This window comes from Balaenoptera physalus (genome assembly GCF_965194825.1).
Source record: "Balaenoptera physalus genome assembly, chromosome: 10".
NCBI lineage: Eukaryota > Metazoa > Chordata > Mammalia > Artiodactyla > Balaenopteridae > Balaenoptera > Balaenoptera physalus.
In genome coordinates this window covers 95,611,496-96,188,211 of record NC_138889.1, presented here as the reverse complement: position 1 = coordinate 96,188,211, position 576,716 = coordinate 95,611,496, and the positions used below count along the sequence as shown (strand labels likewise).

General features: G+C 37.7%; 2 long non-coding RNA genes and 1 pseudogene across 6 annotated transcripts in view; all 3 read left to right on the top strand.

Moving 5' to 3' along the window:
• Window positions 1–939, top strand: part of LOC309636911 — a 267,301-nt gene extending 266,362 nt beyond the window's left edge. The window contains exon 3 of the long non-coding RNA XR_014250309.1: window positions 652–939. This is a non-coding gene — a long non-coding RNA (uncharacterized lncRNA). The remainder of the gene's footprint in view (window positions 1–651) is intronic.
• A 102,837-nt stretch (window positions 940–103,776) lies between these two features.
• On the top strand, window positions 103,777–514,161 carry LOC309636891. 4 transcript variants are annotated; one of them, XR_014250277.1, is made up of 5 exons: window positions 103,777–105,756; window positions 213,152–213,257; window positions 249,814–249,914; window positions 257,554–257,710; window positions 512,968–514,161. It is a non-coding gene; the product is annotated as an uncharacterized lncRNA (long non-coding RNA). The 4 variants fall into 4 exon arrangements; XR_014250280.1 differs by lacking the exons at window positions 257,554–257,710; window positions 512,968–514,161 and adding an exon at window positions 412,992–413,008; XR_014250278.1 differs by lacking the exons at window positions 103,777–105,756; window positions 213,152–213,257 and adding an exon at window positions 236,515–239,409.
• A 14,154-nt stretch (window positions 514,162–528,315) lies between these two features.
• LOC309636886 (small ribosomal subunit protein uS17 pseudogene) lies at window positions 528,316–530,941 on the top strand (annotated as a pseudogene). The gene has a single exon. The product of its transcript is annotated as a small ribosomal subunit protein uS17 pseudogene (transcript).
• The last annotated feature ends 45,775 nt before the right edge of the window (window positions 530,942–576,716 follow it).

Here is a 576,716-nt window from a genome sequence, read left to right as displayed (position 1 = left end):
AAGGAAGGACACTACATAATGATCCAGGGATCAATCCAAGAAGAAGATATAACAATTATAAATATATATGCACCCAACATAGGAGCACCTCAATACATAAGGCAACTGCTAACAGCTATAAAAGAGGAAATCGACAGTAACACAATAATAGTGGGGGACTTTAACACTTCACTTACACCAATGGACAGATCATCCAAAATGAAAATAAATAAGGAAACAGAAGCTTTAAATGACACAATAGACCAGATAGATTTAATTGATATATATAGGACATTCCATCCAAAAACAGCAGATTACACATTCTTCTCAAGTGCGCACGGAACATTCTCCAGGATAGATCACATCTTGGGTCACAAATCAAGCCTCAGTAAATTTAAGAAAATTGAAATCATACCAAGCATCTTTTCTGACCACAACGCTATGAGATTAGAAATGAATTACAGGGAAAAAAACGTAAAAAAGACAAACACATGGAGGCTAAAAATACGTTACTAAATAACCAAGAGATCACTGAAGAAATCAAAGAGGAAATAAAAAAATACCTAGAGACAAATGACAATGAATATATGACGACCCAAAACCTATGGGATGCAGCAAAAGCAGTTGTAAGAGGGAAGTTTATAGCTATACAAGCCTACCTAAAGAAACAAGAAAAATCTCAAGTAAACAATCTAACCTTACACCTAAAGAAACTAGAGAAAAAAGAACAAACAAAACCCAAAGTTAGCAGAAGGAAAGAAATCATAAAGATCAGAGCAGAAATAAATGCAAAAGAAACAAAGAAAACGATAGCAAAGATCAATAAAACTAAAAGCTGATTCTTTGAGAAGATAAACAAAATTGATAAGCCATTAGCCAGACTCATCAAGAAAAAGAGGGAGAGGACTCAAATCAATAAAATCAGAAATGAAAAAGGAGAAGTTACAACAGACACTGCAGAAATACAAAACATCCTAAGAGACTACTATAAGCAACTTTATGCCAATAAAATGGACAACCTGGAAGAAATGGACAAATTCTTAGAAAGGTATAACCTTCCAAGACTGAATCAGGAAGAAACAGAAAATATGAACAGACCAATCACAAGTAATGAAATTGAAACTGTGATTAAAAATCTTCCAACAAACAAAAGTCCAGGCCCAGATGGCTTCACAGGTGAATTCTATCAAACATTTAGAGAAGAGCTAACACCCATCCTTCTCAAACTCTTCCAAAAAATTGCAGAGGAAGGAACACTCCCAAACTCATTCTATGAGGCCACCATCACCCTGATACCAAAACCATACAAAGACACTGCAAAAAAAGAAAATTACAGACCAATATCACTGATGAATATAGATGCAAAAATCCTCAACAAAATACTAGCAAACAGAATCCAACAACACATTAAAAGGATCATACACCACGATCAAGTGGGATTTATCCCAGGGATGCAAGGATTCTTCAATATACGCAAATCAATCAATGTGATACACCATATTAACAAATTGAAGAATAAAAACCATATGATCATCTCAATAGATGCAGAAAAAGCTTTTGACAAAATTCAACACCCATTTCTGATAAAAACTCTCCAGAAAGTGGGCATAGAGGGAACCTACCTCAACATAATAAAGGCCATATATGACAAACCCACAGCAAACATCATTCTCAATGGTGAAAAACTGAAAGCATTTCCTCTAAGATCAGGAACGAGACAAGGATGTCCACTCTCACCACTATTATTCAACATAGTTCTGGAAGTCCTAGCCACGGCAATCAGAGAAGAAAAAGAAATGAAAGGAATACAAATTGGAAAAGAGGAAGTAAAACTGTCACTGTTTGCGGATGACATGATACTATACATAGAGAATCCTAAAACTGCCACCAGAAAACTGCTAGAGCTAATTAATGAATATGGTAAAGTTGCAGGATACAAAATTAATGCACAGAAATCTCTTGCATTCCTATACACTAATGATGAAAAATCTGAAAGAGAAATTATGGAAACACTTCCATTTACCATTGCAACAAAAAGAATAAAATACCTAGGAATAAACCTACCTAGGGAGACAAAAGACCTGTATGCAGAAAACTATAAGACACTGATGAAAGAAATTAAAGATGATACCAACAGATGGAGAGATATACCATGTTCTTGGATTGGAAGAATCAACATTGTGAAAATGAGTATACTACCCAAAGCAATCTACAGATTCAATGCAATCCCTATCAAATTACCAATGGCATTTTTTACGGAGCTAGAACAAATCATCTTAAAATTTGTATGGAGACACAAAAGACCCCGAATAGCCAAAGCAGTCTTGAGGCAAAAAAATGGAGCTGGAGGAATCAGGCTCCCTGACTTCAGACTATACTACAAAGCTACAGTAATCAAGACAATATGGTACTGGCACAAAAACAGAAACATAGATCAATGGAACAAGATAGAAAGCCCAGAGATTAACCCACGCACCTATGGTCAACTAATCTATGACAAAGGAGGCAAAGATATACAATGGAGAAAAGACAGTCTCTTCAATAAGTGGTGCTGGGAAAACTGGACAGCTACATGTAAAAGAATGAAATTAGAATACTCCCTAACACCATACACAAAAATAAACTCAAAATGGATTAGAGACCTAAATGTAAGACTGGACACTATAAAACTCTTAGAGGAAAACATAGGAAGAACACTCTTTGACATAAATCACAGCAAGATCTTTTTTGATCCACCTCCTAGAGTAATGGAAATAAAAACAAAAATAAACAAGTGGGACCTAATGAAACTTCAAAGCTTTTGCACAGCAAAGGAAACCATAAACAAGACGAACAGACAACCCTCAGAATGGGAGAAAATATTTGCAAATGAATCAACGGACAAAGGATTAATCTCCAAAATATATAAACAGCTCATTCAGCTCAATATCAAAGAAACAAACACCCCAATCCAAAAATGGGCAGAAGACCTGAATAGACATTTCTCCAAAGAAGACATACAGACGGCCACGAAGCACATGAAAAGATGCTCCACATCACTAATTATTAGAGAAATGCAAATCAAAACTACAATGAGGTATCACCTCACTCCTGTTAGAATGGGCATCATCAGAAAATCTACAAACAACAAATGCTGGAGAGGGTGTGGAGAAAAGGGAACCCTCTTGCACTGTTGGTGGGAATGTAAATTGATACAGCCACTCTGGAGAACAATATGGAGGTTCCTTAAAAAACTAAAAATAGAATTACCATATGACCCAGCAATCCCACTACTGGGCATATACCCAGAGAAAACCATAATTCCAAAAGACACATGCACCCGAATGTTCATTGCAGCACTATTTACAATAGCCAGGTCATGGAAGCAACCTAAATGCCCATCAACAGACGAATGGATAAAGAAGAAGTGGCACATATATACAATGGAATATTACTCAGCCATAAAAAGGAACGAAATTGAGTCATTTGTTGAGACGTGGATGGATCTAGAGACTGTCATACAGAGTGAAGTAAGTCAGAAAGAGAAAAACAAATATCATATATTAATGCATGTATGTGGAACCTAGAAAAATGGTACAGATGAGCCAGTTTGCAGGGCAGAAGTTGAGACACAGATGTAGAGAATGGACATATGGACACCAAGGGGGTAAAACTACGGTGAGGTGGGGATGGTGGTGTGCTGAATTGGGCGATTGGGATTGACATGTATACACTGATGTGTATAAAATTGATGCCTAATAAGAACCTGCAGTATAAAAAAACAAGCAAAACAACTAATACTAAACTTTCATTGGGTTATTTGTATGGAAATATGTTAATATAAATGTTTCAGACATTACATGAAATTTCTAAAAATCTTAAAAAAAAAAAGAAAGATATATGTTTGATCTCATCAAAATAAAAATGTAAAAATCTCTGCTTATCACAAGACACCATTAAAAAATGGCAAGCCACTGTCTGGAGAAAATATTTGCAATGCATGTTTCTGACAAATGGTTTGTATCTAGAAGACAAACAAATGAAAACCAAAAGTCAGTTCCTCAAGAAAAAGTCAAACAACCCAATAAAAGTAGAATGGACATTTCACAGAAGATATACAAATGGTCAAGAAGCAAATATATTCAATATTTTAAGATATCACTTTTTGCCTAGTATAATGGCTAAAACTAAGAAGACAGACAATATGAAATGTTTGTGAAGATATAGAGCAACTGATATTTTTTAAAATTAATTAATGTATTTAAAATTTATTTTTTATTGAGGTAAAATTGGTTTATAACATTATGTGAGTTTCATGTGTACAACATTATACTTTTACTTCCGTATGCACTACAGAGTGCCCACCACCTGGTTTCCATCCATCACCATACTGCTGAAAGGAGCTCTTCTACCAGAAACACAAAGGCAAAAGTACACAAAATTCTAAATAAGGCAATAAGTAGAATCAGAAAATTGCAACTGGATTTTTTTTTTTTTTACATTTCTGGTAGGACTATAAAATAGTATAACCTCTGTGGAAAACAATTTGGCAATTTCTTAAAAAGCTCAACATCCACCTACCCTATTGCATAGCAATTTCATTTCTAAATATTTAATGAAAAGAAATGAAGACATACGCCCACAAAAGGACATGTACAAAATTTTCATAGCAGTGGTTTTTTTCATAATAGGTCAACCTGGAAAGTATCCAAATAGCCGTCAACAAATTGTGGTATATTCCAGTAATGTAATACTAATCAGCAATAAAAAGAAGAACAAACTATTAGTAACGCAGGCAACAAGATGGATAAATATCGAAAATATTATGCTGAGCAAAAGAATCCAGTCAAGGAAAGAATACATACTGTGCATTTACATTTATATAAAGGTCTTTAACAGACAGAAATAAACTGTGATGATAGATGTTAACTGCAGTGATTTCCTAGGGCAGTGATGGATTGCCTGAAAGGAACGTAAAGGAACTTTCCGGGTGATGGAAATGCTCTATGTCCTGATTGGGGTGATGTTTACTCCAGCATATGCATCCGTCAAAACTCATCAAAGTGTTAACTTAATGGGTGCATTTTATTGTTTGTAAATTGTACTTTAAAGGTAGAGAAAATGGAATGCAGAGGAGTATGTGTAATTACACAATTATTCGGGCAATCCCTTAAGAAAATAACATTCAGTTTGTTCAGAATGGTCTGAGATAGTCTTTAGCTCCAAGGGCACAAAGTTCCTATAATCCACACTTCTGTATCCTTGAAGGAGGTACAGAGAGAAGGGTTCATAGCTAGGACCAATCGGGCTCCTGCTCCTGCTCATGGGGTCATGGTGATATTGGGGCTCAAGGCAGGCCACCCCAAAATATGCCACAATAGAATATTGATTATTTTGGATTAAAGTTACTTAAGATGGCCAGTGCAAGAGGGACACTCTGACCCTCCTTTCTGTCTCCCTGAAAGCAGGAAATAAATCTCCCATGGGAAAGGTGCACTCCTACATCTGAAGGTAGAACTCCCTTATCAACAGAGTTAGGGAATTGGGGCAATAAGGCTATGTAAACAAACCTTGTTACTTTAATTTACTACACTAAGCCCAAACTCTGTTTAGATTCTCCACTAATTGAGCACCCCAAACCTAAGTTTCTTTGTCTTGTCAATTCCTCACAAATGTATTATTTCTCTGTCTAAAAAGTATAAAAGCTGCCTGCTTTGGCTACTTCTTATGTCCTATTTCTATGCAGCATCTGTGTGCACAAATTAAAATTTGTTTCTTTTTCTCCTGTTAATCTATCCTGTGTCAATTTCATTATTAGTTCAGCCACAAGGACTCAAGTGGGGTTGAGGGGAAGATTTGCCTCTCCCGGCGGACAGTGATTTCCACCTCCTCCTGCCCCTCCTCCTCCTCCTCCTCCTCTGTTCTCCCATCCCACTTCTCCCTCCCTCGTCTTTCCCCTTTCTCTTTTGCCCCCTCCTGTTCTTCTAACCTTCCTCCCTTTTATATTTTAACAATTTTAGAAAACACGAATATACACATGAAAAGCAGCAGGGGAAAAAACTCACTTATACTTCACCATTTATAATCCAGAAATTTCCATTATTCAGTTAATTTCTCTTCTACTTCAGTTAATTTTTCTCCTATTTAAGATGATGCTGATTGTATAGTTTTGAAGCCTGCTGCTCTCTATTAACTTTTAAGCATATATTTACTAAAACTCGCTCTAAAGATTATTTCATTAATAGTACATTCCTTTATATAGCAAATAGTAACTTAGCTATTCATTTTGTGAATATGGATATTAGATAGTGTCAATTTAAAACATTTTTATAAACAACTCTGTGATGACCATCTTTGCGTATAAATCTTTTGCATTTATTTTAAAATTTTAATCAAAGTTATGCATAAATATATTTTGAAGAATCAGGTAGTTGTACAAGGCATATTAAAAAAAACAAAACAAAACAAAAAAAACACTGTTCTATACCCCTCTCCCTCATCACCACAAGTTTTCTCTCCCTAGAGGCAACCACTTTCTATTATTGTAGCTATTCCTTTTGATATTTACTTCTGTATTTCTAATTAATGTGCTTATTTTGGCACATGTTAATTTTCAAATTTCAGCATGGTCTGTTGAAGTTACACTATGGAAAATGAAATTGAATTATCTTTTATACCACTTCTTACAATGCACCACACATTTACCCATCTGTGCACCATCTTAATAGAGTTGTGAAGGTCCATAATCCATGATATATTACTTTGTCTCTCTTTGAAAAGGTGGTTGTGTCTAAGAGAAGGATTTGAACATCCCTTGTGCTTCTGATGAAATACTATCATCGTAAAATCTTGATACGCCTCAGTCTCATGTTGGCTTTTGACGCAGATGGACATATTTAAAGCTGTTATGTATTGGCAGACAAATTTGCTTTCTATGGTCTTGTATGACCTCAGGTTTTCTAATTGAGTTTCTGCAAAAAAGGCGCTATGGGGGTTTCTCACTGTCTAGGCTTCGTGTTGATAATAATACACATCATGCAGGCTTCAATCAGAGAAGCAGAACCATGAGCAGAAATATATATAAACCTTGGTCTCTTGGGTCTCTAGCTTGCCAACTGCAGACCTAGGGACTTTTCAACCTCCATAATCACTTGAGCCTATTCCTTATAATACATCTCTTTATTTGCTAGAAAGAATAGTTACATATTTATGATAAAGAATATAGCCAGATGTTTCTTTCCTTTGGAGCACCCTGTTCATCTTTATGAGACACTCTAACTCCATCATTTGCTCCAAGACCACATGCTGGTGTTGGCAGCCACACGCATGCTCAGGGTCAACACATGGAGAATCGTTTTCAGTTTCTCATAATGATGTGTAGGTGGCTTCACTGTCCCACTTCACTATCTTTCTTCTAAGCTTTACATTTACAAAACCCAAAAGATCTGTGGGCCCATAATAGTAAGCCTTGCTGCCTCAGAAATGACAAGGTTAATAAAACACTTTTGGAAATTCTCTTGAAACTCCTTTAACACATGATAAAATGCCACTGCACTTTGCCAATTAAAACTTTTTTAGAGACCCTAATTTCAAGCTAACCTTTGTTGAGAACTTATTATATGTCAGCTATGACTTATTATATGTCAGCTATGCAAGGCACTTGTATATATAATATCATCTAGCCTTCAAAACACATGAGAGATAGGTGGCATTAATCCCATTTAAAAATGAATTAATTGAGTCCTGCCATGGCTAAAATCCATCCCTAAGGCCTACATCTAATAAGTGTTTATCACCAGGATTTAAACTGAGTCTACCCGATTTTGCTTCATGGGATATGAGTACATCTTTTGTCCATGTGAATAAACTGATAAACCTTTTAATAATTTAATAAATGAGGAATTTAATTCATTATGTAATTTTTCAAAATTGCTTTTTAAGATCATTAATTTAGTCAATTCCAGCTAGCAAGGACTTTTAAAGGATTATATGTATCTATTTTTTGTTTATGAACCAGAAGAGAATATACATTTACATCAAGAGTTTCAATAAATCCAAATTTTCTTTCTAATGTCTTGGCCAGTGTTGGAACTGAAAAAGAGGCTCCTGTTGAAAGTTTCATAACGTTTAATTTTCCTATGTTTATACCCAGATGCATGACTTTAATTGAGCAATTGCAGTTATTTTTGTTGTCATTTATAGAGAGGAGCCTTGCCCTTACAACCCAAAGGATGTCAAAACATTCATTATCTGGATCTTTCAATAACGCCTCTTCTTCATGGTGGCCACCATCAGGACCACCAAGAAGATTCCATCTCTGGATGGGGCTGAGTACAAATGAAGCAGAGACTTGAGGGAGGCAGTGTAGGGTAGAGGCTAAGATCTTGGGTTCTGGAGTTGGACAGATCTCAGCTCCTAACCCAGCTCTGCTACTAATTAGCTGTATAACTCTCATATTGCTTAATTTTGCTAAGTATTGTGTTCATCTGTAAAAAAAGATTAATGATAGTAGCTGCCAAACAGATTTGTTGTGGGAATTAAATGAGATAGTGCAAAGAGAAATTCTTAGTACAAAGGCTGATGAATAGTAAACATTTAAAAAAATGTTAGCTAGTGCTGTGACATTATCATCATCATTGTCATCATCACATTTGGAACAAGTAGCAGGAAAACTCTTGAAGGAAATGGGAGATCCCTGTGCCTCTGACGTGGCTGCAGATTATGAAACAGCCCTGGACGGTCAGTCCATGTAGACCCATTCTCGGGAAGCACCCAGAGGTATAGAGAGAGACACTTTGGACAGGGTGATTTTGAAGATCATGGCGTACTATAGTTGTTTTATCCTTGGTCTTTAAGTAAATATGTCATGCTATTAAATATGAAGGGGGTAAGTATGGAAGGAATTCATTCATTTATACAAAATCCATTTATTGAGTGCCTATTCTGGATCTGACATGCATTGTTTTAGGAACTGGGGCACAGCCTTGAATTAAAAAGATAAAACCTGACTCCATGGAATTTGCATACATAGGAGGAGACAGACAATATATCAAAAAAGATAAAATGTATGGTGTGCCAAATGCCAAAAAATGTTAGGAAGAAAAATGAAAAAGCATAGAAGAGCAACAGGTAATTCTGGGTGGGTGTTGCAATTTAAAATAGGAAGGTCAGAGAAGTTCTCACAGAGAAGGTGACATTTTAATCAAAGAACTGAAGGAGGTGGGGGATGCAGGAAAGAACATTCTGGGCAGAGGAAAGGGCAAGTGCAAAGTTTTGAAATTGGACCTGACTGTTGTGCTTAGCGAAAAGCAAGAAGGGGCTATTGTGTTAGAGTGGAGTGAGCTAGTGACAGAACCTCTGGATCTCGGACAGGATCCAAGAGGTGGGTTGGGAGGGGGAAAAATTATTTAAAGCCTTCTGAGCCATTTAAGGACTTTGGCTTTTACTCTGAGTGAGAGTGAAGACCATTAGTAGGTTTTGAATAGAAGAATAACATAATTTGACTTACTTTTAAAAGGTATCACTTTACTTGTACTGAGAATAGAATATAGGGAAACAAAGCCAAAAATAGATGTGTTAAGCTAATGCAGGTAAGCAGGTGAGTTGCTTGGATCAGGGTGGGTAATGATGGATGTGGAAAAAGTGATAAGCTTCTGGATACTTTAAAGGGTAAACCATCAATATTTGTTGCTGGGTTGGATTTGGAGTGTAAGAGAAAGTGATGAAAGTAGGGTGATTCCAAGGTTTTTGCTGTGAGCTACTGAGGGTGTGTTGCCATTTACTGTGAGGGGAATATGAAGAGAACTAGATTAAGAGTGGAAGATCACATGTTTGCAGATATAGATAGTAGGCATAGAGAAATGGTATAAAATTTTAATATACATATTAAATTTCAGATGCCATCTAAATAAAGATGTTGAGTAGGCAGTAGGCTCACTGAGTCTGGAGCTCAGGAATTAGTAGATCAAGACTGGAGAAATACATTTGTGAATGTATTGAAATGGCATTTAAAACTATGAGATTAGGTAAGATCACCAATGGAGTGAATGCAGATAGAAAAGATAAGAAGCTCAGTAGATGAGACCTAAAACACTCCAAAATTTAGAGTGAAGATTGATGAGGAGGAATCAGTAAAGAATTCTGGGAGTCAGAGGGGTAGGGGGAAAACCAAGGGAGTTTGGGATCCTCGATGTCAAGTGAAAAATGTGTTTTAAGGACCAGGAACTGTCCATTAGATTTAACATGAAAGTCATTGGTGATCTTGATACTAAATGAATAGGAAGCTGATATGATTTGGAAATTAAGCTGAACTTGCCCCTGTTCATTAATAGAACTCCAGGTGGAAACATTGAACTAAAGTTTTGGATGCAGACAGAAATAGGACATGGCATCTGAAGATGCACCAGCCATACTGGGTAAAGTAATGAGAAAGTTGCCCAGGGGAGCTCACTGAAGAACAGGAGCTAAGAGAACTGCAGAGCTCATGTTGCATCCATATCACATCCTGGTGAGGCAATGACAGCTAAAAATAAGCTCACTTCCCACTTGGCTGATACTGAGGAATTTTTAAAAATTAACTATTCATTTTTTAAATTTCAAGGTATGGCCTATATGTGTAATTCTATATAGGATGCTTTTGAGTCTCATTTAAGGTCTTTAAGTGTCCCTTATGTCTTCTCAGAGCACTTCCTTTTAGTACTCAAAGCATCAAACCACCATCTTGGTAATTATGGTTTTTTTTTTAACATCATTATTGGAGTATAATTGTTTTACAGTGTTCTATTGGTTTCTGCTGTATAACAAAGTGAATCAGCTATATGTGTAAATATATCCTCATATCCACTTCTTCTTGCGCCTCCCTCCCACCCTCCCTATCCCACCCCTCTAGGTGGTCATAAAGCATTGAGCTGATCTCCCTGTGCTATGCAGCTGCTTCCCACTAGCTATCTATTTTACATTTGGTAGTGTATATATGTCAGTGCCACTCTCTCACTTCATCCCAGCTTATACTTCCCCCTCCCTGTGTCCTCAAGTCCATTCTCTCTGTCTGCGTCTTTATTCCTGTCCTGACCCTAGGTTCATGAGAACCATTTCTTTTTTTTGATTCCATATATATGTGTTAGCATACAGTATTCGTTTTTCTCTTTCTGACTTATTTCAACATGTACGACAGATTCTAGGTCCATCCACCTCAATACAAAAAACTCAATTTTGTTTCATTATATGGCTAGGTAATATTCCATTGTATATATGTGCCACATCTTCTTGATCCATTCATCTGTCGATGGACACTTAGGTTGCTTCCATGTCCTGGCTATTGTAAATAGTGCTGCACTGAACATTGTGGTACATGCTTCTTTTTGAATTATGTTTTTCTCAGCGTATATGCCCAGTAGTAGGATTGATGTGTCATATGGTAGCTCTATTTTTAGTTCTCTAAGGAACTTCCATACTGTTCTCCATAGTGGCTGTATCAATTTACATTCCCACCAACAGTGCAAGAGGGTTCCCTTTTCTCCACACCCTCACAAGCATTTATTTTTCGCAGATTTTTTGATGATGGCCATTCTGACCCGTGTGAGGAGATACCTCACTGTGGTTTTGATTTGCATTTCTGTAATGATTACTGATGCTGAGCATCCTTTCATGTGTTTGTTGGCAATCCTTATGTCTTCTTTGGAGAAGTGTCTATTTATGTCTTCTGCCCATTTTTGGATTGGGATGTTTGCTTTTTTGATATTGAGCTGCATGAGTTGCTTGTATATTTTGGAGATTAATCCTTTGTCAGTTGCTTCGTTTGCAAATATTTTCTCCCATTCTGAGGGTTCTCTTTTCGTCTTGGTTGTGGTTTCCTGCTGTGCAAAAGCTTTTAAATTTCATTATGTCCCATTTGTTTATTTTTGTTTTTATTTCCATTTCTCAAGGAGGTGGGTCCAAAAGGGTCTTGCTGTGATTTATGTCATAGAGTGTTCTGCCTATGTTTTCCTCTAAGAATTTTATAGTGTCTGGCCTTACATTTAGGTCTTTAATCCATTTTGAGATTATTTTTGTGTATGGTGTTAGGGAGTGTTCTAATTTCATTCTTTTACATGTAGCTGTCCAGTTTTCCTAGTACCTTTAATTGAAGAGGCTGTCTTTTCTCCATTGTATATTCTTGCCTCCTTTATCAAAGATAAGATGACCATATGTGCATGGGTTTATCTCTGGGCTTTCTATCCTGTTCCATTGATCTATATTTCTGTTTTTGTGCCAGTACCATACTGTCTTGATTATTGTAGCTTTGTAGTATAGCCTGAAGTCAGGGAGCCTGATTCTTCCAGCTCCGTTTTTCTTTCTCAAGATTGCTTTGGCTATTCGGGGTCTTTTGTGTCTCCATACAAATTGTGAAATTTTTTTTTCTAGTTCTGTGAAAAATGCCACTGGTGTTTGATAGGGATTGCACTGAATCTGTAGATTGCTTTGGGTAGTATAGTCGTTTTCACAATGTTGATTCTTCCAATCCAAGAACATGGTATATCTCTCCATCTGTCTGTAGCATCTTTAATTTCTTTCATCAGTGTCTTATAGTTTTCTGCATACAGTTCTTTTGTCTCTTTAGGGAGGTTTATTCCTAGGTATTTTATTCTTTTTGTTGCAATGGTAAATGGGAGTGTTTCCTTAATTTCTGTTTCAGATTTTTCGTCATTAGTGTATAGGAATGCAAGAGATTCCTGTGCATTAATTTTGTATCCTGCTACTTTACCAAATTCATTGATTAGCTCTAGTAGTTTTCTGGTAGCATCTTTAGGATTCTCTATGTATAGTATCATGTCATCTGCAAACAGTGACAGTTTGACTTCTGCTTTTCCGATTTAGATTCCTTTTATTTCTTTGTCTTCTCTGATTGCTGTGGCTAAAACTTCGAAAACTATGTTGAATAGTAGTGGTGAGATTGGGCAACCTTGTCTTGTTCCTGATCTTAGTGGAAATGGTTTCAGTTTTTCACCACTGAGAATGATATTGGCTGTGGGTTTGTCATATATGGTCTTTATTATGTTGAAGTAAGTTCCCTCTGTGCCCCCTTTATGGAGAGTTTTTATTGTAAATATGTATTGAATTTTGTCAAAAGCTTTTTCTGCATCTATTGAGGTTATCATATGGTTTTTATCCTTTAGTTTGTTAATATGGTGTGTCACATTGATTGATTCGCATATATCGATGAATCCTTGCCTTCCTGGGATAAACCCCACTGGATCATGGTGTATGATACTTTTAATGTGCCGTTGGATTCTGTTAGCTAGCATTTTGTTGAGGATTTTTACATCTATGTTCATCAGTGATATTGACCTGTAGTTTTCTTTTTTTATGACATCTTTGTCTGGTTTTGGTATCAGGGTGATGGTGGCCTTGTAGAATGAGTTTGGGAGTGTTCTTCCCTGTGCTATATTTTGGAAGAGTTTGAGAAGGGCAGGTGTTAACTCTTCTCTAAATGTTTGATAGAATTTGCCTGTGAAGCCGTCTGATCCTGGGCTTTTGTTTGTTGGAAGATTTTTAATCACAGTTTCAATTTCAGTGCTTGTGATTGGTCTGTTCATATTTTCTGTTTCTTTCTCGTTTAGTCTTGGAAGGTTGTGGTTTACTAAGAATTTGTCCATTTCTTCCAGGTTGTCCATTATATTGGCATATAGATGCTTGTAGTAATCTCTCATGATCCTTTGTATTTGTGCAGTGTCAGTTGTTACTACTCCTTTTTCATTTCTAATTCTGTTGATTTGAGTCTTTTATTTTCTTGATGAGTCTGGCTAATGGTTTATCAATTTTGTTTATCTTCTCAGAGAATCAGCTTTTAGTTTTTTTGAACTTTGTTGTTGTTTCCTTCATTTCTTTTTCACTTATTTCTGATCTGATCTTTATGATTTCCTTCCTTCTGCTAACTTTGGGGTTTGTTTTGTTCTTCTTTCTCTAATTGCTTTAGGTGTAAGGTTAGGTTGTTTATTTGAGATTTTTCGTGTTTTGAGGTAGGATTGTATTGCTATAAACTTCCCTCTTAGAACTGCTTTTGCTTCATCCCATAGGTTTGTGGTTGTCCTGTAATTATTTTCATTTGTTTCTAGGTATTTTTTGATTTCTTCAGTAATCTGTTGGTTATTTAGTAGCATATCATTTAACCTCCATGTGTTTGTATTTTTTACAGTTTTTTCCTGTAATTGATATATAGTCTCATACTGTTGTAGTCAAAAAAGATACTTGATATGATTTCAATTTTCTTAAATTTACCAAGGCTTGATTTGTGACCCAAGATATGATCTATCCTGGAGAATGTTCCATGAGCACTTGAGAAGAAAGTGTATTCTATTGTTTTTGGATGGAATGTCCTATAAATATCAATTAAGTCCACCTTGTTTAATGTGTCATTTAAAACTTGTATTTCCTTATTTATTTTCATTTTAGATGATCTGTCCATTGGTGAAAGAGGTTTTAAAGTCCCCTATGATTATTGTGTTACTGTCGATTTCCCGTTTTATGGCTGTTAGCATTTGCCTTATGTATTGAGGTGCTCCTACGTTGGGTGCATAAATACTTAACAATTGTTATGTCTTCTTGGATTGACCCCTTGATCATTATGTAGTGTCCTTCTTTGTCTCTTGTAATAGTCTTTATATTAAAGTCTGTTTTGTCTGATATGAGAATTGCTACTCCAGCTTTCTTTTGATTTCCGTTTTCATGGAATATCTTTTTCCATCCCCTCATTTTCAGTCTGTATTTGTCCCTAAGTCTGAAGTTGGTCTCTTGTATACAACATGTATATGGGTCTTGTTTTTGTATCCATTCAGCCAGTCTATGTCTTTTAGTTGGAGCATTTAATCCATTTACATTTAAGGTGATTAGAGATATGTATGTTCCTATTACCATTTTCTTAATTGTTTTGGGTTTGTTATTGTAGGTCTTTTCCTTCTCTTCTGTTTCCTGCCTAGAGAAGTTCCTTTAGCATTTGTTGTAAAGCTGCTTTGGTGGTGCTGAATTCTCTTAGCTTTTACTTGTCTGTAAAGGTTTTAATTTCTCTGTTGAATCTGAATGAGATCCTTGCTGGGTAGAGTAATCTTTGTTGTAGGTTTTTCCCTTTCATCACTTTCTATATGTCCTGCCACCCCCTTCTGGCTTGCAGAGTTTCTGCTGAAAGGTCAGCTGTTAACCTTATGGGGGTTCCCTTGTATGTTATTTGTTGCTTTTTCCTTGCTGCTTTTAATATTTTTTCTTTGTATTTAATTTTTGATAGTTTGGTTAATATGTGTCTTGGCATGTTTCTCCTTGGATTTATCCTGTATGGGTCTCTCTGTGCTTCCTGGACTTGATTGACTGTTTCCTTTCCCATATTAGGGAAGTTTTCAACTATAATCTCTTCAAATATTTTCTCAGTCCCTTTCTTTTTCTCTTCTTCTGGGACCCCTGTAATTCGAATATTGGTATGTTTAATGTTTTTTCAGAGGTCTCTGAGACTGTCCTCAATTCTTTTCATTCTTTTTTCTTTATTCTGCTCTGTGGTAGTTAGGTCCACTCTTTTATCTTCCAGGTTATAATAACTGCCTCAGTTTTTCTGCTATTGATTCCTTCTAGAGAATTTTTTATTTCTTTTATTGTGTTGTTCATCATTGTTTGTTTGGTCTTTTGTTTTTCTAGGTCCTTGTTAAATGTTTCTTGTATTTTCTCCATTCTATTTCCAAGATTCTGGATCATCTTTACTATCATTACGCTGAATTCTTTTTCAGGTAGACTGTCTATTTCCTCTTCATTTGTTTGGTCTGGTGGATTTTTACTCTGCTCCTTCATCTGCTGCATATTTCTCTGTGTTCTCATTTTGCTTAACTTACTGTGTTTGGGGTCTCCTTTTTGCAGACTGCAGGTTCTTAGTTCCTCTTGTTTTGGTGTCTGCCGCTAGTGGGTGAGGTTGCTTCAGTGGGTTGTGTAGGCTTCCTGGTGGAGGGGACTGTTGCCAGTGTTCTGATGGTTGGGGCTGGATCTTGTCATTCTTTTGGGCTTGGTCATGTCTGGTGGTGTGTTTTGGAGTGTCTGTGAACTTAGTATGATTTTAGGCAGCCTCTCTGCTAATGGGTGGGGTTGTGTTCCTGTCTTGCTAGTTGTTTGGCATGGGGCATCCAGCACTGGAGCTTGTTGGCCATTGGGTGGAGCTGGGTCTTAGCGTTGAGACAGAGATCTCTGCGAGAGCTCTCGCCTATTGATATTATGTGGGGCTGGGACCTCTCTGGTGGTCCAATGTCCTGGACTTGGCTCTCCCACCTTGGAGGCTCAGGCCGGACATCCAGCTGTAGTCCCAAGACCCTGCCAGCCACACCATCGGAAGAAAAGGTAGATAAAAAAGGAAAAAGAAACTAAAACTGAACAGATAGAACCCCAAACCAAATGGTAAAAGCAAAACTAAACAGACAAAAATCACACAAATAAACACACACACACTCAAGAAAAGAAAACAAACAAAAAACGAATAGTCAGAACACTAGGACAAATGTTAAAAGCAAACCTAAACAGAAAAAATCGCTGAAAGAAAGATACACATACACACTCACAAAAAGAGAAAAAAGGAAAAAAATATATATAAAAATAATAAAATTTAAAAAAGAAAAAAAATTTTAAAAAGAGCAACCAAACCAATAAACAAATCCACCAATGATAGCAAGCACTAAAAAGTAGACTAAGATAAACATAAAAACCAGAAACAAATCAGACTCAGAAAGGAAACCCCAAGTCTCCAGTTGCTCCCAAAGTCCACTTCCTCAATTTTGTGAACGTTTGTTGTCTATTCAGGTATTCCACAGATGCAGGGTACATCAAGTTGATTGTGGGTGTTTAATCTGCTGCTCCTGAGGCTGCATGGAGAAACTTCCTTTTCTCTTCTTTGTTTGCACAGCTCCTGGGGTTCAGCTTTGGTTTTCGCCCTGCCTCTGCATGTAGGCTGCCCTCAGGCATCTGTTCCCACCCAGACAGGGGGTGGTTAAAGCAGAGGCTGATTAGGGTGCTCTTGCTCACTCAGGCCGGGGAGAGGGAGGGTACAGTAGTCATGATTGGAATGCAAGGTGAGCCTGTGGCGGCAGAGGCTGACATGACAACAGCCTGAAGCACACTGTGTGTTCTCCCGGGGAAGTTGTCCCTGCATCTTGGGGCCCTGGCAGTGGCGGGCTGCACAGGCTCCCAGTGTGGGTGGGTTGTATGGGTTGTGGGTATGACCTGTGCTTGCACACAGGATTCTTGGTGGCAGCAGCAGCAGCCTTAGCGTCTCATGCCCATCTCTGGGGTCCGTGCTGATAGCCGCAGCTCGCACCTGTCTCTGGAGCTCGTTTAGGCAGTGCTCTGAATCCCCTCTCCTTGTGCACCCCAAAACAATGGTCTCTTGCCTCTTAGGCAGTTCCAGACTTTTTCCCAGACTCCCTCCCGGCTAGCTGTGGCGCTCTAGCCCCCTTCAGGCTGTCTTCATGCAGCCAACCCCAGTCCTCTCCCTGGGGTTTGACCTCCAAAGCCCGAGCCTCAGCTCCCAGCCCCCACCTACCCCTGCGGGTGAGCAGACAAGCACCTCAGGTTAGTGAGTGCTGGTCGGCACCGATCTTCTGTGCTGGAATCTCTCCACTTTGCCCTCTGCACCCCTGTTGCTGCGTTCTCCTCCATGGCTCTAAAAGCTTCCCCCTGCTACCCCACCATCCCTGCCCGTGAAGGGGCTTCCTAGTGTGTGGAAACCTTTCCTCCTTCACAGCTCCCTCCCACTGGTGCAGGTCCCGTCCCTATTCTTTTGCCTCTGTTTTTTCTTTTGCCCTACCCAGGTACGTGGGGATTTTCTTGCCTTTTGGGAAGTCTGAGGTCTTCTGCCAGCTTTCAGTAGGTGTTCTACAGAGTTGTTCCACAAGTAGATGTATTTTTGATGTATTTGTGGGGAGGAAGGTGATCTCTATGTCTTACTCCTCTGCCATCTTGAAGGTCTCCTGGTAATTATGTTTATTAAATGAATTAGTGAGTGGGGAAAACTGTAGTCATTCATTTTTCCTCAGGGGCAGTCTTAAACTTCAGTTTATTCTGCTTATTCATTCAGCTCTACAGCTTGGGATATTTCAACAAAGCTGATTTGATCTTATAATTCTTCCTGTGATACTGTCTAAATTGCTGGGAGATGCCTATAGAAAAGAAGGGTCAGCCCTCTTACTGTCTGGATTATCCCTGAGATACAGCTTCTTCTATTTCCTATTATAGCAAATGTCTGTGCTTTGTAATTACCTAAGGCCATTAAAATATCTCTTCTTAGCCTACCCCAGGGTCCCTGGCAATTTGCAGCTATGATGTATGGCTTTTATTATTAGTGAAGCTAGAGATAGAAGTTCACCTTGGTGTTCTCTGGAAGTGGGTTATCTCTGGGGGTGTTGCTGGGATCAGACACCAAGGCAGAAGCATTTAATTATATTATTAGCAAAAGGATGGGAAGTCCAAAGTATTAGTGGAGCTGCAAAAAGCTTCTGATTATAACATTCAGGCTGGTCAGAAGTTTCCTAAACAACACTGTGTCCTTTTCTGTTCCTTCAGTCAATACAATTATATCTCAATAAAAAATAAAATAAAATAATTAAAAATACATATTTTGCACCTACTGTGAGCAATATTACCTTGCTACCTACAAAGGTGTCACTACACACTTTTTCCTAATGATGCATCTACTGTTCATTCACTCTTCTGAAGCAATGTATCAACCAAGTAAGAATAATATCACAAGGTGTTTTTGCAAGCCCAGTCTTATAAGTTTGAAGATGAAGGTGTGAGGTTTTTCTCTGCTGGTACTAGCAGTGTGACTCTAAATTAGATATTTATTCTTTCAGAGACTCAGGTTACTTATAAAATGGAAACAACATTTACCTCCTATGATGTAGACTAACAGTGTTTTGGACTCAACAGACATTTTAATAAATGGTATGATTCCCCCATAAAATTTTTATTTATTCTCAATCCTACCTGAAGTATCAGACTCAGTTGCAAGTCATAAGCAATATTTTCAATAAAATAGAATTCTCTTTTCAAAGATTTGTCTTACAAGCAATCATATTAAAAAGTATGTATCATGAGCACCTGACGAGTGTGACACTTTCTCTGTATGTAACAGAGAATCCACTTAGCAGACAAGGTTGTTGACTGCAGTCCTTTCAAGTATGAGTTTGAAGCTTTCCCCTTTGACCCCACCTTGTCCCATAGGACCTCTCTTAGAATACTCTTTAGTCTTAAAATTGTCCTTGGAGCACTGCAGGAAGGGACACCTTCAGGGTACATCCAGGTAGTAGCAGAGTTATTTCTTGCCTTGCTCTTATTCTCAGTGAGGGATTGGTGTGGACAGAGGGGAGGTCTTGTCCGTGTGATGTCTGGACACAGGTGCAGTCCTATCGGGTTGGCCATCAAGGACACTAAGTAGTGCAGAGGAACTCACAATAAACCCTCTCTTGTCCACCCACCAACATACTCATATCAGATTTTCCCCTCTTGGATGACTTTTCCAGCTCTGGTATCCTAGAATTTTTTTTTTTTAATGCCTGCCTCTTTCAAACTCTTTCAGCTCCAATCTATACTTCCTTTATTCCTCCACACCAAAAACTCTCCCTGATATTCTCTCAGTCTGTTATACAAACACATTCTCTCTTCCCCTTTCACAGTTGCCTTTAATGGCCAACCAAGAAGGGTCTGAGATCGAATCATTTCCAAGCTCAAACTATCTACCCTGGAATAAATGTTTCCCCTTAACTCCAGGGTCAGTTTTGAAATAAATAAAATGGTTACCTAACTACCTTCCTGTTTTCTGAGAGAAGGGATTATTTTCATCCTTTCCTGGAGAAGATGGCCTTCTTTAACAGAATGTATCTAATGACTTTCTGTAATGTATCATAGACAAGTATAACTTTGTAGTTTTTATGTCAGAAAATAGGTGGAACTTTCATATCCTGATGTATTTACTGTGATATAGTAGCAACAGCAGGGAAAAAAAAAAACTTCTGTAAAATAGAATAGCCATTGTGTATTATTTCTCCCTCCTCCATTTTCTGTAGCAAAGTGTTTGATTTAACATATTTTTTAGCCTCATTCTTATCTGAAGAATAAGACAGTTAAGGATATTGTTTCCATATTAGGTGGATAATTTCTGGAAGAAATATATTTCCCCACTGGGAAATACCACTCTGTCTTCAGATTTCTGAAACAAACGTAAATTAATGTAAGTGAGAAAATGGTCCATTGTCTTGACTTGGTGGTTTATAAGTCAAAGACTCATACCTGAATTCTTTTTTGTTCCTTCACAGCTTTATTCAGGTATTCATGTACCATACAGTTCCTTGGCTTTTTAGTGTATTCACAGAATTATGCAGACACCACTACAATCAATTTTAGAATATTTTCATCACCCGCCAAAAAAATCCTCTTATCCATTAGTGTCATTTCTCTTTTCTTCCCTTTCCCAAAATCTAGGCAACCACTAATCTACTTTCTGTCTTTATAGATTTGCCTATTTTGGACATTTCATATAAATGGAATCATACAATACGTGATGACTACCTTTATTCTCTTTGAATACTGTTTTCAAGGTTTATCCATGTTGTAACATGTACTTATGCTTCATTTTTTTATTGCTAAATAATATATTATTGTGTGGATAGACCATATTTTACTTATCCATTCGTCAGTTTAGGAACACTGGTTTGTTTCTAATTTTTGGCTATGGTGAATAATGCTGCTGTGGACATTTCTGTACAAGTTTTAGTGTGGACATACGTTTTCATTTAAGTTAGATATATACTTAGGAGTTGAATTGATGGATCATGTGGCAACTCTTATGTTTAATCTTTTGAGGAACTGCTAGACTTTTCCAAAGTGGCTGCACCATTTCACAGTGCCAATACCAGTGTATGAGTGTTCAAATTTCTCTATATCCTCATTAACACTTGTTACCATTTATCTTTTTGATTATAGCCATCCGAGTGGGATTGAATTGATATGTCTTTTTATTTACATTTCCCCAACAGCTAATGATGCTGAACATCTTTTCATGTGTTTATTGACTATTTATGTATCTTCTTTACAGAAATGTTCATTTAGATATTTTGCTCATTTTAAAATTAGGTTTTTTGTCTTTTATTGTTGAATTATAAGAGTTCCTTATATATTCTATATACAGATTCCTTAGCAGATATATGATTTGCAAATATTTTCTCCCATTTTCTGGGTTATCTTTTTACTTTATATTTTTACTTTTATGCATTTATTGGAGGTGTCCTTTGAAGCACAAAAGTTTATTTATTTTTTAAAATATTTATTTATTTATTTATTTATTTATGGCTGTGTTGGGTCTTCGTTTCTGTGCGAGGGCTTTCTCCAGTTGCGGCAAGCGGGGGCCACTCTTCATCGCGGTGCACGGGCCTCTCACTATCGCGGCCTCTCCTGTTGCGGAGCACAGGCTCCAGACGCGCAGGCTTAGCAGTTGTGGCTCACAGGCCCAGTTGCTCCGCGGCATGTGGGATCTTCCCAGACCAGGGCTCGAACCTGTGTCCCCTGCATTGGCAGACAGATTCTCAACCACTGCGCCACCAGGGAAGCACCAAAAGTTAATTTTGATAGAGTCCAATCTACTTATTTTTTCTTTCACACTTGTATTTTTAGTATCATCTCTATGAAGACCAAGGTCATGAAGATTTACTCCTATAATTATTTCCTTCTAAGAGTTTTATAGTTTTAGCTCTTACTGGTAGGTCTCTCATCTGTATTGAGTTAATTATTGTGAAAGTTGAGGTCTAGCTTTATTCTTTTTCATATGGGTAAATAGTTGTCCCAGCACCATTTCTTGCAAAGACTTTCTTTACCATTGAATTGTCTTGATACCTTTGTCAAAAATCAGTTGAGGATCATTGTAATGGTTTATTTCTGGACTCTCAGTTCTACTCCAATGATGTAATTATCTACCCTTATGCTAGTATCACATTGTCTTGATTACTGTAGACTTCCAACAAGTTTTGAAATTGGGACTTGTGAGACCCAATATTTTTTTTTCAGAATTATTATGAGTACTCTGGTCTTTTGCATGTCTATAGAATTGAGGGTCAGTTTGTCAATTTCTGAAAAATGTCAGCTGAGATTTGGTAGATTGAATTGAATTGGTAGATTGATATGAGGAGTACTGCCATCTTAACATTAAGACTTTGGATTCATGAATGTAGATGTCTTCCTATTTACTTAAGTCTTTAATTTCTTTCAGCAGTATTTTGGAGTTTTCATAATATAAATTTTGTACTTCTTTTGTTACGTTTATTCCTAAGTATATGATTCTTTTTGATGTTATTATAAATGGAATTGTTTCCTTAATTTCATTTGGGATTATTCATTGCTAGTGTATACCATTGATTTTTATGTATTGATCTTGTACCCTGCCACCTTGCTGCATTTTTAAATTAGTTCTAATAGATTTTTAGTAGATTTCTTAGGATTCTCTATATGCAAAACCATGCTGTTTGCAAGTACAGATAGCTTAACTTCTTTCTTTCCAATCTGGATGCCTTTTATGTCATTGTCTTTCCTGATTGTCCTAATTAGAACCTCCAGTACCATGTTGAATAGAAATGGTAAGAACAGACATCCTTGTCTTGGTCCTGATCTTAGGGAGAAATTATTCAGTATTTCACTATCAAATGTGATGCTAGTTGTGGCTTTTTCATAAATGCCTTTTATTCAACTGTAGAAGTGTTCTCTATTCCTAGATTACTAACGTTTTTATCATGAATAGGTGTAGAATTTGGCAAATGCTTTTTCTGCATTTATTGAGATGATTACATGCATTTTGTTCTATATTCTATTAATACAGTTTATCACATTAGTTGATTTTCAGATGTTAAAACAACCTTGTATTCTGGTATAAATCCCAGTTGGTCACTTTGCAGTCATTTTTATATGTTCCTGGACTTAGTTTGCTTATATTTTGTTGAGGACTGCTTAAAGTTATCAGAAAAAATATAGGGAGGAAACAGTTCATCTTTCAATATTTTTCTCATCTTTTCCACAGGAAGAAAGATAGATGCACACACACACACACACACACACACACACACCCAATGTACTAGCAAAACACATCCTTGGTGTTTTTATTCAATTTGATGAAAATAATAATTTCTTCTTCTCTGTTCTATGGTTTTGGTCCCATTATCTGTAGAGTATATTTATGATATCACATTCTTCTTTCAGGGCATAATGGTGTGAAGTAAGTGAGTAGAATTGGTACCAGGAGCCAGAAATTGACAGAGAATGAAATGCTGAATGCCCAAGCAAACTTTCAAAAAAAGGGAATAAGATTAACTATATGGGTAGGTATCTTAAATGATTCCTACTTCCATAGGGCTTTACATTTATAAACCTTAGTACTTATTTGACCCAATGATACAGGATCATGGGAAAGAGTGGAAGAAGGGTGCTGGAGCATTGTGAAGTGGGAACAGGGCTGAGAGTAGAGGGTGGGTTTAGTTTTGAATCTCATTTTTTCCATCATTATGTCTTAGTCTTCTTGATGTTACAGCATTGGGCTCAGCAACTCCCTGCTATGTTAGAGAATCAAACAGCCACATTGAAAATTTTAGTAAAAATCCGTTATAATAAATCATCCCTATCCTATTATCAGGCTTTTCTAGCCATAAAATAAAATTGCTATAATAACTTTCCAAGCAAAGCCTGAAGTCCTGAATACCTGTGACTCTTTCTTCTTCAATAACTATAGGTAAGGTTCACATGTTTTGATTAACACTATCTAATTGAATCCTCCACAACATGATGAAGTTTCTTATGAGATGAGATGTCATTATCCCCATTTTATAGATGGTGAAACTGAAGTATAGTATGCACTTTGCAATCATCCAGCTAATATGGCAGAGGCTGAACCTGTCTGACTCCAGAGGTAGTGTTCTTACGTAACATTATGCTGTCAGAGATTTGATTCCTTTGTGCCTGGGAAGCAGTATATGAAAAATAGCTGCTACCTAGATTAGTCAAATAAGTTAATTGCATCATGGAGATCTGAGAAGATTGTGGTGATTTGTCTTCTCAAACCAAGCCACATTTCATCTTGAATACCCTAATCAAAGAGAAGATGGTAACTACAATCTCTTTTTTATAATATCCTACATGGAAATAAGTCTCTTATTTCTTTCATCCTCCAGTGGAATTTATTTATACTCCACTTTTGGTCCATAATATGCCATGGTGAGGGGAGAAAAACCAATTCCTATCTCGGCTCTCACAAAATCCAGCACTGACGACTGCAAGTTGATGTATGAACACTGGCAATGGAGGGGGAGGGGTAGAAAATACAATTCACAATCTATATGATTTGTTCTGGTGTGGACACAGCCTGATAACTAAAGTTCAGACGTCCACACATTCAAGTTTAATATTTGTCATGCCATCACATGGTCACTTCACTGTAAGAAACTGTTTATTCACTGTTTATTACCACAGCTTCTAAAACCATATCACATATTAGTATCCTCTGGCACATGTTCTGAGTCTGATATTGGCTGCTGTGTTTGTATTTGCAGTGACTCAGGTTTGCCCTTCTCCCCCTTTCAAAAGTGACCCAAAATTAAGCAGCAAAATGTGCTTCTAATATGAGTTGGAAGTAGATATTAAAAAACTGGTAATGTTTAGCTGTTTAAAAATTAAGTGAGGTTAGGGATGATTATAAAGAAGGTCACAGAGTGTAGTGGAATTAACTTGGGACCTGAAGCCAGGAGCTGCAGGATGCCCAGTATCACAGCCAGACTTGGTTCTGAGAAGTGACAAAATGTGGGGGTGAGCCAAAGAGAGGGGGGCATGATCCAATGGCATAGAAGAGCTGTGCTGATTGTAGGACTTGCCCCCAAAGTGGGTATCCAAAAGTTCAAATAAGACTTTAAAATGAAGTATGGAAAACTCACACTTACTAAAAATTAATGATATTTAATCCTAGTGAGTATTCATGGAAATGTACACTCATATATTGCTGACATGAGTAAAAATTAATACTTTCCTGGAGCGTAATTTGGCAGTATTGTTCAAGAGTTGCTTATTTTTCACTATATTTTCATTGGCATGTCCATATATCATTTTATTCACTAAAATATTATTTCTAATGACTAGATTATATTCTGTTATATAGATGCACCATAGTTTCTTAAAATCACATATCCCATTATTGTACTGTTGGGTTGTTTCCAATTTTCTACTGTCATAAATGGATCTGTTAATAAGAGATGGTAAAACATATTTTGTAATCTTTGTGAAATATATGCATACATGTGAAAAAAATAAAATGAAATAAAACAACCACAGTTAACCTTTGACAGGTGACATATAGGGACAATTATAATTTTTTTGTCCTAATTTTTTTAGTTTTTCAATTTTACAAAAATGAGCGTATAATATTTGTAAATAATTTAAAAAATTGTTAAAATGCATTTTGTGTCTTAGAAACTTTCAAGTATGTCATATAGTACAGTTAGCTATAATTACAGTGCTGTGCCTTAGATCCGCGGGACTTATTCATCTTTTAACTGAAGGTTTGTAACCTTTTACCAACCTCTGCCTACTTTCCCCATCTCCTAGCCTTTGGCAGCCACTTTTCTACTCTCTGTTTCTATGAGTTTTTAACCTTTTGTTTGTTTGTTCTGTGAATTTTTAACTTTTTTTTTATATTCCACATATTAAGTGATACCATGTAATATTTGTCTTTCTCTATGTAGCTTGTTTCATTTAGCATAATGCTCTTAAGTTCTATCCATGTTGTTGTAAATGGCGGGATTTCCTTTCTCATGGCTAAATGATGTTCCATTGTATATATATAGTACATCTTCTTAATCTGTTCATCCATTAACAGACACATAGGTTGTTTCCATATCTTAGCTATTATGAATAATGCTGCAATAAATATGGGAATGCAGATATCTTTCAGATATCCTGTTTTCATTTCCTTTGAATATATATGCAGAAATAAGATTGCTGGATCATGTGGTAGTTCTATTTAAATTTTTAAGGAATCTCCATACTGCTTTCCATAGTGGCTTAACCAATTTACATTCTCACCAACAGTGCACAAGGGTTCCCTTTTCTTCATATCCTCTCCACTTGTTATCTCTTGTCTTTCATTTAAATCTTGAATGTTCTCACCACACACACAAAGAAATGATAATTATGTGACATGATGAAGGTGTTAGCTAACACTGTGGAGGTAATCATATTGTAATATATAAAAATATATCATCATGTTGTACACCTTAACTTTACATAATTTGATATGTCAATTATATTTAAATTTTAAAAATTAAATATTACATTTAAAAATACATCTGTATAAAGAATAATAAAGCTATTGAAGACTTCTAGAGCTGCATCAAAAGGATTCAGGAACCAAGTTGAAGAGGCTCCTACTGGCTAAATTTAAGATAACTTAAGCATTAGTAAGAATCACAGAAATAGACTGTACAAATCAAATACATTCAAATCCATGAATTCATAATGATACTGTAAATTAAAATCTCATTGATGTTCTTTGGATGATCCTAGGAGCCAAATAATTATTTTGAAAACTGATAGATTTGAGAAAATAATTAAGCAGCTATCCTCATTTTTCTTTAGGAACTATACAAGAGAATAACCAATAGGTACTGAATAGTGATTTTTATTCAGCATTCTAGCTAATAAATGAAGAAGGAATTGTATTAGAATACTACCATTTTGCAACCTCAGATGAAATAATAGATGTAGACAATGATCCTCGATGGCTTCTAACATTACAAAAAGGAAGACAGCCTGTAATATGTGTCTTCTGATGGACGTTCACTTGGCCTGTGAATTATTCTTGACAAAATATCGACCCTAATTTTGGTTGAGTCTCTAGATTCAATGATCAATTTGGAAGGAAATTAGAGGAGAAAAAGGAACATGTTAAATGATACCACGTTGATTTATAGCACCCATAACCTAGGTTCTTCACAAAGAAAAAAGAAGAGATAGAGGGGAAACTATAAGTTAAAAGTAATTTAAAGGACATAGCAATCATTCATAGTTTATGTGAATCCTGATTTGAACAAATAATTGTAGATTTACTCTTCGGGACAATTGGTTAACTTTGAACATGGACTGGATGTTCAATTACATTAAGAAATAATTTTAAATTTTTATTAGGCATGACAATAGTATTATAATTCATTTTTAAGGAAAAGTCTTTACATTTATACGTACATCCTGAAATATTGCTTTATTAAATAATATGATGTCTGGGATTTGTTTCACAGTAACCCAGTGGGGGTGAGAGAAATGATGGGGAATATTGATGAGATAAGATTGGTCAGAAGATGATAATTGTTTAACCTAGAAGTTAGCTACGTTAAGATTTATTATATGAGTCTTCTACTTTTGTGTGTGCTTGACTTTTTTATAATAATTTTTTAATAATCCGACTTGATTAGTGGTTACGTTATATAAAGTGAGGAGGGAAGGGTGAACTCTGGTTATGGGGCTCAGAATCAAAAGTCAGCAGACTATAGAAATATTCAAAGTTATGTGTGTTGGTGCACTGGGATGTGAGCAACTGCACTTCTGTACTTTAACTGGCTTTGAGAATTAGCCTCTTAGCACCCCAGAACTCAGAAGAAACTGACCTCAGACACACCCCTTGGAAAGATGATTGATCCTGATATAAAATGTGTCCTGGCATAGAATGTCATATTCTTGACTGGGACAGCCTGGGTCTCAGTGTCTGTTGCTATTCGTAAAACTCTGGTTGGCTATGGGATCTTAGGACTGAGCCACTTAATTTCCTGACTTCCAATTCTCCCACTTTCCACTCTCCTCCTTTGCCTTAGAGGTAGAAATTCCTGGAACCCCTTTCAGGGAAGTGCTATTAGTCCTCTCAAGGGGTGGGCTCACACCCAGGAAATCAAATCATGTTAGGGATTAAACTAATTGAAAACAAGTCTCTGAGGTCTTGGCAAATTAACAACTCCTTGGCTGGCACAGGTTGCCTCTCTTTGTACAACAGGTTGTCCCTCTGAAACTGTGTGCTAATTGAGCTTATAGAAATCTAATGATGTGTTAATAGTTCTCTTTGGAAGAAATTTAGAAGTTAACCATTTTTAACACAATGAATCACCTCACCCTCCTTTCATTTCTTTGTAAATCTGGATGTGGGATATGGTATCTCAAAAGTGTATAGATAGAGTCGGCTTTTTGAGAACAATATCTCAACAGTATCAACTCACCTCCACCTTGACTTTTCCAGGTAGTGTTATAAAGAGCAAACTACAAGCATCATCCTAGCTTTCAAGGAAAGTCTGGGGAGAATAAGCGATATAGTGAATGATAGTGGGTGCTTTTGAGCCAGAAAGACTTGAGTCTGAATTCCTTTCCTTATCAGCTAGGTAAATTGAGGAGCTAATTCCCTTCTAATCTGAAACAACTGGATCTCAGTGTCCTCATCTGTAAAGAGGTCTAATAATATCCTTGGAAAATTATGAGGATTAATAACAATATCCTAAATAGTTGGTTCTTGATAAGTGGTAGACTTCAGGGTCTTATGGTGTTTGTGAGTTTTAGCAAAGTAAATTAATAATGTAATTGTTCATGTAATTTTGATTGTTAAATTAATTGTTAATGTAATGATAAATTTTTGTTATTAATTGTTAGATCTGAGGGAACTGAGAGCTCATGTGGTTCATTTCTCTGTTTGCTTTGAAGCTGACGCCCAAGTGACAAAGTTACTCAAGCAAAGTCATATAACTAATTCAGATTTAGACTCAACCAGCATTTATTGACCCAGACACTATTCTGATACATTCATATAACAATGCCAAGAGTAAAAATAAACATTTATGACTAAGAACCAAGTACTAGATTTTATGCTTTACTGGTATTACTGTCCATACCAGAACACTTGGGAATATATTTTGTTATTATTTCCATTTTACATATTAGGAAAGTAGAAGTTATGAGAATAGTCATTTTATTCAATATCATGATGCACTAAGAGGCCAAAACCTGGGACTCTACCAGTCTACCCTCTGAGCTCATGTTCCTTGGGGGCTACCTCTAAACCTTTCTTCTTAAATGCTCCTCAAATTTTCTACATGTGTGGGAGTACTGAAAATATAGTATGCATAGTGAAGCAAAAAGCCTTGCAGGCCCTGGACTCATGCTACTTGATTCAAATATCATTTAGTTTATCCTTTCAGTAGCTGTGTGACTCTCAGTAAATTAGCTCACCTCTCTGTGTCTAGGTTTGGGAATAATCATAATATCTTCTATTCTGAGAATTGAATGAGTTAGCACACAAAAGCCACCTTGAAAGAGTACCAGGTGGTGGGAGATACTCTATAAATGGGACACAGCTATAAATAGTAACAGATGAGGAATCTGAAGCTCAGAGGTGGATGGCAGAGCTATTTGAATTCAGATCATCCAATTCCAAGTCTGGCTTTCTAGCCACTGTAGCAAACTGCTTTTCTAATAGCTTAACCCAACTTTAAATACAGATCTGCTTTCTTATCTATGAGGGAGTCTTAGGTCATTTTGCCTAGGAATGTCCTAATCCAGTTTGAAAACTCTTCTTGCTGTTTATATTTTGAATGTCCCTTCCAGATGGTCTGACCTCTGAAATAATTCCTTTCCTCACCTAGTCTTGTTCGTCAGAGAATGTGCCCTGTTCTACTTGCCTTTTTCTTAAAACTGAATCTGGGAAGCTTCTAAACAACTTTATTGAGGTATAATTTCGATACCATAAAATCTATCTTTCACCTGGTTTAATTATATAATTCAATGGATTTAGTATATTTATAGAGTTGTACAACCGTCCTCACAATTTAAGTAGAACATTTCCATCAACCTAAAATGAAACCTCTTGCCCACTTACAGTCACTCCCCATTTCCATCCCCAGACCTAGACAACCATTATTTCTGTCTCTATAGATTTTCCTTTTCTGGACATTTTATATACATGGATCATGAAATATGTGTTTTTCTATGTCTTGCTTTTTTCATTGAGCATGGTGTATTTGAAGTCCATCATGTTTTAGTGTGTATCAATATTTCTGTTGCTTTTTATTGCCAAATAGTATTCCATTGAATGGATATACATTTGTTTGTTTACTCACCAATTGATGGACATTTGGATTATTTTCACTTTTGGACTATTGTGAATCTTTGTGTAGACATATCTTTTTATTTCTCCTGGGTAGATATTTAGGAGTGGAATTCTTGTGTCACATGGTAACTGTGTATTTAAATTTTAAAGAAACTGCCAAGGAGTTTTCCAAAGTGGTGGCACCATTTTACATTCTCAACAGCAATATATGATGGTATTAATTTCTCTATACCATTGCTGACTCTAGTATTGTCTGATATTCACTTCAGTGGATAATGGTGAGGTGGGCATTTCTACAAAGGCTCTGATCTAAACTAGAATATAGATGGGTCTTAGCATCTTTATTTTTTCAATTTAACCTTTTTCCTGCTTAGGACACTTAGGAGGGTTCAAGAGCCACCTGGACCAGTCAATCACACTTTTAAGCAGGATTCCAATAATGTGCTTGTGCCCAAACATACATGTTTCCATGGTAAATGCTTTTCCAGTTGGAGGACAGTGTTTTTCCTTTTTTGCTTTTATAAAATATTTAAATTCTTCAGTAAATTCAAGTAAAACATTAATTTTAGCTTATGGAGATTATTTTCATAGTTCTTGATAGCTGACTTAGATATTCACTAATAAAGAGCCTTGAAATTAATGGAAGAAAGAAAGTCTGAGATTGTTCAACACTCATTTGTAAGAACTGAGGAGAGGAATAGGATGTTTGGACCAGCTGGTGGCTCTTCTGGCAGGAAATGAGTCACACTTTGAGAGTCATTTCATCTTTCTCTAACAGCTTTACCAAAAGACAGTAAAATTTTTAACATTTTTTTCCAGCAAGAATTGCAAATTGAATGACCCAGTTTCCCTCTGTATATTGTGTGCACACATACCACACAAACCTGGCCTCCTCACCTATCGGGAATCTCAAAACCCTACTGTCAACTCATCAAAGCTGCTCAATGCTCGGTGCCGTGGAGCACAGAAGAGAAATAAAAGTTGTAGCCTTACCCTTAAATCATGAACAATTTAGGTGGGAAGACACAAGTTAGGGCAGTAAATCACAATGCTTTAAAATCAATTGCCAAACTGAATATATTCTAGGAACACAAGGGTAGACCCTAGGATGTGATGGTTAGAACCATGAGGGACAGCTTCATGGTCTAAATTGGAGATAATACAGAATATAAAAATTTCTAGAATTCCTACTAATGTAGAATTGGAAAGAACCTAAGATATCCTGATATCTGGCTGAGCAGACATCATATTTTCTGTCATAGGTTTAAAAATTGCAAATCTCTCAACAATGGTACGAAAGGAAATTTGGATACTGGAAGTTGGTGGGTATTATTGTCTTTATCTCTGTAATCTCTATTATCTTTATGTCTGTCTTTTAAAAAAATTTATTTTATATTGGAGTATAGTTGATCAACAATGTTGTGTTAGTTTCAGGTGTACAGCAAAGTGATTCAGTCATACATATACATGTATCTATTCTTTTTCAAGTTCTTTTCCCATTTAGGTTATTACAGAATATTGAGCAGAGTTCCCTGTGCTATACATTAGGTCCTTGCTGGTTATCTACTTTAAATATAGCAATGTGTATATGTCAATCCAAAACTCCCAATCTATCACTTCCCCCCAACTGTTCCCCCTGGTAACCATAAGTTCCTTCTCTAAGTCTGTGAGTCTGTTTCTGTTTTATAAATAAGTTAATTTGTATCATTTTTTTAGACTCCACACATAAATGATTTCATATGATGTTTGTCTTTCTCTGTCTGACTTAACTTCACTTAGTATGATTATCTCCAGGTCCATCCATGTTGCTGCAAATGGCATTATTTTATTCTTTTTAATGGCTGAGTAATATTCTATTGTATATATGGTACCAGTGTCTTAGGTGGTGTCTTAGGTAAGAGAAATAGAAGGGAGGGAGGAGTCTCAGTCCAGGACACCTTAAGTTATGAGTTGCTTCTCTCTATGACTGAACATTGTTCCTTAAATGGGTAGTTCCGCATACTTCTCTAATTACTTTTAATCACTTCTAATTACTTTTAACCCAGTCTCTACTTCATTTAAACCAAAGGCATGTTTTGTTTGGGAACTAAGACAGAGGTTGAAAAAATTCTGACAGTTACATCAATTAATAACAAAACTAACCAAACAACAAACAAATATAAAAATTCAACTTTTTACTCCCGTAACTTGAATCCCTTGCATGTTCAAAAATTTACAGACATATTATTTTTATTTGCTTTTTTAAAAAAGGCATGATTACTGGCTGGTTTCAGATAGTTATACCTGAAAGTATGTTTTAGGAGAGAAAGAAAAAGTTCTCCAGTAGTTAAATTTAACATGTTCTATGCGATCATTTTGTTTTCAATATAAAGTTATTTAAGATACACTTATTTTTCTCCTGGGGTTCTTAGGTCAAAGCATACACTTTAAAATTTTATCTACAGAAATGTCATAAGCCCATCATAAAATTAGAGGCAGGCGTTTATTAATTTCATAAAATAACAAAAAGTTTGTATTCTTTTAGACACTGGTAATAACTAGATCATATATAGAACCTTAACTAAATTTGAAGATGAGAAAACTGTATCTTAGAGAAGTAAATTCTCCCAAGATTACACAGCTAGTTAGAGGCAGAACCTAGATTCAAAATGAGATCTGTCTGCTCCAAACTGTAATATTTTGTCTCATTTATTCCAAAGTTAAAATACCCTCATAATCTAAAAATCTGGCTATGCTCGCATATGTTATCACATAAGAAAAATATAAAATTAGCAATAAGCATTTTCTAAATATTGTTTATAACATATTCTCATAGAAAGCCCATCATTTATAGTTGATTTGCACTTTTTTAGGTTTAGCTTTATCTAAATTATTATTGTTCAAAATAAATCAAAGCAAGGAATCATATAAAAATATTAAAATTGGTTATTTATAGCCAGCAGGCTTATGGGTTTTAAAAAACTTCCCTTTTTTCTATTACCCAAATTTCTGCATTTGTTGTGTTTTTTAAAATAACTGCTGTTGAGGGCCTGATCCAAGATGGCGGAGTAGAAGGACGTGCTCTCACTCCCTCTTGTGAGAACACCAGAATCACAACTAGCTGCTGGACAATCATCAACAGAAAGACACTGGAACTCACCAAAAAAGATACCCCACATCCAAAGACAAAGGAGAAGACACAATGAGATGGTAGGAGGGGCGCAATCACAGTAAAATCAAATCCCATCACTGCTGGGTGGGTGACTCACAGACTGGAGAACACTTATACCACAGAAGTCCACCCACTGTACTGAAGGTTGTGAGCCCCACGTCAGGCTTCCCAACCTGCGGGTCCGGCAATGGGAGGAGGAATTCCTAGAGAATCAGACTTTGAAGGCTAGTGGGATTTGATTGCAGGACTTGGACAGGACTGGGGGAAACAGAGACTCCACTCTTGGAGGCACACACAAAGCAGTGTGCGCATCAGGACCCAGGGGAAGGAGCAGAGACCCCAGGAGAGACTGAAACAGACCTACCTGCTAGTGTTGGAGGGTCTCCTGCAAAGGTGGAGGGTGACTGTGGCTCACCGTGGGGAAAAAGACACTGGCAGCAGAAGTTCTGAGAAGTACTCCTTGGTGTGAGCCCTCCCAGAGTCTGCCATTAGCCCCACCAAGGAGCCCGGGTAGGCTCCAGTGTTGGGTTGCCTCAGGCCAAACAACCAATAGGGAGGGAAGCCAGCCCCACCCATCAGCAGTCAAGTGGATTAAAGTTTTACTAAGCTCTGCCCACCAGAGCAACAATCAGCTCTACCCACCACCAGTCCCTCCCATCAGGAAACTTGCACAAGGCTCTTAGATAGCCTCATCCACCAGAGGGCAGACAGCTGAAGCAAGAAGAACGGCAGTCCTGGTGCCTGTGAAACAAAAACCACATTCACAGAAAGATAGACAAGATGAAAAGGCAGAGGGGTATGTACCAGATGAAGGAACAAGATAAAACCCCAGAAAAACAACTAAGTGAAGTGGAGATAGGCAACCTTCCAGAAAAAGAATTCAGAATAATGATAGTGAAGATGATCCAGGACCTCGGAAAAAGAATGGAGGCAAAGATCGAGAAGATGCAAGAAATGTTCAACAAAGACCTAGAAGAATTAAAGAACAAACAAACAGAGATGAACAATACAATAACTGAAATAAAAACTACACTAGAAGGAATCAATAGCAGAATAACTGAGGCAGAAGAACGGATAAGTGACCTGGAAGACAGAATGGTGGAATTCCCTGCAGCAGAACAGAATAAAGAAAAAAGAATGAAAAGAAATGAAGACAGTGTAAGAGACCTCTGGGACAACATTAAACGCAACAACATTTGCATTGTAGGGGTCCCAGAAGGAGAAGAGAGAGAGAAAGGACCTGAGAAAATATTTGAAGAGATTAGAGTCGAAAACTTCCCTAACATGGGAAAGGAAATAGCCACCCAAGTGCAGGAAGCGCAGTGAGTCACATACAGGATAAACCCAAGGAGAAACATGCCGAGACACATAGTAATCAAATTGGCAAAAATTTAAGACAAAGAAAAATTATTGAAAGCAGCAAGGGAAAAACGACAAATAACATACAAGGGAACTCCCATAAGGTTAACAGCTGATTTCTCAGCAGAAACTCTACAAGCCAGAGGGGCGTGACATGATATACGTAAAGTGATGAACGGGAAGAAACTACAACCAAGATTACTCTACCCGGCAAGGATATCATTCAGATTCGATGGAGAAATCAAAAGCTTTACAGACAAGCAAAAGTTAAGAGAATTCAGCACCACTAAACGAGCTCTACAACAAATGCTAAAGGAACTTCTTGAACTGGGAAACACAAGAGAAGAAAAGGACTTACAAAAACAAACCCAAAACAGTTAAGAAAATGGTCATAGGAACATACATATCGATAATTACCTTAAACGTGAATGGATTAAATGCTCCAACCAAAAGACACAGGCTTTCTGAATGGATACAAAAACAAGACCCATATATATGCTGTCTACAAGAGACCCACTTCAGACCTAGGGACACATACAGACTGAAAGTGAGGGGATGGAAAAAGACATTCCATGCAAATGGAAATCAAAAGAAAGCTGGAGTAGCAATACTCATATCAGATAAAATAGATTTTAAAATAAAGAATGTTACAAGAGACAAGAAAGGACACTACATAATGATCAAGGGATCAATCCAAGAAGAAGATATAACAACTATAAATATATAGGCACCCAAAATAGCAGCACCTCAGTACATAAAGCAACTGCTAACAGCTATAAAAGAGGAAATTGACAGTAACACAATAATAGTGGGGGACTTTAACACCTCACTTACACCAATGGACAGATCATCCCAAATGCAAATAAATAAGGAAACAGAAGCTTTAAATGACACAATAGACCAGTTAGATTTAATAGATATTTATAGGACATTCCATCCAAAAACAGCAGATTACACTTTCTTCTCAAGTGCGTATGGAACATTCTCCAGGATAGATCACATCTTGGGTCACAAATCAAGCCTCAGTCAATTTAAGAAAATTGAAATCATATCAAGCATCTTTTCTGACAACAACACTATGAGATTAGAAATGAATTACAGGGAAAAAAACATAAAAAACACAAACACATGGAGGCTAAACAATACATTACTCAATAACGAAGAGATCACTGAAGAAATCAAAGAGGAAATAAAAAAATACCTAGAGAGAAATGACAATGAAAACACAATGATCCAGAACCTATGGGATGCAGCAAAAGCAATTCTAAGAGGGAAGTTTATAGCTATACAAGCCTACCTCAAGAAACAAGAAAAATCTCAAATAAACAATCTAACCTTACACCAAAAGGAACTAGAGAAAGAAGAGCAAACAAAACCCAAAGTTAGAAGAAGGAAAGAAATCATAAAGATCAGAGCAGAAATAAATGCAAAAGAAACAAAGAAAACAATAGCAAAGATCAATAAAACTAAAAGCTGGTTCTTTGAGAAGATAAACAAAATTGATAAACCATTAGCCAGACTCATCAAGAAAAAGAGGGAGAGGACTCAAATCAATAAAATTAGAAATGAAAAAGGAGAAGTTACAACAGACACCGCAGAAATACAAAGCATCCTAAGAGACTACTACAGGCAACTCTATGCCAATAAAATGGACAACCTGGAAGAAATGGACAAATTCTTAGAAAGGTATAACCTTCCAAAACTGAACCAGGAAGAAATAGAAAATATGAACAGACCAATCACAAGTAATGAAATTGAAACTGTGATTAAAAATCTTCCAACAAACAAAAGTCCAGGACCAGATGGCTTCACAGGTGAATTCTGTGAAACATTTAGAGAAGAGCTAACACCCATCCTCCTCAAACTCTTCCAAAAAATTGCAGAGGAAGGAACACTTCCAAACACATTCTATGAGGCCACCATCACCCTTATACCAAAACCAGACAGAGATACTACAAAAAAAGAAAATTACAGGCCAATATCACTAATGAATATAGATGCAAAAATCCTTAACAAAATACAAGCAAACAGAATCCAACAACACATTAAAAGGATCATACACCATGATCATGTGGGATTTATCCCAGGGATGCAAGGATTCTTCAATATATGCAAATCAATCAATGTGATACAGTATATTAACAAATTGAAAAATAAAAACCATATGATCATCTCAATAGATGCAGAAAAAGCTTTTGACAAAATTCACCCATTTATGATAAAAACTCTCCAGAAAGTGGGTATAGAGGGAACCTACCTCAACATAATTAAGGCCATGTACAACAAACCCACAGCCAACATCATTCTCAGTGGTGAAAAACTGAAAGCATTTCCTCTAAGATCAGGAACGAGACAAGGATGTCCACTCTCACCACTATTTTTCAACATAGTTTTGGAAGTCCTAGCCACAGCAATCAGAGAAGAAAAAGAAATAGAAGGAATACAAATTGGAAAAGAAGAAGTAAAACTGTCACTGTTTGCAGATGACATGATACTATACATAGAGAATCCTAAAGATGCCACCAGAAAACTAGTAGAGCTAATCAATGAATTTGGTAAAGTTGCAGGATACAAAATGAATGCACAGAAATCTCTTGCATTCCTATACAGTAATGATGAAAAATCTGAAAGAGAAATTAAGGAAACACTCCCATTTACCATTGCAACAAAAAGAATAAAATACCTAGGAATAAACCTACCTAAAGAGACAAAAGACCTGTGTGCAGAAAACTATAAGACACTGATGAAAGATATTAAAGATGATACCAACAGATGGAGAGATATACCATGTTCTTGGATTGGAAGAATCAATATTGTGAAAATGACTATACTACCCAAAGCAATCTACAGATTCAATGCAATCCCTATCAAATTACCAATGGCATTTTTTACGGAACTAGAACAAAAAATCTTAAAATTTATATTGAGACACAAAAGACCCCGAATAGCCAAAGCAGCCTTGAGAGGGAAAAACGGAGCTGGAGGAATCAGACTCCCTGACCTCAGACTATACTACAAAGCTATGGTAATCAAGACAATATGGTACTGGCACGAAAACAGAAACATAGATCAATGGAACAAGATAGAAAGCCCAGAGATAAACCTACGCATCTATGGTCAAGTAATCTATGATAAAGGAGGCAAGGATATACAATGGAGAAAAGACAGTGTCTTCAGTAAGTGGTGTTGGGAAAACAGGACAGCTACATGTAAAAGAATGAAATTAGGACACTCCCTAACACCAGACACAAAAATAAACTCAAAATGGATTAGAGACCTAAATTTGAGACCTGACACTATAAAACTCTTAGAGGAAAACATAGGAAGAACACTCTTTGACATGAATCACAGCAAGATCTTTTTTGATCCACCTCCTAGAGTTATGGAAATAAAAACAAAAATAAACAAATGTGACCTAATGAAACTTCAAAGCTTTTGCACAGCAAAGGAAACCATAAACAAGACGAAAAGACAACCCTCAGAATGGGAGAAAATATTTGCAAACGAATCAACGGACAAAGGATTAATCTCCAAACTATATAAACAACTTATGCAGCTCCATATTAAAAGAAGCAACCCAATCAAAAAATGGGCAGAAGACCTATCTAGACATTTCTCCAAAGAAGACATACAGATGGCCAAGAAGCACATGAAAAGATGCTCAACATCACTAATTATTAGAGAAAGGCAAATCAAAAGTACAATGAGGTATCACCTCACACCAGTTAGAATGGGCATCATCAGAAAATCTGCAAACAGCTAATGCTGGAGAGGGTGTGGAGAAAAGAGAACCCTCTTGCACTGTTGGTGGGAATGTAAATTGATACAGCCACTATGGAGAACAGTATGGAGGTTCCTTAATAAACTAAAAATAGAATTACCATATGATCCAGCAATCCCACTACTGGGCATATAGCCTGAGAAAACCATAATTCAAAAAGACACATACACCCCAATATTCATTGCAGCACTATTTATAATAGCCAGGTCATGGAAGCAACCTAAAATGCCCATCGACAGACGAATGGATAAAGAAGATGTGGTACATATATACAATGGAATATTACTCAGCCATAAAAAGGAATGAAATTGGGTCATTTGTTGAGACATGGCTGGATTTAGAGACTGTCATACAGAGTGAATAAGTCAGAAAGAGAATAACAAATATCGTATATTAACGCATGTATGTGGAACCGAGAAAAATGGTTTGCAGGGCAGAAGTTGATACACAGATGTAGAGAACAAACATATGGACACCAAGGGGGGAAAGCGGTGGGGGGGTGGGGGTGGTGGTGTGCTGAATTGGGTGATTGGGATTGACATGTATACACTGATGTGTATAAAATTGATGACTAATAAACACCTGCTGTATAAAAAAATAAATAAAATAAAATTCAAAACTTAAAAAAAAGTACTGTCAAATACTCAAAGTTTGGCAAAATGAAAATAGGAAAGAAACATGCTACTGCAAATAACAGCAAATTCTTACTAGTCCCAGAGGAAATGTTTTCCATATAACATTTCTACAGAGGTTATATTGGGACTTGCCAGTATTCACTGCTACTTACTTTTCATGAACATGCCATATCAGGGTGGCCTGCCCTTGGAAATGTACCAGAAGTTGAATATAAATGCCCAGGGGCTGTTCTTGGTGCAATAGCTTGTTCAGTTAATGCAACATTTCTTCCCATAAATATATTTATAACCCTGGTCTGTCAACATCAGTATAGTCTCAATGATACGTCAGTTTTTAGAGAAAATCAAAACATAACTAAAAATTAAAAAAATAAAATAAAATAAAATAACTGCTGTTATTTAGTTGCCTATTATAAGCTAGTATATTATGTATCTTTTCACTGCTACTCCATTATTGCCTGGCACAGACTTGGTACCCAGTGAACACATGTTGACAAAATGAATGGATGAAAATAATGAATGAACTCTGCTTTCTTACATAAATTGTTTTTTTTTTAAGTCATCTTTTAACATGAAGACACTATCATTATCTTTTAACGTGAAGCAACTACAGGTCAGAATGATTAAGTTAACTGTCTGAAATCAAACTGCTAGTAAGTAAAGAGCTGACATTTAAAACCATTCTGTCCCATTATTGTGATGATGGAGATTTTTATTTTTACATTTAGAAACTCAGTATTTCCGAAAGTTTGACATGAACTCTTCAGGAAGTTTTGTAATACTGATTGGAGCCAAGTTGTGAGGGTGTTTGATAAACTCGGATGAGTAGGTCGCATTTTACTCCAGTGGATGCCCAGAGCCAGGCCTCTTTCACATCCTACCATGGGAACAACACCTCAGTTGGAAGGAGCGGGGGGTTCTGGAAACTTTGTCTCCTGTGAAACTGGGAAATGTGTACCTGGATGAGTCCTAAATTTTCTGTTTACTTTCCTAGCTATGAAAATGTATCCACTTTTAAAAATTTTAAAAAGGAAGAAGAAAATAACTAAGTTTTTCCCTTCTCCAAACCAGCATGTTTCTGTATCAGTGAAAGGCTGACAGAACCAGCAGACCTCCAACTAAATGACTGTGTTGTGTTCTGGGCTCTCACTGGCTTTTTCACTAAGGCGTAAGAACAAGCCCCAGATGGTTCCTCTAAAACTAACCTCTGTGCTCCAGGCCTTGGCCAGTCCATCTGGCCTTTCATGCCTATTAATAGGTTTTTCACCGGAGCCCAAGAAGTCAGAAATGGAAACGTGCTTGTTTCACTGGTTCTTGTATTGCCAAGAGATAAATCATTGAAGACCATTGGGAAGATTTAAACCAAACAGTGTCTTTTCCCAAATATAGAAGCAGTTCCTGGCTCTTTAGACTTGTGCTAACTCCTTCATCTTGCAGGGCTAAGCAGAACTCTGAAAGAGATTTGTTAGGCCATATTTTAAGCTCTTTCATTCTCATTCTGCATCCAAGCTTCTCTTATTTTACTCTGCTATTTCCTCCTTTCACAACCTTATTTTCACTGTGACAATGTTAAATCTTGTGAGTTATTTTCTCTTCAGTGGACAGATGTTACAGGAAATAAATATTATAATATTCATGATAATAGTTTACATTTATCTAGTACCACCAATCCTGCAAAGATATGTATAAAGTATCTCTATTTTATAGATGATTATACTATGTCTAAGAAAGAGTAACTAACTTGCCCACTTAGCACACAGCCATGTTAATGGCAGATCCAGAATATGAACCTTCTTCCATTATCAAACCCATGCTTATTTAAAACTATACCAAATCCTCTGTTACTAAAATTCATAGTCATGGCTGTTGCTCTAGCCATGGACATGATGCTTACTATTTTGTTACTCTTTTGAAGCTGATTATGGTTTGCAGCAAAGAGAATCACATGGTGTCCTGGAAAGAGCAGGGTAAGGGGACATTGTGGGTGTGTGTATTTTGACCCTTTAATATTCCCATTAAAATGCCAGTAGGATAAAAACTATAAGAATAAAACAAACAAAACAATGACAACAACAACAAAAAACTAGTGTCAACATGGAAGTCACAGAAGGATCACGTTGAAAGCAAGAACAAACAAATAGAAGCCAGCCAACCAGAGAACACATGTTCCAGCCAAATAAAATGATTTGGAAATTTGCCATATTTTTCATGCTCTAAAACATATTATATCACATAAGAATTATCTATTTCTTGAAGGTTTGGGCCTTTCCTCATAGTGTTAGGTAAAGAGTTTTGTACTATAACTCAGCAGTCTCTAAACTTTTTTGTCATACATTTATAGTAAAGAATTTTGGTACATTTATCCCAACATATGAATGTACAGTATATGAATTTTGGATTGAGTCCTCACCTGCGTTGACCTGCTAGTGATAAGAGCACTCCCATTGAATGTATATTAAACATTAGTAAACATACTTTGGTCTCTGTTATTTTACATACTAATAAATGTAATAGTAGTTCTAACATTTTCTTCTCACATCCTATTGATTTACCTTTTACTAACACTGCCCTTAGGCTTAGGCAATCTGATTTTTTCCTCCCTAATTATCATATCCCTGCCTGACCATCACTTAGTTGCTTGCCAGATCAAAGATGTTGAATAGCCATCCTCTGAGGGTCCTGATGCATACAGAGGGTGTGATGTAGGGAAATGGTTTATGGGGAGTGACATTAACGTCTTCCTAATACCTAGGGCTTCCTCACTGCCTTCCAAGGACCAGTTTTTAAAGCCTTTTTCTTTTTCTTTGAGTTTGTTAAGACTAAACAGAAACCACTGATTTTAAAACTAGTCATCTAGTCTACTAGTTTGTCTCAGGAATTTGTTGTAAATGATGCAATGAATAAACACAATAAAGAAAAGCATGATTTTTTTTGTAGTTTCATGTAGCAGACCATAAAAAATATATATACTTGGCTGGCAGTAAAATCTATCAAAGTTTTTCAACAGCCCCATATTTTTTACATTCCTTCGCTGCCACCAGCAGCTGCCTCTACATATGTTCCTTGATTTTATGGGTGCATTACAACAGCATCAAAGCTGTTGTAACATTGCAGGCACGTTTTTATGGGGAGTGATTTCAGCACCATGCCATCCAGCTGGCCCACCCCAGCCTTCTGTCGCTGGAATGGAATGGCAAAGGCATTTAATGGAAGGGATAAAGTGTAAGATAGGGAGTGGGTGGCCCAAGATGAATACTGCCTTTCCTCTGTGCTAAGGGAAGGAGCTCGGAGTTTATTTTCTTTAGCAGCTCATCAGGGTAACCAGCTTCCTTAGGGATGGCCAGGAGGATAAAGCATTGGAGCATCCTCATTTCTGTGAGGAAATAGTCATGAAGAAGCAATTTATGACCTCCATAATGACAACATGCTGTGTGTACGTGGCTGAAAGAGGGTGTTTGTGTTCCAGGATGCTGGTCAGAAGGATTTATATCGTTATTATCATCCCATGTAATAATTATGTAATGATATCATTAACGTTGACTATTTAGGCTGTATCTACAGGAGGGACACATCTCTGAGGATATTGCACCTGGGAGCTCCATTTTCCTTTTTCCTTAGATCTAGATAGCAAATGAGCAGATGGTGTGTGTGTTGCCTTGTATTCATATCCTTAAGGCCTCCAGACACCAAGCCCTTCCCCCAGACCATCTCTGCTTTCTGCACAGGACACAAACTTGAACATATCCAGCCTCTGCCTCATGATAAAGAAGTGCCAGGCACTGAGACTAGGGAGGAAGGATGGGAGGATGTATGTGAAAGAGGAGATGGAGACTTCCTTCTTGGCTTAGAGGACAATAGCTCATGTTGCCACCTTTGAGACTGAATAAAGACCCTTTTAAAAGAAGAAGCGAGGAGACTCACTTATGTTCTTGGGGAAGTTACACTTTATCCAAGAGTTTCTGGATCTGGGTTTCAGTCTGTACTGGTTCCAATGTAGTAAAAGCCAGTGTCCTCAAAGTAATCTTAGGTTTCAATTAGCCAGATGTTAACTAACCACTTTGAGCATTAACTGGACATTCATTGATTGATTTTAATTTTGAAGCATTACACATCCAGGCATATTTTTTCATTCAGCTTCTACCGTTCCAGGCTCTATGCTGGGAGCTGCCTGGCAATTTGCTGGTTTTTTGATGCTAATCATTCTTGAATACTTTTGACAGAAAAGAAACATAACGTTTGTTGGTGCTGAAAGGGAACCCAGAAATTAGCCAGTACGCCCTCACTCCATCTCACATCTTACACTGAGGCATAGAGAGAGGGAAAAGTGATTTGTTCAGGGTACAAAGCAGACTGAAAAACAGGTCAGAAGTGAAATCTTCTGATACCTTTTCCACTGTATGTTTTCTGAGTTGCTTTTAAATTTAGACTTGGAAGTCATAGTGTCCTTATCCTACTGGTTGTTACTTCTGATTTGCCTTTCATGCACTCAGACAGTAGGTGTGTTTTGGGCATATTTTTCCAGAGGCAGTGATGGATTGGCATCCAGCCCATTGCAGTCATCTTTCTGTTACATCTGTTGAGCAGGAGCACACCTCTTGAGTAGAAGACATACACCCTGTATAGAGACTCCGTGTGCTCTTTCTGCCTTTTCTTTGCACCCTCCAGAATATTTGACATTCTTCCCAGTGGTCCAAACACTATCTGGCTTCATTCCTGTGAATTCCTTTGCTGACATTTTAAACTAAAAAAAAAAAAAAAAAAAATCACAGAATCACTGGTATCCTGTTTGATCACAGTTGTGACTCTCTTGGTCTCTTTTTGAATATAAATATGTAAAAAAATCAGAATGTATATTGTCTTGGCATTATTGTTTTATTTTTCGTAAATTTTTTACTTTTGGGGGGAAACTTCTCGATTTTTCTTCATGTTTTATAAATTTATGTTTGGCATCTTTTTTTTTCACAACATCCATTCCTCTCACCACCCCAAATTAGCAGATTACACTGGTTTGCATCTTCTAAGGGGATTCCATGGAAGTGAAAGGAAAAAGAATATTAAAAAAAAAAATTAAGGACAACTCAAGAAACAGGCTCTGCTCTAGGCACATTACAAATAATATTTCTCCTCTTTACAATAAATTTTCAAATTCAGTGTTGTTTGGCATATGACAGATGAGGAAACTGAAGCTCAGAATACCTCAGTTACTCCTACAGATTTTCATGGATAAGCAGTAGCACAGCTAGGATTCCAACTCTCCCATCCAGCTTCCAAGCTCATGTTCTTTCTGTTGCATCATGTGGCCAGGCTGCACGCTGAGCACATTCACACCATTTCTCACATTTAATCCTCACAGTAACCCTCTGGGATGCATGTCTTAAGTCCGCTTTTACAGACAAGGAAACTGAGGCTGAGAGACGTTACGTAATCTGTCTAAGGTCACTCAGCAAGTAAGTAGCAGAGCTGAGGTTCAAATTCAAGTTGGTCTAACTCCAGAGTCCATGCTCGTCCTATAAAACTATCTGCCTTTTAAGTGACGTGTATTTATGGACTCTATTTGATCATCCTGCCAACTCTCAATTATTTGTTTAGGAATTAAACCATATTATTATTATTATTTTATTTCGAAGTCAGTTAGCTACTTAGATACTTGCAAGTTATTTCTCTGATCTCTGTGGGATGAATGGTGGGAAACAAATAAAGAACTGAGGAAAGATATGGAGTTGTCTAGCCAGAAGAAGTGGTAACCAAGGGAAGATGTGACTGAGGTTTCCAATTTTTTTCAAGGGTTGCCATATGGAGAAAATATTCCCTGTTGTTCTAAATGACTTAATAGATTAGAAGTATAACAAATGATGAACATAAGCTACCGGGAAAATATTTTGGCTGAGTGTAAAGAAGAGCTTTCTAGAAGTTGGAGCTGTCAAAATATGGAAAGGCCATCTTGGATGTAGCAGTGTTCAGGAGAAGCAGGGCAACCACTTGGCAAGGTTGCTGTAGCAGGGATCTAGTGACATTTAAGGTCCTTGAGATTGGATGATTTTCTGACAAGCTTTGCATTCCTGAGTATTCATCACTGGATGCTTGCCTGCTACTTCTGCAGAATCTGGGATGTGTTCCCTAACAGTTGGCACAGGTGGCTTAGGAAAATGTAGAGCCAAGAAGGGTGGATCTCTGTCTCAGTCTTCATCAACGCTGGGAGTGTCAGTGTACAACCCAAAGGAATGAAGTGCCTTGGTGCCAAGTGTCATCAATGGGCCTTGTCAAAGTCCTAGACAGAGAGAAAGGGGGTACAATTTGCAGTGCTCCTTTTCATTTGTGTTTTTCCCTGTCTTGGTGTTAAGATTATCAGAAAAGAAGAAAAAAACACTCCCTGGGTATTGTTTTGAAAGAGCACAGAGTAACTAAAACTCAAGTTTTGAGTGCGTTTATCATTTGCAGCATGATAGTTTTCTTCTTTGTTTGAATGGCAATCACAAAATTATTATATATAACAGTGATAATAGTGATAAGATTATAATGATAATTTATTGGGAGGTTACTGTATTTTAGGTATATTTATTCCTGATTTCTTACAGATGAGCAAAGTAAGGTATAAAGAGCTTCTGCATCAAGGTCACACAGCCACAAAACCCTAGGCAGAAGTAGGGTTCAAATCTAGGTCCATTTGATATCAGAGCTTGTGTTCTTATTTTATTTTTGTTGATAATAATTTCCATCACCTATGATATTTCTTTTCCTTTATGTAATGGGGTTTATTAATATTTCTCTATTGCTGGGTTATTTTTTTTTTGGATGAGATGCTAAGAAGGAATCATGGTAGGTCTCTTCTGGGTATGTTTTGCAACTGGACTGTCCATCTGTACACAGGGAAGTGGGAATAACATTGCCCTTGGTCTAGTTACACCATTTAAAAAATTTTTTTGTTTTTAAACTGAAAGGGTGACTTAGTTTGTGTTCCCTGAAAGGAGAACCTGAGACAAGTACTTGGGTGGAAGGAGTTTTTTAAGAGATGAACTTAGGAAGCAGATATGAAGGACTAAGGAAGGAAGAAAAACCCAAATAAGGGAACATTATTGAGGTCACTGCTGTAGGCAACAGGGTTCAATTCTTCTGGGACTCCTGAGCAGCCTACCAGATGTGGCCCAGAATCATCTACCTGGAAGATGGGAGACTGGAGCACTCACCCACACACTCTTATCCCCTGTTTGTTGAGAGTTGCACCCAATGGCTCTACTTGCATGATGCTTAGTGAGCTGACCGTGGAGCAGAATGTGGAAAGGAGGGACACCTGCTTGAGGTGGGAAATTGGCAGTGCAAAGGAAGCATAAGCTTTCCCAGAACTGTCCACCACACTTGCAGCTGAAATCGGAGGTGGGCTTAGGGGATATCTGTGACACAGAATTAGAATAGATGCTCTTTAAAATATCTTTCAACAGAGAATTTATAAATCCATGCAAGGTTTTTTTTTAAATTTTTATTTATTTATTTATTTATTTTTGGCTGTGTTGGGTCTTCGTTGCTGTGCGAGGGCTTTCTCTAGTCGCGGCAAGCGGGGGCCACTCTTCATCGCGGTGCGCGGGACTCTCACTATCGCGGCCTCTCCTGTTGCGGAGCACAGGCTCCAGACGCCCAGGCTCAGTAGTTGTGGCTCACGGGCGCAGTTGCTCTGCAGCACGTGGGATTTTCCCAGACCAGGGCTCGAACCCGTGCCCCCTGCATTGGCAGGCGGATTCTCAACCACTGCGCCACCAGGGAAGCCCTCCATGCAAGTTTTGATCTGGAGTTACATGCAACCACTTAATCTAACTCCATTTTTCAGTGGTAGAAGCTGAGGTCCAAAAGAGAAATCATTTATTTAAGACCGACAGTGAAGTAGTGGATAAACTGAGCCTCAAATTCGCATCCCCTGAACTCTGGCCACTGTACCGCTTGGCCCACTTCCTAGCTGATGTTAATTAATGCCTAATTAATGACTACTTCCCCTTTGTAACCTGGAAGTTCTGAAGACGGTTGTCTCCACTGGCTTAGTTGAGGCCTTTCAGAGACTACCCCAGCAGGGTTGCCTTATCCATATTTGCTAACTCCTCCTGAGACTCCAGGATGAGAGGTATCAGGATGATAATTAGGGAGAGGCAAGCGGCTCCTTCTCCAGAACTGTGCATCTCTCATATCCTCATCTCTACCCCTTGTAATCCTCTCACACTGCCATTGCCAGCTGCATTTGCATATATCTATTGTGCACAGCAAAGGCTCTGAGAGTGATGAGGAGGGATTGCCAGAACATGAAATCCAATAAGGATACTGAGATCCATCTTCTGAACTAAGGAGCATGGTAATTAAAGCAGTATTTACAAAGCAATAAAGGCAGAGCTAATTACTGGCAAATGAGATTCAGACAGTGCTGTTTCCCAGTGAAACTAGACTGGGATCAGCCTTCACTAAATCCTCCAACTGTCTCCTTTGTTAATTATGATCTTCATAATTCCCTTTTTGGCAATACTTGCCTAATTGATTGCTACTCAGTAGAGAAGAATTAATGGAAACTGAGGTAGGAGTGATAGAGAGAGCTCAGGATGACTGTTTGAGCCCTAGAATCACTAACACAGAAATAAAGACCTGGAGGAGAAGAGGGCTGTTGGTAATAACCTTAAGACAAAAATGAGGTCATTCTTCCCAATAAGCCCCAAGACTTGATCCTTTGCTAAGGTGCATAGGGATTTATATTTGCTACCTTCTTCCTATCCACAGACAGGCATGGCATGTTAGGAGCTGTCTATTCTTCATCTTCATAATTAAAAACATATCCTGTGTTAGGGGCCTTTTGCATGGTGCCGTGGCTCATCAATGTTATCTATCGCCATCACCATCCCTGTTCTCAAAATGCTTGAAGTACAAATTATTAATACAGAGCTCAGCAAACTTTTTCTGTAAAGACCCAGATAGTAAATATTTTAGGCTTTGTGAAGCCACATAGGACCTTTGTCACATAGCCTCCTTTTCCTCCATTCCCTCTTTCTCCTCCTCTTTGTTCTTCTTAACCCTTTAAAAATGTAAAAAATATTCCTAGCCCCTGGGTCATACAAAAACAGGGCATGGCTGAATGTGGCCTCCAGGCCACGGCATGCTGACCACTGTAATACATTATATACTCAAATACTCGGCCAGAAAATACCTCTATTGGTGCAGAACCAGGTAATTGAACAGTGATATTCTATCCATCTACACCTATCAAGGATTAAATTTGGGACTGAAGGTAAGATGTAGTATTAGGGGAGGATGCCAGAAAGATAGCTCTAGGACAATGATGAACAGTACTGTTTTTTGTACGATGATCTTTTCTAGGTTGAGCCTTCTTTTTTTTAAAAAGTTATATTTAAAATCAAGAAATGTGATATCTGCAACTTGTATTAAGAGTTCTTGTATTGTTTCTCCCATTGAGTCTTTTCCCCCCCATTGTTTATCATTTATGGCTAAATTTTTAGAACATACCTAATATTAATTTCAATATCTGAGGCAGTGTTGGTTTTAGTAACACGCTTTTGGGTGAGAGCAGTATAATTGAGGGACAGAGGGGCAAGGAAGTACTTTGGCATCAGAGTTCAACCACAGGCTTGGGACCAAACAACAGTTCTATGACAGTATTTCCGAAAAAAGGAATTGATATCTTGGTATTTTGCAGGATAGCCTCATATATCTCCTTTAGATTTCTCATCCCTTCCCATTAAAGGACAGACCAACTCTCCAATCCCTGTGACAAGAGCAACACTTCTCACCCTCCATACACATATTCAAATCCCGTCACCAATACTAATACCCCGGGGAAGGGGGTGAGCCGTATCTTCCATGGTTGAGAACCACTGCATTATCTAGTTCTTAGGTGCCGGGGAAGCGGTGTGAAGGGGTATCTCATAGGTCATTGGGAATATGGCTGCAGCGAGAAGACTTGGAAGTAGTGGATGCAGAGCTCTGTGCTAAGGACATATCCCCCTTCTTCAATCCCACTCTATGTTACAGTCAGAAGAGAATATTCTTGCTGCAATCCCTCCTCAGAGGAGTAGGGCCAATTTTCTTATATCTGTGCATCCTCTCATCCATATTGTCATATGCTAGGTGATCAAGGTTTGAAAAATCACATCACTGGTGGCCTGTCCATAGCTCAGTCCAGTGTGGCCCCAGAGGTGTACATGTGGGAGAACTGCCAGAATCAATGGATGGCCTTCTCAGTGTGTATAAAGAGTGAGTGGATTACAAGATATTGAAATACATGTTTTGATTTCCTATTTCTGAAAGGAGATTGTATTCTCAGAGCCAGGTGAGTCAGAGGTGGCTATGCTAGGGCATTCTAAATTCCATATGTGCTTTCGTGTCTCTCACTCGTTGGGAGAGATCAAATGTGGCCATGCACTGAGCCTTCTATTCTCCTTCAATAATGGCTCAAGTGTAAGTGCTGTGAATAATAGATGGCCCTTATGATTCAGTGCCAGCAATAGCTCTGTATTTGATAGTTTCAGCATGATGTATGGAAAGAACATGCGTTTTGGAGTTAGATAACTGTATATTTAAATCCCTTCTCTACCACTTGCTAGTAGAGGAACCCTATGAAATTTACTCAATATCTCTGAATCTTAGAGATGGTAATACTTTTATTGCAGGGTACAGGGGAAGACAATTCACTGTAAGTGAAGTGTCCAGCACAAAGCCCAGGCTATAGTAGCTGCTCAACATTCCACTGCAATTGATAACAATAAAAATAAATCAGATGACACTATGCACAAAAGCATGGCCTATGGACTATTCATTATTGAATGCTGCTAATAGTGATAAGCAAGATGGGTGTTTTGCACATTTATAGGAGTGCAAAATGAGGGCTGCTCTTTTTTCCAGGCCAGCATCCTTTTGCATGTGACTTTAAGCACAGGGCTGTGTGACACAGTGCGGCATAGTGTGCAGGAGAAACCTGTCTCTGTCCTACCTAATTCCAGGTTTGCATCTTCCCAATTCGATATCTTTTTTTTTTTTTTACATCTTTATTGGAGTACAATTTTTTTACAATGGTGTGTTAGTTTCTGCTGTATAACAAAGTGAATCAGCTACACATATACATATATCCCCATATCTCCTCCCTCTGCGTCTCCCTCCCACCCTCCCTATCCCACCCCTCTAGGTGGTCACAAAGCACCGAGTTGGTCTCCTTGTGCTATGCGGCTGCTTCCCGCTAGCTATCTGTTTTACATTAGATAGTGTATATATGTCCATGCCACTCTCTCACTTTGTCCCAGCTTACCCTTCCCCCTCCCCGTGTCCTCAAGTCCATTCTCTACATCTGCGTCTTTATTCCTATCCTGCCCCTAGGTTCTTTAGAACCATTTATTTATTTATTTATTTTAGATTCCATATATATGTGTTAGCATATGGTATTTGATTTTCTCTTTCTGACTTACTTCACTCTGTATGACAGTCTCTAGGTCCATCCACCTCACTACAAATAACTCAATTTCGTTTCTTTTTATGGCTGAGTAATATTCCATTGTCCAATTCTATATCTTTAGGGGAAGTTTTTCAATCCTAATATACCTTTCCTTCTTCTCTGTAAGATAAAGGTATCTAAATAGATCTCTCTGGGTAATTGTGAGGATTAAATGTAACAACAAATCATCGGCTGCAGCATCTAATAAATACTAGCTGCTCAGTACAAGTAGATTTTCTTTATCTTCCTGTTCAGGGTTTGTCTTTGGCAAGATTTTCAATAGACAATGTTTGTCCTTGACTTGACTTCCTTGCTTCTCTGCACTTTTCTCTTTCAATGTATTGAATGATCTGGTCTCTGAGGCACCCTACAATAGTCCATTCACTTTAAGGTGAAGGTAATTTCTTACTTTGCTGTCTCTTTCCATTTGGCACGCAGAGGGTGAACCCTGCTTCCATTACTACGAAAGAGGTATTATACAGTTTATGATCACTAAAGCAGTGACAGTATATCAGGTTCAGGTATGAGAAGTACCTTTGGTCATTTGGAGCCAATATTGGGCCCCTGGATAGGTCCGCCGCAAGGGGGGATGTTTGGACTGGTGTTGATCACATACATGGGGTGACAATAATTCAGGACCACAATAAGGCAACACACAAACCTGTACTGAGTTTGGCATAAGACAAACCCCGAACAATAAGCCAGAAGGAAATAAAGAAGCAAAAGTTTATAGGATCTTTAAATTTCATCAGGTTTATTGTAGTGTTTTACAGGTCTACAATTTTTAATCTAAAACTCTTGGGGGCAAATGTGTTTTGGAATTCAAAATTTTTCAGGTTTAGAAAGGTGCTACAGCCCATATAGTGCATATTATACACCACCCCCAGCAAGGTCTGGGGCAGCACCCCATTATCAAACACACTATTACTTTCTCAGCAGAGTGGATACATATTCACAATAGACTAAACAAAGATTAAAAATAGCCTTATGTCAGTCCAAGCCAGGTTTTTTCCACTGGATGAGATCAAGTCAGGTTATATCTTGACACCAAATGAGTCAGAAAAATACTTCTGGCTTTCAGAAGTTTTTGTGTTTTGGTATTGCTACTAGTGGAGTGTGAACCTGCATTAGAAGGTGGACAGATAGAAAATTATGGTCAAATATGAGTCAAGATGACAAAACGTCTCACATTCTGTTATCCTTGTACCAGAGTTCATCTACCTGTCCAATAAATATTTATTGAGTGACAGCAACAGCCTGCCAGGCAGTGGATATTACAGCAAACAAGATGGACAAAATCCATACTTATGTGCATCTTCTACCACAGGCCCAGGAACTTTCTCTTTCTCTTTCCTTTCTCCTTCAGGTAAAGGAGCTGTTATCCTTCATCTGCTTTCACCTTTTCTGTAAGATTATTTCTGCAAGATTTCACCTTTTTTGGGCTTATCCAGGAAGAAAAAGTAGTTTCCTCCTGTGCGAGGCTAGGGTACTTGGTACATATCTCTACTGTAGCCTGTAACACAGTGTGATCTATTCTTTTCCCATCTGACTCCCCGAATAACCTTGAGCACTTGAGAAAAGGGAGTTTTGGAGCCTGGATGCCGAATCTAGGGCCCTGCACATAGTAGGTGCTCAGCAAATGTTTGATGAACAAACATCTGTTCCTCTGGATGACTGAAACACCTTCATAACTCAATTTTATTGAATTACGCAGGAGGAAAATATAGAGAATTTAGCCACTCCCCCTTTTTCTGGCTCTGGTTGATTGGCTTCTTTTCTCTTCCGAATTATTAAGTTAGAACCAAGAATAAAGCATATTTTTAGCATCACCCACCAGCAGTGAATCACCAATAGTGATGCTAATTTTTTCTTTCCCTCCTGTCTTAGCTCTACAACATTATTACCCTTTTGCACTTTCAGATACTAAAATTGTGTTAATAATCAGGAACTGTATTAAAATGTCTAAAAGTTAAATAATACAGTAGCACATTTGGAAGTTAGTTGCACTCTTTGAGTATAATTCACCAAGAACAAACTTAGCCCCTTGCTTTTCTGGAGATTCAAAGACTATATTGTTGTTCTAGAAGATTAATTATTATTATGATACCTTGGAATATGCAATAAAATCAGTGTCATTTGGCTGACTAGGCTTTTTAAGTTACAAATTAAAAGTTAAAATGATGGAATCACTCACCAGACGCAGGGTATAAGGGCTCCTTACTTTGGAGAGAATGTCTTCTTGCTTTCCACACTTCGCTATTGTTTTGTTTGGTGTGGTTAGGAATAAGGGTCTAAGAAGGAGCTCAGATGCTGAGATTCTGGGGTCTCACTTTTTGGCATCTGACTGGCTGGGCATCTTTGGGGCCTTAACCTCTGTAAACTGGAGTTTTCTATTTATAGTGGAAGAGAAGTATGTTCCCTCTCTTTTCACTCACGGTAATACTGTGAAGTTGAATGTAGTTGTTACCTGAGAATTTCTTTTCTACTCTTGAAATGAGAGGTATATCCATTCAGATGTAGAGTGGAGAGAATTCAGGGTCTGCTCTGATGCTCATTGACTGTGCAATCTTAGGTAAAAGCTTTGAATTCTCTTTCCCAAGTTTATTTAACTTTAATAAAGGAAGAACAGTTTTTACCCTCTCTATCTTGAAGGGCTGTAAAAAGCACAACTGTTTGCAAAAGCACGTTGTAAAAATCAGTTACTAAGCAAATGGTCACTGTATTTTTTAATTATAATGATAAGGTGGGTGGTTCGCATCACTGCTGTTCATTTCATACTCATGAAACCTAGACCAGAGTCTATGTGACTGGTAGAAGTTGACTCTTTCACACATGAAGTGACTCTCTGAGTGACCTTGACAGCTGAAGACCACCTGATCCCTATGAGAATTCAGATGGACTTCAAGGCCCTAAGGTATGCATTCTGTCCTCCAGGACTCCAGTCATGCGAGTACTTGAACAAAGCCCTGGTTAGCACACTTTCTGGGACTGCTTACTGCATCATGAACTGTAAAAGAAGACACTAAGAACTGATAATTTAACCTTGCTCTTTGTGAGCTCAGATGAAATTTTTCCTAATAGAAGACAAGGGCAGGCTTGGCCTTTGTGCTCTCACGTATGCAGTCCCTCTTCCTGGAGGGTTACCTCCCCTCCTCCTAATGTGTTCATTTATATAGCTTCTATTTTTTCTTAAAATTATCAGCTGAGATATTACTATCTCAGCAAAATCTCCACTGAATCTTGATACTCTTCCTTTGCCTTCCAAGTCCATCTGTATTTCTGCTAGAGCCCTTGTCTTACTTTACTGTGATTACATGAAAGTTGACTTTTTTTTTTTTTTAAATCAGCCCTAATAGAAAGGCCTTGAAGGCAGGAACTATGTTCTCCATAGTTCTAGCATCTAGCATTGGGCCTGGAATACATTAAAAACACAGCAAATATTTGTTGAATGGCAGAATATAAGAATAAATGAGGCTGAGTATAGAGCGTAAAGGTGATAACTCATATTGATTTTTTTTTTTTCTATTTGTAAATTGCTTCAGTAAAAAGATTTGCTAGAGAAGTGCGTACTGCGAAATTGAGGGATTTTCCTGAGATTGCAATTATCTCTGCTAACCAAATCTTTCATTCACATGGATTAGGAGAGATGACTGAGGAATGAGCTTTCTCCAAGGATTGATTCACTCTTCAGTGTATTATTCCACTTACCAAAAATACAGTGTACAATCAACCCTCTTAGTGAAAGTTAGTTTAGTAGCGAAAGACACCACTTGCAAAAGAAAAGTGAGTGGAAAACTGATTCATATCGTCAAGGAGTTTATATGGTAAGGGGAATACAGTCTGTTCTTGGATAACTATATAAAATGCTGTAGTGATTCATTAAAAAGTGATGTAGTGATTCATTAAAAAGAAGGAGAATTCCTTGTCATAAGAGGTCAGGGAAGATGTTTGTAAAGGAGCTATTTTTATAGCTGGGGTTTGAAGAATGGACTAACAGAGGGATAGAAACCAACTAATAGGCAGTACACATGTGGAAGGACCTGCAAATGAACAATGCAGGTCATTTTCTGGAAATGGCAATTAGCACAACCTTTTGAATTATAAAGTTCAGAGTAGGATACTGGTGGGAACAATGCTGGAAAGATGGGTCTGGTCTAGATTACAGAAGACACAGAGTATTAAATTAAGGAATTTGGATCTTTATAGGATTATGGGACTTATCAAAGCCTTTGATAAAAGGAGTAACATTACCAGAATCATGTTTTAAGGGCCTTTGATCTATTAAAAGGGGGAAATACATACCAGTGTGGCAGACACGGGAGGCAAGGAGGTCTCTAAAGAGATCTTTACAGAAGTCTAGGTAACAGAGGATAAATGAACAAAGAGGACAAAGGACAAAGGAAAGAATGGAGAGAAATCATAGGACTTGGTGCTTTGGCTTTGAGCATGAGGCAAAGATGACTGAGGCATTTTGATTGTATGAGACAATGATTGTTGTGATTGTTCAAATCATGAGGGGAAATAAGGAAGCAAAGATAAAAATGAGGATAAAGATTATGATTTATACACAATTGATAAAAGATCAATCAAGCCCAATAAAAATTCAGTGCAATAGATTGGAGGTGACAATTAGAGTCACAGTTTTGGAATCATATGGATCCTGATTGAACTCTGTGGTGGCAGAAGAAGAATAGCACTGTGTCACAGTGCTCACTTACCTTGACCAGAAAGCCTAAAAACCAGGCTCAGTGTCTTCCCAGGCCATAAAGACTGAGGTAACCTAGATTTATGAAACGGTGATTGTGGCCATTCTACTAACCACTATCGTGACTCCTCAACTAGGCAGAACACAATTTTTAAATCCAGGATGGATCCTTAACATACTCAGAACATCTTCTCCATCCCAACACTCACCTTGGGTTTGCCGTGGAAATCTTTGACTCAGCCTCGTCCCCTTTGATCCATGAAATTTCAGCTCTTCCCTCTTGTCATTGACTGGAGCAACTTTCTGTCTCTCACACTGGCTCAAACTTACTTTAACTACCCTATGCATTACTTGCCTTGTGGTACATCGTCATTTGGGTCCTCTAGTCCTCCTGTACTGGTGTTGGGATTTTGCAGTTCCATTATTTCTCTTCTTGCACTCAACTGACTACAGCCTGTTTCTGAATGATTCTTATATATTCAATATCCATCTCCCAACTATATTGTGACAATCAGCATACAAACAAAAGCTAAAAGCAGAAGGTGACTCAATTGCTTAGGACGAGAGAGTCAATACATTTTACTTTGCATGCTAGCTCAAGTAAAACGGAAGTGGCATTTTAGAGCACTGGGTTGAGAAGTATTTCTGTACTCAGTGGAAAAGAATACCATAATTGATTAATGGGTCCCTGTATATATGAAGACAGAGAGATTACATTCATGCAGAAACATCTCATTCTCATCCTAAAGAGCTAAGGGTAGGGCTTCCCTGGTGGCGCAGTGGTTGGGAATCTGCCTGCCAATGCAGGGGACACGGGTTTGAGCCCTGGTCTGGGAAGATCCCACATGCCGCGGAGCGACTGGGCCCGTGAGCCACAACTACTGAGCCTGCGCGTCTGGAGCCTGTGCTCCACAACAAGAGAGGCCACGACAGTAAGAGGCCCGCGCACCGCGATGAAGAGTGGCCCCCACTTGCCGCAACTAGAGAAAGCCCTCGCACAGAAACGAAGACCCAACACAGCCAAAATAAATAAATAAATAAATAAAAGTGAAATTCTTTAAAAAAAAAAAAAAAAAAGAGCTAAGGGTAAAATATGAAAACAACCCAGGGAGGTCCTTTTGCAAATAGGTATGATGGTTAAATTTTATGTTCTCTTGGCTAGGCTACGGTATCCAACTGTTTGGTCAAAACTTTGTCTAGATATTGCTGTGAAGGTATTTTGTAGATGTCATTAACATCTACAATCAGTTGACTTTAATTAAAAGAGATTACTCTCAATAATGTGGGTAGGTCTCATCCAATCAGTTGAAGGCCTTAAGAGCAGAAACTGGGGTTTCTCAGAAAAGAAATTTTGTGTCAAAATTTAACATAGAAATCCTTCCTGAATTTCCAGCCTGCCAGGCTCCCTGATTGATACCATGAGGAAAACAGGCTAGAGTATGGCAAGTCTAATTCCAGTTATCCCTTTAATAAAGAAATAGTTATACCTGCCACTATTTTGGACAACACAAGAAGGTTAGCGTTTACTATCCAAGAAGCAGCTACATCCAGGGACTAAAGTTCTCCTTTGTATGTCTTGAAGCTACAGTGATACGATGTTATGGGGAAATAGGATTTACTGAGCCAGAGTGGACCCTGGTTCTGCAAGTACTTCCTGCAGTTGCCCATGCACCCTGTACTGGTAACATCAGTGATAAAGCTCAGAGGTGTTGATTAGATGAAATATGACAGATGGCAGACCTCCTTTCCCTCTACATAATGCCTTCCTAAAGACTTAAATGCAGCTTGGAGTTCTCGGCAAAGTTTGCCATTTTCTGTTACTCAATCATATTCTTTCCATGTGACCTGCAACAGCTATTCTGTCACCTATTATACCATTTCTTCCTGATAAATTAAAAACAGTTCTAATTAAATGGTATAATGAAGTCATCAATCTATGTTCTTGAGGCAGAACTGTAATGTAATTAGTTATTGATACCACAAAGCAGGGCTTAGCTAGAATGAGAGTAGGGTGGATGGGTGGCTCTAGGATTCTCACAAGGCACATGGTCATTGTTGGAGATACATACCCAATTCATCTGGTTGTTTTCCCAAAGGACGATTGTTATGTTAATATGGTCCATGAGAGCAGAATAATAATATTGTTTTTAAATGTAACACAACTGTTCTCAATACTGCCAGTGAGGTCTATAGGGACAGGATAGGTCATTTTCCTTGGGTAGTCTTAGTAATAAATAATTTCCAAGGAAAGAACAATTGATTTGAGGAATAAATAGAAATTATGGAAGTATAATGAGAACTTTTCTAGTTTGGATATCATTCTTTTCCCAAGGGAACTATGATAGAGCTACTTGATAACTGGGACTATCTCCTATTATTAATTTTGTGCATTCCATCTTTGCTTCCCACTGTAATTGCTCACAGAATGAATGCCTTGGTGTTTATAGAGTAATTGTATTAGGCAGCTTAGTTTCATCTTTCATAGAACTGTATTAAAACGAATCACCATAATAACAACTATACCTGTAAGCACTCCCTCCTGTTAACAACTCAAAAATATTAGAAAGAAAAGAAGTGGAAAATCTATTAGTATACTAAGATTGGCTTACCATGTCCCCTGGACAATACAACAAATGGCTGGTGTTTAAATGTTTGGGGTTTTTTTCGCCTAAGAATCTCAGTAACAATGTTAACATATCAACATGAATGAAATTAGTTTTTTTAACATACAACTGTAATACTGTCTGATTGATTATTTATTTGTTCAGTAACTATAAAAGTGTTTTGCACTGTAAACAACAGCCAGTTTAACCAGAAAAGGGACTTATGAAAGGTTACTTTTAACTTATGACTCTCTAGGAGGGCATGAGAACTAGATTCTTGAGCCACAAGTGCAGGGACAATTCTTAGTTCCACTAAAGGACTTTTTGCAGGGAAAATGCTTCTCCATCACTGCTTGGCCTATGATAGTCTGTAATACTTAGGTCTGGATGCCGGAAGCTCCGCCACGGCTATCCACAAGGAACCAGGTGCCTCTCTCACCACAATTGCCAGAATATTAATTGTCATATTAATTATGAGAGTATGTGTATGTCAAAGTGTATGTCTGTCACTTCCTTCAGAACCCAAGTGTGCTAAGGTACATGTGAGTGGCAGAACCATGTCACATATCTGCCCCCTAGTAGCAGGGGTGTCCGGTTATGCAAGTCCTCTGGCTCCTCCTTGGAATGGCAAGATTCGTTAAAGTTGAAAATGACCGAAATATAAGGAGGGTGTTCAGGCCTGTTGCGGAGCCACAAATGATGCATGTTTACTACACAGAGGCAGTCCAGGTGCACAATTTGTACACAGTATTAGAGGCTTACGGGCTTTTGAAATGTCTGAACTCTTTTCAAATAAAAGGGAACATTCGCTAATCTATAAATTACAGTGTTGTCAAGCTATTTATAGTCCTCCCAGACTAGTGCAAGTTTGGATTGTTATTGTAACGGATGTGTGACAGAATGACCTAATCAATAAAAAATTTCTGGTATTGCGTGATGCAAGGAACACACATAGACATTGCTTATTTTTAGTGACACTTTCTTTGTGAAGGAATTTATAAACTCTGAAGGAAAATAGCTGAATAGATTACATTGGTTTGGAAAGGATTAATTTATTAAGGAGTTTGAAATAACCTTATCTGCATGACTTAGAAAGACATCCAAGGGCAAGCCCAGGATGACCAGTTAGTGGTATTGGACATATTTTTTAGAGGGAAAAGTTTCTTGGAAAAAAACCAAAGCTTTATCCCTAGAGATGTTTCAGGGTGTACCACCAAGTCTATAGAAGAATGCATAATAGGAAATAATGCTTTTGTCACAAATTTCTCGATTTGAAAGAGGTTCAAAGTTCATTTCTATAGGATTGCTTAGAGGCAAAGAAATCAGCAAAATCAGTACTTTATTCTAATTTATGCTAATTTATTTCACCTAACCTCAACTTTATGCTAATTTTCTTCCATATACCCTCATAGGCATTTTTCCTATTTCCTGGGAAAGTTTTGAAATATTAAACAATGTTTGGGTTTTTTTCACTCCTCCTGATAATTTTGTCCCTCTGAGCTTTCTTCTTATTCAAGCAGCTAAGGCCTCCTGGGCCATTGCCTCAGGAGAAGGATGTAGCAAGCCAGAAAGAAAAAAGAATTAGCATGCCAGTTTTTTCCCTGACTTTGGTTTCCAGCCTAAAGCACTTAATAGAATTGAGAGGGCTCCAAGCCCAAACAAAATGTTTGGGAAAACATGATGAGATGGAGGAAAAATGTTCCACCTCCCCTGCTGACTCTGCACATTCCACAGTTCCATCCCTTCTATCACGGTATCCATCTTCTCTAGAATAGACTCACCTAAACTGAACTCTAGGAAGCAGCAGTATCCCCAGAAATGGTTGCTTGTTGAGTTCGACCAAAGGAGTCTTTCAAAAACCTCAGGGAGTGCCCCAGAGTGACCTAGAAGTTGAATGGTTCCTCTAAAGCCAAGCATTGCACAGAAGCAGCAAAAACTATACCTGCAGGGCTCATGTGAATGGGAATGGGGCCTATTGCTATAGCTACATGTAGACCTATGACCAAAGACAAAACAGGATGATGGACTTACCAATCCTGCCTGCATGGAGAAATGACACCGAGGAACAGAACCCTCATCTTGACCCCTGTAGCCTATACAAACCCTCTCTGGAACTCAGAAGGTTCCCCAAGGAGAAGAGAAGGGAAGCATCAAATTGGCAGAGATTTCAAGACATTATCCAGATCTTGAAAGATAATGTATGCTTCTGTGGAAGAAAAAATAGAGCTTCTTTTGTATGCCTGAACTGTGGACTGGGATACCTCCTACACAGAGAAATGGAAGAAAAAAAAAAAATGGAAGAAAAAGTTTTGTTGTTTTTTATTAGAATGGATTCAAATACAGTTATTTTGTTGAATACAAATGTATTTACTTGCTATTTATAGAATTAAGGATTCTACTTGCAGAATTAAGAATAATAAATAGTTTTCTTTATTCTTTGTACTTTACTGGGGGGGTGTGTGATTTTGTAATATTTATATGAATGGGAGCAAACTCAAAGGAAAGTTTTTTTTTTTTCTCTTTACAAGGTAATTATATTAGAAAAACTCCTAAGAGTTTTACACACAGTTGTTTTCAGCTTTATTGAGGTTTAATTGACAGGAAATTGTTCTTTATCACTAACTGCACATTGACTAACATTTTAGGATCTCTTAGTCATCTATCACCATTATTGGCCTCTTGTTTTACACTTTATTTTAACAATTCCATTACACTGCATGTAATAATTTCTTTTTGAGTGTGAACAAGGTAAAATAACAAATAAATACAACCACACATTTTCCCAGTAGAAAAGTGTAGACTTTGAAGATAACAATGTATTAAACTATTTATGTATTTTAAATAGGTTTGAGTGAAACCAGTGAACAAGGTACAACTTGCTACTCATATCACACTAATTTTTCACTGCTCTTAATTCAGGTTTTCATGTTTTTAAGATAAGCTACTAGGCTTGAAAGGAATACTTCTTTTGTTAAAATGGTGTCTTTTCATCTCAGCTCTGAAGGCTTTCTGGGACTCACTCATAATTCTGTCTTTTCTTCTTTGGAAATTTAGAGAAGTTCTACATTCTCTTTCTCTCTCTCTCTCATGTTTTTTTCTCTTCTAGATTTCAATTTCCCTACCACAAAAGCAAACAAACAAGAAACTCTTTAATTTTCTTTACATAACTTGCTAGGGGAAAAGCTACTTTTCATTTGAAAATTCTCTACTCTTATCATCCTGCCTTTCTCTTATGTCCTAATTAAACAAGAAGATTGATAAAATGAATTCCATGATGTCACTGCGTAAAATACTGAAATCTGGAAAAATGGAGCAATTTTCCATCTCTCCATGGAATTAGCTTGTTCTAATTTTTATTCTATTCTTAGTTTTATCAATAGCTTCTAAAAATATTAGTTCAGTTAATGAGTGAGTTTATATGTATGAATAAACAGCTGAGTTTCTATGAAGAACCAATTTCTTTACCAAAATTTGAGCTGCAACTCTTTATCAACTTTTACAACTTTCTTCTAACCAATCTCTTTTAGCAAGTGAAAAAAGCTTTCTGTTTCCATCTAGGTTTACCCTGATTTTAAAAACACAAACATTTTTTCATTTTTCTAATATTTATGGAAGGCCCGATATCTGCAAGCTGCTGTGTTATGTCATGTCTGAGATACAAGGATAAACAAGCTCCCTCCCCTCAAGGAGTCTGAATTCTTGTAGAAAAGATAAGATTATACTATACATATAGCAATAATAAAAGTAGCAAATGCTAAATTCCACAAGAGAGGTGCAGATAAATTGCTATGGGTACGAGAGGCTAGGGAGGTTACAGAACATAACAAGGTTTTAAAATAGATAAAAAGTGTTCCCTTCAAAATGTAAATACTGTAAAACAGTGTGTATATTTGTTCAGTATCCCTCTTGAATATATCTGACTACATTATTATTCTCTTTGCTCTAGTTTTCAAACATGGTCTTCTGATGCCTTTCTTTGATACAAAGTTTGTCTTTTCATCTGGGAAAGGCTCTGTCACATGGGTCCATGGCAAAGATGGATGGAGATATTATAGCACTTTGCCTGGGGTAGGGAAGGAGCAGGTACTACCATTTTGATGTGCTGAGGGAGTCTGATCCCTAACAGGACATAGAATTCACTAACAAAAGGAGTTATTTTATGTGTTAGGTAGTTGTTAAGCTTGATGAGGACAGGTGGGGAAATAACTTGTTATTTTGGACCACAAATCTCTTTTCCAAGTGCAACCATCTCATGAGCAAACTTTTATGATCTGGTTGTAAGATTTTCTTCCCTGCTAGATGTTCATCAAAATTTTATAGTTTCTATTTGCTTGTTGAGCTTGAGGAATTAGAACAACTTTTGGCATTTAGAGATCCATGACACAGAGGAATATTTGAAACATACAGAAAAAAAGCCTTTCCAGCAGGAGACAGATGGGATGATCTGTTCTAATGGGCCATGTGTTCTTGGCTGGCCTAAGTCTGAGTGCACCGACTTCCTCTGCCCATTAGTTTATACTGAAAAGGAATTTCTTTTTTAAAAAAAGGGACATAGGGGAGACATTAGAACTAAAACTCAAGTTTGGCTTCTCTGATTTGTGCTTGTAACAGTTAAGATTACTTCTGTTGCACATAAGCAAAACTTTACCCAAATCAGCTATATTAAGAACAGGAATTTATTTGATTATGTGATTGAGGAGGCCAGAGTGCAAATGTACTCAGATATTGATCTAGGGACTCAAAACTTACCATAAATTCTTGGAATTTTCACTGTATCTCATCAAAACTGGCCCTTGTTAGTTTCATTCACTGGCTCCACATGGTAGCTTCAGGTCTAACAGAAAAAAGGAACTCTTACACTTAGTCTTTAGGTGCATTCTAATTGGACCAATGTGGGTCACATGTCCATGTTTCTGAACCAATCATGGTGGCAAGTTAAATCCTTTTGCTGGGTGACTGGGACTGGGTGATGTGCTCTCCATCTGGAAATAAGAGTGATGCCCTACCTGAAGTTGATGGACTAAACATGGAAAGTTTAGTGGGTAGTCAGAAAAATCAATGTCCTCTACAGTGTTCTAGAGGCCTTGCTACTTTTTATCCTGGATCAGATGCTTGCTAATAGCAAGGAGGTCTAAGGACCTATTTATACACATAAACAGAATTATTAAGAACCATAAAAACATACAACCCTAAAAATAGAATATGTGGATATGTTTGTGTGTGCATGTATATGTGTACGGGGGGAAGAGAGAAATATATACATTTGATAGGAAGATTCTGAAAGGATATATGTGATTCAAGTAATAGCTTGGTAACACTAAATAGTAACTAATAGTAACTAAATACTAAAAACTAAATTTAGCAATGCTAAATACTAAATAGTAACACTAAACTATATATATATAAGAATACATATAAAAACATTATTCATGTGTAATTCATAAAATTATTTAATATTAAATAATTTTAATTTTGTTTTTTCATTTTGTTTATCTGCATTTTCTAAAGTTCATGCAATCTATTGTAATTAAAATAGTAACTAGGTATTTTAGAACTATGTATTTGAAATAAACCAAATAGTAGTGTTATTAAAATATTATTTTAAGTAATTTTTTTTCTCAATTGATTTTTATATATAAGCCAATCTAAATCTGATAATTAATCTAGATCATACCTAGGAGATGCTGAATTGAAGATATGCCATACTGAGTTGTAGTCATACCCTCTGAACTCTCTACTGGACACCCTATTGGGAGGCAGGAAAATAATCTCCCCTTTTTTCCTCTATGGATTCTTTCCAGTGACTAGACTTATATTTTGGGCTTTACTATGTATCTATATATATTTTCTCTCCTATAATAAATAGCCAAGACAAAAGCTAGAATGATGATAATAGCAATAAGAATAATAACACAGCAGCTACAATTTATTGAGCAGTCACTGTGTTCCAGGTACAGAACTAAGTGCTTTGTAGGCATTATCTAATTTGATCCATTCAACAACTCTAGCATTCTATTTACTTAAGAGATGTTTATTGAGCAAGTTTGATTTTCTAAGAAATAACCTGAAAGATGGATATCTGAATAGAAAACTGAATTTTTCAATGTGGAGAAAAGGATGGCACTATTGGTGGCAATGTAAATTGGTGCAGCCACTATGGAAAACAGTATGAAGGTTCCTCAAAAAACTAAAAGTAGAATTACCACATGGTCCAGCAATCCCACTCATGGATATATATTCAAAGAAAATGAAAACACAAATTTAAAAAGATTCATAACACCCCAATGTTCACAGCAGCATTTTTTACAGTAGCCAAGATATGGAGGCAACCTAAGTGTCCATCAACAGATGAATAGATAAAGTTGTGGTATATAAGCAGTGGAATGCTACTCAGCCATAAAAAAAGAATGGCAGTTGCGTTTTGCAACAACATGGATGGACCTGCAAGGTATTATGCTTAGTGAAATAAGTCAGAGAAAGACAAATACTCTATGTTATCATTTATATGTGGAATCTAAAAAAAATAAATGAATGAATGTAACAAAACAAAAACAGATAGATATAGAGAACAAACTAGTGGTTACCAATGGGGAGAAGGAAGGGAAGAAGGGCAAGATAGGGGTAGGGGATTAAGAGGTACAAACTACTACTTATGAAATAAATAAGCTACAAGGATACATTGTACAGCACAGGGAATATAGCCATTATTTTATAATAACTTTAAATGGAGTATAATGTATAAACGTTTTGAATCACTATGTTTTACACTTGAAATGAATGTGATACTATAAATCAACTATACCTTAATAAAAATAAAATTAATTAAACCTGAATTGTTCAAAAAGCGAAACCACTAAAAAATAGAGTGGTTCATTCTAAGAATGAGATGGTTCCTTGGAAGTATAGCAGGGTATCAGGTGCTAAGAGTGATGGAGACCTACACCCGACTCCACAAAGTCCACAAGAGAAATAAAGAGGAATTGGCATTTGCTTTGAAGAGCAAGGCCATGGTATGTTTTAGCTAAAGCCTTGATCTGAATTCTGTTTCTCTCTCTGCCATTAATTTAGAGAGGTGTGATCAGAAAATCATATTTTCTCTTTTAATTTTGGCTTCTCTCTGTATATCTTGCTGATTATGGTATTTGCTTAATATTTAAGAGTGAAAACACTGATGTTTGAGAGACTAGGGTTCAAAACACACAGATCTGCCACTGACTATCCAAGTGATCCTGGTGAAGTAACCTAACCCTTTCAAGGTTCAGTTTCCTCATTTGTAAAATTAGCTTAGTGTAATCGTTAATAACACTTGGGAAATGCCTGTAGCTATACAGAAGCAATATAATTCAGTGGTAAATTGCACAGAATGGAGTCAGATTGCTGGGTCCAAACCCTGGATCCACCTCTTACTAGCTGTGTGACTTTGAACAGTCTACTTAAAGTTTCCCTGCCTCAGTTTCTTCATCTATAAAATGAGGATGGTAATATGAACAGTTCCTATCTTATGAGTTATTTATGTAAAGTGCTTAAACAGGGCTGGATTCACAGTGAGCACTATATCCACGTTTATTCTTCATATACTAGTACTTTCTTATAGGCTAGTTGAGAGGACTAAAAGAGTGACTGTTGATTAAAAAGCACTTAGCATAATGCTTCTACACACTAAGTGCTCTGTTAACTTATATTAAGGTTAAGGAACCGTAATAGTAAACAGATTGACACAAACATTGCAGGCTAACAAGCACACTCCAGGATTCACCCTCATTTCTGTTCTCAGATTAGGTATCTGATAGCTCTCTTAAGGAAGAATTGTTTCAATGATGAGATATCTGCATAACACTTCCTTTTGTACCTTCCTTAAGTTTGGCAGTTTATTTCACGGTGTTCCTGATAATCCTATGAAGTGTTTTTTCAGCCACCTTGCCTCTCTTTCTCAGTGTTCATGGCTAGTTTTTTCTCATTTTCTTCATTTATTTTCTCTATCTTTTAGGCTCCAACTCTAAATCTTGGTGAGTCCTGTTTTATCCTGGGTCCCCTTATTTTGTCTTTCAAGTGAGTCTCCATAGATGGATTAATCCAGACCTATGACTTAAATACTCTTTAATAACTAAGATAATATTCCCGAACTCTATGTCTAATTCTGACCTGTCCCTGGAACTTCAACTGCATACATGGTACTTTCACCTGTATGTCTAATAGGCATCTCAGATTTAACATAGGCAAACTAAAACTCTTAGCTCTGAGTCTCTTCCCTCCACTCTATTCTCAGTCTTTTCAACAACTGTTCATTCTCTTGTTCCAGACAGTAAAAGGAGGGAGGAGGGATGATATTTCTGTATCTTCCCTATCACATTCAATCCATCAGCAAGTTCTGACAAACATATCATTTATTCATTCACTCAAACAATTCATTTTTCTCCATCCGCACCTATAGCATCTTCTTCCAAGCCACCATTATTTTTCCATTGAAATACTGCATCAGTGTTCCAACTCTCTAGTTTTCTTGCTTTGACTCTTATCTCTCTGTAGTCTGCGCTGTACATAGCAGACTACTCTGCTTGAAGCCTTCCATTGGAGGCCCACTGCATGGTTTGCCTGATCGGACCTCTGTTTTCTTCCATGACTTCACTTTAAACTGCTCTTTCTTTTCTCATTCTGTCCAATGTGGCTTTTTTGACCCTGGAACAAGTTAAGCTTGTAGCTTTCTCAGAGGCTTTGCTCTAGATTCACTCTGTACTCAGAATACTGTTTTCCATAATCTTCGTTCTTGACATTCGGTCTCACTTTGATGCCAGCTCCTCAAAGAGGTAATCTTGACCACCCAACCTAAAGTAGCCACACAGTTGTTTCCTAAAATATCACTATCTTTTAGTATTTTGCAGAACACTTTTTCACTATGTGATACTTTTTATCTTTTACTGGTTTATTTCTTCATTTATTTTCAATTTGATTTATACTAGAACAGTGGTTCTGGGGGTGGTTTTGTCCCCCCAGGGAATATTTAGTGATATCTATAGGCATATTTGGTTGTCATAATTAGAGACATGCTAAACATTCTATAATGGATTAGCCAGCTCTTCACAAAAATAGTAATCTGCCCCAAAATGTTCATAGTGCCTGAGGTTGAGAAGCTCTGCACCAGAAGGAAGCACTAAAAGAGCAGGGGCTTTGCCAGGATTATTCATGTTCTATGCCCGGTGCCTGGAACAAGACCAGGCATATATTGAACATTCAGTAAATATACTGAATAAATAAATATATGAACATAGGGTTTGTAAGGCCTTAATAGGATCCAGAATCCTATTATATAATCCTAAATATAATTATATATAATAATTATATAATAATTAGGATTATATAATAATCCTAATTATAGGATTATAATTAAAATGCTAATTATAGGATAATAATTAGGATTATTATGTAATCCTATTTATAATTTAGGATGATTATATAATCCTAAATATAATGTCTGATACATTATATTTAAGCAATTTTTGATCTCAAAAGCTGGATGCATATCATGATCTTAGAAAAAGCCAAATTGCTGGTATTTGTCATTGGTGGGATAAAAATTACATGACTTAGGAAATGACGGTCATCAGAATCCCTACCTCTACTGCACTTTGGCTACAAGGGTTCTCTGTGAACAATATAAATCTAGGTCAAAATGTTCTCCTTCGAAAGAGCTTCCCTCTCCTGTGAAGGCAGTTCGCATGGCAGTTATGAGTAAGCACTTAAAACCAGACTGCCTTGGCTCAAGTTCCCCTCCACCACTTCACAGCTATGTGACCTTGTATAGCTTCCTGGATTTCATGCCTCAGTTTCTCATTTTTAAAATAGAGGCTTAATTAAAATACCTTCCCCATAGAGTTATTCTGAGAATTACATGAGTTAATATACATAAAGGACTTAGAACAGAGCCTGGTACTTAAACATGACATGTGTTAAGTTTCTTCACGTGTTATAAGAAACTGGTTCTGTCTATTATTGACATCTAAGGGATCCTCTGAAAACCTTGGCTGCTCATGGGAGAGCTCCCTGATGATGGAAGCAAATGTTAGCTATGATAATCATTCATCATCAAAAATAGTGAGCTGGAATTGTGATAATACTTGTATATATGCTAACATGTATAACAACAATAACAGGATGATGGTGATAATGATGGAATTCTCAATCCAATAATCTGCCCTCAAATTCTTTTGAATTTAGGCCTCAGGTGAGCACATAGAATTCCTGCTCTCACAGGATCAACTTGGAGTCAGAGAATTGACTACACAGAAAAGTGAGCTACAAGTTGAAAGCTTTACATGTCTATCTGCTATCACATCCACGGAGCTGTGCAATATTCCCCACTCCTTTTGCCCTCTCTGGTCTCACCTTCTTTGGTTATAACTCCTCTTCTTGCTCTGCTTCTTGACAGATGGTGAAAATCAATAGGAAATAATAGGTGGGAAATGGTTGTGTTCCTTGGAGAAATTTCTGAGATAAGCAGGAGGCCATGTAGTTATTATATGACTAATAAATACTGTTTTTCCTCACTGCACTCAAATGTGGGCAGCAGTATTAAACCCAGCCTTGGTCAACTGTGGTATTGATTTCCTTTTGTGATTTCAGATTCTCTTCTCAAGTAACCTTAACTAAACACTCAAAATAGGAAAACCAATTCAAATTAGACACAGTGTGCACTGAATTTCAGACCTAGATTTTAATTAATGATTTTTGATAAAATCTTATGTTGATTTCTATCATATATTTATTTTTTACTTATTTTAATTTTTAATGCTTTTTGATTATTCTTTTTACTATAATGTGCCATTTTTTGATGTCTCATTAGTATGTGGTAAATCATCTTTCCTTTTAACAACTTTATCTAGATATAATTTATATACCATAAAAGTCACCCATTCAATGCGCAGTTTGATGTTTTCGGTGTATTTAAAAAGTCAAGCAGCCATCTCTACAATCTAATTTTAGAATATTTTGACAACTTAAAATGAAACCTTGTGCCAATTAGCAGTTGCTCTTTATCCCCTGACCAAGCCCTTGGCAACCACTAATCTACTTGCTGTCTCTATAGATTTGTTTATTTAGGACGTTTCCTATAAATGGAATCATACAATGTGTACTATTTTGTATCTGGATTCTTTCACATGGTGTATCATGAGTCAGCTTTATTAAGATCTCAGCTTTTAGACAGATTGTGGCAAAACCCTGAAATCATGACCAATCTTCCATTCATTCTGGCTCACCTGCTCCTTGAATTGCTGTTTTGAAGTCATCTTTCAGAGACCTCATCCTGGTGAATGTTGGAAAGGGCTATGATATACAAATATTTCCCCTGGCTCTCTCCTCAGGGGCTAGTGGAGATTTATATGTATTTGGGGTCATTCTAAGGAGTTATACTTGGGCCCCAAGGACTCTAGTAACCCAGTGATAGGTTCAGTAAGTATTACAAACATTTCATTGAACTTTCCCTCTCCCCATCTGTACTCTTCCACAGGACTTTCATGGGTACTGGTGAGTCTCTCAATGGCTCTGTACAGTGAAGACTATCTTCCTTGAGAATTCTGAGGTTTGTCTACAGACCCAGGGGTCTGTGTTCCTAAAGGCTTACAAGTCGACTTCAGTCTGGAGGAGAGGATACCAATCATTAAAATCTGGTTTACTGCTGAAGTACACAAGCCCATTGGCCTCTAACATTAAACTGCCTATGTAGGAGTTAACGTTGACCGTATCTGATGACCTCTCCTGTAGATTTTACTGATGTATGAACATTCCCATGTGACTTCTCTGAGCCCTCTATTTCCTCACCAAGGAGACAGACTGTGAGACAGAGTGGAAGGGATATAGGCTCAGGGAACTGTCAGACTTAGGACTGAATCCTGGCATGGCCACTTATCAACTCACTGATTCTTAGCAAGTTTTCTTACCCCCATTTTCCGCGTGGGAAAATCAGGCAATAATAAATGTCATGGGGCTGTTGTAAACATTCAGTTAAGTAATATATGTAAAGAACTTTACACCTCGTAGGCGCTGATAAGTAATTACTGTTTTTAAAAGTGGTGTGGTATAGGAGAAAGAGCTTCGGCTGAAGGAGCCAGATGACCAGTATTTGAACTGTAGCTGTCAACTTACTAGCTATATAACCATGAGCAGGATTTTTTCTCCTTATTAGCCTCTCTTTACTAATCTATAAAAGAGGAATAATACCTGTTTTGAAGAGTTGATATTAGAATTAAAGACAATATTTGCAAATTGCCCAGTTCCGTACCTGCCATTATAGAAAGTGGTCATTAATTGATAACTATGACTCTTTTTTATTGTTATCAAGGTGGCTATGGCCAGTGATGATCTCTTTAAGTCAGTGGTATAAAATGCTTGCAATAATATGCTGGCACAGGTTAGAGTGATATTAGTAATGGTACCCAAACACATTCCTTCCTTAGAGTTGGGGTGCCACTCACCTCTCTCTCCTCTCCTCTGGCATTCTGGCTGATGGACATACATAGAAGGATATCAAAGAGTTAGCAAAGTAGAAAAAAAAAAATCTAACTCCAATGCGGGACTTTCTGGTAAATGCTGGCTGAAACAAGATGATAGACTTAATGCCAAAGTGGGACTGCTTATCTTTCATTTTGAATTTACACTTAGGGATCTGCAAATTCAGGCATGCCCAGGAAAGAGTGAGAGCAAGAGCAAGAGTGAGTCAGAAATGGGGGTGAGACTATGATAGAGAAGTGTGACTGAATGTGACCATAAAGTAGCCTGAGTCCACTTACCCATTTCATTGCATGGGGGAGTGAGTATTGCCTCATCTACCCAATCAGAGCCTCAACCAGGAAAAAATGGCAGAGTAAGCCCAGCCCTGTATGCTTACTGCATGAGAGCAAGGTATAAAGCAGACTTGGCCGTAGACGAGTCCAGAAAGTGAAAAGAGGAAGGAGTTAGTGGAAACCAGCATCTTTGCCTATAGGTAAACCATATTCATTGACTGGCAGATGTGGCTTATAAGGGTTGGCCCACTTGCCCCAATTTGGAACAACTCTCAAGGGCCATCCCAGTTCCAAAGCTCCCTATGAGGTCTGCTGAAGCCATTTGCTGTGACTGCATGTTGCTTCAGCACCTCCTCTTCCCAGTCCTGCTTCTTTCACTCCCCCACAGGAATTGATCCTGAGAGCATCCTTAGTCAGTCACCTGCATACAAACATCCATCTTAGAGTCTGCTCCCAGAGAAGGGGACCTAAGGAACCTCTTTCACAGAGCTCTCCCTCGCCCATTCCCAGTGGACATGGGTTTCCCTGTCTCTGAAATCCCTTTTAGATACCCCTCTTACAATGTTCGTACATTTCTGCCTTGAAATTTCCATTCACGTTTTATCTTCCTTATTAGGCCAGTGGCTTTCCAAGGATGGGATATATGCCCAATCCATTCCTATATATTCTCCAGGTCCCAGACTTTTGCCTTGCATATAATATAACAAATATTTGAGGAAATAATTAATTAAGACCAGGTTACAATATGAATTGTCATCCCAGGGTTGTCTCAATAACTAAATTTTAAGGTGTGATTATGAAGCATCTGGAGAAAAACAACCTATTTAAGGTAAGGATGGTAGTATGTCTGCACAGATTAAAACCAGGGTTTCAAGCTTGATTACTTCCAGAGGTGAGCAGCTTATGTAAATAGGGTAAGTGTAGCAAATGGAGGAAAATAGAAGAACTGTGTATCCTGTACCCAGTAAAGAGGAGAGAGCTGCTCTCAGATGCAGCCAATTACTGCCATGAGGGATGTGGGCTCAGTGTTGCCAAATGCCTCAATTTTTTCAAGGGAAGATGGAAACCCAGACTTATGTGAAATTGTCTAATCTTTCAAACACTTGGAGGCCAAGCAAACAGCATCCCTGAATTGGATTCAGTCCTGGGGTTCTGCAAGCCTGAAACACATGGGAATGACCTCTTAGGTTTCACACACCTTTGGTTTTCTGAATTGTGTGTATCTGTCCAAAATAGTTGTATTTCATGAGAGAATGATGAACTGTATTTATTTGGAAGGTCATTTTTATCCACTGTTATGTACTTGTATTTCTCACTGAGAGGACCAGAGGAGGATGGTTATGTGCTGAGCACAGTATTTGGACTATAATTTCCAGAATGTTTTAAGAGTCTTGGAGGAAAGGTGTAATACAACTCTAAGATAATTGTGTCTTCTTAATGCTTCTTTTTTCACCTTTAAGATAATCTTGTGAAATGAGTTGGCTAACAGTCTTGCTGTTTATTGAAAAACACAGTCAGGTCATTTTGTGCCAGCATAACTGCATTTGTATTTTAAGGATGCATAAATAGAAAATTCAGACCCAAATCCAAATCCTTTCTTCTGCAGTACAGAAAAATATATCTCCTTTTTCTTCCATCTGATCACTCCTGACATCTGTGCAGTAAATATGGATTAGATAAGGGCACAAGCACTGAATTTCTTTTGTTTCTTCTCACTCATAAAATAAGATTATTAGTGTGGGTAAGAAAAGAGTTTTTCTGTGAACACACAGTTACTTAAGGGTGATATTGAAAATGAAAGAGGTGTGTGTGTGTGTGTATGTGTGTGTGTGTGCATGAATTATCCAAGCTCAGAATGTGGGGGATGAGGGGATGCAGCACTCTTTGGTACAAATGATAGGAAGTTCATTGGCCTATTTGCAAAATGCTCAGAAATTCTAGTATCTTGCTGGTGGGGAATTCAGCTCAAAGAGTTACACTTTATTTGCTAAAGAGAGAATTATTAGGTTAAAAATCTGACTTACTTAACTTGAGGCATAAGAGTGGACTAAGAAAATAAACTAAGAGACAAATGAATATCAATATTTATGACTTAATGTGCTAAAATTGTCTGTGGAAAATGCACAGAAAAGCTCCCATTTAAGGTATGCTCTTATTTGTACAAAAGGGAGAGAAGTCACACATATTATGTGGTGTTAGAGTGTGGCTAGTAAACATCACTCTTAGGTAGAGGATAGAAATCAGAGGTAAAGGACAAGTATGTCTTTTTAATCAATCATAATCACATGCCTATTTGGATTAAGATGTCTAACGTTCAATAGAGCAAAATTCAATAAACCAAGTAAATTTAATATATTATTATCCAGAGGTGTTCTTAAACTTTACATCTTGCTTTGGATTTGGTCTCAGTTGGTATTCTTTAAAAACCATTCTTTATCAGTAGTTTAAAGGCAATAATTCAACTCACAGAATTGTAAATTGTATGATAAAGCTATTGAGTTAACTCTAACTGGTGATCACGCTAAATGTCCTCACTTGTTTCATACACAATTTCACTTATTTTGAAGAAGAGATATATACACATGTATGAAATAAATCTATAAATGTTATTTTAAAATTGTCTTTTAAAAGCAGCAAGCATTTTATCTCAATGGGGGTTTTGTTGAGTTATGTCCTCCATTTTAGTAATTTGGGGAATAGGCCCAAAGATAGAACGAAATCAAGCATTTCAGAGCTGATGGAAACAGAACCGCTCAGATTTCAATGGCCTTCCGTTTACATTGGTCAACACCCCTTTTTCTTATATGGTGTTCCAAGCAGCATTGTTTACTGAATGGTATTCTTATGGAAAGAAAAGCCTATCTTTTCTCCCATGAATATTTTTCACTGAACAGGAGGAGGAGTGGGATGGGACTATGTCAGTTTCTCTCTGACAAGAGTCCTTGTACAATCCTCAGAGTTTTATAGCTATTATAAAGGCGGAAGTTGAAGCCTGTGGTTTCAGTTCTACATGTCCCTTGCATTATTCCAGACTAGCCTGTTGTCTTAAAGATGTAGCTCTGTCTAAAGACACTGACGATAAGATACACTGGCTGCAGACCAACAGAAGCCTTTCAACTTCTGAAGGGCTTGCCCATTGATGCCTAGGTTTTCTGTATTAGATGCCAACAGAAACACACTGGTAGCAATTACTGCCTTGGATCTCTGTTAGAGGTTCCTGAATTCAAGGATCTATGAAACATGACTGCTTACTTAGTCGCATCCTCATGGCTCCCTTAAACAACCTAGACATTTGTTTAGATCGTCCATGAGGAACTGTAGCTCTTAGCTCTCACCTGCTAAGAACTTGTCTGACTCATCCTAAGTAACCATGCTCCATCCTGATCACATTGCTGAAACGCCTTTGCCCAAGATCAGCACCTCTAGCATAATATTTCTCAAAGTGTCTCACCAAAGTACTCATAAATAAAGAGGAGAGTGAACATATATTTTTAGATAGGATGGGGGAAGAAAAACAGAAGAAATTGGGAGAATAACATAAAAGGTGATACTAATGATATCTGAAGTTTTATCCCAAAGCCTGATTTTTTGATAATTGTTGCAATTTATCTTATAAATTCCCATCACAATTCATCATTCCATTCTACAATATACAGTGCCAAACTATATAAAACTGTATGTAAATTTAGTATTTGATATCATTTTAATAATATATTAATATAGAATACATTAGCATGTAAAATAATATGATTCTTATTGGTTTCTTATAAAATATTTCCCCCAAATATTTGAGGAAAAATGCTTGCCCAGGATGTTGTGTTAACTTCATCCAGTGGTTTCTCCTTTTATTGAAGATTTCTCCCCAACCTCGTATCCATCACTGCCTAGAGGTATAAGGGACACGTGATGACAAACATTGTTTTATCAGGTATGCTAGCTAGTTACCCCAGTATTGCCTTAAATATTCACTCAGAGGCCTGAGAGTTTACATTTTTTCAAAATTTTTATTGGAGAATAGTTGCTTTACAATGTTGTGTTAGTTTCTACTGTACAGCAAAGTGAATCAGCTATATGTATATATATATATCCCCTATTTTTTGGATTTCCTTCCCATTTAGATCACCACAGAGGATCAAGTAGAGTTCCCTGTGCTATACAGTAGGTTCTCATTAGTCATCTATTTTATACATAGTATCAATAGTGTATATATATTAATACCAATCTCCCAGTTCATCCCACCCCCCCCCTTGGTATCCATATGTTTGTTCTCTACGTCTGTGTCTCTATTTCTGCTTTGTAAATAAAATCATCTATACCAATTTTTTCAGATTCTACATATATGCATTAATATACAATATTTGTTTTCTGAGAGTTTACATTTTTAATGCAGTTTTTAGTTTTAATGTAGCACATCCATTTCATCCCTCCTCTCTTTAAAAATGCCTATGAGGAGCAACAAAATCAAGTCACATTTTGGAGTGTTGTCAAATGTAATTTCCCCAGAATTGGCAGCCAGGTAAAAGATATAGAACAAGGACCTCAGAAAGGGTTTTTGGAAGTGAGCTACTTTATCTTTTTATAAACTTCATGGAGGTTAAAATTTCATGCAAAATAAAATAAATCTAAAAAATAATAAGATGTAGATAAATCCGTATTGATTATTTAGAGTGAAAATGCTTTATGGGAGGCAGTAAAATCTTTTAGGATCCTGAGGGAAAAATAAGGGTGTAAAAGCAGAATAAATTACTGCAGTTTAATCACTTGGTAAATATCTAAAATACTATTGCTGGATTTATGGTGTCAGAGAGCAACCTTTTATTAAATATAGAACATGTTGGTGATTCAGTTGTGATGGATTTTAGAGAAATTGTACAAGAGCCATTGCTGTCTTTACAGCTTACCTTTAGTATTTCTCTTCATTATTTTCCCCTGCATGTGAGTCCATTTTAAAATGCCCTGTGTTTGTAAAACCATAAATTCTCATTTAAAGGGAATCTGTCTGATTCTGAAACATCCATTTAAGAACCTTACTTCCCTGTGCTACTCACATTGCTGATGATTTTCATTGAAACTGTTTGTGACTTGAGTTTACTTTTCTCCATTACAGCCAGGGTTGGCCTTTTGGCTTCAACCTTATGGCTGTACTTGACTCCAAAGTGTTTTGAGGTGACGGCTATAGTTATAATATTGTAAAAGGTGACAAAAAGAATGGATCTTCAGATATTTAACATTTTCTGGCTTCCCCTAGCATTCTGATGGTAAAGCGTTGATCTGAAGAAGTAGAGAAACTAGGATAACAAGAGGGTAAGAAGGTCTCTTGTCAAAACTATGCATTTGGTAAAGTGAGACATCGGCTGCAACAACAAGGGAGGTACCACATTTCCATTATCCTTGTCACCAAAACACTTTGCCAAGGTCGCTCTTTCCTGAGCAATTCTGACATTTTGAAAACCTTTTCTTAACCTTCTTATCAAAATGTATGTGGCCTTTGTCCCATTTTTTATTATTTGACTAGGAAATGGTGACATAGATTAAACCTCACTGAATAATAAGTAATTAATCATAGTTTTAAGTATGTTTTATATTTACTACACATATTCAGGCATTTATATTAAAATACCAAATATAAGGAAGTATAAAATGTTAACAATGTAATAGAGACGGTAATATTCAGTTACAACGTAACAGCTTCATCATACTCATTTTAAAGTAATTTTCTCATTTTCAGTAAACTTTACATTTTTCTCATATATATTTCCTTTGCCAAATGACCTTCTATCAGATTGAACCACATGAGATTGCTGATATCTGAGTGCACTAGTTATGCTTCAACTGAGAAAGAGAACCTGTAGGTGACATAAATTAAGAAGTTTATTGCAAAAAAAAATTGGCTTATGTGATTGCAGGGACTGGCTAGGAAAGTTCCATATCATAGGACGGGCAAGCAGGAAAGGCAGGCTGGAACTCTCAACCGTGCTACAGCTGCTGTCCGCAGGCGAAATTTCTTTATCAGTGAAGCTGCAGCCCTCTGGTAAAGCCTTTTAACTGACTGAATGAAGCCCATCCTGAATATCTAGGATAATCTCCCTTACTTCAAGTCAACCAATTATGGACTTATACACATATACCTAATGTCTTCAAGCAACGCCCACATTAGTGTTCGGATTATGGGGTAGGGGTGGTGGCTGTCGCCTAGCCAACTTGACACATCAAAGGACCACAACATGGACCTGTTCTGACTATGAGAAAAAGCAGTGGAATGTGGTTTGATCTCATAGTTGAGCACAGCTTCCCAGAGTCTTCCTATATCTAGATGACTTACCTATTTTAGGACTTCAGAAAATTGTTCTGAAATTACCTTGGACTCATCAATGGGAAGACATTCAATACCTTCTTAGAGTTTTCCAAGCTCCCCTGAATCATATTAGAATGTCGCTCTTGTCATTGTTATTCCACGTGGAACCCCTTTTATTATTTGAAGGTCTGCCTTTATTCTTTTCTTCCAGAAATGGCTGGCTTCATTAATTGGGCTCTTATTTTTTTCTATGTCATTCACAAAAAATAATAAAACAGTATCTGTTAAATACCTTACAGAAAATCCAGAGAATTTTTTCTATAGGATTTCTTTGTCCCTCAGCCTAGGAACACAACAATAAACAAAGCGATAGTTTCAATTATTTTCTAATCTTGAACTAACCAGATATCATATTCTGTTCACATACACAGAAGAACCCAAGATTTTTTTCCTTTTTAAGTAAGCAATATGCTGCCTTGACAAGACTCACAAAAACAAACCGCAAAACAAATCCTTGTCCTAAGTTCCGAGAGTCAGTCTTCCCACAGCAGAGCTACAAGCTGTATCCTAAATGAGGCTGGGGAGTAGAGTGTTGTATGTTGCTCTTTGCATTTTGTCCCTAGAAACTCTTAAGAGCTTCCTGTGCTTTTTGTATTAAACAAGCCAAGGTAGTAGATTAGCCAAGGAGAGCTTGGTGAATGTGTCAGTATAGTCAGTGAAAAATAGCGGTCTTAAACTTCAAAATCTTAAAACAGATGTTAGAAAAATGTCAACCGTGTAAGCAATTGATTGCCGGGAGAGAGTTTTGCCTTATACACTTGAATCAGTATGTTTTCAGCATCATCGAAGTTATGAAATTTTCAGAGAGTAAATCTGCATTATTTATGGCAAAGGACACACCTGTATTATTTTTTTTTCTGCCATGTTCCGTGATAAATCAAATCCCCTTGTACTCTGAGTCAATAGAGACCTTATTGGCTTTCAATCACCAATTCTCACTGCAGCAACTAGGGGGGAAAAGTAGTATCGGTGGCTAGAAAGACAAAGAGGAGTCATTTTTTCTTTGCTTTCTTTCCTTTGGATTTTGGGGCACTTAAAACCACCATGTCATGATGGAACCCATGTGAATCTAGCTGAAGATCTTGAGCTGTGTTACTGAGGTGAAAGTTCTAGCAGCGGGGTGAAGAGATGAAGTTTATTGGACCTTTAGCATTTGCAGATCCCAATAGCTGCTTCAGAACAAGGCGTTACCCACAGGGGCAGTAGACAAATGTATGACTTGACCATCCTAGGACTCAAGATGATGTGACACTCTTTGCCATCCTACTGTTTCTGTGGTAGTCTGTGGTGAACTTTACCTTCCCTAAGATGTGGATCGTTTCTCTTCAGAAGTGAACGGAGACAGCAGGCTAAAGGAAAACTATTTTGCTTTAAGGGACGACCCAAGAACCATGGATCAGTGGCTTTCAATACTAGTAATACTATTTAATAAAACTTACTATCAAATTTATTGATTTTTTGAATCTACTATGTGCCAGCACCCTATGAGAAGCCTGCTACTATTATCTGCTTTCTCCACATAAAGAAACTAAGGCTCAAGGAGATTAAGTAATTTGCCCAAAGCTATGAGCTATTAGGTGATGTATGGAGGATTTGGACTCAGGTCTTACTCTGGCTATGTTCTCCATACTATGTTGCATGACACAAAGTGAAAGTGACTTCTCCAAACCACCCTACCTGCTCAAAAACCCTCTTTATTCCAGCTATGAGAATTATTTTAGTTCCTTTAATGTATCTTATTCTATCTTGTGCATTCTGCCATCTCTGTGTGTCTCCGGCCTTGTTGAAGTGGTGAACTTCCACCAGCTCTGAGCTTCTGAGAGGCACAGGACTTCATCTTCTACGTTAAACTCCAGGGCTTAGCAGAATTCCTAGTACCTAGTAGATACTCAGGAATGTTAGTGAAATGACATGTATTAGCAAAACCATGACTGAATCCTTCATTTATCTGATATGGGCTTTCTTCCTTGAGAATATTATATGTATATATTATATACATATTTTAATTTATTATGTACACACACATCTATATCTGTTTTCTCAGTGTTGTTTTATTCTCTGTTTGTTTTGGTCTTTTAGTGACTTTTGCTCATTGCATAAAAGGAAATTAGATGAATATACAAATTAGTTTTTTAATGATGCTGAACCACAGAGCAAAGGATTTACCAAGGACTTCTCTTGCCTTTTCCATTTCAATTCCTAGCAAAGGCTTTTGTGCTCTTATCTTGGCTGCTGTATTTTCCTCTTACCCCTGACCTTTCCCCTTTCTTGAAGCTGCCATTTCTAATCCAGCATGAAGATACAACCCTGATGAATTGGTGTGTCAAATCAGTCATCGTCACACTGTATAAACTTGGTTACCATTTATTAATCAATTCCTCTCTCCAATCAAAGGTACCTATGTTGCCACATTTGCTGCCACTTCTGGTGAGCCAGAGAAATCCTGGGCAGGGCTCTGTGGAACCTTGGAACATTTGTTCATGGTCTTTAGCCGAAACTCTCAGTGGATTAATACTGTGCCAGGAAACATCAGATAGCAATAGCTATTATATCTTATCCCTTCCTCTTAACAGACTGCCTTGTTTTACATTCTTATTGCCATTGACCTGATTAGGAATTGTTCTTGGAGTAGAAGATAATCTTCATGAAATTTCATGATAAATGAGAAAAAGTCTATAAATACACAAATAAATGAAGATGCAAATATATAACATAGATGAAACAAGTTAACTTAAAACTTTCATTGATTTAATGATACTTATGAACTGCATTAAGACTTTTTCCTGTTAATTGACAAAACACTTTCATGCAATCTGGCATTTTTTTGCAGTATTCAAGGAGTGTTCAGGTTTTAGATGTGCAATTACCATACTGAAAAGCAAGGAGCAACATCTGGAGTGAGGAAAGGGGCAATGGTGAACAGAAATAGAAGCTCATTTATTTCCAAGCTGAAAGGTGGTAAAAGGAAAAGTACAACATTCACACCTGGGTGTGCAAATCAATATCTATTGCATTCCATTCAAAATCCTGGCAGCCCCTATTATGAGGCTACTATGAGTATAAGAGAACAACTCTGCTGTAGAGTTGTTGTCTTTTGGTGACAGCTGTTTGATAGAGCACCTGCTATCTAGGGTACAGTGAGGCACTTTTAACAAGATTTAACTGTATATGTTTTGAGTCAGCTAATAAAATACAATTTCATATCATCCAATCATCATTTCTGCTGCTGACAGAATACCTTTTGCCTTGGGAAACACATTGCTAGAATCCACTGCCGACCTTGTGTTTAGGGACCAGTGATTGAATTGGGCTTGTGATACAGGTTACTATAAATTACAGATAACTAGATAAAGGTGTAAGTAATGATATTCATTTGGGACATGCATTGCTAAAGGTTGGGGGCCTCTGCTGGGAAAAAGAACTGCCAGACTGCTTGTCTGGTTTTATTAAAAAGTAGTTGTCAAGCTAAAATAACAGACACATTCTGTCATTACACTAAATTATTGAAATACTTTTAAGTTCCCTGAATATTCCAATTCTTTCTTTGCTGCTGAACATCTTCACACGCTTTCTATCTTTTGGGACCGTTCCCCATGCCCCCAGTTGGTCTTCCATAACACTCTCCCCCATATTTATGGTTACACATTTTACTTGACTAATTCCTACTCATCTTTCAATTCTCACTTCAGGTCACCACATTTAAGTGATGTAATTATTTGTTCACTTCTCTGTAGTTCCCATTAATGGGAAATATATGAACGTAGGGATAGTGTATGTCATGTATTACTGTATCCTAGCATCAAACACAGGTCTGGTACACAACAGATGTTCAGTAACTCCTTTTTGAATGCATGGATGGATGAAATCATGAATGAGTGAACAAAATAGGTAGATTAATCCTTCCAGCAGTTAAAGAATTCATTTCAAACCCTTTGCACTTAAAACTACTAAGTGTTTGTTTTAAATATTTGCTTGATATAGTCGAAGAGTCATAATTTAGAAAACTTCAGATCCCTGTTCATATTAGCAGTAATCATGATTTGTTGTTCTGACTTTAGGTTATCCCCCATGACCCCTCCTAGAGATAACTACACAGTTATAGCCACCGCACAGAATGGAATGGACTTCCACCCCAAATTTGGCTGGGATATCAAGACTGATGACACCACACACACCCCAAGAGAGTATGCAAATATTTATTACTAACATAATGAGGCTTTCTGGGGAGGCCAAGGTGGCTCCCATGAATGTCTAAAATGGCTTGAGGTTTTTATGGTGCTTAAGGGGTAGGGCAGGAGTGAGGGTTCCTGTGTATTGCCAGAGACTTGTGTGATTTGAACTTCCTGCCAGGGTCAAGTGAGAGAGCGCCCAGGCTTTCATATCAGCTTGCGCAGATATGGGGCAGAAAGGAAAGAGGAAGGATGAGGATCAAAAGCTGTCATAAGTCAAACATCAGAAAATGGAGGCAGACTCTTTATATACACACATCCTTGTATAATCCCACCCACTTGAGTGGAGGTGGGATTTGTGACTTATTTCTACCAATAGAATATGACAAAGGTAATGGATGGTCTCCTTTAAAATCACTCCAGTGATTATGTTACACTGAATAAGACTCCATCATAGTGCATTGCATAGAGGCTTGGTGAAGTGGGTGACCAGGTTGGAGAAGCCCACATGACAAAGAATTGTTGGTGGTCTCTCAGAACCACAGGTGGCCTTCACAACCTAATGGTGTCCTGCAGCCCACAGCCAACAAGAAGCCAGGTACTGAATCCTCTGGCCACAAAGAAATGAATTCTGTCAGCAACCTGAATGAGTGCAAAGATGGATTCTTCCTTAGTCAAGCCTTCAGATGAGAACACAGACCAAACCAAACCTTGATTACAGCTTTGGGACACTGAGCAGAGGACTCAGCTAAGCCATGCCCAGACTCATGACCCACAAAAACTGTGAGAGAATAAAGGTGTGTGTTGTTCTAAGCTGCTGCATCTGTGGTAATTTGCTATGTATGTAGCAACCAAATCATATGTCACACAGTTTTCTCTAGAACTGCCTTTCCAACTGATATCATACAACTATCATGAATTCTTTCTAGCTAGTTTACTTTTCAGAATCACTCAACTATTCCACCACTATGGTGGTCTGGCATATCAGGTGATTTTTTTTAGACTTTTCCAAGCCTTAAAGGCTGACCCAAAATCATACAGCAGGGTAAATGACACCTTAATAATGCCTCATAATTATTGAGAGCTTTTTATGGCCATTACTTCCCAGAATATCTTTAATCAATTACCCCATTTAATCTTCACAATAAAACTATGAGATGTGTAACATTATTTCCCCCATTGTACAGATAGGGAAATAGAGATTCACAGACTTTGAGGTACCTGTGAGAAATAACCCAGCCCAACCTCAGATCCAGAATTCAAGCCTAGAGCTGTGCTTTTAGCACAAACACCAATTTCCTTCTGTTGGAAGGCTCTGGCAAATTGTATCTCCTGGTGATACTGCAACTTTAAAATATACCTTTTTTAAAATCTTTTATTTTCCAGAACCAGTTACAATTGTAATAAATCAAGGCTTCCCACACTCAGAAGAATCCACTGCCATGAATAAAGCACAAAAAACCAAGAGTAGGACTTCTGAGTCATTACTTAGGAAAAATCTACATGTGTCCATCTGCTTACTTTTTACCCAATGACCTATTCTCATGACATTAAGAAATACAACGTCCTGTTCAAAGAAAAATGTGAAGCAGAAAAAAGCACAACACATTTTTTATAGGAATTATTAAAGGAAACCAGCTGGAACCAGAAAATCTGGATGCAGATTAATTTTTTTCAAGTTATGCCTAATGCTAACTTATGCCTGGGCTGGAAGTCTATTTGTTAGGTAGCATTAATTCAGAAGGTAATCTAGACCTCCTTTTGAGTCTCTGGGAAGCAATATATCTCTTTGTTTACCCCTTGTGTAATGAATTCAGGCTTTAATTGTACTAAATAAGGGGTGGAGAATTTAAAAATAAGAAGGTTTCAATGGTTCTGGGAACATGCATTTATTACTGTGATAAAAGAGCCATCTCTCCCAGTCTCCATTTGCTGCATTGTTTCATTGCTTTGCATCTCCAGTAAATCACAGAGGCGGGGATCTTGTCCCTTGGCTGAGAACAGTGCCTAAAATGGATGCTGTAGGTTGCCTAATAAAGCTTTCAGCTTAGGGCTTCCATTTTTGACTATCATCTAGAATGGATATATCTTCCTGTGAACTAATATCCTTTATCTGGCATTGGCTTGACTCCTACCTTGGACTCCAGGAGAATATATGTATTTTCCCCAGTATTCCTGGAAATGAGGCACATAAAAGAAAGATGCCTGTTCCATCGTAATAAAAGGTAATAGTAATAATAATGATGATGAAGATGATGATGCTAATGTAGCAGGCACTGCCTCATCCAGCCCAGGCCCTAGGGTCTCCCTCTGTTTGTTCATACATTCTCTCCTTCCAGCTCCACTCCTGCCCCCGATCTTGTCCTGTAACTCTGCCCTTAGGGCACTCCAACTACTTTGCCTGCAAGTGTATAGAGCCAGAAGGTTCTATGATTTTGCATCCCATCTTTCCTCACCATTCTGGCCACGAGTTTTATTCAGTGACTGAGTGGTACAGGAGTGTGAAAGGTGGGAAGCATGGCAAATCTGAGATATAATTTATTCTCTGGTCTTTTTCTGCAGGACTAGGTGATAGCTGGGGTTTTTTCCTGAGAGTGCACTTAGCTTGGCTCCTTCCCCTTCCCTGTCCTGCGTCTCCCACTCCCTTTCGATTTTCTCCTGGGGGCACACATCCTCTTTTCATGGTCTGCTTCTGAAGAACCCTACCTAAGACAACCACCAGCTTTCAATTAAGCACTTACTGCTGTCCAGTCACATTAAATTATTTAATTCTCACCAAAAAAACCTTTGCAGTAGATATCATTAACCCTGCACTACAGAAGAACACATTAAACAATTTTCCCAAATAGCTAATAAATATTCCAGCCCAGATTTGAACACAGATTCATGCAACTATTAAGACCTGTTCTCTGAACATGTGACATATGCCTCTCAGTAGAAAAAGTCTGATATTAAGAGTCAATAGTTTCATCATAAAATAGTAGCTGAGGAACTGATTTACCAGTCAGAACATCTGGGTTCACACCACTCTTTTTACTTGATGTGTGAATTTGGGCAAGTTGCTAAATTTTCCTAAGCATTAGTTTCTTTTTTTATAAAAACAGGGAAACTAATATCTGCCCTCTTTATTCTTATCTTTTAAAAATTAGGGTAGGATAATATGATGAAGGTAAGAATTGCTTTGGAGTTGTAAGGTAGCATTAGAGGAAAGAACATGAACTTTGGATCTGGATTTAATGGTTGATTTGACAACTAACTAGCAGTGTGGTCTTGGGCAAAATATTCACCCCTGTGAGCAATGGTTGCTTCTAAAAAATGGGGATAATCATGCCTTCTTCATAAAGGTGTTAAGATTAGTTGGGCTGGGCTGCTCTGTAAATTGCTATGAAAGTCAGCTATGTCCAAGGTCTAGCCCAGGGTAGTTCCTCGATAACTGTTAGCCAGGCCCCCTTTTTTCTTTACTTTTCTTCTTCAAGTAGGTGCCTGGACTCAGAAATAACCTAGAATTTTCACTTTTTTTTCTGTTTGCTCATAGAAGGAGCATGTCTTTGGGTGTGTGTGTGTGTGTGTGTGTGTGTGTGTGTGTGTGTATACACACAAGCGCATATTTTGATTAAGCTTTTCTTTGCTTTTATCACTTGATACACTTTCATTTTTTGCTGTCTTTTCATGTATATTTTATTCCCAATCTGTGTCAGAAATCTTATGCAAATATCTTGTTTGTTTCTATTTTCTTCCTTTATCTACCCAGCTCTGCACTTTTATGGAGCTTATTTTTCTCTTACTGACTTCTTTTAATTGTTATGTGTTTTAAATCAAGCACTATGAAAAGAAAATGTGTGTTCAGTGTGTGTATGTGTGTTCAGTGTGTGTGTGTGTTCAGTGTGTGTGTGTGTGTGGTTCCCAGTGGCAGGGGCTCTGGGACAGGCTCACGGTAGGATACTGCACATTTGAGTATCAGTCCCCAGTGACTGAGGCTTGCTCCCTGGGAAGTATCGTAAACCCTCAGAAAGAGTGATCTGAAAGACCATTTGAGTTTCCCATTTACAAATGGGAAAGTTGAGAGCAGGGGAATGGTTCATTCAATACTAGAGCCCAGGACCTATTATTTCTGATCCAAAGCTTTTTCACCACACTTTTATTTGAGAAGAGTGAGAGATATAAAGTACCTGTAGAAAGGATTTAATATATATTGACACTTGTTATTCAGAGTATACTTGTAAAATTTGTTTCTTCTGTCCTCTTGCCAGCTGTTCAGGCTTTCTGACAATACTGTTTCGGTTCAGTTAAAATCCACTCCTTTTGCAGTTCCTGACATTGCCAATTTTGTTAAAGATTAGGCAGACTCAGAAGAGAGTTAGAGTGGCTTTGAATTATAACTATGCCTATTACTGGTTGCACAAACTTAGAAGGTTATTTCATCTCCCAGTTTCTTCATCAGTAGATTCAGAATGATAATATATGTCTTAAAGAGTTGTTGAGAGGATGAGATTTTATAATATAGATAAATGGCCTAATCTAGAGCCACATGCATTAATTACTAATAAATGGGTCTTAGAACACTAAGAATATTAAGCCTTCCTCTGAGTTACAGAATATTTGGTTCTTAGTGGAAGTAAGGATGCATATAATAAATTCCAGAGTAAAATGGGTTGTTTGGGGGAAGTTTTAGTGAAAAATTGCTATGTACTTCTTTCTTAGGTAAATAAGGTAAAAGAATATCAAAACGGGCTGATTTACCTTATAACAGTGATATCAAGATAATGGAAGGCCCCCTTCTCGATCTCCCTACCTTCTGCAGGAGTACAGCTAATATTAGACAGTGGTCATGTTTTAGAAACAGACTCACAGGCATAGAAAACAAACTTATGTTTACCAAAGGGGAAAGAGGGTAGGGGAGGGATAAATTAGAAGCATGGGATTAGCAGATACAAACTACTCTATATAAAATAGATAAACAACAAGGTCCTACTATATAGCACAGGGAACAATATTCAATATCCTGTAATAAACTATAATGGGAAAGAATATGAAATAGAATATACATATATGTATAACTGAATCACTTTGGTGTATACCAGAAACTAACAACATTGTAAATCAGCTGTACTTCAGTTAAAAAAAAGAGTGTTCACATTTTGTTTCCTTTGCTCTTTTAGTCCTGGAGCTGCACGTGAGTTGGGGGGCGCCGTGAGAGGGTTATTCCTTGAAGAGTGTTACTTTCGTATATGTCACATTGAATTTGTGTGTCCCTGAGCCTCTGCACTCCAGCCAACCACATGTATCCCAATACAAAATAACTTGAGAAAAGAAACCCCCTACTTAGCGAAAATCTATTTTGTGTTTGGAATTGCTCCAGGTGCTTTTTATACACTATTTTATTTAATTCTCACCACAGTTTTGTGTTAGAATTACCTGTACTTAACAGATGAAGAAGCTGAGATCCGCAATATTTTTTGTAAGAGGACAAACGATACACATCTGTGGCTTTGCAGGCTGCATACATCCTGCCCAAATCTGCCGTTGGAGTGTTCAAGTAGCCACAGACAACATGTAAACAAATGGGTGTGGCCATGTCCCAATACAACTTTATTTTCAAAAGCAGATGGTGAGATGGATTTGGTTCATAGATTGAAGTGATTATGAGGTAAAACCACTGTTTGAAATGAGTTTTGTCTGCCTTCAGAGCATATGTACTCTGCATTAATTTGAGATTAGAAAGGAACCCAAATGTATCCTGCTAGATGGCAGTTCTCAGTTTCCAAAGTCCACAGCTTATAAACTGGCACAACAGCTAACTCAGGAGAAATTCCTTGAATTAGAGGCTTCGTGTCTGGAGAGAAATGGCTGTGTCTCTCAGGCAGGCCTTGCATGTTTGGTCCAATTTCGTGAGGACGAGCATGACACCAATGGGCCAGACGCGCTCTGTTTGGGCCTTGGCGCTCTCTAGCTTGGACCGTGAACCATGTCGACACTTTGGGTTTACATTCAGGGTTCCAGAAGGGCTTCTCTCTGAATCACTCTAAATTCACCTCCAAGCAGGTGAAGATCCTAATATTGTCCAAAGGTGAAGAAAGAACCTAAATCAGGACCAAGAGCAAGTAAAGAGGAATCTGGATGTGGCCAGTGCCTCTCAGTAAAGCTACACTCCATTGGCTTTGAAAAATAGCCCAATTATCTTCAATTTCAGTGTGCAGAAAAATGATGAAGCAATGTGACCTCATACCATAAATCCAGCACACATAAGCACTCCCTGTGTAATTAGTTGCTGCTCTAAATTGTTCTTGTCTAAGCGAAATGAACGGTCAGTTCTATCTGTCACCCAGGGGAGACATGAACAGTCACAGAGTAAGACCGTTCTTGGTGATCTCAGCCATCAAAGAATAGAAAGCTTGGGTTTCTAGTGTAATGAACGTACTATCAGAGCACCTGTAATAAAGCACAGCAGTGATGGAAAGAACCCTACCATTTATAATTCATCAACATGAATTTGCCAGCCAGAAAGGGGGGGAGAAAAGATCCTGGAATTCCAAATTGGAACACCTGCTTGCTGTTTTCAGGTAGGACCTTGGGCAATTGTAGAGGGAAGAGCTCTGGGCCTGGAGCCAGATGACTTGCTTTAAAGTTCCAGCTCTCACAATTATCATCTGGTTGGACCTGCGCAGAGTCACTTCCTGTGGCACAGATGGCTCTGTGTTCATTCAAAGTGATTCTCTGCTCTTCCTAAATACAGTTAGGCTGTGTTTCCTAGGCTCCTTATAGTCAGTTTGTCCATGTGGCTGAGTTCTAGTTAATGGAACACGGGTGGAAGGAAAGAAGGCCACTTCCAGGCCTAGACTGTAGAAACCTCCCTTCATTCTCTCTCCTTTTCCTCATGTAGGCCAAGTACAGGGGATCTTTCTAGGGACACCAAGAGGCTGACAGAGAACCCTGGCTTCCTGAGTGGAGCCAAGATCATTTCTATCTCACTACTCTGCCCACCCACCTCAGCCTCCCAACAGGACTTTAAATAAGTGGGTAAAACCACTGAGATTCCAGGATTTATCTGAGTAGTTAGTGTTAACATCTTAATTACAATGGTGATAGAACAGCTAATATCTGAGCCCTTACATTAAGATAAGCATTGAGATCCCATGAACTATCTCTTCTGGTCTTCAAAACAGCAACTTTGTAAGTTTTATTGATGTTCTTATTTCAGATTTGAAGCTGAGACATACAGAGGTAAGATACCTTGTCTGATCTCACACAGTTAATGTGTGGTAGATCAATGACTTGCTTGAAACCTTAGTTTCCTCTGCATAATAAAGATGGCAATCTCTGCCCCATTTACCAAAAATGTTATCACGTGTGTCACATGACTTAGGCGGCAGAAAGGCACTTGGAAGACTAAAAGCATCACATAAATGTCAGATGTTATTATTATCGATCTCTTGGAGCCTCAATTTTCATAACTATAACATGTTTTTTACTTAATCACTGTTTTTAACACAGTAACATGAAACATTTACATGTTCCACAGAGGCAGGTGGGGACAATCTAACATTCCTTGTCATGTGTGCAAGACAGAGTAGGGAACATGAGAGATGAGTATAAGCAGAAAGATGAAGCAGGAAGAGGTATTTATAAGGATTCTTCTCTTATCTTGTCCTCTTCTCCTCTGTTCCCTCCGACTAACTATTTCCTCTGGTCTGTAATTAGGCATGCTATTACTAACCAGTACATGACATCCTAAATATCCTTGACATTTCTCAATTGGCTGATATAATACATACAGAAGTCCAGATCTTAGGACTTAAGGAAATGGGAAAATTTGGCTTTTATGAATTTTCATTTAAAGAAAATATAGAAATTGTTATAGCACATGCTAGTTGATACTGATATGCAATTCTGATATAATTCTCAGTCCAGGCCAGATCTCAGGACATAAAGAAATGGGAAAAATCAGGTTTTACGGTTTTTCCTTGAGAAAAAAAGTAAGTCATTATACCACATACCAATTGACTCTGAAGTTTAATTCAGACTTAGAAGGGAGAAATTCATGATGGATTATTGAAGTACATTTTTAGTATGTCTATCATCTAAGTTTTAATTCAAACATCACAAGCTATAGGGCTCCAATATGTTTCTGACTTGCAGAAGTGTTTTGCTTAACTTAAAGAGTGACATTCATGGAGTGTTAAATTGGTATCAGGAAATTTCTTAGACACACGCAATCTGTATCTGCTTGGCAATGAGAAAGATCTAGAAACTTTGAGGCTGTGTTCCTGCATGACAACAACTGTTTGGAACTGAAGAGTGCTGTATATCTAGATAGGCCCTGCACTATATCTGCTTGGCCACAGTCTTCGCCACTCCCTATTGCCTTTCAACATGGTGGCCAAGTGCCAGTTCCCACTTAACCCCATCCATCTTGACTGTTTGCCTCATTTACACTGATTTTTTGCTTCTTGTACTGAATCTGCTACCTGTGCTTTAGAATATAGCTTCTCTGGGAAGACAATATTTAGTGCTAATGAAATTACACCCTCCTCTCTGTTGCTTCTGGAGCAGAGAGAATGTACTACTCATTCTGCTTATTGAGTAAGGCAAGCTTTCCAGTGTTTGTTCAGGTACTCTGCATTTTGCATGAAAATCCTCCCTTACCATCCCTTCTCTACTTGAATATCCTCTATCATTCAAACTCACCTATAGTGTCACCTCCTCCAGGAAATCTTCCATAACATTAACCACCTGAACACGCTGGGTTGGTTTTCCTTTATATGTTTTTACATAGCACTATATGCTCATTTCTGTCAAAGGACTTAGCACAATTGTTGATTTACCTGTTTACCTATCCCACTGAAACATAAACTTGGAAGACTTACCACCCCTTCTGAATATGTCATGTTCTATCCAGTCACCGTGCCTTTGCATATGCTGTTTTCTCTTCCTGGAATGCCCCCTCCCATCTACAGCAGTATCCTTAGCACAAGTAAAATCTACTCACCTTTTAGGTCTTCTCAAGCAGTGCCTTTTCAGTGAAACTTTCCATGGAATCTTTACACTGGCTTGGTTCCCCTAACCAGCACTCCCATAATGTAATTCTAGACCATAATACCTATCACAAAGTACTCTGCCTCTCACACCAGATTCTCATCTCCTCGACATGAGAAAGATCCTTGAGGGAAAGGGAGTCTTTATTCTCCATAACTTTAGCATTAAGTAGTACACCTAGCACATAATATTGATATAAAGATATTATATATACATGTATGGAAGGAAGGAAAAAAGGAAGGAATTTCTTTGTGACAAGGTAGGCTCTTATCCAAGTTCTTAGTGCTATTCTCTACCCTTGTCTCTTTCATTCCAAATCCAGTTGGGCTACTGCTAATTTCTCATTGAATACCACTGATATGATCCAGCCTGGGTTGCTTTCTCTACTGCTTAATAATTTTTTAAATGAAACTATCATGCAGTGTCTTATTTTGTCAAACAACATCTCAGTGGCTTTCCTTATTGTTTGAGTCTCCCTGTCTTGGAAAAGTCCTAGGTAAATGTCTATAGTTCTGTAGTGTAATTTAGTGTTAGTTATTCTTCCTATTCTCCAGGCTCTATCATCACCTGTGTCTTTTACCAGAATGGTCTCTGCAATCATTAAGGCTCTTTTGGAAGTAAGTGACAAAAATCCATCTTGAACAGTTTGAGAAAAAAAAAAAAAAGCATTAGATGTTTGTTTGCCCAGATATCATACAGCACAAGTACGTCATAGAGAGGACAAATTTGCAACTTAACTTAAGGGACAGTTGCACTCAAAAACTTGGGGTCATCATGACTATCTCTTACCTTAATTTCTTCATCTAACAGCTCTAGCTAATCAACTTGATTCATTGCGTCTTAAGTCCAAAGATTCTAGGAAAGAGCCAGAATTAGTAGTTTGATTATGGTTTCTCTTCCTTGGATCCACCAACTCCAGCTGGGAGAAAATCACACATTTCGTAAAGTGTCTACTTCTGCAGTTACCATGCAGGGAGTGGAGAAAGGGTCAGAAGAGCAGGGGCAGGTCAGACAAAAGGTATGTCCATTTAATTCCCTGACTAGATATTTGGGAATGACTTTACAGTCATTTATTGAATATCTCCAATGTCTAGATACAAAAAATGCAGCAATGAATAAACTAAATAAAATCACTCCTATCTTATAATGGACAGTTTTCCATTCATCGAAAAATATTTTCTGGGCACCTACTGTATACAAAGGCTGTACTAGGAACTATGGTGAGGTGAAAGTGAAAGATGCCAAGATATACATATAGTCTCAGCTCTCACAAAGCTTCCAAACTGAATGGGAAATAGGATGTTTGAACAAGCAAATGTTACACAAGACTGGTCAGTCCATTCATTTTAGCAGACATTCACTGAGAATACAGCACATGCCATTGTGTTAGGCACTGAGGATATGAAGATGGATGAGAAACTGTTGTGGTTATTAAGATGTTCATAGGCTAGAACAGGACTCTGAGATATAAACAGTTAATTCCAACCTAGGATAATTCAATATTTTTTGACGAAGCTGTATGAGAAAGGAGATATCTTTATGAAGCAAAATGTTTTAGAAGAATCCAGGAGAAACTGTACAGGTGGCAGAAAAGCCTAAATAGAAAGAATAAATCTAATCCCAATGGAAGTAGCTGGAGCAAAAATGCAGAAGCAGGAAGGAACAGAATAGATTTTATAAATGGTGACAACCAGTCAGGAATTTTAAAAGAGATGCAGGGCATAAACCTGGAAATGTAGGTGGGACCAAATTATAGCATCTGAATGAGTTCAGAGATTTTTGCTTAATGATGAGAAGTCACTGAATGTTTTTGAACATTCAGAAGTCACTGAATGTTCTGGGGCTCAGGGTGGACTGCCCCAAAATATGCCACAACAGTATATTGATTATTTCGAATTAAAGTTACTTAAAAAATGGCCAATGCAAAAGGGATGTTCCGACCCTCCCTGAAGGCAGGAAATAAATCTCTCATTGAAAGGTGTACTCCCTGCATCTGGAGGTAGAAGGACACTCTTATTGACAGAGACAGGGAATTCAGTCCGAAAAACCTGTATAAACAGACCTTGTTACTTTAATTTACTACCCCAAACACAAACTCTGTTTAGATTCATCACTAATTGAGCACCCAAAACCCAAGTTTCTTCGTCCTGTCAATTCCTCACAAGTGTATCATGTCTCTGCCTAAAAAGTATAAAAGCTGTCTGCTTTGGCCACTTCTCAGGTCCTATTTCTATGAGACCTCCATGTGCACAAATTGAAATTTGTTTCTTTTTCTTCTGTTACTCTGTCTTATGTTAATTTTATTATTAGTTCAGCCAGAAGAATTTAAGAGGGGTAGAGGGGAAAATTTCCCCCTCCCTGACAACAGGCAGTACCTTGATGAAAATACATTTTAAGTGATTAAATAAAAGATGGGCGGGCTTCCCTGGTGGCGCAGTGGTTAAGAACCTGCCTGCCAATGCAAGGGACATGGGTTCGATCCCTGGTCTGGGAAGATCCCACATGCCACGGAGCAACTAAGCCCGTGTGCCACAACTACTGAGCCTCTGCTCTAAAGCCCACGAGCCACAACTACTGAGCCCACATGCCTCAACTACTGAAGCCCACGGACCTAGAGCTCTGCTCCACAACAAGAGAAGCCCCTGCAATGAGAAGCCTGTGCACCACAACGAAGAGCAGCCCCCGCTCGCCGCAACTAAAGCCCGCGTGCAGCAACGAAGACCCAACACAGCCCAAAATAAATAAATTAATTAATTAATTTAAAAAAAAAAAAAAGATGTGCTACTTCTTGGATTCCTGCTGGTGGAGCAGGTGGGGTACCATTTGGGGGGTGGAAAGAGACAAAGGGTCTGTTTAAAAACTACTGTGATTGAGATTATTTTCTCCTTTAATTTCTTTTACATTTCATAGCTTTTGAGGGATTTAACTTAATATTGCAGCTCTCTGTGTCATCATCTTTCCAACTAAACAGAAAACTCTTTGAAAATAAGGGGTGTTGTTCATTTTGCATCCCCTGGAGCCTCACACAGAGCCCCATTTAAAGTAGGTTCTAAATAAATACTTAATGGATATGAAAACTGGTGGATGGATGAATGAATGAAAAAAACAAATAGCTTCAAGAGAGGAATTTAAATATTCTATACCCTGAGTGCCCTTAGCATTTGTTCACATCTTGAGTATTATAGGGAGACAACACATCGTGATGCAAATCTTGACTGTTACTTTTTAAACGTGTGAACTTGTGTAAGTTTCTCTATTTCCCAAGCCTCTAATTATTTTTTTTTTCCTGCTGAAATGAGGCTAATAATTTTTACTATCTCACAGTGGTAGTGTGAAGATGAAAAGGAACACTGTCTATAAAGCACTTAGCTTGTTACTAGCACAAAGTGAGAACTCATTAAATGGTATGGCTTAATATGTTTTCAAGAGCCTACTGGTGATAGGGTCAGAAACAGCAACCTTTTCTCATTCTTTTATTTATTTATTCATGCACTTAGCATTCATCCCAAAATATTAATAAATACCTATTAGCAGGCACTGAAGGCACAAGAATGAAAAAGATCCAGCCCACCATGCTCAAAGAACTCGCCATATCCTAGAGAATAGGGGTTAAAAAACAGGCATTTTCAATGCAGTGGGGTAAGTGCTACTGAAAGGGAATATATTTGGAGGACACAATTGTTGAGCTACCCTGTAATGTGAGAGCAGGCAGGGCTAGTTCAAGGAACTGTAATTCAATTGGCTGGAGCTTCAAGGGCAGACTGGAGAAGTTAGCTAAGTCAAGTCTTGGTAGACTTTTCAGTTTCTCACCACATTGAGAAGGGAGTCCTAAATTCCCTACTCTTCATCCACTTCAACCCCAAATATCTTTTTACTCAGGTCTAACCTATTCCCTTTCTGACTCTGTAGAGTGACCCATGTCTTAGGAAGTACAGGGGATTCTCAGAAAGCTGTGGCTGCACTGGATGGCAGATTGCTCTTTGCTGGAATCCAGTCTGCCTGTCTGGACTTGCCTTTTCAGCAGGGGAAGGGATCCAGCTGGGGCTGACTTGAGTCAACTTGCAAAACTCATTCCACACATGTGTTCTCTAGAGCCGACTGAGAAGTCCTTCACTGGTGGCGTTAAAAATCATTATTTGTCAGTCTGTTTGAATATGGGAGGTCTGGTGCTGGCTGTGCACGGAGAGCCTGAATAGAGCAAAAGAATCAGAGGCATCAATTGGTTTCACTGAGCACTAGAAGTCTTTAAAAATTAAAGTTTAGTTTTCTCCCCCCAGGGTTTTGTTTTAGTTCCCTGAACAAAACCATCATTCTCTGTTTTTAAAGACAGGAAAGACAGGGTTGCATTGTTGTGTTTCACCGTCCACCCTTTTACTTTCCAAGATGTCACAGTATAACCAGTTTGGCACCACAGTGCTCTTCTGTTCATGCTTTCTTCCTTTGGAGTGCTAGCTGGGAAAATTGATTTTTTTTTTTTTTTTTTTTTTCAGAGTGAGGTAAGCAAAACGTGATTGGGCTGGGGGGACAGGGGAGAAATGACTTCGTCAGACTCAACTTTCCAACCCTGATGGTGTCAACTGAAAAAAAATGCATAACGTGGGAGTTGTGAATTAAGTTTTACTTGGGGCAGAATGCGGACTGTAGCCCAGGAGACAGCCTCTCAGATAGCTCTGAGGAACTACTACGAAGAGTGAAGGGAGAGGGTCAGTATACATGTGATTTTAGTGAAGTGGGAGGTGTGCAGTCAAGCACACATGTTGGCAGAGGCTGGCTGCTAGTCACAAGAAGCTTGCTGCTGGTCACGAGGAACACATGTCCCCATTACTGATTTTAGTGTTTTTCTAGATATGAGAAGATGCAAGAAATTGGGCTCATAAAACCTTCTCCCCAAAATATCTAATCCTTTCAAGGCCCATTCTGCCAGTTCTTCCAGAGCACAGAGGGCCTCATTCCTGATCTCCTCCCTGAACTCCTTTGAGGGTGTGCTGAAGGCCAGTGACTGCAGTGACTAGTGACTTCATTCTTCTAGAACCCGATGTTGAGTGACAAGTTTTCGTTGGCAATAGAAAGAGATTAAAAATGAAGTCCAAATTAGGATCTATCCAGTCTGCTACTTTCCCTGAGAAATGGACACTGTCCTCTGGTTGGTCACACTGATTCTGCTCTGGCCACATTAGTGGTCTTTGCCAAGTGACATTTATTTTCAGAATGGATGCTGTCATTAGCCTATGGCCATCCAGTGTCAGTATTTTGGAATATGCCCAAAATAAGGTTGGATAAACAAATGCTCAGGTTTTTCATTCTGGATTAATTCAAGCCAAGAGGGCAACTTCTGTTGGCAGCCCATGATCTGGCTGAGACACGCCAGAAGTAAATTGTGTTTCCTAAGGTGGTAACTAGCTCATCGAATAAGGGGTACTGATATATTTGTTTGGTTCTTCACCTGTGCCAGGGGCTTTACCTACACACGCGTATTTAATCCTCACTACCGTCCAGTGAAGCAGGTGGTATTATTTCTCTTTTATCAGATGATAAAAATCGCTCAGAGAGACCAGTGGTTTGTCAATGATCACAAGCCAGCACAATAAGTGGGGAGTTGGATGTAAATCTGGATTTATTTGATGCCTAAACTTGTGTTTATTCTGCTGCACCCATAGGGCAAAAGGTAGAAAATTCGGTTTGCATGCTCACCAGTTTCTTTCTCAGATGAATGCCCCTCTTTTTGTGTGTCTGTAGCAGTGAAAGTTTCAGAGATTTTTAGAGGAATGGCAACATACTGATCTGCTGCTGAGGGGAACATTGCTATGGGTGGAACTCAGGGCGGCTCTCTGTTCACATTTCCTCTAGATCTCACAGACTGCTTTGGAAAGAGGCCAGGTTCAAATAAATAAACCAGCAACTTCTCCAGTGCTCAGATACCCAGTATGATGATCCTGGAGTCTAACAGCAACTTGAGAGAATTGGAACTGGGACTTCAATTACAAGAATGGGCTTTGGGGTAGAGATTTAGGCTCCATTTCTGGATAAACATTTTACTTGCTGTGTTTCCTTGGGCAAGTTACTGCATGTCGCTGAGGTTCAGATTCCTCTCCTATAAAATGGTGATATAAGATTTTTTCCTCTTATTTTGATGATTTAATGTGATAATTAATGTAAGTGACTGGCACATAATAGGCTATTATTAAATGGTAATAATTTAATAAGTTATTTAATGGTAACGATTATTTATTATTAACGTGAAGTCAGAACATTAGGGATCTGATTCTGGCTCTTCTATTTGCCTACTCTTAAACCTTTGCTTAGTTACTTAATATTTATGGGCCTAATCTAACGCAAAACCAATACACAAAACCCACAAAAGACAAAACAAAGCAACAAATAAAAACAACTCCATAAAATAAGGGGTTTGGATTAGATCCCAACATTTTCACTACCAAGTATTCCTTCTCTTAATCTACATCTACTACTTGAACTGCATTAATACTAAATTTGTTTTCCTATTCTTAATTAATCAAAGATATATATATATATATTTCTCTCTCTGAGCATGCAGCATGAACAATAAGAATTAAGCCAACAATAGGAACAAAACAGTGGTAAATATTTTTAATGAGTCCATGTTTTCATTAGTATATGAGGCCTTGTATAAACATTCAATTTCCAATAGTTAGTTTTTGAATATCTAAAATAATTCACAGATCCTTCTTGGTGCTTTCTTGGATCCCTGGAAAACTGAGAACTCCAGGTTTGGTACTACTGGCCTTGTCTAAGGTTCCTTCAGCTAAGTTAGGTCTTCAAAACCCTGGGCCTGTCCTTAAATTTTAAGGCTATTTTCCCCTAATTTTCTACTATTTTTCCCTCAAATTTCTTTTTTTTTTAAACATTTTTATTGGAGTATAATTGCTTTACAATGTTCTGTTAGTTTCTGCTGTATGACAAAGTGAATCAGCTATACGTATACATATATCCCCATATCCCCTCCCTCTTGCGTCTCCCTCCCACCCTCCCTATCCCACCCCTCTAGGTGGTCACAAAGCATCGAGCTGATCTCCCTGCGCTATGCAGCTGCTTCCCACTACCTATCTATTTTACATTTGGTAGTGTATATATGTCAATGCTACTCTCTCACTTCATCCCAGCTTACCCTTCCCCCTCCCCGTGTCCTCAAGTCCATTCTCTACAACTGCATCTTTATTCCTGTCCTGCCCCTAGGTTCATCGGAACCATTTTTTTTTTAGATTCTATATATATGTGTTAACACACAGTATTTTTTCCCCTCTTTCTGACTTATTTCACTCTGTGTGACAGACTCTAGGTCCATCCTCCTCACTACAAATAACTCAATTTCTTTTCTTTTTATGGCTCAGTAATATTCCATTGTATATATGTGCCACACCTTCTTTATCCATTCATCTGTCGATGGACACTTAGGTTGCTTCCATGTCCTGGCTATTGTAAATAGTGCTGTACTGAACATTGTGGTACATGACTTGACTCTTTTTGAATTATGGTTTTCTCAGGGTATATGCCCAGTAGTGGGATTGCTGGGTCATATGGTAGTTCTACTTTTAGTTTTTTAAGGAACCTCCATATTGTTCTCCATACTGGCTGTATCAATTTACATTCCCACCAACAGTACAAGAGGGTTCCCTTCTCTCCACACCCTCTCCAGCATTTATTGTTTGTAGAATTTTTGATGATGGCCATTCTGACTGATGTGAGGTGATACCTCATTGTAGTTTTGATTTGCATTTCTCTAATGATTAGTGATGTTGAGCATCCTTTCATGTGTTTGTTGGCAACCTGTATGTCTTCTTCGGAGAAATGTCTATTTAGGTCTTCTGCCCATTTTTGGATTGGGTTGTTTGTTTTTTTTGATATTGAGCTGCATGAGCTGCTTGAATATTTTGGAGATTAATCCTTTGTCTGTTGCTTCGTTTGCAAATATTTTCTCCCATTCTGAGGGTTGTCTTTTCAGCTTGTTTATGGTTTCCTTTGCTGTGCAAAAGCTTTTAAGTTTCATTAGGTCCCATTTGTTTATTTTTGTTTTTATTTCCATTTCTCTAGGAGGTGGGTCAAAAAGGATCTTGCTGTGATTTATGTCATAGAGTGTTCTGCCTATGTTTTCCTCTAAGAGTTTGATAGTGTCTGCCCTTACATTTAGGTCTTGAATCCATTTTGAGTTTATTTTTGTGTATGGTGTTAAAGAGTGTTCTACTTTCATTCTTTTACATGTAGCTGTCCAGTTTTCCCAGCACCACTTATTGAAGAGGCTGTCTTTTCTCCATTGTATATTCTTGCCTCCTTTATCAAAGATAAGGTGACCATATGTGCATGGGTTTATCTCTGGGCTTTCTATCCTGTTCCATTGATGTACATTTCTGTTTTTGTGCCAGTACCATAGTGTCTTGATTACCGTATCTTTGTAGTATAGTCTGAAGTCAGGGATCCTGATTCCTCCAGCTCCATTTTTCTTTCTCAAGATTGCTTTGGCTATTCAGGATCTTTTGTGTTTCCATACAAATTATAAAATTTTTCATTTTAGTTCTGTGAAAAATGCCATTGGTAGTTTGATAGGGATTGCACTGAATCTGTAGATTGCTTTCAGCAGTATAGTCATTTTCATAATGTTGATCCTTCCAATCCAAGAACATGGTATATCTCTCCATCTGTTTGTATCTTCTTTAATTTCTTTCATCAGTGTCATAGTTTTCTGCATACAGGTTTTTTGTCTCCTTAGGTAGGTTTATTCCTAGGTATTTTATTCTTTTTGTTGCAGTGGTGAATGGGAGTGTTTCTTTAATTTCTCTTTCTGCTCTTTCGTTGTTAGTGCATAGGAATGCAAGAGATTTCCATGCATTAATTTTGTATCCTGCAACTTTACCAAATTCATTGATTAGCTCTAATAGTTTCGCGGTAGCATCTTTAGGATACTCTATGTATAGTATCATGTCATCTGCAAAGAGTGACAGTTTTACTTCTTCTTTTCCGATTTGTATTCCTTTTATTTCTTTTTCTTCTCTGATTGCCATGGCTAAAACTTCCAAAACTATGTTGAATGATAGTGGTGAGAGTGGACAACCTTGTCTTGTTCCTGATCTAGAGGAAATGGTTTCACTTTTTCACCATTGAGAATGATGTCACCTGTGGGTTTGTCATGTATGACCTTTATTATGGTGAGGTAGGTTCCCTCTATGCCCACTTTCTGGAGAGTTTTTATCATAAATGGGTGTTGAATTTTGTCCAAAGATTTTTCTGCATCTATTGCGATGATCTTATGGTTTTTAATCCTTCAGTTTGTTAATATGGTTTATCACATTGATTGGTTTGCATATACTGAAGAATCCTTGCGTTCCTGGGATAAACCCCATTGATCATGGTGTATGATCCTTTTAATGTGCTGTTGGATTCTGTTTGCTCGTATTTTGTTGAGGATTTTTGCATCTATGTTCATCAGTGATATTGGCCTGTAGTTTTCTTTTTTTGTAACATCTTTGTCTGGTTTTGGTAGTAGTGTGATGGTAGCCTTGAAGAATGAGTTTGGAAGTGTTCCTCCTTCAGCCATATTTTGGAAGAGTTTGAGAAGGATAGGTGTTAGCTCTTCTCTAAATGTTTGATAGAATTTGCCTGTGAAGCCATCTGGTCCTGAGCTTTTGTTTGTTGAAAGGTTTTTAATCACAGTTTCAATTTCAGTGCTTGTGATTGGTCTGTTCATATTTTCTATTTCATCCTGGTTCAGTCTCAGCAGGTTGTGCATTTCTAAGAATTTGTCCATTTCTTCCAGGTTGTCCATTTTATAGGCATATAGTTGCTTGTAGTAATCTCTGACGATCCTTTGTATTTCTGTGGTGTCAGATGTTACTTCTCCTTTTTCATTTCTAATTTTGTTGATTTAAGTCTTCCCCCTTTTTTTCTTGATGAGTCTGGCTAATGGTTCATCAATTTTGTTTATCATCTCAAAGAACCAGCTTTTAGTTTTATTGATCTTTGCTATCATTTCCTTTATTTCTTTTTCATTTATTTCTGATAGGATCTTTATGATTTCTTTCCATCTGCTAATTTTGGGGTTTTTTGTTCTTCTTTCTCTAATTGCTTTAGGTGTAAGGTTAGGTTGTTTATTTGAGATTTTTCTTGTTTCTTGATGTAGGATTGTGTTGCTACTAACGTCCCTCTTAGAACTTCTTTTGCTGCATCCCATAGGATTTGGGTGGTCGTGTTTTCATTGTCATTTGTTTCTCGGTATTTTTTTATTTCCTCTTTGATTTCTTCAGTGATCACTTCATTATTTAGTATTGTATTGTTTCACCTCCATGTGTTTGTATTTTTTACAGTTTTTCTCCTGTAATTGATATCTAGTCTCATAGTGCTGTGGTCACAAAAGGTACTTGATATGATTTCAGTTTTCTTAAATTTACCAAGGCTTGATTTCTGATCCAGGATATGATCTATCCTGGAGAGTGTTCCATGAGCACTTGAGAAGAGAGTGTATTCTGTTATTTTTGTATGGAATGTCCTATAAATATCAATTAAGTCCACCTTGTTTAATGTGTCATTTAAAGCTTGTGTTTCCTTATTTACTTTCATTTTGGATGATCTGTCCATTGGTGAAAGTGGGGTGTTAAAGTCCCCTACTATCACTGTGTTACTGTTGATTTCCCCTTTCATAGCTGTTAGCATTTGCCTTATGTATTGAGGTGCTCCTATGTTGGGTGCATAAATATTTACAATTGTTATACCTTCCTCTTGGATTGATCCCTTGATCCTTATGTAGTGTCTTTCTTTGTCTCTTGTAATAGTCTTTATTTTAAAGTCTACCTTGTCTGATATGAGTATTGCTACTCCAGCTTTCTTTTGATTTCCATTTACATGCAATATCTTTTTCCATCCCCTCACTTTCAGTCTGTATGTGTCCGTTAGTCTGAAGTGGGTCTCTTGTATACAGCACATATATAGGTCTTATTTTTGTATCCATTCAGCCAGTCTGTGTCTTTTGGTTGGAGCATTTAATCCATTTACATTAAGGTAATTATCAATATGTGTGTTCCTATTACCAATTTCTTAGTTGTTCTGGGTTTTTTGTAGGGCTTTTCCTTCTCTTGTGTTTCCTGCCTAGAGAAGTTCCTTTAGCATTTGTTTTAAAGCTGGTTTGGTGGTGCTGAATTCTCTTAGCTTTTGTTTGTCTGTAAAGGTTTTAAGTTCTCTGTCAAATGTGAATGAGATCCTTGCTGGGTAGAGTAATCTTGGTTGTAGTTTTTCCCTTTCATCACTTTAAATATGTCCTGCCACTCCCTTCTGGCTTGCAGAGTTTCTGCTGAAAGATCAGCTCTTAACCTTATGGGGTTTCCCTCGTATGGTATTTGTTGCTTTTCCCTTGCTGCTTTTAATATTTTTTCTTTGTATTTAATTTTTCATAGTTTGATTAATATGTGTCTTGGCGTGTTTCTCCTTGGATGTATCCTGTATGGGACTCTTTGCACATTCTGGACTTGATTGACTATTTCCTTTCCATTTATTAGGGAAGTTTTCAACTATAATCTCTTTAAATATTTTCTCAGTCCCTTTCTTATTGTCTTTTTCTTCTGGGACCCCTATAATTCGAATGTTGGTGCACTTAATGTTGTCCCAGAGGTCTCTGAGACTGTCCTCAATTCCTTTCATTCTTTTTTCTTTATTCTGCTCTGTGGCAGTTATTTCCACTATTTTGTCTTCCAGGTCACTTTTCCTTTCTTCTTCCTCAGTTATTTTGCTATTGATTCCTTCTAGAGAATTTTTAATTTCATTTATTGTATTGTTCATCATTGTTTGTTTGTTCTTTAGTTCTTCTAGGTCCTTGTTAAACATTTCTTGTATTTTCTCTATTCTATTTCCAAGATTTTGGATCATCTTTACTATCATTACTCTGAATTCTTTAGTAATAGGTAGACTGCCTATTTCCTCTTCATTTGTTTGGTCTGGTGGGTTTTTACCTTGCTCCTTCATCTGCTGCATATTTCTCTGTCTTCTCATTTTGTTCAAGTGTTTGGGGTCTCCTTTTCGCAGGCTGCATGTTTGTATTTTCCATTGTTTTTGGTTTGTGCCCCCAGTGGGTGATGTTGGTTCAGTGGCTTGTGTTGGCTTCCTGGTGGAGGACACTGGTGCCTGTGTTCTGGTGGGTGGGGCTGAATCTTGTCTCTCTGGTGGGCAGGACCACGTCCATTGGTGTGTTTTTGGGTGTCTGTGAACTTAGTATGATTTTAGGCAACCTCTCTGCTAATGGGTGGGGTTGTGTTCTCTCTTCCTAGTTGTTTGGCATGGGGCATCCAGCACTGGAGCTTGCTGGCTGTTGGGTGGAGCTGGGTCTTAGCGTTGAGACAGAGATCTCTGGGAGAGCTCTCGCTGATTGTAGTTACATAGCGCTGGGAGTTCTCTGGTGGTCCAATGTCCTGAACTCGCCTCTCTCACTCAGAGGCTCAGGCCTGACACCAGGCCAGAGCACCAAGACCCTTTCAGCCACACGGCTCAGAAGAAAAGGGAGAAAAAAAGAAAGAAAAATAAATAAATAAATAAATAAAAATTATCAAAATAATAAAAAAGAAGAGAGCAATCAAACCAATAAACAAATCCACCAGCAATAACAAGAGCTAAAAACTAAACTAAGATAAATATAAAAATCCGAAACAAATCAGTCACAGAAAGCAAACTCCAAGTCTACAATTGCTCCCAAAGTCTACCACCTCAATTTTGCAATGATTCATTGTCTATTCAGGTATTCCACAGATGCAGGGTACATCAAGTTGATTGTGGGAATTTAGTCTGCTGCTCCTGAGGCTGCTGGGAGAGATTTCCCTTTCTCTTCTGTGTTTGCACAGCTCCTGGGGTTCAGCTTTGGTTTTCGCCCTGCCTCTGCATGTAGGCTGCCCTCAGGCATCTGTTCCCACCCAGACAGGATGGGGTTAAAGCAGAGGCTGATTAGGGTGCTCTTGCTTGCTCAGGCTGGGGGGAGGGAGGGTACAGTAGTCATGATTGGAATGCTGGGCAAGCCTGCGGCGGCAGAGGCTGGCATGACATTGCAACAGCCTGAGGCATGCCGTGTTCTCCCGGCGAAGTTGTCCCTGGATCCCGGGACCCTGGCAGTGGTGGGCTGCACAGTCTCCCGGGAGGAGAGGTGTGGATAGTGACCTGTGCTTACACACAGGATTCTTGGTGGCAGCAGCAGCGTTAGCGTTTCATGCCCATCTCTGGGGTCCACGCTGATAGCCACAGTTCATGCCCATCTCTGAAGTTAGTTTAGGTGGTGCTCTGCCTTCTGTGGGCACACGGGGAAGGAATCCCCTCTCCTTGTGCACCCTGAAACAATGGTCTCTTGCCTCTTCGGCAGTTCCAGACTTTTTCCCGGACTCCCTCCCAGCTAGCTGTGGCTCACTAGCCCCCTTCAGGCTGTGTTCACGCAGCCAACCCCAGTTCTCTCTCTGGGATAGGACCTCTGTAGCCCGAGCCTCAGCTCCCAGAGCCCGCCTGCCCCGGAGGGTGAGCTGACAAGCCTCTCGGGCTGGTGAGTGCTGGTTGGCACCAATCCTCTGTGCAGGAATCTCTCCACTTTGCCCTCTGCACCCTGTTGCTGCACTTTCCTCCATGGCTCCGAAGCTTCCCCCGTGCCCACCCCCTGTCTCCACCAGTGAAGGGGCTTCCTAGTGTGTGGAAACTTTTCCTCCTTCACAGCTCCCTCCCAGAGGTGCAGGTCCCGTCCTTATTCTTTTGTCTCTGTTTTTTCTTTTTTCTTTTGCCCTACCCAAGTACGTGGGGAGTTTCTTGCCTTTTGGGAAGTCTGAGGTCTTCTGCCAGCGTTCAGTAGGTGTTCTGTAGGAGTTTTTCCACATGTAGATGTATTTTTGATGTATATGTGGGGAGGAAGGTGATCTCCACATCTTACTCCTTCGCCATCTTGAAGGTCCCCCCTTCCCTCTAATTTCTGATAAACCAATTCACTGTTGCTAGCATTCATGCACTCTGATTGTGCCCCCGCCTTTTTATAATACACACATCTAGGGCCAGGACATCACTCTGGATCCTTGTTACTCAAAGCCAGGTCCATGGACCAGCAGCATCAGTATCACCAGGCGGCTTGTTAGAGATGCTGACTCTCAGACCCCACTCCAGATGGACAAACCTGACTCTATAATTGAACAAGATCCCCAAGTGGTTTCTGTATTCATTAAATTTGAGAAGCACTGGATTAGAATCCAGATTTGAACTGAGCATCAAGCAATTCCCTAGTAAATTCGAATTCCTGACCTGTTGCCTTGCATAAGCCATTCAACTTCCGTGAGCCTCTGTAAAATAAGGATAAAAGTGCCTGCTTGTCTTACCTGGAGGTTTTGTTGTTAGTCTTAAGAAAATAAGCAATAATAAAATATTTCGTAAGCTTATTAATTAATCTAAAAACTCAAAGTGTATATTGTTTCATAATTATAACATTTTTTCTAAGAATCAGAATGAAAAGTTTACTTAAATTCTTTTTACCATTTAGAAAACTCTTGAGAATCACATCACTACTCCCCTTGGGGATTATGAATACCTCCCTCTCAGTTCTGTCAAGATTGAATTAGAGTTATCTGTTTACCCTTCTGCCTCCTCTTGAGATTAACTCCTTGAAAACATTAACATGGAGGCCATATTGGACTCACCTCCGCTTTCTCTCCTTCCTTCTGTGTGCTCCTCCATCTTCTCTGAGTGCCTGGAACAGAGCAGACCCTCCATACGAGCTTGCTGCACCAACAAATAGATATAATACTACTTGATAGCATCTCTCTGAAAAACAAAATGCAGCCAGTGCAGTGAGTACCTGTACCACATGTTTAATAGTGTTGTTAAGAGAATCAAATGAGACTGGGCACGCGGTGGCCCTATGTGAGCTGTAAAACACTGGGTAAAAATGAGAGACCATTATTAGGCATATGTGGTCTGACAGGGTCTTACAGATGGCAGTCACCTGTCATGATGAAAATTGTCTTTGGCCAAAGCTGAAATGGTAGTGACTTCAGAGGCTCTTGAGGCAGTGAATTATAAGCTCTTGTTTCGGCTCCATCCTTAGCCAGAGTTTTCATTCGCCATGTCTGTTTGCTCCTGGGCAGTGTGTCTGCTGTCGTGCTGCGGTCGGGCAGCCACCTTGTTAAGCTGGTGTGCACACCCTGCTCTCAGCAGCTGTGGGTGGCCTTCTGGGGTGTTGCGTTCGGTTGACAAGGGCTCTGTGCCTGTGCCATATACTTGCTGTGTTTATATGCTGGGTTGCTTCATTAGGAGGCTGGCTCAGATTGTTTCACTAAAAACAATAAAGCCCACACGGGAATAGAAAGGAGTCGAATAGAACGTTTATCTTTTTCCAGGTCAAATCAATGAGTAATTTTCTGGTTTGAAGGCAGTATTTAACATTCTGTCTGGGGAAATGCTGTCAACCATGTCCTATCCCAAGCTGGCTTCATTAAAGAGATTGTAAAAAAAAATCTGAAGATTCTTAGACTATACCTTTTTCTTTGTTTAAACATTTCCAGGGAGTAGTTGCTCTCCATGTCTTGATCCTGATGTGCAGTCCTCTTAGAAGTGGGCCATGTGCTGCCGACACGCACTTGTGCAGGTAAGCTTTCTTTGAATGCTGTGAAGCAGGAAGGCAGACAGGCTCTTTACTCCATCAAATTCAAAGCTGTCTCCCATACTGCATGTCAAAGGCAAGGATAGAAAGATGCTTCCACCTGTCAATAATTGGGGCCTACTGCCCAAAGCAAAGGAGAGAGGTGGGTTGTGGGAGTGGTCCAGGGATGACCAGTGCCTTGTGTTGTCATAAACAGTGGAATAGTCCAGTTGTATCTGACTCCTTTCAATCACTGAGTCACTTCCAGTTTGCAAGCTAAGAGGCCTCAAGCTTCAGTATCTTTTTTAAAAATGTTCAACTTCTATTCTAGCATCCCAGAGTTAATCCATTCACCCAACTTTATCAGTGTACAGACAAAAAAGAGGGGAGGCTCAGAGAGGTCAAGTGACTGGTTCAAAGTCACACAGCTAATACTAGCAGAGCTGGGCTGACATCTTCTGCTGGTGAATTAGCCCCATTGTCCTCATAGAGAAATAGCAACATTCATGGAGCATAGGAGGATGCCTTTATTTTATTGATTGAACCAAAGTTTGAAGGAAATTTGTAGCTGTGGGACCTTGAGGGAGCTACCTAGATATTTTGAAAACCTCTCATCTGAATTATTCTCGTCTGTAAAATGGGGATACCTGTATTGTCTACAACAGGTTTTGTGTGTATTAGATGAGATCGTGTTCACAAACTCTTAATACACTTTAGGAACACTGTTGAGGAAGAGAGACTCCAAATAGACCCTTCCATTCCTGACATATTAGAATTTTGGGCTGTACAAATACTGAGTTGTTTGTTATTCATCATGTATTAGAAAGTATTCAGGTGTTAAACATAATGCAACTTGGAGAATATGACTCTATAACCTTAAAACTGAAATTTCCTTACATCAAATATAGTAGCATAAAGAGATTTTAACACTGACTTCAGAAAAATTTTAAGACTGTTTTCAAAAAAAGGTCCAATGCAGTGAGTGCAGCAACCCTGTCTGGGTAAATTGCGAGTATGGGGACAGGCTGTTGTTTTTTCTCTAGGGACAAAAGAGCTCATTCAAAGGATTTCATGGGAATCCATTCTTTATGGCCCGTTTCCATGGGCACTAGCTAAACCTTGTGCAGGACGACACGCTGTAGGGCCAAGCACCAAAGAAGGCAGCCCAGTGTCATGGAAGCCAATGCTGTCCTGCCTCCCTGGCCTGCACACGGACTTGCTAAAGCCACTGGATTTGCGAGTGCTCTGATTTCTGGGCCTTTTCTGGAGCTCAGCGGCTCCCTCGGAGCAGTTTACACAGTTAGCTGTAGATGGCGATGTGCACCAAGCACCTCCACAGAGCCAGTGGCGGGGGAGGGGTGGGGGGGGTGGCGCATCCAGCTGTGCCTGCTGAGGCTCAACTCTGTGAATCCTGTTTTAAGTTCCTCTGGTTGGTCATAACCCAGCAGTTCCCCTCCTGGGCCCCCTGCTTACCCATCATCCTCCCCCGCTACAAGCCGGGAAGGACAGCTCTGTCTCCCTTACCTCCCCCCTACTCTCCTTTTCTTTGCAGCAGTCTGTGATTAATGGCAGCGCCAGCGAACAACTGAGAGGGAGAAGGTACTTGCATAATGGAACGGCAGATAGATTAAATGCAACCGGGTGCCGAACCTCTTTAGCGAGAGCATCCTTGCAATTTTCTTTTCCCTTCCCTCCCACAGTGGCCCCCTCCTCAGAGCAAAGGCAGGCACAGCGACTTCATTAATCAAGGCGCTTTGCAGGGCCCGATGAATTTTAACAGCAAATTGTCACTTACAATCCTTTGCCGTCTCATGTATCCCTGAGCACTGGTTATTTCATCGTCACCAATTAATCAAGGCAGCCACAAAAGCCACCCTAGAGTTTATTAGCAGAAAACAGGTTGTCTGTTCCCCAGTGACAAGCTTTTTCTGTTACTTCAAATGTGAAGAGTACCTTTGCTTTAGTTTTTTGGTTGAGGACCAACACCCGCGTTGCTTATATTCCTATCTTTCTAAGATGATCATTTATCAGACTGTCCCCAGATCTTATTATGTTCCTTGCTGTGAGGACTGGAGCACCTTGAATGGAAGGTTGACAGGAACAAACCTGAGACAAGATACTTTTTACCTATAACAGTTCTCAGGAAACCTGGCTGCATGTTGGAATTATTTAGCGAGCTTTTCAAAAATACCCATGCTCTTGGGCCACATTAAAAGCAAATTTATGACAGATAAAATACGGGGACAGGCTGGGCATGGATATTTTAAAATTTCCTCATGTAATTTGCTGTCTGACAACTCTTGAAAAAATTCCTTGCTCCCTTGGAGTTGATACGTTTATCTATAAAACAAGAAATTTAGATCAGAGATTTTCATAGTAAGACCATAATCCTCTTTAATTTTCAACATAGATATTCTGAGAAGCTGCACTGGCTGAAGCAGTTACGTGTATAGGGAGTTTCAGAGCTGCTTTAGTGAGGTTACTTGTCCCTTTCCTCATCAACTTTCCCCAAAACAGAACAACTTTGTGGCCAGGTATTTGCATAATGCATTTATTCTCTTCTTCTGTTTATTCATTCATTGTTTTAACAAACATTTATTGAACATTTGCCTCTGAACCAGATTAAATCTCTGCCATCATGGATCTTAAAATTCAACAAATACACAAATTACATTTTGTTACAGTCATGATAAGTGCTATGAAGGAAATAGGCAGGGTGCTGTGAGAGCATTTGAAGGAGAGACTGAATCTAACTTGTGAGTCAGAGAAGGCTCCCCAGGAAGTGGCATTTACTGTGAGACCTGAGAGATAGGAGTTAGTTGATAGAAATGGGATTGGAATGAGGAGACGGAGAGGGTTATAGGCGAAGGAATAATCTGTGCAAAAGGGCAGCGGGAAGAAAGTTTATTATAGGTATTGAAAGGAAGTCTAGGGGGAGAACGTGAAGTTTGAGGCTAAGAGGGAGGGAGGGGCCAGATTATGTGGGGCTTTGTAGGTCATTTTTGGGATTTTATTTGAAAGTTAAAGGGAAGCTATTACATAATTTTAGGAAGAGGAGTTAAATACTTAGACTATGCGTTTAAAGATATTGCTTTAGGAGAAGAATTTCCAGAGTGGCAAGGTAAGGACATCAAAAACACACTCCTTTATAAAAACATTAGTGGCAAGAATTGCAAAAATCAGCTTTTTCAGAACTCTAGAAATTAACCAAAGGCTTGCAAAAACTTAAGGACTGTTTTATTAAGAAAAATAGTTGAAACTCAGTAAGAACAATGAATTTGTGGTGTTTTAACTTGCTGTTTTCCTATCTCCGGCTCCCCACCCCTCCAGTAGTTTTGAAAAGTAGCAGCCTTGCACCATGGTAGCTATGAAATCCAGAAGGCTAACAACCACTGGAAGGGGCGTCAAGGTTATGGAGCTTCTCAAAAAGCCTTATCCTCAGAGAGTTGTCACTATTTGACCTGCCTGGCAGCTCCCTGGAAGAACTGATTCACAGGGCTTGTTTCCTTTTGATCTGACTCAGGGATCACTCAGTGTGAAAAGCCCCTTTTTTCAGGGCATCTGCTGACAATCACTGGCATTTGTTTAACACCACAACTGCCTAAGGCAGTTTTGCAAGAGACTGACCAAAAAAAAAAAAAAAAAAGAAAAAAAAAAATCTGAGAATAAGATGTCTATAGGGGCTTTGAAAAGCTTTAACATATTCCTGGGGATTTAGAAGGCCATGCACATGTACAGGCCAGTGCACATACCCAAAAAAGACCTAAGAAGGCCCTTTCACCTCTGCTGACCTTAAGGGTCCGTGCAAGCAGGAAATAAAGGCTGACGCAGATTTGTAAACTTTTGGAGGGTGGAAGATGTGCCCTACCACACAAACAGAGCCCCATAGCAAAGAGTGAGGGACTTCCTGGTTCAAGGCATTTAAGAAAATCTCTGTCCAATCATTAGCTGACCACTGAGATATAATTAAGCAGAGTCTTCAGTCAGTGGTTAGACATAACAAGGAACACAGAGTTTGCAGAATTTGACCAAGAAATTCACTAAATGAACAGTAGCAAAGCAGCAACAGCAACACAAAAACCCTGCACGAGTGGGGGTTCTGATTTCAGAGTTGCCACAATGTACTTATTTATATGCCAAATTATTTATAATGACCAATTTTAAACAAAAAAATTTAGAAGACATGTAAAGAAACAGGGAAGTATGGCCTATACACAAGGAGAAAAAGCAGTCAATAAGAACTGTCCCTGAGGAAGTCCAGATATTAGGCTTATTACAAAGCCTGTAAAACAGCTATTATGAATATGTTCGAAGAACCAAAGGAAACCATGTCTAATGAATTAAAGAAAAGTATAAGAACAATGATAGAAATGGCTTCTACGAGAGACACCTTTTAAATTCAAACACAAAAGTAGGTTGGAATGTAACACAATGGAAAAAAAATATGTCATCACAGTAACACAGTAAGTGGCAGCAATAATATTGGACAAAATAGATATTATGATAAAAATGGTTACTAAGGACGAAGAAGGACATTTTATAACAGTAACAGGGTCAATTCATCAGAACAACAAATATTGTAAATATATATATCCCTAACAACAAAACCTCAAAATACATAAAGAAAAAATTGACACAATTGAAAGGAAGAAAAAGTTCATTTTTTGAAAAGATCAACAAGGTTGACAAAACTTTAGCCAAACTGAACAAGGGAAAATGAAGAAATAATAAATGGAGAATTAAATACCACACTTTTAGTAATGGATATAACAAGTAGGCAGAAGATCAACAAGGAAATAGAAGACTCATAAAACACTATAACCTGAATGTACCTAACAGATATTTATAGAAGACTCCACCTAACAACAGCGGAATACACATTGTTCTCAAGTGCATAAGGTAAATTCTCCAGGATAGACAATGTGTTAGACCATAATACAAATATCAATAAATGTAAAAGGATTGAAACCATAAAAAGTAAAATCACAAAGGAATGAAATCAAAAAGAAATTTTGAAAATTCACAAGTATGTGAATACTTCACACACTCTTCCAAAAATAGAAGAGGAGGGAACACTTTGTAACTCATTCTATGAGGCCAGTATTACCTTGATATCAAAACACAACAAAGACATCACAAGAGAAGAAAACTACAGATCAATGTCTCTTTTAAATATAGATGCAAAAGTCCTTTGAAAAATGCTAGAAAACCAAATCAAGCAACATACATAAAACAAAATTTTTACCACAACCATGTAGGATTTATCCTAGGAATAAAAGGTAGTTTAACATCTAAAAACTAATTAATGTAATACACTATACAAATAGAATAAAAAACAAAAACCATATGATCGGGCTTCCCTGGTGGCGCAGTGGTTGAGAATCTGCCTGCCAATGCAGGGGACACGGGTTCGAGCCCTGGTCTGGGAAGATCCCACATGCCGCGGAGCAACTGGGCCCGTGAGCCACAATTACTGAGCCTGCGGGTCTGGAGCCTGTGCTCCGCAACAAGAGAGGCCGCGATAGTGAGAGGCCTGCGCACTGCGATGAAGAGTGGCCCCCACTTGCCACAACTAGAGAAAGCCCTCGCACAGAAACGAAGACCCAACGCAGCCATAAAGAAATAAATAAATTAATTTAAAAAAAAATAAAAAGGGTGATGTGACATAATCTGGGCAGATAGTATTAGATTGAATTGTTAGATAAGGATTCATTGAGAAGGTGATGAGACCTGAACACTATGAGCAAGACATTCTCACCCATGCAAATATTTAGGATAAAGTCATTCCAGGGAAGGAAAATAATAAGTATGAAGTCCCTATGGTGTGAAAGAAAGGATATGTTGTGTTTTAGAAATAGAGTAAAGGCCATGTATTCTGAACATAGGGAACATGGGAAAGAAAAACAAGAGGAAGGGACTAGATCACAGAGTCTGGCAGGTCATGTCAAGGAATATGAATTTTATTCTAAGTTCAGTGGAAAGCCAATGAAGGGTTTGAGCATGATCTGATTTGCTTTTTAACCAATAGTCCTGGCTGCTGAGAGGAGAATAAATTGCACTGAGCAAGAGTGGAGACAGAGAACAATTAGTGTGCTAAGGAAAATAACTCAGGTAAGAGACGATGGAGGTTTGGACAACAGTAATAGTATTAAGGAAGAGAAGTGGATGGATTTTGAATATATTTAGCAAGTAGAATAAAGAAGGATTACTATTTTATTGATAAAGGTGGAAGGCATCCTTTCTCTGGGCATACGGACCCTCATGCAGTTCCTGAACACCCCTCTTCTATGATTTATACTTGATATGCCCTGTAAAGGTTACACGGCTGTGCTGAGAACCCTTACTTGCCTGGCCCTATCATGTTGGGCTCACACAGAAGCCTGTGAATACTTTTATCACAGCACTTATCAGGACATATTGTAATTGTTGTTTCCCTCTCTCTAAATAGGAGGTTAACCCAGTGGTGAACACAGTGCTTGACAGTGTCGGCATTTAATAAATCTCTGTCGAATAAATAAGTGAGAGCATGCCTTATGAGCCACTGCAATGGAGGGCTATATATAAGGCCTTTGAGCCTTGCACCAGCCCTATAGCATTTGATGAGTATTGCCAAAGGCCTGGGACCCCTCTGGAGGATTTCTTTTAATTACTTCAGGAATTCTCAAGAAGAATGATCAGAACATCTTAAATGGTAATGATCTGGAAAATGGAAAGGGGCTTACAAATTGGAAAATGAAAGTAGTAACCTCAGATGCTACAACATTAGCTGAAAAGGCAAACTAATCAGAGGGAGGAAAGCAAGTCATCCCAAGAGAAAAATTAAATTCATCTGAGTACAGGTCAAGTCCTATTTTTTAATACACTAATCTTGCAGAGTTTTTTTTCATTTCCAAAAATTACTTTTTAAACTCTGACTGATGTCCTATTATTTCAAGGTGTATTTTATACTACAAGAATCCCACAGGAAAAAGAAACAGATTTTTGAATAGTATGGTAATGGAAAGTTACATAGAACTGGTAAATATTTCTGATTCAGGTCTTATCTTTGCCTTGCTCTGTTAAGTAAGTGGGTCTCTGGGACTCAATCTCCTCATGCATCAAAGAAAAATAATATAGAAGTAATATTTTACATTCTTTCCAACTCTAATATTCCATAGATTTTAGATGTTCATTGTTTTAGAATTTGTCTTATTGGTTTGGTGATACTGCAATAAGGAGCAGAGAACCATAATTCCACTTAAAATATATATAAAATATTGGTATAAATATAGTAAGTATAGAAATGTAATAATTGGATTTCTGGTGAGAACATAGACATTGAGATATGTATCAGCTGAATAGTCGCTGTTCTTTGCATGAATGTTACCTTGAATTTGTGACTAACATTTTTACAGTTTACAAAGTGCATCCATATCCATCATTTAAGTACATTATCAAAACCAACACCATACATAAAAATAAACTCAAAATGGATTAAAGACCTAAATGTAAGGACAGACACTATAAAACTCTTAGAGGAAAACATAGGCAGAACACTCTATGACATAAATCACAGCAAGATCCGTTTTGACCCAGCTCCCAGAGAAATGGAAATAAGAACACAAATAAACAAATGGGACCTAATGAAACTTAAAAGCTTTTGCACAGCAAAGGAAACCATAAACAGCATGAAAAGACAACCCTCAGAATGGGAGAAAATATTTGCAAATGAAGCAACTGACAAAGGATTAATCTCCAAAATATACAAGCAGCTCATGCAGCTCAATATCAAAAAAACAAACAACCCAATCCAAAAATGGGCAGAAGACCTAAATAGACATTTCTCCAAAGAAGATATACAGATTGCCAACGAACACATGAAAGGATGCTCAACATCACTAATCATTAGAGAAATGAAGATCAAAACCACAGTGAGGTGTCACCTCACACCAGTCAGAATGGCTATCGTCAAAAAATCTACAAACAATAAATGCTGGAGAGGGTGTGGAGAAAAGGCAACCCTCTTGCACTGTTAGTGGGAATGTAAATTGATACTGCCACTATGGAGAACAGTATGGAGGTTCCTTAAAAAACTAAAAATAGAACTACCATACAACCCAGCAATCCCACTACTGGGCTCTCCCTTGTCGGAGAGCTAAGATCTTACCACATGCCTCGCGGTCAAAAAACCAAAACATAAAACAGAAGCAATATTGTAACAAATTCAAAAAAGACTTAAGAAAAAAAGAAATTCAAATAAGAAAACAGAATGAATGTGTTCTGTATAGCCTTAACAGAATGTGACCTAATGCTTATGTTGATGGTGTGTAAACGAGGGTCTAAGAGTTGAAAAGAGTAATAGTGTTTGCCCCATGCAGTTGTAGGAGGCTTATTGCACATAGCAAAGCTAAAAATAAGGATCTTACCTGAAATAATGGAAAGAGGTGGTTGTCTTTTGTCTTGGAATATGAGAAGTATAGGTACAAAGAGTAAAAGTATAATGATATATTTTCCAGGACAAGTATGCATAACACATGCAACTAAAAGAAAAAGTAGCTTTTGGATTTTGATGACACCAATTAATACCATATGGTTAACATGTTTAATTTCAATATTTCTCCTTTCCCCTTGGATGAAGGAACCATATATCCTCTTTCCAATGCCTTAACCCATTCCCCAAGCCCAGCACAGTGCTTTGTTGCTAGTGAGAATTCCTCACTAGATGTATATTGAGTATTGCCATGTTCTATTCTTTCTCATCATTAAATCTGTTTATCAGCACAAGCACACAAAATTAGAAAGAAACAACAACAAAAGGATTCCTACCTGGTTTTCTTCCCAGGAAAAAGAAATGACACTAATGAGATATTTTTCAAGGGTAAAAATTAACTGGCAAAATGTCTTTTCTGTGTCTCTCTAGGCACAGTATAGTTATCAGTCCTGAGAGGAATGACACTCAGTCTTGTGTAGATGGTGGAGTCTGAAATCACAACTGTTGACAAGTTTGGGGAAATTAGATGCTTATGAGCAGACTTCACTTTTCGACCCACAAATGTAAGCTAGGTGGGAGATGGTGAATGAAATCTTCCGAGGTGGGAAAGTTATACCATAGACTAAGGTGAGCTTAGCAATTTATACCTGTTTAGGAAGAGTCACTTTCATCTCAACCATCAGATTCATGTGCAAAAAATCAGTTTATATTCCAGTGGTAGTCAGAGGTGGCATTCACAAATACCCTACCCCTGTGGATGTTCCTGAGCAATCAGCTGCGTGTGCATGAGTGTATACACACACACACACACACACACACGCTCACACATACACAAATTATGTATTGAAATATGTGCTTTGTTTTTGGTGAGAAAATTTATAGCTTCTATTGGATTCTCAAAGGGCTGTCACCCATATAAAGAGCTGTTATTCCTCCATGTTTTTTTCCCACTTAATAAGATAAATGAAAATTCAAGTAAATGATAGTTGACATAATGAATGGGATAACCTTGAATAAATTTTAAATATTTCACTCATATGAAGTTTTAGCTTTTCCTCACAAAAGACCTCAAAGTTGATTGTTAGCCACCAGTTTGTAGCTACTAAGGTTGAGAATCCCTGCTCTGGGAAGCTACACAGAATCAGAGAAGCACAGACTTTCAGAGTTGGCTCCCAGAATTCATTTCTTATAAGTAATTTTCAAATTCATTTTCTGTAAAAAACACAGTGCAACCCTCTTCTCAAATAAAATATGCAAAAATCCCAAATGTATAAAACACGCAGAAAAGAAACCGCTTTGATTGAAGTCTGTGACCTTGGATTGTTCCTGTTCAGCCTCCTCCCCACTCTCCACAGCACAGCTAGAGAGGCTCCCAAAGTTTTATTTCCTTTATAGTCAGTTATTTTCTACGTTCTCTGTTGTAATTATTTCAGTGTTTTGCTAGTGAATTTCAAAGTATGAATTACGTCATGTAGCTTCTTATGAAAGAGTTAGAAACTGAAGGTCTTGGTTGACTCCCTGTTAAGTTTTGCTCACGTTGATCTGAATGCACTCGTGGAGTCAGGTGAATTTGAGATGGAACAATGACTCTGTCATTCATTAGCTCTGTGATCTCAGGCAAGTCCCAGAACTACTCTATGCTTCAGTTTCCTTATCTGCGAATTGTGATAAAAATCAAAGTAATTATGGTGATGATGATACTAATGCCAATGATGATAATAACAATGATGGTGATAATGGTAATACATACCCACAGGGTTGCCATGAGGTTTAAATGAAAGAGTGCTCATGACAGGTCATTTTCTTAATAACCTAAATCCACTCCTGATAACCCTGCCTCTAGCTGAAAACTATTAAATATAAATACAGTTCTATTAATTTTAATGGGAAAGTTATGATGCTTTTGGTCCCAACCTAAGGCAATTTTCAAAAAGAGAAGAATATATCAATTGCATAATGAGAAAAAGTAATAAACAACTATTTGGAAGTAAATTAACATGATTTGTAGGTAAAATTTAATGTAACAAACATTTTCTTTCTCACTGAAGGAGTAAGGGAAAGGTGAATGGGTAATAGATAGTTGTAAAAGAAAGTGCAAAGAGTTGTTCATTATATTTGTTTATTTATATTTCGGCTTTATTGAGGTATAATTGACATACAATATAGTAAGAAATTTGAAGTGCACATTGTGATGATTTGATATACATTTTGAAAGGATTCCCCCATCTAGTTAATTAACATATGTTTCACCTCACATATTTCTCTTTTCTCTTTTTCTTTTGGTGAGAATATTTAACTTACACACTCAGTAAATTTCAATTATACAATACAGTATTATCAACTATACTCACGTGTTTTACATTAGATCCTCAGTCCTTATTCATCCTATAGCTGAAAGTTTGTACCCTTTTATCAATCTCTATTTCCCCCACTCCTCAGCCCCTGACAACTACTTTACTCTGTGTTTTCATGAGTTTGACATTTTTTTTTAAAGATTCCACACATAAGCGATACAATGTAGTATTTTGTCTTTCTCTGTCTGGCTTATTTCATTTAGCATAATGCCCTCAAATTCCATCCATGTTGTTGCAAGTGGCAGGATTTCCTTCTTTCTCATGGCTGAGTTATATTTATATATAACTAAATATATATAAATAATATAAATATGTAGATAGATACACAGATACATAGATATATATAGATATATACCTCATATATTCTTTATCCATTCATCCATTGTTGCACACTTAGGTTGCTTCTGTAACTTGGCTATTGTGAGTAATGCTGCAGTGAACATGGGGGTTCAGATATCTCTTCAATATCCTGTTTTCATTTCCTTTGGAGATATATATATCTCCAAATACATTATTTTAAAACTATTTTCTTCAACAAATTTTTAGCCTTTTGGGACTTTTGGTGATTTTGCCCTCAAACTACACTTAAGTTTATAGCACAATATCAAACCCTTTTATACAAAAATAAAAGCTACAACAATGGTTGTAACACTTACTTTGAAACACATGAGAACAACATACATGTAGAGAAAACTGAAGAGCCTTAGTGCCTTGTCATCACACTTGCTGGGCATTTATATGCAAAGAAAACCCATTTAAGTTCATTCAAAATGTAACTCATCAAATTTATTCCTTACAATATTCTCTAACTGGAAACTTTGGTTCAAGTAAATTGGTGAATATGTCTTTGCCTGAAGCCATAATGTTGAAGTATTACCTTCTTTCTATACTGTATTTATTTAATGTGTTTTGGGGAAAAAATCATCATACAGAAAAAAAGAGAGTCAGTGTCCAAATAGCCATATCACTTATCAGGATGGTGCTTATTCTTTAACTGAGCTGTCATCATGTGCAGTTAAGTCTGTATTTCACACAGTTCCAGGCACCAGAGTAGGAAATCAACAAATCTGTCTCCTTCTTCAGCACTCTTTCCCTTTCTCTTTTTCCTCCTATATTCCTAACAGCTCTAGCTACTCCATTTAAAACTTCAGCCTCAGAGAATAACTCAAACAGGACCTGCAGTTTCCATGAACTGCAAAACCATGTCTCAAAACCATGCAAAACAATGTCTCCCTTTCATCTCTGGGAAAACTCCATCTGACTTCAAATCTGCATCTAGGCTGTGTCTTTTTCCTAAGAATATTGAAATATTTCATAGGCATGTCATGTTGTTTTTCAACATCCCTGTGAGGTATAGTGATACATATATACTATTTTTCAGATGAAGAATCCCAGCAAGGTAAAGTGAGCTGTCCAAGTTTACAAAAGCTCGATTCCAACAGTGTCACTGCCCATCTGTATTACCTTGTTTTCTCATTTATGCTTTTCTCAAAATGAGCACATTGACTAGAGACAGCAGAAGTTCAAACAAACATATCTTTCCCCATAGTATTCTCAGCCTCAGAAGATAAAATTACTAGAAGCATCGGTTTGATATTCTCCCATTAGAAACCCACAACTTATTGCTCATTCTACCTTCTGGTCATAACGTATTCACAGACTCACATAAGCAAGTATCCATACCTAGAGGCTGTTCACCTTTTGCCAACTCTACACAACTATCCCTAGTAGTGGCTCACTGCTGCTATTGTATTGGATGTGGTGGATGGAGGAGTCCTAAAGGGCTCAGGAATTATAGTTTGAAACACATTGTAGCAGCCGTAAGTATATGCTTTGAAGACTTCAACTTCAGGGTGCATAACTGACTCACAAGGGCCCCAGCCCTGCACTCTGAAGTCCATGCTTCCCATGGCTGCTCCCAGCCAATGATGGAGCACAGCGTGGTTCCTATGGCAGGTTTGTTACTGGGAGACATGCCTGATATGATGGCAAACTTTCCTCAGATTGCAGAAAACTCTAGGATGCTTCCATTCCACCTGTCCTTCTTTCCTTCCCTCTCTTCTTCACTTTGGGGCAGACTTCCATCCCGGTGTATTGGCTCTCCCAGTCTTATTTGTGTGAAAGAAGAAATAAATCCAGACTTGAATAAGGAGAGACTTATTCAAAAAAGACTATTGCAATAAGGGAGAAGGAACTATTGAAATAAGGAGAGTTTTCTGACCATGAGATTTACAGGGTCAGGCAAAAAAAGGGCTTTTAAAAAAAATTTTTTTTTTAAGGGAGAGCAGTAAGTAAAGCTAGAAAGAACCATTTATGGGCATGTGGAAGGAGTAAATGGTGTGATCAGACGATTAATCAGGAAATATTTCCCCCTGAAATCAGCTGATTCTTGGAGGGGGTTCTGAGAAAGGGGTCTTTCTGCATTCCAGTGCTCAGTGGTGAGCCAAAGTTCAGGGACTGGGGGAAGGCTGACTCAAGTATGGTTAAGTCAAGTTAATAGGCATTTTATCCAGTTGGACAGTGGTGCCAGTAATTTAGGTGACAAAGAAGTTGTACTCTGTCTGGTTTTGTCATAAATAAACAAGCGGTTCATCTACCAGTCTTGTCTAAGTCAAGGATGTGTTTTTTTGCAGGAAGCCATTTCTTGGAACACAAAAGGGGGTGGGTTTCTTAACCATTACAGTTTTCCAGGAGCACGGAGCTCAGCTAAAGTTCAACACTGTCACTTGGCTTCCTGCCCATTTTGTTTTTTTTTTTTTTTTTTAATAGGGTTTGTTGTGTTTTTTTTTTTAATAATCTTTTATATTAATTATGTAGTTACTTTTATTTATTTATTTATTTTAAATTTATTTATTTATTTTCGGCTGTGCTGGCTCCTCGTTTCTGTGCGAGGGCTTTCTCTAGTTGTGGCAAGCGGGGGCCACTCTTCATCGCGGTGCGCGGGCCTCTCACTATCGCGGCCTCTCTTGTTGCGGAGCACAGGCTCCAGACGCGCAGGCTCAGTAGTTGTGGCTCACGGGCCCAGTTGCTCCGTGGCATGTGGGATCTCCCCAGACCAGGGCTCGAACCCGTGTGCCCTGCATTGGCAGGCAGACTCTCAACCACTGCACCACCAGGGAAGCCCCTGCCCATTTTGTATCAGGTTTTTCACCAAATAAAAATTCTTGTACATTTAATCCTATCTTGCTGTCTGCTTCTTGGGGAACCTGGACTAACACATGTTTCTTATATGCCTTTTCTTACCTTTCCCATTAGTGTAACACTCTTTATACCAGTGGTTCTCAAATTTTATTATGTGTAGAAGTGATATGTAAATCTTGCTACAATGTAGATTCCTAAGGACCAGTACACAAAGATTTCCTGGATCTGGGGTGGAGCAAGGGATTAAACATGCAGGTTAATTAATTGGAAGAGGTCTTCAAACCACACGTTGAATAATACTGCTGTAATCAGTCTATGCAATGTAGGAAAGTTTATATAATTATATGAATTTATATGTTGATAAAGCTTTATGTAATTTTCGTGTCCCATAGGAATGTCTATTTGATACATTTCCTTGATTGTGGCTATTTTGGCCTTGCTGCTCATCCATGGAAATTCTTTTGGATGCAGCTCTATTAGTACTGTGGAAATAATGTAACATTATGTAACTGGCCTTGAGTTTGCTGTGTTCTCATTCAGGGGAAGAGTTTCATGAATGAAAAAGTTGCTCAGCCTCTGTTAATCATAATATGAATTGCACAGATTATTCCCTACACCTCTGAGAATATTTCAGTACAGTAAATGAAGGGCTGGGACTTCCCTGGTGGCTCAGTGGTTAAGAATTTGCCTGCCGATGCAGGGGAAACGGGTTCGATCCCTGGCCCGGAAAGATCCCACATGCCGCGGAGCAGCTAAGCCTCTGTGCCGCAACTACTGAGCCTGCGCTCTATAGTCCGCAAGCCACAACTACTGAGTCCACGCGCCACAACTACTGAAGCCCACGCACCTAGAGCCTGTGTTCCACAACAAGAGAAGCCACCGCAATGAGAAGCCCGCGCACTGCAACGAAGAGTAGCCCCTGCTCACCGCAACTAGAGAAAGCCCGCGTGCAGCAATGAAGACCCAACGCAGCCAAAAAATAAAATAAATAAATTTTTTTAAAAATGAAGGGCCATCCATTCTACACTCTAGAAATTTATATTATGATTAGTTTAGCTCATGATAGTGAAGAATTTAATAGTTATATGCCAAAGTTAATGAGTTTGTGGGGTAAAAATGTTTCTCTTTGTGGGTTAGGTAAATCTGTTCAATGCTAATTCAAGAAACCCAAGTATTCAGATCAAGATATGTTCCAGCAACAACGTGAAATGAGTCACACACTTATCATGGAGGTGGGAAGGCATTAGATTAAGAGCCAAAGACATTAAATCTAGAAGAGTCAGCTACTCCACAAAAAAATCAAATAAGGAAAACAGTGATCACAGTTTATGAGTAAGCATAGTTATGCTATTTAATACTTAGCATCAATTCTGGAATGGCATAAATAGTGACTGTTTGGGGATTCTCAAAACTTTTGCCCTTCTCATGATGTGACCTAGGACACTTAAGGAATAAGTGCAATGCTAAGGTCAAACAAAATCAAATATAAACAAACATTTTCATGTACATATTTACATATATTTTAAACTATTAACCTGGATCCTCTTTAAAATTATGGAGCAATTAATTAATGATGATTTACTTCTCATTGATCCTACTATCAAAATTTACCTCTGACATAATTGTAAATACCAAATAATACCCAGAAGTATGTTGGCATGTGCAAATCTATCCACTTGAAACTCATAAATAATAAGGCAATTCTTCTGTCTTTTCTTGATTTCCTCAGACAACTTGGAGCTTCCCAGAAGTGCAACTAGCACTGGACATCAGTGAAGCTCACTGTTTAAAACTTGATTAAAGGAGTAGGTCTATTGTTTTAGGCTGGTCACCTCTGAGGTTTTAGCCTGTTTTTGGGGTATCCATCTAAATAAAAAGATTTCCTGACTTAGGTCATTACTTCTCTAATGGTTGACCCATCCTAGGAATGCCCACTAGCCACCTTCATACTTTCATACCTTTTGATGTAAAACTAAAGAGAATAGAGTAGATGATAGTCATTCCTGGGTAAGACTGGGAAATTACCTTCCTGCCTTAGTTTCCTTTCATATTCTCAGCCATCATGAGAATACTAAGAAACCTCTTATGAGACTTTTGGAATGACACATGTATCTTCACATGCCCTTTGAAACTCCTAGAGAACAGAGTAGGTGCTATCTTACCCCCAAGAAAATCTTATTTTTGGATAGTCTCTTCTGAAATTTGTGAACATCTTAGGTGTTCCAGTTTTCCCTTATTTTGTTTATGTCCTCAGTATTATCTTGACGTCCTTTCACCTCTATTTAAACTGTAAAAATAAACAAATAAACAAAAAATAAATGATGATTGATTCCCAGGTGGAAATGTTGCCCTTTGTCTTACAATGACCTTTTAAATCTTTACTTGTCATTGCAGGAGCCATTGGCTGCCTGTCTAACAGTCAATCTAGAGTTGCATATGGCTGAGAGCCTTTCCTGACATAGGACTATCACCATTATCCCAACATCACTAATTTTCCTTTCTTCTTAAAACTCCTGGGTAGGAATGTTGCTTTAAGTTTTTCTGCTTTGAAATCTTGACATCTCAGAGGAATGCATGCATATCTATGGGCCTCCATACAATGTTAGGCAACAGTCATCTGAGAATATTGTGTGTATTTCAGTTTTAATTTTGCAAGAAGGATACTGGGTAATTGCTACTCCTAGGAACTCCTCCTTTATTAGAATCATCTTCCTTGAGATATAAATTCATCTCAGGGAATACCATAGAACCCAGAGTTATTGATTGTTTCAGCTTGTTTCTACTGATATTCTTTTTTTTAAATTAATTTTTATTGGAGTATAGTTGATTTACAATGTTGTGTTAGTTTCAGGTGTACAGCAATGTGATTCAGTTATACATATACATATATCCACTCTTTTTTAGATTCTATTCCCATATAGGTCATTACAGAGTATCGAGCACAGTTCCCTGTGCTATACAGTAGGTTCTTATTAGTTATCTATTTTATATATAGTAGTGTGTATATGTTAATCCCAGTCTCCCAATTTATCCCTCCCCCTCCTTACACCCTGGTAACCATAAGTTTGTTTTCTACATCTGTAACTCTATTTCTGTTTTGTAGATAAGTTCATCTGTACCCTTTTTTTAGAGTCCACGTATAAGCAGTATCATGATATTTGCCTTTCTCTGTCTGACTTACTTCACTCAGTATGACAATATATGGGTCCATCCATGTTGCTGTAAATGGCATTATTTCATTCTTTTTTATGGCTGAGTAATATTCCATTGTATATATGTACCACATCTTCTTTATCCATTCCTCCTTTGATGGACATTTAGGTTGCCTCCATGTCCTGGCTATTGTAAATAGTGCTGCAGTGAACATTGGGATGCATGTATCTTTTCAAATTATGGTTTTCTCTGGATATATGCCCAGGGGTGGGATTACTGGATCATATGGTACCTCTATTTTTAGTTTTTTTAAGGAACCCCCATTGAAGTTTTGATTTTCATTTCTCTAATTATTAGTGACGTTGAGCATCTTTTCATGTGCTTTTTGGCCATCTGTATGTCTTCTTTGGAGAAATGTCTATTTAGATCTTCGAACTATTTTTGGATTGACTTGTTTGTTTCTTTGATATTGAACTGCATGAGCTGTTTGTATATGTTGGAGATTAATCCTTTGTCAGTTGCTTCATTTGCAAATATTTCTCCCATTCTGAGTGTTGTCTTTTCATTTTGTTTATAGTTTCCTTTACTGCGCAAAAGCTTTTAAGTTTCATTAGGTCCCATTTGTTTATTTTTGTTTTTATTTTCATTACTCTAGGAGGTGGATTGAAAATAGACCTTGTTGTGCTTTATGTTAGACAGTGTTCTGCCCATGTTTTCCACAGAGATTTTTATAGTATCTGGCCTTACATTTAGGTCTTTAATCCATTTTGAGTTTATCTTTGTGTATAGTGTCAGGGAGTATTCTAATTTCATTTTTTTACATGCAGCTGTCCAGTTTTCCAGCAGCACTTATTGAAGAGACTGTCTTTTCTCCATTGTATATCCTTGCCTCCTTTATCATAGATTAGTTGACCATAGGTGTATGGGTTTATCTCTGGACTTTCTATCCTGTTCCATTGATCTATATTTCTGTTTTTGTGCCAGTACCATACTGTTTTGATGACTGTAGCTTTGCAGTGTAGTCTGAAGTCAGGAAGCCTGGTTCTTCTAGCTCTGTTTTTCTTTCTCAGGATTGCTTTGGCTATTCGGGGTCTTTTGTGTTTCCACACAAATTGTGAAATTTCTTGTTCTGGTTCTGTGAAAAATGGCATTGGTAATTTAATAGAGATTGCATTGAATATGTAGATTGCTTTGGGTAGTATAGTCATTTTCACAGTACTGATTCTGCTAATCCAAGAACATGGTATATCCATCTGTTTGTGTTATCTTTTATTTCTTTCATCAGTATCTTATAGTTTTCTGAGTACAGGTCTTTTACCTCCTTAGGTAGGTTTATTCCTAGGTTTTTTTTTTTTTTTTGATGCGATGGTAAATGGGTTTTTTCTACTGATATTCTTAACTGTTATGGGAGTGTCCCTATGGCTACTGTATATTATCCCATTTAAATCTCCTTAGAGCAATGGGATATGTTTTACTTTGAAGTTTACTTCATAATTAGGTTAGTCCCCTATGAGATCCTTGCTCATTATGGGAGTGACCATCAGCACCATGACTCCCAAGGGTCATTCTATTTTACTCAATTTGAAAGAAGGGTTGTAAGAAAATGTAACCATTTTCCTACCCAATTTACTCATTTGTAAAAGTATCAAAAAAAGTTTGTAAATGGAATGATCACAACTGAATACTGAATTAGCATTCTAAAGGACAAAGGATGAAATATCTGAAAGTCAAATAGAAAGGGAGAAATGAAAACACATACTCAATACAAAAAGTAACTCACAACTCTTATCTCTTTTTAATCTTGATGTGATTTTTATCTTAAGGACATTATTTCTTCCCCTGCATTAGTATATTGACCATGTCCATTCCTCCCTTCCCCAGACCCTTTCCCATAGGTTTCAACAATTTGAATTCAACGGGAGATACGCTGATGTCTTTGTATTTGTTCATTTCCACATACACCCTGGACTCCACACATGAGTATGACTATTACTTCCTCTGCATGCTTCTAATGCTGCATCTTCAAAATTTCTTCTCTCACCTTTACCAAAATAAGATTTTTATTTTGTAGAACACGGTCTTACTTTGGATTTACAGCATCATCTTTTTCAAAAGAATATTAAGACTGTGTGGTGCACTATAGCTAGATTCTCCACTGCACTGAGGGAGGAACCTGAAGACAAAACCAACTGTATTTAGGAGTTTTCAACTTTTCTACTTTTATCAGTTCATGTTATATAAAAGAGAATAAATGGCACTTTAATTACACTGTCAGATGATACTAAATTGGGAATGTTGCAAACTACAGGAAAGAGAGAGGAATGACACTACAAGGACTAAAGAGGTTTAGCTGTGCGGGTAGGTAGAACCAAGAGAGCACAAATCACCCCAGAAAACGTTCCAAGTAATTTAAAACTACCCTGTGCACTGCACATATATATATATATATATATGTGGGTTTCTGTGTGCACTTGTTCTATTACACTATTTAAGTTTAAACACATACAGTTTCATGGAGGAAAGGCAAGCCAGGACAGCCATAATAATCTAGGGTACCTACTGCTTCCTCTGTGCAGTGATTTGGCCTTGGTATTAGCCTGTATCAAATAAGAAATTCTGTTTTTTTATTTATAAAATGAGCTTGCATAAAATTTATGAGCCCTCCAGCTTTCAAAGGTACATGAATAAATGTTTGAGTCATGGTTTTTATGGCAACTAGATTATAGAACATGGAGCCATTTGAAAATAAATAAAATATTAACTAAATTGTCTCCTGTTGCTCTTATTCTTCAAGTGAGTGCCCCTTATGACTTCTCTACATCATCCCACCTTTCATCAGAAATTAACTTTGTTCAGGCTCAAGCCACACTGATGACTTCCGCCAAAAGGCTCACAAATATTTTGACCTCATGATACCTATGGAATGGAGAGCATTTTTAGGCATTATTTGGAGAAAAAAGAGGATACCAAAGCCAATATCCACAAGTTGACCTAAGGATGATCTGCCTAATTGTAGAAAATTGAGCTGAACCCTGGGGAATTTGATCATTATAAATTTAGGAAATAGGAAATACCAAGAGGCCAATTACTTGAAACTGATGAGCTCCAAGTGCTTAGAAATAAGCAGAGTTTCTAGGACAGTAAATTCACTGACAGACTGATTCACCTACCCCAGGAGGGTGCCACCTACAGTACACTCGATACTTACATCTTCCTCTGAGTCACTGCCTGATGAGGTTAGGACAGATTAGGCTAGGAATCAACAAGAAGGGGATGTGCTGGCTGGACTTGTGTATCTAAAAGCAAGCGTGTGAGAGGTTCTGATATACCAGAAAATGAAATCTTTGTGACTGAGCTGTGTTTGCAGATGGGACCTTGTCTTCCAAAAGGTACTTGAGTCTTGTGGAACAAAATAGTTTGGGTTTTGCCCTTTCTCTTACTAAGTGGTCTGTAGGAAAGCCTACTCAGAAGGAGCTACCAATTTCCTCTAGTCCAGGGGATGGCCAGTAATTACTGCTGCCTCCTAGGGACTGTAGGAACTTTGACATCTGTAATATAGGGCTGCTAGGGATCTTCAGAACTGAGGACTTTGCAGGTCTCTATGCCCATTGCTCCCAGTAGTTGGCATTTCATATCTTTCACAGGCTGAGAGCATGAAGAAAGGAACCAGATATAAGCAGGCTTCTCTTTTGTGTGTTTTTTTGCCTTTCTCCCACAAGTAGGCTCTTATTTTTGCTAAAATCACTGTGGGTTGAGTCCATCATCTCAGGAATTATTGGTTCTTTCAATCCCTTTATATTCTATCATTGAGTAGCCCATCTTGAGGTTGTCCTAGCCTTAAAAGTGTTTTGGGCATATCAAACCTCTCTGTTTCCGTTGTCTTACTGTACCTTTGAACATTGCCATCTGTCTATGACCAATAGAGAGAGGAGTGAATAAATGCATCCATATTGGCTTATTAGTCTGTAACATTTTTCAAAGCAGGTGTAAAATAGGAGGATGTGATGATGGTGACGGTGATCATGATGATCACATGATGACAGATACTTCTTACTGGCTACATATTATGTGTGAGACACATATTCATTGAAAACCCACTTACTTAAATACTAGGAAGTGATACTGTTCTTTCTTCCATTTTACAGATGAGGAAACTAATTCGATTCAAAGAAATTAGCCAAATTTTTCAAGATCACACTTTTTTATTTGCAAGTGATGATGACCATCTCAAATTGGCCTAAGCAATTGGGAGTACATTGGCCCACATTATTGCAATGTCTATTGGTGGTTCTGTCTACAGCCTAAGATGGATTTAGAGGCTTAAATAATTCAATCAGATTTACTTTCCCTCCAAATCTTGGTCTGATTTCCTCTGTGTTTTTTATGTGTCATTTTAGCATAGAATCCCTCAGTATATTGTCCGTAATGGCCAGTGTAGCTCTAAGCTTGTATTGCACTTTTAGCATGCAATCACAAGAAAAGACAGAGCACCTCAATCTCTACAGCTTCAGAAAAGGCCTCGGGAAGGACCCTGACTGACCAGGTTTGGGTCATGTGCCCATCCATGATCCAATCACCATGGCACGAGTGGTATAGAACTTCAGTTTAGTAGGTCATAGTTATACACCCGCCTCTGAAGTACAAGACTGGGGAGGAGTCACCTTCACACAAATTACATCCTTTTGTTCCCCATCAAAACAGGGCTTTTCATACAGGAAGGGAGGAGGAAGGGAACGCGTGTGGCAAGTCACAAATTTATACACTTCAACATCCTCTACTCTCAATCAGATGGTGTGAGATCCAGGATTTAGACACAAATAATCTGTCCCTGGACTCCGCACTATTCTGAGCAGAGCAGGCCTTCTGCTTGTTGGTTTGTAGAAATTATCTCATTTAAGACTCATCACAACTCCTGGGGGCAAATATTAGTTGCCTCATGTTATGGGTAAGGAGCTAATGTAAGGCAAGGCGAAGTGACTTGCCTGATTCCATAGAATTTCTAAGTGACCAAGCCAAGAACTAAATTTAAGACTATTTGACTTTGTTTCTGGATTCTTTTCACTCAGCCATGGGCATCATAACCAGCATCATCTGAATGGTTTTGAATGTCAGCAGGGGACAGGGGTTGTGGTCTATATTAATCAATTTTGCTATTTAACAAACAACTACAATATCTCCGAGGCTTACAACACAAATATTTATTTTTATCACTCATGATCTGCTGGTCAGTCGGGGCAGCTCTGCTTTGGCATGGGGGGGGTGGAGTTGAAGTCTGCTCTATCTGTTGCATTCTTGAGCCCAGGCTAGAGTAACAGAAGCCATCCAGAGGCCACTTTTTTCACGGTGGATCAATGAAATGTCAGAAGGCACTTCCATCCATGCAAGCACATTTTAAGTCTTTGCTTGCATCTTGTCCACTCACATTCCATTGGTTGAAGTGAGATATGTGATCCAGCTCTGCATTCATGAGCTAGGGAAACACACTCTTTCCACAGTGAGAGGAGGAGATGGAATGGTCTGACTAATCTTGAGGTACTTTGAAGAACCTAGAGTAAGGGTCCTCAGTTCAGACTTGTGCTATTTGTTGTTGTTTCAAAATGCAACTTATTAGAAAAGCGTTGGCAGCTAGTAAACCTAGAAACATAGAGGTCACAAGTCAAATTTAGGAAGAGAAAAAGACAAAATAGAAGGTATGATTTCTAACCACGGTGGAAGAAATCAGAAATCCTGGATTTTACTATTAACTAGCTTTTGGACTTTAAAGGGATCATAAAACCTTTCTAGGATGTTATTTCTTTATCTTGAAAATAAGAAAGTTTATATATATTTACTACAGTGACAGCTCTGATTCAAACATTACAGAATGTTAAGGAGTTTTCTACCTAACTGGAAAGGCCCAAAACATGTGAAGACTTCATGCTTTCAATAACTGTGTGTTGACTGCCTACTACTTTATGTTAGGTTTGTTCCTGGTGTTGGGAATATAGTCATGAAAGAGAAAAAGCCTCTGACCCTGGAGAGCTTAAATTCTGGTGGAGAGACAGTCAATAAACAAGTAAAAAAATAATTTTATGATTTAATTTTAGGTATTAATAAATGCTGTAAAAAAATTAAAACAGGTTTTGGGGTGGGGTGGGAGAGAGAGAGAGTCTGGGCAGGATAGTTTATTTTAGATAATTAGGAAAGTTCTATCTGAGAGATAACAATGGGGACTTGAATTAAATTACTGTGTTAGTTTTGCAATTATTTTGAAAAAATCATCTCTAGCAAATGTAATGAGCCTGAGGTCAGACAGCATTTGTCATGTTTAAGGAAAAGCAAAAATGATACCTTAATTATACAGCACAATCTATGTGTAACAAGATAAAAAAAGTATAAACTGTATTCCATGGCATGACATGAAGGTGTGCTGAATTAAGCAGAGGAGGAGGTGATCTGAATAATTCCTGTGATCAAGTCTTTGCTTCATTTCTTTTGTTTTATTGGTCACCAAGTTCTGGATATTTTACCTTCTTAACTTCTTGTATCTACCCCTCATTTTTATTCCAATATCTGGACTTGATACAGGCAGACAGTCGCTTTGAGCCATCTTCTACCAAAAAGTAAAGCTGATCATATAATTCTACTTCTAAAAAAATATATTTTTTTAGATGCATCCCTATCAGCCTCAGAAAAATAGTCAACTCAAACTACTTGTCATGAGATGACTTTGTGATTTGTCCCTACCGACTTCTTTAACCTCCTCCAGTTCCAAGCTTCCCTACTTTAATTCTATGGCCATGCCAAACTAGTAAATTTAGTAAGTCACTCTAGTAAATCTAGACAGTTTATCTAGATTTACTCCAGTGACAGCTCTGAATTCTAGAATGCCACACTCCCCCATATCTTTATCTAAGACCTCTATCTACCCTTCTGTCTAACTTCCTTCATGTGTTTTAGGAATCAGTTAGGGTGTATCTCTGCTGGGGTGTTTCCCTTAATGTTACAGTGTGTTTCTATAGCACTTAGCGTGCTGTAGAAATATGTGATGGAATTGTCTTCTTCCTTGCCTCTTTGCCCCACTAGACTGTGAGTTCCCTGAGGGTCTGGGAAATGTTATTAATCTCTGCATTTCTGGCATGCAGTTCAATGCTTGGCACTTGGTTCAATAAGTGTTTCTAAAAATAATGAATGTGGGACATAATATATGGATTATTTAATTTTAAGAGCCAGGCTGTGTCTTTAAACCAGTCAATTATTTTACCCCATTTGTTTCTCTTCCCTTCCTTCTGCCTTTCATGTCTAAACTCATGTTTTTACATAAATCCAAGTGACTGTTCCAAAACTGGTATTTCAGGCTAAATGAGAGAACAGCATACCATGTGAAAGAGTGGACTTTGTTAAGGACTAATAAAGAATTATTTTTTATTTAAACTCTACTCATGGATATCCCATTGGTCGTCATTATTATTGTATTAGCAATTCTTTTAGTTATTCCCACCTCATTTGCTTCCACGAACAATGAATTTTTTGCTTTAGTATTTTCATTTGTAGTCCAGATCTCATGAAATGTAGCAGGATTGTTTTTCTCCCTAAGGTAAACAGCCATAGATTAAGTTAGATTAAGAAAAATTTCATCATCTTTTTGATTACTATCACCATAGTAATCTTTTTAGATTGTTTTCCCCTCTCCTTTAATCACTGAGTATTGTATCTTTTTCAAAGAACCGAGAAAGAAGGGCATTGAGAGACAGGTTGTAGGTCTTTTCTACTGATCTTCACAACCAGTGAGGTAGGTGGCTTTATCTCCATTTCCAGCTGACAAAAATGAGATTTGAAGTTTAGTGTTTTGTCTGGGCAAGCTAACTGGTGGAAGAGGTGGAATTGAACCTAAAACAGTTTTCTTTTTACTCTATCATGTCCCCTCATTAAAGAATGACCTAAGGCAAAGGATCTATATGTTCTGATTTACAGTGCCACATAAAAATGAACATACACAGGTATACGCAAAAATTAACTACATTCTCTAAATGGCAGAAATAGCTTATTGGAAAGTCTGGAAAACAATTAAGCAGACTTTCTGATAATAGAGTGTAAGCAAAGGCTCTGAGAACTGCTCCATAGACACCTGTAATTCCTCTGACCCAAGTATGAGGTCATATTTATAACAGAAAGCAGATTTAGAAGCATGATGTAAGCAATATCTATGGCTGGAAGAATGAAATTAATGACTTATTTTGAAATGACCTTTTCTGATTCATTATTCATAGTAAGAAAAACACATGGAGATCCTTGTTCCTGGCTGATTCACAGGGATCAATGGCATCATTATTGTCAAGATTTCATTCTTGAATATCAACTTGTTAGTGAATATTCTAACATCTACTATTTATTGATCTCTTACAATGTTCCCGGCAGTGTGTTAGGGTCTTTACTTCTACTTATTATCAGCATAGTCCTTAAGATAGGTGCCATTTTCTTACAAAATAAATATGGGTTAAAAATAAATAACTAGTACAGGGTTGTACCTACTGAAAAATGGCAAAGCAAGGCTTGAATCCAGTTTATCTGACTAGGCAGGCTGTGCTCTAAATTTCCATTCTTTGTTAGAGTTCTTGAGAATGCACTCGGACTGGAGTCAAATGCTTTAGTTCCAGGTTTGGTACTGACAAACTATGTAAGCTCAGGCAAGTCACTTTCCTTCTCTGAGCCTGTTTTCTCATTTGTTAAGGGGAATGGATGATGAGAACAATGATTTCTGATGTATCTTGCAACTGAAGAATTGAATGATTGAAATGCCAGAAATGGAAGCTCATTAACTCACAGCAGGATATAGTAATTTCCCAGGATCATCCTGGCATAGATATCAGTACCTGCTGCACCACAGTACTTTTTAAATTAAATTTTATTTTTACTTAATATTTATGTTATTCTCCGTATTGTCATTCCCTATAAAATTCCTTCACAGTACTCATTATAATTTATTAATTCCAAATTAGGATACAAAACATAGAGTGTGGAAATGTATTTATGGAAACTGCAGGACTGGATATTTAAAAGAGAACTGTCTTTCTGAAGCAGGTATTCTATTCCATATTTTGCCAATGAAGAAACCACATCTTCAAAAGCTCAGAGGATGACATGTGAAATCTACAGACAGATAATCTGACTACTTACAACACTGATTTCCCAAGTCTGGACTTGCCATGTTCTGGGGAGTAAATATGTTTATTTTACTGGAGCTTCAGATTCAGCAGCACCTTCCTCTGTGAATTAGGAGAAAGATGATTAGTATCTTGTGAAGTTTTATAAATCCAAGAAGAAGAAATTTGGCAATGACCATAAGGGCTTGGAAGGTGCTGATATAAGATGATTTTTTTAAATGCCAAAATCTCTAGATATAGTTCCAGTTTCTTGATAGTTATTTTTCCTTGACTCTGCATAGATACGTTCATAATGTACTGCATTTGTTACCTATATAATTATTTTTGCTTCCAACTCTGACCAAAATTAATCAGAAAAGGAGTTTCTGAGGGTGTGGGTACAGATAATAGTAACAAAGAGTTCACCTGGTCATGTTTTTAGATGAACTGAAATATCCTCAGCATCCTTACCCTCCTCCTTTCCCCCTTCCTCCCCATCATCTTAACAACAATGTGAAAAAGGATTGCTTGCATAAATTATTGAGTTGTAGTAGTCTTTGTTGAGTCCCTCTATAGGTATTATTTCATTAATTCTTCACCAGAATACTAAAAGGTAAATATGATTATCCTAACTACAAATGAGGAAACTGATTCTGAGAGAGATTAAGAATTTACCTAAGAACACATAGCTAGCTAGCCAGTAAAAAACAGATCGAGTTCCTTTTGACTTACAAACTTATGATCTTTCTGTGATGCTACATTATCTGGGAACTGAAACTCTTCACATCAGCATGATAATTTTGCTGTCTTAGGAATATCAGTCTTCATAGGCACCCCCCAATTGTATGTCTATAATGTATTTTATACATTTTTATTGAAGTATCTATGTATACATCTTATTTATCTATTGTAATGTACACACATACATTACATCTGCAGCTCAGGAAAGTTTTATAAAGTCAACACATACATGCAACTAACATTCATGTCAACATATAGAAACTATTCTCATCCAGTGGAGTCATATGGACAGTGCTTAGTTCTCAAGCAATGATGTGTAATGACATCTACAAAATATTGCTAACCAAGGGAGCTCCCCTGAGCCTTAGTGGTATAGGGTTTTTAGTAGGAATGAATCAGTAGGCATGGACCCATGTGACCGGCCTTGGTTACTCAATTTCCAGCCCTACCAGAGGTCAAACTATTATAATGTGTTCCAAAGCCCCAATCATAAATCACATTGTTAGCATAAGCTATCTGGCATGGCTCAAGACCCTAGGTATAAAAAGACACTCTAATCAGGTAGAATATTCCAAGGACTTAGAGGTTATCTCCCAAGAGCCAGACCTTTCTTTGGGATGTGCAGGGTTTGAACACCCAAGTCAACTGAATTAACTGTTTACTGCTGAGTTAATTCTTTATTGCATACCAGGTCTCCTAACAATGAATTGTCTTGGTCTTTGTTTACCTGAAAAAGTCTACTTTATCTTTATTTTTGAAAGTTATTTCCACTGGACATAGAATTCTGGGCTGACGGTGTTTTCCCCTCTGTACTATAAACATATTACTCCTTTCTCTTGCATAATTTCAAATGATGAATCTACTATAATTCTTATCATTGTCCTTCTGTAGTTAATGTTTCTTTTTCCTTTGGGTGACTTCAAGATTTAAAAAAAATCTTGCAATGTGATAATGATGTATCTAGATGTCTGTGTGTGTGTGTGTGCATGTGTGTGTGTGTGTGTGTGTGCTCACATGCCTGCACATGCACTATTTATCCTGCCTGGAATTTTCTAAAATTCTTGAAGTAATATTTACATCCCCAACTTTCCCACCTCCTTAGCCACTCTTAAGATTTTCTCTTTGTTTTTCAGTAACTTTACTATGATATGATACCATATGTCTAGATGTCTTTTGTTATGTATATATACTGCTCTGGTTCACAATGAGTCTTGAGTCTGTGGTTTTATCACTATTTTGTAGCTATCTCATCATGCCGTGCCTTGTCATCTTCTTGCAGTTTATCCAGATTGGGGTTTGCTGAGCTTCCTGAAACAGTAGCTGTATAAGTTTTATAAAAGATTGAAAATTTTGATACATTAGTGACAAATATTATTTGACCTTTCCTCCCCTTTCTGTTCTCTACTTCTTGGACTCTCATGTTTCAGACCACTTTACATTGTCCCACAGGTCACTGAGACTCTGTTCATTTATTTCAGCCTTTTATTTCTTGTTCTTTATTTCAGATATAACTTCTATTGCCTTGTTTTCAAGGTTACTGATCTTTTCTTCTGCAGAACCTACTCTGCCATTAAGCCCTTCCAATGAATTTTCAATTTTATGTATTGTGTCTTTGAGCTCTGCATGTTCCTTTTGATTCTTTCTCAGAGTTTGCATTTTTCTGTCTGTTAGGTTTCATATTTTTACTTTACATCTTTGAACATATTTACAATAGCAGTTTTAAAGTCCTTGTCTACTACTTCCATCATTTCTGTCATCTTGGAGCCTGTTTCTACTCACTGACTTATCTTTGTTTATTTATAAATAATATTTTGTGAATAATTTGATATTTATAGTAACATTTGTCTGATTCTTTACATGTTACTAATTGTTTTGAATACTTGACGTTGTGCATATAATATTGAGGGTTTGGATGTATTGGGCTTCCCTTATAGATTGTGGGAGTTCGTTTTGACAAGTAGCTTAATTCAATTGCAATTCAGCTTCATACTTTCAAATGCTCCTTTTGGAGCTCTCTGAATTTGTGTATAAAGTAGGTCTGCCGTGTCCTGTAAGAACTTTCATGATCTGGTTTATAACTGTGTCTTTTCCTTCATATCCCATATTCATTTGCCTTTGTTCCATCTGTTTCAGGCACATTTGTCTATTTTGATATTCTATTTTTTTGGCTGCGCTGCACAGCTTGCGGGAATCTTAGTTGCCCTACCAGGGATTGAGCCTGGGCCCCGGCAGTGAAAGCGCTGAGTCCTAACAACTGGACCACCAAGGAATTCCCCTTTTTGCTATTCTTAAAACATGTAAAGTTTGCTACAGACTTGGGTCTTTATTCTTGCTTCTCCCCTGCCTACAATGCTCTTGTTCAATTTGTTTGTAATGCTTGTACCCTCACTTGAAGAGGGTACACCTCTTCAGAGAGTACTTCTCTGACTGCCATTTTTAAAATAGATAACTTTCATTCTCCCACCTTAATCACACTTTCCTTACCCTACTTATGTTTTCTTCAGAGCAGATGTGACTATCTGATATAATAAATTCCTTTACGTAAAGCAGCCTGACTGCAATATGCACTCCTGAATTTTGTCTTCATAAGCATCCCAAGTGACTAACAGAATGCCTGGCATGCTCAAAAACTATTTGTTGAATGAGTTAATAAATGATTCCTAGTTTTTTTATACATCAGATAGTTATGATAATACCTACCCTGGAAATCTCATGTTTATTTTTTCTGAGTGTTAAATAAAAATATTATCTGTGCTGTACATGTTTGTTATTTTTTAAAATTCTCTTACTATATTTGGGGAAATCTTTGATTTACATGTCTCAGGGGTATACAAGCACCTACCTACTGCTCTTGAAAGCAAAAAAATCGATATCTTAGATGGGATAACCACAGTTCTTGTTTGATGGGGACTAAAGAGTTCCCTGATTTGTGGGATTTTTAGTGCACATATACTTGGCCAGTCATATGCCACTACCTCTGAGTCTGACTGTGGTGAGTGATGTAAAAAGTCAGTGGAGAATTCGTTCCAACCACAGCAGGAATATCCAGAGTCCAAGTGCCTCGTGTCTGGTGTTCAGTGCCAGTGGTGTTCTGACCAAACTCACCCTATATCACACTCTTTTCTGTGAATTAAGCCATCTGCCTCCCTAATATTTACCCCCAAACCTTCATTTCTGGTTAATTTAGTAAAGAAAAGTTTCTCTTGCTTGTAGGCAAGAACCTGGCTGATACACTCTTTAAACAATTTATAAGAGGGTAAGCTGTTAAAAAATATAAAAGCATTCATTATCATTTTTTATTAGTGCAGAACAGAGCTCAGCTGAACATCTAGATAGCCAGTGGGAAACACCTGCAAATACAAGGAGTTATGCTGAAATGGGTATTGTATGTGCTTTAAGGAGTTTGATTATAGCAAATCTCAGGCTGTATAGGAAAATCACGTTATTTTCTAGTTGTTATACTTGTTGTGTTCTGTTCAAATATGTTTCCATTGTATAACAGGTAGAGATGAATTTAGTTCCCTTAAAACATGAAGGCTGTTTAGTTCCCTTAAAGCATATAGCAGTAGCTGATCATTTACGAGCCATTTGAGAAGAAAATCAAATATATTTTAAATGGCAAGAGAACCAGGGACATGACCTTCAGAGTTGAGCAATAAGGCATCTGTTGTCTCCAGGGTGGAAGGTGGAGCTCATCATAGCATTCCTTGTAAACTGGAAGATCTTCCTGTTCTGCAATTTTATTTTTTCCTCTTTGTCATAAAGAGAAGCCTGAATGACATTTTAGAGGGAATTTGAAAGGTTGTGTTTATCAGTTTGCATTTGATATTCAATGAACAGCCACATAAGCTCAGTGACATATAACGGAAAGTGTTTATTGCACATGTATATGTATTCAGTATGGATTGAATAGGTGGCTCTGCTGATTTTGGCTGGTCTCTGTTGGAATGACTGGGGTGACCCAATTCTGTTCTATGTGTCTTGAAACCCAATTTAGACATGGCACATGGTCAATCTCACCTCGTTCTCTAGGCTTAGGTAAATCACATAGGCAAGCTCCGAACCCAGAGGCAATGCAGGTCACCCTGTGCACAGGGAGAAACATTGAACAGTTTCATGGCAAAGGGCCATTATGGATCTAGAGATGCATGAAGTATTTGGGTCAATATTTCAATCTACCATAATGTGTTTTATACCATCTTGGATGTATAAAACTGGCTTATGCTGGGCAGTTGTTTAAATAAGTGAAGGTAAGGGCTGTCACACTGCCTGATGTTTCCGTGGCTGTACCAATTTATGTATCCTATGTAAGTTACCATGAAATCTTTGTCCTAAAGTTCTCTTCATGGGAAAACTAGACAAGCCAGACTATCAGCCCTCAGCCACCCTCAGTCATCCCTTATTTATTTCTCCTTCCTTTCTTCCATTTGTCCATAAAATAAAACTTACCTCATTAATGTAAATCTTGTGTAAACCATCTTGTCCCTGGGGATGAAGGGGTACAAAAGATCAACACGGTCCACGTCCTCATAGGCTTTAAATTCTAGTGACGAAGACAGGCACTAGCATGTAATAAACACAATTAAATTTTAATGAGAATTCTTTCCAGTTTTTCTCTTACTCACTCCTCTCTACTGTTGCCTTAATGCAGTCACTAAACTTTCTCTGCAAGGCCTTTGTACTTACTGCTTATGTTTCATCCTACAGATTTCCATATGGGTTACTCCTAAATGCCATAGGCCTCCGCTCAAAAGTCAGAGGGGCTTTTCCTGCTCACCTGTCTTAAATGACACACCTGCAACCACTCACTTCGCCTCATCCCTGCTTTAGGAGTCTCATTATAGGGACCGTATGTGTGTGTTGTCATCTCTGTCCACCATCCTGCCCAGACAATAAACTCTGTGAAAGCAGGGACTTAAACTGTTTTGTGCTCTGATCTTTTGTGTACTTTCAACAGTGAGTAGCATGTACAGTAAGTCCCCTACATAGGAACCTTCAAGTTGCGAACTTTCAAAGATGCGCCCGTGCGTTCGCATGTCCAATCACGTAAGTTAGTTCACGTATCTGGCGTACATTGTCACATGCGTGCATTCTCTACAAGTGGTCGTGCTTTTGTGTACTTTACAGTATTGTATAGAGTACAGTAGTACAGTATCTATATTTCAAGCCCAGGATGTCCTGAAGCAAGAGTAAAAGCAGCGGTGGTGTAGCTGGTACTAAGAAGTGCCAAGCGATAACGATGGAAACAAGGTACAGTACTGTAAGATTAAAAATGTTTTCCTTATTTTTTGTGTTTGTTTGCTTTTTGTGTATTATTTGTGTGAAAAGTATTATAAACCTATAACAGTACAGTACTATGTAGCCGATGGCGTTAGTGGGGAACCTAGGCTAACTTTGTGGGACTTAACGAACAAATGGACTTACGAACATGCTTTTGGAATGGAACTCGTTCATATGCAGGGGACTTACTATAGTAGCCTTCAATATTTTAAAAGTACCTTATGCCCATATGTCATCATTACTAAACTTATAAAACACTGCATTTTTTTTTCTTTTTCTTAACCATATTTGCTTATTTATTTATTTTTATTTTATGGCTGTGTTGGGTCTTCGTTTCTGTGCGAGGGCTTTCTCTAGTTGCGGCAAGAGGGGGCCACTCTTCATCGCGGTGCGCGGGCCTCTCATTGTCGTGGCCTCTCTTGTTGCGGAGCACAGGCTCCAGACGCGCAGGCTCAGTAATTGTGGCTCACGGGCCTAGTTGCTCCGCGGCATGTGGGATCTTCCCAGACCAGGGCTCGAACCCATGTCCCCTGCGTTGGCAGGCAGACTCTCAACCACTGTGCCACCAGGGAAGCCCAACACTGCATTCTTATTATTTTCCTTACTTAGTGATTATGGCTACTAAATTTGTGAGGTGACTACCATAATGTTCCTTCTTTGCTAATGTTTTATGAGTCCACAAGAACCAGGCAAGAAGAGATTCCCCAGCCTTGGTTGTAGGGTCCGTGGACCTTCTGGCTCCCACATCCAACTTTAATTACTACCTATGTAAGAATAAACAGACATATCAATATTAAATCATTGATTAGGGCTATACTAGAAATGTACTCCTCTGATGCATTTTGAACCAAATCTCCTAGCTAACAGTGAGTAGAAAGAACTTTGTGCAGATTCTTCGGGCTTCTAAACACTTACAGTGAACCAGTACTCTGCTCAGTACTTCACTGAAATAATTTATTCATTGTAGGAGCTGTGCAAATTAGGCACTAATATGATTCGTCTTACAGATGAGGAAATGGAACTTCAGATGGTTAACAAGTTTATTCAAGGTTGCACAGCTCTTAGGTGGTGGAGTTGGTGTTCAGGAACAGACAGTGTTACTCTGCCAGAGCCAGTATTCTAACCATGATCTTAACTGCCCTCTTTACGTCAAGGGAAAGACAACCAAGCTACTTTCCCATGGTTAAAGATCATTGTGTCAGTGGAACAAAAAACACAGTTCCTTACAATTGTAATTAACCAATCAACCTTTCTGAGCAAGGAAAAGTATATTCAACAATGAGACATGACACTTCAAACAAATTTGGCACAATTTGACACCAAAGGCACAGGCAACAAAGAAAAAGCAAACAAATTGGAATTCATGAAAACAAAAAAATTTCTGTACATCAAAAGACATTATCAACAGAGTACAAAAGCAACAGAGTAAAAAAGCAACTCACAGAAGGGGGGAAAATATTTGTAAATCATATATCTGAAAAGAGATTGATACTCAGAGTATATTGAGAACTTCTAAAACTCAACAACAACAATTCTGATTTAAAATGGGCAAAAGACTTGAATAGACATTTTTCCAAAGAAGATATACAAATGGCCAATAAGCACATGAAAAGATGCTCACTAATCATTAGGGAAATGTAAATAAAATCTCCAATGAAATATCACCTCACACCCATTAAGATGGTCACTATCAAAAAAAATAAAGTTTTGTCAAGGATGTGGAGAAAACACAGGCACACCTCGTTTTATTGCGCTTCACTTTATTGCACTTTGCAGATATTGTGTTTTTTACAATTGAAGCTTTCGATATAGGCTTGGCCAAAAAGTTCGTTTGGGTTTTTCTGTAAGATGTTATGGAAAACCCAAACGAAGTTTTTGGCCAACCCAATAAAAAATGGTCAACTCTGCTTACCAAAGTAGCAGTGTCAAGCGTGGCTTGCATGGGGTTCATCCCCCATAATCTCAGTAGCCCTTCATCTATCCTTTATATGAAAAATTAGCATTTTCTCCATTTGTACAGGGCTATACAAACAGAGTAGCTCCCTTACCAATCATATAACCCCTCCTTTGTCCCTTTGCTTATATATTATGTTCACTGTTTTTATTTGTAATTAGCAAGAGAGGAATAGGGAAAAGTATATAAACTCTATCTTACTGGAAGTGGAAGTTCCAGAATTATTTTTAAAAAATAGTTTTTAATGGTAACCCAGCATTCCATTGTATGATTTACCATAGCTAAATACACCATTCTTTATTCACCTTACCATTTGGATGTTTCTAGTTCTCCCCTATTCATGATGACCTTCCTTTTACAGATATTGATGGGTAACATATGTTTCTGAGAGCCATCCCTAGCCCCTTTCAAATGAATAACTAGTGGTTTCCCTTGACTTAAATAAGCAACTGCCGGAATAGTGCTGTTTATGTGATCCTAGAAAGTTCATTAAATATTTTACTCACATGCTGTGGGATGCCTAAAATTTCACTGAGCTTCATGGCATTGGTGCCTATTAAAAAATGCATATCTTCTGGCAGAGTAAATATCAGAACACTATTAGCACTTGTATTTTTATGAAAAGTGGTTTTGATATGTCTAGACCAGCACCATCCGACAGAACTTTCTGTTATAATGGGAATGTTTTATTCTGCTTTGTCCAGTATGGTAGCTATTAGTGACATGTGGCTACTGATCACTTGAAATGTGGCCAGGGAGAACTGATAAGATAAATTTTATATTTTGTTTATTTTTAGTTAATTTAAATTCAAATAGCCACAAATAGCCAGTGGCTACCACATTGGATAGCAGAGCCATAACGTATAAGGACATCAGACATGTGAGAAGCAGGAAGATTGGGATAGAGGAGATGCTGTCGTCCTTTATCACAATTTTGACTTTGGTACATTTAGAATACCTACTTTTCTTTCCGGATATGGCCCTGTCATTAAGGAGTGTTCAAGACGGCGAAAACACTGAGAAATTATCCTTTGAGCTAGTATTTTATTTTATTTTTATTTATTTATTTTTTTAAATTTATTTATTTATTTATTTATGGCTGTGTTGGGTCTTCGTTTCTGTACGAGGGTTCTCTAGTTGCGGCAAGCAGGGGCCAATCTTCATCGCGGTGTGTGGGCCTCTCACTACCGCGGCCTCTCCTGTTGCGGAGCACAGGCTCCAGACGCGCAGGCTCAGCAATTGTGGCTCACGGGCCCAGTTGCTTCGCGGCACGTGGGATCTTCCCAGACCAGGGCTCGAACCCGTGTCCCCTGTATTGGCAGGCAGACTCTCAACCACTGCGCCACCAGGGAAGCCCTGAGCTAGTATTTTAAAAGAAGTCTCAGGTTAAGTTTTGAAACTAACTTTCTCACGTCTCAAAAACCACTCTTGCTCTGCTTTGGAGACATCCTTCCTTTACAGAGCCCAAGTCCTGCAGGATCTTAGAGGAGTTTCATCATCATCATCATCATATTAATAAATAACAACAACAGTAGCATGTGTAATTATAGCAGTTAACATTTGTTTGGTGAGAGCCATGTGCCATAATCTCTATATACATTATCTTGTTTAATACAAGAATCCTGTGAGGTTGGTGCAATTATTACTTGAGAGAATAAGAAACAAAGGTACAAAAGAACTAAGCCACTTAACCAAATTCACATAGCCAGAAAAAGTAAGGGGACTGGGATTCACACTCCTACACACTCCTGCTTCATGTGGGCCTGCCCGTCATTGTCATCATTCAGATTGTGTCAAAAGGGAAAAATCAAAGGGCCAAGGATGCTCTATCAAGCGTTTTATTTAGAATCAGGCAGACCTCAGACTCCCACTGTGATTCTGTTACTATCTAATTTTGCTGCATTTAATTTCTTTGGACCTCAACTGCATGATCTCTAAAATGGGCATAATAACCCCTACCTCACAGTATACTTGGAAGAGTTGAACAAGACATTGAGCAAGGTCACATAAGTGAAAGTGGTTTGTGAAATATTTTTTAAAATGCATGTTTTGTTTCTGCTATTACTACTATTGTTAGGTTTAATACGTAGCCAGATACACAGATTATATAGGTATCTACACTGCCATTGCCTGACATGACATGGTGGTTTTGCTGGTTTCTCTTCACTTTTAATCTCTCCATGGTACACACTGAATACAGGGCTGATAATCTAGTTTGGCTTCTCTGGTGCCTCAGCCTCTGGGTTTTACACAATTCTCTGTTCTTTATGAAATTTCCCTCTCTGGTTCATGTTATGCTTCACCACCTTATTATCACTTGGAGGCAAGAAGTGGGAAAGCAGGGGTGTCTAGAGATGAGAAAATTAAGAATATGTTTACTCAGGGCAGTTTGAGTCAGTAGCATGGCAAGGAGGGCTTGGGTTGAGGTCAAAAGGTATCCTTGAAGATGTGTAAGGTAGAAAGCATGAAAGGCAGGGAGTGTGGGGGTGAAGGAAGGAGGATCCACAGCAGGATAGAAGGTGGTCCCAGCAAAGGCATCGGGGTTCCAGGCAGTGAAGGGTGAAGGCAACAGCGGTGGGACCTACAGTCTCCTTTTCGGTTGGTGATGTCTGGTGCAAGGATGGAAGGATTGTGTTTAGAGTGGCTTTAAATGAACTTTGCTGGACCTGACTGTTTCCTGATAGCAACTTTAAAAGAGGCTATTTGAATTTTAAGGGAAAACAAACCTCAAGCTAAAGTGACAAGTGTGAGGGTTTCAGTTCAGCAACAGGAAGCACATATCCCTTGAGGTCTGTAGTCCGAGCAGTCCTGAAATTCCACCCCTGGGTGGTCTGCTGCCCTGGGTGGCACCTGTGTGGGGTCAGCTCTTAGAATGCAGGGGCTCTGAAGTTCTGAGTAAACACTGAGTGTGCCTGGATGCTCAAGTAGGAAATTGAAATACCTTTGGGTCCAGTTCGAACCCTTCCCGCTTTTCAGCTGCCTTACTTTTACTGAAACAAATTCAGGATCTTAGAGAGTTTGCCCATCTGCTCAGCTATATTCAGGCCAAAGACCTTTGAATCTGATTTCTCACGAGCTGAACTCATTCTCCCACGTCAGCTGGAATGTGAGAGCTGAGAGCATCCTCAAATGCAAATGGCTTCCTCACTTTTATTATGCTCATTAGAAGGTTCTGTAAGTCACTGGGGCATCCAAATTATCTCTTAATGATGAACTCCAATAACAAAACCTAAAAGAGTGGGTGGAAGGGGAGTGGAATGAAACCTCGGGATTCCTGCCTGACATATCCACATAGTCAATCATTTACTGGTGCTCGAAGAAGGAAGAGATCTGTGTGGAAACAAAACGGAGAGCGGGTGGGTACATACTGGAAGTACATATACTAAAGTTAGAAAGATTTGGTTTGCATCCACGTGTCCAATCTGTGTGACACTGGGCAAGTACTTAACTTTATTTGACTCCATTTCTTTAGGTGTAAAATGCAATGATTACATAAAGCCTGTTTGAAACTCTTAATTGTGCTAAATGTATATAAAGTATTTAGCACATCTTCTGGCACTTAATACCTATGACTGATTATTGTTATTCCTGAATTCTGTTCTTTTGTATTTTTTTTCAAGTTTATACTAATTCATCAGCTTGATTCCCCCTGCCTTGTCCCTTCCCACTCCCCTCCACCATCATATCGTATCTACTCATATCTAATGCAAACTGAATCCTTATCCATCATGAGAAACATCTCAGTACTGGGGGTCAAATCAGCCTATGGTTAGGATATGATAGAAGTCTTAGCTAATTCCTCAGTCTGATTAAAATTCATATTTTGGGGTGATACCTTAGGACTGGAAGTTGGAACTACGCTGTGAAATGTGGATCATGGCTTTCAGCAGTGGAAGGAATTTGCGTAAACCATGCCAGGCAACAGACTTCCTCATGCACACGGCATGATGATCACTTTCTTCTCTGTAGACGTGCTCCTCTCAGGGAAATTAAGGCTCACTAAATTTTATTTTAAACATATATTTTTTCTCCCTTTTTCCATAACAACTATATTTTCTAGTTCTCATTATTTTAGTTCTGCCCTTTGGTTAACATGAAACAAAACTGTCAAAAAGATGAAGGTCATTTTAACGTTTTTCCGAGGTCACCCACAAAAGTCCTGGAAGATAGCAGCCATTCAAAAATATCTGCTCTTCCTTCCTTCCCTTTGGTGAGTCACTGTGGGGCTCATGAGGAAGAGAACTGGTCTTTAAAGTCAGAGAGAACTAGATTCCTGGCTTACCACTCAGAAATTATGTGGCCTGAGCCAACTGTGTAATCTTTTATATTTAGTGCCCTCATCTGTAAATGCAAAATGATAAACTTATGTCGAAGTGTTGAGGTAAAGGGAGCCTGTCACAGAGTAATCCAATGTGTCTCACTTCCCATGGGCTCAAATATTTGTATTTTTTAAAAGCTCTACAGGTGGTTCTGCTGTCTACCCAAGATCGAGAACCTGTGATTTAGATGGAAATAACATTAATTTCTTTTCCTTTATTTCTATTTAGACTGAAAAGGATCTAATATTCTAACTCACACTAAGGCATAATTTATTTAAATAGAATCATATTAATTCAGAATTAGAATATGCCTTAAAGGTCATTGGTTCAAAGTCTCCTTGATTTATGTTTTTTTTTTTTTACAACTTTCCTGACAAATGGTTATTCAACTTTTCTTTAAATACCTTCAGTTATAAAAATCTATTGTATCCATTACCTTATAATAACCTATAATGGAGTATAATCTGCAAAAATATGGAATCACTATTCTGTGGACATGAAACTAACATAATATTATAAACCAACTACAATTCAATTAAAAAATCTACTGTTCTGTTAGAATTATTTTTATTTCATTTTTGTTTTATAATTTGGTCAGAGCTCCCTCCTCTTTATAGCTACTCAGAAAAAGTTGAATCTCATTTCTATAGGTAAAATTTTATATATTTGAAGAGGGCTATAAGGTCCCTTTGAGTCATTTCTTGTCCATGATTAGTAACCAAAAAGGGATTTCCAAACTGGCTGGTCATCAGACCTTTGAGGAACTTTTAAAACATACAGTTTTCTATTCCTGTTGGGTCAGAATCGCCACAGTGGATCCTTGCAGTCAATAGTTTTAAGCAAGTTCTTCAGGTAATTCTGTGAGTACAGGAATAGTTACTTTCCAGTGATTCTCAACTGGGGACAATTTTGTACTCCAGAGGGCATTTGGCAATGTCTGGAGACATTTTTGGTTGTTATAACTGGGGAGGGGAGTGCCACTGGCATCTAGAGAGTAGAGGCCAGGGATGCCGCTAAGCTTTAAAATGTACATAGTACAGCTCCCACAATAAAGAATTATCCAGTCCAAAATGTCAACAGTGCTGAGGTTAAGAAATCCTATTGCATTCTAATATGACATAGCTTTGAGTCTCCTCACCATCATGGCTGACTTCTTACCCTCTGTGTGAATGTCTCCTAAATGTAATGCATAGAAAGGACTGAACACAATAAAGACCAGACTTCTTTTTTTTTTTTTTTTTTAAGAGGAGGTGAAGAAGCAATGCATCCCTTTACAGGATGATTTATTAATAGTAGCAGTTCAGGTGTTCTTGAGGATGCAAGGAACTGAGAATCCTCTAGGTACCATTAAATATCATATGATTTCAGTTCAACAAATATGTTCATGACCCTAGGATGCCCGAGCAACTTGGCACAAAGCTTTCTCTCTTCTTTTTTGTCTTTTTTATTATCTCCCCCTGGAAAAAAAACTGCAAAAGGACTTTTCACATTGAGCCATGAGAATTTCCTTGATCTGAGTAATTTGGGATCACATCTTGACGTGAAGAAGTCTTTTGGAATCTAGAGATCTCTTTTCTCTCTTTGGAAAAGCTGCTATTCTAGAGACTATTGTCTTTAGAGTAATTTAATTTAAAATATGTTTAAATTTTAATTTAAAAACAGAAGTTGAGCAATAGCCTCAGTGTTCCTGCCTATTTCTACCCTTTCCCTGAAGCACTGAAACAGATGGTAAGATTTGGTGGGGGAGGTCTAGGTAGTCATTTACTTAAGAGAAATGAAAACTACAGAAGTGAGAGACTGAATATATGAACAGACATTGGCCAGACCATATGTAAAAATAGAACTCTGACCCATAATCTGCAACAAGTATCCCAGGAAATTAACTCATTATCTATAGTAACCAGCCCAGGAAGCCAGCCTGCTAGAAGTCAGTCTTGCAGGAAGTCAGACCACTATCTCTAGCAACAAGCCCAAGCAAGCTAAACAATAACCCTGTAACAATTGGCCTAAAATAGCTGGAATTTGATTAATAACTGAGAGCTTTACAACTTTTGTCCCTGCTTCCAACTTAGGAACAATTAGAAATAGTTAAATATGTACTGTAACTAATCATGTAGGATGCCCTGCTCCTAGTTAGCTCACCTCCAGTTTCCCCATGCCAACAGACTTCAGAGCATACCTGAAGTCTTCCTTTTTACAATTATAAAGCTTTTCCACTCCTCTGGCTGCCTCTGTGTCTCTGCCAAATGGAAGTGATGGTGGCTGACCCCCCTGATAGAGCAAGCTCTGATTAAATAGCTTTTGCTTATCCTCATTTGACTGGTCTTCCTTTATTTCCATAGGAGTTTAGTATTTTAAACAATACTCATACCAGTAAGTACCCATTAATTCATTTAACCCTCATCTTGACATTAGAGGAAGGTAACACTGAACTCAGTTAAATGGTGAAAAAATGAAGGATTATAGTAGTTTAGGAAAGTTACCAAAGCCTCCAGTCAGTCAATACCTGTGCTGGAATTTGAACCCAGAACGTATGACCTCCTCCCTCCCCCCAGACACCTGTCTCACACAGTTGATTCTTTAGCTTCTAACTTCTGGTTTTGTATCACATTTGCAGCTCTATACTTATCCCTAGGATCTGAGGCTTGGCTTTACTTTCTCTCTAATGATCTTGAATTCTTTGCCCCAACTCAGTTCCCACCATGTCCAAGTTACGCCACAGCCCAAGCTTGCTTCTTGTGACCTGGATAACAGCAGCCTGTCCCCTAGGACAGGTGGGGTGGGTGTTCTTTACAGGTTTGCCTTCGCTCCAGGAGAGAGAGGGAACATTGGAACGTGTGTGTGTGTGTGTGTGTGTGTGTGTGTGTGTGTGTGTGTGTGTGTTATTCTGTGGTTAACAAGGCCACATCTGGGGAGAGGTGGCTCACTCAGTAATCTATTACCCTGTTGCCTGACGTTCTGGTATAAGCTATGCTGAGCATGCATTTCGCAATTACACTTCAATCACTCTCCATCCACAACACTTTTGTTGAGATCTTTTTTCTGCCACATTAAAATTCCTAAAGGAAATGTGCAATTGGGAAGCTTGATATGGGACAGAGAAGAAATGAACAGACCTGATTTTCAGAAAGGAAGGGTGAGAAAATCAAAGTGGAAGTCAAAACTGAGAGGTGTCCTGGAATGTCAAAGAAACAGGCAGTGGGGTCTGGGAAGATGGAAAAGGCTTTAACAGAATGACTCCAAGCTGTGGCTCTGGAGAAGAAATTTCCTTTTCATGTTCTATAATGATATGGAAATGGATCTGTTTAGTGAGGCTCACGCTGGGGAAGAGAAACAAAATGGGGAACTTTCTGAAAGATCACGAGTCCTTCAGCTTATAGTCAGCCTGAAAGAGCTCCTCAAACTCATCACGATGTAGCAATCTTGCCTTTTAAAATTTTTTTCAGTGCTGATGGCTAAACCTGACCTTTTATGTACGCATGTGTGAAACTGCTAGGACTCTGCTCTGTTGACTAAAGAAATAACAGAGATGGGACTTAAGAAAATAGATGTACCTTTAATCATTTTGCATTTTACAAGCTCATATAATAAAAACTGTAATCAATCCTCAGAGAAAGCACACCCTGGAAAGAGGGACTGCATTAAGGAGTAAATATCACTGGTTTTATTAGACTCCAACTTGTGTTGCAACCTGGTTCTAGAATCAGTCTCAAAGACAAGACATTGTGATGTACCAACTAATTGTGTCTGCAAAAGAAATTCAGCCATTTTGGTGGAATTCAGATGCTGTGGTGCTGTCTGGGGGAATTTTCTTTCGTACTGGATCAGCAGAATTGAGAGGGAAAGGTAACCTTATGGTATTTAAAAGAGAAGTTCAAAGCACAGCAATTGCCCTGCTGTGGAAGGTTTGCATTCTCTGTTTTGATCTAGATCCATGTCTCTTACCATTTAATGAATGATTTGTCACGGCTTACTGCCATAGAGAAAGGTTCTGAAGTTGAGATCTCATCCAGAAGAGCATTTTGAGACCAACGAGTGATCTGAGTACTACAAATGACTTTCTTGGAACACAGCTAAAGGAAAAGTCAACTTAGAAATAATAGAGAGTTTCACATGGTATTCAGCAATAGTAGTAATAACTGCCATTTATTGAACACTCACTGTAGGTCAGGAACTAGAACAAGCAACTTCTAGTCATTATTTAGATTGATGTCTCTGTGAATTTATCTAGTAAATTATCATTTAGGAGCACATATCTACTGCTTTGAAAGTTCACATCATGAACAGGGATTCATGAGCTGGCTGGTAGAACCAAGAAGCTGCATAACCAGAAGTCCAGTGAAAAGAATACCATTTGAAACCTGAAGACTTGCATTCTAAACTATTCCAGCTCTTCCACAGATCACATTTTTCCTTGCTTACCTGGTTTACTTTAGAGAGGTGAGGAGAAGTTCATATGAATGAATACATGTAAAAATGTTTTCAAAGCATGAAAGGCTAAAGAAATATAAGGATGACACTAAGTTTTAAGATATTAATTTAACTAACCTGAATGCCGACTTATTCTTTTCCCTTTTTATATTGAGTATAGCCATTATATATTTTTAACTATGACTGTGGATTCACTATTTTCTTCTTTAATGTCTATCAGTGTTTGCTTAATGTATTTTTAAATTATATAGTTAATGCCTAATGATTGGTGATTGCTGTATCATCACACTCATTGAGCTTACATTCTAATGTTTATGGGTAACCCCACTCACTGTTCCAATTTTGATGTCTGTTAGGGTTTTTTTGGTTTTAATGTTTAAGAAATGGAAAATGGTGCTATGGTGAGCAGCAACAACAAATCAAAACTAAAAAGTAGCTCACAGAATCAAAGGAAACACTCTGAAAGACCATGTTTGGGAAAGCTTAGGATAAAGGTGCTGGAGAAGATTTAAGTGTTAGAGGTTGCAGGGTACCAACATCAGGAAATATGAAGACCAAAAATAATTTTCATCTTTATGTCACTCTTCTTGTGATTTAAATTCTATAGAAAAAGCATTTTTGGCCTAGATCAAGTAAAATATCCACCTCTTGGCCAAAAAAAGTAACAGAGTCTTTGGTTGACAGTCCCAGAATACTGTATCCAAAGGGAGATGGGTGAATTCTTAAAGAAAAAAGTCAGTTCGCTATTAACAGAGGAGAAATGGATACTGAGGAGGCCAAAATCAACAGAACTCTGCAGCTACTAAACATAATAAACCTGCCCAAAATTATAATTTTATCATGTAAATCATATAAGATCCCAAATACATGTTATATGGGCTGCTGTAACAAAATACCATAGCCTGGGTGGCTTAGACAACAGAAATTTATTTTCTCACAGTTCTGGAGGCTGTGAAGTCCAAGATCAAGGTGCCAGCTGATCTCGTTCCTGGTAAGGACTTTCTTCCTAGCTTGGAGAGGGGTACTTTATCCTCACATGGCCTTTCCTGAGTGTACACAGATGGGGGGGGAGCGGGGGTGGGGAGAGAGTGAGAGAGTCTTCTTCTTATAAGGCCACTAGTCCTATTGGATTAGGGCCCCATTCTTACAACCTTACTTAAACTTAATTACTTCCTAAAGACCTTATTTCCAAATATTGTCACATTGGGGGTTAAGGCTTCATCATATGAATTTGGATTGGGGAGGGGAGGGGGACACAATTCAGCACATGAATTTTAGGTTTTGGAGGGGAAAAGACTGGCAACTGTACTAAGCAAGGATGTTATCAAGATTTTCCATGAATATCTACATTCTAAATCATTTCATTGTATTGTTACCTTGCACATAAGCTGTAGGTACTGTGGTGGAGTAAAAGTGGATGCAGCTTCTTAGCTACTCCCCCTTTGAGAGAGCATCATTAAGCTCTCCTTGAATCTGTGCTGGACTTAATTACGTGCTTGAATAAAAGAATATGGGGGAAGGGACATCCTGGAACTTCTAAGATGCAGCTTCTCTCAGTCTCTTGGAATGACTTTCTATGAAAGAAGTTCATCTACACTGAGGCCAACCCGTTCTGAGAAGCCCAAACCACAGAGCAGGTTCTGAAGGATGGGTCACTGTGTGGAGTAAGACAACCGAAAGGCACGAAGTTGCTAGACATGTGCACGAAGAGGCCCTCTTGGCAGTGGACCCTGCATTTCCGGCTGCTTCCATGTACCAGCCGTGGTACATGGCACACAGGCAAACCAGCCAGCCAAGCCCATCCCCAAATTCTTACCCACAAAATCGTGAGTGAAAACAGTGTTTTGTTCTTAAGCTACTAAGCTTCGGGCGTAATTTTTTATGGGACACCACATAAATAAAGCACTGAAGGCTTAAGAAAACTATCCGTGTGAGAAAAAAAATTGTTACTATTTAATTCCTAAACTGTTTTTTTTCCTGAGAAGAATGGGCTTAAGTCTAGAAGAGCTCTTAAAATGATAGTATAATGTTAAGATCTCATTTGAGAATTCTTGTGTCTTCATGATTTTTAAGGTTTCCTATGTTTATGACAGTTAAAACTAGGGGGAAATTTCCCAAGGATATCCAGTGACAGAGGAATGGAAAACCAGTAGTCTACGGTGGATGAGATAATTGCCTCAAGGGGAGGATTTTACTTCCACATGAGTAGAAGAACAGCAGAAAGAAGCAGGAGGAAAAAACCCAGAACAATTCTACTGATATATTCTCTTGATTACAAGCTGTTTCCTCCCTTTTCTAATGATGAATTTCTTCAGAGAGGTGAAACATAAATGATGCCTCTGAGATCTCATTAATGAAAACTCTACCTGGCATTCAGATGGAAAAAGACTCTTCTATGGAACTATACCCATGAATTTACATTTGGCATGACTACAAAGTTAAAAGTTTCTTTTTATTAAAAAGTAAATAGTAATTACCACTACCTTCCAAATAGGATAAAAAGAAACAAATGCATTTGCCTCAAACTGCAGAAAATTCGGGGGGCTATAAATGTTCTCTTTATTAGGCCTTTCAAGTGGAATATTTTGAAGAAAACAAACAGCAATTGTAACATTATAATGAGAAATTAGCATTTTGCTTGAAAGAAATGGCAATTAACAATGATGACAATGTGATTTATACTAATTGAGATTAAGTCAGACAAAATGGCAACATTAGTAATCATTTGAAGTGCTGTATTACTCATTATACTGTGCTTTGTAAACATCTCTCTTGAAATTAAAAAGTAATTAGTAGCGTTTTAGTCATTTAATTCAGTCTAATTAGGGTTTTCTAAAATCTACAGACCTGCTGTTGAAAGCCTTTCCCATTTCGAATTGAGAGAACACATTCCTTAAAAAAAAATCAACTTCTAGTGCTAGCTCTTTCTTTCTTGATCTCTAGTCTCCATAAAAAAATAAGAGGAAAATGGTATAATTAGAAGAGGTAGGAATTTACTTGAATTGGGCTAAATTAAAAATATTCAATCCATCATAATTCATGAAAGATGCATTTTAATCTAAATTCTTTTTTTTTTTTTTTAGTGTGAGTGGAAAGCATGTTTCATCAGTTGCTAAAAGGAAGGAGATATTATTTTTTTACTGGTCTAGTCTAGCCACCTCTTCAGAATATGTGTCTAGAGAAAGGGGGAAAAAAAAATAAAAGCTTTAGCCAGAGTTGTTATTTGGATGGCATTTGGAATATAGAAAGTAAAGTTTATCACCAAAACTTCATGATTGGTGATAACATTTGCTTTATGTACTTGATGAAAATAGGGACTCCAATCTCACCCTTTGGGGCATATGTAAGTTGAATGACAGAACCAGTAAAGATTGCCTTTCTCTCTATCGAATGCTGTAGCAGGACTGTACACTTTCGGGCTGGATCTTCTTTTGATGGTAGTGCTAATTATGAAGGCATTGGTTAGAAATTATGGTAGGTATATTAGTTTCTTATTGCCACTATAACGAATTACCACCAAATTGATGGCTTCAAACAACACAAATTTATTATTTTTACATATCTACAAGTCAGAAGTCTGAAATGCATCTCACTGGGCTAAAATCAAGATATGAGTAGGGCTGTGCTCCTTCTGGAGACTTTAGGGGAGAATATGGTTTCTTGTCTTTTCTGGTTTGTAGGGTCACTTGAAGTCCTTGGCTTATGGCCTCTTTCTTCAAAGTCGGCAGTTGCATCACTCTGACCTCAAGTGCTTCCATTGTTATATCTCTCTGACTCTGACATTCCTTTCCTCTTTACTTATAAGGACTCTTGTGATAACAGTGAGCCCACCTGGATAATCCAGTATACTCTCTCATATCTCCAGTTAATTAAGAGTCTTAATTCCATCTGCAGCCTGAATTTCCTCTTGCCATGTGTCACAACATATTCACAGGTTTCAGAGATTAGGGTGTGGACATCTTTAGACATCTTTTTTGTTTACCACAGTAGAGAACTACTGGATAGCATTGAGGCTAAGGAAAGCAGGAATTCCTAGATCCTGCTCAGATCAAATCTATGCCTGTCTATCTCAGAATTTTCCAAGGATGCTCTATACAGTCCTTAAATGAAATGGGAATCAGAAGGTAGAGGAATGATAACATCATCTGACCTAGTTTTCAAAAGGATCACTCTGGCTGGTGCTTTGAAAAAAGACTGTGGGATATGAGAATACAAGAGGGAGGTGAGTTAGGAGCTATTATCTAATGCAGGAGAGGTGATATTGAACCAGTTTGACAGAAGAGGAGGTGATGAGAAATGCTCACAAGGAAGGACCAGATGGAAGAGAGCCGAAAGTGAGGATAGTCACATGGGCTGAAACGAAAGCACCAAGCTGGAGCTAGATATAGTTATTTGCCCACTTGTAAAAGGAGCCCAATCAGTGCTCTGGAATCTGATCAATTCTGATTAGTATTTTTCCGCCCTGAGGGTTGATTAAAAGAGGTGATAGTATGGAAGGCATGGGGAAGAAAGAAGACTACCATACAGTAAACTCCCATTACAAGTTTTTAGAATTTATTTAAATGCTTTCCTGGTGTAACCTACTTGCCCTCAGTTGCATCCCTGCAGGGCCAAGTCTTTCAATGTACTTGCCAGTGAACGTGTAAGATTCATCGCCATTGTTTACAAATGAGAGAAAGGTCCGAGAAGCCAGTGAAAGAACAGAACTTTACAAATCAAAAGCTGGACATTCTTATTCTGGTGTATTCAGTAATTTAAAAAATATTTGGCAAATCCTATCTTCCTCTGTATAGCATCTTGTATTTTCTAAAGATGATTGCAACAATATCTGCCATCCCCTGTGCTTTGCTGCTCCTCCATCAAGAGGTGGGGTTTAATTTCCCTCTCCTTGGATCTGGACAGTCTTGTAATTAGCTGCAAACAGCAGAATGTGGCTGAAACTATGCTGTGTGACTTTCAAGAGTAGGTCATCAAAGGTAAGGCCGCTTCCATTCTGATCCCTGAGCTCTGAGGCTGCTTTGCTGTGGAGGAAGCCCAAGCCACAGAGAGAGGCCACGGCCCACAGCCCAGCTCAGGTCCCAGCCAACAGCCAGCTTCAGCCTCAGGTATGTGATGAAGATGCCTCCAGATTCTATCCTCCAGACGTTGAGTCACTCCTAGCCTTCTAGGCTTCTCAACTGAGGCTGTAGACTATGTGGAGCAGAGACAAGACTTCTCTGCTGTGCCTTGTCCAAAATCCTGATCCAAAATCTCTGTGAGCACAACAGAATGACTATTTTATGCCACTACTTTTTGGCGTGGTTAATGCAAAAATAGTAACTGGCATCTCAGTTCTCTTAACAGTATATAAAATAAGGATAATTTTACTCACTTCCTTGTAAGCATAAAAGCTTACATGTTAAATTACCTTATACTAGTAAAGCTTGAAAAAAGAAAAAGAAAACTTAAGGCTTATTGAGTGTTCATAAGGAACACATTAGAAATCTTTAAAGCCTAACATTAACTCTTGCATTAACTCTTAATCCTCACCACAACCCTATGAGGTAAGTCCTATTATTTAACCCACTCTACAAATGAGCAAACTGAAGGAAGATAAGTAACTTCCCTGAGGTCTGATACTTAGCAAGTAGGTGTGCTGGGGTTTGAACCCAGGTAATGTTAAGAATATGCACCCTTAGCATATAGAGTATATAGTTTCTCAAGTAGAAATAGGAGGATGGGAATGGTTTTTAAGAGCAGTAGATTGAGTTATAGTTTTACCCATGCCCTTAGCATGTGACTTGAAGTCACTATACTCAGAGTCTTAGTTTCCAAATTCTTTAAATTGGGAATGTGATTGCTTGAACCTCCGATCTCACGGGTTTTGTCGAGGATCAAATGAGACAATACAAGTGATAGCTGTCTGAAGTGTGTATAGCTATAAGGTGGCGCTATCCTTATCATTCCTATTAGAGAACCTGGCATTTGATGTACCTGGAAACAGAACTTGGACCTTTGAAATGCAGCTTTTAATCTAAAGCGAAATTATCCTTCCTGCTCTTCTGATTAATAAACCATGTCTGGTTGAAAATCCAGGAGCTCACAATTTCTTTTAGTTTCTTTGCACCAGAGATGGCTTTAATAACGTGCCCTCCTGGATGTGGGGAGGAGTGATGGGTCTCCTCTGACTCTCTCCTGCACTTAGAGTCTCTGTTTCTCAGCTCTGACTTTGTGCTTTAAACACAAAGCAAGACATCCATCCAACACTTAGACTATGAGAAAGAGACCCGAGCAACACAGACCTGCTTGTCGCAGCAGTTCTTGAAGCTTGCCTCACACATTCTGCTTGGTTCTTGCATATCTCTCCCTCTTGTCCAGTGTCACCTCCTTCACAGGTGTTCCTCCCTTGTTGCTTGATACTAACAAGACCCAACTTCTTTGGTTTAATCCTAAATGCTCTTCAATCTTATCATATTCTAGGATTGCCACTCAGTTTTAAACATTCAGTGAAGTTCCAGGTTTCTTTCCTGTCCCTTGGAGCCCACCTGTGAACTATCCAGTGTGGCTGACACTGTCCATCAGTTCAGCTCAATGTGGGGACACTGAGCAATAGTCTTGGTAGCTAGTAGTTCCTATAGGAGAGTGCATCAGATGGGTAATGCAATCTTCACTGCTTTCTTTGTTTTAGTTTTAATAAGACTATGCTGGTTAGTTGTAGTTAGATGTCAATTTTATTAACTTCACTGTTGTAATGGGATAGCAAAAAAATGAATACATGCTATAAATGCTAACTTCAGTTAGATGTCAATTTTATTAACTCCACTGTTGTAACAGGATAGCAAAAAAAGGAATACATGCTATAAATGCTAACTTCTATGGTGTGTTATTTAGATTCCCAAAATAAATTAAGGCTAATATATTAACTTCAATTAGTGAGTGGTAGAAGTGAGAGGAGGGACTGAGTCTGAGAAAGAATTAAAGGGACTTGCTGTTACAGAGGAGTGGAGGAGTATAAAGGCAATTTAACCCAGTTACATTGGATTTTAAAGACCATAAGGAGACAGACTGGGACCTTGGGGAGGGAAGGAATACAGTCACTGCAACAGTGAAGAACATGGACAGTCCAGATACAGAAGGAAAAGGGCTTGGAGGTGCTGCGGCAAAGGAGTGATGTAATTTGAATGGTAAACACAGGGCACGCCAAATAGACCCTTGTAGTGCTTGAGAAGAAGAAGGGAAGATTTCTAAGTAAATCTTCCTAGATTGTGTCTGTGTGTCTATATGTGCTGTCAGAATGTGCACTTGAAGTTCCTCGGTCTCCGACCATGAGATACTGGATTTCAGAAACTAGGGCCTAAAGCAGGGTTTTTTAACCTTAGCACTGTGGACACTTTGAGCCAGATAATTCTCTGTTGCGGGACCATCCTCTGCATCGCGGATGTTTAGCAGCATTCCAGGCCTCTACTCACTCTATGCCAGCATTAAGCACCCTCCCAAACTGTGACAACCGAAAATGTCTCCAGACATTGCCTAGTTTCCCCTGGGGGACAAAATTGCCCTTGGTTGAGAACCACTGGGATACAGGAATAAATATTGTTAACATTATTGATATTTTGGGTGCCTACTATGTGCCAGTCACTGCTCCAGGCACTTCTCTTATGTTAAATTATTTAATTGTTAAATGTAAAATAGGTATTATTGTCCCCACGTTGGAAATAAGAAAATACAATTTGAGAAATTAAGCAACTCACAGCATACATGCTGTTTTAATTGACAACATTTATTTAAGTAACTGTAGAAGATGGTTTGGGTCCTAACTTTCTCTTGTCAAACTTGATTATTCTATTGGCATTCTGTTACCAAGATATCTTTTCTTTTTCCTACTGTTTCTCTTCTTCCTTCCGCATACCGTCCACCTAGAATACAGTGGCCACTGACAACAAACTTAATATAGAAATAATAATCAATATGAATAAAGAAGAGGGGCTCAATTTGAAGTATCAGTGATCCTTCCTACAAATGAATCCCTAGATTACATGACTGAACCAGTGATTACTTGTGGTTCAACCACTTTTCAGATTACTGGGCCAACATAAAATATACCGAAAAAAATCCTAATCAGTTTAATTCAATTAAACAGACAAAAGCTGAGAGTTTGCTGTGTATCAGGTGTGGTAAAATATATCACAATTATTTATGTTAGTGAACATTCAATCCTAAAGAATTGGGAACTATAAATGAGTTGGGAAGATTGGATACATTTACTACACCTTCTGCTCAGTTCCAAGTTAATTTAATATTTTTATAGTACTTGCTTTTGAAACAGGTCAAGGCACTATCTCTGACTCACCCTTAAATTGCACAAATGTAATGAGAAGCTGACATTATCACTATGATTTTGATAAAGAGACTTGAGGCTACACAGATGCCCCTGTGTCAACACGAACTCTTCAGTGATGGTGGCTAACACAGTACTGAGATTGGTCTCCAGGACAATATTTATGATCAGGTTTTCATGTATTTTCTAATGCTGAGTGGTGCTGTAAAGTAAAAATAAAATAATATACTGTAAAAAAATTGGTGAAATCTCAGTATAATCTCACTTTCAGATTGAATTACTAATACTAGATTTCCATAAAGATATTCAAAGTATTTATTTTAGATACCCACTATTTCAAATATTTTCATGTTATAAATACTGTTCTCTAACTTGCTCACATTGCTCTTCTTTGATTTCCTTTAGTATCTTTTATTGACTTTAGAAAACGTTTTCAATAAAAAATTTGAAAAAAAAACCTCTAAAAAGCAGAAAGAGAAGAGTGCTGCTATATTATGCCCCAAAGATAAGCACTGGTAGCATTTTGGTTTATATCTTTTCAAATATTTTTATATTATATGTACACACCCACCACACACACTGACACACACTTACGTATGTGTGTGTATTTCTTTTCAAAAATGACATTGTACTTTTCTTCAGCGTGCTTATTTCATATTTTCAAGTGGTTCATACACATTTATTTCTGCGTCATTTCTAACAGGTAGTGATGGACACGAAAGAGATTTCCAGTTTTTCTGTACTATATGCATTGCTTCAGTAAGTAATTTTTTTCTCAGTTCATATATATTTGTGTAGATGTATCCTTAGAATAGATTACTAGAATTGAAGATGCTATGTGAAAGGACAGAACCACGTAAAAATTGAAATTGGAAAATTATTACCTTGAAAAATATTGTACTAATTTGAGTCCCCACCAACTTTATACCAATGCTTTTTCCTCTCTACTCTCATCAGTACTCTTCAGAAATGGCACCTCATTATTGTTTTAATTTACATAGAGTTTGTTTATGAATGATGTTAATCTTGTATTTATGTTATACTTCATCTTCTGCAACTCTATTCTGCCTCTCTTTTCTTCAGTTTCTTCTTAGGTTTTTATAATTTTTCTTGTTATAGGCATGGTTTACCCCAACAGTGCTTTTCTTTTCTTTTTCATTTAAATTACAAAATGTTTTTCTCATTTTAAAAATTTTACACACTTTGATGGCCTTGGGCTTTATTATTTTCTGTAATAGCATTAAAATTTTTTTTCTGTATAGTCCCTAGACTTAATGTCACGCTAAATTAACCACACCCACCCTGAGATCATAAGATAATTCTCCAATATTTTCTTCTAAGACTTTTAAGGCTTTTTAAAATTTTTAAATCTTGCATCTGTATGGACTTCTCTTTGGTATAGAGTATAAGATAAATACCTGTGACTAATTTTCATGTCCAAATGTAATCAACACTAATCCCATTTGTTATTTTTTATTCCATTATGTTTTATTTCCAAAATTTAAAAATTACTCTACTTTAATAGTTTACTTTTAAACCTAGTGGAGGTGGTTCTAATTCATTATGCTTCTTTTCTAATATTGTTAGTGTGTTTCCAAAACTTCTTTGTGGTGTAGGTATGAGAAGGTAGGTTTAATGAGGAAGATATAATTAGGAGCCTAAAGTTAAAAGTTTACTATCTTTCTTCAAATGACTGTTTTGATTGTACATATAGGGTATGTTTGGCTATAAACATTTTACTTACTCCCACTTGATATTTGTGGGATGAATCGAGTCACATGATTTGGGGATATTCCTGTAGCATGTTTCATGGTAGAATGCTTAACTGTAGGTCACAGAGCAAAGAGGCCAGCATAAACTAGCAATTCAGCCCCTGGTCTGAATGTTGACTTACAGTGGTTGACTATCAATGATCCCAAAGAATCATGTGATGCAGGGTTAAATTCCAGAGTCAAGGCAGCAAGCTGGAAGGAAGATGGGAAAGTGTAGCCAAGGTTTGGTTACTAGGATAACCTCAGTGGGAGTCTTTGCATTGGATAAGGCAGAATTAGTGGACACAGTCAAGATTTCAAGTCAGAGCTATGCCAACAGTTCAAATGAGAAAGCTTGGATTCAAGAGCAGTGTACTTTATATTGATTTCTGAAATAATGCTGTGCTGGGGTAGGATTCATTTTGAAGGACTAGGGTCATGTTTACATATTTGCAGGATTTTTTTTTTTTTTTAAATTTGGACTGTCTTAAAGGAACAGCTTGTTTTATGAAGGGTAGAATCACCATATAAGACTGCAAGAATATGGAATGGAAAACTACAAGGGAATTCCATATTGAACCATGCCTCATCCTTGTTTAGTTTGGAAATTGACCTGCTGGTTTTCCTCAATGACTTGTGATTTTCCACATCATTTTGAGTGTCTGACCCAGTGTCTGTCTCCTGTTCTGCTCAATGGACTGACCTCAAAGTACTTTATATCTCAAAGCACCCTTTGAATCAATTTCAGTGCTTTTTATGCCCCTGATGGAAACAGTGGCTTTAGATCGCTGGAGGCTCTGAAGAATCAATGACTGTATGTGCAGTGACTGCTTCATCTCAGCTTGTGTTGAATGATTCTTGTTTGTGCTTCAAGTTTTGCAAACCACTTCAGGATCCCTCTGGGCTGAAAAGGGCGAGAGGAATATAAGATATCACTGGCAATGGTAATAACCTTTTATTTATCAAACACCTTCCTTCCAGGGAGCTTAAAGTGCCTTATGGATTTTATCTTATGAATCCTCCTGACATCCCTATGAGGCCAGGAGCAAATACTCTGCTATCCTGAGTGGCAGGAGAGAAAATGGTAAGGAGGGAAGGTAGAACACACAGAAGTCTTCAAAGAAGGATGAGGGTAGCTTCTAATGGAACAGTGATATGGTATATTTTGATAGGTAATGCAAAACCTCTCTTCCCAGCAATGTAATTTCTATTGATGTTGATAGCTAATATTGATTGAATGCTTATATGCCACATACTTCTATAAGCACATTGATTATATTAACAAATTGAATCCTCTCAACACTACAATGAGATTATTAACATTATTATACTCATTTTACAGATGAGGAAAATGTGTAAAGAGGAGTTAAGTGACTTGCTCAGAACTAGGAAGTTTGAGTCAAAAATCAAAACAAAATAATGAAATCAAATTTAGCTCTAAATCTCAAACTCAACTGCTCACTATACTGTGGAAATAATGCTATATTAAGATCTGAAGTAAATAGTTAGTGATACATTCCTTTGTCTCATGTATGCTTTCCCCTATAAGTCTTTCAAAATACAGGTAGTCTGAGATAGTGGGATTTTCCATAAACACTGACATTACTTATTCCTCCTGGAATACTCAAGTAGAAAAGTGAGTAGCTATGATTTTGTACAACTTCCACATCAAGTGATAGGATTTGCAGAAGATTTTCAAGGCATGCATCGACAGAAGAGGGAACTAAAATGGGTTTCATGCTTGATATATTCCGCATACAGTGCTAGGCACTGCATGTAGATTTTCTCATTTCATATTTCCAACAAATGTTTGAAGTAAGTAGTAGCATCCTGATTTTGCTCATGAAGAAGTGGTGAATTAGGCCATACAGGAGTGAGTAGCAGAGGTCAGATCAAGACCCAGGACTCCCAGCTCTGAAATTTCTGCTCTAACTCTACCTGTCTCACAAGGGAGAGGTATAGAGAGAAGAGAGCCTGGGTTGGGACCTTAGGCAAAGTAGGCAATCTGTGCAGGAGAAGAAAAAAGAAGAGGAGCTGGAAGGGAAGCTTTTGGTGAGGTGGTAGCCACAGAGTCCTAAGCCTTGGAGGGAGAGGAAAGAATTTCAGCATGGGAGTGGTCAATGATGGTGAATGATAAGTCAAGAAGGCTAAGGACTAAGTAGTGTCCTCTTGGCAAATAAGTGGTCACTGTGATGTTAAATGAAGCAGGAGAATGGTGGAGAAAAATCAGGTTTCCATGGATGTTATATAGAATTGGAATAGAGGAAATAGATCAAACAGTTCAAGATAAAACCTAAAATGGATTAAACAATTCTATGGATTAGATGCTCTGCTTTATATATGTTGTCTCTGATTTTTGCAGTGATCCTTTGAGGCTCTATTATTATCACCATATTTCTGATGAGGAAGCAGAGGGCAAAAAATTTGGAAATAATTAGTCTGAGATAATATAGTTACTATGTAGCAAAGCCAAGATCCAAATCTAGGTCTCACAGATTCCTAAGCCCATGTCTTTTTTGATCTTCTCCCTCCAGGAGGAGCAGACTGCTCCTTGGGGAAGCCTGCTTGTACTAAACTCTTCCATTGATCACTAATATTTACTACCCCTCCTTTTAAGAGGATTAAACTTCTCTGCACCATTGATGGCAGGCCTGTGCATGTAATTTGTTTTGGCCAGTTGATGTGAGTGAGAGTAACATGTGTGACTTTGGAGCAGCACGCTTTATCAGCCAAGTCATACATCACTATGCTCTTTTTCTCCCTAACACAAGACCAGCACTATTCCAGATGAAGGCTGCTTAGTCAACTTGGATTCCAGGGTGAAGCTAATGGGAAACAGCAGCCAGCCTGTGATGGAGTGAGAAATAAACTGTTGGTATAAACTACTTATATTCTGGGGTTATTTGTTACTACAGCGTAACTTCATCTATGGTGGCTGATTTACTGTCTGTGACTGGGAAGAGGGGAACCAGTGGAAGCCAGAGGTGAAGGCAGTTATAATGCAAAGGGTGTACACCTGTCATCTAACCATTATCAAATCAGCTAGGCAGAATATCATAGGATCAAACCCAGCATCTCAAGAAAAAAATCACCAGCTTGATAAAATACCCAACAAGAGAAGAATATAGCTGAGAATACTCCCAGGATAATTCTAGACTTTTAAAAAAATTATTACTCTGATGAGTAGGACAGATATCCTCATCTCATATTAAATATGCTGTTGAAAGTGATTTATTCTGAAAAGATACAGTCCCTAAGCAATCTGAGAAACTCAACAGCAAATGCATATTTAGTGTGACCACTTTTAAAACGGTGCCCTTGGCAGAGAAAGCAACTGCCTCCCAGACCTTAGAGGTTGGGGATAGGAAGAAAGCATTTCATCCTGATTATAAAAAAATAAATAAATAAAACCATAACCTACATACAGGTATGCATGTGTGTTTTGTGTGTGTGTGTCTGTGTGTGTGTGTGTGTGTGAGAGAGAGAGAGAGAGAGAGAGAGGAGATGAGGTTTGTGAGATGTTAACTTGAGCATTATATTCCTTCTCCCAGTATTTTTTTTTTTCTGAAGATGAATACCATTAAATAGAAAAGGTCACTAATTACTTTGGTGAAATTCAATTCTCTAGAGACCTCAACAAGTCACGATTCTCTTCAGGGGCTTCCCTGGTGGCACAGTCATTAAGAATCCACCTGCCAATGCAGGGGACATGGGTTCGAGCCCTGGTCCACAAAGATCCCACATGCTTCGGACTAAGCCCATGCACCACAACTACTGAGCCTGCGCTCTAGAGCCTGCAAGCCACAACTACTGAGCCCATGCGCCACAACTACTGAAGCCTGCGCACCTAGAGCCTGTGCTCTGCAATAAGAGAAGCCACCGCAATGAGAAGCCCGTGCACCACAATGAAGAGTAGCCCTTGCTCGCTGCAACTAGAGAAAGCCCATGCGCCGCAACTAGAGAAAGCCCATGCGCGGCAACAAAGACCCAATGCAGCCAAAGATAAGTAAATAAAAATAAATAAGTTTATAAAAGAAAAAAAGGATTCTCTTCAAATAGAGACCAAGCCACCTCTTCAGAGGATTGTGCCAGTTCCAGTACCTTGTTATCTATCTCCTGTCTTCTTGGGATTACTGAAAAAGATAATTGTGACCCTAATAGCTCCTATGAATTGAGCTCTCCTCATGTGCCTACTCCCTCCTTGAAGTGCTTTCACATACATTTCTCAGCTGACTCATGTGATATCTTGAGCAGGCAGCCCACAAAGTTCTGCATAATTGTGCCCCTGACTATCTGTCATTTTATGCCACATTCTCTTATACTCACTACATTGTCATCTTCTTTCAGCTCCCTGAACTTTTTTTCTAGACTCAAAGCATTTGCCCATATTATTTCTTTTGCTTAGAATTTTTTCTCTCACAAACTCTTTCTCAACTTTCAGGTCTCAGTTTCAATTTTCATTCACCAGAGATGTCTTTTCTCACTACTCTGTGTAATGTAGGTACCCCCTGGTTAGGCTCTATCTCAGCTCCTAATATGGATGCTTCATAGTGCTTATCACAATTGTATTTGTCTGTTTACTTGTATTCTGTCTGTCTCCCCAGTGAGAACCTAATTTCAATGAGTATATGAGTTATTTTTAACTTTTAACCACTGAATCCCCAGCTCTAAATACAGCACTAGGGATGTAGAGATATTCAGTTATTATTTGTTGTGTAAATAGATTAATTATTGTTATTTACTCTTTATGGATGAAGAAACTGAGGCTCAGAGAAGAAAAGTGAGTTGTTCAAGGAGACTTAGCTAATTAGTGGCAAAGAAAGATCCAAACTCAGATCTGTCCAACTCCAAATCGCATGCCTTCGATGCTGCACTGTACATTCTTTGGTTTATTCATTCACCCACTTACCAAATATTTGTTCATTGCCAGACATTGCTTTTGGGCATTAAGAATATAATGGTCAGCAAAAACAAACAAACAAACAGAAATAAAGTTCCTACCTTCAGGGACGTTATATTCTAGTGGTGCAGACAGACATTAATCAGTGAATAAGGGAAATAAATGTAAAAAATACAACTGTATTAAATACTATGAAGGGGAAGAATATGGTAGGGCAGTTAAGAGATTTGACCTAGTTTGGGGATGGGGAAAGGAAACTGTCTCCTAAGAAATGACAACTAAATAAAGATTTGAAGGAGACATAGGTATTTAAGTTACAAGGGGAAGGAAGAGCATTCAGGATAGAAGGAAGAAAATTCACTAAAGCCCTATGATGAGAAGCAACCTACAGCCAAAGATTTAAAATAAAGCAATATTGTTGGCACCAAGAAAGTAAGGTAAAGTTAGGGAGGGAAGTAGGGGCTTGTTACGCTCAACCTTGTAGGCCTTATTAAGAATGAAGGCCATCCACTGAAGGTTTTTAAGAAGAGAGGGTATCATGATCAGATTTTCTAAAAGAAAAGAATATTCTGGTAGTTATGTGGGAAAATGAGTTGAGAGGAGGCAAAGGTGTACAGGTGGAGCCACTGGTGCCCAGAGTAGTAGATGTTGGTAGTTTGGATGAGGAATGGGTCTCTCTATTTTTCCATCAAAGCTGGCAAGCTGTTTGCTGCCTTTTGTACTTTAGTTGTATAAATTGGTGTGCCGCTGCTGCTATCATCATCATGACTCAGTAAACAGGAACTTTAGGTAGCAGGAGCTTCATGTAGAATGTGACTCATGCTGCAAATGGAAATCGTCCTAATCTTTAGAGACGTTGCATCTAAAGTAGTGGTCCTCAAAGTGTGGTCCAGGAATCCCTGGAGTCTCCATGATATCTTTTTTTGTGTCAAAGGGGAACCACAAGATCAAAAAAAATTTCATAATAATATTGAAACATTGTCTTTTTATTCTCATTCTCTCACAAGTATAAAAAGGTGTTTTCCAGAGGCAGTATGTATTATTGCAACAGGTTGAATGAAGAAGCAGTTAAGAAAACTCAATTGGTTTCTATTAATCTAGACTAGAATTATGCAAAACTAAAAAAAAATGCCACTTTTCTTACTAATTATAATTACTTTTTGTTTTAGAAAACGTATTCTTCATAAATATATTATTTATACTGACATAGAATGGGTTTGTTATTATTTTAAGTGAACTTATAAATAAATATTTTAAAATTTCCCAGCTTTAGTTTTTAATATCATAAATATAGATTGATATAATTTCACACAAATCAAAGTTTTTGGGAGGGGTACTCAATAATTTTTTAGAATATAAAAGGGCCCTGAAGCCAGAAGATTGACAACTGTAGACATGAAAAATTACTACATTGACACAAGAGAACACATATATATAACTTGATGCAGGAACTTTATTAACAACTAAAAGAGTGGTTAGTATTTAATCTTCTATCACTAAGAGCTAGTCAAGGGTATCTGATTAATCCAGGACCAGTTTCTAGCCAGACTGGATTCTTGCAGAGGCAAATAATATATGCTAGTGACTAAATGAGTATATTTATTTTTCCCCTGTCTTATTGCCCCAAAGATGAGTTGGAGATATTGAATGCATTTTTGGTGCATGAAATTGTACCATGGCAGTGCCTCAATTCATAACTTATATATAAAATGTTCCCAAGACATATTTCTTGAATGAATAAAAAAACTTCATGAGTACTATAAAAGATATGGCTTAGAAAGCTATGATATTGGGTTAGTCTGAGAGAGTATATGAAGTATGATGATAAGAGACTTTTTAAATTTACTGAAGTGGTATCAGATCCTCCTATCTCTACATAGTGTAAATAAGAGCTAATTCAGACAAAGCTCAGTCTTCAGAAACAAAATGTACATTATTATATTTTTAATATTTACAATCAAGGAGGAGGTTTTTCTTGACTTTAATTCCTAGGTAGTTTCTTAGAAAAAGAAAATAATATTCTTATTTATGCACAAATATATACACAAACATACCATCTTCAAGGCATTTTTTTTCTTCAGGCTTCTGGAATTATTGAGATACTGTTATATTTGATTTTAACTAGTAGTTTAGGAGTTAGGTAGGATTTCTTGGTTGGAGTTTCCTTATTCGTTAGGCCAGAGAGAAATTTTTTAAATGACAATTAATAGTAAGGCTATGAGGGGAATTGATGTTTAAAGACCAAAGAAAAGTTCTCTGAAGTTCAGAAGCAGCCTCACAGTATTAAGGAAAAATACTAACATGTTCTTGAAAGGAATTGCTTGTCTAATTCATCATGTATCCTTGTAGATCCTCCATGAATGTCTGATGTTTCCATATATGATCTCCATGCCTCTCCTTACACTCTTCCCTCTTGTCATTGAGGTTCATCATTCACTTGCACACCCCACTCATATTTCCAGGCCTGGTTCTTTTATATCATCTATGCTGGGAAGGCTTCTTTACTTTTAATTCTCCAATTTCTACTGGGTAGAACTGAACATTTGTCCCTTAGGATTTCTGCTGTTCCCTGTAGAGTACTTGTTTATCTGTTCATTGTTTCCATTATTCTTTTATTCTGTTATACATGTATGTATTACAACATACTGTCTTAAGCAATTTTCAACATGTTGATTTTATTACTACCTTTTTTTTTCCACTCAAGAAATTATATCAGAATATAAATTGGTATAAGCAATGCAATTTTAGATATAAACTTGTATCTCCAGTATCGAAGCACTAACAAGAACTTAATAGGTGGTCAGTTGTGGTTTATTAAATAAATGAATGCATGAGTGCCTTCTGGAGAGGTTTGCTGGAATCCTGGCTCTGTTATTTAGTTGCTATATGGCAACTCTAAGTTCACCTTAAAGTGAAGTAAAGTTCACCTCTCTATATTTCAGTTTTTATATCATAACATGGACACAATATCTTTCTTCCTATCTAACTCTCAGGACTGTTTTCAAATTTAATATCCCTGAAGGTCCTTTTTAAATACTAACATACAAAGTGATTGTACACTTTTTAAAGGCTTCCTTTCTCCTTATTTTCATATAAACAGTGAATAAGCAGGTGCTTCCCTTGGAAGAATTGATTACTGCTTAAACACTTTTTCATCCTAAGGACTCTGTTGAGAGAACTGTTTCTCCGAGCCACCTGAGGGGATATGGAAATAGCTACATTATCCAGAAACTTTTATAAGGGAGCTTCATCTGTAATATGATGTAGCTCTTCTTTCCCCAAAGAAGTCAATGCCTCAGACTAGACATCCTCTGCTGCTGAGTCAGTGACCAAGAGAGACTTTATTGACTCTCTGCTGGCCTTGTACTGGAGGACCAGGACATGACTGAAGGGAGGTGATTTCCATAAACTGCCTCAAGGAGGGTTTTAGGACGCTGCCTGGTAAGAGATGCTCTGGGATTCTTTCTCATTTCCTTATGTAATAGTGATTAAAACAAACAGGAACATATCCTAGGCACACCTCCCACAAACAATGAACACCCAAGCCTGATAATAACTTGAAATGTACACAGGGCCATCCAATAAGAGAAGTACCAGGGACAAATGGGGGAAAATTGCATCTAGTGTTGTTTTATGGGAAGCAGTTTCCTCTCTTCTTCCTCCCTTTCCTCTCATTTCGTTGGAATTGTCAGGCTTTGTAAGATCATGATTAACTAGCTCTCCACAAACTTTCCTGTTACCTGTGAACATATGCTTGGCACAAATTGAGTTCACTTGCTTCTTGCTGGAATTAATCATTTCTTATTCTATGTGGCCCATGGTCAGATCATGTTTTTCCTGTATATTTCCTATGTATTTTGTGTTTGTTTTTGTTTTTTCTGAGACATTTCTTGCATGGATAGGCTCTCATACTTTCTTGTATAACCATTACAAAGACTTGGCTGGGAGTGTTTTCCCTTGAGCTATATCTTAAGTTTGTAATTTCAGGGAATGATGCAGTCAGTTCTTGATCAAGCAGGTTAATGTGTGCAGGATGGATGTGGTGGCTACCAAGATCCTAAAGTCATGATATATTTGTTAGAAATCGTAGTTGTAAGAGATGGAGACACAATTGAAACTGCATTAGGTTTTAAAGGGGATTTATTGGCTCACATATCTAGAAAGTCCATTGGCACATAAGCTTCAGCCAGGACTGGATCCAGGGACTTAAATGATATTATCAGGGAACTCTCTTTCCCTCCATCTTACAAGCTCTCTCACAAATAATAGGTAAAACGGCTCCAGATGCCTCAAACTCACATCTTACTAGTTTAGTAACCCAGAGGAAAAGGACAGTCTTTCTTAGTAAATACTGCAGAGAACTCCTATAGAAGACTGCTTTGCATAGGTTGGGAAATTATATATATATATTCCCGAACCAGTTAGGGGTATGGGGTATTCTGATTGGCCAAGTCTGGATTTTGTGGTCACTTCTATGGAGTTCATCTCTACTCAAATATTAGAGAATGAATCCCCCACTGGAAGTAGAGAGAGCAAAAAACAGGATGAATCCCGAGTCAGTAAAAATAACAGGTGTCCTTAACATACGGTCAAAAACAAAATATGGTGTAAACATATGTGATAATTATACCAATATTTAAAAACACATTTACAGGTCTTTAGTCAGACATATTCCAAAAACGTCGTCGTGTCAGAAAGAATAATTTAGGAATACAAAACATCAAATAAATTTATTGCAAAAAGTATGGCAAAAGAGTATAACTGTAAAATAATCTTTTCCTGAGTTAGGTAAGGTTTCACTTCCACATTTTAGAATGGGATGCAAATAGGGCAGAAATTCAGTCCCTGTTGCTCCATTGCTCTCCATCTCACTTCTTTTCCTGATGCCCTCACCTTTGCAGCCCTTACTCCCTGGTATTATTAACTATAGCTACGTGATTTCTTCCATTCTTGTCCCTCTGAAAAGACCATTAGCAGAGGAAATGACTGATCTAGGATGGTTTGGTTCAGTTAACTTTCCTGTACTCTATGTGTCTGTCATCTTCGAGCAAGCTCACTTAGGCAGAGGTGTAGGAGAGAAGGTGGAACTGTGCAATGCCTCTTAAAGACTACCCTCAGAACTGCCACATCTTCACTTTGCCACGTCTTATTGTCTAAAGCAAGCCACAAGCCCAACCCACATTTAAGAGGCAAAGAAAGACAATCAAATTTATTATGGGAGGAGCTTCAAGTTCTTATTGAAATGGTAAGGGTACAAAGGGGTAGAGAATAATCACAAGTTCCCCCAAATAGATGCCTTCCCCATGCAGTTTCTTCATGATGATTTCTGCCAATAAACCACTTTTTATTCTTTATTAAAAGTGCATTATTAGAGGGACGTCTGGTTTCTGGTTCTGCATGTAAGTTGCCTCTCTGTCCTAATGAGAAATAAAAAGCTGAACAGACTTAAAAATCAATCCCACCTCTTGGATCCATAAGAGAGAAGAAGACACAGGTAGCTGGCTGCTTCTGAGATTGGAGAGATGAACAAATACAGGGAGTCACAGCTTAACAGAGCAGACTCACAAGCAGAAATTGCCACAGAAATCACTACAGGATCCAGTGCTGGGATAGAAAAACCAGAACTGTAATTGACAAATTGCTGGAGGCTCAGTGTGGACAACTTTTGGACTTAAAAACTCCAGGGAGGCACAGTCATCAGAGGGCCTCCACAATACTGTGTGATTTACCTCTCCACCAGAGATGGAGCTCCACCAGAGTCCCACATTAAATATCTGGTAAAAATTCCCTCATCCTTCCAGCAGTAGGAGGGGAAAGGAATCATTTTGTAATAAGCTAGAGCACTCTGTTCTTCTTAATAAGGCCTGTCTCCAGGGAAACTAGTTAACTAGAGCCTAAACTGCTGAGATATTATCAGAGCCTAACTGACTTGGGGAAGGGAAATACCCAACTCCAGGCCACTCTAGCCATATTGTCCCACTTAAGCAGGGAGGAAAACCCTGAGAAATGAATGTGAAGTTCGCAGTCCTGGGGCGTAGGCTCACTAAAAACTGAGACCAAATTATAGGACATAGAACACTTTCCCTCTCCCCACATCTTACCACCACATTACTAAAGGCATATTTACAACAGTTCCTTTTACTCAGTACATCGTCTGACTATCAGGGAAAAATTACAGGACATACCAAAAGCAAAAAGCATAATTTGAAAAGGCAGACCAAGCATCAGAAAGAAACAGACCTGGCAAGGATATTGGAATTATCAGGCAGGGAATTTAAAACAAATCTGATTAATATGCTAAGCGCTGTAATAGATAAAATAGAATGCATGCAAAAACTGATGGGCAATACAAGCAGAGAGATGGAAATCCTAAGAAAGAACTGGAAAGAAATGCAAGAGATAAAAAATGAATGTAACAGAAATGAAGTATATCATTAATGGGATTATTAGTAGACTAGACATGGCTGAGGAAGTAAACTCTGATCTAGAGGACATATCAATGGAACAGAAAAGCAAAGAGAAAAAGACTGAAAATATGGCCAGAACTGAATATACAATGACTGTGGTACAACTACAAAAGGCATGACATACACATAATGGAAATACCAGAAGAAAAAAGAGAAAAAGAAACAGAAGAAATATCTGAAACTATAATGACTGATAATTTCCCCAGATAATATCCACACCAAATCATAGATCTAGGAAACTCAGAGAACACCAAGCAGTATAAATGCAAACAAAACAAACAAACAGAAACATCAAAACCAACTACACCTAGGCATATCATTTTTAAACTATAGAAAACCAAAGATAAAGAAAAAATCTTGAAAGAAGCCAGAGGAAAAAGACACCTTACCTATAGAGGAAGGAAATTAAGAATTACATTCAACATCTCCTTAGAAACAATGCAAGCAAGAAGACAGTGGCATGAAATATTTAAAGTGCTAGGAGAAAACCCCACCAACCTAGAATTCTGTACCATGCAAAATTATCCTTCAAAAGGGAAGGAGAAGTGAAGACTTTATCAGACAAACAACAACTGAGGTAATTTATTGCCAATAGACTTGCCTTGCAAGAAATTTCAAAAGAAATTCTTTAGAGAGAAGGAAAATATTATAGGTCAGAAACCTAGATCTACATAAAGAAAGAAACAACATTGAAGAAGGAACAGGTGAAGGTAAAAAACAAAAAACTAAAAACAAATAAAAAACCCTTCTATTGTTTTTATTCTCAATTGATCTACCAGATAACATTTTTCAAAATAATAATAGCACTAATGTATTCTATTATGTGTATATATACACATAATATATGTGTATTTATGCTTGTATAAATTAAGTAACAGCAATGATATAAGGGACAGGAGGAAGGAATTAGGTTTATTTCACTATTATAAGGTTCTCATACTACTCGTGAAGTGGTGTAGTGTTATTTGACAGTGAACTTGATTAGTTATGAAAGTATACTGCAAACTGCAGAGCAACCACTAAAAGAAGTTAAAAACAGAAATACAACTGATATACTAAGGAAGGAGAGGAAATGGAATCATATAATATGCTCAGTTAAAACCACAAAAGACAGAAAAATAGTGGAAGACAAAGATAAAAGCAAAGAACAAGAGCAACAAACAGAAAACAATAATGAATAAGGTAGATATTAATCCAACTACATCAGTAATTACTTAGAATGCCAATGGTCTAAATGCACAAATTAAAAGACAGAGATTGTCAGAGTGTATCAAAAAACATGACCCAACTATATGTCTACATATAACTTGTTGTCTACAAGAAACTCACTTTAAATATAAAGACACATATGGATTAAAAGTAAATGAATGGAAAATGAATGGAGAAAAATATGCCATAGTAACACTAATCAAAAGCAAATGGGTGTACTATATTAATTTCAGACAAAGCAGACTTCAAAGTAAAGAAAGTTATCAAGTATATAGAAAGGCATTGCAGAATGATGAAGGGGTCAGTTCTCCAAGATGATGTAACAATTCCTAATATGTATATATTTAACAATAGAACACCAAACTACATGAGGCAAAAACTGATAGAACTACAAGGGGAAATAGATGAATCTACTATCACAGAAGGGAATGTCAACACCCTTTTCTGAGAAATGAACAGATTTAACGGGCAGAAACTTAGTAAGGACATAGTTGAACTCAACACCACCATTAATCAACTGGATATAATTGACATCTATTGAGTACCTTATCCAACAACAGCAGAATATGTATTTTTCTTAAGCTCACATGAAACATTCACCAGAACTGACCACATTTGGAAACACAGAATGCATCTTAACAAAGTTAAACGAATAGAAATTATATAAAGTCTGCTTTCAGACCACAGTAGAAGTAAACTTGAAATTAATAACAGAAAGCTAACTGGAAAATACCAATATATGTGGAGATTAAACAGCACACTTTGAGATAACACATGGGTCAAACAAGAAATCTCAAGAGAAATTTTAAAATATTTGAATGAAATGAAAATGAAAACATACCTTATCAGAACTTGTGAGATGCAGCAAAAACAGAGCCTAGATGGAAATTTACAGAATTGAATGCAAATATTAGAAAAGAGGAAAGATCTAAAATCAGTACTCTAAATTTCCACCTTAGGAAGCCAGAAAAAGAAGAGCAAATTAAATCCAGAGTAAGCAGAAGATACATAACTATAAGAATCAGAAGGAAAATAATGAAATTGAAAACAGGAAATGGATAAAGTCAGTGAAACCAAGAGCTAGTTCATTGTAAAGATCAACAAAATTGATACACCTCTAGCTATTTATCTAGAAAAATAAAGAAAGCGAACACAAATTACTAATACCAGAAAAAAACAGGAGGAATTATTATAGATCTTATGGATATTAAAAAGATCTTAAAGGAATAGTATAACATCACTGTGTCCACAAATTTGAAAATCTAGAAAATGGACCAATTCCTTGAAAGACATAAGGCTCCAAAACTCACACAAGAAGAAATAGAGAATCTGAATAGGCCTATATCTATTAAAGAAATTGAACTGATAATTAATAACCTTCCAAAACAGAAAGCACTAGGCTTAGGTAGGTTCACTGGTGAATTCTACCAAACATTTAAGGAAGAAATTATATCAATTCTCTACAATCTCTTTCAGAGGCTAGCGGCAGAGGAAATACTTCCTAACTCATTCTATGAGGCTAGCATTACCTTAAAATCAAAACCAGACAAAAACATTACAAAAAAAAAAAAAACTGAAGACCAGTTTCTCTCATGAACAAAGATGCAAAAATCCTCAACAAAATATTAGGTAATTTAATCCAACAGTGTACAACAAGAATTATACACCACAACTTAGTGAGATTTATCCCAGGAATGCAAGACTGGGTCAACATTTGAAAATCAGTTAGTGTATTCCATCACATCAATAGGATAAAAAAGAAAAATTACAAGATTGTATCAATAGTTGTAGAAAAAGCATTTGACAAAATCCAATACCCATTCGTGATTAAAAACTCTGATCAAACTACAAACAGAGGGGAACTTCCTTAAAGTGATAAAGAATGTTTACAAAGCTCTACAGCTATTATCATACTTAATAGTGAGAAACTTAAAGTTTTCCTACTAAGATCAGGTGCAAGGCAAGGTGTCCCCTATCACCACTCCTTTCCAACGTAGTTCTGGAAGTTCTAGCTTATGCAATAAGGCAAGAAAAGAAAACAAAAAGGTATACAGATTGGGAAGGAGGAAATAAAACTGTCTTTGTTCACAGATTACATGTTTGTCCATGTAGAGCAGCAGTCCCCAACCTTTTTGTCACCAGGGACTGGTTTCGTGGAAGACAATTTTTCCACGGACCAGGGGGTGGGGGATGGTTCAGGCGGTAATGTGAGTGATGGGGAGCGATGGGGAGCGGCAGATGAAGCTTCATTCGCTCGCCTGCCGCTCACCTCCTGCTGTGCGGCCCAGTTCCTAACAGGCCATGGACGGGTACCAGTCTGCAGCCCGGGGGTAGGGTATCCCTGATGTAGAGAACCCAAAATATTAGATTAAAAAACTCCTGGAACTAATAAGTGATTATAGCAACTCTGGAGGATGCAAGGTTAAAATACAAAAGTCAGTTGCTTTCCTCTACTGGTAATGAATAAGTTGAATTTGAATTAAAGGTAAAATATCATTTACATTAGAACGCTAGACAAGGAGATACTTAGGAATAAATCTAACAAAATATGTATAAGATCTATATGAGGAAAACTACAAACTCTGATGAATAAAATCAAATAAGGAGGAAATAAATGGAGAGGTATGTCATGTTCATGAATAAGAAGACTCAGTGTTGTCAGATATCAGTTCTTCCCACATTTATCTATCTATCTATCTATCTTTATTTATTTATTTATTTATTTATTTATTTATTTATTTATGGCTGTGTTGGGTCTTCGTTTCTGTGCAAGGGCTTTCTCTAGTTGCGGCAAGTGGGGGCCACTCTTAATCGCGGTGCGTGGGCCTCTCACTATTGCGGCCTCTCTTGTTGTGGAGCACAGGCTCCAGACGCGCAGGCTCAGTAATTGTGGCTCACGGGCCTAGTTGCTCCGCGGCATGTGGGATCTTCCCAAACCAGGGCTCAAACCCGTGTCCCCTGCATTGGCAGGTAGATTCTCAACCACTGCGCCACCAGGGAAGCCCCACACATTTATCTATAGATTCAGTGAAATCTTAACCAAAATCCTGGAAAGTTTTTTTTTTTTGTGGATATCAGCAAATTGATCCTAAAGTTTATATGGAAAGGCAAAAGACCCAGAATAGCCAACACAGTACTGAAGGAACAGAACAAATTTGGTGGATGGACACTACCCAACTTTAAAACTTACTATAAACCTACAGTAATCAAGACAATGTGGTATTGGCAAAAGAACAGACAAATCAATCAATGGAACAAAATAGCACTGAAATAGACACATGTAAATATAGTCAACTGATCTTTGACAAAGGAGCAAGGCAATATAGTGGAGAAAATATAGTCTTTTCAACAAATGATACTGGAACAACTGGATGTCTACATGCAAAAAAAAAAAAAAGAAAAGAATCTAGACACAGATCTTACCCCCTTCACAGAAATTAACTACAGTGGATCACAGACCTAAATGTAAAATGAAAAACTATAAAACTCTTAAATGATAATGTAGGAGAAAATCTAGATGACCTTGGACACAGTGATGACTTTTTAGATACAAAACCAAAGGCACGATCCGTGAAAGAAATAACTGATAAACTGGAGTTCATTAAAAACTTCTGCTCTGCAAAAGAGAGTAACAAGAGAATGAGGAGACAAGGCAAAGACTGGGAGAAAATATTTGCAAAAGACACGTCTGATAAAAGACTGATATCCAAAATACACAAAGAACTCCTAAAACTCAATGATAAGAAAACAAATAACCTGTTTAAAAATGGGCCAAAGACTTTAATAGACACCCTATCAAAGAAAATATAGAGTTGGAAAAAATCATGAAAGGATGTTCCACATCATATGTCATCAGGGAAGTGCAAATAAGAACAACAATAAGGTACCACTGTGCAATGATTAGAGTGGCCAAATTCCATATCATGATCCATGAAAACACCAAACGCTGTTGAGGATGTAGAGCAACAGGCACTTTCACACGTTGCTGGGGGAATACAAAATGACACAGTCATGTTGGAAGACATTTTGGAGGTCTCATAAAACTAAACATACTCTTACCATCCCATCTAGCAATCATGCTCCTTGGTATTTACCCACAGGAGTTGAAAACTTATGTCAACGTAAAAACCCACACTCAGATGTTTATAGCAGCTTTATTCATAATCGCCAATACTTGAAAGCTACCAAGATCTCCTTCAGTAGGTGAATGGATAAATAATCTGCAGTACATCCAGACAATGGAATATTATTCAGTGCTAAAAATAAATGAGCTATCAAACCATGAGAAACATAGAGGAATCTTACATGCATGTTATGAAGTGATAAAAGCCAATCTGAAAAGGCTACATACTGTATGATCCTGACTACATGAGGTTCTCAAAAAGGCGAAACAATGGTGACAGTAGAAAGATCAGTGGTTGCCAGAGTTGGGGTGGGGCAAGGGGAGAGAGAGACGAATAGGCAGAGCCCAGAGGGTTTTTAGGGCACTAAAAGTACTCTCTTTGATACTATAATGATGTACACATGTCATGACACATTTTCCAAACACAAAGAATGTGCGTGAAACCTAAGGTAAACAACTATGGACTTTGCGTGATTATGATGTGTCAATGTAGGTTCATCCTTAGGAAAAAATGTATGATTCTGGTGAGTGAAGTTGATGATAGGGGAGGCTATACATGTGTGGAGGCAGCAGGTATCTGGAAAATCTTTGTATCTTCCTCTCAAGTTTGTTGTAAGCCTAAAACTGCTCTAAAAATAAAGTCTTTATTAAAAAGTACATTATTGTACTTGTGATTTTATCACAGTTACAATAAAAATAAGAGGTAGAAAAAAACTAAATATTCAAGATTGGACTCTATTTTAACTTTTCCATAACATAACCTTAAGAGAAGGAATCAGTTATTCAATATTCAATCATTCATTTGTAAGGAACTGATTTTCCATGGCTTGTTTTACTGAATCCCTTCAAGTATTTATAAAATTATTAAGGTTGTTAAAGTTCAATCCTTTCTTCAACTTGACTTCTTTGTGAAAACAAACTTGTAATCTATCTCGTGTCAATGCCTTTGCCCAGTATTCTTCCACCAACCTATCATGGGGAAACAATAACTAATCCAATGCAGCTGTTTATCATTTCAGTGCCGATCCATCTCTGGCTGACCAAGTACTGCTGGAAAAAATAACAAAATCATGCAGATAGGTTCCTCTGCGAAATCATGGCCTCCAATCTCTTTTACACCATCAGTGTTGCCAGGTGATCCTTCTAAGTTTCTTTATTCACTCATTTAATAGTAGTTTCCTGAGGGCTTACTCTCTGACAAGCACTCTGCTTGAATGCTATTGGGAACACAGAAGTTAGTAAAAATAGAATAAACTTTCCTTTCATAGAGATCATCATCTACTTTATTGGTTGAGTAATATGTAAAACCAACAATCATACAGATACATGTAAAGTAATGACAGTGGCACATATTATGAAGGAATAGTAGAAGATGATATGATAACTTGTAAAAGGAGAATTTGTCATTTGCATGGAAATCAGGGAAGATTACCCTGGAGAAACACTGCCATTGTTTCCATTTTATATAGTGGTTATGTCCAACTTCTTCCTATAGTTTCCATGATCTCCCTTAGACTTCACAGTTTATAGAGGAAATATGAAAGGTAAGAAAGAAACTCTATTAGCTATTCACTACAAAACACACACATGTATGTTTGGTATATTCTCTTTTCTTCCTGTAATACTGGAAAAAAAATTGACCCTAATCCAATCTTGTCCAATTCCCTCACCCATCTCACATTTTTCTTATGCAGTTTATCCTCCTCTTTTTAAAAATTAAGTCTAATTGACATATGATAAGTTGAACATTTAAAGAGTACAATTTGATGTTTTCACCATAATCAAGACAGAGAACATATCTATCACCCTCAATACTTTCCTTGAACCCCTTTATAATCTCTCCTCTCCTCCTCCTCCTGGATTACACCCCCTCTATGTTGCTATCCCCAAGCAACCATTGATGTGCTTCCTATTACTTTAGATTAATTCACATTTTCTTGAATTTTATGTAAATTGAACCACACAGTAATAACTCTTCTTAGTTGACTTCTTTCACTGAGCATAATTAATTGGACATTCATCAGTGTTGCTAGGAACATTTATGTATAAGTTATTGTGTGATTGTATGCGTTTTTGTCTCTGGGTTAAATACCTAGGAGTAGAATGGCTAGATTATATAAATAGCTGTATGTTTAATTTTTAAAGAAACTACCAAACTGTTTTCCAAACTGACAGTAGCATTTTATATTCCCACCAGTAATATATGGGTTCTCATAGCTCTACGTCTTTGCCAGCATTTGGTATGGTCATGTTTTCAATATTAGCCTTTCTGATAAAATTATGATTATATATCATGGAGGTTTTAATTTTTGTTTTCCTGGTGATTAATGATGTTGGATATCTCCTCTTGAGTTACTTGTCACCCGTACATCTTCTTTGATAAAGTTTCTGTTCAAGTATTTTGCCCAGTTTTTTTATTGCGTTGTTTGAATACTTAGTATTGAATTTTAAGGTAATTTATATATATATCCTTTATCATATATGTGTTTGCAAATATTTTTTCCCAGTCCATGGCTTATCTTTGTATTCTTTTGTCAGTATGTTCGGTACAGTAGGGGTCTTTAATTTTGATGAACACTGGTCATTTTTTCTTTCTGAACTGTGTATTTTGTGCTGTTTACTAGAAGTCTTTGCTTTACCCAAGGTAGCAAATATATTTTCTTAGGTTCTTTACTTGAAGTTTTGTGGTATTAGGTACTGTGTTTAAGTCAATGATCCATTTGAGTTAATTTTTAAATAAAGTGAGAGCTATGGATAGAATTAATTTCTTTCTCTCTCCTTCCTTCCCTCTTTCCTTCCTTCCTTCTCTCTTTCTTTCCTTCCTTTCTTCCTCCCTCCTTCCCTCCATCTCTCTCTCTTTCTCCCTTTCTTCCTTTCTTTCTTCTTTCTTTCTTGCTTTCTTCCTTTCTTTTCTTTCTTCCTTCCTTCCTTTCTTTCCTTCTTTCTTTCTTCCTTCCTTTCTTCCTTCCTTTATTTCTTCTTTCCTTCCTTCCTTCCTTCCTTCCTTCCTTCCTTCCTTCCTTCCTTCCTTCCTTCCTTTCTTTCTTTCTTTCTTTCTTTCTTTCTTTCCTTCTTTCTTTCTTTCTTTCTTTCTTTCTTTCTTTCTTTCTTTCTTTCTTTCTTTCTTTTTCTTTCATTGATGTCCAATTGCTTAAACACACTTTGTTGAAGAAACTAGCCCTTCTCCACTGAATTGCTTTTGCATTAAGTTTTGGACATGCCCAGTTTGTAATGCCTATATGATATCCAAGGGGTACGACTAGTCAGTAGTTGAGTTTAGAGTTTCAAGAGAAGAGTGAGTACATGTTTGGAAAACTTTATTATATAGATAGTAATTGAATCTATGAGAACAGATGATATAATCAAAGAGGAATATATGCAATGAGAAAAAGAAAAGGGAAGAAGAGAGTGAAAAGAGCAGACAGACAGGCAGGGGGGGAATTAAGAAAGTTTCATTTTTTTTTCAGCTTGCAATTTATTTGTTACTGTACAATGGATAAACTATTGGTATCTTTCTAATTTTTAGTTAAACTTTTTATTTTGAGATAATCATGGGATAATCATTTTGAGATAACATGTAGTCGTAAGTAATGATATTGAGAGATCCCATATACCTTTTATCCAGTGTTCACCAATGATAATAAATATCTTGCAACATCACAGCCAGGATATTGATATTGATAGTCAAGATACAGGACACTTCCATCACTGCAAAGATCCTTAATGTTTTCCTTTTGTAGCCATATCTGCTTTTTCCCATCTCCATCTATTCCTTAATCCCTGGCAACCACTGATCTGTTTGCATTTCTATAATGTTCACATTTCAAGAATTTTATATAAATGGAATTACACAGTATGTAACCTTTGGGATTGGATTTTTTCACTCAGCATAACTCTATGGAGATTTATCCAGGTTGTTGCATGTATTGATAGTTTCTTCATTTTTATTGCTGAGTAATAGTCCGTGGCATGGATTTATCACAGTTTGTTTAACCATTCAGCCATAGAAGGATTCCTGGGATGTTTCCAGATTTGAGCTATTACAGATAAAGCTGTTATAAACATTCTTGTACAGGTTTTCGTGTGAACATAAATTTTCCTTTTTCTGGGATAAATGCCCAGGAGTGCAATTGCTGGGTCATATGGTAGTTGCATATTTAGTTTTTTTACGAATAAAGAAATCTTGATTTTTCTTTTTTAAGAGAAGAGTAGGGAAAAGGTTTTAAGAATTAGATGGTGATTATTGTGATAATGCTGATGGAAAAACACTTTCCAAATTTTTGTGCTAATTACAATATATTGTTTACAGACAAGACACAATATAAGTTTAATTTTTATTAATAACATTTGCCATCATATAAGTACAATCAACAAAACAATAAATCAAACTCTGATTTGTAGTATTTGCCAATCCCCATGGTGTAAATACACCTGCTGTGGTCTATTTCAGGCTATCAATTTGGTGTGACTGAAAGTAGAGTTGGGAAGAGATACTCAGGAGTAAGCATTATCTAGTATTTCCACCATACAAGTACAGCCAACATAACCTCCAGTTTATATAATTTAATTTTTAATAATGGCTGTGCTTGACAAACTGGCTTACAAGTTCCCCAGAATTTAGCAATCAGCTTTCAAGCACTGGTAGGAGTAGGTTTCAGAAAACTAATGTTTCTCTCCTCTTGAGCCTCACTTATTTTCTCCATAGTCTCTATGCGTTCTAGTCCAATTACCTAAATACACTATACTTAATTTTTCTACCAGCTTAGCTCTTAAAGAGTTCTAGTTCTTTTCCCCAAGCAATAATTTTACTGGGAACTGTTCCTTTTAAAATATTATAATATTTGTTTTTTCTTGATAATATTACTAATACATGTTCACTCTAGAAAATTTGGAAATATGAAGAAGAACATAAAAATCTCCAATAATTTTATCACTTCTATAGTAATAATTTTTAAACTACATTGGAATTTTATTCTATGCCTAGTCTTAGCTACAGAGAACTAAAGAATAATTTGATTTTAGATCATTTCTTCTTTAGCCTAAAACTCTATTTCCCACATATTTCCTCCCAATATTACTGAGATTAAATTTGCAGCCGCAACTTGCCTGTCTCTAGTGTTGGGATACTTAGTCTAAACAAGTTATGACAATTCTGTTCTCCATTTTACCAGTCTCCTTTGTGACTGGAGATGGCTAAGTGACCCATATCAGGCCAATGAATCAAGCGGGTAAGGAGGGAGATGTTATTCTGGGAAAGATTTTATTTTCCTGATAAAAGCTAGTTGATGTATATCATAAATGCAATTTCTCCATTTGCCTGTCTTCAGTGTGTGTGTGGAGCTGCCCCAGAAACCTAGAACGGATGGGGTGACAAACACGAAGGAAAAGGCTAAGAGAATTTCAGAAATGCCAACCTTGACAGCTTTGAGCTACTAAAATGAAGCCAGAAGCTTCCTACCTCCAGAATTCTTTTTAAGAGAGAAGAAAAGGCCTTATATGTTTAATCCACTCTTAGTAAAATATTCCTCCCTAATATGCCTGCCTGGCTTGTTGCCTGCTTTCCCTTTTACAGTCTAAACTCCAGTCCTGCCGAGTTATACTCTTTGATGCTTCCAAGCTTTGCTCATGTGGCCCCTCTGACCAGGATGTGCTTTTTCTCCTTGACTACTTAGCTTTCAGAATGAGATACAGTATCATTTTCTACATAACTGTTTTGACTCTTCAGTCAATCCTCTGTCCCTATAGGTTTGAAAATGTCTTCTCTTTTGGTCTTTATTGTACCGTGTATATTTCTCTATCACAGTGCCTATTGCGTTCACATTTGTTTGTGTGTGCATCTCTCCAAATTTCCCTTGGCATGGTGTTACTCAACGTTTTTTGAAAATTATTGCCCTCCTAAGAATTTGTTCTGGACAGATCCCCACCTGCCCCCAACTGTCCCTTTCCCCCATGAAATTCTAATACCAACAATACACTCTACGTTTGTGTATTCATTGTGTGCACTGTGTTTTGTACATAAAATAGAACAAGATTTTTCCACTCCCAGAAGAACTAATTTTTATCCCTTTCGGGGCAATAACACCCCTGTGGAGAATGCATGCTGTAGCACAATATCTGATTCTATTATGCATTTTGTAGGCATTTGTTGAATTAATTAGGTAATCTTGACTTTTAGAAACTTAACACAGACACACTATCTGCATAGAGCAAACAGGTGAAAGCATGAGGAAACTTTCCTAATTTATTCTTGCAGCCTGTTCCTGAGGGTCACTCCTCTCTTTCATCTATATGAGACTGTTGTTTCAGTTAGGATTCCTTCCGTTGAGAATTACAGGTAGTCAGACTCCAAATGGCTAAAGCAACGGATATTGTTGTGATGGGAAAGACTGAGCATAATTTTAACTCCAGACACAGTTTGTTCCAGAGCCTCAAAAAGTGTCACCAACATGCTATTCTCTCAGTCTTTCAGGTCTACTCTGCTCTCCAAATTTATATGACTTATTCTCAGACTTGCCCTTCTTGGCTATAAAATCTCTTCACTGGCCCACTGGGTTACATCATTCTGGATTTTTTTTTTTTTTCAAGAGGCAAGAGTAGGAGGCTTTATTCTGCTAGGGAAAATTATATTACATTTTATTTTATTGCTTGGGGCATATGCTAATCCCTGGACCAAACCCTGTAATCTGGGAGTACAAGATAGCATAACACTGGACTTTATCACTATATTCTGGAGGAGGATTGGGGTTTCAGGTTGGGAAGACTTGTTGAATGGCAAGAACAGGCTTTTAAGTAAGAACTGAAATTTTCAGAGGCACTGGGATAGAACAATACCAAATGAGGATTATTTTAATTGGGCTGTGTTATGGGCTGAACTGTATTCCTTCCTCCCTCCCCCCGTAATTCATATGTTAAAGTCCTAACCCCCAGTACTTCAGAGTATGACTGAATTTGGAGACAGGACCTTTAAAGAGATAATTAAGGTAAAATGAAGCCATATGAATGGACCCTAATTTTATATGACACATGTCCTTATGAGAAGAGGAGATTAGGACCCAAACACAGAAGGAAGAACCAGTGAAGACACAGGGAGAAGTCAGTCATCTACAAGCCAAGGAAAAAGGCCTTAGAAAAAAATCAACCCTGCCAGCACCTTGATCTTGGACTTCTAGCTCCTAGGATTGTGAAAAAATAAAAATCGTGTTGCTTAAGCCACCCAGTCTGTGACACTTTGTTATGGCAGCCCTGGCAAACTAATACAGGCTGAGTATCTCCAGAGAGGAAGACAGCACGCCCTCTGACTGCAGAATTAATTTTGCTCTTTAGTGTGTGTGAAATGAAGAGACATTAACAGTGGTTCAGAGAAGCTCTTAGCTAAGGAAGGTTATCGTCCTGGGATATGTTCTCAGTTTTTGCTCTAAGGTACTCTCACTGCAAAGATAAACTGACATTTAAGGCCTTTTCTGAGGTGAATTGTTATGATGAATTTTGACACCTCAGTCCACTTAAACTGGGTCCCTTAAAAGCTGCCATAGTGGAGATTATTTTCGCTCAGCTTTACTTTTATAATCCCGCAAGGGTCGAACCCGGTGCCCTGGAGAGTAGGTACAGCTACCAGGTTTAAGGGCAAGGTCAATAGTCCAATGGCTGAGAAGGGATGAAGGGATTCTCTTTGCTTTAAAACTCAGAGCAGAGGCAGAACAGAGAGCATCTTCCAAAATGCTGGAAATTGTCTTTCATGGCAGTTTTCTTTATTGTGTGTTTAATTGAAATCTGCATTTGTAAGCTTCTTTTCTGAACGAGGGTTTTCTCCAGGTAGTGTCTCTGGTGGTGAAAGGTACAGCCTTTGGCATAAAATAGGCCTTGGTTTATTACCTCATTTGACACTAGTCAATTGTGCAAATGGTAAGAAAGTTGTTTAAACTCTGTATTCATCTTTATTCACTTCTAAAATTGTGATCCTGATAAGACTTACCTCACAGAGCTTTTGTAAGGACTAAATATGATAATGCTCACAAAGTATCCAGCCTGATACGAGGTTTATATGAAGGGCTCTATGGTGCTTGTGTGCTGGGCTAGTATTAAATGGTAATTAATAAAAGTAGCATAGAATGCCATAGACCATTTTGATCCGAGTGGTGAAAGAATGTGACTTTCTTATTTAGCAAGCACTGTTCAATAAGGAGCACAGAGGAGGATGCACATCAAGCATGTACTTACAGCCAGCTGGTATGTCAAACTCTCCTAAGTGTGAAACAATCATCTCTTATTATTTCAAGGGCACAGCCAGATGATGCTAAAATAGACCCATGCTTGACATATTTTTGGTTGGTTTGGACTTGTTTGTTCTCCCTATTATTAGCTGATCATGTTTTCCTGAACACCAGTTTTCTTTATTTGTTTCCCTGGGACTCAGGAAGGATTCCCTCAGGGCTTTCTGACCTGCCCTACCACCCATTTCAATCTCTTTTGTGGTGGAGTCTGGTGGTGAAGGTTTTAGTCTTCTATTCTGCCAGTTTTCAGGTGTGGAGCAACTTCTTGCTGTACTTTTCAGCCATTTTCTGCTTTTCAAAGCTCACAGGGAAGCCTAATTTAATTTCATTGTCTTTTGATCTTGAATAATATGTAAAAGCAAGATAAGAAATTAACTCTAGTACCTGTAGTTTAAGAAAGCAAAACTTTGGAGGATATATAAAAGATTATTTAGTCGGACAGATTTGTCTAATGTTTCTCATTGTCATAAGTATTTTACGTTAACTATTTCAAATTAACCCTTTTTACGTATTAATTTGATGTAACGATTTTGAAGAAAGGGATCATATGACATGCTATGGGCATATGAGGAGATATATCTGTGTTTCTTAAATATTATGAAGGTATACATCTCTGTGTATGTGTATATAAAATATATACATATATACATATACACACATATATGTCTACACATGTATATACTAGTATACAAGATACACAGCAAGTACTCAATGCATGTTGACTAAATATGGTATAAATCTTAGGGTACATATCACTGCCATGTGGTTGGTAGCTAATTGATATTGAATGACAATAAATCTAGAGCCAATAAATCTAACCAAGAATACTATGGTACTAAACAGTGAGAGACAGCTGTAGCAAAGTGGAAACAACACTGAGTTTGAAGTCATTAGAGCTGGGATTTTAATGACCCTGAATTCAAAAAATAAGCATAATATGTTTTTCATGAGTCGTTTTGAACATTCAATGTGAAAATTTAAGGTGGGAGATTAGTCACATGATCTAATACATGTCATTGCTGGTAAACAGTTTATTATATATGGGATGATGTAGGAAGTAGGAAGTGGAAGAAATTAACTCCCAATTAGCTACCGTATATATATATATATATATATATATATATATATATATGTATGTATGTATGTATGTATGTATGTATATATGATTTTGCAACACATCTTTTGCTTTTCTAGGCCTCAGTCTTCCCATCTATATAAAACAAGTCTGGGGAACAAAGGGTTTTCTAAGAACATTTCTCCTCTCATGTTCAAAGGTTCTATCTTTGGTTTGTAGTGAATGTGTTGATGTGCAGTGACAGGCCATGTGACTGGGAGATTGTAAAAGGATGGAGGAGATGAAGGAAGCCTTAGAATCAGGTGTATCCATCGGTGTGGTTATACAGAAAGCATATAGGTCCTAGAGTTTAGAGTATTTAGGCTCTAATCCTAGCTATGCATATTAGGAGGAATCACTTGATTTCTCCAGCCTCACTTTTCTTATCTATAACTGGACTATTTCCAGTGACATGATTCCCATCTCATTCCAAATTCAGTAATCATGGCATCCCTTAATAGTTGAGGGAACTGGGTCATATGATAAAAAGAGGCCAAACTGGCTCACAGATGCATTGTTCATACTTACTGTGCATCTTAGATCCTTTTTTCTGTGTCCCACAGTTTTACTGCCCTGTGTAATATAGCATCATGTTTGAGAGTGAGGCTCTGGAGCCAATCTGCCTCGGTTTGAATTTCTGCTTCATAACTTACGAGCATATGATGTGACTGGACATTTTACTTAAGAAATTTTTGCCTCATTTCTCTCACATTTAAAGTGGCCATGATTATAGTACCACCTCCCAGGATTGTAATGAGGAGTAAATGAGTTAAAACATGAAGAGCTTACATCATAAGTGCTTAATAAATGCCAGCTATTACTGTGTCCATTTCTATATCCATGCTTTGTCTTGAGCTAGGACACAGTCGTTTCACACCCCTCTGGGTATGTCCTTAATCTCTCCTAAGAATTTTGATCCAGGTGAGGAAAGAAAAGGAAAAAGCACAATGGGCTAGAGATAAAGATTGGGAGGGAGACATGGATAAAGGATTAAGACGGATAGACTCTAAAACGGCCTTGAGGAAAACGAAAAGTAAATGGAACCACACTGCCCGCATAGCTAATTTCATATTATTTGGCAATTCCATTATATTTCTGGCAATCACTAATTTTCCTGACAAAGATAAGGGGGTACCGGCTTGCTCCTCCCATCATCCCTTCTCCTGATGCTATAATTCTTTAATTTATTACATTATCTTTTTACTAGGCAGTTGTAGATACATATTTTATACCATTATTTATTCTTATCTTCCAGAAGGTCAAATGCATATCTCATCCATCTCATATGCATAAGAATCCCCAGCATTCTGACATGTATATAAAGATGCTCAATACATGTTTATTGAATAATACATTGGATAAGAATTATGCAAAGGTCTCATGAAACCCTACATAAGCATATATTTTAAACCAGATTTAGTATAGATTATTTCCCATTTTGGTTATTTCCAAAGTGTCAAACATTCAGAAGTCTATGTTTTAAGTGGATTTTTTTTTTTTTTTTTGCATTCACATAACAGACATAATAGTTCCCCTGCTTCTGTTTTCTACATAGAAATTTTCAAAGCATTCTAATAATAAATCCTGTGAAAGGTTTTGACTATAATGGCTTTTCAAAGCTTCCACACAAAGAAACTCAGTTAAGACCAGGCCATAAATAAGATCTCAGTGCTGAAGCAAGGGAAGGCCCTGTATATCTAAACCCATTAAATGAATCATTTATTTTGCTACTCATCTGTCATGTTTTGAAGGTCACATAACAATGCTTATTTCTTATGGCCCATGGGCAAGCTGTAGAATCAGAGGCTGAACCAAGCCCTTGAGTCAAATACTTGTGATGGTTCATTGTATTTCCAGGACTAATACCTACAGTTATGTTCACTGGGTAAAATCGAATCTCATGCCCTGGGAGGGCACAGCATGCCTGCAAGGGCAGTAAAAGGATTTCTCCACATTGTATCTAGCCTCTGAATTGTTAAGTCACATTGAAATATTTTTGGAACATGATCAGCCTTTTTGTCTCCCCAGATACATGACTAGGAGATTTTTACAAGTTAAGGTGGCATAATAGTGTGGAAAGCATGTGCCTATGAGGCAGGTGGATCTGGGTTTGCAACTCCATTTGGCCACTCACTTACTGTCCATCATTAGACAAGTTGCTTGACCTCTCTGGACCTCCTTTTCCTTATCCATAAATTGAGGCTAATTGTATCTATATTAGAAGGTTGCTGGGAAGATTTAATGATTTAGAACAGGTAAAATGATTTCCACGGTGCCTGACACATAGTAGATACTCTCAGTGCATGTCAGTTTCCACCATTCCATAGTAGATACTCTCAGTGCATGTCAGTTTCCACTGTTCCGTGTTCTTTCTTACAGCTGGAGTCACTTTTGTTAGAATCCTCCCCAGAGCTATGCAGGAAGGCCTCTGGCAATCCTAGTAAGGTTGCTCTTCGCATTACTATATGTTCTATTTATTCTCTTATGTTTTTGTTAAAATTTAATTTATTAACTTACAACTTACATAAAGTGCAGAAGTCTTATGTGTATAGCTTAGTAGATTTTAGCATATACATACACCCATGTAACTACCTCCTCAATCAAGATATAGAAAACTTCCAACACCTGGGAGGTTCTCTTGTGCCTTTGTCTAGTCGATTACATGTGAGCTGCATGATTTGCAGCTCAAAGTCCAAAATGAAAACCTGGTGCTCCTTGTTCAAGAATATTAAGAATTTCCAGATAGTGAGAGCAGAGCATTAAGGTAAGCAAAGGGCCTTTCTAAATGTGGAGCCTTATGAGACATGTGCCCATGAAGCCTGCCCCAATTACATGCCCCGCCAGCAGAGCTACCTACTATTCCAACTTCGATTGCTATCTGAAGTTGTAATATGTTATGTTCATGCACTTTATATAAATGGAATTATACAGCACATACTCATTTGTGTCTGCTCTTTTTATTCCACAACATATCTATGAGAACCATCCATGATGTTACATGTTTTAGTAGTTTTTCTTTTTCTTGTGGTGTATATTCCATTGCATAAAAATTGCCTTATTTATTCTCCTGTTGATAGATATTTGGATAGTGTCCAGTTTGCTGTATAAATAAAACAGCTTGTATATGTCTTTTGGTGGACATATGCACTCACTTCTCTTGGGCCTATACTTAGGAATGAAATTGATGAGTTATGGGCAAAACGCTCTAATAGGCACTTCATGTGAAATGATTACACATCAGGGAAATGCAAATTTACTACCACAGTGAGATCCCACTAAACACTTTCCAGAATGGCTAAAATTAAAAAGACTGAAAAGTCCATATCGTGGTGGTAAAGATGTAGAAGAATTGGAACTCTCATACCTGCTGGAGAGAGTACAAATTGGTTCAGTCGCCTTGGAAAACTTAAAAGTTTTTGCCTAAGCTGAACATATACCTGACTTATGATCCAGCATTTCCACTCCTGGATATGTTTATTTTCTACCTTCTGAAGTTACTTTGAGGAAACATCTAAAAAAACTTCAACCTGATTCTTGGTTTATTAATACACTGCAGTGGCCCTTTGCAGGGGAAGTCAAACAATCACACCTAAGTTGCTAGTCATGACAACTAGGTGTTTTTTATATACCTGCTTAAAAGCTCCTGCTGCATTACTTCTGTTTTCCCACTTGTAGGCAAGAGATGGGTCAAGACAAAGGAGGCCTGATGGGATGTCAGTAAGTTGTCATTAGGAACCATCATTTTAAACCATCCATTTTAAAAAATAGCTTATTAGTGGAGGAAAGCACGAATAAGACACATAGGCACTTGGTGTTTTGTGAAGTGAATGTTAATGGGCCTCAGATACATCCCTATGAGACATGAGTGCAAACTGACAAGTAGAATGTATTCAGAAAGGTCCCCATCACCAAGGTGACATTTTACTACAGCAGGCTCAGTCTCACCTACTTCCTTAGCTCACTGATTTCTGAACAGTAGCCCACAGAATGTGTCCTGTGCCCTGAGGAAATTTTAGGAAAGTCATATTCCATGGCATTACCCCTTAGAGATTCTGATTCAGCAGATCTGGACTAGGACCCAGGATCTGCGTTTGTCAGAAGCTCTTCTGGTGATTCAGCAGCCAATCCTGGCCAAGGCAGAGCATGTAACAACAACAACTATTAGAACTGTAGATCTTTGATGAACTGCTGCCTATTCAGCTGGAGCACAGATACTCACTGGAGCTTTCCCAACTCCCTTTCCAGATGGCTGTACCATTTTCTTAATCTCTGTGAAAGCCAAAAATTAAAGTCCTAAGAACAGATTGATGTCGCCACTCACCTAACAAGAGCATAATTCATCTTCTTTGGAAGGATCTACTACTCCTTGGATGGATCCTTCTTGAGTAATAAGTGCCTAAACTCTTAAGCTAATCACCTTGCCCTTGGCCCTCTCAGGTGTCTCTTTCAGAGCCAACTTCTGTAGCTGAGCCAGGTAACAATTATGACCATCTATTGTACATTTACTATAGCCTAGTCTCTTTGCACATTTATTATCTCATTTAATCCTTACCACAACTTTTGCGAGCTTGATTCTATGATAATGCTGATTTTAGAAGACAAAGACCTAGAACAGTTAGGTAACTTGCCTAATTAGTCTCCTAATAAATAATGGGAGAGCCGTAGCACCGCACAACTCTTACCCTTTGGGGTGGGTGTATTTGGGATTACTAAGGAGAAACCAGGACTTGAACACACGTCATTCTGATTTTCGAGATAATGTTTTAGTGTCTATCCCAGCCTCCTGTGCCCCCTTACTGAAATACATTGTTTAGGTAACAACATGTATTACATTAGAACATAGATTTTATTTGTTCTGTTATAATATTTGACTTGCAGTTCTGGGACACCAAGGAAAGGGGTCTTCACTCTCTGTCACAGAGCTAATCTGTTTTCTACCAGGCATGTAGAAGTGCAGGATCAGGGGGTGTTTCATAACGGAGCCCTGTTGCAGGCTATACCTAAATCGAATTGCTTTTCTTAGTTATGTTTTCTGGATGCCTGCAGTAGTCTGACCTAAATGAATAGATAATTACTTAGGCTGTTATAAACATCCCAATCCATTTGGTGATCCCTTTATTAAATGAAACGGGTCCTTTTATTCCTTTTCTGATACTGCCTGTTTATAGAATAATCTCAAAGCTATTAGCATTTAAAGAGGAATTAGACAAAGATGTCCTAAATTGTCCCTTCTCCTGGCTCTTGGTGTTCATGGGACCCTTGCTTTAGCTAATTGCCTGAAATGAATATTAAGTGCATTGATCTCTATCAAGCACATCCTGGAAGGAAAGCTTTTGTGAAAGTCATTTCAGTTGCAGACTTAGGTTGCCCATACCTAAGTATCCAGCCCAAAACAATAGACACTGGGAACATTCCAGAATTCAAACAAAACCTATAAAAGATAACATGGGAAAGGCTCTTAGCTTTCTCGAAATGCCCTTGCTTAAGCTCCAAACTCACATGGTTTAGCTTTATTTCCATGGGAAGCAACAGAAAAAGTTTAAGATCCCTTTCCTTTTTCTCCTTTCTCCCAGAAAGCTCATAAGAACTGTGCCTTATGTCACAGCATAGGGAGTAAGTGCTCTGCTCTGGAAACAGACAGACCTCGGTTTAGATCCTAACTCAGACCTCTATGAACTGTATAGGACCTTTGGCGAATATTCTCCTTAAGCCTAAATTTGCATATCTTTAATAGGAATAAAATTCTTAAACATATTCCTTATGCTATAGTGCTGTGAATGGACATAGTAAAATCATTCAACAAATACTGGTTATTATTAATAATAAAGATTAGGATAAGCATCCTGGGACAAGGCATCAAAAATAAGCAAGATTCTAACTCTTGCCAATTAAATGTCAAAATTACCGGAGGGGAGAAGAGAACATTTTCTTTCTTCTGTTTGAGGGACAGTGTGATGTGGCAGTGTAGTAGGAATAAAAATTGAAGTTTGGTGACAATAAAGACCTAAATATGGATCCACATTCTGTCTCTGATTTAGGGCACATTGCTTACAGTCTTTGAAGTCCAACGTCTTTATCTGTAAAATGGAGATGGTTGCACTTATCTCCAAGTGCTACATTGTCTGGAGTTCATGAGGAAGTGTTCATCAAACGCCTAGCACACTAATCATGCTCAGTATGTTGCGGTTCTGTTTTCCTTTTCCTCTTCTGGGCCAGGTATTAATGTGTCTCCCGTTGAAAGAGTTGAGAGAGGAGATGGAAGTGCAGTGGTGAGGGACAGTCAGTGCACCTGGCTGTGAAGGAGGCGGCAGGGAAGCAGCCGGTGGTCAGATACAAAAGTAAGGCAATGTTCAACTTTGTATCTCCAGTTTCTCTTGCTTCTCCAAACCACCCTGGAATCCAGCTGAAATGATAACTCCCCAATACTTGAGAAACTGTGAACTGTTTTTCAAGAAAAACCACTCAACACACACACACACACTTGAAAACATGCTCCCTTTTGTGGAGTCATTTTCCTATTTCTTGCCACTTCGCTTTGATTCATAGAGAAAGACGATGTAAATTCTGTTCTGCCCTCTAGGTCACTCCTGTGCTTTTCCTGCAGATGGAAGAGTTGGTAGGAAAGTAAAGGAGATTTTAGAACAACATACGTGCTTCTCTTGAGGTTGGGAAAGCACCTTTTCTAATCAACCATAACAAATCTGGAGCCTGTGCCTCCAGACGGGTCTCTTTAAGCTTCCAGCCAGGCAAAGCCACGTGGGGTGGAGGTGGGAGGCTGCCTCAGGAGCACCTGACGTGGATTCCTGCACTTCCTCAGCCGTCTTAATCCTCTAACCACTGCTTAGAGCACCACAGGATCCAGAGCCCTCCTGCTGTAGCTGAGGGCTCGTGGCTGATCCTCTTTCATTCCCGTCATCATTGGAGTCACACGTGTCTCAGTCGCAGTAAGGCACCTGCACAGGCATTGCCCTTGTCACCATGACAACCAGCACAGGACAGGGATTAGGCAGGCAGCACCAAAGAAGATGGTACCCCTGCTCTCCTGGTGGCGGTGCCGCTGACATGCACTCTTTGCCACAGCTGCCATGACTCTGTGCGGGTGGCCTTTCCCTTCCACTTCAGGGGTGAGGTGGACGGGTTGGGGTGAGGCTGAAAGCTGAATTCCAGAAGCAAAGCAGGTGTTGGAAGGCAAAGTTCCCAGGCACTGGGCAGCAGGGCAGCAGGCCACCTTTCCTTCTTTCTTTTCTTTTTTTTTTTTTTTTTTTTTTTTTTACTGTTAACACTGTCTGAGCTGCAGTCTTTTTTACATATGAGGTGCTTTCCTCATGAGCAGGAAGAGGAAAAAAGAAATTCGATCAATTATTTATTGAGGCTTCCTGATGCTTAACAAGCCACTCATCTCACAGGCCTCCATCTCCAAACACCACCATCAAATGAACTGGTCTCAGCAATAAAATGAAAAATACAGAATTTTGGGGATAAGAGGTTTGAATCCCAGCTCTACACCTTTCAAGCTATTTGCATTTTGTCAACTCCTGACCTCTCTGAGCCTCTCAAATCAGGTACTGATTACTGATTAACAAATCTATCTTTGATTAATTCTGAGGGTAAAAAGATGGTGACAAATATAATGTTCCCAGCACATCTATGGCCTAGATAAACAAGTAACTGTGGCCTTTGTTATATTACCATGAACACAGAGGTACCAATAAAATTAAGATTTTGAGCTTCTTTTTTTGGAAACAGTGGAAATTGACAGAAAATATCCTCCCAGGAGACTGAAGAAGCTAGTACTTTAACACTGTGACACAGTCACTCTCTAAGTGTGCACTTGGGACCTGTAGGGTCAGCATCCCCTGGGGGCTTGTAGAAGATGCAGATTCTTTGGCACCACCCTACTGAGCTACTGAATCGGAACTCTGGTGGTGGGGCTCAGCGATCTGTCTTTTAATAAAGCCCCTGTTTAGGGTTGAGAGTCGACTGTTCTAACAGAAGTAGAGAACGCTTGACTCAGAGCTTCCTGAGGACAGAGAGGGCGTCCTGCCTATTTGTACATTTCTAGGGCTAAACAGACAACTGACACGCTGTATTTGCTCTGCAAACTGAGTGAATGGATTCCATATATCTGTGTTAGCATACGGTATTTGTTTTTCTCTTTCTGACTTACTTCACTCTGTATGACAGTCTCTAGGTCCATCCACCTCACTACAAATAACTCAATTTCGTTTCTTTTTATGGCTGAGTAATATTCCATTGTATGTATGTGCCACATCTTCTTTATCCATTCATCTGTCAATGGACACTTAGGTTGCTTCCATGTCCTGGCTATTGTAACAAGAACCTAGGGGCAGGACAGGAATAAAGACACAGACGTAGAGAATGGACTTGAGGACACGGGGAGGAGGAACGGTAAGCTGGGACGAAGTGAGAGAGTGGCATGGACATATATACACTACCAAATGTAAAATAGATAGCTAGTGGGAAGCAGCTGCATAGCACAGGGAGATCAGCTCGGTGCTTTGTGACCACCTAGAGGGGTGGAATAGGGAGGATGAGAAGGAGACCCAAGAGGGAGGAGATATGGGAACATATGTATATGTATAGCTGATTCACTTTGTTATACAGCAGAAACTAACACACCATTGTAAAGCAATTATACTCCAATAAAGATGTTAAAAAAAAACCCCAAAAAACTGAGTGAATGGATCGTCTGTTGTCCTGCTGATGTTGGTCCAGCACGGGTTTACCATCACTTTGTTTTCTTTGTTCTCCATCTCCCATGTAACCACGAGCCACTGGAGAAACTTGCCCCCCACTCCCCACCTACAGTTCCTAAACTGTCTTGATATTTCCATTCTAGAATCAAAGACACTTATAGGAAACACTGTTAAATACAGTTAAACAGGCATCTTTACCTCTGACCTGATCTCTCAGAGCCTTTAATTTTCAATATGCTTCTGCACTATGACTCTTCAAAAGGATACAGGTACAGGCTTAGGCATCACGCTGCCCTCAACACTCCTTAGCCATGTGACCTTGGGCAAACTTAACACCTCTAAGCCTATTTTTTTAAATCATTATTTAAATATTTTTTATATTCAAAACAGTATATTTTTTGGTATACAGATTACAACAAACTTAGTGAAAATATACTGATAGTAAGCATTCAACAAATGTATTCTCTTATTATTATTTAAAGAAAATATTGATAAGAGGGATTTGAACCTTTATATTTTTAAAAATATGCCTAAGTTTTTTTGAGTGGCATAATCACTTAGCTTGTTATGAGAAGGGAAGTTCTTCCTTGTTCTATTTACTTTTCCATAGAGGAAAAATGTTATGAGGCAGTGTTTGGGGAATAGACAGACCTGGGTATAGAGGAGGCTCTCAATAAGTATGAGCTCTTATTATTTTTATTAGTATATGGATGATAACATTTTTGAAAATCTTAGTTTTCCTGGTTGTCCTTCAGCTGCTTCTCTAGCCACTGTAGTGAAGGGATTGATTATTTTGGGAGGGGGGAATGCAGCCTAGAACCCAGCCCTGATCTTACAAATCGAGTTTCTAAGTCTACAAGGAGACTTAGGAAGTGCTTTTGGTGTGGATAAAATAGAAACAAAAACTGACTTTGGTGAGAGAGAAAGGAATTTTCCAGGAACTCTCATAACTGGATTTAAATGTTAATATTCAAACCTAAAAGAGAAGAGCATTATGTTATGAAAGAAACATTATGTTATGTTAAGAGCCTTATGTTATAAAAAGGAGGACATAGGAGGGACAGAGAGGGTGAGGGCAGAGAGAAAATGAAGGAGAGAGGGGAGAGAGAGAGAGAATGAAGGAGAGAGGGAAGAAGAGCAGGGAGAGAAGAAGAAGGAGAGAGAAGAGAAAAAAGAGAAAAAGAACGAGAGAATAACATTGGGAATTCTGAAAACATTGGGTAAGCCCTCCATTCCCTGAGCTTAGGCAGAAGACTGGAAGACTAAAACACTGCAATTGGCACCGTGAGAAAATAGAGGATGATGTCTAGGGGAGATCTTTAAGAGTATGGACTTGAGATTAGCCTCATATTGTCCTACACATTTTAGCCAGGTTTGGAGAGAGAAGTCAAGATTTCCTTGTTGCCTTTGTGGATAGAGAAGTGCTCAGAACACTGGACGATAAGGACAGGCATGCAGATTATGTATGAACCTAAGGCCTGAGGCAGTGGCAGAGACGATCACCATCATCATCATGTGCTAGCATCATGTCCACGAGACCGAACAGAACTTGCCACACTTCAGTAAATACCACTGCAGACCAGTTATACCCAAGGATGACAACCGGACAGAGACCTACACCCAGGAAAACAAACTCCACAAGTCACCCTAAATGAAGGCCATTTAGAACCAGAGGTAATTTTCCCAAATCAAGACAATGCAAAAACTGGGAACAGAAGTCTCCTTTTCTCAGTTCACCCTTGACATATTTTAATGAGTGATGAAGGAAGGGGAGGAAAAGGAGAAAGAAATACTGAAAATCTGAGTATTTATCCAAAGTGTTTGGATAGTAAAGGAGATAATAATGCCTGAATTTGGTGAAAATAAAAATAAAACAAGCAACAGTAAGCACTTAAGTTGAAGTAAGGTAGAATAATTTGTCTTCTCTAAGCAGATGGTTGAGTTTGGTGAGAGTTCCAGTTAGAAACTATTATGATTTCCTTTTTTCACATATAAATCATAGACTATCACCCTCTCTCCCATTACCTAAGCATGGCATGTTTAACTAAACTTTCTTTGCAGGAGGAAAGGTAAGACCCTATGTCACCTCAGAACACCCATATAATGGGGGTTTTCCCAAATAAGAAGGAATTATAGATGCTGGAGAATCCAAATGTGACAAAATACTACTCATTTCTGTATTTCCAATTCCTGTAAGAGTGCTAATGTTCAGTAAATGTGGTTGAATGAATACATGAATGTGTAAGAAGTACGTAGGTGAGACAGCTCCTTTGAGATGGCAGTATCAGGTAAGGCTTCCTAGAAGATACAACACTTGATGCTATTCCATCCCTGTATCCAGAGTGATTCTTTAACAGATAATTCAGATGGCACTTCTCCTCTACCCCAAAGTCTTCTTTGGCTCCTCATTTTCTCAGAGTGAAAACCAGAATCCTGACAGTAACCTCATGGCACTCCTGACCTGTCTGACCTCACGTCCTGCTACTTTCCTCCTCCTTCACTCTGCTTCAGACATTGCTAGCTGTTTTGCTGTTCTCCATGTGGCTCTTCTCACATGGAGTCTTTCTGAGGTGTGAACACGGAGGACCTTGGGTCCTTGGGATACTTCTGTTGCTAAAGAAACGGAATTCCTTTCAAGTGGCTATATTGAAAAGAGGAACAATGTTGGGGGGCCATTGTTATGTCCTCCCAGAGCAAATGTGCACAGCTTTCAAGTTAAAACTGGATATTTGAAAATCTAAAAGCAGATCAGGCGTGCTTTTGTCTTAAGGCCTTGGCACTGGTTGCCCCCTCTGCTTGAAAATTCTGCCAAATACCTGCACTTCTAACGCACTATATATTTATGTGTTTTATGTTTATTATTTTCTGTCTTCTTCTGGACTGGATGCTTTACAAAGGCAGGAATTATTTTTACCTGTTGTTGTTGTTTTTTAATGTTTTTGATTCACTAGAATAGTACCTGGCTCATAGTAGACACTCAGTAAATATATGCTGAATGAATGAATAAATGAATGAGTGAAAGGTGGATAGGATAACCACTTAATGAATCTCATTAGGGCATCTTTTGAAATGGTGGTAGTAGTTAGTTCATACAAGATTGTGCATATTTTTAAAAAAATGAGTTCAGAGAGTAGATATTTTGACCTCTTCTCCCCAAAGAAAAGATGAAATTTCCTTCATGGAAAAAAGTTTTCTGTTTACCAGCCTTAGTACCTGACTAGAGGAAATTCTGATTGTGAGTTCACATTTCTTCTCAAAGATGTTGCAAGCTCCCATTGGGATCTGAGGCAAGATTTACCTATAAAAACCAACTAATGAAGAAATTTCCCAATGAAATACTCACTGGAGACCAAAGTCTCCAAGATCTCATTAAATTGTTATGCATGCAATATGCTTCTTAACTGCCTGGGTCACTTTTGCTGCCAGGGTACATCACGAAGGGAAGGTGATAAATCTCATTGGTTTTTCTCCTGTCTCACCCCACGTCTCAAGTTAGAAAGATTGTCCTCCACCCAGCACTGATCCAGATGGGCTGAGAGGCAACGATGGATGTTCAAAAGAAACTACAGCGGCTCTTCTCACATGGAGTCTTTCTGAGATGTGAACACTGAGGACCTTGGGTCCTTGGGATACTTTTGTTGCTAAAGAAACTGAATTCCTTTCAAGTGTGGCTATATTGAAAAGGGGAACAATGTTGGGGAGTCATTGTTATGTCCTTCCAGAGCAAATGTGCACAGCTTTCAAGTTAAAACTGGATATTTGAAAATCTAAAAGCACTCTCTATGGACTTTTGTATTAGAAGCTCTCTGTAATACATAGATCGGTGGGATCCTTTGGAAGCTACGTGCATTGTGCCCACGTGAATTAGGCCAGACCCCACTGGGAATAAAAAAAAAATAGTAAACTGCTCATTCATTTGGTGGAACTGGGTGGGATTGGGGAGGGGAAGATTAACTCTTTCAGGAGACTAAGTACAGATGCCGGCATAGGTATATAAGATATGAGGTGGGGAAGAGAAGAAGAGTTGTTTATAATTCATATGTCAGCTATATAAATATTTCATTTCCATAGAAAAATCAATGTACTTAATGTAATTTTCAGTGTCCCTCTTCACATGTAGATATGGACTTAAGTTTAATTTTATGAAAGCATTTCTTTTGCAAAAACTTGCGTACTCCAAATTCAAAGTACCTGAAAGAAAATGGAAAAAAAAATTGCATTTACAAAAGTATGTTGTCTTGGTGAGGTCCAAAAGGAAATATTTTGTCACATATATTTCTGACAGGCTTTTCTTTGTTTTTTACTTTTTATTTAGATATTCTGGCATTAAGAAGACTTTCTGGATGGTATTTTTGTGACCTAAAATTGGTTGCTGCCAAAATATGAAAAACGAAACAAACCAAAACTATTATTTCTTGAACATTTATGGTAGGCCATAAACTTTGCTAAGAGGTAAAGACTTTATTTCACTAGATCTCCACGGTTATAAAAAATGATTATCTCCATCTTACATAAGAGTAAACTGACAGATAGTGTAAATTATTTTTCCAAGGTCTCACAGCTTCCAAGGGAAGGGGCAGCCACGAACTCAACTGTTCTACTGACTTCGAAACCTCTGCTTCTTAACATCTGCATACACACCCTCTACAATGAGAAAATAATTTTATTTCTTTGCAATAGAATCTGGCTCTATTTTTCCCATTTTAATTGAGAAAATAACAATACTAAAAATTAAAAAGAAAATTAAAAAGCATTCCTGATGCCAGCAGTTTAATTAAAGGATATTACGTTTATATAAAAATTTAGGCAAATATATCTTTGCATGGTTGTAGTCAGTATGAACATAGAATTTTATACTTTGCTCTTTAAAGTATATGTAAAGTATATGTCACATATACTTTACATAATGTTGCAAATTTCAAAAAGGTTTTAAAATATTTGTATAACATTCCAATGAGTGGGCATACCATAATGCTGGACGTTTTAATTATTTCTAATTTTGGGGTATTATAGATAATATTGCAGTGAACATCCTAATTGAAAGAAAAAAAAGCTTAAATGAATGCTTTCTCCAGAATAATTTCTGAGAATGGGATTACTGAGATATCTTTATTTCTATAGATATGCGCTGATATATTGCTTTTGAAAGTGGTAGACTCACATTGCAATTACATCCCGAATTGTTTGAGCTTATAAACTTTACCATCTTCACTGTCATTGGTAATTGTGATTTATTTTAAAAGTTCATCTGTGCAATAGCAATGAAATGTCACCTTACTGTTTTAATTTGCATTGTTATTTGTAAGACTAAACATTTCCTATGTATTCATTTAGAATGTTCATTTTCTCTTTTTATTATGCAAATCAGTGGCATTGCTTAAATATATTTTATTTCTAGTATTCACAAAGGATATAGACATATATCTCAATCTGACTAATTATATATGTGTACATACAAATACCTGTAGCTATATAAATATGCATGTATATTTCACTTTCAGGTTAGATAAAATCACTGCAGGACACATAAAATATCAAGTGATTCTTTTCTCTGAGAGGATATCAAAAAGTCTAGTATCTTTATCATGTACTACCAGGAACTTAAATTATTTACTTCAATGAGATAATCTATATTACCTTCCCTTGACTCTTATGCTTCCAGTAACTCAATGAAATAGTCACCCCAACCTCATTAAGGAGTTGTCATTAGAATCTTGTGACTTGCAGACTGGTGACCCCTCTAGATATGAAAGATATGACGCAGGAATGCAGATGATAGATGCAAGGCCTTTAGTACCAGTGATACCTGTACCCTGTGTCCCTGTGCCATGTATTGGCCCCTGAGAGGGGGCTCTAGGATTAAGGCCAAGATCTTAGTTCTGGCTTTTGGCCCAATGCACCATACAAAGAGTCTGTGCTGAGTGTCATTCACAGCAGCTACTACCTAGAAACCCACTATTTAGTTGTAAGCATTTTTTGGTCTCATAAATTTCCATGAAACTGTGGCTTTGGATTTAAAACTATAAAACTCCTCTTTGAAGTAAAAACAATAGAATATGTTTTTTTGTTTGAAGTGTTGCAGCCAAGAATCAAGTTTGGATGATTCCAGGGAGGGTGAAATTCTGTCTGCATCAAGAGAGACAGAACTTGTCTCTCCCAGTTCTCTGAAAGAACAACTGCATGTTGGGCCATGTTTCAGAGACCCTTTGACTAGAAAATGGGCAATAAAATGCCACGATGTTTGGGGAAAAGTAATGAGATCATGTGGCTCTCATTCTTCCTTTTTCCCCCATGGTTAAAACCCTCTTTGATATTAACCAGGAACAGAGCATCTGCTCATCGCTAGGCATCCCCAAAAGGTTAGACGGTCTGATAATGACTAACATTATTCATCTTAAAAATCAGTTCATGTATCTTATCATTCATTCACTAATCAGGGAAAGGGCACACAACATGGTACAATAGAAAATTTAAACTTCAGGGTTTTAAGTCCTAAGTTCTCTGCCACTTTTTTAACTGGTGTTCCTGGGCTATGAAATAAGAGATGGGACCAGATCACCAGGTTTTCTTCCCTCTATCACAGTTTGTGATTCTTTAGTAGCATAGGCATCAAGCACCTACTTCTGGCACAATGCCTTTCTGGCTTAGGAAAGTATGAAAGAAATGTCAGATATGTTTCCTGCTATGCAGGGACTCTCAGTCTTGTGAACTCCAATCCATGTACCCACAGGAGAGGTGATACAATAGTAATGCTGTGAGGGTGTCTTGATGATGGATGAGACAATACAATGTGTGGAGCTTGGAGAAAGAATATGATGGGCTTGAAGCTGTACAGAGCTATGTTCCAAATTCTACTACGGCACCTGCTCTCTGTGCTGCTTGGTTCAAGTGATCATACTTCTAGGTTTTAGTTTGCTTATCCGTCAAACGGGAAAGTAATAATTCCCTTGAGTGGTTTATTGTTCTAAGAGTTAGAGATACTGTGTGTAGTGTCACTTGTTCCCTGATATGTTGTAGAGACTAAAAAAAATTGGTAGACAAGATATGGAGAAGGAAGAAGAGGTAGGAAAAGGAGAGAGGTGGGCAGAATAAACAAGACCTTTGGACTGAATATTAGAGAATTTTTTTATTTTTGCACTTTCAGTTGAGTAAAGGAATTTGCAAAATGTGGCTTATGTGTATATCATTTACATTATGGAACTTGACGTTCTAGTTAGAAAAAAAATAAACAAAAAAGGAAATGAAAATATGTCATTACTGTGATGAATGTTTTATGTCCAGTGTACATTGAGACTTACAGCAAGATGCGTTAAAAGATGATTCTCTAAGGAAGTGACCTCTGTACTGAAATCTGAAAGATGCTACATAGGAATTGATTAATTGAAGGGAACTACACACATAAAGTCCTGAGATAGGAAGGAGGATGGCACATCTGAGCAACTGAAATGTTAACAGAACTGGAGTAAGATATGCAGCAAGAATGGTGCAAGAGGGTCCAGTGGATGGAAAGTTACTAAATATCAGGGGTAAGAGGGGATTCTTGCTAAACAGATTTAACAGGATTCTTGCTGAAGACAGTTCAAGCTGACCAGATATCAGCTGGGGGGATGGTGAAGGACGAGGAGTTTGATCTGATATTGAGGTAGGGATGGGATGGGGCGGATTCTCACTAAACTGACTTAGTAAGATTCTTGCCACAATGGACATCAAGGTCTAGGCTTAGAGGGCTTAGAGGAGCCTGACTAACGTCTAGAAAATAACAGCATATGTGTGAAGCATAATTATAATCTATTTTCAATTAATATATCTGATTAGATAAGGATTAACTGAATAACTTTTTTTCTAAAAGTATATATGCACGTCAAGCCATAACATCTTCTAAAATGATGCTTTTTTCTATCTTTCACATACTAAGTTCAAAATAATCAACATCTATAAAGAAGTTTCCTTAAAGAGTAGGTACTTTTTATGTGTGCTAAACCTTTAAGAATAATGATGTCACCACCTTTACAGGGCTTAGTCTTGAAATAGGTACTTGTCAAATGTTCTCTTTCCTTTGATAGGTGTTGGTTATATGTCATCCTTTCAACAAATACATATAATAAGCCAGCATTATGCATTATGGAGCTAGGGATACAGCGGTGAACAAAAGAAATATCTTTTGTACTCTAATGGAGCGCTTTCTTTTTTTCTTCAAATCACTACCAAAAGCCTTTAGTTCTGATTGTAAAGTCCTGGATCTATCTTGGCAGACTCTAAAATTTATATTTATATTCTTGCATTTGTATGTGATCTTCATGACAATTCTCTGTAAAAATAGAGGCGATAGAGGGTAAAGATTAAGAACTTGGCTTTTGTAGTCAGAACAGCTGGGGTTCAAATCCTGGCTCTGCTATTTATTAGCTCTTTTTTTGCTAAGTGCTTTACATGTGTCATTTTAAACTCAAAAATACTTCTATGTGAGACGTGCTTTTATTTTCATTTGTAGAGGACAAATTGAAGCTCAGAGAGGTGAAGATTTTTCTGTTTTCTGAAGGCCCTGTTTTCCCAGGGTCACACACCTAGCTCTAAGATGTAAGACAATGCTGATTACCTAAGGTTAGCAACTTTCTCTTCTATAATAATTAAAAACATTTCATATTTTCCTGACTCTGAAATTCCGCAAACCTCTTGAGGTGGACCAATCTCCAGGTTTCTAAATACCGTGCCTTATTAAAAACCAACAGAATCTCCTGTTGAAAGAGTTGCCTGGCCAGGGAAAACATTTTGTCTTGTTTCTTAATAGAAAATCAAGCCTGCTGATTAAAACAAAGTAATAGTTTCGAAAGCTTCCTCTTGACAGAGCATTTGCTTTCTCATTTCCTAATGAATTACTCCCCAAAGAAACTCATTATATTTCAAGGCACAAGACTCCCTGGAGACCTCGCCACCTCCACCATTCACTTACTAAAATGTTCATAATTTAGGAACCCATAAGCCTTGCCAAATTCCCTGAGTCCTTTGAATCCTTTGCTTATCAATTATTCTTTGTTTTATGTTATGATCAAAAGGAGCTTTGCCCTCAGATAAACAGGAAAGGAAGCCTTCTCTTACTTACAGATAAGGAACATTTTGCTGATAAGATGAAAAGATACAGTGATGAATATTATTATATTATTGTTGTGTTATTATTATTATATTTACAGTTTAGTTAGGGAGTCTTGGCTTATTGTGGTGTAAACATAAAACAGTTTTTTTGTTTCCAATAAATGCTCAATTGACGCCTGTCTCTCCCACAGGAGAGCAGGTGCTTTTCATGGTATCTAATTTCATAACATTTTAGTCTCTTTAGGTTATTAAAACAGTTTTATTTTAGTTCTTAAGATTCAGAACTTTCAATTTTAAAACTTCAATTTCATATCTAAAAGAAAGCTCTCCCATTCCTCTCCTACTCTGTGGTTGAAGTATGGCATTCTGCTCTCCTTTACACATCCTTCCTTCACTATGGTAATCTCTTGGGTATAGGGGTGAGAGAAAAAAGTGGGGAAAATGTGCAAGTTGACTTTTTTTTTCCTGCATAGCTTAGACTACTTTCCTACATTGTTGATTATGAGCTTGATGTGGATAGCTGGTCATTTTAAGAGACTTTGTACTGATGGAGGTTAAAATCTAAGCAGTCCCACTAGACCCTGGTGCCCCCTGGTGAGCTCAGCCCCTTAGTCATGCTGATGATGTCATGCCATCTTTCTTTGCTGTGCATGTCTCCTTGGTCCACACTCTGGGGTTCTAATCTCACCTACGCACTGTGACCTCACCTCTAGTATCTGTAGACACTACTAGAAACCATCTTCTATGCCTGTCCGTTCTACCATACCGTTCCTCCGCAAGCCTCTTCCCCTTGCTCTGGGACCATTGGGCAGGTTAGTCCAACTGGTAGCCCTCTGGACATCTACCCCTCTCCCCTTGTATTAGTTTCCTAGATCTACTATAACAAAGTACCACAAACTGCATGGCTTAATGCAACAGAAATTTATTCTCTCACCAAACTAGAAGTCCAAAATCAAGGTGTTGATAGGGCCATGCTCCCTCTGAGACTCTGAATAGAATCCTTCCTTGTCCTGTCCTAGCTTCTGATGGTGGCCATTGTTCCCTGGCATTTCTTGGCTGGCATCCCTCCAATCTCTCCCTCGTTGTCACATGGCATTCTCCCTGTGTGTCTCCACAGTATATTCTTATGAAGACTTATGAAATTTAGGGCCTACCTGCTCCAGTATGACCTCATCTGACTTAACTAATTACATCTACAAATGTTAACCCAAATAAGATCACGTTCTGAGGTACTCAGGGTTAGGACTTCAACACATCTTTCGAGGAGGGACATGATTCCACCCATAATACCCCTCTTTTCAGGCACTGCCGAATTTGACAAGTGATTCCCTTGATTTTGAGAAGCAGAAGTAGTCACATGATCCCATCCTTCCACAAATGGAATGTGAAGAGAAGAGGTAGAATTTGTTCGTGAATACTGCATGGCTCAAAACTGATAAACTTTTCCCCCACCCAGTCTTTTTAAAATTATCTTGGGGTAAGTGGAGGTGATAGCTAGGTCTGCTGAAATGCTGCTTCTCTGCAAGGTGTGAGGCGAAGTGGCTGCACCAAGAACTAAAAAGTCTGAGCTCACGATGCTGTAAGCATCGCTTTTGTCCTCAGCGATGGGCATTTGTTGTCAACCTAGGTAAACAGAAGAATTCTTTGTAGTACCTCACACCATCTTATTATATTAATAATACTGATAATAATGATACGATGATAATGATGTTCACTTTTTTGTGTGTAATTATTCTAGGCACTGCCATTAATGCTTTGTATACACTGTCATATTTAATATATTTGACCAAGGTATTAGCTTCTTTATTTATAAAATTTAAAATTTTAAACTAATTTTAGCCTTACAGAAACACAACAAAAAGAAAACAAAACAGAGTTTCCATCTGGCTCTCATCCCACTTCCCTTAATATAAATACATTATATAACTTTAGTACAATTATCAAGAACAAGAAATTAACCTTGTACCATACTATTAACTAAACTCCAAAATTTATTTGTATTTCACCAGTTTTTCCACTAATGTCCTTTTGCTATTCCAGAGTCTTATCCAGGACCCCAAAGTGCATTTAATTTTTCTTTCTTTGTAATCTCCTACACTCGGTAATAGTCTTCAGTCTTTCCTTGTTTTTTATGACCTTAACATTTTTGAGTATTATTGATGAGTTATTTTGCGAAATGTCCTTCAATTTTGGTTTGTCTGATGTTTTCTCATGATTGTACAGACTGCAGATATGTATTTTGGGCAAAAATACTGCAGAAATGATGCTATATCCTCAGTGCATCCTATCATGGGATTCATTATATTGATATGTGTTATTACTGGTGATATCGACCTTAGTCACTTGCTGAAGGTGGTTTTGGCACGTTTCTCCATTGCAAAGTTAGTATCTTTCCCTTTATAGTAATAAATATTGTGAGGGAGATACTTTGAGACTATATGAATCCTGTTTCTCCTCAAACTTTTGCTTACTAATTTTAACATCCATCATGGATCTTGTTCACGGAAATTATATTGTGGTGTTTATGAGATGATTCTTTTCTACTTCCTTCTGTTCTTCTACATTTACTAATTGAAAATCAACTGTAAAAAATGCTGCCTTTCTTCCCCATTTATTTATTTAATTATTTATTAAATCAGGATGGACTCAGGGATGGTTATTTTTAATTTATGTGATGTAATTCAATATTATCATTATTTACGTTCACATTGTTACAGCTTTGACATAGATGCATGCGTATGGGTAACTCAACCTTGGGAGAAAAATGTGTTGAGACTATCTGGACTGAACATGTGATTGAATCCAGTTAAGACCTCTATATAACTTGCGTGCAGAAATCTGTCTTGCAGACAGTCAAGACAAGCCTGGTATGTAAGTTCCTTTGCTTATTAAACCTGCATCCTGTCAATCTGGAGTAGTCTGCCTGTCCTTACCCTTTTTCTAGGGAAGTCAGTTTCAGATTTTACCCAGAAAGTTCCTGAGGTTGTGACCCAAAGGCAACAAGGGATCTTTTGACTGTTTTCATAGTTTTGTCTTTTTCAGAATATCATATAATTGGATTTATAAAATATGTAGCCTTTTCAGACTGGCTTCTTCTCACTTAGTAATGTGCATTTAAGGTTATTCAATGTCTTTTGTAGCTTGATAATGCATTTCTTTTCATCAGTGAATATTACATTGTATGGATGTACCAACTTGTTAACTCCTTCACCTATTGAAGGATATCTTGGTGGCTTCCAGTTTGGGCAATTATGAATAAAGTTACAGTAAACATTACATACAGGTTTTTGTGTGGACTTAAGTTTTAAAATAAGTTGGGTGAATACCTAGGAGTGAGATTGCTGGATAAGACCATATTTAGCTTTGTAATCAGTAGCCAAATTGTCTTCCTAACTGGCTGTGCCATTTTACATTCCCACCAGCAATGAGTGAGAGTTCCTCTGCTGCTCTGCATCTTCTCCAGAATTGGTATTGTCAGTTTTCTGGATTTTAGCCATTTTAATAGGTATATAATATCTGATCATTGTTTTAATTTGCAACTCTCCAATGACAAATGATGTTGATCATCTGTTGATATGCTTACTTGCTATCTGTATATCTTCTTTGGTGAATCATCTGTTCAGATAATTGCTTGGTTTTTTTTTTTAATAGACTTTAATTTTTAGAGTTTATAGAAAAACTGGGCTGAAAATATCAAGGGTTCCTATAAATGCCCTCTCCTCCCCATCAGTTCCCCCTGTTTAACATGTTACATTAGTGTGGTACATTGGTTACAATATGAACCAATGTTGATACATTGTTATTAACTAAAGTCCATAGTTTATATTAACATTCACTCTTCATGTAATACAGTTCTATGAGTTTTGATAAATGTATAATGTATCCACCATTATAATATCATGCAGAATAGTTTCACTGCCCCAAAAATGCCCTGTTATCTATTACTCCTCCTCCCCTCCCCCTGAACTCGAAGCAACCACTGATATTTTTACTGTCTCCATAGTTTTGCCTCTTCCAGAATTTCACAAAGTTGGAATCATACATCATTTAGCCATTTCATATTGGCTTCTTTCATTTAGCAGTATGCATTTAAGGCTTTCCTCTATGTATTTTTGTGACTTGATAGCACTTTTTTTTTTTAACATCTTCATTGGAGTATAATTGCTTTACATTGTTGTGTTAGTTGCTGCTGTATAACAAAGTGAAGCACCTATGCATATACATATATCCCCATATCCAGCACATTTGTTTTTATTGCTGAAGAATATTCCATTTTATGGAGGTACAAGAGTTTGTTATCCATTCACCTATTGAAGTGCATCTTGAGTACTTCCAAATTTTGGCAGTTAGAAATAAAACCGATATAAATATTCTTGTTAAGGTTTCTGTGTGGACATAAGTGTTCAGATCCTTTGGGTAAATACCTAGGAACACGATGGTTGAATTGTACAGTAAGCTTATGTTTAGTTTTGAAAGAAACTGCCAAACTGTCTTCTGAAGTGTATTATTTTGAATTCCCACCAGCAATGAATGAGACTTCCTGTTGGTCCACATCCTTGCCAGCATTTGCTGACAGTATATTACTTTTTTTTTTTTTTGGCTGCATTAGGTCTTTGTTGCTGCGCGGGGGGCTTTCTCTAGTTGTGGTGAGCAGGGTCTACTCTTCGTTGTGGTACGCGGGCTTCTCGTTGTGGTGGCTTCTCATGTTGAGGAGCACGGGCTCTAGGCGTGCGGGCTTCAGTAGTTGCAACACACAAGCTCAGTAGTTGCAGTGTGCGGGCTTCTAGGGTGCAGGGGCTTCAGTAGTTGTGGCACACGGGCTTAGTTGCTCCATGGCATGTGGGATCTTCCCAGACCAGGGATCGAACCCATGTCCCCTGCATTGGCAGGCGAATTCTTAACCACTGTGCCACCAGGGAAGTCCCGATCAGTATATTTCTGATTCAAAGTTTCATCTTCACATTTCCAGATGTTTGCTGAGGTTTTTAATTCATTTTTGAGTTTAGTGTTATAGTTTTCTCAAGTTCAAGGTTTTTTGCAGAGGAAAGGAGAAATTTAGTGGGATTGGGGGAAGAAAGGTTGATGTGCCTTATTTCTCTTTTGTTTGTGTGATCTTTAATTCCCCCCACTTTGTTCCTTATTTCCTTTTGCTGTCTCATTGCTAAGGAGTACCATCCATCCTCTACGTATCCAATTATCCTCTAAAAGCAATTCTTCTGTGTGATTGCCACTACCTGCCAAGCTCCTTTGCTGTAGCCAGTACTGCGAACCACCAAGGTCTGACTTGTGTTCACCATATTGGCATTTAATACTGGACTGTCACTTTCTCAGGTGATTTTGTCTGTGCTTTTTCTGTGTCCTCTTCATTAAGCCCCTTAAGTCTCTTCTATCCCATTCTCCATATCTACAAGCCTGAAGCAATGTGTGGGAGCCCTTTGGAATTTTGGAATTGAAATTTTTAAATTTACTTATAATTAATTTAAAGGTGGTCCTGCTTTTTTATTTTCTAGTAATGTTAAGGCATATTATTTTTGTTGATGCTACGAGTTTTGTGGAGAGGGTGTTGAGAAGATATGAAATTGGGAAGTTACCACTGTGTTCAAACAACTAGCTTTGAATTAAAAACAAAAAATTCAAAACTTTAGAAATGATATGGCCTGGATGCAGTTTTGTAAGAAGGTAATGTCCTGAGCTTTCAAAGACTGAGTCTGCAAGCTCTATATTTCAATACAACACATGGAAAAGTGATACATTTGAAATGAAGATAGATGCTTAGATGAATAGATGGGTAGACAGAAATGTATGTATGGATGGATGGATAGATAGATAGATAGATAGATAGATGATAGATAGATAGATAGACCGACACATTGTTAGGATGTATATTAGAGGCAAAGGGATAATGGGGAACTTTTCTTCTTTGTGCAGGATTAGCTGGTCCTGTCTGTTGACTAAACAGAAAGCGATTAAAAAGGAGGGAATTTCCTGCCAGAGAAAGACTAATTTGTGGTGTCTCTCTGTCTACATGTTCCAGTGAAGCTGGACTAGATTGGCAGTTACTGCAAAGAAAAAGGTGAAAGCAATCAGCCAAAAGTCAAAGAAAGAAGTTATTTTCTTAGGGAAAGCAAAATTTTTGAAGCATTTATCCCTCTGTATGGGTGGTATGTAGTGAATAAGGGGATAAGGGTGTTAGATCTAACTTGTGTCCCATCTCACAGAGCTTTTCCAAAAGTTTCAGAGCTAAATTGGTAGTCTTTCCTGGTATTGTCAGTGAGTGGCAACGTGTATGTGTGCACTCACATAAGAGAGAGAGGAATAGAGACAGAGACAGAGAGAGATAAGAAAAAAGGGACCCAGGGCAGCCTGATTTCCCACAACTTGGCAAGGACACAGGAGTTTTCTCTGGGTAGAAAGGATACTGTGAAAAGCAGCAGAGCTTAAGGCCCTTTGTGAGTCCCCTAAATGAGCAGCCATATACCCGAGCAAGGGAATTTAGGCAGAAAATTAAGTAGATGCTCTGTGACATGGAGAGACAGAGGAATCATTTCTTTCCAGGGTCACCAATGCTGGGCATCTACTCTAAGAGCAGCTTCCATGAACCCTCAAATAACCCTAATATGTGTCCCACAAGATTCTAGTATTTTTTTGCCAGGAGCTTAGATGAGAAATTGGAAAGGGGGAGGAGATAGAGAAGCAGATAACAAGCTTGCCAACTGGGTAGTTATTCTCAAGAGCAGTCACTGTGTTTCACAGGAAGAGGGGAAAGTATTCAGACTGTTCCCTCCATTTGCCATCTCAACACACACACACACACACACACACACACACACACACACTTCTGCTGGTAAGTCTCCCAAAAGTTCTGGTAGTGAACAATTGGAGTGCAAAAGATAATACTGATACCTAGAGCTGACCAAATAACTGCCCAAAATGAGACCACTTTAAGCGAGAAGGAAATAGTTTGGGATTGATATTTATCAGAATAGACTGATATCCCGTCAATTACTGTTCTTCTCCACTCTCTTCCCAGGTAGTTTTCAGAGAGTGGAAGCAAAAAAGAAGTATATAACTTGTTACTAATAAATAAATAACTAAAATCTTTCCTGTATATTACATCACAGAATTGACTCTCCCACTCCTTGTTACTAAGCCTGAAATTCTGCCACCAAAGATTCATTTCCTTCAGATTGTAAAAATGGCTAAAACCTGTCTTGTCTACCATCCCAGGTTTGTTGAGAAGATTGAAAACAATGCATGTGATTACCATTTTAAGTTGTAAAATAATTGTATCACTATCAAACATTAATGACAATGTTAATAGAAATAAATTATAATGTGTAACTATCAATTAAAACCCTGACATCTGGGTTAAAAGATAGATGCCTTATGCAGATTTCTATACGATACTTTCCTTTCTGTTTTACCTACTCTGTTTCTAACCCCTTTGACTAATGTGAACTAAGGGGGAAGACTCAAAGAGCCAGAGGAAGAGAAGAAAAAATAAAGTTGATCAAGAGTGGATTATAGGTAGAAGAACATTTCAAGTACTATGTGGTGGATAACAAAAGAATAACTCTACAGCAGTTTAAAGACAAAACAAAACAAACAGAAACAATAAACTGTTTGATCTCTTTCCATTTTAATCAGTCCAGCAAGAAACAACTCTTATTACCTGACTGCCTATAGCTATGATCCTTGCAGAAGCCAGTTTGCTCGCCTGTATTGAGTATGTTTGAGGGGCCCTTAAACTTCTCCTTTACATTATATGTTTGTTTTTCGAGTGCTAGGCACCCTTTTAAGAACTTTACATGTGCTGTATTATTTTAATACCTACAACAAGTAGGTACGATTATTTTTCCAACTTTAGGGAGGAGAAACTGAGGCATGAAGAGATTAAATAACTTGCTTGTCACATAGCTGTAAGTTGTAGAGGTAAGAAAGATTCAAACTTAAGAAGTCTGGCTTCAGGCCATGCATGCTCTTAATTACTAACTTGAACTGGTAACTTTTGGGGTCCACCCTCCTGTTTTGGGGCAGAGACATTTGTAAATCATCCTATTTAGGTGATAATCTGATTGCTCCTAAAATGGAAATTTGTTTCTACTCTTGCTTAGTTATTTACACACACACACAGACACACATACATATACACTCATGCATTGACAACTTGCCAACTTCTTTTAATTTGGGAAAAGATGACTAGATCTTTTGGTGCATGAGTTATGTGTCTTTTACCCCTGGATTTATTTTATCTTGAAAAATGGCACAACTTAACGATTCTGATTGCCATCCATTGAGAGCACTGAAGTAAGAATTATTCTATCCAAGGCTGCCATTTATTAGCTCTGTGTGTCCTTGGTCTTGTGTAAATATTTTGAGTTTCAATTTCTTTTTCCTTAAGAAAAAGTAATTCTACCCACCTCTCAGGTGGCATGAAGATTGTATAAGATGCTGTGCATAAACTCTAAAGACCCTTGTAAATGGATGGTGCTACTGGTAACTAACTTGTCTTCTATTTTCTGTATCATCTCTTCATCTCTCCTTGAAAAATGAGATTTCCCTTGGTCTTCCATCCCCTGCCAATTCTCTAGAGTTTAAGTAGATAACCCAAGTTTCTCATATAGTAACTTCATCAGAGAACTAAGAAATATGTATTTGAAAGTGGAGAAAAATGAGGCCAAAGACTCACACAGGGGAATTGGAACCAGAAGCAGTTCTAACTCACAGTCTAAATCCATTTTCTTTAGATTACAGTGTTCATTTTTTCTCACCTGTGCTTTTTCTCTCATTTCATCACACAGTATTTTCTTCTCTTTTCAGAGCTAAGGAATGAAAAAATGAAAACAAAAATTAATTCAAATCTCAATTCAGCAGGATCTTTTTTCATCAATTTTCAGGTTCCTAGTTCTGTGTATATATACAGGATATAAATTGGCAGGAATTTAAATTTCTACAGGACTGCATTGTTATTTGTCTTTACGTACTTTGTTATATGTTTTACAACACTCATGTTCAGTATTCAATATGATTTCTCTCAGTAATTTGTTTTAAGATATATCAAGTAGTGGAATCATTCCTGTCTTACAGATAAGGATACAGAAGCTCAAGGAAATTGGACAGGAAAAACTGCTGGCTAAGGATTCACAGTTGGTTAAAGGAAGAGAGGGAGTGAAAGGAAAAAGGATCCTTTAATCTTTAATCTTTAAGATTAAATCAGAATGCAACTCCCTTTTCACCTCAAGTGTTACTATTTACTGCTTGGTCAGAAGTATTCTTGAGTTACTAAGAGTGTCCAAATTTCGATCAGAGAATTTATAACACATGAAACCCAACAGCTTGTTTATTGCTTGTTTATTGCACTGGAGTCCATAGCACTCAAATGGTCAGTCATTTCTGACCCTGGCTAGGACTTTAAAGGCCAATTTGAGATGGTATTCTAGTTGATAAGTGGTACATGTAGGGTCCTGCATCTGTTGGAAATACCGTGGGGAGAAGAGAATTCTGTAAAAAGGAAGTGATTTTCACTGTGTGGTGGATAATGATCACACACACATACATTTGAACATTTACATATATTATTTTGTAATTAGCATATCTAATTGCTTTCTGACATTAGGAATTAGCTTGCCTGTTTGCTCTGTGTCTCTGCTTAGTGCCATTATCAAAGGTGTGGAATCCACCAGTCCCTGAAGACCTGTGCCTATGGTATGGGTCTCCCTTAACTCCCAAAGGGCTTATCATATAAAAGAGATGATTTTAGGATTTCAGTATTATTTCTGACCTGGAAGAGAGAGCTCATTCTGTTTTGGTAATTCCTGGAGAGATTATAGATCATGATGATTATAGTGCATGGTAATAGTCAGAAAATAGAGTTTACAGTTAATGAGAATTCATACCATGTTGGTATTACATAATCCTAAAAATCATCATTATTTTACATGGCAACAAACTACCATCATGCATTCTTTTGCTGGTATATACAAACAGTCGTCTAGCCCAAAATGCTCACAAAATAAGGTGCCTGTGGTATGGGCTAGGGTCAGTCACAAAGAACTCCATGGGGGTGATGAATTTTATGTAACTGTGAGAGAAAGAAAATGTAGAGATTGAGATGTTAGACTATTTCCAGGGAAAGTTGCCTGATTGACCTTCAAGAAATCTAATAGGCCTACATTACCTTAGAAGTAGAAGTCTTATGAAGTAGAAGTCTAAGTGTGATGGTTAATTCACGTGGCAACTTGACTGGGCCATGGGGTGCCCATAGAGCTGGTTAAACATTATCTCTGGGTGTGTCTGTGAGGGTGTTTCTGGAAGAGATTAACATTTGAATTGGTGGGCTGAGTAAAGGAGATGGCCCTCCCCATGTGGGTGGGTATTATCCCACCCACTGAGGGCCAGAATAGAACAAAAGGCAGAGGAAAGTTGAATTTGCTCTCTACCTGACTGCTTGATCTGAAACATCAATCTTCTCCTGTCCTCAGGGCTCCTGGTTCACTCTCAGGCATTCAGACCTGGACTGCAGTCTACACCATTGGCTCTCCAGCTGGCAGATGGCAGATCGTGGGACTTTTCAGCCTCTGTAATCATGTAAGGCAAAATGTTATAAGAAATCACTTTCAAATATAGATATAAGTAAATAGATATGAGATATCTATCTCTATATCTATCAATCATTTATCTATTAATATATCTTTTATTGGCTCTGTTTCTCTAGAAACCCTGAGTAATACACTAATACACCAAAGTTCCTCAGCTTTGCAGGTACAGAAACTTGAACTTGTCAGTGAGCTGAGTTGGGTTATTCAGGGACACTGATTCGTGCTGAATAAATTCACAAGAGACTAAAGTATGTATATCAAAATGAAAGTGATTGGTCAATATTTTGATAAATAAGACGATTTCATCTCCTTATTAAAAACCAATGATCAGAGGCTAGCTTGATGAGTATAGATTCATAATAAAAATTAGTTATAAGAGTGGACAATTTAATGTTATAACTATTTTCTGTGATATACTGTCTCTGAGGACCAGGATATTAGTTAATTAATTTAGAACCCTTCCTTTTAATCAGAGTTTGAGTCAGTATTCATAAAACATGGCTAAGAATTTATTTCCAAATGTGACGCTTCAGATGTGCTCAACCTCTTTAGTTTGATTAGTATCAAGTCTTGATCTGGTCTGGGAATTTTCCTTTCCATTTAATTGTGTATCACTGCTGTGATGCATCTTGTGTTGATTTTATAGTTTGTCTCTGAAAAGTTATACCTCTTTTTCTTAAAAAATAGTTTAGGGGCATGTCATCATTATCTCATTGCAGTGCCCATAAGTCTTTAAGAACAGTTGGAATCAACAGGAAGAGTTGGAAATGTTGAGATTGTTCCCATTATAATGTAAGCCTAACACTAAGCCTGTGTAATGTAACACCAACATGGCACGAGTGAGGACTTACAGGTAGTAACGAACAATGTGCTGAAGAGTTAAAGACTGGCCTGTTCTGAACAAATAAAAATATAGTCAAGAGTTATGAGATCACTTGAACAGATGATGGAGTAAGATGGACTGGAGGTAGATAGTTGCAGATTTAGAATGAAATACTGCGGTAAAATTCAGTCTGAAAGCAAAACCATTGTCAGCCCTACATAGGGAGGAATGGGGCACTCTCAGGTCAGTCACGGAGCATCCACTGATTGAGTGCCACTGTCTTTACCCTCTTCTGGGTCCTGAAGATGCAGAGCTGAAAGACAGTAGGAACTGTATCCCCTACCATACAGTCTAGAGGGAAAGAAGACATTAACCTTTTTTTTTTTTTTAAATCCATTTGACGTGTGACAAAGTGCTATAATATAGAAATTTAGAATTCCATGAGAAGGTATCACAGTGGAATTAAACAGACTCTGGTGGGAGGTGGGTGGGGGGAGACTGGGTTCTGAAGCAACTTTCTGGAATAATAGAATAATAAATTCATTTGTTTATAATTATGAATCCACAATTACCAGCAGGGAATTAGAATACCTAAAAAGCAAAGTAAGATATTACTTTGCTTAAGTGGGATCAGGATCTGAGACTCTTTCTTTCATTTTTATTTTTTAATATCATTAGCATAAGCCAGGGTCCTCGGCCCGAAAATTCTGAGACTCAGTGAATGTTCTGGGTGTCTGGGTGATAACTAGTCTCCCTGGGATCCCAAGCTATGTCTAACTCAAGTGCATTTACTCAGTGTTAGCTCATGTTTCCTTGAAGTTAGGTATGGCCGGATGACCAAATCCTGTGCATATCGCAAATTCCAAATGCCTGTTTTGAGATTTCTCTACTTTTGTAAGTCCAAATGTGTATCTCAGACAGGAATGTGGAAGACTGAACATTAATGAATTGTACCTGGAAACAGAGTAAAATTGTGGGGGGGGGGGGGTGTTACACAGTAGGTGGGACCCATGTCCTTGGTTCTCATTCATTCATTCTGTAAATTGCCATCTATACCAAAATGTGCAGCCAAGGTTGAAGTGGCCTCCAGAGAGAATGATGTTAACAAACCATTTTCTCTCTCTTCTCCTGTTGTTTGAAATGTCACCAGAGCCCTGAGAGTAGTAGAGGATTTTAATGTACATTCAGGTGTATGATTCTTTCTATTATCGTTCTGATTATTATTATCATTATTCACATCCTATTAGCTTTTCACCTTGAGCTAATGTGACATTTCAGTGCTATGGAAAATCAATGAGCCAAAAATTTCTCATGCTACAACAAACAATTACTGTTGATTTAAGTACAAAGACTAAATACCACATAGACAATATGGATAAAGAGATTAAAATGCACACACATACATACCATCCATTATTGAGAATCTTTTAAGTGGTTTTCAAAATTAGTGTTTTCTGCTGGGAAGAAAATATTCCCTTATTGAATGACCATAACCTGAACTGAAACTTGCTTTCAGCATAATTAGCTATGTCTTCACTTCTGATAATGATACCAAACTTAGGATTTAATTAGACTCTAATTGCTGTTTTAAATTGTCTCCTGCCTCAGACTTTGCTTTCTTTGCCATCTCATTCTGGTTTTTTTTTTTTTTTTTTCCATTTTCTATATTTGTTCCTGTACTGAGACCACAATACATAACAAGTTAGTCACAAAATTTTAACAAACAAGATAGTCCTAGCAAGAATACATGATATTTTCCAAGAAGCTTCTCTACTAATGACTTTGCATGACAGAGAATGGCTAACTATTTGCCAAGCACATTTCCAGTTTCTCCTGGGAAAGAGCTAGCTCGTGTTTCCTTGAAGTTAGGTATGGCCAGATGACCAAATCCTGGCCAATGGAATGTGTATAGAAGTGATCCTGGCTTAGAAAACCTTTCACTGGATCCTCCATTCTATTTCTTCCCTCTCTGCTGGCTGTAGGTGACCTTGGATGTCACATAGTTTCTAAGCCTTTGCTATGCTGGGTCTCTTCTCCCCACCTCCACCTGTTAGATGTTCATTGTGTGAGTGAGAAACAATTTTCTAACGGGTTAAGCTGTAGAAATTCATGGTCCAGCTGTTTTAGCGGCTAGCATTACCTTATCTAAAACATTTGGTAATGTCTCCCATGAACCATTGGCTAATGTTTTACTTTCCCTCTGAACTGGCAGGGTTTTCCAGAGAAACAGTCCCGTAGGATATATATAATAAGATATATGTATTTATATATTATATAACAGTATATATATTTATATAGATTTAAATCTGTATAAAGCGATTTATTTCAAAGAATTAGCTTTCACAATTATGGGGGCCCACAAGATTTAAATCCACAGGGCAGTCCTGCAGGCTGGAAACTCTGTCTTGAGGCATAATTTCTTCTTCCTCAGAAAACCTGTTTTGCTCTTAAAGCCTTTCCACTGATTGGATGAGGCCTTCCCACATAATTGAGGCAATCTTTTTACTGAAAGTTTACTGATGTTAACTACATCTACAAGATACTTTCCCAGCAACAACTATATTAGTTTTTATAACTCTCGTTAGGATATCACATTAAATTGCCACGTCCTGGTGAAGAAAGCCCTCTTTACTTAAATCCAGAAGTTTAAACTCAGAAAATATGTAACAGCTTCTCATTAATGCAATGGGAATGTCTAAATAGAAAGCTTTATTGAAAGTACATACTTTTTTTAATTAGAAAAAGCTCGTACATACCAGGAGTCACTACATAAAATCTACAGTTCCCAGCCAGACACAATAATAAGTAAATGTGTGGATAAAGTTGAGTCTAAGAAGGAGAATGGCGGAGCCTGTGAAAACTGGAGCAGGTTGTCGAATTCAAAAGGTTCACAACATTTTTGGAAAAAAACCAAAACTGTCTGTGGTTTGGCTACAGCTAGTTTGTAACCTCTAAATTGAAATACATCTTTTTTTCCCCCTAAAAATATTAAAACTATTAGAATCAGATGATTCCACTGGGATTGGTGACTCAGGAGATCCACAGCTATCTTCCTGGAAACATGAAAAATGTGAAGAAATAGGAGATAGGCAGAGGCTATTCTCCCCACAGAAGTTGTAATGCAGGTGGGGATAAAATGCAGCATGAGCTGGCGGTACGTGGGAACATGTATGTGATTTCCGTGGTCTCAGTCTTATGGATCATAGAAGGCAATGATTTCAAATCATGTAGAAAAAACAACAAACACTTTGTGTCTAGACAGTCACAGAATGAGAATGAGACGTCCCGTCTTTACCTGGCTGCCTAGTCCCTTACTGGCTTTGTGACCTTGAACAAATCAGAAAACACTGTGAGCATCATTTTCCTTACCTGTCAATTAAGGGGATTGGTTTCATTGATCACCAAAATGTCTCTCAGCTCTAACATTTGTTGATTATATGATGTGTCTCCTCTGAGGCACAGTGTGTGTTCCTACTCACTTCCTAGTTGTAGCAAAGTATCTAAAAGTTATTTAGAACCTAGCCACCCTTTAAAAATACATGTCAAGAATAGTAATAGCATTTACTAATGTTTACCAAGAGCACGTAAGTCCTTGGCACTTTATATGTAGTATCATGCAATCATCACAATATTGAAATTAGGTGCAGAAGATGTACATTAATTGCTGAGGTCATACAGATAAAAAGTGGCAGTGCAAGCACCTACACCCAGGCTTCACATCGCCAGGACTATTAACCACTATGCTGTGCCATCCCAGCTGGCCCTTCCTCAGCCTTCACCCCGATTCCATGCCAGGATGTATATATAGGAAGCATTAATGCCTGCATTTCTCTCTATTCATCTCAGCTCCCTCTTCAAGAAGCAGTGTCCACCCACACCAGCTTCTTAGTGTGTCCACTGTCTCCTTATTTCCCTCCCCAGACCCTTGCACATGTCCCATCTGCCTTTACCACAGGTTAATAATGACAGCCAGGATGCTTCCCGCTTGCAAATTGCTTTTCACTTTGGCCATTTCTCAGCTGGCTGGTGTGAAGTTTATAGTCTGTAAAAGCAGGGAAGGGGCAGCACATGGCTGGAAGCCAGAGTACAGGATGGCATCTATTCTCCCCTTTTCCTCGGACATGTTTGCAATTGGTTACACAATTTAGAGAAAAAGAGAAGAGCTGAAATGAAGCACAGTAAAATAGAAAAGCAGAGAGATTGCTTCTGAAAGGTGGTTAAATTGCCTGCGTCAGTGTCCCCTATGAAAAAGCTAATGGCATCCTCCCTCAGAAAGGCTCTTCCCTCTCTTGGAAAAAGAAAAGCTCTTTCAGGACCATAAACACCCTCTTCTGCTCAACCAGGGTCACCCTTCCAATGCTCTACTTATTGTCAGATGCCCCACCCTACTAAGGGGATCATACAGCTATGCTGCTGCACTGATGGAGTAATGCCTCCATCCTTTTTCTTTTTATCAAATGCTCATAATACAAATGGACTCTTCAGGCTGGTTCCTTGTTATCGCTAAGATTTCTACCCTGGAACTCCAGTGCTTGCCGAACAGCAAACTTCTGTTTGAGAGACTTGGTATGAATTCCAGCTGTGAAGCATTACTAATAAAACCCAGATATCTAGGTTTCACAAATTTGTGAGATAATTCATCTTTCTCCAGCTCATAAAAGCCTAAACCTGTACCTCAGTTGATGGTGAGGCATTAGATATCTTTACCAAGTTTCCTTCTTCAAGTACATCTTGACATTTTGGAGAGTGTCTAAATATTGCAAAAATCTGTGCTGATGTCACTATCCACCTCAGCCATCTTAGGGCTTGTGCATTACTGTACCCACAGTCTGGAATGCGGGCCTCTATTATCTCTTCATGTGTATTAGTTTTCTGTTGTTGCTGTACAAAGCTTCATGGTATAAAACAGCACACTTTTATGATCTCACAGTTCTGTAAGTCAGAAGTCGAGTATGACTCTCATGGAGCTAAAATCAAGTGGTCAGCAGGGCTGCATTCCTTCCTGCAGGCTCTAGGGGAGAATTCATTTACTGCTCATTACGGTTACTGGCAGAATTCAGTTACTGGGACTGTAGGCCCAAGGTCTCTGTTTTCCTCCTGGCTGTCAGCTGAGTTCCATTCCCAGCTCCTAGAAGCCAAACTACACTCCTTGGCTTGTGGTTTCTCTTCTCCATCTTCAAAGCCAGCAACGGTGTGTTCAGTCCTTCTCATGCCACATCTTTCTGACCCACTGTTATGACTTCCTCTTCCACTTTTAGACTCAGTGATTAGATTGGGTCCACGTGGGTCATCCACATGGACCATCATCTCCCCACATCAAGGTCCCTAACCCTAAAGGTCACATCTGCAAATTCCCTTTTGCCATGTAAAATAACATATCCATAGGTTCCAGAGATGAGGATGTGGTCTTCTTTGTTGGGGCCATTACTCTGCTTCTTTATATTATTTAAACATCTGCTCAAATGTTACCTTCTCAGTGGGGTCTTCCTTGATCAGAGAAAATATTATTTTCACAGTAATGATTATTACCTGCATTTATTTGCTTACATATTGCTTATGTATTGTTTTACTTTTTTATTGTCCATATCTCCAACTAGAGTGAAACTCCTTAAGCAGAGGTTTTGTATGACTCTATTCCAAACACCTGAATAGTAATTGCTACATAATAGCTACTCAATACATGTTTATTGAGTGGACAAAAAAATGAATACATGGAAATGATTTTGAACCTATCTTGTGTAGAGGATTCCAATTTTGAGTCTTTACACTCTCCTGAAATATTCCTCATGCCCACGATGGTTGCCAGAATGTTCACTGTCTTTATCAAAACAACTCCCCTTACCCAAAGAACATGTCTTTGGCCAGGCCATTTGAATGGCACATTCCAAGTACAGGACATTTCCCAAAGTCTGAGTTTTGAAGCTCAGGAAAATAACACATGGAGGACTTCAGTGGAAGATACAGATTGGGCTTCAGTCTTCCCTACCAGATTCCTGAACATCATGCGGTGAGGCTGTGCCTCTGAGAACTTCCTGCCAACAGCATGTCTCTCTATGCCAGTCTCCAGTGGGTAATAATAGCTAGCTCATGCATATCTCTCAAGAATTAACATGATTTTTGGAGAGAGGAAAGTTTAACCCATATTTAGGAAAGAAGCATATTCTCTCGCTCCTGAAAAAAAGAAATATAATATTGTGTAGTATAGTTTAGCTATCCCTTATCTCAAGCTTCTTTCCTTTCCTTTTGTTTTGCTTTACTATTACATCAACAAACTACAAATATAATATTTCTTTTCATAAAAGAGAAAGGAAGTGTTGCCCCAAAGTTGAAATCAAGAGTTTGTCTGTAAAAAAGCAGGAGAATATTTCTGGCTATAAAATGGAAGTCCACTCCTAAAGACATATACACACACACTTCTAGTCAGAATTCCAAAAGCTTGGGTCCATTCACACCAGAGCATGTCTTTACAGTAACATTTATGGAGTACCAGATATGAAGTAGAACCTGTGCTAGGTATCCTCTATATCAGTGGTCCCCAACCTTTTTGGCACCAGGGACCGGTTTCATGGAAGAAAATTTTTCCATGGATGGGGTGGAGGTGTGGGATGTTTCAGGCGGTAATGTGAGCCATGGCGAGTGATGAGAGGCAGATGAAGCGCCACTCTCTCACCCTCCTCTCACCTCCTGCTGTTCGGCCTGGTTCCTAGCAGGCCTGGGGGTTGGGGACCCCTGCTCTATATATTGTCGTTTAATAAGTTTTTGACCTTCTAGGTAGATATTGTTACCCCTGTGTTAATCAGGAAGATATTGTCTTGAAGAGATAATATCCAAGGAATATTTGTGATTTCAAACCAGGCTGCTTGATTCCAAAATCAGTGCTCTTTTCAAGGTTTTTCACTGCTCTAAATCTGTTTCCGCTTCCTTTTAGGTCACTTTTACTGTCTTCTTCATATTTATATACATATTACCCTTATGCTGCCCTGGAAGCATCTTTTTCTAGGTCTTCCTTTCTAGGGGAGTATTCTAATGTTCAAAAAATACTTCTCCTTGTCCCAGAACACTGTTTCCTTCAAGAGTTTGGTCTCACCAAAGAATTTCTGAGATGAATACCAACTATAAGCACGGTGGCATAATGAGAAAGAAATAGAATTTGAATTCAAGTTGTGAATCTGCAAATTTTAGTAATAAGGTTTGGGGCTAGGAATGTTGTAGTAAGGCCCTTGGGAAATGGGAATATCATCCTAAGACTAACATTCATCAAACCTCTACTCTAAGGCTCTGGACTGGGTCTACCACACTGTTTCATTCATTGTCTCATTTTGTTTTTTTAACATTCTCTGAGCGTCAGATTCTTTAACTCCAAAATAGTGTTGAGAACAATAGACCCTTTCTCACTAGTGGTAGGCAAATGAGGTAGCATCAATGTTAAATATATCATAAATATGAAAATAATTTTCTAAACTCAAATCCCCGTACTAGTGATTGCAGAATCCAAAGTTAAATAACAAAAATAATCTTAACCTGTTTTAAGAAATGAAAGTGTTGAACTCTTGCATAAGTGAAAGTCCAGCAGGGCAGGCTCCAGGTATGGAATGGAATAGAATCATCAGAGTGCCTGGTTCTTATTGTCTTTCCAATCTTCTATCCTCAGTATTGGCTTCCTCAAAGGCTGGTTGCCTTTATTGCTGTTTAAATACTTTGCAAAAAAATTGTGACCAAAGGGATTCTTTTTCATGTCCAGCAGGGGTGAGAGAGAAACTGTTCTGCCAAGAATTACAGGAACACACTTTCCTTTAGTTTGGGCCAATTTATATCTCAAAACCACTGCTAGTTGAGAAAGAGTTACCATAAGAATGTCATTCACTGATGAACTCAGGACAACTAGAGATGAAGTCACTTCCCTTAGTTTCATGGGGATTAAGGGGACATTTTCACAAAATGGGAACTATGTTTGGAAGAACACAATTGAATTTCTGAGTAAGCAGCAAACACACTCTTATGAAGAACTCTGCCCCTCTTTCCACACTTATTCCATGTTTCCTCCCCCAAAAGGCAGACTAGCTGCTAACACGATTGACTAGAGCCCATGACACTTATCATTCCCTTTTGCTAATGCGTTGCTTTACTGAAACCTTTTCAGACATGGGTAGGAAGAAGGTCCTGAGAACAGATCAGATAGTCACAAAGATTTTTTCCTACAATGTGCGTGTTCTGTACAGTGTGCCTTGGTTGCTCTTCCCCTGAAAAGGTAGCATTTATTTCTCTACCTCATGAATCTGGACTTGCTTTGGAAGCGGCTTAAACCTATACACTGTAATAGATGTGAAACTTTTCAGCCTAAGTCTCAAAAGGCATTATAACTTCTACTTTTGCTTGCTACCATAGAACTGCTGTGTAAAAAAGCTTGAGCTAACCTTCAGGATGAGACAACACAAGGAAAAAAGAGATCAAGCCAACAACCAGCATGAACAAATACATGATTGCTATTTCAGTCCACTGTGTTTGGGGTGGTTTGTTACACAGAAATAGGTAACAATCTATAGATCTGGTTATTTAAGAAAAAGGGGTTATTAATATGTATACTTGTATTGAAGTATAGAACCTAAACTATACTTATTATATGCTTATATTTTAAAAAAAGATAAACCGTAATATATTTTTAAATGTTTCTTTATAGGAAAAGAAAGGGAATAGAATGAAGGGGGAGGGTATTAAGTCTAGACTTCTTGGTTGTTTTGAATTTGGAATCATGAAAGCATTATACACAATTACACAATAAAATTAAAATTTTAAAAGCAATCCTAAAAATCAAATCAAAACAAAAAGCTAATTAACAAATTTCTATCTTAGGATAGGACTATTCGAAGTAACTTAGAAACACAGTGATTTGACTATACATCCCTGCAGGAGAGAAATAATTGCCAAAAAAAACCCAGAAACAAACAACAACAATATCAAAAACACAAAGACAACAAACAAAATATACCTTAAGCCTTGGAATTCCAGGAAAATATCCATCACTATTTGCCATTTGAGTCTACTGTACCTTTTTCAATTTTCAAAATTTTAAGTTATTTTACAAACAAAAGAGTTCAATGAACCCGTATGATAATTCAAGGTAAAATGAGTTTTATTCTATTTTTTTAAAGTAAACTTTCTCTTTGTGTTTTTCTAGTAGATCATTCTAAGAAAACTGTTGATTGATTGAATTTCTGGAAGAGCAATAAAAATCTGAGTCTTTATTCCTCCATTTAATGACTATTTTCTCCTTTGTTTACAATTAACTATATTTTACCAGTGTGGGATTTGGCAAAGAGAGGAATAGGATAAGGATGCTATAGGATCCAAATGTCCAGCAAAGAATTTCTTCTTAGACAGTGCATTTGCCTTTAAATCAAAACAACTTGTTAAGAAGAAATTCAGAACCCTAAATATTAAATGTTCTATTTGAAATACTCCTATTAGTTGCCTTTTGAAAAAATATAACCTTCACCCTTATGAAGAAGGTGAATTAGGCTCAGAGTTTCCCTTCCTTTTATTTAAGCACTGAGGTAGTACAGCCGTGGATTTAACAGCGACAGACTCAGCTATGCGGGACTAATTAAGGAAACCATTTATTTATTTTTCTTCATTGAAAATCATATATATGTATATATATGAAATACCTCCCTGAAGACTGGAGAGTTTGTAGGATTTTTTTTTTTTGGAAAGAGAAGAACAGAGTTTAATTTCTTAGAGCAGCTATTCCAGATTGGTTTTGCATTTAATGGAATGAGCTGATTGAGTGCCAGTGGAGGACTAAAAATCTCTAGCCCAAGAGTCATTATGGACATATTGGAGGAGAGATCTTGTTAAATTAGATATCAAGCTAAAAACAAACTTAAATTCTAATCCCATTCAACATAGAAGTTACACACATGTTTGGCCAGGCACTGAGGCAGAGAAAATCATGAAACAAAAATCTCTTTACTTAAGAGATGACTTTCAAGTGAGGAAAAGAAATATTTGTAAAAAGAAAATTGACATGATGTGACAATGATTGATGTGTACACTGAATTCTATGGTATTCCAAGTGTTGAATGAGTCAGCTTGAGCTAGGCAAATAGAGCACGGTTTCAGAGAAGGGCTGATATTTGTGCTAGTACTTTAAGTACAAGAAGGAGTTGGCCAGGTACACCAAAACATTTAGACAGATGGAATGGAAGGATGAAAAACACAAAGGCTTTATTTAGAGTGCAACATTAATTTGGGTCAAGGATGGAAGTCTAGAATTGTTTAACCATGAGATAAGTGAGAGCAATATGACCATTTAGTAGGAACAAGGGTTATCTGGGTTAACATTCTTGGACCTGTGCCTCATGTATTCCCCACAATTGTTCTGAGCCAGTGCATTTTGGGGGGCAGCCAGAGGGCAAAACTGGCAGATATTGTGAGCTGGGAATTTTGGAAGAATAGAGAGCATTAGTGGTAGAGGTCATTAATAGCATCCAGTTAGCATTCATTCCAGTATTTGGAAGGGGACCCAGTTTCTTCCTGTTTTGCTTGCTCTTCTACATGCAAAATAATGATTTGTTGTCATTCTAAAACACCTCTAATTACTAATAAGATATCTGGGGGTGGGAGCGGCCAAGATGGTGGAGTAGAAAGATGCTGAGCTCATCTCCTCCCAAAGGCATACCAAAATTACAACTATTTATAGAGATCTATTGATGGTAAAAACCAGAAGACTAGCAGAAAATATCTTCTACAACTAAAGATATAAAGAAGGTGCCACAGTGAGATGGGTAGGAGGGGCAGAGATGAAGTATAGTCAAAACCCATACCCCTGGGAAAAGACCCACAAACAGGAGGAAAATTACAATTGCAGCAAAGGGTCTGAGCCCCATATCAGGCTCCCCAGCCAGGGAGTCCTGCACCAGGAAGACAAGCCTGCACTATATTTGGTTTTGAAGGCCCGTAGGGCTTACCTTTTGGAGAGCCAGAGGGCTGTGGGAAACAGAAACTCCACTATTAAAGGGTTCACACAAAATCTCACATGCTTCAGGACCCAAGACAGAAGCAGTAATTTGAAAGAAACCTGGGTCAGACCAACCTTCTGATCTTGGAAAGTCTCCCAGAGAGGCAGGAGGCAACTGGAGAGCACCCTGGAGACACAGACCCTTGGAGCAGGCATTTTGGGGAGATCATTCTACCATGTGGATACTGGTGCTGACAAGCACCATTTTGGAGTCCTTCCTCTAGCTTATTAGCACCAGAACCTGGCCCTGCCCACCAGCCTGTCAGCATTAGTACAGCAATGCTCAGGCCAAGTAACTAGCCGGGAGAAGACATAGACTCACCCACCAGCAGGCCTGCAGCCTTAAGACCCCCTGAGCCCAAAGCTGCCCCTGGATCTGGGATTGTCCACCAGAGGGTCCAGGACCTGATCCCATATACCAGTGTGCAGGTACTAGCCCCAGGACCCTCAGGGACTGCAGCCAGAGACTCTGGGACATGAATGTGCCTACCAGTGGGACAGCACTAGCCCTGGACCCCTCCAGGGATGTGCAGCCAGCAGCCTTGTGAAACAAGCCCACCCACCAGTGGCTGGCAGCCTCTGCACAAGGCAAGGACTAGCAACCAACTGGATGGTTAGTCTGTTACAACAGAAGGACCCATACAGCCCAAATAGGGGGCACTCGTAGAGCATATAGCATTGGTGACCAAAGGGGAGTGTGCTACTGGGACACATAGGACACAAAAGGCCACTTCTTCAATGTCAGGATATGTAGCCAAACTACTAGATACATAGAAATAAAAACAGCAATTTAGGCAAAATGAGGAAACAGAGGAATATATTCAAGAGGAAGAATAAGATAAAACCCCAGAAGAAGAACTAAGTGAAGCTAGCCAGTCTGCCATCAGGGATTTCAAAGTAATGATGGTAATGATAATCAATGATATTGGGAGAAGACTGTATGACCAGATTGAGAAGTTAGAAGTTTCTAACAAAGAGTTAGAACATGTAAAGAACCAAACAGAGATGAAGAATATATAACTGAAATGAAAAATACACTAGAAGGAATCAACATCAGATTAGATGATACAAAGGAATGGATCACTGAGCTGAAAGACAGAGTAGTGGCAACCATTAAAGATGAAAAGGGAAAAGAAAAAGAATAAAGAGAAATGATGACAGTCTAAGAGACCTCTAAGACAACATCAAGCATACTAACATTTGCACTGTAGGGGTCCCAGAAGGAGAAGAGAGAGAGAAAGGGACAGAGAACATATTTGAATAGCTGAAAACTTTCCTAACCTGGGAAAGGAAACAGACTTCCAGGTCCAGGAAGTTTGGGTTTGAGCCTCAACTCAAAGAGGATCACACCAAGACTCACTGTAATTAAAATGGCAAAAATTAAAGATAAAGAGAGAATATTAGAGGACCTTCAAGATGGCGGAGGAGTAAGATGTGGAGATCACCTTCCTCCCCACAAATAAAAAGAAAATAAATCTACATATGGAACAACTCCAACAGAACACCCACTGAAAGCTGGCAGAAGACCTCAGACTTCCCAAAAGCCATGTGGCTGACAGGGTTTTGGTCCTCCGGCTGGGTGTCAAGCCTGAGCCTCTGAGGTGGGAGAGCAGAGTTCAGGACATTGGACCAGCAGAGACCTCCCGGGCCCACATAATATCAATTGGTGAGAGCTCTCCCAGAGATCTCCATCTCAAAGCTAAGACCCAGTTCCACTCAAGAACCAGCAAGCTCCAGTGCTGAAAACCCGATGGCAAACAACTAGCAAGACAGGAACACAAATCCAACCATTAGCAGAAAGGCTGCCTGAAATCATAATAAGTTCACAGACACCCCAAAACACACCGCCAGAGGTGGTTCTGCCCACCAGAAAGACAAGATCCAGCCTCATCCACCAGAACACAGGCACCAGTCCCCTCCACCAGGAAGCCTACACAACCCACTGAATCAACCTTACCCACTGGGGGCAGACACCAAAAACAATGCGAACTACAAACCTGCAGCCTGCGAAAAGGAGACACCAAACTCAGTAAGTTAAGCAGAATGAGAAGACAGAGAAATACGCAGAAGGTGAAGGAACAAAGTAAAAACCCACCAGACCAAACAAATGAAGAGAAAATAGGCAGTCTACCTGAAAAATAATTCAGAGTAATGATAGTAAAGATGATCCAAAATCTTGGAAATAGAATGGAGAAAATACAAGAAACTTTTAACGAGGATCTAGAAGAACTAAAGAGCAAACAAACAATGATGAACAGCACAATAAATGAAATTAAAAATTCTCTAGGAGGAATCAATAGCAGAATTGCTGAGGCAGAAGAACGGATAATTGACCTGGAAGATAAAATAGTGGAAATAATTACCGCAGAGCAGAATAAAGAAAAAAGAATTGAGGACAGTCTCAGAGACCTCTGGGACAATAGTAAATGCAACAACATTCGAATTATAGGGGTCCCAGAAGAAGAGAAAAAGAAACGGACTGAGAAAATATTTGAAGAGATTATTGTTGAAAACTTCCCTAATATGGTAAAGGAAATAGTCAATCAAGTCCAGGAAGCACAGAGAGTCCCATACAGGATAAATCCAAGGAGAAACATGCCAAGACACATATTAATCAAAGTATCAAAAATTAAATACAAAGAACAAATATCAAAAGCAGCAAGGGAAAAGCAACAAATACCATACAAGGGAATCCCCATAAGGTTAACAGCTGATCTTTCAGCAGAAACTCTGCAAGCCAGAAGGGAGTGGCAGGACATACTGAAAGTGATGAAACAGAAAAACCTACAACCAAGATTCCTCTACCCAGCAAGGATCTCATTCAGATGCGACAGAGGAATTAAAACCTTTACAGACAAGCAAAAGAGAAGAAAATTCAGCACCACCAAACCAGCTTTACAACAAATGCTAAAGGAACTTCTCTAGGCAGGAAACAAAAGAGAAGGAAAAGACCTACAATAACAAACCAAAACAATTAAGAAAATGGTAATAGGAACATACATATCGATAATTACCTTAAATGTAAATGCATTAAATGCTCCAACCAAAAGACATAGACTGGCTGAATGGATACAAAAACAAGACCCATATATGTGCTGTCTACAAGAGACCCACTTCAGACCTACAGACACATAGAGACTGAAAGTGAGGGGATGGAAAAAGATATTCCATGCAAATGGAAATCAAAAGAAAGCTGGAGTAGCAATACTCATATCAGACAAGGTAGACTTTAAAATAAAGACTATTACAAGAGACAAAGAAGGCCACTATGTAATGATCAAGGGATCAATCCAAGAAGGAGATATAACAATTGTAAATATTTATGCACCCAACATAGGAACACCTCAATACATAAGGCAAATACTAACAGCCGTAAAAGGGGAAATCGACAGTAACACAATAATAGTAGGGGACTTTAACACCGCACTTTCACCAATGGACTGATCAATCAAAATGAAAATAAATAAGGAAACACAAGCTTTAAATGATACATTAAACAAGATGGACTTAATTGATATTTATAGGACATTCAATCCAAAAACAACAAAATACACTTTCGTCTCAAGTGCTCATGGAACATTCTCCAGGATAGATCATATCTTGGGTCACAAATCAAGCCTTGCTAAATTTAAGAAAATTGAAATTGTACCAACTATCTTTTCTGACCAAAATGTGATGAGACTAGATTGCAATTACTGGGAAAAAAAAAAACTGTAAAAAATACAAACACATGGAGGCTAAATAATACACTACTCAATAACCAAGAGATCACTGAAGAAATCAAAGAGGAAATCAAAAAATACCTAGAAAGAAATGACAATGAAAACACTACCACCCAAAACCTATGGGATGCAGCAAAAGCAGTTCTAAGAGGGAAGTTTAGAGCAATACAATCCTACCTCAAGAAACAAGAAACATCTCAAATAAACAACTTAACCTTTCACCTAAAGCAATAGAGAAAGAAGAACAAAAAAACCCCCAAAGTTAGAAGATGGAAAGAAATCATAAAGATCAGATCAGAAATAAATGAGAAAGAAATGAAGGAAACAATAGCAGAGATCAATAAAACTAAAAGCTTGTTCTTTGAGAAGATAAACAAAATTGATAAACCATTAGCCAGACTCATCAATAAAAAAGGGAGAAGACTCAGATCAATAGAATTAGAAATGAAAAAGGAGAAGTAACAACAGACACTGCAGAAATACAAAGGATCCTGAGAGATTACTACAAGCACGTATATGCCAATAAAATGGACAACTGGAAGAAATGGACAAATTCTTAGAAAAGCACAACCTTCAGAGACTGAACCAGGAAGAAATAGAAAATATAAACAGACCAATCACAAGCACTGCAATTGAGACTGTGATTAAAAATATTCTAACAAGCAAAAGTCCAGGACCAGATGGCTTCACAGGCAAATTCTATCAAACATTTAGAGAAGAGCTATCACCCATACTTCTCAAACTCTTCCAAAATATAGCAGAGGGAGGAACACTGCCAAACTCATTCTACAAGGTCACCATTACCTTGACACCAAAACCAAAGAGGTCAGAAAGAAAGAAAACTACAGGCCAATATCACTGATGAACATAGATGCAAAAATCCTCAACAAAATACTAGCAAACAGAATCCAACAACACATTAAAAGGATCATACACCATGATCAAGTGGGGTTTATCCCAGGAATGCAAGGATTCTTTAATATATGCAAATCAATCAATGTGATACACCATATTAAGGAACTGAAGGATAAAAACCATATGATCATCTCAATAGATGCAGAAAAAGCTTTTGACAAAATTCAACACCCATTTATGATAAAAACCCTCCAGAAAGTAGGCACAGAGCGAACCTACCTCAACATAATAAAGGCCATATATGACAAACCCACCACAAACATCATTCTCAATGGTGAAAAACTGAAACCACTTCCACTAAGATCAGGAAAAAAACAAGTTTGCCCACTCTCACCACTATTATTCAACATAGTTTTGGAAGTTTTAGCCACAGCAATCAGAGCCAAAAAAGAAAGAAAAAGAATCCAAATCAGAAAAGAAGAAGTAAAACTGTCACATAGAGAATCCTAAAGATGCTACCAGAAAGCTACCAGAGCTAATCAATGAATTTGGTAAAGTAGCAGGATACAAAATTAATGCACAGAAATCTCTTGCATTCTTGTACACTAATGATGAAAAATCTGAAAGACAAATTAAGGAAACACCCCCGTTTATCATTGCAACAAAAAGAATAAAATACCTAGGAATAAACCTACCTAAGGAGACAAAAGACCTGTATGCAGAAAACTATAAGACACTGATGAAAGAAATTACAGACAATACAAACAGATGGAGAGATATACCATGTTCTTGGATTGGAAGAATAAACATTGTGAAAATGACAATACTCCCCAAAGCAATCTACAGATTCAGTGCAATCCCTGTCAAACTACCAATGGCATTTTTTACAGAACTAGAACAAAAAATTTCACAATTTGTATAGAAACACAAAAGACCCTGAATAGCCAAAGCAATCTTTAGAATGAAAAACAGAGCTGGAGGAGTCAGGCTCCCTGGCTGCAGACTACACTACAAAGCTATAGTAATCCAGACAGTATGGTACTGGCACAAAACCAGACATATAGATAAATGGAACAGTATAGAAAGCCCAAGATAAACCCACACACCTATGGTCACCCTATCTTTGATAAAGGAGGCAAGAATATACAATGGAGAAAAGACAGCCTGTTCAATAAGTGGTGCTGGGAAAACTGGACAGCTACATGTAAAAGAATGAAATTAGAACACTCCCTAACAGGATACATGAAAATAAACTCCAAATGGATTAAAGACCTAAATGTAAGGCCAGGCACTATAAAACTCTTCGAGGAAAACATAGGCAGAACACTCTATGACATAAATCACAGCAACATCCTTTTTGACCCACCTCCTAGAAAATTGGAAATAAAAACAAAAATAAACAAATGGGACCTAATGAAACTTCAAAGCTTTTGCACAGCAAAGGAAGCCATAAACAAGAGAAAAAGACTGCCCTCAGAATAGGAGAAAATATTTGCAATCAAAGAAACGGACAAAGGATTAATCTCCAAAACATACAAGCACCTCATGCAGCTCAATATAAAAAAAACAAAAAACCCAATCCAAAAATGGGCAGAAGACCTAAATAGACATTTCTCCAAAGAAGATATACAGATTGTCAACAAACACATGAAAGGATGCTCAACATCACTAATCATTAGAGAAATGCAAATCAAAACTACAATGAGGTATCACCTCACACTGTTTAGAATGGCCATCAGCAAAAGCTCTACAAACAATAAATGCTGGAGAGGGTGTGAAGAAAAGGGAACCCTCTTGCACTGCTGGTGGGAATGTAAATTGATACAGCCACTATGGAGGACAGTATGGAGGTTCCTTCAAAAAGTAAAAATAGAACTACCATATGACCCAGCAATCCCACTACTGGGTATTTACCCTGAGAAAACCGTAATTCAAACTGAGTCATGCAGCACTATTTACAACAGCCAGGACATGGAAGCAACCTAAGTGTCCATTGACATGAGTGGATAAAGAAGATGTGGCACATATATATAGTGGAATATTACTCAGCCATAGAAAAAATGAAATTGAGTTATTTGTAGTGAGGTGGATGGACCTAGAGTCTGTCATACAGAGTGAAGTAAGTCATAAAGAGAAAAACAAATACCGTATGCTAACACATATATATGGAATCTAAAAAAGAAAAAAAAGATGGTTCTGAAGAACCATCAGGGACAGGACAGGAATAAAGACACAGACGTAGAGAAAGGACTTGAGGACATGGGGAGGGGGAAGGGTAAGCTGAGATGAAGTGAGAGAGTGGCATTGACATATATACAGTACCAAATGTAAAATAGATAGCTAGTGGGAAGCAGCTGCATAACACAGGGAGATCAGCTCTGTGCTTTGTGACCATCTAGACGGGTGGGATAGGGAGGGTGGGAGGGAGATGCAAGAGGGAGGGGATATGGGGATATATGTATACGTATAGCTGATTCACTTTGTTATACAGCAGCAACTAGCACAACAATGTAAAGCAATTATACTCCAATAAAGATGTTGATTAAAAAAAGAATATTAAAAACAGCAAGGGAAAAGCAAAAAGTTACATATGAGGGAACTCCTGTAAGGCTATCAGCTGACTTTTCAGCAGAAACTCTGCAGACCAGAAGGGTGTGGCACAATGTATTTAAATTGATGAAAGGGAAGGACCTACAACCAAGAATAATCTGCCCAGCAAGGCTTTCATTCACACTTTATGGAGAGGTCAAAAGTTTTACAGATAAGCAAAAGCTATAAGAGTTCAGCACCATCAAATGAGCCTTACAAGGAATGTTAAAGGGACTTCTCTAAGCAAAAAAGAAAACGCCACAACTAGAAACATGAAAATTATGAAAGGAAAAACCTCATTCGTAAAGACAAATATACAGTAAAGGTAGTAAATCAGCCGTATATAAAGCTAGTAGGAAGGATAAAAGACGAAAGTAGTAAAATCATCTATATCCACAATAAGTATAGTTAAGGGATGCATGAAATAAAACGGTATAAAATATGATATCAAAAACAGTAAATACTGGGGCAGAGGGAGTAAAAAATGCAGGGTTGTTAAAATGTGTTTGAACCGAAGAGATCAGCAATTTAAAATAGTTACATATTTATAGAGAGAGATTGCTATGTACAGTGTGGAGAATATAGTCAATAACTAATATCTTTGTATGGTGACATATTGTAACTAGACTTATCGTGGTGATCATTTCGCAACTTATAGAAATACCAAATCACAATGTTGTGTAACAGGAACTAACATAGTGTTGTAGGTCAATTATACTTCAAAAACAAACTCATAGAAAAAGAGACCAGATTTGTGGTTACCAGAGGTGAGAAGTCGGGGAGGGAGAATTGGATGAATGTAGTCAAAAGGTAGAAACATGCAGCTGTAAAGTACATAAGTACTAGGGATGTAATATACATGATAAATATAATGAACGTGGCTGTCTGTTATATATGAAAATTGTTAAGAGAGTAAATACTAAGAAAAATTTTTTTCTATTTCTTTAAGTTTGTATCCATATAAGACGATGGATGTCCACTAAACTTATTTTGATAATCATTTCATGATGCATATAAGTCAAATCATTATGCTGTACACCTTAAACTTATACAGTGCTCCATGTCAATTATATCTCAATAAACCTGGAAGGAAAAAAGAAGATATCGAGGGGAGAAAAGGCACAATGACTCCTTGGACAAGCTTGTTGCTGTGTGAAATCCTCATAAGATGAATGGGCATTGGGGAGGAGGGTGCCCTCTTGTTGTTGGTGCCAGATTGCCCAGGTAAAGCTATGGAATTGGAATGGGAGTAAGAGGGCACCAAAGCATGGTCCAGATACAAACTTGCCAGGTACCCAGAAGAGTGGGGTTAAGACATTGTTTTTCAATTCAAGGGGAGGTGGCAATAACGTTAACAGCAGGAAAGGAGGGAGATATAATTACTGTCATTATCCATTATATATTTTGCCTAAGTTGAAGTGTGGGCCTTTGGATTTAGTTGCAAGGAGTTTTCTTTCTGACTGATTATTTCTGACCAAAACTGGAGATAAAGCAACGGTTGGCAAGGTATATTTTCATTTATTTTGGATTGTGATTAACTACTATGGTTTGGTGTATCTCATGCACCCAATGCCTTGTGCTCAATATATCTTTGTTGAATGAATGAATAAATTGTGCATCTTATATTATACAGGAGTTTTTCATACCAGAGCCTATGTTCTATGAAGTCAAAAACGTTGTGCAGTACAATGCAAAAAAATGGCTGCAAACTCCTCCCAAACCAGAGTGTATACCCCATTTGAAATAAGATTTTACTGTTCCTTCCAAGAAAAGGTGGAATCTGCTTTTTCAGCTCCTTGGATCTAGGCTGGCCTTTGATTAATGAAGTGCAGTAGATGTAACATTTTGAGTTCTGAGCCTAGGCCTCAGAGGCCTTGTAGTTTCTGCTCTTGGAGCTAAGGCCACCGTGTAAAGAAGCCAAGATTAGCTTTCTTGAAGATGAGTAACCATATAGAGCAGAGGTCAGCACCAACATCCAGCATGTGAATGACACCACGTTAGACTATTCAGCCTCAGTCCAGCCACCAGCTGACTGACACCACAGTGAGTGATTCCGAGTGAAGTCAGTTGAAAACCCACCCAGGTATATCAAGCCCAAATTACTGACCTACCGATTTATAAGTAAATAAAATGGTCGTTTCCAGCTGTGGAATTTGGGGGATGGTTTGTTACACAGCAGTATTATAACTGTTATACCTTGTCTATATTATTCATTGCTGGATTTCTAGAGCCCAGCTAATTGCCTGACACCTAATTAGCCTTTGTCAATTTTTTGTTTATTGACTACAAATTTTGATTCTTATAAGAATCATACAAGATAAATACTATTAGTCCCATTTTGTTGATGAGGAAAAAGAAATTCAGAGTGATAAAGGGACTGGCTTATATTAGTCAAAATGCTAAAAGGAAACAGATAACACACACAAAGTAAGTTAACTGGAGAAGAATTTAGTAGAAGGGCTATTTACAGAGGCATGAATAGGGAGTTCAGTTATCTGGGGGTTGTAACACAAAACAAGGATGCTTGTCAAGAAGAAGAAGACACCCTATTCATATACATATTTTTTATGGTATTTGCACTCCTGGTGCCCTGAGGAAGGTTGTTTCTCATTGTTGGAGAATATTTTCCTTGATAATATGAGTCTTGTGAAAGAAGATGGAAGGGTGCTTGCTGTAAAGTTGCAGAGAGAGTCAAAGGGAGAGATACAATTCTGACACTATTTGCTTCCTTTTTGATTGTCAATTTTATTTCATAAAATGAAAGTGGATACAGAGTAGGTTTCATCCAGGAAAAAAACTTGGTCATACAAGCACACAAAGAATTTCCAAATTTCTGGTAGACAATGTGGGGAGTGTAGTGCACTAAAAAGGCTCTGGGTTTGAGTTTCTGGTTGTAGTCTCCCCTCTAAGAGGTGTGACGCCATGATCCAGTTATTTAAACTCTCAATGGTTCCATTTTCTCATTTATCAATATATCACAATTATGCCAGGCCTCTCTGCCTCAGAGGGTAGGGTACTATAACAACCACATAATAACATTTTTACCTGTAACACACCGAAGAATACAGAGCTCTGTGTTTGCAAGGTATTCTTCTTTTCAACATATGCAAATATTCTGCAACCCCCTGAAAAAATCACACAAACGTGTAGCTTTGTTTCTTTGGACAAAGTGAGTTACCCCTGATGGCTCCCTCCTGAACTCTGTCTTTGAAAGCTGTGCTTTGTGGGAAAAGGCAATGAGCTGGTCACCAAGAGCCTTGACCTTGCATGGCAGTCCTCTGTGCTTGCTGTCCTGGAAAGCAAAGGGCTTAGCCATGGGTAGCTCTCAGGGATCCAACCCAGAGCAAGTGATATTCGACTCATCGAGTTCCCTACTTGAATAAAGAGAGGGGGCAACTGAAGCCTGGCCTGCATTACAAGATTTATGAAATACAAAATTCACCAGTGGCCTCTGTCTTCTCTTTTCTTTTCGGTGATAGGTTAAGAGCACAGGTTAGAGAAAATAGAAAGAGAAGAGAGCAGTAGGCAAGTTAGGCAGTGATTCATCATGCTTCTGGCCTGAATCCAGATGGCTATCTGTACACAGTTCAATGTTGGCAGAGAAAAGAGAAACCATATGGGAATAGGCAGAAGTGTTAACATAGGGCCAGCCAATGTGGTGGAGACTACAAAACAGGGATACCACCAAGAGGCATCCTGTAGGGAAGAAAGTGACTTTGTTTTCCTTGTCTATTCTCTCTTATACTATTCAGATAAATGGATACAGGTAGAACTGCCCCCAGTCTCATTATAGTGGGTTGAAGGAGAAAGATTTGTTTTGATTTAATGTCAGATATATTGAGGGAATCTTTTTATTTTGTTTTTATTTTAGACAAATGAGCTGTCTAAACTTAGTACACAAGCCCCAACCAGGTGAAATAAGTTGTAATGCTTATTTATGTTCCAGACATACACTCAGTGCTTTCTGTTATTTGCCAATTACCTGTCTCTACCCCTATATCATGTCCCATCCCACTTCTAAGTATTTGGCACAATACAGATAGATATAGAAATAGATATAGATATAGATACAGATATAGATATAGATACAGATACAAATATAGTTATAGATGTAGATACAGATAGGTATATATACCTCTGTGTGTGTGTGTAGTGTTGGCATGCAGTCTCCTGTTGTTTGGAGCTGACTTCCTCATAGGAACACAAAGTTATCTTATCCTCCCACCTTTGACTCTATTCAAACTGGGTAAAATAATCTAAGTGGCATGCAAATGAAACAAAATTATGTAAAGAAATAAAGTTAGGTAGCAATTAAAATTGTCTTCCACTAACTGCTTGGGAGCTTGGTCAGGTTATTTAATATTTTTTGAGTCTTATTTTTCTATCCATAAAATGTGGATAATTATACTCACCTTATGATAGTTTTGAAAGATAAGTATATGAGCTGAGTTTTCTCCAAAAGCAGACCATGAGATAAGGACTTGAATATAATCATTGGGAATACAAGTGAGTGTGAAACTGAGTTAGGGAACAAAAAAAATAAAGGGTATAGATTACACTTTGGGCAACTGGGGCACAATTGCCCTGAGGACCCTTGGAGAAACCACATGAAAGGTCCTGACAGAGGATGGGAGGTTGGGGCACTTTTGCACATTCTCTTCTTCCCTGGGAATTTTAACTCTCCCTCTGCTTTGAGTAGTTTGTGCCTTCATACATCCAAGCACCCTCATGATGCCATTTAAAACACTCAGGCAAGAGATGTAGAAAGATGCATGCACTTGAGATAGGGCACAGCCATCATTCTAGAAATCGTTTATCACAGAGGCAAGTAAATCCAGAGGCAGGACAAGAGGATTACAAATTTACATTTACAGATACAGAAGGTTAGGAGTTCAATATATCTTTTTGGTGGACACAATGTAACCAATAACAGTGAGTAAAGGAGGCAGAATTTCCCCAAGCTAGTCCCTGAGAATGAAAGAGGACAATGCTACTTCTACATGTTAGTGGCTGTTGGTTAAAAGTATTGATATACACCACATCCTAGAGGACAATGTGCCAACCGTTCAGGGTATTGTTCTCAAGATGGTTCCTTAGCTGAGTCTTTAAAAGTCCATTAAAAAATTCAATCCAAATAGTAGTGTTTGAGTGATGCTAGCACCTATTAATTCCATGGTCATGTGTACCTTCTTAATCATAAAATTGTTCCCTTAGTCTGAAGCAATCTTTGGTGGTATTTTATGTCACTAATCAATTACTCTCTGAGTCTTCGGATGATGATGCTGGCCCAGGAAATGTGGACAAGGAAGTAAAACTCATATTCCAAATAAATAACGATCCCTGTAGAGATGAATGGATGCATCTCCAGGATTGATGGGGCCCAAAGTAAACAATTTTGCCGAGTGGCTGGATGGTCTTCTCAAAGGACCCTACTTATAAAGGTTCAGTGTGTGTTTTGGGCACTGACATGCCAACAGTGACAGCTGTTAGATTAGCTTTACTAGGAGGGAGTTAATGCTAATGGTCCAAAAATAACCTGCATTCCTACCACCATGGCTACTTTATGTTCAAGCATTAGGTTATTCTTGAAAGAGGATGGCTAACCACCTCTGGATGTGCCGTTCTATCCACTTCTTATTAAATGCTTCATCTGAAGTGGATGCTTTCTGATGGACATTGAAATGACAGATCATTACCCACACAATCTGTGCTCATTCTCATAAACTACCTCTTCCCCCAAACTTCTTATCTCCAATCATCTGATCTTGCTCTTTCCAGACCCCTTCCCACTATCTGAGCCACTCTCCACTACCCAATAGTACATGTATACCCATATATTAAGCTACTTCTTTCTCTATATCAGGGGTCAGGCTGGGTAATAAATACTTAAATCTGGCTTCACAGGCCAGATAATATTTGTTGCAACTTTGTCTCAACTCTCATTTTAGTGTGAAAGCAGCTGTAGACAATACAGAAAAAAATGGGTGTAGCTATGACCAAAAAAACTTTATTTACAAGATCAGGCAGTTGACTGTATTTGGCTCATGGGCCACTGTTTGCTAATCTGTGCTCTATATGAAGGTGTTGACCAAATCCACCTCCATATTCTGCTTGCTGGGAAGGTTTTTCCTCACCAGGGCCCCTGAGTGGAGGTATAAAGTGAACGTAGTCCATTTTTGCTCACATCAGTATTTTGAGCTGGTCTATCCATGAACCAAGCCTGATTTTCTTTCTTCTATGTCAGCTGGTCTTGAGGGACTCCCACAAGTCCATAATGTGAACTGAGGGTAAGGTCTTGGCATAGCATAGGTAGGTGACATTGGCATGTAGAGTATCTGGTATGTAACTTCCTTTGGCCTTCTGAATCTGATCAGTTCTAGTACCAAATTTTCTATTATCATATGATGGTTTGGTTCTGCATCCATTTAACTCAATGAGTTGGGGAGTCTGACAATACCCAACACATGGTAGGCAACTACATTTTCATAGATATTTTATTTCCCATGGTGCAGCATTTAGTCTTTACTAAGGCCCAGTAGCATTCCAGAAGCAGGTTTTAAAATAATGAGTAATACTCTGCTGAAGAAGGCATAGCTTTGCTCCAGAACACTAGGGAACTTCATTGTAATTTTCCTATTACACTTACTAAAGCCTCCACGTGCCATGCTTAGCTGCCGCAGGCTCTCTAGCATCAATGGATCTGCTATGACCTGAGCTGAACGGCAGGTTGTACTCTAGCCTATATCTAATGAAAAATCCTCTTTTGCTTTAGAAATACTCTCTGCCTCAAAATCCAAAGTGGTTCATCAAGCACTATGCATTTTCCTTCATGCTGAAGATACAAAATACAGTAACTTTTGTATTACTTTAAAAGCAGTGTTCCAGCATATCCTAGACAATTTTGCTCCTAAAGCTTCACAAAGTGGCAGTCCCTTGAATTTCTGTAAGGTTTATATTCTGTAGTCTCACATGTATGTGTCTTGACAGGGTATTCAAAATATTTGTCCTTTTTTTCTTCACTAGGTTCAAATACTATAATGTTTCAGATTGAGTTCTCAAGGAAGGAGATCACAAGACCGAAGTTAGCATGCAGGAGGTTTATTACGGCGTGTTCTTTGGAGCAACACTGTAGAAGGTAAATGAAGAAGGATAACTGGTCAGAAGGTGATGAGCTATGATGCAGTTTCAGTAGAAACACTGGAGCTGGAATAAACCTTTCCCTTAAGAATTTTCCCCAGGTGAGGAGAGTCAGTCAGGGCTTCATACCTCAACATTGATCAGTCATTGGAGACAGCTCACCCCAGGAAGAGGGCACAAACCAGGCTAAGGTGGCTCTTTCCAGCAGGGGGAATCCCCAGGGGGACTAAGAGCTGAGGTCTGTATGTTGGCAATACACCCAGGAGCTGGAAGGTCTTCACGCCTACATGGAGATTTGGGCCATTTTTTACATTGTCCTCCTTATTAATATAGAGGATGCAGGATGATATTCTTCAGACTACCAAGGAAATCTTAGTCCCTTTGGACATTACCCCAAGTGAAAGCTGGAAAGTTAAGATAAGTGAATCTATGCCAAGTGGATGAAAGCTGCTTTTGATTCTCTTTCCTGTTGGAGATTGAAAAGAACACATTTGTCAGATCCATGACCCCATACCTACTGCCAAGCCCATGTTGATTTGTTCTTTTAAAGATATATCCAGCAGAGTAGACATGATTGGGGCTATCATTCAGTTATGTTTAAATGATGATATCCTTAATCTGCCATGATACAGTTGTCTCTTGCAGAGGCCATTCCAATGAATCAAATGGGGATATGCTGGATATCCCAGTCCCCATTCAAATATTTTAAGGTAGCACTAATCTCTGCACCACCAGTCTATGTATCCAGGTGCTAGATGGAAAACCAAAACACGGGACAATTCTATGGGCTTGTTGTGATATAGACCTCATCCAGGGTTTTGTTTGTTACCTGGAATTTATATACCTTCATTCTTTTTGTTTTAATTTTTAAATTTTATTTTATTTATTTTTTTATACAGCAGGTTCTTATTAGTCATTAATTTTATACACATCAGTGTACACATGTCAATCCCAATCGCCCAATTCATCACACCACCACCCCCACCCCCCCACCACTTTCCCCCCTTGGGGTCCACACGTTTGTTCTCTACATCTGTGTCTCTATTTCTGCCCTGCAAGCCGGTTCATCTGTACCATTTTTCTAGGTTCCACATATATGCATTAATATATGATATTGGTTTTTCTCTTTCTGACTTAACTTCACTCTGTATGACAGTGTCTAGATCTATCCACGTCTCAACAAATGACCCAATTTCGTTCCTTTTTATGGCTGAGTAATATTCCATTGTATATGTATACCACATCTTCTTTATCCACTCGTCTGTCAATGGGCATTTAGGTTGCTTCCATAACCTGGCTATTGTAAATAGTGCTGCAATGAACACTGGGGTGCATGTGTCTTTTTGAATTATGGTTTTCTCTGGGTATATGCCCAGTAGTGGGATTGCTGGGTCATATGGTAATTCTATTTTTAGTTTTTTAAGGATCCTCCATACTGTTCTCCATAGTGGCTGTATCAATTTACATTCCCACCAACAGTGCAAGAGGAGTCCCTTTTCTCCACACACTCTCCAGCATTTGTTGTTTGTAGATTTTCTGATGATGCCCATTCTAACGGGTGTGAGGTGATACCTCATTGTAGTTTTGATTTGCATTTCTCTAATAATTAGTGATGTTGGGCAGCTTTTCATGTGCTGCTTGGCCATCTGTATGTCTTCTTTGGAGAAATGTCTATTTAGGTCTTCTGCCCATTTTTGGACTGGGTTGTTTGTTTTTTTAATATTGAGCAGCATGAGCTGTTTATATATTTTGGAAATTAATCCTTTGTCCATTGATTGCTTTGCAAATATTTTCTCCCATTCTGAGGGTTGTCTTTTCATCTTGTTTATGGTTTCCTTTGCTGTGCAAAAGCTTTGAAGTTTCAATAGGTCACATTTGTTTATTTTTGTTTTTATTTCCATTACTCTAGGAGGTGGATCAAAAAAGATCTTCCTGTGATTTATGTCAAAGAGTGATCTTCCTATATTTTCCTCTAAGAGTTTTACAGTGTCCGGTCTTACATTTAGGTCTCTAATCCATTTTGAGTTTATTTTTGTGTATGGTGTTAGGGAGTGTTCTAATTTCATTCTTTTACGTGTAGTTGTCCAGTTTTCCCAGCACCACTTATTGAAGAGACTGTCTTTTCTCCATTGTATATCCTTGCCTCCTTTGTCATAGATTAGTTGCCATAGGTGCATGGGTTTATCTCTGGGCTTTCTATCTTGTTCCATTGATCTATATTTCTGTTTTTGTGCCAGTACCATATTGTCTTGATTACTGTAGCTTTGTAGTATAGTCTGAAGTCAGGGAGTCTGATTCCTCTAGCTCCATTTTTTCCCCTCAAGACTGCTTTGGCTATTCGTGGTCTTTTGTGTCTCCATACAAATATTAAGATGATTTGTTCTAGCTCCATAAAAAATGCCATTGGTAATTTGATAGGGATTGCATTGAATCTGTAGATTGCTTGGGTAGTATAGTCATTTTCACAATATTGATTATTCCAATCCAAGAACATGGTATATCTCTCCATCTGTTGGTATCATCTTTAATTTCTTTCATCAGTGTCTTATAGTTTTCTGCATACAGGTCTTTTGTCTCCTTAGGTAGGTTTATTCCTAGGTATTTTATTCTTTTGGTTGCAATGATAAACGGGGGTGTTTCCTTAATTTGTCTTTCAGATTTTTCATCATTAGTGTACAAGAATGCAAGAGATTTCTGTGCATTAATTTTGTATCCTGCTACTTTACCAAATTCATTGATTAACTCTAGTAGTTTTCTGGTGGCATCTTTAGAATTCTCTATGTCATCTGCAAACAGTGACAGTTTTACTTCTTTTCCAATTTGTATTCCTTTTACTTCTTTTTCTTCTCTGATTGCCATGGCTAAGACTTCCAAAACTATGTTGAATAATAGTGGTGAGAGTGGACATCTGAGTCTTGTTCCTGATCTTCGAGGAAATGCTCTCAGTTTTTCACCATTGAGAATGATGTTTGCTGTGGGTTTGTCATATATGGCCTTTATTATGTTGAGGTAGGTTCCCTCTATGCCAAGTTTCTGGAGAGTTTTTATCATAAATGGGTGTTGAATTTTGTCAAAAGCTTTTTCTGCATCTATTGGGATGATCATATGGTTTTTATCCTTCAATTCCTTAATATGGTGTATCACATTGATTGATTTCCATATATTGAAGAATCCTTGCATCCCTGGGATAAATCCCACTTGATCATGGTGTATGATCCTTTTAATGTGATGTTGGATTCTGTTTGCTAGTATTTTGTTGAGGATATTTGCATCTATATTCATCAGTGATATTGGTCTGTAATTTTCCTTTTTTGTAGTATCTTTGTCTGCTTTTGGTTTCAGGGTGATGGTTGCCTCATAGAATGAGTTTGGGAGTGTTCCTTCCTCTGCAATTTTTTGGAAGAGTTTGAGAAGGATGGGTGTTAGCTCTTCTCTAAATGTTTGATAGAGTTCACCTGTGAAGCCGTCTGGTCCTGGACTTTTGTTTGTTGGAAGATTTTTAATCACAGTTCGAATTTCATTACTTGTGATTGGTCTGTTCATATTTTCTATTTCTTCCTGGTTCAGTCTTGGAAGGTTATACCTTTCTAAGAATTTGCCCATTTCTTCTAGGTTGTCCATTTTATTGGCATAGAGTTGCTTGTAGTAGTCTCTTAGGATGCTTTATATTTCTGCGGTGTCTGTTGTACCTTCTCCTTTTTCATTTACAATTTTATTGATTTGAGTCCTCTCCCTCTTTTTTCTTGATGAGTCTGGCTAATGGTTTATCAATTTTGTTTATCTTCTCAAAGAACCAGCTTTTAGTTTTATAGATCTTTGCTATTGTTTTCTTTGTTTCTATTTCATTTATTTCTGCTCTGATCTTTATGATTTCTTTCCTTCTACTAACTTTGGGTTTTGTTTGTTCTTCTTTCTCTAGTTCCTTTAGGTGTAAGGTTAGATTGTTTATTTGAGATTTTTCTTGTTTCTTGAGGTAGGCTTGTATAGCTATAAACTTCCCTCTTAGAACTACTTCTGCTGCATCCCATAGGTTTTGGATCATCGTGTTTTCATTTTCATTTCTCTCTAGGTATTTTTTGATTTCTTCTTTGATATCTTCAGTGATCTCTTGGTTATTTAGTAACGTATTGTTTAGCCTCCATGTGTTTGTGTTTTTTACTTTTGTTTCCCTGTAATTCATTTCTAATCTCTTAGCATTGTGGTCAGAGAAGTTGCTTGATATGATTTCAATTTTCTTAAATTTACTGAGGCTTGATTTGTGACCCAAGATGTGATCTATCCTGGAGAATGTTCTGTGCGCACTTGAGAAGAATGTGTAATCTGCTGTTTTTGGATGTAATGTCCTATAAATATCAATTAAATCTATCTGGTCTTTTGTGTCATTTAAAGCTTCTGTTTCCTTATTTATTTTCATTTTGGATGATCTGTCCATTGGTGTAAGTGAGGTGTTAAAGTCCCCCGCTATTATTGTGTTACTGTCGATTTCCTCTTTTATAGCTGTTTTTATAGTTGCCTTATATATTGAGGTGCTCCTATGTTGGGTGCATATATATTTATAATTCTTATTTCTTCTTTCTGGATTGATCCCTTGACCATTATGTAGTGCCTTTCCTTGTGTCTTGTAACATTCTTTATTTTAAAGTCTATTTTATCTGATATGAGTATTGCTACTCCAGCTTTCTTCTGATTTCCATTTGCATGGAGTATCTTTTTCCATCCCCTCACTTTCAGTCTGTATGTGTCCCTAGGTCTGAAGTGGGTCTCTTGTAGACAGCATATATATGGGTCTTGTTTTTGTATCCATTCAGAAAGCCTGTGTCTTTTGGTTGGAGCATTTAATCCATTCACCTTTAAGGTAATTATCGATATGTATGTTCCTATGACCATTTTCTTAATTATTTTGGGTTTGTTTTTGTAGGTCCTTTTCTTCTCTTGTGTTTCCCACTTAGAGAAGTTCCTTTAGCATTTGTTGTGGAGCTGGTTTGGTGGTGCTGAATTCTCTTAGCTTTTGCTTGTCTGTAAAGCTTTTGATTTCTCCATCGAATCTGAATGAGATCCTTGCCGGGTAGAGTAATCTTGGTTGTAGGTTCTTCCCTTTCATCACTTTAAGTATATCATGCCACTCCCTTCTGGCTTGTAGAGTTTCTGCTGGGAAATCAGCTGTTAACCTTATGGGAGTTCCCTTGTATGTTATTTGTCATTTTTACCTTACTGCTTTCAATAATTTTTCTTTGTCTTTAATTTTTGCCAATTTGATTACTATGTGTCTCGGCGTGTTTCTCCTTGGGTTTATCCTGTATGGGACTCACTGTGCTTCCTGCACTTGGGTGGCAATTTCCTTTCCCATGTTAGGGAAGTTTTCGACTCTAATCTCTTCAAATATTTTCTCAGGTCCTTTCTCTCTCTCTTCTCCTTCTGGGACCCCTATAATGCACATGTTGTCGCATTTAATGTTGTCCCCGAGGTCTCTTAGGCTCTCTTCATTTTTTTTCATTCTTTTTTCTTTATTCTGTTCTGCAGCAGTGAATTCCACCATTCTGTCTTCCAGGTCACTTATCCATTCTTCTGCCTCAGTTATTCTGCTATTGATTCCTTCTAGTGTAGTTTTCATTTCAGTTATTGTATTGTTCATCTCTCTTTGTGTGTTCTTTAATTCTTCTAGGTCTTTGTTAAACATTTCTTGCATCTTCTCGATCTTTGCCTCCGTTCTTTTTCCGAGGTCCTGGATCATCTTCACTATCATTATTCTGAATTCTTTTTCTGGAAGGTTGCCTATCTCCACTTCATTTAGTTTTTTTTCTGGGGTTTTATCTTGTTCCTTCATCTGGTACATAGCCCTCTGCCTTTTCAGCTTGTCTATCTTTCTGTGAATGTGGTTTTTGTTCCATAGGCTGCAGGATTGTAGTTCTTCTTGCTTCTACTATCTGCCCTCTGGTGGATGAGGCTATCTAAGAGGCTTGTGCAAGTTTCCTGATGGGAGGGACTGGTGGTGGGTAGAGCTGACTGTTGCTCTGGTGGGCAGAGCTCAGTAAAACTTTAATCCGCTTGACTATTGATGGGTGGGGCTGGGTTTCCTCCCTGTTGATTGTTTGGCCAGAGGCAACCCAACACTGGAGCCTACCTGGGCTCTTTTGTGTGGCTAATGGCAGACTCTGGGAGGGCTCACGCCAAGGAGTACTTCCCAGAACTTCTGCTGCCAGTGTCCTTGTCCCCACGGTGAGCCACAGCCACCCCCCACCTCTGCAGGAGACCCTCCAACACTAGCAGGTCGGTCTGGTTCATTCTCCCCTGGGGTCACTGCTCCTTCTCCTGGGTCCCGATGTGCACACGACTTTTTGTGTGCCCTCCAAGAGTGGAGTCTCTGTTTCCCCCAGTCCTGTCAAAGTCCTGCAGTCAAATCCCACTAGGCTTCAAAGTCTGATTCTCTAGGAGTTCCTCCTCCCATTGCCGGACCCCCAGGTTGGGAAGCCTGACGTGGGGTTCCAAACCTTCACTCCAGTGGGTGGACTTCTGTGATATAAGTGTTCTCCAGTCTGTGAGTCACCCACCCAGCAGTTATGGGATTTTATTTTACTGTGATTGCACCCCTCCTACTTTCTCACTGTGGCTTCTCCTTTGTCTTTGGATGTGGGGTATCTTTTTTGGTGAGTTCCAGTGTCTTCCTGTCGATGATTGTCCAGCAGTTAGTTGTGATTCTGGTGTTCTCACAAGAGGGAGTGAGAGCACGTCCTTCTACTCCGCCATCTTGGTTCAGCGAAAGATATCTATACACCTTCATTCTAAGAGGAATTCATGCTAGCATTTCAGATCTCCTGGTTATCAGATCAACATCATGTTTCTGACAAGCCTAAGATGATAAAAATATTTCTTTTACCACAGTATACTTTTTCACTGAAGAATGACCACAGGACCGTTTGGGGAAGGTTTTAGAGAATATTTAATACATATTCTTCTATCACTGTAAGATCCTACCTCAAGAAAGCCCAGTCTCTCCTTCAATAGACGGGTTTCAAAATGGCACAAATTTGGAAACTAGGTGAGAGATCATGATTTTCCACTGCTGTAATGGAATTCACCAGCTTTTGATATAAGTCAAGTAGTTCTTTGTTGGCTGCCCTTCTATTTCATTTCTAGGAATATGTTGGATTATTAGCTATTGTAACAGTTCCCTGAGTTTCAAGGCACTCTTGTTTCCACCCCAGCCTTATTGCCTATGACAGTAATCCATCCACCTTGCCTCAATGTTATGTGTCACCATTTTGCCTCTGCTCTCCCAGAGTCCTACCATCCCCACTGATATCAGTGAACCCAGATCCATAACAGCATCTTCTATTATTAATCCTGATCTGTAGAGGACAGTCACCACTACACTTCTCAGTGCAGCCATTGCCCCTCTCCTTACTAGTGTATTTTTATTGCTTAAGTAAATGGAGTTATCTCTGGGCCTCCCAGGGAGTAATCAGCTGGTGGGTTATCTGATTTCACATAATAAATCTATTCTAATGCTCACCTCTCTGTTTCCTTCCTAAATTCTATATCAAGGGATTTCTGGCACCTAAACCTCATTTCCTGTAGGTCACTATCCTATTTAAAGTATGGGAGCCATACGTTTTAATGTTTGAATCTGATCCTAGTGTCCTTACCAGGATATTAAATTTTGGTCATAGGAGAGAACTCCCATGTCAATAAACTCGTCCATCCTTTCTCAAATTACACACTCCTGATACAACATCTTTAAGATCCATTCCCATTATTGTCTTACTAGTCACTGTTGGTACATATTAACAAAATCCTGTAGTTCTTGGGTAAATAAAAAATTTTTTACCAAAGTAAGACTGTACTTCTCTGTATTATTCATAGACTGATTCTAGTTGTTAGTCTAGAGGCAATGAAGGGAAGCAGGAGTAGATATTGAAGAAGTCAAGCATCATTTTGTGAGACATACACCTCATCTAATGCTATTACATGTCCCTAATAAGGCTTTCACTTTACCATAGGAGAGCTGCCAGTGCATTAAGTCTTTATAGCTCTACTACCCTTATGATCAAATACTTGACCCGACACTCTAGCTGCAGGGAAGGCTATTCTCTTTAAATTTTGACATGAATGCCTCCTGTTATTCACAAAATACTTGAAGTGAATAGCAGATTAATTTATGCTTGCCATTCTTCTTCAAGGCTTCTAGGACAGTTAACAAAAGCCGGTTTTCCCAATATCATTCAAGAACTGTGCCTTATCCACTGTGCCTTATCACCCCTTCATGCATGTTCTTAAATGACTACAAAAACACCCTGAGTATCACTTTGGGGATTACTAATAAATTTTAGCAAGTAGGTGAATTTGCAAATATGACATCTGAGGCTAATGAAGAACAACCTAAGCCAATATATTTCTTTCTACATGTATCTAATTCTTAATAAACCAAAAGTAAGAGTTTTAGTAATTATGAAATCACATTTTTCCAGATATCATCACCCTATTAGCACCATAAATGGGATCCATTGACAGTGAGTGATTCAATCCCAGGATCCCATTCTAAGTATTTGCTTTCAAGGACCTTTTCGATACATGAGTCAAAGTTTGAGATCCCCAAAAGCAAATCCTGAAATAACAACATAAGCATGTATAGTTTATTTTTGAGATGATCCTATGAAGCATACAGGTGAGAGTGAGGAAAGTGGATGAGGGAAATGACCAAGACCAGTGAAATCATTATTAGTGTTTGGGTATGTTAGCTATCTAGTGCTATGTGACAAATTACCCCAATACTAAGTTACTTAAAACAACAATAAATATTTATCATGTCACATAGGTTCTGTTAATCAGAAATCTGAGAGAGGCTTAGATGGGTGGTTCTGCCTCAGAGGCTCTCACATGTTTAAATCAAGATGTTGGCCAGGGATGCAGTTACTGAAGGATTGGGGCTGGTGGATCTGCTTCCAAAATGGCTTACTCACATAGCTAATATGTTGTTCCTGGCTGTTGGGAGTAGATCTCAGTTCCTTATAATACGTACCATAGGGCTGCTTGAATATTTTCAACACATGATAGCTCTCTTCCCCCAGAGCAAGTGATCTAAGAGAGGACAAAGCTGAAGCCCTAATATCTTTCATGACATATCCTCAGAAGTCACACAATATCACTTCCTTAATATCCTATTGATTACACAGATAAGCCTAGTCAGTATGAGAGATTGGCCACCAAGGTTGCTTATCCCTACAGGAAACTGACTAAATTCTGCTGGGGAATTCTGAGATGTACTATACTTCAGCATTGTCCCACAGGATTGCTGGGATACCAGGGTATTTACCCACAATCTCCCATTTCTCACTGGTTATCTGCCCCTGGGTCTTTAACCTGCTCACATTTCTGAGTTGCACTCAGGTGCAGCAGAGAGACCTCATAGGCAGAGGCAGAGACATATATGTTCTTGAGGCAGAAAGCTATCAGCATACGAAAACTGTCTGCCGCAGCTTCAGGCAAATGTGGCAGTGATCTGAGGGTGTTTGAGATGGGCAGCAATTGCCTGTGAGAGAATAAATGTGAAATACCTGGAACTCAAGAAATAGTACATTATTATTGTTGTTGTTATTATTACTATTACTATTATTTTATTTTTATTATTAAAACTGATTCTCATTTGTAGTAGTTATATTCTATAAAGTTGCCATGAACACTGAGTTAGCAAATACTGTTTCTGGGGGAAATACAGGTTTAGAATCATGCCAGCCTTAGCTTGCAATATTTTTTGTCAACCAATCAATACATAACCTTGTTTTATGTGTGTCTCTGTTGAAAGACACCTTGTTAAATATTATGTTGAGTCATTAGCATTGGATGAAGCCTGAATGAAGCTTATCTAACACACATATTTTCTGCATAAGACATATCACAACCTTCTTGTACTTAGGAACACTAGACAGCATTTCAGCTCTATATTTGGGAGCCATTTTAAACAGCAAAATCAGCAAGAAAAAGCACAAAAATGTGAAAATGTGGACTCAGTAGACCACAGAAAGGAGACTTTTTTACAGTATGAGAACTGAAACAAGAGGGCATATTATCATCACCTCATTGGACCTCAGCTGGGACTCTGTACATTGGATTCCACTGTGCCTTATCACTCCTTCATGCATGTTCTTGAATGACTACAAAAACACCCCGAGTATTGCTTTGGGGGTTACTAATAAATTTTAGCAAGTAGGTGAATTTGCAAATATGAAATCTGAGACTAATGAAGAATAACCGTATTATTAGATTCTTTACCATGTTGGTTATATTTAGAAGGCCCTGACTATAAAGATCAATAATAACTGATATTTATGAATTGCTTACTATAAGCTAGAATCTGTTCTAATTCCTTTAACTGTATTTTATTCCTAAAACACCTTTGTGGTTGTAGGTACTTCGCTTTCAAATGTGGTTACTTATCTACCAGAATCTAACTGATGAAGACTTCCTTATTTACCCTCACTGGAGAATGAGGATTATTCTTGCCTTGAGGTGAGTTGAAACTTCAAAACGTGGACTTCTGCTACAAAAAGATTCCTCCTCTCTGTCCCCTTCCCTTTTTTAGCCATTAAATAGCAGTTGCTCTCTTTAGCAAATCTTCCCATATTCGAATACCATAATGTACTTTATTAGTTTCAGGAAATGCTGTTTTATTATTCCAGGTTTTGTGACACAACAATAGTATTTATTTTTAATAATCTAGCCCAATAAGCAGCTACTGCTTTAAGGAGGCTCTCTGCTCACGACAGGTAGCTATTTTTAGAGATAAATTCTTCCCAAGCTGTATGAGCAATTCCTAACTTCCATCTGTATTTCATTTTACTACCTCTCTTAACCTTTTGTGCTTCATTGTTCTGGGATAATATCCAGACCCACCAAAGGGAAAACAAATCAGGACAAGTTATATTTTCATTCCACCCATGTGCATGCCAAACATTGTAGGAAATAATAATTGCAAACCCAATGGGAAAATTGTTAGTATATTCGTATTAATTTTTTAACAAGAGCATAAAACTTGGATAAAGTATGTCTCTTCAGGATATCAAGCAACAAAAGAACTAGGTGGGCCAAGAATAAGAAACTATTGAAGGGTTTGATGTTTTATTTATTTGTTTTCTCTTTGTGTGTGTGTGTGTGTTTTCTCACTTTTTGGAATTTATATTTGACCCTGAAGTATTTGATTAAACCCTGTGTTCAGATGAATTCTGAATTGCCCATCGTAGTTGTTACTGAAACATAACAAGGATGCTGAATTAAGAGTCTTAGATTCTTGGATGTGAATGGGATTTTATAAATTCACCTTCACGTTTTGAAAGGTACAAAACTGAGTTTCAGAGACTTTATTCAATGTACAGAATATCACACTGTGACAAAGCCAGGACTGAAACATGTTCTTAATTTCTAATCAAGAGTTTATCCTGCTATATCACCATTTTTATTGACAAAGGATCCTATCCCTTCCATTATATGACCTCTCTGAAACTCACCCTGGAAAGAGATAATTCTAGGAGAACATATCCTAACATAACCATGAGATCCCTCAACCTGGAGTTCCTGAAATATGGTGCCGGTCTCACTCAGCATTTTCTCAGTAGGCTTGTCTGAGATAGTGTAAATTAATTTTTCATGATTATATCTATACTTATCTTCCTGGTGTGTACAGTATATTAATTAACCCCAAGCCTGGTAGGATCTGTATTAAAATGGTAACACAAAATATTTCCTCTCTAGTTATTTTTCAAGGAAGATAATCTTGAACTATCTGTCATCCACTATTGTAAAAAAATGAAATTGAGGGACATATTATAGGGGATTGAATAATGTATAATGTGTGTACTCTCCATCTATTCTTCCGTAGTTCATCCCTGAATAAGGTAGCTGCCTATCTGGGACACACTGTTTTGCTCTTTATCTTGCCATCCTGAAATTAATTAATATATTTTATTCAACAATATTTACTGAGTACTCTCTATACCCCTGTTCTGTGCTAGGTGTTGGAAATACACATCAGAGAGTAAAGCAAAATCCTTATACTTGTGGAGTTTTTAGGGAGAGAGTGAGATAGACTCCAATGAAATAATAGCATAAATAAATTTAAATCATATATATAAATATGAAATCATAAATCTTATGAAGAAAATGAACAATATACAATGTTAGTATGAAAAAGGGTGTTTGACCTAGTCTGACCTGTCAAGGGGGGCTCTCCTGGGGAAATAGCATTTGATTTGAGGACTAAAGGGATAAGAAAGAATTGGTGAAAAATGGTTATGAGAGCTGATATTCAAAAATAGAGCAGCATGTGTAAAGCCCTGTGGTGAGAGAGAGCATGTTTTATTTGAAGATTAAAAAGAAGGTCTATACAGCTAGAGCTTTGAAAGCTGAGGGGGTCATGGTGTGAGATGATACTAAAGCAGTATTTAGGGCCCAGGCCTTGTTGAGCCATATTAACTATTTTAATTTTACCCCAAGAGCAAAGAGCAAAAATAATTCATTGAAGGATTTTACACAGATGTGATGTATCACCAGATTTGCATTTAGGAACTACCACTCTGCTTGCAGGGAAGAGAATTGATTAAATGGGGTTGAGTGGGAATTTAAAAACTGAAAGGGGAAAGAGAGTGTTTTGATGTCTAGAAGGATGTGAGGTTCTTTGGTCCAGGCTAGTGTTGGTAATGGAAATAGAAGGGGATGTATTTGAGGTGTATTTAGGAGATGTGGCATTCAGGATTTGTTAATGGAGGTGGAAAAAGAGAGGGTGTGGTCAAAGATGACTCCCAGGCACTTGACATTCTGAAAAGGATTAACAGTGGTGTCATTCACTAAGAGAGGGGGAAAAACAAGAAGATTTTAGAGTGTAAAATAGCCAGTGTTTATAGTTTTGGGTGTGTTCAGTTCAAGCTGCTTGTTGTGTGTCAGGAGGGTAGCTGAAGATTATGTGTACTGAAGCTCAGAGGAGAATTAGCAGTCATCGACACAAAGATGGAGATGGAAGCTATGGATATAAATGAGAATTTTTAATGTATTTACTGTATTTTTCAGATGAGACAAACTTAAGTGGAATTAAATGCTATTGAGAAAAGTGAAGTATTGGGGTGAGTAATAACAGAGGGGAAGAAGAGAGTAATTTCTTATGAGATCAGATGAGAATGAAGACTGAAATATAGGTAAGCCATATACTGGAGAATGTATATCTCTTCAGTTATAATGAGAGAGGTGAAGGGGCTCCGAGAATGAAGAAAGTAGTCTTCTGAGGCTGATAGTGAGATGATAAAGGATTCCTGTGTTATGGCTTACATTTCTCTTTTTTTAGGCAATGAGAGTGGGGCGAGAAGCTGGATAGTCAGAGTTCTGTGGGGAGCACAAAAGTTTAAAATGATTGTTGTGGAAAGTGGACAAGATTTGTGGACCAGAGAAATGTCTGATTTAAAGAGAGCATTAGGGCCTCTTAATTTGAAGATTATAAAAACTCATAGCATCAATATGCTCTTTTGTACCGTTTTCTCAAGTAGTATCCAGTTGCTTGGATGGCAGCAGAGGGAAAGGGAATATTTGGTTTCATTCAGGGTTGGTATCTTTCAAAATGGGTTTAATGAATAATAGAAAGGAAGCTTTTGCCAAGAATGTTTTTGAAATGGTGAATCAAAGAAATTAAACTGGATAATGAGAGAATTAGTGAAAGGGGAAGGTTATTGCATTGGGAAAAAGGAGAGGGAATTAGCCTAGGTACAAAGGGGTCAATTGACTAAGTCAGCTGGAGTAACGGGTCTATGAGCATAGAGACTGATTAAAAGTGTTCAGAGTGGCTTTTTTTTTTTTTTAAAGCCTTAACCAATCCCCGTTGAGGAGAGCTTTAAGACATCTTCCGTTTTTTAATTTTTTTTTATTTTTAATTTTTTTAATTTTTATTTATTTATGGTTGTGTTGGGTCTTCGTTTCTGTGCGAGGGCTTTCTCTGGTTGCGGCAAGCGGGAGCCACTCTTCATTGCTGTGCGCGGGCCTCTCACTATCGCAGCCTCTCTTGTTGCGGAGCACAGGCTCCAGACGCGCAGGCTCAGCAATTGTGGCTCACGGGCCTAGTCGCTCCGCAGCATGTGGGATCTTCCCAGACCAGGGCTCGAACCCGTGTCCCCTGCATTGGCAGGCAGACTCTCAACCACTGCGCCACCAGGGAAGCCCCAGAGTGGCTTTTAAATGATGAACTATGAAGGAGTCTTTAAAGTAAGAAAGATAAAGATGATGTTGTTTGGACCACAATGTTGAGTTGGGTGGGGGCATAGAGAGAAAGTGGGATTAGTATTTTGGAAATGGAGCTGTTTCAGGTGATGATAAGTTCTAGGATGTGAATCTGATGCTTAAGGCATCATGTTGGAAGAGATCATCAGAGCTGAGGAAATCAAGAAAGTTGAGGGTGGATGAGTTAACCATGTGAATGACAATAAAGGTAGAAAAGAAGAGTTTTCAAAATACCAACTTTTTTGATGCAGGAGAGATAAGAGTAGGACTACTGGGAATGATGGTTCTGGGAGAGAGGAAAATCATAGAGTCAAATAACAATAGCTCTCAAGGAGCAGCTTTTTATAAGAGTGGGGAAGAGTTTCAGAGACTAACCGATCCCATTTCTTCTTCTTGGCCACATCAGAAGACAACAGTCCCCATCCTCCCTTGCAGTTATATTGGGGCCATGCAACTGAGTTCCGGCCATTGGTATGAAAAAAAAGTGATGTTGTCAGTCTTTTAACAAGATAATGAAATAACCAGTATATCTACCCTTTGATGTCTTCCCTCCATCTGCCTCTGCTGGATGTTTTCAGAATTAACTTAAAACTGTAAGATGTAAGGAACAAAAGATGGAAATAGATTGATTTTTGAGTCACTTCTCAGAGGAGAAATGTTCTAACTGCATTTATTAGACAGACCAGTGATGTGATTAAGAATAAAAAGTCTCCCAAAGGAAGGGATCCAAAGCCCATGGAGACCAATGGACGAGAGATGTCTCCCAGAGAGCTAGAATCACAAACCCTGTGGAAGACACTTTCACTGTGTCTGCCAGCAACACTACAGAATTGTTTGGACCAGTGAGAATGGTGAGATTTTTATTCTTCACCTTTCCAAATGGGAATATTTGCTGCTGATATCCTGTCCCTGCTTCACTACTATATGCATGTATATGTATGTATTTTATACATACATATGTACATGTATATGCATGTATTTCATACATACATATGTATGTATATGTATGTATTTTAGTCCAAAGTTTATGGGATCAGGATAAACCATATCCAAAGATTAGAGAGAAGGCTGAGACTCATTCTTTATTCCAGAAATTTAGCCAGAAGGAGTGGCTGAATGGAGACTTTGGGTTGTTTTGTTATGAGTGAGAATTTTGTATGCATTTAGGCAGGTATTTGTTGACCAGAAGCCTGAACTCTGGTAGAAACTGGTTGAATCTCATCAATTTTATGTCCTTTTTCTAGGAGTAGAGAAGACTAGATTTCCCAACCTCCTTTGCAATTAGGAAGGAGTCATATGATTAGTTATGGTCAAGTAAATGTGGGCAGAAATGATGTAGGCTATTTCCAGGCCTGAATTCTCAAAACAATTGAAATCTCCTTGGCCATTATCTCTCTTCCCTTTTTGTGGATGGAAAAAGGATTCTGAGATGACAGAGACGTGATAGAAGATAACAGGATCTATGAGTGAACACTTAGAGGAAAGCTGCCAGGAAATCTTAACTTTCACAACTGAATATGGCATGAGTGAGAGCTAAACTTCTATTGTATTAAGTCACTGAATTTTAATACTTTAATACTTATTCAGGTTTGATCTTGAGCAGAAGTGAATTTATATCACACACAAAGAATTCCACAAATATATGGCACTGGCTTATTATTAGTAGGAGAGTAAGCAGGTAGGACACGCTATTGGAAGCCTGGAAAAAGTTAACTCATGTTTTGTTGAGGCAGAACATTTGGAAAATTGTCACTTCTGGTAACACTTTGAAAGCAGATGATTTGCCTAACTGAGCTGGCAGGTTTAGTGGAAGAGATTTGAAAAAACCATATAATTAATGTGAGTTGGCTGTTATTGACTGCTTTGGCAAAGTGTTATAAGAAAGGGCTTACATGATGAAAAATTGTCTGGTTTTCTAGTGGAAATGAAAGGGAATATATGGAGTGAAAAATATTTGGGCCATGTAGGGTCATAAAAGCATCTTTTTAGACTCCAAATAGTAAGAAATGGAATTAAAATTTTCTTGAGTGTCAAAATCCAGTTCAACTTTTCATTTTACCCGAATGGTTTAGGGTGAAGATGAAATAGAGTATATAGTCTGTGTTCATGTTTATTTCAAGAGAGCATCAAGGTAATAGCCATTAAACATAGAGAAAGTCACAGCTCAACAATTATATCTAGAAAGAACTTTGGATGTGTTTATTGGGCCATGAATTGACTAGAAGAAGACAAAACCCAAGCCTAATAAGTTTTGAAAAATAAAAAAAAATGTATTGCCAGGAAAACCTCAAGACCAGATAAAAAATCTGTAATGCTGTTCTAGTTATGAAAGCAACTTCCAGTTTCCCACAACTTCCCTAGTTTCCCACAATCAAGAGGCAGCCATTGCCTCAAGGAGGTCACACTAGCTAATCCTTATTTAAGATGTGGCCATGTAAGATAGTGGGAAAGAGAACACTTACTGAGAGATGAACTTGAGGTCATGGAGAGCTATAACCAAAAGAGATTCATCCAAAGAGTAGAACCAGTTCATGGAATCTTGACTACCTCCCAGACAAGGATAATTCCCAGTGCCTGGTCCCCTGAATTTCAAAATTGCTATGAACCTGTGGCTGCCATGTGTCTTCCATTATCTCCTGACCCCTTTCTTTTTGAGGGAAAGTGTTTGATGTGGATATCTTTTTCATACTTCAATATTTTATATTGAAGTGAGGTATATATTTTATCTAAATGAAAAAAGAGTTGCATGTGGACTTGATGTAGAGGACTGGGAATCTCCTGGAATACCAGATTTTGAGTTAGAAACAGTGACCAGATAGTAATTTGGCCTATCCCTCTTAGGAATAAAGAGTGTATTCTATGTGTTGGAGAAAGGACAAAATGTCTGTTTGTTGACCAGAATACTGAGTTGTGGTGGATACCCACAGTCTTATTTCCTCTTCATGGGAACCCTAAAAGTCTATGTTTCAAAACCACTATTTCGGTTAGCTTGGAGCCACATGACTGATTTATGGCTGCTGAGATGTAAACAGAACTAACATGTCACTTTCTGGCTGAGGTGAATACTTACATAGTGTGTATTCTCCTCAATATATTTCTCTTCTTTTTGTCTGAATGACACCAAGATGACCTTAATGTCAAAAGATGATTGGAACAACCACAAAAAAGCAGCCTATTTGAGGAAAGTCAGTTGACCTTCTCTTCACACTGTTTTTTGAGTGAGAAAGAAACTTCTGTGTCACACCCTGAAATTTCAGATGTCTTTGTTACTGTGGCTTATTCAAGCCTATTTTGACTTATACAGGGGATTAACACTCTTGTGAATACCAAGGCTTAATGAAAAAAAAAACAAAAACCCTAACTTTCTCCTCAAATTTATAATATATGAATTTTGATAGAAGACAGAATTATCATGGGAAACTATATCTTTAGGAGAAAGTAATGTTTTCATTAAAGCAAGGAAGTAAAGAAAAAGCTAAGGGAAAAGATTAATGATAAAAGTGAGCTTGTTTATTACAGAGTAGTGTTTCAAGAAAGCAGAGTGAATAGTTTGAAAATGTAAACATAGGGTATAGCTAGTTAGAATCAAGGAACTGTAGAACATCTTGATGACAGCAACCCTAAACACTAGAGGGTCAGGTTGAGGGGGAGGACTTTCGCGACAGGGATGAAAGGTCTATCACCCAGTTTTATTGTTGGTTTAATTAAACAGTGTGGCTACGGGGTCTAATTGCTGGAGGAATTGTGTTACTCCATCTGGGGCGGATGGCTGCCAGCTCTTTCTTTCTCATTGCCCCTGAAGCCCAGAGTGGTGACACTCCCTGGAGCGGTCATGCTTGGATAGCCATTGATGACAGCAAGAATGATTTTGATCCTTGTATTTTGTTTTCCTCAGTTCTTGGATTGACTGCCCCTGATCTTTGTCCAGAGGCTCTTCAAAGGTCAGTGTGTCATTGAGATGGTCACTGGTTTCTTGAAGCATCTTCAGGCCAATTATCAACTTCTTAATGATGCTATTAAAGATTCCTGGTTGTGACAGCTCTTTCCTGAAGGTACTGTTTTTGATATTCTGAAGCTGGAGAATAGTTTTCAAAGGAGACATGATTCCTTTCAGGCTTGCTTTCAGTTTTGCTCCAAAGGCCTTAAATCTGATTTCCCTCCAGCTTTATACATCTTCTATTTCTCTAGGAAGTTTGACAATGACATTGTTTACCACACTGAATAGTGCACACACTTTATGAGGGCCTGGTGTAGAAAGTCTCTATGATCTTGGTATTAGTAAAAAGTGGTTTTCCTGGGAAACAGGATTGCTTTATTCTGCCATAGATAATATAAATCGTATCATGTTTACCTTTGGTGTTGGTGTCTAGAAAGCTTTCAAGGGCACCTGTGGCTCATCCCTTGCATGAAAAGTATTTTGGTACTAACCCCACCTTGGGTTCATCTTTTTTTTTTTTTTTCTTTCTTTCTTTTTATTTTTTTAAACTTTTATTTTCCCATTGTTTAGATCTCATTAGCTTTAATCTTTTTTTAATGCTCGATGAGTGTATCAAGGTGAATTTAAAGCCTTTTATGGTGGCTATGGTGTTAGAAAGAATTAAAGAGACAAAGAGAAAGAAAGAACTAGTGTAAGAAAGAAATAATACTTACTGTCAGCCTTCTGTCCATATTCTGTCAGACCCTACTATTTTAATGGGTCCTGACTGAGTCTGAACTGCTAGTATCTGTTATCTATGCTGAGGTCACTTTCTGGAAATGCGGAAGACTGTGATGCACATGTGCTTGAAAGGCTAGAAGTGCCAGGGATTAACAATCCCTGTGAAAATATCTTTATCAATGACTCTCAGGTTAGTACAGAAGCACTCCACCTCCCTCACCCCTTGGATGGGATAATTATGAATTGTTTTACATCATTTCCTGTTTTGTACCATTTCTCAATTTACCCACTGGATTGAGCTCTAGTCACTCACTGTATTACTGAGCTGTCTTTTCTTCTATGTATCATTTCTCCACTCTCCTGTCACTGTTCCGTTCACTTCTCAAAGATGTCCTTGCATTCAAATCCTTGTATCAGGTCTACTTCTAGGGAGACCAAACTAACAGAGAAAAAGAGAAAAAGGGAGGGAGGGAGAGATGGAAGGAGGGAGGGAAGGAGGGACAGAGAGACAGAGACAGAGAGGGAAGAGAGAAGGAGAAAGACAGAGAGACAGAAAAATCCATATTATGTTAACAATATATGCTCATTTTGCTACCTGAAGGAGCCTCACTCTTCTTAGGTGAAGTGTTTTTATAGCTTTAAGTATGCAGTTTCTTCTGTTGATGAAGGAAGAAACTAAAGCAATTTGAATCACTTTATTAGAGGTATGAGACAGTGAATAAACACACAAAAAGTTTCTTTAGTTTATTAATACATAACTTTGAAAGCTTATCTGATTCTAAATGCAGATTTTATTGTTTTTATTTTACTCTTTTTTTCAGAACCTTAATTAGAACTAACTTCATACCCAACCCATCTCTTTTGCACTCTGATAAAGTGATGGGCCAGGTTTAGCCACTCACTAAAAATCTCATTCATGTTTAGCTCTGTCTTGGGTACCGATACAACTGGAACCATATTCCTTTAGCATCTGACAAATTCTAAGTAATAAAAAGTCTTAACCTATGACATACACCTTCAAGGACCGGGAAAAAAATAATATTAATCCAGTTTTTTTACACATTTATTCTGAACAAAGCATTGATGCCTAAGGAAACAAAAATGCGTAGTGCATAGGCAAATTAAAATCAATTTAAGAAAAAAAGATATACTGTATATATTTATTTATTTATTCATTTTTTTCAAATAGCAGCACTGAATTGGATACTCTGAGGTACAACAACAACAAAAAAATACATCAGACACTATATACCCAATAGAAATGCATTATATATGTGCACCTGAAGACTGACTCAGGAAAACAACAAAATTTGTAATATCCCACAACTGGAAACAAGCCATTCTACAGAAGAATGGATAAACAAAATGGGATACATTCATGCAGTGAAACATGATACAATAATGAGACTCTATAAACTACAAGTACATGAAACAACATGCTCATAAATGTAAACTAGAATCAAAGAAGCCAGGTATAAAATAGTACATTCATTTGATCCCATTTATATGAGGTTTAAAATTAGGCTATGTTGTTACAGATCAGGACTGTAGATTTCCATCGGGGCAAGGGTAGTGACTGAAAGGGAACACGAGGTGGCTTCTGGTGTTTTGCTAATTTATTTATTTTTCAATCTGGATATTAGCTATATGGATATGCTAGCTTTGTGAATATTTATTTATCCAGATGTACATTTGTGATTTATGTACTTTTCTGAATCTATAATATTGAGATATGTATTTCTCTATATATACAGATACAAATCAGACGTGTTTTTGCTTTGAGTTCACATCTGCTAAGAGAGATGTGGTATATAAACATATACCTTTAATTTCATGTTAAAAGTATCAAGAACCATACATATGATACAAGTCAAAGGTCCTAGAATTAAAGACGAGTTAGAACTGCTCTTATACCTGGGTAGAATCTGAAATGCTTAATGGAATTAATTAATACACTTTGAGATTAGCCTGGAAGGATGAGTAGGGATTGCCACGTGGGTGGAGAGTGGAAGGGTCTAGGTGGAGGAACAGGAGGAAGAAATGTGCTGGCATGTTCTACAACCAATTTTCCTGTTTGGTCTGGACATTAGGAACTATGGAAGACAAGCCAGATGAGAAGTTGGTGCTGGATGATGGAAGGCTTTCCACAATAGACTGAAGAATTTTAGTACATTTTGTTGAGTGCCAATGTTTCTGAGCATAGTCGACATGATCAGAACCATACCTAGAAAGAAAGTGAAACCACTAAGAAATAGAAAAGGTTGGTGTGAGGGAATTCTAGATGAGGAAAGCCAGAAAGGACATATGGAAACGATAGAACTCACTAGACTTAACAGCTGGTTGAGCTGACAACAAGGACCCAAAATTGAACCTATGTTTTTATGGTTGATTAACTAGGTTTGGAGAGAAGGAGATTATGAGACTCCATTTGGGGCAGATTGAGTTTGAGTGGCCAGCAGGTTATTTAGAGGTTGGGCAAGTACTTTGTAAACACAAGACTGGAGCTCACGAGATTTGAATTTGGGATTTGAATTTGGGAGTCATCTGCATAAGTGTGATTGACGTGATCAAGGACCAAAGTGAAGAAAAAAAACCCCAAAACACTGTGCTGCATCTTTGTAACTTCACATCCAATGCTGTAGAGCATTAAAGTCAAATGTGTGGAAATATAGCTAATAGTATACAATAGCAACAACAATGACACTGTATAAGTTTCTTGAGTGTGAGACATGTCTTGTTAACCATTGTTATCTTCAGTCCTTTCAGAGCCCCCTGGCACATAGTAGGCATTTGATAAATGTGTTAAATTTTAAGTTGGTAAGTTAATTTTATTTGCATAGTGCTTTACCACTTTTAAATTCCATCATCAGTATCCTTAACACCTCAACAACTTTATCATTTATACCACAAAAGTGCTATGCAACAATTAAAATTTTATACTTATAAAGAATATATTTTTCATACATATTAAAAGGGAATCATATTTTCATCACACACTGTAGTTAATGAGCAACCTCCTCCCATTTAGCCTGGCTCCTAGTATAAGTCAGATACAATTCACAGTGGCCATCACAAAGGAAACTCTGTGAGAGGTGAAGGAGAAAGGTAGCTGGCCTCACTTCAGAGAGTGTGTGTTTTGTCACACTGCAGACCAACATCTGTTAAAAATCAGTGCAGTTTTGCTAGAGAGTTTCCAGCTTGATGTTACAGTGCAGTTTCTCCAGAAAAATAGCTGTAATTATATGAACTTTACAGGGATAGTCTAACAGATTAATGGGGTAAAGCTTGTAAACACAAAGAGGAAATTCTTGAGCACTTAGGAGAGGTAACGCAAATGTTAGTTTCCTTATTACCATTAGCCAGTTCACCAGTTACCTGGGTAACAGCAGTAAAACTCTTCCAAGAATATCCAAGGTAAATCTAATAGAGGAACATAAAGTTACCTGCAACCCAAGGACACAGTCCTAATCGAACCATAACTCTAGTGGTAAAAGTTCTTGACCCTCCTTGCATTTGGAATGCACAAGGTGTCCATCGTTACACCTGCTGCTTAGGTGATAACCTAATGATAGACGTGATCTCTGAGCAGAAGTTTGTTCTTCTCTTAAATGCCAAACCTACAAAATGATTGTTAATAGTAATCATCTGATGATCGGATGACAAAAATATGCACGGAAAACCCTGGTCATATTCTACTCCCTTTAGTAGAAACAGAATAGCAATCTTGTTCTACTCAAATTTTTAAGCCATTAAATGAGTTTTAAGTCCTTAGTCTTCCAATCTCTTTGCATTACAACATGCCAACGAGAGTAAATATGGAGCCCTATTCTAATTTCCATATTCATCCAGACAAACCAGAATGATAGCAATGAAGACACCACTTTGGTGCTATGAATTATTCTCATATCTCCTGTTCATCCCTTTTATACATTCTTTTAACCATCAATGGAGGTCTCTTTGCTCTGCTTCTGGCCTTCCATTTATTCTGCTCTTTATCCTAACCAATAAAGATAGATGGATAGATGATTAGGTAGATGGATAGATAGATAGACAGATAGATATAGATATATGCATAGATATACAGATATATATGTGATATGTAATATAGTTTATAAATAAATATTTATTGTCATAATTTTTAATTTGCAAAATAAGAACATATAGAACATATTATTCTTAGGTCTATTAATTTTATGTTGAATATCATTTGCAAAATGAGGACAATTTATAATCTCTTTTATTGTCCTGAAGATTATGTGAGATTTATAGGACACATATATTATTCACATTTGACAAAAGTTGAGCTTATAGATTCTAAGTGACTTGCTGAAGGTCACACAATCAGTAATGAACAGCTAGATCTTGTATCAGTTAGGGTAGTTCTGCAGAGAGCAAAATAAACCTACCTAAAGGGAAAAATGAATTTGTTAGACTTGGAGGTGCTCACCGAAATCAGAAAAGCTGAAGAATCAAGCTCATAAAGCAACTTACAAAGTCTCTGTGTCATCTCAAGAGCATTGCTGGAGCAAATTATTTCTATTGTCTGCTTTGTTTGTCTCTCAAGATTCAAATTCTATAGAGGGGAGAGTTTGGTTGGTCTTGTTTGTGTTTGCTTTTTCTCCAGACACCTTGATGAAGTCCTACCAGATTGTGTCAAATGGGAGGAGAGTCCCCCCAAAGTGGTAGAGTAAATGCTGGTTAGATGCAATGCCGCAAATATCCATCCCCACAGCCTATATCCTAGGCTTTCTGTTCCCAATTCTAATACCTTTTCTGTGATTGGAGTAGATTTTTGCTCCTTGGAGTCAGCAGCTTCTACAGCCATAGACATACTGGCAGTCAGTTTAAACAATTTGAGAAATGAGCTAGAGAGAAATGAGCTAGAGTTATGCTCTGAAAGAGCATAACTTTTTCAGAATTATGTTAAGATGCATGTACCCTGCTTTCATCAATAACCTCACCACCAATTCCTGACTACTGTTTCATGTTTGTGAGGACCAATGAGGTTGCTTCAGGTGGTCCCATTCTAGATAGAATGAAATACAAAATAATTGGTAAAAGTAATAATACCACTGTCACTATATAAATGATAGGCTGTATTGTAACAAGGTAATACATTTCCAGATTTAATTAGCTTGTAATGTGAGTTATAACTTCTTTGTGAAGGAGGGGATTAATTAAATTCTTTGCAGGAGGGGAAGAAGCAGTCTGAAAAATTTCAACACAAATAGGTAACATTTTTTCAGATTAATTAAAGCCAGTGCTCATTATTTCAACCTTAGGGCCCTGGTTGCTAATCTTTATTTTTGCAAGTAGAGGGCTAGGCAGATGGAAAGAAGAAAGAAGTTAGAAGAAGAAACAAAAAAATAAGGAAAACAGAAGATTCAATAAACTCTAACTTTCTGGCAGTGATGTTTATAGCCCACCATTTATTCCATCATAAGTGCCAATGTGGGGAAGGAAAAATAATTTTCTATCTAACCTTTTAGGTTCTTGGCTGAGACATCTCCTCTAATAAAAGACAGATTAACAAGAGAAAAGCAAACAGAAATTTAAGGACACATACACCCCCTGTATACATGGATGAGACACAGAAAAACTGAGTAACTCTCCAAAATGACCCAAGCCACTACCTTGAATAACATATTTAGCTAAAGACTAAAGAGGATGCTGTGGGTGGTGGAACCAGTTACTATGGGGGAGGCTGTCAGGAAAAGCATAGTAAGCAAGGGTAGGGTTGTCATGCAGATTTAAGTCCCCGCTTCTCCGCTGATAGGAGGTTCCACAGATTTGGTCATCCTCTTCCGGTCCAGAGAGGTAGATACTCTTACATATGGAGATTTCCCTTATAAATGTAAATATGTCTTACAAAAGGGTAACTTCTACTTGTTTTCAGAACTTCTTCTGTGTGTGCAATTTCTTAAAAATAACCAGCTCAAATAATCAATATGCTGAAGAAGCACATTTGGGGTGGCAATTTGTGTTCCCTTCACCAATCAACAAGTTTTCTAAGGGAACCCAGACAGAGGAATGGTAAATAACATAACACTGAAGATAACTGAACCATTTTACTTATTGAATTTATTAAATAACAGGTTTATTTGTTCCCAGGATTGGTGGTCAGAATAAATACACTAAATTTATTTATTGAGGACTACCCATTTGCCCAGACCCATAGAAGTTATCATGGAATGGTAAAATAGCATGGCTTTGAGGTAACATGTGTCGACTTTTAAAAAAATGCACAACGTGAGAGTTGTGAGTTAAGTTTCATTTGGGGGCAAAGTGAGGGCTGCAGCCCAGGAGACAGCTATCCCAGATAGCTCTGAGAAACTGCTCCAAAGAGGCATGGGGGGAAGGTCAGTATACATGTGATTTTGGTGAAGGGGGAGTACATGCAATGAAGCACATATTTTTTACAGAAGGTTTCTGCTAGTCTTGTGCAGGTTACTGCTCGTCACGAGGAGCAGATGTCACCATGAAGGATTATAGTGATTTTCTAGATATGAGGAGATACAAGAACTGGGCTCATAAAATTATCTCCTGAAAATATCTAACTATCTGAAGACCTGTTCTGCCAGTTTTCCTCCAGAGCACAGAGTGCCTCATTTCTGCTCTTTACCTGAACTCCTTTCAAGGGGTGTTGAAAGTCAGCAGCTGCTGCAGCACATGATTTAATCCTTGTACAGGTAGATGGCAAGTGCCAGTGGAACATGCCAATTTGTAGTTGACACATGTCTGGGTGATTTGGTCCCTGATATTTACATAAGCTTGGGAAACTTTGTTAACCTCTGAGCCTTAATGAAATCATCAGTAAAATAGTGACAATAATTCCTGTAGATTTATTGAAAAATAAATATGTGAAAATTTTCATACATATTGGGTAACTGCAAACATTTGGTCAAATTTGCTCATGGTGCCATAGGGGATACAAATATATTTAAGAGCACATCAGTAATTTAAGTTCTAACTAGAAAGTAAAATAATACAAAGAATCAGTCAAACCAGATTCACAAACCAGAAATCTTATCTAAAGTAAAACTTTACTAATAGCTTCAAGGACAGAAGGAATCATAATGCACAGGAGAAACCAGAAAATCCCTAGGACCATAGTTTCCCAGATTCTTGTTTGTCATTTCAGAGGCACACTAACCCAGATTAACACGAAATTCTTAAACAATTCGTGTGGTTTGCATCACTGACTCAGAAGATGACTGTCTCAGACATTGAACGTTTCCATGTTACACTCAGTGAACTAGTTTACATGACATTTTCCAGGAAAATGTGTTTTCTTTCACAATTGTGAAAGAAAAAGGTGATAAGTTAAAATTCATTAAAATTAAAATCTTCTGCTCTGCAAAAAACACAGTTAAGAGAATGAAAATCATGCCACAGACTAGGAGAAAATATTTTCAAAACATATCTGATACAAGACTTGCATCTGAAATATACAAAGAAATCTTAAAACTCAGCACCTCACAAAAGAAGATATACAGAAGCAAATATGCATATAAAAAGATGTTCAACAGCATATGTTATTAGGCAATTGCAAATTAAAACAATAAAGAGATACCACTATACATCTATTAGAATATCTAAAAGCCAAAACATTGAAACACCAAATGCTGATGAGGATGTGAGCAACAGAAACTCTTAATTATTGCTGGTGGGAATGCAAAATGATACAGCCATGATGAAAAACATTTTAAGAGTTTCTTATAAACCTAAGTACACTCTTATCATATGGGATAGCAATTGTACTTCTAGCTATTCACCCACTTGAGTTGAAAACGTATTAAAAAAAAAAAAACTGCATGAATATTTATAGCAGCTTTTTATACAATTGCTAAAACTGGACATAACCAAGATGCTATTCAATAGTTGAATGAATTAACCAACTTTGGTATAACCATTCAATGGAATATTATTCTACAATAAAAAGAAACGAGCGATCAAGCCTAAAAGACATGTAGGAACGTTAAATACACATTTCTACAAGAAAGAAGCCAATCTGAAAAGGATGCATATTGTATGATTCCAATTATATGACGTTCTGGAAAAGACAAAACTATGGAGAAAGTAAAAAGATCAATGGTTTCAAAGTTTAGGGTAAGAATGAATAGGCAAAGCACAGGGGATCTTTATGATGGTGAAACTATTCTTTATCATACATGTAATGTATCGTACGTCACAGGATTTATATTTTGAAAATGCATAGACTTTCACAGCACAGATAATGTATCATAATGTTTGCAAATTTAAAATATCGTTTAGGAGCTCAAGGTGTCACGGGCAAGAATGTAGGCTCTGTCAAGAATATCCATCTGTATTACAAATGTATGAAACAACCTCACTGAGGAGGGTAAAGGGGTGAAAATGCTGACCTAAGTAACTTTGGAAATGAGTGGAGTATGTAATACTAAAGACCAAAAAAAAGGAAAAACCAAACCCAAAACAAACAAACAAGTAAAAAAAAAACTGCACAGGCTCACTGTGCTGTGATTGATAAATTGTTTCCCCTGGGGGTAGGGATTAACGCTTCTGATACTTCGATACATGTATACTGGAATTGAACAATTAAGCAAAAGGATGGTGGATAGTGGGAGCCAGGTTTCACACTGTTGGGGTGGGGATTTGTAGATAAGCAAGAGAAGGAGGCTAGAATAAACCATGTGGTAAGGGCTTAGAGCTGGAGACATCAGTAAGAACTCATGTTTAACTTAATATAAATATATATGGTTCCATATAGAAATATTTAAAATGAATATGTGTATATACATGAGTTAGTTACATATGTATTTCTTTTCTCTGACTGCTGAGAAGGCCTGAAAGAAATGGCACTGCAGTAGCAGTGAGCGTAGCTACCACCCAGATCTTTGTTTCTGACACCCTTTACTAGAAAAAAGAACCAGAGGTCCCTGGAGAAATGTCTGATTCTAGGCAACATATGAGATGATTCTAGAGCATCTTTTAGTGTCATAAAATATGCAAGTGCTCAAACAAATAAACAAAGAAACTATACAGATATGAGTGTGTCTTAAGAGGCACAGGAGCCGACTGAAAGAACTCCTAATGGCCAAAACTGGAAAAATTTGTGAAGTAATATTGGATTATAACCCAAAGTATAAAATAAATATCCATGAATCCATATAGAAGTAAACAAATATTTGACTAAATTAATAAATGGGGGGGAAGAGACAAGTCTTCTGTGCAGAAGAATTCTAAATAAATTTTGTAGATTCTCTGTCCTCAAAAAGAGGGAGCATAAATCTACAGTCTTTATATGGGCTTTATATGGGCTTTATATGGGCTTTATGTGGGCTGTGAACAGTGACTTCCTTCCAAAGAGTACAATATGGAAAAGGGGGAAAGTAGAGGAATTTTATGGTGCAGAAATCTGACAAATGCTACTTCAGCAAGGTGATCAAGGTCAACATCAAGTCATAAAATATGTTGATAGTATGTACCTTTGATATGATAGGAATTGATGAATGAAAATGTATACAGTTTTTGAGTCCTTTATATTCAGTAGCACTGGAGAGCCAGCAAATTTGCCTTCACGTGTGTACCATAGAATTTTTTATTTATTTATTTATTTATTTTTATTTTATGGCTGTGTTGGGTCTTCGTTTCTGTGCGAGGGCTTTCTCTAGTTGCAGCAAGTGGGGGCCACTCTTCATCGCGGTGCGCGGACCTCTCACTATCGCGGCCTCTCTTGTTGCAGAGCACAGGCTCCAGACGCGCAGGCTCAGTAATTGTGGCTCACGGGCCTAGTTGCTCCGAGGCATGTGGGATCTTCCCAGACCAGGGCTCGAACCTGTGTCCCCTGCATTGGCGGGCAGATTCTCAATCACTGCGCCACCAGGGAAGCCCAGAATTTTTTTAACATGAGAAAAAAACTTCATCACTTTGGATTAAGTGACTTTTCATTGTTTCCTTTTAGTTGCATCTTAACATCATACTAAATAAGTTCAATTTTTTTGTTCTTTTATAAGGATGGCTGTGAAAAGTATAAACCGCAAATGGTCATTTTTGAAGTCTTTGGAAACACAATTCTAATAACTGTCTTTATCTGCCATAAATAAAATTCTCCTTACCCTCCTTTTTTTTGTTTTGGTTTTTATTAGAAAAATCATCTTTTTGGATTAAGAGGATTATTTCCTTCTCATTACTAGGAATAAGATTCTATGAGGGAATGAATTTCTGTTCTTTTTGTTGCTGCAGTTTTCCCATCATTTAAAGAAGTATCTATCAAAGAGGACACTCAGTAAATATTTAATAAATCAGTGCATCATTGCATTGTCTGCATTTGCCTTTTAAATACTTCCCTCTACCTGGGGAGATGCTAATTGAAGCTATGGATGTGGCTGGGATTGTTATGTTAAAACCGATTCTTCGCGTATCTCTACACTTTGGGTTCAATGAGGAAGAAATAGCGACAAAATAGTTGGAGATAGTATCAAAGAGATGGGAGAGAACTCAGATGATGTAGTGTCATGGCATCCAAGGGAGGCCAACTTTTCAAAAATGAGGTCCTCAATCATGAATATTTCAGAAAATAATGAAGAGCAAGCTGCTAGATTTGTTAGTATGGAAGACAAAGATGAATTTTGAGAGAGCAGTTGAATGATAGGAATAAACCACACAGATCCCAAGATGTTAGTAAGTAAATTAGTAACTGGAAATTGATGTAGTGAGTAAAGAATTTTCTTATTACTTCATGGTTGTGCATATATGTGTGAGGTCATACATGCCGGGCTTCTAATATTTCTTGGCACACAGTAAATGTTGTTTCTGTTCTTTATATAATAATTACTATTTCAAAATGTCTTGGATAGTTTAAGCTTAAAAGTGAGAACATGTACATTATATATTGTTGAAGTAGTCTTTGTGATCCTTCACAGCCTTAACCATGATGCTGAATGCACAACACACTTTTATAAATACCATTAATTTTACTTGTATATTAATCTATATTCTGATTACCCTTTTCTTGACATCCACAGTAGTCTTACTTCTGTTGCAAAATAATGGATAAAATTTATAGAAATAACAAGTTGATACCTCAATTTAGTAAACAGAAAAAATGTCACAAATAGTTTGGGAATAGCATATAGTAATCAAAAATTCATTTGTGAATCCTGGTACATTTTGTAGAGCACCTTAATTTTCATTGTTTTAATGAATTTTACAGCAGCCCAATAAGGAAGCAAGGCATAATATTATCAATTTCCAGAGAAGGTAGTAAAGTTTATAATTGGGCTTGGATTTAGAAAACTTCCAGTGTTTTTCTCTGTTTGTATGACCTTACTCATTTCACTTAACCATTTCTAGTTTTAGTTTCTTCACCTGTAAAATAGTTATGTCTACCTTATGGACATATTGAGAAAATTAAATGAATTAATCAAATGCTCAAAAATCTGACCTTTCCATCTTTTTTTCCATTGCCATGCCATGCACAAGCAGATATAGCCATAAACCAATTCTGAATATGGAAACAAATAGAATATGTAGTTGGCAAACATAGTAGCTGAGATTAAACTTAATCCTTTGGATGCTCAAAAGTTTTTCTTGTACCTTCAGTCACACTGATATTTGGAAGTGCTAACATTTGGTATATCCTATATTTATTACATATGGCACTTGAGTTTTAGGTTCCTAAATTTATTCAAGAACATTTTAATAATCATTCATTCTGCTGAAAATCTAATGCAAAGTTTAAGTCTCTCTAAAGGTAGATAATAGCTTAGAGAAATTACTCAGAAGTTCCTTTTATGCCACAATATCTCAGAAATGGAGAGCAGATAATGAGAGTGTATTCGCAGTCTTAATGTAGTAATCCCCAGTGGAGATCTTCACATTTTTAATTATTTAACGATGTCATTTAAATATTATCTGTCCGCTATGAATATTTCATGTTCATCAAAAATTCCCTGAAAAAGTAAAAATAACCTGTACATTAGTTAAAGAAGACAGTATCAATAATAGCATCCAAATGGTATTTCACTGCCTTTGGCATGGGGAATAGATTTTAATCCAATGGTTCCAATCAGTCACCTAAAGTTTTTGTAAGAGTACACAGACTGGGGGCATGTTAATGAAAGGAATCTTGGAAGTAGGGCTTGAATAATGAAATAGTATTGGAAATAAGTTCTGTCTCAAAACTGGATATTCTTCAGGAACATGTAGAAGAATCTCTAAAAGTCAAAGCTGAGCCATCTCCATTGATATGACCAGTGTGAACAACATATATTATGGACTGAATTATGTTCACCCCAAATTCATACATTGAAGCCCTAATCTCCGATGTGACTGTATTTGAAGATATGGACTTTAAAGAGGTAATTAAAGTTAAAATAGAGTGAGGTACTAATTCAGTATGACTTGCATCCTTTAAGAAAAGGAAGACACACCAGGGTTGTGCACACACAGAGAAAGGGCCATGTGAAGACACAGCAAAAAGGTGGCCATCTGCAAGCCAAGAAGAGAAGCCTCGGAAGAAACCAACCCTGTTGGCACCTTGATCTTGGACTTTCAGCCTCCAAAATTATGAGAAAATAAATTTCTGTTGTTTAAGCCACCCAGTCTGTGGTATTTTGTTATGGCAGCCCTAGCAAACTAATACAACATGTTTCCATGAGGAGGCATCATGATCTTTGGAATATCAAGAGCAGAAGTGTAAAATTAGACAATTATGGGAAATATAGTTAAATAATATGAGTTAACATATATAGAACATCTAGTATGCATTGGGTGGTTGAGACAGATACCTTTTAACTCCATATCAAACCTTTAATGTTGATGACATTAGCCTCAGGATACAGATGTGAAAAATAAGTGTTAGAGGAATTAAATAACTTCCTCAAATCAAAGAGATGAAAAGTAATTGATAGATTATAACCTAGTATTTTTCAACTTAAAGTGATGACCTTGTTATTATGTCATAATTTCAGTCTCTGAATTTTTCTGTAACTGGCTTTGGCTCTATCTTCTTACACTTTTCTCAGTCTCTCTCTCTCTCTCTCTTTCTCACCATCCCTCCCTCCCTCCACCTTTCTCTCTCATTGTCTTTCTTATCTCTCCTACATTTGCTCATATATTGCCTATGTTTAGGAAAGAGTGTCCTGCACTAACTATCTCCTTCCAGTTTACAGAGAGACCAAGCTGTAGAGGATAGAGTTAGAAGGACTTTGCTGATTTACTGAGGACAACTTGGCATCAGCTCAACCTAGAACCTATTTTGCCTGCCTCTAACCATTTTGTTTTCAATTACTATTTACCTTGGCAACAAAGTCAGAAACTTTAAATGCATTAGTCTCATTGTTAACTTAATTAAAATACAGCTTCTCATTTCATTAGAAAGCAATCAACTGCCTCTCCTCTCTCTGAGAGACTAAGAAACAAGTTGGAAACCATTGAAAAGGGAACTATTGGGAGAGTTTTTGAAGGTTATCAGGAAAGGTAAGGTGTTGGGAAGCTCTGCTTGTGGGACAAAACAATTAATAGTGGGCACATTGGCCTTCTCTTTTTACTGTGTTCTCTCCCTCGATTTTTACCCCCTTTCCTCTGGCCTCCTCCCCATCTCCTTCTCCCCATCTCCCATAAGGGTACCCTTTCTCTGGAAACCTGTTTGGTTTGTTTCTAAAGAGCCTCTCATGAATGCATGAAATTGAGCAATTACAGATGTGCCATCTTGGTAATTTTTCCAACATTTTACATTGTTTCGAACTAGAGAAATTTTAATGCAAATGGTTCAAGATGCTTCCACTCATTGACACAGTGTTTAATGTATTATCTCTTTTACTATTTGTAACAACCCCAAAGAATTGTTGCATGGATTATTCCCATTTGTTAGATGTAGAAATTGTGTCATGAAGAAGTTAATTTACATGTCAGAGACCACAAAGCCTTAAAGGTAAACTTTAGTAGCCTAAATCTATAGATTGTACTTGTTATTGCTTCTTTAGAGTACATATTGAGTGTCTGTATATTATGCAATTTGTAATATCATTTCAGAAAATGAGAAAGTAACAACATCCTTCTTAAATATGCAATAAGCAATATATTTTTTATATGTTAAGCTATTCAAAATGGAATTTATATGTTTGCTTCCTAAATTTGATACTCCTAACTTCTCAGATATAGGTGAAAGACTTCCTTACTACATCTGGATATGTAAGAAAAAATATGAATATTAGACTATCAGATCTAAAAAAGAGAATATGATAAATTTACTCCTCTTATTTGTGTTTGACCCATATTTTATTGTCAGGTATGTATGTGCATATGTGTGTCTTCTTTTGAGGGTTAGGAGAGGGAGAGATTATAGCTAATGGTTAAGAGCATAGGCTTTGGGGTAAAAGTATCTGAGTTAAGCCAGTAGTAAATATTTTTTCTTGGACAGGCTACTTATCCATTTATGTCTCAAGTTCTTAATTTGAAAATGGGGAGAATAATAGCACTTGCAATATTGAGTTCTTGTGAAATGAAATGATAAGCTACATGTAAAAATATTTAATACTTGTCACATCTTAATTACTCATTAATAGCTGGCTATTTTTCTTTTCATAGCACTTTACTGCTAGATTACCTATTCTGTGCAATGGGTGGATAACAAGATAAGTTCTCATGGCAATAAAAGATTGTCGCACTAAGGTATATGTATCATTTGGATGCACTAGAAGTAATGTTAGTAATGTCTTCTGATTGTCAGCAATTGGTTGCCCCAAATTAGCAGTTCTTTGCAAAAGGCGTTTCAAACCTGGGATGTCAAGAGTTGGAAGATAATCAGAGTTTTGGTTGTTTGTTCTTGAGTTAGAAAGAAAACTACAAAGTGTTACGTGCAGCATTTCAAAGTGGCTTCCACTAAGGAGGGTAATATTCCAAGTGAAGATCCGTAATGCATAGTCTACCCAAGCCTTTCTTCTAGATGTCTCCTGAACTGCCACCCCTGTCTAACTACACACATACATCCAGAATATACAGAGATGTCAATATGAAGGGTATATTTTCTCTCTCTGACTAAATAACATTTACATTTTCTTATTATGGAAGTTTACTAACTCCCCAGAATGTATGTAATATACAGAAAACACATAAAGAAAAAAATCATCCATTAACCTACCATCCAAAATTTTCTGTTGTGGGAAAAAAGACCACCCAAATGAGGAAAACAAAGGCTATTTATTCAGAACTTACTATAGCAAGGGAAATAGCCACTATCACTTGTGTTTAGTAGAGACTCAAAGGCAGGCAGAGGAGTGGGAAAGCTTCATAGTTAAAAATGGGGAAGGCTTCAGGAATGCCTTGAAGGGAGGCTTTTGGCATGGGGGAACTGTCATGGGCTAACTAGAAGTAGGGCATATTATGGGATCGGTTAGAGGTATTGGTTGGTCCTAAGTTCGAAGTGGGAGCAAAAATTAGGGAAACTGTCAGTTATTAGTCACATCTTAGCCAATTGTTTTAGACAATTATGAATGTTACAGGGGTTATTGTTTGGCTTCCTGGTTTTCTTTTTTTTTTTTTGCTAGAGATAATGGTCTGACCTTACAAGTCTGACCTGTAGATAAGTAGTCTGGTTTCCTGGCGTGGTTGCTGCTGATTGTGGGCCAGCGTTCTAGTTTTATATATGGTCTGGCCATTGTCCAGTTTATATTCAGTCTGTCACCATATTTAATATAGTGTGTTTTATTCCAGGTCTCCTTATCCCACTACCAAGACATATGTTTTATTGTAGAGCAACTAACAATTTTTACAGGTAGAAAAAATGTGTATTAATTAATCATATCCAATTCCCCAAAGAATTATGTCTGGGGTTTCAATTATTGTATATGCAGAGCACCTATTATGTGGCAGGTTCGGTTCTGATGGGTCCAATAAGTTAATGATGGCATAGTTTCTTACTTCAGAGAACCTAGAATTTTGCAGGAGTAGACATGAAATGGGTCTAGATAGCCTGTTTTCTTAACCATTTTCAATTGAGTGACGTCAAACACTTAACGTTTGAAGTAATCATATATTAATTCATGGTCTTTAACCTGCAAAATTATAGAGGGTCACTATACAAATGGAGACATATCCAAGTTTAAAGTGTGTAATTCTCAAAGTTAAATAAGTGTTTAAAAAAATGAAAGTAATTCTGTATTTTAAACTGAAATAATTAGCTGTCTGAAAAGTCTGTAATTAGTATATCATTTGAATTTTGAATTAATATTGCAGATAGAAAATTACTACTTATTTCAGATGAATTTTAGTTGCTAAATCAAATGCATTTGAATTCAGTTGGATGTTCTCAATGTACTATACTGTTTTTATTAATGAGAATTAACTTAAACTTGGATTGCATAATTTGCCTGTGTATACAAGCTAAGTTTATAATTGCTATTAAATACCAACTCAAGAGATATCATGAATGCAAAATTTTAAATGAATTTCATTTATACAGCTCCCAAGTAAAACTCTCACATATGTTAAATATGTACAAATATTTTTAGCATTTATGATCTTTATGTGGAGATCATTCACTTTTATTTTGAATGATTGATGACATTAGTTCCCTGAGAATTGATCATTCTGGCATAAAAGTGTTTAGATTAAAAAAATCAGTGAATCCTGAATTAACTTTTTTGTTTTGTGAATTATCTAATGTTAAAGTATTTATCCCATAAGATACTCCATTAAAAACTAAAACATGAGTGTGTATGTGTGTGTGCACACTCATACAAATGATTATATACATTTAGTTTATATTTTGAGCTGGTATAATCCTTTATCACTGAGAAGATAAAGTTCAGGGATGTATATTAACAAAGTCTATTTCTTAACTTTGGAAGCCATTCTGGAAACCAAGACTTTGACTATAAATTTTGTTGGATTTTCTATCCTTGACAAATTAAAGGGATTTTTTTCTATATTGACTCTCTTGAAAGTATATATATATGTATATATACATATATATAATTTATTGAGAAGAATCTAAATCTGTAGAATGAAAACTCAATTCATTAAATACTTTAATTAAAAACACACTTTTACTTCCTTCAACAAGCTAATTCAGACAGAACCACCATGTCTTTTTCCAGACCTTTTTATTAGGGTAAAGTGATGAACCTATTAGTACTGATTTCTCAGTGTTTTCTGAACTCTGTTCTCATTCTTAATCATCCTTTGATACCTTTTTGGCACTCCTTTCCAGTCCCAAATGGAATAGCCACTTACTTTGATCAATGTCAGTATGTTGATTTGATGTAGTTCTTTGTCTTCCCCTATAATCTTTCACAAAGTTGAGACATTCTGGTACAGAACTGATTAACTACATTGTTTACAGTTAGTTTACTGTTTCCATCCTTATTTGCTATTGCACAGATTCATATAACTGTTAACATTTCCTCCAGTTGTCAACATTTTCTTTGTATAGCTCCTGGGGCTGCTTACAGATTCATTCATTCATTCATTCATTCATTCATTTATTTATTTATTTATTTATGGCTGCGTTGGGTCTTTGTTGCTGCACATGGGCTTTCTCTAGTTGCGGAGAGCTGGGGCTACTCGTCGTTGCGGTGCGCGGGCTTCTCATTGTGGTGGCTTCTCTTGTTGCGGAGCGCAGGCTCTAGGCGTGCGGGCTTCAGTAGTTGTGGCTCACAGGCTCTAGAGCACAGGCTCAGTAGTTGTGGTGCACGGGCCCAGTTACTCCGTGGCATGTGGGATCCTCCCAGACCAGGGCTAGAACCTGTGTCCCTTGTATGGGCAGGTGGATTCTTTACCACTGCACCACCAGGGAAGTCCCTGCTTACAGATTCTTTGTCTCTGAGCTGCAGCAATAAATCGTCATCACATTACAGCCACTCACTTTCTACAAACAGACAATTTCTGATCTGAATGCTGGTAAATTTTTTCGTTACTCAGTAGTCTTATAAGGTATGCATTATTTTTTGTGTTATCAGATTGTTGACAACCCTAAGGTTGACATCTGGAACTCACCTGTCTTCCAGTTACCTTACTGAGCTTTGTGGTATAACTATTTCATCTATATTTATGCATATTCACAAATTCATGCATGTTAAATGGCCATTTTATACTGAAATAGAGCAACTTGTGGAATGATCTGATTTTTTAAGAGTTAAATTAGGAAACAGGAAAGAAGAGGACTAATATTTATTGAGTGATCATGACTCTTCAGATGCTACACTAATGTATACATTTCTACATTTTCTTAGAATAAACCTATAGGGTTATTTGCAATTGAAGAAACTGAGGCTCAGAGAGGAAAAAATCAATCAAGATTTCCCAGTTATTACATTATAGAGCTTAAATTAATATCCCAAATTGACTTTCCCCAAAGCTTATGATCTTTCCAAAGTATTACATTAGGCTTAAAGGCAAGATTGTCCAGTCTTCTTATGCCACAAATACCTTGAAAAGAAGGTTTGTGGGGATTTAGGAAGACAGATACCAGAAGTATCAAGTAATAGAAGAGATTCTTGGAAATTATTCCTTTCACTTCGAGTAGGACCACATTAAATCACCTAAAATGGCTGAGATTGAATCCTATTTATAAATATCTCTTTCAAAGGGGATTTGATGGCATCCTCTTGACAACATATTCCATTGTTGGAAAATCCCCTTTTTATCCATCTACAATTAGTCTGTCAGCAAGATTCTATTAAGTGCTTCCTGTTTGCCAAGCTCTGTAATATGCAATACCTGTACGATGCAATGTCTTCCTTCAGAGATAATTTAGTGTAGTTGCGGTAAGAAGGCAGGTACATGAAATGAGAACTGGTGATTCAGTAGAAATGATAAGTCTCAAATAAGCAATAAAGGATTTCAGAGGATGAAAAGGGGGAATAGATGGGTCCCAGAGGATTTTGGAAATAATGGTTTAAAATAGAATTTGAAAAAGAGAGTTGAATCCCTTTCTTCAAATTCAAAGGTAATTCCTTTGGATATAAGACACAGTCAGCCACAGCATGACCTTAATTGTCTGTATAGCAAACATTGCCTATCAGAACGTATTTTCCTAGAGTGTGGACTCTGGTACCTTGCCTGGGTTCAACTCCTGGCTCCACCATTGGAGACATGGGCAAATTATATATTTCAGTTTTATCATCTGTAAACTGGGAATTTTATATCTTTCTCATATGGCTATTGCAAAGATTGTGAGTTATTACATTCATATGATGTACAATAGTACTAGGCACATGGTAAGCATTTCAATAAATGCTGCTGCTGGCAATCAGAATGAAGAAGAAGAAGAAGAAAAAAGAGAAGAAGGAGAAAGAAGGAGAAGAAAGGGGAGGAGGAGAGGAGAAGGAGAAGGAGAAGGAAAAGAAGAAGAAGAAGGAGAAGAAGAAAGGAGAGAAGAAGAAGGAGAAGGAAAAGAAAAAGAAGAAGGAGAAGGAGAAAGAAGGAGAAGAAAGGGGAGGAGAAGAAGAAGAAGAAGAAAGAGGAGGAGAAAGAGGAGGAGAAGAGGAGGAGAAGGTGAGAGAAGGAGAAGAAGTAGAAGATGATGATGATGATCCTGGCACCCATTAAAACAGTGCACAGCTGGGCATTCCCACCCCCTCCTCATGAACAGTAGGATCTATGAATACTTTAAAACTCTTCCTCTAATACCTCTTACCTGGAGGAAAGCAGAGAGAAGTTCACTATACCAGCCCCCAACCCCTTACACAGTGAGAGCATTGTACTGCCGTCTCTTTACTCACTTAATTGTGTTGTACAATTAGTCACTATCCATAAGTCTCTGGCTGCCTTATTGCTGTTCAACAATCTGGAAGCTAGTTTTGAATCTGAATCCCTCAGCTGGTTCGTGACAGCTTCTTTTCCAGGGACTCAAATCTTGGTTAGAGTCATCCTCACAATAATCAGTATATTTTGAAAATTCTGATTCTTGTTAAATACCAAGAATTGCTGCTTAAAACCCCAGCATGGCACTCTACAGAACATCCAGATTCCACTCAAGCCAGACTCTTTTGAATAGTTTCCCAGATCGAATGTGGTTTTATACCATGTTATGTCCTGCAGTTTGTAATATTTGACTTCAATTTAATTGTATGCCTGCATCTGCTGGATGGGGCCAACCGCATGGTCACAGTTAATTTTTCTCTGCCCTTATTTTAGTCCTTGAGCACAAGATCAGCCTCATTAGCAAAGTGTCTGTCTTATAATAGAATTGACACTTACTCCTTACCTTAATAAGATTCTCCTATATTGTAATATATAGTATATATTATAAATAAATATATAATTTGCACTATTATATATAATTTGCATATATATGTATAATTTGACACATCTGAATACTTGAGCTGTCATAAAGCTTGTACCTAAGATGATAGTGAAAATTATAAAGTCACTATTACTTATCACATTTTTGGTGTACCTGATCATCTCTCTTTTCTCTGCCTTGTTTCAGTGCCCTTGGAAAATTTGAATATAGTTAGGAAGATAAATAATAGCTTTGGGAGTTGAAACAGTGCCCTGCCTTACAACTGTCTGTTAGTAGGATGCTTACTTCTCCTCCTCAACAAAGCTGCTGATACCCTTTGCCTTGGGGTTAGTTCTCTAGAAGCAGATCCTGAGATAAGGATTAATGGACAGTTGATTTATTAAAGATGTGTACCCAGGAAATTGTTTAAGATAGTGGGGGAAGCTGGAGAGGAAGGAAGAATATCTCAAATCCTGGCCTCAGATGAATCCTGAAGGGCAGCTCTGGAATGTAAATTGCACTTAAGAATTTGTCCCAACTTCAAGAGAAGGAGCTGCGCTTTCATAGGCCTACACCCATTAGTCATTAGCTTAGGGTCAACCCAGGGGAGCATAACCTCCCATCCACTTTTGGCAAATGACCCCAATAGTGCAAAGGCAGGCTCCTGTTGCAGAACATCACAGGGGATAGACCAGTAGATGCAAAGCACGCAGAGAAGCCCGGGAAGGGAAGTACATAGACAGTAAAAGGGAGCTGAGAGAATCTCTGTGGGCTTATGTGTGTTTCTCTACTTCTGCACATAGAACCAGGGAGCAGGTCACAGTATCTGAGAAGGCACTAATGCAAGAGTAAATGAAAAGTTTAAAGACAGGAAGGATTCTGGGCTCTGGGTTCTTTCATCACTAGGTGGCATTGCCATCTATTGGTTTAGCAGCACTGAGAAACATAATGTCAGGAAAGAAGAATATACTTCTGTCTCAGTAGTTGGTAAAAAGGTACTTTTGCTCAACAACCTTCCTGCAAAAATAACTCTTAAATCGGTTCCAGATTGTAATTCACCTGCCTTATGTAGTTTTCACAAGCCTCATTCTTTGTAATAAATGAACAATTAAGGCCTGCTTGCCTATGTGAACACTGACTGTTCTCAAGGAGAATTGGATAAAGAGAGGAAAAGTACACTTAAGAGAATGGCTCTCTCTGCTCCCCCCGCTACGGTTCTCATTATCTGCTGTATATTAGGGCCAGCCAGTGCTTCAAGCAGGAAATGCTATGGCAAATAAGGGAGCTTATTGGAGGAAACAGACATTTCACCAAAGAGTTACAGCAGGGTTTCCTCATCTGTCATGTGGGAATATTAGTTGTATTTTATTACTCTTTTAGTTGTCTATCTCTGCATAACATATTACATTAAAACTCTCAGTTTCGGTGGGTCAAAAATTAAGTCAGGGCACAGCAGGGATGCTTGTCTTTGCTCCATGGCTTCTAAGTCCTCAGATGGAAGACTCAAAAACTGAGAGGCTCATATCATCTGATATCATCTGAAGGCCTGTTTGTATACATGCCTGGCAGTGGATGCTGGTTGCTTGCTGTGGGCTTAGCTGGGTTTGTTGGTCCCATTGCACGTGGCCTGGGCTTCCTCACAACATGGTGGCTGCGTTCCAAGAGCAAGCATCCCAAGTGAAAGAGAACCTGATGGTGCTACTGTGCGGATTAAATCAATTACTTAATATAAAATGCTAAGATCATTATCTAGCACCTAGTGCTTAATGAGAGTTAGCTATTATTAGTAATAATTGTATTATTAGCAGTAACTATTCATGTAAATATGTTAGTAATAATATTTCACATAGATCCCAGGTGATTTAATTCCAATGCATCTAGGGGTGGGGGGTGCATTTATCACCTTTTTGGTTACTATCTAAACAAATCAGTTGCTTATTGGTAGGCTGCACCCCTATTCTTTACTAGTAGTCCATGGGCTTCAGTAAGAGATTTTAGTTGATGTTGAAAGAGCTGGGCAGTGTAATCTGAGAGGATTGTGACAAGTTTTGAGTTCCAGTGAAAGAGAGCTGCCAGGAAGGATGATCAAGGATACTACCATAATCCGAGAAATAAGATAATGTGGGTGTTCTTGGAACTGTGTCTCCAAGTCTCAATGTGGTGATTGAATCATAGCCATACACTAATGCCTTCACTTGTTAACAATTTCATTTTCATTTGTGACGATCATTTCATTCAGCTTTGAAATGAAATTTGTTCCAGTATGCAAGGATATATTAACAATGATTTTCTTCAGTTGGAGGTTATATGTATAGTAGTAAAGAAGAGTATGGAGACAGGGAAGGAAAATTAGAAAGGACACTGACACATAACATAGGTTGCTTTCATCTAATAAACTCAAGTGCGTATTATGACTGAAATTGAGTGACCGATCCTTTCCCAGAAGACCCTTACAGAGACTGCCTATCCCTCCATCATTACTTGCTGAGGAAGACTGTGTAGCCTATAGTGATGCTAATGGGGTAAACACTTTTCTGATTCTTTGGCAAAAATCTGAAGCCATCAAGATTGTCATCTTGATCTTTGGTCGATGAGTTATGCTTTTATTCATCTCAGTGACTATCTTCTTTCTGCCTGCAGGTTAGTCCAAACTCCTTTTAAAATGTCATTCACCTCATCCTCTACTATTTCTCATCACCCCGACTTGTCCCATATCTGACTTTTTACAGCCCCTGAATAAGACACATAATTTAACACTTCTGTACTTTTATACATGCTGTTCCTTTTTATTGGCAAGTTTTATTTTTTATTTTCCACTTTTCAAAATGCATTCACCCTCTCATTTTGAAAATCTCTTCCTTTCCTTGTCTCCATCCAGAATTTATGACTCCCTCCTTCTTGCTCCCACATTTTTTTTTTTTTTTTTTTTTTTTTGGGTAGGGCATATGCCATTTTATTATTGCTTGCTGTAGATAATGTCTTTCCTCTTCCTTAGGTTGTGGCTTCCCCTGGAGCAGAAACTATTTTGTGCTCATGTTTATCTCTTTAGTGTCTATGACCTGGCCTTGTGTATGTTAGATAAAATGCCTAGTGAATGAATTACTTGAATTTATAAACAACTATACACTGCTCTGGCCTGGCATCTACTTTTCCCTCCATAATACAGTCTTCCTTGACTATGCTTATGGGTGTGTTTGTCTTTGCGTGTATTTTCATTTATCTTCTACCATGCAAAAGAACACCCAAAACTCAGAGGCTTAAAGCAACAATGGTTATTTCTTCATTAATTTTTCATGATTCTGGGGATTGACTGAGCTCAGCCAGGTGGTTCTTAATCAGTTTTATACAGTTTGTGACAGATGAGGGCTCAGACTGGAATCACCATGAAAATTTCTTCATTCATACACTTAACAATTGATGCTGGCTATCAGCTGAGACCTCAGTAAGGACTGTTGCTGGAACACCTGCATAGAATTGTTTTTATACATAATCTGGGGAATTAGTAAAAACTAGATAGAAGTTACCTACTTGTTTTGAAATCATGTTTACGTTTGCCTGTGTGTATTTGATCCTGTCACTCCTTTACATCTAATGTACACTCTGATTTTTCTTCTACCTTTCTACATGTAAACCCACCCAGCCTTTAACTTTAGCTTTCCTGGTCAACCCAGCCATCAGTTACTTTCACAGATACCGTCTTTACTACTCAAAATCTTATTTGTGAGAAAAAGCATTTCACCAAATCTATGCACTTTCATGATAAAAACACTCAACAAACTGGGGAATTTTTTCAACCTGATAAAGGACATTTATGAAAATGCCACAGCTACCATTACACTCAGCTGTGAAAGACTGAAAGCTTTTCTTCTAAAATCAGGAACAAGAAAAGAATATCCATTTTGCCACTTCTATTAAAACTCATTCCTGAAGTTTTCGGCAGAGCAATTAGGGAATGAATAAATACATAATTAAGTAAATAGCACCCACATTGGAAAGCAAGAAGTACAGCTATGTCTATTCTCAGATGACAGGATCCCATATTCAGAAAGTCTACAATGAGATACCATTTCACAGGCCTAGGATGGCTGTAATCAAAATTTGAAAATAACAAGTGTTAGTGAGAATAGGAAGAGATTGGAATTTTTATACATTTCTGATGGGGATGTGAAATGGTGCATCCATTGTGGAATGTATTTTGGCAGTGTCTCAAAAATTTAAACATAGAATTACCGTATGATCCAGCAATTCCACTCCTACATATATACCACCTCAAACTGAAAGCACATATTCAAACAAATACTTGTACATGAATGTTCAGAGCAACATGATTCATAATAGCCACAAGGTAGAAACAACTCAAATGTGCATCAGTGAATGAATGGACAAACAAAATGTGGTACATACATAAATGGAATATGATTCACCATGCACAGGAAAGAAGTACTATAAGGAAAAAGATAGGAAGTCAGACATAAAACATCACACCTTTTGTGTTTCAGGTTATATAAAATATGCTGGACATGTAAATCCATAGATACAGAAAACAAATTAGGGGCTGCTAGGGGGGGCTGTGGGTAAAAAGTGACTGCTTAATGGGTACATGGTCTCCTTTAGGGGTGATAAAGATGTTTTGGAACTACATAGAAGGTGTGGTTGCACAAAATGCCACTGAATTGCACACTTTAAAATGGTTAATTTTATGTTATTTGAATTTCACCTCAGTAGAAAAAAATATATATATCTATGATAGTTGCATGACCCCAGGTAGTAATGTATTTGCTTTACTAACTTAAACCAGCTTGTTGGTTTCCTGAATGTGATAATATGGTGGAAAGAGTTGAAATCAAAGCTGATTTGAATCTTTCTGAGCTTTCGTCTGAGATCTGTTGGGGTCTCCTCACTGATGGTTGGGTGTAAGGGCTCTCGGCATCATGGTGTCTCTGAGATACACAATCTCAGAAGAATATCAGGTCTACCATCCTGGAGTCTTGTTTTCAGAGGGCAGAAATTGTAGGCCTGTCTTCAAGCTACCTCTCCCTTTCAATTCATCATGTAGGCCATTTTGACTGGAAAATTTTCCAAAAATTAGAACATCCAGTTTTTCCAGAGAAAACAGTTCTATTGAATGACTGACAAAATAGGTGATGGTTATTTGGTCCTGGAGTTTTCCGCTCCTGCTGTCCACTAATAATCCCATAAGCCTCACCAGTGGGAAGCTATATCAGCTGTGTACTACCACGTAGACCTGCCATGCCTCACACTGTCTCTTCTGAAGGGCATGACCACGAGATGATTTTGAGTGTGAAAGGGGACTTTATTATAAATTACAATAAGGCAACAGACATAAACTTAGACTGTTCTAGGCAAACCAGAATATGTGATCTCCTGGTTATGAGGATATGAACAAGTACAGTGTCAAGGATTCTGTTGGTCAGATTTTACAGAAGCCAGTAGTACTGAATTTGTGACTCCCACTTTGAGGCAGCATGGCCTAGACTTTAATACTTGAATCCTAGGATTTGATGTGAAAGGCCTCTGATTCCTGCTGTATTGTCAGGATTGCGTGCTGGTCCGTGGGTTTGACATTAGTCAAAACAGGCTGCCGTGTCCAGGTTAGTGGCAGGCAAGACTCAAGGGCCACTGGACTAGTATTATATGTTGAATATAGATGTCCCTTTTTCCAATTACACCCCATTTTGCCTTACTTTTAAGTCCAAAGCCACTGAAGCTGATTTTCCTAAGGTACACAGGCCTTTCATGCTGGGGATAAAAAGTGAAATATCAGTATTTAGACAGTCAATGAAAATGCATGTACTGATTTTGGAAGAAGAGGCCATACATGGAGGCTTGGATTGTACAAAAAAAAGGGAATATTCCTCAAAATGACATTCATGGTCTTACACAAATTAGCTCCCCTTCCCCTAGTCTCACTTCCTCATCTCTAAGAATTGAAAACCCTACCTGTCAGTCTTTTGGTGAGTAATGAGTATCAAAGGAGACTGTGAGTGCAGGCAGGATGGTGTAGGGCTAATTGTTTTGCAGGCAGATCAGGCTGGGATCAAATGCTCCCTCTGCCTTTCATGTATTATTTTGTGCATGTTACCCGACTAATATCAGGTTAAAGTCTTCTTTCTTTAAACAGCAAGGGCTGCTCAAAAAGGTTGGATGAAAATTTCTTAAAGCTCATATAGCACAGTAAATGTCTGAGAATAGATAAGAAAAAGGATTGGGGGAAAAATTAAAGATCAGTAAAGGGTGCGTGTCCTCTAGATATACTATCAGGCCTTTGTGTTGCTGATAGAGGGATAGACTGAGATCACTGCAACCTGACAGATAATTCACATCATAGCTCTGTGTACATAAGAAGGCAGTATATATATAAAATTAATAGTTGAATCAAATAAACAGGAAAGAATACAATATTTAATGAATGGTGATGACACAATTGGATAAAAATAAAACTCAACTTCTATCTTAATATATACAAAATAAATTTCAAATGGAATAAAAATTTAAGAAAAAGGAAAAAAAAGTCTTGTAAGAATATATAGTAGAATTTAACCAAGTTGGATACCCTGGAGCGATAAGATAAACACTAAAGATTAAAAAATTAAGATTACCATCAGGCAAAATTATCATATATGAAGTCAGCAGACAAAGCTTTGGAAAAAAAAAATGTGTCCTTGATGATAAAAGTGTGATATCTATTACATACAAAAACTCCTAAAGACAAAAATAGATAACCAAACAGAAAAATCTGCGAAATATATTAATAGGGAAATTCTAAAGAAATCCTAATGACTTATAAGCATATGGAAAGGTCTTAAAAATCATTGGTGTCTTGGTAAACGCTAAGTAATAATGATTTATCTCTTAAGATATAGCTGACTTCAATAAAGAGCAATAATATATTTCTGGCATGATTGCAGGGAAAAGAGTAATACTGTACATCGTTAGTATAAGTTAGAATTGTTCTATCCTATTAGTAAAGCAAACTGGCAATATCTATTAAATTTTATACTGCATACAGGTATTGACCTAGCAATTCCAATTCTGGAAATCTATCCCAAATAGATAAGTCTACAGTATATAAAAACACACTTATGAGGATACTTATTACAGCATTGTTTATAGTGGAAACAAAGCAGTAACAAAGTGAATGTCTACCGATAGAAGAATAAAGGAATGAATTCACTATGGAATATTATTTAGCCAGTAAAGTGAATGGATTTGAAATGTGCCTCTTGGATTTGGAGAAATTTCCATAAGATATCACTGAGTGAGACAAACAAAATAAAAGTAAACTGTAAAAAATATGATTCTATTTGCATAAAAAGATGAAAAACTTTATGAGTATTTATATGTGTTTGAGTACTGTATTTTATTGAACCTAAAGTACCACTGATTGTAAAACACACCATCATTTCATATAATATAAAGAAAAAAGTGCTGAGATTAAACTCTGACAGAAGGCTTTTTTTTAAATCACTCTTTGACAGAAGGCTTTTTTTTTTACTCACTTAGGAATTTAACTTTCATTTAAAGAGCTCTTTCAGATTTAACTAAACATCAATGCTTGTCTTACATAACTTTTGCTTATACATAAAAAGGAGCATGTAAGCAACATAAATTGATCAAAGTTTTATTAAAACTTCACGTCCCCAGTAAAACTTTTCTGAGTCCCTTCCAAAATGAGGTCATAGATATTTTGGCTTCCACAGATGTCTTCCTCTGCAATCAAGATTATTAGCATTTTAAAAATGAGAACTCCAGCATTGACTACAGGCTCTTTTTTCTGGGACCCAAACTCTCATTCTTTAGATACGTATGTGCCAGTAAAGACAGTAGCAACTATGTCGCCACTTGGGTGTTCTGCAGCAATTATCAGATGTACCTTAATTTCAGCGACATGAAAATGGGACAAAGATGCATCTTAGAATTGATGAAATATGTATATGCTTGTGTAAGTAATTATATGATGATGGAGAAAGCTACGGTAGAAAACATGTTAAGCTGTTAACAGGAGGTAGGTGTGGCTGAGCTGGCACATGATGTGGACAGAAGATTAAGAATGAAAGAAAGTCCGTCAGAAAGGGGAAAAAATACTGCACTAAAAACACAGTCACCTGACACAATATTGAAGGAGAAGAACAAAGGTAAGAGGACTGACACAACCCGAATTCAAGACTTACTATAAGGCTACAGTAATCAAGATAGAGTATTGGCTAAACAATAACCAAATGGACAAACAGAAGACAAGAGAGAGCCCCAAAATAGAATCACATAAATATAGGCAACTGACCTTTGGTAAAGGAGCAAAGGTAATACAATAGGGCAAATACAGTCTTCTCAACACAAGGCATTGGACATCCACATGCAAAAAATAAATAGCTAAAAGAATCTAGACACCAATTTTACACCCTTCACAAAAATTAACTCAAAATGAATCATAAACCTAAATGTAAAACACAAAACTATAAAAATCCTGAAAGGTGACATAGGAGAAAATCTAGATTACCTTGGGTATAGTGACCCCTTTTTTAGATACAGCATAAAAGGCACAATCCATGAAATAAATAATTGATAAGTAGGACTTTATTAAAATTAAAAATGTATGCTCTGTGAAAGATAATATCAAAAGAATGATAAGACAATCCACAGACTGGGAGAAAATATTTGCAAAAGACACATCTGATACATCACTGTTAATCAAAACATACAAAGGGCAGTTAAAACTCAACAATAAGAAAGCAAACAGCCCATGTAAAATGGGCCAAAAACCTTAACAGTCACGTCACCAAGGAAGATATACAGGTGGCAAATAAACGTAATGAAAAGATGGTCACGAATGTTTATAGCTGCTTTATTTATAACTGCCAAAACTTGGAAGCAACCAAGATGTCCTTCTATAGTTGAGTGGATAAATAAACTGTGGTACATCCAGACAATGGAATATTATTCAGTTAAAAAGAAATTAACTATCAAGCCATGAAGAGACATGGATAACTTTACGTACATATTACTAAGTGAAAGAAGCCAATCTGAAAAGGCTACATATTGTATGATTCCAACAATATGACATTCTGGAAAAGGCAAAACTATGGTGACAGTAAAAATATCGGTGGTTGCCAGAGCTGGGGTGAGGTGAGGGGAGAGGTGAATAGGCAGAGCACAGAGGATTTTTAGGGCAGTGAAACTACTCTGTGTACTATATTGGTGGATACATGTCATTATATATTTTCCAAACACATGGAATGCACAATACCAAGAGCGAACCCTAATGTAAACTAGGACTCTGGGTGATTATGATGTGTCAAGGTAGATTCATCAGTTGCAACAGATGTACCACTCTGGGGGGGGATGTGGATAATGGAGGCTGCACATATGTGGGGTTAGGGGGTGTACATGGGAAATCTCTGTACCTTCCTCTCAATTTTGCTGTGAACCTAAAACTTATGGGGAAAAAGTAGTCTGAAAAATATAAGTTAATTAATTAATTAATTAAAAACAGTCCCAATATATGTGATTATACGTTTGCATTACTATAACCTTATGTTTGTATATTCATAGATAAAAAGTTTTAAACTCTTTTTAAACGCAAGGAAAGAGGGTTGTTGAAGGACTTTACAATGTGTGGTCTGTGTGCTCTGTACAGTTGCAGGAGTTCAGGAAACATTTGAAAGGATTGAAAGAGAAAGCATATAAGGGAGTTATAGTAGTTATTAAAGTTGTTATATCATTGTGTGTGACAAGTTGACAAGTGAGAAAATGTTATTTGCTTTTTTTCCCTTTAATTCCTAGGCAGTTCTCCATTCCCACGCTCTTGCCCTGAGGAGTGCTGAGAACACTGTTGGGTCTCAACCCTGTTCGTTGATAGAATGATCAATAGGAGAAGTTGGTTGTAATCAACATTTCCGGCGGTGAATTTTGTAGAATGTCAACTGTTTAAGATATTCTGTGGAAAAATAGTTCCATGATTTTAGTTTGAGGAAAACTCCAATACTATATCTTCTTCTGCAGATTCATGGTGCTTTGTAGAACTTGTAGTAAAAAGATTTTATTGTACTGGCAATTTTCCAGAACTCTTGATGACAAAAATCTCTGTTTAGTATGTATAAAGCTTGTCATTGTCCAGAATTTGTGTTCTATGCAGTAGAGAGGAACCGGTTTATAGAAGCTGGTTTAGATCACTCATATGAACTGGAAAGGTGTGGACACATCACTTCACAGATCTGTAGTGCACAGAGCTCTAATTTCCCTTGATATTCTAGGGCAATGACTTAGGAAGGAATTGGTGTACATTCTTATAAAGCAGCTTTTACTATTATATCTCATTGTGAGATAAGGAACATGGTAACTGAAAAAAATAATGGCAACGATGTGGATAATAAGGGATGTGTGTATTTATAACCAGGTTATAAAGCTCTAGCATTAATTTCTGTTTCAGTTTTGCTGTGTTTAATAAGACTCAGAGATTCATTTGGTGGTCCTAGGAAGAGTGAATTGGATCAGAGACCCTGAATGATTGACTCTCCCAGGAAAACAGTATCTTTTGTGTTTTTGAAGTCTTGACTTATTTTTTTAAGCTAATCAGACTCTATTGTCAAGGAGGGGGAGTATAATTAACCTTTTGTGATAAATGATAAAGAATGAAATGTGTCCAGAGGGAGGGTGGAGTAGGGGTGAAGTTGGAAACCTTTCACAAATGCATCTTTTTTGCTCCAGGGTTTTCTGCCCCATTGGAAATTAATCAAGTGCTCTACTCTGAGGAAAGGAGTAGAAGGCACTTTTTTGCTTTGGAATTGAGGGAAGAATGTAGAAACTACATCTGATATAACTCCTAGGGAATCAGCCTTAGGGGAAGGCTGAGTTGAGGATTAAAAGAGTCAGAGCAATCGACATCCCTGAGCTCAGCATCAAATGATTGAAGCCGCCTTTCCTCAATGGTCCAGGAGGCCTAATTTAAAACAACAACAACAACTACAAAAACCCTACTTTCTATAGCAACAGTGTGGGAGAGCAACAGAAACAATAGCATTAGTGAACCAATTATAGTCCGGACTCTCCCTGATTTGTCCTATAGTAGAATCAATTGTTTGCATCAGCCTTTGTTTGTTCTCTTGTTTGTTTCAACAGTGGTGGTGGGGAGTTCATTTCCCCCTCAGAGAAAAGTACTGGACTTGCTACTATTCTCAATGCGGTTTTGAGCTTTTAATAATTCCATTTTTAGCAATAAAACAAATGAGACTCTACTTCTACTCCATCTGTAGTGAAGCAGTTCCCATACTTACTATAGACTAAAATGACTTAGACAAAATGGCTTAAAATTAGATTCCCCAGGTTTTTTTCTTTCCCCCTAGAGGTGCTGATTCAATAGAGTGTGGAATCTGTTTTTTAATAAGCTTCCCAGGTGATGGTGAGGTAGTTGATCAGAGTACTGAAATTTGGAAAGGACAGCTATGGGCCATTTATCATTCAAAGTGGGGATGTAGGGACTTCCCTGGTGGTCCAGTGGTTGAGACTTCACCTTCCAATTCAGGGGGTGTGGGTTCGATCCCTGGTCAGGGAGCTAAGATCCCACATGCCAGGGGGCCGAAAAACCAAAACATAAAACAGAAGCAGTATTTGTAACAAATTCAATAAAGACTTTAAAAGAAATGGGGATGTAGATGGAACATGTTCTAACCTCATCATTACTATTGTCAGCCTATGGTGATATGGCTAAGTGTTGTTCTGAAAACTTAGATGGAGTCCTGTGGTTTGTGAAAACACTCACTCTTAGGTTTAATGAGTGATAATCCTTACCATGTGTGTGTTACAATGCATTCAAAATTAAAATCATCATTACTTAGCCAGAGAGTATCAAACTATCTATGAAACCAGTCTATGCTGAACAAAAAATTGAGAAGCATATTAATTAAGTAATTAGTTCTGTACCATCAGTATACCTGGGGTGGGAGGCAGCCCAGTGTAGGGAAGAGGACTGGATTCTGGAGTCAAAAAGACTTTAGATCCTGACTTCAGTGCTTCCTACCTATAGATAAGTCACCTCCTTCTCTGAAACTTGGTTTGCACATTTATAAAACGGAACTGGTAAGACCTCCCTAAAGAGACTGCTGTGACGACTGCATGGAATGAATGATGCTGTAAATTCCAAGACGTTGAAGGAATCTTTCTTGTTTACCACTGACCTTCCCATCCCCTACCCCACCCCACCCCAAATACCATGTCAGACACATAGTAGGGGCTGAAGGCACTAACTTTTCTTAACATGATCATTGTATTTAGAGACAATATCGTACTCACGTGTCAAAGCAGCACCAGTAATTAAGTGCTTTCCTCATCTCTGGTTTTAATGTGCCATAGGGTTGTGTTTTCAATCCTATGTGTACTTTGTTAAACACTCACCCATTCATCCATGAAGCTATAAACACAGCCAAGTTTATGTTAAACAGTGAACCCCCGTAACACAAATGAGAATCATGTCACTCATTTTCTCAGCTCAACGTGAGCCTTTACCTTTAAACAGTCAAAAGGGAATTGAAACGAAAAATCACGAAAACACAATCAATGCCTCTCCTCTTCTTCTCTTTACCCATTCCCTATAAACTACCCTCAATTTGAAAAAAGATATATACATAAGAATAAATAAATATTTCCTGGTAATCGCAAGCTTTAGTGATTGAGATCAGGAAACTAGAGGGAAAAAATGAAAAAGCACTGTTTTCCTTGCCTTTTCTTGCCTTAGAAATTGATACATTAGTATGATTAAAACACTCCGGAAATCCCCACATGTGAAGAGGAGACCAGGTAGCTTATAAATGGATACCTAGATCTGTGTGTATATCTATGACTATATCTATGTTTATATCTATATCTATAACATCACTATATTTCAAGTTAGAGATTATAATAGACTTAATAAGAATAATACCTCATACACATACCTAATATTGAATAACATTAAGGACAATCGTAAGCCCTGAAAATCTACACAAACCAGTTTTGTGTGTGTGTGTGTTTAAGCAGAACAGTAATATTTAAAAGTAAGGTTTTCCTAGATTCCTTAACCTTTACCTGAGTTAGAGCTTTATGGGTGTTCAATTTTCACCTTTCCTTCAGCCACTGACATATGATTAATGCTCTGAAACCATAATTTTAAAAAATATGGGGGGATGGAAAGTTAATTGCTGTATTTTGTTTTTAATGGGTCTCAAGAAAATTGTTCAACCCAGACCAATAGAAGCACAGAAGGTATGAGGAAGGGTGTCAGTTTTAGTATAAGTTCCAAAATAGAAGGGGTAGAAAGATCCCTTTTTTTTGGTCCTGGTATAATGAAACTGTATCTTTCTCTCTGTCTCTGTCCCTGTGTGTGTCTCTGTCTGTCCTCTGTCTGTCTGTCTTTCTCTCTCACACACACACACCAATAGTTGTAAACATCTGGTGTGTAGAGTATATTTTATTCACATTATCTCCCATAGCTTAGTGCTTGACACATATTTAAGGATCAGTTAAAAATCTGTTGGTTTTAGGTGAACTAGGTAATGTTAGAATAACATAGAGAACATTATTTCATGTAAATTATAAATAGATAAGAGAACCGTGTTCCAAAGAAATTAGGGGGTTAAGTGATTTCCCCAAATGAGACAGGGGGGAAATCTAGATGTTAGGGTGGAGCTACCTTAACCTGGAATTAATTAGAAGGGAGGAGACAGACGTAAATTCTCTCCACTTCCTACATTTCCTCTAGTTAGATGTACAGGCACAAGGAGAAGGACATATACTGGCCCTCTGCGTGGTAGGCTGATGTGGGAATCTCATTGATATATCTTTCATTTAATCGTATTTGGTTTTTAAATAATAATATAATGGCCAGGGAAAAATCTACATTTGCCACCAAAAGTCTAGTGAAGTACTAAGGGGTGAAAAATACATATGCCCAAAGCTTACAATGGGTTTATATAAGAGATCTTATTTTCCAAAGCACTGTCACCTTTCTGAAGAATTAGGTATTCTGCTTAATGTACAATAAACACAGCCTATATTTTGATATAACCTCTTCTTCTAAATTCTTAACATAAAAGGAACATGTACCTGTTCATGGTATCATTTTACATAGCTGTAATAATAGCTGTCACTGATGGAATGTTTCTTATGTTCCAGAAACTGTACAAAAAGCTTTATGTTAGTTTTATTCTCAATAACTATGGGGTAGTAACTATTATTCACTCTCTTTGGGTGATGAGGCTATTGGGGTTAAGTTATCGACCCAAGGTTATATGAGCACTGAATGGTGAAGCAAGAATAAATTGAGCATCTCATACTGAACTTGTAGACGTAGGTGGTGGCCCCCTGAGGGGCTCACCCTTCAGAAATGAAGGCCTGGCTTACAGAGCAAAGAGCTTGGGTTTTAGAGCCAATCAAACCTGGGTTCCAGGCCTGACTGCAACACTTACTACCTGTAGAATATCGGGTCAGTATCTTGGTCAATTTGATCCCTAGCTTCCCTAACTGGAAAAATGGGGATAACAATACCTTACAGGTTTGTTGGGCAGATTGAATGAATTAATATACTCATTTTACTGACTATTTTCCTGGAACATAGATAGGCAAAAAAAAAAAAAAAAAAGGCATTTCTAAATTTAAAGTTGTATAGGCTTAAATAAACCATACCATTTACTAACAAATTGTCCAATTAGGCTTATTGAGAAGCTTAAAGCTAGATTCCTTGAGACCATCTACCCCAGAACAGAAATACATTTCCATCTCCAAAGGATGGGCAGTTCCTTATTCCCAAACATGTAATTGCCTGTCCTCTGCCAATAAAGAGACTCTGGGGGTCTGAGTCTATCTGATCTTTTCTGTTTTACTACTGCTTATGCGCATGATTCCCAAAGTACGTGCCGAGGCACACTGGGGTGCCACACCAAACTCACAAGGACGCAGTGAGATATTTTAAATTGTTAGCAAAACACAGCGATATTCAATTTGTGTCAGACACTGTAGGGGTTACTAGCTTGAAGTTGTTCACATTTTGCACAATCTCTATATTCCTTTCAGTGGTGTCATATCTTTGGGAAGCTGGGTTTTCAGCAGTTGCTGGAATTAAAAAGCAAGCCCCGTGTGAAAATCAATGTGAACAAGAAATGAGAGTGGAAGCGTCTGATCTGATTCCAAGCTTTGGAAAGTTGGGCAGTGCCCCACAGGTGCACACTGCCCACTGGCCACCACCACTTCTGGTAATTGAATAACGGAGAAAGTTAATTCTTCTTTCAACTGATATGCATTACTTTTTCAAAGAGCTACCAAGTTGTAAGGACCTAAATGCTTCTTAAGTTGTTTGGACCTAACTGTCTAACAAATGGAACTCTTAGGTATTTAACAGTGATTCTTCAGGTATGATTTGTGACCCACCTGCACCAGCATGTTCTGGGGAAACTTACAGTGAATACTCCTGAAACAGAATTTCTGGAATCTGCATTTCTAACAAGTTCTCCGGTTAATTTTTATACATGCTGGAGTTTAAAAATCACTCACTCAAATTCACGTTTTGTCCAGCATTTCAGATTATAACTTTTTTTGCCAACCCTCTTTTTTTGAAAGATCTGTTTGCATCTTCAGGCCTCCCTACCACCTATAGCTAAAGAAAACCATCCAGCTCTCTTTTTACCTTTCTGTCTTTACAGTAATAGGAGCCACCAAAAAATAACCAGGAGATTTCGGGCTGGAAGCCTAGGTTCTCCCCGTTATCATTGTTTATGGGAACAGCCAGGTAGTATTGATTTGTCACCTGGTGATGTTAATTACCAGCCAAGCGTTCAGATTGTTTCTTTCTTCTCAGCTCTCAGCTTGATCCCTGAAGTTTCAGCATGGAGTCGGGAAGCATTTAACGGAAAGTTAATCAGCCAAATCCTCCCAGTTCGGAAGTTACTCCCTGGCCCAGGCTCACGCTTGGAACACCAGGGTATCTATGTAATATGGGGAAGCAGTTATTTACGGAATGCTTCCCAGAGGGCCTGAGAGAGGTAATGACCCTCTACAGGAGCCGTCTGGAGGGCCTAGGAGCCACTTATATACCGCAGAGAGAGTGGCCTGACTCATTATATTTTTAAAGATTTGTTTGTTCTTGTCAAAGAAAGAAGCAAATAAGCCGAGGGGTGCTTGCTTCTGGGATGTCAACAAAGAGGATTTCTTTTTTCTTCTCTTTTTTCCCAAGCAACAGCGTCCTATCTATGTCAGTGGAGGATGATGGTATGTGTGTTAGAGACGTAGGTGACCTAGATTTGATTTGCATGGTAACTTTTCTCCTTTCCATCAATAACTGCTTAACAAAGTCTCTGGCTAAGCATTCTGAAATTGATTTTCAAAGAGAATTTGCACTTGATCATTTAAAGTGTTTTGCACAACAGCCAGTATTTGGGGGAAGAAACAGAAGGTGGTGTGAATGCCATATAAAGAGGACTTGAGTCGCTGTGGATAATGATTGTCTCCGTCAGAGACCACAGCTTCTAATGCCTGGGACATCAAGCTTTGGGGAGATGGTGTCATGTGGTGGAAGAGTAAAGCTGGGGGTCTGTCTTTTTTTGAGTTCTTTCTCTGCTCTTGGACAGATCACTTTCCCTGTATTAACCTTAGAATCTTTTACCTATAAATCAGACATAATGATACCTACCACATGAGATGTTGATTCTCTCCTGCATATCTCAAAATGTATCCACGTCTTCTATCCCGACCATCACTTATCCTCTTTGGTGCAGGCCGCTGTCATCCCTTACTCAGAAATGCATTCTTCCTGGTCTTCTCACCCACTTCTCTAGTTGTGCTCTGCCCCAATCCATTTTCTAGACTATAACTGAATTCTGTGAAAATTAAAAAAAAATCTTTACACTCCAATGACTTAAAAGCATGTCATCGTTCCTCTGAGCCGTAGATTTAAGGGAATGTTGCTGGGCCAACCCCTGCTGTTCCCCAATCTCATCTCTCACAACTCGGTGCCTAAGCCTGTCTTCTAGCCACACCAATATTTTGTGGTTTCCTTTGTGCGCCAAGCACACATTTACAACAAACCTTCACATTAGTTGTTTCTTTTTGCTGGAAATCTCATCCACTGCTCATTGCCTAGGTATCTGCTTCTCAGTCTTTGAGGATTAGAAAAAGTTACTCATTTTCTAAAGTATCTTTTTATCCATGGAGATTTTAAGTGTCATTTCATGTGCTCCTATGTCACCTCATATATAGAATTTCTAGATAAAACTTCTGCATTAGAACTTACCACGCAGTCCTGTAATTGTCTTTCTTATACTTTAAAGTCAGATTCACAAAGTCCAGGACCAGTTCTGTGCTGTGTTTAATAAAAGGTAGATTTTATCAGTATTATTATCTGTAAATAGAGGGTGCTTCTCAATAAGATTGTTGTACAAATTAGATAAGCTGTTAAACGAACAATATCTGGAACAGATACTCAACATATCTTTTCCACATATACTCACAATGTGGGTTACCAGCTTATGTCTGAGTCATTCGTTATTCAAAAAATGTATAAAATGCTACCCTGTACCAGGTACTTTTTCAGTCACCAGAGACACAGAAACAATTAAATGCAGCCCTTCTTTCAAGGGTTCATATCATCGTGGAAAGAGCAGCATGGGTATGACTCTTCATGGTTGATTTTGTCAAGTTCTGCAAAGTACCTTTCTGCATCGGAGAAGCTAAGTTTCACTCTTAAATATGGCTTGACATTGAAAGATCTACTCTAGAGCATGTCTACTTGATCAAACATATTGAATCTTCTCTGGGGTCCTTTTGATTATGTTCTTGCCAAATCAATGAGCCTAATCAAAACTGAGCTGAGAAAACATGTGATGCTCTACCAGGAGAGCTGGCCTATCCTTAAAGGGCCCAGAGAGACTCTCTGCATCCCTGTGGGCTCTCCCGTGTTCTGTCTATATTTCAGGAATGCAGGAAAAAGGAAAAAGACAGCAAAGAAAGCAATACCTTCTTAGGGGGATGATGAGCAATTGTGTGGATCCAGGTAATGTTTCCTATTTGCTCTGCAGACATTGTCCTTCCAGGTGGGTAATGCTCACTGATTTTTCTTTCCATGGACCACCATGCAGGGAATGGAAATCTAATTTAATCCACGTAGGCTGACTGAGTAACTGCTGGGTACAGTTACTGCGGCCAGGGCTGAAGGTACTTGGTGAACAAGACAATAAGTTTTTCCTTCATAAAGCTTTCTGTTCAGCATGGGAGACTAATAGTTAAAAAGATAATTTGTAAATTATATATTTAACTACAGCTTTAAAAAGTGCACAGTGGCAGATAACTGCAAGGTGCTAAGAAAAATGAAACAAAACACACACATGCCTGAAATCTCACCATTTCTGTGGATAAAGACAGACAAATGTGCTTATTTGAGGAATCTCATTTAGAACGTGAAACCTAAATGTTGGAAAACATTACCCAGGCAAAAGAAGACCTGGAGACTAAGAGAGCCTTCTAGACAGTGGAAACATTATAGGTAAATGCCCAGTAATGAAAAAAAGCCTAGAGGGTTTGAGAAACTACAATAAGGCCAGGGTTTCGGAAGGGTAGAGACAGACTAGAAAACTGGTCTAAAATGAGGCTGGCAGGAAAGCCAGGAGTCAGCCTATGTTGGGCCATTCTTAAGGCACTGTGCTAAGTGCTTTATAGATACTACCAACTTTGTCATAACACCTTTTACACGTTAATAGTTTTCTTTGAAGGAGCCGAAATTCAGGCAGCTAATGTGACTAGTCTGAGGTCTTTTAGCTAAGAAGTGAGGGACTGGGATTCTAATCGAAGTCTAACTGATTGCAAGTTTCACGTCCTTCTTCTTCTTCTTCTTCTCCTCCTCCTCCTCCTCCTCCCCCTCCCCTCTCCTCTCCTCCTCCCCTCCTCTTCCTCCTCCTCCCCCTCCCCTCCCCCTCCTCCTCCCCCTCCTCCCCCTCCCCCTCCTCCTCCTTCCCCTCCCCTCCTTCTCCTTCTTCTTCTTATTGCTGTTATTATTAAACTATATTACACTCCCTATATGCATATAAGACATTAATGGTTTTTACTTGTCCTGAACTTCAACTCCCAGGAACCAAGGAAGGAAAATTCTTTCTCCATTCATTCATTTCTCCGAATGTCCCATTGAGATAGATGTCTCCTATCTCATGGGACATCCGATTTCTCTTCCTTTAACGTTATGTTGCTTATGAGAATGGAGCTGCTCCAGAAACACACAGAGAGAGAGATGTGTTCTCTGCCATGCAGAAAAAACATCTGGTGCTCCTGGACTCAGGTGTCCAGGGACAGGATGGGCCCTCGGCAAGGACAGCAGCCCCTCCCACCCCCAGAGACTTTGCCACCATCTTGTGATTGTGAATTCATAAGTTATGTCTCCCTGAAATGGAATAACTTTGTGTTTTAACACCTCACTCAGGACATTTCATCCTCATTCCTTTTATATATTCAAGTATGGTTTTCTTTTTCAGTGCCCAAGACTCCAGCAGAAAAAAATCATCTCATTAAGAAAAATTGTGTCTTAGCCCCACTACTCTATGATATAACCATCTCCCTAGTCACAGTCACTGTTTTCTTTCCTTCTGTAAGTACAGAATCCAACATTTACACAAATTGTAAATGCTGTGCCTAGAGTAATAATTTCCGTAGGCTCAGCAAGGCTATTCTTCACCGCATTTGTGTTTGGAATTGCAGTCAAACTGAGTGAACTTCCTCCTTCCCTCTGACACAGCCGCTGCAGACTGTGAATTATGGCTAAATACCAAAGTGTTATTTAATGCAGCCGGGAAGGAATGGCATGAATGATAGCCCATTACCACTTTACACCCAGAGATCAGTCTCCAAGTGCAAGGCTATTCTCTTAGCCACGCCAGAAAAATTACACAGGCTGCTACTAGTTTTTATACCCCCCTTAGGCAATGCTGGAACGATAAACATGATGGGAATGAAGTCTTGCCATGTGTATCTAACAGCACCAAAGAGAGTGGCTAGCACAGTGCTGACACCGCCTTCAGCTTATGTTAAAGGTTTAACACATTGCCTAGCTCTCTTTTTGGGTATCACATTCTGGGCAGGAGAAGACTGTGTGTACCTGGTCGCCAGTCTCCTCATATATCCTGTTACACAACTGAGCTCCTGCTTTCACTCTAAAAGGGAAGGAAAACTTCGTACTAGGCTCTAACTACAGCAATATGGGGCTGATTTTCATGGTCTCTGAGCAAGTAGGTGCCCTGGATAGGCCAAGACTGTATATGAGGAGATTTATCATAGGAATTGGCTCAAGCAGTTATGGAGGCTGAGAAGGCCTACAGTCTACCCTCTTCAAGCTGGTAAACCAGAAAAGTCAGTGAGAGGCTGAAGGCCTAGGAACAGGGAAGCTGCTAGTATAAGACCCTGAGTCTGAAGGCTTGAGGACCAGGTGCTTCAATGTCCAGGAGCAGGAAAAGATGGACGTCCAACTCAAGAAGAGAGAGGGGGAACCTGCCCTTCCTTTGCCTTTTTGATCTATTTGGGCTCCCAACGGATTGAATGATGACAGACCACATTGGTAAGGGCAGATCTCTTTATCCATTCTACTGAATCAAATGTTAATCTTTTCTAGAAACTCCTTTCTATAAAGGAAATAATGTTTAACCAGCTATCTGGGCATCCTTTAGCCCAGTGCAGTTGACACATAAAATTAACCATCACAACACACCTGTAAGAAAATAATTTTGTATGACTAAAGATCACAGCAGCATAAGCCATGACTTAGAACTAGGACCTGAATGGTGGGCAGATTAGTGATTCTAGAACAGCTCTAATCCCACCCTAACTCTACAGTACATCTCACAGAGTACATGGACAGGACTCTGGTATAAAGAAAGAAGCTCTCTACTTAGGGGTCCAGCAGCTCTTCTGCAGAACCCCTTGTAAGAAAGATGGAGGTGAGAAGCCAAATCATTTCCCTACAGATAGGGAAGGAGAAGAGCTCTAGAGGCCTGGAAGGGATAAGGAGTGGCCTGGGAAGGTCAGAGATCCAGAGATGTTTGCATTCTATAGTCATGGGCAACAGAGCAATGGATCGATGTGGGAGGAGAGTGTGGCGGCAGAAAAATGCCACCACACTCTGTAAATGCTACTTAATATATAAAAAGTATCTTTGCAGATATGACTAAATGAAGGATTTTGAGATGGAGATATTAGCCTGAATTATCTGACTGACCCTAAAAGGAGTCACAGTGTATTTATAAGTGAGAGGCAGAGAGGGAGATTTGAATAGAAAAGACAACGTGACCTCCAAGGCAGAGATTGGAGTGATGCAGCCACAGTCGAGGAGTGACAGCAGCCACTAGAAGCTGAATGAGGCAAAGAACCAACTCTTCTCTAGAGACTGAGGGTTCACGGCCCTGCCGACATCTTGATTTGTCCAGCGAAACTGAGTTTGGACTTCTGGCCTCCAGAACAGTGAGAGAATGAATTTCTGTTGTTTTAAGCCACCAAATTTGTGGTAACTGGTTACAGCAGCCCTAGGTAACTAAAACAGAGGGGAATGACCAGAAAGATGAATCAAAAGAATAATTGACACTGAAGCAGAGGGGAGGCACCATCTGTCCACCCAGAGGACTCTAAGGAAAAAAGGGACCTCACCTCTGATGGACAGACCGGTAACCACCTCCTAATTCTTAGGAGTATTTGGGCAGGAAAATCTGAGGAAAGCCTGGACTTTCTGTTAGTCAGGCAAATATAGCTTTGAGTATCAATATTTGGGGAATTTCTGTGTGAGTTCACAGATAAAGCACTTTGAGCAATAATGGAACTTTGGGCTAATATTCATTTATTATGTCTCATTTATAGATTTGCTATGGCAGCTATTTTATTTTTCTTTTTTTTGTAATGAGTTCATAGGTACACAAAAGTTTCTTAAATTAGGAAGTAGTTGAAAAACAAGTAATTTTATTAAAGCTTCTTTAGTGGTACCTGGCATTTCCCAAATCAGGTAAATGAGATTCTGAAGATGGATCTGCCTCAAATGTGCCAAGTCCTTTCGTGCCCTGGCTTCTTCCACCCATGTTACTCTTCAGGGTTACTGGTCTCTTCTCCCTAACAACCTGAGGCTGAATCCTTACCCTTCCTGACCCAGCTTAAAACTTGCTTCTTCAGATTGGCCACCCCATTTAAGTTTTGTCTTCCTTACTCAACTATCTCACTGTGCCATGCTTTATTCCTTCAAAACATGTAGAATGGCTGGACCTTATGCATTTGTAGATGGGCTATTTGCTTGCTATTGATCCTCCCTCAGCTCTGTATGTTTTATGACACCATCCTTCTCCAGTGCCTAAGAGTGTCATTAATGATGGAAACTCTCTGGTGCTTTGAAATGTGTAAAGGAGGGCAAAGGTTTTCATACACAGAAATCAGCCTTCACATTTTTATTTATTAGCTTTCAAAATAACTCATTTACAATTTAGCTTTTTATGGAAATAGAACAGGATATTTTGGAAGGCAGAGACTGTGATTTTGTTCACCTTATAGGACTTCAGTCCTCGCTCAGCCTGCTGCTGGTTACAGGAGTCAGCTCGTGATCCCCAAGACAGGAGCCCCTGCAGCTTGTCCTTTCAACCCTCACCCCAGGTTACAACACCTGAAAATCTCTGCTTGGCCCCAACGTGTAGTAGGGAAAAGCTCTGGTCAATCATATCATCCACAGAAATGTTTCCTGCCCATGATAAAGCCTGCCTTCTACGTTGTTAAAGCAAAGTACCTTAGCATTCTTGGTGCCTAAAATAGTGGCTGGAACCAGTTAGGAGATCTGTAAATGTCTGTAAAAAATCAGATCTCACATTTATACAGAACTTCCCAGGTTGCAAAGGACTTCTGAAACTCTTCTCAGTGAAACCTTAGAAGAGGTTTCAGTGAGCTTTATTCCTTTGTCTGGCTCCTGAAACACTTGTTTTCAGCATCGCACACTCCTGACACTCACCTGGACTGGGGTTGCCCTACGTCTCTTTTCCTGGATGTAACCTGCTAGTCTAGCTTGTGGAGTATGTGTCTTAGATTCATAGTCTCTTAGAGTGGGAAGGAGCCTTAGGAATTAGTCCAACTGCCTCTTTTGACCCAAAGGAGGATAAGCAGCTTGAAGAACAAGGAGTTAGTTAACAGTGGAAACAAAACTGGGTCCTTGTTTCCTTCATCTAATGCTGCCTCTCTCAGATCTTCCTTTTATCCCCATAATAATATCCTATGGGTGTTTGTCAGTAAATGTTGAAGAGAATGATGCCTTTTATCCACCCAGGTCCCATACGTGTCAAGTGATTTTAATATTCAGAACCTTTTTACCTGAATCACTCCATCTTCCCTATTATCTTAGATGTCTATATTTGCCTTCTTATACACTCCTCTTCTCTCCTCAGTAACTTCTGAAATCTTTGAGTTAGAAATCTTAAATAAAGAATGACTTTCCCCATTGTGTCCAGAGAATGAGTCCAGAGGGACATAGAAGGACTGGTGGGGGAGGAAAAGGACACAGGCTAGCCAGTGTCCTAGAGGAATAAACTGTGACAGTCGCTGGCATGACCAATGTCACAATCTTATCACTTACATTCTGCTTGTGGTGAAGAGACTTAATTAAAATGTATGGGTCTATGTTGAGAAATACCTTTCAATGTACAAAATAGATGGCTTTCCCTTATCCTTTTAAAAGTGTGACCTATTATGATATATCTGCCTGAACCACAGCCTTCTGAGCTGGAAACCCTTGAGAAAATGTAGCAGAGGTCGCATAAGCCTAGAGAGGAATAAATAGGATGGTTACTAGCTATTGGGGACTCACCCTGAGCATAGTTGATTGAGGTAAACCATGTTACTGCTTCTTGAGGCAAAAACTGGGCTCAAAATAAAAGTAAAATAAAATGCTAACTTTTGATCTCCCTTTGAATTTAGCAACTTATTTGACCTATATGCATCATTTTCTTTATCTGCAAAATGGACTTAATTATCTTGCAGAGCTGCTGTGAGGATTAGCTGGGTGAATAAAAAGATTGTACCATGAGGTATGGAGTATAATGAATGATTAAGAAAAGTTACTCACCTCCCTTCCCTATTATATTTCCTTTGCTTCTCCTCTCTCCCTTCTGTGAGTTTATTCAAATGGTCTGGAAAACAGTAATGCATCTGCCTGGGGAGGAATCCCAGCAGGACTGCTGGTGTGCAGAAAGAATCAGAATCACCAAACCACCACGTGCATAGCAGAGGGAGAAAAAGGCCACGGGGAAGCTGATACAGGCTTTTGGCTTCCGGTTAAGGTTGCAAATGCATCTGCTCCCCAGGAGCCCTGAAGCCAGGAAATAAAGGGCTCCTCCAGGAAGTGAGTTTCTCCCTGTGCCCACCCTAATTTAATGACAGTTTCTTAATACCTAGATTATATATTTTCAGCAGGTGAACAAAGATTTTCCTTCGTTTCAATAACAGAAATAAATGGATATCCAAAGCTCGCTTAAGTGTGAGGAAAACCATCAAAGAAGAAAAGAAATAAGGCAACGATAAAAAATAATGTCCAATGAAACAGTTAATAAACCATGAAAATCTTTACCTTTAAATAAATTTATTCATCCTTAGAGAGATTCAAGGATGTATAAAACAACAGCAGACTTCTATGAATAAGAGATAGTAGAAATACTGTAAATTAAGAATGATTTTATATCTAATTAAGTACTATTATGCAAAATGTACAAAGAACTCTTAAAACTCAATGATAAGAACACAAACAACCCAATTAAAAAATGGGCGAAAGACCTTAACAGAAACATCACCAAAACGATGGAAAATAAGCATGTGAAAAAATGCTCCAAATTATGTCATCAGGAAAATGCAAATTAAAACAATGATTTTTTGTTTTAGGGTACAGCTACACACATATTATCAATAGAATGGCCAAAATCTGGAAAACCGGTAACACCAGATGCTGACAATGATGTGGAACAAAAGGAACTCCCATTTATTGCTGGTGGGAGTGCAAAATGGTACAGCCACTTTGGAAGACAGTTTAGCAGTTTCTTATAAAACTAAACATACTCTTACCATATGCTTCAGCCAAAGCACTCCTTGGTATTTACCCAAAGGAGTTGACAACCTATGTCCACACAAAAACCTGCATATAAATGTTTATAGCAGCTTTATTTATAACTGCCAAAACTTGTAAGCAATCAAGATGTCCTTTGGAGGTGAAAGGATAAATAAACTGTGGTCCTTTCAGACAATGGAATATTATTCAGTACTAAAAGGAAATGAGCTATCAAGTCATGAAAAGACATAGAGGAAACTTACATGTATATTACTAAGTGCAAGAAGCCAATGTGGAAAGGCTACATACTGCGTGATTCCAACTATATGACATTCTGGAAAAGGCAAAACTGTGGGGACAGATCATAATTTATAGTCCATTGTGGTTTATTTTTATTACTTATGAGGCCATTTCTTATATCACTAGAGCAGTGGTTCTCAAGTTAGTGAGGTTGTGCCTCCATGGTGACATTTGTCAATATCTGGAGAAATCTTTTGTTGTCATAACTGGAGGAACAGGTGCTCCTGGAATCTAGTGGGTAGAGACCAGAGATGCTGAGAAATATCTCACAATGCACAGGACAAACCTCCACAACAAAGAATTATATGGCCCCAAATGTCAATAATGCTGCACAATAGTGCTCCATTTCTGCTCTGGAGTTAATTACATCTACAGTCTTTGCTCTCTAGGTCTGTGTAAGACATAAATACCTCTAAACCTGGTGGACACCCAGGCTTAACCCACAAAGAAGCTGCTTGTGTAATAAGAGTTCTTGACAGAAAATTTAATTAGGATAGATAAATTTAGTTGGGACAGATGAAGTAAAGCCCATCAGGTAATTTGAGAGTGCTTCAAATTAATGTGACTTCAAGCCTCCAGATCTGCATTGGGGCCGGCTGAATGCAATTTGCATGTCCGTATCTAGATTATACTCTTCTTTTTAGCACTTGGCATACTTGTTAAAATTACATAGGATTTATATGTCTGAAGGCTGTAGCCTCTGACTAGTTCCTCCTCCTTTCTTCCCAACATTTCCTACTGGAAGATCTCAGTGTTACCTAGGAAATGGAGCACAGAAAATCCCAATACTGTCCTAGGATATTAATGCCCTTGTGTTTATTTGCTGTGGTTGATTATTTTATGACTAGACTCTGTAAACTCTTTAAGAATATTAAGTAATTAGTTATTGCAAAATGCCTAGGAAGAGGTACTAACATAATTTCTACTATGAAGAACCTGAGATTAAGAGGTTAGGTGACTTACTTAAGGTCACAAAGCTGGTAGGCCGTTAAGGCAGTCAGTCTGGCTTAAAGATTTTATACTTCTCATCACTATGCTCTCTTGTTTTCTTTCTCTAGCAAAAAATTAATTAACTTAGTAAGATTAAAAATTAAACCCATTAATGTGGGTGTTTAGGAGGAGAAATTGTTTGGGTTATGATTTCTTTTTTGGGTTATGATTCCTTTTTCATTTATGTATTTTTATCATATTCTAACACTCACTTGCAGGAAAAGTTAGCAGGCCCTTAGTGTTCAGGAAAATAAAAAATATCTTCAAGGGTAAGAGGCTTAAATTTTTAAAAAATCTACCCATTTACTTAATTTTCAAATGTGAAACATTATAAATATTGTCTTTTTCCTTTAGCCACAAAACAGTTCTGTTGCAGAGCCAACACTATAAGTAATAACAGTGACAATAAAGCTACTATATTATCATTTTAAAGGTGCTACTATGTGTCAGCTGCTATGCCAGCCACATTATATATATAGTCATTTAAATTGCACATTTAATTCTAATATATGAAATACAAACCATTATTTTCTCCATTTAGGAGATGAGGAATCTAAGATTAAAAGAGGTAAATTTACTGGCCTAAGATTGACCAGTTTATAAGTGGTGAGACAGGATTTAGTCTAAATGTCTCCACTTCCCCTGCAAAACCCCTCATGTTTTTCACAGCAACAGCCTTCATTAAATTTTTTGCATTCTGAACATAGTTTGTGATAGCTAAAATTAACTTTGCTAAGGTAAGATTCCCCTCCTCCTCCCACTGGAATCCTTAATTAACTAGAAGAGATACTTAGAATGAAGGTAATTCTAATAGAGGGTATTCCCCATTAAAGGGACTTGAGTAGGTGATGGATTTTGTTAGAGGAAGACCATATTCTGAAAGGATCTTTTCCTGGAGTAATTGCAAGACCTTTATTTATTTCTATATCTAGTCCTGGGATTGAAAAAAGCCTGTAGAAAAATCTTAATTTTATATAATTGCTGTCAGTATTTATTAAGCATCCTAGCAAGAGAAAGCCAAATTCATTGTTGAGTATCTACACATCTGTTAAAAAAGGCAAATAAGGGCTAGCATCTACCCCTAATCTGTGGTGTCAGTCTTAACAAGCCTTGTTTTGATTTCAGATGTCCTAATTTCTGTGACTGATCATTGTTAACAATTAAAAATAGATAAGCATTCACAGATTTGAATGCTGAACTTCTGGGACTTTGGGACTTGCTGCAAGATTCAGTGAGATTAAACAACCTCTTCTATTGAATTTTTGTACAATTTTGCTAGTTTATCTGTTGTCCCCGTCTGTTGAAGCATCAAAAAAATCCTAGAGGAGATGCTGGAGATTCAGATTCATGCCTGAAGTGAGGCCTTGGGAGTTGGTGATTGATTGGCTTGAAGACCAAGTTCAAAGGGCAAGTTAATCTTAGACAGAGTAGTGAAAGAGAGAGTGAGGAAGAAAGATGGCCTCAAAATATGAGGACCCAGGATATTTGCCAAGAACGGAGGTAGGACTTGCAAACACTCTTTGAAAGTTGGGGGCAAGTTGATGACTTGGCTATACTGCTGTAAAGAACTGAGGCAGGCATTCTTCAAATGTTTAAGAATAAAATTGTCAAATTCCACTTCCAATAAAGCATGACCACCCCTAAACCCCAGCTCAGCCACCACCACCGCTCAAAAAAGAAAAGAAAAGAAAAGAAAAATAACCTCTGTAAGAAAGCATTAGCTTTGGAAGGAAGTTAATCTTGCAATGAAAGCAAGTTGTTAAACGCAGACAGACTCTAAGCTGCTTACAACAATATTTGCTCCCTTTATATACGTCTATTATAAGATGCTACTTTCTCATTGTTTATTATGTACTCTATGCTCTTGTAAGAGGCTTAGCTTTGTTGTTTTTTTTCTTTCATTCTAGTTCCTTAAATGTGGAAATATAATTTTGTGTTAAAGGAGGTTTTTCATTTAATTAAAGAATGCATTCTAGAGCTTGACTACTAATTAAAATCCAGCATTTGCTTAACATGGATGGGTTGATAATTATAGCGAAATCTTATGTGGTTTTTTTTCCACTTCATGATTTAGTTGCTGTTTAATTTTGTACTCCTAATATTGTAATTAATACATGTTGCTATATTTGATTTTCTGTTTAATTTTTGAAAGTAAGATAGTAAAAAGTGTTCCACTCCTTAAAAGGATATTTACCTAGCATAACTCTTACTCTGCCTGATCATCTAATGGTCATATCTGAGTTTTCTACCAAATTGATGTTTGTACCTGAAATGTCATCTGCTCTTTTTCTAAGCTGACTGTTTTGCACCAGTGGTATCAGTCAATGTTGAATTTATTTGATAGGCCTAAATTTATCAAGTTTTTTTTTTTTTTAACTTTGGGCTAAATCATGCAAGTATGGAAGTGAAAAATACAAAATTATTGTCCTCACGGAGCTCACTGTCTATTGGGACAGACAGACAAGTAAAATAAGGCTTCAGAAACCATGTAATGTATTACAATAAAAGCACAAGTTATATACTTGAGAAACAGAGAAGTGCTGGATTTAAAAATTATCTGAGAAGTTGCACCAAATTTGCTCAGTTTACATCCCACCTCTTCATGTGATTTATTGGCCATTGCTTTAGATTTATAACACAATCTTTACTCCATCTCTTGAAGCTTTGCTTTCACAAACCAATTTTATTAAAAAAGTAATATTGGTTAACAATTATATACATGTAACTTTACCTAATAACAGAAATAAATACAAAGGTATGTGGCTTATAACTAATCCAAAATATTTAAACTCAGCTACTTTGTGCCTATTTTGGGGTTCAAATGTGAAGCCAATGTTTGGATGAAGATTAAGTTGTCATGGCAACAGATGCTGCCCAGGATCATGCTGTATTACATGATCAGTTCATAAAGTAAGGAGGTCTGTCTAGGATGAAGAGTGGTTTATTGCATAAGGCATAAAAAATGTGAATAAGTAAAAATAACTTTTTCAAACATTTGTTGGGAGGGTGAACTTTCTGAAACATTAGTTGGAGGGGGCGGTGTGCAAAATTTATTCCTTACTTAGCAAATAAGCATACTGATGCACGTATGAAATGTACCGACTGGAATAATAGCTGCCTTTTACCTTGTCTCTCACCTGATCAAGTAATTTTCTCTTTGGAAGTCAGTCAGGCATATTGAAAAGGCTGTTTGTCTCAAGGTCCACCTTATAGCAGCATCCAGAGCATGTTAATGGCCTCTGGGCGTTTTTATGTCATACAATGTATAACATGTTAATAATGCAAAGACAGTTGAACAGGTTCCTCAAACACAGACAAAAAACAAACAAAACAAAATAAAATACTCCTTGGGGCAAAAGCTAAGCCTTCATCCTTTTTCCACCAAAAGAAAACTTAGAAAGATTTAGGAAAACGTGTCTGCAGATGGGATGTGAAGAGTGTGCTTGAAGGGACAAATATGTTCACAACATTATTATGTCACATACTAACTATGATATTTGTGTTTGTGAATAAAAATATTCTTGGTAATGCTATTTATGATAAGAAATAATGGAAAGTATCCTCAAGGCCTAAAGAGAGAATACTGGTGAGCTAAACTAACCAATCAGCTATTTAAACTCATATATTTTATGAGTATACAATCACATATTAGTTTTTTTCTCTTAATGGTAAGTGGAAAAGGAATGAAGCAATAGTATATACATAGTATAATTGCAACTATGTAGAAACAGAAAAATTAAAGGAAAACCAATATTATGCAGAAATGTAGTATGGAACAAAATAGACCAAAATATTAACTCATTCACTTATAAATCATTCATCATGTTATTCACTTATCCACTTACATATGATATTTATAAAGCTATGGCAAATACATTTTGAGAATATAATAAAGGGAATAAGACAAACTTGGCAATTATGGAACATATTCTTAGCTGATTCTGATTGTGCACTATATGTACGGTTTTAATACTTTTTCCTCTGAATCTGCCATCCTTTCTATAAAGCATGCAAATTTATCTGATAATTAAAAATCCCTAAGGTCAAAACAGAAAAACAGAAATATTAGCATAGTATCATGAATCTTCCTAAACCTGGATTTTGAGCATGGCTAAATGATACTCTGTAGACACAGCTGAGTCCCACTAGCATTGGAAGGGACGGTATGTTTTGTTGTCAGTTAAAATCCCAGAGGAGACTCCCTGGCAGCATCCAGTGACCTAACCTGAAATGGGTCCAAGGTGATTACAAATCTATAGCTTAGCTCTTACTGAAAACATAATAGAAACTTAAAAATACAAAGTGCTTGTAGTTATTTAGTCACATAGACAAAAAACCTCTCAGTCAGTCAGCATCAAAATACAGTTTCACCAATTTGCTCTGCTGAACCTTTATACTTTTCTATCATTTGGTGAGTACCATTCACCAGCTCTTTTATCATATCATAATCTCTGTCTCAGTCCTGTTCTATTTCCATCATAGTCAATTATAGAGAATGCACAGGCACCTCCTAACTGCTTTTATACCTGCTCATCCATCTTTCCCATAAATGTCTCAAGCCTAAGAACACTGAATTCCATCCTAGAGAATACCCATTGTCTTTACCCTATTTGCCAGAGAGGTTTGACAATTGTCCTTCTCTGCTTCCCAGGCTATAGTGACAAGTATCACAGAGCATCAGCAGGCTCCCTGAATACCTTCCTGCCATCATCATTTATTTCCAGGAATCTGGCATTTCCTCTCTCTTATCCTCATGTTTCCTGAGGCTTAAACTCAGTTCTGTAGACACTATGATTCTCAGACTACAATCTTAAGTCCCAAACCCTAACACGTATACCTCAGAAAAATAGGGGCCAGAGCAGAGTTCCTATCTCCTATCTACCTAGAAGTTCTCCACACGTTGCTTCTTTCTTTTTCTGGAACCTCTCGCTTGCTTGAATTTCCGTCTTGGTAAGCGCTTCTGAAATTTACATCCCATGTGTTAAACCAGTTGCCAACTGCCCAGCTCAAATCAAATAAATAAAAACAAAGCCATGGGTTTTTATTCCTTCGCATTAGGATTTGCTTTTTTCTCTACATTCTGCAATATGGCTAAGGAGTAGAATTTTTTTCCCCCTGAGTGAACTTTGAGTGAGGTCAAATAATGACAGTGCCTTGGGAATGGGGCTCTACTAGGAAGCTGTGAGATGTATAAAATAGTAACAATGCTCTGGAGCTGAAGCTTTTTGAGGCGATCCAAACCCAGTCTGCACCCTTCTGTGGTTGCAAGACTCCTTTTTTTGAAACTGCCATGGAGCTGGGGATAGAGAGATGAGATTAGGCCAAATTAGAATGTCCCAAACCTCCACTGTTCTTACTGAGGTTCAGCAGTTTTTCTTGGGTAAATGCTCTTTAGATTGTTGCAATCCTTTTGTTAATTTCCAGAGTTCTGAAAAAGTTGATTTGGACAATTTTGCCAGCATTTTTTTGCTTCTATGGAGAAACAGATTTACAGAGGTTCTTATTCTGCCATTCCCCAAATCCTTCCCTCCAGTTATAAAAGCTTTCTGGTTTCTGAAAACAAACAAAAAACTTGAGCTGAGAATTTAAATCTGCTCTGGCATACTTACAAGTAACCAGCCAGCTTCATAGATTTTATACTTTTTATTTCTACTGAATTGTTTTAAGGTCTCTCAAAGTCTTGTCTTTTACAGACATTTGATTCCAGGTAACTACAGGTGAACAATTTAAATGACTGATTTGCCTGCAATGAACCACCAACACTCCATTTACTGCTAGCACCCGTGTTATTAGTGCCTTTAAATCTAACCCATCAGAAGCCAATTATGGATTCCCATCCTTAAGATTCTGTTCTTCTGGCTCTACTTCTAGGATCAATATGAGTATCTATCAGAGAAACAGAGGCACCGTAAGTGTTATGGGATAAAATATTTTTAAAGGAATTAGCACCATAAATTTGAGGGTGGATGATGGTTTGGAAATATAGGAAACATTCAAGCATCGTTAGGGGAAGCGTGAACCATGGCAGTCTGGGAACTGGTGACGCTGAAAGGGAAGTGCTGTGACCTGAATCCATAAGGGAAGTGACATGGGCTAAAAACTCAGATTTAACTTCCCCCTCTCCCCCAATTTGCCAGATTTTGCTGAATCTAAATAATCAGAAGATAGATCCTGCTATTGTGCTTATGGAGCTATCAAACTGGGAGATACTTGGCTTATATAGTTATTGAGTCATCTGCTTCCATTCAAATATGATCTCCTGAAGGTTTAGGGTTGATGTCATATTCAGCGTTGTTATTCCTATTTAACATACAGTAGCTTTCCAGTAGATATCGCAATAGATGTTTACTAAATCATAACTGCCCATTTGTGGTATACCGCTCATTTCTCCCCAAGGCAGGGATGCTCTAATCACTTGCAAGGCAGAGCCTATTCGCAGAACCTTGTATTCTGCCTCTAAGTATCAGGAGACCTTCTCAGCCTCGGCCACACATTGCAATGCTGGGCGAGAAGGCTGTTTCCCTCTGGGGTCGTGTCAATTCCACTTTATGCATAACTCCAGAGCTAACCCATCTTGCTTGGACTTTAATTAAATAACCTTCAAGGATGAAGTACCACAGGGGGCAAGGTCACAGGGATAGCTGCAATTATTTCCTGCAGCTATTGATTTTACACTAATGATCTCAAATGATGCATAACTCTGGATCTAGCGATCTCACTCAGAATGGCAGGTGGGGACTTAACGCTTTGGTTCTCACAAGGGACCTGAGCAATTTAGACAGCTTTAAACTTGTTGATGCTATTTTTCTAAGGGTGAAGGAGGATGAAAGTCTGAAATCTGGAGGTTATGTGAATGTAATGGACAGTATAATATTAAGATGAGAGTTTGGCGCCAGAAAGAACTGAGATCAAATTATAGTTTTTCCATAAATGCTTGTGGACCTTGAGCAAGTAGCTGAGCCCCTCAGAGCTTTGGTTCTCTTAACTGTAGAACAGGGCTAATGATGGGCATTTCATATTTTTTTTTAAAATATAGGAGATGGTAATTTTAAGTCATTAAGCACTAGGCTGCAATAATTGCTGCTTTCTTTTCCACTTTTATTTAAGACACTAAGATATGTATTTAAGATACATATTTATCATATTTAGGGATATTTATCTTTTAATTCTTGGTACACCAAAAGCCTTTAATACCAAATAAATATATCTCTAATGATGGGATTAGAGACAACATGTTAGGAAGAACACTTTTAAGACTTCAAAGAACTGGGTTTGCAACCACGTACTACCCTACTGTGTGACCTTAAGCAAATTTTTGGCCTCTCTGAGCCTCTTGTACTCTCTGAAAAGTATGGGCACTGACAGATCCCACACTGTGTTGTTAATGATAAAGGGGATTAAAAATGTGAAAGCATCTGACTGAAAGATAAGTTCTGTAAGATACCATTTATCCCACAAGTAAGCCTTGGTCAGAATACCTGAAGGACCAGGAATGGAGGCATTTTCACAGCTTTGCAGAGAGTATTGATTTAAAAATTGCTGGTAATAGTTTGGGAAATCGTGCACACATGCAGGAAGGCTTTTGTTTTTCTCCTTTTCTTTGACTTCTGAAGCCAAAAATGGCCAACAATCAAGGGGTGGAAGAAATCAAACCTTAAGGTTAGAAGATTGCACTAAGAAAGTTTATGAAAACTAAGAAAGTTTATGAAAACAAACATGAGATATAACTCTCTCTCTCTCTCTCTCTCTCTCTCTCTCTCTCTCTCTTTCTCTCCAGGGATCTGTGAATGTAGTTGTACACCTTCACTTTACGGCAGAGCATTTCGTAACAAAGAAAAACTCCTTTGCCAAAGCAGGTTTTTTTCATCCCAGTTTCTCGTGATATTTTTTATCTTCTAATTTTCCAAGACTATTTCTCCAATCCTTTGGGTTGATATACTCACATTCTGACTCTAATTTACCATCTCTGAAATTCGTGTATTCACTCATTTATCTTTTTATTTCAGCAAAGATCCATTCAGTATCTATTATTATGTAGCTCCTATGTGCTAGGAGGTATTGGAAGCCCCATCAAACAATTTTAAGTCACTTACAGTTGGAAGGGGAGTCAGATGCATGAAGAAAGAATGACTAATGTCACAATAGTGCACAAGTAAGGAACTTAACCCACACCCAGGATGTCACGGAAGGCATCCAGAAAGAAGTGATGTCTAAGTTGAGAACACAGGGGTAAGTAGGTCAGAGTAGTGGTGCTGGGGATAGAGAGTGTGCTTTCAGGGCCAGTTTGAAACTCTGTAAATAATGTTACTTAGGTGGAACAGAGTTGGGATAGGGAAGGGAAGGTAGTACATACACAAATGAACTGGACAGGCAATGCGACTAATTATGAGCTACCTTTTGGTGGACACTGTGATGTCCCCCCAGACCTCCCTCCAAAGATTTCTTTTCCTGTCATTTGGGAGTGCCATTGGCCAATAGCCTTCACTGTCAGGGAAGTGACAAAAGCCATTCAGGTTTTGTGTCACCTGCAGAGCCACCTTGCTCAAAGACACAACCCTTCCTGGGGTAGCCCATACAAAATAACTGGGCAGTGGAGCAATATAAAAATCTGGCCATGTCCACCCAACCTGGGACTACTTTGAAAGGCCATTTTAGCTTCAGAGGTTCCCATGAGCTTTGCTGGTACATCTCTTAGCCCCACATCACAGCTCAACCTCTCCCCGACCCGACTCTTGCTCCCTTCAGATTACTTCCAAAGGTGTTGCTCTTGAGAGCACTGCTTAATAATCCTGACTCTAAATCCACTTCCCAGGGATTTCAGCCTGTTATGGACATCATCAAATCTATGGGATTTAGCTCATCACACAGTCCAGCAGCCCTCATGTTACAAATAGACAATTCAGACCCACAAAAACGTAATGATTCAAATTGTTACTCTTAGTCATTGGCTAAATAGGTTCTAGAGTCCAGGTATCTTGGACTCTAGTTCAGCCTCTTTCCCTGTGATGCAAACATTGCCATTTGTTTGCAACTTCTATGAGTTGAGAAGAGAAAGCTTTTCAAGTTGACCGTGTCTCCCCTCGCCATTGTCATCTCTCATCACTTCTCTCCTCACCCTCTGTGCTTTAGCCACAGTAAACTAGTATTTTCAGTTCTCCAAGTGTGGAAGATGAGTTATTTCATTCCTCATTACCTGTGTGTAATTCTTCAGTTAGAGTCTCAGTCTCCTGCCGATTGGCTGCCTGGCTACACATCTGAAGCAAGAGTTCATCCGTGGAGACTCTTGCTTACCCTAGGCAGAATTAGACAAATCTGTCAGCTCATTTATACCCTCATAATATACATAACGGACAGAACATACTCTTAATCTGTGTTTTCTTGCATCTTCCCATTCTAGGCTTAAAGTTTCTTAAAGCCTTGAAAAAATTTTCCCTCACCTCTAAATCTGTATGACTTAGAACAATGAATAGGAGAAGAAATGAAGAAAGATATTATAAATTTACAGAGACTTCTGTGCATATAAGCTCCTTCAAAATAAATAATGGTTGTGTTGAAAGTAGTCGTAGCCATTATAGTAATCATGAATATCGGAAAAACATAACATTAAATAACTTTAACAAATGTTTTATACAATTAAGAAATATTATCCAAAATGTGGAAAAGATGTGGAAAAGGATGACTCAATATCTTTTCAAAATAATATTGGAGTATTGTATAACAGGTCTGCCTAAGAATCATTTCGTTCCTCTTGGTGAATGCACTTTTTAAAAAATAATTAATTAATTAATTAATTATTGGCTGTGTTGGGTCTTCATTGCTGCGTGTGGGCTTTCTCTAGTTGTGGTGAGTTGGGGGCTACTCTTCGTTGTGGTGGGCTTCTCACTGCAGTGGCTTCTGTTGTTGTGGAGCACAGGCTCTAGGCGTGCGGACTTCAGTAGTTGTGGCATGCGGGCTCAGTAGTTGTGGCTCACGGGTTCTAGAGCGCAGGCTCAGTAGTTGTGGCGCACGGGCTTAGTTGCTCTGCGGCATGTGGGATCCTCCTGGACTAGGGCTCGAACCCGTGTCCCCTCCATTGGCAGGCAGATTCTTAACCACTGCGCCACCAGGGAAGTCTCTCGGTGAACGCACTTTTGATCGACATACTATTTATTATTTATGAGAACCATGACTCTGTAAAATTATATGTTTCAAGATGGGTTTTTCTGGTAGACATGCAAATTACTTCTGTCCGGTAGAAAAGATAACTGTAAAGCTTATGAATTTAATGCCCTGTGGTTGTCTTACTCCAATATTTTTTCTTTCAGTGCCTGTATTTACTCAGTTTCTCTCATTCTAACTTTGAACTAGTTTTAGCATTGTGCTGTTTCCCTCGTTAATGAGTTAAATAAATCTTTGACATGTACTCACCATATATTTATATGAGAGGCATATTTTTCATGTTCTGAAAATTATACTTTGACAGTCCTTGATGTGAGGTGGGCAAAATAGAGGTGCCTTTCCTAACTTTATAGATGAGAAACTAAGCCTTAAGAAGTTGAATTAACCCAGCATAAGGTTTTGCAAGTACACAGTGATGGCAGGTTTCAAGTCTAAGTCTCTTGACTTCAGAATGTGTGCTGTGCGTACGGGAATTTTGGATATGGCTGAGAGTGTGTCAGATGGTCGTTCCCAGCAGGGAAGTGTGAGAACATTGAAAATACATGCTATTTTGTATGTATGCGGTTTTGCCAATTGTTGGCTCTGATAAATAATCTAAGAAACATTTCAGGGTCACATTCTTCCCATTGTCTATACATTTTAAGTTCTAGGCCACTATGTTGGAGCTAAAACTTAACAACTTTCCTACACCCATTCTAACAATGGTTCTTGACATGTGTGCCTGTTAGTAGGAAAGTAAGGAAAGGAAAGAAAGAGAGGGAGAGAAGGAAAGGAGATCTATGATCTGCCTTCTATAATAATATTGTATTTCTATTGCTCTGTTTTCCCTGTGGGATACCTCTATGAATGACACAAAAAACAAGGGATTGTGCTGTTAAGTGAGATTGTGGGTGATGGGCTGGACAGAGCTATCCTAAACTAACTAAACATCTTTGTTTTGTGTGTGAAATGATGCCTTTGTGGGGTTAGCTCTGTCACTTGAGAAGAAAAACAAATCGTTGTGAGTTTTTTTTAAACTATATCTTTGATCTGACTGAAGAGATTTATCTTTGCTAAACCTATTCCCTGGGGATACAAGTTAGAGTAGGAAAGAGGTCTAAGATATTCATGTAATTAATATTAGATAAACATTATGTGCTTTTAGAAATATGGAAATAGTTTTTCAGCTAAGTAGCTCAACATTGTTTCACATGCATTTAATTAGTGTCCGCTATGTAAAAAGGGCTACAGGGAACATCAGCTCCATGCCTTGTGCCTTATGAGGTACTTGAAACATGGTATTCCATTTAACCTGTAGAGCAATGTCATGAAGTAGCAGGAGTCATTCCATTTGAGCAGTGAGGGAATTGAGGCTCAGAGTGTTATGTTATATAGCCTCAGCACAATTACAAAGCCAGAAAGGGATTACATTGACATGCAGATATCTGATACCAAGCTTAGGAAAGTTCACATCTTCCTTTGCTGAGAGCTCAGAATTGGGAGGGAATCCCATGGAGAAGTGAAGAAAGGGGAAGATATAGTGACCTAATGACTCAACATGGTAAAATGTGTAGTATTCTCACATCATGATCTGTCTCAGATCCAAACTGGATTCCTTCTTGTGTTTGAACAAAGACTCACATAATGAACATTTCTTATCATGCATGGTTCACAAACGCAGTATGTGCCAGGCAATGTGAAATAATACAAGTTGTGTAGAATAAATTCTATGAAATAATATGAGAGTAATTTGGTAGGACACAGTGAAAACAATATAACCCAAATATGTTGAAAACAAAGGTTTGGAGAAAACTATGCCAGGAAAATTGTAACCAAAACTAATGTTATAACAACATTAATAACAGATAAAATAAAATTTACAGGAAATTTATTATGCACAAGGAACACTATTTTCTACTGATAAAATGAATGCATAATCCACAATCAAATAATCATGCACATGTACACACTTGACAATACAGGATCAAATAAATATAAAGAAATAATGGACATATGGGGATAAATTTACAGATACAGTGATGGATTAAACACGCTCCTTGGGAACCTGGTCAAACAGAAAACAGTATTATTAAACATATACATGATTTGAAATACATAATACTAACTTGATATGACATGTAGAACCTACTCCCAAACAACAAAAAAATGCTAACATATGTAGATTAAGTCAATGTAGTACTAATAGAGTAATAGGCAGGTAGTCTATTAGAGCAGAATAAGAAATCTGTGCATATATGGTGTTGTTTTTTTGTTTTTGGTGATGTGTTTTCTATAGGAAGCATCTACCCAACATCTTCCTGTTCTGCTCCAATCAATAACATAGTAAAATCACACTTCTGAGGACTTCAAGTCTGGTACTTCTTTTCATCAGATTCTTATCAGCTATTCATTCTTCCAACATTTTTACTGAACGCTTTATATTTGCAAGATCATAGGCCTAGTGGTAATAATAAGAATTGAATAGACCCTCCTGTGCCCTATGCCCTCAGAGCTAGTAGTTCAGTGGGGAAGAGATACCGATTAATAGAAAATAACTTCTATATGTGAACTAGAGAAGAAATACCTAAACCAGGATGGGCTGGAGATAGGAGAGGTCAGGAAAAGCTTTCTTGAAAATTTGCTGCCTTTTTTGGAAGGAAAGGTACCTGTTACTTGGTGGACAGGCATACAAAATACATTCCATGGGCATGGTATTTGCTACCCTGCCTTCACCAAAGGGTTGGAAGATCAGCTCAGATAATATACGTTTTCCCTCACTAAATCTCTTATCCTTAGACTGAAATTACCCTTCTAAATTTGGGGTTGGGTCATCATTTCCTACTTAATGCTGTTTTTCCAAACGAGACCCCAAAGACACAGCTGTAGCCCCCAAATCTCCCTATCCCATTGATTGCCCTTCCAGCACCAGAATGCTCTGGAAGGGGTGGGAGGTTAAATTATCCTATGGTTATTCATCAGTTTTCCTGGGGAAGGGGGATGGTGAAAATGTTCTGATTTCTATTTTCAAATCTGTCCAGATTTTTGATCTCTATGGGAAACTTGCAATGGAATTTCCTACTCGACTCTTGGGCCTGGCCTCATACCAGCCTATTTTAGGGTAAGCTGAAGACCCATATGTCCCTGACGGGACTAAGACTCAATGGTATGAGCTCTAGAAAACAAATATGCTGGAAACATTTTTTTCAAGCAGTGGAGGGTCTCAAAATACCCACAGGTTTTCTCCACAGATGTTATTACAGTTATTATTATTACTAGACATATATTATTGTATAATATACAACAATAATATTTTGTACCCTAATTTACAAGGTACTCAGAGCTTTCACCTAAGTGTTTTCATGTTATATTTATAGCAAACCTGGGGGCAAATATTTGCTACCCTATTTTCAAATGAGGAGAATGGAATTTATGTAAAATAATCAACTAGCTCAGTGCCAGCCACGTAGCAACTTTGTGGTTAACATCTTGAATCTATAACCCAAATTCCTTAAAGTCTGTATCCTTCCACAGTCACATATTTCTTTGGAGTAATATGTAAAAAGCTAAACAATAATGAGGATTTTATTAGACAATTTTAATTTATCCTTAAGAGAGACTCAAATAAATGTCAGGAAACGTATGATTCTTTTTTCTCACAGTTTCCATTGTGTAAATATGGCCACTGATAGCACATCTTCTTCAGTATTTCCAAACAGCTCTTTGGAAGGTGTAATCTGTTTTCCTTTGTTATTTTAACATATCTTGTCCCAGCACCAAAGCTCCCGTACAGTGTATACATACATATAGACAGCGATGTTATTGTCTGTGCTGCAATAGGATTCTCAATGAGAGAGGAAATTAAAAAGCAACAGGTGATGAAAACAGAATGATTACATCTCTCTGGGCATAAACACTGGCAACACCTGATAATCTTGAAAGACATTTAGTTCTGTCCAAAAATTATTTGTATCTGTCCAATGGAACCATTTCTTATTATTTCTGAAGTAGTCCTGACCAGATTACATGTTACACCAGGAACCTGTAAGTAAATCTAAGGCTTGTTAAGAAAATGAATTTGAAAGATCTGAAGGTGTTACACAAAACTCTGCCAATTGGCTTTCTTTAGGCTCTTCTTAAAGCTGTAGCACACTATTTGGCAGCTTCCCTTTGAAAATGTGGCCACTGAAACTCTTGACACTGCCCTGTTGTACCCAATAAAAAACATTAACGACTTGGCTTCATGTAAAGGAGCCTTTAGACACTGAGAATATGATTTCGTGTGTATATTTGAACACTGCAGAAAGCATAATTATAGGAAGCCAGCAGGCTAGTGCCTGGACTCTCTAGTTCTCAAAAAAAAAACCTCAAACAATTCCGATTCCTTATGTAACATACTCCTATTAAACAACCTCTCTGGATGGCAGGGAGTCTAGTCTCAGCACCAAATGTTGTCATAACATTCATAGTTTTTTCTTGTCTTCTTATACCACATCCCTCCAATGATTGTAACGAAAGAAGAGCGCTCTCTTTCTATGGCTTGTCAGTAGGAGATGGTGGAAGTTCATGAAGCAGAAGCAGGTCAATAGGTAGAGTGTATCCTTTAAGCTGGGACTCAGTGATTAAGAGCCCTCTCTCTTGCCCTTCACTGGCTATGGAAAAATAAGAGACCTACTAGGTTCCAGGTCCTTTTGTATCCTATTTTACTTAATAGTCATAGCAAGGTTGAAATGCAGGTTTAATTGCTCCCTCTTTAACGATAAGAGCACCGAAGCTCAGAGAGATTAGGTTATATGACTAATGTCACCCAGCTAGAGATGGGGCTGGACTTTGTGCCCCAGTCTTTCTAAGTCGATAGCTCTTCCTAATGCAGGAAACAACTGTACTAAACCCATGTTTGCATTGGGTCCTGTTCATTGAATCCTTCTGGCACATGTATAATTTAGTGCAGTTCATATGGGTCAGGTATGTGTCCTTGTGTCAGTTATTTTTGTTGGGGAAGGTGTTAAACCTAATCATTTTGACTGAATGGAATTGATTAGCTCAGTCAAGCAGCCAGGATAATCAAAACTTTTTCAGTAGAGAAAAAAAAAGAAAAGAAGGGAAGTGCTAATAATTTGTATGTGTAGCTACAGCCTCATTGTATTTCACTTATGTTTATTTTGAAAAGGCTTTCTGGACTTCCCACTGTACTTAGAATAAAATCGGAGCTTCTTACTGATGCCATTAGACCGCATGAGGCCTGGCATCTCTAAACAATCCCATTTTCATCCCCTTATACTATTCTTCTTTCTTCTTGTATTTGAAGCTCAAGACCTTCTGGGGGATTCTAGAATATACAAGAAAACTTCTTGACTGCTTGCCTTTATTTCTTCCTTCCTTTTCTGCTTTTTCCTTCTCTGCTTCCTTACCTTCCTCCTCCTTCCTTCCTTCTATTTTCCTTGATCATGTTCCTTTAACAAATATTTATTGAGAACTTTTATGTTCCAGATAGAGATGCTAAAGATTGCAGAATGGACAAAATGGCAAATACTGTCTTTGTATATCACAATCTAGTACAAGAGACGAGAATATTTTTAGTATGTTTAAGGAACATCAAAGAGTCAGAGTTACTGGAGCAAAGTGAGAGAAAAAAGCATGGTAAGAAATAAGATATAAAGGGAGCAAGAGGCTGCCAATGGTAAGATTTGAATTTTTTTCTAAGTGATGTATAGAGACAATGGATATTTTGGCCAGAAAATGGATATAAACTCATTGGCTGCTGTACATAGAATAAAATGTAGGAATGCAAGAGTAGACGCAGAAAGACCAAATAGGACATTTACTCTTATCCAGGTGGGAGATGATGGAAGTGTGGTTTTGTATGGATGAGAAATATTTGGATTTGGGAAATATTTTGAAGGTAGAGCCAATGTGACTTTTTTTTTTATTCTGCTTAAAAATGAATGATTCAAGCTTTTTGGCTATAGCAAGGGAGTGAATTGTAGAATTGTTCACTAATACTAGAGGAGAAACATATTTTTGGAGAAAACCAAGAATTTGTTAAAGTCAAAATTTTTATTAGACGTACAAGTGCTAATGTCAATAAGCCATCTGGAATTCATGAGGGAATTGAAGGCTGTAGCTATATATGGGAGTTGTCAAAATGAATCTGACCTTCCCACCTTGAGGCTCTTTGCTCTGCCTGGAATGTCCTTATTCTGGATCTTATCTATTTGGCTCTTTTTCATCCTTCAGGTTTTAGCTTAAATGCCATCTTCTTAGAGACGTCTTCCCTGACCAAACCATCAAATGCGACCACCTTTTTCTCTCACGTAATCTTGCTTACATTTATCTGTCTACCTATGTATCTATCTATCATTTTATTGTGTTGCAGTCTTGTAACTGTTGTTGATTTCTTTTCAAAAATTACTTTAAACTTACCATAAAATTTTGCTTCCTAGTTTATTATCTATCCTCTTACAGTGATATAAGCCCTGTAAATTCCCAGACCATTACTATCTTATTTATTGTTGCATCCCCAGTGCCTGCCTAACACAGCTCCTGCATGTAGCAGATGCACAAATTTATGTGCAGTAAATAGATATTTTTATGTTCTTCTCAGGTCTTACTCTTTAAGTCCTTCACTACCAGTTATGCCCATACCCTGAGCCTATTCAGAAAGGGAGACACAGGATGAATAGCCTGAAACTGACCTGCTGCCAAAGTCTGGGATGGTCCATTTACTCTGAGGCTGGTGTCCTTTGTGGCTGGTCTGGAGCCAGGGCACCTCTGTGTAAATCCTCCCAGTTCTCTTTATAGCTAATCATGACCACCCTGTTTGCCTAGGCTTTCTTCACAAAATTTGCAGTCTTTCTGTGAGATAGTCGTTAAATACACAGTTACAATAGAATGTGATAATTGCTAAAATTATGGCTTTTACTCAGTACTCTTTAAGGATAGAAAAGAGCACACCTACCTGTAACTGGGGCTATCTACAGTGCTTCACAAGACAGGTAATCCTTTAGCTGAGCCTATGATGTTGAGACATTTAGTAGGTTAAAGTGGTCTAATGTAGCTCCAAAAAAATGTGAGTTCTCTACCAAAAATGTCTACATTCAAATCCCAGATCTTCCATTTATAACTTATAGCCTAGATCAAGTAACTTGAATTCTTTAAGTCTCACTTTCCTCATCTATAAGACATGGGTAAAAATATATACTTTTCAGGGTTTGTGTAAGCGTTACTATGATAGATATACAGTCTCTAATACTTTTGTCCAAAGTATTGCACTAAATACAGTATGACTGTAGTTACCATCAATGGGACAATGTGATGAAAATGGAAGACAATGCAAAGTGCAGAGGGGAGGAAATCACACCATTTTCAGAAAACTGTTTGTGTTACTCATGCTTAATTTCTAAGTGTAGAATGCTAAGAAAGTATATTTAAGTTACTTTTGCATATGCTTGAATTATCTAATAAAATAGTAAGTTCCTTAAGGGAGAGAGATTCTTTGTGCTTCTGCTTAGTGTATGGAAGCTTTATCTCATACTTTGCTTTAGGTTTCTAGCTGGTTCTCCAGATTTACAGAAAGGTAATATTTCATAGTAGAAATAGCAAATGCTTTGAAGTAAGAACGAACTATATGTGAACAAATCATCTATCACTTCTTATATGTGGAACATTGAACAAGATGCTAAGCTTTCTGAACTTCAGATTTCTTACTCATGAACTGGGAATGATAATACTTATTTCAGAGGGTTGCTTTATAGAGTTAGATGTTATATAAAAGTTGCTACATATGCTTGGTACATAGTATGTGCTCACTACATGATATAGTAGTAATATAGCAGTAGTAGTAGTAACAGTAGTAGTAGTAGTAGTAGTAGTTGTTGCATTACACTGAAACATTTAATATCATTATCTGTACAGCAGGAGGTCTGTACAGATTCATCATGGTGCTTACCCAAATCTTGCTCCTTTTCCTCTTGTGCTTCTGGAGTAGTATTACACATCCTCAACCCCTTGTGACTAGGCAGGGCAAAGTGCTAGTTTTGGCCAATAAACTATGCACAGATTCTGTGTGTTTCATATCTAGGCAAAAGTACAAAAGACCCAGCAAGTGACCCTTCAATTCTCTCTTCCCTTAGTGAGACCCTACTCCAGATGGATCAACTACAAGATAATGAAATCTCTAGCAGCTTAGATCCTGAGTGGACAGAACTCTAGACAAACTATGTGGATAATATGTGAGAAATAAATACACTTGTAATGTGATAAGGTAGCGAAAATTGGGGATATTTGTCACTACAGCATTACTTAATTTATACTGACATACATTTAAGTAATAGTTAATGCTGATTTTCAGAGCAAGAACAATTCTAATCATTTCTTCTCTTAGAAGGTCTTTATGGACAATAACTTCCTTGTGACTAATGTAAAATTAAGGCAATAATACTTCAGTAGCAAAAAAAGAAATACTTCTTGTTCTGTGAACCCTAGAAACATATGACAGATGATATAATTGTAAGACCTGATAAAGAGTTCAGGAATTTTGAATAGATTATTATCGATAAAATTGAGTTCAGATGGCTTCTTCTCTTATTTAAAAAGACTGGGCACTTCAGATTTAAAGGAATTCCTGTGTGTATGTGTGTGTGTGTGTGTGTGGTGCTTGTTTATCAATGCAGAGACTTAGTTGGCTGTTTCAAATGGTGATCTAAAAGCAAACAAACAAATGAACAAACAAATAAAACACACACACAAGAAACCAAACTAACAACCTCTTGGAGACTGGAATTAAAGTTACTTTCTCTTTAACAGACAATTAAATACACAGTGGGGTGGGTGTGATGTGGTGACCTCATACTGCTCTGCACCTGAAAGTGCCCCTTTTGTCACTATCTTCTTGATGAGTGTCTTTAGATAAGTCATTGAATTACCAGACTCTGTTGCCTAGTGATTAAAAGCCTGATTCTCGGAACCAAACTGCCTAATTTGAATGATATCTCTGCAGTTTATTAGCTGTGTGACCTTAGGGAATTGACTTAAAAATCTCTATTCTTTAGCTTTCTTATTGGTAAAACATGGATACTAATAGTAAATGTTATGTAAACCAGTTGTCCTAATTAAACTTGCTAAAACATCTAAAGCACTTATAAAAGTATCAGGTATGTGCATAGTAACATTTCAGTAAGTAATCGCTTTTTGTCTTATCTGTGTCTCTCTGGGACTTTGTTTTATTATCTATAAAATAAAATGATGAGAGTAAATGATCCATTGAAGTCGTGTTTTTTTTTCTTCCAAGAATGGAAGTTCCAATCCACCAAAGGCAGACAACAGAAGCAAGAAGAACTACAATCCTGCAGCCTGTAGAACAAAAACCACATTCACAGAATGACAAACAAAATGAAAAGGCAGAGGAATATGTACCAGATGAAGGAACAAGATAAAACTCCAGAAAAACAATTAAATGAAGTGGAGATAGGCAACCTTCCAGAAAAAGAATTCAGAATAATGTTAGTGAAGATGACCCAGGACCTCGGAAAAAGAATGGAGGCAAAGACTGAGAAGATGCAAGAAATGTTTAACAAAGACCTAGAAGAATTAAAGAACAAACAAACAAAGATGAACAATACAATAACTGAAATGAAAAATACACTGGAAGGAATCAATAGCAGAATAACTGAGGCAGAAGAACGGATAAGTGACCTGGAAGACAGAATGGTGGAATTCACTGCCATGGAACAGAATAAAGGAAAAAGAATGAAAAGAAATGAAGAGAGCCTAAGAGACCTCTGGGACAACATTAAACACAAGAACATTCTCATTATACGGGTCCCAGAAGGAGAAGAGAGAGAGAAAGGACCTGAGAAAATATTTAAAGAGATTGTAGTCAAAAACTTCCCTAACATGGGAAAGGAAATAGCCACCCAAGTCCAGGAAGCACAGAGAGTCCCAGGCAGGATAAACCCAAGGAGAACAGGCCAAGACACATAGTAATCAAATTGACAAAAAATTAAAGGCAAAGAAAACTTATTAAAAGCAACAAGGGAAAAATGACAAATAACCTACAAGGGAACTCCCATAAGGTTAACAGCTGATTTCTCAGTAGAAACTCTACAGGCCAGAGGGGAATGGCATGATATATTTAAAGTGATGAAAAGGAAGAACCTGCAACCAAGATTACTCTACCCATCAAGGATCTCATTCAGATTTGATGGAGAAATCAAAAGCTTTACAAACAAGCAAAAGCTAAGAGAATTCAGCACCACCAAACCAGCTCTACAACAAATGCTAAAGGAATTTCTTTAAGTGGGAAACACAAGAGAAGAAAAAGACCTACAAAAACAAATGCTTTTGTTTTCAATTAAGAAAATAATAATAGGAACATATATATCAATAATTACCTTAAATGAGAATGGATTAAATGCTCCAACCAAAAGACACAGGCTTGCTGAATGGATACAAAAACAAGACCCATATATATGCTGTCTAGACCCACTTCAGACCTAGGGACACATTCAGACTGAAAGTGAGGGGATGGAAAAAGATATTCCATGCAAATGGAAATCAAAAGAAAGCTGGAGTAGCAATACTCATATCAGATAAAATAGAGTTTAAAATAAAGAATGTTACAAGAGACAAGGAAGGACACTACATAATGATCAAGGGATCAATCCAAGAAGAAGATATAATAATTATAAATATATATGCACCCAACATAGAAGCACCTCAATACATAAGGCAACTGCTAACAGCTATAAAAGAGGAAATCAACAGTAACACAGTAATAGTGGGGGACTTTAACACTTCACTTACACCAATGGATAGATAATCCAGACAGAAAATTAATACAGAAACACAAACTTTAAATGACACAATAGACCAGATACATTTAATTGATATTTAAAGGACATTCCATCCAAAAACAGCAGATTACACTTTCTTCTCAAGTGTACACGGAACATTCTCCAGGATAGATCACATCTTGGGTCACAAATCAAGCCTTGGTAAATTTAAGAAAATTGAAATCATATCAAACATCTTTTCTGACCACAATGCTATGAGATTAGAAATAAATTGCTGGGAAAAAAATGTAAAAAAACACACACATGTGGAGGCTAAACAATACATTACTAAATAACCAAGAGATCATTAAAGAAATAAAAAGGAAATAAAAAAATACCTAGACAAAAATGACAACAAAAACACGATGATCCAAAACCTATGGGATGCAGCAAAAGCAGTTCTAAGAGGGAAGTTTACAGCAATACAAGCCTACCTCAAGAAACAAGAAAAATCTCAAATAAACAATCTAACCTTACACCTAAAGGAACTAGAGAAAGAAGAACAAACAAAACCTAAAGCTAGTAGAAGGAAAGACATCATAAAGATCAGAGCAGAAGTAAATGAAATAGAAACAAAGAAAACAATAGCAAAGATCAATATAACTAAAAGCTGGTTCTTTGAGAAGATAAACAAAATTGAGAAACCTTTAGCCAGACTCATCAAGAAAAAGAAGGAGAGGACTCAGATCAATAAAATTTGAAATGAAAAAGGACAAGGTAAAATGGACACTACAGAAATACAAAAGATCATGAGAGACTACTACAAACAGCTCTATGCCAATAAACTGGACAACCTGGAAGAAATGGACAAATTCTTAGAAAGGTATAACCTTCCAAGACTGAACCAGGAAGAAACAGAAACTATGAACAGACCAATCACAAGTAATGAGATTCGAACTGTGATTAAAAATCTTCCAACAAACAGAAGTCCAGGACCAGATGGCTTCACAGGTCAATTCTATCAAACATTTAGAGAAGAGCTAACACCCATACTTCTCAAACTCTTCCAAAAATTTGCAGAGAAAAGAAGACTCCCAAACTCATTTTACAAGGCTGCCATCACCCTGATACCAAAACCAGACAAGGATACTACAAAAAAAACTACAGACCAATATCACTGATGAATATAGATGCAAAAATCTGCAACAAAATACTAGCAAACAGAATCCAACAACACATTAAAAGGATCACACACCATAATCAAGTGGGATTTATCCTAGGGATGCAAGGAGTCTTCAATATATGCAAATCAATCAATGTGATATACCATATTAACAAACTTAAGAATAAAAACCATATGATCACCTCAGTAGACGCAGAAAAATGCTTTTGACAAAATTCAACACCCATTTACAATAAAAACTCTCCAGAAAGTGGGCATAGAGGGAACCTACCTCAACATAATAAGGGCCATATATGACAAACCCACAACAAACAGCATTCTCAATGGTGAAAAACTAAGATCAGGAATTTTTCAACATAGTTTTGGAAGTCCTAGCCATGGCAATCAGAGAAGAAAAAGAAATAAAAGGAATCCAAATTGGAAAAGAAGAAGTAAAACTGTTATGGTTTGCAGATGACATGATACTGTACGTAGATAATCCTAAAGATGGCACCAGAAAACTACTGTAGCTAATCAATGAATTTGATAAATTTGCAGGATACAAAATTAACACACAGAAGTCTCTTGCATTCCTTTACACTAAGGACAAAAATTCTGAAAGAGAAATTAATGAAACAATCCCTTTCACCATTGCAACAAAAAAAATAAAATATCTAGGAATAAACCTACCTAAGGAGGTAAAAGACCTGTACTCAGAGAACTATAAGACACTGATGAAAGAAATCAAAGATGACAGAAACAGATGGAGAGATATAACATGTTCTTGGTTTGGAAGAATCAATATTGTGAAAATGACTAAACACCCAATGCAATCTACAGATTCAATGCAATCCCAATCAAATTACCAATGGCAATTTTTTACAGAACTAGAACAAAAAATCTTAAAATTTGTATGGAGACACAAAAGACCCCGAATAGCCAAAGCAGTCTTGAGGGAATAGAAAACAGAGCTGGAGGAATCAGACTCACTGACTTCAGACTATACTGCATAGTTACAGTAATCAAGACACTATGGTACTGGCACAAAAACAGAAATATAGATCAATGGAACAAGATAGAAAGCCCAGAGATAAACCCACACACCTATGGTCAAGTAATCTATGACAAAGAAGGCAAAGATATACAAGGGAGAAAAGACAGTCTCTTCAATACGTGGTGCTGGGAAAACTGGACAGCTACATGTAAAAGAATGAAATTAGAACACTCCCTAACACCATACACAAAAATAAACTCAAAATGGATTAAAGACCTAAATGTAAGACCGGACACTATAAAAGTCTCAGAGGAAAACATAGGAAGAACACTCTTTGATATAAATCACAACAAGATATTTTTTGACCCACCGCCTAGAGTAATGGAAATAAAAACAAAAATAAACAAATGGGACCTAATGAAACTTAAAAGCTTTTGCACAGCAAAGGAAACTATAAACGAGACGAAAAGACAACCCTCAGAACGAGAGAAAATATTTGCAAATGAATCAACAGACAAACGATTAATCTCCAAAGTATATAAAAAGCTCATGCAGCTCAATATTAAGAAAACAAACAACCCAATCAAAAAATGGGCAGAAGACCTAAATACACATTTCTTCAAAGAAGACATACAGATGGCCAAGAGGCACATGAAAAGCTGTTCAACATCACTAATTATTAGAGAAATGCAAATCAAAACTACAATGAGGGGGTCTTCCCTGGCAGTCTAGGGGTTAAGACTATGAGCTTCCCCTGCAAGAGGCATGGGTTCAATCCTTGATCAGGGAACTATGATCCCACATGCTGCACAATATGGCCAAAAAAAAAAAACAAAAAAAAACAAAACACTACAATGAAGTATCACCTCACACCAGTTAGAATGGGCATCATCAGAAAATCTACAAACAACAAATGCTGGAGAGGGTGTGGAGAAAAGGAAACCCTCTTGCATTGTTGCTGGGAATGTAAATTGATGCAGCCACTATGGAGAACAGTATGGAGGTTCCTTAAAAAACTAAAAATAGAACTACCATATGACCCAGCAATCCCATCCCACTACTGGGCATATACTCAGAGAAAACCATAATTCAAAAAGACACATGCACCCCAAGGTTCATTGCAGCACTATTTATAATAGCCAGGTCATGGTAGCAACCTACATGCCCATCAACAGACAAATGGATAAAGAAGATGTGGTGCATATATATGATGGAATATTACTCAGCCATAAAAAGAATGAAATTGGGTCATTTATAGAGACGTGGATGGACCTAGAGACTGTCATACAGAGTGAAGTAAGTCAGAGAAAAATAAATATCGTATATTAATGCATATATGTGGAACCTAGAAAAATGGTACAGATGAACTGGTTTGCAGGGCAGACATAGAGACACAGATGTAGAGAACAAACGTATGGACACCAAGGAGGGAAAGCGGGGGGAGGGAGGTAGTGGTGGTGGGATGAATTGGGAGATGGGAATTTTATACACTAATTTGTATAAAATAGATAACTAATAAGAACCTGCTATATAAAAAAAATAAAATAAAATTCATAAATAAATAAATAAATGAATGAATAAAAAAGAATGAAAGTTCCATGAGTACAGGGCCTAAGACTGTATTTATCCCATTATATTCCCTTAACCTAATTAATTCCAATACAAAAGACTCTGAGTAAATATTTATTAAATACATGTACCAATGACTTTATCATAATAGCTACCATTTTTTTTTTAGGATTTAGATGTCACACACTGTTCTAGATTCTATTACCTTAAATTCTCACAATGAACCAATAAAATAAGTACTATTATTACCTCATGCTACAGATGAAGAAGTGATGTAAAAAGATGTTAGATAACTATTTCAAGGTTGTACAATATAATGAGTGAGGAGTAGTGGAAGAATAAGACTTGGAATTAGACGTATGACTTCTAAGTTCTTACATGAGACTTTTATCCTTAGGTGTTCTTATGAAGAAAATTTATAATATAACTGTCAAGTTGATAAAGAAAGCTGAAGTCAACTCTTGAAATAAACCTGCCATTACCCATAGCTCTGCAACATGGGGGTCATCTTTGAACTTGTCTGTGCCACTCATGAAGGAATGAATTTTTCTGAGAACTAGGATTGCATTTATCTTGTCTTAGCACAACACCTGACACATAATAGGTATGCAGTATATGTTGATGGACGAATATGGAAGGAATGAGTAGTAATTAGAGACCTGGTGGTTGCTGAAGGAGACTGTGATGGGTTATATTTCACATGTTGTTTTATATAAAATTACCAATGTCATGATTCAATTTGACCCTATGCGATGTATCTTACATATTTTATTTGCTCAATCATCACAAAAATATGTAAGGTGGGAACTGTTAACTAATTTTACAGATGAGGTTGTTAGCTCAACCAAGATGCTAAGTTTTTTGAATCTTAATTTCTGGTTGTTTCTACCACATCAGGTTAGCATGCAGTTTTTTGTTTTTGTTTTTTAAAAGGAATTCAGTGTAGCTTTCTTCATTATAGCAACTCTGTTGAAGGTTGTACACTTCTCAGGAAGGTGAGAGCACAGAGAGTTGTAGTACTGAGAGTCGACAATGACCAACATGTAGGTTCATATTATTCTTATTTCCTCCATTCTATTGTTGAGCAAGTCTTAGGTTAATCATTTTTGAATGATTTGATTTGAAATGGACACTCAATTCATTGTCTCAATCTACCAGCCTCTTTGGGCCATTAACTTTTTATAGGAAGAAAGTGTTTGCAGGTCTACTATAGAGTAATTGGCCCTGAATATCTGTGGTGAGAGACTGTGTAAGCTGTGTGAAGGGGCTTGGGGTGCCTTGCAAAAGCCATTCAGGGTTACCTATCAGGTGGGTGAGGTGATACTCATGAACCAAGTATCTGTGGTGTCTTCCACATTTTTGCCCCAGCAGTTCAGCTCTGCATGGTGAGAGCTGACAGGCGTTCAGCATCTCACTGTTATAGACAGGCTGTTCTAAATTGAATGGATTGAAGCTTTGATTAAAGGCTGAAGATGCAAGCTAGTCAGGGTGGTCAAAATGTTTAGTCCTATTAACATTCTCCTGTAAACCACTGAACCATTTGGTCAATAGACCAGAGTTCTGGATTAGAGAGAATAATAATTATGTTTGTTTGTTTGTTTTAATTAATTAATTTATTTATTTTTGGCTGTGTTGGGTCTTCGTTTCTGTGCGAGGGCTTTCTCTAGTTGTGGCAAGCGGGGGCCACTCTTCATCGCGATGCGTGGGCCTCTCACTATCGCGGCCTCTCTTGTTGTGGAGCACAGGCTCCAGACGCGCGGGCTCAGTAGTTGTGGCTCACGGGCCTAGCCGCTTCGTGGCATGTGGGATCTTCCCAGACCAGGGCTCGAACCCGTGTTCCCTGCATTAGCAGGCAGATGCTCAACCACTGTGCCACCAGGGAAGCCCCCAGAGAATAATAATTATGGCTGGCCAATTGGTAATGGATTCTCTTAACCATCTCCCAGGGAAATTGTTGCACTATTTGAAAGCAGAACTATTGGAAAGCTCCACTCCAGGGCTTCACAAAATCATTCTTGGAGTGTGAGACAATTTGGCTTAACATCGAACAGAAGTGGCATATTAATATGGAACCATTTTCCTAGCATTGAATGTACTTTGCAGGAAAAAATGGCAAACTGATTTTGAGAAAAGATTCACAGACTTATGGCTGAGTGATGAGAGCTTACTTGTTTTTTCTTTTTCTTTACAAACAATACATTGAGTAACTAAGGAAGAATATAACTACTGAATTACATTTTAAAATGTTATACTGTCCCTTTCCTTACAATCTACTGAAAAGAAATAGCATTTCTAATCCTTTAGATGTTATGTTTCTAAACAAAACATAAAGCCAGGACTTGGTTTATATATAAAATTGACAAATTTCAGCACCAAGTCTCATTGACTAGAAATTAGTGTAACATATGTTTCTGCATGGATTTTTAGTTTCTTTAATCTTACCCTTCTCCTTGTATCAGCAGAAAACATTTTCTGAAAGCTGGATACTAGTTCCAATATGGTTTGAGAAAATCTCGAAGCACAAAAGACACATATAAAGGGCCCCTCTTCTCTCCCTGTCTGGCCATTCAGGAATAGAAAGGTGTTACTCAGATTCTGGAAACATGTGTTTCTTTATATCAATCTCCTTTCAAGAAGATTTTGAGGCAGAATGGAAAAACATGGAATAAATCAAAATAAAATAAGAAGAAATCAGGGTGCAGAAATAGTAAAGTGAGATGCAAGAAGGATTGGGAATTTTAGTACTGTGCTATAAGTTTTTGAAAAATCGTTAGAACTCAGCTGAAATTTTGCTGTGAGCTGCTAACAACCAAAGTTAAGTTAGAAGAGCCCCAATATGTGTAAGATTAAAACAACCAGAGCTCAGCTGAAGCAAGAAATGTTAAAATTCCAAAATCACCATTTCCAATAACTGATGTAATAATTGATTTAGACAAGCATTATCAAATATCGTTAAACCTATTAACTAAAATACTTTCAGGGAGCAGGATATTCACATGGTCTCAAAGTATCTCTCCACAGTTAACCTGATACTTCTGAAGAATAAATATACCCTTCTATGAAATGATTCACTAGGCACATTAGCCAGTTTATCAATCTTGGCATCATTAACAGTGGGACACCTTACCATATAACCTTCCTTGTGTGATGCAAAAAGAAGTAAGCAATGTCTCTATGTAGTATTCCTACCTTAACTGTTTAACTTGACTCTCGTGATGAGGAAACACACAAATTCAGAATGTGAAAAGAACTGATTTCCTAGTTAAAAGTGTCCCTGTGTTAAGGAGAACACTGTCTATTATGTTTTCATCCCACCCACAACAAGTGCTTGTGATTCAATGGTCTTAAACCAAGCTTCAAGGGTTCCTATTACTTTGAACATTAGCTTTATTCTTAGATGCTTTTTCCTTCCTTGGGCTATACAACTCACCTATCTGTCTATCTATTCAGCCAATGAAGCACACAGATGCTATAAGGTGGAAAATTAAGTTCCTTTAATTTTTTCTTAAATAGTTATTTTAACTGGTTCCAATATGACTTCTAGAATTGACATGGTAATCACCAGTGCCCAGGTAGAATTACTCAAGAAAGGTCGATATCTCTCAGGGCTTAATGGAAGTGTGCTTTTATGTTATATCCCAAGAGCATGTCTGCTGTAGAAAAGGATAAGACATGAGAATGGAGGATGTCAACTCTGAATGTTCCTAAAGCTAAATGGTGTCTCTTGGTGGTTATTTTTGTGACCTGACCTTATTCTTCCCAAATGGGCAATTATTTGCTGTCAGAAATTTTCTAACTTTTTTATGCTTCCATTGCCACAAAAAAAGGCAGCTAAATATTCTTATTGAATTAATGGGTCAAGAGGAGTTGAGACAATAAACATGGCTGGGGCATGCTCCACAGTTCTGTCACTGTCTGTTGAAAAGTTCCCATGACTTTAATCAGATTTCTTCATTTGGCAGGGATCATTTATGAGAGACACCAAATAAAAGCATACCCATTAGATTTCCCCTAGGGAGACAATTTTGGAAGTTGTAATTTTCCACTCTGAGTATGAACAGCTTCACCATGGTAAGAAGGCTTCACACGGTTAATGACAATAGTGCAGTTTATTATTTAAGGCCAGCCTGAAGGCCTCCTAAATAGAAAACAGATGTGCTGTGCATCTTCACTTTTTCTCCAGCAATACAGCCAATTTTTAGAGAGCTAAGGCATCAGATGGGGCTGAAGGAAGAACCTGTCTAGTGATCTGAGCTACAATATCCAGCAGAGGAAAAATCATGGCAGTAATGTTTATTGAACACTTAGGATGCACCAAGCACCTTGATAGGCAGTTTACGAACATAGCAACACAGTGAATACTATTGTACTACTGTCATCTTCATTCTATAGTTGAGAAAACTAGAACTTAGAGAGATTAAGAGAATTGTCCAATGTCACAAATGTGAAATAGGCATCAGGCAGTCTCATTTAAAAATCATACACTTAAGTGAAGGAAACCACCAAACTGTATTAGGGTTTATTGAGTCTCCACAGGTTTATTTTCATATATTAGTCTAAGTCTTTGTGACAGCCCTCAAGATAAGTATTGTAATCAGTGTGGAGATGTGGAAACTGAGACTCAGAGATGTGAAATACCTTGCCCACAGTCATTCTTCTGGTAATTGGCTAATGCTTGCACATTCAGTGTCACTTCCAAAACAGTGTCGTTTAAAGTGTATCGTGCTGCCTCTATATTTTGCTTACTGAGTTTTTCTCTCTTTGCTGGCTTTCTCTTATGCCTCTAATTTACATAAAATAGTATGAAATTATATGAAATATTAGGGCTTAAATTTCTATCATAGATAATTCTAGGATGGTCAGAAAATTTGGCCAAAGTAAATAGAATTTATGTCAAGCTTAGGAAAAAAACAATCCTAGGTTCCAATGATAATCACAACAGACTGAGTTAATCTTAAACTTTTAAATCAGAATATTATACAAATGGCAAGGACCATGCCTTATACAATTTTCTGTGTAAAATACTGCTGTAAGCCACCGTGGCAAAGATTAATTTCCCCTCAATATACAATCTCTCCTTCCTTTTTAGTAATAGGACTACTCAACCACCACTCATGGCTTTGTTCACATGACATTTCACATGATCACTCAGATAGATACCACATTTCCAACCTCTTCTTGCAATAATAAGATTATGTAAGTTAATTACATGGAATATGAGAGGAAGTGAAGGGCTTAATTCAGTGCCATATCCTTAAATGAAAACTGCTTGTTCTCCATTCCTTCTTTGTGTCTAAAAGAGAAAGTTGTGTTAGGAGGATAGATTCAACCATGAAGACACAAGACCACCACTGTAGTGAACAGTGGAATGACAAAATGAAAGGCAACTGTATTCCTGGACAACCTTGTGGAGCAGAACTGCCCACCTGCTATGGACTCTGCTTACTTCTGGACTGAGAGAGAAATATATATTTATTCTGCTTAAGTTACTGTATTTTGGGGTATCTTTGTTACATGAGCTTAGTATATATCTTATTAGATCAGTGTTTACTGAAATAAAAATCAAGATCCATACTCTTAGAAAGTTTTATGAATTACGTGTAATTCTGTATAGTAACCTCTATATTTTCTAGCAGATTTATGGTGATATATTATATGGTTTATGGGTCAAACTGTATCACTTAAAATTCTTATATTTGAACTCCTCATCCCAGAATATGACTATATATGGAGATAGGATCTTTAAAGTAGAATTAAGGTTAAATAGAGTTATTTGGGACGACCCTAATCCAGTATGATGTGTTCTTATAAGAAGAGATATACAGATTGCCAACAAACACATGAAAGAATGCTCAATATCATTAATCATTAGAGAAATGCAATTCAAAACTACAATGAGATATCATCTCTCACCAGTCAGAATGGCCATCATCAAAAAATCTACAAACAATAAATGCTGGAGAGGGTGTGGAGAAAAAGGAACCCTCTTGCGCTGTTGGTGGGAATGTAAATTGATAAAGCCACTATGGAGAACAGTATGGAGGTTCCTTAAAAAACTAAAAATAGAACTACCATACGACCCAGCAGTCCCACTACTGGGTATATACCCTGAGGAAACCATAATTCAAAAAGAGTCATGTACCACAATACTCATTGCAGCTCGATTTTCAATAGCCAGGACATGGAAGAAACCTAAGTGTCCATCAACAGATGAATGGATAAAGAAGATGTGGCACACATATACAATGGAATATTACTCAGCCATAAAAAGGAACGAAACTGAGTTATTTGTAGTGAGGTGGATGGACCTAGAGTCTGTCATACAGAGTGAAGTAAGTCAGAAAGAGAAAAACAAGTACCATATGCTAACACATATATATGGAATCTAAGGGGGGAAAATGGTCATGAAGAACCTAAGGGCAAGACGGGAATAAAGACGCAGACCTACTAGAGAATGGACTTGAGGATATGGGGAGGGGGAAGGGTAAGCTGGGACAAAGTGAGAGAGTGGCATGGACATGTATACACTACCAAAGGTAAAATAGATAGCTAGTGGGAAGCAGCCGCATAGCACAGGGAGATCAGCTTGGTGCTTTGTGACCACCTAGAGGGGTGGGATAGGGAGGGTGGGAGGGAAAGAGATGCAAGAGGGAAGAGATATGGGGATATATGTGTATGTATAACTGATTCACTTTGTTATAAAGCAGAAACTAACACACCTATGTAAGCAATTATACTCCAATAAAGATGTTTAAAAAAAAAAAAAAACTTTAAAACGAAGACTGCAAGAAGACACAAAGAAGGGCATTGCATAATGATTAAGGGGTCAATTCAACAAGAGGATATCACATTTGTACTTATGCACCCAATGTAGGAGCACCTAAATATACAAAGCAAATATTAACAGACCTAAAGGAAGAAATAAAATTTACAGATTCAGTGAAATCCCTGTAAAAATTCCAATGGTATTCTTCACAAAAATAGAACAAACAATCCTGAAGTATGTATGGAGCCACAAAAGACCCTTAATAGCCAAAGCGACCTTGAGAAAGAACAAAGCTGTAGGCAGCCAGCTCCCTGATTTCAAAATAAATTGCAAAGCTATAGAAATTAAAATAGTATGGTATTGGCTTAAAAACAGACACTTAGACCAACAGAACAGAATAGAGAGCCCTAAAAAAAACCCACGCATATATGGTCAAATAATTTATGACAAAGGAGACAAGAATATACAATGGATTAAGGAGAGTCTCTTCAATAATAAATGGTATTTGGAAAACTGGACAGCCTCATGCAAAGGAATGAAACTAGATCATTATCTTACACAATATACAAAAATTAACTCAAAATGAATTAAAAACTTCAACATAAGACCTGAAACCATAAAACTCCTGGAAGAAAACATAGGCAGTAAGCTCCTTGATGTAGTTCTTGGTGATGAATTTTTGAATCTGATACCAAATGCAAAGGCAACAAAAGCAAAAATAAACAAGTGGGACTACATGGAATTAAAAACCTCTACACAGCTAAGGCAAGAATCAACACAATGAAAAAGCTATGTACTGAATGGGGGAAAATATGTGCAAATTATATAACTAAGTTTTAAAATATATAATATTATAAATATATAATAATGTATATTTAATATTCAAAATATATAAAGCACATATACAATTCAATAGCAAAAAAACAATCCCATTAATAATAGGTACATCTGAATAGACTTTTTTCCAAAGAAGACATATAGATAGCCAAGACATACAGATAGGTACACGAAAAGATGCTCAGCATCATTAATCATCAGAGAAATGCAAACCAAAACTACAGTGAGGTATCACCTCACACCTATTAGAATGGCTATGATCAAAATAAATAGGAAATAACAAGTGTTAGTGAGGATGTGGAGAAATTAGTGGAAATGTAAATTGGTACAGCCACTATGGAAAACAGTATGGAGATTCCTCAAAAAGTTAAAAGTAGAACTACCATATGATCCAGCAATTCCTCTTCTGAATATTTATCTGAAGAAAATAAAAACACTTAGTCAAAAAGATATATATGCCCCCATGTCTATTGCAGTATTATTTATAATAGCCAATATATGGAAACAACCTAAGTGTCTATTGATGGATGAATCGATAAAGAAATTGTGGTATATATGTACAATGGAATACTATTTAGCCATAAAAAGAGTGAAATCTTGCCATTTGCCACAGCGTGTGTGGACCTAGAAGGCTTTATGCTAAGAACAATAAGTCACTCAGAGAAAGACAAATACCATATGAACTCTTTTACATGTGAAATCTAAAAAACAAAGACAAAAACAACCCCCCAAAGCAAGCCCACAGACACAGAAAACAGATTAGTGGGGCCAATTGGTGATGCCAGAGGTGGGGAGTGAGGGGAAGGGAGAAATGGATAAAGAGGGTATTAAAGAAAAAAAAAAAAAAAAGACAATAGTGGGCAGTTAGGAAGGCAGGGGCTTGGACAACACATACCACTTACTCTGACAGTGCAGCCTGTGGGGGGTAGGGAGGGGCTGGTTCAGTGGAGGGGAAAAGAGATTGGAGCTAGAGAATTCCAGTGTCTTAAGAATAAATTTAATTTTCCTGCAGGACCTTCAGTAATAAAGGTGATTTTTTAATGGCGCTAACTACTTAGCTAGGAAAAAAATTGGTGCTTTCGATTCTTAATAATTACTAACTCAAAAAAAAGACCTTGCTTTTATACTATTGCACTAACTTAAATTTTTATAACAGTTTTGCCTATTGTTATAAAGAATAAATCTCAATGCTTGTCAAAAAATAAAAAAGTCAGCCAGGCAGACTTGGGGGTATTGAGACTTTCAGACAGGAAGATGGCACATGCAAAGGTACTGAAAATATTTGAGACTGGCTTGTGCAAGGAACAGGCTCTGGGGGGCTCCACTCCCAAGGCTTTGGGTAGAACCTAACTGGCCTGTTGAAACTGAGGAAATGCCCCCCACCTCCCTTTGGGAACTGAGAATGTAGCCCTGATGATTTCTGAATAGACAAATAGATTTCAGGTCATTCTTCCCTGTACGAATTCATGAAGAATTTTAGATGTTTGAAACAATAGCAGCTATGGTCCATTCCTATAAAATCCAAGAACTCTGACAGCCTTTCTTCCTTCCACTGTCTCCATCCCTTTCAGCCCAAACTGGCCGTGCTCCTGCTAGAGTGGCTGATTTGGTCCATGGTTCACATCTACAGCAATCTGCTTATCAAATGGTTGGTCCTGCCATACTGTTAGTGTTCTCTCTTGAACAGGCTTTTCCCATTTTTTGCAATATGAACAGACAGAATTTCCCAAATCTTTCATTTCTGGTTCTTTTTTTCTTAATTATTCCTTCCTCAATTCATTTCTCTCTCTCGCATTTTAGTCTAAGTCAGGAAGAACCAAGCTGCGACTTCAGTACTTGGCTTAGAAATCTCAGTTAAACATCCAGTTTCATTGCTCATAAGTTCTTTCTTCCACAAAACACTAAAATATGAACACAATTTAGCCAAGTTCTTTGCTACCTTATAAAGAAGATTATATATTTCTCATTAGACTATATGACATGTTCTCCATTGCCATCTGAGACCTCACCAAAATGGTCTTTACAGTTCATATTTCTACCAATATTCTATTCATGATTATGTATGTATTCTCTAAGATGGAAGCTTTCTCTACAGTTCTCTCTCTTTTTTTTTTTTTTTTTTTTTTCTGAGCTCTCATCAGAATCTTTAAAATTCTACTCATGGCAAGCTAAGCTTTTTTTAACACGCATCTCGAAACTCTTCCAGCCTCTACGTATTGCTCAATTCCAAAGCTGCTTCCACATATTCAGGTATTTGTTAAACAGTAGACTGCCTTTCTTAGCACCATTTTCTGTCTTAGCTTGCTCAGACCAAGACTTATTCTGCCTAGTAACAAATACCATAGACTGGTATATTAAATGACACACATTTATTTCTCAGTTATGGAGGCTGGACGTCTGAGATCATGGTGTCAGCATATTTTGTGTCCTGTGAGGGCCCTCCTCTTAGTTTACAGACAGCCACCTTCTTGCTGTGTCCTCACATGGAGGAGAGATCATTTCTCCCATGTTTCTTTTTATAGGACATGGATCCTAGCATGGGGACTCCACTCTAGTGACCTTATCTAAACCTAATTACCTCCCAAATTCCTCACCTCCTAATAGTTAGGGCTTCAACATATGAATTTTGGGGTGGGGTGGAGGGGAGACACAAACATTCAGTCCATAGTGCCACTCTTCTCCTCATCTTTCAAATCTCAGCTGAATGTTACCACCTCTGGTTGTTTCTTTGCCTTCAAGGGCAAAACTGAATTGCTGCCTCCCCTGAGGTGTCTCAGCATGTGGCTATACCTTTAATGTGGCATCTGTTGCATTGACATGAAATTTTTCTGCTTTGGAGTCTGCCTCCCCCAAGGAACAGAGAATATTAGTGAGTTTGTGACTATGTTTTATTTATCCTTTTGCCTCTATGTCTATCATAGGCTCTGGCAACTAGTAGGTTCTCAGTAAATATTGGTTGAGTGAGTAAATATGAGGACTATTTATATTTATCTAGGTTATACAATATATATGTTCAAAGGTATGTTCACAGGAAGAGAGAGAAAGAACAGGATTAAAAGGAATTCAGATATGACCATAAATGAAGATACCCTGGTGGAATTCTGAAGACAATCAGAAAATTGAAAAATTTCTCTGCTCGTTTTCAATTGCCTTTTGCAAAAGGAAAGCTTGTGCCAAAACACCTTCTGAAAAAGGGGCTTTATCTCTGCTTCTTTTATAATAAAAAGCTTCCCTTATTTGTAATGTTCCTCATATGTCCTTCCAGCGATCATGCAACTAAATATTGTCTACAATAATCCCAGAACCTCTGGCTTCTCATTAAGTGAAACTTGGTTGAGTACTTGAAGGAATAACTCGTCGAAGTCAACAAATTGTGCTGAAGGGCAGCTTCAGTTGCCTCTAATGTAAGGAACCAGTCCTTTGGGAATCTGCAGAGAGGAAGCTAAAGTCACATCTTAGACTGATTTGTTTGACTCTGAAGCTCAAATTCTTATGATAACAAAGACTACAACTCGTTAAACATTATGACTCAGCAAATATTTAATCAGTAACTAATATTTGTCAGGCATTGTGCTGGGCACTATAGGTTTGATGATGAATGAGACACATTCTTTGCTTTCATGGGACCCAATAAGTTAAGGTGAGACCAATAGTTAAACAAATATACTATTTTGGCAGAACCATTAGGGCAGGGACTATGTTTGATTTGTGAGAGCTTGGGTTATTTCCTGAGACAGTATGATTCTACACATTTTGTTAAGCAAATTAAAAACAATATTGGATGGTAGATATAAAAGCAGGATTATGTTCAAGACACCATACTCTGATAAACTCTGTTGTGAAAGAGAGGGTAGTCCTGGGGGAAGACTTCATAGAAGCAGGAAAAGTCTATGTTTTGAAGGGTGACTAGACACCAGGTTGAAGGTTGTGGAATGGATAACAGGGACTGGGATTGGGAGAATAGAATTTTCCAGGCACAGGCAACAATGTGTGCAAATGCATGGCACTGTAAAACAGGATGGTAGGTGCTGAAAAGAAAGTGGTTTACAGAAACTGCAGCAAAAGGATGTAAAAGCAACTTACACTAAAAAAGGTTGGAGCCCCATAAACAGGGTGAAGGAGAATGACTCCTATTGCAAAGAACTAGTGAAAATGACAGCTCCTTCAGGTTAAAAAGATACATGACCTTATGTCAAGGGCTTCCAGAGCTGTGCTACCACTCTTTGAGTTAGGAATCCAGAGACCTGGCATATTCATATAACAGAGAGGCCATATTTTTGTTTTTGTTTTTTTAGTTGTCAGTTAACATAGGTTTTTAAAAATTTTATATTTTTCTTTTCTTTTTTTTTATACAGCAGGTTCTTATTAGTTATCTATTTTATACATATTAGTGTATATATGTCAATCCCAATCTCCCAATTCATCCCACCTCCCCCATGCTTTCCCTCTTTGGTGTCCATACGTTTGTTCTCTACATCTGTGTCTAGAGAGGTCATGTTTTACCTCTCTCAAGACCTGCAACACTTGCATTCAGAAGTGGGAAGTGGACCAAGGACTACTGCTTAGAAGTTTCCTTTGCTCTTGGCCTTTGCAGAGTTTCTTTCTCTGCTGGGTAAATTTAGACTTATCAAGTTTGTAGCTCAGGGAACGTCTGAGTTATAGTAATGCTGCTTGTAGAGGTATGTCTTTGCTTTTATCCTCTAACAAAGTCTTAGGCAGACAATAGATTCATCTTATTTACTATGCCAGAGACTTTAAATAAAAACCACAAATCGGAAGTGACATGGTGTGATGGAAGGAGTAAGGCTATCGACATGAGAAAACTTGACGTCAAGATCTTATTTTCTAGCTTCTACCTCAGTGAGTCTTTAGTTTCTCTGAGTCTCAGTTTCCTCATACATATAATAGGACTAATAAAATTTGTCAAAACTACTAAAAAGTTAATCTTCATATAAAAAATAAAAGTTAATATAAAATCATAGAATAATAATGACGATTTTCTGAGTATTTACTACATCTTCATCCTGCTAAGTTTCTTTTATATTATTTCATTTAATCATCTTAATTATATCCAATCAATTGGTATTTCTTATTTTTCTAATTTGCAAATAATGAAACTAAGTTTCAAATAGATAAACTCAATAACACATACAAATATAAATGCTAGCAACATTTGTACTTATTACTAAATCTCCGTTTTTTGGATCATGTTTTTTTTGGGGGGGGTGGGAATAATGCATTTAGGAATAAATCTTAAAGTTTGAGAAATTTTGACTTGGTTTACACTAAACTCTGTAAATAGATGGTAATAACTTCCTTGAATTCCTAGAGTAATGCATGCAGTAATGATAATACTATTAGTAGAAGCCAACATTTACTGAGAGTTTATATTCTGTATCAGACAGTGTGCTACCTTTACCTGGGTTATAACGTAGTTCCCCATAATCATACTAAAATGTATTTTTATGCATAATATCATTCTACTATATGAATAATATTATCACCATTTTTTCCATGAGAAAGCTGAGGCTCAGATGAGCAAAGAAATTTTCCCAATGTCAAGCATAAAGTGGAGGAGCCAGAATTCCATACAGCCTAACCAGTCTAATTATGGTGTTATACTGACCCAATATTTTCAATTGTGCACTTTCAATGGAAAATCTATTGTTGTCAGAGCAACATGACACTTACCAAAATACAGTATTCATCCCAGCCCTCTGTCCTCATGTATACCATTGTTCATGCCATAATAATTATCAACCTCTGTTCTATATTTGATTGTACTCGTCCTCAGTACTGCACATGGGGGTGGGGAGGGTGGTGAAAGAATAGTTTGCACTTGAAGTATGTTAATCTGGAGATAGGTGGTCTGCAATAATCATTTTGTGGTCCTTTCCTGAGCCATTTCCCAATTCACCAAACAGTATGTCTGTTAAGTATTAAGAACAACATTAGTTTCCAATATTGGCATCAACATTTGTGTTTCTACCCTATTCATATGGTTTTTACATCTACTATTCAATTTCTTTACCTAATCAGAAAGAAAAAAAACCAACTTGACCAACCTGCTTTATACCCCATTAAGTATATTTATATCTATTTCCATTTCTAAAATTTTTATTTACTTGCACATTTCAATAATATATCTATAAGCATTTGTAACATTTGTAAGGTATCAAGAGATCTTTCCCTAATGTCTTTCCCTCTAGAATCTGAAATTCTATCATTCCTTTTTCGTAAAAAGAGACAAATACTTTGGATTACTTTAACACCATGCGTATTCATTCAACTGATATTTACTGAGTTCCTACCATGTGTTAGATAGAAGCAGTAGACAATCTGGTGGGAGACAGAAAAATAACAAATTAATGCAAAAATTTTCAATAAGAATAAATTCTATGAAAGGACAATATGGCGTAATGGATTAAAAAAAGATGAGGGGTCATAAGACGGTATCAGTTAAGAGGTGACATCTGACCTAAGACGTGAATGATAAGAAGGACTCCGCTTGTGAAAATGTAGGAAAGATTATCCCAAGTAGAGGTGGCAGCAAATGCAAAATCGCTGAGGAGAAAACAAGCTGAGTATGTTCCAGAAACTTAAGTAGATCAATGAAGCTGCAGTGTAGAGAGATGAAGACATCATTATATGAAATGAGATCATAGAGGGAGGAGGGGACCAGATAGTGGGGTTTTCTGGGCTATGTTAAGATCTTCGGATTTTATTCTAAGAGTGTGTTAATTTTAATAAACATTCAATACAAAATGAGTGAAAATTGACAGAATTTTCCAAACTTCATATAAGAATGGGGTCATCAAAATATTTCATCAGTGGAAATACTGATCCAATTATGGTATCCTGGTTGTACAGAGACCCCAGAGATAGGAAGGGAAATAAAGATGGGCCTGGGGTCTGGGTAAAAAGGAGTAGGGTGAGCTACAATAGAAGACAATATAACATTTTTCTAAGGCTCAGCCTTCATGTCAATGAAGTGAATTCATTTTCTGTGAGCATTCCTGGTTTGTGACTTTCCTTTCTTTTGCAAATAGTACACAGAAATCACACTTGGGAGTCATTTCTCTCCCACTTTCAGTCCAAGGACCTCAAATGATGTTGACTCCTTGCCATGTTCCTGGAGGTGTGGGGTGGATGGCATTTGTGATCATTGCCTGACTACTTATGACATCTCATTGCTCTGGCCACAAAGTTTGGTTCAGCTTTGGGCATGTGCTCCAACTTGGGCTAATAACTGATACTTCAAGATTTCTCTTCAAATTTCTGAGGAAGAAAAAAACATTTTTTTCCCGGATTCCAACATGGAAGGCTATAAATCTAGAATTACTAGTAACTGTCTTGCTACCACATGGAGCCTAAAAATGAACCAAGATGGAGGAGCATGAAGCTGAGAAATAGAGAAAGAGTAGGATTTAATAGCATAGTTTGAACTCCAGATCAAGCAGCCCTTAGCTTGTGTCAGTCAGGTCCAGGAGGAAGCAGAATTCACTCCAGATAGTTTATATGAAACTATTTTAATGAAACAATTATTTACAGAGGATTGAGCAAAGTTAAGGAAATAAATAAGGAAGGCTGCAGCACTCAAAATCTAGGAAAGAATGAAAAGTTGTTACCATCTCTGTAGGTAAAGGGACAAGGGGAAGAAATAGTGTTATTCCAGCTCAGTAAAAGCTGGAATAGTAGAGAAGTAGTGCCTTATGGTGGATATTAGTAGTGGAGAGATGGAAACTCAGCCCTGAAGGATAGAGTGAGTAGAAAAGAAATATTGTGATTTTTTTCTCACCCAGCCTTCTAAATTCTGGCTAGTAACTCCCCTGTCATCACCCAACTGGAAGAGAGCTAGCAAAATTAGTGAAGCAATTAACAAAAATCAGCCTCCAGTGTCATAGAGAAGGATGAAGAAAAGTGGATAACATATGGGAAATGGGGCAAAAAGAGAATAATTTGCACAATGTCAAATTGAATATCATGTAACTTCTCATATATATGAGCTAAAACATTCATATATCCCCACTCTTTTTTTTGTAAATGAAAACCAGTATTTTTTAAAAAATTTATTTATTTAATTTATTTTTTTTTTTGTCTGTGTTGGGTCTTTGTTGCTGCACGCGGGCTTTCTCTAGTTGCAGTGAGTGGGAGCTACTCTTCGTTGCAGTGTGTGGGCTTCTCACTGCGGTGGCTTCTCTTGTTGCGGAGCACAGGATCTGGGCGCGCAGGCTCAGTAGTTGTGGCTCGCGGGGTTTAGAGCGCAGGCTCAGTAGTTGTGGTGCATGGGCTTAGTTGCTCTGCGATATGTGGGATCTTCCCGGACCAGGGCTCGAACCCGTGTCCCCTGCATTGACAGGGGGATTCTTGACCACTGCACCACCAGGGAAGCCCTCCACTCTTTTTTGAAGCAATCGGAAATTGGTATGCCACCTCTTGCAATTAAAAGGTTCTAACTAATAAATCCTTTGGATCTTGAAAAATTGCAGTAGCCTCTCCCACACAGAAATCTTTTATTGTAACGTACCTTGTTCTGCTGAGCGTCAGAGTGATCTTGAAACATCCAGTTATGCAATTAGTAAGTGAAATATATGTACACATCGGTCCAGTTCTTTCTGCAGAGACCAGCTGGGAAAGAGATCAGGAGTCAGTGAGTCTTCCATATCCATTAAGATATGAGTTCAGTGGGAACACTCCTTCAAATGAAATGAGTCCAGTGGGGAATTTAAAGTTGGAAAAAGAGAGATAGGAATGTTTCTGCAAGACATAGGTGAGTGACTGTGTAAGCCTTAGATCTCTAGACAAAGGAAAGTTCCTCCTCTGATTATTCAGAATGAAATTCTGTACCATAAGATAGAGGTAATGAAGAGGTAGCAAATTAATCCTAAATTTTACCATTGGAAGGAAGGTCACAAAGTCCATCACCTTCATTTTATGGATGAGAAAAATATGATCTAGAGACTTGAAGTGGCTTGTTGAATGTCACCCAGCTAGTTAGTGGCAGAGCTGGATTTAGACCTTGAATTCTAAATCTTGGCCTTATGCATTTTGTCCCATCAAGTAATATTATAGAGTTTAGAGTGCAAAAATAAGAGATGGGTTTGAATTCTAGCTCCATAGCTTTGGTGTTGAATCTATTAACAAGGGGCTTACCTTTTCCACAATGAAATATTCTAGCATAGTGTATGATACCTATTGGTTTTCAATTATTGTCATTTCTCCGGAGTTCGGCCATGATTTTATTGACATATATACATTTTCCTTTTCACAAACTTTGTACAATCTTGCTTCAGCTAGTCAGTCCTTTTTATAATTACAGAATGATGTTCATCAGGGTACTATTTATAAGTCAAAGTATCAGAACTCAGAAGTTCCTCTAGTATTCAAATTACCATCACGGTTAATATATCTATCACCTCTCTGCTGTCTAAATATAACAGCGTATAAGAGTTAACAAGCATGACAATGACCATATTTGCTTATCATTGAACTTTTGTGGTTAAAGTAACTAAACTGTGAATTTTATGGCAAACTCTCAAAACTTCTTTGTCCAGAGTTAATAAGCAAACATTGATTTTTCTCTTTGATACTTAACTAAAAACTGTCTTGGTTAATCCAGTCAAAAAGCTGGCAGTATATAGGGCCTCCCACTTTTAAGAAGAGCTTGCAGAATGGCTTTTTTTCTGTTTCCCCCAAAGAAGCAATAAGGGATTGATTGCATTTGCCAATTTTAGTGGTTTGGTCTCTCCTGATGTGACAGCAACATTGGGCCAGTAGGTCAGGTTTGATTTACTCTGTAAAGAGGCTTTAGGGACAGTTTTCTCTACTAATCTCTTACTCCACTTTAGTAACAGCAATGGTGTCTTATAAATGTTACCGTTCTGTAACTCCCTGAAAGACTTGCTGATCGTGTGAACTGTCAATGTCACTGTTATTTCTTTGAACTTGACTTATTTTATTCTTGTACAGCAAGCCCTAAATGAAGTTCCCCAACGGTAAATAAATGTAGTACTTGGCCCAAACCACAGTGACACTGACAAGACTTTGATATATTGCTAAACAGTCATATGCTCCTCTTAGAATCAAAGCATTTCAGAGTTGAAGGAGGCCTTAAAGGTCGTTTGCTTCTACTTCTTATTCTACCCTCTAGTTATATAGCAACTAGGGTATCAAAGGTCACACAAGACTTTGATATTTAAAGAAAATTGGTTTGAACTGCCTTAACCCTCATTCCAAGAAAGTAGGCACTCTCCAAAAGAGTTTTGCAAATTTCCCACGTCATCACCTCTCTTTTCAATGAGCCACCTATTTTAATTCCAGTGCTTTTTTCTCCTCTCTCTGGCATGCGCTGAGATGCACATGGTATTCTGCTGGTTTCCCTTGATTTTCCCAACTATTGAAACCAAGCAGGACCCTACAGGGCCTTTCTGAGGACAGAACCCCCCATAATCCCCACCTCTTGTTTATAGAAAAGCTTTAGTCTCCTAGGCCTTCCCCAAGTTCCAAAGAGCGAATTTAATCAAATAAGTGTGAAAATATTACAGAAACAAAGGGAAACAGTCAAGCAAGATGAAATAATAATAGTTTAGCCATAAAACAAAGTGAAGGATGTTTAGTTCCTCCTCCAGAGCTATAGACAATCTCCTGGGCCACATCCTTGAGTTGTTTTGCAGATACTAAAACCCCCACCAAGTGGAAGAAGTTAACCACATGCTGACCACCATGGACCCCAGACCAGCTGGAACCAGAAAGTTGATGATGTTGACTCCCAAAATACCACCTGGTTACCTCATCACCAACGAATCAGAAGAATGTCCATGAGCTGATCAGGCACCCTGAGACACTTTCCCTCACCTTGTCTTTAAAAACCTTTCCCTGAGAGACATAGGGGAGTTTGGATCTTTTGAACACGAGCTGCCCATTCTCCTTGCTTGGACCTGCAGTAAATGCTTTATTTCCTTCACCACAATCTGGTACCAGTAGATGGGCTTTGCTGCGCATTGGACAAGCAAATCCAAGTTTGGTTCAGTAACACTATTACTTGAAAAGAACATTTGTTAATATATAAAACTTCAGTGAAGAACCCATGAAACTTGTGTAACAACACAGCAAACAATTAAAAATTGAAAGTAAGATTGTCCAATTTTAATATTTTTTGTGGCAGAGATGCAGCTAGGAATTTCTCCTTGGGATTTCTGCTCAGCCCCTCATCCTTTTTCACAATGTCTTAACTATGCTTTGTATTTGATTCTATTCCATAATAAAAATGTTTAACTTCTTTCAATGTAACTAAATCTTTTCTAGTCCTATTTCACAAAGGATATCCACAAGGGTCTTTATCTGAATGATTAAACATACCCATGTAAGTGGGTTCCTAAATATGTACCACTTTTTCCCTGGGTGGAACTCTGCTGCTAACCAGTTTTATCCCTCCCAACTCCCTCTCTTCTTCCTTTATCTCTCTCCCTTTCCCTCTCTCTCTCTCTTAGTACCTCCCTCACATCCCTTCCCCACCCCCTTTCTCTCTTCCTTCTTTTTCAAGACTATGTTGGGGAGGGAAAAATAATTTTCCTTGTGCCCATCTAGGTTCTTGGCTGAGAGCCCCCTGTAGCAGAAGACAGATTAGCAGGAGGAAACAAACAGAAGTTTAATAACATGTACACCTCTAGTATACATGGGAGATACCCAGGAAAACTAACTCCCTGAAACGGCCCAAGCCATCACCTTAAACATCATCTTCCTGTGAGACCTTCAAGACGGTGGAAGAGTAAGACGTGGAGATCACCTTCCTCCCCACAAATACATCAGAAATACATCTACACGTGGAACAACTCCTACAGAACACCTGCTGAACGCGGGCAGAAGACCTCAGACTTCCCCAAAGGCAAGAAACTCCCCACGTACCTGGGTAGGGCAAAAGAAAAAAGAAAAAAACAGAGACAAAAGAATAGTGATGGGACCTGCACCTCTGGGAGGGAGCTGTGAAAGAGGAAAAGTTTCCACACACTAGGAAGCCCCTTCACTGGCGGAGATGGGGTGGGGGTGGCGGGGGGGAAGCTTCGGAGCCACGGAGGAGAGCACAGCCACAGGGGTGCGGAGGGCAAAGTGGAGAGATTCCCGCACAGAGGATTGGTGCCGAGCAGCACTCACCAGCCCGAGAGGCTTGTCTGCTAACCTGCCGGGACACGTGGGGGCTGGGAGCTGAGGCTCAGGCTTTGGGGGTTGGATCCCAGGGAGAGGACTGGGGTTGGCAGCGTGAACACAGCCTGAAGGGGGCTAGTGCGCCACAACTAGCTGGGAGGGAGTCCGGGAAAAGGTGTGGAGCTGCTGAAGAGGCAAGAGACCATTGTTACGGGGTGCGCAAGGAGAGGGGATTCAGAGCACTGCCTAAATGAGCTCCAGAGATGGGCGCGAGCTGCGGCTATCAGCACAGACAACAGAGATGGGCACAAAATGCTAAGGCTCCTTCTGTAGCCACCAAGAAGCCTGTGTGCAAGCACAGGTCACTATCCACACCTCCCCTTCCAGGAGCCTGTGCAGCCTGCCACTGCCAGGGTCCTGTGATGCAGGGACAACTTCCCTGGGAGATTACATGGCATGCCTCAGGCTGGTGCAATGTCACGCTGGTCTCTGCCTCTTCAGGCTCGCCTTGCATTCCTTATCCCTCCCTCCACCCAGCCTGAGTGAGCCAGAGCCCTCTAATCAGCTGCTCCTTTAACCCCATCCTGTCTGGGTGGGAAACAGATGTCATCAGGCGACCTACAGGCAGAGGTGGGGCCAAATCCAAAGCTGAACCCCAGGAGCTGTGCGAAAAAAGAAGAGAAAGGGAAATTTCTCCCAGCGGCCTCAGACACAGCAGATTAAATCTCCCCAATCAACTTGATGTACCCTGCATCTGTGGAATACCTGAATAGACAATGAATCACCCCAAAATTGAGGCGGTGGACTTTGGGAGCAATGATATATATATATATAGATAGATAGATAGAGATATATATCTATCTATCTATATATCTATATATCTATATATCTATATATATATATATCCTTTTTCTCTTTTTGTGAGGGTGTATGTGTATGCTTCTTTGTGTGATTTTTGTCTCTATAGCTTTGCTTTTACCATTTGTCCTAGGGTTCTGTCTGTCCGTTTATTTTTGGTTTTTTGCTATTTTTTTTAGTATACTTTTTAGCACTTGTTATCATTGGTGGATTTGTTTTTTGGTTTGGATGCTCTCTTCTTCTTTTTTGTTTCTTTTTCTTTTTTTATTACTTTTTAATTTTTTTATTTTTAATAATTATTTTTTATTTTAATAACTTTATTTTATTTTTTCTTTCTTTTTTCTACATTTTCTTCTGAGCCGTGTTGCTGACAGGGTCTTGGTGATCTGGCTGGGTGTCAGACCAGTGTCTCTGAGGTGCGAGAGCCAAGTTCAGGACATTGATCCACCAGAGACCTCCCAGCTCCACATAATATCAAACAGTGAAAGCTCTACTAGAGGTCTCCATCTCAGCACTAAGAGCCAGATCCACTCAATGACCAGCAAGCTACAGTGCTGGACACCCTATGCCAAACAGCTAGCAAGACAGGAAGACAACCCCACCCATTAGCAGAGAGGCTGCCTAAAATCATAATAAGGTCACAGACACCCCAAAACACACCACCAGATGCGGTTCTGCCCACCAGAAACACAAGATTCAGCCTCATCCACCAGAACACAGGCAGTAGTCCCCTCCACCAGGAAGCCTACACAACCCACTGAACCAACCTTAGCCACTGGGGGCAGATGCCAAAAACAATGGGAAGTATGAACCTGCAGCCTGCAAAAAAGGAGACCCCAAACACAGTAAGTTAAGCAACATGAGAAGACAGAGAAACACACAGCAGATGAAGGAGCAAGGCAAAAACCCACCAGACAAAACAAATAAAGAGGAAATAGGCAGTCTACCTGAAAAATAATTCAGAGTAATGATAGTAAAGATGATCCAAACTCTTGGAAATAGAATGGAGAAAATACAAGAAACGTTTAACAAGGACCTAGAAGAACTAAAGAGCAAACAAACAATGATGAACAACACAATAAATGAAATTAAAAATTCTCTAGAAGGAATCAATAGCAGAATAACTGAGGCAGAAGAACGGAGAAGTGACCTGGAAGATAATATAGTGGAAATAACTACTGCAGAGCAAAATGAAAATAAAAGAATGAAAAGAAATGAGGACAGTCTCAGAGACCCCTGGGAAACATTAAACGCACCAACATTCAAATTATAGGGATCCCAGAAGAAGAAGAGAAAAAGAAAGGGACTGAGAAAATATTTGAAACGATTATAGTTGAAAACTTCCCTAATATGGGAAAGGAAATAGTAAATCAATTCCAGGAAGCTCAGAGAGTCCCATACAGGATAAATCCAAGGAGAAACATGCCAAGACACATATTAATCAAATTATGAAAAATTAAATACAAAGAAAAAATATTAAAAGCAGCAAGGGAAAAACAACAAATAGCATGCAAGGGGATCCCCAAAAGGTTAAGAGCTGATCTTTCAACAGAAATTCTGCAAGCCAGAAGGAAGTGGCAGGACATATTTAAAGTGATGAAAGGGAAAAACCTACAACCAAGATTACTCTACCCAGCAAGGATCTCATTCAGTTTCGAAGGAGAAATTAAAACCTTTTCAGACAGGCAAAAGCTAAGAGAATTCAGCACCACCAAACCAGCTTTAAAACAAATGCTAAAGGAACTTCTCTAGGCAGGAAACACAAGAGAAGGAAAAGACCTACAATAACAAACACAAAACAATTGAGGAATGCTAATAGGAACAAATATATCGATAACTACCTTAAATGTAAATGCATTAAATGCTCCAACCAAAAGATATAGATTGGCTGAAATGATACAAAAACAAGACCTGTATATATGCTGTCTACAAGAGACTCACTTCAGACCTAGGGACACATACAAACTGAAAATGAGGGGATGGAAAAAGATATTCTATGTAAATAGAAATCAAAGTAAAGCTGAAGTAGCAATTCTCATATCAGACAAAATAGACTTTAAAATAAAGACGATTACAAGAGACAAAAGAAGGACACTACATAATGATCAAGGTATCAATCCAAGAAGAAGATATAACAATTGTAAATATTTATGCACCCAACGCAGGAGCACCTCAATACATAAGGCAAATGCTAACAGCCATAAAAGGGGAAATTGAAAGTTAACACAATAATAGTAGGGGACTTTAACACCCCACTTTCACCAATGGACAGATCATCCAAAATAAAAATAAATAAGGAAACACAAGCTTTAAATGACACATTAAACAAGATGGATTTAATTGATATTTATAGGACATTCCATCCAAAACCAACAGAATACACTTTCTTCTCAAGTGCTCATGGAACATTGTCCAGGATAGATCATATCTTGGGTCACAAATCAAGCCTTGGTAAATTTAAGAAGATAGAAATTGTATCAAGTATCTTTTCCAACCATAGCACCATGAGAATAGATATCAATTAGAGGAAAAAATCTGTAAAAAATACAAACAACATGGAGGCTAAGCAATACACTACTTAATAATCAAGAGATCACTGAAGAAATCAAAGAGGAAATCAAAAAATACCTAGAAACAAATGACAATGAAAACACAACAACCCAAAACCTATGGGATGCAGCAAAAGCAGTTCTAAGAGGGAAGTTTTTAGCAATACAATGCTACCTCAAGAGACAAGAAACATCTCAAATAAACAACCTAACTTACACCTAAAGCAATTAGAGAAAGAAGGACAAAAAATCCCCCAAAGTTAGCAGATGGAAAGAAATCATAAAGATCAGATCAGAAATAAATGAAAAAGAAATGAAGGAAACAATAGCAAAGATCAATAAAACTAAAAGCTGGTTCTTTGAGAAGATAAACAAAATTGATAAACCATTAGCCAGACTCATCAAGAAAAAAAGGGAGAAGACTCGAATCAATAGAATTAAAAATGAAAAAGGAGAAGTAACAACTGACACTGCAGAAATACAAAGGATCCTGAGAGATTACTACAAGCAACTCTATGCCAATAAAATGGACAACTGGAAGAAATGGACAAATTCTTAGAAAAGCACAACCTTCTGAGACTGAACCAGGAAGAAACAGAAACTATAAACAGACCAATCACAAGCACTGCAATTGACACTGTGATTAAAAATATTCTAACAAGCAAAAGGCCAGGACCAGATGGCTTCACAGGCGAATTCTATCAAACATTTAGAGAAGAGCTATCACCCATACTTCTCAAACTCTTCCAAAATATAGCAGAGGGAGGAACACTCCCAAACTCATTCTACAAGGCCACCATCACCTTGATACCAAAACCAAAGATGTCAGAAAGAAAGAAAACTACAGGCCAATATCAGTGATGAACATAGATGCAAAAATCCTCAACAAAATACTGGCAAACAGAATCCAACAACACATTAAAAGGATCATACACCATGATCAAGTGGGATTTATCCCAGGAATGCAAGGATTCTTCAGTATATGCAAATCAATCAATGTGATACACCATATTAAGAAATTGATGGATAAAAACCATATGATCATCTCAATAGATGCAGAAAAAGCTTTTGAGAAAATTCAACACCCATTTATGATAAAAACCCTCCAGAAAGTACACATAGAGGGAACTGACCTCAACATAATAAAGGCCATATATGACAAACCCACAGCCAACATCATTCTCAATTGTGAAAAACTGAAACCATTTCCACTAAGATCAGGAACAAGACAAGGTTGCCCACTCTCACCACTATTATTCAACATAGTTTTGGAAGTTTTAGCCACAGCAATCAGAGAAGAAAAAGAAATAAAGGGAATCCAAATCGGAAAAGAAGAAGTAAAGCTGTCACTGTTTTCAGATGACATGATACTATACATAGAGAATCCTAAAGATGCTACCAGAAAACTACTAGAGCTAATCAATGAATTTGGTAAAGTAGCAGGTACACTATTAATGCACAGAAATCTCTTGCATTCCTATACACTAACGATGAAAAATCTGAAAGAGAAATTAAGAAAACACTCCCGTTTACCATTGCAACAAAAAGAATAAAATATCTAGGAATAAACCTACCTAAGGAGACAAAAAAGCTGTATGCAGAAAACTATGACACTGATGAAAGAAATTAAAGATGATACAAACAGATGGAGAGATATTCCACGTTCTTGGATTGGAAGAATAAACATTGTGAAAATGATTTTACTACCCAAAGCAATCTACAGATTCAGTGCAATCCCTATCAAACCACCAATAGCATTTTTCACAGAACTAGAACAAAAAAATTCACAATTTGTATGGAAGCACATAAGACCCTGAGTAGCCAAATCAATCCTGAGAAAGAAAAACGTAGCTGGAGGAATCAGGCTCCCTGTCTTCAGACTATACTACAAAGCTCCAGTAATCAAGACATTATGGTAATAGCACAAAAACAGAAATATAGATCAATGGAACAGGATAGAAAGCCCAGAGATAAACCCATGCACATATGGTCACCTTATTTTTGACAAAGGAAGCAAGAATATATAATGGAGAAAAGACAGCTTCTTCAATAAGTGGTGCTGGGAAAACTAGACAACTACATGTAAAAGAATGACATTAGAACTAATATAAGAACTAATTTTATATTAAATATCATTCATCTTATACCTACAGAAGAATAGACTATCCACTTCAATACAAGTGTTGCACACCATGTTCTACATGATGAAAACTTAGGCGGCGAAGATGGTGATGACACAAAAGTGTCTCATACAGTTCTTGCCATACGGTTACTAGATTTTCACAGGAAGACACACATACACGACAGATAAGTTTACTAACTGTACGGCAGGATAATTATTTACAGTTCACTAAGTTGAAGTCAATCATCATAAAGGTCTTCCTCCTCCTAGTCTTCACATTGAGTAGGCTTAGGAGGAGGAGGAAGAGGAAGCCTTTGGTCTTGCTGTCTTCGGGATGACAGAGGTGGAAGAGGTGGAGGAGATGGAAGGGGAGGCAGGAGAGTCAGGCATGCTGGGTGTAACTTTATGGAAATACCTCATAATTTTTGTCTTTTTCCTTTTTTATTTCTCTAAAAATGTTTCCATGTGGTACAAATCCATCTTTCACCGTGTGCTTCAGTTCCAGTGCCCATATCATAGAAGGGTCCATGTTGTAATAGAAGTCAAAAGCAGTCTTGAATAACTGGAAGCTGCTGCCAGATTGTCTAATGTCAATTTGTTTTCTGGCACCACTTCGTGTACGTCTTCTTCCTCATCATCTGGGACTGGTTCAGAAGCCCGCATCTCCATCAAGTCATCTTCTGTAATTCCCCTGGTGTGTTGTCCTTTAGCTCTTGAATTTCTCAGGACTCATATCTTGAAACTCTTCACCCCCTCCCCACCTTTTCTGCCATATCCACAACCTCTTTCATGATTTCCTTGATTGGCTCTGTTATAAATTCTGTGAAGTCATGCAAAACTTCTGAACACAGTTTTCTCCAGCAGGAATTTATTGTTTTGGGCTTGATGGCTTTCACAGCTTTTTCTATAACAGTGATGGCATCTCCAATGGTGTAATCCTTCTAGACTCTCAGGATGTCCTCTCTTTTGGGGTTCTCTTCCATAGCATTGACAGTCCTTTCCATAGAGTACAGTGTGCAATGAGCCTTAAAGATGCTAGTGACCCCCTGATCCAGAGGCTAAATTAGAGACGTGTTTCAGGTTAAGTAGACCACTTTGACACATTCACTGTTGAACTCATTGGGTTCTGGGTGGCCAGGGACATTGTCCAATATAAAAAGAACTGTAAAAGGCAGTCTCTTACTGGAAAAGTACTTCTTGAATTCAGGGACAAAGCATGGATAGAACCAAACCAGAGAAAGTGTTCTCATTGTCCAGGCCTTGGTGTTGTACAAGCAAAAGACTGGCAGCTGGTGTTGGTCTTTTTCCTTCAAGGCTCAGGGGTTAGCAGCTTTAGAGATAAGAACATTCACGATCATAAATTTGACTTCATTTGCATAAAACATTAGAGTTAGCCTACCCCTCCTGCCTTAAATCCTGGTCCTTGCTTCTCTTCCTTACTGATAAATGTCCTTTGTGGCATTTCCCCCCGCCCCCCGCACCCCCGAAGAGGGAACTTTCATTTGCATTAAAAACCTGTTTCAACAGATATCTTTTCTCCTCAGTGATTTTCTTAATGGAATCTGGGAACTAGTCCGATGCCTCTTGGTTGGCAGAAACTGCTTATCTTACTATCTTGACTTTTTTTTTTAGGCCAAACCTCTTTCTAAAATTCTCAAACCATTCTTTGCTGTCATTAAATTCTTTAGCTTTAAATTCTTCACCTTCCTTTTACTTTATGTTGTCATATAATGACTTTGCTTTTTATCAAATCATATTAGAGTCTCTAGCAACCCTGCACCCACATAAAAGCTGCATTTTCAATATGAGATAAAAAGGTATGTTGTAAAAAGTGCAAGGTTTTTGCACCTGCTGTTGCAACTGCAGTGAAGGCTTCATGAATTTCCTTTTCTTTTTTACCCAATGATCCTTATCCTGGATTAATTTGTCTTGAAATGGTGGGCAACCGCAGGCAGCTGCAGACCTCAGTCTAATGGTACATAACAAGCAATTCAAGTTTTTCTTGTTGTGTCATGGCTTTTCTCTGTTTCTTGGGAGCACTTCCAACATCACTAGTGACACTTTGCATGGGTCCTGTGGTGTTATTCAAGGCTTATGGTATTGCACTAAACACAATGAAAAGTACACGAGAACTGTGAGAAATCACATTTTACTGCAATACACAATTCACTGGAGAGATGAATTGCTCATACAGAGATGATTAGTGTCACATGGCATTTTAAGCCAATACTCACAACACTTGAGCTCACTGCAATAGCAACAGGAGGTGGCTACAAATTGTTACAGTTATACAGTGTGTACTACAGTTAATGTTATGCAGTTATAGTTTAATACTGCATCTTTACATTTGTTTACTTTTCTCTTGACTATGAATGGTGCCATGTATGGTGTTTAAGCATTTTTGTGCAAAAGTTTTGATAAATTTTAACTTTTTCTAATAGATTTGTGTATACCTTATGGTAGTAAATGATAAAATAGACTAGTATCTACTTAATGTTCATTTATGACATAACTAAATTTTTCTTAATTTTTTCAATATTTCTAGGCTAGGCAGTTCATCTGTTGAGTTTTTTCAAATTGTTGCAAGTCTCCAATTTTTTTTTAATATATTAATTGAAAAAATTCCAAATATAAGTAGACCCACACAGTTCAAACCTGTGTTGTTCAAGGGTCAGCTATAGTTTCTTTTACATTTTTAATTTTTAAAAATGTTTTACAACTGTATTGAGGGATATATAAATACATATGGATACATGTATGCTTTTAATATGTATAATTTGTTGAGTTTGACATACTTATACACCCATGAAACCAACACCATAGTCAAGTAAATGGGCACAGAAATTGTAATTGTAATTATAAATGGTCAAGTAAATGGGCACAGAAATTGTACTCCCAAAATTCCCTTGTGGCTCTTTGAATTTCCTCTCACCTCTTCATTTCTGGCAATAAAATTAAACTACATTCTGTCACCATATAGTAGCTTACATTGTCTAGAAATTTATTTGGAAATTGAATTAGAAAGGCTATACTCTTTTGTTCTGGCTTCCTTCTCCCAGCATGTTTGTGTATCACTAGTTTATTCCTTTCTATTGCTGAGTAGTTGTCCACTGTATGGATTTGACACATATTATTTATTCATGTCCCTGTTGGTGGATATTGGGTTGTTTCTGGTTTTTGGATATTATCCAAAAAAAAGTGCTATGAGCATTTGTGTGCAAACCTTTATGTGAAAATATATTTGCATTTTTCTTGGATAGTAGCCAAAGAATTGAATAACTTCATCATATGGTACTTTATGTTTAAGAAACTCCAAAAGTGTTTTTAATTGTGTTTCCTATTTTGCACTACCAACAGAGTATTTTTTATTTATTTTTATTGTTTATTTATTTATTTTTACTTTTTGGCCGCACTGCCTGGCATGTGGGATCTTCGTTGCCCGACTAGGGATCGAACCCACGCCCCCAGCAGTTTGGAGCACGGAGTCTTAACCACTGGACCGCCGAGGAAGTCCACAAATAGAGTATTTTTTATACCAACAAGTATAAGTGATTCATTTGTTGCTTATCCTCACCAGATTTGGAAAAGTCAGTCTTTTTAATTGTAGCCATTCTGGTTGGTAAGTAGTGATATATCATTGTGATTTTAATTTTCATTTGCCTAATGTAAATGATGCTGAGAACATTTTCATGCCTTTTTTGCCCTCTGTATATCATTTTTTAATTTTATTTTTTATTGAGGTATAATTGATATATAAGGTTATATTTAGTTTCAGGTGTACACATGATATTTATATATATTTGATATTTGTATATATTACAAAATGACCACAATAAGTCTAGTTAAGATTCATCACTATACAAAAAAAATTTTTTTCTTGTGTTGAGAATGTTTAAGATTTACTTACTTAGCAACTTTCAAATATACAATATAGAATTATTAACTAGAGTCACCATGCTGTGCATTACATCCCATGACATTTATTTTATAGCTGGAAGTTTGTACCTTTTGATCCCCTTTACCTATTTTGCCCACCTCTCCTCTCAACCCCTCTGGCAACCACCAATCTGTTCTTTGTATCTATGAGCTCAGTTTTTTGTTTTTGTTTTTAGATTTTGCATGTAAGTGAGGTTACATGGTGTTTGTCTTTCTCTGTCTGACTTACTTAACATAGCATAATGCCCTCAAGGAGGTTCATCCATGTGATCTCATATGAAAAGATTTCCTTCTTCTTTCATGGCTTAATTATATATAGATATATATGTATGTATGTATGTATTCCTACCATACATATATATGTAATCCTACTACATATATATATATATATATATATATATATATATATATATATATATATATATATAGTATATAAAATGCTGCAATGAACTTAGGGGTACATATATTTTTCCAAGTTAGTGTTTATTAATATCCAGAAATGGAACTTCTGGATTATATGGTAGTTCTATTTTTAATATTTTGAGGAACCTCTCTCCTATTCTCCATAGTGGCTGCATCAATTTACATTCTCACCAACAGTGCACAATGGCTCCCTTTTCCCCACATCTTGCCAAGACTTGTTATTTCTTGTTTTTTTGATAATAACCATTCTGACTGGTGAAAGGTAATATCTCATTGTGGTTTTGACTTGCATTATCTTGACTATTAGTGACGTTCAGCATCTTTTTATGCACCTGTTGGCCATCTGTATGTCTTCTTTTGAAAGTGTCTATTCAGATCCTCTGCCCAATTTTTAATCAGATTGTTTGCTTTTTTTGTTATTGCCATTTAGTTCTTAATTTCATTTTTTATGTCTCTCATTTGTAGAAGCTTCTTTTTTTTTTTTTTTAACATCTTTATTGAAGTATAATTGCCTTACAATGGTGTGTTAGCTTCTGCTTTATAACAAAGTGAATCAGTTATACATATACAATATGTTCCCATTTCTCTTCCCTCTTGCATCTCCCTCCCTCCCACCCTCCCCATCCCATCCCTCTAGGTGGTCACAAAGCACTGAGCTGATCTCCCTGTGCTATGCGGCTGCTTCCCACTAGTTATCTATTTTACATTTGGTAGTGTATATATGTCCATGACACTCTCTTACCCTGTCACATCTCACCCCACCCCCTCCCCATATCCTCAAGTCCATTCTCTAGTAGGTCTGTGTCTTTATTCCCGTCTTGCCACTAGGTTCTTCATGGCCTTTTTTTTTTTTTTTTTTTTCCCTTAGATTCCGTATATATGTGTTAGCATACTGTATTTGTTTTTCTCTTTCTGACTTACTTCACTCTGTATGACAGACTCTAACTCCATCCACCTCATTACAAATACCTCCATTTCATTTCTTTTTATGGCTGAGTAATATTCCATTGTATATATGTGCCACATCTTCTTTATCCATTCATCTGTCGATGGACATTTAGGTTGCTTCCATGTCCTGGCTATTGTAACTAGAGCTGCAATGAACATTTTGGTACATGACTCTTTTTGACCTATGGTTTTCTCAGGGTATATGCCCAGTAGTGGGATTGCTGGGTCGTATGGTAGTTCTATTTGTAGTTTTTTAAGGAACCTCCATACTGTTCTCCATAGTGGCTGTATCAATTTACATTCCCACCAACAGTGCAAGAGTGTTCCCTTTCCTCCACACCCTCTCCAGCATTTATTGTTTCTAGATTTTTTGATGATGGCCATTCTGACTGGTGTGAGATGATATCTCATTGTAGTTTTGATTTGCATTTCTCTAATGATTAATGATGTTGAGCATTCTTTCATGTGTCTGTAGGCCATCTGTATATCTTCTTTGGAGAAATGTCTATTTAGGTCTTCAGCCCATTTTTGGATTGGGTTGTTCGTTTATTTGTTATTGAGCTGCATGAGCTGCTTGTAAATCTTGGAGATTAATCCTTTGTCAGTTGCTTCATTTGCAAATATTTTCTCCCATTCTGATGGTTGTCTTTTGGTCTTGTTTATGGTTTCCTTTGCTGTGCAAAAGCTTTTAAGTTTCATTAGGTCCCATTTGTTTATTTGTGTTCTTATTTCCATTTCTCTGGGAGCTGGGTCAAAAAGAATCTTGCTGTGATGTATGTCATAGAGTGTTCTGCCTATGTTTTCCTCTAAGAGTTTGATAGTGTCTGCCCTTACACTTAGGTCTTTAATCCATTTTGAGTTTATTTTTGTGCATGGTGTCAGGGAGTGTTCTAATTTCATACTTTTACATGTACCTGTCCAATTTTCCCAGCACCACTTATTGAAGAGGCTGTCTTTTCTCCACTGTATATGCTTGCCTCCTTTATCAAAAATAAGGTGCCCATATGTGTGTGGGTTTATCTGTGGGCTTTCTAGCCTGTTCCATTGATCTATATTTCTGTTTTTGTGCCAGTACCAAACTGTCTTGATTACTGAAGCTTTGTAATATAGTCTGAAGTCAGGGAGCCTGATTCCCCCAGCTCCATTTTTCGTTCTCAAGATTGCTTTGGCTATTCGGGGTCTTTTGTGTTTCCATACAAATTGTGAAATTTTTTGTTCTAGTTCTGTGAAAAATGCCAGTGGTAGTTTGATAGGGATTGCATTGAATCTGTAGATTGCTTTGGGTAGTAGAGTCATTTTCACAATGTTGATTCTTCCAATCCAGGAACATGGTATATCTCTCCATCTATTTGTATCAGTTTTAATTTCTTTCATCAGTGTCTTATAATTTTCTGCATACAGGTCTTTTGTCTCCTTAGGTAGGTTTATTCCTAGATATTTTATTCTTTTTGTTGCAATGGTAAATGGGAGTGTTTTCTTAATTTCACTTTCAGATTTTTCATCATTAGTGTATAGAAATGCAAGAGATTTCTGTGCATTAATTTTGTATCCTGCTACTTTACCAAATTCATTGATTAGCTCTAGGAGTTTTCTGGTAGCATCTTTAGGATTCTCTATGTATAGTATCATGTCATCTGCAAGTAGTGACAGCTTTACTTCTTCTTTTCCGATTTGGATTCCTTTTATTTCTTTGTCTTCTCTGATTGCTGTGGCTAACACTTCCAAAACTATGTCGAATAATAGTGGTGAGAGTGGGCAACCTTGTCTTGTTCCTGATCTTAGTGGAAATGGTTTCAGTTTTTCACCATTGAGGACAATGTTGGCTGTGGGTTTGTCATATATGGCCTTTATTATGTTGAGGAAAGTTCCCTCTATGCCTACTTTCTGCAGGGCTTTTATCATAAATGGGTGTTGAATTTTGTCGAAAGCTTTCTCTGCATCTATTGAGATGATCATATGGTTTTTCTCCTTCAATTTGTTAATATGATGTATCACATTGATTGATTTGCGTATATTGAAGAATCCTTGCATTCCTGGGATAAACCCCACTTGATCATGGTGTATGATCCTTTTAATGTGCTGTTGGATTCTGTTTGCTAGTATTTTGTTGAGGATTTTTGCATCTATGTTCATCAGTGATATTGGCCTGTAGTTTTCTTTCTTTGTGACATCGTTGTCTGGTTTTGGTATCAGGGTGATGGTGGCCTCGTAGAATGAGTTTGGGAGTGTTCCTCCCTCTGCAATATTTTGGAAGAGTTTGAGAAGGATAGGTGTTAGCTCTTCTCTAAATGTTTGATAGAATTCACCTGTGAAGCCATCTGGTCCTGGGCTTTTGTTTGTTGGAAGGTTTTTAATCACAGTTTCAATTTCAGTGCTTGTGATTGGTCTGTTCATATTTTCTATTTCTTCCTGGTTCAGTCTCGGCAGTTTGTGCATTTCTAAGAATCTGTCCATTTCTTCCAGGTTGTCCATTTTATTGGCATAGAGTTGCTTGTAGTAATCTCTCATGATCTTTTGTATTTCTGCAGTGTCAGTGGTTACTTCTCCTTTTTCATTTCTAATTCTATTGATCTGAGTCTTCTCCCTTTTTCTCTTGATGAGTCTGGCTAATGGTTTATCAATTTTGTTTATCTTCTCAAAGAACCAGCTTTTAGTTTCATTGATTTTTGCTATTGTTTCCTTCATTTCTTTTTCATTTATTTCTGACCTGATCTTTATAATTTCTTTCCTTCTGCTGGCTTTGGGGTTTTTTTGTTCTTCTTTCTCTAATTGCTTTAGGTGCAAGGTTAGGTTGTTTATTCGAGATGTTTCCTGTTTCTTGAGGTAGGCTTGTATTGCTATAAACTTCCCTCTTAGCACTGCTTTTGCTGCGTCCCATAGGTTTTGGGTCATTGTATCTCCATTGTCATTTGTTTCTAGGTATTTTTTGATTTCCCCTTTGATTTCTTCAGTGATCACTTCGTTATTAAGTAATGTATTGTGTAGCCTCCATGTGTTTGTATTTTTTACAGATCTTTTCCTGTAATTGATATCTAGTCTCATAGCGTTGTGGTCGGAAAAGATACTTGATACGATTTCAATTTTCTTAAATTTACCAAGGCTTGATTTGTGACCCAAGATATGATCTATCCTGGAGAATGTTCCATGAGCACTTGAGAAAAATGTGTATTCTGTTGTTTTTGGGTGGAATGTCCTATAAATATCAATTAAGTCCATCTTGTTTAATGTATCATTTAAAGCTTGTGTTTCCTTATTTATTTTCATTTTGGATGATCTGTCCATTGGTGAGAGTGGGGTGTTAAAGTCCCCTACTATGATTGTGTTGCTGTCGATTTCCCCTTTTATGGCTGTTAGTATTTGCCTTATGTATTGAGGTGCTCCTATGTTGGGTGCATAAATATTTACAATTGTTATACCTTCCTCTTGGATCGATCCCTTGATCATTATATAGTGTCCTTCTTTGTCTCTTGTAATAGTCTTTATTTTAAAGTCTATTTTGTCTGATATGAGAATTGCTACTCCAGCTTTCTTTTGATTTCCATTTGCATGGAATATCTTTTTCCATCCCCTCACTTTCAGTCTGTATGTGTCTCTAGGTCTGAAGTGGGTCTCTTGTAGACAGCATATATATGGGTCTTGTTTTTGTATCCATTCAGCCAGCCTGTGTCTTTTGGTGGGAGCATTTAATCCATTTACATTCAAGGTAATTATCGATATGTATGTTCCTATTCCCATTTTCTTAAATGTTTTGGGTTTGTTATTGTAGGTGTTTTCCTTCTCTTGTGTTTCTTGCCTAGAGAAGTTCCTTTAGCATTTGTTGTAAAGCTGGTTTGGTGGTGCTGAACTCTCTCAGCTTTTGCTTGTCTGTAAAGGTTTTAATTTCTCCATCGAATCTGAATGAGATCCTTGCTGGGTAGTGTAATCTTGGTTGTAGGTTTTTCTCCTTCATCACTTTAAGTATATCCTGCCACTCCCTTCTGGCTTGCAGAGTTTCTGCTGAAAGATCAGATGTTAACCTTATGGGGATTCCCTTGTGTGTTATTTGTTGTTTTTCCCTTGCTGCCTTTAATATGTTTTCCTTATATTTAATTTTTGACAGTTTGATTAATATGTGTCTTGGTGTGTTTCTCCTTGGGTTTATCCTGTATGGGACTCTCTGTGCTTCCAGGACTTGATTAACTATTTCCTTTCCCATATTAGGGAAGTTTTCAACTATAATCTCTTCAAATATCTTCTCAGTCCCTTTCTTTTTCTCTTCTTCTTCTGGGACCCCTATAATTCGAATGTTGGTGCGTTTAATGTTGTCCCAGAGGTCTCTGAGACTGTCCTCAGTTTTTTTCATTCTTTTTTCTTTTTCCTGCTCTGCAGTAGTTATTTCCACCATTTTATCTTCCAGGTCACTTATCCTTTCTTCTGCCTCAGTTATTCTGCTATTGATCCCATCTAGAGTATTTTTAATTTCATTTATTGTGGTTTTCATCATTGCTTGGTTCCTCTTTAGTTCTTCTACGTCCTTGTTAAATGTTTCTTGCATTTTGTCTATTCTATTTCCAAGATTTTGGATCATCCTTACTATCATTATTCTGAATTCTTTTTCAGGTAGACTACCTATTTCCTCTTCATTTGTTAAGTCTGGTATGTTCTGACCCTGCTCCTTCATCTGCTGTGTGTTTTTCTGTCGTCTCATTTTGCTTATCTTACTGTGTTTGGGGTCTCCTTTTCACAGGCTGCAGGTTCGTAGTTCCTGTTGTTTTTGGTATCTGTCCCCAGTGGCTAAGGTTGGTTCAGTGGGTTGTGTAGGCTTCCTGGTGGAGGGAACTAGTGCCTGAGCTCTGGTGGATGAGGTTGGATCTTGTCTTTCTGGTGGGCACGTCCACGTCTGGTGGTGTATTTTGGGGTGTCTGTGGCCTTATTATGATTTTAGGCAGCCTCTCTGCTAATGGATGGGGCTGTGTTCCTGTCTTGCTAGTTGTTTGGCATAGGGTGTCCAGCACTGTAGCTTGCTGGTCGTTGAGTGAAGCTGGGTCTTGATGTTGAGATGGAGATCTCTGAGAGATTTTTGCCGTTTGGTATTACGTGGAGCTGGGAGGTCTCTTGTGGACCAGTGTCCTGAAGTTGGCTCTCCCACCTCAGAGGCACGGCCCTGATGCCTGGCTGGAGCACCAAGAGCCTTTCGTCCACACGGCTCAGAGTAAAAGGGAGAAAAAATAGAAAGAAAGAAAGAAAGAAAGAGGCTATAATATAGTGAAGTAAAATAAAGCTATTGTAAAGCAAAGCTATACAGACAAAATCTCACCCAGAAGCATATACATATACACTCACAAATAAAAGGAAAAGGGGAAAAATGAATATATCCTGCTCCCAAAGTCCACCTCCTGAATTTGGGATGATTCGTTGTCTATTCAGGTATTCAACAGATGCAGGCACATCAAGTTGTTTGTGGAGTTTTAATCCGCTGCTTCTAAGGCTGCTGGGAGAGATTTCCCCTTATCTTCCCTGTTCGCACAGCTCCTGGGGTTCAGCTTTGGATTTGGACCCGCCTCTGCGTGTAGGTCGCCTGAGGGCGTCTATTCCCCGCCCAGACAGGACGGGGTTAAAGGAGCAGCTGCTTCGGGGGCTCTGGCTCACTCAGGCCGCGGGGAGGGAGGTGTACAGAGGAGGCGGGGTGAGCCTGCGGCGGCCGAGGCCGGCGTGACGTTGCACCAGCCTGAGGCGGGCAGTGTGTTCTCCCGGGGAACTTGTCCCCGGATCACGGGACCCTGGCAGTGGCGGGCTGCACAGGCTCCCGGGAGGGGCGATGTGGAGAGTGACCTGTGCTCACACACAGGCTTTTTGGCGGCGGCAGCAGCAGCCCCAGCGTCTCACGCCCGTCTCTGGGGTCTGTGCTGATCGCCGCGGCTCGCGCCTTTCTCTGGAGTTCGTTTAGGCGGCACTCTGAATCCCCTCTCCTTGCGCTCAGCGAAACAAAGAGGCAAGAGAAAGTCTCTTGCCTCTTCGGCAGCTGCAGACCTTTTCCCGGACTCCCTCCCGGCTAGCTGTTGTGCGCTAACCCCTTCAGGCTGTGTTCATGCTGCCAGCCCCAGTCCTCTCCCTGCGATCCGACTGAAGCCCGAGCCTCAGCTCCCAGCCCCGCCCGCCCCGGCGGGGGAGCAGACAAGCCTCTCGGGCTGCTGAGTGCTGCTCGGCGCCGAGCCTCTGTGCGGGAGTCTCTCCGTTTTTTCCTCTGCGCCCCTGTTGCTGTGGGGTCTGCGCTGATCGCCGCGGCTCGCGCCCTTCTCTGGAGTTCGTTTAGGCGGCGCTCTGAATCCCCTCTCCTCGCGCACCAGGAAACAAACAGGGAAGAAAAAGTCTCTTGCCTCTTTGGCAGCTGCAGACTTTTTCCCGGACTCCCTCCCAGCCAGCTGTGGTGCACTAACCCCTTCAGGCTGTTTTCACGCCGCCAACCCCAGTCCTCTCCCTGCGATCCGACCGAAGCCCGAGCCTCAGCTCCCAGCCCTGCCCGCCCCGGCGGGGGAGCAGACAAGCCTCTCGGGCTGCTGAGTGCTGGTCGGCGCCGAGCCTCCGTGCGGGAACCTCTCCTCTTTGCCCTCCGCACCCCTGTGGCTGCGCTCTCCACCGTGGCTCCGAAGCTTCCCACCTCTGCCACCTGCAGTCTCTGCCCGCGAAGGGGCTTCCTAGTGCGTGGAAATCTTTCCTCCTTCACAGCTCCCTCCCACTGGTGCAGGTGCCGTCCCTATTCTTTTGTCTCCGTTATTTCTTTTTTCTTTTGCCCTACCCAAGTACGGGGGGAGTTTCTTGCCTTTTTGGAGGTCGGACGTTTTCTGCCAGCGTTCAGTGGGTGTTCTGTAGGAGCAGTTCCACGTGTAGATGTATTTCTACTGTATCTGTGGGAAGGAAGGTGATCTCCGCGTCTTACTCTTCCGCCATCTTCCCCCACCCACCTAGAAGCTTCTTTGATTAAAAAAAAAAACCAACTTGTAGTTGATAATTTTGAGTAGATGCCAGCTTTTTAATTCATGATTTCGTTCTCTCATTAGATTTCCTTAAACATAATAAATATTTCTATTTTCATTTATGTACCCATAATTCTAGTATTTAAAATCTGTATGCACATGATTCTGGCTTTTGCTTGTTTTTTTATTTGTTTCTAGTTAGTAAGTCCTTCACTAACCATTAGGGCATGTTAAACATAGATAGAATAAATTGTTAAACTAAAGGGATGAAACAAACAAATCAGTGTTACACATAGATAGAAAGAGACAGAAAGCAAAATAAACCTTAAATATTTATAAAGCATGGATCAGCTTTATCTACCTGAAACTGACACCCACTGGGGAAAAAAAAATCAAATTTATTGTTTGCCTTATTTTTAATTTACAAAAGTAGCCTCAATTTGGGCCTGAATCCCAGCCTTTCTTGTAGGTATTAAATCTCAAGGAAAACTTAATTTATATACTTTCTTGCTTATACAGAGCCAAAACTAAGTCAATTATTTTTTCCCCATCTCTCTTTGGACAGGAGATTTGTCTTTCTTGTTTAAACTTTATATGAGATTGCAGACTTAATTGCTTCCCAGATTTATGCAACTCTCCATTTTTGTAAATCTAGTATTTCGTCTCTTGACCACTGTGTGTAACTTTTTAAACCAGAGCACCTGGTTTCCCCAAAAGGGCATATGACCACAGAAAACCTTAATTTTAGCACTTGCTTGTGCCTGAGGATGAGTGTATGCTTTTTATCTTCTATAATTTTTATTGTTTTAGCAAAGATTATATTATTTACATGTCATTTTTTAACATTTTGTAACAAGACAGTTTCAGAAAATCTGAAATAAAGAGGCAATATTTATTTTATATTCTGAGCTATCATCCACATTTTGAGGACTATTTCTAAATCCCACTTTTCGGGAAGCTTTCCCATTGGACACTTTTCTCTGCCAATTTTTTTGAATTTTTATGTATTTAAAGACAAGATCACTAAAGCTAAACATATTTCTAAGTTTTCACAGAGAAAACTAAATAATTATAGTAACTCACAATTCTTTGGTAAAATACTTATTGAATATTGTGATATATAAATATATGTCAGTTAATAAGAAGGACAAATAAAATATACACTTCAAGAGAATCAAGTCATTTGTGTGTGTGTGGAATGAGAATCAGGTTTGTTCAAAATGATGTCATTCAATACTTTTTTTTATTGAGTCCTAGTAATATTTCTATAACTCTGCTTTCAATTATGTAAATAAATTAAAGAAAAATAAAAAATGGAAAAAAGTAGCAAAGTTGTTTTATAAAAATTGAAAAATGATTAATTATTTTGGAAGAAAATGCAAAAAATGGTCTGAGGAGGGCCTACATATTCCCCTTTGTTAGAGTTTGGAGTGTGCTAAATACATCATTCAATATTTACTTGTATTATGTCTTCAATATGCCCTTAATTACTCTAATTTATTTGTTTCTGTAAAAATCCACTTAAAATTTTGCATGAAAATATAATAATTGTTATTATTATTTTCACTTCACAGATAAGGAAACTAACATTTACAAAGGGTGCATGACATGTAAGAAGTATCAGAATGAAGATTGAAACCTGAGTCTTTAAATTTAACTTTTCACGATGTATTGTATTATTGGTTTAAAACTCCAGGGAAATAGTTGAATCTCCATAAACTTCTTAAACTACTCTTCTGTCTTTCAAAGGATGGCATAGTTTGAAAATACAGGTCTCACCAGTTCTCTCTCTTTAGCAATTTTAATGTTTGGTAGGGGAAGTTTGGACAGATGCCAAATAAAACTTGCTTTGGTAAACAGTATCTGATGAGTATGATATAACAATTCAAAAAGAATTGCAAATACACATACGAAAATAGGGAGACTAGACACTCATAGTTGTGTTGCTGATGCCAGTGTTTCTGTCTAGCATGTAAATGAAGAGTCATGGCATTCATTTTGTGATTTTGTGTAACGTGCATTCCTCATTCAGCACACACACATCCAAACTATAGATTTTCCAACCCGTCCATGTGGAAGTAACAAGCTCTTCATCATGGGATTGATCTCAGAATGCTTTTATAGGACATCTGTCTTTAGGAAAGATTCTGGGCAGATTTTTTTCACTGGTTTGAATGCCAATGATATGGATGTTTTCCAGTGGAGAAGAGGATCCAAGATTGTGGCTTGATCAGAGATTAAAAAAAAAAAGTCAACAGTCTATCTCTGAATCAGCCAACAAGTTTCTCAGTTACAAGAGGAAAATTTGAAAAAGAATGATAGATAAGTCTGTTCATTACACCTACTGGATAATATTTCCATTACTCCTGTACCTGGGGATCTGTTCAATATCTTTTGGGAATGAGATTGTAGAAAGGAAGATATGACATAATTTATGTCATTTCATGTCATGGCATCTAGCTGAGAGAACAGAGAGAAATACAGTTTAAATTTGGTAGCACAATAAGAATGTGAGGAAAGAGTGAGTATTGGGGAAATAGAAAATTAGTCTGCTGTGAAGGTTGTCATGCTCAAGTACATGTCTGTTCTGCAGAATCTGTGATTTGATGATCATTGATGATGTGGCTCTTCATCTTACAAATGTCTCATAAAAGCTAAGCTGAAGAGAGGATATGAAGTGTCTTTAAGACTTTTGACAGAATAGTCACTTAATATTTTCCATTAGGAAAAAAGAACAATCAAATGATCTAATCTGTTTTTGCTCCAGGTGATTATATATTATTTCTGAACACATTTTCATAAAGGATAGCATACATATAGAAAAGTGCACATGTCAAACCTCAATGGATTTTATACAAACTTGAAGACACTCATATAACCAGCACCAGTTCAAGAAGCAGAACATTCCTAGCATTCCAGGAGCCCCATAATGTTCCCTTCTGATAACTATTTTCCCCAAGAATTAGCAGTATCGTGATTTCTGATTTTCAAGTTTGCCTATTTGTGAACTGTTTATAAATGGAGCCATATAGCAGCATTTTGTTTTAGTCTGATTGTTTTCACTCAGTATCATTTTTATGTTTTAGTTCATTCATACTCATTGGTTTATGATATTCATTGTAGGAATTTTTGCTAACCAGGTATTTGTTAGAGAATGATTTTTCAGTCATTTATTCACTTATTTATTTGATATTTAGTTATTGAGAGCAAAGTTGGCTGGTCAGAGGACAAAATATAGCAAAGAAAGAAATTATGGTCATTCCTTCAGGGAGATTTCAAGCTACAAGCTGGAGAATTAGTAATAAGTTTAAAAACTCTAATAAATAATTTCAAAATATGCGAATGCTATGAAAGAAAGGAACAGAGTAAAATGTTTTTAAAAGGTAGATCCTTACTTAAATATTGTGTTAAAGATTAAAAGCATTTATCTTGAGCAATACTTAGATAAATATCTTTAGGCTTTAAAGCAATGGAAGCCAAATATTTTTTCCATACTTACTTTTTAAATGACCAGAAAACCGAAAGCTAATGATGCCCCATGCGTCCTTACACTGAGCAGAAAAGTCCTTGGTGTCAGTCATTGGATCAAGCCAGAGACTTGACAAGCTTTCTGACTGATTTACAAAATGTTTGATGGAATATTACATAATAACCTCTTTTCATTTGAATACATTTGTTACCAATAAATTTGGCATTTTAAGAAATCAGATACATGACATTTTTGTCCCCCCAAAATATTTCTTTCCTATCTTTAATTCCCTCCAAACTTTTCCTCCATATTCATATTTTTCCTGTTTTTGCTATGAAAATGATCTTTTGACTAGAGCACTTAAGAGCAGTAAGGATTCAATCATGTGGGTAGCCCCATGCAGCATGCACGTCTGTATATTAACTCTTCATGATTTCATTTTACTCTCTGGCCCTTAGCCTTCCTTGAATCTGATTTTTAGCTTCATTTTTTATATTTGAAAATAAATTTATTTTTAAGTCTATCTGGCATATATTTTGTAACAAGGCCATGAATATATACACATACATAGCATATGTAATATATATATAGTCAGACCCCCATATCTGCAGATGCAGAACCCATGGATATGGTGGATGACTATACTAGGTCATTTATATAAGGGAATTGAGCATGCATGGATTTCGATATCCTCAGGCATCCCGGAAGCAAAACCCATATACCCCCCATAGCGAGGGACAACTGTATATATATAATTCTATATATATAACGATTATATACATTTAAGAATCGTCCTAAATTTGCATAGCATTTTAATGTCCAAAAAGGTCCCTAACTAACAAATGAGCACTTATTAATTAAAACTTGCATTTCTCATCATATTAACTCTGTAAGGTAAATGGAGACATTATTGTTTCTTTTTTATAGTGCAGAAATCTGAAGGTTAACTTATCAAAGTTACACGGCTAGTTAATAGCAGATCTGCTATTTGAATTCAGAACTTTAAAGTCAAATTGAGTGTCCATTCCAATACCCAAGGAACAAAGTAGGGGTACAAGGAATGTTGAGGGAAAAGGAAAGAAAAATGAGGTAAGAAATTCCAAATTTTAATTTCACCTAGATTCCACTTATACTGGAGGCCCGTAAGACTCTAGAGGAACATTTTCCAACTGTGTTTCAGTTGTCTGAAATATTAATAGAAATAGAAGATAAGTACAGCACTAACAAAAATACAATTTGACCAGCACTAAAATAATCAAATTTAAGCAGATTTCTTTGGTATCAAACATTTGTTTGCCTTTAATATGGTAATGCAGAGGGAAGATAACTGACCATGGAATCCATTTGCTCTTTCCTGTGAGACATTTCTTATTGTCTCACAAAACACACCTAAGGAAATGCATTAAGAAATTATCCAAAATCAGCCCACACACAGACTTACACAGGAAAAATTAAGAAAACTACATGTGTAATTTTATCCCAAACAGAATTCTACACTATGACCAGAATAGTTTATTACTTAGTGTTCTAATTATAAGGACTATGTGCCCATATTCCCAGACAGAAAATCCATTCTATAACCTTATCCTCCATCAAAACTAGGCCACAGACTTTAAAGAAGGGAACTACATAATGGGCTGTTTCCTGAACTTTCAGTCTCCGTGTGATTAATGCTCGACAAGAAATTGTTATTAGACTACATACAGACATGTTTAGGAAAGTAAAATAAGATCTATTATGAAAAAAAAAAAAACCAAAGACTTATTTTTGAATAGCCTTTCAATGTGATCTCCTCCTTTAGGAGCAAGGGTTCTAAAACCTGGAAAAAGGGGTCATGATCCATGAAGAAACTTGACACTTTAGTTTGACCCAAGTCAGCCCAAATGGGCCAATAATCAGATTCTTTTTGATCCCAGATGATTAACTAGGTAAAGTTGCTCAGTAAAACATGGGACCTATGCTCTGACCTCTCTTTTGGTTCACCAACTATTGTTTGAAGACAGCACACCGTTTGGATTTCTATCTGTGATAGAATGATAATGTTTCTGATCATTTTTTTTTTCATCATGAAGTTTCTACTGCAGGAAGTTAGAGATGGACAACTTTTGTCTTAGGTAATTAATTTTTAGTATGCCAGATCTTTTAATAGCCCCTCTACTGTGAGGGTTGTTTCTGTTCTGGGTCATTCCCAGGAGGATTTAATGTAGAAGAAATGTGTAATTTAAGGAGAATTAGAAACAGCAGAATGCTATTTTTGCCCCGCCCAGTTCCCTGATATTTCCTTCAACTCTGTTGTGGCATCCATCCCCTAGCTGCTGGGAGTTCTTTGAATGACAGTTCACATCTGCATTCTTTCCTTGAGGATTGTCCTTTATAGACTAACGCTGCCTTACCTAGAGAGTTTTGGGGGTTATGTGTCCCTCTGCTTCCTTTGCCTCAAGAAAGGATAGCCTCTGATGCAGTTTAGATTCCAAATCCCTGAGGGATCATGTTGTATTTAAACTTCGTCTGAACCCACATTCTGGCTTTGCCCCTTCAACATTACTATCCTGTTCCTCTCACCTGAAGTAAAAGTACTCATTTCTCCTGAGAAATTTCTCAAAATAAATCACATGTACACAAATGTCAACATCAGTCTCTGCTTTAAAGAACCTACCCTAATATGGATGTCAAATAGAAAACAGGAAGGAATGGAGGAGCAAAGACATGCAACCTCAAAACTTTAAGGATTCAGGAACCAAAGAAAATCCAGTGCTCTAGTTTTGTAGCACACTGATTGCAACAAACAAACGAACAAGGGTGAGAGTAGTCAGGTGCTTGTAAGTCACTAGTAAATGCATCAGACTGGAGACTAGATTGAACTATTAACTAGCAGCAAATGGGGGCAGTCAAGAGAATAATGTACAAGTAGATAGAGAGTTTTATCTCAAGTTACAATGTAAAAGGATATTAATACCCAAAAAACACTAATAGAAATCATACTTATATATAAGACTGCTAAAGAATGGTGGGTTCAAGAAAGTCTGGAAAAATTCATTTCAGAAGAAAGCATTCCTTCACTAGTGAAGACAGAGTCCTGGCTCTTTCCTGGGGGAAAATTTCATGTTTAGGTGTGGGCAAGAGAATGCCTTCTAGGGGATTTGCAGAGTTAAGGAGAGACCCTTAACAAGATCAAGCTATTGGCAATGGTAGGGAAGGTAAGGAGGTTTGAAGTTGCTAGTCCAACAAAAGCAAAAGCAATCATTTCAGCCTTGCAATTCACAGTTCCACCCAATTTATCTGAGTAAATGGCAATGAAGACAGGGCTGAAAAGTACAAAGAATATTTTCAGTCTTGAGCACTTGCTTGGAACAAAGTGACCCCTCCTGCTGATTCTGAAGGTGAAAGCATGAACCAACTGCCCTTGGACCAAATCTAATAAAATAAAAGAGATTAGTCATAGTAACTAAGAGGAACCACAATAACACACTGGTTGGCGGTTGGGCTAACCAAAAGGGCATTCGATTTTTTTTTTTTTTTTCAAACAGAAACAGAAAATTTCTATTAACATAGAAAATTCCATAATTAAAGATAGAAACTTTAACACCCTGCCCGTGGCAACTAACAAATAACACAAATTACTAAAGATATAAAATACATAATCAACACTATCAAACATTTTGACCAAATTTTAGATTGAAACAAACAAATAGAATGGGCATTCGATTTTTTAAAGCTGAAGCTCAGTTGCAGATTAACTTGACACTTCATCTTAGTTGCCAGACATAGGAAAAGACTCACCATTTCTGGAAAAAACTGAACAAAACAGTAGTATACTTCAAAGTTCACTATTATTCTATATGAAATATCTCATTTACAATAAAAAATGCAAAATACGCAACAAATATTAGAATTAGCACACAAGAATTTATAACAATTTTAAATATGTTTAAAGACTTAGAGGAAAAGATAAAATGAATAGATGAATGGATGTGGATTCTCAGCAAAGAAAGGGAATCTATAAAAAATAATTGAGTCAAAATACTAGAATCAAAATTCCAATACCTAAAATGAAAAAGAAACAAAAACAAAGCATCAAAGAAAACAATAAACACTAGATCAACTTAGTAGATGAATGGACACTGCACTTGAAAGGATCAATGAACTTGAAAATAGGTCAATAAGCATTAACTGAAAATTTAAAAAATTGAATATAAATAACCAGTGGAAAAATTTCAAGCAGTCTAATATATGTGTAATTGGAATTCAGGAAGGACTAAAAAAAAGGTATGCAATAGTTTTGCTCACAGTTTCGTATGTATGAATCTCCCAAGACTCTACCTAATTAGGATCTGTTTTAAGCAATCACCCATGAAATAGGCAACTCAAAAGACTTAAAACCTCAGTTTCCATTTGAGGAAAGAGGTTTTGAGTTTGTTTTTATTCCTACATTCAGGTACCAAAAGTCTTGAAAATATTTATTCCTACAGTTAAAGAAAGGAATTTGAACATTCAGAATTGGCATAAAGGAGAAATAGAAAAATAAGGTTAAGGCAACAGGTTTTTTTAAAAAACCAGGACAATTATAGATTCAGCACAGTATAGCAGCAACTCACTGGGCTGTGATTTTGGAGATCTGACTCTAGTCCAGACTTATTCCCTGATTAGTTGTGTGAGCTTAGGTAAGGGTGATTTTTTTCCTTCTCTGTCCCAGTTTCTTCTTCTACAGATGAAGTATTTGGAGATAAATCTTCTGGTCTCATATACCTCTCAGAGTCTATGAAATTAATGCTGAATCCAAGGGTCAGGAAACTGTGGCTGAGGGCAAAACCATCCCATTGCCCACTGTTGTAAATAAAGTTTTATTAGAACACAGCCATGCTCATTCATTAACATATTGTCTATGGCTGCTTGCAAGCTGCAATGGCAGAGCTGAGTTGTGGCAACAAAGGCCATATGACCTTCAAAGCCTAAAATATTTACTATCTGTAGGTTTATAGAAAAAGTTTACCAACTCTTTGGCTTATCTGAATGGAAAGTGAACCTCTGAAAACTATCCCCAGTGTCCTAATTCTGCATTTACTTGCATGGCCCTAGGGAGTCTCAGCTCTACTTCATTAATTTGCTTGCTGCCGAGAAGCACTGACTGCCCTTTCCAAGCAACTGAATACCAAATTCCCCCAAGAGAGGGTAGTGATGCTAAATTGTAGTTAGGAACAGTAAAATGGATTTTCAAGGAGAAAGTAATGCTTAACCCAGAAAAATGAACTTCAAAATAGAGAAAGTATATGGACGTTGTCATCTGGGGAAGATATCTTATATAAAGGGATTTAAGTATCACAAGTCTGGTTCTCCTATTTCTAAGCATATGGTAGGATTGTATATTCTATGGAAAATCCCTTTCTTCCATGTGATGTAACATAATTATGGGTGTGATATATGATTATAATTATAGTTCCAGAGAATAAATTTGAAAATCTTGGTGGAGGAGGCTTAAAATTCTACCTAACGTGCTTAATAAGATATGAACCAAAATGATATGTTTTATTTCCATGGAGTTACCTTTCAGCGTTATGAAAGATTTGCTGTAAATCTTTTTGCTCAGAAACTAGCAGTATTCCACATGGCGTCTATCCTGTCAGCTTGAATTCCAAAGTGAAATGACATGAGTAGAGATTCTAGCTAACCTGTGTTGGATGTGACTGAGAAATGGATCTTTCATTTTTTTCAGTTGAAGTAAAATGTACATGCAATAAAATTCACTGACATTGAGTGAAATGAAATGAGTTTTGACAAAAGTATATACATATACATCTGTATAACAAGATATACCATCAAGATATAGAGAATTTCCATAATTCCAGGATATTTTGTTTTTCCCCACTTGCAGTCAATCCCCACTCCCAGAGGCATCCACTCTTATGATAACTATCACTGTGTTTTTTCTTTTTTTTTCATGTCTTTGGCTATTATGACTCAAGCTTCTGTAAAAATTTTGTGTACAATTTCTCATTTCCGTCTAGTAAATACTCAGGAGTAGAAGTGTTACATGATATAGGGTACATGTACATGAAATTTATAAGTAACTTTTAGTTTTTCAAAATGCTTGCATTATTTACACTCTCACCAGCAATGTTTGGGAATTCCAGTTACTCTACATCTTCCACATTTGGTATTATCAGTTTATAAGAATACAACTTTTTTGTATGTTTATCTTGTATTCTTTTCCATGGCTAAATTCACTTATTAGCTCTAGAAAACTTTTGTAGGTCCTTTTACAGATTTTTCTAGATCCTTAAAAATCTGGAAATTGGAGAATTAATTATGAGCCTTTCTTTGCTAGTATCAAGATCTAAAGCTACACATTTGCCTGTAGGCACTGTTTCAGTTGCATCCCATAAATTTTGATATGCTGTACTTTTTTTAGTCTTTCAGTTGAAATTTTGGTTTCTGATTTTCCCTTTAGTTTTTTTCTTGACACAAAATTATGTGCAATTGTGTTGTTTATTTTTCAAATATTTGTGGATTTTCTGGGTATTGCTCTTAATTTCTAATAAAATTCTATTGTTTTCAGAAATACTCTACAATTTTAGTTATATGAAATTTATTGAGACATTTTATTGGCAATCATGTGGTGTATCTTTGTTACCACTCCACATGCACTTAAAAAATATGTACCCTTCAGCTTTTTGTTGTAATGCTCTATAAATTTTAATTAGATCAAGTTGATTGATAGTATTTTTCAAATATTTCATGACCTTGATTTTTTCTGTAGTTCTGCTACTAATTACTTACAAAGGAATGTTAAAATCCTCAATTTTGACTGTAGATTTGTCTATTTTTACCTTTAATTTTCTGTCAATCTTTTCTTTATATATTTTAAAATGGTATTTTCAGTTGCCTATACCTTTAGTATTATATTTCTAATGGGCTTTCATCATTATGAAATATATTCATTCTGTCTGGTGATGTTTCTCATCTTACACATCCATTCTCTTTTTTTCATATGTTTACTATAGGCATACTATATATACATGTATAAAATATATATATAATATATATATTTATTTAAACATTCTTTTCAACTGATCTCTCATTCTTATTTATAATATCTCTCTTAGAAAACATAGAATTGTCCTTTGTTAAAATCCAATTTGACAATCTCTGCCTTATATTCATTTTTAAAAATTCATTTGTATTCAATCTAATTTTTGGTAGAATGGTTTTGAGTATAAAGCCTTGCTATTTATTTTCTAATTGTGTCATTTCCCCTACTCTGTTCCTCTTTTCTTGGATTCTTTTGGAGTAATCAAATGCTTTTTTAAGAACCCATTTCATTTCCTCTGTTGACTTTTTAGCCATGATTCTTGGCATTATTTTTTAAGTGATTGTTTTAAGGATTAAAATACTCATCTTTATATTATCAGTCATTTACACTTAATATTGTTCCTCTTCATTTGCTTTCTTACTTCTTGTTAGGCTTCTTAGAATCTTCCCTGATAGAGATGCCCTACCTTCCTCTCAATTTAAAAGTGTAGACTTCTCAGGTTGAAGCAGTCTTCGAGAGGAGGTGGTCCGAGGAGCCCTCCTTCTCTGTCCTGCTTCTTATTTCCTTTCAAAGCTCCTGTGGTACTTATGATGACTTCCTGAGGCTCCATAGACTTTTGCTCAAAAACCACTGTTTTAGACACATAAATATAGGAATATGCCTATCCTAGCAAAGAAAAAGTAGTTTATGTGCAATTATAAGAAAAATTTTTCTTCCCAATGACTAGGAATCTGTAACTTAAATAAATATTTCTAAAGACCTCTGACCATGTAAATATGAAAGCAACCTGCATTTATTGAGTTACTACTAGTTAAAACAATGTGCTAACCACAAACAAAGCAGAACAAAGCAGGAAGGTTATAGAGATGAATTCCACTAGAAGTTCAAATTGGTATATCATGTGGCGTAAGAGAGTTTCAAAATGTTCTAAGTATTTTACGATATTTAACCATAGGGATTGTTAAATTAAAAAAAAAAAAGATGGATTGGTCTTTAGAGAGGTGACCTCTGTAGAAATTAGAATAAAATGCTTAATAGGTAGGTACTTGCTGAGGGTTATACATTTAATATATTATAATAAATGATATTTTAACTAAGAGCTGGTCCTGAATTCTATCTAATCTTGTCACTTATAAATTATGTAATACTTCTCAAAATCAGATTCATATATAAATATTTGGAAAAATATCTATCATACAAGATTTTCTTTATGATTAAATGAGATCTGTAAGTCCACAATTGGTAAGTCACATCCTCTGAGTTATTTTCAAACTCCTGACCAACAGAATTTATGAATATAATACGACTGTTGTTTTATGCCCCAAATTTGGTATTTTGCTACATCGCAAAAGTAATTAAAATAGACTTCTTAGAAATAGATACATTTAACCAAGTTAGAATGATTTTATTCTCTTACCCTACTATTTTTCTTTGTCATTCTTAATTTTTCTCCCCTCTCTCTGTTCTCTTTTATCCATGCACCAATTATGGTGGCCTTGGCTCTAATCTGGTGAAAACAATCTGAAAATCTCAGTGGCTTAACAAAATAACAGTTTATTTGTTCTTTATTCAAAGTAAGTCCCTCCCTGAGGGTCCTCTCATAATATGGAAGTTTGTTTCTTCCCAGCCAGCTAGGACGAAAGGAAGAGAGTCTTCCCCGGCATTTACTGTTTAATTTAGGTAAGAGGAGAGGGACCCACTCACTCAGGCCATGACTCTCACTATCCACAAAAGTCCTCACGTACAATTAAACAGTAATGTCCTAAATCCAGAACAACTTCAAAAGCTCCTTTATTTGCCTGAATCAACTGATTTTCTTGTACTTCTTAAAATAATTTTGACCATTCTGGATAACAATGTAGTTACCAAGTTTCTTCATTTAACCAAGCTGTCATTCATAAATCAGCTGTCTTCTGATCATTAGAAACATGACTAAGAATCGTAGCCATAATATTTTTTAAAAATACAGCCTTAAATGTCTTAAATAGCTGAATGAGAACATTGTAACAGGGGCAAGGAAGTCTATGAGGGCATCTTCTCTACCCCTGAAGTTTACAGATGGCTCAGCTCAGATCGTAAACAATAGACATTTAGCACACACTTAACAATTTCAAAATGGTCTCTCTTTATTAGTTATCTATGGGATAAGTGGGAAAAACTGAAGTTTGTCTTCAAACGTCTTTCATTCTGACTTAAAATCCACCTAACAGAAGGGTTACAACAATCCTTTCATCTTAAGACTCTCATGTAACAAGAGAGTTTATTTTTCCAGTACTTATTCAATTTCATAAATAAATAAATAAATAAGAAAAAATCTCAAACAATCTGGAAGTCTGCTTAGCTTTCAGTTGTTTCACTAAAAGTTCACATTTTTGCCTTGTTCAATGGAGAAGAAAATGCAATATATCACTTTTCAATCACTATGAAGTGGATTGAAAAAAAAAAGTTATAATAGTAACAACTAAGTTCTGATTAGCCATGTGTTTCTAAAGTACCTTGAGATCTAGGTTTTGTGGTCTGGAAGACATATGCTTTATTGATTTCTTCTATTCCATTTTGTTAATATAATAAACACATTCTTCCAGCTGCTGTTTTTAAATAGGAAATATCAGATTTTGGCATTATTTCAGATATTAACTTTGGACAATTTCACTGATGGAAAATAAATATTAAAGCTTATAATACAGGTAACCTTTATTGCTGGTTATTTATCAGTTATTTTGCTGCCTGCAGAGATATTTTTAGTATTTCCTCTACATTAGCTGACAGTGACAAATTTTACAAATACTTTCCTCTGCCATTTGAAGTCATTTGCATTTATACATGTACAATTATTAGTCTGTTCTTAAAATGTACTTTAGAACTCCATAATATTAATACTATCTTTTCAATAGTAATAAGATCCAGATTCCTTAAGGCTAATAATCAACCTTGGCATGACATGCCTTTTTAAAAAATAATCCATTCTATTAATATTTCTAGTTTCTAAAAAATGTAAACTTTTACGAGAAATAATGTTTCCTTTGTCATTCCCATTAAAGTTTGTAAAGATGTTACACATAAAATAGTGGGATCAACCATAATGTCCATCAATAGAGGATTGCTTAAGTCAATTATGGTATGGCCATACAATAAAATATGACACTGAACCATTTAAAGTTGGCATCTTGAAAATCAAAAGCAATCAAATATCAGCAATTTCATATGATTCACCTATTATTATTCAGCAGTTTAAAAGAAAGAAGTCCAGATGTTTATAAGAAAGACATCCTCAAAATAAGTTTAATTCAATAGAAAAGCAAATTATAAAAGAATATGCACTGTATGATTTTGTTCATTTTATTTCCTGTAGATATAAATATGCTTGTAAATATATGGAAAATTTTAGAATGAGACTAGGGAATGGGGAAAATAGGGATCCTATTTTTTCTATTTACACATTCTTCTACTGTTTGATTCCTCGATGTAAGCACAAATTAATGGCATAACATATTTTTATTTATTTATTTATTTATTTATTTTTAATTAATTAATTAATTTATTTATTTATGGCTGTGTTGGGTCTTCGTTTCTGTGCGAGGGCTTTCTCTGGTTGCGGCGAGCAGGGGCCACTCTTCATCGCGGTGCGCGGGCCTCTCACTGTCGCGGCCTCTCCCGTTGCGGAGCACAGGCTCCAAACGCGCAGGCTCAGTAGTTGTGGCTTACGGGCTTAGTTTCTTCACGGCATGTGGGATCTTCCCAGACCAGGGCTCGAACCCGTGTCCCCTGCATTGGCAGGCAGATTCTTAACCACTGTGCCACCAGGGAAGACCCACATATTTTATTAATTAAAAAATAATCAGCCTCTCTTTCTTCAGTGTTACTCAAAGTATGGTCCATGGATGACACCAGTTTGCAAAATTTACCAGTCTGTAAAAAGATAGGTACAGGAATTGATAGAAGCCTTTAGTAATTTTACAGCAATTTGGTGAGTAATTTTATGTTTATTGAATCTAATAATGAAAAACTGGAGCTTGAATTTTGTATGTCCTTTTTCATTTTATTCATCTACAGACTGATTTTCATTGTATTTTACAAAAGACTATCCATGATTGATTGGAAATTTAAAAAAGAAAGAAAAAATGGCCACTTATTAGAGATAGCTTGAGAAGCACAGGTTTATTTTTTTCAGAATCCAGGACAGGTTCTGGCAGAAAGAACTATTGAATAAATGTATGATGAATCAATAAATGAATGCAGCTGACAAATTTGAAAGGCTCTAAGATAATAGAATAGATAGAATTTGGTGCTGCATTGGATTGATATTGGGGAAGAGAAGGCAGGTGGATACACGGAAAACCCCCAGGTGTTTACATTGAGTTCCTGGGAGGTTACTGATGCCATTCCCTAAAACAGGAAACACCAGAAGAAGAGCAAATTCACAAGTGTTTACATATAATGAGTTTATTTTTGAACAGTTTGATGTCAAAGTTATCTGTGAGATATCCAGATGGGGATGTCCAGGAAGCAGTTAGATATGGGGTTAGAAGCTCAGGAATCAAAGTCTGTGTTAGAGGTGTAGCTTTCAGAGTTGTAGTCATTAGAATGAATGAGTCCACTTGGGATGTGTATAGAATGAGAAAAGAGGCTGAGGGCAAACCTCTGGGTGTTTACCACAGTGTCTGGCATGAGGTAGATGATTAGTAACTCTTTGTCAAATGAAGAAGTAGGTAGATATGGACCTAAGTCTGTTTTATTCTAAGCCCAAGGTCTCCTTACTAACCCCATTCTGCTCCTAAACTCCACAGCATTCTAACAGACACTGCTTGGGGCTGGGGACAGGGTGAGGAAAAGAAAATCAAAAGCACGACACAAAGACAGAACGGGTCCAGATGTGTTGAGTGCTGCTAGAAGATCAAGTGAGATGGCAAGAGAAAACAATGTCTACCTATTTACCAACATAAAGGTCATGATTTGACAGCAAATATTCTTTTGTGGAAGTGATACAGTAAGAGCTATTTGAGGCTGGTTGAAAAGTAAATAAAAGTATATAAGCGTAGACAAAATGTCCATCCTTTATCAAGAAGCTTAGCTATACAGATAAATTGAGAAATCTTAGACTTATTGATAAGTTATTATGGGTGTGGACAATAGAGCCTGATTAATCCGCTGGACCTCCACATAAAATATTTTATTATAATCTGACTCAAACTATTTTTTTTTTAATTTTTTAAAGATTTTTAGAAATTTCATGTAATGTCTGAAACAGTTATATTAACATATTTCCATACATATTTCCATACAAATACAAATATAAGATTTTTAGAAATTTCATGTAAAGTCTGAGACATTTATATTAACATATTTCCATACAAATAACCCAATGAAAGTTTAGTATTAGTTGTTTTGTTTGTTTGTTTTTTTATACTGCAGGTTCTTATTAGGCATCACTTTTATACACATCAGTGTATACATGTCAATCCCAATCCCCCAATTCAGCACACCACCATCCCCACCCCACCGCAGTTTTCCCCCCTTGGTGTCCATATGTCCATTCTCTACATCTGTGTCTCAACTTCTGCCCTGCAAACCGGCTCATCTGTACCATTTTTCTAGGTTCCACATAAATGCATTAATATACGATATTTGTTTTTCTCTTTCTGACTTACTTCACTCTGTATGACAGTCTCTAGATCCATCCACGTCTCAACAAATGACTCAATTTCGTTCCTTTTTATGGCTGAGTAATATTCCATTGTATATATATACCACCTCTTCTTTATCCATTCGTCTGTTGATGGGCATTTAGGTTGCTTCCATGACCTGGCTATTGTAAATAGTGCTGCAATGAACATTCGGGTGCATGTGTCTTTTTGAATTACGGTTTTCTCTGGGTATATGCCCAGTAGTGGGATTGCTGGGTCATATGGTAATTGTATTTTTAGTTTTTTAAGGAACCTCCATATTGTTCTCCATAGTGGCTGTATCAATTTACATTCCCACCAACAGTGCAAGAGGGTTCCCTTTTCTCCACACCCTCTCCAGCATTTGTTGTTTGTAGATTTTCTGATGATGCCCATTCTAACAGGAGTGAGGTGATACCTCATTGTAGTTTTGATTTGCATTTCTCTAATAATTAGTGATGTTGAGCATCTTTTCATTTGCTTTGTGGCCGTCTGTATGTCTTCTTTGGAGAAATGTCTGTTTAGGTCTTCTGCCCATTTTTGGATTGGGGTGTTTGTTTCTTTAATATTGAGCTGAATGAGCTGTTTATATATTTTGGAGATTAATCCTTTGTCCGTTGATTCGTTTGCAAATATTTTCTCCCATTCCGAGGGTTGTCTTTTCATCTTGTTTATGGTTTCCTTTGCTGTGCAAAAGCTTTGAAGTTTCACTAGGTCCCATTTGTTTATTTTTGTTTTTATTTCCATTACTCTAGGAGGTGGATCAAAAAAGATCTTGCTGTGATTTATGTCAAAGAGTGTTCTTCCTATGTTTTCCTCTAAGAGTTTTATAGTGTCCAGTCTTATATTTAGGTCTCTAATCCATTTTGAGTTTATTTTTGTGTATGGTGTTAGGGAGTATTCTAATTTCATTCTTTTACATGTAGCTGTCCAGTTTTCCCAGCACCACTTATTGAAGAGACTGTCTTTTCTCCATTGTATATCTTTGCCTCCTTTGTCATAGATTAGTTGACCATAGGTGCGTGGGTTAATCTCTGGGCTTTCTATCTTGTTCCATTGATCTATATTTCTGTTTTTGTGCCAGTACCATATTGTCTTGATTACTGTAGCTTTGTAGTATAGTCTGAAGTCAGGGAGTCTGATTCCTCCAGCTCCATTTTTTCCCCTCAAGACTGCTTTGGCTATTCGGGGTCTTTTGTGTCTCCATACAAATTTTAAGATGATTTGTTCTAGCTCTGTAAAAAATGCCATTGGTAATTTGATAGGGATTGCATTGAATCTGTAGATTGCTTTGGATAGTATACTCATTTTCACAATGTTGATTCTTCCAGTCCAAGAACATGGTATATCTCTCCATCTGTTGGTATCATCTTTAATTTCTTTCATCAGTGTCTTATAGTTTTCTGCATACAGGTCTTTTGTCTCCTTAGGTAGGTTTATTCCTAGGTATTTTATTCTTTTTCTTGCAATGGTAAATGGGAGTGTTTCCATAATTTCTCTTTCAGATTTTTCATCATTAGTGTATAGGAATGCAAGAGATTTCTGTGCATTCATTTTGTATCCTGCAACTTTACCATATTCATTAATTAGCTCTAGCAGTTTTCTGGTGGCAGTTTTAGGATTCTCTATGTATAGTATCATGTCATCCGCAAACAGTGACAGTTTTACTTCTTCTTTTCCAATTTGTATTCCTTTTATTTCTTTTTCTTCTCTGATTGCCGTGGCTAGGACTTCCAGAACTATGTTGAATAATAGTGGTGAGAGTGGACATCCTTGTCTCGTTCCTGATCTTAGAGGAAATGCTTTCAGTTTTTCACCATTGAGAATGATGTTTGCTGTGTGTTTGTCATATATGGCCTTTATTATGTTGAGGTAGGTTCCCTCTATGCCCACTTTCTGGAGAGTTTTTATCAGAAATGGGTGTTGAATTTTGTCAAAAGCTTTTTCTGCATCTATTGAGATGATCATATGGTTTTTATTCTTCAATTTGTTAATATGGTGTATCACATTGATTGATTTCCATATATTGAAGAATCCTTGCATCCCTGGGATAAATCCCACTTGATCGTGGTGTATGATCCTTTTAATGTGTTGTTGGATTCTGTTTGCTAGTATTTTGTTGAGGATTTTTGCATCTATATTCATCTGTGATATTGGTCTGTAATTTTCTTTTTTTGTAGTGTCTTTGTCTGGTTTTGGTATCAGGGTGATGGTGGCCTCATAGAACGAGTTTGGGAGTGTTCCTTCCTCTGCAATTTTTTGGAAGAGTTTGAGAAGGATAGGTGTTAGCTCTTCTCTAAATGTTTGATAGAATTCACCTGTGAAGCCATCTGGTCCTGGACTTTTGTTTGTTGGAAGATTTTTAATCACAGTTTCAATTTCATTACTTGTGATTGGTCTGTTCATATTTTCTGTTTCTTCCTGGTTCAGTCTTGGAAGGTTATACTTTTCTAAAAATTTGTCCATTTCTTCCAGGTTGTCCATTTTATTGGCATAAAGTTGCTTGTAGTAGTCTCTTAGGATGCTTTGTATTTCTGCAGTGTCTGTTGTAACTTCTCCTTTTTCATTTCTGATTTTATTGATGTGAGTCCTCTCCCTCTTTTTCTTGATGAGTCTGGCTAATGGCTTATCAATTTTGTTTATCTTCTCAAAGAACCAACTTTTAGTTTTATTGATCTTTGCTATTGTTTTCTTTGTTTCTATTTCATTTATTTCTGCTCTGATCTTTATGATTTCTTTCCTTCTGCTAACTTTGGGTTTTGTTTGTTCTTCTTTCTCTAGTTTCTTTAGGTGTAAGGTTAGCTTGTTTACTTGAGATTTTTCTTGTTTCTTTAGGTAGGCTTGTATAGCTATAAACTTCCCTCTTAGAACTGCTTTCGCTGCATCCCATAGGCTTTGGGTCATCGTGTTTTCATTGTCATTTGTCTCTAGGTATTTTTTTATTTCCTCTTTGATTTCTTCAGTGATCTCTTGGTCATTTAGTAACGTATTGTTTAGCCTCCATGTGTTTGTCTTTTTTACGTTTTTTTCCCTGTAATTCATTTCTAATCTCATAGCGTTGTGGTCAGAAAAGATGCTTGATATGATTTCAATTTTCTTAAATTTACTGAGGCTTGATTTGTGACCCAAGATGTGATCTATCCTGGAGAATGTTCCGTGCACACTTGAGAAGAACGTGTAATCTGCTGTTTTTGGATGGAATGTCCTATATATATCGATTAAATCTATCTGGTCTATTGTGTCATTTAAAGCTTCTGTTTCCTTATTTATTTTCATTTTGGATGATCTGTCCATTGGTGTAAGTGAGGTGTTAAAGTCCCCCACTATGATTGTGTTACTGTCAATTTCCTCTTTTATAGCTGTTAGCAGTTGCCTTATGTATTGAGGTGCTCCTATGTTCGGTGCATATATATTTATAATTGTTATATCTTCTTCTTGGATTGATCCCCTGATCATTATGTAGTGTCCTTCCTTGTCTCTTGTAACATCCTTTATTTTAAAGTCTATTTTATCTGATATGAGTATTGCTACTCCAGCTTTCTTTTGATTTCCATTTGCATGGAATATCTTTTTCCATACCCTCACTTTCAGTCTGTATGTGTCCCTAGGTCTAAAGTGGGTCTCTTGTAGACAGCATATATATGGGTCTTGTTTTTGTATCCATTCAGCCAGTCTATGTCTTTTGGTTGGGGCATTTAATCCATTCACGTTTAAGGTAATTATCGATATGTATGTTCCTATGACCATTTTCTTAATTGTTTTGGGTTTGTTTTTGTAGGTCCTTTTCTTCTCTTGTGTTTCCCACTTAGAGAAGTTCCTTTAGCATTTGTTGTAGAGCTGGTTTGGTGGTGCTGAATTGTCTTAGCTTTTGCTTGTCTCTAAAGCTTTTGATTTCTCCATCAAATCTAAATTAGATCCTTGCCGGGTAGAGTAATATTGGTTGTAGGTTCTTCCCTTTCATCACTTTAAGTATATCATGCCACTCCCTTCTGGCTTGCAGAGTTTCTGCTGAGAAATCAGCTGTTAACCTAATGGGAGTTCCCTTGTATGTTATTTGTCGTTTTTCCCTTGCTGCTTTCAAAAATTTTTCTTTGTCTTTAATATTTGCCACTTTGATTACTATGTGTCTCGGCGTGTCTCTCCTTGGGTTTATCCTGTATGGGACTCTCTGCGCTTCCTGGACTTGGGTGGCTATTTCCTTTCCCATGTTAGGGAAGTTTTCGACTATAATCTTTTCAAATATTTTCTCTGGTCCTTTCTCTCTCTCTTCTCCTTCTGGGACCCCTATAATGCGAATGTTGTTGCGTTTAATATTGTCCCAGAGGTCTCTTAGGCTGTCTTCATTTCTTTTCATTCTTTTTTCTTTAGTGTGTTCTGCAGCAGTGAATTCCACCATTCTGTCTTCCAGGTCACTTATCCGTTCTTCTGCCTCAGTTATTCTGCTATTGATTCCTTCTAGTGTAGTTTTCATTTCAGTTATTGTAGTGTTCATCTCTGTTTGTTTGTTCTTTAATTCTTCTAGGTCTTTGTTAATCATTTCTTGCATCTTCTCGATCTTTGCCTCCATTCTTATTCCGAGGTCCTGGATCATCTTCACTATCATTATTCTGAATTCTTTCTCTGGAAGGTTGCCTATCTCCACTTCATTTAGTTGTTTTTCTGGGGTTTTTTTCTTGTTCCTTCATGTGGTACATAGCCCTCTGCCTTTTCATCTTGTCTATCTTTCTGTAACTGTGGTTTTTGGTCCACAGGCTGCAGGATTGTAGTTTTTCTTGCTTCTGCTGTCTGCCCTCTGGTGGTTGAGGCTATCTAACCAAACTATTTTTAATTGTTTCATGAATACTAGTAACCAAAATAATGCTAGTGAGAAATATACAATTTATTAAATGATCATTATGTGCTAGGTGCTGTACCTAAGTAAGTTTATTTCATGTAGACTCAATAACAAACTTATAAAATAAGTTTTACTTTTATTTTACAGAGGAGAAAATTTTCATTTAAGAGGGAAAATGACTTGTCCATGGTCATTTGGTATTAAACAGTGGAACCCAAATGTAACCCAGAATTGTCTCATTCCAGGACCATAATTCATGTCTTAATTGATCAACTACCTTAATTTCCTAAACGTTAGGAAAAAATATACACATTATTATAAAAATGTATCCACCTTCAGCAATTCACATATATTCCATTTATTAGTTCCTGGAAGGCAGGAAACATAAATTTGAAATAGCCTTTAAGTAGAAGTCAGCAGTCCTTGATACATGGTCTTATATTTTCAAAAATTCGCTGAGTTTGCTGGGACAAGTCAATTTTCCACAGTAGACCTGAGTTATATCACTGGAAATTTAAGGTTTTAGGCTAAATAGTCCGTGATATCCTTTTCAGCACTGGTATTCTGTCATTTCTTGTAATATCCTTTTATTTCCATTGTAATACACTAATATATTAAGAAAATTTAAGGAGTCTTACCCGAAAGAAGCCTGTTTACATTTATTTACTGAGGCTTTATCAAATTAATTTGAGAACGAGACACTTCTCTGGTGTTGTTTATTAACAGCACCAAAAGGAATTGTTCAAGATCTGATGATAAAAATCTACTTGTTGTTGTCATTGTAATTTTCGTTATCATCATCATTATTAATTATACTTTTTGAGGCCAGCTTCTTGAGGACTGAAATATTGAACAGGTACAGTTTGATGGAGAGAACGCTCAGGAAGAAACTGCTCTCTAACTACAGGCTTGCATGGGATGGCAGTAGGTGAAGAATATTGAGCACTGGGACCGTGTAATAGATCCACCCCCTCCCCACCCAACGCCCTTTGCCGACTTGGCATTTGAAATCTTAGATGTTTAAAACTTCTATTGTATCAGCCGTGGTGAGAGATGCCTGTTTCATGTCTTCCCTAGTTTGTTTTCCGGGAATTCCAGCATCTGGGGCTCAAGAATGCACTTAGGCTTGGCCAGTTTGATGCTTGGGAGAACTTTATTTCTGGAATGAGGACAGAAATAAGCAGGGGATGGTTCTACTTCACACGTTGGATTGGATACTAATGTTTTACACTCTGAACCCTGGTGGAAAGCAGAAAGCTCTAACCCACAAGGACAAAAATAAAAGGAGAGGAGATGACAGAAATAATGTCTGGTGATTAGTAACTGCCTTAGCAGGCCAGATAACAAGGAACCTTAAACTAGTATGGGAGAAGTCCCAAAGCCAGGGGATTACCACCATGGAACCACAAAAATGCATCAAGAATGGAAGATAGAAAATACCTCTGAAAATAGGCTGGGTGTGTGGCTAAAAACTGGAAGGTTGGTTGGAGGGCTAGAGAAAAATCATTTAGACACTCATATCTTCTTCCCCAAGAAGGAAACTGGAGAATGATTCCTTGGAGCAGGTGAGCCAGAGAGGCTCTGATCTTGGTGACACTGGGCACAACTGTGAGCTGGGCTGTCATAATTACATCAAGGAAGTTAAGTGAAAAATGAGATTACTAGCACTCCCTCCTCCTAAGCTTCCAGAATATTGGCAGCCAGACTTAAACCTTTCAGGCAGAAAAGCAGATATTTCTTCTCTGGGTAAAGTGACTAGTTCAAAAGAAAATACCTAGAGAAACAGATAATTAGGTATCTTTCCTATGAAACAACTCAAGAGGATCATCCTGAAGCCCAGGCTACACAGAACACATTACTAATCCACTTTCTCTCTGTTTCAATCTTAAATAGGAGCAGAGTGCTAAAGATCACCAGACATTTGAGAGAGTCCTGTAATATTAAAGACAAAAACCGAAGAAAATAGGAAGAAAAAAAAAAAAATAAAGAACTCAAAGGAAACAGCCAGTGCAGAGATCAGGGCAGGGGAACACTTAAAGCAAAATCATTATGACCCTGTTGTCTCTTTCCAAGTTCCTGAATATATAGTTGGTACAGGCTTGGAACCTACCAACATCCCTGGAGAGGTGCCATAATCTATGGAATGGCAATTATTATGTCAGGAATGTCAAGGAAGGAGCACTGCTGCTAACCTTTTCTACCAAAATAGTACATTTGAACCAATATCTCACCTCTAAAAATCCTGATAGTTTGTGCCACCACCAAAATAATGTAAAGGTGAAGAAAGGATGATTTCTATTAAAAAAAAAAAAAAAATCCTCTTTAAGTCTCCAGCACGGGTACAGAGGATAGACAGTTTCTAGAAAAAGAAAAAAAAACAAAAACAAAAACACAGCAAATTAATGCAGACTTCATGTTGCAGGTTAGATTCTTTAGGAAGCAGAGGTTGAGATGGAGTTAAGAGTGCTAAAGTTTTACTGCTCTGTAACATCTGTGAAAAGGAGGAGGAAGCAGGATTGTGCAAGGGAATCCATAAGACCATGATACAGATCTGACGAAATCTCTGCCAACCCAACAGGAAGCTCCAGGGCAAAACTGTCCGTTAGAGAAGTCCCACATTGGGCAGAAAGGGTCAGGCTATTTTGGCACCCATCACCTTGCTAAATCGATGACCTGGGCAACAATGAGAAGAGTAGAATAGAATCTCAGCTCAGTGAAAATGAAACCTGAAGACGCTACCAGCTGGAACCACACCTTGTGTAGCTGGGCAGCAAATCTTTCTTCGAAGGGGGACCTAAGTGGAACATCTCCATAGCTCCTGCTCTCCTCCAAGGATGACTGATTAAAGCTACTGTTCCAGATATAATCTTATCATTTGAGAAATTCAAAATAGCCTTTGGCATCTTGATACAGCTATTGATCTGATATTTTTTTCTCTATCCTAATAAACTGAAAACACTATTCTTTAGTTATTTGGCTAAAAAGACAGTACACCTTTGCTAAAATACATCAGGATTATGTCATTCTTTGGCTTTGTATCACAATTTAGCCTGCTGATTCCTTGAGTATCTCACCAACCCATACAGCACTGCAGAGGTTGACTTCAATGACGACTTCATGTTGTTAGTATCTTAGCAGGAAATAGCTGGTATCCTAGATATTTCAGGGTGACATGTGCACATAATAAGGTTAGAGATAAACTTCATTATAGACACATGTCACCTCAGTGAAGTTTCTGTGGGTCCAATAATCTGGGACATGTTGAGATATCGCTTGCAAAGTCTAGAACATCACTTTGCCCCCATACTAAGAAATATACCCAATGATTTGTATGCCTCTTTGAGTTCCAATAGCAAAATACACCACATTTTGGTATGCTGCTCTGATGTATTTGCCAGATGAACTGAAATGCTTCTAGTTTGGGGATGGGAAACTAGGATGTGAAAATATATTCCAGTAGGTAAATGAGCAAGCAGCACTGCTCATTGACCCTTATGGATGGACAGGCCCAGGAGTGCTTGAAATGTCTGGGGAATATGGAAATGTTATATTGTACCTTTGACATGCTCCAGTAGTGGCTTCCCAGTGGAGACCTTCATGATTTTGGAGAAAAATTTTACCATCTTCTAAATTTAACTTCCCACCATTTAACAAAATAGCTTTTCTCTCCTACAAGAAACTAAGACAGAATTAAAACCTAATTATGAAATACCAATGACCATGCAGCTCAAGCTGCCAATCACAAAATGTTTATTATTTGATCCATTGATTCTTCACATTTGTTGTGTCTACTAAACTTTCAAAATCATGTGAAAGTGCTGGATCCAAATCAAAAAGGTATTAAAAATACAGAATTGCACATATTTTCTATGGGCTACTCCTGGTTCAATGTCATCTCTCTTTTAACATGTAATTATAGCCTTATGGGGAGTTACCTGTGACCAGTTATCTAAGGAGGAAAACAAGAGTAGTTTAGACATAGAGCTGCATGATAAATTGGCATCCAATGGAAATTGACTGCTAATCCATTCTAAGCCTAATTAGGTACCGAAAGATAGTGGGAAAGGAAAATACTAGTAATTTATAAACGGCGAGATAATGATTTGGATAAATGGTTAAGGACTTGGAAGAAGCTAGAGTTCATAGCAAAGATAACTGTGGAAGACTTATATGGATGGATCTTTTGAAATAGGCACAGAATTTGATAATATTTGTTTTCCAAATAAATTTTTATTAAGTACCCTTCCTATGAAGAAGGTAATTAAGAAGAGGTCAGCCAGGTAATAGCTTCTTTCCTCAGCAATCCAGAGGCTGCTCAATAGGCTTGTGAACAAGTAAAGTATGCATGGGTTCAATAATATGGGCTTCCCTTCATTAGGTTGATTTCACTTTTGCTACTGTTCAACTTGTAAGCAATGGCAGTCAAACTTTGGCCCACAAAAGTTATGACTTAATAAAGAAGCCACACAGCAATAGTTTGATTGTGATGAACTCCCACTTATCAGGTGGGAAATATTAATTTAGCCTAACTTGAAACACACCTGAGTTGGTATTTGCTTCTTCTAGCTCATCATTCTTTTTTTGCCTGAAATGCCATCTGAAACTTACTGAATGCTTTATTATGTTATCCCATGCAAAATGAACTCACTTTTCAAAGAAATAATGAAGCAATGATATCTATAGGAATCACTAATCTTACCATATCCTCATCACTCAAGGAGACAGACTTGCAGGATGATAGAATAGCAAGGGAAACTCACTTAAGATCTAGCTTGGAGGTAATGCCTTATAATGTTGAGATGCTGTGATACAGTTGTATAGTATACAGTCTAGTATGTGTACATAAATCTAGGAACCAAAAGACATAATTAGAGGTCATTCTGTTTATCATTACCCTTAATTCCTACTAGTGACATTTTAGCTTTAAAATCTATGACTCTGAGTCCTATAAGTGCAGGCAGCTTAATGCTCAGAGTAAGAATGCTTCCACCAGAGAACCCAACACTGTTCTAGGATAGAACAGATTCTATTAAATTGGAAAGCTTGGTGTTCTACTTGGTTATGTCAGGCTTCTCTTGTCAGTGGGTAAACAGGGAGCTCAGGAAGTTAAGAGGTGGGTTGGCTTATCTTAAGAGAAAATGAGGTTTCTGATAAGCAAAGAGACATGGAGTCATCTAGAAATGATCTAGGTGATCCTTATTGGTGTTACCTTATACTACTCCATTCAGTATAAAAAGTTAAGAATGCAGCAAGTATGTAAAGGAAGCGCCAGTATAGGCTTAGTTAGATTCCTCAAAAATTAAGTTGTGGTTCTTCAACCAGTTAATAAAATCTAAATGACTGTATTGTCTAAAAATTAGCAACTGCATTAAGTTACCTGTCTATTTCTTCTCTACTGGTGGATGTAACTAAATGGTACATATGGCTTTGCACATAAACAGGCCAAGTGGGCACTGTCTGTTTGTGGAATACACTTGTTCAGGGCAAATTGCTCCGTTGGAAAGTCTTGGCCATTCTTAGGTCTTGGAAGCAATAATAGGGTCATTTCTCACCTGCCTACATGACACAGTGGGCTCCAGAGAGAGAGAGAGGCAGCCTTTGACATCAGAGACATTCTCTCACCCTTTCTTTTATATGACTTGTCAAAAGACTAAGCCAAAGTGAAAAATAGACCAGCCAGCAACAAGGTAAAAAAATGAGCTTGGGGGTTATGAGTTTCAATCAACTCTGATGTTGTCTGGGAGACATTTTCATTATGTGATAGTTGAATGAGGAAAAGTGGGCACCTTTTCCTTTTGAAAAAATAAATGGCTTGGAATAGTTCTTTTTCTATTCCCTGGCTAAGGATCCAAGGGTCTTTCAAAGTATTGGGCACTACCTTTGAAACCCTTGGGGATTAGTACTCCAGGGAAATAGATCAGAGAGAAATTCATTTCTTAGGCAGATAGTTTCTGTCCTGTGATATTTCCAGCAGAGAAGAGTCTCAGAGTTCTATTCATAACATTCTATGTTGGGTAAAGCAAGAACTCAGTTGTAAATCAATCTGTGCCTTCTACTGGATGCCAGGAAGAAATAAAATCCTTCCAAAAAGCCAGTTCCTATAAATATCCTTCCACTTATTTATGCATCCATCCAGATAGCCATTCAGTGAGCCATATATCCAGCCAGCCAGCCACCACAATGCAATTCATTTATTTACTGACTAATTAAAATGCATACAGCATTATATGAACTTTCATGGAAAATATGAGAAAAAGAAGCACAAATCAAATTAAAATATGAGTTGTAAAAAAGAAAAAGATCCATCTACTCCAACATTATCTTTGTGAAGGTGAAAAATGAAGTTTCCAAGTAATAGAAACAAAACTTTTTTACATAATTATATGAATTTTCCATGTAATTTTGTGGCAGCCCTGACCAAGCCTTAAAGCAAGTTGGTATGAAAACCAGGGTTAAGATCCAGGCCACCTAAACCTTGGAGAAGGTGTCTGCTCTTTCTAAAATTATAATCCAAATGTGGAGGAAGAACCAACATATGTGAGACAATTAAAAACAATGAAGTGATACAGTATAGATATAATCAGTGTCATACACCATATCACTTGTTCTGAATTAACCTCATGATGTCGGTATATATGTAAATCATATGTAATAATAACTAAATTAAATTTACATGTAACCTACATATATATGCAAAATAAATGAGAAATGGGTGTGCTATGATTTTAGAATAATCAAGAAAGCTCCTGAGGAGGTATGAATATGGGTATAAGTAGTTTGAGCCAGTGGTGTGCAGGATTTAAATAACTGGGAGATGTGGGGAGGGATGTTAGGTGGAGTGCCATGGATAGAATGATTGTGGTGTTGTGTTGATGGAGCTATCATCAGGGTGGATGATTTGACCTTTCTTGCTGCATCAAAAGATAAGAACTGGCTGTATCAATTTACATTCCCACCAACAGTGCAAAAGGGTTCCCTTTTCTCCACGCCCTCTCCAGCATTTATTGTTTCTAGATTTTTTGATGATGGCCATTCTGACCAGTGTGAGATGATATCTCATTGTAGTTTTGATTTGCATTTCTCTAATGATTAATGATGTTGAGCATTCTTTCATGTGTTTGTTGGCCATCTGTATATCTTCTTTGGAGAAATGTCTATTTAGGTCTTCTGCCCATTTTTGGATTGGGTTGTTTGTTTTTTTGATATTGAGCTGCATGAGTTGCTTTTATGTTTTGGAGATTAATCCTTTGTCAGTTGCTTCATTTGCAAATATTTTCTCCCATTCTGAGCGTTGTCTTTTCATCCTGTTTATGGTTTCCTTTGCTGTGCAAAAGCTTTTAAGTTTCATTAGGTCCCATTTGTTTATTTTTGTTTTTATTTCCATTGCTCTAGGAGGTGGGTCAAAAAGGATCTTGCTGTGATTTATGTCATAGAGTGTCTGCCTATGTTTTCCTCGAAGAGTTTGATGGTGTCTGGCCTTACATTTAGGTCTTTAATCCATTTTGAGTTTATATACCCTGAGAAAACCATAATTCAAAAAGAGTCATGCACCAAAATGTTCATTGCAGCTCTATTTACAATAGCCAGGACATGGAAGCAACCTAAGTGTCCATCAACAGATGAATGGATAGAGAAGATGTGGCACATATATACAATGGAATATTACTCAGCGATAAAAAGGAATGAAACTGAGTTATTTGTAGTGAGGTGGATGGACCTAGAGACTGTCATACAGAGTGGAGTAAGTCAGAAAGAGAAAAACAAATACCGTATGCTAACACATATATATGGAATCTAAAAAAAAAAAGAAAAGAAAATGGTCAGAAGAACCTAGGGGCAAGATGGGAATAAAGATGCAGACCTACTAGAGAATGGACTTGAGGATATGGGGAGGGGGGAGGGTAAGCTGGGACAAAGTGAGAGAGTGGCATGGACACATATACACTACCAAACGTAAAATAGATAGCTAGTGGGAAGCCGCCGCATAGCACAGGGAGATCAGCTCGGTGCTTTGTGACCACCTAGAGGGGTGGGATAGGGAGGGTGGGAGGGAGGGAGATGCAAGAGGGAAGAGATATGGGGACATATGTATGTGTATAACTGATTCACTTTGTTATAAAGCAGAAACTGACACACCATTGTAAAGCAATTATACTCTAATAAAGATGTTAAAAAAAAAAAGAACTGGCAACAATTATAAATGTGTATTCATTTTATGATGACAAACTTCACAGCTCGAACCACTGGGTAACTATTAGGTGTTTGTTTGTTTGTTTGGTTGTCTAGTTGTTTTCTTTTGGTTTGAATTATCCTATTCTTTTCCTGAGCTTCAGGAAGTCAAGGTGTCCTTGCACTAACTCCCCGTTTTAGAATCTTCTGTGAAGAGAGCATGGTGGTGCCTCAGGGCAGTGCAGGAAGAGTTCAAACTCTCTAAATAAAAAGCAGACTCAGTCCTTCAGGTCTTAGCATACAGTTTCTTCCAGTGCACTTGGTTTGCTCTTTCCCACTCAGCTTTCTTCAATATGTATTGGCAAATCTTAACAATTTTTACCCTTGTTGATCTGCATAGCAGACCTCTACTAATTACTAAGCTGCAAATTAAATGCTCGAGGCTGAACAGAGATCAGTTTAAAAACTTCACACTTCATGGAGACCAGCTCAGCAGGAGCAGTCAGACTCTTTTAAGCCGTCTTCAAGGAGTGGAAGCAGGCTGTTGTGTGGAAGCCCATTAAAGCAGAAGCTAGAGGAGCTATAATGTTATATTAAAGCTAGTTTCCTATAGGCTGAGAGGTGCCTTGGACACAATAAATAATAATAATATTATACTGCCTTGTCAAAACATGCTTTATATACACATTAATATGACTTATTATTTAACAAGAAGAGTGCTGGCTATAATCTCAATGACATCTACCAGAGCTTTATGAAATGGAATTAATATTACAATAGGATCATTTCCCAAGGGGTTTTAATGCAGCAAGAGACTGTTTATACCAGAGTGTAAATTGTCTTGAGATATAATTACTCATAATGCACTTCTGAGCTGTTCTTGTGATGCATCTTGTTAGTAAAATCATTTCCTTTGGATAATATAATATAAAACAATTGGCAATTGGAAAGTCTTAAAATTTAACTTTTTTTGAAATGTATTAATTCATTAATTAAGTAATGTATTTTAAAAAGAAAGGACTAAAATGTAGCTGTTCTAATTGACTGTACATGGAGCTGGGAGCTCCTGTTCCCTATGCCTCACTGACATACATAGCAGGTATTGCAATGATAAGACAAGATGGGATGGTGGCTAGAGTGAGATAATGTCAAGGAATATGAAGATAAAGGAATGGAGATGAATAGTATTTTAGTAGGGAAAATCAACAGGACTTGGTACATGACCAAACGTTGGCAATGAGAGAGAAGGAAATCATACAAATTGATAAGATGACTTAAGGAAATAAAATGGGAAAAGAGAAAAATAAAAATAACCTTGAATGACTCTAATTTATGTTTAGGTAGAGGAGGAGGAAACCATATCGGTATTAATGAATATCTAGAGAGGCCACAATGAATTGTAAAGTATGTGTTGGCACAAAATTAAAGGAAGAGATTGTTTTAGGTTGATGAGAATTCTCTACACTAATACACGTGGATAAAAGGTCAAGAAATGCATTTTTTAAGACTGCTTAAAAAATTCAGTAATGAAGAGGCTCTTGCTGCCCTTGGTGCAAATAGTTCCTTTAGGGCTCTGGTCCTAAGAATTACAGGAAACTTGAGAGTCAAATCTTTCTCTGCAAGTGTCCACCAATTTTCCATGGCTAGGCACCCTAATATAAGGGTTTATTGAAGATACTGGATGCCAGCACAGATGTTATAGTTTGCCTTAGGAGCAAGGGGATTGCATAGAAAGCAAAAAAATGCTGAAGTTCGTTGATTGATAGTGAGTAGATCTAAGAACGAGACCAGATATGAGAAGGAATCCAGAGACCATAGGCCCGGGAGGAGCGACAGGCTTGGAATATAATGGCAATTCAGAATAGAGCTTTTTTCAGAATCAAAGAACATCAGTGGAACTTGGAGAATCAGGCAGATGACTGAAACAATGTCAATTATTCATTTCATTCTATATTCTTTCCTTGAATCATCTCATCATCATATGATTTTAATTACTATTTATAACACCCAGACCTATTCGTCCCACCTGTATCTTGCTTTTGAGCTTCAAACCTACATATCTAACTAGCCTAGAGGGCATCTCCTGTTAAATGTTCCCCAAACTCCAGCAATTCAACCTGCAAAATTCAAGTCATAATCTGCCTCCTTCAAACCTGCTTCTCATTCCCCCATCTCAATTGATGTTATTGTAATTCATCTAGTTGGCCAGACAAGTAACCTAAAGGTCATGTGTCTTTCTCTTGTATTACCAACTTCTAATCATGTACCAAGTCTCACTGATTTTAATAAATACCACTCGACTCCATTCACTTATGTTCATCTTCCTTGACATTATCCCATTTTAGGCCACCATTTTCTCTTTTCTGATATTTGTAATATCTGCTTACTTATCTGCCTATCATCAGACCTGGTTCTTAACAATTCACCCTGTCTAAGGTAGGCAGAATGGTAATTTTAACATGCATAATTCATTTTGTCATTCTCCTTATTAAAACTTTTTGAAGCCTTTCCAATGCTCTTAAAATAAGTTCTAATTTTATTAATCCAATTTTAAGATTTATAATATGGACCTTGCTTATCTCTGCAGTAGTTTTCATACTGTTTTTCCCCTTTCTTCTAACTCTAGCCTCATTGTCCTTATTTGTTTTCCTCAAACTTACCATGCTCCTTCCTACCTTGGGGTCTTTGAATATAGTCTGCCCTCCACCTAAAGCATTCTTATCTGTGTTTGAACCATGCTTCTATCTTCTTCTTGGTTAACTGCTATTCATTCTTTATTTTCTTGCTCAGAAGTTGTTTATTTTGGTAAGCCTTCGCAAATTTTTTTCTTGATAGCAGGGTAAAAGGAACAGCTATATATAGTCTTTTGGTAACGTGGTGGTGAGATGTGCGGGGAGGGGAAGCATTCTGTATTCCTACAATTAGGACTCAGTCTTTAAGGGAGCTTATGCCTCTGGACTGTGAACTTCACAAGAGTTGCAGTGTTTTTCTCCCCGCGAAGGGGGAACAGGATGGCTAGAGCAGCTGGAGTTGGGTATTTCCCGTCCCTTATGTGAATTAGGCTCTGATAATACCCCAGCAGGTTAGGCTCTGGTTAACTAGTTTTCCCTCAAATAGGCCTTGTGAAAAGAACAGTGCTCTGGCATATTGCAATGTGGTTCCTTTTCCCCTTCCCCTGCCAGGAGCTTGAAGGGATTTTTCTCAGATATTTACTGTGAGAATGTGGTTGAGCTCCTGAAGGTAAATCTCACAATATTTTGGGGTCCCCATGACTGTGTCCCCCTGGAGTTTTTAACTCTCATAGTTGTCCACCACTGAGCAGCCAGCGGTTCATCAATTTCAGTTCCAGTTTCCTAGCCAGGCTCCCATGGTTCCCATGGCGGTTTCTGCTCCTGAGTCTGTGCTCCAGTAAGCCACGACTTCCTGTATTCACCTGTCTGTCTCTCCAATCTCAGGGGGCAGAGATTTGCCCTGTGTCCTTTCCTCTTTTAAAGATCCAAAAAGAGTTGTCAATTTTTAAGTCTGTTCAGCTTTTCACTTGTTGTCAGGATGGAGTGTTGACTTCCAAGCTTTTTATATACACCAGAACCAAGAAGTTACCTATTCAGACAAATATTTTTTTGTTTCCCCCAATTTTGATTTAGTTGCCTCATTATATGCATTCCTACTGCACCCTAAACTTCCTCTAAGAAGTCCCACTCTGATCGTAATATAAATTAGACTTACTTGCTTCTCTTCCACAGACATGAAGAATCTAAACTCATTCACCAAAGTAGGCTCAGTACAGAGCACAATAAGCAGAGAAGTTCTCAATAAATAGTATTGAATAACTAAGCAACTGATAGATAACAAACATTATCTTGGGTTTAACAAAAGTCTAACAATACCTTAATCCGTATCTGGTATTTCACAGCAGGCCTGCCGTTATCCATCAGTGCCACAGTCAATGTAGATGTCCCTAACCAATGATGCCACTCTTCCATTCTCAGTCTTAAGGAGGACATTATAATTCCTCTAAACATGGACCCACTTCCAACCACCAGCATTTTCCATGTGGGATAAAATTATTTTTCTCCCATGTCCTAGACTATACAGACTAAATCTAAACTGGTGACTTAATGTTCTTGAGCCTCTCCTAGGTTCATGTTTTTTTTGTGTGTGTGCTGTGTTGACACATTGATACTACTATTTTTGGAAGTATAAAAAAGCTGCTGCTGATAAAAGTGTGTAATTTTAGATTGTAAGAAAGGCCAAGATTTTTTCCAATAAGGCTGGATGGTAAATCTTAGTGTTCATGCTTGGTCTTGGTTGCTGAGACCCTTGACAAAAAAATGGAATAAAACAGGTCATTAAAAACATTCATTCATTACACACATTCATGCTGCAGAGATTTATTAGTTATTTACTGGGTGTTTAAAACTGTGCTGTGGTTACTATGGTGAATCAAGCATTATCCTCGCCTTTGAAGAGTTTACAGTCCATCCAGCGAGAAAGTCATGTAAGAGACTAATTACAATAACACGTGATAGGGCCTGTAAATGAGTAATGCACAAAGTCCTATGGGACAGAATAGGAAGAATCACTTAATAGTGACAGGAACAAGAAGGAAAGCTCCACTGAAGAAGTGATGCAGAGTCACGGCTCCAAAAGGGAGACCTTAGCGCTTTTCTGCAGTCCTACACCATGCCCCAGTCATCCAATCAGGCTCCTTCTCCCCTCAAAGACTAGTTTCCTCTGCCTCTTTTTCTCCCTACTTTCAAATGATGGCTTTAATTCCTATTTCACCGAGAAAATGAAAGTATTTAGAAAAGAACTTCCAGAAGTTCCCAATGTCATTTTACCTACCTACTACTCCAACGCTCTGTGATCCCCATCTGATCGCATTTCCTTCTACCATCCCCTACCACGCTCACTCCATGCTCAGCATACAGGCCTTCTCAGTATTCCTCCAACCAACAAGGCCTATATTCCTGCCTCAGAGCTTTTGCACTTGCTGTTTCCTCTGCCTCAAACCCTTTCCCCAGACATCTGAAGAACTTGTTCTCTCGCATCATTAATGTCACAGCTGAAATGCTGTCTTATGTCTAAAAATCTGCCCTGGCTATCCTATATAAATTGCATCTTCTATCCACAGTTTTATATTCCCCCAAACCTGCTCTATTTTTCTCTATACTTCTTACCCCTAATCACAGGCTACATTCTCTATCCTGTTTACTTTTTCTATACCCCCAATAAAAAATGAACTCCATGAGGACAGAAATATTAACAGCATTGTTCACTAATATCTTCCCATTGCTTAGAACAGAGACTTTCATATATTAGATACTCAATAAATATTTTTGAATGAAAGAATGGATTGAAGGAGTGGGAGCTAGCACATAAATTATGCTCAACAAATAATACTTACTTAAAAAATTAATACAAGGTAAAGAAATAATTAATACTGGATAATTTCATACAGTGGAGAGAGAATATCCAAAGATCATAGTACAACCTTTAAGAGTAGGTCTTATACCTTATAATTTTTGTAGCTCTGGTGTCTACCCTAGTGTCTGGTAAACAGTAGATATGCACTGAATAAATGAATGAAAACTAAGTACTACTCATTAAATCCATTAAGTCCATTCAAGTCTGTCAAATCATGCTTGAATATTTAATGACATGGGTCAATATTTTCAATAAATATTTTGTGAAAGAGATGTTGTAGAACTTGCTGTATAGTATGATTCTCATATGTAAAAGAATATATTTAGGATAACTATTTTTAAAAAATGTAACAGTGGTTATATCTAGGTTATGACACAAAGATGAGTCATATTTTGTGCATTTCATAATTTCTATAATTCTTGTTCTTAAAGTAAAAATATTATAAAAATCACATTATGGTATAAAAATAGGAGTGGAAGAAATAGGAAAGAGAAGGCAACAATTAGTGATCTGGGCTTTAAGATTACCTTTTCACATTAGTGCAGCTTTATGAACCATTTGAATGGTTGGTATTTATGTGTGGTACACAAAGGCTGAGCTCTCATCAGTTTTCAGAATGTCGCTTGAACACCTGTCAAGTGACAGGATATTATTCATTCATCTTCCTCAGCTGTAAATTTGGAATCCCAATTCAATTTAAAAATATTTATTGAGCTCTTAATATGTGCCAGGCACTCTGCCAGGCACAGGAACCTCAAAGGCAAACAACACACAGTTCGTGATCTCGTGGCTTTCCATTCAGACAGAAGAGAGACATGTTTAAAAACAAAAGCAAAACAAACAGGCTGGCAAGCAAAACCCACCTAATTCAGTGTGATTATTATAATGAAATCTGTGTGAGGGCAGGGACAAAGTCTGTCTTATCCACTTTTCATTCTTTGTGCCAAACATGGTGCCCAAAATGCAGAAGGCCATCAACAGCTATTTGTTCAAATTTAATTTAATGAATGAAAAGTGAAACTCTCAAAGTATTCTCAAGGTATGTGGTATTGTTAACCAGAATTCCTTCTTCTAATAAAATATTGGTTTCTATTCTTCCTTAGAGGTGGTTCCATGAATGTTAATAATTAGGTCTGATGTAAATGAGCTGTTCTTAGATTTGAAAATTTCACAAAATGCATGCCTTATTCAGCAAGAATGGGAGTGTTAACTGCAGGTGGAAAACTTCTTCAAAGATTTGCATATAGCCCAGACATGGCCTTCCTTTCCATCTTAGTAATGGAAATTAACTGGAAAGCTAAACATATAGATAATATGTAAAGGGAAAAGAGAATGGATTTTGAGTCTGAACAACGTGGATTTTACCCATAGCTCTTTAACATCTAGCTGGGTGACCTAGAGTAAATTGATTAATCTCTCTGAGCTTGTTTCTTCATCCTTAAAAATGAATGGTTAGATACATCTCAGGATTATTGTGGAAGTTAAATAAAATTATGTGTGAAAATGTCCATGAAAATTAGAGATAATAAATATGGTATATTAATTTTCTAGGGCTACCATAGCAATGTACCACACATTGGGTGAATTAAACAGCAGAAATTTATTTTCTCACAATTCTGGAAACTAAAAGTCTGAAATCAAGGTGTTGGTAGGGTTGGTTTCTTCTGAGGCCTCTCTCTGTGGCTTGGAGATGGATGTCTTCTCCCTGTGTCTTCATGTGTCTTTCCTCTGTGTTTACATCTGTGTCCTATTCTCCTTCTCCATGTTGGATTAGGGCTGACTCTAATGATCTCCTTTTAACTTAATTACCTCCTTGAACATCCTACCTCCAAGTAGAGTGGCATTCTGAGGAACTGGGGAATTAACACTTCAACATATGAAATTTGAGAGGGACACAATTCAGCCCACAACACCTGAGTTTCCTTTCTTATCTCCTCCTCACATTTTTGGGTAGAATTTTGATACTCTTATTCACTGAAAGCTACTGGTAAATGAAAGACACCTCCCACCACCATCACAGAAGGTAAGCAAAGCTATGGGCGTGGCTTAGCAGAGTGAAGGTTTTTCTTTGGGATCAATGTTTATTCCCAGATGTAGCATGGGTTTAATGTAGATACATTTTGACATTTTAGACCTGATAGGAAATGGGAAGCTTTATAAGCTACTTAAAAATGTTGTGTATGTTTATACACAAACTCTTAAATGGAAAGAAACGGGAGCTCATGGACTAGTTTCAGCTCATTTGACTTCTCTTAAAACTTGATTCCCACTAACATGCTGTATAAACGAGAAACAGATGCAATAAAACTAAGTATATAGATGCTCTGTGTTGCAGGACTTATTGATTGTCCTGGCCGAGCTCAGACAAGTACAATACTACCAGCGTCATTTTCTGTGCATAGTAAAATTGATATAAAGAGCAGCTCAATAGAAGAGATAGTCTGCAGTGAAGAGTTTATAACACTTGTCATAATGAATCTGTCAGAAAAAAAAGTGTTTACAGTTCATTGCAGAATATAAAATATTTGCTAAATCAGCAGTAAAAGTCGAAGCTCAGATAAATTTGCTGCAAGGGTACAATACGACGCAGCATAACATAAATACACCCAGCAGGAGAGTAGGAGAAAAAAAGCAGCAACAACTTAGTTCTGAGCAGGATTTGATTTATGTCATACATAAATATAAGGGGTATTACAAAGATAGTGCATTAGGACATTAACACAAATCAAGATGTCCTGTGCCAAGCAGGGTTGCTTGCCCAACAATAGACAGTGGCAGTGCCAGGTAAGTTGCTGCAGTTTCTTTTTGAGCTCGTTTCAAGCTGGGAAGTTTCTAGTTGTGGAATAGCAATGTAATTACAAAGAGTGTGTTAGGATGTCCAACTGGAACTCAACTGTGTGGACCATTGCCTGACCATTGATGCAACTCTTCCTAGATAGAGAACTGCCGGTTCTGAATTTTGAAAAGGAAAACAAAAAAAAGGGCTATAATGGAAAGGTTAATGATCTTTTCGGAAATAACTCTTCTTTGGTGGAAAGAGGTTAGTAAATATATTTAAGAGTTTGGTCTCTGTTTCTAAGGTGACAGGAGAAGGCCCTGGCAACCATGTTAGTCCTCTGTGCCTGTCCCCCTCCCAACCCCTCGGTGACAGCTATGTGAATCAGGAGTGATCACCAAACACAAGTTGGACAAATATGACTCTTTCTGCCAGAATTTGGAATTGCTTGTGAATAAGGTAGTCTCTGTGTCATTCAATCTGTAATATGCTCGCTCCCATGTGACACTGCATACCCTGCAGCCCACCACTGGGCTGGAACAAGGGTATATACCCTCTGCTCCCAATTGCTGCTTCCAGACAATTCTTCTTCCCACCTTTACACAAATTCTCACTACCCCGCCTTGTTGTCCTCACCTACATACTCTTGGGTCACTTCTTAATTCTTTGAATATTGTAGCTCTTGGTTCACTCCAACAATACCCCATCATAACTATTAGTGATTTTAATGTCCATCAGGATGAAAGTTCCATTTTATTGGACTATAGATTCTTAGCTTTCTCTGAATCAATAAATGTGTCCTCTACTACATTAACCACGTATTGTCAAAGTCATATCCTAAGTCAAGATATGGCTTGTAAATGCGGTCTCTCTGTAGTCTAAATTTTAGGCATCCTGCATTTAGACCATCACCTCTTATCTTTCTAAGTTGCTCCTTGGTGCGCCCGTCTAACAAATTTTCTACTTTGCCAGAACCTTCACTCTTTTGATTTTTATCTCATTTTTAATGGCCCTCATTTCCCCTACTTTCTGTGTCCTCATTTTGATTCTTAAACAGTTTGGATTTCGTGGTCCATCATTGCAATAACTCCCTTGTGCATGCTTTCAATTATCTTGCTCATTTCTCACTTTATATACTCACCTGACAAAATCCTAACCTTGATTATCACTAACTCCCTTCCCATAGCTTGACTAAACCTCACAACTGAGCATGGCTGGAGAAAAGCACAACCATCCTGCTCTGTCTTACTGTAAAACCTTGGCCACTATTCTCAGGTGGACTCTTACTTCTGCCAAGCAATCCTAACTACATTTCTCTATCCATTCACTCTCCTACCAACCTAGTTCACCTCTTCTCTTCTTTCCTTAAACATCCAACACCTCTTCTCTCCTCCATCTCGGACATCTGCCTTGTGTTCTGTTTCACTGAGAAAATAGATACCGAGGAAAGAACTTCCACAAATTTCCACCCACTGACCTGCATCTTTGCCCATGTATTTCTTCCTTTCCTCCTGTTAAAATGGAAGAGCTATGTGCACTCCTCTCTGGGGTCAACATCTCCACTTGTGCCTTGGTCCCATTCTCTCTAACCCACTTAAGAACATCATTTCAGTAATTCTCCTCTCCTTCATTATTAATTTTCCTCATCTACCAGATCATTCTCCCAAGCCTGCAATATCGCTCATCTTAAACAACAGCAGCAACGACAAAAACTCATTGGATTACTATCTCTCCACCTATTGGTGCAATTCTCTGATCCTGCTCCTCTTACAGCAGAGATTATCTGTACCTGCTGTCTCTAATTCCTTTCTTCCCCATTCTCTCTTGAACCATCTCTAGTCAATCTTTCCACACCATTTCACAGAACTGCCTCTGTAACTGTCAGCATTGTCCTTCTTGTGACTAAACCTAACAGTCTTCATTCTACTCAGCTGCTTGTCAGAATTTGATGCAGTTGATTGCTACATCCTTAGTTTTTAAATCTTTCTTCCATTGGCCTATAGAGCATGAGAGATTCTTGATTTTCTCTTATTTTACTGGCCTCTTGATCTCAGTGTCCTTTGCTAGTCCTCTTTTATTGCCTTGACAACCAAAATTCTCAACTCTTAGACTTTTCTACCTATACTCACTCTCTTTGAGTCTCATTGTTTTCATCTAGACTCAGGGCTTTAAATACCATTTATCTGTTATTAACCCTCAAATATATATGTCTATCCCAGCCTTCTCTTCTGAAGTTCAGATTCACGTATCAAATTTCCCACTCATCTTCTCCACTTGGATGTACCATATAAAATGCATTTCAAATTTAATGTGTCCAAAACTAAATTCCTAATATTCTTCCTCCTATGCTTTCCAAAGCCACTGTTCCTGTAGGATGGCAACACCATCCTTCTGGGTGCTGAGGCCAAACCATTGTTGGAAGGAAATTGCCATTGGTTGATGAGTGTCATCTTTTCTTCTCAGGGACAACTGATGATTTAAACCTTGATCAAATCTTCCCCCACTACAGTAACTCATGAGATTTACAGGAGTATAACAGATCCAAGCTGAGTGAGATTCTGGCCAAGATTATTTTATACAGGACCAAGCACCTGTGCCTCATTGTTGAGGTTGTTTATCAAGTCATGACTAACCAATATTTAAGAGAGACTGCTGCACCAGAAAATGAGCACAAAATATAAAAGCACGAGGGACCACAGAGATGATGGTTTCCCCGAGCTGACATCAACCTGTCCCACTCAGCTTCTTCTCTTATGAACCTGTGCCTGCAGAATGCGTGCAGAATGCAAAGTGGTTTGGGGGTTTCAGAAACTGTGAGTCAGATCTCTGCTATGCTATTGTCATGAACTCTACATTGATTCTTATCCGGCATCCTTTCTTAAAGCTAAATAAACGTGATGCTTAGTGAAATATTGTAGCTAATGAACTTGACCATCAGTCTGAAACCAAGACCAATGCTGCTGGTCAACTGCAGTTTGGAATCACATCCAATTCATTTTCTTCTCTCCATTCCACATATTCAATCCACTAACAAGTTATGTTGGCTGTATTTTCAAAATATATTCAGAATTTGAAAAAATCTCACTCACCTGCACTGCTCTAATCTGATCTTAGCCATAGTCAACTCTCTCCTAGATGATGTAACCTTCTAGAGAGCAGCCTTCTAACTGCTGTCTCTGTTCTTTCCCTGTCCACCCACTTCTCCTCAAAACTGCAGCAAAGTGTTCCTTTCAAGACATGAGTCAGATTATGTCACTCTTTTGAGAATCCACCTAATAGTTTTCTGTCGCACTCAGAGTAAAAGTCAAGTACTTACAGTGACCTACAAAGTCCTACCTGACCTTGTTACTGCTCTAAGGTCTCATCTCATCTTAGAAAGTGTTTTCAGGAGATAGAAAGGCAAAGAGACTGACATTTGTGAGTACTTACTCTGAGTCAAGCACTTAACATTTATTATCTTATTTAAACATTACAATAACTTTGGGGGACAATATTATTTTCCCTTTCTAGTAGATAAATTGAGGCTCAGAGAGATTAAGTAAAAAGCCACAGTTTCCTGGGATTCAAAAGTCCCTGTTTTATGGTACTCCACACTGCTTTCCATGGCCAATTTCCAAATCAGGCTCTAGTTTTTCTGTTTCTTTGAACTTTCAGCTGGAATGTTTTCTTTTTTATTTTAGGGCAACTCCAAAAGTTCATAAATATACATTGACATCAGTGACTAAATTATATGTTGTTCGGACAATGATCAAGTCATTTTCAAGACTCACATCATGGAAGTCTAACTTACGCTTTTAAAGAGCATAAAAATACATAATTTCAGTAATTCCTGATTACTGTAGGCCTTCAGTATGCATTTGATTATTGAGTGACTCAGTAATTTTTATTAATGAATAACAACCAACATTTGCTGAGTACTTAGGTCTGGCCACCATGATGAATCAGTTTGACAGCAAATAGTGCCAGTTCCTTAATTTTTTCCCTTAAATAATTTTTTTCCCCCTAAGGATACTTACCTTCAGCCATTTAAAATTTCCTTGAGTACATATCCCTTGTACACATATCCCTTGAAGAATATATATCCCTTGACACACATACCTAAATGTTTGTAATTTTTGAGAAAGAATGTGATTTGCTATATGCCATAAGCTAAATGGCGAGTTTGGGGAACACATTTGTCTGGAGACAAACTCTTGCTCTAAGCAAAAGTTTAAAATGTTTCAGTGAACACCTATGGAAAGTGATATATTACGCAAGCAGTTTCTTTGTAGTTGTCTGTAGAAATAGCTCAGCTACTTCGACATAAATGAGTGGTGAAGCCAAGGTGAGGTGTTCCCCAAATCCCCGTGCTGAGCTGCTCTGTCCTTTGTGCTCCCATAGCACTTTTCTCTTACTTCTGAAATAGCATTCACCAGCTTGTATTTATTTGTTTACATACAAGTCTTCTGCCACAATTGACCATTCACTTTTCAAGGTCAAGGACCAAGTCTTATTCCTCATTGTATCTCTAGCACCTAGCACAGTGCCATAGACATAATGAGTTCAGTAGATATTTCTTGAGTGAGCGATTGAATGAAAGAATAGAGGTCTCCATTTTCTTCTAACATGTTAGGATTTGTGGGAACCTATGTCATGTGCTACCTGGCTTCCCCTTTGACTTTTCACCCTAGCCCCCAGGAATATTGTCAGCAGCTAACCACTGTCTTAGAGTCTATTTCCCAAGGAACTCAATCTGCAACAAGTTTAAAAAAACACATTTAGACAAAAGTTGTGAGAATCTGCTTTAGTGTCTTACCTGTGCCCTTAGTCCTCCAATGGGAATCTATGCTGATTTATAGATCACATGTAAGGAACTATATTATGTACTTTCACCTACATGATCTTACATAATTTTTACTTTAGCCCTGATAGCTAGGGATTTTTTTAAATTCTAAATTTTATATTTATGTGGCTCAAAGAGTCTAACAAAAATGTCCACGATCTTATGGCTCATCTGAAGCTAGTAGTTAAATTTTCCTTATCCCCAAGTAATGTGATAAAGGCAAGAGCTAAATTGAAAGCCTGAGAGATTTTATTTTATCCTTCACACATGCAAAGAGTCCAAGGACTTTCTTAATATGTCACTTTTTTTTTTTTTTAATTTTTATTTATTTATTTATGGCTGTGTTGGGTCTTCGTTTCTGTGCGAGGGCTTTCTCTAGTTGTGGCAAGCGGGGGCCACTCTTCATCGCGGTGCGTGGGCCTCTTACTAATGCGGCCTCTCCTGTTGCGGAGCACAGGCTCCAGACGCGCAGGCTCAGTAATTATGGCTCACGGGCCCAGCCGCTCCGCGGCATGTGGGATCTTCCCAGACCAGGACTCGAACCCGTGTCCCCTGCATTAGCAGGCGGATTCTCAACCACTGCGCCACCACGGAAGCCCAATATGTCACTTTTAATAGGTGCTCATTTAAATTTTCTATAGAAGTAACCTTCTCCATTTCACTGCCTTCTATATTTTTCTTCAAAAAATAGATTGAAGAGGGGGTATCTAATTTTTTTTAAAATAAATCTTCATCCTATTGATCTTTCTACTCCAGTCACACTGGTGTCCTTGTTATTTCTGCAAATGACCAGCACTCCCACCTCGAGGACTTGGCACCTGCAATACTTTCTCCTAGAAAGTTCTTTCTCAGAATATTTGCATGACTTGTCCACTCATCTCCTCGAGGTCCTTGCTCCAACATCATCTTCTCAATGAAACTTTCCTTGCCTAAGGCTAATCTTGGAATCTAAAATTACAACCCTTCTTCTCTATTCTTCATAAACCCGGACTTGGTAGATGCTCACTCAATAAATGCTAATTGAATAAAGTAGATTGTGGGCTATTAAAAATACCTGAGGTAATGGATACTCTGCACTTCTCACTGGTCCACTTTTCTGGGCCAGTGCACTCATCCCCCAGCTGCTGTGAGTTCACTGTTAATGGCACACAGGCATTTCCTTCTCTGCCTACCAGTTGGTAACTGTTTGGTTATACCTTGGAAAGACAGCCCATCTCTAATGTCTGGTTACAGAGTGGTACAAAAGGCTGCCCTCTTGACTCAAAGAAGGAATAATTATGGTGCATTAATTGTCCAGACACTGTGGTCAGACTGAAGCTAGTCTTCAGCTGAAAACATAAAACCTGGATTAGTATTTTCCATCTCTCCATCCTGGTTTCTTCACTACCCTTCTCCTCAGTTTCCTTTTTTTAATAAATCACTTGAATAAGAAGTTCTCATTTCAAGTTCTACTTCTAGGGAACCCAACCTAAAATCCCTGAAAAAAGGATGAGGATTTATTTAAAGAATTAGATATAAGATCACGTAGGTGAAAGTACATAATATAGTTCCTTACACGTGATCTATAAATCAGCATAGATTCCCATTGGAGGACTAAGGGCACGGGTAAGACACTAAAGCAGATTCTCACAACTTTTGTCTAAATGTGTTTTTTTAAACATGTTGCAGATTGAGTTCCTTGGGAAATAGACTCTAAGACAGTGGTTAGCTGCTGACAATATTCCTGGGGGCTAGGGTGAAATGTCAAAGGGGAAGCCAGGTAGCACATGACATAGGTTCCCACAAATCCTAACATGTTAGAAGAAAACGGAGACCTCTATTCTTTCATTCAATCGCTCACTCAAGAAATATCTACTGAACTCATTATGTCTATGGCACTGTGCTAGGTGCTAGAGATATAATGAGGAATAAGACTTGGTCCTTGACCTTGAAAAGTGAATGGTCAATTGTGGCAGAAGACTTGTATGTAAACAAATAAATACAAGCTGGTGAGTGCTATTTCAGACGTAAGAGAAAAGTGCTATGGGAGCACAAAGGACAGAGCAGCTCAGCACGGGGATTTGGGGAACACCTCACCTTGGCTTCACCACTCATTTATGTCGAAGTAGCTGAGCTATTTCTACAGACAACTACAAAGAAGCTGCTTGCGTAATATAGCACTTTCCATAGGTGCTCACTGAAACATTTTAAACTGTTGCTTAGAGCAAGAGTTTGTCTCCAGACAAATGTGTGCCCCAAACTCGCCATTTAGCTTATGGCATATAGCAAATCACATTCTTTCTCAAAAATTACAAAGATTTAGGTATGTGTGTCAAGGCATATGTATTCTTCAACTCAAGGAAATTTTAAATGGCTGAAGGTAAGTATCCTTAGGGGAAAAAAAATTGTTTAAGGGAAAAAATTAAGGAACTGGCACTATTTGCTGTCAAACTGATTCAACATGGTGGTCAGACATAAGTACTCAGCAAACGTTGATTGTTATTCATTAATAAAAATTACTGAGTCACTCAATAATCAAATGCATACTGAAGGCCTACAGAAATCAGGAATTACTGATATTATGTATTTTTATACTCTTTAAAAGCGTAAGTTAGACTTCCATGATGTGAGTCTTGAAAATGACTTGATCATTGTCTGAACAACATATAATTTAATCATTGATGTCAATGTATATTTATGAACTTTTGGAGTTGCCCTAAAATAAAAAAGAAAACATTCCAGCTGAAAGTTCAAAGAAACAGAAAAACTAGAGCCTGATTTGGAAATTGGCCATGGAAAGCAGTGTGGAGTACCATAAAACAGGGACTTTTGCAACCCAGGAAACTGTGGCTGTTTACTTAATCTCTCTGAGCCTCAATTTCTTTATCTACTAGAAAGGGAAAATAATATTGTCCCCCATAGTTATTGTAATGTTTAAATAAGATAATAAATGTTAAGTGCTTGACTCAGAGTAAGTACTCACAAATGTCAGTCTCTTTGCCTTTCTATCCCCTGAAAACACTTTCTAAGAAAATTACCATGAGAGGTTACAGTGTTTAATAGGACCAGCTCCATCGGTGAGTGAAAATAGCACTTTCATTTCAGTGTTCAGAAAGGTTAATGTCAATACACATTAAAATACCGATTGCATCATTAATGACCCATACTGTCATTTACATAAATAGATGAGAGTCAAAGTGCCTTGTGTACCTAGAAAACTTTGAGAGTCTTTATAAAACAGCAGAAAGACCATGGGCCTTGCTGCATGTCGACTTGAATTTTAATTCCAGCATCCCTGCAAACTAACTGTGTGACCCTTTAGCTGTGATTACTTAACCTCTCTGAGAATCCATCATTCAATAAAATTGGGGATCAAATATTCCGACTCCACGGGGCTTTGGTAAGGATTAAATAAGATAATGTGCATTAAGTGTTGGGTATAGTCACGGTGTTTTAGTCAGTCAGTAAATGAGCATGGAATCTTGTGGCACCTCCAAGAATTTCATATCTGTCCTCCCCTTTTGGTTCCCCTAATTCACCCCTAATATCTATAACTGTCTTGCTCTTTCTTACTTTATGTTATAAAAGTTTTGAAAATAATTTCTCTGTGACATCAACCTTCACAGTCAGCTGCAAGCCCATCCACTACATTTTATTCCAATTTATCAAATAGCACCCAATACTGTGGTTAATAATATAGAAATGAAGTTACAGGGCATAAACATTCATAAGATTGTGGATTGTTAGAGATATAGTCTCTCTTCACCTCATTTTACAGATGAGGAGACTGTGATGATAAGGTTCCTCCTTTCCTGGGGCTTAGAATATCTTCCAGGCAAGTCACTGGCCATAAACAAGGTATAACTGACATTAGCTCACGGTGTTCGGGATCACCTTCAGCCCATAAGGTAACACTTAATTTTTCTTTGATTATCGATTACTTTAATGCTGTAAGAGTTTCCTATAACCTCTGACTTCAAATACACCTGCACTTGAATCTGTAAATTTAACTCTGTCACCTTGACCACATTCCTCCACTTTTCTGACCCTCATTGCAAATTGGGGACAATAATGACTGTTATTAACTGGCATGTAGTGTTCACTCCACACTATTAATCAACAGCATAATTTCTCTCTCCTTTATTTCTAGCAGATGATAATTTCTTTGATGTCAGACGCTATGTTTATGTATCTTTGATGTCCCAGATAAATCTATAAGTGTTGATAGATTTAAACTTTTTTTTAAAGTTGACATAACTTTAGTAACCGATTGCCCCAATGATTACTGAATAATAACTATCATTTGTTGAGCATGTATGTCTTGCCAAGCACTGTTCTTTGTGTTTCACATTTATTATTTCTTTTAATTTTATATCCATCACTGAAGTTGGTACTATTATTATGACCATTTTACAGATAAGGAAGATGAGTCACAGATGTCAATTTGTTAATAATTTTCCAAAATTCACATATGCAATAAGTGGGAATGTGAGGATTTGAACCCAGGCAAACTGAGTGCTCACTGAACTGAAAGAATGTTTTATTTACTCACAAGACTATTTTTAGAAGTTCAGGAGTAGAATAATCTGGATACATTTTGTTCAATGTTGTTAGTTGTTTTTGTTGTTTCTAATACTTCCTCATTCTTGGATCTCTGTTTTGCAAACCACATTATTGGAAACTATGGTAGTATAAATAGATTACATTATATGACCCCTGTGTGATGTTCAAAGGAAAAGCTTCTGCCTTGAACTAACTAGATCCCATGACATTTTACTCAAAGTCCTTCCTGCTCTTGTCAGCAGCAGAATCAGCAGCTGTAGCCAGGAGAGTCAGTAAAGAGGCTTGATTAAATATAAATACATCTATGAAGTCATATTTAAGGCAAACTTTTTATGTCACTGCAGCTGGGAATAGAAAATGATTTTGGATTTTGAGTGTGAGATTAATTTCTCAATAAACGAGCCAGAAAAATATAGTACATGGCACATGTGGGTACCCTGAATCTAGCGACTGAGAAAAAATATTAAGAACAGTTTAAAAAAACTTACCATGTGAAACATGCTGTAATATCTTTTGTTTATCTTCACTCATAAAAAATTCCCTGCTAGGAAGATTGTAAGTGAAACATGTATAATAACATCCACTAGTGGCACCACTTAAAATGAAATAGAAACTTTTTTTCTCACTCACCTAACTAACTATGGAGGAAAATGAATAACATAAATAGAATGCGTGTTAAACTCATCAGAACATACACTTGAAGTTTTCCAGAAGCATTAGGGCTTTAATGATAATTTGAGAGGATTTCTGGTTCTGGCCAAAATGAAGTAGCCCATTCCTTCTGGATTCTCCTCTTTGAAGCTAAAAAAATCTGGATACATCACAACAAGCAAGCACAGGAATGTAAAAAGGTGAAAATCAGGTGGGTTGCCTAGAGAATTAGGGAAATGAAAACGAGTTCCCTGTTTGCTCGTTGGCTCCCATATATTCCAGAAAGGGCATTATAGAAGCTCTCAATCCTGAACATTCAACAGATTAAAAGAAGATATGAGAAACTCTGTTATCCCCAGTAAAATGACTGGGGAAGTCATGGTCTAAGACAGCAAAAAACGTTTTTTGCAATACCGATCCTACTTAAGCCAAACACTCACAGAAAAGCTATTACCTCCTTCCCCATGGTTTCAGGAGGGTTGATTGAGTTGTCTGAGTTCTACCCACCCCACCAACCCACAGAAGCAGACAAGGTGCTAGGATTACCCCACCGTGTGAGGAGAGTGCCTAGCAACTTGCTAATCTTTCATCCCAGCTCAATGCAAGCAGGAGGCACCAAGTTTCTCCAGGCAGCCAAGGTAGTGTATGTGGGTCTGAGCTGGGAGTTGCTCTTCCATCCCCCATTCAGCAGAAGCAGGCTGTGGATAGTGTCAGCAGGATTTGTTACTGAACTCATGTTAGGCTGCTCATCACTTGAAAGCCAATACTCATTAGACAAGTGTTTCTAGGAAAGGAAAGTTGCTTTATGTCAGAGGCCAGCAACCTGGGGAGAAGGTGGACTCATGTCCTAAAGAACCAACTCCCCACTGCCGATCAAGGGCAAGAGCTTTTAAAGGGGATTTTCAGGGGTGTATAGGCGAAGGGAGGGGGCTACATGCAAAACAGCTCAGTCAGCTCCAAAAATCAACTTGAAATTGGTCATATAGCAGTCTGATCAGTGTCATCTTGATTGTTTGAAGTAGTTAATCTTCAGTTCCAGGGGCTTCCCTGGTGGCGCAGTGGTTAAGAATTCGCCTGCCAATGCAAGGGACACAGGTTCGAGCCCTGGTCTGGGAAGATCCCACATGCCGCGGAGCAACTAAGCCAGTGTGCCACAACTACTGAGCCTGTGCTCTAGAGCCCACGAGCCACAGCTACTGAGCCCGAGGGCCACAACTACGAAGCCCGCACACCTAGAGCCTGTGCTCCACAACAAGAGAAGCCACCACAGTGAGAAGCCCACGCACTTCAACAAAGAGTAGCCCCTGCTCACTGCAACTAGAGAAAGCCTGCATGCAGCAACCAAGGCCTAACGCAACCAAAAATTAATTAATTAATTAATTAATTTTAAAAAAATCTTCAGTTCCAGGGTTGGTTTGTTCCATTTCCTTGAGGCCAGTTCTTGGAATTGTTCAAGCTGGAGCAGCTTATATCATGGCTCCAGTCTAGTCATCGTGTAGTTAACTTTCTCCACCTGGTGAGGGCTTCAGTATCTGCAAACCAGCTCAAAGGATATGGCTCAGAATATTATCTATAGCCCTTGAGAAGGAACTAAAGGTCCTTGACTTTGTTTAATGGCTAAACTATAATTTTGTCTTGTTTGACTGCTTTCCTTTGCTTCTGCATTTTCTCACTGCTCTGATTAAATTTATTCTTTGGCTAAAGTTTTTCTATAGGCAAGAGGCAGGCTGAGAACATGGGGAGAATCTGTCCTGGCAAGGCCCCATAGGGGCCTTCCAGTGGCTAGCTGAGTCTCCACCTCCATCTGGTAGCAATGAGACTCCACTAAGTGGTGAAAGTCAGAGGAAATCAGCATCCTACTTTCCTCCACCCCTGCTGTCACTGGGAGCTGGTGGGGAGCCAAAACTCCACAAACCCACCTGGCACCAATGAGAGTGACCAAGACAGTGGAAGGCAGAGCTACTTAACACTCGACTTCTAGCCACACACAGCTCCTCACCTCTGTGTCAGAGGGGTGCAGTGGGGAGCTGAGCCTCCACCCCTATCTAGCCTCAATGAAACAAAGTGAGTTGATTCCCAGTGGGGGCTAGCTGTGACTCTTGATATCCTCTATTAACTGGATACCCTCTATTAACTGCATTTTATTCCCTTTTCCAATCCCCTACTCCTCCACAGATGTTTCCTTCAGCTCCTCAAAAAAAATACTTGTGCTTAAATCCTTGCCTCAGGGTCACGTTCAAAATAAGACATCATTCAACTAATATTTACTTGAGGATTTTTTAAGTTCAGAGTATTATTGTAGGAGTTGCTGCATTTGTGAAAAAAGATTATAAAACAAATCATCTCTATTGTCATGGAGTCGATATTTTGGTGGAGGAAACAGATTCATCATGTTAAAAAGAAGAAATTAAAATTGTTTAACTGCTATTAGGAGAAACGAGATGGCATAGGGACAATATAATGCTAATGAAAGGTATCAAGTCCCTTGGATTCATCACCATCCCATCTCATAATCCAGGTTTGAATACAGCCTTATAAACTGTTCTTCTTCAGTGCTCCAACTCTTTCTAGAAGGCTTGTAGATAGTGGTTAAAGCAACACACACTTATTCATTCATTTATCTGCCAAATAAAACTTTATCAAGAATCGAATATGGGTCAGGCACTGTATGACACAATTGACATTTTACTGGTACTATGAAGTGTTGAATCAAATAGAACACAACAACTGACAGAGAATGAAGTATTGACTTAAACAGAAGAGAATGATGGAAGAGAGAAAACTTCTTGGTAACTAGAGGAATAGGAGGTTTCAGCACTGAGGAAATCACATCCCCTCTTCCTGCCCAAAAATAAGAGGGATAATATCAGAATGCAAAGATAGATTATTCTTCTCTCAATTTCAATTGAAAAACTGAAAGGTTCATAGACTAAAAAAGAATGAAAGCTATAAAAATGTACTTGGCAAGTACATTTCAATTTATTTCAATTCATTATCCCTTATCTATCTCATCTAAATAGTTCCTTTATATTAACAGGATAGAATTGTGAAGTATTCAATGTGGACAACAGAAGTAGGAACTGTACCTTGTTCAATGATGGACTCAATCCTTTATTCCCATTGTGCCTTTGCATATGCCCTAACCTTCAAGCCTCAGCATCCTGATATTTCTGCTGTGATTAGCAAATGCCAAATCAATTTAAGAACCATTGCACTGGACATTCAGGAGTTAAATCATCCCTTGAAGACTGAGTTAGAATAGATTCTGATATTGGTTTTATTGAATCACCTAATTCTATTTAAAAGGAGAGGGGAGCCTAAATATAAGAAATATCTGGAAGCCAGTGGTACCATATTCCACACAGGCCTCTCCTTCTTGGGTCTGTCCTCTATGAAAGGTGATCCCCTGGGTTACACCAGCATCAGATAAAATATATTTTATGGCTTTTATGTGACATTCTGGTTTTTATCAATATGTATCATCACAATGCCAAGATATACCAAAGACATCATTAGTTTCTCCATCATATGTTTTCAAAATACCTCAGAATTTTCCTGTGTCTATTTTTAACACATTGACCACAACTGTACTGAAATCATTAATTGAAGAAATTATTGTTTAATATTTTTGTTCACTGCTAAAATTTGCTCTGCCTTGTTCATCACTGAAGGTCCAATATTTAGAAAAGTGTGTAGCACAAAGTAAATACTTGTTGAATGAAGAGAGGAATGCTGGGAAAACTGTCTTCATACCAATGCATTTCAAACTTTAGAATATTTAGAAATTCTGATCTCTCTCCCCTCCCCTAGCCAGACATTTTGATTCACTAAATAGGGGCAGGGTTAATAATTTTCATTTCTAACAAGCCCAAAAGTGATAGTCAAGCTGCTGGTTTGGGTACCTCAATTTGGACATGACTTGTCCACATGACTGTATGGCCTAGCTGAATAAACCAATAAGATTCCAGATCTGCACTTAAACTGTTGTGGCCTCCACAACCCATTTGAGAAATTGGCCAGAGTGATCAGGGATTTCTGGTGTCCCCATATAAAGAATGAAACTCTGTATAAGATCACTATCTATTGTGGTTGTACTTGAGCCAAGAACAGACTCAGGTAGCCCAAGGGATTATGAAATTCCCAGGATAGTGTTACTTTGGACCTTACCCATCTACAGCACGCATCTCACTATATATCCCTGATCGTGGGGACACCTTCATCACGATTTTACATTTCCTCCTTTTGCACCAGTTTCAATCAAGCTACTGACCAACATGTCTTCCTCTTAGGACTTCCTAGCCACTGATTTGTTTCTGAATTTTGGAGAACAGTTTCAAAGAACTTGAAGTTCATATTTACCTACCTGTTACCCACCATTTCCAGATTGTCAAATACCACGTATCAATTCAAATCTGAGTGTGTACAATGCTGTATCTCTTACTGACACTACTACTGTTCAGTTGCCTACTGCCACCTCTCTTGTTGCAATTCTCTACTCATAATGTCCAGTTTCAGAAAAATTTAAATTCAACTCAGTGATTTACTGCAATAGTTGTGCAGTGATTGACATTTTAGTAACTGTTTGGAACTGAATGTATTGCAAGTTATCTCTACCCACTACTCTTTTGAGGAGGAGTGGTTGTCTCAGGTTTTGAGGGAGAAAAAACAGTGAGTTAGTCAAGGAAGTTGGAAAAAAGAGAGTAATAATGCACATACAGAGAATCCTTGCAATCGCTATAGCTCCTGTTCCCATCCTTAGGAGGCAAAGGTGAGCTGCAATTCTTTCACTTTGATTATTATAGAGTCTCTTCTGTATTCTTACCATAAGTCTCCCTTTTCTGGAACTGGACTATAAATGGGTATCATCCCAGAAATCAAGGAATACAATGGAATAACTATTCTTACAGTAATCTTCAGCTCTGAGACTTCAGACTGATTTGGAGCTCTGTAATCTGCTACTCTTCCACATGGGGTCTGGGACCTTATCATCATTGCCATTCTTTCTAGTCATCAACTGATTTTTACACAGTAGAATATGCTACAAAGAGCATATTTCCTCCAAAAACACCTCCAAATTTATAACTTTTCTTTTAAAAAAAAAGAAAGAAAAAAAGCATACTCTTTAGCCAGCATCATATTTAGTAAATAGACAAGTGAAGAAAAGTAGATTTGGATTTTTCCCTCCAAGGTTCTAGTTTGCCTGTTGGTATCACACTGTGTTCTTAGAAATTACAAGTTTCTCAGCCCTCTGATGAAAATGAAGAAGTCTTCATGTATTAAAGACTATTGTGAATCACAAATCCACCTCACTGAGAATTTACCATCACCCAGAGTTTTAAACTGAGAAGGTGTCCCCTCTCTCTCATTTACACATTTCACTGGAAATGATTGCCCCTTCATGCTATTTTCTCTAGCTCATTTTGTTCTGAATTTCCAGACTCCTGTCTATCAGTAAATGATGTTGGCTCTTTACACAGGCTTCAACAAGTGGGATTTTCCTACATCAATCTTTCTTCAACTCCTGCGTTAATCTTCTTGTCTCTTTTTTGGACATTGATGAATTGTTGGCCCCTGTTCTTCCTTTAAATATACACCCCCGCCTTCTCCAGCTAAATAGAACCAGTTTATCACCAGCTCCAACTCACAACTTGAAATGCGTGACCTTGATTGACTTCTTGGCAGCTTTATATGAATAAACAGACTAGATTTCTGTTCCCCATGTAATTCACTGTCTCTAATAAAGACTATAGAATGTAGGTTAAGGAGAGCAGTAACAACCACACTTGGTATCTGTAAAGAGTCCTTGCTAACCAGCATCATTACCGATGTAAAGCTTTTGAATGTATTTTTCAGCAAATATTTTTTAGCTGAGGTACATATGTGTTCTCATTTAGCAAAAGACAGCCTGCGATGCAGGAGAATAAAAGACTTTGGTTGAAAAAGCACCAGAATGGAGAATTTTACATCTCATATAGATGCCAAAAAAAATGTTCATTGAATCAGATAACATAGCAAGTAAGTTAGAAAAGTATATGAAGATCCAGCTCAGTGTTTCTCTCCAAAAGTTCACAATTGTCTATGCATGTAGCACAGAGTATAGTCCTAGAGAGTGGTGGTGGGGACGTGCCGAGCTGTCTTTATTTCTTCACCCTCACTTTGTATAAGCAAGGACACCTACCCTCCTTTGTCTAATAAGGTTGTATGATAATTTGGGGAATAACACAGAGAAGAGTGTTCCTTGAAGCAGAGGAATGTGTCATATTGAACTCTATGGCCACAGTGCCTAGAAATATGTCTGGACTGTAGTAGGTATATGATAGATCCTCGCTGAATGAGAGGGATACTGCAGGGAAAATAAAAAAGCAAAGCCATGAAGGAACTCTCCAAATCACACCCTCTCCGTTCAAATATTCATGATCTGATGAGGCAAAGAAATTGTTCTGCTCTGTTACAGTATCTGTCCCCATTCCCTCTTCCACACATGTAAACAGCAAGCACTCACTGTCAGATTGTGACCCTGGGGAAGTCATTCATTTCCACTTGAACCAGCTGTTTCAAATAACATGTGCATGTTGCGTTTACCAAAGGAAAATTATACCTTTTCTTTCTTTGACTCACTGAGGGATTTTTATTTGGAAAACATTTACTTGTATCTTTCAGCTGCTGTGATAGATTTCACAGCAAGTTTCTCACTATGAAAGAGGAACCCCTGCAAACTGCTCACCTTCTTCAAGGTCTCTTGTGGTGCCAGGCGAAGGGGAACAGGAAGGTAGATGGAACGCTAGCAGAGTGTTCTGGAATCAGAACTCATGTGGGGCCACTTCTGAGCACGTCCGTTGAAAAGCAGCCTGTGGGAGGGAATCAGACTTGGAGCAGTCAGGGCAGGGTTCAGATCTTAGATTCAGAATTTTAAGTTATTCGGTCTTTCTATTTCACCTTCATGAGGATAAGTTATACCTCTGCAGAGTGTATCTAATATAATGTTTTTAATACATAAGAGGTGCTCAAAAATTGTAGCTACTATTTCAGCCATTAAAAAAAAAAAAAACCTGCCCTTTTAAATAAAGAAAGAATAAAACTTACACATCACTAGGGACATCATTAGGGAGAACTTCAGACTGTTTTTCCAATAGAGGCGATAGAATTGCACTAACTGAGACAGCAGTGCACACGCCACATTTTCTTGCTTGATCCAACTTGTAACAAATAATTTACATTTCTAGCTGACAATTTCTTTGTCCATGGTACCTAGAAATAGTTCTAGCATACAGTAGATATTCAATCAGCATGTGTTTAATAATGAAATGTATAGATTAGGAGTATAGACTCTGATGATGATAAGCAATAATGCAGCATTCATTTAGTAAGATCTGGCTAGATGCAGTGCTTTACATGGTATATAAAAATATGAAAATGCACGAGGGAGACATAACCTTTGCCCTAGAGTGTGATTTGGTACTCAGGGCATACAGAATATGTTCCAGGAAGAATGAGTCATCTTATGACTGGAGCATCAGATTTGGAGAGATTTGAGGTTTAATGTTAAATATGTTTGGAAATGTGGAATGATATGATATAATATATGACTTTGAATTCTCAGAAACCATCAAGAATGATTGATCCAAAGGAAAGACTGATCAGATGGGAGCAGTTAGGGAGATATTAAAATAGTCTGGCTTGCTAGTTTTCCAACTGTAACTACAGGATACAAAGAATGAGTGGCAGAACTCAGAGATCTGTATCCTTAATTTGACTACAGTCAACCTACTTTAAAATGGGTTATATATTGAAAAATACGTAGTCTTTGGAGAAGGGGGAAACAGGTCAATTTGTCAGTTATTAAACAATTACAGTTCAGAGTTAGGTGAGTAATTTCAGGGTTGAAAAAGAAGGAAAATTAAAAGATGTTCATAACCTTTTTTTTTTTCTTAGATTCCATATATATGTGTTAGCATACGGTATTTGTTTTTCTCTTTCTGACTTACTTCACTCTGTATGACAGACTCTAGGTCCATCCACCTCACTACAGATAACTCAATTTTGTATATATATACACTACCAAATGTAAAACCGATAGCTATTGGGCAGCAGCCGCATAGCACAGGGAGATCAGCTCGGTGCTTTGTGACCACCTAGAGGGGTGGGATGGGGAGGGTGGGAGGGAGATGCAGGAGGGAGGAGATATGGGGATATATATGTATATGTATAGCTGATTCACTTTGTTATGAAGCAGAAACTAACACACCATTGTAAAGCAATTATACTCCAATAAAGATGTTAAAAAAAAAATAAATACATATCATTGGAGGCAGGGGGGAAAAAATGAACAATTTTGGATGTGGAATAAAATGAAACTAATTAGTCTGAAAACAGGAGAACAAGTGACGTCATAAGCAACATACTCTAACTCAGGGATGCTCCAAATTTTGTCCAAGTTGGATAGATTAGAATCAACTTGGGAGCTTCAAAAATTACAGATGATTGGGTCTTGCCTTTTGAGATTCTATTTGAGTAGATCTGGGATAGGGCAGGGAAAGCTATATTTTTTCTAAAAGTGCTGATGTTTTCTGATGGACAGCCATTGAACAGAATCATCTATCTACCACAGTGTCTTGGGATGTCCACCTGGATTTAGATCTAATTTTGGGCCTGGGAATGAACAGTGAACAAATGACCCAAAGAAGAAAGAATAAAAATGACATCCACCAGTTTTTTTCCACTAAAACTTTTTATCTTCCTTACTTCTAATGATTATAAAAAGATAGATTCCAGCCCTGAAGAGCTGAAGTTTTGTTTTGGTTAGTCTGATCCTTCCAGGGAGGCAAAAGATGCCCCATTTTCTTCATGAAAACCTTCCCCTCCTTGATGCTGAAGCCTGCTAAAGCCAAGGTATTAAATTTCTTCTAATAAGAAAATGTAAATGTAAAAATTAAGTACAATCACACCATTTTGGTATTTGAGACAGCTTTAAATATCACATGATCCGACTATCTCATTTAAAATAACTGAAAACTTGGTCTGCCTATGTTTTCCTCTAAGGGTTTTGTAATATCTGGCCTTAAATTTAGATCTTTTATCCATTTTCAGTTTATTTTTGTGTATGGTGTTAGGGAGTGTTCTAATTTCATTCTTTTACATGTAGCTGTCCAGTTTTCCCAGCACCACTTATTGAAGAGACTGTCTTTTCTCCATTGTATGTTCTTGCCTCCTTTGTCATAGATTAGGTGACCATAGGTGTGTGGAATTATCTCTGGACTTTTTATCCTGTTCCATTGATCTATATTTCTGTTTTTGTGCCAGTACCAAAAAAAAAAAAAAAAAAAAAAAAGAACAAAATAAAGCCATTTACAACAACATGGATAGACCTAGAGAATGTCATACTGAGTGAAGTAAGTCAGAGAAGGAAAAATATCATATGATATCGCTTATATGTTGATTCTAAAAAATGAACGTATCTACAAAACAGAAATAGAGTTTCAGATGTAGAAAATAAACTTCTGGTTACCTGGGGGTAATGGGGGGGAGGGATAAATTGGAATATTGGGATTGGTACATACACAATACTAAATAAAAGATAGATAACTAATAAGGGCCTACTGTATAGCACAGGGAACTCTACTCAATATTCTGTAATGGCCTATATGGGAAAAGAATCTTAAGAAGAGTGGATATATGTATGTGTATAACAGATTCACTTTGCTATACACCTGAAACTAACACAACATTGTAAATCAACTATACCCCAATAAAATTTTTAAAAATAAAATAAAATAAAATAACTGAAAAAATAAATAAAATAACTGAAAATGTCACTGGCATTCTCTATTTGCCCTCCAGGTGAAAAGCTGTTTATGGGCCAGGATGATTTCTTATTTACTTCTGCATTCTCTATACCCATTCCATTTCAGGTTCAGTAAATATGTATCAGTTTTATGTGCTGTATCAAATTACCCAAGATGTTTATTTCTTCTCTTTCTCTCTCACAAACACACATGCATATACACACATGCACAGGCACACACACACATACTCTTATATAGATTATGGTCTATGGTTTGGTTCCAGTCAGCACAATGTCAAAATTTAACACCTGCCAAAACGTGGCTTAGCTGGACAGAGCAATCATCTATTTTTTTTCAATTCAATATTTTAAAAACTTTGCAGCATACAGAGAGAGAGTGAGGAATCTTCACTAATTTTTCCATTTTCAGAGAATAATTTCATGTTTTCAGGTCTTTCTCAATGTGGAATGGGATGAAAATTCCAAGGATATAGAATTTCACATAAGGTTGTCCATGAAGCTTTGCTAATGTCTATGTTGAAATTTCAACTTCAATAGCTACCAGGACAGTAGTTGAGCAATTTCACACCCCAAGTGAAATTAAAAGGGGAAAAAAATCTAAGGGGATTTAAAAATAGGGGAAATGTTTCAAACTTTCCTCCAAACTTTGAAGATATTTGGAGAGTTTGATTGAATGACAGTGAACAATGTAATAATCGAACTTCCATAAAGAGATTTCCAATTTGCAGAGCATGCTTACAAACATTATCTCATTTAATTCTCACAACAATACGATGTGATGGTTCCAATGGATACCTGTTTCTTGCATTTGTAGATGAGAAAATTGAGACAGCAAGGGTTAATCAGAAGCGTTTGGGCTGAGTTACTTTTCTTGCATTTAAGAAGCTTTGCCACTTTTTTAAATGGCCAGGAAAGACCACCTTTGAGAAGAGACCATGTGATGGTGTTACAAGCAACAAGCTGAGCCCTGCTGTTGAAAGTGAACCTAGATGGGCTAATAGCCAACTTCAAGCAACTCCATTTTGCTTTTGAACTACATTTTTATTTTGGTGAAGACAAAGAACACAATGTTTTCAATCTGCTTTGGCAGCTCCAAGATCCATAATAGCCCAATCCAATTAAAGGTCTATACACTTCTGCCATTACCATCACACTAGGTTGCTCTGCAACATAAAAGGAAGTTGAGCAAAGCAAATCCCATCTGAAAATGAACAATTCTGCCTATTTATTGACATCCTTGTCTGTTGTGGATTCGCCTGGTATTCATTTCCTGGGGCTTTCAGGAGTGACTGTTTGCTAAGTGAATGGAAGAAAAATTGAACACATCAATGTTTACCTGACCTAAGACTCATGGCAAAAGCTAAGACCGAAGAGCAAATTAATGCATACACTGGTCACAAACCATAGAGGCAAATGTTTGGAATGTCTTAAAAATTTAACGCATATTTTATACTCCATTGGGAACATTTAAAAGCTTTGACCTTAGCCTATAACAATCTGGGAAAAAAGGAAGGGGGATGAAGTCTGAACAAACTGAATTTATGTCCGATAATGTGAGATGTTTATTTAAGCCCGAACGGCAGAATGTGATAATCCATGGACTCGAGATAGGGGATAGAGATAAGATAGAGTTCTAGATGCTACCAGTAATTATCAGTGTACTCATTCTAAATCATTTAAACTCTATAGTTTTGAGATAGAAAACCAAGGTAAAGGGACTGTTCGGCAGTCAGAAAAATCTAGGCTAGAATTCTAAAGTCTATTAGGGATCCCTCACCCTGCTGAATGCAGCTAAATCATGCACAATCCAAAACATGGATATTATGTCTCTGACCTAAAACTTAAACCACAAATTTTATTATTAGCCCTTTCTCCTGGGACTTCCCAGACTAAGCCAATTCCTAATTGAGAGATAAGCTTGAACCTCATTTATAATAGAGATTTGGGAAACATGGGAAACCTGGGCTATCAGGAAGGCCAGGAGAAGGGCAAATAACAAGGTTGAAAATTCTTCATCAGGTTAAAGTTCTAGCCTCAGTATAGTCTCTTGTTAATCTTAACCCGCCCTCTGGAGACAAATGAAAGAATAGGGCAAAGTGCGTATAATAAGGGTTATTGAAACTTTACAAAAATATCTGACAAAGTGCCAGGCATATAAAAACATTAAATAAATTTTAGTTATTGTTATTATTATTGTCATCACTGTTATCATTATCCTCATTATCAGTGGCAGCATCCCCAGCAAAATCATCTTAAAGGCTATTAAGTGGTTTTATGAAATAGTTCCTGAGTTAGCAAATTTGATTGTAGTCTCTATTCTAAAATGACCCAATATGAACTTTGAATCTGTAAGGACATATATTATAGGCACAATGTCTTTAGCTGGATATTTGGGTGCAAATAATCCCCTCACACAAGATGTATACCTCCCCCATACAAAATATCTATCAAAACTTGCAATTATCTACCCATCCCCATTCCTGTAATTGACATCTAGTCTTTATGTGGAGCACAGATGAATGCCACCCAGGTGTTGGTGTGAATAAACAGAACAGGTTAAACTGCTTCAAATATTTCCCTCAAAAAGAAAAATGAAACTCAGTTATTCAAGCTGAGCTAGGTACCCTGTGACCACCAATCAGCTTGAAGTCTACATTGGAGGCACTGTCAACCTGTGCCCTCCAACTCATATAGAGAGCAACGGGGGAGAGGGAATCAATGGTATAAAACACTTTCTTTCCAGAGGCACCATGTATACCCTTGACAATGCAATTTTTGTGGAAGTCAGACATTAGCTTGCCTTCTTCCTGAGAACATAGCGACTGCACTTTAGGGGTCAAAAAACCTTCAGGTATTTAAGGAAACAGTACTAGGAGGTCATGGAATCCTCAGATGACTGCAGAGATCTCTTTAAAGTAAGACCCTCCCTATTTACTAGGGGACCTTCTTAGAAGGAAAACCAACTTTTTATTTTTGTATACCCTGCAGGCAGTTGTCTTGATGATAGGGGTCATGCTGTCACAATTTGTCCCTGAAATGCATGCAGGTCAGACTCTACTCGCTGGCCAGGATTGTTATGGATGATCTAGTTATCCTAGACTTCCTCCTTGCAAGCCAGTTTAATATAATCACTAAGATATTCTTCTGTACCTGGATTAATGCCCATGGACCAAATGGAAAAGTCAATAGAGACTTTTAAGGAGAAAGCCACCTGACTTTCTAAGTTAGACCCTGATAATTTTGGGATTTGTTCAACTTGTTGAGTCCAGGACCCCAAGCATGGTTGTGGTCAACATTGTAGGTGGACCTCATCCTGCTACTTGGAGTTCTATTGTTAGAAGTCTTTATTCAATGCTATTATATATGAAAAAAAAAATTGAACTGATTTATTTCTAGACTAGCTTGTTGGATTACTCAGAGTGGCTGATGGACTATCATATTCATGAGAACATGTTCTAGAAACCAAGGTCAGACTCTACTGACCTTGTAGTAATGAGGGGTAGATCTTCTGGGGAGGTGATTCTCCATGTGTCCCTCACATTTCTGCATGTCTTACAAGCAGAAGTACTGAATCCTTTTGTCCTATACTATCTTTTCAAGGATATTGGTAGAGTGAAAGCCTTGGAAGACAGTGATAATGGCTTCCTCTAGAGAAAAGTGCAGATTTGTTTGCTGTACAGTATAATTAATATGGCGTCTCCATCCTGGGCAAAGATCAAGTAGCCTCATTGCCTATTATCAAAGATTCGGATTCTCTAAGCTGGGATTCCTCTCCTGTAAACACATACTGCATATGTAGACGTCACATAGCCTTTTTTGTGCTATTCTATGGGATGTGGGACTCTGAGAACCAGCACGATACTGCTGATACTCTAGAAACTGCTGTGGCTGCAACTGATAAAGTATTTTCTCTCTGATCCAGAAGCCTCATGTCTTCTGCTACCCTCTGTGGAATTGTGGCAGGCCAACTTTTTAGCTTGCAAGCAAGGTAAAGCCTCAACCTCTCCGAAGTTTTTAACAGAACGTGGGCAGGGTCTTGTAATTGTTATAGCTAATGTATTTGTAGTGATATTTAACAGTTGCTCTTAAAAGATTCACTCTCTAATGTGGAGGCTGACTAATCCTGATATCACCAAGTTCATCTTCTCTTTCTCATTGGGAAAATAATTGCATTAACAAATTGTGCCTATTTTCTACTAGTCTTAAATAAATTAGGTCAAAATCATGTGTCATTTACTAGGGACAGATTCCTAAGAGAACCTGTAATAACTGTGAATACTCTACTAAAACTTTTTGTTTACAAAACGTGTATTTGTAAGGATGGAGTAGGCTTATGCTGAGGCTACAAATAACCCTCAAAATTTTAGTGGCATAACACATAAAGTTTATTTCTCCTTCACACAAATTCGGCTGGCAATGCCCGAGGAAGAACCACTTATGCAGTGAACTTAGCCATCCAGATTTGCCTCAGAATGGGAAGAGATATTGGACTATTGCACAGGGCCTTTTCACTGCCTCAACATGAAAGTGACACATGCTAATTCCACTCAGAGTTCATTGGCCAGAATTAGTCATATGACCCCAGCCAAATGGAAAGGAAACTGAGTGTGTAATCTTTCATATGTTTAAGAAACACAGTGCTTTCTAATTATCTGTAAAAAAAAAAAAAAAGAGGAAAAAAATTATCTTTGGATTCCATTAGAAAAAAAAAGTTATGATTGGCTTGTTATTGGTTCCTAATGTCTGCACAGGGAAAATAAACAAACATGGCCAAAAAACACCTTCCCCAAAGCTAGAATGGCCACCTGGTTGTTTCTGAAGGGGATAAGCTGCAAGCATTATGTGTAACTCTCCTTACATTTCTCTATGAGACAACTTAACAAATAATGCCAATTCTCAGCCTTGGAAATACTTGGATAAATATTTCAGAGACAATTTTAAGTATAGTTCATATACATTATCTCATTTAATTCTTGCAAAAACCAAGTAAAGTTTTATTAGTATTTTTATTTTAAAAATGAGGGTAGGTAATTAAGGAGAGATCAAGTGACTTGTGACCCTGGCATTTTGACACTTCACCACCTCTACTGCCCTCCTTGTAACATCCACATATTTCTAAAGAATGCATTTGACAGGTATTACCAAGTGGTTAATACCTCTTAAAGCCCTACCAGGTCAGTCTTATTGTTAAAAAAAAATGGAGCTAAAGTATGATCTGGTTCCAAGTGTATAGACGTCTAAGTTTAACAAAACCTAGAATATGAGGGTAACTCTGAGAGTGAAGGGAATTGAAGGCTTTGCAGTCAATCTGAGCTAGCTTTTTTGCTCCATTTTGCATCACGAAGACTGATTAGACACGTTAGGGTCTTGACTATCTGACTGATATTTGCTTTATTTCCAGGGTATACAGGACCCTATCCATATTTTAAAACCATTCTCTCAGAACATAATTGGGTCAGTTATGATTATATCTGGGATAATACTCAGAAACTGATGAATTATATTGGCAATGATGTTTAAATTTTACTAATATCAAAAATACATAGTAATATATTGGCCCTATGTTAAATAATGTTTTTTTTTTCATAGCACATAATATATATTCAAAGCCATTTAATGTCTATTATCTACTCAGAATTTCAAACATCTGTTTAGTGAGGTAAAGCATATATTGTTATCACTATAATTGAAATAGAGAAACTGTGGCAGAAGTTAAATGCCTTTATTTATTTTTAACACAAATTAACCATATGCTCTAGAAGCCAGGTTGGGTGACAGAGTGAAATAAGATATTTCTTTTTTTATTTTTTTTTAAAGGGTAAAGATTTTATGTATTTATTTATTTTTCTTTGAGGGTTTAATGCCCTTTTCTTTTTTTTATAACATCTTTATTGGAGTATAATTGCTTTACAACGGTGTGTTAGTTTCTGCTTTATAACAAAGTGAATCAGTTTTACATAAACATATGTCCCCATATCTCTTCCCTCTTGCGTCTCCCTCCCTCCCACCCTCCCTATCCCACCCCTCTAGGTGGTCACAAAGCACTGAGCTGATCTCCCTGTGCTATGCGGCTGCTACCCACTAGTTATCTATTTTATGTTTGGTAGTGTATATATGTCCATGCCACTCTCTCACTTTGTGCCAGCTTACCCTTCCCCCTCCCCGTATCCTCAAATCCATTCTCTAGTAGGTCTGTATCTTTATTCCCATCTTGCCCCTAGGTTCTTCATGACCTTTTTTTTTTTTTAGATACCATATATATGTGTTAGCATATGGTATTTGTTTTTCTCTTTCTGACTTACTTCACTCTGTATGACAGGCTCTAGGTCCATCCACCTCACTACAAATAACTCAGTTTCGTTCCTTTATATGGCTGAGTAATATTCCATTGTATATATGTGCCACATCTTCTTTATCCATTCAGCTGTTGATGGACACTTAGGTTGCTTCCATGTCCTGGCTATTGTAAATAGAGCTGCAATGAACATTTTGGTACATGACTCTTTTTGAATTATGGTTTTCTCGGTATATGCCCAGTAGTGGGATTGCTGGGTCATATGGTAGTTCTATTTTTAGTTTTTTAAGGAACCTCCACACTGTTCTCCATAGTAGCTGTATCAATTTACATTCCCACCAACAGTACAAGAGGGTTCCCTTTTCTCCACACCCTCTCCAGCATTTAGTGTTTGCAGATTTTTTGATGATGGCCATTATGACCAGTGTGAGATGATATCTCATTTTACTTTTGACTTGCATTTCTCTAATGATTAATGATGTTCAGCATTCTTTCATGTGTTTGTTGGCAATCTGTATATCTTCTTTGGAGAAATGTCTATTTAGGTCTTCTGCCCATTTTTGGATTGGGTTGTTTGTTTTTTTCATATCGAGCTGCATGTGCTGCTTGTAAATTTTGGAGATTAATCCTTTGTCAGTTGCTTCATTTGCAAATATTTTCTCCCATTCTGAGGGTTGGCTTTTCGTCTTGTTTATAGTTTCCTTTGCTGTGCAAAAGCTTTTAAGTTTCATTAGGTCCCATTTGTTTATTTTTGTTTTTATTTCCATTTCTCTAGAAGGTAGGTCAAAAAGGATCTTGCTGTGATGTATGTCATAGAGTGTTCTGCCTATGTTTTCCTCTAAGAGTTTGATGGTGTCTGGCCTTACATTTAGGTCTTTAATCCATTTTGAGTTTATTTTTGTGTATGGTGTTAGGGAGTGTTCTAATTTCATTCTTTTACATGTAGCTATCCAGTTTTCCCAGCACCACTTATTGAAGAGGCTGTCTTTTCTCCATTGTATATTCTTGCCTCCTTTATCAAAGATAAAGTGACCATATGCGCATGGCTTTCTATCCTGTTCCATTGATCTATATTTCTGTTTCTGTGCCAGTACCATACTGTCTTGATTACTGTAGCTTTGTAGCAGTCTGAAGACAGGGAGCCTGATTCCTCCAGCTCCGTTTTTCTTTCTCAAGATTGCTTTGGCTATTCATGGTCTTTTGCGTTTCCATACAAATTGTGAAATTTTTTGTTCGAGTTCTGTGAAAAATGCCAGTGGTAGTTTGATAGGGATTGCATTGAATCTGTAGATTGCTTTGGGTAGTAGAGCCATTTTCACAATGTTGATTCTTCCAATCCAAGAACATCGTATATCTCTCCATCTATTTGTAGCATCTTTAAATTCTTTCATCCGTGTCTCATAATTTTCTGCATACAGGTCTTTTGTCTTCTTAGGTAGGTTTATTCCTAGATATTTTATTCTTTTTGTTGCAGTGGTAAATGGGAGTGTTTTCTTAATTTCACTTTCAGATTTATCATCATTAGTGTATAGGAATGGAAGAGATTTCTGTGCATTAATTTTGTATCCTGCTACTTTACCAAATTCATTGATTAGTTCTAGTAGTTCTCTGGTAGCATATATAGGATTCTCTATGTATAGTATCATGTCATCTGCAAACAGTGACAGCTTTACTTCTTCTTTTCCGATTTGGATTCCTTTTATTTCTTTTTCTTCTCTGATTGCTGTGGCTAACACTCCCAAAACTATGTTGAATAATAGTGGTGAGAGTGGGCAACCTTGTCTTGTTCCTGATCTTAATGGAAATGGTTTCAGTTTTGCACCATTGAGAACGATGTTGGCTGTGGGTTTGTCATATATGGCCTTTATTATGTTGAGGTAAGTTCCCTCTATGCCTACTTTCTGGAGGGTTTTTATCATACATCGGTGTTGAATTTTGTCAAAAGCTTTCTCTGCATCTATTGAGAAGATCATATGGTTTTTCTTCTTCAATTTGTTAATATGGTGTATCACATTGATTGATTTGCGTATACTGAAGAATCCTTGCATTCCTGGGATAAATCACACTTGATCATAGTGTATGATCCTTTTAATGTGCTGTTGGATTCTGTTTGCTAGTATTTTGTTGAGGATTTTTGCATCTATGTTCATCAGTGATATTGACCTGTAGTTTTCTCTCTTTGTGACATCTTTGTCTGGTTTTGGTATCAGAGTGATGGTGGCCTCATAGAATGAGTTTGGAAGTGCTCCTCCCTCTGCTATATTTTGGAAGAGTTTGAGAAGGATAGGTGTTAGCTGTTCTCTAAATGTTTGATAGAATTCGCCTGTGAAGCCATCTGGTCCTGGGCTTTTGTTTGTTGGAAGATTTTTAATCACAGTTTCAATTTCAGTGCTTGTGATTGGTCTGTTCATATTTTCTATTTCTTCCTGGGTCAGCTTGGAAGTTTGTGCATTTCTAAGAATTTGTCGATTTCTTCCAGGTTGTCCATTTTATTGCCACATAGTTGCTTGTAGTAATCTCTCATAATCCTTTGTATCTCTGCAGTGTCAGTTGTTATTTCTCCTTTTTCATTTCTAATTCTATTGATTTGAGTATTCTCCCTCTTTTTCTTGATGAGTCTGGTTAATGGTTTATCAATTCTGTTTATCTTCTCAAAGAACCAGCTTTTAGTTTTATTGATCTTTGCTATTGTTTCCTTCATTTCTTTTTCATTTATTTCTGATCTGATCTTTATGATTTCTTTCCTTCTGCTAATTTTGGGGTTTTTTTGTTCTTCTTTCTCTAATTGCTTTAGGTGTAAGGTTATGTGGTTTACTTGGGATGTTTCTTGTTTTTTAAGGTAGGACTTTATTGCTATAAACTTCCCTCTTAGAACTGCTTTTGCTGCATCCCATAGGTTTTGGGTCGTCGTGTTTTCACTGTCATTTGTTTCTAGGTATTTTTTGATTTCCTCTTTGATTTCTTCAGTGATGTCTTGGTTATTACATAGTGTGTTGTTTAGCCTCCATGTGTTTGTATTTCTTACAGATTTTTTCCTGTAATTGATATCTAGTCTCATAGCGTTGTGGTCAGAAAAGATACTTGATATGATTTCAATTGTCTTAAATTTACCAAGGCTTTATTTGTGACCCAAGATATCATCTATCCTGGAGAATATTCTGTGAGCACTGGAGAAGAATATGTATTCTGTTGTTTTTGGATGGAATGTCCTATAAATATCAATTAAGTCCATCTTGTTTAATGTATCATTTAAAGCTTGTGTTTCCTTATTTATTTTCATTTTGGATGATCTCTCCATTGGTGAAAATGGGGTGTTAAAAGTCCCCTACTATGATTGTGTTACTGTCGAATTCCCCTTTTATGGCTGTTACTATTTGCCTTATGTATTGAGGTGCTCCTATGTTGGGTGCCTATATATTTATAATTGTTATATCTTCTTGGATTGATCCCTTGATCATTATGTAGTGTCCTTCTCTGTCTCTTGTAATAATCTTTGTTTTATTCTGCTCCCTGGCAGTTATTTCCACCATTTTATCTTCCAGGTCACTTATCCGTTCTTCTGCCTCAGTTATTCTGCAATTGATCCCTTGTAGAGAATTTTTAATTTCATTTATTGTGTTGTTCATCACTGTTTGTTTGCTCTTTAGTTCTTCTAGGTCCTTGTTAAACGTTTCTTGTATTTTCTCCACTCTATTTCCAAGATTTTGGATCAGGTTTACAATCATTATTCTGAATTCTTTTTCAGGTAGACTGCCTATTTCCTCTTCATTTGTTAGGTCTGGTGGGCTTTTGCCTTGCTCCTTCATCTGCTGTGTGTTTTTCTATATTCTCATTTTGCTTAACTTACTGTGTTTAGGTCTCCTTTTCGCAGGCTGCATGTTTGTAGTTCCCACTGTTATTGGTGTCTGTCCCAAGTGGCTAAGGTTGGTTCAGTGGGTTGTGTAGGCTTCCTGGTGGAGGTGACTAGTGCCTGTGTTCTGGTGGATGAGGCTGAATCTTGTCTTTCTGGTGGGCAGGGCTGCGTCTGGCAGTGTGTTTTGGGGTGTCTGTGAACTTAGTATGATTTTAGACAGCCTCTCTGCTAATGGGCAGGGTTGTGTTCCTGTCTTGCTAGTTGTTTAGCATAGGGTGTCCAGCACTGTAGATTGCTGGTCGTTGAGTGAAGCTAGGTCTTGGGGTTGAGATGGAGATCTGTGGGAGAAATTTGCCATTTGATATTACATGGAGCTGGGAGGTCTCTTGTGGACCAGTGTCCTGAACTTGGCTCTCCCACCTCAGTGGCACAGTCCTGATGCCTGGCTGGAGTACCAAGAGCCTGTCATCCACACAGCTCAGAATAAAAGGGGGAAAGGAAAGAAAGAAAGAAAAGAAAGAAAGAAAGAAAGAAAGAAAGAAAGAAAGAAAGAAAGAAAGAAAGAAAGAAAGAAAGAAAGAAAAAAGAAAATTTAAAAGTTATTAAAATAAAAAGTAAATATTAAAAAAATTTTTTTAAGTAATTAAAAAAAAGAAAGAAGACAACTACCAAACCAAAAAGCAAATCCACCAGTGATAACAAGTGCTGAAAACTATACTAAAAAAAAAAAAAAAAAAGAAACAGACAGACAGAACCCTAGGACAAATGGTAAAAGCAAAGCTATACAGACAAAATCACACACAGAAACATACGCATACACACTCACAAAAAGAGAAAAGGGGAAAAATATATATATATATCGTTGCTCCCAAAGTCCACTTCCTCAATTTGGGATGACTCGTTGTCTATTCAGGTATTCCACAGATGCAGGGTACATCAAGTTGACTGTGGATATTTAATCCGCTGTTCCTGAGGCTGCTGGGAGAGATTTCCCTTTCTCTTCTTTGTTCGCACAGCTCCTGGGATTCAGCTTTGGATTTGGACCCGCCTCTGCGTGTAGGTCGCCTGAGGGCATCTGTTCCCGCCCAGACAGGATGGGGTTAAAGCAGCAGCTGCTTCGGGGGCTCTGGCTCACTTGGTCGGGGGTAGAAAGGGAAAGGAGGCGGGGCGAGCCTGCGGTGGCAGAGGCCGGCGTGACGTTACGCTGGCGTGATGTTGCACCGGCGTGACGTAGCACCGGCGTGACGTAGCAACAGCGTGAGGTGCGCCGTGCGTTCTCCCCGGGGAAGTTGTCCCTGGTTCACGGGACCCTGGCGGTGGCTGGCTGCACAGGCTCCCAGGAGGGGCAGTGTGGAGAGTGACCTGTGCTCGCACACAGGCTTCTTGGTCGCGGCAGCAGCAGCCTTAGCGTCTCATGCCCGTCTCTGGGGTCCGCGCTGAGAGCCGCGGCTCGCGCCCGTCTCTGGAGCTCCTTTAAGTGGCGCTCTGAATCCCCTCTCCTCGCGCACCAGGAAACAAAGAGGTAAGAAAAAGTCTCTTGCCTCTTTGGCAGCTGCAGACTTTTTCCCGGACTCCCTCCCGGCTAGCTGTGGCGCGCTAACCCCTTCAGGCTATGTTCACGCCGCCAACCCCAGTCCTCTCCCTGGGATCCGACTGAAGCCCGAGCCTCAGCTCCCAGCCCCGCCCGCTCCGGCGGGTGAACAGACAAGCCTCTCGGGCTGGTGAGTGCTGCTCGGCGCCGAGCCTCTGTGCGGGAATCTCTCCGCTTTGCCCTCCGCACTCCTGTGGCTGCGCTCTCCTCCGTGGCTCCGAAGCTTCCCCCCTCTGCCACCCGCTGTCTCTGCCCACGAAGGGGCTTCCTAGTGTGTGGAAACCTTTCTTCCTTCACAGCTCCCTCCCACTGGTGCAGGTCCCATCCCTATTCTTTTGTCTCTGTTGTTTCTTTTTTCTTTTGCCCTACCCAAGTACGTGGGGAGTTTCTTGCCTTTTGGGAGGTCTGAGGTCTTCTGCCAGCATTCAGTAGGTGTTCTGTAGGAGTTGTTCCACATGTAGATGTGTTTCTGATGTATTTGTGGGGAGGAAGGTGATCTCCGCATCTCACTCTTCCGCCATCTTGAAGCTCCTCAAGATATTTCTTAGATGGCAAAGAATGTGCAATCTCCACAGGGTGAAACAGTGAGTCAGTGACGGAACTAAACTGAATCAAATGTGATTTTATTAAGGTCTCAGTAGGATAATATTTTGATACTCTAGCTCTGACCTAGTTCAATTAAATACAAACACAAAGAGAAGTTATAATTCAAACTGGTTTTGTTCATGGTTCAATTAATAGATAATATTTTGAGACAGTTAAGTATATTCATGATCTTTTTTCCAGTTTTAGATGCATGATTTTGTTGTGAGCAAGTTGCTAATTAAATTGGAGTACATTTAGGAAGGAATCAGAAGGAAATAGTTATTTTCTGCAAGGTTATGTGCATACCTCTATATCACTTCATCTTTACTAACTCTGTGAAATACCTGCCATTATCCCCATTGTATAGATAAGAAAACTTAAAACACTACGTTGGTTAAGTATCTTTCCCATAGTTAGCCAATTGGAATGTGCAAAAATTAGAATTGCTCTAATTTGTTCGTAGGTTTTATGACTTTCAAGCTCATGTGAGTTTCTGGAGCAGTATGTGTCTTCAATGTGTAAGATAGTTTGGCTATTCTATATGGGCAACTATTGCTAATTAACTTTCTACTTGTTTTCACTTAATGAGACTATTCTCTGTGCAAAACCTTATGGCATGTTTTCATCTACCTAAATAAGACAGAGTAAAGGCTTTGTCAAAGACCTTCTTAAAAATATATAGTTTAGTTTACAATTTTATTAGCACACTGAACTGTTTTCTGTGACAATGCTCTCATCTGTACATTCTGGTAAACTCTTTCCAATCACATCTGTTTACTGTCATACAAATATGGCCCATAAAAAGATGCCTAAATTCCCCAGGGGAAATCTATTCAAATTCATGGCAAAGTGATTTAGAATAAGAAAGGAGGATAGAATTAATAATTCTACATCTGGATTTGGGAGAATTACCATTTAGATTCAGTGCTGACCCTGACTGAGAGATTTGTCTTGATATTAAGAAAGCTTTTTTATATCACCATCATCCCTTCAAGCTAGGGTGTTATTGCATCTTTCAAAAAATTGCAAACTAATAAAATCTAGAGGAATTCATCGGGTTTCTAGAGAGTTTGAATTCCACACGTGCAAACTGTCAGCTTTAAGTACGTCATGCAAAACTCTATTTAAATGATTCGGCCTCTCCCTGAATATGGGAAATGGGAAATGTTATTCGGTAGATAGAATAAAACGGTTTGAATGGCAAGGAATAGATTAAACCTGCTCACAGTCACTGAGCAGAGGTGATAAGAGATGATTTGAAAGTAGAAATAGTCATTTGTGATGGGTCTCGCTGTTAACACACTAGCATGTGTGAAGGCATTAGAGAGCATGGGTGAGACCCATGAGCATGCCTTCATCTCTATAAATCAAGCATTCACCAGAGGTTTCTTCCTGCTAGAATTTCTCATATCGGACCTGACTTCCATCCCCCAACCAACCCACAAGGCACATGGAATAGAAAGAATAGAAATACATCAATGAATGCAAATCAGAAAACCCTGTAGAAAAGGTCCCCTGAAGAGATCTTAGCAGGGTGGTTCCTAACTGACAACCAAGAATTCATGCAAGAGAATGCTAAGGGCAGGTGACTTTAAATATGTGTGGCTGAGAGGTTCAGAGGACAGCTTGGGCCTTTTACAGAGCTGGATTCCAACCCTGCTTCTGTCCCTTTCTGTCCTTTGTGTTAGCCTGAGCGGGCAAGTTACATAATTTCTTTGAGTCTCAGTTTCCTCATTTGTAAATGAGTGATAATAACGGTAGTGTTCATCTCATCATGGATTGAATTAGGCCATATATGCAAATGCACAGCACGCAGCTGCCTGGCACTCAATAAATGTTATCTGAAATTCAAAACCAGAAAGAAATCTATCAAACTTAAATACTTTTTGTTTGAATACAGAAGCAGTATGTTTACCAACATTCTAAATAGCTAAATAGTTCATTAACCAATATTGTTAAATTCTTATTGTGCATCTAGTTCTGTCTTTCTATAACAGAAGCCCTGGAATCCCCAGACACTGAAGATAAGACATCCTTTACTAGAAAACATCTAATTTTCCCCATTCCATAAAATCCATCAAGTTTTCACACCTTGAGGCTTTTATATTTTACCACTTGCAAAATGTGGGGCTTATCTGACAACTTTCCATGGCACAAACCCCTCTCCCCCTCTGTTCTACTCTGGGGGAAAAAGTCACATGGCAATTGCCTTTTTCTAATTCTCCTCACCTCTTTCAGACTACCTTTTAGTGTAAAACGTTTCCTGTGACTGCTAAATCTCTTTGGTTATATGCACTGGTTAATTACTTTCCAAAGCATCTGTTGCTTGTCAGGCAAACATGTTCCATGTGTTTGTGAAAATGGCTTTTCTTTCCAGAAAATTCACTGAATACATTCTGTAATACAGGGAATAAGAAAATGAAGTCCCTCCCATGTGTTAGGCACCTGCTATCTGTCAGGCACCCCTCTAATAATTTCCTCCAATCCTTTTAGTAACCCTGTGAAATAGGTGATATTCCATTTTACACATCAGGAAAAGGAAGAATTGTGGAAATCAAATCATTTGCTATATAAATAAAATTTGAATCCAAGTATTTGTATTACTATAAAGTGTTAGGGGCAGTGTTTTCTGATTTGATATTTGGATTGTGGGAATCATATAATGAAGACATATTACCCCCCTTTTTTAAAACAACAGTAATAGCCATGAGCATGTCCACCATCACAACCACCACCTAAAATCCACAATAATTTGTGGATTACAGCGCATGACTCTCAAGGGAAAAGTTCTATATGCAGTGAATTAGCACAGAGGGCAAAATAAGTGTGGCAGGCAAATTTCATTGATCTCCAAGATTCCTGCCCCTTCCCCACTATATAAACCCCTCCCCTTGAATGTAAGTGGGACTTGTGAATATAATGAGTCATCACACCTGTGATTATGTTACATTATACAACAGAAAGGATATTTCAAATGTAACTGAAGTCTTTGGTCAATTGACATTGAGTTAATAAAAAGGGAGGTTATCCTGTGTGGACCTGATCCAATCAGATGAGTCCTTAAAAGAAATCAGATAGATTCAAAGTGAGAGAGTTTACTCCTGCTTGCATTAAAGGAGAAAAGAACCATGTTGTGAACTGAATATAGAGAGAGCCATGTGCCAAGTACACCAGGTCAGCCTCTAGGGGCTGAGGGCATTCCCTGGCCAATAGCCAACAAGCAAATGAGGACTTTATTCCAATAGCTACAAGGAACTCAATTCTGCCAACAGCCACTCACCTTGGAAGAGGACCTTGAGCCTTAGGTGAGATCACAGCCCTGGCTGACACCCTGATTTCAGCCTGAGGAGACCCTGAGCAGAAGACCCAGTTAAGCCATGCCCATGGACATTCGTTTAAGCTGCTAAGTTTGAGATAATTTGTTACTAACTAATAGAAAACTAATATTCAGTCCATTGAATTAACTGTCAAATGAGTGATAGATGGTAGGTACTATGAGCTCAATAAAGTAGAAATAAATCAATTTGTTGGGAGGGATGTTAATATTGCTGCAGAAGAAGAATCTTCAACTCACTGGGGATAGACGCTCTATACCAAACTTTTCCATTCTACTCTCCTTTTTAATATGTCATTTTCTTAGGGTGGTTTCCCCAGAAGCAGACCCTAAGACAAGGATTCACATACACAAGATTCTTAATGAAAATATTCCCAGGGAGAGCTGAGCAGAGAAAGGGAAGAAGCCAAGCAAAGAGACAATTTCAGGCAAAACCCCAGCTGTAGCTGAATCTCACATTGGCAATCTAAAGTATTATTGTACACTAAAATTTATCCTTACTTGGGACCATAAGTTTGGGGTTTCATATTTGGCAGCAGTCAGTCATTGGCGAATAACATCCTGGTGCTGGCATTGCCATCTCACTACAAATATGAGCAAAATCAAAAGCAGCTCTAGTAATTCAGGGGCAGGTCTTGGAAGGGAGACACAGGAGAAGACAGTTAAAGAAAAAACAGAAGGAGGTGGACTTCTGGTTTCCAGTACAGTATGAAAGAAGCTTGGAAATTACCATTCTGTTCTAACAAGAAGTGAAAATCTGAGCAAACTAAGAAATCAACAACTCTTCTTGGATCCATAAGAGAAGTGAGGTCACAGGAAAAGCCAATGCCCCCTAAATTGGAGAGAATGATAGGCAAATACAAAGAATAACAACAGGTTAGAGCAGAAACCTCTGAGGAATTAATGTAGGATAAGAAACCCTGAACTATAATTGATGAATTCCTGGAGACTCATTGTGTACAAGTCTGAGAGTTAAAAACTACAGAGGGACTCAGTCATTGGGAAGCCCCACACTTTTGTGAGTTTTACCTTCCAGAGCTCTAATCAGGTTCTCATAGTGAATGCTGAAAAAAATTCCCTCATACTTCTGGCAGGGGAAGGAGAAAAGGGACCATTTTGAAATTCGCCAGAACATTCTGTTCTCCTTAACAAGGTCTACCCTCAGAAGAATCTATTTTACCACAGCCTAAACTATTGGGGTTTTATCAGAACCCAACTGACCTGGGGGAAAAGGAAGAAAAATTTCTAACTCCAGGCCACTCTACCATACTGTCCCACTTAAATGCAGGGGAGAGCTGAGAAGCATGTATGAAGTTCACAGCCTAGAGGCACAGGCTCACTAAAAGTCTGAAACCTAATCAAAGAACTACAGAATGCTTCCTCTTCCCCCAAAGCTTACTATCACATTACTAAAGGCCTATTTATGGCAGTTCCATTTACCTAGCACATCATGTATAGCTTTCCAGAAGAACTTACAATACATATGAAAAGGCAAAAAACACAGTTGGAAGACACAGAAAAAACATCAGCATCAGACTCAGATATGAAAATGATGTTGGAATCAACAGGGCAGGAATTTAAAACTACTATGATTAATATACTAAATCTCATGGATAAACTAGACAGCATGCAAGGACAAATGAGTCATGTAAGCAGAGAAAAAATTCTAAGTAAGAACCAAAAAGAAATGCTAGAGATCAAAGCACTGTAGCAGAAGTGAAGAATGCTTTTACTGGGCTTCTTAGTAGACTGGGCATGACTGAGGAAAAAATCTCTGAGCTTGAGGATATCTCAAGAGATACCTGCAAACTGAAAACAAATAACAGAATATCTCTGGGACAACAATAAAAGGCATAACATATTTGTGATGGAAATAACAGATGGATAAGAAAGAGCAAAAGAACAGAAGATATATTTAAAAATATAATGAATGGGACTTTCTCCAAATTAATGTCAAACACAAAACCACAGATCCAGGAAGCTTGAAGAATATCCTGTAAGATAAACACCAACAAACTACACCTTGAAAGGCAGTATGGCAAAACTCACATAAGGAGAAGTAGACAATCTGAATAGACAATGTCAAGAGAATGAAAAGGTAAGCCACAGACTGGGAGAAAATTTGGCAAAAAGAATACCGGATAAAAGACTTATCCAAATAGACAAAGAATGCTTAAAGCTCAACAATAAAAAAACAAACAAGCCAATTAAAAAATATGCCAAAGACTTTAACAGATACCTCAACAGAGAAGATATGCAGATGGAAAATAAGCATATAAAAAGATGTTCCACATCATATGTCATTAGAGAAAAGCAAATTAAATCACTTCCTAACTACACACCTTATTAGAATGGCCAAAATCCAGGACACTAATAATACCAAAGGCTGGTGAGGTTGTGAAGCAACAGAAACTCTCATTCATTGCTGGTGGAAATGCAAAATGGTACAGCCAATTTGGAAGAGAATTATTTACCCAAAAGTGCTGAATACTTATGTCCACACAAAAACCTGCACATGAATGTTTATAGCAGCTTTATTCATAATCACCAAAACTTGGAAGTAACCAAGATATCCTTCAGTTGGTGAATGGATAAGGAAACTTCGGCATATCCAGACAATGGAATATTACTCAGCACTAAAAAGAAATGGGCTATCAAATCATGAAAAGACATGGAGAAAACTCAGATGCATATAACTAAGTGAAATAAGCCAATCTAAAAAAAGGTACATACTATATGACTCCAATTATATAACATTCTGGAAACGGCAAAACTATGGAGACACTAAAAAATTCAGTGCTTACCAGGAGTTACGGAGGAGGGAGGGCTGAATAGGCTGAGCACAGAGGACTTTTAGTGCAGTGAAAATACTGCCTGATACCATGAGGGTAGATATATGTCATACCTTTATCCAGATCAATAGAATGTGTGGGGGCAGGTATATATGGGAAATCTCTGTACCTTCCTCTTAATTTTTTATGAGCCTAAAACTGCTATTAAAATAAAGTCTATTAAAAGAAAAACATAAGGGGAATATGATAATATACCGGAAATTTGTAAAAGGATTCAAGTGAATCTGGGTGATGTATCAGTAATATCTATTACAGTTATGTACCATTGAAAAGATTACAATTAACAGCTTAATAACTCTGGAGTCCTGCTTCTAAAAATTAAAAAACAGTAAATTGACTAAGAAAATGTGCTTTTTAATACTACTATAACTGCCATTCATTAAATGACTATTATGTCCCAGACACCACTTCATTTAATAAGTAGCACGACCTTATGACATTAGTTCTACTACAATCCTCATTTTACACATCAGGAAATTTTGGTCACAAGAGATAAAGTAACTTGGCCAAGTGAATGTACCTTGTAAGTGGGTGAGCTGAGATTTGAATTATCTGAGTCAAATCATGTGTCCGTGCACTACATTAAGCCACTACCATTTTCAGTAGGTTTAAGGTATGATGTCGGCAAATTATTTCAGATAATAACCATAAAAAGTGTTTACTACGTGCCAGGGTCTTCTAAGCACTTTATGTAGATTAACTGACTTAACACTTCAAAAGAGTACATGTCTTTATCGTTTTTTTGAGTGAGGTGTGTTATTTACTCTGGTCAGCCAATGCATAACAATGAGAGATGTTTACTATCCTGGAAACATTGTGCTCATAATTTTTTTTTTTTTAAACCCAGATTTATAGAATTGCCATTACATGATGCTATCTTTTATTTTTTATTTAATTTAATTTTATTTATTTATTTTTGTCTGTGTTGGGTCTTCGTTTCTGTGCGAGGGCTTTCTCTAGTTGTGGCAAGCGGGGGCCGCTCTTCATCGCGGTGCGCGGGCCTTACACTATCGCGGCCTCTCTTGTTGTGGAGCACAGGCTCCAGACGCGCAGGCTCGGTAATTGTGGCTCACGGGCCCAGCTGCTCTGTGGCATGTGGGATCTTCCCAGACCAGGGCTTGAACCCGTGTCCCCTGCATTAGCAGGCAGATTCTCAACCACTGCGCCACCAGGGAAGCCCCATAATTTCTTTATCTCCCTCCCATTCTCCTTTCCTTCCTTTCCCTTTTTTCCTTTCTACCTTGATTTAATTTTTAACTAACTTGCATTGGACACCACATTTCAGCAAAAATCATGGTGATATTAATAAGTTACAAAAGAGCAATTAAATATGAAGCCTGCCCTCAGGACCTTACAAAAAATTAGATGAATGTATAAATGCTTACAGCATAAGCTGAAAAGGGGGGGCTCAGAGAGACTACTTCATAGATACTCGAAGAAGGAAGAAATTGAATTTACAGTTGACCATTGAACAACATGGGTTTGAACTGCACAGGTCTGCTTATGAGTGGATTTTTTCCTGGTAAACACTATAGTACTACATGATCCACAGTTGGTTGAATCCACCAACACAGAACTGTGGATTCGGAGGGACAACTATGGGACTTGAGCATCTGAGGATCTGAGTAGATGGGGCAGGTCTTGTAACCAATCCCCAAGCATTGTTCAAGGGTCAACTGTATTTGAAAATATTGACAGTTAAAATAGACTTTGAAGGATAAATTGGATTCATATTTATTGTGATGCAAGGATAAACCATCATAGGTGAAAGGAACAGTATGAACACATTTATGAAGATAGAAAGGAGCAGCTTTTCTGGTATCCAGATAAGTACTTCAATTTGGCTGTAGCAAAGAAAAGATTAGGGGAGCAGTATGTAGGTCGGTGCCAGATTGTCTACTCTAAATGCCAGGTTAAGAAGTTTAGGCTTTAATTTTCACTCAAAGTTCAAAGTTCTAATTTCTAAGTCCCAGTTGGGTGAGAAAACTATCAGATTTTGGACAATGCTTAAACGTGTATTTTTACTCAGGGTAATTGTCTATCTCTTGATGCAAAACCAAAGGGACATTTTAAGAGTTTGTTTATTTTGCTGTTTCAGTAGACACCAGAGAAGGGAATATTAGTTGAAGTTCCTCTAAAATATTTTCTTTGACCAATGAACACCTGCCATGAGATTGTGTTTCTTTTTGATGTCTTTTTAATCAGCTTACCAATTTGCAGTTAGAAAACAAAGTAGCTAAAGCCGCAGTAAGTCTGGAAGCACAGTAATCCTCACCTCCCTCTCAGATCAGCATTGCTTCTATTTAGCCTGCTTATTTGTTTTTGTCTCTATTCAAGAAGAGGGATAAAAACCTTATTTATGAAGCTTTCATTAGTGACCTGAAATACCACCACAAATACGATGGTTTTTTCCTGTGTTTATTTAGACAGTCAATTATTCACTTACAATGTAGGTATGTGGAATTGAGCACAGAAAATAATGGACAAGTACATATTAACAATTTCATTGTAAGCCAGTAAATGTAAAATCTCAAACTGCATCTCATCATATAAAACTAGATGGATTTTTGACTGCCTTCCAGGACTTCAGTTAAATAACCCAAAGTAAATTTCCTTTATTGAGAAGTTCTAACACCACAGACTGTTACCCACTCTGTGCCTGAGTGCTTATATGCAGGAGGAACATGCAATTTATTATCCAAAGAGGAATGGTTTTGACAGGAAAAGGAGATATTAACAATTATAGCAGGACAATCAGCATCTATGTGAACTGTCCCAGGCTGAGATACACTGTCACCTGATTTGTTGGAATTTCCAAGAAGCTAGGAGATCTAGAGTATATTCCTGATCCATTGTCAACTTTAGCAGTGGGTGCTGCTTCGAACATCTACTGATTTCCTACACTCTGACAAAAGATGCTTCGTAGGGCTTGTTGATGGCAGGGGAGTTTGTGAGCTCCCCAGATTCTCATTCTGGCCATTACTCACATTGGCCTAGGGAGATGTTTGAATTTCATGGATAGATAACTTTTCCTTGGAACTCAAAGTCAAGGATCATATGATATTGTTCCAGATAATGAAAGACTCTAAGGAAAAAAAAAAGGAATTTTATAAATTCCCTATCTTGAATACTTCATTTAAGAAGTACGTTGATTTTGACTCTAAATATAGAATTGACTCATTTCAACTCCCTTTTCATGGTAGCTACATGATTTATGAGAAACATGTCTTTAATAATGTAGAGGAAAGATATTTTCCAGGAGGTGCATCGGTGTTGCTATCTCCCTTAGCACTTAGAATCTCAGGAAAGAAGCATAGAGTAATGGACAGATCCTTGTGGGTAGGCAAATGATATTTCAGTGCTAGCTCTGCACTTCCTAGCTGAGTGATTCTGGGTTAGATACTTAACCTACCTGGACCTTAGTTTCTTCATTACCTCATAACACTCCCTATGAATCAAGCATTCTGAAAAGCACTTTACATGAATCATCCCATTTTAACTGCCACAACAACACTTTGAGGTAGGTATTTTTAATACCCCATTTTCGGATGATAAAACTGGTTACTTTCCAACCTCTATCCATGCTTTATTTTTTGTTTATGGCATTTTCATTTACATATTTATATTTCCAACTAGTGTGTACTTTCCAAGGGACAGAAAGTGTGCCATTTTTGATCACTGCAGACACAGAAATTGATGCTCAATAAATACATGTGAAAGAAAGGAAGAAAGAAAGAAAAAAAGAAAGGAAGGAAGAAAGAAAGGAAGTTGCTAAAAGTGATACATCTATTCAGGATTTGAATTAGGAGTTGAACCCCAGTAATCTGAACCCACAGTGCTTCACTACTCCTTTATATTGTCTCCCTAGCTCATAGTGCCACTGTGAAAATTAAATGGGAAACTTCCAAAATATGAGCTCAGTGGATATGTATTCACTCCCCTTTCTTCCTCTCAGATCTGTGGCTCTTGGATTACTGGGGATTCATATGCTAGAAAATAAAGAAACATTGCTTTGCCCAACTCTCAAGGGACTCATTCATACTGGAGAGCTCATTTAATGATTTACAATGGATGAATATCTCTTTCCGTGGCAGGAAATCTATTTAAAGAAAACAAATTAAGATCAGTTACTTGATGCATTTATGGGACCTGATCCAGGAAAAATACATAAAGAAATTACTTCATCAGACTCAGTCTTTTTCAACAGTCTAAGCTACTTTTTTTTTTTTTTTAATTTATTTATTTATTTTTGGCTGTGCTGGGTCTTCGTTTCTGTGCGAGGGCTTTCTCCAGTTGCGGCAAGTGGGGGCCACTCTTCATCGCGGTGCGCGGGCCTCTCACTGTCGTGGCCTCTCCCGTTGCGGAGCACAGGCTCCAGACGCGCAGGCTCAGCAGTTGTGGCTCACGGGCCCAGCCGCCCCGCGGCACGTGGGATCCTCCCAGACCAGGGCTCGAACCCCTGCCCCCTGCATTGGCAGGCAGACTCCCAACCACCGCGCCACCAGGGAAGCCCCTAAGCTACTTTTTTAATGTTCCTGATTAGAGTAGACTTTTGATGTACAGTGACTATTGTTATAATCACAATAATTGTTATTGTTATGATTATTATTAATAAAAATAACATTAACACCTTCAAAGATGCACAAATGAGTAACAATGTATAATTTGTAATATTTCCGAAGTGTGAATTTGAACCTTGCATGGCAGGAGACTGGTATTCATGGTAAGACTTATAGATATTAAAAAGTGAGCAACTTGAGGATATGGAAAAATTGGAACTTTTGTACATTGCTGGTAGGACTATAAAATGAGGAAGCTGCTTTGGAAACTGCCTCAAAAAGCTAAAGTTACCATGTGACCCAACAATTCCACTCCTAGATATATAACCAAAATAATTGAAAACAGAGACTCAGATAATTGTATGCCAGTGTTCACTGAAGAGTTATTCATAGCAGCCAAAAGCTGGAAATAATCCAAATATTCATCAGCAGATGAAGTGATAAACAATATATACATACAATGGAATATTATTTATCCATAAAGAGGAATAAAGTTCTGACACGTGCTACAACAAGGATGAACCTTAAAAAATTATGCTAAATGAAATAAACCAGGCACAAAAGAACAAATATTATATAATTCCACTTATATGAAATATATAGAATTAGCAGAATCAGGGAGGCAAAGTTGATCAGAGTTTACCAGTGGCTGCGGGAAGAGAGGGATGGGGAGTTACTGGTTAATGGTTACTGAGTTTCTGTTTGGGGTGATGAAAGAGTTTTGCGAGTAATGATGATGTTGCACAATACCGTGAATGTAATTAACGTCGCTGAATTTTTCATTCAAAAATGGTTGAAATGGCAAATTATATATATATATATATATGTATATATATATACCATTACTACAATTTTTAAAAAGTATATAGTAGTGTGACTTCTCATTGTCTTCTCATGCCAAATGTAGTTAACTCTCATAATGCAATATAAGGGTTATTTGGTAAAAAAGAAAAGGGTATTTCTTGAAAAATGGAACTCTGGATGAACTTGAAGGAGTATTGAACTGTGGTGAAGGAAAAACATGACTATCCACAGTAGTATGATAAAAAAGAAAGCTTGGTGAGCAATGTCTTATGACCAAATTAAAAAATTTGCAGACTTCTCAGGAGATATTTCTGGTGAATGCTGTGGTTCCACCGTGCCACAAAAATTTCCAAAGTTGCACTAAAATCTCCATAATGGTATCTTCCAGCATGAGAAGAGGCCTCAAAATCAATAATTTGGGTAATTTGGAGTTAGATTATATAGGCATCTTTATTGCAGTACCACTGACATTATTTAATACGTTAGTGCACATAGCAAATTACCAAGAAAAAGATCCTGTCCTCAGCAGTTTCCAAACTCAATTTACCATAGAATTTATTTACTCACATCATCAGTAAGACAAATATTTATCCCAGACTGCAGTCTTGCTGAAACTGCCACACATAGTATCTGCTTTCTCACCAAATGGGAGGCCAGGGGGGATAAATTATATTTTTGATTTAAAAAAATGTTTATATTCCTCCCTGAATGAGGATTTCTCTTCCTTACACTATGGATGTCAGGCTTGCTCATGCGACTTTCTTTGGCCAATAAAATGTGAACGGAATTTCCTGAGAACTTTTAGGAGCCAGTGTGTGGTACTCTTCCCTCTTCCATGAGAAGAGAAATGTTCTGTGTAGAAGCTGCTCTATCAGCCATATTAGTGATAGAAGTGTTCTGAACATGGGAGAAGAAGAAGTGTGAATATTTGTGATCACGAAGTCAACTGTGGTAGACAGTATTATTGCCTAAAAGTATCTTCTACTTTTCCCTGTAGAAGGATTACACTTTTCTGTTCCAATATCAGGCTTGGGCATGGGACTCATTTGGCCAGTGACATGTGAGCAGAAATAATGTGTATCCTGTCTAGTGAGCCAAAGTATGGTGTTCCCTATTCACGACATTGTACATATTCCATATAGATATACTGTTCAGTCAGTTTGGATCCTGGATTAAAGATGACATAAAGTAGTGCTGCAGTTGATCTAATGACAGACTATGGTATGAGTGAGAAATAATTATCATTATTTTAAGCCACTGAAATTTTGGAGTTGTTTGTTACCTCCAAACCTAGCCTAGCTGAACTAATATTGATAGATTAGGAAGCCCAGGATATACTAATTAATTATCCCATCCCCCTGAGATATTGTGAATGGTTCAGGAATAGGCTCATAGGTTAAATCAGGCTAATTAACATTCTCTTCCCAAATTCTAATTTGAAGAGTTGGTTTCAAGGCAATAAATATTTAATCCCATTTTAGTAATGGAAGTCTTGAAGTTGCCAGGAATACAATCATTGGCTACTATGAGAACCAATCACTTGGTTATAGCTTTTAAAACTATTGATGCTGCAGGTTGGTATTAAAACAGAATTTTCAGTGCTTTAGAACTATCTCCTTGAATTTTAAGAACCAAATCTTAACAGTTTTATGGTGCCAGTGCTTAGTTATCTCCTATTGTTAAATTGTAACAGTGAGTTGATGCAACACACGTTGTAGATTAGAAAATATTAAGTATGTTCCTTTGCTACAGGTCTTGTCAGAGCTTTTTTATCTACTAATCTGTCCTGTGTTTCTTTGGAAAGAGGTATATCATACATAGTTATCCCCTGATGTGTTTTTATGACAGAATCCATCTCCAGAGATTAATGATTTGTAGAACTTATGTTGGAAAACTCTGCTCTATAAGTAGCTTGTGGCTTCTGAATGTCTTCCATCATGGAGCGTGGAAGTCCAGCTCCCTGTAACCCAAATAAATGTTGTGTTAATAATTCAAAATACTAAACAGAGATGTGTGTTCTGACCACTATTAGTGAATTCATGGGGACATAATTTACCCCATAGGGACAAACTTTTCTTTATCACTGTTTTCTGGAGAAATCATGGAAAAAATTTTTATAGGTACATATGAGATTAGTGACCAAAAGGCTGAGTATATAGACCTCAGCTCTAGAAGAGTACCTCATCTACCTTACTCTTACATCCACATGAAGAACCTGGTGTCTTCAAGGATTTGTGCATTCTAATTTCATAACTTTATTACTACAATTAGCAGACACCTTTTAGAATATGAGTCCATAACACACCCACCAATTCTCTGAAATCTTTAGGCCAGTTTATATTTCCTTGGAAATTGTGATTGGAGTTAAGAAGCTGCTTCTGAATATATTAGAAATGTAGCATACACACTTAGGAGATAAGCACAAGCATGTTCTTCTCTATGAATGAAAAAAAAAAAACAAGGAAAGTGAAGTCTACAGAGACAGAGGAGATGGGAGCAGATGTCCCAGGAGGAGCTAAGTTTCAGATGGCCTTACACTTTTGGGTTCTGTAAAGGAGAAGTGTTGAGGTTAGTACCTGCATCACAAAATTATACTGAGGATTAAATGAATTGATACATGTAAAGTACTTAGATAGATACCAGGCATAAATGTTCAGTATGTGTATTATTTATGTATATAGAAAGCTCTGGAATAGCTTTTGTTTTATGCTCTGGAAGCTACTAAAATTTTACCTTTATCAATGCTTTTAGGCAATTGTATTATGATATGGCTTGCTGTTTTTCTATGTGTGTGTGTGTGTGTGTACATAAACATATGAGTGCATGCTTAGGTATTATCTGTCTTAGGGTTTATTGAGGTATTTCGTTCCATGAGTTTAAAATTTTCAACAAATTTGGGAAATTTGAGGCCATTATAACTTCAAATATACCATCTACTCACTCTACACTTTTTCTTCTGAGATGTTCATTATAGGTATGCTAAACTACTTGATATTTTCCCACAGATACTGAAGTTATTTTTATATTTTTCAATCTTTTTTTTCTCTTTGTGTTTAGTTTTGACAGTTTCTATTTCTATACTTTCAGGTTCATTAATCTTTTATTCGGCAGTCTCTAATTTGAGGTTAATCTCATTCAATAAATTTTTCATTTCACATATTGCATTATTCTTTCTAGAATTTCCCTTTGATTCTTTCACCTTTATATTCATGATGTCCTGTAAATTATTGAACATATTGTTGGAATTGTTTTGATATCCTAGTCTGCTAATTTCATCATCTTTAACATTTCTGGATCTGTTTTTATTTACTAATTTTTCTTCTGGATTGGGTCACATTTTCCTGCTTCTTGGAATGATTAGTGAATTTTTTATTAAATGATGAAATCATCATATACTATGTTGTTGGAGGTCCAATTTTTTTGTCTCGTTCTAGAGAATGTTGAGTTTTGTTCTATCAGGTAGTTAAGTTACTCGCTATTGGATTAATCCTTCCCAGACTTGGTTTTAAGTTTTTAAAGTCATTCTAGCGATGTCTTTACTTTAGAGATAGTTCAGCCATAGCCCTAAGGCATGACACTTCTGGGCTCTCTCCTGGTTGCTCTTGGTATTCAACAAGGACTGGCAATTTTGAGATGTTGGAAGTCAAATATTTTCAAGCTCTGTGTGAGCTCTCAGAATTGTTTGGTTTACTATTCTCTGTTCTTTGCCCAGCCTCATGGAGCTTCATAGTCAAAGCTCAAGGGTTGTTTTCTGCATAGCTCCTCCTTTCCTGAAATCCTTTTTATAAATTCCAGCTACCTTATTTTCTCTGAACTCTTATCTCTGTCTCCTCAACTCAGTGGGACTGCCATTCTCTACTTATGATCTCTCTCAGTGCATCACTGTTTAGAAGTTGCTTCCAGCCAAAAATCTGTGGCAAATTTAAAGATCATCTTACTTGCTTTCCTATTCTCAAGTGTCACAATCTTGTGCTGTCATCCACTGTCTGAAAATAGCTTTTTAAAAATATATAGTATTTTTTGTTTAAAAAATTTCTTAAAAGCAGAAGGGTAAGTCGATCCAACTTATTCCATCACTGCTGGGGGTGGAATTTCCATCATTATTATTGCTGCTTTTAGAAATTACCAGAGTGGGAGTGCATTTTGTTCCCATAACTTTGCTAGTTAACCCCATCAATATTGTTTCTGATATTCTCCTGCTGCTGCCACTGCACTTGGAAGACTTAAGTATTTTAGTAAATGCCATGATCTTTTCTGGGCAAAAATAGTGTTCCTTAGTAAACTAATTTTGTCATAGACTAAATCAGAGATATATGTGCTCTAAATAAACTTCCGTCCATAGGTTTTACATATTAATTTTAGTTACTTTATCGAGCGCCTACTATGTGTCATATTTTATGTAAATGATCTCTAATTTACCTGATAGACTGTATATGAAGTAATTATTTTTTCACTGTAGAGATGAAAATTTTTTATTTCAAACATTTAATTAACTTACATAGCTAATAAGGTAAAGGGCTATAATTTGAACTCAAGTCTTTCTGCCTCATTATCAAGTACAGGAAAAAGAAGAGAAGCCAAGTTAGAAACAAAAGGTTATAGTCACATGTCTTCTAGCGATACATACTAGAAGTGTGGGCTGCAAAGCACTTCTTGTTTGAGACTAATTGTCCACAATGAGATAAGAATACTGCTTCAAATGTAGTTGAGCCACTCAGCAGAGTGTTAAAGTTCTACTGACTATTTTCATAGCAAAACTTTTTCGATGAGGGAAGCAGTGAGTTACATTTTCTTTAACATTCTATTGCAAGCTGCTTATTTCATCATAAATTATTAACAAAGAGATTGGCACTTGGAGTAGCACTGTCTTACACCTGCTGTTTTCATAGCATGAATGACGTGTAATTTTTCTGGACCTCAAAAATAAAGAGATCTGAACAAAAATAATTTGAACATCTTTTCCTGCTCTTAGCATCATTTAATGATGATAAATTATTTAGAATTAAACATACATAACAGTGACAGGATGAAGTAAGTATAATAGCAAAGGCCTTCATTTTTCACATTAAGGCACTGAGAAGTATCTGAAAAAATATTAAAATATTCCTATGGGTATTTCAAGTATTGGAAAGCTGAATCTCTAGATAGCATGGTATCTAAACACAAGCTCTGTTGCCAGATTAACCTCAGTTAACGTTCTCTTTGCCATTTACTATCTGTGTGGTCTTGAGCAATTTCTTTAAATGCTGAGTTTCAGTTTAAATTATTTGAGAAATGGAGGTATTAATGCCCAGGTCACAGAATTTTTGTGACTATTAAATGAGTCCATGAATTTATAAGGATTAGCTCAGTACCTGTTATAGTGTAACTGATTAACAAATGATATTATTAAATAAATTATCTGCATGTGTATTCTTCTGAAATCACATAGCCCTTTTACTTGTCTTATATTGCTCATATATCCTCACTTTGTATATACTGTATTTGGTTAGTTTATTCCCATAATTATGCTATAAACTCCTTCAGAGAAGATAGCATGGCTTAGGAAAAAAATATGCAAATAATTCATGTACAATCATTATGACTGAATAAACAGATAAATTAATTAGCACCTTAAATTTACACCAAATACTAAGTTTTGCTGAGCTACACAATAATGTCACTTTCAAAGGTAATTACTTATCACCTAACCACAGCACGGTGCCTTGGAGAATAATTTGAATGCTTGATACAAAAACCTCATTTTTTTTTTCTTTAATTTTTTTTTGCCTATATTAGTTTTCTAGGGCTGCCATCATATAATATCATAGACTGGGTGGCCTAAACAACAGAAATGTATTTTCTCACAGTTTTGGAGGCTAGAAGTCTAAGATCAAGGCAGATCTGGTTTCTTTTGAAGCCTGTCTTTATCTTGCAGACGGCTGCTTTCTCCCTGTGTCCTTAAGTGGTCTTTCCTCTGTGCCTGAGCCCTTGGTGTCTCTCTGCATGTCAAAAATTTCCTCAGATTAAATTAGGGACCACTCTAACAGCCTTGTTTTAACTTAACCGCTTTTTAAAAGACCTTATCTCCAAATATAGTTACAGTCTAAGGTAGTGAGGGTTAGGAATTGAACATGTGAATGGGGTGGGGGGCACACATCAACCCAGAACACTGCCTTTTCCCTCTTTGTCCTGAATAAACTTGTTAATTAACTGTAGAGACTTGAAAGAGTAACTTGCTGACCGTATCTCTTTGTGCGTTCTTCTGTGTGTGTCTGCGTGGGTGAGCATGTCTCAAGCAGACACCTAAGCACCTGAGGACATGTGATGTTCCAAATGGAAAAGTGAGGAAAATATACCAGACTGTTGTGCTTGCATCAAGTCACTAGTGTATTCCTTCAGACTTCTGACAAGCTACATACATGACTTAGGAAGGGAATTTGCACTGAAGGTACTACAAAAACAGTATTCTATAGGGGATATTTAAAAACTTCAGGATGTTATGCATTTGACACTTGAAATTTATGTCAAGAAATTCTGCTTTTCTCCAAGGAGAAAAATCTCAACTGGTAGTTGTGTTGCAGGAAGGGGGATCCTTTCCAGGGCCCGAGAGTGGTCTCTTGTCTAACACTCGGAAATGAATTGTCCGAGGAGACACACGTGCTGACAAAGCAAGAGACTTTATTGGGAAGGGGCACCCAGGTGGAGAGCAGCCGGGTAAGGGAACCCATGAGAACTGCTCTGCCACGTGGCTCGCAGTCTTGGGTTTTATGGTAATGGGTTTAGTTTCTGGGTTGTCTCTGGCCAATCATTCTGGTGGTATGCTCATTGCTCAGCCAGGCTGGATTCCAGGGAGGAGGATTCTGGGAGGTTGGTAGGACATATGAAGTGACATTTCCTCTCTCCCTTTGACCTTACCCGAATTCTTCCAGTTGGTGGTAGCTTGTTAGTTATGCGTTCCTTACCAGGACTTCCTGTTGTGAGATAACTCATGCAAGTGGTTACTATTGGGCCTGGCCAGGGCAGGCGGTTTTGGTCAGTGGTTCCCCTAACAGTTGAAGTTTGGGTACCTTTAATCCTCTGTATTTTTATTTATTTATTTCACCTTGAGGGTGGACTGTGTTTCCAGCTGACAGACCTTTATGTCTCTTCTTTGGAATTGCATTTCACACAACTCCCTGAATCACCACCGAAAATTGCCGTGTTTAATCAGTGAAGACCAGAGGAATGAAAGAATAACCACTTATCTGTGGTCAGTTTCCTTTGATGCAATACATATACTGGTGAGCTAGAGATTTATGGGTTTGAAAGCTAAATTTGATTAGAAGCTGAACTTTTTAATATAAGGAGCTGCTTAATCTTTGTGTTTAGAGCTCTGCTCACACAGAAATTTGTTAAAAGTATACGGCAAAGAACTAATTAGAATTAATAATGATACTATAAAATTTTATTTTTAGAGAGACACACAATATTAGTATAGACACATTATTTTATGGAGTTTTTAATGAGTGTGTTACCGAACAAAACTCAGGTCTGCTAGCCTGTATGTAGTAAAGCCAATCTACTGACCCTGGGTTGTGGTGAAGGAAAGTGCAGCATTTATCATAAGGCAACAGAAAAGGAATCCGGGGCAGCTAATGCTCAAAAAAAAACCCCAATGGGTTTCAGGGAAGCATTTTTTAAAGGCAACGTGAGGGAGGTGATTCACGAGGTATGTGACTGGCTCAATTCTCTGATTAGTTGATGGTGAAGTAACAGGGTCGTGTCATAGGGGTTAACATTATCAATCCTCAGGCTCCAGTAGGTCTGGGGGCTATGTGCTCATGGTCATTAAGTAGTTAACTTCTTCCATTTGCTGGGGGTTTTAGCATCTGTGAAACAACTCAGGAAATGTGCAAGAAATACTGTTATCTAGGTACTTCAGAGAGGAACTAAAGATTCTGTGACTGCCATATGGTTGATTTACTGATTAAATTGTTACCAGTTCTCCTGGTCCGACTGCTACTTTTGTTACTACACGTTCACATCCTCCCCATCATTAATTCTTGAGCCAGGCTTTTGTGACTTGGGGGGAGGCTTGGGAGATTATAGCTTTTCTACAACGAAGAGGTAGGCAGAGGACATGCGGGGAGGGGGTCTATCCCGGGAAAGTCCCATAGGGTCCTGGTCAGTTACCAGTGAAAGTATTGACTAACATTTTGAAGGCTACCAGAATATGCCACCCCAAAATATACCTCTTTGGCACATGGCTTATTTCGAGCTAAAGGCCACTGAGAACCAGCAGATGCAGGAAAAGCTCTAAAAACGGGGCACATGTTTGTTTTTCTTTTGTAAAGGAAATTTACATTTAAAAAGGAAATTTACATTTGTAAAGATGTGTCCCTCTCTCCTACGTGGAAGAAGAAGGCTCTTAACAACTCTTATCAATGGAGAAGGCACCAGCTTAAATCTGCAAAACAGATCTCACTAAACAACCCTTTTTTTACCATACTTTTCCTGGTCACTTTCCCACAATTTGTCTCCCCTTCCCAGAAGCTAGAAACCTTCTTTCCTTTGTTTAAGGCAGTAGGTTTATAAGCCCAAATCAAACCACCCTTTTGAGTTACTCATTTCTGGGTGTACATACTCAATACCCATGTTAATAAACTTATGTTTGTTTTTCTCTCATTAATCTGTCTTCTGCCAATCTAATTCACAGTACTCCAGCTGGAGACCTAAGATGAGTAGAGGAAAAATATTTTTTTTTCCTCCCTTACAATGTTTTAAGAATCTCAGTGACAGAAGTTCAACTACTGGTGATTTGACATTTTAGCAAATGAAAATACAAGACTTGTTCACTTCTGAAATGTTCAAACATATTTTTCATCCCAGTGAATAAGATCTTTGTGAGAGTTGTACTTGAAATTCCTTTTCTAAATTCCCCAGAATAACTGGGAGAACTATCAGCAATCATAGGAGAGAGAGAAAGAGAGAGGGAACTCATCCATACCATTGTACACAGGTTACCTTCTTTATCAGTTGCAGTCAATTTACTTGTGACAGCCTTTTATGATAGCTGCTGACCATCTTTAGATGCCATCTGGATCCCTCTAAGTATGTAATAGTAGTAGATTTATAGAGCACTTATCAGAGTTTTATTAATAGATTTTGATGAAATTCAAAGAAGATTTTAAAAAAATCTTTTCACTTCATCAGAGGTGTCCTAACATTACCAAGTTTGAGTACAGCTTGAACTCTAAACTATTTGGCCCCTAATTTGGGTCTGATGTCCTTCCACACTTATGTTTCAAGACTGTGTCTTCCATTAACTTCTTGAATTGTGATACAGTGCAATTCTCGAAACACACTGAAATAGGAATTTCTCACTCTTAATTGAGTGAGAAACAATTTGGAGAATCCTAAAAAGCTATGAAATTCCTCTCTAGGAAAATGCATATGGGGACTTATTTGCACACAAGTTCAAGGTTATGATTGTCTGATTCTCTTTCTCTGATCTCAAGCTTTTTTTAAAAAAATTACATCATAATAAATGAATTTGGACCTAAGAATTTTCTGGAATGACTTCTTAGGCTTGGTTTGTGTAACTCTGGGAGAACAACATTTCTGCTTAGTTTTTGTTAAAAAATAATTATACTTACTCATAAGAATAGACAAACTAATCTATGTTTTAGTCTAGTACAAAGTATTTTCATTTTAAATCATTGATATAAAAGCCCTAGCGAATTCCCTGGCGGTCCAGTGGTTAGGACTCCACGCTTTCACTTCTGAGGGCCTGAGTTCAGTCCCTGGTCACACAAGCCACTCAGTGTGGCCAAAAAAAAAAAAAAAAGCCCTAGATGCAGATCGTAAAGTCTAGTGTAATCAAGGATATTTACTGTAAAAATAATTATGTGAAAAACTGAATACCATCAATATGCACTTCAGAATAAAAGTTTATAACTTCCCACTTAGATTTTTATATTCTGGTAAATTGTGACCCATAGGTAGATATGCTTTATGATATGGCATTCACGGTAACCAGATGATTTTATACTGCCATACATCAAATGCTATTTTATGCCAAAGACTAATTCAGTAACTGGGGAAAGTAAATATGTATTTGACATGAGCTAAGGATTTATGGATGTCAAAGAGAAAACTCACGTAAGAGTTGTGAGTTTGAGTTTTCTTCAGGGTCTTACTGAGGACTATAGTTCAGTAGACAGCCTCTCAGTAGTTCTGAAGAAACTGCTCCAGAGAGGGAGGAGAGGGAGCTACTTTATGTAGGATATTTGGCTATGGAATACATGCAGTAAGCATACATCTTTGTAAAAGATTACTGCTAGTCACAAAGAACAGATATCTCAAGTTAATGATTTTAACGCTTTTCTATGTATGAAAAGATGCAAGAATCTGGATTCATTAAAATTCCTCCTGAGGTGTACATCTAACTATCTATGGATCCTGTTTTTTCAATGCATGGAGTGTTCCATACTGTTTTTCATCCTGAATTCCTCTCAGGGCGCACTGTAGGTCAGCAACTGCAGCAGGTTATGACTTAATTCTTGTAGAACTGGGTGGTGAGCTACGCTCTGTTCTTTGTATTACAATTAAGACAAAATCAACACATGAACCAATTAGGGAATAATTATGTATATCATATTGTACAGTAGTTAAAAAAAATCTTTTTCAAAAGGAAACTCACAGATAGAGTTTTTGGTATAGATTAAATTTGGATGGTAGAGAGAAGAAGGAAGCATTTTCTAGTCTGGATTGTAGCAATATCTCACTGAAACAGATAAGAGTATTAATTAAATGTGTTAATCCTTCAAAACTACCATGTCTACACCCCTGGCTCCTGCTGTCACATTTGCACCCTATCTAATATACCTTAGATTATAAGGTAGTTTTTTTCTAACATGTAATTTGCTCACCTGAATATTTTCATTCACAACAAAATCTTGACTAAAAACAATTATCTACTTGTGTTAGTCTGCTAGCACTGTCATAATAAAGTACCAGAGACTGGGTGGCTTAAAGAAGAGAAATTTATTTTCTCACAGATCTGGAGACTGAAAGTCCAAGACCAAAGTGTCAGCAGAGTTGGTTTGGGTGAGGACCCTCCACGTGGGTTGGAGACTGCCACCGTCATGCTGTGTGCTCACTTCTTCATGCATAGGTAGAGAGGGAGAGCTTTGGTGTCTCTTCTTATAAGGACACTAATCATAGCAGATCAGGTCTTCACCCTTATGACCTCATTGTACCTTAATTACTTTCTTAGAGGTCTCACCTCCAAATATAGCCACTCTGTGATTTAGGGCTTCAAAGTATGAGTTTTGTGGGGGCCACAAACATTCAGTCCATAACATTACTTTTAAGCAAATAAACCCAAAAGAAATAAGAGAGAGCTAAAGAGACAGAAACTGTACAAAAACTTTCAAAGGTATAGAGAATAGTAAATGTGTCAAATTTTTGTTTCTCCAAAAATAGAGAAATAAAAATGAAAATCAGAGGGAGGTACTTTTTGAATAATGTCTGAGACTATCCCTGAATTTTTTAAAAAAGTAAAACCTCAAATTTGAACAGTCTCAAAGAATGCCATTCAGAGTAGATTAAAAATACACCATCAAATAAGAATACAAAGAGATAAAATGAAAACTAAAAGCATGAAAAATAAGTGAAGATTTGAAAAAACTCAAGAAAAAAGAAGTAGATGACATACCCAGAAACAAGAATCAGGTTAACGTCAGCATTTACCATCAACTACACAGTTACAAGAAGACAATGAAGTATAATTTTTAAACTGTTAAAGGAAAAGAACTAAGAAATTTGAACATAGAATTATATATCAACCTAAATTATCATTTGAATGTGAAAGTAAAATATATTGTCAAAAATATAAGACCTTCAAAATTTCACCACACAGAAATGTTCTTTGAAATTATTCTCAGATGAAGTAATCCAGGCACTTGAAAATATTTTCTGTGAAGTCCAAGATATTAGATATTTTAGGCTTTTCAGGTCACATAAAGTTTCTGTTGCACATTCTTCTTTGTTTGTTTGCTTTTTATAACACTTTAAAAAAAAAATCTTAGTTTGGATGTATACCAAAACAGGCTGCAAACAAGTTTGACCCATAGAACAGAGGGCATAGTCTGAAGATCCTTGAAGGTATTGAATAAAAAGAGAAAAAAAAAAAATCTAGGAAATATGAAAAGTAAAGAAGATCAAATGACTTAATAAAAATTTGCCATAAAAATTTAGAACCAGAATTAAAGTGACCCAAACTTGTTCACATTATGGCACATGTTAAAAATTATAATAATGAAAAGACACACATGGATAAATGGATGAGGTTAATAGGCTATCCCAAATCACCAGAACAATAAAAAAATTGAATATATAACTTTTGAATCATTAAGTTAAAAAGTACATCTTTATAAAGAAATGTACAAAAAGATAAAAAAGAAAATGTGGTAAAAATATGAAGCAAGATGAAAAAGTGCCCTGATATTATACATTTGTGATAAAAAAGTTCAAGAAGATAATTATTACCATATATTGTAATAACAATATAGCCTTCTAATGTATATGACAATAACCAATAAAACTGGGATAGAGGTAAGAAATGGAAAAATCAACTTTTCATTAAGCTGTTTTAGCACAGTTCTTTCAGAAACTGATAAAGCAGAGAGAAAATAAAGGCCAGACTATTTGAATAATGTGATTAATAAAATGTCCCTTTCTTTTTACCAAATAGTGCAAAAGTGCTCTCTTAAAACATGGAACAGAATCAATACAATAACACTACAATCCATGACTACAATGAAATAAAATTTGAAATTAAGAGAAAATGAAATAGATAAAAATCTATATATCTTGAAATGCTAAAAATCTAAGATTAAGTAACTTGTGGATTAATGAAGAAATCATAAAGAAAATATGAAATATTTAGAACAGAAAGTAATTTAAAATAGTAATCAACAATATTCAACTTAATTAGTAAACAGAGAAATATAAAAACACAACAATGTTATAACTTTATGCTTATATAACAAGTCAAACAGAAAATTGTGTTAGCAAGAATATAGGTAAATGAAAGAGTATAAATTGGTACAAAAATTCTGTAGATCAGATGGGTGAAACTTAATACCTAATGACATAGAAATTGCCACTTCTGAATATATAGCCACGCCTGCCTTACAGATTTCAAATAAAATGTAGAAGCTAGTGCATCTTGGTGTGTTTTGTTTTGTTTTCTTAACGGCAGCACATTAGGAACCTTAGGTATCCTTCATAAAGGGAATAGATAAGTTAAATGGTATGGATACAAGCCATAAGGTACTATATCATAGTCACGAGCAACAGATTAGATGTGCATTGACCAAACTGAATATATCTTTAAAAGATGAGATATATAACACTTTTTTATAAAAATCAAAAACTTGTACATAAATGAAACAATAACTTAAATTTTTAAAGACACTTGTTAAACACATTATAATGAATGCTTGTGGGTAGGGAGAGGAATAAAATATTAAAAAAAAAAAGAAAAGAAAAAATAGAACAGAACAAAACAAGGAAGGCAACTTTACAAGGAGCATCATCTAATTAAGATGATAGTTTGCCACAAACAGATCAACATAATTAATTCAGCTAAACCTTAGGTCTAAGAATTTCAAAAAATAAAATTATAGGCTAAAAATTAATTTTAGAAGAGTTAAATTTGCTTTCTGAGACAAATGAAAAATTTGAAGATTAGGTAAAGGAATAATGAATTAAGGAGGTAAAAGGGCAGATATCTGGGAAAGTACACATTATTTGAAGTTGAAGTTTTGCCTTAGATTTGCTTCTGAGAGTAAATTTTGGTGAACAGGGAAGAACTGGGGTTTTTAGAATAGAAAGATGATAAATGAATCCAAAATACATCCAACACTGTAGTTTATTTGAACATAAAGAATGTGCAGTTAGTTAGATATATATATGATTTTGTGACTTACTCCGTTACAACTCTACAACCCCATGACAGGAACAGAAAAAGCAGGTAGGTGAAATAATTCAGAGACATAGATAAGATTTATAAAATACTCAGAAGATAACATTTTCTTGGTTCTAGATATGTAAGTCATGGGTGAGAAGGAAAGCTAGTATTGCAAACAGTAGATTAAAAGTTGTTGAGATGTAGGAGGGAAAGAAATGATATAAGGATTTGGTAATACTTCCAATGAAACAGGTTGAAATATCTTTCAGAAAATTTATTTTTAAAAATATTAAATATTTTAAGTGTGATTTGTGATTATATTAGGTTTTTCTAAATTATGCAGCAGTAACAATTTTAAAATCTCATTGATTTACAAAAACAGCAGTCTATTTCTCATTCTTGTTACATGTTGGTGGCTCCAGGTCAGCTGTTGCTCTTCTCTATTGAATGCACTGTCTTTTTTCCAAGATCCAGACTGAAGAAGCAACCCCTATTTGAGACATGAATTCTTGTGGCAGAGGGAAAGAGCAAGATGGCTGGCCTTTAAATCTTCAATGGACCGTAAAGCTTGTGCTCAGTCATGCCTCTGTCACATCCAATCACATCCCATTGCCAAAGTAAGTCACATAGATCAAAGCCAACATCAGTAGGGTGGGAGAATGTATATTCCTCCAAGTGGAGGTCCAATAAATCTCATGGCAGCAGGGAAAAATTCTTCAAGCCCAGAGTCATCTCTTACAAAGAAAGGGTGGGAAGAAAAAGCGACTCTTGATTCAACTTTTATTAAAAAGTAGGCTCTGTCCTCAGTATAATGATGTCTACCTGTCAGTTATGAACCCCTGCTCCTTTGCTCTCCGGGAACCTATTAGAAGTTGGAATGACAGCAGACTGAGTAGCAGCATATTGGTACATTTGTAAATTATTTATGAGTGAATAAAGCCAAACAAAGGAAACAGAGAGGTGAGAACTAAGGGGGGTGAATGGTTATTGAAAAGGTACAGAAATGAAAGGAGTCCGGCATGATCTTTCCTGGTGGCTATATCAGCCCTGTCAAATCCTTGAATCATGACGGACTTTCACTCGGCTCCAGCAGTTGATACGACCTTTTTTTCTATTTACAGTTGGCATCTAGAACACTATGTGTTACCAAGACTTTTTACTTTGTCGTAATGCTATGATGATAATAATACTATTAACAACAATAAAGTAACTAACACTGATGTAGTAGCTTACTATTAATAAACAATCTTGGTATACTTCAATTTTGTTCTCAAATCAACGCATGTGGTAGGGTTACTGGTTATTCTCATTTTGTTCTCCTACACCACCATTTCTTCCCCTTTCTATGTCCTGTTTTGTGTCCTGAGTAGGGTGAGGGAGGCTGATCATTAAAGACCTGGACTGCATGGTCTCTGATTTATAGTTGGGTTTGGCTGAGGAGGGACTAGGAGGGCAGAAAGAGAGGGAGGTCACATGATCATGGAAAGAAGTTTGATCTTTATCAAGGAATTTTTTTTTAATACTAAGGGCATCATAACAAGTGGGCATAGTACTTTTCTGTATATGAAAGTGACTGTCTCTAAAAGAGGAGCTATAATCCAACCTCCTCCTTCAGCCAAATAGGGAAATAACTATTGGAATAAATAGATAAGAAGGATTCTTCTGCCTTTGCTCTTCAGGGATTATGCATTCTTTACTGGAAATGAAGGACATCTAAGCAAGTATTTTATGAGGGCTTAGATGATAAAATCTCTATTCCCAGTTGCTTTGGGCAAGATTGTCCCCTACATCCTTGCTGTACTCTCACCATCACTATCATCATCAATGCCATTGATAAGTGTTGTGCTATATAAAATGTTGTGAATTGTTTGAGTTTATTGAACCATGAAAATTTGTAAATCTGAAGCCTCAACATATAGGTGATATTCACAGCGGTTATCCATGACTCTTTGGATATATATAACATTGCATGGCAACTCAAACCTCAACGTACCCCAGCTGCCATCTAGCCATCTTAGATACCTAAGTCATGGTCAAAAGCGTGGACCTGTTCAGATCATTGCTTGACTTTAAGTTAGTATCCTAAAGGAACCCTTGCTGTGGAATTTGCAAAAACCCATTGGGGGAGTTGGGGAAAAGGGTTACTTACAACAACCTTCTTCTCTTTCCTGCCAACCAAATCATTGCAATATAAATTAATTCCTCCAAACCGCTTACTGTCTGTAATTAACTCTGCTCTAGGAATAGCTGTTTTATAACTGTTGCAAATCAAAGTACTATGCCAGTGAAGTATTCACTTGCCAGGAGACCGTGACATCTCATCCGTTAAAGGAATGATGTTTAAAAACCACCTCTCTCCTTTTCTTTTTGAAAGATTGTTTCACTGAAAGGACATTGCCTTGAGTGGTATCGAGGGAAATGGGAGTTGAATCAGCAGCACCGGTACAATGCGTAACTCCTATTACTCTGCTCCCAGGAGCACTGGAATTTGCATGGCTTAGCAGACCGAAGGCTGTGATGATAGAACTCAGTATGCATTGACAACACTGGAATGTCTAAGGATGTACTACGCTCATAATCTCCAGTTTTCAGAATTCACCTCTTAAGAGGCAGATAGTGCTTTTGAGGATGAGGCTAACAGTCCCTAATTCCTTGGGTGTTCATTGTGAGATGCTATTACCCATGCTAAAGTAATTTGCCATAAATATGGATGTAATACACAATGCCATCAAAATTTCCACTGTAGTGTAGCCATCATATATGTCTATTACCTTTTCAGCAGCAGCTCCTGATTCCATAGTTTGAATTAACCTCTCTGAAGATGAGCGAACATTATTCTGCACAACATAGCAGTGTATAGCTGCAAATGGAGAGGGAGCTGAGGGAACGTTAGTTACTCACATAGACCATGCCTTCGTCACATGGGCCTATGGTCCATGCCCAGACAGTATGAGACAGAGTATGTCTCTTAATTATCAGAAACTCAATGGCAGAATAAAACAAATGCTTCTGTGTCATATTTTAGATTCCACCTAAAATCATATGGTATTTGTCTTTCTCTTTCTGACTTAACAGAAATTAACACAACATTGTAAATCAACTGTACTTAAATAAAATAAATTTAAAAAATAAAAATACTATTCAGGCTAAAAAACAAAACCAAAACACATATGCCTCTAAAAACTTGCTCATTGTTTACTTCAATTTACCGCTGTCATTAATATGTTAAGTAAATCTGGTTAGATGTTCCTGGTTTTTATGCCTCTGATAAAAGTAGAGTCATTTTGTCCCATCAGTTATAATCAGGAGTTATAATCAGGATTTAAGAAATTTTCTGTGCTTGAGACGCAAGATCAAGTTAATGACAAATTAATGTTAACAAATTTAAGGATTTTAACATAGGGATTTGGAAGAGAAGGTTTAATCTTGGAATAAAAACAATTTCAAAATGCAGATAATTGAAATTTTATCTTTGATTTTGCAAATAGATTTGAAAAAGCTGAGACCCATGAAAAAGGCAGTAAATCTGGGCAAATGGCTTTTTCCCATTTTTTACTTGTTCAAATCTCATTCTTCAAATTCATCTGCACAGTTAACATTTGTTCCTCTTATGTAGGAGTCCACGTCTCATCTCCCTTATTGGACGATGAATCTGAGGTAAGAAAGTTGTGTCATTCACCTCTATACTCCCCCCAGCACCTAACATGCTATTTTGCACAGAGTAAGTGTTTAAAAACTTTTTATTGAATGAAAATATGATTTAAGCAGTGGTGATTTGTATTGATTCAATATATTTCACAGCCTTAAAACAAAGAAGTGAATATATGCTGAATTTCTTAAACAGATCCCCTACTCTATTTATATTAGGCCTCTCCTAATTTTCTTAAGGTGTATTTTCACCAGTGTTAGGATTATTGCCCATATTAAGTGGTCTGGCTACTCTTCACCTTATGCTTATCATTCAAAGAAGGTTGCATAAAATTTCCTGTGCCAAGCATGCAAAAGTTAATTAATAAAACACATGAAGCTTTGCACACATAAATCCAACATACCAGAATTATGCAATTTTCAATATGCAGAATATGTTCCTTACATCCCATTTTTTGGAAAAAATCATTCTTGGCCTAAAAAGCAATGCAAATAGATATCTTAAATTTGCAAATACTTGCTTGGTACTAACACTAGATTTATTTAATGCCATGACTTAAACATATTTTTAATAGATTCCCAACATAAAAAAGACAGTGAAAGAGTTTGGCCTGCTCAAATAAAATGATAAATAAATATAGCAACTAATAATAGGAAGAAATATGACATACATAATGGTAAGCTGGAAAGTAATTGTAGAAGTTTATGGTTATTGGGCTGAATCTAATATGATATTAAATCTCTACTGGCATTTCAAGAGCTGTCCTAATTAATCAATTGGTAATTGCAGCTATGATTACTGGCCGTGATTATGATTAATTGCCAATTTTGATTGATCTTCCAATAATTCTGGCATGTTCTTTAATATAGAATCTCAGCTGCATTAAGTAGCATTTGGGAAGCAGAGTTATTAAAAGCAAATAATCAAACCCTTCACTCTCATTATGGATCTGTCCTCAGGGGACAGGATTTGTGATGGTGGAATCATGGATAGATTCACAGTAGGGGAAAGCCAAGAGAGGACAACATTATGTCAGAGATTATTTTAATAAAATAGACTTATTGTGGAGATGGAGTGTACATTTTATAATGATTCATTTACTTCAGGCATACATCCATTACACCCCCTACTAGTTGAGCCGTCTTTCATTATAACAGTATGATCTCTTTAGCCCAGCCCAATCACTACTTTTTTCAGTTCTATGGACAGTGAAAATAAATATCTCTGTGTTTTTCCAAGTGTCACATAACAAAATGGTTCATTGTTTAGTTCTTAGGTGAGTACCATGAACCCAGGGTCACAAGCAGGGGAAATATTCCTGGGTCTACATCATAAGTGAGAAAGCCTTCAAAGTCATTTTCTCTAATATGTCATTAACCTGGTGTCAGATGGAGGTGCACAGCCATAGTAACAGGGAGCAGTGGCACTTCTGTGGCCTCACAGGGTGACTTGTTCCCATGAGGGCTCCCCAAACCACAAATAGAACTCTTCTTCGAAGAGCCTCATAACTTCAGGGTAAAGCAGTGATCTCAGGAAGGTGAGCTTATCAGAAGATACTGAAAACCAGACTCATTTTCAGTGAATAAGGAAAGAACCATAACAAATGCACCACAAGGGCAGAGTACCTGTCTTTTATGCTCTGCTGCAGACTGAGTACTTTTAAAGTACCTACACCAGGGTGGAGATCCAATAAATAACAAATGAATGAACACTTGTACACACCCCTAAGCGTTGAGACTTGGCATGTATTAAAAATTGACTCAATATACACATTTATATATTGCATTGCTTAACATTATATTGCATTATATAGATTTAACCCTCCTAACAGCCCTGTGAGGGAGGCACTATTACTAACACTTATTTAGAAATGTGGAAACTTCACATTAGAAAAAAATGTAAGTTATAGACTTAAATCCACATAATTAATAATTGACAGTTGAACAAATGGCTTATGCTAAGCTCCAAAGCTCATGCTTTGACTATTATGATATTCTGCTTGATTTTCAGAAAAAATCCAGAAGGCTAATGGTATTTTCTGTATTTAAAAAACAACAAAGTTACCAGAGTTGATAGCAGAATTTGGACTTGAACCCATCAGTCTGTTGCCGAAGCCCTTTCCTTCACCCCATCTTTACTCTATGTATTCACTTCCCCAAAGTGAACACGGTGCCCAGAGGGGATGAACTTCTTCCAGCTTTGCATGAGGCCACCCTCATTCCTAACTCTGTGGTTGGTATATGGACTTGTATTAGTTTCCTATCACTACTGTGACAAAATACCACAAACTTAGTGACTTGAAACAACACAAATGTATCATCTTACCGTTCTAGAGGTTTTAAGTTCAAGATCAGTCTCATTCGTCTAACACAAAGATGTCAACAGGGCTGCAGGAGAATCTGTTTCCCTGACTTGGCCAGCTTCTAGAGGCCATGTGCATTCCTTGGCTTGTGGCCATTTACTCCATCTTCAAAGGCAGCAGCCTCATGTTGTCACATCTTCTTCACTGACTGCTTCTGTCTTCACATCACCTCCTTTGACTCTGACTCTCCTGCCTCCTTTTATAAGGAGGCTTGTGATTACATTGAGCTCACCCAGATAATCCAGGGTAATCTTCCCATCGCAAGATCCTTAATTTAATCACATCTGCAAAATCTCTTTTGCCACGTACAGTGTGACATTATAGGATCTGGGTATTTGAACATAGACATCTTTGGGGAGCCATTATTCAGCTACTACAGAGTTGTGTATGGTCTCATCTGGAATGTCTTTGCTCTTCCCTGGTTCTTTCCCTTCAATTTACCTAAAGCACACCCATCTTCCCACTCCTGGGATTGGATTAATAATTTGCTCATAATCTATAAAAGAAAAAGAACCATAGTTCAGATGTTTTTCATGACAGCGTTGTTTATGCTTGACAAATTTTGGAAGCCACATCAATATCATTTAATTAGAGACTATGGAGTTCTTGAAATATATGAAAGTAATGATGGAAGATGAAGATTTGCTTACATTTTAAGTAAAAGAAGCAGAATATAAAATAGCGCCAGCCTTGTAATATTTATGCATTTGAATAAGTCTAGAAGAAAATATAGGAACATGAATTTAATTTACAAGAAATTATGTGTACTTTTATTTAACTTTCTGCAGTATTGTTATCTTATTTTCAGGTTCCCATCTCCTCCATGTGACTTCCACTAAACATCAGCTTCCACCGATATTCTGTCTTTTCTAAATTATGCTTTATAAAGTATATCTGAAAATTTAGCTCACCTACAGTATTGCATGCAGGAATCATTTCTACCCAACTTGAATGTATGTTTTGGATTCCCAAACCACTTAGCATATAACTGAACATTCAACAAAAGGTCTATAAATTACATCAAATTCAACAAATTTCATGGAATGTGTACTATGCAGTGTCACCAGGTGTTTTTCTTTGCTTGGACTAGAACAATTTATGTCTGTCTTTCTGTGGGAATTACTAAGAGTGCTTCTTTCACTCACACAAGTATCCTGATCTGAATGATAAATTATGTAGTTGCCCTAAATGCGTAGCAAGTGTCATGGGTTAGTCTTGGTAATAACAGTAAACCATGGTTCCTAATCTCAACAAAGGAGCACTAGAAAGTTTGAGACAGTGTGGCAGGCAGAATAATGGTTCCCCACCCCAGCAATGCCCACATCTTAATCTGGTGAACCTGTGAATATGTTACACTACATAGCATAGAGGAATTAATGTTGCAGATGGGATTAGGCTGCTAGTCAGTTGACCTTAGAATAAGAGGATTATGGTGGATGATCTGGGTGTGTTCGATGTAATCACAAGGGTCCTTCAATGGGGAAGAGAGGTAGAAAAGAATAAGAGGGACATATGACTATGGAAGAGAGACACAGAGAGATGCAACATCACTGGCTTTGAAGATGAAGGAAGGGCTCCAAGAGCCAAGGAATACAGGTGGCCTCTAGGAGTGGAGAAGGCAAGGGAATAGATTCTCCCTGGAGCCTCTGGAGGAAACGCAACTCTGCCAACACTTTGCTTTTAGCCCAGTGATATCTACAGTAAACTTCTGACCTCTGGAATTGAAAGATAATACATTAGTGCTGTTTTAAGCCACAAAATTTGTCATAATTTGTTACAGCAACAATAGAAAATTGGTACAAACTTACAATTCTGCCTGGACTGGAGTACAGGGGGGCAGAAGTGCAGTAGTCCTAGGAAAGGGAACCAGCCTGTGTTGAGTAGTGGACTTGCGACTGCCCTGAATGCCCTCAGGGGAACCTGGAGCCCAGCAGGTGATGGAGCTGCAGGCCACAGCAAGAACGCGCACACAGACGGGCTCAATGGGCCAGGTTCACCAGTCAGAGGGTAGACGCACCTTTTCCTTGCCTACTCCTTCATCATTTTAGCATTAAAAAACTGTCAATTTTTTAAAAACTACTATTTCTTTTCTCAGTGAGATGACTGGCTATAATGGTGAGCAACTCTCGTCGTCTGCTCAGGACTAAGGGGTTCCCTTGGGTGAGGGATTTTCAGGTCTAAAATCAGGACGGTCCCAGGGAAACTGGAGTCTTTGCTCACGTTACATATGGCATCATATTTCACTTACTCCATAAAAGAGCTTTAAGTAAGAATGTTTAGCATAAAAAGGAATAAAAAATAGTAGAAAAGAACAAAAACAGTATTCAATTATTAAAGCTTGAAAACTTTGGTTCATGATATTAAAGCATATAATGTGATACTCTTAGGCCTTCCCATAAAGACAGAAGCTACATATCTCAATCTTGAGAAATAATGTCACATTTAAAATTTTTGTGGATTGCCTTAATCTAACAGAGGACACAAGAAAGAAATGAGCCAAAGCAGCTCTTTTAAATCATGAAGCCGTAGAATTATATAATTGAAAGGACTCTAGATTTGTCAAAATGCATTTCTGAGAGGACTTAGTGCTTGTGAGATGCCTGAGACCATATTCAGGAGCAGGAGGGGGGCTGAGTGAGGTCTTTACCCTCCACTCCCACTTGGACAAGAGCAATCTACAGTACTTATTTCACATTTGCAAAAGGGTTCTTTGCTTGAAATATAATAGAGACCACTGTTTTTATCCAAACCCATTGTTACAAATGAGGAAACAAAGTACCAGAGAGAGAAAAGATTTGTCCAAAGTCACACAGCAAGTTACAACCTAAGGCTCCTGGCCAGACCCAGTTTCCTTTCTATGCACACCTAGAATTGCCTTAGGAATACATGGAAAGACTATCTTGTCTGAGGTCTGAATAGTAAAAACAGATACCAACCACCTACTGATCCAGAAGGTTGGAAGTTCCACAGTGTTTATTATTTTATGAAATCATAATATCATTAAATGTTAGAACCAGAGGGGATCATTTTCCAACTCTCATTTTATAATTAGAATCCATGGAGGTTAAGTGAGATTTTCTGAGGTCACTCAACTAATTAATGGCAACATCAATCCTGGATGGAATTCCAAGGGAATTCCGTTATACCACAGTCCTTCCCTTTGGTGCCAGTTGTTTTTGTTCTTGTACGATTATTCAAGTCCAGCCTTTTCTTTCGACAATAACTGTAATAAATATTGACAGGATACAGTATTCAAGTAGTAAAGCTTTAATTGCTAAATAATTAAGAACTTATCAAAGGGAAAAAGTAAGGACTAAATTTACTTACCAAATCAAGTCAATCTGCAAGAGTCCTCAAAGACATCCGACGATTTCAGAAAGAACCAGTCTAGTCCAAAAGCTGCTTTGACTTAGGACAACATTTTCTCTGAATAGAAACAGCACCAAGTTTAGTTCACTTCCTAGGGAGGTAAGAGCTATACTATTCAGGATAACAGGAGAGAGATGTCATATATGCTGTGTGTCTGATCAAAGTACTTACTTGGGTATGGTTGTGGCTGGAGATAAAAATTGAGACGGCTACTTCTTTAGGTAAGAGGAGCCACAGTGGAGGAAGCAACTTCCACACACTGAGCAGGCTTTTCATCTTGAACTTTCCCAGATATGCCAACAGTCTTCTTCTTGAGTAAGGGGATCTGGACTCTTTGATCTCCATCCTACAAGATAGGTCATCTATTTTCTCAGTGAACTTGATCAGTACTCAAAAGGAATGAGTGCTTCAAATAAGAAAAAGAAAGAGACTGACATTGACATTCGGAAGGTCTTGTGCTGTGTACTTTACATCTCAGTCAACACACATAACACCCTAAGGCATAGATTTTTGTATTAGATTCTTTCTGTTGCAAGTGACAGAATCATAACGCAAACCATGTTAAGCATATACAGGAATTGAGGGTCTCATGCAGCTGAGAATTCTGGGAGTGTTAACAGGCCTTAGGAAATGTATCTTAAATGCTGTCCTTTCTGCCTCTCTCTGCCTCTCCTTCCCATCTCTTTCTCTTAATGTGGTAGCATTACCCCATGTTGCACTGCAGTGGGGATAGAATTGGCAACTTGGACTTCTGGGCTTAAATCATTGGAGAAGCTCAGAGGATGCTGGTTACCCTGGCTTAGGTCACGTGAGCATCCTTGAACCAATCTTTGTGGCCAAGGAGGTGGATACCAAGATCGGTCAAATCTACATCACATGAGCAATCTTATAACAAAGGGCTGGAAGAGAACTGGAATGGACAGGCCCATGGAGGTCATGTTAAGTGGGGGAAGAGCAGCTCCCCAAAGAAAGAGGAATTCTGTTAAACAGAAGAGAGAAGAGGACTACTGATCTAGCCAATGTGAAGAAGTGATTATTAGTGTGTAATTTTCCCCATGTAGAAATGAGTAAATGAAGTATCTGAGAGGTTTAGTTATGCTTTTAAAGTTTGCACAACTACTATGTACGTGATAGATGAGAATCAGAGCCCAGTTTTATATGATTCTAAAACCTGTACTCTTTCTAGTGTAGGACCTGGGCCACTACAGTATTCATAGACCCTTGAAAGGGATAGCTTTTCTTAAACATTAGAATTAGTATACTTAATTTCATAACAGAACTAAAAGTTGCACCATGGAGTTGTAGAGATGATTATTTGGGGAATATAAAATGTCTGCTTCTCTGGAAATTGTTTAGCAAGGAGCATGGCTTTCATTGTATTTTAAAATATTTTACAAGGGACATCGTAATCTTTTAAGGCCATTAGAGGAGTATTTTAGTGGCTTAAAATGGTTTTTCACATAGTTTGAAGATTTTTCTCACCTACATAGCTCATCATCAAAAAATTACTATCTTAACTGTTCAGATGGGATAAGACAAATCTTTCCTACCTATACAATGCTAATAGGATTTCAGATTGGTCCACCTTTTCAGCATGGAGAAAGTTGGCCAGAGGAATCAAAATCCTAAAAAATATTTTATAATCAGACAGGTACATAAATTTGGTTTCACAAGGATTCTTCAAAGTGTTAGAGATAGTAGAGGGCATAAAAAACGTTCCAAACATTAAATTTTAGAGGACTGGCTCAATAAATTATGACAATGATAATACCTAACATTTGTTGAACCCAAGCAGTGTGCTAAATATTGTGCATACTATTCAAGGCACTTTTTAATCTCATTTCATTCTCACAATCAACAACCTACAAATTAGATGTTATCATTATCTTCCTGTTGAGCAAAAAAAAAAGAAAAAAGAAAAAAGAAGAACCAGCAAACTATGATTTGGAGCTGCTCATTAGCAGAGCCTAGACTCATATCCAGGTTGAACTGACTCCAAAACTCATGCTCTTAACCACTATGCAGTGTTCTTATGTATCTATTCAATGGAAAAATATTCTGTGATTAAAAGAAAAAGAAAAAATATAGATTTATATAAACACTAAAAGGTATTTGTGAAAGTTGTTAGGTTAAAAATGAAGGTACTAACTGAGAATGCATATTCAGACCCTCATTTTCTATTTTAATTAATGTTTATTTTTATGAATTTATATACACTAAATTGTTAAGCATTACTATCTTTATGTAATGAGTACAGGGCATTTTTACATTCCTGATTTTATTTTTCTGTAATGAAGTAATTATTTACCATAAGCATGAAATACTTTCTTAATAATAAGAGTAAATCATTTATTTCTATTTTGGAAAAGAAAAGAAATAAGTGTTCTGTCCATCATTTTTCAACTCATTCTGTCTACCTTGATAATTCGTTTTATCAGATACTCTAGTCATTGAGATTTAGAGCATTTGCTATTTGTTTCCAGACCTTACCAACAGGAAAGATTTTATATGTAGAATCCTAGGTACCTAGTTAACAAGATAACAAAATAGAATTCCTAAAGCAGAAGATTCCAGCTTATAACTGAATCTTAATGCTTCTACTTGGGAAACATCAGCAAGAGCTAAAAATAATTTTCCAAAAATGAGTTAATCAAATATTTTTCAACCTCCAGAAACATTCAGGATTCATTCGACTCTGGCAAATTATTAGCCTTCCTGCTTAATCTTCTGCTGAATTCATATCTTGCTAATCCTGTGCTGTTCCGTGAATGATTACAAAGCTCTGACTCACTAATGCTCCAATACAAAAAAATAATAATAATTATTCCTTTGAACAAGAGTACTTTTGAAAAATTATAAAATATTCCTCTGCATTTTAAAAATGGAGGAAAGACTATAAAACTAAAATTATTTAAAAATTTAAAAATGGTTTTAATTGGATTATTTACTAAATTATGAGACAATTTTGAAGAGTTTTCTGTCTTTTCTGTTTCTGAAATTATAAAGAGAAGTTCTGAGTTGTTTCCAACCTCCTTCTTCTAACTGCAGTAGTACTAGGAAGACCAAACAAGGGTCAGAATGTCATCCAAACTTAACACTTTCCATTGACAGACAACTAATAGATAGAAAAACATGTTTTTTTCATGATATAAGAAAAATTTCAAACAAGATGTGTAAATGAAGTATGGGTCTTGGATTTTACAGTGACACTCCACAACACCCATCCTCCGTGACTTCAGTCCATTTTTCTCCTTCCTGATATTGCAAGTCCGCAGGGATTCTTGCCCCAAATCCTTGAATAACAAAGTAGCTTTTAAAATGCTCTTGAAGTTGTTGGCCTAGTTGTTAAATCTGCTGCCATCATTTGGTGACAAGTGAAGAGGAGAACAAAGGCATTCATAGCTCTTAAAGCTCAAATTCTAATTATATTTATGAAGGGGCTGAAAAATCCCCTCTGCTTTTTCTTTGACACCAGTGCAATTCCCCAATACCAATGTACATAATACATGTCTTTTCTCTTACAGAAGTATCAGTGCTCCACCAGAAAACCAACAGATTTGTGGTTTTTGAGACTTGTGGTTTTTGAGATTTACTTTGAGATTTGTGGTCAAATTTGAGATATACTGATGTAAGAAAAGGAATGTACAACAGACTGAGTCAACAACTTCTGATAAGATGGAAGTAAGAATGAGGTTAGGGTCAGTAGATTACAACTTTCAAACCTGAAGGTTTCTCTGCTTTGTGATTTCCTGTCCACCAAAGTTCCTCTCAACTCTTGAATTGCCTACCATAGACATTTCTTTACTATCTAGAAATTTCCTGACCTCACATATGCAGCACTGGGAAAACAGTTTCATTGCATCAAGGTATTTGTAATAGAGCTAGAGCATAATCAAACCACTGAATATCAAATCTGAAAGGAAGTTTGGTGTTTACCCCATTTTAGAAATGCCAAAACCTATAAATACAAGTATTTCTCCCAATCTTTGATAAATTCAGGACTAAAACAAACATCTCCTGATCTCAACCCCACCATCCTCTTTTTGCCTCCTTCTTGTTCAGTTGATACATAACATGTTAATAGTCAACATAATGATACATGTTATATAATAGCTTATCAATTTGGAAATCCTAACTAAATACAACTGGCACCCAATAAAATCTAGTCTTTGTGTAGAGTCAATTTGAAGGAAGAACAATCCTGTAGATAACTATAGCTGAATGATTCTAATGTTTACCTGGTCTTTGGAGAATATGGCTAAAGGTGGTTGGCTGGGGAGATGTAGGTTGTTGGTGGTTATGGGCAAAAAGAAGGAGAGAAGACATTTTTAAGCAGTGGTTCTCAGTTGTGGAAAATTTGTCCCCTCAGCAAATATTTGGCAATGACTGTAGACACTTTTATTGTTACGACCGGAGGGCTGCTACTGGCATCTGGTAGGGAGAGGCCCGGGATGCTTCTGAGAATCCTTACGATGCACATAACAGCCCCCTTCCTGCAACAAAGGATGATCTAGTCCGAAGTGTTAATAATGCCAAATTTGAGAAACCCTGTTCCTAAGTATATTTTTAAAAACCCTCTCTCCCCATTTCTCTGCATATCCACCCTTGGGCTTCCACAACTTTTCTTCCCTTTACTTTCAATTCCCATCACCGATTCTCTTAATGCTAAAAAGGACTCTTTTCTCTTATTCCTCTTTCTTTCAGCTTTCTATGTATTTTGATTTGAATCTTTATCTTCATATTCCATTTCTGTTTTTTCTTCCTTGTGTATTATAAAATTCCCTAAACAATAGTACCAAAACCAAAATCCTTTTAGAAGGACAAAGATAAAATTATCTTCAGAAGGCAAAAGGGAGGGGAGAGAAAGTTGTGGATATTTACACATTCATCACATTTATCACTTTATTATGTCTGCAAGTTTACACACATCATACACGTCTTAAAAGACCAGACTAAAATGAGAAATCTCCATGTTTTCTTATCTCAACTCCTGAATATGGCAAGGAAATTCCACACTTATCCCAGAATTTCCCAGTTTATAGAAGAAAGGAGTTTTCCTTGTGTATGTCACAGAAACCAGAATGTGAAAAGAAAGCAAGTGAGTGCAGGCAGGATCTACATGGGCATTTTAGACTAGATGTGAGGATGAGATGTCCAAGACTGAACGGTGGGGACATTTCATTGGTTCCTAAGGTAACCTTTCACTGAGCTAGCTCCACGCCCAACCCCACGTGGATTAGGATCACAGGTTATCATTAGGAATTATAAACTCCTTGATCCTATATTATCATGTAACATGAAAATAGATAAAGAAGGAAATTTTATAAATTGATGCAAATGGATAATTGAAGGGAGAAATTAGACTTTATTTCAAGAAGATAGGCATGGGTTCTTTGCTGTTATCAGCTGCAATACAAAAACCTATGAAACAAAGATCTGAAAGTATTTATGAATCATATGGGCCTACCAACAGTTGAGCATTTCATCTGGCTATTTTAATATTCCATAGAAAATGTACCATAGAAAGCTTGGTTCATTCAGTAAAATGAACCAGGAAGAAGGATATGAATGAGTTCACTGCCTTTACACTTGCTAACCTTTTAATATATCAAAGATTCCAAAGTATACATTTATAATATGCTGATTATAATTCTAGATGTCAGGGCTTCTCTTTTTTTCTCTTATTATTCTTAATAGAAATTTTGGAATCAAGAATTCTAGAATAAATTATGGATTATTGAATTGTGAGTATATAAGTGCAGAAACCTATTTTTGAAAAGCCCTCCATAAACAAATTAAATATTAGTTAGATTATAATGGAATGTTTAGTAAGCCGTTATACATTTAATTGATTATTTTGCAGACATTAAAAAATCATGTTTTTTGAAGTATTTTAAACAACATGGGAAAAAGCAGCATAAAAATTATCTGATTATAATTTTATTAGAAATAAACAAATATTATATTTTTAGAAAGAGAACTTTTATAAAAACTCCAAAATAGTAACTTTATGGTTATTTGTATGATTATGAATAATTTTCACTTTTTCTTTATTTCTATATTTCCAAACTTTTTCTGCAGTGAAATGACTTTACTGTTAAGTAAGGGAGAAAAAAATGAATGCTAGTTTTAAAAGGGTTCTATAGAGAAATTTTTCTTTTTCTTTATCTAATGCATTGCTAAAAGCATTTCCATATCAGTTCCATCCACTCTATCTTGGAAAACAGGGAGGAAAATGCATCTGTAATAAATGAAGGCAGCAAACAACGAAATGTGGCCAAATCCATAAATCCCTTTGCTTAGCAAAGCAACTTTTGCTGCTGCAAGAGTTGGAATCAATTACTGTAGACTTTCATATTGTAATGTTGGGAGAGTCTCAACTTCTGGAGTTGGAGCTTGGGAACAAGTCACTTGTACTGGGCAGAGGGGCTCAGAAAAAAAGACCCATTAGATCAGAAATGACTTCATTTCACGAATCATTATGCTATTACCCTGTGCTTGAAGATAAGCAGTTTAGGCACTGTCATGATTTAGCTGTCTCTTGAGACCCTGTGGTCTAATTAGCGTGGCTCTCAAAAATCTCAGCTCAGCTCAGTCCTCATTGGGCCTATAGGAAAGGAAGGCATGTTTTTCTCTACCGTCAGCATTCTGTTAGTTTCTCTAGTCCTGTGCTATATACCCTGTTACTAACGGGAATTTATTTTTGACTCAGAAAGCTCAATGGGTAGGAATTTGGCCAAGATAATGATATCTCCCCAAGAGTCAAGTCATTAGCACAACTTTCTAATGCTCAGGATCCACAGACAGACCATATCTGGTGTTTTACTTTTGCTAAACTTTATTTGCATTGCTATTGCAAAGCAGCATACACAGCTTGTCATCAAGGTCTTATCAAAATCCGTTCACTGCAGAAGTCATCTGTTTATTTGAATTATGAGAAATGTCCCTTCTAATAGTAACTGTCTTTCTTTGGACCTAGGGAAACGGTTAAGCATATAAAGCCTACAAAGAACTGCTTGTAATGACCCAACCTACATAGGTGACTAAGACAGCCATGTAGACAAACTCTTACGCCTTATGGCCTGCTAGAAATCTCCACTTGCATGCTTCATACACAAGTTAAATTGACATGCTAAACATTGAAATCTTTTTTTTCTTCTTCCGTTTTTTGTTTTCATTGTATTGTGGTAAGAACACTTCACATGAGATCTACTCTCTTCACAAAATTTTAAGTGCACAATACAGTATTGTTAATTTCAGGCACAGTGTTGTACAGATCTCTAGAACTTACTCATGTTATATAACTGAACCTTTATGCCCATTGATTAGCATTTCCCCAGGGACTCTTGTTTTTTTTTTAAATAAATTTATTTATTTTATTTATTTATTTTTGGCTGCTGTGTTGGGTCTTCGTTGCTGTGCGGGCTTTCTCTAGTTGCGGTGAACGGGGGCTACTCTTCGTTGCGTTGCGTGGGCTTCTCATTGCTGTGGCTTCTCTTGTTGTGGAGCACGGGCTCTAGGCGCTCAGGCTTCAGTACTTGTGGCACGTGGGCTCAGTAGTTGTGGCTTGTGGGGTCTAGAGCACAGGCTTAGTAATTGTGGCGCACGGGCTTAGTTGCTCCGCGGCATGTGGGATGTTCCTGTACCAGGGCTTGAACCCGTGTCCCCTGCATTGGCAGGCGGATTCTTAACCACTGCGCCACCAGGGAAGCCCCCCACAGTGAGCTCTTGATCTCCTATTCTGGTATTTTACCCATCCCAGTGAAAGTTCTTTATTATCACTCAAGAAAGAGACTTTGAAATTCTTGACAACTTCCCTTTTGTAAACACCTACATCTCATGTATCAGCAAGGCTTTTTGATTCTACCTCCAAAACAGATCTAATGGCTTTCTATTTTTTTCCATCTCCACTTTCATCCTCTTGGTTCATTCCACCATAGTAGCCTCTATATAATTGGACATGCATTCTGTCTCCATTCTGACTGTTCCCATGCAGCAGCCAAAGTGCTTCTTATAAATCACGGTACAGATTCAACCATTCCCTTGGCAAAAACGTCTCCTCACTGCATGTAGATTAAAACCCAGATTCTTTACTACATGGGCCATTGTGTCTTCATCTTTACTTCATTTTAAAATTTCCCCATTGCCACTCTCCCCTCTACATTCCACTTTCCAGTCACCTTCAGACACAGCAATGTTTTTCCAGCATTAAAGCTCTTTTCCATGTAAGTTCATGCCACTAAATTTTTCCTGGCTAAACATTTTCCTTTTCTTGACATCACAGCCAAAATGTTACTTTCTAGACACAGTCTCTACTAAGTAAATACTTTTCCAAGTTGCAGATTGGAGGGCAAACTTAGGATGGAGCTGTAGAGGAGGTTCCTTTTAGATTTGCATGAGCAAAATCAGGAGCTGCAACAGACACGAAGCCTCCCTGGAGTTCCTGCAGTAGCTAACCCAGTTTCCAATACTCCAACACCAGAGATATGGCTTTGATAAGTTCTTGGACTCATTATCCTACCAGGGAAGTTCAAATGTGACTCGTCTTGGTGTTCATAATAATTTGTAATTCTTTTTATGCCATAAATCAAATTTGGTGGCTTAAGAAAAGTATAAATTTTGGATACAAAGCATGGGTTATTTTTATAATGTTCTTATTTTTACAAAAGTGGGGTGAATGTTTTTTCTTTTATCTTTATTGGAGTATAATTGCTTTACAATGTTGTGTTACTTTCTGCTGTACAACAAACTGAATCAGCTATATGTATACATATATCCCCATATCCCCTCCCTCTTGGGCCTCCCTCCCACCCTCCCTATCCCACCCCTCTAGGTCATCACAAAGCATTAAGCTGATCTCCCTCTGCTATGCAGCAGCTTCGCACTAGCCTAGAGTCTGTCATACAGCGTGAAGTAAGTCAGAATGAGAAAAACAAATACCGTATGCTAAAGCACGTATATGGAATCTAAAAAAACGCTACTGATGAACCCAGTGGCAGGGAAGAAATAAAGACGCAGATGTAGAGAATGGACTTGAAGACACAACGGGGGGGAGGGAAGCTGAGATGAAGTGAGAGAGTAGCGCTGACATACATACATTACAAAATGTAAAATGGATGGCTAGTGAGTGTTGTTTTTATGGCTCAGCTACTACATTTAAGCACAGGAATATAGATTGTGCTTTAGCACCTGCTGAAATCCAGGCTTGATGTTATCTAATATTTGATTCATTGTCATAAGTCACCCTCATCCAAGAAGCTCCTTTGAGTTATACAACCTGCAGAGATAAAGCCCACGTGATCATGGTGTATGATCCTTTCAATGTGTTGTTGGATTCTGTTTGCTAGTATTTTGTTGAGGATTTTTGCATCTATATTCATCAGTGATATTGGTCTGCAATTTTCTTTTTTTGTAATATCTTTGCCTGGTTTTGGTATCAGGGTGATGGTGGCCTCATAGAATGAGTTTGGGAGTGTTCCTTCCTCCGCAATTTTTTGGAAGAGTTTGAGAAGGATGGGTGTTAGCTCTTCTCTAAATGTTTGATAGAATTCACCTGTGAAGCCATCTGGTCCTGGACTTTTGTTTGTTGGAAGATTTTTAATCACAGTTTCAATTTCATTACTTCTGATTGATCTGTTCATATTTTCTATTTCTTCCTGGTTCAGTTTTGGAAGGTTATACCTTTCTAAGAATTTGTCCATTTCTTCCAGGTTGTCCACTTTATTGGCATAGAGTTGCTTGTAGTAGTCTCTTAGGATGCTTTGTATTTCTGCGGTGTCTGTTGTAACGTCTCCTTTTTCATTTCTAATTTTATTGATGTGAGTCCTCTCCCTCTTTTTCTTGATGAGTCTGGCTAAAGGTTTCTCAATTTTGTTTATCTTCTCAAAGAACAGCTTTTAGTTTTATTGATCTTTGCTATTGTTTTCTTTGTTTCTATTTCCTTTATTTCTGCTCTGATCTTTATGATTTCTTTCCTTCTGCTAACTTTGGGTTTTGTTTGTTCTTCTTTCTCTAGTTCCTTTTGGTGTAAGGTTAGATTGTGTATTTGAGATTTTTCTTGTTTCTTGAGGTAGGCTTGTATAGCTATAAACTTCCCTCTTACAACTGTTTTTGCGGCATCCCATAGGTTTTGGATCATCGTGTTTTCATTGTCATTTGTCTCTAGGTATTTTTTGATTTCCTCTTTGATTTCTTCAGTGATCTCTTGGTTATTTAGTAACTTATTGTTTAGCCTCCATGTGTTTGTGGTTTTTTTGTTTTTTCCCCTGTAATTCATTTCTAATCTCATAGCGTTGTGGTCAGAAAAGATGCTTGATATGATTTCAATTTTCTTAAATTTACTGAGGCTTGATTTGTGACCCAAGATGTGACCTATCCTGGAGAATGTTCCGTGCGCACTTGAGAAGGAAGTGTAATCTGCTGTTTTTGGATGGAATGTCCTATAAATATCAATTAAATCTATCTGGTCTCTTGTGTCATTTGAAGCTTCTGTTTCCTTATTTATTTTCATTTTGGATGATCTGTCCATTGGTGTAAGTGAGGTGTTAAAGTCCCCCACTATTATTTTGTTACTGTCGATTTCCTCTTTTATAGCTGTTAGCAGTTGCCTTATGTATTGAGGTGCTCCTATGTTGGGTGCATATATATTTATAATTGTTATATCTTCTTGGATTGGTCCCTTGATCATTATGTAGTGTCCTTCGTTGTCTCTTGTAACATTCTTTCTTTTAAAGTCTATTTTATCTGATATGAGTATTGCTACTCCAGCTTTATTTTGATTTCCATTTGCATGGAATATCTTTATCCATCCCCTCACTTTCAGTCTGAATGTGTCCCTAGGTCTGAAGTGGGTCTAGACAGCATATATATGGGTCTTGTTTTTATATCCGTTCAGCAAGTCTGTGTCCATTGGTTGGAGCATTTAATCCATTCACGTTTAAGGTAATTATCGATATGTATGTTCCTATGACCATTTTCTTAATTGTTTTGGGTTTGTTTTTGTAGGTCCTTTTCTTCTCTTGTGTTTCCCACTTAGAGAAGTTCCTTTAGCATTTGTTGTAGAGCTGGTTTGGTGGTGCTGAATTCTCTTAGCTTTTGCTTGTCTCTAAAGCTTTTGATTTCTCCATCAAATCTAAATGAGATCCTTGCCAGGTAGAGTAATCTTGGTTGTAGGTTCTTCCCTTTCATCACTTTAAGTATATCATGCCACTCCCTTCTGGCTTGTAGAGTTTCTGCTGAGAAATCAGCTGTTAACCTTATGGGAGTTCCCTTGTATGCTATTTGTCATTTTTCCTTTGCTGCTTTTAATAATTTTTCTTTGTCTTTAATTTTTGTGAATTTGATTACTATGTGTCTCGGCGTGTTTCTCCCTGGGTTTTTCCTCTATGGGACTCTGCACTTCCTGGACTCGGGTGGCTATTTCCTTTCCCATGTTAGGGAAGTTTTCGACTCTAATCTCTTCAAATATTTTCTCTGGCCCTTTCTCTCTCTCTTCTCCTTCTGGGACCCCTATAATGTGAATGTTGTTGTGTTTAATGTTGTCCCAGAGGTCTCTTAGGCTCTCTTCATTTCTTTTCATTCTTTTTTCTTTTTTTTTTTTTAAAGGTTGAAAGAACATTACTTTTTTTTTTTTTTTATGGCTGTGTTGGGTCTTCGTTTCTGTGCGAGAGCTTTCTCTAGTTGCAGCAAGTGGGGGCCACTCTTCATCGTGGTGTGCGGGCCTCTCAATATCACGGCCTCTCTTGTTGCGGAGCACAGGCTCCAGACGTGCAGGCTCAGTAATTGTGGCTCACGGGCCTAGTTGCTCCACGGCATGTGGGATCTTCCCAGACCCGGGCTCGAACCCGTGTCCCCTGCATTGGCAGGCAGATTCTCCACCACTGTGCCACCAGGGAAGCCTTCATTCTTTTTTCTTTATTCTGTTCCGCAGCAGTGAATTCCACCATTCTGTCTTCCAGGTCACTTATCCGTTCTTCTGCCTCAGTTATTCTGCTATTGATTCCTTCTAGTGTAGTTTTCATTTCAGTTATTGTATTGTTCATCTCTGTTTGTTTGTTCTTTAATTCTTCTAGGTCTTTGTTAAACGTTTCTTGCATCTTCTTGATCTTTGCCTCCATTCTTTTTCCGAGGTCCTGGATCATCTTCACTGTCATTATTCTGAATTCTTTTTCTGGAAGGTTGCCTATCTCCACTTCATTTAGTTGTTTTTCTGGGGTTTTATCTTGTTCCTTCATCTGGTACATAGCCCTCTGCCTTTTCATGTTGTCTCTCTTTCTGTGAATGTGGTTTTTGTTCCACAGGCTGCAGGACTGTAGTTCTTCTTGCTTCTGCTGTCTGCCCTCTCTCCTCTGGTGTTTCTTAATGATGTTGTTCAGTTTAGTTTCTTAATAATTTCCTTGGTTCTATACTAACATTCCTCCTGTTGATTGTTCTCTTATTTTAATTATGCCTCATTCTAAGCAGCACTTCTGGGAGTGGGCTGAAGTTTTCACTGCAGTATATTACAGGTGAAAATAATTTTTAAAATCCCATTCGTGTAAAATTCCTGCCATTTGCACTTTGGCAGGGGTAGGTGGGTAGGGCCTTATTGATACTAGAAAAGTTACATTTCTTTGATGTAGGTGTTGATGGCCAACTGTAGTATGTTAGCAAGTAAAAATGATGGTAGCTAACATGTATTGGACACCTACTGCATGCAGAGACTTGGTTAGGTGCTTTATGTTCATTCTTTCGTTTAATTCTCACAACAACACTCTGAAGCATATGTTATTAATATGTCCATTGGACATACATGGAAACAGAAGGCCAGAGAATCTCAACATTGCATCCAAAGACATGCGTAGTCAAGAAATGATAAGAAAGGAGGACTCTTCTGACTCCACAGCCCATGCTTTTAACCACTCTGCTATGTTTCCTGTCAAGTTAAAGGAAACCTTAATCCATCACAAAAGTAGGAAAAGAAAAACACACCTATTATTCCAATCTTTTTCTTGCTTATAAGTACCAGGGATTTTAAAAAAAATGATTTTGTTTTTTAGGGATTAAACATTTAAGAATAGAAAGTGTTGCAATGTTCAAGGCTAAAGAGAAACTTGGAAAACGTTATGTTCAAAAGAACATAACTTTGGAATCACAGGGTACTGATTTTGAATGCTGTGTTTCTATAAATTTGATGACACTGGGCATCTACTTAAACTCTTTGAGTTTCATTTCCTACCTCTATAGGTGGAAATAATAATAATAATTAACTAGATAAATAGATAGATGATAGATGCATACATAGATAGATAGATAGACAGTAAGCACCAAATGCAGTCATACATAGATGATGCCTCACACAGTGTGTCATATATTTGCTTAATCAATATTATTCTCCCCTCTTCTCTATTTCTGTTTTTATCCACAGAGCAATAAGCAAACAATTCCATATTTTTTCTCTTTTATACATCACCAAGTACCAATATATGCCCTTGGGGTTGACTGCCAATCACTTCATTGACCCTGACAAACAGCTTCAGCTCTGCTGGTCCCTTTACTATTCTTTTATCATATCAGGCACACTCCACTCTTGGGGTCTTTGAACTGGCTGTTCCCTCTGCTTGGAATGATCTTCCCTAGACATCCACTTAACTTGCTCCCTCATCTTCAACTCTTTGCTCAAACATCACCTTCTCAATGGAGGCTTTTCTGATCATCCTATTTAAAATTGCACATACATACACCTCACTTTACCTGAATGTCTTCTGGGCTTGGGAGTCTCCTTAATATACAATATCTATGTGTAATTTTTGTGTTTTGTTTTTTATATGTCTTCCCCACACACTGGAACATAAACTACATGAGGACAGGAATATTTGTTTGTTTTGTTCACTGGTTTATTCTCAGTATCTAGGACAGTATCTGGTACTGGTATAGTAAGTGCTCAAAAAATATTTGTTGAATGAATGGATGATTCCAAAATGAATACTTTCGATAGAAAAATCAAAGAAAGTAAAGATCACTATGGAATGTGTTCAACTGAATACTTCAAGGGATTAGATGGAAGGCTGAAGTATTACTGTAAGCAGAGGTATGCTATTAAGATAGTTTAGTTTTTTGGATGGCAGTGGGAAGGCAGCAGAGAAGGATTTTTTTTAAAAATTTTTGTACCATGATAGATAAATGACAATGAATTTCAAAGGAAAAGGTATTGCATATCCAGTGATGTATTTACTCTTTGAAATCCCACAACATTTTCTGTGAATACACTTAAAAAACAATACTGTAATGACTTATGGCCATTTTTTTTTTCTATTTCTGTTTGTGTCATGTACAAGTAAATAGTATGAATTTAAGAACTTGAGCTCAGAACTCAAATGAAGTTAATTACACTGAATCCAAATCTTGGCACCTCCATTTTCTTAACTCTAAACTTGGACAAGTTAGCAAACTGTTGGTTCCTCCTCTGTAAATAGGGGCAATAGCAGTACCTACCTCATAGAGTCATTGTGAGGGATTAAAGTAGTTAACATGGGTAAAGGGTTTAGAAAAAGCACCTGGCTCACAATTTGTGCTCAACAGGTTAGCTATTACAAATTTTATCTTTTTTTCCTTCAGTAGACTACAAGCTCCAGGAAAACAAGACTGTAACTAGTTCTTGCTCATTATTGTATCCCTAGAATGTGGTTCTCTCTATATATATATACATAAATATATATATATAACATATATATATATAAAATGAGTGAATGAATATGTGTATATGTGAGGAGGTAAGCAGCAGAGACACAAAAGACTAAGAAATGTCATCAGCACTCAAGAAACTTAAAATATGGTAGAGTAGAGAAGAAGAGGTGTGAGAAGGTAGGGCAAATCTTAGCTTTTTAGGATTCATTAAAAGTGATGTCATAACACACCGTAATGAGACCGATATAGATCTTCAAAAATCATCTGAGGATAGTCTCTCAAATCTACTTACCTATAATTTAGCATATAAGAGTATGGTGGCTTTAAAATATGTACACAAGTTCTGCGATACTTCCCACTTCAAGAAACAGAGCCTAATTCCCCTCTCCTGGATCTGGTGACTTGCTCTTAATGAATAGAATAAAGTAGAAATGACAGTACATATCTACTGAGGCTAGGTCATAAAAGGCATTGGGGCAAAAAAATATTGTTCTTAACTGAATCTTTTAAAAATTATACCATCTTTCATGTATATATGCTTTGTTTCTCCTCCTGAGCTATAAATTCCTTGAACGGATAAGCTTTGTCCAGTTCTTTTGTCCATGCCTTAGCATTTGGCACATGACCTGACAAATAGTGGGCACTCATTTATAGTATATTTGATTTGTCATCATCTTCATGTTTTTATGAAGCTCCTCTTGATTAGAATAATAACTTCATAGTTTGAAATGATGACTTTTTTGTCATTGTGCAGAATTCTACTGGGTTAAAAACAGAGACTTGGAAAAGAACACCAAAGATCTCAGAAGTGGGGTTTAGAAGACTCCATATCTAGACCCGACCATGTTGTGATCAATTCGACATGGAAGGAATCACCCAGCTGATCTGCAGAGCATGGTGGTCCAGAGCATAAGATCTAAATCTCAGTTTCTTCTCCTGTTATGTATGGATGATAAAATAGTGTTATCTTGAGGAAAAAGTGAGATAATCTCTATGGAGAGCTTGATAGATGTCAACTACTATTACTTTTTGTGTTTACCTTTCTCTTTCAGCTTCTATTTCCGCCACTAAAGGGCATATATTGACCTAAATGTTGCTCTAGACATCTCTTGAGGTAGTATTCTCTAGCCACTTCAGCACACAGAGAGGATCTTAAATATATGCTATATAAGGAAGTAAAGAATACAGATTGGCATATTCATATCAACCTAACATGAAGTCTCTGAAACAGTATAACCAGGAAGATGACATTTAATAGGCTTCCAAATCTATAGCCAGTGTCCAGAACACGCCAAGTTGAGACAAAGAGGAAAGAGATGACTAGACATGGAGAGAAATTTGAGGAAAAAAGAAAATTATTGCCCAGAGGTTTGTATTCATGCAAAATTTTAATTCTCTGGTCATCAACATCCCAGAGATATCCAAGTAAACATGCAGCATACTATAGAGGTATTTGCATTTTTATATGAACAATTTTTTAATGATGTCACAAAGAAATGTTAACTAATTTCATTTTTAATTAGTTTCAGGGTGTAGAAGAATTAAAGGTGATTATATTTAGAACTTAATTAAAATTGATAAACTATATTTCAAGTGCATAATATAGATAATCTCACTAAGTTCTACTCCTGGCTAGCCTCCTGATTTAATTAATAGGAAGGGTTGCAGCATATTAATGAGAAGAAAATAGAAACCATTGCCTTCTTCCCTTTATTGTGATTGCAAACCATTCTAGTTCTGGGTAAGTGGATAGTTGACATTGAAGGCTGGAAATATTTATTATTCAATGCACTATGCTGCAGTGACATTTCTTATCATTTCAGCATAACTGTGCCAGAGGGTCTGTAAATTGTATTTGCCAAAGGCAATTTCACACATTCATAATATTCTCTGATGTCTGGACTGGACCCAACTGACAGATCCCCCGAGGCCATCTTTCTGCTTCTCCTGCAGGCTGATAAACCAGCACGGGGGTTTACAGAGAAACAAAACAAACTCAGGGAATTTCACTTAGTAATTTCTGAATTAAATTCACCTTACGGAGGCCAATACCTAGCAGATAGTGGCCATTTAATAAGTAGCTACTGAGTGAAGGGGAGGGCAACTCACAACAAGTTTACGGAGCATAATCTCAGGAGGAAAATTTTACCATTAGGAACTGTTCTGGGCAGATATGACTTAATGCTTCTTCTGTTTAGGAGAGAGGAGGTGGGAAAATGAAACCCTCATTCTCAGGAAAAAGAATAATATTTAATAAGGAACTAGCGTTTATTGAGCTCTTACTCTGTTCACTAGTTAAAGAAATTTTTTTTTTTTTTGCATTTACTCACCCAATTATGGCAACAGACATACAATGTAGATGGGAAAACTGAGTCACAGATAGATTAACCAAGAGCACACAGCTAGTAAGTGATGGCACATTAAAAAAATAAAACACTGCATATACATCCGATAATTTACCAACATACTGTATGTTCTGGCCCCAAGTTACCCTATCTCACCTCTCTGACTCAGTATCTATTCGTAAAATTACCCTGTACATTTTCTGCCTAAAATACACAATTTTTGAAATTATTATATTTTTGTATTTATGATTTTTATTTGTTTTATATTAATGTTTATTATTTGTCTCTGTCCAGTAGAATGTACGTTTCAAGACAATACGAATTTTTCTTATTTTCTGCTTTCTCCATAACACCAGGAGTACTTTCTGAAAAAGATTAGGCAGTCAGTAAATATTTATTAAGTCCATTAATTGATGACATAAAAGTTTCAGAAAGTGTTCTTAGAGGCAAGATAAGTGCTCTATCTTCTCCTAAATATAAAAGAGTGACACAGACACAAAATTGAATTCCCCAAATAGTGTCAAAATCTGAAAACTACCTTGTGCTCCAAATCAGTGCCAACATTTTAGTTTTCTTACTTTCTGAGCACTCGGGGGAAAATCACCTTACACATAGATTTTCTAACATCCTGACAACATGGCCTGGTGTTAAAAAAGACACTTTAGAGGCAGATGTGGGTTTGATTCCCAGCTCCATTACTTCTTTGTTCTGAAACTTTTCAAAAGTTACATTATGTTACTTTGTTAAGTTCTAATGTCTTTTTATGTGGCCTGAAATTTCAGAAACTCCACCTTTCCTATCTTGCCAGCTTAGCCAAGAAGACAGTGATTTACATTCTCATCGTCTACAATTTATTGTCTATCCTTCCACCAGGTTAATTTTTTAAAAGCCCCACTTTTATCATATGACATCCATACTGAGTTACTTATTTTATTTTGAATAAATTTATTTTGAATTTTATTTTATTTTGCATTTTATATTGAATAGGATCCAGTCTCTTTAACCTGGCATTCAAGTCATTCTGTCATCTGATACCCCTTTTATCTGTTCAAATTTGTCTTCCTCTGCCTCAAGACAAGTGTCATAACTATTTCTCTTACAGATTATTGCCTGCTTGCATTGTCCACGGGGTGCACAACCATCTTTTTTCTGCACAAAGTCCTATTGCCACCTGTCTCTTTTACCCTAACTCTGTTTTTAAAGATGCAACCCATATCCTGGCCCTCATTCTTGCTGATTTCAGTAATATTTGTCACCATCTTCTCCAAGTTTCTTTCCCTCAGCTATAACTTTGTAGCATCCTGCCCTGTACTTTGGTATTGCCCCATGAGTAAATTTGTGTTTCAAACAAAATGTCCTGTACTGGTTGGATTTTCTTTCCGCTGTACTTCTTGCAGGATTGGACACAGAGTATGTTATTAGTAAATAAGAGACGGCTAGCTGCCTATACTGCTTCGTGCAATTATTCTCCTAGATGCTGAAAGTCCAGGGGCAGAGAGGTGGGACTATCGGCCCATTTCAGACATTGCCTCTACTGAAGAGAGCCACTTCGGCCAAGGCAACATGCCCCTCCCTTCCTGGGCTACCAGCATCCATGACTGGTTTACATGGGAGTTTAAAAGCCCAATACCATTGACCCACTCAGAACAACTCTGAAGGGTCATCCACGCTTCAGAGCTCCTGTGAATGAAAAATGTTGCCTGCCACATCAGTAAGCAAAGGATGTTGCAGCCATCAAACCATCATATTACAGCTGCCCTGACCAGGAGCCCTGAGGGAACTCAGGATGGAAACAGGATGCCTGCCATCAAGCCCTCAGCCACTTCAGTCACCCCCCAGCTGTGCATCTTGAGGAGGCATAAGATGGGAAAACACAAGATACTGGCCCCAGATAGCTGAGGTACATATGAAAGGGATGATTTCAATGAGCCCAGACTTTTGTATCTTTCCATACATAGAAAAGCACTAAATTTATTAACTTGAGATGTCTGCTCTTCTTTAATTAACAGTAATCTTCTGATGTTCCAACTACCTGTTGGAAAACTTTTGGAAAAGTTTTGTTACACAACTCCTATATATCTTGGCTCCTCCCTTACCTCTTACAAGCAGTCCCTCAGAGCAATCTGAGAGGCTGTCTCCCAGGCTTGACGTCCTCAGAAAGTCTGCCGAATAAAATGTAACTCTCAGCTTTTAGGTTGTGCATTTTTTACAGTCGACACTCCCCACAGAGTTACCTGCAGCCTCCATGGAGATTGCATGGCAGCCCTAGCTATCCTCTGCCCAGTCCTGCTTCCTTCCCTTCTCTGCAGGTTATCCCTAAACCGGGTCCCTAAACAATCTCCCTAAAGACTCTAAACCCCTGAGAGTCTACGTCCCAGAGAACCCAACTGGTGGCACTCACTAATCATACATTTCATGATCACATACTTTTTTTCCTAATCATGAGGGAAACAGGATATGGAAGACATGTGATAAGAAGAGGGACAATCGGGGGAATCAGTGAACCATATCTTTGCATGTCATAGGAAGTGTTTGCTTGTTTTGCTTTGCTTATTTGTTGAATTATCTGCATAGACAATTTTGCTCTGCTTTTTAAAAAAGTTATTATTATCCCTATAAATGTAGACAGTGGTCATCATTGTCTTTATTTATTTAGTTAATGGTTGTTTGTTTGTTTATTTTGGCTGCACCACATGGCATGTGGGATCTTAGGTCCCTGACCAGGGATCGAACCCACACCCCCTGCATTAGGAATGTGGAGTCTTAACCACTGGACCGCCAGGGAAGTCCCATAGTTGTCTTTAAAAATGATAGTTAGGGATATGTGTGTGGAAGAAAATTAAAATGAGAATTACAGATGAATTGCACAATCTCAGTGAATGAAGTAGGGGCACATCACTAGGCCTTTTCTTATTATAAAACCCATCTCTAGCCTCTAAGAAAGCAGATCCTGTCATTTATTTTAAACAAGAAAAATTAGGGAACATATCAGAATCACCTAAAGATGCTCTCTTATGTGTTCTTATAACTCCAAAAGTAAACATTCAAAATGTCCTGAAATAGGAAGAGTACATCATCACATTTATCTGAGACTTAAATATCTGGAGTTTTAGACACTCCAGAAGCAGACATCATCATACATTTGTCCCTTCAGTGGAATCGACTGTGCTCAGTCACTTTAGCAGCACACCTAATTGGCTCAGTTCTGCCAATAAGTGCATTTGCCAATGGTGCCACTCTTCAGTTTTATAAACATTCAAAAATACTCACTCAAATTGGCTAACTCCCTAGCAACCATCTTGGTAAAGACGAACACCTTAGGTGGTGAGAACAAGCATTTCAACCCCATGAAAGTAACAGCAGAGGTGTTTTTCTTCTACTCTCTCTCCCCAATGAATATTAAGCCTCTTTTTCTTGAAAAGAAGGAACAAATTCAGCACAGAATTTTCATCTCTCAACTTCATGTTAGTGGCAATGGCAGGTTGGAAAGTGTCTTTGGGGGCAGCCTGATGCTTGTTTTTCTTTCTGAGAAAAACTGCATTAGACCAAAAGAAATGCCCCTGAGATTTAATTATCTCTCTACATTATTTTTCCCGACAGACACTTACTCTTTTATTGTGTTGCTCTGTTGAAAAAATTTTTTAGTAGATGTATTATTTTTTTCTAATGGTAAAGGCAATATAACTTCAAAGATGGAATGCTCTGCCTTTTTTGTCTTTGACAAAAGGGGCTGAGTGCTTTGAATAATTTCAAGGTGACATAAATGTTTATGGTCAAGATGGGTATGGAAAAGGGCTGGAATATGGAAATTGGAGTATTGCCCCTTCAGATGTCTCATACTTTTTGCCTCTGTCTTTAGATCTATTTTGATTGGTGGTAACACAAGCTGTATGCATCTATGTTATTCAAAAGAGAGCTCTTTTTTATAGAAGTTGTTTTCACAGACCTCAAGGATAGGGATGAAAATGGACATCAGGAATAGACTGAAGCCATTGACTGTAAAATGAGTAGGATCTGAGGAAATTCACTTTTTCATCTTTCATCTCTGCTTCTCTCTGCATATCTGTTGTTATTGTTTTAGGTTTTCTCTCTCCTTCCTGGTTTCCCAATGCACTTGGTGGGATATGACCACCATCAAACATAGCTCAGTTTATGACTTCACCACTCAGCCAGACTGAGACTCTAATATTCCCTCAATTTTAAATTTCCAGGGATGACTTTCAATTAGTCCAGTCTGGGGTGTCTATTGTCTGTCTGTTGTCTATAAATTGTATCCAGGAATCAGAGTCCAGCCAGAAAAATCATGGCTGTTCCCTTTTTAGTTATATGGATAAGGAGAAGGGGAAATGTGAAGAAAAATAATCAGGATGGTTACCTGAAAACTAGGGGCTGGGAAAGAAGGGAGACAGAGACAAAACTGTAAGTATCCATATTACTACTTGTGTTACGATTGGCAATTATTAATCTGAAAATAAGAAAACCACAGGAAGGTATATTTTAGGCATAAGGCTAAATGGTTCCATTTTTTAAAATTTTGAACAATATATGCTTGAATCTGGCATTAGCCTATCATGGGAAGCATCTGGATGCTGTGTTACTACAAGTAGCATAATCCTCTAATTTTTTATCTAAACTGAGACACTTTTGAGGATGAGACAAGATGCCATTTATAGTTATGCATAAACGGAAACAGTCCCAGGAGAATGGATCCATGTTCGCCCTAGTCATAAATAAAAACAAGTGGACCAGGACACATATTTATATGACACACCCAAAAAGGCAAGATATGGGGCCAGACACAGACTAGTAGCTGCCAGAGGCTGAAGGTGAGGTGGAGGGTTGACAGTAAAGGAGCAAAAGGGAATTTCTGAAGACGATGGCATAGTTCTATACCTTGATTATGGTGGTGGTTACATAACTGTGTGCATTTGTCAGAACTCATAGAACTGTGCACCAAAAACATCAGTTTTACTCTATGTAAATTATAGCTTAATTTTCTTTAAAAAATAGCATAGTTAAGAGGTCCTATAACAAGAATGTCAGAAATCTGATAAAAGGAGCAGACACCCTCTTGGGAAGAAACAAAACAAAACAAAACAAAACAAAACAAGACATTAGAGCCCCTTTGTGACAAAGTTAAAGAATCAACACCACTCTGAAATCATTCTAAAGGAGTAAAATCTCCTTTACAGAGAAGAAGAGTTTCCTCCCCCCATTGCCACACACCGTATGTCAGCTCAGGGACACTAGGTACTGCAGAATTATCATTGCACTGATTGGTGGAAGGCAGAAGGCGAGTGCTGACAAGGTATGACTGTGGTATCTGACAGAGGTGGTGGACCCTGGCAGGTGGATATGGTAGAACCGCTGAATAACTATTTGGGAGGAATGCTCGGTGAACTACTCTGACAATGCAGTTCTGTTCCTGAGAATATTTGAGACATCTCCTGAGTAACAGCATGAATATTTGGGGGTAGGGGTTGTTTTCACACATGACTAAGTAGGAAGACGTGGTTAAATATGGGCTCTTCATATTAACATTACTGCATTCATATCCACAGTTTGGTAAGGTCAGAAAAGCTTGAGTTATCTAGACTTAAAGCACATTAGGTAGGAGCGTCGCAATTGTAGGACATCTTCCTAATGACTCATATCATTTTCATATTGGTGATATCATTAGTATTCAATTTCAATATCAATAAGCTCCCCAGATCCTTAAAAAATGCTTGTCTATAATTAGCATTAGTTCAATTGTGGCCCACAGTTATTTTATCTTATATCTTGTCCTATTTTTCCACTTCAGAAGAACTATGTCATTCATTTTCCCAGGATACCCTAAAATCTCTAAGGCGCATTACAGCTCTAAAATGCAAGAATTCTACAGTTAAATTTATATTTAAAAGGCCAAACCAGCTTGCTGCCATTATTGATGTTATTGAAAGGTCATACACATAGTATTCAAATTCTAGCCCTACTCCTCACAATGGGAACTTTAGCACCATTTCCACAGGTGCTAAAGAAACAGGAAATTCACAGGACTTTCTTATAGGTATAGGGATATTATAGAAATAAAATGTAGAGAGAAAACTAGAAATCCATTTTAAGCACTTAGACCAGCATTAAGTACACAGTAAGCATTCAATTGGTGTCAACTGTAATAAAGATTCAATATTATATTCTGCCTTGCCATCTGGAACCAGGAGGGCTTCAAATGACCTCACCACCTTCTCTCCCCAGCCCCAATACTACTCCCACAGAAAGGTCCCCCAGCAGACAACTCTCCCTATCAAGAGGACCGGGCAGAGTGCTGCTTACCCCTGAGTAGCATGCTTTAGCTCTCTGCTACCCTGTAGAATTATCTAAGCTAACCGATCACATCCTCTTGTGAGAACAAGGGACCACCTCACCCTCTTGTTACTAAAAAGCCTGCCTCCTCAGCTTCTGCTGGTTCACTCTGTTCCCAGATGCAGCTCCCTGTGTGTGGCCCCGCGTGGCCTTGTGCCCTGGGCTGTGAGTATACGTGACTATTACACTGCTGTCCATCTCATTTCATCTTTTCAGCTTCAGGTGTTGGGTGTCTCCTTCCCTAGAAGAGGGTGAAGAAGAGGCAATCAAACAAGCTGTTGCTAATTACTAATGTAATGCTAGCAGTACTAGGTAATACTACTACCACTCTCAATGTGAATACTCTACATCCTTAATGGAGACAGAGAAGTAACCACACAGACTTGTTAGCATAAGTTCCCAGGACTTATGCTTTAGAACTTCACAACGCCAGGATTCTGATTTCCACCCAAGAGATGAACAGAACATGTGGTTTACATAGAACTGTCGATAGCATAGGAACAAATTAGCAGATTCATTGCAGGATTTGTTAGTCATCCCCAAAGACTGGCTGGGGGGAGCCTGACATAGCACGGCAGCCCCTCCCTAAATCTTGAGGACTTAGGGAATATGTATGAAGATTTTGGTAAGTCTATATAACCTACCTAAGGGTTTTTGCACATCCACTACCTAAACTAAACAGAATGGAGATTGAAATGATAATAGCCAGAGAAGTTCGGAGAGGTGGGAGAGAGGGTTGCGTCTCCAGTGACTGTATACACAACTCAAATGTTCCCAGGGTACATCAGTTATGGGCGTTTAATGAAGTCACATAACAACATGTGTAAATCACATTACACTAATATGGCCCACTTTTGATTAACTCAAGTCTACAAAATTCCCAGTAAAGTGACTTAAGGATTCTCGGGGGTTATTTTACATGATTTTATTCTTCTCTGGTATCCTTTCATGGCTTTCCTTGGCCATTTAATATCTTATTACTGCCACTGCTATTTCTGTCATCTTTTACCTCATTCACGTACATTTCAAGGCTTTTAACTGATATTTCCAGCCCTTAGTCGTAGGGTGCTGAAATAGCCCTACATTCACGGCAGTCTTCCTCTGGTGAGGGTGTTCTAACTTCTGCAGAGAAAACAGGATGTTTTTCCTCATCCTCAGTTTCTTCTTATGCCCATCATGCAAACAACATCTTCAGCTTCTCTGTGAGACCCTTCTGACTACAGGCCCTGGCATCGTCATGCCCTGCCCTTCACTGTTTCTTCTTTCTAGGAAAGAACTGACAGTCACTTTCTTCTCACATTGAAAAAAGTATCCTAAGCAAACCACATTCTAAATGTTTATCCATTCTTTTTCCTAGATATACACATATATGTCTGAAATTTTAGTTAATCTGAGGTCGAGATCCCTAATATATAAGATCAGGCGGCAGGGGTAGGCAGAGAGCTCTGCAGCCCATGTGTTCATTCAAATACTCATCCACTCATTCATTCACCCATTCATCCATCCATTCATTCTATCAGTAAACATATATTAAGCCCCTCCTTTTTTTTTTTTTTAATAAATTTATTTATTTATTTATTTATTTTTGGCTGCGTTGGGTCTTCGTTGCTGTGCGCTGGCTTTCTCTAGTTGCGGCGAGCGGGGGCCACTCCTCGTTGCCGTGTGCGGGCTCCTCACTGTGGTGGCTTCTCTTGTTGCGGAGCACGGGCTCCAGGCGCGCAGGCTTCAGCAGCTCTGGCACGCGGGCTTCAGCAGTTGTGGCTCGCGGGGTCTAGAGTGCAGGCTCAGCAGTTGTGGCACACGGGCCCAGTTGCTCCGCGGCATGTGGGATCTTCCCAGACCAAGGCCTGAACCCATATCCCCTGCAATGGCAGGCGGACTCCCAACCTCTGCGCCACCAGGGAAGCCCCTAAGCTCCTCCTTTGTAAGAAGCACTTTGTTAGGCACTGGAACATCGTGATAAATCAAATATACTTGATACTTCCTTTATGCAATTTAGAATCTAAGGTGGTGATTCTGTGAATGGCTGCATCAGGACGAGGTAAAACATTTCTCAAAAACATAGAATCTTGGACCCACACCTGACTTACCGAATCAAAATCTCTCTGACTGGGGAAGGACATGATCTGGGAAGTTGGATTCCCTTATTGAAGAGAGACGGTTAATTGGAAAGTACTACAATTAGACTAGTATCAACTTAAAAAATATTCACAACCTAAAAGTTGAGAGTTATGTTTTAGTCAGTGGAAATTTTTAGGACTTCATGCCTGGGAGGCAGCATTTCAAGTAATCCTGAGAGAACTGCTCTGAGGAGGCGAGGTGGGGAACCAAGTTATACAGAAGTTTTGCAACAAAGGGCAGGTAGTCTGAAAGTCAAAATGTTATTGTTAAAGAAAACCAGATATCCCAAGTTAAGGAATTTAGCCCTTTTCTGTGTGTGGGAAGATGCAGGAGTCTGGGCTCACTGAAATCATTCTTTCGAGATGCACCTCAGCTATCTGGGGCCAGTATCCCCATTCTGAGTTTTTTCAGTATCCTCACACCGTAGGGAGTGGCTGCAGTCTGATGGTTGCTAGATGGCAGGTATTCTTTCCTTCTTGAGTTCCCTCAGGGCTCACTGGCTCACGTTGGAGGGCTGAAATTGCTGATGACTGTGGCATCCTTTGCTTGCTGATATGGCAGGTGATATTCCATTTATCAATAGTTATAGAATTCTTGGCCAGAAAAGCCAAGAACGTAAGAGTAAACACAGAAATGAGTTGCCTGAAGAGGTGATTTCGATCAGTCAAGGATGTAAGCCACAGGAAGTAAATAAATGGGGGGCAGTTCAAAAATATCACAATAGCCGTATCTGAGATCTACCCTGATCTCAAGGTGGAGCAGGCCTTGCAGAGGCTTGGAAATTTTATTCCAATTATCTGGTGCCTACATCCTAAGAGGAGGGCATTAGGAAGCTGACTTGAGGTCAAAATGGTCAGAGCACAGAGCACCAATGCATCACCTACTGCAGTGACTCTATCAGATCCTCTAGGCTGGATGGTCTGTGACCCTCCTGTTGAGGCCATGGGAAGGAAAAGAAGCCCTCGGGAAGGTACTCTGAGAGCCATCACTGGTGCTTCTTTCTTCACCAGCTTGAAGCCTTGGCTGCCTCTCAGGCAAGACACCTGACTGATTTTTCTATCACTCCTTAATCCGCACCTTGTCAGTTAAAATATTTCAGCAACTCCCTTAGGCCAGATAAATCCAAGTAAGTTTAAATTAGATGACTCAGCAATATCAGTCACTGAAAAAACTTTCAGGTAGAGCAAGCCACACCATCTCCCTCGTCATAAACAGAGGGTCTTGAATGAAGCCCCTTCATGGATCTTCTTCATGGCCCTGGGGCAGAGTGGGATTCATTTGTATCACACCTCAGTCAGAATTTTTTTTACAACCCTTAGGAAGGATACATTTTACATTAACATGAAGCCTCAACATTTCTCAACACAGTTGTAAAATTCCACTTTTAGCAGAATGCTGTTAGCAATGCAGACATCTGATCATGCCACTCCTCTGCTAAAACACTTTCAAGGACTCTCACCACCTACTGAATTGTGTCCTCCCTCCTCTTGCTAGAATATAGAGTCTCCTCTAATTTAGTCAGACACTCCTTTGCCGCCTCACCTCCACTTCACACCCCAAGCACTTTTACACCTCCAGGCAACCCGGCTCCATGCACTGATTGCCAGGACGTGCTTTCCCAAATCCTCCTCCATGCCCGGGCTCAAGTCTGCCTTTCTGTCAAGACTGCCTTCTGTGCTTCCAATTCTGTTTACCCAGCCTTCAGACTCTTTTCAAATACCACCTCCTCCATTATGTCCTTCCATACTTGAATATGAACAAGACTACCTACAACATACAAGTTCTCATAGTATCTTTTACTTCCAATATCTAACTACAAGTATATAAACGGTGGTTCAAAAAGTCTTCCGTCTTGGTCCTGGTCACATTCACGGTTGCATTGGGCATCTATGTCTGGATCAATGCGTTATGCACAGTAGCTTCTCAATAATACACTTCCCATTTCATTGGATATGCTCTATTTCTTCTCTCTTTTTGTGACCCTAAACCCCCTTTCTGTCTTTTTTGTCTCTTTCATATGCTGACTATCAAATGCACTCCAGGTCCAATGAGAAAGATGATGTTTAAACGAATGTCAAACTCTACTACAAACTTCAGGGGAGTAAAGTTTGTTTTTAGCTGCGAGGATTAGAGAATGCTTTTAAAGCACCTTGGAAGGAAAAAAAAAAATCTCCCTGCTATAGTGAGTAGTGATTTCCATTCATGTAGGAAGTCTCAGAATATTAACTAACACTGACAAGAGAGTCTGGTTGGCACACTCAGAAACTTAGCTGGTGGAAACTGGTGGTGTGATTTTCAATGGCAAAGTCTCCTTGGATTCTGAGACTAAACCTAAGGCTAATGCGTTTTCGTTGTAGAAATCTGGCCAAAAAGACAGTGGTAGCTGCTTTGAGCAAGAAGAAAAATTGTATCACTAGTTCATATCTGGCCTCAAGTTTTGCTTGCTTTCACAAAAATTAAAGCAATTCATTAAGTTTTATGTAAGTGGGTTTTCTTTTTCTAAGTTTACCCCCTTTTGGTGCTCGATGAACACGTTTTTTCTTTCTAAAGCCAGTTTTTTAAAATGCGTGGTGATAAATGCAGGATGCTAAAGTCTACCTCCATCTTGAGAACTTTTTGTAACTCGCCTCAGGAGGCCACTTTCTGAAACTGTGGAGCAAGTGTCAATTTGCAAACCACGTAGCTTCGCACGTCCTTCCTAGGGAGTCAGTGCTGAAACAGGGTTGAAGGCTCTTATGCATCCTCTACAAAGACAGTTAAAGAGTAGGCATTGAGATGACGGAAATGTGACTGAAGTAAACCATGAAAACGTGCTTTCAGTTCCTTCCATCTCTCTAGCTCAAGAGATTTGGACAGTTGAAAACATAACAATAATCTTTCTCAAAATATGATAATTCCTGCCAGCCTCTATTTTGTAGAAACTTAAGAGCATAAACAAGTGAAAACACAATACTCTGGGGACAACCAGAATCCAGACCATAGAAGAATTATTAAGAAACTCAGTTTTATTTTTTTCTGAGTACACACGGTTGCATGAATTGCCTGTATACAAAATATTTCGGATTCCAGATTAAACAGTGCTTGACAACTAAATAGAGAGGCTTCATTTATAATTAGGACTTTTTTTATATAGTAAATATCTCGAAAACACTAGGAAATTGTTTATCCTGTGAGCATAGTTCCCCTCCCCATTTTTTAAAACAATATTATTATAGAGTATGTTGTACTTAAAGTAGAAAAACAGTCAGACCACAACCAATTCAACCAAATACATTTAACATTTATAGCTTAATCTAAGTTCATATATTAACTTATGTATTTAATTGCATTAATTTATTAATTTATTTACTCTAAGCAATGGATGCTCTTGACAAAAGAAAAAAAGTACTCTATCCGGCACAGAGGCTCAGTCTAACTCCAACCTTAAAGCTAATCCTTCCTCTACACACATCTTATCACACATAAACTATAAATCACAAGTCACCATGATAAGCTGGAATGAAGAACAAGTACAAAATGACACAAAAGAATGAATAGGAAAGAGTTTCTATTTTATCCACTAAAACAATGGACTCCAAAGTGGAGTGAGCCAGCCTCACAGATGCTCAAGACAAGCCACTGGCATACTGGAGGAATATTGAGACCATCTATTTATGTTTATTTTTATCTTGTCTTAATTATTTTGTGTGCGTGGTTTCTAATGTATGCATTATAGTAATACAGAGATATATAACTTATAAGTAAATAATAGACATATTCTGAGAGTGCTTGTTCTTTTTATTTTTGACTTACAGTGTACACAGCATAAAAACTGTAGGCTACTTACCTTAGCATTGTCAAGCTACCGGATGACTTTAAGATGGCAAGGATATAGCCTGGTTTATATTTTAGTAAGATTACTTGGTGACAATGTGGAGGGTAAATGAAAGGGAGTGAAAACTGACAAGGGTGTAAGTGAAAGATGATGCATTTCTGAACTAAAGTAAGTGAAGTGGAAATGAAGAGTAGAAGACTGATTTGAAGTATATTAGGGAGGATGAATAAATAGAACGTAACATAATGTGAGACGTGAGGGAAAAGGATACCTAGAAAGATTCTACCTCCCAGATTGTAGGTTTGGTGATAGAATAAATGATACATCATTGACTGAGATCTTTAATACAAGAAAGGACTGGGGCTGATTTGAAATAAGGGGACGCATGAGCTCAGTTTATCATTTGAGTTGGATATGTGTGTAGGACATCTTTCTAGGTAGAGATGTTCAGGTAGCAGTTGAATATTTAAATCTTTTTCTGAAGAGGAACCAGACAGTGACCAGATTTATGAGTGTTTTTAAACATAGATGGTAGTAGAGTTTTTTTTATCTTTTAAGTGAGAAGGCCAGTTTTAGATTTCTTGGAAGTACTTAAAACCTTGTTCATGGATGGAATAAATAGTTGTTTCCATGGTATTGTTTCTTAGTGCTAGAAAATTCTTCCTGAAACAAATTATTTGCTGCATAGGCCTACATTTGCAGTCCCAAAGGTAAGAATCTTGGAGTACACACATTTAACAGAATGAACAAGACTGGCTTAACCATTAGGACGGCTGCAGAGATCAAAACAGGGTCAAATGTAATTGCAAGACTGCAACACAGGACTAAGGATAGGACAGAATTATGAAGGGTCTGAATTGAACTGGGGTCATGATAAAGATTTAGGGTGAGGAGAAACATGAGTTGTATCTAAACAATGAGAGAAAAGGGACAAGCCTTGAACTTAATCAAGTGTCCTGTTCCTCTCTTTACTGCACACATTTTGCAGATGGCCTGCTATGGCATGCATTTTGATTAATGTTGATGTAATAAAATTTGAAAGAATTGTAAATAGGAAAAAATAATACTATACAAAATGAAAAGCCAATTCATTCTTATCTTGAATCATGGGGTCAGGTCTCCTGGATCTTGTCCTTCTTATAAATAAAGGTTATAATAAGGGAGCACTATAGCAAACGCCAACAGCTTTAAAAATTTTTCAAACAATTAGTGTTCCAGGGCTAATGACTATTAATATATTTGCATAGTACCTTTTGGACCTTTGTGCATGTGTGTGTGTGTGTGTGTGTGTGTGTGTGTGTGTTTGTAGTGGTGAATTTATATGTGAATATTATGAGTTTGAATATACACATATCCTATTTTTCTTAAAAAAACTGGATTATACATACTTATACTAACGTGTAGGCTTCATTCAACATTCACCAATTTATTTCAGTATTTTTCTCATTTTTAAAGGCTATATAGATATATAAAAGCTATAGGGGTATTGTAGTTTACAAAAGTTGTGGCAGTTTATGTAACTCTCCAATTCTTTCACTATGATAAACAAAGTTTCAGTGATGCAAGGGAAAGGTTTAAAATTCTAATTCCTCAAGAAATGAAGCATATTATATGGAAAACACTTACTTATAACCATCAACATAAACACTTATAGTATGAAAGGACTACACATACTAGGATCATCTGTGGGAATACAGATTTATTTATTTATTTATTTATTTATTTATTTTTTTCATGTAATGTCTGAAACATTTATATTAACATATTTCCATACAAATAACCCAATGAAAGTTTAGTATTAGTTGTTTTGTTTGTTTGTTTGTTTATACTGCAGGTTCTTATTAGGCATCAATTTTATACACATCAGTGTATACATGTCAATCCCAATCGCCCAATTCAGCACACCACCATCCCCACCCCACCGCAGTTTTCCCCCCTTGGTGTCCATATGTCCATTCTCTACATCTGTGTCTCAACTTCTGCCCTGCAAACCGGCTCATCTGTACCATTTTTCTAGGTTCCACATACATGCATTAATATACGATATTTGTTTTTCTCTTTCTGACTTACTTCACTCTGTATGACAGTCTCTAGATCCATCCACTTCTCAACAAATGACTCAATTTCGTTCCTTTTTATGGCTGAGTAATATTCCATTGTATATACGTACCACTTCTTCTTTATCCATTCGTCTGTTGATGGGCATTTAGGTTGCTTCCATGACCTGGCTATTGTAAATAGTGCTGCAATGAACATTCGGGTGCATGTGTCTTTTTGAATTACGGTTTTCTCTGGGTATATGCCCAGTAGTGGGATTGCTGGGTCATATGGTAATTGTATTTTTAGTTTTTTAAGGAACCTCCATATTGTTCTCCATAGTGGCTGTATCAATTTACATTCCCACCAACAGTGCAAGAGGGTTCCCTTTTCTCCACACCCTCTCCAGCATTTGTTGTTTGTAGATTTTCTGATGATGCCCATTCTAACAGGAGTGAGGTGATACCTCATTGTAGTTTTGATTTGCCTTTCTCTAATAATTAGTGATGTTGAGCAGCTTTTCATGTGCTTCTTGGCCGTCTGTATGTCTTCTTTGGAGAAATGTCTATTTAGGTCTTCTGCCCATTTTTGGATTGGGGTGTTTGTTTCTTTAATATTGAGCTGCATGAGCTGTTTATATATTTTGGCGATTAATCCTTTGTCCGTTGATTCGTTTGCAAATATTTTCTCCCATTCTGAGGGTTGTCTTTTCGTCTTGTTTATGGTTTCCTTTGCTGTGCAAAAGCTTTGAAGTTTCATTAGGTCCCATTTGTTTATTTTTGTTTTTATTTCCATTACTCTAGGAGGTGGATCAAAAAAGATCTTGCTGTGATTTATGTCAAAGAGTGTTCTTCCTATGTTTTCCTCTAAGAGTTTTATAGTGTCCAGTCTTAAATTTAGGTCCCTAATCCATTTTGAGTTTATTTTTGTGTATGGTGTTAGGGAGTATTCTAATTTCATTCTTTTACATGTAGCTGTCCAGTTTTCCCAGCACCACTTATTGAAGAGACTGTCTTTTCTCCATTGTATATCTTTGCCTCCTTTGTCATAGATTAGTTGACCATAGGTGCGTGGGTTAATCTCTGGGCTTTCTATCTTGTTCCATTGATCTATGTTTCTGTTTTTGTGCCAGTACCATATTGTCTTGATTACTGTAGCTTTGTAGTATAGTCTGAAGTCAGGGAGTCTGATTCCTCCAGCTCCATTTTTTTGCCTCAAGACTGCTTTGGCTATTCGGGGTCTTTTGTGTCTCCATACAAATTTTAAGATGATTTGTTCTAGTTCCATAAAAAATGCCATTGGTAATTTGATAGGGATTGCATTGAATCTGTAGATTGCTTTGGGTAGTATACTCATTTTCACAATGTTGATTCTTCCAGTCCAAGAACATGGTATATCTCTCCATCTGTTGGTATCATCTTTAATTTCTTTCATCAGTGTCTTATAGTTTTCTGCATACAGGTCTTTTGTCTCCCTAGGTAGGTTTATTCCTAGGTATTTTATTCTTTTTCTTGCAATGGTAAATGGGAGTGTTTCCATAATTTCTCTTTCAGATTTTTCATCATTAGTGTATAGGAATGCAAGAGATTTCTGTGCATTCATTTTGTATCCTGCAACTTTACCGTATTCATTAATTAGCTCTAGCAGTTTTCTGGTGGCAGTTTTAGGATTCTCTTTGTATAGTATCATGTCATCCGCAAACAGTGACAGTTTTACTTCTTCTTTTCCAATTTGTATTCCTTTTATTTCTTTTTCTTCTCTGATTGCCGTGGCTAAGACTTCCAGAACTATGTTGAATAATAGTGGTGAGAGTGGACATCCTTGTCTCGTTTCTGATCTTAGAGGAAATGCTTTCAGTTTTTCACCATTGAGAATGATGTTTGCTGTGGGTTTGTCATATATGGCCTTTATTATGTTGAGGTAGGTTCCCTCTATGCCCACTTTCTGGAGAGTTTTTATCAGAAATGGGTGTTGAATTTTGTCAAAAGCTTTTTCTGCATCTATTGAGATGATCATATGGTTTTTATTCTTCAATTTGTTAATATGGTGTATCACATTGATTGATTTGCGTATATTGAAGAATCCTTGCATCCCTGGGATAAATCCCACTTGATCGTGGTGTATGATCCTTTTAATGTGTTGTTGGATTCTGTTTGCTAGTATTTTGTTGAGGATTTTTGCATCTATATTCATCAGTGATATTGGTCTGTAATTTTCTTTTTTTGTGGTGTCTTTGTCTGGTTTTGGTATCAGGGTGATGGTGGCCTCATAGAATGAGTTTGGGAGTGTTCCTTCCTCTGCAATTTTTTGGAAGAGTTTGAGAAGGATAGGTGTTAGCTCTTCTCTAAATGTTTGATAGAATTCACCTGTGAAGCCATCTGGTCCTGGACTTTTGTTTGTTGGAAGATTTTTAATCACAGTTTCAATTTCATTACTTGTGATTGGTCTGTTCATATTTTCTGTTTCTTCCTGGTTCAGTCTTGGAAGGTTATACCTTTCTAAAAATTTGTCCATTTCTTCCACGTTGTCCATTTTATTGGCATAAAGTTGCTTGTAGTAAATAGACTGACACCAAGCATTGTACATGGATGACCACAACAAAAGCAACAATGATTGCAATTACGAAACATGAAACACACTCATACTATGTCATAATATTGACATTCAGTCCAGTCTATTTATCTCTTGTAAAAATAAAATACAGTGTGTGTGTGTGGAAAAAAAAAAAAAAAAAGTTGCTTGTAGTAGTCTCTTAGGATGCTTTGTATTTCTGCGGAGTCTGTTGTAACTTCTCCTTTTTCATTTCTGATTTTATTGATTTTAGTCCTCTCCCTCTTTTTCTTGATGAGTCTGGCTAATGGCTTATCAATTTTGTTTATCTTCTCAAAGAACCAACTTCTAGTTTTATTGATCTTTGCTATTGTTTTCTTTGTTTCTATTTCATTTATTTCTGCTCTCATCTTTATGATTTCTTTCCTTCTACTAACTTTGGGTTTTGTTTGTTCTTCTTTCTCTAGTTTCTTTAGGTGTAAGGTTAGATTGTTTACTTGAGATTTTTCTTGTTTCTTGAGGTAGGCTTGTATAGCTATAAACTTCCCTCTTAGAACTGCTTTCGCTGCATCCCGTAGGTTTTGGGTCGTCGTGTTTTCATTGTCATTTGTCTCTAGGTATTTTTTTATTTCCTCTTTGATTTCTTCAGTGATCTCTTGGTTATTTAGTAACATATTATTTAGCCTCCATGTGTTTGTCTTTTTTACGTTTTTTTCCCTGTAATTCATTTCTAATCTCATAGCGTTGTGGTCAGAAAAGATGCTTGATATGATTTCAATTTTCTTAAATTTACTGAGGCTTGATTTGTGACCCAAGATGTGATCTATCCTGGAGAATGTTCCATGCGCACTTGAGAAGAACCTGTAATCTGCTGTTTTTGGATGGAATGTCCTATATATATCAATTAAACCTATCTGGTCTATTGTGTCATTTACAGCTTCTGTTTCCTTATTTATTTTCATTTTGGATGATCTGTCCATTGGTGTAAGTGAGGTGTTAAAGTCCCCCACTATGACTGTGTTACTGTCAATTTCCTCTTTTATAGCTGTTAGCAGTTGCCTTATGTATTGAGGTGCTCCTATGTTGGGTGCATATATATTTATAATTGTTTTATCTTCTTCTTGGATTGATCCCCTGATCATTATGTAGTGTCCTTCATTGTGTCTTGTAACATTCTTTCTTTTAAAGTCTATTTTATCTGATATGAGTATAGCTACTCCAGCTTTCTTTTGATTTCCATTTGCATGGAATATCTTTTTCCATCCCCTCACTTTCAGTCTGTATGTGTCCCTAGGTCTAAAGTGGGTCTCTTGTAGACAGCATATATATGGTCTTGTTTTTGTATCCATTCAGCCAGTCTATGTCTTTTGGTTGGGGCATTTAATCCATTCACGTTTAAGGTAATTATCGATATGTATGTTCCTATGACCATTTTCTTAATTGTTTTGGGTTTGTTTTTGTAGGTCCTTTTCTTCTCTTGTGTTTCCCACTTAGAGAAGTTCCTTTAGCATTTGTTGTAGAGCTGGTTTGGTGGTGCTGAATTCTCTTAGCCTTTGCTTGTCTGTAAAGCTTTTGATTTCTCCATCAAATCTAAATGAGATCCTTGCCGGGTAGAGTAATCTTGGTTGTAGGTTCTTCCCTTTCATCACTTTAAGTATATCATGCCACTCCCTTCTGGCTTGTAGAGTTTCTGCTGAGAAATCAGCTGTTAACCTTATGGGAGTTCCCTTGTATGTTATTTGTTGTTTTTCCCTTGCTGCTTTCAATAATTTTTCTTTGTCTTTAATTTTTGCCACTTTGATTACTATGTGTCTCGGCGTGTTTCTCCTTGGGTTTATCCTGTATGGGACTCTCTGCGCTTCCTGGACTTGGGTGGCTATTTCCTTTCCCATGTTAGGGAAGTTTTCGACTATAATCTCTTCAAATATTTTCTCTGGCCCTTTCTCTCTCTCTTCTCCTTCTGGGACCCCTATAATGCGAATGTTGTTGTGTTTAATATTGTCCCAGAGGTCTCTTAGGCTGTCTTCATTTCTTTTCATTGTTTTTTCTTTAGTCTGTTCCGCAGCAGTGAATTCCACCATTCTGTCTTCCAGGTCACTTATCCATTCTTCTGCCTCAGTTATTCTGCTATTGATTCCTTCTAGTGTAGTTTTCATTTCAGTTATTGTATTGGTCATCTCTGTTTGTTTGTTCTTTAATTCTTCTAGGTCTTTGTTAATCATTTCTTGCATCTTCTCAATCTTTGCCTCCATTCTTATTCCGAGGTCCTGGATCATCTTCACTATCATTATTCTGAATTCTTTGTCTGGAAGTTTGCCTATCTCCACTTCATTTAGTTGTTTTTCTGGGGTTTTTTCTTGTTCCTTCATCTGATATATAGCCCTCTGCCTTTTCATCTTGTCTATCTTTCTGTAACTGTGGGTTTTGGTCCACAGGCTGCAGGATTGTAGTTTTTCTTGATTCTGCTGTCTGTCCTCTGGTGGTTGAGGCTATCTAAGGGAATACAGATTTATGACTGCCACCTCCCATTCACGCTGGGACAGACAGAATTACCTGAACAATTTAAAATTTATACATGTGTGCATATATATAGATGAATGCATATATACGTTAAATGTATATGTATATGTGAGAGTGTGTCTGTGTGTCTATGTACCAGTAACTAGATTTGCATGAGTCAAAGGCATAGATGCATGTGTGATGGGATTACTAAGACTTATCTCCCCAGAACGATGAGTTGGGTGTAAGATACAGTAAAGTTGTGTAAACAACAACTAAACTCAATAAACGTTAAGTTTGGAAAACATTTTTCAGATACTTTTTTTGTTGCCATTGACAACTCAACAAACTATCTTAAACTATAAATATAAACTTTAGAGATGGCATTCAGTGACAGCTAAATTCTGATGTTCAGGTAATGTTATCAGCCTTTGACTTTCTCTCATTTTTCTTCTCAGGGAGACTTTCCTTTTGTGGTATGTAAGGCCTGGCACATAATAGGTGCTTTGCAAATATTCTTTGAAAGAGTAATGGTGAGCTACAACCTACTAAAAAATAAGGAAGATGATTCTTTTTGCCAACAGTTCTAGCAAAAGTCCCATAATTAAGCCCCATTGACCCAGTGTGGGTCACTTGTTTCTTGTTGCACCAACTTTGTGGTCAAGGGTATAAAATGCACAGATGGTCCAGTTACAAGTCCCTGAGCTATGACATAAAAGGATACAACTTGATGGAACAAATTTGTATGGTTAAGCACAGATTTTTGTGCCTGATAGGTATTTGAAAGATCTGAAAACATATACAATACCTTCTCTGTCTTAAATGAATTCACCACCTGGTAAAGAAATTACCAATTCAAATATGGACTGTTAAATTTGATATTATCTACTCCCTTACTTCTGGGATTTCAAGAACCTTCAAGTTAGTACACATATAATTTGCAAATGAAACTCTATAACTCTCTTTCAAAATACTGTGTTCAATTATTATTATTAAACATAAAATATTTAGTACTCAATAATACAAAAGTGCTTTTTATACAAACTTTATATGTTTTCTAGATTAATCATAACTACATTTCTATAAATAAACTTCTCCAAAGGAAATTATACTAAAAGTCTAATATTGTTTTTTGTGTCCAGAAGAAAATACACATTTTAAAAAGTCTCCTCTTAGTAGGATATAAAAATTACTGCAATGAGATATTTGAGTCAAAGCTGTGATCATGCACAGAGAGCCACATTATAGTTTATTCTTCATGGTGAAGCCATATGTTCTGACTTTACTAAGAGTTACAAGTTATAACTCTCATTCTTGAGGCCAAATGCATGCAGTTATTTGGAAAGCCAAGTGGAACTTGGTTGCTTATCCTATCAACTTTTCCATCAGCTAAGGTCTTGGCTTAGGATGTTTTAGCAATAATGCATGAAAAATGTATCAAGAATGTAGCATGGTTCGTCACCAACTGGAAAGAATTGACAGAAATGATGTTTCTTCTCTCATTAGAGCTTTTGTACTGAAAAGATTAAAGCTTATAAGTTGACCCATATGAAACTGTCCTTTTTTATATCAACCGTCAAATATTAACATATGATTCTATCTAATACGTAGGCAAATACCAAGTACGTGAATAGTGAGGACACAATAAAAATAGTTTTAACTTTTTTCCCCTTTGTTGTTTATATGCCCATGCAGCTTAGCCAATCTTGTCTGGTAGTGTTAGGTAAACTTTAGCTCAAGCACAGTTGAAGTATCACAAAATATTTAATTTGTGTGGCCCAAATTAATGAGGTTGAGGTTCTGCTCTACTGCCTTGTTAAATTCACACACATTAACTTCTTGTGGGAGGGGAGCCTCGTGCAAGGACTTCTCCATCTCCACCCAGTTACTACAAATTCAAATAACATTGACTTTAGCAGCTCATCAGGGGAAATTGACATAATTAAGCACCCTTCAAAGAAAAATAGACTCTGATGCCTCTAATGTTATTAAATATTTACTGTGCACATCACTGCAGTAAATTCTCTGATGGAAAGTGATTCTACCAAAGTAGATCAAATGAGAACATCACATCACCTTGTAGCAAGTGTATCCAGCTCTATAACTTATTAAACAATATATATCTATATGAATAAAATATAAATGCGGTAGCTGCATAGTGTGGAGGCTGAAGAGTCCATGAAAGTATGTCTGGAATATGTTTCCCAATACTTCCAATTCTCAGCCCAGACATAAAGCTTGCAATGCTTATTTCTACAGGCAGGGATTCCCTTATATTGAATGTTCACCCCCCCACACACACTGCAATTAGAATTAAGGAAAAAATAATAATAATTGTTATAGTATGTAGTACAGTTTCTTGTACAAAAAATTAAATCAAAGGAATCAAAAATGGTTACGGAATTAGAAAAACAACCCAAATTATGTCAGGTCCAAAACTGGTCTTTTCTGATATGAAACTTGAAGTAGCAAAGGAGTAAAAAATACCTGGCTGATATCTGTTAATATCTTATGTTCTCACTGTCCAGAAAGACTGAGGGAACCAGAATGGCAAAGCTATCTTTTGTTGAAATACCGTTACATCTTAACTTTTGAGTGTCTCCAGATTCCAGATGGGAGAACAGAGGTGCCAGACATTTTTCGAAATAACTTGATTTAAAAAATAATAATTTGAAAAACCTAAGACATTTGGTAAAGACTAAGAAGAGAGCGTGTAGTCAGCTAATTTGAACTCCTCCAAACCCTATATTCCAATTACTCAGCTGGGTAAATACTACCCCAACCGTTCTCAAAGAGAACCTACCTAGTTATGAAGTTAACTAGTCATTGGCATGGTAATTCAAAAAGAATTTCTTCAGATCACCAGAAAATACAAATATATGTGGAAAGGAAATTGAAATATGAATATTGACCAGATATCTATCAGATACTATCATAGTGTTTTGCATGACATATTTTTTAATCATCAGGAGGAATTTGAAGTAAGTAATATTATCATCACTTTTTAAATGAGGAAGTTGAGGCTTATACAGGGAGAAAATTTCAGGCCTCAAATTCAAATCTGGATTTCAATCAAGGATCCATGTTCTATTCCTTACATGATGTTGCATCTCTAAAAATAAATTGAGACAATACAAGATTAAGTGCCAAAATAAATAATATATTTTAGATTTCAGATAGGAAGATATAAAAATAAAAAATAATAAGCTGCAGTTTGCAGGATCTTTTTCCAAGAGATCTCTTACTAGGACATCATATCTTCTTGTCTGTCCTATCAGCTCCATCACTGGAAGCAAGTAGAGTTAAAGGTAAAAATAAGAGTCAGTAAAGTTTAGAGACGCTGTTTTTTGTTTGCTTGTTGTTTTTTGGTTTTGTTTTGTTTTTTAGTCTTAGAATTCTAATCTCAAAAAAGACTGGGCATTTCCTACTGATTACACGAAGATTGGCTCCACTGTATTTTTCTCAATGTAATCATGATCTGACCACTTCTATAAATTTCATTTTCCTTAAATGTTGTAGGAATTTTTCCAATGTTACTATAAATTTTTTGTAAGCATAGTAATCCAGGGTTCATTAACGTTTAATTCTAAATCACCCTAAAAGTCAGGTGCTTTTTTTGCCCCAAATAGTTAATGCTTTGATCAATATATTTTTGCAAAATTATGTGTCCACATTTCTTAGATTGCCATAACATTTCTTCCCAGAAGGGAGCTAGTTAAACAAAAGGCTATGAGATTAAAAAAAAAATCAGCCTTTCATTCTGAAAATTTTCAAATATGTATAAGATTAAAGAGAATAGTCTATAAACCTTCATCAACCTCTCATTTATATACCAAAGTTATCAATAATTTGTCCCCTTAGTTTTGATATATTTCTCTCCTCACTCTTTTTTGTTATTTTTTATCAATTTTGCAGAGCATTTTCTTCAAAATATTATTTTTCACTACTAAATTTTTCAGTATGCATTTCTTTAAAAAAAATAATATGAACACTTTACATAATGCCTAAATCATTATTGCCCCTAAAAATTAACACCTAAATTCTAAAAATTAACAATAGTTGCTTTCTGTCATCAAGTACTCAGCCCATATTCAAACTAAAAAAAAAAAAAATAGTCCCGTTATCCAGCTGGTCAGTTGGAATCAGAATCCACCAAGTTTCACTCACTGCATTTGGTTGTCCTCTATTGTGTTTCTTAAATCTCTTTTAATTTATGTGTCCACATTTCAATCTTATTTTCCTGTGTCATTAACTGGTTTCAGGAAACAAGTCAGTTTCTCAGTAGAACTTACACATTCAGGATTCATTTGATTACTTTTTCATGGTATAATTCAGCTTATCTCTATATCTTTTGTTCTTCTTGTAAAGTCTAAAGTCTAGGCAAGACTACTTTCTAGGTGCTGTTTTGTCTTTCATATTACATCTCATTAGGATCACACAGCATCCTGCTTTTATGGTAAGATGATTGATTTCCCAGTGTCAGCCTGGCTCCTCTATTGTAAAGTTGCATGTTTCCTTATATGATCAGCAAGTCATTCATGGAGTAATCTTTTATTTTCTGGAATAAGTTCTCTGTTTACTTTCCCTCTGGAGGCTTTAGCAGTCATTGATGGACATTGCTTACTTCAATTATTTCATTAAGGATTGCAAAATGAAAATAAAAGCTATTTTATTCATGTTACTTAATTGCTTTCCTGAAAGATTTTCATCAAATTACTCATATATCAATATATAATTATATCTTTATCAACATGCCTTTGCCACAATGAGTATTGTTTTAGGAAAAATATGTTTACTTAGACAAAAATATATATTTTTTGTTGTATGAAATTTTACACATGGTTCCAGTATGTTTTTTCTATCTCTATTTTCTATTATCACATCATATCAAATTCAATAAATTTAAACTGGGGTTATAGACAAAACTTATGAGAGAATTTTATTTTTACATTATATATCTGAAATCCCAACTTTTCTTCCCTCAAAACTCTGTAGAAAAGTATTTTTAAGTAATGTGTTTCTTGGAAAAGCAAGTGTTAAGATAAAATAATGTATTTTATGATTAGATAAGGTAGAATTGTTATTTGTTTGCTTTCGTTCTAGTCAAGGGTCAGCAAACTTTTTTCTTAACGGGCCAAATATTAAATAATTTTTCATATTCTATCTTTTAGAAACAAATCACAGTCCTGCCCATAATGAAGAGGAGGTGATTATAAAAGGGTGTGAATAACAGGGATTTGGAATCATGGGGACCGCCACCTAGGTTCTGATGTGTCTGACCTTTAGACTTAATTGTAAGTACATGAATTTATTAGACTTTTGTGAGACTATCTCTTTAGTCTTTTTTTTTCTCCTGAGACATTTTGCCCAAATGAAAGAATTTTCTGGGGCCCACCTTCATCTCTTTAGAAAATTTAACCAAGTGCTTTACGGGTAGGCTATTGATTTGGTCTTTACCCTGAGGCTGTGACTTATTGTTACTCCATTTTTCCAGCTGTAACTTTTATTTATTGGTGATGAGAAATTGTTGCATCGTTCTACCCCTCAAGTGCAAGAATTTCTGTATTACCTCTCTTACCAATAATACTTATTTGCAAATCTGCCAGTTCTTTTCTGAGTCGTCTCCATCTTAGCACCGTGTCAAGTTCACTCAATAACAATTAAGGCAAACTGGTAAAATTCAGTTTTGCTATTCCTTTGCCTAAAGCCATAAGATATGATATTTGTCTTCCAAATTATCTCAAACAATAGTAATATCAATATTTTGCCACTGAGTAACACTCTTAGTTGGAAAGAGAAAGGAAATGCAGGCCACCAGAAGTAATTTTTCCAATCTCCATGAGCAGTTCTCTCACTGGTCTATTCCTAACCCTGAAGCCAATGTCACATGTTTTGGGTGTTATTTTTTTTGACAGTCCCCCATATCTAGGTACAAACTTCTACTTAGTCACTTTTGCATAAATGACCTCTAAATCTCAGGAGCTTAAAAGAAGAAAAATATGTAATCCTCATATTATAATATGTCAATGGAGGGTCAGTGCTGAATTGGCTCCTACTCAACTCTTGACTTTTCCTCTTCTGAAAGAATATCATCCTCCACATTGTTGCTGCTTCTTTGGCAAGAACTTAATACAAAGCTGTAGCTGAACGGTCATCAACTTGCAGCTGGCATGTAACATGTGTGAGAAGTAAATCTTTTGTTATAAACCACTGGGATTTTGTGGCCATTTGTTACTATAGCAAAGCTTACAAATATGTGGTCTCTTAATAGATGGACATAGTGAGAAAAAAGGCTATGGGAATGGTAGTCTGGGATGAATGGCAGAAAAGCTATTCAGAAGTTAGTTTCCATGCAGTAAAAAACAAACATATATGGGTTTATGTGTGTTTGCATGTATATATGCATATATGTATATGTGTGTGTATAGATAGAAAGATGGATGGATGGAAGAAAGGAAGGAAAGAAGGAAGGAAGGAAGGGAGAGAGAGAAGGAGGAAAGGAGAGAGGGAGGAAGGAAGGGAAAGAAAAGGAAAGAAAAGAAAAGAAAGGAGAAAGCCAAAAAAGAAGAATATTTTTAGGGAAGCCCTCTTCCCCCAAGGCTTAAGGAGCCGAATGGTGGGGGGATGTTGGTGAATCAAATTCTTTTTTTTTTTTTTCAGTTTCTTTTGACCATTCTGGGCTATTCTAGCTCAGAAAAAAATATATACGTACTTTAAAAATATTCTTCTCAATCCATCTTCACTGATGATGTTATTAGATATTTCCCTCACACCTTGCTTTAGATCTTGTTTTTTATTTAAAGCCTGGTTGTTCACTTTTGCTCTTTTTTTATATCTTTGTGGGTATTTTAAAGGAAATTTATCAGAGGGCATATTGAGAATTATTAGTGTTCTTCAATATTAAGCTAAATTTATGGTCCAATATTTTGGAGGCTGGTGTTTTTCCCCTTTTTAAACAATGGTGTAAATAAGGCATTGCATATTTTTCCTAATGTGGTTTGCTTACTTAGAAATAGAATTAACCTCTTGAAAATAAGGAGGTAGTAGTTCAGTGAGACTGTTGGTGGCTGTAATCATCTCTCTTAATTGTTGGCATGATTTGGGACTGTAAAGGGAAAGACTCATCTGGGGAGGCCAGATGGGAGCTCTGGTATGGTGGGTATTGTGCCATTCCCTCTCTCTTCAACACGTGTTCCATCCATGGTAGGGAGGTGCTCTATATTCCTTGAGCCTCCTCTTCCACCAGGAGACAGTATCATACCGTACTTCAGGGAAGATTTATAGCCTGTTGAATTCACCTGTTTTTTTTTTTTTCTTCTCCAAGAGCTAATGAGAGCAATAAAGAGCACAAGCTCATGAAAAGACAACTCTTTGTCAGCTATGTCACTACAGTCCAATACATTCACGTACAAGAAAACTGTGGTGTCTACTACAGCAGGTACAGTTATACCAACTCTCACCCTTCACACCCCTCCCCTCATCTTGCCAGAGAAATAAGAGGAAAAATAGTCACTTGGTCATATTGAAATTTCACTACAACAGGAGACACATTAGCTGAGAAGCTAAATCTCTCACACAATCCAACACTGTCATTAATTGATTTACAGTTTTATTTCAGTATCAAGCTCTTTTTCTGCAGGTTGGGGGAAAAAGTTGGACTAGCTTTTTTCTAACTCACTCTTTCTCTTTAATTTGTTTATATTTACTACTAAGAACAAATGGTGATTTCAATAAATAAAGAGGAAAAACATAAATTATTATTCTTATTTTCTCCAGGATGTGCCTAGAAAAATCACTTATTCATTGGGGGAGAGGTGCATTTATTGCCGCCTTCTTCTGGTAAACAGAACTTTTTCTAATAAAAAAAACTCTAACTATTGCTATAATAGTTGTTTGGGTAACTATTTTCCCCCTCATTGGCAGTGCAGGAAATATGCTAATAAGGATTTGGCATTTATAGAGGAAGAACTGCACAATTTCCCCAACTTTGAAAAAATGTCTTCTCTGCAGAAATCATTAGGTTTCTGTGCATAAGATTTTATAGTGACATAGTTAAAATTAAATTTTAGAAATCTATCATAAAATAAATATATTTTGGATTTTTTTTTGCTTAATGTCCCTTAGAGTAAGGGCAGGAGGTCAACTATTATTTAAAGTAAAGGCTGAGGGCTTCCCTGGTGGTGCAGTTGTTGAGAATCTGCCTGCTAATGCAGGGGACACGGGTTCGATCCCTGGTCTGGGAAGATCCCACATGCAGCGGAGCAACTAGGCCCGTGAGCCACAACTACTGAGCCTGCGCGTCTGGAGCCTGTGCTCCGCAACAAGAGAGGCCACGATAGTGAGAGGCCTGCGCACTGCGATGAAGAGTGGCCCCTGCTTGCCGTAACTAGAGAAAGCCCTCGCACAGAAACGAAGACCCAACACAGCCAAAAATAAATAAATAAATAAATAAATTTATAAAGTAAAGGCTGAAATTGGGAAACTCATAGAAATATTACATACTAATGATAAAAAAAAGAAAGGAGAAAGAGAAGGGGAAGAAACTGTACAGAAAGGAAACTGACCAAGAATTTCTGATATTTAAATAAGTATTCATAAAGCTCATAATACCGAATAGGGCACAGAGTAAATGATCTTTAAGTGTGTGCTAAATAAATATGTGACAACTGTCTTCCTCTTTACCTCTGAACTGAACAGTTAACAAAATTAAATCAAATAGCAAAATCTAATTGATATTGGGAGCAATGTGCTTCCCTTCAATGTCCTACAGTGGTATCGTTAGCACACTGGAAGGAGTTTCTAATTTTTTTCCCTTTTCACTTCATCTTGACAGGTCGTATTGATGATGATGAATCATTTGTGCATTTGTTTCCTTTTTGGACACTCATTGCATGCTGACACTGGTACATTTTTTGCTGCCTTTTTTACTGGGTAGCAATGAGTGATGCCCTTGGTGTTAGTACAATTGTTTCAGTTTTGAAATACCAAGTAAGATAATGAGACCCCAAGAGTCACTGATGGAGAGGAGAGTAGATCAGATGGGGTGATGGCTTTGTCTCCAGAGATTCCTGGTAGTTAAAAACCTGCTTAAATGTCCATTCCATAATAAGTCTGATTTCCCTGGGTTTAAATTATGAACCAAGAGCTAGTTTGGCATTTTGTAAGGTTTATTAAGAGGCAGGGGATACGTTTACAGTGGGAGAAACTAACTTGATCTCTGTAAATGGAAACTGACCAACAATGGGGGTCTGGTAAAATGACAAAAACCTGAGTGAAAGAAACATGCAGTTTTGCCAGAATAGAATAAAGTCAAGATATTGATGTGTAATTAGATGTCTTACCTGCCACTAAAAATTAGAAGCCTTTTCAAAACTCTAGACCATGGCATAAATGGATAAATACCCTGGATGGCTGTCAATCTGTCAAATTAGAGTCTTCATTCAATGCCTCCTATGCTCAGTTAATTCTGAAGAATCCTTGTTCCAATACATTAAAGGTGAAAAAAGTGCATTGCTAATGTCTGAAAATTCACCCAGTCTCTTATTGCACACAGTTGTTTTTGGATCCCTGGATAATGTTTCTAATATGCATTGACTTTCAGCCCTTACATACATATAAGATACGGTAGATATTTTCTAACTGGGATATAGACTGATGGAGTAAAGGATTAGCTCAGAAGGTGGGTATTAGAAGGACACTTGCAGCAAATGTGACATAGGATCTTGGCAAGAGATAATGTGATTTAGTGTTTATATCCAACTTTTGTCACTTTTAATTATGTGGCTTCAGCTGCTGCTTAACTTCCCTGAGCATCAGTGATCTCAACTCATCTTGTAGCACATCTCTGGGTGTCATAAGATGTCATAGACCCCCTCTCAGGATTACCATCATGATCAAATAAGATGATAATAAATGTGGAAGCAATTGAATTGGCAACTGGAAGTAGTGTATGTACAAATATTAGTCTTTATGAGGCATTAATTTAGTGAACATTTATTGAATTTGTTCAAAGTGTCACGTTTTGTAATAAGAGCTGGAAATACAAAGCTAAGACTCCGTGTTTGCCCTCAAGGATAAATACAAAATTATTAGTAAAATACTCCAAAATTCAAAGCTAGTCCTAGAAACTTCACTTCAAGGTATCATAAATAGTGAGAAGAGTGACACAATATGTTTAATCACTCCTTTAAGCTATTTCTATTTTGGATAGAGTAAGTGCTCCAAAGGAGTGACTACTTCTTCCTATGGTATTGGTTTCCCTCATCCTTTTCGTTACTATGTGCAGACCTCATCGGTATAGACAGTGTTCCCCGTCGTTGCTGTGAAGTGAGATGAGGCCAAAAAGACGTTGCTCACTGTCTTCTTCTGAAGCACCAACCATGACTAACCCCTAGAGCTGTCAGATACATCTCTCCTCTGCTCAGACCTCCGGTGACTGCCCATTGTATTTAGAACAAAAGCCAGTGGATTTACTGTGACCCCATCTCAGGTCTCAGCTCCAACCTCCCCACCCTGTGCACCACGCCCCAGACACACTGCCCCTCGCCCCCGTCTTACACAAGGCTGTTCTGGCTGCTCTGCTGCCCGCCCCCCGTCAGGAATGCCATCCCCTAAGCATCTCCAAGGCTCCAGGTATCTTCAAAAGGCACATCCCCAGAGAGGTCCTCCCTGTCCCCTATCTAAAATAGCACAATACTTTCTCCCCCTTTGAACTATTTCCTCTTCTTATATCAATTACTGATATTTTATTCCATGATCATTTTTGAATGTTCCCTGCTCCGTGCGGTGCCCTCCACCTATAACTTACTACTGCCACTCATGCTGCATCTGGGGACTAAGGCTCATAGAAGTCCATTATCTATCACCTCTGCATAAGTAGTACTGGGAAATTATCTCTGAAAAAATCATCTCACCTCCTTATATTGGTTATAATTTTGTAATTGACAGAAAAAAGGAAAGTGGATTTGAATGGGCTTTGTAGTTTTCTAGATGGCTTAAGGACTGTTGTGCTCATGGAACCGAAACAGCCTTTATTTCAATGTCATTTCCCCCCTTGTAATCTATAGAAAGTATTTCTTTCTGTAGCCAAGAGCTTTTAGTCTGTTTTTAAAACAGGGAAGAAAAAGAACAAATATTTATTACATTCCAACTAACAGTTAGGTACCTAACTTACATACATATTTAAAATTTGCAATAGTCCAAGGTTATTCGTAAGGTTATCTCAGTTTTATAGGTAAGGAAATGGAGATTTGAAGATATCCAGTTACTTGTACAAATGTACAAATGACCCAACGGTCAAGGTTTAGAATCCACCTCTGTGTGACTCCAAAACCACTACTTTTAAAATTAATCCATTCATTTTCTCCCTTCTCCATGCTTCAAAATCATCACATAGTTCTGGCAACCCTCAAATAAATTATTAAGATTGCTAGGCCTGTTGCTGGCACTCTAGCATCCCCTATTTAAACACTGGACTTGAGCAATTCTGGACATTAGTGGGACCAAGGCCATCATGCTTCAAATAGCCCTGCATCAAAGAAACCTGGCTAGGAGAGGGAGATCATGCTTTATTTCCCACGATAGGATTATGTTTAGATTTAATGTTGATGCATCAGTTAAGTGCTCACTTTGAAAATTAATACAACACTGTGTGGTTGGCTGGCTCAATACCCCTCAGTCAACATTAATTTAAAAACACCAACGAAACAATGCACTGTGTCTTTTTACTCCTTGCTGTCCCTGGGTCTCCAGGCCTTTTATAACAATTAATCAATCAGACTTATCCCTTCTACACAGTAGCAAGTATTTAGTTCTTTTAATAAGTTGGTAAACTGAGGTGACTTGGCAAGTGAAAAGATTCACCCACACACCTCTGCCCCCCAAAGGAAAATCAGTCCCTCTCAGTGATTGCTAACTTTGCTCATATAGGGAGCAGAAGTCAGCTCGAGCAGGAGAGCCCTTTTCTCTTCTTCCCTTTAAGATCATGATCGTAGCAGCAATAAACACGAAGAAAGACCAAAGGTCAGTAAGCGTGTGCTTTAATGAACAGCTCTCTGCTATCCCAATAGAAAACATGCTTCAGCTACGACAGTCACAACGACAGAAGGCTGAACACAGAGCTTCCTGGAACGCCAACCAGAATTTGGTTTCTATTTAAGACAAGTGGAGGTCAGCACAAGTAATTAGTAAGATTACTATGTCTGCTTTCTCCACGAAGTGTAGGTTAGAGAATAAAGGCTGAGAAAATGTGCAAGGGATTGCGGTCCTTTGCACTGTGTGTTGTGCATGGGTGATTCAGGACCCATCGTGTTAGTCACCATACTTCCTGGGTTAGGACCCTATTGATTGTAAGCTGCATCACCAGTTAATAAGAACTTGGAGCGGAGAAAAGAAAAAGGGGTAGATGAACACTGACTCATTAAATGAAGATATGGACCATCAGATGCCCAGTTTAGGAAGTGTTTTTTAAAAAAATCTGTGGATCTTAAAATCTAGGAAATGTTGTATCAATGCCTGACTAACGCTTCTTACAAAGGTCCTTAGTAGAAACTCTTGGAGAAAGAGCAATTTTATCTTTTATTATTCCTGAATTACAATATGTCTATGAAGAGTCATTTTACTTTTTAAAATACTCATATTAGCCTGCAACCATTTACTGAGTATTTACTAAATGCCTGATACTGCACAAACACCATTTAATTTAATTCCTATACCAACTTTATTTGGTAAAGTCTTTTATCTCCATTTTGCAGGTAGCGAAACTGGGGCTTAGGCAGAGCAAGGAATGTGCTGAATATCATATAGTCGGTAAGTGACAGATCAAATATGTAAATCTAGATATGGGAATTCTAAAGTCCTCACCTGAACTCTGCGTCAGTTAAAATTTCTTGCTTGCAAGCAACAGAAACTGGCTATGACTAATATAAGCAGAAAATTAATTTCTGGTTGATATGGAAATTACTATAAAGGAAAGCTTGAGAACCAGAGGAGCCTTGGGCAGCCAAGTTGCAGAAATTGTTGGGCAATGTGTTTGGTTTCTATCATTGCTATGAATCTACTCCAAACATTTTCAGTTTTTTGGTTGCTGCTGACAAGTTTCAGAGAAAGAGCCGACAATTCTCCAAGCTTGGGCCACCTTCCCACATCTTAGTTATTGATGGACAGTGTGCCATACATGATGGGCCTTCCAAACTGAATCCAATGGTGGGATACAAGTGGTACCCAAAGCAAACAGTACGTTGTTACTACAAGAAAAGAGAATGGGTGGTTTTACTGTCTAGTAAACATCAAATGGCCATTAAAATTTTTTTGTTGGAAAAAGGAAGCAGACTCACAGTTATAGAGAACAAGCTAGCGGTTACCAGAGGAGAGAGGGAAGGGGGAGGGGAAATAAAGGGGGAGGGGAGTAAGATGTACAAACTATTAGGTATAAAATAAGATACAAAGATATATTGTACAACACGGGGAATATAACCAATATTTTATAATAACTATAAATGGAGTGTAATCTTTAAAAACTGTGAATCACTGTATTATACACCTATAACTTACATAATATTGTACAGCAACTATGCTTAATTAAAAATAAAAACTTTGTGGAAGGGATCTTTTTTAAAGATAACAAAATTATATTTTGTCAGGGTAAGAGGATACAGATTTAAATTAGAACAAAAAAGATGTGGTATATTTTGTTCATAAGTCTTTGTACCGTGTCGACTTAGAAACACATCACAAGGCCTTCCTTCCTGCCACAGTTTGGACTTTCTTCCCGCTCCTTTAATGCTCTCGGTCTGCCTTCTTTTTTGTGTTTGGATCTCAGAGCAGGGATGACTATCATAATAAAATATCCAAGTTGTTCTTTAGTTATTGTTTTAATTCGTTGTTTTACTAGTTAATTATTGATGATCTACTAGTTGCTAAGCAGTGTACTTTATTGCTGAATACATTTAATTCCTATGCTTCTAAAGTTTGTATTCTAGAGACATTGACTAAGAAAACCCTAAGTAAATATATCATTTTAAATTTAATTATTAAATTGGATATACCAGGTCACAGCTAAATCAATATCATAAGGGCATATCATTCTATCATCATGTAGTTTGAATATTAGAATTATTTTTTCTTCCCTTGAATCAAAATTTTCCATTTCTTTAATAGCCCACTGACCTTAATTTTAACCTCTGGAGCAGATTATGTAAATGTATCACACATCTAGATAAAAAACTTAAGATAGTAAAGACAATTAACTAGCTGTAGGTTCCTCCAGAGTCATAGTTTATAAATATACATATATTTAAGCACGTGAAATGTAACATTAAATTGTTTCCTAAACTAAACCATTGGCATTTAATTCAAGTCCAATGCATAAAATGTATTTCCTTCTTTCATGAAGTGTTTTGTCAAACTTTTGACCAGATGACCTGTTGAGGGCCCCTGAAATGCTAAAATCATTCTACAAATTGGAAAATGAGGATATTGAATCAGTTGACCTTTAATATCCCTTCAAGTTTCAGAATTCTATCTTTCATTATCATTATTTATGTAATAGAGGGACTTAACAAACTAAATTCCACTGAGATCAAATATACAGTACCAGAAAAATCCTTAATTTTATAAGCCAAGCCAATAGAATGGAAGAGCCCTGTAAATAAATAAATTAATCCATTTGTTCATTTAGCAATTATTTCTTAACTCCTGACTGTTTGCATAGTTTCTCAGGATACAGAGCCTGAATGGACTTACACATAATAGCAAGAGAGGATAATTTTGAGGGAATAAAAACTATTCATTAGTCAATATCTGAATACCAGGTATCAGGAAAGATTTGTATTTCACTTAGATGTGAATACCAAGTCTGAAGATGCTTGCTGTCTATTTGTTCAAGTGATTCAGATGCATGTTGCTCATTGTTTTACAGCTCTTAGCTGTTGGAGGTTGCCCAATAAGTCTTTATAAATGCCTTAAGGATGACATTCCCCTTCTTTTCTTTAAAAGGACACTATAAAATGGAAAGATTAGACTATATATTTTTTTATGTTCTTGACTTAAGACTGATGATAACTAGTGAGGTAAGGACATAAATGAAGTACTGTAATTTATTACATCAAAGAAAAATTAGAATTTCTAGTAAAGATGGCAACTTGTCTTTAAAAAAGGATAATGAGAGTAGAGAAACTATTCTTCTGTGAGAATAAGACCTTTAATACAATCTAAAGTGAGACAGATTTTCTTTCCCCTAGAGTTTAGAATGAAACCCTGTCCCCATGTACAGTATTATTTTCTCCCTGAAAAAATTATTACAAATCCCATTTCTAACATCTTAGTTAGTCTTAATAATTACATCTGAGCTAAGGTGTTAATACACAAGTTGACCACAAAACAAAAAGCTTTATTTATCATCAGGTCTATGTACCCAATGCTCATGTTTATATCAGGACCAGGGATAGAACGCTGGGGTCCTGGATTCTAGCTATTCTCTTCTTGTTAAATCGTCTTGGCTCTGATGTGGGTGTAAGATGTTGGGCAGATGTTATCAAATATGCTTCAATGAGAGGGGATCATAAAGCTCTTAAGTCATTTATCCTTCTAAATGTCAAGTAACTAAATTGATATTCCCATCTGCTGAAAACCTTACTGGGGAGAAAGGAAAATGAGGAATGGAAATTCTAACTTTCTTTCAGAATGACTTCAGTGTGTTATCATGCCAGGGACATCTATTTTTGATGTTTCGAGTTTAGAAAAGAGGGATGGATAACTTTAGTGGCTCTTTTTAAATTTTATTTCTTTGAAATGCCAAATAATTATGTGCGTTCTCTACACCCATGATTGAAAGCAACGGGGTTGTTCTTTAAAGGAAAAAGTGATAAAATGTTAGGTTAAAAATGGCAGCCGATCTGCCATTGCTGTGAGTTCTTTACATACGTGACTTTCTTTCTTTTCATTATCACAGCTGAAGACTCTTTTTCCTTGCCTCTGCCCCTCACTACCAGCACGACCTCAATTTTCATCCTTGGATGTGAGCTCTACACTCTATTAACTGTTCTCCAAGCTTATGCAACAAATAGTTTAGAAATGTAGACGTGTCCAGCATTTTATGTTTACACATTTACATATTGCATCTTTTGCGAATAACATGCAATATGTAAGTACGTAAATGTTTGCATATTTATATATTGCATGTAATTGCAAATTATATATTGCATGTTTACAACATTAAAAGATTAGAAACCATATCTCTGAGACCATTATTCCTGGCCTCTAAGAAAGTGTTTATAGTTAATATACACTAAGTAATTGTCATGAGCCAAACACTACTCTGAATGATTAAGCTGGGTATTAACTCTTTTAGTCCCCTAAGATGATGAGGTAGCTAGTATTATAAATCACATTTCACAGAAGAGGAAAATGAGACATGGAGTGGTTAAGAAAGCTGATATTTTAGAACTCGTCAGCAGCAGGGCAGAAACGGGAACTCAAGCCTCCTGGCTCTTAGTTTTTGTATTGGTTTCCAGTTGCTACTGTAACAAATTATAACAACTTAGTAGGTTGAACAATACTAATATATTATCTTACATTTCTGGAAGTCAGAAATCCAAAATGAGTCTCACTCTGAGTCTCACTGGGCTAAGATTAAGGCGTTATGGTTTATCAAGGCTGAAACTTCTTCTCAAGGCTCTAATAGGTAATCCATTCTCTTTCCAGTTTCTAGAAGCCATTTGCTTTCCCTGATTCCTGGTCCTCTCCCTCCTTCCCAGCCAGCAACAGCCATGTCAAGCTGAGTTCTTCTTACATTGCCATCTCTCTGGTTTTCTCTTCTTATTCTCTCTTCCACTTTTAAGGATCCTTGTGATGATCTTAGGTTCACACATATAATTTAGGATAGTCTGCTATCTTAAAGACAGCTCATTAGAACATTAATTCCATCTTCAACCTTAGTTCCCCTTTTTTCATATAACATAATATATTCACAGGTTCCAGAGATTAGGATGTGGACATCTTTGGGGGTGCCATTATTTTGCCTACAACAGTGCTATGGACTGAAGATTTGTGTCCCCTCAAAATTCATACACTGAAACCAACACCCACGTGTGAAAGTATTTGGAGGTGGTACCTTTGGGAGGTGATAACGTCCTGAGGGCTCTGGATTGATGCCCATATAAAAGAGACCCCAGAGTGTTCCCTTGCTCCTTCTGCCATGTGAAGACACAATGAAAAGAGGGCTGTCTATAAACCAGGAAGAGGGTCCTCATCAGACCCTGAATCGGCTGGCACCTTGACCTGGGACTTAGCCTCCAGAACTGTGACAAATGTTTGCTCTTTATAAACCACCCATTCTATGGCATTCTGTTATAGCAGCCAGAATGGACAAAGACACATAGCTTTTACCATTATACCACACTGCCTTAATAATATTAGCTACCTTTTATAGACCAGGTTAGTGTTTATTACATATGTTACACTTGGTATTCACTGAAAGCAGACAGCCTTCTCTCTTATTAACAGATGAAAACAAGGGATCAGGGAGTTGAATCCTTTGTGTATAGTAAATACGAGATGTGATTTAGAGTCTGAATCTGGATCTATCCACTCCAAAGCTCTTGTTCTCTGCTATACTGTGTAATTTTGACTAACGTGTCTGTCCTTGTATTAGGATTTTTAAATAATAAGTTTATTGGACGATCGATCAACCCCACCCTTCCCTCTTAAAAAGTATAATTGTTCCCACTCTTTCTAAAGTGCAAGTGCCTATTCCTTGCTTTGGTAAGCATAGTTGGCTGAAATTGCTATGAAATACTCTAGTGCAATGCCAAGCATAGAAAAGACCTTAGATAAGATTGGATTTTCCCCCTGATAACACAGGAAACTATACCATGGTGTCAGAACCGCTGTCAAGGTCCATAAGGATCATAGACACCAATGTGGAAATAGCTTGTGGAAATAGCTCTGAAGAGTCAAATATATTATGCCATGCTTGTCCTCCTGTATCTTTTGCATGTTTTGTGTCTCCCCATCTGTAAAATGGGTATGATAACATCTATCTTGAAGGGTTGTGAGAATTATAGATGATGCCTTTAAAGAAACTGCCAGATTAAGAGTTGACTCTTAATAAATGGTAACATTAGCACAATTTTAAAAAGTATGTATCTGGTGTCTTAGTGTCTTGTGATTAGGTATGTCTCCTAATAGTGTAATAATTTTTAAAAAATCCAAATGTTTGGAAAGACTGAGTTAATCAAGTTTTGGTTAAATTCTTTATGAATAATTACCATTCAGAAGACCCTGAGGAGGGATTCAGGCAAACCATGGCAGAACTTTCTTCTCCAAGGGTTTGTGAGAATGATTGAGACCAGTATTTCAGGACACCTGTGGACAGGTCCATGCAGATTTTTTGCTTGAAGTTCAAACCCTCAGAAGTTCAAACACCCTGTAAGATGTCCATTTCCTACATAAGTCTAACAACTCCTTGGATCTCTCTCTTCAAACAAGGAAACACCATATAGTACTGACAAAACTTTTTACCAAATCAACTCTTCACCATCATCTCTAAGCTCAGGAAGTAGTCTTTCAGGAATGAATACCTTTGGGAAATGAAGTCTATCTGTAGGGGTGGTATACTGGCTCATACCAAAACCTTTGGCATCATCCTTGGCCAGCTCCCACCATCAACCGTATCTCATTCTTCCCTCCACTCTATAGGCAAATCCTGAAAATTCTACCTTCAAAACATATCAGAATCCAACCTCTTCTACAACCATGCCACTCCCTTGATCTCCATCCTTCCACAGAGTCCATTTGACTTAGAAGACTAGCCAAAGTTCCTACTGTAATATGTAAGTTTCCACAGGGTATGGCCCCAGGCTACAGCTCTGGATCCTCAGCCAATACTGTTTCTACTCCCTCCCTCTGCTCCAGCCATACTTATCTTCTTGCTGCTCCTCAAATACACAGGCCACAACTGCCTCAGGGCCTTTGCATTTGCTTCTCCATCTACCTACAATGATTTTCTCCATATATATGCATGGCCAGGTCTTTCACCTCCTTCTGGTTGTTGCTCAAATATAACATTTCTAGGGAGCTCTCACCTTATTTAAATTTATCTTTTCCAGAATGGTAACTCTTTCATGCTTTTTACCCCCATACTACACTATGTATTATCAACTCTTAGGCATCAACGTTATGAGAAGCAACATCGTATATGTGCTAGAAGAAAAGAAAAAAAAATTAAACTACAACATGTCCTTGACTGTAAAATTCATCCTGATTTCAGAGATATTTAAAATATGTAGAATTAGATTTTGTTAACCCTAAAATGCACATTGTTTTGCTCTTTTAATATCTCTATTTATTTGGCTTGTGGTGTGTCTCCTTCCACTATGAGGTAAGCTCCAGTGGGATACAGATTTCTTTATGGTTTTATACTATTTCCCCCAGTGTCTCAATCAGTGCTTGGAACACAAGTTAATACTTAATAAATACTGGTTGAAAAAAATGAATGCCAGAGATTCCCAGGGTCATTAGTCATAAACTTGCCTTCTAAAAGTTCCCTGTATCATTTAACTGATAAAATAATTACTGTAATATTAAATAATTTTTAATTTTCTCAAAGTAACTCAACATATGTTGTCTCTTTTGCTTACCCCTATGGATAACACGGTGTAGAGAAGGAAAGTGCCTTATCCAAGACATGGCTATGGTCAAACAAGGATTCAGAGTCAATCTTTTCTTTCCTATAGTATAAAATGTTGCAAATTCCTGTGGACAAGAAGTGAAGTGAGCAGATTGTGTTGAACTGATAGCTGCATTGAATTAACTGGGCCAGTCTGACAAGGTGGACGGATACTGATGGATTCAGGGGCATGGTTGACTGTGGTCAATTGTTATAAAAGTGTTGACCCTTGTGCTTAGTGTGTCACATAAAACTGGCCAGAGAATGGATGAGATATGGTGGCCATAAAAGTCATCACATGGGCCAAGGGAAAAATAAAGCCAAGGGACGTCCATGTGAAATGTGTTGGAAGCAGCTGGGAAATTAAGACTTAAAAAAATAAATAGATGAATAGATAACATATGTCCACATATAAATTTATTTAAAACAAATACACATGAATCTATGTTATGTTATATAAAGTATATATAATATAACAAAATAATAATTTTTATACTTAAACATCTCAAAAAAGCATTTTGTAAAAAGAGGATTCATATAACATTTTTTAAACAGTATGGTTCCTACAATCTTTTCCATTCCCCCATTTCTCCATCAGTAACAGTAACAGTTAACAATCAATTGTTATTGTATTTTTAAAAATATTTATTTATTTTATTTATTTATTTTCCTTATTTTTTTGGCTGTGTCGGGTCTTAGTTGCAGCACACAGGATCTTCCTTGAGGTACACGGGGTCTTTCATTACAGCGCGCAGTCTCTTTGTTGCGGTGCTCAGGCTTCTCTCTAGTTGTGGCATGCGGTTTTCTCTTCTCTAGTTGTGGAGTACAGGCTCCAGGGCACGCGAGCTCAATAGTAGTGGTGCGTGGGCTTAGTTGCCCCGCGGCATATGGGATCTTAGCTCCCCGACCAGGGATTGAACCCATGCCCCCTGCATTGGAAGGCGGATTCTTTACCACTGGACCACCAGGGAAGTCCCCAACTGTCATGTTTTTACACACATATTCTAAACCCCCTCAAATACATACAAACAGAGTGTTATAGTTGTTTTGTTTAACAAAAATGTTATCCTAGTATACATAAATTTTCATAAACTGTTTTATTCACTCAAATCAATCTTCTCCCATGAGAATATATACAAATTACACTTTTTTAAAAAGCTATATCTTATTAAATAGTATGAATGTATTGTAATTAATTTAATCAGGCTACTTTATTTCATTAGTGTGTGTTTTTCTCACTGTGTATAATGTACAACTATCACATAAGTATTTGTTAACTGTACACGCTGTGTTTCCCTCTTCTGTTTTCCCGTGAAAGTCTCCTTCACACACAGTTCTTAGTTGTGCCTTGTATCTTCTTGTCCTGAGATGGAGGATTAAATGTTCAAAAAGGAAAGTAGTCACCATGGTAAATGTATGTTTGACCTGAGAGCAAGTTTGCTTGTTTGTTTTAAACTATCGCTTATATATTTACTGGTTTGTTTTTACATTGATAAAGCCCATTTGAAAAAATTGAACAATAAAATGTTAAACTTGGGAAACTCTGAAATTTTATACTGTCTGACTTCCCACTTCATGCAAACCCTTCTTTGTAGACCTTTATACCTTCTCATAAGCTTCTTTCTCTGCCTGAAAATGAACTTTGGTTCCTTCAACTAAAATCTCTCTACCATTTAAAGCACAACTTATGACACCACCTCCAAGAAGCTTTCTCTGATTACCCCAAGGCCTTAAGATGTCCCTCTGGTGCTCGAAGAGCAACCTGTGTTTGCAAGGATCAGTATATTTTTCACTGGCTATTGTAATTGTGGATGTGATTTTCTATTTCCTCTGCTAGATTATAACCTCTCTCATTGGAAGGAAATCTGTCTTCCTTCACTTCTGTGTTTCCAGTGCATAACATGATATATAGAGAAGCACTAACAACTCTTTTTCAGTAGAATAACTGATTAAATGAATACATATGCTACCTTCTTTTTTGACTTCTCCTTGGCTATGTGTGTGTGTGATATTTTAATAGACAATAGACATGTGGTGCATCAGTTTGAGGAGTGGAATGCTTGTTGAAAGGATGGGACTTAACTTTAGATAATCTTACCAATAACAAAGTGTCTGTGTTGTGAAAGAAGAAAGAGTGAGGTGGTTATTTTTGCAGAGATGGCTTGTTTGCTTCAGCATATTGGCGGAGCTCTCTTAACCTAGATTTCATTCTGTTTGCTCTCTTCATGTGAAACCATGCACCTCATACTTACATATCTTTCTCTAATTAAAGAGTTGTCTTAAGGAAACAAATCAGCAGCCGTCAAGGGGGTGCCAGAATGAGTCATTGATTTGCAATCAAGATGATAGCCGATTCCCCATGCTGATGGATTCACCAATTTTTCAGGGCCTCTGAGAGTTCACCTGCTTGTCACAGAGCATAGCACTTTGGTTCAGCTTGGAAATGAGGAATGTCCCTTCACTGTGATTCAAGCTGATTGCCCCTTTGTCACCAGGTTTTAGCTTCTAGGATAAGGTTGTACCTTTTACTCAAACAAGTACTGTTAGAGCTCAAGGTTAAAAGATTCACCTTGATGTTTTCTCCAGATAAGCTGTGATGGTAAAGACATTCTCATGTAAGCAGCTGAGGTTCCATTTATGTGGAAAAGTGAACCCATTCTCCCAAATTCCAGGTAGTTCAACATAATCCAGTATGATAATTATTTCTTGGTTATGAAATAGCCAAGAACCTGAGAAAGCATCTAATCCTACTTCAGAGGAAACTGAAGCCCAAAGGGCTAAGAGTTTCTGTGGTCTCCCAGCCAGAACTGGCTGACACAATGCTCAAATCCAAGTATGATATCCTTGTCACTTTACTAGAAACACACCCTTTCTTCTTCTTCTTCCTTATAGGCTGGTACTGGAGGTATATATGACTGACTGGTGAGCAGTAAGGATATTGAATGGTTAGGGAAGTTTGTAAAAAAAAAAGGCACCCTGGTTTTTTTTCAGGCAGCTGGGAAGATGGCAGACATTCAGACTGAGCGTGCCTACCAAAAGCAACTGACCAACTTTCAAAATAAGAAGAGGGTCCTGCTTGGAGAAACTGGCAAGGAGAAGCTCCCATTATACTACAAGAACATTGGTCTGGGCTTCAAGACGCCAAAGGAGACCATGGAGGGCGCCTACATTGACAAGAAATGCCCTTTTACTGGTAATGTCTCCATCCGAGGGTGGATCCAGTCTGGCGTGGTGACCAAGATGAAGATGCAGAGGACCGTTGTCATCCACCAAGACTACCTCCACTACATCTGAAAGTACAACCGCTTCTAGAAGCACCACAAAAACATGTCCGTGCACCTTTCCCCCTGCTTCAGGGATGTCCGAATCAGCGACAGTGTCACAGTGGGCGAGTGCCGGCCCCTGAGCAAGATGGTGCACTTCAACATGCTCAAGGTCAACAAGGATGATGGCACCAAGAAGCATTCCAGAGGTTCTAAGACTGGACCACTGTCCATGGCCCCAAACAAAATAATTTATTTTCCCAGTCAAAAAACAAACAAACAAACAAAAAAATGGCACCCTGGGTCTTTCTTTCCCTCTTTCCTGTTTTTAGAAGTGATATAGTGTAGCATTTAAGTGTCAAAACCCTGAAGCCAGACCACACAGTTTAGAACGCAGGATTCATCTCTTACTAGCGGAAGAAAGGAGTGTGTTAGTCTCTCTGTGCCTCAGTGTGCTTAGCACTAAAATGGGACAGCCATACGTTTGTTGAGAAGTTTCAAAGAGTTAATTAAAGCCAAGTACTTAGAACAATGACTGTCACAGAGTAAGCTCTCAGTAAATATTACCTGTGTTTATTCATAGGTGTATATGGGAATGGGATGAAAACTACTGTCTTCCCATCCCTATCTTTGTGTTTAGAATTAAAGTGAGCTCCTTGTTTTGCTGTATATTTCTCAAGGTTTCAACTTCATCTCCTTTGCTTGGGTATAATCTTAGGCCCTCTGCTTTTATCGGAATCGTGAGGGAATAAACATAGCATGGTATCTATCTAAGAGCATGGGTTTAGGTGTCAGTCAGACTGCATTTTTGGAATGACTGGAGTCAGTCCATTTGTTTGCCAGAACTGCTATCTAAGGTCTTATAGAATATTTTACATATCAACAACATAATGTCATAGAGGATCAAGAGACCCACTTTATGGCAAAGGCAGTGTGAAAGTTTATATATGTCTATAGAATCCACTTGTCCTCTCATATACCACACCACCCAGAAGCTGTTGGCCTAATACAGCAATATACTGAGTTGTTAAAGGCACAGGTAAGGCACCAACTTGGAGACAATATCCTGTGAAGATGGGGTGTCATCCTCTAAGACAGCGGTCCCCAACCTTTTTGGCACCAGGGACCGATTTTGTGGAAGACAATTTTTCCACAGACGGGGAGGGAGAGGGGAACAGTTCAGGCAGTAATGTGAGCAAAGGGGAGCGAAGGGGAGCAGCAGATGAAGCTTCCATGGCTTGCCTGCCGCTTACTTCCTGCTGCACAACTGGTACTGGTCTGCGGCCCAGGGGTTGGGGACCCCTGCTCTAGGACATCACATGTACCTTATATCAACATCCATCATATGATGCTGTCTCCAATGGATAGAAAATATTGGTCTGAGAAATAATAGATATGGGCAAGAAGGACTGCACTTTTCATTATTTCCAATGTTCTACTTGGGGAATTTGTGGTCACTCAAATCCCCTTAATTCTGTGCTCTTCTAGATTAGAAGTTATGCTCTCCAGAGAGGGCAATGCTTCCCCCAGGCAATCAGCAAGAGATCCATTTAACTTTGAGCTAAAACCGCATTGTGGGCTCCTCCTGCCAAGGGATCAACAGGGAGGAATAAAATTCACAATCTTGGTAGGGGTAATTGACCTGGATCATGAGGAGGAGGTAGGGCTGTTGTCACACAATGGGAGCAGGAAGAAATATGTTAGGCATCCAAATTATCCACTTGGATATCTCTTAGTTCTCTCTTGTCCAATTTTGATGATACATGGATAAGTTTAGTGGTCAGTGCTTTCAAATGACATGGGAAGCAGAAGTGCAGACTTCTCAGGGATGAGGGTCTTGTTCATTCCACATGGTGAACCACCAAGACCCACAGTGATGTTAGCTGACAGTGAAGGGAATCTAGAATGGATAGTATTGGATGAAGATAATGATAATCAGTTGTAGCTTCAAGACCCAGTTATAGCAGCAGGGGCTGCAGTTCATCCTACTAATCTCCCACTTGTGAGTTTCTTCCAGCAGAAGAGGCCCACCCAGAGCCTTGAAGTGATATGATGTAAGTGAATTCAAATGTCATCAGGGATCAGCTTTGATGGAGTCTGTGTTGTGCTGCATGGATCTCTCTTTTAGGACTGATATAGTTACCCAACTACTGATCAGGTTGTGGGCTGACAACTTTCAGTTATCAGGTTAGGAAGGTTGACTAACCCCGTTTTGCAGGGTATCCCATTTCCAATCATTGATGGTCTCAGTGATATAAAGCTGGACCCCTCACCCTAACTTGTGACAACTCTGAAGGACTACCCTAGGTTCAGAGCTCCCTGTAGGGTTATCTGAGGCCTTAATTGATACTGCCTTGCAGCCTGACTTCTCCCTGCATTCAATCCTGCTTTCTTTTTCTTTTCCCTCAAGATATTAATACTAAGAACAGTCCCTATTAAACTTTCTGCATGCTAATCTTTATCTCAGGGTTCCTGGGGACTTCTACTGATGATGCTACCCGAATATACACCCAAATAAGTAGGAAACAAGATAAGCACGAGACATTCATTTCAGCAGTGATTGTAAGAAAAAAATGCCATTAACAAGGCTGGTCTGCTCATTGAATAACCTATGGTACCCTCAAAAGGCAGTACCACAAAACAATCAGAAAGAATAAAGAAGATCTCTATGAAGTATATGGAGACAGTCCATATTTTAAAGTGAAAAAGGAAATAAAGAAAGATTCAGAACAGTGTACATAATATGCAAACTTTTGTTTAAAAGAAGAGGAAATAAATATAAAAAATAATTATCTGCCAATTTTGATGTACTAGATAATAAAGTAATAAATGAAAATGGCTACATACTGAGGATGAGTGTGAATAAAATGAAAAGAAAAGATATAATGACTAGAATTGTCTGAATTTTATAATTATATTGACCTTTGATACATGTAAACATTTCACATAATCAAAAATAAATTTGGAAATACAATAAACCTTAAAATTGAATTCAGATATCAATGTATAAATATAACTGCACTTTAAATTGACAATATAAACACATTAAAGGCAGTAATTATTTCCAGAAACTGTGGAACACAATACTCTATCCCTAATAAGATATATTTAAAGGGAAATAAAAGAGAAAAAAATTAGATATCGCTTAGTGGGATTATTGTTAATAGTAAGTTTGGGAGATTAGTTGAAGATGGCAGAGTAGAAGGATATGTGCTCACTCTCTCTTGCAAGAGCACTGGAATCACAATTAACTGCTGAACAATCATTGACAGGAAGACCCTGGATTTCACCAAAAAAGATACCCCACATCCAAAGACAAAGAAGAACCCACAATGAGATGGTAGGTGGGGCACAATCACAATAAAATCAAATCCCATAACCACTGGGTGGGTGAGTCACAAACTGGAGAACACTTATACCACAGAAGTCCACCCACTGGAGTGAGGGTTCTGAGCCCCACATCAGGCTTCCCAACCTGGGGGTCTGGCAAAGGGAGGAGGAATTCTCAGAGAATAAGACTTTGAAGGCTAGCGGGATTTGATTGCACAACTCTGACAGGTCTGGGGGAAACAGAGGGCACACACAAGATTGTGTGTACATCAGGACACAGAGGGAAGGAGAGTGACACCATAGGAGACTGAACCAGACCTACCTGCTAGTGTTGGAGTGTCTCTTGCAGAGGCGGGGAGTGGCTGTGACTCACCACGAGGACAAGGGCACTGGCAGCAGAAGTTCTGGGAAGTACTCCTTGGTGTGAGCCCTCATAGAGTCCGACATTAGCCTCATTAAAGGGCCTGTAGGCTCCAGGGCTGGGCGCATCAGGCCAAACAACCAACAGGGAGGAATTCACCCCCACCCATCAGCACACAAACAGATTAAAGTTTTACTGAACTCTACCCAACAAAGCAACACCCAGCTCTACCCACCACCAGTCCCTCCCATCAGGAAGCTTGCACAAGCCGCTTAGATAGCCTCATCCACCAGAGGGCAGACAGCAGAAGCAAGAACTACAATCCTGCAGCCTGTGGAATGAAAACCACATTCACAGAAAGACAGACAAAATGAAAAGGCAGAGGACTATGTACCAGATGAAGGAACAAGATAAAACCCTAGAAAAACACCTAAATGAAGTGGAGATAGGCAACCTTCCAGAAAAAGAATTCAGAATAATAATAGTGAAGAAGATCCAGGACCACAGAAAAGAATGGAGGCAAAGATCGAGAAGATGCAAGAAATGTTTAACAAAGACATAGAAGAATTAAAGAACAAAAACACCTAGAAGAATTAAAAAACAAACAAACAGACATGAACAATACAATAACTGAAATGAAAAATACACTAGAAGGATTCAATAGCAGAATAACTGAGGCACAAGAACAGTTAAGTGACCTGGAAGACAGAATGGTGGAATTCACTGCCACGTAACAGAATAGAGAAAAAGAATGAAAAGAAATTAAGACAGCCAAAGAGACCTCTGGGACCACATTAAATGCACCAACATTCACATTATAGGGGTCCCAGAAGGAGAAGAGAGAGAGAAAGGACCTGAGAAAATATTTGAAGACATTATAGTTGAAAACTTCCCAAACATGGGAAAAGAAATAGCCACCCAAGTCCATGGAAGCACAGAGAGTCCCAGGCAGGATAAACCCAAGGAGAAAAACACCAAGACACATAGTAATCAAATTGACAAAAATTAAAGACAAAGAAAAATTATTGAAAACAAGGGAAAAATAACAAATAACATACAAAGGAATTCCCATAAGGTTAACAGCTGATTTCTCTGCAGAAACTCTACAAGCCAGAAGGGAGTGGCATGATATATTTAAAGTGATGAAAGGGAAGAACCTAAAACCAAGATTACTCTCAATGTCAAGGATCTCATTCAGATTCAATGGAGAAATCAAAAGCTTTATAGATAAGCAGAAGCTAAGAGAATTCACCACCACCAAACCACCTTTACAACAAATACTAAAGGAACTTCTCTAAGTGGGAAACACAAGAAAAGAAAGGAACCTACAAAAACAAACCTAAAACAATTAAGAAAATGGTAATAGAAACATACATTTTGATAATTACCTTAAATGTGAATGGATTAAATGCTCCAATCGAAAGACACAGGCTCAGTGAATGGTTCCAAAGACAAAACTCATATATATGCTGTCTACAAGAGACCCACTTCAGACATAAGGACACATACAGACTGAAAGTGAAGGGATGGAAAAAGATATTCCATGCAAATGGAAATCAAAAGAAAGCTGGAGTAGGAATACTACTATCAGATAAAATAGACTTTAAAATAAAGAATGTTACAGGAGACAAGGAAGGACACTACATAATGATCAAGGGATCAATACAAAAAGAAGATATAACAATTATAAATATATATGCAAGTAACATAGGGGCACCTCAATACATGAGGCAACAGCTAACAGCTATAAAAGAGGAAATCGACAGTGACACAATAATAGTGGGGGAATTTAACACCTCACTTACACCAATGGACAGATCATCCAGACAGAAAATTAGTAAGGAAACGAAACTTTAAATGACACAATAGACCAGAGAGATTTAATTGGTATTTATAGGATATTCCATCCAAAAATATCAGATTACACTTTCTTCTCAAGTGCACATGGAACATTCTCCAGGATAGATCATATGTTCGGTCACAAATCAAGCTGCGGTGAATTTAAGAAAATTGAAATCATATGAAGCATCTTTTCTGACCACAACGCTATGACATTAGAAATAAATTACAGGGAAGAAAACACAAACACATGAAAGCTAAACAACATGCTACTATATAATCAAGAGATCTCTGAAGAAGTCTAAGAGGAAAGCAAAAAATACATAGAGACAAATGACAATGAAAACACGATGATCCAAAACATATGGGATGCAGCAAAAGCAGTTCTAAGAGGGAAGTGTAGAGCAATACAATCCTACCTCAAGAAACAAGAAAGATCTCAAATAAATAATCTAACCTTACACCTAAAGGAACTAGATAAAGAAGAACAAACAAAACCCAAAGTTAGTAGAAGAAAAGAAATCATAAACATCAGAGCAGAAATAAATGAAATAGAAACAAAGAAAACAGTAGCAAAGATTAATAAAACTAAAATCTGGTTCTTTGAGAAGATAAACAAAATTCATAAACCTTTAGCCAGACTCATCAATAAAAAGAGGAAGAGGACTCATATCAATAAAATTAGAAATGAAAAAGGAGAAGTTACAACAGACACCACAGAAATACAAAGCATCCTAAGAGACTACTACAAGCAACTCTATGCCAATAAAATGGACAACTTGGAAGAAATGGACAAATTCTTAGAAAGGTATAACCTTCCAAGACTGAACCAAGAAGAAACAGAAAATATGAACAGACCAATCAAAAGTAATGAAATTGAAACTGTGATGAAAAATCTTCCAACAAACAAAAGTCCAGGACCAGATGGCTTCACAGGTGAATTCTATAAAACATTTAGAGAAGAGCTAACACCCATCCTTCTCAAACTCTTCCAAAAATTTGCAGTGGAAGGAACACCCCCAAACTCATTCTATGAGGCCACCATCTCCCTGAAAACCAGACAAAGATAGAACAAAAAAAGAAAATTACAGAGCAATATCAATGATGAATACAGATGCAAAAATCCTCAACCAAAAAATAGAAAACAGAATCCAATAACACATTAAAAGGATCATACACCATGATCAAGTGGGATTTACTAGGGAGGCAAGGACTCTTCAATATATGCAAATCAATCAATGTGATACACCATATTAACAAAATGAAGAATAAAAACCATATGATCATCTCAGTAGATGCAGAAAAAGCTTTTGAGAAAATTCAACACCCATTTATAAGAAAAACTATCCAGAAAGTGGGCATTGAGGGAACCTACCTCAACATAATAAAGACCATATAAGGCAAACCCACAGCAAACATCATTTTCAATGGTGAAAAACTGAAAGCATTTCCTCTAAGATCAGGAGCAAGACAAGGATGTCCACTCTCACCACTATTATTCAACATAGTTTTGGAAGTCCTAGCCATGGCAATCAGAGAAGAAGAAAAAAATAAAAGGAATACAAATTGGAAAAGAAGAAGCAAAACTGTCACTGTTTGCAGATGACATGATACTATATATAATCCTAAAGATGCCAGCAGAAAACTACTAGAGCTAATCAATGAATTTGGTAAAGTTGCAGGGTACAAAATTAATGCACAGAAATCTCTTGCATTCCTATACACTAACAATGAAAGATCAGAAAGAGAAAATAAGGAAACAATCCTACTCACTTTTGCAAAAAAACTAATAAAATACCTAGGAATAAACCTACCTAAGCAGGTAAAAGACCTGTACTCAGAGAACTATAAGACACTGATGAAAGAAATTAAAGACAATACAATCAGATGGAGAGATTTACCATGTTCTTGGATTGGAAGTATCAGTATTGTGAAAATGACTAAACTACCGAAAGCAATCTACAGATTCAATGCAATCCCTACCAAATTATCAATGGCATTTTTTACAGAATTAGAACAAAAAATCTTAAAATTGGTCTGGAGACACAAAACACTCCGAATAGCAAAAGCAATCTTGAGGGTAAAAAACGGAGCTGGAAGAATCAGACTCCCTGACTTCAGACAATATTACAAAGTTACAGTAATCAAGACAATATTGTACTGGCACAAACACAGAAATATAGATCAAAGGAACAGGATAGAAAGCCTAGAGATAAACCCAAACACCTATGGTCAACTAATCTAATCTATGAAGAAGGAGGCAAGGATATACAATGGAGAAAAGACAGCCTCTTCAATAAGCGGTGCTGGGAAAACTGGACAAATACATGTAAAAGAATGAAAGTAGAACATTCTTTAACACCATACACAAAAAATAAACTCAAAATAGATTAAAGACCTAAATGTAAGGCCAGACACTATAAAACTCTCAGAGGAAAACATAGACAGAAAACTCTTTGACATAAACCACAGCAAGATCCTTTTTGACTCACCTCCTTGAGTAATGGAAATAAAAACAAAAATAAACAAATGGGACCTAATGAAACTTAAAAGCTTTTGCACAGCAAAGGATACTATAAATGAGACGAAAAGACAACCCTGAGAATGGGAGAAAATATTTGCAAACAAATCAATGGACAAAGGATTAATCTCTAAAATATATAAACAGCTCATGCTGCTCAGTATTAAAAAAAAAAAAACCCAATCAAAATATGGGCAGAAGACCTAAATAGACGTCTCTCTAAAGGAGATATACAGATGGTCAAGAGGCATATAAAAAGCTGCTCAACATCACTAATTATTAGAGAAATGCAAATCAAAACTACAGTGAGGTATCACCTCACACCAGTTAGAATGGGCATCATCAGAAAATCTACAAACAACAAATGCTGGAGAGGGTGTGGAGAAAACGGAACCCTCTTGCACTGTTGGTGGGAATGTAAATTGATACAGCCTCTATGGAGAACAGTATAGAGGTTCCTTAAAAAACTAAAAATAGAATTACCCTATGACCCAGCAATCCCACTACTGAGTATATACCCAGAGAAAACCATAATTCAAAAACACACATGCACCCCAGTATTCACTGCAGCACTATTTACAATAGCCAGGTCATGGAAGCAATCTAAATGCCCATCGACAGATGAATGGATAAAGAAGATGTGGTACATATATACAATGGAATATTCCTCAGCCATAAAAAGGAACGAAATTGGGTCATTTGTAGAGACGTGGATGGACCTAGAGACTGTCATACAGAGTGAAGTAAGTCAGAAAGAGAAAAACAAATATTGTATATTAATGCATATATGTGGAATGTAGAAAAATGTTACAGATGAACCAGTTTCCAGGGCAGAAATAGAGACACAGATGTAGAGAACAAATGTATGGACACCAAGGGGGGAAAGCTAGGGGGTGGTGGTTGTGGGATGAACTGGGAGATTAGGATTGATATATATACACTAATATGTATAAAGTCGATAACTAATAAGAACCTGCTATATAAAAATAAATAAATTAAATTAAATTAAAAAAGAAAAAATAGTCAACCAATTGTAGATATGAAAAAAAAGTAAGTTGATATTACAACTTGAGACTGTAGTGTTCATATTGTAGAACAGAATAATTACATGCTTAATATTTTTAAGAATGATGGGAAAGAGCATGCAAACACAACAGATATTTTGCAAAACTCTGTAACGATTTTTAATTGGGGCTATCTGTGAGTTCAGAATTCAAATTCTGAACATGTATAGATAGATAGATAGATAGATAGATAGATAGATAGATAGATAGATAGATAGATAGATAGATAGATAGATTTTAAATAAAATTTATTAAGAGAAAAAAATCATTATATAATTTACAGGGTAATCACCTATTAGAACAAGCAGTAGGGCATAGGGAGAACGAGCTTCTGGAGGAAGCAATGGTTCCTGTTTTTAAAGGTTCTTCCTATGTACAAGCCACAACATTCATTATTTTAGTTCAGTAAAGAGACTAGGTCACAATCCAATGAACAGGGTCCCTCTTGTATGCCATGTTAACAGAGATAGGAAAAATCATCTCTTTACTTGATTTCCATGGATATAGACTTCAGAATATATGCTCTGCTGAAAATTAGGGGAGATGGGTGTGTTTGGCAATGCCCAATAAAAACAATTATAAAGAGATTGTTAGATAAAATATATCATTTAATATCTTTTGGCCCATCCTATAATCATGTTTCATTGCTTTCTAAAGACTTCCACTTATCACTTCTGAGAGCCTTCTTCATTATGCTTCATCCAAAAACCATCTTTCCGACTTTATTTATTTATTTATTTATTTTTTAACATCTTTATTGGAGTGTAATTGCTTTACAATGTTGTGTTAGTTTCTGCTGTATAACAAAGTGAATCAGCTATATGTATATGTATATCCCCATATCCCCTCCCTCTTGCATCTCCCTCCCACCCTCACTATCCCACCCCTCTAGGTGGTCACAAAGCAGTGAGCTGATCTCCCTGTGATATGCAGCAGCTTCCCACTAATCTATTTTACATTTGGCAGTGTATATATATAAATGCTACTCTCTCACCTCATCTCAGCTAACCCTTCCTCTTCCCCATGTCCTCAAGTCCTTTCTCTATGTCTGCATCTTTATTCCTGTCCTGCCCCTAGGTTCTTCAGAATCTTTTTTTTTTTTTTTTTTTAGATTCCATATATATGTGTTAGCATACAGTATTTGTTTTTCTCTTTCTGGCTTACTTTATTCTGTATGACAGACTCTAGGTCCATCCACATCACTACAAATAACTCAATTTCGTTTCTTTTTAGGGCTGAGTAATATTCCATTGTATATATGTGTCATATATTCTTTTTCCATTCATCTGTCAATGGACACTTAGGTTGCTTCCATGTTCTGGCTATTGTAAATAGTACTGCAATGAATACTGTGGTACATGACTCTTTTTGAATTATGGTTTTCTCAGGGTATATGTCCAGTAGTGGGATTGCTGGGTCGTATGGTAGTTCTATTTTTAGTTTTTTAAGCAACCTCCATACTGTTCTCCATAGTGGCTGTATCAATTTACATTCCCACCAGCAGGGCAAGAGGGTTCCTTTCTCTCCACACCCTCTCCAGCATTTATTGCTTGTAGATTTTTTGATGATGGCAATCCTGACCAGTGTGAGGTGATACCCCATTGTGGTTTTGATTTGCATTTCTCTAATGATTAATGCTCAAATGATGTTGAGCATCCTTTCATGTGTTTGTTGACAATCTGTATATCTTCTTTGGAGAAATGCCTATTTAGGTCTTCTGCCCATTTTTGGATTCGGTTGTTTGTTTTTTGGATGTTGAGCTGCATGAGATGCTTGTATACTTTGGAGATTAATCCTTTGTCTGTTGCTTCATTTGCAACTAATTTTCTCCCATTCTGAAGGTTGTCTTTTTGTCTTGTTTATGGTTTCCTACTGTGCAAAAGCTTTTAAGTTTCATTAGGTCCTATTTTTTTATTTTTGTTTTTATTTCCACTTCTCTAGGAGGAGGGTCCAAATGTTCTTGCTGTGATTTATGTCCTAGACTGTTCTGCCTATCTTTTCCTGTAAGAGTTTTATAGTGTCTGGCCTTACATTTAGGTCTTTAATCCACTTTGAGTTTATTTTTGTGTATGGTGTTAGGGAGTGTTCTAACTTCATTCTTTTACCTGGAGCTGTCCAGTTTTCCCAGCAGCATTTACTAAAGAGGCTATATTTTCTCCATTGTATATTCTTGCCTCCTTTATCAAAGATAAGCTGACCATATGTGCACGGGTTTATCTCTGGGTTTTCTATCCTCTTCCGTTGATCTATATGTCTGGTTTTGTGCCAGTACCATAGTGTCTTGATTATTGTAGCTTTGTAGTGTAGTCTGAGGTCAGGAAGTCTGGTTCCTCCAGCTCCATTTTTCTTTCTCAAGATTGCTTTGGCTATTCGGTGTCTTTTGTGTTACCATACAAATTGTGAAATTTCTTGTTCTAGTTCTGTGAAAAATGCCATTTGTAGTTTGACAAGGATTACATTGAATCTGTAGATTGCTTTGGGTAGTATAGTCATTTTCACAATATTGATTCTTCCAATTCAAGAACACGGTATATCTCTCCATCTATTTGTATCATCTTTAATTTCTTTCATCAGTGTCTTATAGTTTTCTGCATACACGTCTTTTGTCTCCTTAGGTTAGTTTATTCCTAGGTATTTTATTCTTTTTTGCAATGGTAAATGGGAGTGTTTCCTTAATTTCTCTTTCAGATTTTTCATCTTTAGTGTATAGGAATGCAAGAGATTTCTGTGTATTAATTTTGTATCTGGCTACTTTACCAGATTCATTGATTAGCTGTGGTAGTTTGTTGGTAGCATCTTTAGGATACTCTATGTATAGTATCATGTCATCTGCAAACAGTGACAGTTTTACTTCTTCTTTTCCAATTTGGATTCCTTTGATTTCTTTTTCGTCTCTGATTGCTGTGGCTAAAACGTCCAAAACAATGTTGAATAATTGTGGTGAGAGTCGGCAACCTTGTCTTGTTCTTGATCTTAGAGGAAATGGTTTCAGTTTTTCACCATTGAGAATGATGTTTGCTGTGGGTTTGTCATATATGGCCTTTATTATGTTGAGGCAGCTTCCCTCTATGCCTACTTTCTGGAGAATTTTTATCATAAATGGCTGTTGAATTTTGTTGAAAGCTTTTTCTGCATCCTGTGAGATTATCATATGGTTTTTATCCTTCAGTTTTCTAATATGGTGTATCACGTTGATTGATTTGCGTATATTGAAGAATCCTTGCATTCCTGGGATAAACGCCACTTCATCATGGTGTATGATGCTTTTAATGTGCTGTTGGATTCTGTTTGCTAGTATTTTGTTGAGGATATTTGCATCTACGTTCATCAGTGATATTGGCCCGTAGTTTTGTTTCTTTGTGACATCTTTGTCTGGTTTTGGTATCAGAGTGATGGTGGCCTCGTAGATTGAGTTTGGGAGTGTTCCTCCCTCTGCTATATTTTGGAAGAGTTTGAGCAGGGTGGGTGTTAGCTCTTTTCTAAACGTTTGATAGAATTCACCTGTGAAACAGTCTTGTCCTGGGCTTCTGTTTGTTGGAAGATTTTTAATCACAGTTTCAATTTCAGTGCTTGTGATTGGTCTGTTTATATTTTCTATTCTTCCTGATTCAGTCTCAGAAGGTTGTGCTTTTCTAAGAATCTGTCCATTTCTTCCAGGTTGTCCATTTTATTTGCATATAGTGGTTTGTAGTAATCTCTCATGAACCTTTGTATTTGTGCAGTGTCAGTTGTTACTTCTCCTTTTTTATTTCTAATTCTGTTGATTTCAGTCTTCTCCCTTTTTTTCTTGATGAGTCTGTCTAATGGCTTATCAATTTAGTTTATCTTCTCAAAGAACCAGGTTTTAGTTTTATTGATGTTTGCTATTGCTTCCTTCATATATTTTTAATTTATTTCTGATATTATCTTTATAATTTCTTTTCCTGTTCTAACTCTGGGGTTTTTTTCTTCTTCTTTCTCTAATAGCTTTATGTGTAAAAGTTTGGTTGTTTAGTTGAGATTTTTCTTGTTTCTTGAGTTAGGATTGTATTGCTATAAGCTTTCCTCTTAGAACTGCTTTTGCTGCATCCCATAGGTTTTCGGCCGTCGTGTTTTCATTGTTATTTGTTTATAGGTAGTTTTTGATTTCCTCTTTGATTTCTTCAGTGATCCCTTGGTTATTTAGTAGCACATTGTTTAGCCTCCATGTGTCTGTATTTTTTAGTTTTTTTCCTGTAATTGATATCTAGTCTCATAGCGTTATGCTCAGAAAACATGCTTGATAAGATTTCAGTTTTCTTAAATTTACCAGTGCTTGGTTTGTGACCCAAGATATGATCTATCCTGGAGAATGTTCCATGAGCACTTGAGAAGAAAGTGTATTTTGTTGTTTTTGGATGGGATGTCCTATAAATATCAATTAAGTCCATCTTGTTTAATGTGTCATTTAAAACTTGTGTTTCCTTATTTATTTTCATTTTGGATGATCTGTCCATTGGTGAAGCTGGGGTGTTAAAATCCCCTACTATTATTGTGTTACTGTCGATTTCCCCTTTTATTCCTGTTAGTATTTGCCTTATGTATTGAGGTGCGCCTATGTTGCGTGCATAAATATTTACAATTTTTATATCTTTTTCTTGGATTGATCCCTTGATCATTATGTAGTGTCCTTCTTTGTCTCTTGTAGTAGTCTTTATTTTAAAGTCTATTTTGTCTGATATGAGAATTGCTACTTCAGCTTTCTTTTGATTTCCATTTGCATGGAATATCTTTTTCCATCCCCTCACTTTCAGTCTGTATGTGTCCCTAGGTCTGAAGTGGGTCTCTTGTAGATAGCATACATACAGGTCTTGTTTTGTGTCCATTCAGCCACTCTCTGTTCTTTGGTTGGAGCATTTAATCCATTTACATTTAAGGTAATTATTATTATTTTTTTGTTGTTGTTCTTTTTTTTTTAAAACTTATTTATTTATTTATTTATTTATAGCTGTGTTGGGTCTTCGTTTCCATGCGAGGGCTTTCTCCAGTTGCGGCAAGCGGGGACCACTCTTCATCGCGGTGCGCGGGCCTCTCACTATCGCGGCCTCTCTTGTTGTGGAGCACAGGCTCCAGACGCGCAGGCTCAGTAATTGTGGCTCATGGGCCCAGTTGTTCCGTGGCACGCGGGATCCCCCCAGACCAGGGCTCGAACCCGTGTCCCCTGCATTGAATTCATCAAATATTTATTGGATCAATTCCATCAGGGATTGATTTTTTTTTTTTTTTTTTTTTAATGGCTGTGTTGGGTCTTCGTTTCTGTGCAAGGGTCCTCTCCAGTTGCGGCAAGTGGGGACCACTCTTCATCGCAGTGCGTGGGCCTCTCATCATCGCGGCCTCTCTTGTTGCGGAGCACAGGCTCCAGACACGCAGGCTCAGTAATTGTGGCTCACGGGCCCAGTTGCTCCGCGGCATGTGGGATCTTCCCAGACCAGGGCCCGAACCCGTGTCCGCCACATTGGCAGGCAGATTCTCAACCACTGCGCCACCAGGGAAGCCCCTAAGGTAATTATTGATATGTATGTTCCTATTACAGTTTTCTTAATTGTTTTGGGTTTGTAATTGTAGGTCTTTTCCTTCTCTTGTTTTTCTTGCCTAGAGAAGTTCCTTTAGCATTTGTTGTAAAGCTGGTTTGATGGTGCTGAATTCTCTTAGCTTTTGCTTGTCTGTAAAGGTTTTAATTTCTCCATCGAATCTGAATGAGATCCTTGCTGAGTAGAGTAGTCTTGGTTGTAGGTTTTTCACTTTCATCACTTTAAATATGTCTTGCTACTCCCTTCTGGCTTGCAGAGTTTTTGCTAAAATTCAGCTGTTAACCTAGTCGGGATTCCCTTGTATGTTATTTGTTGTTTTTCCATTGCTGCTTTTACTATTTTTTCTTTGTATTTAATTTTTGATAGTTTGATTAATGTGTCTTGGTGTGTTTCTCCTTGGATTTATCCTGTGTGGGACTCTGTGCTTCCTGGACTTGATTATTCCTTTCCCGTATTATGGAAGTTTTCAACTATCATCTCTTCAAATATTTTTTCAGTCCCTTTCTTTTTCTCTTCTTCTTCTGGGTCCCCTATAATTCTAATGTTGGTGTGTTTAATGTTCTCCCAGAGGTCTCTGAAACTGTCCTCAATTCTCTTCATTCTTTTTTCTTTCTTCTGCTCTGCAGTGGTTATTTCCACTATTTTATCTTCCAGGTCATTTATCTGTTCTTCTGTCTCAATTATTCTCCTATTGATTCCTTCTAGAGAATTTTTAATTTCATTTATTGTGTTTTTCATCATTTTTTGTTTGCTCTTTATTTCTTCTAGGTCCTTGTTCAACATTTCTTGTATTTTCTCCTTTCTATTTCTAAGATCTGGGATCATGTTTACTATCATTACTCTGAATTCTTTTTCAGGTAGACTGCCTATTTCCTCTTCATTTGTTTTGTCTGGTGGGTTTTTACCTTGCTCCTTCATCTGCTGTGTATTTCTCTGTCTTCCCATTTTGCTTAACTTACTGTGTTTGGGGTCTCCTTTTCACAGGCTGCAGGTTCATAGTTCCCTTTGTTTTTCGTGTTTGCCCCCAGTGGATGAAGTTGGTTCAGTGGGTTGTGTAGGCTTCCTGATGGAGGGGACTGGTGCTTGTGTCCTGGTGGGTGTGGCTGGATCTTGTCTTTCTGGTGGGCAGGGCTGTGTCCAGTAGTGTGTTTTTGGGTGTCTGTGAACTTAGTATGATTTTAGGTAGCCTGTCTGCTAATGGGTGTGGTTATTTTCCTGTCTTGCTAGTTGTTTGGCATGGGGCATCCAGCACTGGTGCTTGCTGGCCATTTGGTGGAACTGGGTCTTAGCATTGACCTGGAGATCTCTGGAAGAGCCGGGAAGTCTCTGGTGGTACAATGTCCTGAACTGGGCTTTCCCACCTCAGAGGCTCAGGCCTCACTCCAGGCTCGAGCACGAAGACCCTGTCAGCCACATAGCTCAGAAGCAAAGGGAGAAAAAAAGAAAGAAAAAAGAATTTTTTAAATTATAAAAACAAATTTTAAAATTAAAAAAGTAATAATAAATAAAATAAAGAAGAGAGCAACCAAACCAATAAACAAATCCACCAGTGATAACAAGAGCTAAAAACTAGAGTAAAATAAACATAAAAATCAGAAACAAATCAGTCATAGACAGCAAACCCCAAGTCTACAGTTGCTACCAAAGTCTATCACCTCAATTTTGGGATGATTCGTTGTCTATTCAGGTATTCCACAGATGCAGGGCACATGAAATTGATTGTGGTGATTTAATCCACTGCTCCTGAGGCTGCTGGGAGAGATTTCCCTTTCTCTTCTTTGTTCACACAGCTCCTGGGGTTCAGCTTTGGGTTCGGCTCCACCTCTGCTTGTAGGCCACCCTCAGGCATCTGTTGCCCGTCCAGACAGGAGGGGGTTAAAGTAGCAGCTGATTAAGGGGCTCTTGCTCATTCAGGCTGGGGAGAGGTAGGGGTAAGGTAGTTATAATTGGAATACGGGGCAAGCCTGTGGTGGCAGAGGCCGGCGTGATGTTGCAACTGCCTGAGGAACGCAGTGCATTCTCCCAGGGAAGTTGTCCCTGGATCACGGGACCCTGGCAGTGATGGGATGCTCAGGCTCCCAGAGAAGGCAGTGTGGGTGGTAACCTGTGCTTGCCCACAAGATTCTTGGTGGCTGCAGCAGCAGCCTTAGCATTTCATGCCTGTCTCTGGTGTCCACACTGATAGTCGCAGCTTGCACCCATCTCTGGAGCTCGTTTAGGTGGTGCTCTGCCTTCTGTGGGCAGATGGGGACGGAATCCCCTCTCCTCGGGCACCCCAAAACAATTGTCTCTTGGCTCTTAGGCAGGTCCAGACTTTTCCCTGGACTCCCTCCCGGCTAGCTGTGGTGCACTAGCCCCCTTCGGGCTGTCTTCATGCAGCCATCCCCAGTCCTCTCACTGGGATCTGACCTCTAAAACCCAAGCCTCAGCTCCCAGCCCCTACTAGCCCCAGAGGGTGAGCAGACAAGGCTCTCAGGCTGGTGGGTGCTGGTCGGCACCGATCCTCTGTGCAGAATCTCTCTGCTTTGCCCTCTGCACCCCTGTTGCTGTGCTCTCCTTCATGGCTCTGAAGCTTCCCCCCCAACCACCCCCCATCTCTGACAGTGAAGGGGCTTCCTAGTATGTGAAAACTTTTCCTCCTTCACAGCTCCCTCCCAGAGGTGAAATTCCTGTCCCTATTCTTTTGTTTCTGTTTTTTCTTTTTTCTTTTGCCCTACCCAGGTACGTGGGGAGTTTCCTGCCTTTTGGGAAGTCTGAGGTCTTTTGCCAGCAGTCAGTAGGTGTTCTGTAGGAGTTGTTCCACATGTAGATGTATTTTTTATGTATTTGTGGGGAGGAAGTTGATCTCCACGTCTTACTCCTCTGCCATCTTGAAAGTCCCCACATATATATATATATATATATATATATATATTTGAATTTGTATATGTACATATATGTATCATATATATTTTAAATCTGTATATTTAAATAATATACTGTTTAAAATAATATATTATAAATATAAAAATTAATATAAGTATCTAAATAATAAATATATTATCTAGGCAATATATCTATAAAATTCTAATTTTTCCAATACAAAATTAACACTGATTTAATAATATTAAATATTTTTAAGTTAATATATTAAATTTTTCACGTGGTGTCAAAGCATCACCCACATTGTGGTTATTCATTATTAATTAGAAAACGTACCCTTACAATGAAGAAACATAACTGTTACCTTGAGCTGGGCAGATTCTAAGGTGACCCTGATGATTCTTGTTTCTTAATGTCCATCCCCTCCCTTTGAGTGTGGGCAGGATCTGTGACTTGCTTCCTAACCAATAGAATATGGCAAAAGTAACAGTGTACATGATTACATTGGATTATATTGCACAATACAGTAAGTCCTCTACATACAAACCTTCAAGTTGTGAACTTTCAAAGATGTGAATGTGTGTTCACATGTCCAGTCACGTAAGTTAGCTACATGTCTGGTGTACATTTCATGTGCATGCATCGTCTACACCTGGTTGTGCTTTTGTGCACTTTACTGTACAGTACTGTATAGAGTACAGTAGTACAGTATCTTTATTCCAAGCTAAATTTGCAAGAGGGTGACTTCATTGAACTCCTTGCTGTGCAACATGAGGAGCTTACTAATGAAGACCTGATGGAATTGGAGGCCCAGAGAAAGGATGAAGAGAGACAAGAGAAATAAGTGACTGAAAAACTGAAGAGATTCACAACACAGGAAATGGCAAGGGCATTTTCTTTATTTGAGGAGGCACTGTTAGTTTTTGAGGCACAGGCCCCAAATGTAGAACAGTACATGAAGGTTGCAGCAGCTGTTCAGTATGCAATCCAGTACTACTGTGTCATCTATGATGAGAAAAAAAGAGCTACTACCCAGATATCACTGGATCCTTTTTTCAAGAGGGTAAATAGAACTGAATCCAGCAAGGAACCAGAACCTGTGCCATCAACGTCAGGCATGAGTGAAATTGCAGCTTGCCCTCCACTTCCTATTGCTGATGATCTTTCAGCTCTACCATCTCCCACCTCCTCTCCCTCCTCCAGTCAGTAACTCTTCTTGTCTGTTCACTCAATGCCAGCGCCTGTATGCCAGCTGTTGTACTGTACTACTGTACTTTTCAAGGTACTCTGCTGTAAGATTAAAAATGTTTTCTTTATTTTTTGTGTTTTTTTATGTATTATTTGTGTGTAAAGTATTATAAACCTATTACAGTACAGTACTATACAGCTGATTGTGCTAGTGGGGTACTTAGGCTAACTTTGTTGGACTTAACGAACAAATTGGACTTATGAACACACTCTCAGAAGGGAACTCGTTCATATGTAGGGGACTTACTGTACTGTAATATCTGTTTCACTGAAAACCTCTTCCCCTTGCTGGGTTTGAAACAGCAAGTTGCCATTTGTGAGCTGTTCTATGGGACAAAGCCACATGGCAAATGACTAAGGGCTACTTCTAGCCAACAGCCCCCAAGACACTGAGGCCCTCAGTTTGGCAGCCTGTAGGAAGCTAAATGCTGCCAAGAACCACATGAGCTTGGAAGTGACTCCTTCCCCAGTTGAGCCTCAGATGAGACCACACCCCTGACCTATGTCCTGACTGCCCCATGTGAGACTCTGAAAGAGAGGTTCAAGCTAAGCCATGACCGTACTCCTGACCCAGAGGAAATGTGAGGTAATAAATATATGGTGGTTTAATTCACTGTGTTTGTGGTAACATTGTTAAGCAGCATTCCATAACTAATCAATATACCCCTTGACCAAGAGATAAAAATTAACATCACTAATATTGGCACATTGTAACAACAGTTGTCCCTTGTTTTGAGTCCATGTGAGGTTTCTGATATCACCTACAAAGTAAGTAATCTTGCCAAATATATTTAACTCAAAACTCATCAAATCCTTAGATCTAACTTCCAAATTGTAGGAAATACAGAAGATCGAAAGACAAGGTAAATTAAGCCGTAATACAGAATATTGTACATTCTTTATGAAAACTGGCCTGAACTCTTGTAAAAGGGACATAGGGAAGTGGCAGAAAGATAGTCTATTTAAAGGCAAAAGAGTCAAAATATAGTATGCAAGCTTTGTTTTATTCCTGAATCAGTACAATAAAAATAAACCATGGAAATACTTGTTGAAAATTGGAGAAATATGGACATCAACTAGAGATCAGATGATATTAGAAAATGCTTGACAATTTCCTTAGTTTTGATAACATTATTGTAATTATGTAATGAAATGTCCTTATGTAAAGGGAAGAAAAAAAAAAACCCACCTCCTGTGTGTCTCCTTTACTCCCAACACTTGATTCTGATAACAAATAGTGTGGGTTTTCCCCACACCAAACAATTCTGCCACGCCAGCTGGGCATCCTACAATCTAACTCAATTCTGACACTGTCTACCTGAAAATAGAGTCAGCTCCCACAGGTTAAGGGCTCAGTTCCACAAAACTGCTTCTTCCTCCACCACCACTCCCACCTCACCCCCATTTCGGATGCCGACTGCAAGTTCTGGTTGTTCCTCGTGCTTACGACTGACTGGCTATTAATCACAAGCTCCCACAACCCCTCTTCGGGTTTGATTAATTTGCTAGAGCAGCTCACAGAACTCAGGAAAAGAGCATACTTTAAACAGTTTATTATAAAAGGATATAACTCAGGAACAGACGGATGGAAGAGATGAATAGGGCAGGTATGAGGGAAGGGGGTGGAGCTCCCATGCCCTCTCTGTGTACACCACTCTCAGCACCTCTACATGTTTGCCAACCCCAGAAGCTCTCAGAACCCCTTCATTTAGGGTTTTCATGGCAGCTCCATTACGTAGACATTATTGATTAAATCATTGGCTATTGCTGATTAATTCAACCTCCAGTCCCTCTCCCCTCCTGGGAGGTTGGAAAGACAGCTGGAAAGTTCCAACCTTCTGATCTCATGGATGGCTCCCCTGGCAACCAGCCCCCATCCTGAGGGGCTTTCCAAAAGTCACCTCATTAACAAACTCAGGTTTACAGTTGAAAGGGTTTGTTGTGAATAACAAGACGCTCTTTTCACCTTTATCACTCTGAAACAAAAGACCAAATATTATGATGAAAGAGTCTCACCTTGGGATATTATAAGGGTTAAAAGGAGCTATGTGCCAGGAATGCAGACTAAGACCAAATATACATTTCTTATTATAAATCATAATATCCCATCTTATCATAATTATAATATCCCATCTTGTCTTAGAAACTGAAAGTTAGTAGGCATGAAGTGTCAGGATGATTGAATTTTTTTCACAAGGTCATCAAAATGTGTTTATGTGTATGTGTGGGATAAGACAGAGAGAGAGAGAGAATGTTAGCAATCATTGAATGTAGATCGAGAGTATATGAGTACATTTTGTGATATACCGTTAACTTTTCTGTGTGTCAGAAATGTATAAAACAAAAATGTTTAAAACAAAACAATTTGGGGAAACCACATGAATTGTTGGTGTTTAAGCATGATGTCAGAAGTCTAGTTTGGCAGAACACTCTACTGTTAACTATAAGCATTCAATGAAACTGTAAAAATCTGTAAAAAATAAAAATAAATAAATAAAAAAGAAGTCCAGTTTGGCTAGAAGTTTGAACTAGTTCCTTCTTATATGTAACTTATTCCCTTGGATCCATTCACAGACTTGAAATTTATTTTATCTAACTCTTCCAGATCAGTGTTGGTTGTTCTTAATGCTTTGCAATCATTTTGATGTACTGGTTGTAGTAATGATCAGTGCCCATCTGGTTTTGAAGGGTGAAATGCTTGTCTGCTTTCTTAAAGTGCCAAAATTGCATCCAAATCTAGCAATTTCATTTATTTTACTTTGGGCATTTCTGTACAAAGAAACAAAATTGGTAGGGAAGCTAAGATCACTTGTTAAGGCATTTGTTTTTTCTGGGTAGCCTGATCTTGTAACACACCTGGAGAGGTTACCTGCAAATTCCTCCTGAGAAATGGATTTGTGGAAATTCACAAAAGGTTATGTGATAAACTTGGGATGGTGTTAAGTCTGTATGGGAAATGGGAGGCAGAAATAGAAATGGAATTCCTTTAATCACTCTGAAAGAGCATTAATGTAGTATTAACTTGGCTGATTCTAGGCCTAGAATAGTAACTCTAGTTCTGTCTATGCTGACTTTCAGTTCCCCAGTTGTGATACCCTCTGACTCATACAAATGTAGGTGCCTCTTCTTTAAAGAGGTGTGTGTCTGTGCAAACAGGCAGGCCTGGGACACATTGATTTAAGCGCTTGGCATCTATGAATAGAATTGCAGATGGGGACAGAAGTGTTTTAACTCAATTATGCCTCAAGACCTAAGGAAGTGGCTTGTATTGATTTTCTGAATTGACACTTTAGGCTCCAGTAAATGGAAAAAAAATCTACCTTTTTTCACCACTGCTGGATTCTTTAATAATTACTGTTCATTGAATGAATGCCTATTATGTTCAGGTACTTCAACTTCACATTCATTGTAATAATAAGAGGCAATATTTTAGTAATAATAGAGGAAATATATTGCTAATAATATAGATAATATTATTCTCATTTTACAAATAGTAGAAATGGAAGGAGTAATCAGTGAATGAACTCCCTCAATACTTCAGGATAGCGAATATACAAGACCAAGCTCCAGTCCAAGATTGCCTGAGTACCTCAAGAGAAAGCCTTCAGACAATGGGAACTTTTAATTCTAATTCAACTGTGTTGTTTCATATGACACAGAGTAGGTAGTATAGACAGATGACATTATTGCTCAGAAGTATAATAGTGATGACAAGTTGAAGCAAATAAATATTGCAAATAATACTTGCAATATTATTGGAATAATAATTCCTTAAGACAATTTAAGGAATTACAGTAATCTTTTTGGAATATGGTATCTTATCTTGCAAGATTCTCACAGAATTCAAGTAAAACTAATCCAACTTATAAAATCATAGCATTTTAGAGCTAACAGGACTTTGGGAAGACTCTAGCTCAGTGGTTCAAAACCTAGTAGAGTATGATGATTTTTTTAATGTCAATTCACCAACTTAATACGAGTTGTCCTTTTAGGTGCTGTCCTATGAAAGTGCACATAAGGGGAATGGGTCTAATAATCTAAGAGGTCATGAAAGAGTTTCCAGAGGAGGTGTAATTGAGCTGACATTCATAAGAATAGTAAGAGGTACCCAGCCAAAGGAAGGATGGTGGTGAGGAAAAGAATTCTGGGCAGATGAACAGAAGGGCCCCATGATGAGAGATTCCAAAACACAGAATGGCTATTGTAAAGAGTTGTCCATGTGAAGCAGGACAGGTAGGTTGGAGCCTGAACACAGGGCCTGTGGACCAGGTAAAGGACTTAACGCTTAATCCTAAATTCAGTGAGAAGCCTTTGAAATGTTTTAAGTGTGGATGGGACAAGGTCTAATTTACATTTCAAAATTACCACTCTAGTTAAGGTGCCGAGAATGGATTAAAGGAGCTCAATAACAAATGGATGGCAGGTACACCTATGGTAACTGCAAAGAGGTAAAACATACCAATCATACTGAGGAAAAGAACTGAAAAAATTAATAATTTTGAGATATAATTTACAGAAACTAAAACACACCAATTTTGAATGCTGTGACAATGTAGTCACTACTATAATCAATATACAGAACTCTTCCATCACTCCAAAAACTATCTTATCATCTTTGTTGTCAGTCCTCCACACTCTGGCCTGAGGCAGCCAATCATCTGCTTTCTGCCACTAAAGACTAGTTTTGTCTATTCTAGAATTTCATATGTGGAACTACAGTGTGTGTTGTCATTTGTACTTTCCTCTGCTCAGAAAAACTTTTCTGAGTAACATTCATGTTGTTGCATGTATCCATAGGTTTTTGTTTGTTTTTCTCTAAATATTATTGAGAGCTATCAATATACCACGCTTTGTTTATTCATTCACCTGTTAGGGGATATTAGTCTTGTTTCCAGTTTAGATCTATTATGAATAAAGCCCCTATGAACATTTTGATACATGTCACTTTGTGGATATATGTTTTCATTCCTCTTAAATAAATAGCTGGAAGTGGAATTACTAGGTCATGGGTTAATGTATGTTTAACTTTTAAGAAATAGCCAAACTGTTTTCATATTCTTGAACCTTTTTAATTCCAAATAGCTATGTGTGAGGGTATCAACTTTTCAGCATTTTCTCAAACACTTGGTATTGTTGGTCTTTTAAATTTTAGACATTTTTGTGGGTGTGGAATGTATTTAATTATGGTTTTAATATGCATTGCTGTCATGACTAATTATGTTTAGTATTTTTATATTTGCTTACTGGCCTTTTGAATATCTTCTTTTGTGCCAATTCTCTTTCTCTCTCTCTCTATTTTATTGTTGAAAGAACACTTAGAATGTGATCTACCCTCTTAACAAATTTTTAAGTGACCAATTACTATTGTTGACTATACGTACAATGTTCTACAGCAGCTGTCCAGAGTTTATTAAGCATGTTTGACTGAAACGTTATGCCCAATGATTACTAACTCCATATTTCTCCCTCTCCCCCAGCCCTTGGCAACCACCATTCTACTCTTTAATTTTAAGAATTAGACTATTTTAGATACTTCATATAAATGGAATCATACAGCATTTGTCTTTCTGTGACTGGTTTATTTCACTTAGCATGTCCTCAAGGTCCATCTACATTATGGCATATTGCAGAATTTCCTTATTTTTAAGACTAAATAGCATTCCACTGTATGCATAAACTGTGGTTTCTGTATCCATTTATCTGTAGATGGACATGTAGGTTTTTTCCACATCATGGCTATTGTGAATATTGGTGTCATGAACATAGGAGTGCTTATATCTCTTGGAGGTACTGATTTCAATTCTTTTGGGTAAAAACCCAGAAGTGGGATAAATTGATCAGATGGTAGTTCTTTTTTTGATTTTTTGAAGAGCTTCCATACTGTTTTCCATAGCACTTCTACTCCCAACAATGGTGCAAAAGTGTGCAAGATTTCCAATTTCTCCATACCCTCACCAACATTTGTGGTCCAATTTTTTTTTTTAAATAATAGTCATTTCTTCATATGTGAGGTGATATCTATTTGCATAGTTTTGATTTGCATTTTCCTAATAACTGGTGATGTTAAACATTTCTTTTCATATAGCTGTTGACCATTTTTACGTCTTCTTTGGAGAAATGTCTATTCGAGTCCTTAGCCTATTTTTAAAATTGAGTTATTCTTTTTGTTTTTGTTTTTTAACTGTTGGATTTTAGGTGTTCAATATATACATTGAAGATTAATCCCTTAACAGATACATGGTTTGCAAATATTTCCTTGCATTCCATAGGTTGCTTTTTTACTCTATTCATTGTTTTCTTTGCTATACAGAAGAGTTTTAGTTTTATGTGGTCCCATCTCTGCATTTTTGCTTTTGTTGCCTGTGCTTTTGGTATCATATTCATGAAATCGTTGCCAATTCAGATCCACCAGTTACTGAGAACTCACTTTATGCTTCAGTTACAAAAATGCTAATATGCACAGCTAGATTTTATTGTTTTCTATATCCTGTTCTACTGGTTTTGTTAAATAACTCTGCTTCCTTGCTCTTTTTCTCATGGACTAAATCCCTGACATTCTAATAACTTGCTGATCTTAGTTCTTTGTTATTAAATATATTTTATTTCCTAAGTGGTGTTTCTCCTTCTGGGACTCTGACCTTTGAGACCCCATTGAGCTCATTATTATTGCCAGTAGCAGACGACCAACCCTTATCGGAATGCTCTGACAGACACTTCCTTTTTTGCTTGACATCAGACATTTCACTTTCTGACATCTACAATTTTGTGAGAATTTCAGTGGCTGCCTCATGCCTGCATTTCATCCCCACAGACAGCATCAATGTGAAGCATGCAAGAATGTTTCTCTCTGTATCATTAATGTATTAATCTGTCTGTTAAATACATTTTGGGGTGATGTTTGGTGAACACAATTTATTTCACATAATTACTGATGCTACTAAATGTGCAAAATTAGATTATTTTTCCAAAATGTCTGTCTATATACAATCTCTGTATTGAACATGATCCCTCAATTTATGACCAACTATTATATATATATATATTTCTTCAGCAAATACTTATTGAATACACTCTCCTTGTGATATATCATGAAAAGTGCAAATCTGGAATAACCAACAGGATTATTGCTTGATGCACAGTAGGTCCTCTAAAAACATTTATTGAATGAATAAGTAAATGAATGAATGAATGTTATAATGACAGAGATATTGAATAGTTGCATATCTTATCAAGAGTTTGCTTGAACTTCTCATGGGAGAAATCCAGAAACCCATCAGCTCAAGGGCATCGGTTACTGGCACTGATAAGAGAATGGGCAAGACTTACCACTGGTTCTAGATTAAGAAGCAAAGGGGATTATATATTATATTTGAGTCCCTTTTTTTTTTTTTTTTTTTTTTTTGGCTCCCCAGCTAGGGATGGAACTTAGGCCCCCTGCATAGGGAGTGTGGAGTCTTAACTACTGGACAAACAGGGAAGTCCCCTGAGTCCCTGTTGAAAATGAATGTCAACGTCTAAGACTGAAGAGGTGAAAAGAGAATAAGGAAATGATTTACTTGAAGAATCACCAAAATGGAACAGAAAAAATAGAAAAAGCCTGAAACTATCTTGTGATGCTAAGGTGTGCAGAGAGGGTGTTAGTGGCAGAGCTGGTGGAAGAACAGTAACAAGAATGTGAAATGAGTTTAGACAAAAGCAGCCAAATTCCATAGACCTGTTGTTGCTCAGCATCCTTCTATGGCATATCACCCACTTTCTTTCCTTTGTATTATTACAGAGAGAATGAGCCATTACTAAGGTGGCTGAAGCTATAGAGTTAAAAATGTAACTAGAATCAAATAAAAGCTCACAAAGCATGGTTGATCAGTGTACAATACGGTGGTAGCATAACTCATATTTGAAGCACTTGAGGTCCATTCCCATCAATGATTCTTTCCACGAAAGAGTCTGAGCACAGCAATCACCTACCTCTAGGCAATAGGGCCAATTGCCTGTGAGTTGATGAAAATGAAATATGGTACCTGCTCACTCTAGAATTTAATCAGTATTCAGGGAGGATATGTATTCACTATTTATGATACTTCCTCTGGTCAAACTCACTTCTAAACCCACAACATCTAGCTTTTGATCCCAACACTCTGCTGAAACAGCTTTCATAAAGTGTTTCAATGACTTTCTATTTGCAAAACTCAAAAGCATCATCTCAGTTCTCCTTTCCTTTGACCTCTCGGCAGTGTTTGAAACCACTGACCATTTCATTTTTCCTAAAACATTTGCTTTCTCTGGCTTCCGTGGCTGCAATGATAGTCATCATTCTTTTTGGTTGCTTAGCGTCTGATCCCCTTCCTCTATTTGGAGAAGCTTGTTTTTTGAGGTAGTGTCCTTACACCATTTGGGAAACTGAAATGCCAGACCCTCATTTCATCAACCTCTTTGGCAGCTAGGAAACAAGAGCATGTCTAATTCCCACACTCATATGTATCAGCCCTAGACTTAGAATCAGTGATGCAAACTAGCCAAATATACACAGATTTGGTCCAGATGACAAAGGATAACAGAGGTTGCCTCTCTATGTAAGTTCTAGATGTGGTAATTGCAGAATTTCTGATGGTGGAATCCAGTGCCCTGTGCTGAGATCTTGGTCGTGCAAGCCGTAGTGCCTATGCTCAGCAGGATTTTCATCATGTCATCACTACAAGTTTGGTATAATTGTAAGCGTTCTTCATGGCTATCCTTACCAAGTTACATGCATGCATCACACAAGTTAGCTTAAACAACTCTAGGTCAAGAATGCCAATGTATTATAACATATTAAAATAATTGCATCTAAAAATCTATACAAAAGAATAAAATTTCTCCTTCTTTCTCTCCTCTTCTTCTCTTCTTTCTCTCTCATTACACATTTCTACTGTATTTTTATTAAGATTTAGGTGATAAATGTGAAATGATGTTATGACTTAGTTAATATCTCATTTCAAAAAGGGTTAAGAGTCAAGTTTGGGTTAAATCAATTGAATCCTAGAGTTAGAAAAAAATCTCAAAGTAAATTCCTTCTTACATTTGATGTTTGAGTCTCCTATAATACCTCCAAGTCATAGTGGTCTGCCCTCTGCACAAACACATCAATTATTATAACTACAATTAAAATTAAAATTTTAGATCATAAAGTAAGCCCCAAAAAGCTCTTCTGACACCACATTTTTAGGAAGAAGAAAACTAAAGCCAAGAGAAGATGAATGACCAGCCCATGGCCGCACATTCATTAGTGGTTGATCCCTGTCTCTGGGTTCAGTGGTTTCTTCTCTGTATTTCTGTGCTCACTCTTGAAGCATCCATAGCTGACCCTGACTATTAGAACATTCTTCCTTATAATGAGCCCAAATTTATCTCTCTGAAATCTTCTTGGTCCATTGATTCCCAAAAATGTAGAGACATAAAGAATGAGGTTAATCTCCCTTTGGGAAGATCACTATTATTAACTTTGCTCAGAGTTTCTGATAAGTCTTCTGCAGGATGAGAATTTTCCGAATTCCTACAACTTGGCTCTCATTTTGTCACCCTTCCTGTTGTTGTCAGTCTTCTGGGCATACTCTAGTTGATTTTTTTGAGTAGTAGCTCGACGTGTACAAGACATTCCTGTTGTACTCTCACCAGCTTAGAATTTGTCACATTCATTTTCATGAATAGTGAAACATCTGAGTCTGAGTTGACTCATAAAGTCTTGGAAGGAAACTTGCTATGATGGAAGTAGCTTGGTAAACACAGTATTTGGAGAACTGTCTCTGAAAGAAGATAGTGAGTCTGTACTGTAAAATACCAGCTGCCTGAGGCACATCAGAAATCCTTTCCCAACAACTCCAGACTCTAGGGAAGTCATTTAAACCCTTTGGGCCTGTGTTTGAACATGTGTAAAATAAGCCATATGACTTAAGTGATCACTAAGGAGTTAGCAAACTTGCTGTAGTGGAAGGAGCAAGAGGACTTTGATTCTGAGGACCTGATCCATCCATGTCTTAGCTCTATTATTCAGTTGCTGTGTGAATTTGGGCCGGTGACTCGTATAGCGGACCTCCGTTTCTTCCTCTTTAAAATGGATATTTGGGATTAACATGTACACACTGCTGTATTTAAAATAGGTAACGAACAAGGACATAATGTAGAGCACAGGGAACTCTGCTCAGTATTCTGTAATAACCTAAATGCGAAAAGAATTTGAAAAAGAATTAAAAAATTAAAAATAAATAAATAAATGAATAAATAAATAAGTAAATAAAATGGATATGTGAATAAGGGAAGGTGATGAGGAGAAAGGAACTGGAATTTTATGGTGCTTAAGATTGTATTAAATAGAAAATGTCTCTTTTCAATAATGTTATTTCACAATCCATATCCCTTACTCAATTATGGCAGTTTGAAAGTCAGAGCCTCCACCTCATAGAATAACTGAGGTCCTGGTTTTATGAAAAGGCATTCTTCTTTTCACAAGTGTTCTGCTCTTCCCTGGTTTAATTAGTCCTTGATCAGAATGGATGAAATTATATATTATGCAGCATTTCAGCAAGATTAGAAAGAGATTCGCTTGAACTGCTGTCATAAAAAGCCAGTGACCAAGACTTCTCAACATGATCTCTACCAGTAATGAGTTGTTTCTAACTTTATCCACATCACAGGCACTCATCCCATTACCTGGTTTTGAAGAGCAGGTTGGGATTCCAAAGACCAACCACTATGTGCGATTATTGATTTTTCTAAAAGCTTCATCTGGGGATTGTCAACCCAGTAAGTAGCAAGCGGACAACGCTGGATGTCTTTCTTCAGTTGAACATCAAGATGACCTAGCTTGTGGCAGACTCAGTCAGCTCAAAGAGGGTGTTTTTTGTGTTTTTTAACAACCCAAAGCAACCTCCTCCCAACCATCTCAAATTAGCTGCAGCACAGGAGAATGGTCCAAGAATTATTAAAGTTTACCAAAAATCTCATGCTCCCTACTCATTTTTTTCAGCTGTGACTTGTCATGCTCCTTCTAGGAGAAGTCAGAGGATGAACAGGTTTAACAATTTTGTGTAATGATGTCCTCCAGGGATGGCTTTTTTTTTTTCTTTTTTCTTTTCCCTGAGGAAATTGACCAGACAGCTAAAGCTTGGCCAAATATTGTCCCATTGGCTTGTAGTTGCAAGATCTTTAACAAGGCAGTAATTTGATGGCCAGTGCAATGACATCATTTTCATTTTTCAGAGCCAAAAAAAACAAAAACCAAAAAAAGAAAAGAAACATCCAATGGAGATTAAGGTATGGTGTGCATTCCAAAGCACTGATTCTTCAGTAATCACAATCAATTAAAAATGAGAACTGTTGGGCTTCCCTGGTGGCGCAGTGGTTGAGAATCTGCCTGCTAATGCAGGGGACACGGGTTCGAGCCCTGGTCTGGGAAGATCCCACATGCCGCGGAGCAGCTGGGCCCGTGAGCCACAACTACTGAGCCTGCGCATCTGGAGCCTGTGCTCCGCAACAAGAGAGGCCACGATAGTGAGAGCGCCGCGCACCGCGATGAAGAGTGGCCCCCACTTGCCGCAACTAGAGGAAGCCCTTGCACAGAAACGAAGACCCAACACAGCCAAAATAAATAAATAAATAAATAATAATTAAAGGTGCTAATAAGTAAAAAAAAAAAAAGACTTCAGCCCATATCAATTTCATTCAAAAATCTCCCACTAAATTAAAAAAAAAAAAAAAAGAGAACTGTCATTAATTCAGTGGAGGTGATGTGCCTGGCACCATGCTAGGTGTTAGGTATGGCTCATGTTACTTGTCTGATCTTCACAACCCTGACCTCACAACCAAGCACTTTTTATTTCTCTTTTAAAGACGATAGAATTATATCCGGGAGGTTATCCAATATTTCAGTAGGGTCTGGTGTTTTACAAAATGCTTTAAAACAAATGATCAGCTATGATTCTATTGCATAGTCTATAATATAGGTTTAAATAGCCTCAGTTTACAAATGAGCAAACAAAAGAAGTTTGGATAGCAAGACTCTGTATTTAGGCATCTCTGATGCAATAGTTTTAATGACCACTTGATGAGAAACTGTTATTTATAACAAATTGTTCTAAGTTACTCATTCTATTGACCAAGCAATCATGAAATGCAGATATTATTATCTCCATTTCACAGTTAAGAAAACTGAGTCTTAGGGAGGTTAGTTTGCTCAAGGTTATCTCACTAATTAGTGGTGGACTCAGGACTCCATTCGGGTTAGCTGGACTCGATGCCTATAATCTTTCTCTAAAAATACTTTGAACCACAGTGTAGGCAATGATGCACTCCTTGGCTTCACCTGTGACTTAATCCTTTTGAAGTTAATGACGCTTTCATTTTAGTGCTCTGCCTCTTTCTGATTCTCCTGAAGTACAGAAGGGGGATAATAATAATGTCTACTGCATAGGGCTATTGCAAGGATGAAATGAATTACTATGCCTAAATCACTTAACAGAGCCTGGCAGGTCAGATGACAGAATGAATGCTAGCTATCGTTTTAGTCGTTGCTATTGTGGTTGTTGTGTTTACTTCTCTCTAAGGCAACACAGGCTATGATCAGAGTCTCATTATCTAAAACCCTTTCTTGACTCTGGCAAGAACTGCTTTTGGTAGACGTGTCCTCTGTGGTATCAACACTCATGACATTCCCATGGACAAATGCTAGGAACGTGAGCCACATATTTTGACTTTCCTTCCTGGTGTTCCCCAGGTGCTCAAAGCATAGGACTTCGCAAGGTGGCCTCGTTATCTGCTGCTCCTCTTTCCCACAGCTGCTTCTGGAGTGTCCAGTTGTCACAGTGACACTGACACGCAGTGACAGGCTTGTGGTCTCCCCCTGGGAGTCTCTGTAGCCAGATGAGCCCCGCCATTAATAATCATGGTGTGAGTGCTGTCCGCTGGCTCTTGTCCTCTGGTTACAAGTCAGACAGGCCCTTGCCTCACAGCCAGCTGTTCCCTGGAGTCTGCAAACTGACACAACAGAACAGAATACCTCTCTCTTGAAAGGCCTAATCAAGCCAAAGTCCCTAACTATCAAACTAGGATTCTTTAGGTCTCCAACTGTAGAACTTATTTTTCCCTGCTCACTCCAGGGCCTTAACCTGCCTGTCACATTCATCTGCATATGATATGTGCGCTTAAGTGTCAGGAAGATTCTTCAGGGAGAGCTGAGTCAAACTGAGGGGAAAGAGGATGGATGAGTCTTTGGGGTTGTAATACTCGAGGTGGATTCTCATTTTTCCCAGGGAGGGAGCAGGTTTTGCTCTTAAAACCATGGAGGATCCTGTCTACATGGGTAGTTGTCCATGCCGTTTAGAACTTGATTCATGACGACGTAAGAAAACAGGAAGTGTCAAATTATGTAGGTCTAAATAGAAAATCTAATATCTTCACTCAAGATAGTTGGAAAACCTTCTGTGACATTTTAATCTATGCCATGCACTTATTCTTTCTCCCCACACATCACATGGAAAAGGTGTAAGGTTTAGCAGAGACCAACCCGAGTTTGAATCCCATTTCTACCACTCATAACACTGTAACCTTGGGTCAGATACTTTAGTCTTTTAAGCTTCTGTAAAATGTGGATAACTCTTATCATCTCCAAAGATTGTTTTGAGAATGAAAAGTGATGATGAGTTCAAAGAAGTTAGACTATGTTCTCCTCACGTGATTGGCTCAAATATTCCCCCCCGATCCCTTCCCTGATCCCACCTCATTTCACCCCTTCTTTTCTATCATATTCTTTCTGATTTCACTGTGTATGTATTTTATAAAGCCTATCACCACCTGAAATAATCTTGTTTTACTTATGTGATTGCTTAAGCTTGCTTGTGCTTTTCTCCTCTTGGGCATCTCTTTTTGTCCCGGTGTTCAGAGCAGCACCTGGTACTGAGAAGCAATAAATAAAAACTGTGAATGGCTAAGTGACTGTATAAGTTTCTTATGGTTGTTGTAACAAACTACCACAAACCTGATAGCTTATAACAACGTAGATTTATTCTGTTAGAGTTCTGCAGACCAGACGACCAATATCGGTATCACTGAACCAAAATCAAGGTGTAGGCAGGGTCACGCTTAATCTGAGCTTTTAGGTGAAACTTTATTCTTTGTCTTTTTGAGCTTCTTGTGGCTGCCGGCCTTCCTTTGCTTGTAGCCACATCATTCCAATCTCGGCCTCCATGGTCACATTGCCTTCTCCTCTTCTGTCTGTTTCAAATCTCCCTGTACTTCCATTTTATAAGGATACACGTGATTGCATTCAGGGTCCACCTGGAGACTCCAGCATACTCCCCCCAACTCAAGATCCTTAACATAATCATTTCTGCAAAGTCCTTTTTAGCCAAATAAGGCAACTGTTCCAGAGATTAGGATATAAATATCTTTTAGGGGAGGGGTATATTCAGTTTACCACAATGACTCTGTGTTTTTCATTAATTTTTAGCAACCTACCCTTTTAGCCTTTCAACCCTTATCTTCTGACTTTCCTGCTATTTATCTGTATTTGTCATCTTTCCTTTTCCCTAGCCTCCTTTGTCTTCCCTTTGTCCTTCCTTTCCTCTTTTTTTTGCTTTCTTCCTTTCTTCTTCATTGCTTTTCTTTCTTCCTACAGGAACCACTGAAATTTAAATAATCAACTAAAGGCCCTATTGGCTGTCAGTACTTTCCCACATGCTGTGTAAAATAAAACAATATGCAATATATCCAAGACAAAGCACTCACCAAATTTTGGGTTGTTATGTGAAACTTCTTTTATTTATTTTGATTTTAGGGCTTTAACAGGGCTCCTCTCAATAATGCTCAGTGAATCCATAAGTAATTAGCAAGGACAATCTGTGTTTTGGTGAAGAGGGCCAAAATAATTATAACACTAATCTAAGATGCCAATTGCTAGGTAATTATTCAGCTACCACCTGATAATTAACCTGTATTACCTGTATGATAAACCAGCTAACATTTCAATTAGAACCTGATGTAGGTTACCTAATGTCCTTGAAAGCTAAAGCAAAATACAGAATCTCACCTAATCCAAAGCATCTTTACTAATATTTAATTGATTAATCACATTGGATTTGACTCATAGGACTCCAGGTCATTTAGGTGGCAGGTGTCTCAGCTGGATTAAATTAATTTAGCACTATTTTAACCTTGGGTAAACACAACACAGAAGCAGAATGTAATCAGATCAGCATTATAAAAAATATGGTAAACTCTGAACTATCTTTTACATTCAGAATGCTGAAGCATTTTCCTCTTATAGAATGGTGGCAAGGAACTCCTACATAGAAATCTGATGCGTCCCAATATGAAAGTTGACCACAAGCTTGCGGGTCTTCCAGCCAGAATTTCTGGGAAGCTGGCATCACTTGATGGCATATAATTAATCCTGGAAAAGTCTCTGAAAGGCAGTTTAATGTCACTCAACAAGACTAAACTGAATTGGATTTGTCTGCCTATACATAGGGCTTAAAATGAAAGTGCTAATCAAGCATCTTTTAAGTAAGCACCTCCTTCTCCTATTTGTTTTTGTCTGTGGGGAGATAGAATTGTAAAAAGAAAAACTGAAGAACTCTTGTTTCTTGATGAAATGTCAGGGGCTCTGAAGCTGCTCTCTTGTTAATCCAGTGGACTTATTTCCATTATAAGGGACTTAACTTGGGAGCAGTAGGCAGTGAGGATGGGCAGCATGAAAAATCAACTTTAGCCCAAGGCAGTTTCATTGAACAGAGAAGAAGTGGAGGCTTCGGGTTTGCTGCTACAGAACTCTGAGAAGGATGGGGCCAGCCATCTTTGAGCTAGTTCCTGACTATTGCCTTTGATCAAAGGGACAAGAAGGAATGTATTATTAAGGTCACAGGTGGTTCTAAGGAAAATGTGACCTTATGGTCACCATCCAGACAATGCAGGCCAATTTTCCTCTTGAATAATATAAGTTAAAGCTATTTTATTTTTATCTCTGACCACACATTTTAAATACTATCTAGTGTGGCAAGCAGAAAATAATAGTGTCTAGTATGGTAAGCAGGAAAACAAATGACATTAATGACACAATTTATAAAGCAATCGTTAAACATATCTGGATTCTAGACACAGCATCCTAGGCCAAGAAAGGTGATTTTGTTCATTTTGCACAACCTCTCTGAGCCCCAGTTTCCCAAGTGTGGATTCTAGAGCTGAACTAAGAAGTTCAAATTCCCAGCTCTGCCTCATACCAACTGTGTGACCTCAGATAAATTGTCCAACCTTGTAGTTTCCTCATTTACAAAATGTAGATAACAAGAGTACCTATCTTACGAGTTACTGTGAAGAGTAAATCAGTTAACATGTAAAAAGTTAATACATGTGATCCAGTTAGAAAAAAATTTCAATAAAAATACTTAATAAATGTTAGCTGTTGTTGTTATTCTTATTGTTATTATTATTAGTTCCTCATTTGTCAAAGAGGGAAAAATTCATATGTCTTTTAATTGTGACATATCTGAAATATTGATCAGAATACCTATCATAGGGTAAGGGCTTGATTCATGATATATACTACAGTTACTGACAAATGGGTACATTGTCCCTCTCCTTGTATGCATTTTCTCCTGACTCAGCCATCAAAGAAGTCAATTCTCAGAGAAAGTATAAATCATTCTATGGCCAGAAGTATATGTACTGCTTTTGTAGTTCACTCCCCCTTTCCTGAAAGAGTTTTTTCCAAATAAGCTTTTCAGAAAAGTCAATTGAAGCAGTGATTTGGAGTCACCTCAAAATGCCTAAAGCCCTAAGATTATATATTATGAAATATATGTCTACATTTAAAGTTGAGGTTGAAGAGAGGGAATATTTGAACTCAGACTTCCAGCTCCTCCTCCAAGTAGCTATAACTCAAAGTCTACAGTGCAACTCCTGTTTGCCCCTCAAAAGAGTTGCTGATGAACTGGAAAAGCAGATTGGAGGGCAAAGCAAGAAAAGGTGATCTATCCCTCTCTGTTTGCAATAATCCAAAAACCATGATGACTTCTCCAGCCCTCAGGATTAGTTCCAAAGGAGACACCAAATAGCTGTGGAGATGAGGAAGAGATTCCAACTAAGTTCACCTGGAAGAGTCAGAAAGGACATGATGTTTGAATTGGTCTTAAATAAATCCAAGTTCAGAAAAGTGGGAGGCAATAAATGTTTAGTAGTGAGAACAACCTATTCATCAAAGCATGAAGAGTACAATGATGCCTTTATTCCATCTTGTTCTTAGAGAACTTACTGTTATTGTATTTTTAAATGAAGTGGGAAGGAAGGTCAGACAGATGTTCCAGGAAGGAAGTCCCACTAGATCAGACAGATATCATTGGATTACATGGATATCATTGGATTATGCAGATACCATTGGATAATATGGATGCCTTGGGAAACAATTTTACACAGCCCCACTCTCAAGGCACTTACAGTCTAACGCTGAATATAGACAAAGAAGTAAGAAATATTATGAGTGATGGTTGCTAAGAAAAAGAAAATATAATTAACTAAACCTAGCCTACAACTCAGGCAAAGCCTTTCTGAAATAATCCATTTAAATAGAGGCTTGAATAGAGAGAAATTTAAAGAATACCTTGGTCTCCTATTGATCAGCTTGGATGACATTTCTATATACTCAGTCATAACTTAGGCATTATGTATGTACATATGAGTGTTGTGTAGGTGTATATACACCTACATTTTTTAAATTGAGAAGTGAATTCCACTTGGTAAATCTAATTTTGGTGGGGAAAGCTCTAAAAGTGCTGCATCCATGGAGAGCTAAAACCTAAAAATGGACCTTAACTGATGTGCTGATTGTAAATTGCTGGAATAAGAAGTCTCTAAAGTTTCTTCCAACACTAAAAATTTACAGTTCCTTATTTAGTACATGAAAAGCAAAAACCATGTATGTGCAATTTATATATCATTTTATAGGAAATATCTCTATTCTTTTTACTCAGTTATTTCTTGAAATCCTCTCTCCATTACACGTACAAATTCCTGCTCAGTTTCAGGGAATGACCAACAATTATACATTTAAACTAATGGAGACAACATAGCAGGATAATTCAGCAGATGAATTACTCTAGAATCAGACTGCATGGGTTTGAATCCAGGCTTAGACAGACACATTATTACCAGGTCTCTAAGCCTCAGTTTCCTCATCTGTATAAAGGACCAAACATATAGTGAACAGTAAAAGAATCTGTGCAGAGCCTAGCATACAGTTAGCAATTATTATGCAATCCCCATACCAACTCTGAGCTACATATACCTCTTTCCTCTACAGATGAAGAAACTGAAAGTCATAAGTTATTCAAGTTCAGAATTTTTTCCAAGGTCACAGAGTACAGGAAGAGGGACGCACAAATCAGGTCTTTTGAGTCCAGTGTACTGCTCCTTTCTTAGAAGAGCAGGTCTGCCTATCACGGAGCTCTGATGGCATCTGGTAAGATGGGGCATGCAGGAGCAACCCTCGCGTGGTTCTTGCTGCATGCTTCTCACTCTGTAGTGCTTCAGTGAAATGGATGGAAAGAAGAAGAATCTGTTTTTGTATCTTGAAACATTAAAAACCAAAAGTTTTTATCCACAACATCATCATACAATAGTATCCCTTGATCTACACTAAGGTGTGTCCAAATAATTTGTCACTGATAATAGAGCAGTAAAGTTTGTGAATATCATGCTTTTTTTTTTTCAAAGGAAGCAGATTCAAGGTCATCCATATAACCGTTCTCTCCCTCATTTGCATTCAGATATACTTTCTTGAGTGGTTGGAAAAGGAGCGATGTTGAGGTAATTTGGGAAATTGCAAATGAGTGCCACATATACAGATGTCAGCTGTCAGGTGTCTCTGATACAGAAAAAAAATTAAACACAGCTGCTTTCAAAGGTGGAAAGAGTGGAGCCAACCTCTTAGCAGCTCAGCCTACCACCCAAAAAGTATTTTTCAGTACTCTTGTTTGCTCTTTGGGATTAGTGCCCTGCTTTTCATCTTTGCCGGGTTAATGTGAACCCTCAGAAAAGCCAAGGCCCAGGCTGTTTACTCTGATCAACCTGCTGCTACAGTCTCCCAGAAGGATGTCTTTATCAAAGCTCAGCAAGATGGGCACTCCCGGAGGACTCATAAGCCTGGCACCCCTCGGCTCCCTGCAAGCCTGACCTGCGATGGCAGAAGCCTCTGGAAAAAGAGCGGGGGTGGAAAGGGAGGAAAACAGAGTGTTATACAATATGCACCAACTCAGCTCCTTGAAATCCTGCTCACAGGCTTCTAGAATGAGATTGAAGTGACAAGGAGAAGGCTGCTCTGACGTGTATCCAGGAGGTGCCTTGAAGGTGACTGACAGCTTGTTATGCAGGGGCTTAATTGAGCCCAATGGCCTTGTAAATGAAAGCCACGTGCTCCAAGCCAAGGGGAAAGGGAGTGGCTGTTGAGCTTACTCTCTTCATTTCTCCAACAGCGGCCGACAAATTGCCATTTTACAGGGGCACCTCCTGCCAACCAGTTTCCTGGGTTTTGCAGCTCCTATAATTAATTCCCGATCCTAGAGCCTCTGGCATTTACTTTCCAAGGTTCTCTGCAAGAGGCAGATTATGTTAAATAAGGCAGTAAGGCCAGGGGCATCGACTGTAGCTGCTTTAAGAGATGGCGCACAGAATAACCCAGGTCCACAAGGCATTCTAGCTTCCTGAACCCGAGCCTTCCTTCAGAGGGAGCTCTTGGAAATTAGAGGCCTACAGGAAAATCTGGGCTAATCCTTTTCTCTCCAATAATAACTACCCAGCATTTATTAAATAATTGCTGGAATTGTGTCAGGTGCTTTAAATAAGTGATCTTTACTCTCCATCACAAAAATGGAACTCAGTCATCCTCATCCTCATTGTAGAGATGAAGAAACTCAGACATAGAGTAGATACCCAAGGATATTTACCCAAGGATAGTGAACAGTGGACTGGGGACTCGAACCCATATCTGTTTGAGTTCCAAAGCTGTGCAATTTTTTTCTGTAACAAACTGACAACATTTATGAAGTATTTGCTCTGGCCTGAGGATTCTGAGAAAAAGTGTTAACGAGGACTCAGAGATCCAGTGATTATGTCGATATTAATAACTGTAAGGATGATGGTGAAGATGAGGTGAGCATAAGATAACGACAATGACAGTAGCATCATATTTTGAATTGGCAACTCCTGTTTGTTTGTTGTACTCTTCTGAATTTCTCTTTCCTTTACCTGTATTCCAGCAGAGATTACCTCCTGTGCTTTTTCCTCAATCAAGAGAGGCTGCAGTGCTAAAAGCTGAAATCTTGCACTTTTGATTTTAAAACCCAAGAACCAGAGAAGGGAGAGGATTTTAGATGTAGATAAAATGTCTTAGATAGAAATGGGGAGGAAGAAATTACACCCACTGACCTGAAGAAGGGAGAGAAGAGAGAAAGCAGTCACTGCTTGGGGGATGGTGTGATGGTGAGGGGGTAGATGTGGGGTGCAGCAGTGAGACCTCAGAGAGGAAAGGACCACTTTGGAAGGTTGGGTGGTGGGAAAATAGGCAGCCTTGAAAAGAGTTCCATATACTTAAGATATATGGACATATACTTAAGAGTAACATGGACACTGCAGAGAGTAGATGGACGAGTCATATAAATGGAAGAGTACATGTCTTAGTAACAAATGAATCATCAATGACCTGGGACCAGATGGGAGACCTGCCCCAACTACTTGATAGCAACTAAGGTTTGAAGCCATGGCACAACCCTGGAGTCAGCCTTGGCTCGACAGGTGAGGTCTAGAAAATAAAATTCTATTGTATTGTACTTTGGGGTAAAAAGAAAAGGAAAATGGAATTTTATATGTCTTATACATCTGTGTAGACTGACTCATACTTGCTTAAAAACAGTAGTATTCATAAAATAACCTTCTGATCACTTAAAAATGCAGAACTACCTCTGCACCCTGTATTAATTACTTTAAAAACATTCCCTCATTTAATTCCCATGTCTATGGAATAGATGCTTTTATTAACTCCATTTTATGAAGGAGAAATCTAAGGCTTGGTAATTTACCTGATGTTATACTGATGCCATGTGCCCTTATAGTGACAATATTTACCACTTGCCCTGGCCTAGTGATTTTCTTTCTTGGCTAATTCTTTAAAGACAGGAAAGTACCATCTTTACCATCATAGTTGTCCCGATTGTATCTGCTAAATATCTGAGAAGTTGTTTATCATGTGAACCTGAGGGATAGTCAGTAAGATAGAGGTAAGTGTCCTAAAAAACTTCAAAGTGGCCTACTAGAGGGGGCAGAGGCATGATTAAACTCTAGAGAAGTACGACTATAGATTTAATGAAGATAAAAGAAAGATTTGAATTCACTTCTTACATAATTTTCAGCCTAATCATTGAACAAAAGGAATGAAGATTCCAGAAATAAGATATGACTAGGGTGAATCTAATCATCTTCAGTCAGTAAGCAATTTCTCCTCCGTCTCTCTCTTTCTCTCTCTCTCTCTCTCTCCCATCTTTATGACAGGAGTACACTTCCCTGTTCCATCAATCCATTGATCTTAGGCTTAGCCATGGGAATTTCTTTGACCAATGGAATATGAGCAGGCATGCCACAAGCTTGTGGAGTTGCATGTATTATTTTGGGGCTTCAGTGGTCCTTTATGAGAAGAAATCCACCTCCTCTCCCCCATGGGGTAGCCACTACTCCTTGAACCTGGGTCCAGAAAGAACACAGCAGAACAAACCAATCTTTAGCCCTAAACCAAGCCTGCATTAAACCTTCACCCTAAAAACAGTGCCACCAACAAGAGCCATAAGAATATGAGCAAGAAATGAGTGCTTATTCTTCTATATTATTGTGATTTTGTGGTTCTTTGTCACATAGCAAAAACTAGTTGATAACAATAATCAATATAGAAGACTGTTCAGTTGACCATCTCTTCACTTTTAGTTTATCTCTCAGGAATCAAAGTTTGGTGAAATGAATCAAGATTAATGTCCTTCAGTATGCTGGTATAGCTACTTATTTCTGGGGTGTGATGTACCTCATGAACTAGAAGATAGAAAAGTTTGACTTAGGAGCCTGAGACTGTATGGGAGTCTGTATCTTCCTAAGTAAAGTCCCATAGAAAAAAAAGCAAAAATACCTTCATTGAACAATAATTGCAAGCATTAATTTCATTTAGTGTGTGGACATTCAGAATAGAAAAAATTTGAAGAGAACCATTAGTGCAAACATTTTGGGGGAAAAGTTTACAGCTTTAATTTCTTCATCAAAAAAATGCAAAAATTATGTCTACCTTATGGGAGGGTTCGTAAGTCACTCATTTCACAAACATTTATTAGGCATCAGTGTTTATTGATTCACTAGTTAGTGGGATATGTGTTGAAGGTACAATGGTGGAAATAAAAAGGAGAGAAAGAGAAATTGCTCATCTCATGGAGCATATTGCCTGGGGAGCCAGACGATAACTGTAGAACTAAATATTCACAATAATTAAATAAATGTATAATTAAAAGCTTCAAAAATGGTATAAAATATTCAAAGACATAGTGCACAGAATGTGTTTAGTCTAGTACTAAATTATTAATATTTTTTTACATATTAATGCTCAACAAATGGTGGTGATAGTTAGGACAGTGTGATCATCAGGTTAAGAGTTTCACATAGGCCCAAGTTTTCCTGGGGCTTGGGATTATTTTCATCTCTCTCTCTTTCTCTCTCTCTCTCTCTTTCTCTCTCTCTCGGTTTATTGCAGGTAAGCATAAGAACCCTGACCAGGCTTTTAATTGCTGGCTAGTTAATAATAAACTACATAATCTTAACTACCTGGGTTTGTCTTTCCTAATGCTTCCCCAAGAGCTCTTGTACCAAATAAGATGATGGTCTTCATGGAAAAAGGCATCTGTGTAAAAACATCAAGCCTGCTTTTTCATTCTGAGCTTAGGAACCAGTAAGGTAAGGGATCACTGAGAGTAGTGCGATGTCAACCATGTCTCTGAAATTTTCTTGCCAATTGTGTTTAATGAAACCTACTGGGCTCACAGCAGATGCTGCCAGCAGTCTCATGGAACACAGATTATACTGAACTCTCTGGGATCTGATAACTTGTATAATAGGAGGGCATTGAAAAAGAGCCGTGGGATGCCTAGATTTCAAGGTACTGTTTCTAGTCCCACTTTTTATACACATGTCATTATCTTTAGTGAAGTCACTTCAAATCCCTGGGTTTTATTTTTCTCATCTATAAAATAACAAGGTTTAAGGCTAGAGGAACAGTTAAGTCCCCCCTTACTTGCTCTCTGACCTCGGGCAAGTTATTAGACTCTCACAAGTCCCACTTCCCTCGTTTGTAAAATTAGGATAATAATACAACCTCCTACCTAGGGTTGTTCTCCCTATTCAATGTGCTAAGGCGTGTAAAATGCTTAGCATGATTCCTGAAGCATAGTCACTGCTCAATAAAATAGTTCATTTTTACCATTAGCCTCGAATTCACCCTTATAAAATAGCATGTATGTGAATACAATCAATTTGCAAACTCTCTGCACCTCACCTCTTTCACGTAAACACACACTTCACGCCTTGGGTTTTGAGTGAACATCTTTTTTTGAGATAGTGAGGATTCACCTTTAAAGATACTTTATCCCTGGACAGAGATAGTAGAGCAACCGAAAGCATGGATAAAGGAGCAACATTAACATGAATGTTAACTTTTAAGTTTCTCAACTCAGCATCTTTCACCAGCTTTAAGTTCTCTCTGAGAAAACACATGTTTGTACCCACTTGCTCACAGGTGCATGTGCTCACACACACAGAGTACTGAGGTCAGAGAGAAGATTTCGAATCCTTAAGTCCACTCAGTTGTCCAGAGGGACGACCGTGCCTTAGCTTTAAACATGTGTAGAGTAGTTCATAGTCACTGTCAATTTTTGCAGGCACTCAGGAGGTTAGATGAAGTTTCCATTTATTATGCCTTATTCTCGACTTTTTGTGTGTGTGTATATATATATATATATATCAATGTTAAATGAAGACTTTGCTGGAAAGGAAATAAAGTGCTCCTGTATCTCACATGGAAAGTGATGGTCACATTTTTCTCTGCCCTAATGATGATTTAATCACTTTCCCAGCGCAAAATGTCATTGGACACACAGACCAAACTTTAAAAGGTATCTTTGCCACTTTGCCAAATACCATTGTGTAGGGACAGGAGCCAGCCTTTTTTTCTTCCTTTCCCCCCTTCTTCCCCATTCTCTCTCTCCCTTCCTTCCTCCCTCCCTCCCTCCCTCTTTTCCTTCCTCTCTCCCTTCCTTTATTCCTTCCTTCCTTCTGAAAGGATTTAGACTGGCTCTCCTCAGGATTTCTAAGCCCGCCATTATATTGTCTCTACCTGCTTTCTAAATTTATTCCCCATTTCTCCTCCCCATGGAGTGATCCTTCTTGCCACACTGACCTACTTCTGGTGCCTTTGTTTGTTGCTAATGTCCCCTCTTCATGTATTACTCCTCTCCTGACCCCATCACCACCGCCTGGATAGATCCTCTGCATTTTTAAAGTGGGTTAAAACTGCACAAATTATCACTCAGCAGTTACAAATCTGGATATATAGGAATAGGGTAAATGAGATATTTTGTCTCTTCCAGAATACATACTTAAATGAAAGGACTATGTCTTTTCACTGAAAATTCTACACATGAATATAAAGTACTTAATAAGTATTGGAGGATTTAAATTAACTGCCCAAAGAATTCAACAGTTATATTCAGATGATGCGAGCCTTGGATTTGTGCCTAAATTTTAGGGCTCCCCATTCAGGCACTTTCCTTAAGGAGTAAGGGAGCAGTCAGTTGAGCCAAGGAGGAATACCCAGTGAAGTCCCCCTCCAAACTGCCCTAGACCCACCGCCTCAGTGGCCTCTTTCCTTAGTCTGTCCTCCTCAGGGTGGGCTTCATTGCTGATGTGTGTACTCCCGGCACAAGTGGTGGCCACAAGGCTGCTGTTTGCAAGAGGTGTGGATGGAGCTTGGATGTGCAAGCAGTGGGGTCCACAAGCAAGTGATGCTGCTTGTGCTGTAAGATGGAACCAGACATAAGAAGGAAAGGAGCACAAAGCTCTAGGTGTCAATCATCCTAAGTTAAATCATCACTTTCCATGTTGTGTCCAACGTGTGTTTGCCAAGGTAGGTACAACATAGGTTATTTAAATGTGTTAGTTTGATTCAGACATATGTGCTCTCCTTTTGAATTCTTGCCCCAGGTCTGCACATGGTACATCTGGGCAGAGATCAAATGCCCTCTTCTCCCACCGGCCCTTCTGGATCCCCTCAGCCACTCTAAACTCCCATTTGACTCGCCCACTCCATGTGTTGCTTTTATTTGTGAACTGGGGATACTTATGAACAGACATCTTTGTTACCAGACTGTACTGTTTTTGAAAGCAGGTTCCATATGATTCACCTTTGAGTCTTCACTGTGCCTATTACAGTATATCTTAAAACTTGTAGATAATTCATAAATTTTTATTGAACGAATAGCAAAATCAACGTCTCCAAAAAGTGTAGACTTTACCCCCTTTAGAATGTATCAGGCACATGATAACTGCTCTTATCAAGGCCCTTCGGTTACAACAAGCACATTCAAGTTCACACAACAATGAATTCAAGGAGACAGCCACACCTCATGGGCGTGACATAGGACTGGGACTCAGGCACTAAAACCCAGGGTTTAAGAATGTGACTGTCGTGTTTCTTCCAGGCAGATATGACTGCTCATTGCTGCTTCTCTAAGGAGACCACTTTCTTCTGTTCACCATTTCTTCCGCTTAGTATAACTCAGTCCCTGGTCCTTTGGTTTACTGGAACACCACCTGTATGGGTCAGCGTTCAACCAGAGAAACAGAACCAGTAGGAGATATGTATTAGGAGAGATATTGCGAGGAATTAGCTTATATGGCTATGGGGCAAGTCAGCGATCTGCAGAGCAGGCCACCAGAAAGGGCAGGTGGAAACTCTTGGGGACGGGCTGAGGCTGCAGCCCACTGGCAGAATTTCTTCTTCCTCAGAGACTCCTCAGTTTTGCTCTTGAGGCCTTTCACCTGATCAAATCAGTCCCACCCAGATTATCTAGGATAATTTCCCCTCTTTAAAGTCAACTGATTTTGGACTTTAATCACATCTATTAAATACCTTTACAGCAATAACTGGATTAGCGTTTGAGTAAATGGAACGGTAGCCCTGACAAGTTGACATGTCAGAAAAAGCCATCACTCTGCCTTTGGCGCTTATCCGGCCCGACCCTTTGTTGAGCTTTCTACATTTAGAGAGCCCCGTTCTTTTAGTTAAAATAATCAAAAGAAAGGATTGTATTAGTTTCTGGCAATCAATGATGTCATCCCTGGTGAGATAAAGGAGGCCAAGATAACAGAGTATGGGGGTCTGCTCCTTCTAGAGGCTGTCATGGAAAGATTCTCTAGAAAAAGTTATGGTATGTGCTAGCAAGGAAGCCCCTCTTATAGAATGTCTACCTTTCCTTGGCTCTTTCCTTAATACCATGGAAGTCGGGATGCACTCTGAGAAATAAGGCTTACTCACAGTTTCTTACTTTTACGGTGAACATTCTTATCTGAAAGGAAGTTTTATAGAGATGAAATAACTTTGCACCAAGAAAATATTCATCATAATTTTGCTCATTTACAAATATATTAAATATAGAGGCAAACCAATAAAATGTAGGATAGTAGGATGGTCATAAAATTTCTAATTTGTTACAGATGTAGCAACAATAATAATAATGATAATAAAATACCTGAGTGGATCTTCAACTATTTTTCCCCATGTGTCACTAACATAGCTTAATTCTGTCAGTTTTTTTTTTTTTTTAATTCAGAATGTTATTCAGTTGCAGGGTAAATACCAACTTGGCTTCATAATTCTGCAAGTACGTAACTTTTATGGGGATTATAAAATTTTACTCACTTACCAATGGCAGTTCTGTCCTTCAGTATATCCAATTAAGTTTTCATCCTTAGAGCAAAGTCTTACAGATCACAGTGGAAACAAACAGGTGCCCTGGGTTGTGGCTGAAATGAATGCTAATCATGGCTGGCTTCATTCTGCCCCATGAAATGTGTGTTTTACAGTGACATTCAGAATAGTACAAATGAGCTATAAATTGCA